The sequence below is a fragment of the Onychostruthus taczanowskii genome, unplaced genomic scaffold (assembly GCF_017590055.1).
Source record: "Onychostruthus taczanowskii isolate IOZ18803 unplaced genomic scaffold, ASM1759005v1 scaffold59, whole genome shotgun sequence".
Taxonomy (NCBI): Eukaryota; Metazoa; Chordata; class Aves; order Passeriformes; family Passeridae; genus Onychostruthus; species Onychostruthus taczanowskii.
The window spans coordinates 1,232,321-1,751,997 of NW_024503568.1; the positions used below are offsets into that span (position 1 = coordinate 1,232,321).

Genomic DNA, 519,677 nt, shown 5'->3' on the forward strand with positions numbered 1-519,677 from the left:
TCATGGAAGTCACCAGGTGTGAGAGATTTGGATGCTGAGATCAGTTGAGATTAGTGCATGGAATGTATCAGGTCTGGAAGAATCTGTGCTATCAAATGCATTTTATATTAACGACATTACCTCTGTGCTCTCTTAGACAAGGGGGCTGCTCATTATTAGGCTTTAGGTATTCATTTGATTAATTTAAGGATTATACATTTTGCCCCACCCTGATAATAAAGATTATGGTCATACCAGTGCTTTAATTTTTCCTCTTGGCATTGTCTTCTTGTGGGTTTTTTTTAAGGCTTTCAAGAGGCAATATTCTGAAATACCGTGCATGGAAACAATAAAGTGCTGGTTGTGACTTTACTTTGAACAAGTTCTCCTGCAGAGTATCATATTTAAGTAAATTGCCATCAAGTACAGCAAGCAACACAATCATTCACATTCAAACAGAGCCTTTTGATCATGTTCTACAATGCAATCAAGAATCACATGAGAATTCAAGTACACACCAACCTCATTCAATGCTAACTAGGTGACAGAGAAAGAAGCATTAATTGTGAATGTCAACTAATTGGCTGGTGCATTAGCATAAAGAAACAGGCATTAGTTGATGTAGAAACTGCATATAATTTTAACAGGCTCATATGTTCACCGTGGCCTGCAAATGTATGGTTGCTCACCGCTGGAATATTATTAATAGTGTTTCATGTGGGTACACACACACTCCTGCTCCCCCACATTTTTCTCAGATCAGAAAAATTTTGGAGCTTTTTATCCACAAGGCACATCAAGATCACCAATTGGAAATTGTTAACTGATAGTTTAATTGGGGAAATGAATAGACTCTGTTGAACTTCAGCCAAAAATTTAGCAGCTAGATTTATGTAGAACAACAGATGTGGAGGTGGAATCTCTGAAGGAACACATGGTACTGGCATAGGACTATCTCTGCCCCTATTTAAATTACAAGTGGAATAGAAATGTGGCAAGGAGGTGAGAACTGATAAGATCTGAAAATATCCCTTGGTTAAAAAAACAAAAAGGACATCTTGGAAAATAAATCTTTTTCAGAGACAATAGGCATCATGATTTCACACAGACATAGGAGCAGCCTGCAGTTATAACCTTTACTATTGCTAGTGCCACTTATTTGCAAAATAGTTTTGTACACTACTCCATGAAGTAATTTCAACTGTTTTTTCTGAAATTTCTTGGAAGGTAATTCTCTCCTTCCAAACCCAATCTCCAACTTGCCTTTTTCAAGTAGGATTTCTGGGAAGTGGCTAAATAATGATGTTTTTGTTAAAGTGCATTGTGAAATAACAGCTGCGCCTGATGTTCAAAGTAAGTTCTTCAAGACTATGTGGTTCTATTTTACCTGCTCTTTACTTGACCTCTCCAGCAGGCTATGAATGAAATCCTGAACTAACAAGTCACTAATAGGACTCCCATCAACTCCCACTGCCGATAGGAGCATTGATTAATTGATGAATAATGCAAGAAAGTATTGTTGCTGGACTCTATTCTTTCATTTTTTTCTTACTCTTGGACAGTGTTTGAACTAGTTTGAAAGCACATGCTTTGAGCTTTATCCTTCAAAGTATAGGGAGGCAGTTTCTACCATCCTGAATCATACCTGGAAATGACCATGAATGAGGGATACCATTCATTCTTTCTACTGGGCAGTGAAATAAGTTTGCAAAGGATGGGTTTGCAAAAGCCATCTACCCTGTGCTGAAGTGCATCACTCCTTGAAGTCTGCTGGAACAGCCAGTTCCTATGATTTAGCGAGTTACCTGAAAGAGACATATCCATCATTGCTCTCAATAGTTCTTTGCTTGTTGGTGTACCTGCTCTATTTAAAACTTCTTAGAGTAGAATTTGCCTACAGGCAAAAGTAATCAGGCCTGAAAACACCACAAGCTTCATTTGCCAATTCCTCCTGTTTTTGGGAGAAGAAATTGAAGTGGAGTGAACAGCCTGTGGTAGCCTGATACTTGCTGTCCATCCCTAAATGAGATTGGCAACACTGAGTCTGTGCATAAAGGAGATAATTTCTTAAGAGTGGTTCCAGGACTCCCTCAGAGCTAATGCATAATTAGCTCTGGCTGTGGGGATAGCAGTGGCTCTGCTTTTGTGGAACAAGTATTTAACATTTTTTTAGGATGACATTCCTTTATCATTTAGGAATGACAGGTATGATGTGGGAGATTTTACAGTTTTCTAGTAGTTTAAATCTCTAGCTCAGATTGGGGTTCTTCTTGACCCAATTATTATGTTTGACATGGGCATTTTTTGGTGAGGAAAGGAACGAAGGGAGCTGTATTCAGGTTGCACTTAGACAGGCATTTCTCATCACAGCTGAGCTCAGCCACAGACTACCTGTTCATCTTCATCCACTTCCCTCAGTTCTTAGGCTACCATCGTTTACTTCTTTGCTCTCTCATTGTGTTTGGAGGAGGCAACAAATGATGGGTTAAAAATATTAATGGATCACAAGTGTCCAAGTGAATAGATTCTTTTTTTTTACAGACACATCAGAAAGACTTTATACACAGTTGTGGGAGCATATTTTAGGGAGCAATACCTCTGGGAAATGGAAGGAAGAGAAGCTGGGCATAGACTCAGGAACAGCTGTGGAAGTAGACTTGACTACAGCTTCATTTCTAGCTTCTGGTTCACTGGGTTATAGAAGGCACAGCACATCTCACACTGGCACTGGATGTATTCCCACTGACACTGGAGGGAGGAGGAGCTGATCCTGTGATGCTGACTTCACATTAAACCCTGCTAAAAGTTAGGGCAAACCAGATGTTTGCTTGGAAATAAAGGTAAATATGAGTTTATCCAAGATTTCAAGACTCAGTGATGAGAACTTGTGAAAGAACAGAATAGAATGTTTCACATTAGAGCTGAAGTGTGTATGTGTGTATATACGTGTATATATGCAGCCTAAGGAAAAGGGGACATAACTGTACTTTCTGTTGGGTGCTGCAGAAAGACAAAAAGATCTTGGTAGTTCTGTTGTCTTACTTTTTGTCAATTTTAAATATTGCAACCTTTGATGTGTGTTTGGCTCCCACCCTTCACCCTCACCTTTGATTCTGAGATTGGAAGAATTTGACATGTTATACACCTTTCCTTGATTGTGCAAAAAAGTTTTTACCAATTTTTAGTTAAACATTTTGTTCCTTCTTTACAGGAGCAAAAATACTTTTTTTTCAACGGCACTTTTTTTTTTTTTTTAATATTTGAACCCTCTCTTTTTGTTGTGATGAAAAACTGCATTTCTTACTTCTGAACTGTCAGCTAAAGCAGATCAATTAAGAATAGTCAATCTATCCTGCTTCTCTTATTGGTGAGCATCCCAAATCCAAATCCTTTGTGGTACTGTCTGTTTTTCCATATGAGGAAACAGAATCAGAAGCGTTATTAGGCATCAAAGGAAGATCTATAAAATATCTAAACTGATTACACGTGTAGAACATTCAGAGTCTGTCATGTGCAGGTAATAACAGTGACCTACCCTTGGGCGTCTGTGGCAGAGAGAGAAGCCAAACAGCTGAATGTGGAGACATTCCAGACAGGGAATGTCTCCACAGCAGTGTGGAGACATTCCCTGTCTGGACACAAGCTGGTGCAACTTTGGTCCCACTTTCCAAAAGGTGGTTTGGGTGCAACCTCTCTCATGCAGTTCTCTGTAGGTACACGAGCATCCTTTGTGATGGTGGCCAGTGTGTGACACCCCTACTGAGGGGGAGGAAATCTCTGGGTGAGACAGAACCAGTGCAGAGACTGGGTGTATTTCAAAGTTGTAGAATGAGCTGATCAAAACACCAGCAAGATCTGCTATGTCTCTTTCTCCAGCCTGCCTGGGAAAGGGTTCAACATCCCAGATGTGAAGTATTGGACTTCTGTCATTCTCAGAACTTAATTTTTTATGTATCCCAGGTTCAGTGCTGTTTCCTCAAAGGGTAACATTAGCTAGGGTAAAGCTTTGCATTCAATGCAGAGACAGAATTTAGTACCCTGGACTTATACACAAGAAGCTTAAAGAAATGAATGGACTTTATTGACTTTCTTTGCTTTTTCCTGGTTTTGTTTAATTTAGTTTAAGGAATGTTTTCTTGAAGAGTTGTTTTGCATTGTTGTGGCTTATATGCTGCCCTATTAACCCTATTCTGAACCTCTGCAAGCATGCTAGATACCAAAGAAATATGCCCAAATATGCTTAATTTAGAACATACAGAAAATTCAGCCTTTCCATTAAAAAAAAAAAAAACAAACCAAAACAAAAAAACCCACAAAAAACCCAAAAAAACCCAAAAAAACCCAAAACCCAACAAAACAAAACCTGAAAACATTTACATAGACATGAGAATATTAATTCTAGTGGGCATTTGAATTCCTTGGCACCAGCACTAATACTTTAGAGTATCTACCATGCACTGAGGATGCTCTTCCTCAATTCCTCAAATAGAAGAAATATGTTAATCCTAGCTCTGGAGAGTGGTTAAGGATCATAGTTTTCCCCTGCAGCACCCTTCTCTTTGCAGTTTCAGTTCTAGCTTCAGAGGCAGATGGAGACATAGAAAAAAATGACCCAATCCTCCTTCAGTTATAAGAGGCTACATGAGATGGCAGAAACAAACAGAGCTTTGATGAGCAGGGCATCAGAACTCATATGAGATGAAGTACACCACACATCCTAAATAACCACTGGAACAGTAAGTCTCCCTTCCCTTCCCTTCCCTTCCCTTCCCTTCCCTTCCCCACAAAAAAAGGACAGGAATATATATGTGTGCCTCAGTAAGAAGTGGAGCATGGACGTTTCACACTTTGCATAACCTGGTAGAACAGAGAGTGAAACATTAAAATCTCCCCCAAGCAAGGAACGCCCTTAGGAAATGAGGAATGCAGGGCTATCAGCTCTCATAAATCCCCACTTCCTTAACTATTGAACCCTGGTATCCTCCAAGTTTTCTCTCACAGCCTTCAGCCTTAATCTTACCTCCTGCGCCCCAGATTGCCACAAGTCCTCTTCAAGTGCGTTTTATCTTGTTCACTCTACTGCAAGTCCTCCTTTTTTCAACTTGCTCAAGAGCAGTCATGGGCATCATTGATTCTCATTCATCTTCCGAGTTTTTGCTGGATTTAGGTTTTTTTGCTATTGTAACTAATGTCTTCTTTTGTCCCAACACTCACACAGAAGGTGAACAGGTAGTAACAGTGAGCACTGTGTGAATGCAAGCAGACTACAGCTTGTTGCTTACTCAGTTTATACAGATGCAAGGTAAGACTCACAGCTCAATCCATAGCAGGACCCAATGTTTCTGTAATAACACCATTTTCCATTTTTTCCCCAATGAAGCTGAAGGACCAAGGTCCATTAGTAGTGGGTGACCTCAGATTTCTTCAGGGTAGTCAGTGTGACTCTTTGCTCTCACTCACCTTAGTCTGAGAGGAAGTTGAGAGGTGATTTGATGTAACTGATTTGATTTCAGTATTTTTTTTTTCTTTAAAAGCCTGAAGGACGCATCTCACAACAACTTGAGTTTACACTAGAATTCACAGTGATTAGAGATAGATGTTAAAACTGTGAGAAAAACAGAAATAATTTTCTAACCCTAGGGTATCGCTGTAATATCCCTACTTAATGTTCTTCATTGTCTTCTTCATTGTGTTCTTCATTGTAGTATGGGAAATGTATTGTAGAGCAAAGCACCAAGCATGCACCGAAGAGTTCATTTGAAGTATTTATCTTCAATATCCAGGGTATCACTGGTATCACTGGTGGTCAGATGTCTAATGCAGAGGAAACTGAGAAAAACCTTTTTCATTATTTTCAACTAAAGTAGTGACATAAAACATTATTAATGCAATACATAGAAAGAGAGAGAAATGCAAGCCTATACAGCATTGCAGGTTTACATTTTCCCCACGACTTCAGGTAAGAAAAGTACATTTCCAGCCCTGGGGTCCACTTTTGTTGGAGGCTGCTGCAGCAACCTTACTCATGCACCTGGCTGAATTTGGAGGTTACAGTAAGCTTCCTTTCCCCACTGATACTAGGTATGCTAGAATCAATCCAGAGACCCACTTTAAGCAAAGGAATCCCTTAAATGAAACAGGTGTTGAAGATAAATCATTTCACTTGACAATTTATATCCTTGTAGCCCTGACTAGAAAAGCTGTATCTGACTGAAAATGAATAAAATTTTACATTCTTTTTATTATATAATTTTATTGATCACTGTCTTATAGGATTATTAGTTAATAAATCTGAAGGTTTCCATATTAAAAGAAGATGCTGTGAAAAAGCATTTCTGTTCATATTAGACAGTGGGAATTTCAATGGAAATTCCTCCTTTGTTTAAAGTTCCCATCTCTTCATTCCGTCTCTGATCAGTCTCAAGAGCCCACCTCCCTGGCCTGCTCAGAGCTGCTGCCAGTGCTTTCATTTCCTCTCACTACTCTAAACAAAAACACAGAGTAGAAGGTTGTAATTTCCTTTGACATTAAAGTTGCACCCCAGTTTCTTAGTGAAAAAAGCTTGTTGCCTGTAAGACTGTGGTCTCACCCCATGAGGGTGCTCAGGGTGTCCAGTGCTGAAGGGCCAGTGTGCTTCTGAATAACCCAGTGTCCCACCCCAGCACGGGAGGAGTCCAGGCACTGACTGGGAGTACAGGGAAAGCCAAGATGAACCCTGCTGGGGAAGTTGGATAGGACCATAACTATCATGACTGATCCCCCTCCACCTCTGCATCACACAGCTGGTGTGAGGGAGTGCATGGAAAGCTGGCACAAGCAGACAAGCTGTGTCCTGCCACAGGGAACAGCGTGATGAAGCCCCCACCAGGTTCCAGTGCCTAAATGTGAGGCAGGCAGATGCAGGCAGATGTTTAAGAGAGCTGCAGACTACTCACAAGATTTCTTTCCACAGTCCTGCTGAAGAAGCCAATGCTTTTCCAGCTAGACAAGGGGCATGACCTTACATTAGATCCCACCCCAAATTTCTTTGATTTGGCCTGTGTCAAGAGCCTGGCCACTATGTTGTGCAGTAAAGCAGCAAAGGCTTTGATCTACTGCTTGCATGGGAAAGAATTTGAAGGCATTGAACTCTTTGTATAATGAAGTTTTCTTGGACCAGCCTGAAGGTTTGCTGGGCATAGCTCCTTCCCAGGGGGTTTTCTCTGATGTGAACCAGAACCATCCCAGCTCTAGCTCTAATAACCTAGCATATTTTACTTCCTTTTGCACTTTGACTTTTAACACAATCACCTTTTTATGTCCCAAAGCAGCAGTTGTACCCCTACCCAGTAACCCATGGGGCATTTTCAATAGATGAGGTGTCCTTGAGGAAGAGCAGACTATCCTATTGTCCTCTGGGGTATGTCTAGTCTAGAAAAACTTCAATTACCAGTTTTGAAACTCTTCTGCTGAGCTGGCTTTGGAGATGCTGAAACCATCTCACAGATGCCTTAACTACTACTAAAATTCTGACTCATTTTCAGTGTCCTAGGAAAAAAGTACTTTTCATTCAAGAAAACACTGAAGAAATACATAAAACAGATTTAAGTAAATGGGATAAACATAACAAGGAAACTACAAACTTAATTAAATTTGCATTGTATTTCCAGGTGTCATATAAAAATATATAACTCAAGAAATGGACTCGAGACACTGTGGCTGAATTTGAAACTTTAATTTGCATGTTGAAGTTAACTTTAATATTTTTAAAGATTAAAGGCTACTTTCAGTTTATTCTTTCTGTCTTTTAAAGGGGCTGATGGACCTCCAGGGATACTTATAAAAGTACAGAGAGTATCAAAATTACTAAATGAAGGAAATTTCCCCTAGAGTGAAGCAGGAAAGACTTAGTCCATTCCAACTTTTGAAATTAGCAATGTTACTTCTGGTGAGAAATAAGTAAGGTTACTTCTGGTGAGTCCATTCCAGCTTTTGAAATAAGTAAGCTTACTTCTGGTGAGAGCTCTCCAAAGCTCTTTAACTTGCATTTGGAACTGAACTTTGATTGGAGAAGAAATTAAAGAATTGATCAACACATTTTCCTGTACCAATGGTAGTCTGAAATTTGGAGATGTCTGTGTAAATGTAAAATCTCACAATAAGAATATTTTAGTATTTTCAGAGGTGCTGAGGCAGATGAGGAAAGAGGTGTGTTTGGATCTTAGGTTTTCACATTATTAGATGAAAAAAGAATATGAACTATTTTCCTGTATCATATAAATTATATTTCTTTTACTACGTGACATCCTAAGATGCTTAGAAGGTGTGTGAAGGGAATGCAGATAGTGAGGAGAGGTCAGGAAAGGCATCTAAAGGGAAGAAAGCTGTCAAATGAACAAATTACATGTGTTTTCCTCTGTGCAGTAAGTGCATATGCTAAGAAACTATGAAAAGAAAGAAAATTTTCCTGCAAGCTTTGCTTCTCATATTTGGCTCCAAAGCCAGATTCAAATGTCGGCCAAAGAAAGTACATAAATTCTGGGGCCTGTTCAATGGGAGGTAGCAATCCTTTTCAAAATCATAACTTTGTAATAGAAATCCATCACTCATGGAATGTACTCCTTTTGGTGATAAACATTCTTTCCAGCTCTTTTGTAAAAAAAGACAACTCAAAGAGAGAGACTTCAGGCATGCTGCACTTGTATATATGGAGCCATACCAGAAGTGGAACTCACAATAGCTTCATAGCTAAAGGGTAACATACTAATCAGGGTTACCTTGATTTGGATTATTGCTTGGCTGGAGCATCCTGAAAGATTTGCATAAGTAAGTTTAAAATATTGTGTTATATTTATTTTGGAATTCTGTGTTGAATAAAATAAATTTCTTTAAAAGGAGTGCATTTTGGGAACTGTTGTTATAATCAAATAAGGTTTTTCTTGGCTAAGCCAATGTAACACAATAAGCATGGTAACAATGGCTATCACTACCTATCCTGGTTAGCACCATTGCTACTGTATTTATTTAATTGTTCTTGCTACTTTATGGACTTTTTAGTAATGCTAGCAGTGAGAAAAATCACCACCCTGCTGCCAGGGTCAACATTCTTTATGAAAACTTGCTCAGCTTCTGTGAGTTAGTTCTTGGCACAGGTTTAAGCATGTTTTTCCCCTGTCTTTACCCTCATGTTTTAACATTTCTATTGCAAAATCCTTCTAAGAAAACCCATTTGCATTGGGTATCACTTATCTCAGAAAGCAACCTGAAGTTGAAGTTTTAAAGAGGTGTGTGAAATGTAGGTTAATCATCTGTGAAGACGGACCCAAGAGTTAGCTATAGAGAAAGGTATGAAGAATTCACAAATCTTCCCAGCCGGCTCACACATGTTCACAAAATACAAAACCTTTTGTAATTTTGGAATGTTTCACTTCATAAAATAAATGGATTAGAGACTGGATTAAAAAAATGCAATGCTGAAGTGTGAAGTGACAGCCTCTGTGCTGATGGCTATTTGCTGGAAAGTCCACAGGGAGCATCAGACTGCCATTCTTCACACTTGCCTGCCCCTGAACGGCCTCGTGTGTACTGGTGGCATGTTAAACTGCCAAGAGTGCTTGAGCAAAGAGATCTCTTCATGGGCCAGCTGCAGCATGGTTATGCCTCAGCTCAGGCTTCCTGGACAGAGGGCACACCCCAGGAGTGCGGCTGGACCTTCCCAGGATGGTGCATACAATTACTGAACTCTAAATTCAGGGAGGGCAAGATGCTCCCTGGGGGAAAATCATCCTCACACTTTACATTCTGTGGAGCTAAAATGCTATATACAGCTAAGAATTAGCTCCCCTATTGTTTCAATTCCATGATGGTACATATATTCAGAGCTGTGGTATGCATGTACAGTGCTAGAGATAGACATATATGGTACATTATAGTTCTTTATGCTCACATAATTTGGATGAGTAGCCAACCTAAATACAGCCGTGGTAGTTTGGCAGATAGTCATCTAATCTGTCTCAAAATACAATTTTGGTCGTAAAACTACTTCATTAAAGTGGCATCTTCTGACTCAATGAGCTCATCTTCTGTGGGTGCTTGGTGGCTTAGCTACTTACTTTAACGACTGGAGTTCATTTTTGCCAATCAAGCTATTGACAGTTCTTCCTGCACTCTGAAGAAGAAATAAGCCTGTAGAAGTCGCCCTTTGAGAAGATCTCTGTAGCTAGCTCAGTAATTTTTAGGTAAGTTCACAAGCGATTAGAAACCCCTCCATACACCTCATTACTTCTGCAGGTTCAGCTTCCTAGTGCAAAAAGAAAAACTGTTATTTCTTGCAATGGATCATATGTAAGAAAAAAGCCAAAATCAGAACAAAAAATGTAATAAATTATTCACACAAGTAAATGACTTACACTTCTGCTCTCTTCAATGACATTTTTATTTGAGAAGCTAGTCTTTGGCAGGAATGAAATGATCACAGCCTGTCCTCTGGCTAAAACACCTACAGAACTGCCTTGTGCTCTGCTGAGCACCATGAACAACATTTTAAACAGTGCTCAAAGGAGTGGAGAACGCTGCTCCATAACTTACAGGTGTGCTTGCCACAAGTGACAGTGGTAAGCAATTTCTGAGCAAAACTGAGCTTCAAACACAATGAGCAGTCACCTCACACCTGCAGAAAAACACACATTGGTTCAGTAATCAGAAAGGACAAAGAAAATAACCTTTCTTATATTAAAGCACAGAACACTTTCCAGAACATCTCCATGAGTTACCTTCCCTGAACTGTTCCCTGACCTCAAAGTATGCATTGTGTTCCCATCGTTATTTTACATTGTCAAAACAATTTCAAAGCAATTTCAACGGAGCAATAACATTTGACAAAATGTAACAGTGGATGAAGTCTGCTCTTCACATTTTCTGCAAGAAATCACTGAAGACATTATAAACACATTTTGTGGCAAAATGATACACAGAAATATAAACAATAAAAGCACAAACCTAGAATATATGGAACTGTTTTATCATAGGGGATAGGGGTAGATCCTAATTAGATAAAATGAAGAAAGCAGGCAGAAAAGTGGGCCAGTAATGATGCTAACAGTGCAACTGAATGTATTATCCAGGTGATAGAATGATAGAAATGCACCAAGAAACAGATACATACCTAGAAATGCAAGCATCACTGTTGTGCACCATGTTTGTTAGGTTCCCATGGAGATTTGCGTTCCCCCTGTTAAGAGTCACTGCTCACTCCTCTCCTGCAGGCATTAAAAATACCTATTACAGACACGAATACAAACACTCAATCAAACACCTTCGGTAATAACTCAAGCATATTAACATGCCTGTGATAGCAGCCTTCAGTAGCATGCTTTTGTTTCAATAATAAGTCCCTGTGGGAGAGGTAGGCATCCTCAGAGTTTGGACATTTAAATTCTCAGTCCTCTGGATATCTTATTCGCAGATGAGTGCAATAAATAATAGAACTAATCCTGTTTCAGTAGGTTTTGGTCAGGCTCCTGAAATGCTGCATACTGCATGAACAATAATTACAACTAAAAATCATGAACACTTATTCTAACTAAAACTTCGCTCCTTTATAACCTGTTTTCAGTCCACTAGACCATGGAATGTAAAGGAGCTGTTTAGATATGAGTCTCCTAAACAAAAGTCTCCTAACAAAAAGGTAAGGGATTTTTGCTAATCATAGCAAAAGCCCTCAAGAGCATGTATGCAGACAGGATGGGATGCTCTGCTCTAGAGGTACTGCAGAAGGCATCAGTTTAATTAAGGTTCTTTTCCAGATGCTTTCATTCTGCTCTGGTTGATAGGTCTACCTTGTCTGTATGTTTCTGTTTTGAAGATCAGTTTATATAGCTGTTTTCTTCTTTTTCCCTATTCCTGTTCACAATATTTTTTACTAGCTTTGAGTCAACTTTCTTTCCTCCTTCTCATTAATTGAATAAACAGACTTCTTTAAGGTTCTATCTATCCAAAATTGGTACAAAATATGATTTGAGAGATAGTTTAATTAGTATCTTCTGCAACGATAGAAATAGTAACATTGGGCAAAGCTGCACTGATGAAAACAGAGATTTTTTTTATTCAGGTTCTTTTAACTGCTATTTCACTGTCTGAGCAAAAGTTTGATTGTCTCTTTCGGTAGATATGAAAACAGAATAAAAATAAGAAAAAATGACCTCTATTCCAGGACTATAAAAATTAACGGAAGATTTATCTATGAGCAGCTTGTTATTTGTACGTAAAATTCACACAGATGAGCTCTTAACTTAAATTCACAGGGTCTGCTTATTTCTTTAACAACTTACATTGGCTGTTACTGGTGCCAGGTACCTAGAGAGAAAATGGAACTTTCCCTTCATGATTGTTGTAGAGGCAGAATAACAGACTAGGAACAAACCACTCCAGATCTACTGCCACAGAGGTTCTGGGGTTTTGGAGGAATAACTTTGGAGCAGTTAACATAGTCATCCACAGTGGAAAAAAAAACATACTCATAAACCCAAAAAACCAGGGCAGCTCTCCTAGTCTCAACGGGTGGTAGCAGGAGGTGGTTCTAAAAGGAAGTAAAATACTTTAGTTTATTGCAAGAGTCCTTTTAATTTTGTGCTAAACTGGGATGGAGATGTATACCTAACTGAGGCTGCAGGGATCTACATTTAGAACGATCTTTGATGAAAAGAAACCAAGTCCCAAGCTCAGTGAAGTCAATGGCAACATTCCCACTGACTTCAATGGGAACAGAAGGTAGCCCAAAGTCATTAGAGAATTACTAAGAGGCTAAATTTATTTAAATGCAGATATTACAAACTTCTGTTTGAAATGGCTTTTCATTGAAGAGATTCCGGTAATCGTAAGAGCTGACTTTGATATTTCCATTCTAGCAAAAGTATTAGACAGCTATTCTACTTAGCTCAAAATGTGCTTAAGTCATTAAAAATCCCAGAATACCACACCCAGGTTATAAAGTACAGATTCTTAATGAAACCACTCTTTAAAGAGCTCAGACTGATTTTCACAGAGAGGACTAGTTGCTAGAAAGCACAGGCATGAATCTACAGAGGTTTTCGTGCAAAATGTTTATTTAAAAATCAGAAGACAGTAGTCTGTTGTTTCTGTTTACACATAACTCAGTGTGTTGCTGTTGCTGCTGGCTTTGCAAGTTGCATGTAAACAATGGGGAAAGATTCAGAAGTCCTAATTAATAGACTATTGTTAAGACTAAAAGCAGCAAAAGTTCAGAGTTCTGTGTCCCTGAAAGGAAGGACAGCTTAGTCCCTCACTCTTTCCATAGGTGTAAAGGCACAGGATGTGATGTAGTTTGCCTAGAGCACCCATTTTTAGTTTGACACATAAGCCTGCTGGTGGTGAGCCACCACCAGTGATGACTGACAAGTAGTCCATGAATTGTTCAATAGATAACAACACTCTTGCAAAAGTAGGACTGCTTCCTGAAAAGATGTCACAAGGACATCTATGCAACCCCCAGAAACAACTCCTTTCTGGGCTTCAGGGTTTTTGTTTAGCTTTTCAATTTTTCATATATTTCCCCAGCCAAAGTATAGATTAAAGTAATTTCAGGACTGCAATTTGAGGGATGCCATAACACTAAATTACACCCACTTAAATAATTACGTCTCTTTAGCTACAAATGATAAAATAAACGTATCAAGTTTAGTGTGAATACTTAGCATGAAGTCATACAGCAGTTTACATGCAGAGCCTTTCCCAAAGTAGCAGAGGGAAAAAAGTCCTTCTGGAAATCTTTACTATTACACTAACATATTTGATTGTGGGAAACAACAACTCAAATGAGCCAAAGGTTATGGTAGTAAAATAAATGTAGTCAAATGGGAATAAAAACTGCGTATAGAAGGACAAGTTTCAATCTCAATACTTTATTCTCATTCATAACATCAATTAATTGTTAAGAGGAACAGAGCACTTAAATAATTGTATTGTTCTGTCAGCTCAATGAACTTGTCTTTGTATATTGGCCCTCTTAGAACATATACAGCTAATGAAACTATTTTATTTCTATATGAACTTTTATTAAAGTGGGCTACAGCAAAACTGAAAATTTGTGAGATAAGGGGGAAGTAGACACCGTAGCAGGGGGTAAGAAAGACAACAATTCTGCAGCCAAAAAAAGTTTGCTCTACAACAGGCAGTGAGGACTTCCTCACACTTTATTACTTGGCCCAAGGATAAGAAAAAACATTTTTACTCTTATAAGAACTACCCAAAACACCATCAGAAGTCCCACCTGTGACTGTTTTAATTCACAGCACAGAATATATTTGTCCCTGTCTCTCCTGTGTGTCCAGTCCATGGAAGATATCAGCTGTAGTAGTATTTATCCCTGAAGCCAGAACCTTTTTGTCCAGCTTGCTGTTGCTCACACTTTGGGAGTTGCCTGCCCAGGAAATGGCTGTGCACATCATCACAAATAACTCTCTTGCTCCTCCCTGGCTGTTGCACCCCTGGCTCCTTTTGTAAAACATATTTGAAGATATATCAGGAATCAAAGGGAAGAGAACACTGGAAGAGTATTGATTGTTTGATCCTTGGGAACAGTTCACTCCCTTGGCATATTGCAGTACTAGAGACCTATCACAGTGGCTCTGAATTGAGATCTGGATCCCAACTGGGCCAAAATATAGTTTACACAAGTATTTGTGTTGGGTCATTTTAGTGATAGATTTTTTTTTTGCTGAAATTTAGGAGGAAAACTTCAGTCTGTTTCCTCAAAACTGCCTTTGGCTTTTACAGTGCTAGTCTAGAGCAACATCCTGATTTAGGACCTATAGGCCCAGGTAACTGGCTGAAACCTATGCCAATCCACAGGACCCATTATGCCAGATTTTCTCCAATCATATCTCCAGGAGCAGGTCATGCACAAAACCAACTGGAGCAACATGCTTCTGTCTTTTCTCCTATGCTTAGATCAGCAAGGGTTTGAGAAAGACACAGCTCTGTTCCTTGCCTGGAGGGGAATGACAAGTCAAAGCAGACGTGAGAAAACTGAAATTTGGGGGCACTAAGAGTAGCTTCAATTTACATGTTGCTTAAATGCATGCTGGTTAATTATCATCAGGAGAGTGAGAGAGGGATCAGGCATGGCCATGTGGCTCAGTGGTTACACACTGCCCCAGGAGGCAGGGGTGCAGTGCCACAGCAAGCAGGGTATGGCTATTAACAGCAGCTGTGGAGCTGACAGGACTATCGGACACCATCAGCAGCTGACAGGGTACTGGGGAATACATTTCATCCTGGGAATAACCACATGGCCATGTTTCCCTAACCAAGTGAAAAAACAATAAGAACAAAAAAAGGACTAAATACTTCCCTTTGTCCCCCTTCCACAAGGTTTTATACTCTTGGATTTGAAAAAGAAAAGATAAAGTAATTTGTTCTGAAGAAGAATGAAAACAGCTTTTGAAAAAGTCTGCCCAGCTCTGCTTAATGTCCTGAAGACTAAGATCTCTGCAGGAAGGGGAATGACTGGGCAGGAGAAGAAGGAACACATCTACCAAACCAAGCAGACTGCAGAGTCTTCTTGCCTGAACATGCCTAAAATTGCCACTGGCATGCCTTCCCAGGAAAATGGTGGAATGCCCAAAGCATGGGTACAGAGGGGAGGAATGCTGACACAGCACAAAAGCCTGTGTGGTGCACGAGCAAGGTGGAAATCTCTGAAAATTCATCCCCTGAGGATCATAGTGGAGCTTGGGCAGCAGAGGACCCCAGAAGCTGGCAGCTAGCAGGGTTTCAGGCAATGGTGATGCTGGATTCAAGGAGTCTGGTCTTTGCAGCACTGATGTCCTGTGACCAATTAAAACATCCTCTAAAAGCACGGTCTTCAAGAAAGTGTCATAAATGCCTAAAGTATAGTTAACATAGGATTTTAAAGAAGGTAGTGTTGTAGTTATAAAAATCTATATTTTCCACATAATTCTGGACATCTTATCTGTTATCTTCAGTGCACTTCACAGAGTCCTTCTGTGATTAACAGCATCTCCAGACACAGGGAAATTATGATTATATTTTGTGACTGGTGAGCAAGAAGCAGAGAAATATTCATCATAATTTTTAAAATGCATTTCATCACCAGCAAAGGGATACACTGAACCCTTATTTTAACAATAGCCTGACTCTGTTTCTACAGGTAGTATCCCTCAAAAATCATCATTATTTACATGTTTAGATTCATTACTTCAGTTGCCTTAATGCCATTATGTCTACCATAAAAAATTGCCTTGGATAGTATATAGACACCCTACACACCTTACACAGGTTTGGTTCTGCTTTGAGTCAGGGATATAGATGCGAAAATAGATGTTAGATATAGATATTATAGGTATGGACACAACTGAAAACAGAAGCCAGAGGAAATATATCCCAGCACCAGACAACATACTGCATGTGTTTCAAATCTTATCTTTCTTATGAAGTCAGTCTACTGTCCCTCACATTAATTTGGTCTAAAAGTCTGCAAAGTGAACAGACGTGCTGCTGCCCGCATTCCTGACAGGGTCCCAGCCATGTCAGGATTGCCTGACTTCCTGCATTATAACTCTCACAGACTGCTGTCAGGAGGTTCAGCATTAGCACACTGCTATGGAGAGTTTGCACAGTTATTACTGTGTGCAAAAAAAGGAAATGGAAGAGCCAATGTGATCAATGTGTTTTTCCCCTATGACATCTTTGCCTGACCTAGCACACCTCCTTTAGCAAAGGCTGTGTCACTTAGGAAGCCAGTCATGGAATTGTACAGCACACAGGGCAGTCACCCCTGAAGCATAATTTCCTCTCAATTTCTAGACATAGTTTACAATGCCCTTAACATACCTTTCGTGGAGACATATGCAGAATATGTGGAGGTGATAGGTAATACATAGTTGGGATAATTCCTCCTATATCATGCCTCGCTTGAACCAAAGATGTGTATATGAGGTTGGACCTCAGCAGACACATTTTACTGTGATCTGATTTTAAAATTTCCTCTGAGCTTTTCAAATACTAGCTGCTGTTCATATCACAGTTTGTGATCCATTAGTAGGGGCAACTGTGGAGTTTTCTGGTCCTTTCCCCCTCACCTCTGGGATTTACAGTGTGTGAGGCTGGGCTTGAGTTTTCTGAGATTTTTTTCTTAGATTTTTTAGAGGGTTCTCTCTTTCAGCTTATTCTAATTTTGCAAAGGGGTGAAGGATGTCCCAGACCATTTTGAATCATGTCCTACTGCTCTAAACTTTGATGGCCCTATCTCTATGGATCCTATGGGGACATGGTTCATAGCATCCATGCAAGTCTCATGCTTGAAATATGGTCACACTCGTCTTCATCTTCTTGGCTTCCCATAGGTAAGAGCATGTATTCTGAGCGCATAGCATCCATGCAAGTCTCATTATGCTTGAAATATGGTCATACTCGTCTTCATCTTCTTGGCTTCCCATAGGTAAGAGCATGTATTCTGAGCATAACACCTTAGACTTCCTTAGAGAGTTTTAAAGGAAGATGAAATCTAAATTTACAGCTAAACAACAGAAAATCTGTGACAAGTACCACCTCCTTCCTTCATGCATTCATTAAGATGCTTAAACAACTGTATACAGGAGGATCTAACAAAATGTACCTTGAAAAGTCATTAACACTGCTCAGAGGAATTCTAAGTAGGCAGAAGATTGAAGCAAATTTGAGAAACCACTTGTTGAAGCAGGTTTTTACAGCTCAGCTTGAAATGTGGTATAGGGCTTTGCTTTATATTTATTTGTGAGGGTTTAGCGCATGCAGCCTGTGCCTGTTCTCACCTGTCTGTATTCCCTGAATTCCTATTGCTTGAAAATAAGAACCACAACACCTTATACTTACAATCATTGTAGGTCTTCAGATAAATTCCTTCCACATTCCCTAGAGCCTCATCTAAAATGGGTCAACTGTTATCCCTTACATAAGTGCAGTATTTATTGACTTTTTTTTCTTCTTTGCAATCTAAACCCAAAATCACACCAGCCAGCACATCTAGCAGGGTAAAGAAAAGGTTTAGTTTCTGTGCATGGATTGTTATACAACCCAAATTGTCCTCTGTTTTTTGAAGGTCATTTAAAAATGAGGAGTGAATAACAGAAGTAAAAAAACAAAGAAACTACAGGATGTGATTCATAAAAATCCCACATCTCCTCTATATGCTCATACAGTCTTCTTTGAAAAAATAAATAAAAGGTTTTGTTGTTTAGTAATGTTCCAGTAAGTAACACACATGCCAGAGAAAAAGCAAGCTCAAAACAATGAGCTAAAATTAGAAGAGGCAGATTCAGCATCTGAAGTTACAAATACACAAACTCCAACTTTATAATGTGAAGGCATCTGGAAGAAATACAGTCACATGGACAGTCTGAGTGCTGGCATAAGGATTGTAGCTCTGAAGATTTTTCCGTCAGCTACAAGCTCTTCAAGGATACTCAAACAACACTTTTAAACATATCTGTGAAAAGAGGCAATGACTGGACTGCTTCTGTGGCTGTTGTGAGTATAAAATCCTGGGTGTTTACAAGAAACTTGGATTTTCGTGTTGAGTGCCACTGAAATAAAATTATTTCTTCAAACCATTCAGCCGTAAAAAGTGCTCAAGAGTAATTCACTTTGAGCCGTTTTGCTATTCAGAGTAGGTCTATTTCCTACTGAAATCAAAGACGAAGAAACATGGTGTACCCTAGTACTGACCATTTGTCAGCACTTCAGTGTCAATAAAACTTTTTTGTCGCAGATTTTTTCTCCTAACTTAAAAAAAAGTTCTGCACAGCAGATGCTTGCTAGCCATAATCAATTCTCAGCAGATCTTACCAGCTCAATCAATAAACCACTTACATTCCCACAGAAATCATAGAATACATGTTCAGCAGCAGCAAGAAGCAGCAAGTTCTATTAAGAGCCTGTGACCAGGACTGCTCTTACGTGATGCATCAAGCAGTAACCAGAGAGAGAATGACTTACACCTGCAGTGGAGAAAAGGACAGCAACTATGGCTATGGACAAATCTTGGTATTACAAAGAGGATTCAGGTGAAGCTGTCTGGTGCCATTCGAGATTTACATTTCTGGTTCAGATACAGGCTCTAACATGAGCTATCGTAGGTCAATGAAGATGGAAAGTTTTCATTGCAAGACAACAACACTACACTGTGATGACACTTCTCATGAAATAATTTGTTGGACATTTTTAAGGAGAACTGGAGTACACATTTTCATTTTAGAAGTTTTTCAGCACTTCTTGCTTTTTACAGATGTTTCTGCAGCTGTTAAATTATGTGCTCAACTTCCAGTATGAATCCAAACACCCGCTCCAGGCGTGGCTCAAAAGGAGCCAGGACTGGTTCCTTCTGGCTCAGGTGGCAGAGACAGAACTGCTACACATCAGATGTGGTGACAGACAATAACACATTTACATTTCAGCTGACATAATATGTATTTCAATAACACAATTTTGAAGGGAGAAAGAGAGGCAGCTGAGAATTAGAGAAATCAAGCACAGGATTATTTATGGGTTTGTTTTCTAGGAATCAGTTGCTGTTTTTTCTTCTGTATTTAGTAGGTAGAACAAAGAATTGTCTGATTTATCCCTGCTTGTAGGTCAAATTTAACAAGAGTAGATTAATTATAGACTAGACTAGATTATCTACAGATGTTCCAATAAGGTTTTCAAGACTAGATTACCTAAAATACAGAGAAAAATATTAGACTTTCAGTGGTTGTGTTGCTTAACACAGCCAAAGTTGAAGAGCAGAATTTAGACAATGAATAGAAAGTTGAGAAGAAATTATTACAAATTATGGCAATTGTTCTCCTACTCTTTGTTCCTGTGTAGTCTGGCAGAATTGCATGCAGTAAGGCAGCTCATGTAGATACTCTGAATATGGAAAAAAAACCTGTACTGCCTTGAGGCAATGTAAATATTTTTAATGTATGCTTTTACCCTGATTGATTAATTGATTGATTGGTATTTTGTTTTGATAACAACTAATAACTTTATCACAGACTAATCTTTAATTAAATTAGATAGCTAAAGAACTATGCATTCAAATGCTATAACCATCTGAATGGTGTAAAATGATGTTTGTACATAAAATATACCACAAGAGAGGTAATTTAGGATCTTACCAGGAATGTTCTGTTCAGTTATTAACAATCTATGAAGACTTTCCTGTGACAGCCATTAACGGGCTGGATATTTTTCAGTGATATGTGGACAGAGAAGTTCAGCCAGAAGCAGTATACAAGCTAAGAATATAAATTTTGCACAAAATCCTGGATCAATGCCCTTATTCATCTTCTAGTAAAGTACAGAATTTCATTTTGGGTTTTTGTTGAACCTGTTCCCTTTTACAGACAACCCCAGAAAAGGAATTGTGAACAAGAATTGTGAAACCCTACTTTACAAGTCGCCAGGAGGCCTGTATGAATAAAGTACTATACCTGCACACTGTGATAGCAAAGGTAAAAATGAAACTTTTCTCTTCAAAAAGAGAAAAATAAACAAAAAGTACTTCTAGCACACTGAAACCAAATTCCATAATTTTAATATCCTTTTCCTTTTATTTGTCAAGAAAAACAGAAGGAAATGAGGGAGAAGAGTAGTGGCTCAGCACATATTCACTCAGATTTATCTTGCTATTTACCCTTTCTGACAAAGAGCCATCCAACTCTTGCTATGCCTTTCAAAGCTGCCAATGGAAAGAAAGATTTTTCCTGGGGAGGAGGATCTCCAGGGGAAGCAGTGAAAAAACATGAGAGGAGGAATCTGAAAGAATTCCCTCCCACCCATCTACAGGAGATTCCTAGAAGCATTTTCAGTCTGAAGCTTTCAAAAAAACCCACTCCACTTCTCAAAGGCAAGGTCAATTCTGGCAGGTTGATTTTAAAGCAGCAGTGGTGTCTAGCTGGAATCTCTCACAAGGTTGGAATGTTAGAAGTAGACCCAGGAGAGAGCTTTTAATGTACAAAATGCAGGTGAGGCAGTCAGAAAGACATGATGAATGCAATTTATCCCAGGGCTCTGCAATTTATCACAATGGAATCACAGGAAACAAGCAAAACAGAGAAGCAGATAGATAGACTGGATAGATTGAGATTCTGTGTGCATGGAACTTCTTTGAAATATGCCAAGGAGATCACATGTTACATGTTCAGATTTTTAAACAGTATTTTATTGATGGAATAGAGCTGTGTGTTTGTAGGTTTGGGGTCCTTTTCCCCAGAAAAGGAAAATATGTGTTATTCTGAAGAATGAAAAAGGCTAAAATTATAGGATGCTGTTTTTCTTCACTTTGGTTTTAATCCCCTTCTGGAGCAGCACTGGCTATGTGCCAGGAGGTAGGGGTTTCCATGTGCAAACAAAGAGCCTGTACTTCCCAGCTACCCTTCTCTCTGCTCACTTTTCAAGTTCAGGTGCATGAAGGTCCACATACAGGAGCAATTTCAATCTGCTGTGAGCTACTTTTAACAACGTGCAAGTGATCAAAATGTGCTCACGGCAAATACACTCCCTCCTCACTCCCTTGCTTTTGTGGGTGTCTTTCCCAAAACAGGTCTGTTCTATCAAGGTAACAGCTCTGAGTTTTACAGCAGCAGCGCTGGAGCAATACCGCGACCCAGAGCATTGCTGCAGAGTGCTGGGTATTCCCCACCGCCCACAAAGCAGGGGCCTTGCAGCTTTCCAAACAGTGCATGTACTATTTAAATTGCTTCACTGGGAGGAGAATTATGTGTTCTGCAACGCCTCAGGACAATGAGCCAAAGGAACTATAGAATATGAGCTTGGTGTTAGAGCTGGAGCTCTGCAATGCTCTGCTTTGTGTGTGTTTTAGCCTGCTATGTAACATTACTTTCACATTAACATTTGTGGTTCCTTTTTTATGCACTCCAGCTTCACCATGCTTCCCTCTTTATATTTTAACAATCAGAATCCTATGATCCAACCAGGGTGGCATGTTCAAAGCTCCACTTCTTTTTCACACTGATTAAAAAATAAAACAGGCAAAAAAAAAAACTCCTCAGAGTATTGAACTAGCTTACTTCAAATAGCTTTTATTAACACTAGGACAAGACTATAGCCAAAGAATTATACAAAACACAAAACAAAAGGGATTTTAACAACTTGGTTGAAGACTATTGCACGCCATTCCAATGCTCATATATCTATAATCAACAAAGTTCTGGAGCACAATATTACTTAACATTATTCATTGGATACTTGCAGATACAAAAATGTATCAGGAATAATAACAATGGTTCCTTTTACTCTTATGGAAATATTACTATTGACCTTTAAAAATGTTGCCCTTTGGGTCAGTCCCACTGATGTTTTATCCCTTAGAATCTGCTCTGCCCAGAAAGACAAATTACAGATAAACTTTCAGAACTCTGAGCAAAAGGACTGGTTTTTATCATGGAAACAGATAGCAACATCAATTTCCTACGAAAAAAATAGACATTTCAGCTGTGTATCCCTAGACCAGTCTTGTAAAAACCCATGGCAGTAAGCTTGCTTTGAAAGCCTCAGTTATGACTTCACCAGGTATTGCTTTATGCTTTCCTACTGCATCCTAACTTGGAATATTAAGCCAATCATGAAATTTAAAATAGCAGTAATCTAAACAGCAAGAGACATGAGTATGAACCTGTTCCCCTAACACATGACGTTTACACGCTCAGGAAGCCGGTAGAATAGATCCAGCAGAGTCAATTTTCTTTCAGACACACTTTTCTAGGATCAGAACTGGCACTTCATACCAGAACCAAATTATGTGAGGGCAAGCTCAGATCTTTTACCTGGAATTTTTATACACTTCTGTGTGTCTGAGTGCAGAATTTGGGTTCCCCCTCTAGCTGCCTCCCAATTACCCAAAGCCTGTTAGAGGAGGGACTTAAGTGGTCTTTGAATCAGGACATCCCATGGCTCTGCTACTCCACATGTGCCCCTGGCCATGCAGGCATTGGAGAAAAAGGGGGAATTTGCAGAGATGTTGGCACAGAATCCTTCTGACCACACAGTCCCAGTGCCACTGCTTGTATGCAGCACTTGTCTTTAGACCATCCCCACAGAAGCATGTCTGTGTCACAAATCACAGCTCCTGTAAATGACAGCCCAACTCACAGAGTGCTAACTGACATCCAAAGAGCAGTATCTTTGATGGTGCAGAACAATTCATATTTTGCTGTAATCTATGCTAACATTCTTAACCACAGAGCATGGCACTGGAGCAGGATGAAGGATTGTGCAGAAGAGACAACTGAGAGTTGCTGGAACATCCATCCTTTTTGGTCTTCACTTTCTGTAGTGTGTGATTTACTAGTGATTAGAACTGAACTAGTAACAAGATCTCAGGGGACAAAACCCTTTCAGATCAAGTGAAAAAATGACATTGTTAAAATCAAAATGGGTTTCTTTTGAGGTTAGAGAGGAATGTAAGTTTCACAATTTCTTTTTTTAACAGTCAGCAGACAGCCAGATAAATAGTACTCTTAAAATACTGCTGCAGTTTGGATCTGTTACAAAAATGAAGCATTTAATTGCTACAAGAAGTGACAAAGATAAGCATTTTCATTCCCACACCAAGGGCAGGGGAATCTGTCAGAAACCAGACTTTTTTCAAATGGTTTTCTATGTGTTACAAGAATGAATTCAATTACAGGTACAAAACCAAAGCAAGTGACATGACAAAGAAAGATCTCAAATGATAATTTAGAACCCAAACTCCTTCAAATCCAGGATAAAAAGAAAGTAGCAGAAACTTGATTTAAGAGAGATCCTTTCCTGTGGCAGGTTCCACACACCACATCCCCCCCTCCCCAGGTACATATTCTGTTTTACTTCCACATGGAGTCTGTAAAAAAAAAAAACAAACAAACAAAAAAAAAATATATATATATATAGTAGTTCACAAAGCTCTATTGTGACCTTTAAAAATAAAACAACCATGCACTGCTATGCTTCTGGAAAGGCCACTATTGAGGAAAAAAATAATTCCCCTATCAGTCATGTTATGAAGTGTCTGCTGGTGGCAGAGAACTTCTTGGGCAAATGCACAGCACACACATCAGCACACATGGTGGCTGCTGCTGCTGCTGCTGCTTAGGAGAGAAAATAGCCAAGCCAGGTTCACATCTGCATGAGTTTGGGCATGCTGGTGGGACAGGGGTGGCATTTCCCAAAGAATAAGTGCTTGCTGAGCACCTCCTTGCCCCTGCAAGCTAACCAGGATTAGCTGTTTTACAGCCATCAGTGCCTTTGGAAAAGTTCCCTCTAATTCTTTGTCCCAGACACATTGCCCTTAAAGTGTCCTGCTGTCTGTCTACAAAAATTAGTCAGTCTCTACATTCTTGTTCTCTGCAGGACCTCTGGTGTTGGCTGCAGCAAAACCTTTCTAATATTTCATCTCCGATTAAGACTCTCAGCTTTTCAGAGAGGCTGCACTTAGATAAGACACCAACTGAAATACCACATATTCCAGAGAGGAATTTGTTTTGCCACTTATATTCAGCCTGCAGCATGTTGTTGACTTTTTTGCAAAGTAAAGGCATAGCCATCTTTATTTGCAGAACATTTTCCATTTATTTTATGATATTTATTTAAGATAGCTTAATGATTTTACTTTTTTCAGATTCACTCACTTGGAATTAGTCACTTCATTTGCACTGAAGGAAAAATTAGGAAGGTTAAAAAAGGGGAATAATTCTATCATCTTTACACTGGCAAAATTCCCACCAATTGATTACCCACTAGAAATGTTGCCTGAAAAGAGATAATATAATCAAGCTGCAAATTATATTAAAACCAAATGAGCATAGGCAGAATTCCTCCACAGAGTCCAAAAATGAAGTGCAAGACACTCATGAAGATTTCAGCAGTTCTGAGATTTGCAGTTCATTGCTGATCTTACTCCAGCCCAGGTAAGAGCCTTAAGCTGGACAGAAATCATTCTTTTCTTGATCTCCTGAGTCATGTCTATTTTTAGGTTTCAGTTTGTACTACGAACTGAAGGGCCTAAGAATACAAGAAAAATACAAGAAAAGCATAGTAATAAAAGGAAAGCTCAACTGAGGTTAATACTTCGTTCCTAATGCTAGAGAAGAAAATGAACTGGAGCAATGTTACTGGAAGGTGTTGCTCAGGCATCTCTTTCTGGTGGTTGGTGACTGGTGCAGGGGCAGAGCACAAATTACTTCAGGATTCCCCCATGAGGCAAAGATTTGCTACAAATGGCAGTGGCAGCCTGGGGTGGAGGTACCGTGGGATGTCCTACCTGCCTGCAGCCCTCATACCACCAGGACAAGGCAGAGGGTCACCCTGGCTCCACGTGCTCCCTGCTGCCTCCTCAGCCTCACCTTCCCCATGGAATCACACACAGAAACCACCCCAACTTGTTTATGCATTTCAGCTCAATTTTAGATGTAATCTAAGCTCAGACATAGATATCTGGCAGCCAACTTGAAATATCTGGGACTGAATTTTCAGAGTTGTCAATCTCTCTAGCCTAGTGGGAAAGGTCTGTGGGAGACATGAGACTTTGATGTCTCCTCAAAAATCTGAATTTTTACACTTCAAACACACAGTTCATGCATCTTTATGAAATTCTTGCAATCTGTTGTTGAATCCAGTTAAAACTGGGCATTTTTAAGAGTGTCTATGTGAATATTTCCCTAGAACTATAACTAAAATTGCTGGAAGATATTTTAACTCCAGTCCATGGGGAGCTATTGACAGTAATAAAAAAATACTGTGAGAAGAAAACAGCAGCAAGTGAAACTGCCCTCTCAGAAAGCCCAGGTCTGCTTTGAAGGAAGTGTTGATATTCACCATAAGCCTCAATCATTTCCCAGAGGGCTGTAAGATGCCTTGGAATGACATAATCAAAAAGCAATGGCGTTCTTGACTTAAAGGGGAAAAGAAAAGCAGGGCCTGATCCATCTCCCATGGAAATCAAAGAGGACTTTGCTGTTGACTTCAGTCAGAACAGAGTTCTGGACACAATCTGTGTGCAGTTTATTACCACACTTGTTTATCCAAACGATCCTAACTTCAGCAGCATGTCTAGATATCTGCCTGGGACTACATCTGTACAAATGTATAAGTGTGAGTTTATAATGTGGTTTAATTCAAATTATTCTGGCATTTTAAAAGCAGTTCCAGCTAAGAAAGACAGCTTTAGCTGATTTACACCTCAGAAGACATACTTTGGAAAAACTTGTAACTCACATTTCAGGTTGCAATTCATATACAAGTTCATGCAAGCTAAGGACACAAACAGATTTTAGGGTTAATTTTAAAACGATGTTACTCTGCACTCAATTAAAATTTTGCAGCCATGATTTCAAAATGTGCAAAGCTCTACAAATTACCCAACTCATCAGCTATAGCCCTTGGTTTTCTTGAAGGGAAAGTTCTTTGATGACCATAACAAAATCACAGTAAATGGCAAGTAAGATTGCCATCAGAAGTCTGCTGAAAATGCAAGAGGAACTCCTGATTGCTTTAGTCATGTGAACAACCCCTTCAGAGCAGCCCAGAGTCAGGCAAGGTGGCTTACACCAGGAGTTAATTTAGCCTGATGGGACTTTTTGCATTACTAAAACGAGCATGGTTTTGGCTTGTAAATGGGGGATAGAATTTTATTTCACTTTCTGAGGGTCAGAATTTTATTTCCCTTTCTAAGGGGCATACATTCATTTCAGAGTAAACCTTTCAGAATAAAAGTTTACTCCACATTATAGGAAATGACATCCCTTTTTTTAGATTTCCCTTTTCAAAGCATGCCTCAGATTTCTAACTTGTAGTGGAGAGCTTTGGTATAAGTAATAAAAGTCTTTAAAATGAAAATGCTAATCGTAAACAAACCCAAATGCATGAAAGATATAGTCTGACTGCATAACAAAAGAGAATTATATAATTCTATTTGAGTGAAATCTTTCATCTTTGATTTACAGGTTTGAGTCTGCCTATAACTGAAACCATATTGTTCCATATCTTTCATATCATGGCCTTCCACAAAATCTTGTTTTAATTAAGGTTCCTTTCAGATTTCAGAATAAAAAGCATGACAGTCTTCACTTATGGCTTTAATATATATCCTTTTTTTTTTTTTCTTTTTTGAATTTGGCAAATATAAAAAAAAACGAACATCACTTGCTTTTAAACGTCGAGCAAGCTATCAAATACTGAGAGCTGAATACTTCAAGGTATCTCCTGGGGTTCATTAGGTGAGAAGGTTGTAAACAAAATAAAAGTTACTGTAGCAGAGTTTTGTTCATTTGAAGTACTCTTACATACATGCCCCATCTCTCTCTCTCTCTGACAGTAAGGCAACACGTGTAACAGTTTAAGCGTTCATTTTCAGCTAAAGGCACAACTCTATGTTACGTTCTCAAACATGGAATTAAACAGCTAAAGTCACATTGCAGGGAGATCTTGCTGCACTTTGGGGATCTAAAATAAAGCCTAAACCCTTTGAAGCTTCTTAAGCAACATCAGTTCTCTTGGTGCAGGACTACATAAAAGAATCAGTGCGTATTCACAACACGACCTGTAAAAAACACCCCCACACAGCCTCCACAGAAACACCTGAGCTTCAAATGAGCTGCACGCAGTTACTGAAGGTCGCTGCTTTGGAGTCAGAACGCAGAAACATTTCAGAACAAACCAAAAACACATTTGAAAAACTATCCATACTTGATCTCTGCTGCACATATGGTGAGCGCTACTGTCAACTACAGAGGGTACAGCACTTTTTCTTAAAGGCAAAAGATCATTTTGGAGAATCATGAATGTGTTTTTATGATAGAAAAGATTACATGAAATGGGGAGGGATGACCAGGAACAGGGAAGAGAAAATAAAGCACCACCAAGCACAGTACTTCAGGGGATTTATAGTACAATAAGAAGTGCTTTCCCTTTAGCTAAAATCCCTCATCATAATTTAAATGCTTTTCACTTATTCAGCTAAGAATTCATTACAGGAGGTTAAAAAATGGCACATAAAATAAGGGTGGGTTTTTCTTTTTTTCTTCATTACACAGAGCAAAGAAAACAAATTCTATTAACAATTTAACACGGTATGAAAAAAATTATCCAGTAAAAAGTGTCAGAAAGTGATTCACGGAGTTCACAGAGTATGTTGCTGGCTGTTGCATTTCTCATATCTATAATCTATCATGTAGGATTTTGCAATACTCTATTTCACAATTTGTGTTGGTGAGTGGGTCAAACAGCATTAAAAAAGCATGCTCTGGGCTCTTTCTCCCAAGTCCGTTTTACTGTAACTCTAGAATTTTGTCGGTTACATTTAAGGAATCTTTCAGGCTCTTTCAACTCCATCCAAAGAACAAGTGAAGCTGCTACTCTGAGTTTTGTGCCCAGTGTTTATGTTCCATCTGATCTGTGCCACCCAAGAAGCAGACAAGACATGTCTGAGGGTGCTTTGGGGGATACACAATGATGTCACCCACAGGAAATATCAGGGAGGACTTGGCACTTCACAAGGCTGGCTCTTCTTCCATGGGCTCACCAGCAGCTCTGTAAAAATAAACAGGCAATCAGAATACGGCACAAGAGTACACAATGACATTGTAGATTTCCATGCATAATCAAAGCTGATTTTTCAGCTCTCTCAGATGTTTATTTGTGTTATTCAGCTATCCATAAATAGAGTTTCTTTCCTAGGAAGTATAAACAAATGTCAAGTGGAAAAACATTTTAGATCCAAGCAATCACCGAAAATGTTCCTGTTTATATTAAAATATGTCAGAATATTTTATAACATTTTGTCCAGAAATGTACATGCTTTGTGTCAACAGAATCAAATAATTTAATGAAAAAATAGCTGTGATACTTATATTTTACAAGCTTTTGCAGCTAAAAATACATGCATTTATTTTTTTCAAGTGCACAACATGCATTTATTTTTTTCAAGTGCACACCATTAAAGCAAAATTGTTACTAGTAGCCAAGTAGTGTTGCCTCTGAGGTTTTTCTCCAGTCCCTTAGTTTTTGATTTTGTGTTTTCATAAACACATTGCCTGCCTGCTTGCAACTGAACCTGATCAGCAGATTGCTATCAAAGAAAAAGGATCTAATAATTATATCAAATCAGATTATATCTCTGTCTTTCATATGGAAACCTCTGGAAAATTATCAGCTTAGGAAAGATGAGCTCTCTAAGAGAACCAATAAGAAAATTATGAAGACATATATGATGAGTTGATGTCAAGTCTTGCAATTCCTCGTATCTGACAATCTATTGCACGTGAGGAATATGATAGCAATTATAAAATGGGAAGCTTCTGAGATATTGGAGAGATTTCACTATTGAAGGGCAAATAATTTGGGAAGAATAATTTTTCATCTCAGTCTTTCAGCCTTAAGAACTATTTAAAATAGTAACTTTAATCAATTTTGAAATCAGGGGAGAAAAGTAAATGTAAATTAATAAATTAGGTGTTTACCAGTTAATTCTTCTAAGCCAGTATAATAACTGGCTTCAGTAAAACATTCCTCAGAAAATACAAATTCATGAGATCCCACGGAAAAAAAAAATAAGGGGGGCTTGCTTGGGCTTTGTTAATTTATTCAGCAAGGAAGCCAGAGAATTTTAAATTAATCTGGAATTTATTAAAGACTTTCCCAATGAAAAAATCAGCAGTATGTCTTCAAATTATTTTATACAGGTTATTCCTTTCTGCTTTGGAATGATCAATGATAGTATGTTGAAAAATATGTCAGTTGAATGACATGTGAAAAAGACAATCTTTTTCAGACTAATCACTTTCCAAAGGGTATAAACTCTAAAAGATGATTAATAAATCACAAATCTTTCGTTCCTCACCACATGGTGGAGGATGTTTCCTATGTACAGTAACCACTGCAGCTCCCTCATTCCTGAGCAGTGAGGGGAAGCCCCTTTGCACTCCCTCTTTTCCCCCTTTTCCTTTGTTCTGGCTTGCAGCAGAGAGCAGACAGTGGCAGCCAGGGTGAGATGGAGCCCTGCCTGCTCTGAGGTGCTCAGGTGCAATTAAAAGATCACACACCAGGTGAGGAATTCATAGGGTGTGTTGCTGTTGTGCCAACCACACACTTCCACTTTCTCCAGCCACTTGTGGGAGCCCTGAAAGTCCTCTGGCATAACACAGAGGGTCAATAAGCCCTTGTTAAACATCCAGAACTTTATGGGTCTGTCTGGAAAGAAGATAATTTGGAAGCATATGACAGCTCGGTTTTTAGGTTCTGCAAATGGGAAACAATATGTCAATAGATTTCATGTGGTGATTGGCAGATCAGGAAGGAGTGAAGCTCTGGAAAACCTCTGGAAGGGAGAGTAGGGGCTTGGACTATTCATAAGAACCTAGGGAAGCAGTACATGCAACAGTCTGTTCACATGTGTTTGACTTCTGGGACTGACAAAGTAAAACTGAGGATCTTAGAACTTTTTCACAGGGAAATTTTTCACTGACAAAGGTGCTTCTGAGGGGCAGGAGTGGCCCTCGCTGATCTTCAGTGCTATATTCTAATATATTCCAATATATTCCAACAATAGGCCAAAATTCTTCACCAGCCAGAGCATAAGCACCAAAAATAATTTTTATATATAAGTGCCAGATGCAAGGTCCTTTTTAGGAAAGGAGATAACACCATGCAATCCAGCTGTTTTCTCACAGTGTGGGTACTCTCATAGTCTTCTTCTATCTCCTTTTGAAGACTTATGTGTACGTTTTACCTTCATTTTATTAGTGTCAGAGAAGTCACCGGACTTATTCTGTGGTTTATCATTAAAAACATATATTTTTATGAGATAACGGCTCAGGCCTCAGGCTAGAGTTTTGTGTGAGAGCCAGTATTGTTTTGGGGCCAAAGGACAGAGAGAAAAACACTGTAAATCCCATAGCACTGAGCAGAGAATCAATATATACCCATTCTGACAAAATCAAAAGTTGTCAAAAGAAAAATCGAGGGGGCAGAGTCTGACAGGCCAAATTTGTGTTACTTCAGCTTTGTCACTGTGAGTTACGTCAGTTCAGTCAGTTCTCCTGTGGCTGACAGGAAGTTGGCATAAAAACATAAAACAGGCAGGACCCCCATCCCACATTGTGTGCTCGGAGCAGTTCCTTGAGATGCAGCTGTGAGCTCAGGTCTGATCTCAACCAATTCCATGCAGTCAGCAAATTTAGAAAGTCACCAATTGAGATTGCAATGATTATAGAACCACAACTGTGATTTTTCTCTAAGGCTTCACCGTGGCTCATTTAAACTGCAAGTTCCTAGGAGCTGAGCCCTCCTGCATTCACTTTTCTTTGGTGTGCTGTAAAGAGTGCTCATCTCTAGCTCTCTATATGTAGAATTCTGATTATGGCAGAATTAAATAATCTCTTTGCAATTAATGCTAAATAAAATTATGTTGTTTAAGCCTTCAAGCAAAATAAATAGATGAGTCAAAAATCCTACCATATGGATAAAATTTGGCAAAACATGTGATATCTTAAATATTGTTCTGTGGCAATTAAGAATAAAAGTTATTTATGATAAAAATATTAAAAGTAATTGACATCTACAATTTTTTTTAAAAAGTAGTATTTAAGAATGTAGATAAACTCTGTACATCACCCAAAAAAGAAAATGTTTCTCTTACCTTATTTTTTAAATGAGCATTACAGAGAGTCCTCTTAGCTAAATTATCAGACACACAAAAAATAAAAACTCAAGGTATGTTTCCAAGGTAGAAACTGAACAAATGATAGATTTTTCTGGCATGGTATGGCTATTTTATGCCATAATCTGTTCCTAATTTAACTCAGCTGTCTCAGGGAAGATCGTTGTAATTGAAAAGTGATCCTCTGGTAGCAAAGAGCTGGGGAAAGATCCTCTGTAGCAAAGAGATACATTTCTATATCATGAAGGTGATTTGGGGAGTGTCTGAAGACATCATATAAGACATCCTGAGTAAGTGTATATCCTAGTAAAAATGGACTTAGTATGGATCAAAGAGAAAGGAACTAAAAGTAAAAATATCCTAGTTTTAAGAGTAGAATAAGGTAACTACATATATACTCTCAAAAGAGGAAGTAATGTCCGAAAAAGGCAAATTAAATAAAATATAAACTCTGGCAAGTTAAATGTAAATCCTCAATGAAGCAAACTAAAGGAAAGTCTGAAAAGCAATATATTAAAGGCATAAAAGCTAATAATAAAAAGATCTTTCAAAATACATCAGAGGAAATGATCAAAGCATAAAAGGAGCATCAAGGAAGGTAGACCACAAAAGTAAAATGAACTATTTATATCTGGGTTCACTAGAGATGTGTCAGTGAGATTTTATTACTTGCAGATGAATTATCCTGAACTGAATCAGTGCTAGAACAAACTGATACACCAAACATTGCCAAATTTCTAAGAGCAGATGATATCTGTTGCTAAGTTCCAGGGGAATATGATTAGGATGTTGTTAAAGAAATAGTTATTGAGCATATTCTACAGCTTAATTCAGCAAGAGGTAGAGAAAGCAAGAAAAGCAATTCCCCTTTTGGAAACCACCCGAGGTACAGTAAGCCTGTAGGGCAAAATTGAAAGCAGCTACAATCAGAGATGGAATTAGCAGGCATTTAGGTAACAGTCATTTAGGTAAGAGTTAGGTCTTAACACTTATAAAGATGGCAATCCTTTCAAATTTATTAAAAGTTTCTGAAGGAAATTAGGGAAGGGGGATCAAGTGATTTTCTCCTGCAAAGAAGGTCTTCCAACAATTTTATCCAAGTGCTTAGAAGAACCTTGGTTGTTGAAAGAAGGTCCTTTCACAGATTAACAGTGCATCAAAAGCAGGTAACACAGAATAATATTGGTGAATTTTTACCATGGAGGAATTCTCCAGAGCATCTCAAAAAGACTAGGCAGACTACGAGTAGATTTAGGTGATAATGTTTGCTGATGACACCAAATCACCAATACTACTCAGCTCTAAGGCCCACAGCAGCATTTCTGTATGGAGAAGAAGGCAAGCAACACAAACACAGAATACACAAAATGAGGTAGGACACCTTTAACTGTTTTAACAGTGATGGCTATGACCGAGAGCTAGAGCTTGAAGTTAATGGTAGAGGAGCAGAAAGCCACAGAAACAAAACATCCCCAGTATTAGCTACTGTGTAAATTCACAACATGCCCAGGACTTGGAGTCCTGCATGCAGCTTTTACTCCATCTCAAAGAAACTACAAAAAGCACAGAGAGGAGCAAAAATCATCAAAGGTAAGAAATTATTTCCATACCAGCAGGAATACAGAGTATTGAGAAGCTCAAGCCTTTAAAACCAGATATGGGTCAAAGATTATGGGTAAGAAAAAAGGTGGTTTTCTTTCTCACAATACAAGACCTAGGGGTTTCCCAGTGATTTTATTGGTTAATTAGTAAAAGCAGTGTGATGCCTGATGAGGCTGTGGGGTTCACTACCCAAGTGCTCACCCAGAGGTGTAAGCTGTTTCCAAAAGGTTTTGAGAAGTTTACACCTGTGTATGTATCCTCTAGGCTTTTACACAGGATGGGTCAGATAGAGCAGTTAAGATCTATCAACTCACCAGGGCAAGGCTGGCTCTCAGCCTCTTCTACTCCTGATTCTCTTCCTTATGAACCCACCATCAAAGGACGAGAAGGTGAGCAAGATAAGTGTGTAGGCTGACCTGGGAAAGCTGTTCTGCAGCTCCTGAGCCTGGAGGGGATTGTAAGACCTGTGGGGTATGGCCAGGTATGTGCTGTGTACTCAGGACAGCTGAGGTGGATATCCGAATAGTGAAATGCCAAGTGAAGCTTTATGAGTTGATAGACAAATATGGCAAGTGGCCCTAAATATGGCAAGTGGCCCAGCTAGCTGCACCCCACGATTCAATCAGATTTGCTCTAGTACGTAATATAATGCAATTTGACTGAAACTGCAGCTGGTAGCTCTGTAACACTAAGAATAAAAATTATACTTTGTTTTCATTTCCATTTGAGTAAAATCTATGCTCAGCTAAACCAGAGCCATAAAGTCAAATTCTGATAAATGTCATTCTCAAGATTTACTGCTTCCTGTAAAAATAGTAAGTGCAAAAGATCTCCCTCCACACCCTTTTCTTTTTCCATTTTAAGAAGAAATATACAGAAGCTCCAAGGTATCAGGACAGCAGTGCACTGAATATTCCACAGCACAATTTCTGAAACAGATGTCTGGCCAAAGCAAAATTCTAATCAGCTAAATCTGTATCTCACATAGGGAATAAACAGTTATCAACACACAAAAGTTCTGGTAGTTAGAAATGTTTTATAGGGCATGCCTCTTCCTCTAATTGCATCTCTATTTAAATCCCCGTCAGTACCATACATGTTTCCTATCCTATCCACAAACTCTTTTTTCTGTATCTTTACTCTTCCAAAGGCTATAATTGAGATTCAATTGGACCTTAAGATGCAGAGTTATGCTTTGGTAAAATAAAACACCAAAAGCGTAGCAGCTTTACATGTTTTTCTTCATTTGCCCTGCCAGAGAAAATCAAGTAAAAAAATAATCGGCACTGTCACTTGAAGAAAAGAAAGAAAGAGAGAAGAAAGAAATAAAAATACTTTATATGGGCCTTAGCCAGGAGCATTTTATCCATCAGTGGTAAATGAGTCAGATATGAGTTGGCCAGGAAAAGAACTGCTTTGCCCAAAATCTGAGTTTAAAGTGAGTCATCTCACTCCAACACCAATATATCCTCCAACATAACTGGCCAGAGTTTCCCACAAAGAGACTCTTGCTGCTGCTCTTCATCTGGAGGCCTGACCATCCAGAACTGAAGTTGACAGGATCTCTGCCATCGAATCAGTGAAACAGGCTTAGAGTTGCAGGCCAGAACTATCAGCCTGGCTGACCGTGGTGGGAATTAAGAGGAAGCAAACTGACTCCTGGTGTAAGGAAGGAACCTTTGAGGCTGCCCTGTCAACCACGGCACTTCCTGTTCTGCTCCCACCCTACCTGTCACAAGCAACTTTCCCAAATGAACACTCAATGCAAAAGCTTGCAACAGGTCTTCAGAAGGTGATCCCATCTACACCACTAGGAGGAAAGGAATACCTTCTAACAGAGCTTGAGACCCTACTTGACTCCCCACATCCCTGCTGCCCTCTGTTTGCCGTAGGAAGTGTCTGGAATAGGTGCATTGCATACATGGTCCTTTATTACAGCAAACATTAAAAAACATGAAAAAGCAAAGCTGAATTGTCTCTACATTCCTGCTGTTTGTGTTGGTATGTACCTATGAAATGGATGGTGTGCTTCTGTGAAATGAAGTAAATTATACAGAACCCAAAGAATGCAATGTCACAGACTCACTCTCTGGACATTCCATGATGGATTTTCATTCACACTCAAAGAGCAGGCAGGTCCTCTCAGGTTTCCTCACAGCTGAGGACTCTCAAATTCCAACTTTCAGGGGGATCACTTTTGATTCCATATTGTTCCTTACATTCATCAGGAAGAAAACAAAGATAATGATGCTCAGAAGCCTCAGAAAACCTAACTATCAATTTTGGTCCAGTAGGACACCACCTTCCTTGTTCTGTCACTCTCTAAAGGCAACCTGGCTTCATGTGACTTCTTTGAGGGTTAAACGTATAGAAAGAGATTTCAGGATGCATGCATGCGTAGGTTTTTTTTTGTGCGGCTGACAAATATCTGCAGCACCACAGAAGATATTCCAAACGAAGTCATTTTTCCACAAAACAATTCATCACAATGGATTCATCCCTACAAGAGTCCAGAACTGATGAAGTGTAATGAATCTGGCAGCCACATGAATTCCACTTGTGCACATTTCAGTACATCCATTTTTTGCCATGTGTCTCAGAGCTGCCCTGAAATTCTGTTTTCAGAATGGGTGGAAACTGTCACAGGTTATCAGTAGGTAAATAATAAGTACAGTAATTAAGTGCAGTGTTAGTCAAAGGGTTATTTTGCTCAAATCATGTAGGAGTAGTAGTTGCTCTTGGTAGTTGTAGTTTTGAGTGGAGGCACATAACAAATAAAATTTTTGGTTATTCTCAGCAATGTATAAATACACAAAATTAACCATGCCCTTTTCCAGACAATTTATAGCTTTAATTTGCTTCACTGCATTATTTCCAGTACTTTAACTAAAATTATTTATATTTCAGAGCTATGCACACACAAGTGGGATTTTTTTCTGTCCCTAGCTAGCTGAAGTGTCTTGTAACTGTCAGAAACTTATATGAAAAACTACATTATTCCTTAGTTGAGCACTGCTTACCACAGTCACAAATCTAAAATACATCTTGTGTTCATCATGTATTCTTCTCTAAGCTTTTATGAAGTTGTCTGCAATAATCCTAGCACAAGAATAGCCATGGCATATTAAATATAATTACAATTGGAAAGGTTATTATGAAAATACTGTGAACTTTATTAGCTAGCTCCACTCCCTGTGTGTCCCTTTGAGCCATGCCTCAATTCTTTGACAGATGAGTGTTGCCACTGTTGTGAAGGATGTTCATTGCCAAACACATCCACAGCTTTGAGCATTGCACTGTTCCCCTGGGTGCCTATCAGTTCAGTTCTGATTAAAAGACACAACACAGGAGGAAAGAACTGAAGCAACTAAGAAGCAGTCACAATGTGGGAGCCATGGATCTTTCTGGCTCCACTCCCACCACTGCTGTCCCTACCACAGCTCCCTCCTTTCTCTACTGTTGTTCCACAGCCTGATGAGCTGATGAGTCTCCTTATAAGGCTTTTTTCATCATTCCTCCCCCTTCTCCTCTTTTCTGTGTAAGATGGAATGCAAGTAGTTCCACTACATTTTGTGTCTTTCTCTACTGGTGAAGACCAGAAGTATTTGTCCTTAAAACAAAACAAAACAAAACAAAACAAAACAAAACAAAACAAAACAAAACAAAACAAAACAAAACAAAAAAAAAAAAAAAGGAAACTCCAAAAACTTCTCCAGTGGCTTTTCTGATTATAGATGACACAATATTCAGTGGCTACTGTGGGTTTTTTACGTGTAATTGGCAAAACACACAATAGCATTTACTGCATCATTTTCTTAATTTGCAAGTTGAAAGAAATTTTCATTAATGTAAAAAGCAGATGAAAAGCTGGAAAAACCAGCACTCTCATTCTTTGCTGGTCTACCTTGATCTTAGTACATAGAAAATGCTGGCCCTAATCCTGATCAGGATAGCTTTAAGTTTTATACTGGCACTGTTCACATTTCTTCCAGGGAAGTAACTTCTAATGCCTGTCTAATATCACTTAATAGTGATTTAAGTCCATCGTTACTAAATATATCTGACTGTTTGTTGAACCCCTTCCTAGAAAATTAAAAGACATTTTAAAAGCTTCTAATGAGAAGAATATGGTTGATTACACTTGACCATGTCTATTTACTTCATATAGATACTGCAGTTTTTATGAAGTAGCAAGAAGTAGACATGAGAAGAAAAGAAGGTTCTTGTAATAATTATGAATTTCAGTACAGAAATAGAGACACCAAACCCTAAAAAATGCTAATATCTCTGCTTTCAGTGGCTAAGTGAGAGAACTGAAATCCAGGCATGAAAAATTCCAGGTATCTCAATTAACAGGTAATTTTGAAACAACCCTTAGTCCTCCTTTCTTCTTCGTTTTACTTGGCTGGAGCGAAAGCCTTGTTGTCTGTAATAATTTCATGCACTTACCTGCTGCCTTCCTGAGGAATACACTGCTCAACATCCACTGAAAGAGAGGCCATAGCTGATACTGTTTCTGTCTCCTCCCTCTCTTGCTTCTGAGACTCAGCCAGAGCACAATCCACTGGCACAGAGTATGGCTCCACTGACTTCCAGTACTTGCCTAAGGAAAACACACATAATAATTTATGGGAATTTTAGCTAGCATGGTGGTACAAGAACAGTAATCACTTAGTTCAACACCGAGTGATTATAGTTTAAAATCTCTGTGGTGTAAGCAGTACAGTTGAAATTTCAGACTGCAGTGAAGAGGTCTATTTCTGAGCCTAAGAATGCCAAGTTGGAAAGTGCTTTCGTTCCAAGAGCTGTGTCACACCCTTCCCCAGAAGGTAATAAACTGGAGGAGTAACACACAGACTAATGAACACAGATTGTCAGGAAGGCTATTGGCTTTATCTACACAAGGTGATGGGAGTTCAGAGCAGGGTTAATAACTAGAAGTTCTGATATGGCACACAGTTGATGCAGAGACAGCAAAATGTAAAAAAATGTACATTGTGCAAAATAAAAAAATGTACAAAGTGCTCACACAGCACTGTCTTGAAAAGGAAAGAAGTCCAGCTCAGAAGTGGTGCTGCCAGAACAATCAGGTTTGTTAGTCCTGGATGTTCTTTCTCCTCCAACCTCAGGGCGTATACTAGAACAATAATTTAGTTAAAACTTTCTTATATGAACTGGCTGTTGCTGGAAAGCTGCCAGGTATCATAAGGGATAGAGCTTTCTGGTCTGCTATGTAAAAATACAGCAGTGGATTAAAAGCATGAGTATTTTCAGATTTCTGCCGGCAACACAAGAACCTCATCAAGCAATGCAAAAAATAATGGCAGGTGACTCATCCTAAACATATAAAATGATCTGCTATTAAGAAATAGCAGCATGGCTATTAAAAAACTGTTTGATTATTAGAAACCACACGAATAAGTACAAATTTACATACATATTTCTAAACAGTCCAGTAAAACACTGAGCACTCACTAATTGCCAGGTGGATGACACCTGGGGATTAGGAGCTTTGGGAAGTCTGGGAGCTCTGGACCAGAGCTTACTCAGTGTTTAGTAAGAAGCTTTCAGCAGCTGCTGCAGAGGTTGGATCAGGGTACTTATCTGAGAATTAGACAGAGGGTTTCAACAGCTGTGAAAGAGAGGGGATCAAGTAGGGGACCTTTCCAAGGACTAAAAGGAGGATTTTGGCAGCTGGGTAGCAGGCTGAGCTGAGGTGCTTATCCAGAGGGTAGCTGGAGGCTTTGACAGCTGGGAGGCCAGGCCAGCAGTGGTGCTGCCTGTGCTGAAGAAAGGCTGCTGAAAACTCCCTCTTTGGTAACACAGCTCTCAACACAGTTTCAGGCTTTTGGAAGGATGAACTTTTCCCTCCAGTGAGAAAGCAGCTGTCAATAAAGCCTAAAAATGTCTTTATTCAAAAACATCATTGCAAGATGAAAGCCCAAGTCAATCTTCAAGAACAACAAGTGAGCATGGCTGGAGTGTTTCTTTGAACTCTAATAGTGTGCACGTTTGAGTAGTTAGCAGAATCTTTAAATAACAGGGACCTTCTGGGGATAAAATGTAAAGTGTATTAAGTATCCTACAAAGTTGAGATTAAGTGTTAGGAGGTTGGCTTTGCTCCAAAAACATGAAAGACAGAGCTAAAAAGTTATGTACATAACAGTAGGCTCAATGATTGGAGCCTGGCAAATTTTATAAAAACAAGACAAAAATATTCTCTATTATTACTGTGCTCAGAGACCATATTCTCTATTCATTAAAAAATACACTAAAAACAAACAAAAAAGTTATATGAGCATTCCACAGTGTTCTCACAGATCCTATGTACAAAAGTCAGTCTTTGCAATATACACCCAATTCAAACCCTATAATTTATGAGCTAAATGTTCACAGAGTGGGTGGGGCTTTTGTTGCAGAAACAGATGTGCAAGAAAATCAAATCTGTTGGCATGGGAATAATACCCCCTCTTGCCTATAAAAGAAATGAACCCATGTTCACTGCTGGAGTTTTCAAGGGCTTTTATTCATAAAATAAAATATTAGTACCCAGCTACCACTGTGTTGCTCTCCTGCAGCAACAATAAAACAGCATCAGTGAGGATTGCTGCATCACATTCATTCATTCACACACAGGCTTGCACACCAGCTGCTCCCTGAATCCTGACTTTCTTGTAACATTAAAACCCAGGGCCAATTCAAGCATTTTAGTGGGCTCTCTGCGCCCATTTAACTGCCCTTCACTCCAAGATTGGTGTTCTTTGTTTCCCCACATTGAGAGCTGTGTTACGAGAGGGGCTTCAGCCACAGAGGGAGCAGAGTCAGGCCAGGAGGCAGGTGGCAGCCCATATACTGCAGTGGAGGGTCCTGGAGACAGGAACTACCTGGCAGGGTGTTTGTGGTTTGTGGGGAAAACGTTTAAGCAGTTACGATTAGAAATAGCATCCAGGTAGCAGCAGGTACCTCATGAAAATAAAGCTCTGTGATGCTTGTAAAAAAGCAAGGATAGATTTTTCCCTAAAATCAGAAAAATGTATTTTACAAATACCTTGGGTAACCAGAAGAGTTTTGCAAGCTTCTTTTTATCCAGGACAACATTTATTTGCTGCACACAAAACCTACAGGCCTTGAATGCATGTTCAGCCAAAAAATTTGCAGGCAAAGAGTTATGGAATGGGGAGCCAATCACAGCACACAGCTGCTAAGGAGCTTTGTTAGTAGGTATGCTGTGGATTGACAATTAGAAGAAGTCAAAAAGTATTAGCATCAAACCACTCTGAAAATGCCATTTCTACTGTGCTCTACTGGAAAGTGAAATTCTACGAGCGCCGTTACACTCATTGACAAGAACTTGGTGGAGCTCAAGAGAAAGAATGAAGCATACTGTTGGTTTCATTCATACAAAATTGAGCAATCATGAATTGCAAGGAAAAACCAATAAAGCCAAAACAGTCTTCTAGGTATGGTTTGGCTTTCGGCATGAAAATGTGCTTAAACCTCCCTCAAAGATTTGTATGAGCACTGACTATTACCAGGAAATAATAAGAGGGAATGTTTCTGTCACTCCTATAGGCATTTGTAATTGCCTTTCAAAGATTTGGACAGGACATACCTTGGCTTGCTTGAAAAAACAATTCTTAGGGTATTCTGCTACTGGAAAGGATTGTTTAGAACTAGCCTATTACTTGGGTGTGGGAATTACTAATTCCAAATTTGTTACATTTTCAAAGGAGCTTTGGATCACTGTCAACACAGAACGTTAATAGAAATTCTATTCTAGTTAGAAAAAAAGTTGTCTCTTAGTTTCTAAGTACTGTAGCTTCAAGGTTTTGCAAAAAAAAAAAAAAAACACACACACACACACAGAAAAACAACCACACACAGGAGGAGCTTATTTGGTATAAAAGGTTGCTAATATTCATTATGAAAGTTGGATCACAGAAATCCAAACCCAATATCCAAAGGCGATGCCATGATTCAAACAAACCAAGCTTTCTCAGTACCTCTTGAGGTGCTACTCAGCAGCCTAATACTCTCCAGCCTGTTCAAAATATTGAACCTGTTCAAAATATTGAACAGCTACTTGCTACTCTTAGATCTAAATATGCATCACAAAGCTACACTGAACTTCCTCAGGGCTCCTTTCTGTCATCCAAGCATATTCCTTTCTAATACTTGGTCTCTCTCCAGACAAAATGAGGTAAAGATAACTTTTTAGGTAGTTGCAAGAAAAGGCAGAATGCTGTATTTAAGTAAATCTAAACCCAGAGCAGGCTGACTAAGGTTTCAGAAGAGTCCACTGGACTGCATGACTGTACCAGTTCAGCTGAAACGTAATTGTGTTAAAATTGAGTCATTCTGCAGAGCTCTGGACTATGTTCTCAGATTTACACTGTATATTTCTTCCTAAATCCACACCTTCTCTCTCAACAGCCATCATTTGTGTGTATTCCTACTCTTCTGTTTGTCTGTTTCTCAATTCACCCTTTTTGTGGTTTCAGATCCATTTTCCATTACATACATGTTTTATTTCAAACAGAATTGCATCTCTTTTCCTTGTGTCTCTGGTCTGCGTGTAGCATTCTGCCCTTATTATCATTTGCAAATCTGTTCTATCTTGTGCAGTACATGAATCTCCTTAACCTGCTGACCCCTTCCAGATTATTAACAGATTATTAGCAGGGAATTTTAACTCATGAGCTACCCAGGGACATACCACTCAGCACGAAGGACTTATTGGAACATATTATATATAGCTGTTTAATTAGAGCTTTTCCATATCTAGGTGTCTACTGGATATGCATGATGAATTATATATTTACAATATATTTTCTTTGTCACCTTGCAACTAAAATCAGATGGATAAATACTGCATGAACAGTGAATTGGGCATGGTGTTCCTTTTAAAAACTGCATTTATTTTACGTAGATGAATCCCAACCACTTGTGGTTCATCTCAAATGAAGGAAAACATTTGTTATTCATTTGTTATTCTAAAGGAGCCAGCAAACAGTAGAAGTCAGGAAGCTCCCACTGGCTCAGTAAAATGGCAGAGACAAGAAGATTAGAGAATTTAAGGGATGTGTGCTCAGTTGGACTAAAGCAATTGATGGCATAAAGTTCTTCAGTAAGCAAATGCCCTAAAGCATCTGGGTAGTTAAGGGTTGGGGTCTAAGCCCATAAGTGAAGAAATAATGTATCCTCTGTCTCAGAAACAATAAAATAATGTATTTTTTAGCACTGTTCCATAGATCAGTGCCCAGTTGGAGCTTTTTAGCTTTATCTCAAGCTCATGTGAATCTCAAAGTGAGTACCTTCTAAAGGGCTGCAAAAACAGAATCTGACAACTATTTGTTAGAGCTTTAATTTACCTGTCTGTTCCTGTCCCCCACTGACAAACATCTATTTCATCCAAGCTGCTCTGGAATTAAAAGATTTGGGAATATTCAGGAATCAGAAATGTTTAAATAATTTTAATGGGTTACTTTTTCAAGGCTAAGTATGTGCCAGAAACAAAGAGATGCTGAAGAAAAAAATAAAAGCATATACATATATATATGTATATAAATATTAGACACAGCATGTCAGTTTATACATAAAACATTTTCCCACTCATTTCATTTCATTACATTAATTAATAATAAAAAATAACCCCAAGCCCACTAACCCACCAACTCAAACTGAGAAACATACTTTGAATTTCAGTGGTCTTTTTTAAAGAAGCTATTGCATTCATATTGGGGATTTGGTGCACAATATCTTCCGGGAGAGGCTCCAGCTGAAAGAATAGAATAGAATAATATAAATATTCAATAAGCCACAGGGACATAAAACAAACTGAAATGATCTAATCCTCAGGAAAAGCTCAGCCCAAGAACTGGTTAATATGTTGCTGGTATCAGTTCTAAATGTATAGTCATGATTTTGTTTTCTGTTTTCCAGCCATGTAATTGAATTCCAAGGGGCTTTTCTATTGGCTGCAAGACTAATCTATGGAGTCTCTGAAGCAGGTGCATGTCTGTGTATTATTCATTAAAAAATGCTAGTTATTTGTGTAATTTTTGTAGGTTCCTCACAAACCAAATTCCACTGCGTCTGTATATGCAGCTGGGCACTCCAAACAAAACCTTGTTGAAGCCACACTGGAACCAAAGTGTGCACTCTAATATCTTTATTTTTCTGGTGTTATTTCATCTAACCATCTTTCACATTTTAAGGTTTATATGGGAAAACCATAAAACACAGCTGCTTTTACTAGCTTAACATTAATTTCAAATAAAGCAGTAAATAAAAAAATGGCCATGGAGATTAGAAGTAAATTTCCGAGTTTTTTACAGAATAGGCTGCATTTTAATTTCCTAGTTTTAATTGTATATTCTTTGAGTAGGACTGCACTAGCAGAAAGAAGTGTTCAGCTACTGCATAGTTATTTTTGTCCTGCAGTGAATAAATATAAAAAATAAATTGTATTTTGAATGTCACCCACATCTGCTTTTTTGTCCACCCTCCACACATTTTCTCCTAGGAATAAAGTAAAAGCTTGTTTGGGCTAAATGCTTCTCCTTGCACTGTAATAACTATATTCTCCTAGAACTATGCTATGAGTCATGAAACTCTTCTGCTTCCCCACCTAAATGGCCATTGATGGGAGTGCAGGCTTGCGTCCTGAGGAGTAGCAACTGTGCCAAGGTGGACAAAAACCAGCAATATCAATACCAATCTCTCCTCTCTAAAGCTAAGGAAGTTCAACCACTGTTGACAGGAGACATCTGTACTGCAGACAAAACTCCTTTCTTAAGTGTGCCTGGGTCTATTTTAAACTAGGTCAAGTGAAGCCCACCCAAGGAGCTTCCTTTGCAAAGTTAATAGTTCAGTAGCCATCATATACTGTCCTCTAGGTTGCTACTGCTGCATGGCTACTCACCAGATAGATAAAATCAACTTTCATCCAAGCACACACAGTGGGAAGTAACTGCAGTGTGGATACTCCCTCAGTGGTGCTATTTTAAGCAAGCTCAGCTACAAATCCCAAAACTTCTGGGATCCTGCCACTACAATCAGCAGTGAATGCCTGTCAGCAATAAAGACATTGCAAATATCACCAGTCCTTTGGAGTCTTGGTAACTAAAATGAATAGGTCTGTTCATGTCATTATTTCCTTAGAAGCCCATATGGGATTGCAGCTGGAAGATTTTCTTCTGGCTAGAAACAATAGCACTATGTTTTGTTTTCACAAAGCATAAATCAGTCCATTCTGCTCAGTGATCAAGTATGCAGAGAAGTGCTGGTAGGACCTGACCATGTCCCAGCGCTACTTGGTTAACAGAGAGGGAAAAGGGCAAAGAAAGATTGCTCCTCTCTAGTATGTATCGTGGATTAGCACAAAGACGGCAATTACAATACAAATAATATTTCAGGTACTTCTGCAATCCTTGAACCACATCTACTTTATCATCTTCATAGGTGGCTCTATTTGTTTATTTACTCTTTCAGGTAACTGGGGGGAAACTCTTTCAAGTACCTGGGGGGAAACTGCGTATTTATGAAAATGCCAACCAACAGATCAAGCTTTACAGGTTTTAGAACAATAATCCATATAATAACCTTAATAATCCATATCTTGATTTACGCAGATAAAAAGCATTTGCTTTATCACTAGTCATTTTCTGTTTAAAGTAATCTATCATTTGGCCAGGAAGAATACAAAACCCTGAAGTTCTCTTTGGTTATAATGGGGCAAAAAATAGTTTAAGGTTCTTTTTTGTCAATTTCCGAATTCCTAAGACTTTGATGACCAATTCACTTCCCTGAAACAGAACAAAATAGCTCCAGGCCGTAGCAGTAGGAATAACAGTAAAAGGTATGGAATTGCCAGACTGCAATATGTGAGAGCTGTGTCTTGCTTTGCCCCTTGAGTAGAAGATTCTTTAGGTAGACCTTTTGTACTAATTACATGCAAATGCTTTGTACTAATTATTAAGATGGGAACAACTGATGTAGAGACAGTTAGAGGAGATTTTCTATTAAAAGGTGGATATTTTGTTGCCCTCCTTAAGGCTGGATTTTTGCAAGAGCCAAAACCCAAAGGGTTTGATTTTCCCTAATATATCAAAACCACCTCTTTATTTATCAGTATAGAATTTTTCTTAAAACAAGTAGGCTGCATTTGAATATCTAGACATATCAGATGAATAAATGGCAGGTGTGTTTTTAGAAATCAGAATAAGCCTATGAATCCCTAAAAGAAGAAAAAGGGTAAAACATCCAGCACCTATCCCAATCATTACTCTGTCTGTTAGCACTACTAACAGTTTTGTAGGTGATGGAAGTATAATAGGCATGTTGAATCATTTCCTTAACTTTTTTTTTTCACAAAACTTTCATTTTGTATTACAAGCTTGGTTGAGACAGGCTCCTAAGCCTTTCTGTCTCCTCATCCTTAAGTACAGCCCAACAGACTTTGGACCCTCTTTCATATCAGGGAAATTTTATCAGGCTCCACAAGTAAGTTCATCGCATCATACATTCTGCATAGGCCAAAATGATGTTCCATTACAAAATCACTGCAGAAATAAAGTCAGTGGGTTATGGCAGCTATTTCTATACCCTTTGAAATGAGACTGTCTGCATTCAAAAGGAGGATTCTTTTGGCAGTTATCCACTGGCTGCATACAACTGTATAGACACAGAGGTGTCCCTGGAAAATATCAGCAGTTAGACCCAACTGAACAAAAGAAATTACTCTACACCTGGCATATATGGCACCATCACCTTCCCTCCTACACTTACTGGCATTCAGATCATGAAGACTATTAAAAAGGAGGCTAACAGAAAAGAAGCTGAAAAGAGCACTGGAAATACACCACCAGGAAAGAAATCTTTCAGAGAAGAACAGCTCAAGTCTGCAGAAATAACCAAACCACTGGAGAGGCAGTTTGGACCAGACACAAAGGGTCACATTTTCAAAGCTTTTCCATGGCTGAATCGAGCTTTTGTGTCCAAAGCAGAAGATTAATGTAGAAACTGAGTCCACTAATCTTTCTCAAAATAGGAAAAACAATGTAAATGGGCAAAAAATCACTTGGTATGCCAAAATTTGCCAGAGGCATATCAACAAATGTTTGAAAAAGGAATTAATGATGGAAATTTCATGTGCCCAGAAAGGGATCTGAATTGATCCTTGGGAACGTGGTAAGAATCTGAAACTACAGCAGTCTGTATTGAGCTGAAAATTCTAGAAATATCTGTGTTGTCTTTAGCACTGTCATGCTTTAAAGTATCAAGCCTGGCTTGACTGAAGAATGTTGCAGAGTGCAGTTACAGATTACTGACAAGTGAGGCAAGTGTTAGCAGAAGGTAAGGAGTAAGGAGAGCCTGCCAGAAGCAGAGGAAGGGGAGGAGGCAGGCAGGCTCCTCAGGGATGCTAAGGCTGCAGAGGGAAGAATCACAACCACCCTTTCTTGGTTACATATGTAAAAACCTATCAGCATAAAGACTGAGCTTTGTGGCTCTTAATGTTGCCTATGATTACAGAAGAGCGAGTTCAAAGATCTTATACGTTCTCATATTAGCAATTTTCTCAGAGCTTCTGCACTCTCTGTTTACATATAAGAACTTCAGGCAGGTATTTTTGTGATCAAGGGTTACAATGCAGTAAATAAACAAATCAGATTTCATCAGGGAATAAGCTCAAAGACACAAAGGGTAATTAGGGTCATTAGCACCTGTCAGTCCCTGAAAACCAAGCAATACCTTGGAATTATGTAACTTTGGCATCAGAATATTCTCTCCTTCCTTGGCCAAACCACTTCCTGAGAAGCACTGCTCACCTTGGGAACTTTGATGTCACCACGCTGACCTCTGGCACACACATTGCTCCTGCTTCTTATCCCATCCAGCTCTCTATTTCTACACTCTGGGTTTATGCAAGCAGCAGCTAACAGGTGTTTTAGACTCTGTGTTAATTTTTTTCTAGCATTAGAGTCAGATTAACAATGAGGATGTGAGATTGAGAGCAAGTTTACCATGCAATTTAAAATTGATCCAAGGCCATATTCACTTCTATGAATATTTTCATTTTGGAGAGAGAAATGCTTACCTGTTCTGGTAAATAACCTTTTTTAATGCCCTCTTGGCAGAGCTCACTGCCTGGCTGGCAAGCAGCCCCAGATTGACACTGAATTCCACAATGGAGAAAATGCCAACTTTTCATCATTAGCAGGAAAGCTGCAGAGTTCAAGCTTTCCACTTAAATTACCATCCCCTCCTAAATGCCAGTTCAACAGATTGCAAGAAAGAAGCACATACTTCACACTCTGCAAGAAAATTGTCCGGTGTAAGTTTTCAAGCACACTTGGGAGCCAACCAATCACAATGTTTTGTGAAATTCTGCTTCAGACTGAAATTTAAGTCAGAAGAATATTTACTAGAAGATGTTAAATTTAGTCACTTAAAAATGTTTTCACACTTGGGGCCAAATTCAGCCTTGGCCGCCAGAGTCAATGAGAACAGACGTGCATCCTCTCTGTGCCTTTGTAGCAGGGTCCCGCTGGGCAGAGCCGCTGTGGACTGCACTTCTCTGCTTCCTCTGTGCAAAGAAGAGCACGACCCCATCTGTGACTAATTATCACTTGTTACAGACCACAGAAAACTGCTGTGCCACCGGGAGCTAAGAGACACTGCCCAAACCTGTAGGCAGATCAGAGGGACTATGATGTTAGACTGACTTCTGTGTCCTGTGGAGATATCACACCTGGCTGCTTTAAAAGGGATGGGATGAAGGAAAAGCTAAATCCTTAGGTTTTGATTCAAACAGTTTCCTGCTTGAAAGAATACTTCCCTACTCTTTCTGGTTGCAGAAGAACCCCCATATGAGTTCAGTTATGTTGGAAATAAAATGTAGGCTTTAGCATACAAGACTCAAGGAAAGCCAATGCCCAAGGATTTCTTAAATCCAAGTAGTGCCTCTTCAAAAATAATGTGGAGGGAAGAAAGCAGAACACGCACCCTAACATGTCTAAAGCAACATTACTCACCACTATGAGGGACCAAAAGTCATAGCAGAGCTCTTTATAGCACCAAAGCTAAGATGGGCAAAATAGGTGGAATTTTCATACTCCACAATTAAAATTTTGGGGGAGAATCTCAACATTCAATTTGCACAGACCGCTTGGAATAAAATATAAGTCTTAATATTCAATGGCTTTCTTAAATTAAGTAATATGTATATCTATATACACTTTAAAAATGAGATTTAAATCTATATAAACATGTGTGAAAAACTAGAATATTTTAAAGAGTATCACAATAAGTGAAAGAATTTAATTTTTAGCATGCATATCATAATCTCAGAAAGGCTTAAAAGCAATGATTCTTTTGGAATTATCTGAATCCATCTTCTCCTTTGTTTTGACAGATGCTCTTTTAAGGGACCAGTTCCCAAATCATGTTGAGAAAATTCAGGGATATTTTAAGGCAACTGATGGCCATCTTGCCTTTTCACCTTCCATGTTTACATTTTGGATTTCAAGGGAACCCAGCTGCTTAATCTCTTCTCACCTCTTAGGAAGATTTCCTTCCAAGGAGATAACCTACAGTGCTTCTAATTAGGTCTGCAAATGGTCAAATGGATTTTTCTCAAAGTGACATGGAAACTTTCTGCTTGTAAACAGAAGCATGGAGAAAAAAACCTAAGATATCAAAATGTTTTTAAAGTACTTTTACATGTAAACTTTCTAAGCAAAAACTGATCTTTATGAAGTTTATCCTTAATTCTGTAATTTCCTTTTTAGTTTGTTTATTATTTAAGAAGGTATTCACAAACAAAACCAAACTGAGCCATTTCAGATACCATAGAGTTTCTTGCCTTCTTTCCAGTTGCTGTCAGAAAGGGTGTGGATCTCCTCAAAATTCTCTATTACTTACACCAGTCCTTCCATGCTCAAATTATTTAAAGACAATTTTGATAGAGTACTATTTTCCTAGTGTTTTCACTCACTTTTTTCTAAGAGAGGAGTGAGAAGTTATCTTAACAAATCACTAAGCTATAAGCCATGTATAAATAAAAATATATCTATTTTGGATGTCAAGCTGTTTTCCTTGGTTCTCAGAGAGAAACTTAGAAAAGAAGGCATTTTGCACTTGTAAATTTAATGCTACCTCTTAGGTAACATATCAGACCAGCAGTCCCTGAAAGTTGAAAGTTGTAAGTTGGCTAGTTTTAGAATTTTTTAAAGTGTTATTCTGTTGGTAATAGGACACATGAAGCAGTGAATTTCTGTATTGAAAAGTCCTGGCCAAAAACAACAAGAGAAAAGAAAAAGTTTTCAAAAAGCTCTGCAAAATGTTTATGAATTCTAATCCTCAGCACATGAATAAATACATCTGACAAACTGCAGGGTACCTCACAAAGGCCTTTCCCAACCTTTCTAATTTGAGTTCAAATACATGTGTAGTGTTTAGAACTGAAGTTAATCTTGCCAATGTTTTTAAACTAGGGGTGCAGCACATACCATTATTTGTAAAAGTGAATGGCAGATAATAAGTTATAATTATCCTATTAATCACCTGTAAAGAATTGCATTCAGAGAAGAATGCATCCTTAAATTATAGTAATTGGTTGTTTAAAGAAAAAAAAACCACAAATCTGTCCTTGGCAGAACACGGTTGGAGTCTGCTGCGCAAGTTCATATATGCTGTGGGCCATGTGGTACACATTGCCATAAATCTATTTCTAACTGCTAACTAGGTATCAGACTCCTCATTAGTGTATGTTCCTTGGCAGCACCTTTACTTATTCTTTTTAGTACAAGTTGGGCTTTTGTGGTACTCTTGGTAGCGAGATCATCTCTAGAGTACTTTTCTTCACAGCCATAGCATATTTTGTCTGAAATTCTGCTGCCCCAAACCACTTGATGCACATCCTAGAAGGCAATGTTGTTAGCAAAAGGACATGAGAAAAATTGTTATTGCCTGAGATGTTTCAAGTTTTTAAGGACTATGTTCTTTTACAAACTTAATTATTTAACCTAAAATTAAAAATGACTGCATGTGGATTTTTGTATTCATTCTCATTCAGTGATAGCAGAAATAGTAATTGTGTTTGATACAGTGGTAAAACAAAATAAGGCAGTTTTCATAAATGGGTAGCACCACCAAATGGTCATAACTGGATAGAAGGACCCAGGCACCTACACAGGGGAGGATACATCACACCATCAGCATAGAACCATTCACATTAGTCCCATAAGGGTGAAAACTTCAGGGAACAGGTTTAGAAATGCTATGAAAAGCCATTGGTGTTGTAAGTTACTATCACAGGGAAGATGACAACAGAATATCAATGAGAGTGCCCTGGAATGGCAGCTGACTGGGAAGGCAATGTTGCATTACTAAGGTTTTCAAATGCCTCAAGCTGGGTTACATAATTCATATTTTAGTACCTAAATAAAAGAACTAACACTGAGCCAAACAGCTTTTTTAGTAGCATATATCACCATACTGGACAACTTTCCTTATGGATTTTGTCAAGGTGTCTGTTTAACATTTCTGATAATATTTTTGAAAAAGCTAACAGTTTATTCATTGTATGTATAATGTAAAAAAAATACTAAGCATTGTTGATGTGTCATAAGGATGAAAAGCAAAGGTTTAAAACAACACTTAGAAAATTCTTCTACCCAACATCCATCAGAAGACACGTTATTTCACCTTATTCACATAGGTAGGAAACCTTGAAGTGGAAGGGAACTGGCAGACTAGCCTGCAATTTGGCACTAAAACATCTGATTGGAGAGATTATGTAGCTATTAAGACTTCCCCTGAGGGGAAAACAAAGTAGAACACTCCATTTTATAACAAGATCTTGCAAAATTCACAATTTATGGTAAAGGCTTTTGTCCCTTCATAAATTATTTTGGCTGCACCTTCAGCATTTTTTTTTTCCTTCTCACTGTACTTATAGGATAAAAGATACTTTTTAATGGACAGTAGAAATATTTTCACTAATAGGAATCCTTATCTTGCATTTGTATACAGAAATAGCACATACTCATAGTTACTTAGCCTTATAGTCTCCTCTCAAAAGTTGTTAATATATACAGTGTTTGATAACTCTTGAAAAATCCATTTCAATTGCATACAGATCAACCTGAATCTTCATTCATATTTTTTTTAATCTTGTACACATTTTTATTAATGTTTCAGAAGTGAAGTGTCAAAATATTGAAAAAGGTGCTTTTTTTTCCCATGATCAATGCCTAAAAGGTCCATTCCTAGTAGATGATATGTGCACCAATGACTACCAGTGATGTCAAGTCTGGTATTCAGCACATCATTAAAAGCAGTTTGGAGGTTTTAAATATTACTTAGAACTGGGAATAATTTAGGTATAAACTAAAGAATTTGTATAATCATCTAATTTAGAGGTATTTATGCAGCCAGGCCTGTTCATTTCTAAGACATATTCAAATTCCATGCTTTTTATACCAAACAAAAAAAGGACTGACAGCATTGCTACTAAAAGAATACCAAAGCTAGCAGCTTCAGAAAATGGTGCTCATTCTCTCCACCTGCTACGATTTATGTTTTACCTCATTTCCTAGGAGGGCATTTATACAGGCTTCAGAGGCATCACAGATGGCAGTAAGGTCGTGTCCTCCCTCCAGCGCCAGCACCACACGGCCGTCCGCCAGCTTCAGCAATTGCTTGGTGAGGTGACCAAAACCTGGCATTCAAATACAGGAGTGCAAACAATTAAAGCAGAACAGACATTGCAGGCATGTTTCACATCTGTGCACAAGAATGTAGAAAGCTCTGGAATACTGTACAAGGAGCATAGGATATACTTAGTCCAGTATCCTGTTTCTGACCATGGCCCTCACCAGATGATTTGGAGTTAGTATGTGGAATTTTTTATGAGGTACATGTGAGAAAATATCCCTCATGCTGATCCCTGATTGCTGGAGATTAGTTGAAACACAAGGATGTCTCTCTTCTTAACTTTGTTAACCATTATCACCTTGGATTCTCTTCCTATTTGCATATCAGTGGACACATAGCCATATTATTTAGAGAGATTTGACATAACTCTGGTCACTTATGGCATTGATATGACAAATAATGTTTGTACTTAAAATATGGCGCTATAATTAAAAATAATTGTGCTTTCCAAATGGGATGATGAAGGGTTTTTTATTTAAAAATTACTTTTTATTTGAGGTTTGTGAATTATATAAAATCATGGACTGAGAGATAGTGGAAACATATGTTACCTCTTAGCTCCATCCTGAAGTATTTTTAGAAGCAGCACTAACAACTCTAATTCAGGGTTTTGGAATAAGTTGAAACTGTCTAGAACTTTGTAGCTATCTCTACCAGCATCGCTCACTCCTGACCAAGAGTACTCTAAGAAACTCTGCACCATAGCCAAAAATTATGGTACTCCATTTTCTGTGGTGATCTGTAACTACACAGACATTACCACAAAGTTTTCATCTGTGATTCAAGTAAAGTTAATTTATTACATTTTTAATGGCAAGAGAAATTGCATGAAATATGTCAATTTGGAGTGAAGATTTTTGGAAAAAATTTTGTGGTAGTTTCCTAGGACAGCTATTGTTTTTGTTTAATCTCTTTCAAGTAAGAAATGATAAATAAAGATTTGAAACTATTGACATTAAGTAAACATCACATCTTGTTCTTAACTTTTCCACTTGATCTGTACTAGTTGTTCCATTGATGGTCATCACTACTCATTCCAGTGCATTTAATTTCCTTAAATAAAGCATTAGAAGGTACCTGCTAAACCCTGGAGTTCTATAAAGACAGGAAAATCAACATCTTTTTACTGTGTTCCAGTGAAGAAGACCACCAAAATTAAAACTGTGAATATTACAAGCATATTTTCCAGAGAAATTTTCCAAATTCATGTTTAGCTGTTTGCATCTTGGGATGCAAAATGGACAACTTTGTTAAGCACATGTCCAGCTGTTTTTACAATAGGAACTCTAACTATATCAAATCTGGATTAGCTGTACAGACATAAAAACTCCAACACAAGAAAAATCCTCTGCTTGCCACTTAATATATAGATGATCATTGAAACATTTGAGGTGAAATACTGTTTCCTTGAGCCACTGCCCGATCTTTTGTGCCCTAAAAATACCGCAGTTTTGATTCTATCAAAGTAACTACACCGTGGTTCCAGTTACATAAAGGGCTGAATAATAAATAAAACCTAAACTCCCATTTAAATGCAACCTTCCCTCCTGAAGAAAAAAAAACAAAAAAACCCAAAACAATAACAACAACAACAACAAAAAACTACAAACAAATAAAAAAAAACCCAAACAAACCAAAACAGGTCCCCCCCCCAACACACACAAAAGACCAGATTTAGACAGGAAAATAAAAGTGAAGGAAGGAGTGGAATGAGGGTATCCTTTGATCTTTAGCCAATTTCTGCTGTATTTTACCTACAGAAATAATTTCTGTCTGCATGTTACACGAGTTCTTTAGATCTATAAGAAGAGAGTGCCAACAGTGTAAAGTGAGTCAAAGATAGAACATTTACAGGAAATGAAGAAGAATGAACAGGCACAGACTCCCCACATCTATAATTTACCCTTGGAGTGTGTGAGGAATCCAACAGCACTTTTAAGATATTATCCTTTGTGTTACACAGATTCTGTGAAGGAAAAGCTCTACCATGTGTCTCCTGCACACTGCAGAATTTTGTGTTACTGCAAATATTGCTATCTCCACATCGTAATCTTCTGAGGTTTGTAGGGCAATAAATGTAAAGACTATTGCTATTCCTTTTCTTCATTTAGACAACCATACATAATATAACCCACCATCATTGTTACAACATTAGTTTGTCTGCCTGGTTTCCTGATGATTTTCCTAGTATCAGTGCTACAATAGTCAGTTCTGACTGAATCAGGATACAATGAGCCACTCAGAAAGCATCTTTCGAAACAGAGATCACGGTAACAGGATAAACAGTTTCAACCCAAATTAACATGATAGGGCTTTTCTTCAGCATAACTGCCATGAGAAAGTAAAGGTGGCTTGCTAGAAAGTGAAGAAATAACTTTCGTCAACATCGCCAGTGACTGAATGAGTTATGGAAATTCTTAACAAAGAAACTTGGATCCTGTGTCACTGCAGCAACATAGGAAAGATGTTAGCTTCCTCAAGGAAATCCCCTGGAGTGCAGAAGTAAGAAAATGGAAAGAAAGGAATCCCAGTGAAGTAATAGTTTTAAGATGGGCTGTAGTTCATGCCAAATAATTAATGAAAACAAGAAGAAAATAGTAACAAGCACCTTTAAAAGAATCCCTCATCTCCCCTGATATAAGGAGATCAAGCACTGGCCAACTTAAGGTGAGAAAGGAGTCAGACAAGTATTTTGAATCTGGGCCTTCCAACTCACATGAATATTTAGAAATCAGCAGCAGTTCTTGGCCCTTCGACTGTACCTGCTGAAATCTTCTTGTAAATGTGCTCAATGATTTTGCACTTCAGACAAGTGCAGTATTTTTTAAAATTAGGCTCATGCAGTGTGCCAGGAAATTGTGAAAATGGTTTTGCACCAACTATTATGTTCATCATTTCTGTAATTTAAACATGAAAAGTTTCATCAACAGATGAAACAACTTGCTTCATCAACAGATCCAACACTTGGGTATCCTGGGTAGAACTTGCAAATGCATTTAATATTCATTTGCTATCATCCTATTAAATACTATAATTAACTTCTGATTTCCACAAGAAACAAAACACTACTAAGTAATTCTGATATTCCTACTCATCAGGTGTTTTATACTTTCTTCACAAAAAAAACTCCAGGGTGCAAAATGTACATCCAAGCAGAGAAGACTAGATTAAGACTGTAACCATTATAAACCATGTTATGCATTGGAGAGATAACCTGTATATGAGTTGTTATTTGCCAACCTTTGAAGTAAAAATACAAAATTTCAAACAAAAAACATAAAGTGTAATTTTTAATTATACCTTTTCCCCTCCTGCAGTACTTTATTGGAGGAGATAAAATACTCAGACTTTTGTAAGAAATTTGTAGGAAGGTGGAAAGAGAGAAAGTTATTATTCTATTATACTAATAAGCAAGCTGTTAGGCTGTTATTGAAGGACACAGTGTGCTGATCACTTGAATTACCATGTAAGAAAGTAATTCATCTTTTAGTGAACTGATGCCCCAGTAAGGATCCTGTGAGTTTTTTTCTGTTTGTAACAGACAAGCTCCCCCCACACTCTTTTTAGTTCTGCTAAGCAGCAAGGAATGCCATGGGTGAGGTTTCTGAAGCCTTATTTGACCAAAGTCAGTGGAGCAGCGGTACTCTACCTGGACTTACTGAAAACCAAAAAAAAAAAAAAAAAAAAAAAAAAAAAATCCTGTAAAGAGAGAATCCAGAGTTATTTCAGTTTTCTTTTTTTGTTTTTGAGGTATCCTTACTGTGATAACCTGAAATGGATAGTAGCAAGCAGAAGGCAGGTAAGACACCTCTTATCCAGGCCAGTTCCCCTCTGACAGGCCCCTTACACAGCCGTGTGTTGTGTTACGTGTGCTTGAATTAAAGCTAACCAGTCAGAGTTCATATGGACAACTTCTCATTTTGCAAAATAAGCATTTGAGAATGAAGACAATTTGTGAACATTATTCTTTTTGCATCCTTTCCTCAGCAGATGGGGAAAGGAACCATGTGGATGGGGTGAACTCCCAGCCAGCACCGCAGCACTCCTTGTTTGCATAAACAGCCATGTATGCAACTCAATTTACTTGCCAGCAAATGTGCAAACACCAAATTAGTGGGGACTAAACCTGCCTCAGCAGAAGAGAGCCCCCTTCCCTCTCCCCACTGTGCATAAGGAGAGCAGATGTGTCCTGTACAGTCATTTTTGGGTGATGGCAAGCTGAACAAAGCCATGGTGCTGGCCCTTGCTCACTGGAGATGGCTGGTGAAGGAACAAGGACACATCGACAAACCAAAAGGTTGCAGAAGCTGTAGTGTTATGGAGAAAGCATCAGCTTTTTCAGCCTCAGCAGCAGGGCCCCAACAGCTCTTTTGGCTTCTGTGTCTTAAAAGCTACAACTCAACCCTAAATTACAGGCAGAGCCCTGGTGAGCTCCTCTGGATACTAAGAGCAGCCTGGAGAGGAATACATGAAAAACACAAAACCTCCACAGTCTCTGTCCTGGACCTCCAAGCATGTATTTAACTATTATTACCATTTAATCATGTCATTACTCTCTAATTTACTTGACAATGTGTTTTCCTCTCATTAAAACTGTTGCAATGATCGGTGCCAAAATTCTACCCACCAGTGTTCCCTGCTCCTTCCCTGTGGCTCCTTCGTGACTATTTGATTAATTTTCATTGATATTTTTCCAACAATAGCATCTAAAATTAACTGGGTCAGTTTTTACATAACTTCCTGAGTCACCAGGCTATGTGTCCTAAATAAATATGCCCATACAGGAGTCAAATAATAATTTACCCTTACAGCACTAGCAGGGGCTGGGATATTTTATAAAGTTTGTGTTCTATGATAAGAGAACATATTTTATTCTCAGCTCTTAATTCAGGATCTTTTATTCAATCAAAACTTCATTTGGATGAAGTCAGAGACTTGACTCACTTGGCAGGACATGGTCTTGAGTGAGGGGGAAAAGGAGATTTTAACGCCAAATACATTCTTATGAAAAATATTTTCCAAATGGCTGAAATTACAAATGTTAGTGTTGAGGTACCTGAATTTAAATGGTACATTTGGCCTCCAGGCATTAGCTGCTGATTTCTTGCTTTTAATACAGGAGAGGGAAGCTCAGTAACACTTCAAATTACATGTCTCAAGCAGGCATTTAATTTATATTAAATTAGACAGTAATTGTATGTTAAATAAATACCAATAGTCTCAGGAACACATTTTTATAGAATAACAATTTATGTAATAGATGTTTTTATTGCATGCCTGTTAGGTCTACAGTAATATGTTTTTCTTAATTAGCTGCTCTTTAGCTGTTACACAGAACATAACTTACTAAATCTCAACATATATTCAGGGATACATAGGATACCTCTTTGGAAGTCAAATACTGCAAACCTGTCTTACTACGGGAAGAGGTGACCCTGCAATGCTCAGTAAGATGGTATTTTCAACTGACTTGAGATATGGATGTATCCAAGTCTGTCATACAGTCCATAGCATTTACTTAGTCCTTCATGAGGGAGGAACTTTTCTACCTTCACCATGCAAGGCAGCACTGACCGCCAGACAAAATGTTCCTTAGAGAAAACATATGGAAGAAGAACACCCCCCAAACTTTTCTTGCAGTTAATTCATGGTAAAAATAAAAGGATGGCACTTATTTTGTAACTTGCATTATCAAGCTTTAGGGATTCTGCAGCCTCCAGGAAAAGTCATGGTAATGTACAAAATAATTATGAAGTTTTTAGAACTGTTAAAGTGCTGTATGTGGATTCAGAGGGAAAATATTCAACCACAGATTTCAGCTGCCAAAGTCAAAGCAGGGATCTCTGGATATTCCCAAAACAGGCTGGATGTTTTTTAGCCCTGTTCTTACTAGCACTTTGCTCTGTGCCTCCCTTTCTTCTACGTTTCCTTACATTTCTGTAATGTCTGCCCTTTCTTATAGCTGGCCCAAGCAAAAATTTCTTCACTGTCCTGCTATCCTTCCTCTCTTTTTTTATTTTGCTTTCTATTTAGAAAATCCTCTACTAAGTGAAGCCAGACAGGATGCAAGATGATCCGTTCAACAGAGATCTTCCCTGTTTTTTCAAAAACAAGTAGTTGTTCTGCCTCAGAAGGCAGAAGCCAGAAGAGAGAAGCTGTAGGACTTCATACAGCAAGGTGGTATTTCAGAAACTTGGATTCAGATCTCCCTGAAAAAGGCTGTTGCTTCATCTGTGAGGTGAGGAGATTCTCCATGGAGTTTGGAGAGTTTTTTCTTTTTTCCTTTTTCCTGGAGACTAAAAATCCTTTAAAATGATTCTGTGGAGATAGACTAATCAGACTAATAATTATCTGTGAAAATCTGTCCCACATACTGTGAAATCTGCCAAGCTGATAGAGCATGTGGTATTACTGCTATCATAATAACTTCTTCCAAATCTGATCAAGTTGCCTGATTAAACTGATATACAATATATGCATCTGATGTTACAAGTTACAGATGATTGTATCTCCAAATCTGACTCTAGACTCAGTAAGGGGTTGGCTAAAAAACAAGACATCTGATAAAAAAATAATTCATAGTATGAGGAATTTGTTTCTAATCCACGCTGGAATGAAAATCAGATACTACTATTGACTATCCAAATAAATCAGTAAGCTTGATTAAGTTTGGAGAAGTTTATTATAATGCTACTGCCTATAAAATCAACTTGACACATTTTTAAAATATGTGGGGCAAAGTTTCTGCTGTTATACAGCTGAAATGTGGGCACTGAGTTACAACTGAAAACAATCTGATGGGAAGATCTAGCCTTATTTCTTTTTCTAACTGATGAAAAGCCAAGTCAGTTAATGCTGAATTGACCCAGGAGGCTAACACAAAGGATCTGCTTTAAACCCCATCACTCAGAAGCTAAGAACTGACTGCCATTTTCTGAAGATGGTCTAATATATTCTGCCAAGAAAATCAACATGGACTAAACGATCTTTCCAACTTACACAGTTTCTCAGAGCATACAAATTAAGGTTCTCATATATTTTCAGTCATTTACTGACCCTACCACATCAACATATCAGATTAAATTAAAAGCTCATTCCTTAGCCAGTGTTAATCAGCATATACCACTATCTAAAGACCTAGCCTCCAGATGTGGACCATTCATCATTCCAAGGCTAGTGACATACATACAATAAGCACATCAGGGAGAGGTTCTTGTAGGTGGATAGACTTGAAGTAAACACTCTATTTCCTGACCAATTTGGCAACAAGTTTCCTGGTGAACTCAGTATTAGTATCAGAGGTCTAGTGCCCCTCAGGATTTGGATCACATTGTTTAATAAACACAATTTTATGAAATCAGAAGGGACTAAGGCACTGCGTTTCTAAGGGATTACTGTACATCTCATATAGTTATTCACTCTCCCTCTGGCCCTGTGCCTGTTAACCCCACCTGACACATGCTATAATCACCCAGAAATGCACTGCTTGTCACCACCTATTGAAAAGGTAATGTGTAAAACTTGCTAGAGGAAATGGTATTGAAACTAGGTTTGGGGTCTGACTCCTTACAGTCTTCTGTTTAATTGCAATTTCCAAGTAAAATACATTGATCAGCTTTCTATTATGTTGCTCTGTTACAAAAACATGTAAGAATTAAGGATGTGATTTCAACCCAGACAACAGCTCTTATGTACCTTTTCATACTATTAAAAGGACACAGAAATGCCACGAAATGGTGGAATTGTAAAAGCAGCTGTAGCTACCATTTGAATGACATAGGTGACTCTATCCAGCCCTCTCCATTAATAGAGAAGTTATGTCAGAACCTTGTCAGTCATGTTATTACACAGCAGAGTTTGCAGGAGCCTTAACCTGCTGGGAGCACAAGAAAAGGTGGCAGGGAGCTGCCCAGGCTTCAAGTGAAGGCAGGACTGATGGCACTTTGTTGTCATGCACAACAGAAATACATAGAAGACACTTTTATTTTCTGGCCTCTTTGTTTCCACAGAAATTCTATCACACCACCCCTCTCTCCCCCTCCAGCCCTGATGCCCCCCACCCCCACCAAATCCCCCAAGAAAAACGTATGAGAATAAAATATTTTCTTAGAATTTTGAATATCTCATCCCTGTCTTTCCAGTTGTCCAACATACAGTTATCTGAAAGAGTCTTTCTGTGAGATTCTGCAGCTAAGTGGTGACCCACCAATTACTGCTTGAGAATTAGTGGTTCAGAAGCCTTATGGAGTTCTTTACCCAGTGGTTTTTTACCTTTTCTTAGAGAAAGTTAAAGCAATAAGTTGACATGGGTGAAAGATGCCTTCAGGTGCCTGAGCAGTCAAGGAGCACTACCTTCTGGATTTTCTCAGAGTGAGGAGCACAATCGCTCCTGATTCGGCAGAATCCATATATAAGAAAATTACCACCATCTCTTGCTGTTACCATAGCATGACAGCAGTATTAAGGGAAGCTGGAAAACCTAAAATAAATGGCAATCTTCATTGAACAATAGAAACATCAAGACAAACAATGGTATTTTTGTGCTACACTCAGACCTAAATCGAGCTAACTAGTGTCAAGGTAATTTGAGGACTCCAGATGTTGTTGCAGCTGCAACAGTCATCTTAGTCATTCTCCTTAAAAATGGGAAGTTCACAACAGGGCAAAACCCATTCCTTCCACATTGAGATACTGTTTCTTCAGCAGCAACAGTTATTTCTTCTTCAAGGGAAAACAGTACATCAGCTTTTTTAGCTGGAGTCACTGAAAATCGACTACCAGAATAGCTACTGTTTCTCCCTCCAGAGTTTTAACAGCTAGAAGCAAAATAACCTGCTGCAATGGCTCAAAGCTCTCTAGTGGCTCTAGAATCTTATCAGATAAGGTAAACCAAATTGCAACATAGGAGTGAATTTACTCTTTGCTCTGATGAAAGCTGAAGAGCTATAGCGGCTGAGAGTTTGGGCAAAAATTATCCAAACTTCATGGCAAAGTCACTTAGAAACGATAGAAAAGAAAGGCATTAAATTCTCTCACTACAAATGAATACAGATAAACAGGGAAAAATATAAAATTCAGAATCCAGTTCCACTCATTAGGACATGAAGTGGTTACCAAGAGAGGATAAACTTTTTAGTCATTCTCAGTTTTGTCAAATTGCTGATTTAATTTCATAAAATAAATGGCCATGGACCAAAATTGTAGCATATTCTCACTGTTTTTACCTAGATTTTAGTGCTAAAATTTCTGTTGGGGGGAATTAATTGATTATTAATATTAATTACCTATGAGATATAAAGATGAAGTAATAAAAGGGACATAAGAGAATTGGGGAAAGGATAAAAGTGTTTTGCTAATAAAAGAGACTGTTATTACATAAGAGGACAAATAAATATACTGGTGGCTAATAGACAATAAAGGCATGGAAGGATGAGCAAGAAAAAAATGAATGTGAGCATGAAGCTAAACACTGTCAAGGAAACAGATTTTCTTATAACCATCAGAAAGGGTCAGAAAGTAAAGAGAGCAGAGTAAGTTTATGGTCTTATTTTTACAAGGGGATGCACAGCATTTCTGAATTTTCCCCAGGGATGTACTTTTGTATCCTTTATTTGCAGAGAAAGGTGAGAAAGTGCCGCAGTAATATTAACATGGAAATCATTCAGTGAACTCTGGACTCCTCAGTGATAAGTTGCTAAGCAAAAAGAGGTCTAAACACAGGCAGCTGGCACAGTGCTGGGTGACAGGTTTGTATGTGTGGCTAAAAGTGTTAGTGATAACACTCAAAGCAATGAAAACATTGAAATAAGCAGGTACTTGACAACAGGCTGGTCTCCCTAGGAGCAATCATGTCACTTGCCATTTATTCAGACATACTACCACACTGTCACAGAGACAAAATCTGAAGTAATCCAATGGCTGCAAGGGATTTATATTTCTGGAACTGCGATCAAAACTTGGCCTATTAAAAGCAGACGTTTTCTTCTCTTAACTATAGTAAAGTAAGTTTAGAAATTGTGAACTAAATACACATTGAAGCTCAAAATGCATATTTGGAGATACACATTTTATCAACCACAACAGAAATTTTAAGTGAATACACAAGTTTCCTGAACTCATCTGGACTTGAGGAACCAATAGCAGTTGCTCCTTCTAACCTTTTAGCTACTTATATATCTTCCCAGACCATACATTCTTCTAATAGGTCCTCACAAATAAACTCAAACTACCTTTCCATAAATACAAATCCTTAGTAGCACTGGAGAAGGTGGATTCTATCTCTTTCCCAAGTGATGTATAACTCCATCTCAAGCTGATGAGCCTTGGCATAAAGCTAGTCTAACCTAGAATAGCTCAAAGTCTGGCCTGGAAGCCTTTTAAACAAAGATAACAAACAAAGAAATTTCTTTTCTTTTCCATGTACCCAATGTGAACTCAAACAGTAAATCTTTGTATTTATTATAACTCTTGCAAGGACTGAATGCTCAGATCTCAGAAGAAAACATGTCTGAAGACAAGTGCTTGCACATAGGTAAACAAAACAGCCATTTCCAAACTTAAGATGATTTTTGGCAATGATAGCTATTAACAAAACCATTTCTTTAGTGCTAAAATCTATATAAATCAGAGCAAGATCTGGATGTTGTCTATTCAAAAGGTGTGAAATCCAACACATGCAGCCAGCAGGGCTAATACAGGTGTGATTGAGCAGGTTGTGTGTGGTTACAGGCAAAAAAGGTTGTAAAAAACCAATTTTTTTTTCCCTATCCTGTTTCAGATACCCAAGAAACAGGCAGGAATAGTCATTATGACCCCTTCAGGCTAGGAATTTTTCTACTTCTTCCACAGTCTGTACTGGGTCTTCCTGTACTCTCACTACATCTGGAAATGCTCGAGAGAAATCTGCTTTGACATGGCTATTACCTGTTCTGTGGGACTATTATATAATGTAAGCAAGAAAATATTTATATCTGAGTTTGGCTCAAATTTCTGGCTGTGTCTTTTCATGGGCAGTTGCAATGCATAAGCGACCTGATAGCTGATGTTACACATTGGAAGATATAAAAATAATAAAAAAATTAATTTAATGTGAAATTAAGATTTAAGAAACAAGAAATTTAGGGTACCACACTGCCCTTTTTTTTTTTATTTTTAATCAACCACAGAACTTGTTGGGTTTTAAGGTTGCTTTTATTTATTGGAAAGTGGATAACAGGAAAAAACTGATATACAGAGGACAGATAGAGGAACATTTATTTCCTATAGGTTTTAGCTTTAGGTAGAAATTAAGAAATTAGCATTTACTGCTGTCTTATAGTTAAAACCCAAACCTGGCTCTCTCTAGGCAGAGAAAGGCAAAGGTCCAGAATAGTAGATGTTCATTTGATTAACATCTCTGTCTTACAGCATATGCACAACGGGTCCATTATGCAAGCAGTTATAAATCTCTCTTGGTCTAACTTCAGAGCAATTGACCTTACAACCCAAATAATGCTCCTTTATGCACAGTTTTGTATGCAATTTCTAGATTCACTGTTCTAAAAAAGGAGTGTGTAAACAATTTCAGGCAAGACTGAAGTGAGCAACTCATTCATCCCACATATGGATAAATGTTTGTGCCAAACTGGAAAACCCGTTCTGGAAAGAGTCTCTACTGATGCTACTTTCAGTGGTTCCAGATTCAAATTTTTCATTTATTTGATTTTATGTGCTGATACTATGTAAATTAGGAATGAATGAGGAGATGAGAAATGACAGGTTTTAGCAGTTTATTGGACAGCAGAGAGTATTATAGAGAAAGGTAGTTATGCTTTGCCAGTCCAAGAGCATTCCCTTGTCAGTCATCAAATGACTGCCACTAATTAAAAATTCTGAGGACCTCTTCAAGAAAAAGGCAGAAGCAGAAACATAGACAACATAAATGTAACTTCTACTTGTTCCCACTATAACTCTGTGGTGTCTTAAATTCTTGATCTTTCTTTTTTCTATAAACAAAATTTCAGGCCACATCTTGAAAAGTTCAATATGAAAAGCAGACATATCACTTCCATACATGTGCTCTAGGTGACGTCTATATGGAAACAGTGATGAACCCTTTCCTTGATGAAACACTGTAAAGCCTTTATTAAAAATTTTATCCAAAAAAAAAAAAGTGTTATCTATATGAGCAGTGCTCATTAAAAATCTCAAAGTGACCGGCTCCAAGATGAATTTTGGCAAACTGAATTCCACATGTCAGAGGGGCAACTTTAGCACTTAGTATATACCAAAAAATCTGCAATTAACCCTGAGAGATTCTTCTGGGGTTAGCCACTCCTGGAGGGCTCTGGAACTCTTGAGTCAGTCTCTGGAGGCACCACTAACAATCTCAGAGATCTGCGCTTTCAGTTGAGATAGCAGGGTCAGGTGGTTAAAGCTGGGGCAGCCCAGAGTACCTCAAACTCCCTAGGATCCTTCTATTACATCTAAGTATGGTCAATCTTTTATACAGTAATAGAACTGATCAAAGTAATAGTAAATTAATAGGTCAGGTAGTGTAGCCCTGTTTTGTGTTTGTAACACTGTTTGTAAACATATGTTAGTATTTGCCAGATGATATGTTCAGCTTAGAGACTCCCAGCACGCTGCATACTTTGATTTCCTAAACTTAATTATCTATTTCTCTCTAGTGCTCATAAAATGAGATCCTATTGTATCTGCTCTCTTAATGTATAACTGAAGCAACTGAACAGAACAGAGCAGGGATTAAATAAGATAAAATGATAACAAGTAAATAACCAGTTCTCTTGATCACATAAATATCCACAAAACTTTGCAAAGAAATACCACTCCTCAGACTTAAACAAGAATATAAATTAGAGCTGGTGACTATTTCTTAAAAAGAGTTTGAAAAAGAACACCAGGGATGGGATGAATGAGTCCTAAAAGAAATGTTTATGAAAAAGAACAGCATTTGCATTCCTATTTGCCTGGGCCACTTGCCCCTTTTGTAACCTGATAAAACAAGTGAGTCAATACAAATCAAGATGACTTAGTGGAAGAACAGCAAATGGCCACTGTAAAAGTAGAGGCCAGAGGAAAAGGGACGCCACAAACACCCCAGTCATGCAATTTTTTTTTGCAAGCAGATTTAATGGGTGTGCTGTGGCCAGACACCTTTAGAGTCAGACATGCCATTTCTAAGAGAAAACAGCAAGATCCTACGCAAAGTAGGTAAATTAAAATGGAACACTAGCTCAACATTTTAAAAAGTTCATATTTTGAGAAGGAAATAGTAAAAAACTTGCACAAAGTATTTTTCATGATAATACATTTGTTCTACAACCATTTTTATGTGATAGACCAGAAATGCTATTCTTTCCTTCACAGATATATGGCCTTCTTTTTATCAATTTACCCTGACTGTAAAGGAGCCTTCCAGAAAACAGTGAATAAACTGAAAAATTATGTAGTCCATACCAACATATCTGAAAAATCACTGGAAAGTTTCATTTTCCTCCTTGCCTGTCTGACAAAACTGCAAGACAGCCAAATACAGGTGTTCAGATATGTTCAGACAATGCTCTTTTTTCTTTCTCTCTTTTTAATATAATATTGTGTCCTTTACTCTGGTGAAAACATTACAGTTGGTAAAGTAAGATCAATCAATAATTCTAATTTTTTAAAGCCTTTAAAGTAATTTTTGGAGAAATATGGTAGTTTAGACAGCACATTTATTTAGTTTTAATTTTTGTGCTGTCATACATCAGCACTGAAGTCCTGATTTAGAACACATGCAGCGTGCCTTTGAAGTTTTGGCTGTTTTTTAACAATGGCAAAAAAAGATATAAAAAAATTAAACAGCACCAGAAAAAAAATAATAAAACAGGGCTTTTGTGCTCTTGATTTATATATTATTTTTTATGTCTGTTTAAAGAAAAAGCTTTATTCTCAATAATCTTTCATGACAAGCTTTGCTCTGACATACTTTCATCTAAGCCTTTTCTTCTGTGCTGACCTTTCTTCTTTCTATCCTCCCAAGTCTCTGAATCTTTCTAATATCTTTCCCATTCAGTAGCAAAATGAGTTTATTGGAATTCTTATGAAAACCAAAAGAGTAGAAATTGTGCAAGTGATATGCTAAACTGGTATTTTTTGATGAAAGTAATAAATATTCCAAGTAAACAGGACCTCTAAATAAAACAGCTTGTTCTGCTGGTGCTTGTTTGACTCCCCTTCTGGGCTGTATATGTGCACTGGTACATGTTGTCGTCATTTTGGCCAAGTTGCACAACAGTGGTTTTTTTCCAAGGAAGTGTATGAAAGCTGATAGTTGCCATTGTTCATTTTTATCCAATGTGTTGTAATGAATATGAGCCAATGCCATATTTATTTGTTATGTGGCCAGCTTCTTCCTGTTTTTTTTCTCTCCCTTTCAGCTCAAGGACCAAATTGTTGAAACAGCAACAAAACCACCACAATTGGCTTTATAGTCTTTCTTTTCCTTAGGGTCTTCCATTCCTTGGAAAATTTTATTGCATTAGTAGTGTCACCTAAAGGTACCAACACCAAGTGCTGCAAAGAAGGATTTTAATTGCAGTTTACCTGAAAAACAGTTTCTAGATGGACCAATCAAATCCTGAAGGTGTCCAGAGGTTTGAAGAATTTTAACCTCACTTCCATCATAATTCTTAACTGGCAGCCCAAATATATGGGTGCACATTACCAATCTGTATATGTAGAAGGGTAAGTGGAGGGTATTTATGATAGCTGAAAGAGCTGGAGAAGGAGGGACTAGCAAAGGCACCTGGACTTGGAGAAAGCTTAACACGTGCATGTTGGGAGTTTGCTGGGGATCTCCTCACTCACTGTATCTCTTCCCTGACATTCAACATCACATATCCATATCTGCACCCCTTCTAAACTACTGCTTACTGCTAACAGTGAAATGACAGCTGCATCTGAGGTGAAAGTTCTTTTTCTATTGCAGATCATTCATGTGTTAGTGCAAAATAACAACACGAACAGAATCTCCTATCACCAACACTGACAGCTGAATTTATGTCAAAATGGTTTTTCCCAGTGAAGTGTAGTGGTAAGCTTACTGCAAAGACACCTCTGAGTTCCACAATACCACTCTTAAAATCCATGTAAAGAAATTGTGTAAAAGTTTTTCTTAATATTGAAGATTCTGCACTTCATTTTATTTTTAAGGAATTTAACTACCCATTTTAGCAACTTGATCTGTATTAAAAAAAAATCTCATTTATCATTTAATTTAATTTAATTTCATATTCAATTTATGACCTTACTACATATTGAAAATGGATGGGAAAAAAACCCCTTCATTTTAATATTTATCAAGACTCTTTTTTCCTACCTTTAAGGAAGGAAAAGTTAGCTGTCCTGCCTCTGCTACTCCTCCAGTCTATTTACTACTCAGTAGGAAGAGAGGAATATCCCCAGGAAGATCTGTTGCACCAATTTTCTTAAAAGATGTTCTTTTTGGCATTAAGCACCTCTCTATACTGCCTGTCACAGACAAATCTAGACTTAATAAGATGTTTAATGTCCAGAAAGCCAAACTTTGAGAGAGAAAGCTCATTTATGGCTCCAAAAGACTATTTACACCCAGGTAGATAAAATATACTTTAATCTACCAAGGTCATGCATTGTGAATACAGCATCCTCAGTGAGAAGCTTCTCAGGTAAATATGAAATTAAAGATGAATGCATTTTAGTTAAGTAATCTATGCTTCCATTAGTGCCTCAATAAAAATTACTCTTGATATAGATTTTGTAGGCTATGGAGACCTACCTTTAAATCTTCGTATTATTTAAACAAGTTATAATACTAATATTATCATACAATATTAGTATATTAATTATGTACTTACTAGGAAATTATTTAGAAAGTATGTTCTATGTAATAATAGTACTTAATATATTTCTAACAATCATTCAAATTTCAAGCTAACAGGTATTTTTATACAGAAACCATGGAAATTATATAGAAATTATGTTTGCTCTACTTACAGTACACATTAGCGTGTCATAATAATAATAATCTTCTTAGCTTTAGAGCCTATTAATCTATGAATGTCTAGTATCATTTACTGATTCATAAAAATTGAAAATAATTGTATGCACAGAGAATTTCAATGCCAAATTTGTTCCGTTAAACCCAGTGATAATTTCTCAGACTACACAAAACATCTGCTATCCTACCAACCCACTGTACACCTTGCTTTCTTTGTCCAAGACAGAAACTATTTCTTCTTTAAAGCTCTGCTCAGGTCAAGCTCTACTTAGGTCAAGCTCTCCTAACACCCTTTTAGTTCAGTGTCCTCTTCCCTTGAATATACTGGCACTTCTCTGCTAATAACATGACAAAAACTTGGTAAGTGGTAAGCGTTTACCAGGGAGTCTTTTAGACTCTTCTTTAAAGCTCTGCTCAGTACTTAGGTCAAGCTCTCCTAACACCCTTTTAGTTCAGTGTCCTCTTCCCTTGAATATACTGGCACTTCTCTGCTAATAACATGACAAAAACTTGGTAAGTGGCAAGCGTTTATCAGGGAGTCTTTTAGATATCCCAGAAAAAGAAGGGAATTTGACCATTTGTCCTGGTGTTTTAGCAGTTAAACAACCTGGTCAAAAGAATCATTCCAACTCGGATGTCTGATGTCCAGCCTTCCCATCCTCACACCTGGGATTTCCCAGGCTGAAACACTGGAAAATGTCCTCCTCCATCATGAATTAATTTGCTGCTCTCAAGCCCCTTCTTTCAGATTAGCAGTTGACGTATGCTGCCATTAACAGCATACACAGTGCTGCCATAAATATCTATATTGCTTCAAAAGTGAGACATGAAAGAGGGAAAATATTGCCTACTTTAGAGGGATAAACTGGAGCAAATGAAAATCAAATCTCAAGAGACACGCTTCAAGAATGAAATGTCCACAGATCAATCTCCCAAAGACAGTAAGTGATAAAAGTCACTGAGCTGAAACTAAAAGAGAAGGAAGAGTTCAGTGACATAGTGATACTGAGTTTACTAATTGTGCATCAGTTTTCTTAAAAGCTAAGGAAACATTCAGCAGCAAATCAAAATATTTTACAGATACTCTTTCTTTCATTAGTTTTAATAAAATAAAACCAGGTACTGGGTAAGGACAGTGTTATCTAATGGACTAAATTAGATAGTTGAAACATGATGACAAGAGGGATGGGCAAATTCTGAAGAAAATAGTTACTCAAGACATAATGTTTGACATCTGGTTTATGATGCTCTAATTGTCAGTAGTCAGCCAAAGCCAAAAGACTGCTATTGTCTTTCAGATGAAATATATCTACAACAGTGCTGACTGTTTACTGAGCTAAATATATTGTCTCAGCTTCTTCCTGAAGTACATGTCCCACCTTGGAATAGAAGATTTTATTTCTATTTTCTCTCAAAAACACTGAGTTTAGGTCTGACAAGTTCTTATGGTCAGTGAACACCATGCTAAAGTGATTATGCTGTAAATACCTAGTTATGGTATAAGATGTCTAGTTCAATTAAAATAAATTACAAATTTTTCTTCCAATATAACAAAACATAATAAAAAATCAGGTAAATAATTTAAAAGTATTTTTGAAAATTTTATGCAAAAATTCAAATGAATAGTATATTTCTTACCTTTCTTTTAGCTATATAATGCAAATTACAACAAGGAAAATCTTATTTTGTTTGAATGAAAGACACTTCTTATTTTATGTTCCAGATTTTAATATTTTCCTTCTTTTCTTTTTTCTTTTCTTTTCTTTTCTTTTCTTTTCTTTTCTTTTCTTTTCTTTTCTTTTCTTTTCTTTTCTTTTCTTTTCTTTTCTTTTCTTTTCTTTTCTTTCTTTTCTTTTTCTTCCTTTCTTTTCTCTTGATTTCCCAACTTTATTATTTCTGTGATAGAGTACTAAATTTGATCAGACTCAATTTCCAATTCTTTTTTGAAAGCACAACATAAAAATTTATCTTCATTAAGTGCTGCTGGGATTCCAGCACCACATAACTAATGAGAGAATTCAGTAGCTTCATGCCAATGTGATGCCTCAAGTTCAAAGGGGACAAGGACATCCTGTTTGGTGTTTTGTTTCACTCAAGCCATTAAAACTGCACAGACCCTTTTAAGTGTTTTTTCAAGTAATCTTCTTTACTCCCAATCTGTAACCTAAATCATTATAAAAATAGTCTTCATTTAGATAATCTTCAAATTTGAAATGTGATTTGGAAAAAACCTTCAGCAATCCTCAGAATTGGAAGGAAACTCCTGGTGGATGAAAACACTTCAGAAATACTAATTTTTCACTTAAAGATCCCTTAAAGATCTTCAGCTTTTGTGACCTGGAAGTTTTTCTTCAAAAAGCATGCTGGGAAAATCCCAGAGGTGTCCACTGTGTGTGGGAATAGATGCACCCAAAAAGAGCCAAAAGAAAAAAAGTACATGGTTCAGGACATATGCACTGTCTACATGTATGTTCTACATAGCTACTGTTGGGGCAGTTAACACCACTAGAAAAATAATGTTTTATTCACATGGTGACATAAATACCACAATTATTTTTGGATAACTAATTCCTTTGATGTAACACTTTTGTTAATTAAATTACAATTTTGAAAAAGCATTGCATCACTTGATAAATGGATTTTCCTTACCGTCTTCCCCAGGATTTGATGCAGGTTTAAGAATGCTGCTTACTCAAATGTTTAAGTGAATGAAAAATTTTGATATGCTCAAGTTGGCTTTGGAAATTTCAACAAAATGGGTTCCACTCTGCCACTTTTACTTCTGTGCTAACATGCTTCAAAACACTGCACTTAATTATGCAACTATTTCAAAGATGATTTGACAAAATTTCTTGAAATTCATGGTAAAATTTTTGGGATACAGACCAGTCATATTGAAAAGCAATTTTACTAAAAAGTTATTCCTGTAGGAACCATAAAAGATGCTACTACAACTTTCAGTGAAAACAGCAGATTTCTGAGACTACCAATACTACTTTTTAAAATAAAAATAAAAATAGATACAAATAATAGCAACTGGATTTGATCTTTTAGTCAATACCCCTTGTTTACAAGAAAAAAACCCCAAACTAATTAAAGATATTCTGTAAATTTTTCCACAGTTTTGGATAAATTAAACACTTTAATGGGAATAAATAATAATTTTGTTTATTTTAAAAAGAAATATATTATATAAAAATTTTAAAAACCAAACAATCTTGGGAAGATATACAAATTTTTACTGAGATTTATATATATCTCAAATTTTAAATTGGTGATTTCTCTTGACAGCATAAAAATACTATGCAAAGCAATTCAAATTATTCTTTGCTAACCAACTTTGCTTAATAAGAAAATGATGAACAAGAACAAACAAATTATGCCTGGCTGCAATCATAAATAAAATCATAAATTATATGGCAATACATGTCAGTAATCTGGTTTCTATACAAATAAATCACTGAATTCATATCTGATGTTAATTAATCATATTAGGGAAATAATTCTGAAAGCTAGCACATTTAAAACCCAAACATTTCATTAAAGGACACATTCCACTATTAAATGGAGCTGCTTTGTTTTATTTTGCCTTTAGAGAATGCTAATCTGTTTTAAGTAAGTAAAAAACATTTAGAGAACAGCTCTCACAAACAAATTACTTCTGAATGGATGCAATGTCAGACATCAAAAAGAGAACCTTATTTTTTTTACTATGAGGAATTTAAGGAAAAGGCATAAGACTATGGCTCAAAGGAAACAAATATGTGATTAATTTGCCATCATAAACAGAAAATATTAAGTAAGTGAATTTTTATTAAATAACAATACTTTGTCGTTCTGGACAGTTATCTTATTTTAGTTTCTTCTTTCAAATAAGATCTTTCAAGATCTTTCCCTTAGTCCATTTCAGTGTACATGAATCATAACTGATGATGGGGAGAAAAGAATGAATCTGAAGCAAATAAGTTATTAGTAAATTCACTTCAAATGGACATATTTTACAATAGAACAATATTTATTTCTTTTCAATTTAATTCTATAAGATTTCAGGAAGCATTCAAATAACAGTGTTCTCATGTAAATATGCTTTTGAAGAGTTTTTAGGATGTGTTTTTTACCACAATAATATTTACAATCTCTGTCCCTGTAAACATTACTTATTTCAGTAAATCTTAATCAGGTTTGTGGGGTAATCTCAATCAACAGGACTGCTCAAAGTGAATAAAAGCTTGTGGGATTAGGATCTACATTCTTGCATTTCCAGAAATTTTATGGCAATTAGTTGGTGTAAGCAAGAACAATTTCTTCAGAGACAGCCACCACCCCCACCCCACAAAACAACAAATGAAGGTAATAAAAATTAGGGATTTTTTTTTTTCATGTGCCAGTGTTGGCAACTTGCATCATTTTATTGCAGATTTCATAGTATTCATTGTTTGCATATAAAGCTATTATAATCAGGAGACTGCAATTGAATCTGAATGTTTCACTGATAAAAAAAATGGCTGCAGAGAAAAGCTTAAAAGATGAAGGAAGATATTCTGGGAGTTCCACAATTAAAGAAATCTGAGCAGCATTTTACTAACTCTTACTATAGTTATGAGGCTTGAAGCAGTGTGTTTTTAACTTTTAGAACTGATATTCTATTTCAACAATTAATAAGGTGTGGTGATGTGACTTTTTGAAACTACCACTATGAATTAATGTTAGAGGTTAATTACCCCTTTACCCACAAGTAACTAACATACCTTTTATAACACCTATTTCAATAACTTACTTTCTTTGTGACAATAGTACCTTGAACATAATGTTTTAAATTTTATTTTATATATTTGCTTGGATAAAATATCCCAACACAACAGCAACTAAGACAATTTCTGGGATCAAAGCTAAAAATACCACAAAAATCTCTTCAGATTACTAAAGAACTCCTGGTGCTGATACCACTCAGACCTAAAGTGTACTTGATACTGGGATAGTGTGAAAAAGATGAGTTTGCAGACTGAAAAAACAGATGGCCCCTTATCACCCCATGGGGCTAAACACACAAGAGCAAACTTCAGAGACGCCTTACCTTTACCTTGTCTATCCCTATCAGGAGAGACTGTTATACTAAGGGTTATTGCCTCTCAAGCCCTCCCTGTGATCAGCTTTTGAAGTCCATGGCCAAGAGGCCAGTGTGAGAATATCACCTCAGATAAGAGGTGTTTGCTCTGAGAAATATTCAGGACAGGAATCCATGGAGCCCATGATAGTTCAGCAGGGAACCACAAACTGCAGCTAATATCATTTAATCCCCTGTTGGTTTGAGAACTGCCTGCCATAAAAAGCATAACTGGCTGTTTATTTGTGCAGGCAAGAGATAACATCTTAAAGTTACAGTCTGCCTTAAGTAGTGGGGATGTGAAGCCCAAAGAAATGAACCATCCAAGCTCATAATCAAAATTGTGTGTGCTCTCTTCTTCTCTGACTAATGAGATGTAAACATTTTGGCTGCTGTCTCTTTTGAAAGATATTAATCAATCTATTGGTCAGAAATCACAAAGGATAGTTGGTCTTCAAATTACATGCCTTCTTTTATAGCATTTTGAAGCTGTGAACAATATGTTAAAAATTTTCCCATGGCGCAACCAAGTAAATACTTGTGGCACATGTCTATTTATTACAGAGAATGGTTAAATTCTAAGACATAAATCATGCTCTTCTACTAAAGACTACAAATTCCCAAAGACAAGACTAATTCCCAATGCAACGATGCTATAAAAGATCAGACGCTTTGTTATGCAGAAATCCACATTTGGAGATGCCTTTCAACAATGTTCTCTCAGGACTCAATCCTCTAAAAGGCACAGGCAAGTTGCTGAACACTGTGTCAAGCTCCATTAGTTTCAAAATGGCCCTAAAAACTTATATTTAATTTGCCCTATTTAAATTGTAATCTGACATGATTAAAGCTGCCTAAACAAAAAAAAAAGACTTTGTTCTTTCCTTTCTTCTACTAAATGACAGCATCTTTGTTTCAATAAGGAAAATTATTTTGTAAATTTAATTTCAAAACTGAGAGAAGATATGACCAACTTTACCTTTTTTGCATCCCTCACATAAGCTATTGTCATTAGCCAATGTTGCTACTGTAGCATGAAAGAAAAAAACATCAAGAGGTAGGTGAAGAGATAAGGGAAGATGACCAAAAAGGGAAAATAATTCTTAATGGCTCTCTAGATTATCTTTTTTTTCCCATTGTAATCTATCCTCTGCCATCTCCCCAGCAACTGCCCTAAATCAAGGAATAAAAGGGAATGGGCACCTGATGCTTTCTGCAGATGGATTGACACTGCATAGCTGAACATGCTGTACAGGTGGTTTTTCACTCGTACCAATTAGTTAACTAGCTAGCAGACAGATCTTCTCTTTGAGAGGCAGGAGTGGGAATGGAAACAGAAATCTCTCCTGGCTCATTTGCAGAAAGAAAGGCCAAGTAAAAGTGAAAAAGCAGGTGAAATCAACGCTTATTTATTAATATTTGTAATTTCACTCCCTTTCCGCTTAGGTAAACCCTTTCTGGAAGACACACCAGTTAGCCAGACAGCATGGAAAACACTGAGCAATAACAAAATCAGTACTAAGATTTCTAAATCCTTCAGATGAGTTTTATTATCCAGTTAGACATGAGTGCCCCAAAGTCTGAAGATGAGGATTTACCTAGTCTCAGTAAATGAGGTGAATTATTCAGTTTTCTCATGTCTCAAACCCATAGCCCAAGCCATTGACATATGCTTGCTTGCCAGTATGTGAAAGCAGGTTCTTCAACCAAACATCACATTTTTTTCTGAATTTCCCCAAGCACTAATCCCTTCATTAAATGAAATAATTTTTAAAAAAGCACTTTTCCTCTTATATCTTCACATTTGCCTTTATATGCTGTGTCCTAGAGAGGACACTAATTATATACAGTGAACTCCAATCTCTCTTCCACAGAAGCCAACAGACTACTCAGAGAACAGGATTTCTGGAATTTTCTACATTTCTTATTTATAAATGTAAATGTGATGTACAAGCCAATAATGTACCAGGTCCTGGAATCAGTGACAAATAAGTCACCGATATCTGTATTGCAAAAGCAAATCTAAGGAGTACAAATGCAAGAGTAAATAAACATAAACTGATTTAGGAGGCTGGGCAATCCAGTGGCTATGTCCAAACCATAGGATATGATACAGCCATGAGTGCTGTGGGTTACAAGGAAAAAGGAACCAAAATACTTCTTACAGCGAATCCTGTGAAAATAATCATGTCTAAGGGTTTGTCACCAATTAATTTGTCATCTATTTTGATGTTTGATACCAAACTATCATTTATTTAGTATACAAGAAATGACCCCAGAGAAAACCCAAACTTTCAGAAGTGAGTAACTGGAAGCAAAGTCTTGGTGCTACATTTTCTTGCTGTCAGGCATTGCGTATTCTGTAGCTTCCAAGAGACAAAAGGGACAGAAAGAAAATATCTGATACCAACGAGGACACTCCCCAGTGAAAAACTATCAATGATCATTGCTCCAACCCCTCTCCAATGCTGTTAGCTCTGAGTCAAAAGTTGAAGATCTTTCGTACTGGATAATCAGTCTACAAGCTCAAGTACCACACAGATAACCAAATTATGTAAAAAATAATCAAATATCTGAACTCAGGAGAATTCAGAAAAGAAGGCAGCTGTGGCAACTGAAGTAATTTAACTGCTTACTGCTACCATAAATTATCTTATGCAATCTCTCCCCCTCTCTGCTGCCTCTGGCACACATTGGTCCTTCCATGACCTGATTCAGCTTCAGCCCAATAGAAGTCTCTTCACTTTTTTGACATTGTTTTCTGATGGGTTGATGAGTTAATGCTCCAGGTGTTTACAGAGAGACTGACAAGAAGCTGACCTGGTGCAAGGTAAGCAACGGACAAGTCAGAAGGGGAAGTGGTGTGCAACCACCTTTTGTATGGCAAGGAGCTGCTCGGAGCAGGTATGCCAGCTATGAAACTGCAGTCAGAGGCAGTCAGTGCCAGACTTACCAAGATCACAGCTTCTTGTAACTGAGTCAAAAAGACTTTCTTACTTGTGAAGAGATTAGATGTGGCATTATAAAAGCCTACAATGTTATTTTTAGAAAATCAAACTGTGTTAAAAGAGCTACCAAGCTACTACTATTCTCTTTAGTCAGCTGTCAATTTTCATGGACTCCTTTTTCCTGCCTTCCTTTAACATATACCTATTACAATAGCCCCAGTAGTCCCAGTGAAGACTCTTTCTTGGAGTCAAAAGTCAGAGAAGACTTTCAGACAATCACAAGAAAGTGAAGTTCTTATCCAAAGACATGCTACCCAAAAAACTCACAGCCAGTCTAAGGCTGTCCAAGTCCAGTAGAGAGTAACATTATTATCTGGGGACTCCTTTAGAAACGAAGTACTTCCAGGAAAAAAACAAACCCCAGAACAACGAACATATATAGCCTTTTAAGTACTTGAAATACTCAGAATAGTCACATAGAATGTTTTAGAAATACTGAAGTTGGCACATGGGAAACTTCATCCATGAAACATATCTGAAGTACCAGGCTTTGACCCTGAGGAGTTCTGCATTTGAATTCAGTGATATGTCGTTCTAGTATTTGCCTTTGGTCTGTTTCTAACCCATATACTATGCCCAAAACACAGTGGGAAACTGAGAAGAATTCCAAGATACAGCAGGACAGTTGTGAAGGCTCAAGAAAAGACGAGTCATTGAATAAAAACTTTTGCATGAAGCCTTTGGTGTCTTGAGTGTGCTATGGCATTCCTAATTCTAAGGACGCCAGCTATTTATAAGTCTCCTTTAAAGCCTTCCAGTGACAGCTGGTACACCATGCTAGATCATTTGTTTCAGCAATCAGTCATCTCTTTACTACAATTGTGCCCGTTACTTCTGAATTTGCTTGTGCCAAGATGCTAGGTATTTTAGCTTTTATAACATTTCATGTTACATTCAGAGATCTTTTTATCAAAACTCATTACTCTCAGTGGGAATTGGAACTGAAATGTGAAGGGCAAAGCAACAGGAAACCAACAGGCCCCCAAGTTCAACCCGGTTGCTCTTACTTGTATCCTGCAAAGTATCAGTTCCAGCCATGAGAAGAGATTCCTCACAGAAGAGCTGTTGGCTATGTGTAAGTCAGCAGTCTTTCCTATACATTAATTTCTACCACTTATGCTGACATAAACTTTGGAAATACCAGGGCTCAAGAGAAGGAAAACTGTTAATAAGTTCAGCATTTTTTTCATTGGTCCCACTTGAATGAAGTGTATTACAACATAATGCAGCTTTTGATAGATGAAGGGAGATATTGCAATTTTCTCAAATAAAAATATTAAAAGTTGCAAATCAGCTTAGATAGAATCAGTCATATTTCAGGCACTGGATCAACTTTTCATTACAAATTTGGCGTAACAGAAGACAAATATTCCAACAGACAAAATATCATTTACTCTTTAAATGCCCACAGTGGTATCCTTTCCTACTGCTAATTGCTGATTCTATTTTGCACTCTGGTGTCAAATAGCATCTCTGGAACAGGAGAGTAAAACAACAGGAAAACTCTAGTAAATCATCATAGCTCTTAACAAATGTAGTGCTTCAGGAAGTTAAGTACCTTGAAAAAGGTCTTAATGCTTTCTTGACACTTCTCTATTTATTCTTTTTATGGAATGGTCACGATTTAATGAGCAATTATGTAGAATATTTACTTGAACAGTAAAGTGATCTTAGTGGCTTTAGCAAGCATTATTCTAAGGGCTGTTCTATAAAACAAAGAGAAAGTACTTCACCTCAGGATAATGTTACATGGACATCTTCAGCCAGCAGAGCTAAATTTAAAAATAGTTCCCTTACTAGATCTAACAACTTGCAAATTTATGATCAGATCTGACAGATCTTCTTCAGACTTGCTCACTACACAAAATTGAAATTGTGTGATATTACTATATATTTCAGCAGACAATGCAAAAATTAACAGTAAAATAAAGCACAAAATGTACCAATTCTATTTCCAGTAGTTCTATCTAAGGATCATCAGGATAACAGAAAAGAGTAGAGTCATACTCTTTAAGCATATCCTTACTATTCTAAATATAAAATTCCCTTTACTTCTTCTACCATTATTTTTCTTATATTTTATTGTCAATAGAACTTTTATTACTCCAGTACAAAAAGTGAATTTGATAGAAATATGTTTTGATAATACGTGTTACATGGTGCTGATATTTTGTGTTATCTTATTGAAAAAAATTGCTAATAATAAAAAGAAACCATTGGACTAGTCAGGAACTGAGACATGTTTTCCTCTCACCTGATTACATTTTATAATGAAAACAAAGCACTTTTACAGTCTCTGATCTAAACAAAGAGATCCCAAACACATCAATAGTTACTCTGCATAAGAGATGTGTATGAGAGTTCCAGCTGCTGCACCCACATTCACCTTACATCTCGGGGAACCACTTAGCCAAGCAACAGGGACAGAGCCATGCTAGTACTGAAGATAGACTTGACACTGCAAAAGGTATTCCTCTATTTCAGCTAATGAAGTTAAACTTGAGTCGCTACAGAAGGGGCACAGAAAGCAAAATCTAAGATAAGTTGCCTGAATATTCCTGACAGAACATAGCAGATATTAAAGAAGCTCCTGAGCAAGAGTTGGCACCTTTAACTGATGCAAGACCCTGGGCCAAGAGGATTAACAGTGAAATTTAACATGGTAATTGCCTCACTTTCTTCTCTTTGCTTTTTGATGTTAAACTTGGTGCAGTTCCCATAGCATAATGCCACAGGCAAGGCAGTGTCCGTGAGTAAAGATAATATTTTTAGCAGACAGAAAGTTTTTATTTGGAAAACAAAGTCCTTTTCTGACACAAACCCTTTTGAGGGGGGAAGACCTTCTTCAGGGCAAAGCGATTGTGAATTCAAAAGTATACCTGTTTCTAATTAGGCTAGGTGGCCTTTCATCAGGCTTGTCAATAAAGCTTGCCTTTCCTTACTAAGATATTAGGAATGTAGCTTGTACCAAAGGACTGAGAACTTCCCAGCAGCAACAAGTTCTGCCATATGCCACGAGTCATATCAAATCTTTGAAGCCCTTTTTGTTCTTAAAATAATATAAAATCCATCACAAAGTTTATGCACATGGGTTGAGTATAAATTTCAAGATGTGTATGTGTATGTAGGTGTATACAAGCACCTTTTGAAATCATAGCACATCATTAAGAGAGAGGATTGGCACAAAGAGCTAACATAAAGAAAAATGTGCCTATGAAATCCTCAAAGTTGGGGTTGAAACAAATGTTTTACTTAATGTTCATTTTCAATTCTACATTGCACCAAACAAATCTGTTTCACAGACAGGTAAAACTTAGTTAAATTTTGCTTAGTTTAGTGAAAACTAATCAACAGATGAGGAGGAATTGCAAAGCCACTTTGTAAAAATAGGGAAAGTGATCTGAAAAGTGCAATAAGATAGGAAAGATTCAAACTTCTTCCCTTCCAATCTTTTTTTAAACACTATCTTTTTCTTTTTTTTTTTTAATGGGAAAAAGACCATTAGTGATTTCATTCCTTAATACAACTAGAGATAAATTAGGAAGTGAGATATCTCCAAGTTCTGCCATCATCACTGATCTCAGTTGGCCAAATTCCACTCTACAGCCTTCTAGAGGAGTTGAGTCACCTCACTGTGAGAAATCCTTACTGCACAACAGACTCACAGATTTAAAATCAGCTTCGTATATATATATATATATATATATATATATGATTATTTTGTTGCTGACATGTTTCTTTACTAATAAGAAATGGCAACTCCTCAGTAAATAAGATTGTATGATAATATAGAAAAAAATTTAAATTCTGAGTTAAAGCAGATTACAGTTTACATTTCTCAAACTGTGCAGATTACCAGACCATTTTTTGTTGAAGGTAATTGCCTGCTCTATGGTTACTCCAATTAGTTCAATCTACTATCTTCATCCAATGATTTTTACTTTATAACGTAGGTTGAATGATTGGTTAATAAATTTTAAATTTTTCTCTTAGATTGTACTCTGAGGGAAAGACATAAAAAATTCATTACCAAGTATCTAGTGGCTTCTAAATGCTCTTTAAGAGCAAGGTTAGTAGCTAAGGATATATCTTCTCTCCTTTAACCTCAGTCTTTATCTAATTTGTAAAGCTTGTATTAAATCATAGAAATCAGAAAATTAAACGTATTACGTGTACACAAAATACTAAAGATTTATAAAGAAAGAATATTTACAGGTTCAGCTTTACTTCTTGGCAAACAATTCCTAATTATTGCATACCAATTATATTAAAATTTTGCACAAATATCTATTTTAATGTTCAATATGAAAGTTTCCCTTTGGACCTTTTTTTTTCTTAATAGAATGTTCATTTTCCTACATTCCACATACAGTATGTTATGTTCTAAAATAGAATGGTGGAATGTGGAGAATTTTGTTTTGAGGAAATAATAAATTCCTTTGCTCTGCAAAAATGGCTTTATTCATCCCTCAGGTGCATGATCATTATCTGACTCTATCCCAGCTTTTCTCGTAATTTAAAAAAGAGCCACCTACACTGGCTTTTTTTTTTTTTGTCTGTAAGCAAAAAATCACCTTTTTTTTTTGCTTACAGCCAAATATGCAGAAGTAGTGTGCAGCCTCTTATATTAGAAAATGTATTAAGATTTATTTTAAAAAGTTATGAAGAGCTAATTAATTAATGAATGAAAATTAACACTAATTCTAATGTCAGTTTTCCTTTGCTGCAATTTCTAGTTAAATTGTTGAAGTTGCTATGCCAAAATATTATATATGCCAAAGCATCTTGCATCCTTAAGGGACACACAGAATACCTTCTCAGCAGCTAAATACAGATAGTTATGCAATGGTTCAACAAAATATCTAATTTAGTACCAGCTGAAAGTTCACCTCCCTGCCACACAAGCTCATGGGATGGTGCTGCTGACCAGGAACCACACATGGAAAAAAACAGCGAGTAAATCACTCACCTCTTCCTGCAAAATGTTTTACTAAAAATCATAATACACAGGGAAATGATACTCAAACATGCACACTGCCTGCTATGTTTCTTTCCTCTCCAGTGTAGCCACTGCATTAAGCTGAAAAGCTGTGCTAAAACTCAATATGTCTAACTTGCAGCCAGAGGGATATTCCATTTCCAGCCCATTTGTGCATTAGCACCTGTGTAAGCATCTTTGGGTAGACCCCTGCACTGCTCTCTGCATTCTCCCTTTCCACAGCACACCCCTATGGACACTCACTCTGTTCCTCCATCACTTTCATTGGTATTCAGGGGAGCCTGTTTAGCATGCAGTGAAAATTAAAATAAAAAAACGCATGTCTGCCCTGAACCTCCTGAGGTAAACAACAGCTTTGGTCTATTGATCTGTAACAAAAGGCAGAAGTTAGAAGGACAAAATCCTCTGAACTGGAGTCCATTTCTGCAGTGTTTTAAATGCCATTAAGTCTCATTGACTTCTCCAGACTTTTCCCAAGGCATTTACCATTAGCAGCAGAGGTCCACATTTAATAGTGGTTGAAGTGATATTATAGACTGAATACATGGAATAAAAGTAGATATACTGAGGAAAATTATGCACAGCATTGCATTAGGAAGCCATTTTGTGTTGTCCCATGTAAAGCAATTGATATAAAGCAATGTTACAATGCACATTCTGTAGAGAGAGTTACTACATCACCCAGCCTTGCTTAACATCCCAGGCTCAGAATCAGTTTGGCCACAATGTCTGGTAAGACCTAAGGATTTTGGAGTGCTACAAATGAGATGTGTCAGGCAGACCTGTCTTTCAGAAAGTATTAAATCTCTGCCATAAGCACACATTTTGAAAGACTGAAATGGACATACAAATATTGAGACCCAGAAGAGTAATATTTTAGAAAAATTTGGCCTTCATAAACACTGATGTAATTCAGGATTAATGCCATGGAGCTGAAAAGATTGCAATAACAAAAGAGCAATATGAGATTGGATTTAGGCATCCAAAGTCTAAAATCTCCAATATATATTTAAAGAGAAGTAACTTACTCCAGCATTTGGAAATTGGGGCCTATTGAAAAGCATGAAACCTCTAAAATGTTATTTGAATGCCAGAAAGTAATACTTTAGAAAGTCAAGACAAAAATGCCAAGAGGAACATAAAGGAGTGAGCCAGGAACTCTAACATGTTTGCTTCCATCCTATCCATGAGTTGGGCAAGCACTGCAGTTCTCCAGGCATCTTGGGTATTAACTGCTGGACAGTCCCTGCCCTCAGTGACACAGCTGTCATCTCACAAAACAGAAACATAGATGTGAACTGGATTTATATTCCTGACTAGGAATATAAATACCAACTCAGGAACACGTGCCAATGGCAATACCTACATTTAGCTGTGACTTTGTACCCGCCCAGCGGAGGGTCATGGCCTTCTACAGCATCAAATCCGGCCGACACCAGGACAATTTCAGGATCAAACTCATTGGCAGCTGGCATAATCACGGTCCTGTGGAATGCAAAGAACCCAATGTGAAAAAATTAAAATAACTTCCATCTTCATTATATAAATTGTCACAATCAGAAAAAACCCACAACACAAGATATTTTATTTTCATTAAACTTATCTCTGTAGTAGCTGTTCAAGTCCAAGCTTCAATGAATTTCTTTCTATAATCACTCTTTTTTTCTTTTGTATGACTGAGAAAAAAAAGGCAGGTACATGTGAAAGCCTCTAATATTACTTACACATCTGTGTCTGTTTTATCCTGCTGCCTATAAAAAGCTGCCTCTTCCAGGGAAGTGACTAATGGTTTACAGAGAGCTCTCAAAGCCTGACTGGAAACCCGGACTGCTCCAGTTAGTGTGAACTTGGTGTAAATTTGAACTATAAATTTCTTTTGGGAAAATGTTTGCTTTCCAAACTTTTTTTTTTTTTACTCCTTAACATTTTTAAATGTTCGTCGAGGTGGGGGGGTGACTCTAGCAAAGGAAAAACATGAAATTCCCTTAATCAAATCCAGACTATGTTGTCAAGCCTTTCCAAGGTCAAGCACAACAGGAATGTGACAACCACAAACTAGTGACAGCAACCCCTGCTGGTGTCAGGAAGATAATTCAGCCCTTTACAGTCACAAAGATTCCACTTTTTTAACCCCTTCCTTGACAAACTTATGTGTGGATATTTTATCACTTGGATTTTGCCCTTCTCTAATCTGAAAGCCTGAAAGCTGTATTGAAGGAGAAGATAAGCCCCTTTGCTCTGCACTTGCGGATGTGCTCTTTCAGGCTGACTCCAAAGGGAAGGAGTAAGGATGCCTTTTGCACTAGTTTGACAAACACTGAGCCTGTAATGGCTGTACTAAATCAGGGGGACATGGCTAACATTAAAAGGCAAATACATATATGAATGTTCTAGAAAATTAACTCTAGAAAATCCCAATTGGTCTACACTGGTCAGAATGTGAAGATTAATTTTGTGCATGTGTAATGCTATTTAAGTTCAATGTTTATTGTTTATTGGAAAAACAACTTAGTCCAAAGAAACCATATTTTTGTTGAAAGGTTTAGGTTTTCTGCAGGAAAAAGACACATTAATGATATTAACAATTCTCTAGGGTTTTCTTTTGTTTAGTTCTTGATCTATGCATTATAAACTTTATTTTGTTTTGTTAGCCTATTCTTAATTTTAGTATTAGGAAAATGTTCATTTTACTTGTTAATCACAAAAAAAGAGAATTCAGATGAAGCAAAAAGTCTCTGTCAGATCATGCATCATTTCAATGAATACAGTTCTACATTTAAAAAAGGATAGAGGTCACCCAAAAATTTTTTGGTGGTTTTGCTGAAAAAATTTTTTTTTTGGTGATTTTGCTGGAATTGCACCACAAATATCTCCAGGCAAAGTGATATAAATTGTGAAATATTCCTTTTTTTGCAAGTCATTAGTAGGCCTCTGCTGAAATATGGATTCCAATATTGAGCATTGCACTTCAAGAAGGACCTAGACCAACTGGAGAGATCAAAAGTGAAGAAAAAACTTTTAAAAAACATAACTTAAGTGGATAAATAACATAAGTATAATTATTTGATTTGCATAACATGGGAGCAAACATGATAAAAGTGCACGAATATGTAAGTCATTGCAAGAGGAAAGAAATAACCTGTTCTGTACCCTGTGGACAGGACCTGAAGCAGCTGCAGCAGGAAACATGTACTTCAGAGAACGGAACAAGCTTTTAAATACTAAGAATAAATAATAATATAAATAAAATGCTTAAAAGAAAATTAGAGACTCTCTATCTCTTGGACTTTTTTATAATGTATTTGTTTCAGCTATTTTTTATTATTCATTATTTATTTTTTATAATAGCTGAAACAAATATCCACCAAGGTTGCTATAGGTTCGAGCTGACATTTCCTAGAGGCAGGCAGTCAATTACTCCTCCTCTGGGCTTTTTTTCCTATTGTTCCACGATGTAGAACTCTCTAACACACAAAGTACACATAGGAATACTTACATTAGACATTACAGTGACCAAGCTTTTGCAGGCTAATCTCCACAAAGCTAGGGAACAATATCAGGAATAAAGGTCTCCTATGCAACGTCTTATGTACATACCTTCTGATACTCTAATTACAAATTCATTGTCTGAAGCAACACATACTTCCCAAACTTCCCCACGTCTGCAACACATGTGGCATGGATCCTGATCACTGATGAGGACTGTGGTTGATACACAATCTTGATCTGTCCCCATAGCACTATACATCTTATAGACTGAAAGAAGGAGGGATCCTATGAAGAACCCTCCCTATCTGCAGCCACTTGAGCTTTTGCCCTCCTCCTCTCCATTCATATTTCCTCAAATTCAAGTCAGGCTCTGCTTTTTATTTCTTCATGTCAAACAAAGTGGCAGCACTACAGAGTACAGCACAGACTAAGCTCAGGAGTCAGACAATGGAGTGTGTTCAGTGCAGAGAAGCTCTGCAAGCTCAAGTTGCTGAGCAGTAACAAGCCTCACCAGTCTAACACACAAAGAAATTTTTGAGAGTCTTATAATTTGGAACATTGGGAAAATCTACCACACTTCTACCACATTTCAAGACCTTGCTCTTAAGCGTAAAGATGTCAGCACATTTTTTAATAACAATGGGGCAAAACAATGCATTTGACCCTTAATCTCATTCATAGAAGCAGCAAAAATTGTTTAGACAGTTTATTCAATTTTTTGTCAAATAAATATGTCTGACACTAAAACTGACAGCCATACTGAGTAGCAATAGGAAAATTATTAAATACTGAAAGCAAGGTCTTTTGACACAAAGAACCAGGAATAGCTATTAACACCATCTTTAATAGTGCTGAACAGGAAATAGTAGCACATTTATAAATCTCTACAGAAATGATATATAAGAATCTCAGCTCAAGACTGAGAAGACTATAACGCTATATGACTATAAGACTACAATGCCACTGGAGGTGGCATTTAGAATTCAGTGTTCTGTTAATGCTTTCAGCATTACCTCAATTCACTTTACCAAATTAATAGCTAAGAGGGTTTTTTTCTGAAAGAAATAATTTTTTCTTTTAAAAATGTATACAGTGTGTGTTACATTTCACCAGAAAAATAGCATCCTACTTTTTCTGTATTATTGTCTCACAAACTAAGACATAACTAAGACATAACTTTGCTACTGCTACTTTCCACACTATGTACCAGAAGAGCTAACCTGTATGCCCTGTGTTAATTCTTTTTTATCCTCCATAGTATTGAGGAAAGTGGAATTTCAGAGTTCATCCATCTTATACTGTTCATCATTTAATACAGAAGAACCTCTACGGACTTTTCTTTTTGAAAGATATCATGGAAAACTAAAAAAAAAAAAAAAAAAAAAAAAAAAAAAAAAAAAAAAAAAAAAATTTAAAAATCTCTTTACTGGAACAGCAAGCTTGACTCCTCTCTTAAACATCTCAGAGTGTCCCTGGTCCTCATTACAGGAGTCAAGGCTATGGTTTGGTCTTTCAAAAAGATGACAGCCACAAGTCTCTCAATTGCAAAGACCACATAGGCCTTTGGTTCCTAAATTTCTAATCCAGTCTTCTACATTAATCTACAGACATTTAGGTGGTTACTCTTTTGAATAAATTCTATGACAGATCCATTCAAAAAAGAGAAACTTAACATCTGGAAAACAGCATTTTGGTTTGGAGTTTATGTAGGTAGGCCATCTGTAATGTTTGTCTGGAATGTTTGTCTTGTTTTGTGGCAAGAAACACACATGAAAATTCTTTCACAAAAATGACAGATACTTTCCTAGCTTATGAAGTTCTATAAGGAATGATACACACACATATTTTTAAATATAGTCTTAATTTCACCAGGACATACATAAAACCTTTTGCCATTTGTCACTGCTCAGGCTTTAGCACCTTCATATCAGTGTCTTTAGGAAAATCACAGAATCACAGAACCATAGTATAGCTTGGGTTGGAAGGGACCTTTAAAGATCATCTAGCCCACCCAGCCTGCCACGGGCAGGGGCAAAAAATGTTTTGACCTTGGTAGTTGTAAGGAAAGCCTACAGAAAGCAACATGATTATTTCTCCCTTGCAAACAATCTTTTCCTACCTCAGGATTGTTGGACAGGCAGGTTCCTCATCCTTCACTATCTCTTAGGAGCACAGAATTATCAGAGCCTGTATCTTGCATGTTTTCTATCTCTTCTATATTCTGTAGGGCACAGCAAGTAGTAAACAGGAGGAATCATACACTGGCTGTCTCCTCAGGAGCTCCTATAATCATGTCACTTCCCTTTTCAGCTGCCTAAGAACAGAATCCTCTGAATCTGATCATAACAGAAAATATGATGGGTGTTTTTTTTTTTTTAAGCAGACAAATAATATTGGTCATACACTAATACATATTCATGTTAACCTTCCCAGATTCCTCAGAGTAGCTCTATGCTCAGAAGTTAGGCTGCAGCTGGCAGGATTTGTTACGGTGCAAAGGGTCAAAATTCTACTCACCAGAAATCTTTGCAAGGGTGCACCAGCAGCCTGCATTCAGACCCTGCTAGGAACACTGATTATCATATGCCCAGCAGGAGTAAGAAATATGATTTGGCTTCTGGCCATGGGTCACCAGACAGGTACAGACTGGGGACTGGCAGGCCATCACTTCTTTTTGAAGCCAGTCAGGCTCCAGAGCTTATCAGCAACTGACGTTAATGCTAGGATCCTTCTCTGACAAAAAAAGCAGCTTTTGTCAGAAGAGAAATAGATTTTATTCTTCCACTATGGCTCACACTCTCCTCCACTTCCTTCTCCAAAGAAAATAAAACACATAAAAGTGATATTTATTTTCTGTGATCTGAATCATATAGAAGCATAAATATTTGGTATACCATAATCACCTAATGATGACAGCAGAGTTACAGGGGCATCTTGCCTGGCTGACTGTTTCCTTCTTTTCTCATTCATTTTTATTAATAAACATGTCAAAACCTGAAAGCTTGAGCAGCTGCATCGCAGAAGTTATTTATCTAAACCTTGCAGTTAGAGTGAAACTGTGTCTTCCAGATCAACGTAATGCAGATTCTTCTTTCAGTCTGATGGTACTGGGAACAGAGCATGTATCTAGGAAGCTGAAAAGATTTCTTTTTGTCAGACTAGATTTCCCCAAAGAATTAATATGTTCCATTTGGGTATGCTGCTGTCTGCAAAGAAGCCAAGGGATGGCTTCCAGTTGGGTGTAGTTCTAGAGAAAACATCAGGCATGTGATCTTCCCCTCCCCACCAATCTGAACATCAGATGCAAGACATTAAAGTATTTCTACCAAGGGACTCTGTTTCTTTTATTCTATTCTATTTTTGTACATTCAAAGCACATGGCTAGGATGCTACCAAACATTTGTTCTCCCAGAAGAGATTGCAGAGAAGTACCCAACGCAGAAACAACTCTCTAAGCACCACAACACAGAGCTGGAAATCTCCAAAGAAAGCTAAACTTATGCAAATAGCTACAATTCTTTTGCTGTGTTAGTTTAAAAAGGAAACAAGCGGGAATAACAGTGCAGGACAATAATTTATGTAACAGAAAAATAATCCGTGCTGTTCTAAAACTGCAGATTGGAATGGCTGAGTAACATAAATGATTTGCTCATTCCCTAAAATCCTCCAGTGCTTTTATTCAGTGATCTCAAAGTACTTTGAGAACACTGAAAAACAGAAAGGTTCGTATCTTCAGCTGGTATAAATCAGTATAGCTGTTTCTGATTGCATACTCCTCTAAAGAGGCATTTCTTTACCCACTTCACAGATGAATCAGCTAAAACTAAAAGCTGGTAAAAGCCTTGAATAAATTACCCAGTTGCCTCTTGAAAAACCTTGAGAGAAAATGCGGAAGACTCTAAAGTCCATAACTTCTACAAGTAGGGAAGAAAACTATAAATGCACTATTATTTGTTCAGTTATACCAGACTTGTATTTTGAAAGAATATAGACATCTACAATGCATTAATGCTGTTATGGTGGGGATTTAGCCACCAACTGGAGACTCAGTCTGTTGTTTGAAAGAATGTAGGTCTGCCTACAGTTTCTCAGTATCACCTCATGTAAATAAAATAGTATACCAATCAATCACCATGTTGTCCTACCTTAAAATTACAGAAGGCAAAGTTGTTGAATGTTCCCTGATAAAAACAGATCAGAAAGCATTTAAAGGATTGCCCCTATAGGTGTATGGAACGTACAGTATCTGTTATTTTTACGTGTTGTTTGCACATGTTTTAATATAACACAGTATCAAGTAATGTCTGTTCTCACAGAAAGCTACATAGAATTTCTGTACAACTCGTACCTAATACTTTTTTCTGCATCAATTGACTCCATAATAGTGTCTCTCACTAAAATTTTGGCTTAATTTCACAACATTCCTTTGTGCCAGTTCTGTTGTCAGCCCAAGTTCATCAAAGCCAAACTTGAGAACATTCACCCAAAACTCCTTGATGATTATCACCTGGCCATCAGCTTTGTCCTGGATTTATCCTCGAAGGCATACCAAAATTCCGCCAATTTTGTCTGCATTAGTTTCTAAGACATATATTTTATAGAAGTTTTATCTTTACAGCCTTTATTTTCATGTGTTTTCTTTTATTCTTCTATCTTTTTAATAATTGTATTTCTTTCCTATTTCTTTTGTACGAACAGTCAACATTCCTGTCCTTCCTTTTATTTTATAGTTACCTTACTTGTTGTCTGGAGATACAAAATATATTTTTCTTTATTTCTTCAAGGGGCAAAAGGTACCACATCAATACAAAGTCCTCAGTACTGTACAGCATGTTCATGTCACTGGGATTTGCATATGGTTTTGAATTTAATCACATGCCAAAATGTTTAAAGGGTCAAGGTCTTCCATAGATGCACACATTTAAAGATCATTTATAAAGTTAGCAATTTTAAATGCTATAATTGTAGGAGTATCTAAGTGCCACTGATCAAAAAGTTTTAGAAGCACCAGGGGTTTTTTTTTTTCTTTCTTTCTTTCTTGCTTGCTTGCTTTCTTGAATTTTTTATGGCTTTTAAAGACATTTTCAGAGCCTAAGGCTACTATTTGTGGGTGCCTTTTTAAATGAATAATTATTTTGGCATCGTTCACATAACTTTCCTGAATTCTTGCAGCTAGAACTGCCAGATCTTATGCAGTCAAAAAGTATATGATATATTGTCTAAAATATCTGCTTACCCTTCTATTTTTTAATTTAGTAAGGTGGATTCAATGTAATTATAAGGATTCTTGTACATTTGATCTATAATATGGCTCAGTCAGAATCTCTAAAATAGTACAAAAAGGACTAAAATAAGGAAAAGTTAACAGACAGAAAAACTATGAAAACTATTACTTTGTGTTTTCCAGAAAGCACTTAAAATTTAATAGCATAGTCAAGTAAAATTATCCAACTTCTTGAAACATGGGCAAAAGCTTATCTACATGTACTGTGCAAGTTCAGGTCCAGATCCAAACAGAGCAAAATTCAAAGTCAAGTGGCAATAGGTAAAGGGATTGGCTAAAGATCATGGTAAACGAGCTTGTTCAAAAATCATGGGCCTAAGCATGTCTCAAATGAGTATAGGTTTAAAGAAAAGGTTAGATTAAAAGACAAGTTTGCAAGTATCAAAGGAAAGCTTACAAATATAAAGCCTTCTACGGAAATATAGGCCAAGATAATACCAACAGCAGCAGGACACACAACACTTTTACCCTGAAAAACAGAGTTCAGAAAATCTGCACTCTCTATTAAATATTTCTCTGTCTTCTCAGACTCTTGTGGAAGCACTTACATGACAAAAAAACCCCAAAAAAACAAAACAACCAACCAAACAAACAAAAAAAGACCCAAACCCCCCACCCCCCAAAAAAACAACAAAAAAACCCACACACACAAAAAAAAAAACCCAAAACAAAAAATCTTTTAGTTACTTCTCAGATCTCAAATAAAAGTGGTTGGTAACATGCCATTCTTGTGAACAATTTGTTTACTAAATTCCAGTTGTTAGCTAAAGGACTGATGTGGCTTCCAAGAGCTGCACAACTGAAGATGATATATGAGACAGAGGAAGTAGAGATTTAATTTGCAAGACAGAGTTTAAAATAAAACACAGAATAACCTAAAATAGTATAAATAGTATCTCCAACACTGAGAAAGCAAAATGCTATAAATATGGAATCCCACCATTTAAAGCCAATTATTTTTCTATCAAAGCCATTCTAACTTATATTTGAAATGGTACTGACACATGCATACACACTGCCAAATTTTACCACCAAGTATTGTTTAGGATATCATTTAGCTTTCATGGTGTACCATGTTTCTGCCAGAAAAATCAATTCAACACTCATTATTCTGTTCTGTGGAAGAAAAAGAAAGTAAATAACTAGAAGCTTTTCTGCCATAAATATAATAACCACATTTAGGGGTACCTCTTCTGTTTTAAAATTTGTATAATTGTTTAGAAAACATACTACATTCTTATCAAGGCTGAAAATACTACAGTATTTTCTGTAACAAAATAACTAGCAGTTTTGCCTTTTGACTAAGTAATTTGTCTCAGCAGTATTTTATCATAAAAGACTTGGCTTAAAATGTTAGCAATATAAACTAATAATCCTTCTAAAACAGTTCACTGCTGCCAGTAATCTTAATAAGATTGCTCATAAGAAAGTGCTGTAGTATCAGAAATACTTAAATACAGAGGTAAAAATTTGCCTCGATGTGTCACATTTCACAAAATAAAGGACAGCATGACATAACCGCCAAGAAACTTCTTACATCTACAGAAAAGCTCATTATTTTGAGAATATTCTACATTTCAGTATGGAGTACTTGAAATTTTTGAAATTACTTAGCCCTCTAAGAATAGTAGAAGAGAATGGAAAGTCTAGTGCCTATTTTACTGACATTCCACAGGAATGGTAGAATTGGGGAAAAGAAGGTGCTGTTTTGAAAAAATTAAAAGAAGAAGGCTCTAGAGTATGAGTTTGTCTCTACACTCCTTGCTGGGGGTATAGCATACACTTCGATGCACAGCAGGAAGAAAGAACATACACTACCTAAAATTTACTTTTCATGATTATACAACAGCTTAGTTTGCAATGCCAACAATCCTTATGTCACCACAAATTATTATTACTTGACAATTGTAAAGTAGTTTTCAGCTCTTGCAAAAGTGAGATGTGGAAGAAAGGGAGGGAAAGAAAGGTAAATCTTATTTAAAAATGCCCGGACAGAAGAACTGGAGTGGTTGTGTTTTTCAGGAGAGGAATAGCTTGAGTGGATAAAAAGACACAGAGATCCCCTGGAAAAAGCACTTTCACCAAGAAATTTTCTTAATTTCTGAAAAGTGCATTTAAATGAAAAGAAAAAAAAAACCATTTTCCAGAAATCAAATTATTTATCAAGGTCATAGCCATTTGAAAAACAATAATTTTCCACCTGGTGTATTCATCAACTTGGTTGTGAATAAAAAGTACATGAAGTTGTCTTGATTTTTTTCTCAGAGTTCTATACATATTTTGTCATACAGATGCTTTCTTGCTCTGTCTTACATTTTCTTCCATATACTTATAACTACTTTTAATGGTATTTTCTCTCTGGTTTTATAGTTTATCACTAAGCAGGAAATTCACAATTGTCTGGATAGCAACTGCCATTTTAGTCTGTATTGTCACTTTTCCTTTTAAGTAATATTATTCAGAAAACTGCTCATATGACTAGTATTTTTCTGATGTTCTGAAGGGAAGATGCGGACATGTGTTATTTCCTCCTGTTTTTTGCTGAAGAACAACATACACTGGTAGACAAGGAACACATAGACATTTTCTTACACCCAAACCAAATTAACCAACAAGAAGTGCCCCTGATCTTAATTGATACTACAGGGAGGGTATTGGTGCTACAGGCAGCACCAGCATTCACCACTTCTGTATAAGTAAACACAGGTATGTTTGTCTGCTTTGTGCTTGGCAGAGCCTTGTCATTGGAGCTGGGGCCACTTTGGACCAACTCATTAGTCAAACTCATTTGGACCAACTCAATATATCTAGCAGGTATTTGAACAGACCAGCTGGCCTTCTTTCTGATGGCCAAAAAGACAGTTTCCCTCATATAATAAGGCTTATTAAAAATGTAACAATGTAGTGCAAAAACTTCAAGTCTTCTCACTTTACCTAAATCGAATGCCAGTTAATGGAACCCATACTGATATAGTTTTATTGAAGATTTAGAATAAACACTTACAGATAACGTAAGGTAACCCAGAAGAGCACTTTTCAATCCCTGCCCTTTCCTCCTCTTCCCTCCCACTCTCCCACAAAATTCTCAGAGAGAAAGAGAGGAGATATTTGTGGGACCTGAGGGAACACTCTCACTAATACACTAATCCCAAGGTACCACATGGTGTTAGAAACTACAACGTTTTCTGGTGCAGTTTCAGCTACTGTTTGGTTAGAAATGTGATCTGGTGTTGGCTCTGTGTAGCTTGGAGGAATCCAGTCTCTTTTATATTACTCTATCCCTGTTCTTCCTTTACACTCATTTTACTCAACAAAATAGAGGAAATCTGATAGACTTCGAAGACAGAGAAAATTGCATGTCAGCACTTAGAGATCAACTGAATTGAACGTGACTGGAAGGACTCAGTTCACAAATAAAAGTACCAGACTTGTTCAGGGAGAATCATCAGGTAGGCTGTTTTAAAATGAGAAACACTCTCCTGCAAGAGGGTTACTCTTATAACTTAAAGACTGAAGCCAAAGAAAGGGTTGGAGAGAACTAAGGCTTAGGGAATATGAAACCAAATATGACATGTTGAGAACAGGAATTTTTTTTCTGGTTTCAGTAGTAAGAAAAAAAAAGGTTTTATACATAAAATTCAAAGGGAAGCATTTTCATGCAGAAAGAACTTTAAATATTAAGGAATCAATATCACAAATAAGAAGTTTAATAAAATACAAAAATAGTAAAAAAAAGAATCTTAAAACAATATCTGAAACAAAATCCAAGATGATCAAAGATACTGTATCAGCTTCAGAGAAACTCAAGTAATAATAGTACAAAAGGATATATATTCCATTCATAGGCACAATGAGGAAAAAAGGATACAGAAAAATGGAAAATTAAAAAGCTCTAAAAAAGGACAGCGCACAACACCACAGAGTTCAGGTATAACATGACTCCTGCATAAAGGTTTCACTGTTTTTTTAGCTAGGTTTTTTTCGTTATTTTGTTGGGGTTTTTACTGGGTTTTTTTGGGGGGGTTTGTTTTTTTGGTTTTTTTTTTTTTTTTGGTTTGGTTGGTTTTTTGGTTTTTTTTTTGGTTTTTGGTTTTTGGTTTTTTGGTTTTGTTTTTTTTGCAAGGAAGGAATACCAAACAGCAAAGCACTTGGAATCTCACACTGAAAAACAAAATATGAAATTGCAGGTATACTGCAATGTGATTTAATATTTTCTTTAGACTTCCATTGTCTATATGGAACCAACATTTCTCCTAGCAGTTTTTATTTGACATCTGCAAAAGAATTGCAGTCTTATGGTCCTAGATCCATCATAACACTTTCAGTGGTGTATATGGACTAAGCCTTTTATGTGTGCCAGGCATTTTACAGCAGAAAGGCAATCCCACTCAGCCCAAGAGAGTCATATTGACACATTGCTATTCCATTTGCCAATACGCTCACTCACACCAACTCTTCATGTTGTCAGGACTTCTGAAGAAAGACTGAGAAAAAATTCAAGGTGAAGTTTGGGATTTAACTGAAAAGCATCTAAAAATTACATTTTGACATTTCTGAATTTGCCTTTCCCCAATGAACTTATGTCCCTATCCTTCTCCTGAAAAACTGAAGTGCTCACACCTCCTTTAATAATTTTTGGATCCTCTTTGGAGTGATAAATTGGATAGTCTCCTCAACAGCATGAAACAAAAAATACTTTTTCTACCATATGCTACAGCAATAAAAAAGAAAGCTGTTTCTCATTATTGGCTGGTCCATCCTCATATAGTCAGTTGTCTTGGAAACTGAGATTGATTCTAACTTCAAGAAAATGTAAGAATGAACTGAGTCACATAGTTTCTTCTCTCAATGTCCATCTCAATTTACAGTGTTGGAACTAGCAACAAAAACATCCCTAAGCACGATTTCCAGTTCTAGATTTATTTTTGTTGCACTTCTCTCTCAAAGTGAAAATCAAAACAATATAATAACTTAGACTGGAAACTTCAGCAAAATAACTGTGAAGTTTCAGAAAACATTGAAATAAATAAATGTAAGTAAAATGTACATTCAAATCTACCTCACTTAAAAATAAAATAAAATAGTTATTCCAGGTTTGATATCTAGATGACACAATATATAGGTACCATGTAACTCAAATTCTTCACTTTGTCCAGAAACTGGACCTTTTACTGAGGTCAAAATATATTTAATAAAGCATTAACTTTCTAAGTATTTTAGAAACCCTGCCAGGACTTCAGAATAATTTCTCTCCTAAGGATCTGACTTTAGGCAGCTTTAGAGTCCTCACTGCAATTAAGTTACCATTACTTTAGGAAATACTTTTGTCATTTCTTTACTTGAAATTGTCAACAGATCTTGTAAACTGTTCAAGGGACTAGTTAAGAGCCGTACTTTTCATGCTGCTACTTTTGGATTACCAACAGTCTCCAAAACACTCAACAATAACTTTTGGCAGTGAGTTCTTCAATTTCAGTTGCCAATCTAGATTTAAATATTTGGAATTTCACACCAGCTGAGAAATTTGGCATACTATTCTCATCTACTCTTCTTTAAAATAACCTTTCCAACATGAAATTTCCAAACCTGCCATAGGGAGATGTGCAATTACAGAGAACAGGAGGAAGTTTTTATCATTGCTAATACATGGGAGGTGATCCAGTAGATTTTTAAGTTGTGACCCCCTCAAGAAAGGTTAGAAGACTTTTGGCACCTAAGCAAAAAGAATTTGTCAGCCTTTCAGCATGAACAGCTAAGGAAAAAATTACTTACTAAAATCTGTACTTTTTGTACTGCATTGCTGTAAGATAGTTCAGTCTTTGGAAGAAAAAACAGAATCCTAAATTAGTATAATGTCAAGGGAATATACAGAATGGTCATTTTTATAATCACTCAAGCTGCAGTTCTTTTCAACAGTTTTTGACTTTTTTTAATTCATAAGATCAATCAAATAATATCTAAAATCTAATTTTGTTTTCTCACTTATTGGATACTTCAGGTCTTTGTCCTATTTTTTTTTAATCCAGCTCTGCACACCTCATGGATACTATTAGTCGAGTAGTTTTTCAATGAGTTCCCTCTAACATCAAATAAATAATTTGTATTTTTTATATTATTTACTCAAGTTAGATTAAAAAAGATATTAAAGTGGCAAAAATATAATTTTTAATTTCATGTCATAGCTGTTAAATTGTTAACAATGTCTTCATTTTATTGTATATCTTGAAATCTAAAAAATCTGAGCTTTTAATTGGAAATCCTTAAAATTAATTCCAACCTCAAACATCAGCTGGTGCTCTGACACTGGGAATACTGGCAACCTGTCAGTCCAAGTGAAAACCCAGTCAGGAAGGAAATAGTTATCTTTGAAGAGACTTGATTGTGGAATGAGAACTGGTAAATCTTACTTGCTACAATAAAAAGTAAGCCAGCTTTCCCATCACCTCATTGCAGGGCTTTTTCCCCCAAGAAAACCAATGATAGAGATGAGAAGTATCAAAGATAAAAGAGTGCTTATAAATGAGCTCATCCTGCCAAGGCTGTTACATTCATCTCCCTCTGGCTGTACTCCATTCTCTTTAAATTCCATTGAATTACCAAAGAACCCTAGTCAGATCATGAAAAGAAAAGAAAAAAAAAAAAAAAAAGTGGTGACTAAATCAACAAATTAGAAGTACTCTAGCTTGTAACCTAAGATCTCCTTTTAGCAGGATTGCTAACTATTGATTAATACAGGTCAAGAATGTTTATAAAAGCTACTGCAATTCTAGAATACTAAGTATTTCTACAACTCATGCAGATATTGTGCAGCAAAAAAGCATTTAGAATTGAAAACCACTGTTATTACAACAGCTACAGGGTACACATGCAACTTCCAATTTGGCTCCGTTTCTAATTGCAAATAAATCAAAATCCTGATAAGAAATTTCTTCAGACTTCTGCTCCCTTGAACAGCTCCTACATTCTCTTTCCATAAGTTAAGAAATTCAATTAGAATTTTTTTTTTAATTCACAATCCCAAATAATTGTAAATAATTATTTACTGTTGAGGGAATGAAGATTATTAGATCATGCGAATTTGAGGAAAAAATAGTGTTCCAGCCTTAGCTTTTGTTTAACTTGTTTTACATGCATTCTTGTTATCAATTAATGTTATACATGCATATTTAATATAGATTCAATTGTACGCTCTTTACAGCTTTAAAAGGAAATATATATTAGCAAAGAATAGACCTCAAGGAATTTGAAGTTGGTTCAAATAAACATGCAAAATGTTTGATGTTTATTTCAATCTAATCTATGCAAGGTCACCAATACTATCAGAATATCCCGTTGTAGAATCTGTTTCTAATGTCAGGGTGAAAAGATTCACAAAGTTCTGCCTGAACCCATTTAAAACCATGCTAAAAGTTGGGGTTTTTTTTCATTTTATTCCAAAGCTGGACTGAGGCTATAAGTTTCTTTTAGTGTTTTATCCAGAGGAGTTCCACCATGTCTTGTGTAAATCATTGTAGCCTTGTCTCTCTCACTTCATTGGCTTTTTGGCTTCCATCTGTTTTCTCTCATCTTTTCTCTTACTCTGCTTCATCTACATTCTCTTTCTACTCTGGTTTCTCTCATCTGCTTACTCATTACTGTTAGTCCAATGCTCTATTATCCCCTTTACTTCCCAGTTATCTCAAAGAGGAGAGAATGTATGAGACCCAAGAGCTTCATTCTGAGAGATGCTGACCACTTTAACTTCTATTTTTGACCTGCAATCTTTAATTGCTTTCCTTTTAATGTAGTTTTAAGACTGTCTTGGATGTCTTCACTGATCTAAGCATGTTACTTCTCTGAATGTTGTCTAAGGTACATTGTGATGTTATTCCTGGAAGCATGAATTTCTACACATTCATTTGTGCTTTTCACAGAAAACTGTACCTCTCTAGTGTCCTGCCTGCTCACAGGTTAGCACAATGTCACCTAGTTTATTAATGTCTGAAGGGAAACTCCAAATATTTTATTTTTGCATCTTATTGTATCTGTTGAAGAATACTCATGAAAAAAAGTTAGACACGCATTTAAAACCTTTTAGAATCAAGAGTCAAATATATACATTTTTCCATCTCTGAAAATGGCTTAACATGGAGGCTTAATACCCTACAGCTATATTTGTGACAACATAATGACACAACTCCCTGTTCCAAAGCAGAAATCTAGACACTGATGATCAGAGATAATCATTAATTCTTAAATTGAATTCAGACAGAAACTTCCAGCTTGTAGCTATTTGTTTTCCTTCTTAATAAAAAAAAAACTACTCACAAATGTCCATAACAGTACAGCAAGTTACTAATCTTCCAGAAGTGAGCTTATGGTCTCACTTCCTCAGCCTTCATAATTTCTCACATTTGTGCATTTTACCTTGCCATCTCTGTGGTCCATCCAAAGATGCAATGCCAAAGGCACTTAGGCAACACGATCACCTCAGCATCAGGTCCATCCTTCAAAGGGTGCATTCAGCATAATTCACAGAATTACTTGCACATTTCTATGTCTCAGACTTGGAAACACTGGCTGGACACTTAACTGAACTACCAGCTCCAGTGAAGTCCCCTATGCTAAGTCCTTTTCCCTTGGGACAGCTTCCACTTATGTGGAAGTAACGTCTTCCAGTTGAACATTCCTAAAGTAGGAAAACCCCATTTATCTTACCACCTCTGCCCTTGTGCCAGCAGAGAACTGCATCAGTCAAAGCTTTCATTTCTCAAACTCTGCTTTCATTTCTCAAACTCTGCTTTTCTCCTCATGCCATCCAAGGAACTATTTTCAAGCACTCCCCCAAGCAGAGACAAACAGTAACGTTCTTGGTCTTCCCAATGTGAGTGGAAGAGAAAACTCCCTACAAATCAGAGGGGTGCTGTGAAAGAAATTTCTGGAAACTCCAGAGACTTATACAACTTCAGGGAGGATAGAAACGAGGTTTAAAGACATAGTTTGCCTGTTGCCTAAGTACACTGTCTCTGTCTCTTTCCTACAATTGCAAAAGATTTGAATCAAAGACTGGAGAAAGGACCCTATCTCTGGCAGATATTAGCTGATTTTAATTTTAATAAATATAAGTAGCCATGTTACACCATGTCATTTCACACTCCATGACATATCAAACTTGTTTTTGAAGAGTAAAACATTTAAAACTGAGATGCTTAATGTGGACCTCTGTCATGGTAAGAGCTGCTGCTGGAAGATGTAACTTGTCCTTCATGCTTTCAGAGACGCTCCATTCTAAAGGCTGGCATCTGTGCCACAGCCAAAGCAGTGTTCATCTTTCAATGAAACACCAGTCATGAAGCTGAGTGATTTGGGGCTGCTCTGTTCATAAGTAGGTACTCAAGACAGCATTTTTGGAACGCAGCCACTGGAGTGTACTATATTACAGAATAAATCACACTGAAAAGATGCACCCTGTCAAGTTGGAGATACTTTTAGAAAAGATCAGTTACAGAAACCATTATATTTATGTGACTGTTTCTACCGTTGTTAGTGACACAAGCTTATTTCACATACACTGTAAGGTCCTAGATGAGTTCCCTGAAGATTTTGCACAGATCACAATATCACAGGCTCTTAAATCTAGTGGAGAGGTCTTATTTTTCATAGTACAATGAAGTACAATTAAGGCATGATCTTTCTCTGACAGGTCTGAAATGATCTCCATCCCATCCTTAGGGAGTGTGTTGAAATTTAGCCATTTAAAAGATCTGTAGCCAATGTTTCAACTGCTCTGCACTCTCATAAATATTATCAACTCTAAATTTCTGGAAAGGGTCCCTGTTGAGAGGTAGTCCCTTCAGGATCATATAGTACGACCTAACTAAAACACAACCTCATCCCAGGTTCTTGTTCTCATGTATTTTGGTCTAAGTGCAGCCAACAATCCTGTCTACGGAAGGTGCGATGCAAGGATATAACAAGGAAGTGTACAACTGAAGTGGTAAACCTCCCACTTCATCAATAAACTGAAGGAGAAACCTTGCCTAGGGATATGACTACAATGCATACTGCAGCTAGATGTCAAGATGTGTGGGTTTGAAATGAGTCAAAGTGGATACTGAAAAACTCTTGTCAGGGAGACTCAGGTTTGGACAGGCTATTTCATACTCCTAAGAAGCAGGAATTTATGTCAGCACAGTATATTTGCCTCTATAAAGCTTCTTCTAGCCTGAAAGACTAGTTTGGGGACAGACAGACTTACAATGTGTGTGTTTATGTTTTGTCACTGTTCAGTAAAGACAAAATCAATCAGCATGAGTAGCTCATGAGACATCTTCAGACATTGCATAGGTAGCTTAAAGCTGGACTGGACATGTTTACACTTTCTTTGCAGGTATAGAAGTATAATCATGTTCTGAAACTGGCTTAGAATATTCCTAACCATATATGGATGAAACCATGATTAACTGAGTTTTCCCTCAAGTATGTAAATAAACATTAACTAGAATAGAGATACAGCTAACCAGGAACAGCATCCAAATCTAGATGCCGACAGCTAACAATATACTGTAGGAGTCTCTATGGGAGCTGAGGGTCTAAACTCCCAGTGAGTTGCATGGAGGCAAATACTCAGTTCCTTACTTACCTACATAAAGATATCTAGTGGCTTTTCGGAATTTGGGGAACCCTTCCTGGCACAATGTTCCAGAGATCCTCTTCTATAGCTGTCATCCACAGCATTAAACCTCAGCTCCTCCAGTGCACCTCCTGTGGCACAACTTGTAAGGTTTTGGGAACTGGATCAAGGTCCTAGTCAGCATAGACTGTGAAATCTAGGAAGTTATTCAGACAACCAATGCATATCCCTGGCTAAGGGTGGGTCACACATCTGTCTCAGCTGGGCTGACCCAACCAAGCTGTGTCACCCAGAGCTGCATAGTGGGAAAGCAGACACCTTGCTGACATGCAGACACCTACATTGCAGGGATGCAGTTGGATTTCTGAATTTGATCCTGAACTTCTCTCTGTTTATATAGTAGTTTTTAGCCACAACCCAGTGTGAAATGAGAAGCCAAAAATCACAATTTCTTCAATATTATTCAGTCATTCAAGCTAAAAGCTCCCACAGAAAAAACATTCTAGGAAGCCTTCTATTAACACTATTCGGTCTTGGGTACTGGGGCAGAGAAGGTGTACTGGGTACAGAGCACAGGAACTCAAGCTCCTTTTTTCAAACATAAAGTCATCTCTCTTCATTTTCAGAGCAGAAAGGACACAGGGAAGTGAATCAGATCTGTGTAATCAAATTTTTGAAATAAGATCTGAAAATATATGGCTGCATTTCCTTTAGGGTACTAAAGCAAATTATTTCTATACAGCAGTCTGAACCTTTTGTTTCCTCTCAACAAGCTTGTACATTGCTACTTTTCAGTGCAAAAGTCACAGTCTGATCTGGGGAGCTAATACTATTATACTAAGTTATAACAATAATTATCTAGAGTTTACTAATAAGAGATTTCACAAACAACATGAGCAATACAGGACTTAGCATTTCATTAATTCCACAATCTTTACACAACCTGATATGCCACAAATTGTAGTTACACAATAGAGTCCATTAAATAAAAGTATATGTGTTTTTTCATTTAAGTTTTGTACACATTAGTTCATTTTTTAAGACATCCAGGACAGGATTGACTGCTAATTGAAAATAATGCTTCATGTTACCGTTAGAATTGATTTTCACTTCTGAAAAAATATTTTAAGCACAATAATAAATAGAATAAAATGGGAAGTGTTTTAAATTTTTAAAGAAACATTGAATTTGTGTGTATTTTCCTGTGTTTTATTACAACACTATCAAGCAGTGTAGTTATTTCAGAATACTGTACACATGAATTAAATTAAGGAAACTGAGCTATTAGGAGAAAATATGCAACTAAAACCACTCAGTTTTTCTTAATCCTATATCTGACCTTCTTAAGAAGCAGGTGCAAGACTTCACACTATAACCAAGAACAATAAAGAAGCATGCTGTCCTCATTTTTCCTCTAATTGTCCTTGTCTCTAAATCATGGTAGTTCCCATTGGTTCTATACGATATTCACCAGTATTACCTTTTGTTCTTTTCAAGTTTATTGTAGTCATGGAAATAGGAGTACAATCCTTTGATCTCTCACATCACACAAAAGTAATCTATGAGAATATGGCATATGCCACAGTATAAGAAATGTATCCCAGTTGAATTCCTTAGTCAAAAGAATTATGTACCTATGGCATCCTCTGTGAAAGTTCTCTGCAGTGAATTATTCCTACTGTTGTTACTGAGTATAGCAATGAAATGTCAAACAGCCACATGTATATACCTTAGGTAGGTAATGTCCTTATTAACTCTTTCTCTATTCTTTACCAGGGTAAAAAAATGTCTAAAAGCCATCTATAATTATATAAGCAGTTAAAGCAGCCAGCATACAAATAAATGGTTTTTATGGCATTTATCTTCAAGTTACCCTCTTTTTATTAAAGAGTGTAAAAAAACCAGGTAATGAACAACAGAACATAGTCCTGCCAAAACGTGTGTCGTGGTTGTTGCATCTAAAAGTGACTTACTGAACCCAAGTGGTTCAATTTACCTCTTCTTTTCACATTCTAAAATGATACAAAGGAAAAATAATGAAAAGCAGAATCAAACACTACTTTTAAATCTTAGAGAAAGCAGATGGATTTTCTACCTGAAAACATTTACAGGAGAGCAAATGGGTACATACAAGGCTGACATCTAACAGTCATTTTTAAAGATCTTTCATTTTAAAGATGCAGCAAATTCACAGAAGTAGTGAAAGTAAGGAAACCCAACATTTACTCTTTGCCCAGCCAGTGATTTCCTGTGTGGTCTATATAGCGTTTGAAAAATACACAACAGAACACCATTACATCAGATAATGGCTACTTTATGAATATTTTTGTTAGGCTTCCTTTTATTAAATTGCAGATTAAAAATCAATTGTAAGCAAGGTGGAAATTGTGAAACTGCATAGTCCTCAGTTCCTCACATAAAAAAAAAAAAAAAAGACCTTTGTTATTAAAAAAACATTGTACTACCTTAAAAACATGATTGGAAACTTTGGAAATAAGTTATTTAAGCATTCAGGGAATTTTTTCCTGCAATAAAATGCTTCCTCAGTCACTATCCCCTGCTTGATTTACACCATCCATGTGACCTTAACTTTACAAAGTTTGTGGGCAGATGTGAAAAGGTCAAATTAAATCACCAGTAGATTTTATAATTTTATTTCTTTTATTGGAAAGATCATTAGGCATATTTGCAAGGTATCCACTATATCACCAATAGATCACCTAATCTCACTTCTGCCAGTCAAAAAGTCTTTTCCAATATACTAGAATATTATTATACCATCATATATGATCCTCTCAATCACATTAGCCTCTCTAAAATGTGATTGCAGCTGAAAGAACAGTCAGACAAGGATCATGATTTACAATGATGGGCTATGATTAATAGTCCAAACTACCTCTTAGAAAGCACAGTATCAGAAAGGACATTTGTGTCTTGCCTTATACATAATAAAAAATGAGAGCAAACAAAATCTTATGTTTAATAAAGATCAGAATGTCTGCCCATCTGGAAATATTGCTTATAGGAACCCTCATCCTCTCCCACTATGATACTTACACCACTGTTTTCTCACAAAACAATCTTTTGTATTAGAAGGGAAATTATTGTTTTCCAATAATTGTGATGAATTATGATGATTTCAAAAGTTATTTTCTCAGCTCAGAAAGAGATTAATTAGTGCTAATAAAATACACATCGAGAAATAACCAGCTCCCTGTGATGCTGGCTATGAATTTAACAGGTTAAAATTTCACAAAATGATGATAAAAATATTAAAACCTGCTGCTTCTCTTTAAAGCATATAACCAATTTGCCATTCTACTAACATAAAACATGTCGAAGTGACAGGCCATATGAAAGAGAAGAAAAACAAGAAGCCTTCAGGGTTCTTAAATATGCGTCCTTTGCGTAAAAAATTTTTGAGCTACATATACATGCAATTAATTTTTTAAACAAATAATATATACTTATATTACTTATAAATATATTTATAAATCTAAATAATATATTTATATTATATATAAAATAACACAAGGTGGAACTATCTTGATCTACAGAAGCCTTCTTTATGAAAAAGAGCTGCCTTTAAGGAAAGGACTGAATACTCTGTGGAATGTATGATTCTAATTTTTATGAAGGATTCCCAGACATTTTCAAGATTTAAGAAAAACAGAAACACTAGTTCCATGAAAATAAACAAAAAAACCCAAACAAAATTTCACAAAAAATGTACAAACTAAAATAATAAGAAAATCTCACAGACTAGATATTAACAGGACTGATTGTTCAGTCCTTTTTAATTTGCCTCCTGAGCTCATTGAAAAAAAATGCTTCTTATCTTGATCTGAACTATGGTCCCACTAGAAACTACTTTTCATCAATATTTCTTTTATTAAGTGCTAGTGTTGGTAATATGGGATCTGGCACAAATTGACCAATATTATACGCTTTCATTAGTCTCAGGAGGCCCAATCCTGCAAACATGAATGCACACGTGTAACTTTACCCTGGCTAGTAGCCTAATTGACTTATTAATCAGTTAATATGTAAATACATTCATTTAAGCAGTTGCAGTCTTCCCAGGCACCTCGGTGGCCCCAGACTACGGATCCTGAAGCCTGAGAGACACCCCTCCTGCTACAGGGTGTCTAGATCTGAAAACCAATTCATGCACTGAAGTTCAGCTTCTCCTTTTTCCAGCAGCACCACCAGCTGGAGCAGCTAAAGAGATTAGGACCAAATTCTGAAAGCAATTATCTTGAAGAGAGTAATTCAGATCTAACATTGCTAAAATACCTCAATTGTTGCTTGCTCTAACAGTACTTCACAGGATCTTTTCTGTTTTTGGAGGACCCGTTACAAGGTACCCTGAAGATATCAGGCTGCCTGTAAGGAGTCAGTTCCGTAGGGTGTCAGGTCTGCAAACACACCATAGGGGTTTCCTCACTTATGCCCACTTCAAAGAAGCATTAAGAACAATTTCTCTTTATTACAGTTTTTAACTAGATTTCTTTCCCCTGTGATGATTAATTAGGCGTTTGTTACAATTTGCTTTCTTTCCACCTCTAAGAATAAATGTACCCTTCTGCTAATCAGACACAAACAAAATGTTTTGAAAAGTAATCACTTGCTAAAAAAAATGGAAATTGGGCTTCTGTGTTGTGAGGAATGTACACACATAGCGCAGTGAAATTTAACACGGGTAAATGATCTGACTACCTCAAAGTGAAGGTTTTGCCTTCCTACAGTGGCCTTTCACCCTGCCCTTTCCTCCAATCTGAGGAGAGCTGATGTTGATGGAACATATAATGGCTCCTTTCCTGTGTAGTAAAGTCAGCAATAAAGCTCAGTAATTAAGGTGACTGGGGAGGCCCAGCCCAGCAGGCTAGTGGTGTGGCGAACACTTTCAGAACTTCAAACAATATCAAAGTCACTGAAAAACGGGCCTAGTTCAGGACTGGTTTGAATTAAGCCTCACTTCCACACGCACTTTTCAAATCCAAGCTCAAACAAGAAAGCCAAGGCCTTCTGGATTTCATTAGAGCCAATTATCTTATCTGTTTCATCTCAGGCCTGACCCTAAGGCTGGCAAACAGCTATTCAGTGCATTTGTGTGGTTGTTTGAGAAAGCCTCCAGCCAGCCAATGGCCTGAGGAACCTCTAATTAAAACACAGTTGCCCCCTGCCTCTAGTGATTAAATATTTTCAAGCTTTTGTAAATAATTTTTCCATTCTTTGCCCCAAGCCTCAGAGGTCCAATACATGCAGTAATTTATTTAGTTTGTCAAAGAATACTGCTAGAAATAAAACTATTATAGAAACTTAGGAAACTCTTATATCTTGCCTAACTTCTGCAAGTGGCATTCTACAAGCTTGCACAACATATCTACTGTTTCTTATGTAATTAAGCCTTAATAACCTCATTGTGTTTGAAGCGATACAGTGTACAACTGGCCCTACATTTTGTTGATAATCATCATGTTTCCTCAGATGTCAACAAGATATGTATGCTCATGGGCTTCATGACATCACAGATGCTGCAGATGTGATGCTGAGAGGTAACTGTGCTTCTGAGATGCATCGACTCTTCTGAGAGGCTGCATCACACTTCAAAAGCCTGTTTGGAAAAGACTGAATCCTACCAGCAGCTTACTTTTTGAACTGAAGAACAGCTCCAGAATACAGATCCATGTCACCGTGTCCCAAATAAATTCTGGTAACTATAATTTCCATGAAAGACATCTGAGCTAGAGGACTTAGTCCCTCTATCTCCCTTTCTCAAACCCTGGGAAGACACTGCCTTTTGGATGAGATCAGAGAACCTGATTCTAGCTTGGTTCTAGCCTTGGTACCACACAGTGCTCCACCTCAAGTCATCCTGTACCTCACATGTGGCCAATGTCACCAGTATCAAGCATGCATGAGTATCTCATGCAACATGCAACGTGATGGGGGGGAGAAACAACTTATATCTGCCAAACTAACTTCTTAACTCCTTACATCTTACAATTATTTTTAACAACAGGACCAAACACATTTATATCAGCAAAATGCATTGGAGGTACTGTCATGAACCAAAGCCAATCATCGCATAAAACATTGCACAGAATGAATAAAAAGATGGCTCATGTTTATGTATTCTATAGAGACTTGGTGAACAACAGGCAGAAGCTGTACATGCCAGAAAAATAGAAGCAGTCTTAACAGTACAGGAATTTAATCACTGTCCAGTTTTGTGTGAGGTGATATAGCAAAACAGAAATGTAATGAAATATTTCAAGGAAGTTAATGAACCAGTCTTGTAGCTGTCTGTGAGAATACCCTACAAGTATGAACTTTATCTCACAAAAAAATCAGAAAACCTGTACCTGGTATCATATGGAAAATGAAATTCATAAGAGCATTCTGACAATGACACTGCAATAATAAACAAAATGGCTGAAACCTAGAAATCACTTTAGGTGGTTGGAATGGTAATACATTCTGTATTTCAAAGACATGCTACAGAAAGAATTTGCAAAATTTAGACATTGCTGTGTTGTGACTTCCAACAGAGAAGGTCAAAGGTTACACAAGAACTTGACTGACTGACAGGCAGAAAAATGGTTTTGCCTATAAAGTGTGGCATTAGTAATGGCTTGAGGATAAAAGTTTGGTAAAGCTGAGTTTCAACTAAATGCAGATTTCTTCAATTAGTATATAATAAAGTTACTATAAAATTTCATGGTGTACAGAGGAAGCATACCTGGAATGGAGAAGCCACTGGTCGACAAATAATAATTCAATCTGCATTGTGGACAAAGTGCCCTGCAGAAAACCATGAAGTAGAAGATGCCAAGACCAAAAGCAGAATGTCATGGAATAACTGAAGAAGGATCAAGGAGGCAAATGTTGATTCTTCCAAAAGACAAGTTAAAGGAGATGTTCTATGTTCAAGTGTGGGTGGAGGCCAAGGACTATCAAACACGGAAGTCAGGGAAAGATGAGTTTTCAAGAAAAAGATCATAGGGATAAATAAAAGTGGATGACACACAGGCTAGGAAAACCTGAGGGTAAAATATAGACTCTGAGCTTTGGCTCTAGGAGGGATTTATGTTAAGAATGGTTTCAGAGGAAGACTGAGATGCTCTTTTGGAGGAGGTCTAAAATCAGAGGACAAACAGCAATATGTACACTCAATGGTCTTGGGGAGAGAAAGGAAGAAAGGAAAGAGGAAGATGGAGAGCTTAGCAGTACTTTTTCTTTATAATGAATCATGATTGTATTACAAGGGACAAGAGCCTCTTGTGAGGCTAATGAGAGGTTAACTAGACAAATAAGGGAAGAGAAAAGCTTATGTACCAGGTAGATCAGTAGATGAAAGAGCATGAGGGCTTGATAACATGCAAAAGAATTTTGAGAAAACTCAGATACTTCTGAGCATCTGAGAATAACAGATGAGGAGCAACTTTGTGATCAGAGGCATATGACTGAACTGTGAGAAGAAAAGGGATGTTACAGATGCTATGGAGAACACGATAAATGATCAAATTACGACTCCAAGAGAGAAATGTGAAAGTGGGAATAAAGGTGGAGGAGAGGAAAAGGGAGTATTAGCAATCTTAGAAAATTATACTGCTTGGTACTATTGGAAATGAATTTCCAATTTTTGGATCTTTCTGATTTCTTCCAGTCTACTACATTCCAAGTATCTCCAATCCAAAATTTGCTTTGCAAGATGACAAAAGACAGCATAAAAAATTCTGGGTATGTTCAGCAAGTTTTTACATAGAGGCCAATGACTGAACTTAACACAGAGCAAATCAAAACTGACTGAAGAACACTCATCTATGTCATGGTTTTAGTTTCAGGGGTGGTTAATACTTAGCAGTGGCCCATCTGATGGAACAGAATGAGAATGAAATCACTGCATTTTTGATTAGTTTGGAAATTAAAGGATCTTCAAGCTATTACAAACTCTGCATTTATTTTGCTGTGTTTGCAGTTTCTGATAAGAATTACACTGAAAATGATGGGCAACTTTTTGAATTTTTTTCTTTATTACAAAAATGAGGCAAATGATCAGGTAAGAAATTGTAATTTTCAGTTCCAGAGGGAATCAGTTTCCACAGCGAGTTCATCACACAGAAAGTGAAGCACATGTTAATGAAGCATAAGGAATGAAAAATCCCTGTGACAGGCATTGAAGCACTTTCTGAGGTTTAACAATATATTCTTAGCAATACATTCTTAATCTGTAAACATCTTGATTGAAGAGGTAGGAAGGTTAGACTGGATAGGGTGGTAATTAGCTCCCACTCTCCTACTAGCCTAGTAATTCAGAACTGGAACACTAACTTTTTCTAGAAATGTACTTTTTACTAAGACATAATCTTTTTGTATATTTGCATCTCCTTGATATTTTTCAGGGGGACTCTTCTTTTAAGCATGAAGAAAAAAACAAAAACCAAAACCCAGAACATTCCAAATAATCTGACAGCAAAGGCATAAATTCCAGAAGTGATGAGGTAAGATCCAATCCTGATTTGTAGGAATGCAGGACAAGAAATTGTCTTCACTCTTTCACAGTGTCACAGAATCTTCAAGTTGGAAGAGAACTTCAAGACCAGCTTGTCCAACTGTGATCCCCACACCACCATAACTACCCCTAAACCATATCTCCAAGTGCCACATCCAGACACCTCTTGAACATTTCCAGAGACAGTGACTCTACTACCTCCCTGGGCAAATTATTCCAATGCCAAACCACTCACTGAGTGATTTTTTTTTTCACCTCCTAATCTCTTCCCCTGGTGCAATTTAAGGCCAAATCCAATCCCAAAGCATTGGGATTTTTCACTTAAAATTTTCTAGCTTCCTAGAATGATGTCCTCACTAAGAGGTTAGACATGAACACTGTCATAAAAGGATTTGAAACACAAACACTTAGTTGTTTTCTTGGAAACTTCCAATAGTTTTGGTTTTGTTCCAGTGTAGAAGAAAATCACATGTCATAACCACGGACAGTTGCTGCTTACAGGAAGTGCTGTCTTTAGTCATCTCTGCTTTAGTAATGCACCCCCTGAACAGGAGGGACACAGCACCAGAGTCTGGTGAAGTTACTGACAGCGAGAAAAAGAACCAAATAAGCTGTATCATCCCTTCAACCTTCTATCTTCTGATAAGCATGTACACTCCTACATGCATGACACAGGAGAAATGCATCCCAAACATGGCTATTTTCAACCTGATTTATCCCGTGCTGTAATTTGTTTGCTTTCATTTTCCTCTTTCTTTTTTTTTTTTCTAATAAATTAATAATCTTGGTAACTTTATTTTAACAGCTGATATAAATACCACTGAAAGGCTTGTGGTAGGTAAGCATATGAATCAGCTAATAAGATCTTTTAAAAGCTTACTTTGTTTCAAGGCATAACAACTCATGAAACTGCTTGTATATAATCTTAAAAATTTGACTGCTTAATTAGGTTAAATGCAGTCACAGTATTTAGGATAAAATCCTGCCACACTTACTCAGTGAAAAGCCTCTGATTTCACAAAGCCTTTTAAAGATTTTTGCAAGAAGCTACTATTTTATGTAAGTAACAGCTCTGTATCTTAGCTATGAATTATGGTGTTGTGCACAACTGAGGTCTGCATAAACTAATGAAACAAATGATCAATTGCCTTCTAAATCGCAACCCTAGTACATGTGATCACAGGACAAAGACCCCACTTTGCCTGAATAAAAATATACACAATGGTAAGTCACCCTTCAACTAAGCATTTTTCTTATACTGCTTGTAAAATTAATGTCGCAGAGATTGAAGTCTGATGGATTCCCTTAACACTGGGTAATGACTTACTATCCAAGAAGCTGCACTGATTTAATGGATTACTGATGGCCCAAGTAGTACTGCTAATTCACATAATGATGAGTCATAGACCTCCCTGAACTTATTCATTAGACATCTATTTTTGAGACATTTATGTTTTCATAGTTTCAAACATCTCTCCACAGGACTAAAGGCTGACTTCACAAAGTAATGAAATACTTGGACTTAGGGCTCCAACATATCCAGTAACAAAAATCCTCATAAGATCTTGCAGCACTGAGCACAGTGCTATTCAGCATGTCACAATTTTATAATCTGACTCTTACCAGATTTTTTTTATTTTTCTTTAGAAGTACTGCAGCTTTATTTTCTAGAATATTTTTCCTATGAAAAATGCTTATTCCTTTTGTGCAATTATTGTATAGGTAAAGTGTAGCACAGACACACTAAATTATTGGGATAAAAAATATATCTCCAAGGAATTATTTGTGCAAAAGCATGAGAACATCTATAAGCACAGACATGCCCTGGAGGTACTCACACAAACTCACACTGAGACACAGGTGTGTGAGCACACCAGAACCTCACAATACTTCTTTGCAATCCTGCTTAGAATTGAAAGCAACATTTCTTTGTCTTCTTTAAGTATTAAAAGAAGAATAGTGGAGATCTCATTAGCTAAGCTAGCTAAAGAAATCATGAATAAGAACTGTGTAGCTAAAAGGCCTCTGTTTCTGCTGTTCTTGAAACAACACTTCTGTCTGATTCTGGATAATGGGCTTTTAATAAAAATATCCACCAAAGGAAAACAATTAAACAATACATAAAGCACCAGGGTGCAATCTAGTGGTTCTGTTACAGTCTGGAGCTGTTCCAGCAGAGAACATGTGGATATTTTTTACAGGCTGCAGTGTAGTTCTCAAAAGTTATTATAAAGCAACAAAGTTTAAATTGGGACTGGACATCTATACAATCACTCAGTGTTGCTGTAGGACTTTTAATTCTGATCTGAAATTTATCTTCATGTAAAGACCACAGATATTTTGATTTTTAGGATAAAAGTATCTTCTCTGCTCTTATTGCTGTTTAATTTCTTCCAGGATGTTTTTGGTGATATTTCTCAACTTTTCGATCAAAGTATTTGACAGTATCGCAATTCTTTATCCATACACCTCTATTCTTTCATCTTTCTGGCTTAACAAAAATTGGAAAATGTTTATATTAGAAAAGAGTTCAGATACTTTCCAGTACTTTGAAACTACAGACCATGTATGGCTTGGGGTTTTAATCAAATAGTTTTTAACCTGAAGCACATAAACCTGACACATGCCATATTTTATTATCCTTTCTCCTCCACCCCCTACTCTGCCATGTCAATAAAAGAAACTGTGCATCTGTAGAAAAGTAAGCCAACACTAATTAATTTCTGTAATGAACGGTTTCACTTTTGTAGTTCCAGTGAATTAAAGGAGCACCATATATGGTTTTAAAAATCCCAATACAGTAAAGGTGAAAATTTAGGGTATTCAGTCAGAAGAAGTTAGACTTTCCAAATAAAAGTAAAGAAGTAGGAAGAACAAGAGGTTGTAGGTTATAAACACTGTTGCCAGTTTTAGTTTTATGGTGAACTTTGAAGTATAACAAAATGCTGAAAAGCTGTTTATACCACTGTTTCAAATGCTTTTAACTCTGCTTCTCCCTTTCTTAAAGACTCAATGCTCAAAACATTTGGGAAAAAAAAAAAAGCATGAAAATTTACTATTGTTACAAAACCTTCATTACCACACTCAAAAAAGAATTCTAAAGTCACAAATCATCAGGACTACTGAATGTTTACATATGAAACTTAAACTCAAAGCAGATTTAAAAATTATTCCAAGCAGACTTCTACCTTCTTCAAACTTCTTCAAAAGAAACTGCTCAGGCACTCCTAAGTTATCTTTCAATAGCTGATGGTACACCTTTATTTGATTTCTCCTAAGACATTTTCTGTGATAGAAGGGGAAAGAGAGACATCTCTGGTTGACATGAGCATATTTTAAAGATGCCTGGTAGAAGTGACAAGGTCAGGAATTTAAAAAGTGATTGAAAGAGTAACTTATAACTGCAGAATGCTATGGGTGTCTGAAATCAAACCATATACATTCACACAGAAACCATTGTTTAGATTTCTTAGAGCTTCCATAACTGTGTTCTGTTCAGTCACATTTTTCTTCCTAAATGCATTGTCCTTGACAATGCAGAAGGACTGTGGATAACAAGAAGTCCCAATAATGTCCACCTGCATTTGGGTAAATCATTATTTGCCTGTCATACACTACTCAGAGATTCTGCTTTCCTCTATACACAGTAAAATGCTGAATGTATTTCTACCAACAACTGGACAAGAGAAATAACTATAGCTGAGATAACTTTTAGCAGTTATTAAAAAGCAATATATTGAGAATAATTAGTTCCCATTACTAAAGATAAGGATGGCATTTGGCTAGTCTGAGGCTATTGTGAATGGAGTTCACTGGTAACACAATAGGTTAAAGTTCTGAAGATGTTACTGGAGCTTACTTCTCCTTCTTTCATTGACTCATGAGGCTGAGTAGCTGACTTTTTTTTAACTCCTCCCACGCTTTTGTCTTTTTATCTCTTTGAAGAGATATCAAACATTATCAAACATTTGAATCAGAAACTTAGTTTTACTGTAGTTTTTAGACCTCATCTAATATTATATAGCCTCAGCAGCAGCCTCTGGAAATTACAGCCATAGAAAATTAATAGCATTAAGTTATGGGTATTAAGAATCATTATTTAAAAGAACTTTATACTCAAAATCTGGTCTTGGTGGAATTCATTAAACATCACAATACAGCACTGTACTATGACTCACTTCAGTTAGCTACAGCTAGAAAATGCCAATTTTTGTCTTTTACATTCTTTTGTTATGTTATCAGAAACCAAGGTTTCTACTCAGAGAGTTATACAACACTGCGGAGCAGTGATGCCAAAGACAGCCATAATAATATTCAAAATCATAAAAATCTATGGTTCGCCCTCATGTGGTGTATTTAGCTCATTTCCAGAAAATAGCCAAGCCTCAGCATTGAGCAATTAAAGTGATTTGGCAACTGGATACATTTCTAAGTGGAGAGAGATTGAAATAGACCAGAAATACTGTGTTTTGAGAGAAGAAAAATAGGAAAGGACATTACACAGATCATACAAATGTACTTAAAATAATAAATGTAGATAGGGAAGAATGTAAGTTTCATCTACACATGTAACACATAAACAAATAGACATTTAATGAAAGTGGGAGACTAGTGATTTGAGCTAAAACAAAGAATTTTTCTTTTTCAGACACACATACTTAAAACCACGAAATTCAGTACCAACAGGATAAATGGAACTTCTAAAAGTTATCTCAAATTCCTTAGTCAACAAAAAAGTTTTAAAAGTAAAATTTACAGGAAAATTAAATTAATAAATAAAAATGCAAGCTATGCACACTTCTATTAAAAAACATATGGCATATATAGCAATAGAGTGTTCTTCTTAGCATTTATGAGTTAAATTCTAATGTAAATAGTAAAGAAAAACTACAGTCAATATTTATGCTGAAACAGAGTTAACCAGGACAATATATACAAAAACATCAAAAGTACTTTTTACAGAGTTTTTCATTTGAAATGTCAAAATTAAATACCATGAGATCTGGAAATGGTAAACTATGGAAAAAAACCAAATTGTGTACATCAATACAAGATTTCAAATGAACTTAATTGTGCCCTGTATGGCCAAAAGATGACAAGGAATATTTTTGTTAATATTTTTGAGCACAGACTAGAATACAGACAGTTTTAAACATATTGATTTTCTCCCAAAACAACCACTAAGGACTGCAAGACAGGATGAAGATTTTCTGCACATCTTTGTTTTCTTTCATTTTTACATTTTAACACACGTAATTTCAACCATGATTTTAATTTTGAACTTGGTTTAAAATTATATTTTGGGGGTAATTACAAATGTATTTTAAATTAAATAATGGATAAAGCTCATCCTTAACTCTGCCTTATTGCCACCTATTTCTTTTGAATTTGCTCCCCTTCTTAAATTAAAATCAAACACATAACTGCTAAAAGATAATATTATCATGAGCTCTTGCTAATCATTCCAAGAATCACACACAAATACATGTTTCATTTTATGCAAGCTTTTATGGCCAGCTTCATTAATATGCTGTGGCTGTTTTATGCTACTCTGGAGTAGTGCAAAGCAGCCAGAGCATACTGGCTGGTTCAGCTAAATTTACAACTCCTTTGTTGAATAAAAGCAGTGCAAAGCAGTTGGAAGGTACAGCCCAGTTTCCTTCTGTCTCTTGCTTCTCCTTCACTCTTGTGAGCACTCTCATTTGTTTCCATCGCCTTCTGCATCTTCCGTATTCCACTCCACAGAAACACATCTCTCCTGTCCCTTGCAAGCTCCAAGTACATGCAGAGACATATGTGCATGTACAACACAGACCTGAGGCTCATTCTGCTGCCTGCTTTACTGAGCACATCTGGTGTAATGTGGAGCTTATGAAAATAATTATTTGAACATTACTAGTCAACCATTGCTCTTATTTTTTTTTTTTTTTAGAACTGTTGGCAGAAGAGAGTGGATTACATCCTCATAAACTCGAGTGTAAAATCATCCTCCTAGAAAACAGCCACCTCTGGCTTTCAAAGAGATTAAAGCAAATTTAACCTGAATAGGTGGAAGTAAATGATGAAACAAATTCTCTAGAGGGATACTTCAGAGCTTAAAAATAATGGAAAAGAGCTGTACATTTTTGTTATCTTAGGAGAAAAGAAGAATGCCTGTCCTTTAGAAAACTGTCATTATTTCAAGGATTTTTTTGTAGCTAGGCCAGTTCCTTAACTATGGTAAACATCAAACAACACTTTTCTGGCAAAATTAAATGGCATATTGATTTGATTACTGCGATTATTTTCCATTCTACAGAAAGTTTTGTATCCTACATTTTCTACTACCTCCTTGTAGTTAACAAATGCAAACTTATTTTCTTACTAGAAATAAGAAAGACATGAAAACATGTCATTTTTATAAATGAATGAGCAGTCTTCATCTTCAGCCACTTAAATTTGATTTTGCAACAGAAAGAGTTAGTTCAAAGATATAAACTTTTCATGTAGTGCTGAAATCAAAATGGCAGACACAAACCAGCACCCTAATTTTCCCTGTTTTCCACTACAGTCCCAGCACAGTGACTCACTCAGCATGCCTCTGAAGTGATTACTCTGTGCTCAAATTTTTCTGCATTTTCACACATGAAAAGTTGTTTTTTCCTGAAGAAATAGAAATATTTTGTCAAACAGTTTGGATGAAGAGTGAAGCGGAATGTTATTCAGTCCTAGAAGAATTTACATGAAATAGATTTATCTAGTAATTTATGCTGTGGGAAATAACTAGTATTCTGCTACCTGCATATGTATAGGTATGTGTGTAAACGCTTCTACAAATACATTCTGACCTGAAAACTGATATCAAGTACATTGTCATATATAATACCTGGTTATGAGCTGAACTCTGGAGACAGAAAAAACAGCCTTGGTCTCTTTTTCTGTGGACATTATAATTTAGAAGGATCTCTGCTGTGAAATTTGACAGTCAATCAAGTAATAACAAGCTACCTAGTGTCAAGGCTGGTGACACTTCAAATATGTGCTTTGGCGCAATTCTAGGATGAAATTAGGGCTCTGTTGGCGAGAAAGTGAAAGCTATGTCTCCAGCTACTGGTGGAGAGTTTTAGATTATTTTAATGCAAATCTTTCAGTTCCTAAGATCTCAAAGGGTTAGGCTCTGGAACCAGCAGGAAGCCTTGGCTTCTCTCCAAACAGGCTTCAGCCATCTGCAAACTTACTCACACCTTGGTTACAGTGGAGAGGACCTTCACCAGTATCCACTTCTGCCTTGACTAGGGAATGAATATTGCCCAACCTCTCTGTCTACTGGTAGGTATGAAGAGAAAATATCTCTATTTCCCCCTTATTTTTCTCTTAAATTGAAGGTGTTCAAAATTTGCTCCACACCATAGTTTGCACTTTCTCTGTAAGTCTGTCTATAAACGCATGTAATCTAATATAAAAAAACAAATCACATTTTCCTATCTCTGAAATTCACTTATTTTCTTTAAAATTTACTCAGTGTAGACAGAAACTCCAGAACAACAGCTGATTTGTTGGGAGAGCATGACAACTCTTCTATTGATTTTCTGGACTTTTCTGGATGCTTGCCAGTCTCACAATTCTGTTCTGGCCAAACTGAGAACTTAGGCTACATCATGATGCTAATATCCTTGCTATTTTCCATGATGTTTTGGATAATAGCAAGGATAGATTCTGGCCCATGGATGAAGCATCTCTTTACTAGCAGCTATAAATTTACCTACCACTCAGACCAGATCTACAGAAACAGCTACCTGGTCTGTCCTAAGTAATTCACAAATTTTTGTATCTACCCTTCTAAGTTGCATGCTTTTTACTTCAATGATCCCCATTCAAAACTGTCATCCCTGTAATACTAAATCCATCTCTGCAAGACCTACAGAGGGCACACAGCCTGTGATCAGGTCAAAAGGGGCTGAGAGTGTAGGGAAACATTTCCTGTTGTTGCTTGGAGAAAAACATTCACATTCATTACAACATTAATCACAAAGTTAAATGGATGCATTTAAAATAGCAACATTAAATTTCAGCAGTTTTTTTCAAAAAGCAGATTCTAAACTTAAACTTGAATTTCTTTGCCTTAAAAAGATATAGTTAAGTTTATGCAAATGATTAGTAAGAGCGTAATAAGTTACACAAATTTTATTTTCCTGAATAGTGTTGCTTTGCTTAGGAACAGAGACTGAAAATTCTTCTAACTCTGAAGCAGAGTAATAGGAATAGCAGCAACACTAGCTGCTCCAAACAATTTATGAGTGTGCCTAAAAATAGAACTGTGAAGTACATATTTGTAAATGCACTATTAAGCCCAGGTATTTTTCATCAGGATAACAGCGGTACCAATTATGGTTACAGTCTCAGTATGTGAGTCGTCTGTTGAATAAACTGAGACCACCATTCTCTGCATCATTAGATGGCCACATTACCTATATCATTAGTGGGACGGTTTGGATCCAAACCAAGAATGTTGGGGTGGAAATACCAGATATATTAGTATCAGACACTAATACCAGTGATTTGAACCATTCAGTTCCTTAACTTATGTAAAAATCTTATGGAAGTATAGGAAATATCTTGGAAAGAGCTTGAGGCACTACTGAGTGTAGAAAATTTGGAGCCCAACACTTACCATTTGTTTAGACTCTTTTTAGATACAGACAAATGTAAATAAAATTAAAACTTTTTCCACAAAAACAGTGGGATACTGTGAGTATGTAAGGATATTTCTCTGATTTCAGGCGTGTTGTTTATTAGAAACTCTGCATATTATTTCATGGGCTGCACAGAAGTTCTTTGGGAAAAAAACAAAAAACACACAAACAAAAACTCCAACAAACAAAACAAGAGTTTGATGGGTTTTTGTGGTGTATTTTCAATAGAGTATAGTCAAAAACTGTATAAGGTAATTGCACTACTTTAAACTAAATGTCTTGAAATACATTAGAGATACATGTTGGTTTTCTCATTGCCTTTCTGGCATATCATTCTTTTTCAAATGAAACTCAGAGGTGTAGTATTTGCCCAAATTTGAAAGATGAGCCCTACACCTTTCCTAAACTTCACTAAATCCTTCCACTGGATTGTTTTACAGTGAAAGGAAATGGTGTATCTAAGACAGGGCACTGAAACACTTTTGGCCTATTCTTATCTCCTCTGGTCCCATGAAAATAAGACTTAATAGACAATGAAGCATCACCTATGAAGGAATAAAATTTCATTTATGAATGAGCTATTGAGAATATTCAAAGAGCGAGCAAAGAGAAATACAGCATGCAACATTTCCTATCATTCTTATTGCAGTATATAAAAATTATTTATTTTAATTAAATAACACTTTACTGCAATTTTTAGGAAAAAAACCGAATTGTCAAATCTGTGAGCATCATAATGAGTCTTTTAAGTGAGTGAAGAACACTGGATTTGGACCATACTTCATATTGCTTTTTGTCTGCTCTACTGGCATGTAACTGCAATCAATGTGAATGTGAGCAGTAGTTTTCTTTTGCCTGGCATAAATACTTACATTTAAATTTTATAGATAGAGAAGTAAGCAAGCTCAAAGTAATTTTACTGGCATGGCATAATGATGAAAACACAAGTGATCCATTAAATAATTAGAAATTTTTTGTTGATTCTGCATGGATGATCACAACTATAAAATTACCATTTTTAAAATTTACTAAACTCTCATATACGGGGATTCCAGGATTAATTTATTTTCATCATGGATTATTCTCCTGACTTTCAATATTACATTAGCTCTTATTCATGCACTTTTGCTCTACAAACAGTTTTCAAGACTCTTAAGTGGTACCAACCTGAATGCTGTGAGATACTCAACGTCACCCATAGGAGGATCCAAGCCACCTGTCCAAGCAATATTTATGTTATACCCTTCACCAGGGCCACTTCCAACCTGAAAAAAAGAAATAAAATGCCAAAAACAGAGAAAAAGTGGAAAAAGGAAAAGGAAAAGAGAGAGGGAAACAGGAGAAGAAAAAATTTCTCAAATGTGCATTAGAAACAAACATCAAACAACATGTCAGATCAGCCTTGTTTGACAAGGACTGCTCTGGGTTATGCACTTGTTCTCCACTGGTCCCCTGCTCCCAGTAGACAATTTGGTAATCTGGTGTAATTTAGAGAACCAGAGAAGGACAAGAAAATTAGGGGTAATCATGCAACGCAATTACCTGAAAGATACAAATAAAAATGGGGCTCTAAAGAAATAAACCTAACCTCATTTGGGGCTCCACTGCCGGGGAAGAAGTTGCCTTCATCATAGCGATGGAGGGAAACATACAGGATGCTGGGGTCAGCATAAAAAGCCTGCTGTGTACCGTTGCCATGGTGAACATCCTAAAGGAGAAAGAAAACAGATGACAAATGTAATAATGTCCAACTCAGTGTAGAGAGCTCAGTTCTGCTTTCTTTTACACCCCCCTCCTCTCTCTCTCTCTCAGTTTCTCTCCCTCTCCCTTGCCCTCCTTTTGTCTTTCCCTTTCCCCCTCCCTTCACCACCCCATACTTCCTGAACTTTCAGGCAAATTACTCTTTAATGCACTCATTTTTTAAACTGGCTTCTAAAAATCAGGAAACCATAGCGAGCGTGCCCTGGAGACTCCAGATGAGCAGTCATTGAGAAATCCCAGTCCTTTTGTACAATTAGATATTTATACACCGGCTCTTTGTACTCCTTGCCTCAGTGATGGAATCTAGCATCCTGTTTTATGGAGGAATTTTATGACTTATTAACTGCCAACAGTTCATAACCCCTCAGGCTTAATTAACTAGCCTCATTGGCCTCTGAAGAAAGACTAATGTTTAAACTACAAACTAGTATTTTGCAGAAGGATCTATGGTTTACAGAGCTTTTTCACAATTCTTGACAGAACACTAAACATAAGAGTATTCATTGATTTGCCAAGTTCCACTATTGAGGTCAAAGGCTCTGCGACCAGCTGAGTAAATTGGCTTTCTTGAAACATTCAGTTCTGTTCAGTCCCTCAGCAGTTAGATCCACATCAAAAGAGATGCCAGATGCAGAAAGGACTTCATACTTCATTTTGGCAAAATCATGACGGCAACAGTTGAAGACATAGGAATATGATCTCATTAGCTATTAAATCATCTGGCAGATAGGATGGTGCCTTCCACAATCAAGGAGTGACCTTGGTCAGTCTCCGTATTTCAAACATTATATAATGACAGTGAATAAAATTCTGTCTTTAAATAAAAGGCTGGCAAAGAAATGCTGACAGTATATCTATAAAACAAAGGCTGATGATGCAGACATTTCCTTTTTTTTAGTTTGTTTTCACAGTTCACTACTATTCTATGTGGTTAGACACTCAAAAATTTTACAAGTGAAAATGGAAAATCCACTTGTCTTTCAGTAAAAGTTTAAAAAAATGTTTCTTCACTGGCATTTCTAAGAAGCTGAAAAGTTACAGATATTTTTTGTTTTCCTCCTTTAAGCCATCCCAAATTTCTGATTTAGAGAATTAAGGGGGACAGACGAAGTATGCTGAATGGCAACACTGTCACTGTCACCCAGTCTGTATTTGGTTTACAAATGTTATGAGATCTAAATCCAATTTAGTGTCTGCGAAACAGAAGTCACATGCTCCTCACTATGCCTACTCCAGGAGGGCTCAAGCTGTACCTCAAGGTGTGCACTACCAATAGCACAGCAAGCACTGAACATTGCTTGTCCTCCTTGCCAGCTGAAGCAGCCCATTTCACCCACATTGTTCAGAACTCTCTGCATTGATTGAGTCTTACTTGTACTGCATTGTGCTTGACTTGGACCTCCTCTGGGACCTCTGTAGGGTAGTACTATAAGAGTTTCTTTTCTTTTCTATGTTGAAAGTACTTGAAACAACACACGGATGGAGTTACAACCGAGCTGTGACTTAATACCAAGGTTAAATGTAACATGTGAGATGTGCAAAGAACACACTGGTATGAGGCTGTTGAATATTTCAAGGCAGCCAGTCTAGTGTCAGATGGTTCTGACTGGCAAATGAAGTAAAATCTGACATGCAGACTAATCACAGAATCCCATTCAGTCTTCACCTGTGACAGAGTTAATTGGTTTACTCCAAAATAGACTCAAATCCTACTAGCATAAATGCAAGTATGGATGATCCTGGAATGAAGATTTCAACAACCTGACAAGCTATGCTGGTCACATAGATAGATCTGCAGGGACACAATAGGACTTCACTTTGTTATTTTAATTCATCTTTCTTTTCCATACATATGTGGGGCTTTAGATATATTCTTTCTGTTACAGTTTCCAAAACAGAAGGAAAAGTGTTAAAGGGGGATAGAGACTTTTTTTTTTGCTATTATTTTCTTTTAAATTATTCAAATCTCAAGCTAGCTTTCTTGTTTAAACTTTGATTCCACTAAGAGCTCTTTTTTGAAGAGCAGTAACGTCTCCAATTAGACAAAGGAATGTGTTCTTTAAGACTGCGGATGTTAGCATGAGGGAAATGAGTTTGTATTCTGCCCTTAGTAGATCAAATGTATTCAGGGTATGTAACTCAGTTCAAAACCAGAGATTTATGCAAATGGTGGAATGAGGAAAAAATCCTGTCAGATAGGTCTTTTATTTTACTATATAAATAGACTAAATAGATGAAGGGAAGATTGAAAATTAAAAAGTCAAAAATTTATATATGAAGACGTAGCAGCTATGAAGACTACACTTAACTTGTAACTAGAGTACATTTTAGTGTGTGGGATTGGATATGACTTTTTAATATTGATATTGTAGTAACATGTACAGCTTGCCAACTTGCATGAGTTCCTGCTGTGCTAGTCACTATCAAAATATAATCTTAAAGGTTAATTTCAAGTCTAACATCTGTAATTCCATTCTTTCCTCAGATGCCCCAAACTCTGTTGGTGGGAATAAAGATGTCACTATTAACTTGTTCATTCATTCAGTTTGGCCTGTGATTTATCCACAGTTTGCATGCATAAGAAATTTTCCATATGAATTTTTTGTGTATCACTGCTCTGATAATGGAGCAGACTAGGGACTGGACTGCAATTGCTCCAGGAATGAAGGCATCTGTGTCAGCCATATATTTCTTCCTTTTCACCAGCTGAGTTATTCTGGTCAATGGGACAGTTGCAGAAAGGCTGAAAATTCCCCATCTACTTTCCTGGGTAAAGATAGGCAGCTTCACAGGTAATCATTTGCACATTTAACCTTGCCTTGCAAAACTGAAGCTGAATTTCTAAGTGCTTATTGGCTAAGTATATCCAAGTGAAGTGTTTTGGTTTTTTTTCTCAACAAGGCAAATATAACATTTACAGGCAAAAAGACTTAAGAACATTCACAAACTTTGAGTAGACTTTTCCTATTAAAAAGTGAGAATAAACAGAGAGTTCACTTTTGACCAGAATTTACAGCAATGAACTGAAAGATTCAAGTCAGCAAACAGACACAACATATAGTAGAAGTGAATTTTTCAGAAATAATAGTTTCTGGCAGCTTATAATTATGTTTCTAAATGACAGTAGAACAATTTGAGAAATATTTCAAAAACATTCTAAGAATATTTAATCTACACATATACTTAGTCTGCCACTCATTTTTCACTTACCATTCCTTCTCCCACACTCCCCCCTTTCTCTGCTTCTCTTCAACAGTCAGTACGCATATTTAACTGAACAAAAGTGCTAGATGGTAAGGCCATGACTCCACAATAAGATTTAATTATGAGTGCAGATATGAACAAGATTTAGACTATTAAGCCCTGCACTTCAAAAACCCTTTAACATATTTTGTCTTTAAATCTTTTATCACCTGCAAAAATTAATTAAGTGCAGATGTAACAGGTTAGGTTTTGATGCCAGGGTTCATTTCCTGTCTATGCTTTGTCAGACACCCTATTACACCTCGTCATGAACTGTAGGAAAACAAAAATGGTGCTCATAAATCAGCATTCAACTTTCCTTGGGCTGTGCGTTGGGCTGATCCTTTGAGTGCAAGGCAGAGCTCCAATTCATTATTCATGAAAATAATATAGCCAACATGCCAAATGTCATCTGTATTTAAATAATCCATTTGTTAAACGTATTAAGTATTGTGTAAAAATGCCTTTTATTAAAATGCAAGACTAATCCAATGAAGTGGATTTTTAATCACATAGGTTTTCTTCAGGGAACCACCAAAACCTGGAATACATGACTAGAAAATTTCTTGGGGGGAATGACCCATCAATTGTTTAATAATATCAAAGTTACACAACAAGTCAAATCATAGCGAACTGGGGAAAGCGGTCAATTTTGTTACCAATGTAACAACATTCTTTAAAGAATATTTGACTACTTAAAGTTTCTATTCTGTAGGGAAAAGTAAACTTGGGTTCTGTAGGGTTATTTTAACAGTGGAAGTATCAATTCATTTAAGGACCATAAAAGTTGCCCTGATCTGTGCCTTCTTCTCATTAAATTGCAGTTAACACCATTAAAGTGAAACATAGATGTTTATAGCTTCAGTACTGCCATCCTGGCTTTAATGAGTTCCCAAAATCAGAGGAAATGCACACCTTTATAACTTGTAGGTATTAAAAGCAGGAAAGTCGGACTTATAAATACAAATTCATTATCTTTCATCTAGATGCACTTTGAGTGTGATGCTTGCCAAGAATACATACCAGATCTACAATCAATATCTTGCCTATATTTAGCTTGTCTCTCAAGTATTTGGCAGTAATTGCAATCGAATTAAAAAAGCAGAACCCCCTGTGGAATAGAGAAGAACAGAAATAAGAAAGCAAATCAGTCAGGAAAACAGCTATAAATAATGTTCAGAGCATTTAAAAAAATGCTATATGATCTCTGAGGCCATAAATCTGCTTCTGGGAGTACCTAGAAAGCCTTTTCAGTCATCTGCTAGCAATTACAGTTCTTCAGAGACATGCACAATGCAGGTGATTGCCAGTAACCTTAGTGCTCCAAGATGGGCAATATTCCCTGGTACTTACATGGCTGTTGATTCTTCAGCATGATGGCCTGGGGGCCTTACAACAGCAAAGCCATTCTGTAAGAACAAGATAGGTTTTCAATTATCAGCTTGAAAAAATACTTGACTCAGAGCAAAACAGAGCAGCAGGCAGATGGGATTGAAATCTATTAGAGCTTCTTGAGCACTTTTTCTATCCAATCACACTTTCATAGTACTGCCAGAAACAATACTGTTGAGAATAATGGCATATAAGCTATACCAATACACACACGTGCATACATACATACACACACGACATGATCTAAAGAGGAGGAAAAAGGCAGGATGATAAAGCCCTGTTATGAATTCTGCTGTTTAGAATTCGCATTTAAAATGCAGGTAATCTAAGATCACATAATCTTAATTTGCTCTATCTTGAGATGCTTCAAAACAGAACTAGTTTAAGGTATATATTTTACATGCTTAGCCATTGTTGACCTTACCTCTATATAGACTAAATGATAAATTCAGACCCACACACACACATAATTCCTAACAGTAGAAAAAGGATGACAATGAACATCCCATATTTCTGCAAACCATAAATTACACTTGGGAGTCTGCCATGCTTGCAAGTTAATAGATTCCCTGAAGTCAATTTCTAACACACTTTCTGGAACTGTATGTACATTTCATGAAGTACAGCACTAGGATAAGTGATGATCAAGGAATTTTTTACCTCTGGAGTCACTGAAGATAAAAGAAAAATGGAATTTCCATCCTTCCAGTGTGGGTAAGACAATTACCATATACATAAAAATAAGAAATTATAATCTGTACGTGAGATATTTGTCCATGAGATATCTTGTATTTTCACACAGCTTCACACAAATACTGGATGTGTATGTATGCCTGCATGACCAATCAAGCATTGTATTCTCAGGGAGGAGGGGAGAGGAAGAAAAAGTTGTAATACTTCTGTATTTTATTCATCAATATTAAAGTATTCCAATTTTATATACTAAAACTTGACAAATGTAAATGTTTCAGTCTTCTCTTACCTGAGAAAAACAGAACGATCATTAAACTTTCACTCACGCTGGTGTAAATACAGAAGAACATGGCAGCTAATAGTTACATTGGTTCCTGTGAATCTGTTATTTACAATAATATGATTGTATGGCTTGTGTGTACCCGTGGAATTGTCTACCTATGTTGCTTCACTGGCATATATTTATAAACAAATACTACCATGTTGTCTTATTTAATTTGCTACTATATGTAATCCAAGCAGACAGCTGCCAAGTTTTGTGGAGCATGGCCAAAGTTCTATCAGAATACAGTAAACTTAAGTAAGTATTAAGTACAATACCAAGGGAGTGCATGTGTAACAGCAGTTCTTCTGGCCACCATTTAAAGAATCTGAGGGATTTGACATCATGACTTATTTTGTATTGTGTCCAAACTAAAAATACAAACCCAAACAAACAAAACACAACAACCCAATAATTAAAGGCACAAAAATGATATATGTTAGTATTCATGCAGGCATTCCTGGAGATGAGATATAAATTTCCTACAGATCAAGCACACCAGAAAAAAAAAAAAAAAAGGCATTACGGACTGCACTAATTTGCAGAACTCTCAGCTAAAACTGTATTCTCTATCCTTCTGAGGATTTAACATTTTCTTTTCACACAAAACATGACTTAGAGAAGAATTTGGCAAAGAACTCTTTTGTAGCCTTTATGAAAAAACAAAGTATGCTGATGAATGTCCGGATACTGAGATGAATGTCGGGATAATGAGCTGAAAAAAGACTCAGCAAAGAGGGTATTACTAGAGAAAGAGCATGATGCTACCTGCATTTTCTTCTCTTGATATTTTTAGGAATTTGGAAAAAGTCCATGAAAGGCTTACAGCTGCCCCTGCTCAGCTAACAGCTCATTATCATCCAACTTTATCAGTATTCCCAAAAGATCAATATAATTAAGATGATTATCTCTAGGAGGATTTCATGGGGCAATATAGAGACAGAAAATATCAGCAGTGCTGTTTTTGACAATATGACAGTTCCAGTGTAGGTTTCTCTTCTGTTCCCTTTGACGAGACTCTTTGGAAGCCCTGTTTTATTACATCTAGGTAATTTCTGGAATCAGAGCTTAACTCTTACAGTTCTCCATCAGCACACAGGATATACACAACAGCGTTGTGACCACTTTTTATGAGTTTTATACATCACAAAAGGTTCAGTATTCACATAGGAAACTTTCTTATTTTAAGAAATACTGAGTTTTTTAAGAAATACTGTGCATATATTACACTGATGATAAAATACATAGTTGAATTATACCAAACACTGAAAACTAGTTACCACACAGAATTACCGGCAACTTTTGTGCAATTGATAAAACACTGAATTTCTCCTACTTTCAAACTTTGCATGAACACAGCATACACTACTACAATATAACATTAATTTTTTTTTCTATTTAGGCAGTTTTTAAATACCAGACAGTAAGCTCAGTAGACAGTAGGACAGTAGACGGAAAAGCAAAAATCTGCTTTAAAGACAGAAAGACTAACACAGAGCAACATGTTGAAAATGAAGCCAACACACATAAATTCAAAGTGTTTTTGTACAGAGCCTTATTTATAGTAGGATACAGACACCTTTATAAGTAGACAGAACATAAAACTGACTGACAGACATGAACATTAGAAAAACTATTCATGGCTGTGCCATTATGTGATTACCTTTATTTAAATTTGAGGATTAAGAATAAAGCCTGAATAGAGATATTCTAAAATCTGTGCGTATTTGAACAACAAAGGAAGAGAAGTCTGCCCAGACTCAATTTACACAGAAGATCGACTGCAGATAAACCTGCTGAGTTGGACCATTAATAAAAACTAAGAAAAATGTCAGTCTTTTTCCACAGTCAGCTACGTATTCTCTTCTTTCATGAGTCTAAATAGGTAGATGGATGCTTGATTTCCAAAGAACAGAGGTGTACATCCTACTGTGGCCTTCTTGTCTTTGGTGGTCAAGTTAATCCCTTTCTCTAGGGTTCTGGGTTACAGTGTTGGTCTACATCAAGCTTGGGCATCTACTGTGCCTCTCAATTAACCTTTCCAAGACAAGTACTCAAGACAATACCATAACATAAGTGGACAATTCAGGGCTTAGAAGTGACCATTTATTGCAGAGTTCCACTGGTGTTTCTATTACATTACCTCCACACAGGAGGTAAAACTAGACACAGACAATTTTTCTCTAGGCAATATGTGGTCATTGTGGCAAGGTGTGAATGATTCTTCCATTCACATGACAGTCTTGAGGAGCTTGTTCTGCCTAGATTCCAAGTGAACCAAGAGTTACCTGGACAGTCAGGTACTCCAGGTATGGTGAGAAGCCTCACTGGAAAGCAGTGCATAGTAGTTTCAGCCTAGTACTGCCCTAGGAAAATTATCTGGCTTTTTGTAGACTTTGAGAAAAGCCAGTGCCATGCAAAAAGTAGCAATAAACCACAGCAGGTACTCCAAGTGCACTTACTGAAGTGCAGAAGACTCAGGTTCAATTTCTTGAACATGGGGATGAATTTGTAATCTTTTTTCCCACATCACTTTGTGTATTTAGATTATGTGGTCCATAAAATAGATACTGACACACATCTTTTCAGTCTAAGTTTTCTAACAATAGGTCTGGAGTCATGCTCTTCCTCAGCTTTTATTCAAACACAAAAATTTGTTAATTAATATTATAAATTGAAGGTCTTCTTGTATTTTAAGCTGTAAACCCCTGTATGAATTAGCAATGACATCTGTGTCATCTATTCAAGAGGGAAGAGGCACTGAAAGAGCAGAGGCTTCATATGAAAAAACCCTTTTACTGCGTGGGTGAGCAAGCAATACAACAGCTTGCCCAGAAAAGTTGTAGACTCTCCATTCCTGGATATACACAAAATGCATCTGGACATACACCTAGGCAACTAGCTCTTGGCAGCTGTGTTTGAGCAAGGGAGGTGGATAGAATGACCTCCTGAGGTCACTTCCAACTTCACCTGCTCTGTATTTGAGAGGGAGACCGAGTAACTAACTGGGGGTCTGAATTTCACACTTGAAGCTCAACTTGCTCCTAAGGTTAGGTGATGGAAGTTTTTAATTTCTACTGGTCTAAATCCCTTAACCTATCTCACAGTTAACTCTTAAAACTACCAGTGCTTAAACAAGGCAGTCTTGGGCATGCACTTGTTTTTAATGGAAAGGTTCTATTTTTGCTTCAATGTGCACGTTTCAGAACGAGAATTACACAGAAATGTATAATACATCATTATACAGATATGTATCTGTCCTGTCAGAATTTACATTCCCCGAGTTATATATATACATATACATACATACTCGTATCCTTATAAAGTCATATAAAAAACCAATTTCATTATATTTAAAAAGTGGTCCATAAAGTGTAGCTCACAGATCTAACATCTAAAGTGGCCTTAGTGCCATCCTTACCTCTGCCTTCTCTGCTATAGTCAAGACCTACAATAACAAACATCAGGGCTGCTTTCAGTCTTGGCTGCCTACAAGAATCCACTTGCAACTGCTACCAGGAAGAAGAGAACCATATTCTTATCAGTGCCACAGGCTGTAACACAATCTCAACATGCTATGCCATCCATCAGGGAGGGTAAGCATGAGAATGAGTGGTGTAAGGCTGAGGAAATCCTTGGGCACCTGTTTGGGACAATTTTACAAGCTACTCATACGGCCAGAGCAGGAGTCAGCTCTTGGCCCCAAGGGTCTATGCAGTGAATGCAGTGAACAAGAACCTGTGATTTAACACAGCAGTAGTAGCAGGATGTAAATTTGCCAAAAAAAACCAATAATGGACATGAGGGAATACTATTTTGTCTTGCAGAGGAGGCTAGTAGAGGCCGAGTACACAGAAATGGACATTAAACACTTAACTTTGATGGAAACAAAGAGCTCCCTGTCTGCTTTCCTGAAGGCCTAAGTGGCTGGCATCAGAAAACACACATGAAAAGCTGGTGCTTGCAGACTAGCTCAGATACAACCATGACAGACTGTTTAGACACAAGTAGTGTTAACTATATTGGGGAAGAAAGCAGACAAAAGAGTTTTAGTACGGAGTGGTCATGGAGGTAAGCCATGTACCACACATATAATTAAAGTCATCTGATTATATGAAATAATAACAGTCATCCAGCTATAAATATAACCATAATTGCTGGGATACAGTATCTAAGAAATGGTTTAATATGAAATTTTGCAATATTTCTAACTTTGTAAAAGCAAATACAAACTACTATCTAAAAGATTTCATTGGTAACTTTGATTGAAAGCTTTTATCAATCATATCTTTAACAGTAGTAAAATAAATATTCATTTGTTACTGTTTCTTACACGCAGGCATTGTTCAAAATGCTGTGGATGCGTGTGGAAAAAAGGCCTCTTTTTGTGGCTGTCTCACATCACTCAGAATTTTTTTTCAAGCAAAGGGAGATTTTTATAGGGCAGAGGGTGAAAAGGTAGAAACAAGGGTAGGGAAGAGCTTGCAGGAGAAATAATGTCCAGGAGGCATCTGGGCACAGTGGACATTTCAGGAAAGGAGATTTCTGTAGGCAACCAAAGGAGCTGTGTGGGGTTTTGTGTTGCTGGCCTAAAGCTCCACTAGAGGAAGGACACTATGGGACTAAAGAGACATTTCTTTTCTGCTCTTTTTGATTATTTTGTCTTTAGAATGGTAATTTTTGTTGTTGTTGTTGTTTCAAGAAAACCTAGCAATAGAGCTGTGAAATATAGCTGAAAGATTTTTTATTTAGAATACTTTTAAAACTAGAAAACTAAGAACTTGGGGAAAGAGGAGGCTGATTAAGCTAATTCTGTTTATCCACTAGATTAGTACTACTTACCACATGATGATTCCTCCATAGCCCTGGGTGACAAAGGCCTTGAGACCAGTAAAAACCAGGCTCATTTGGAATGAGAGCTTCAAGTTCAATTTAAGTCATCTATGGATTATACAAAGACACCAGAATAGCAAGGACCAAATTCAGGAGGTTAACTTTGGTATTGATTCAACCTGACATATCAGAAAGAACAATCCCAGGCATGTATCAGATTCTGGTTCAGGGGAAACTCATTTCAACTGCTTTCATTCTGTTAAATGACCCTTAGCTACCTACAGGGCAACTTTACATGTTTGTTTGTGTGTGTGTGCATGTGCACACCCACACATGATAAGGTAGAAAAATGGCTTTTGCTTCACTTGATTCAGCTGAAATGGATACTTACGACAGACCATACTTTTAACTTATGTGCCTTTCTTCTTGAGTGTTCTTTTGAAAAGTTGCTTCTTAATTCACTCAAACTTTTTTTTTCTTTTTTTTTAAGCAGGGAATAATCACACAAATCCTACCAGCTCTTGACAGTATTTTGTGTAGGTCTCTTCTGTTTCAAGTTTGCCAAATTAAAAAAATATACAGCACTACATGTTTCTATCATAGAGAACAGTGCTACCATCACCAAGATTTACATATTTAAAGGATATGCAAAGTAAACTAGACAGTAATCCTTATTCTGTATTTAAAATACTTAATCCTACCTTATAATAGTACTGAAGGGGTCATCTGAGGCTGAAGAAAAATGTTTCAGCAGTGTTCCTTTGCATTTTCAACAGCTACATGTTCTGCTCTGGCAGTGAGTTATCTATGATGATTGAAAGTCATCTCCCACTGGGAGAATGACTCCCATCTCCCATTTGGTAACCTCTTCCAAAAAGAGGTTTTTATTAGGTATACTTTTTAAAAATTATATTTTTCACCTGTATAATTTTTATTCCTGCCAGTCAATTTAAAGATATTGAGGACAGAAAGAGAAATGCACAATTTGTTATCAGAAAATAAATTAAAACACATTTAATGTTCACAAAGCAACACAAAATAAAACAACTACCACAAGAACAAATAACATTTTGGAGGACTTCATTATTCAATGAAGTATCATTACTGCAAAATTATCACACTAACCTAACTGAACTCCAGTTTTTTAAATGTAGCATTAACCACTTCATAAACACCTAATATATGGCAACAAAACAGGTGCTGGCATCAACATGAATAATTTGGTTAACAAAATGAAAATATCAGCAACCTAAACTCTTTCAGGAAAAATAAAAATCAATTTCACAAGCTAAGTCCTAAAGATAAGAATCTTTGCAAATTCTAACAGTTACAAATGAAATCTGAAACTCAAAAGACCATGGATGCAGAAACTCTCCTTATTTTTCTCCAAGACTTGTCTAATGTGTGGTTTGGAGACCCTCTGTACTTGTCCAGTTGGGCAGCAGGAGGGATGTGCCTGCTGTGTAGAGGCAGGTGACAGATGCAGAAGCAAGGGAAGAGTCTCTGGTGCCCAGCTGCTTGTGAGGGAAGTAGCACAGCAGCAGGGAGGGGAGGTGCACTGAGCTGAGCATCACAATGGATGCAAGGGAAGCACAGGGCTGGGCAGCAAATGAGAAGGGAGGGCAGGAGAGCACCTTACAGTGCCACATCCTGCAGCAAAGAAAGAGAGCACTGGGACCCTCAGGAGACACTTCCAGGAAATAAATGCTCTCTGTCTGCATCTTTTTGGGCCCTCTTTCCGAAGGTGAGGTCATTAAGTAGAGGCTAGAGACAGTGATTTCCAGGTTCATGAGATACACTGCATGCAAGAAATCATATGCTGGGCACCACCTCTATTTCTTCCACAAGCCCTAAGGAATGTATCATTGGACTTCTCTTATCTGATAAAATGATTTATTGGACATAGCTAAGGACTGTGGTGGAATTCTATTCATTCAGATCCACATACTCCCCTCTTCTAAAAATCTGTAGTCAGGCAGAAGACTATTACAAGTTTTTGACATAAATCTGTTTGGGAAATGAGAAATGACCAAACATAGATTTATAAAAACAGACAGGAGAGGTGTGGCTCTTATTCCACATAACATAAATACCTCATTGGGCATCAGCAGCTTTCCTAATTATAAACAGCTCAAAAAAGGTAACCTTCGTACAATAATTAGGCTCATCTCCTACTGTAAAATTGCCAAGAACACATTCATCAGACATGTCAACAAATTAATGAAAAAAGGAAAAGCATAGCATTTGACTATCACATTTATAGTACTATATATTTCAGTAGTGGTGTAATTCTTTATTCTCTATTAAATACTACCTCAAAAGTATATCAAATGGATATTAAAGACTGCTTATTATGTTGTTAAGCAGATCCACAGAATGCTTTAACAATTGTATATAATTAAAGTTAAAAAATCCAGATTAAGACTTCCCAGAGAAGCAACAATTTGTCTTAATTTTAAAAAATAAAAACAAAACAAAAATAAACAAACAAAACAACAACAACAAACCAACAAACCCCCCCCCCCCAAAACCCCACACCAGCCTCCCCTGAAAAACCCACACCACTGTTAATTACTATTGTGGCTATTGTTTTACATCCCTAGTACTGCCATACCGATGTTTTTCCCAGTGATCAAGGAGATCAAAGAAATCTGATGTCTCACAAGGGGTTTGAACTACAGCAAAGAGAATTCCTCTTAATTCCTTGTCAGTTTTTGAACACAGTCCAAATCAGATGAACAACATCTTGCTGTTCTCAATGAGGCTTGTGTGCAATGGGACTGATGTCTCAGGAAATTCAAAATAAAGAACTTTTTGCCTTGTATATGAGTTTGTCTCATGCCCAGCTCTGTAATGAATCTCCCAATTGTTCTGCAGACTTTCATGGTTTATTTTTCAGTCTCATCTCTTTTCTTAGCAACATAGCTCCAACCCACAACTATCACTTTGTGCCATAGCAAGCAATATCAGTAGAGACCATGGAATAAGCATAGACATTGAAATGTCCTTCCTGAAATGAACTTTATATGTCATATCCCCATCCATACAGGGCACTTGATGCTTGTTTCCACACTCTAGTCCAGCACTGTTGTAAAAAAATGTGGGGTTTAAATTGATTTAATTGATGCCAAACTGCCAGTACACCAACTGATAGCAATCCACAGTGGTAAACATCCAGGGAACTACTTTGGTGTGCTTCTCATCTTGCTGTTAACATGTTGTAGAGCTGTTATATAGATTGCATGCAATTCTTGGAAGGTGTTTTTTCTGCCATCCAAAAATTCTGAGACTGTAGCAGATCATTCCAGATTCCCATCAGAGCGTAATCCTCCCACTCTGCTCACAGTACAGCCCCCAAATGGTTGCTTCACATGCATATCTGCTCAATGAATGCACATGAAAGTAGTCAAGTTCATCTTCTTTCCCTTAGATTTTCAAAAGCACACCACAAAATTGGTATTTTCCCTAACATAAACATCTGATCAACTTATTTTTCTACAGATAAAATGCAAGAAGATGGAAAAGGAACAAGTAAAAGTGTAGACTGGAACACACAGACTCATACTGGTCTACAGTCATATGGAGATTGCAGAAACTCCAGAAACAACTGCAAAACCCTCCCTAGTGCAATTTACGATATGAGAGTATTGAGAGCAACCTGGTAGCAAACCCTGGGTTTGAATGGATGCAGACAATGAGCACAGGAAGACTGTGCTAAAATAGCTAATGTCAGGACTGTTGCACTTACAGAACTTCTGCTAACATGCTTTCCTACTGACAGTCAGGCATTAATAACCTTTCCATAGCCTTGAATGAATAATACCACATGGAGATTGATAGTTCATACAGATGCCATAGGCATGTAAATCACTGGCCTTCATGCTGGAAGTCTAGGAGCAGGTTACATAAACACCTATAAGGAATGGCAGGAATATTCACAATTCTCTTTCACAGCAAATCTTTTCCATTTCTGTTTTTCTGAAGATTTGGTTTAAATCAGCTACTGGGCCTATTGAAAAATTGCCTTTCCTATGTCTCAACTTGCAAGGTGCATGAGACTTCAGTTCTCTGCATTGTAGAAAATATTCTATTTAGGATCAACAACAATGTTACATTAAACTACAAACTAGTTCTAAATATAGAATACCTAGTACTAAATATAAAACATTTGTTTACAGACTTCTGCAACACCAGTAGCAAGACAAGTCTCACAATGGCTGATTCTCTTCAGCTGTCTATCACACACTTATTTAAGCAAGAGCATTCACACTGTGTGAGACACATCACAAATGCACAGAGGTAAGTGGTAAAGATTCTGCAGGGGACCTCGCTCATGTCAAGTGCACACAGGACATATATCAGTATTCTTACCAAAACTTGCTTTTAAATTGTCTTAGACACTGGTGTGTGTCCTACAGTTTCTAAAGATAAGAACTAGCTAAAAAATCCTTCCTCATGTTCATTATTCCTGTGTATGAAACAATGCATAGAGAGTTACACATCTTACTATGCCCAAAAAATCTTAAAAGGGATGAAGAACCCATCAGAAAGGATACACAACAGGATCCCATATAATGCACCCTGCCCCTGATCTGAGATTTCAAAAATTGTACATTTTTTGTGATCCCTGGCTAATGATTTCAGTACTTGAACATAAAAATTCAGATAAACATAAAAACATAAAACTGCATTTTATTATTTCAGAGCTATAGTACTGAATTTCACCTGACTGTGCTCTCACTTATACCCTGATACATTCTGTATCTATCTAAATATATACATAAATATATGTATCCATTCCCAAATAAGTAGCTAACATATTTTGATTGAAATAAGAGAAATATACAGGAAGAACATTTTCCAAACAGAATTTGTAATTTTAAAAATCATCATGCAGTGTTAATTTAAAAATATTTATTTCCATCTTGATTCTGGAAATAGGACTGAATCCATTAGTATGTGGACTGGAAAGCGAATAAACAGTTTCATTAAGGAGACATGTTAGCTCCAACAATGTTTATTGGGGCAAGCCTGCACTCTGGCTGCATATGGTGTACCTTTAAATAGGGCCGTTAAAATACCAAATAAAATGTCAAAGTCTGTCAGGTCTGGAGCTTTTATAAATTGTTTAGACTGGGGATAATTTGGGTTTCGTACATCATGCCTTGCAGATCCGGCGGCACGGAGACAGGAGCGGGAAGGGGCCCGGGAGAAGCAGGGGCACGGGCGGGCTGGCAGCCGGGCACCGCCTGCCCATCGCCCCCGCCAGCCGCGCCGCCTCGCCGCCCCTCTCGCTGGGTGGTATCCCGAGATTGCGCACGTGACTCAACAACCACATTTAAAAAAATAAAAAATAAATAAAACTTGACTTGAAAGGGAGCGCCGCGGCCACTGGCCGGAGACGTGCACTAACTTCACCTCGGGCTGCAGCTCCCCAGCGCTGGCACTAGCCCGGGCCGCTGCCGCCCCTGCACTGCCACACCTTCGCGGACGCGCTCCCGGCTCTCGTCCCGCCGCCCTCCCCGGAGCCGAGCGCTGGAACACCGCCGTCCTGGAGCCCCCCGCGCTCCCGGCCCGCCCGGCGCTCCCACCCACGGCGCGGCCCGGACCTCACCTTCAGCTCCCGGGAGGCCACGCGGGCCGCCAGCTCGATGACACAGCCCACCGCCATGCGTGCCGCCCCGGCCGAGTGCAGCTCGTTCCAAACGGTGTCACTGTCCACCTGAGCAAACAGCCGGCCCCGGGAGGAAGGCGGCGGAGAGGGGAGAGGGAGAGGGAGAGGGAGAGCATGAGAGAAAACAAACCCGTGAGGGAGGGCTGGCAGCGTGACAGCCCGTGTACAATAACATCAGTCTTCCGTGCTGGCCAGCTGAAAGGCCTTCTGGACATGGCTTTGCTTATGGTTTTTCTCTGCACGGGCTTCTCCAATGGAAACACATTCCTGTCATGCCTCGCTGCCATTCCCTGTTTAGATTTCTCATTACAAACAGTGTTACATCGGCCGGGCCCGGCCTGCTCGCCAGACGCTCCTCAAGCTGGCGAGGTGACGGGGACATGCCAGCATCGGGACCATCGGGAATGGTCATCGGGAATGGCCATCTGGAATGTCCATCGGGAATGAAGAGCCGCTGCTGCCGCAGCAGAGGCACGGGCGGCCCGTGCCACCAAATGGCACATCGATGGCCCTTTTCTTAAACAGAGTAGTAACCCCTCGTTTCTCCTTCCCAGGGGGTTGTTCATAAGTGAGTGAAATTGGAACAGTTAATTGTTTTAAATAATTTCAGGAGTCACTCTTGCCATAGACAGAAAGTGGAATTACATAAAGCAAGACCCTTGCTGTATCTCTTGTTTTGAGGAACAATAAATTTTTGGCTGGAAGGCTTTATTTTGTAACAGAAGAACGATGGATTTTAAAGTGGAGAAAGTTATCTTTTGCACCTTCTAAATGAGAAAGTGTGATGTGTGATACATTACATTATAAAGAACATATTGTAAAGGTGTCTAAGTAGCAATGCTCTACAGTTTCAATCAGTGTGCTAAAACTTTACTTTTGAAATCTATTTTTAATAAGTATTTATTTACAGAAACATACCAAAACACAGAGGTGAAATGTTGTATATCCCTATACCTATTATGTATTATGTAAAACAGACAAGATGGTGTTAAATAGTCCGAAAAAGTTATCCAAAGAGACAGCCAGACTTCCTTGATGCTCCATGGGAAGTGCATTTAATTGTAGCATACCGTACAAATTTATCATGAAAAGAAAAACGTTTAGAAATAGACAAAATACTGTGGCAGATGCTATTTGGATGACTTCCAAGCACACTGAGACATGTTTTCAGTTTGAACCAGAAGCTTCTGTTCCTAATTCCATTAAAAAAAAAAAAAAAAAAAAAAAAAAAAAAAAAAAAGGAAAGGAAAGAAAGAAATCAAGTAATTGAAAATGGATGCAACTGCTACTTGACTCTGAAAGTTCAGAGGAATTTCTCTGATTAGTCATTTGAAACAGAAAGAAGCTTGATCTAAGCTTGATCTTCTCTACACCTGTCAAATGTCTTTGCCATTACTGTTACAATAATATTATATTTCAAGCTATTAAAATTATCTTAGTTTTTCAGTATTCTGGACCTGATTCTTCTATCATTTTGATCAGTTTTGTGTGCATGCAGCAGAACTAATGAAAATAGTTCGCATTTGCAGTAGACCTGAATAAGAAAACTGGATTTTGCTTGCAAAGTTTAGAATAACAGTAGAGACAGCACACTGTTTTCATCTGAGAAACTCAAATGTGTGCAAGCACAATTAAGCATCCTCAGCTTGATATGGGATGATTCATTGTTCTTGATTTGTGTATTGGTAGCTTGAGATTTAAAGAAATGAAAGTATGTTTTGGAAAGATGCATGCTGATCAATAGGTAACAAGAAACAAGAAAGAAACCAAGAAGTAAAAAAGCAATGATATAAGTAACATTAGGCAGACCTTTAAGTTAGCTCTCTGTTGCTTTAGAGGAACTGTGAATCAAATTTCACTTTTAAAGCTAATCAGGAGATAAATAAGTAGAGGTCATTGGTTAAATCAATTTAATCAAACCATAATAAAGTTTGAAAAATACTGTGCAGTATTTTAAAAAAGGAAGTATCAGCAAGAGAGCTGGGAGGGAGTACTTTCTTTCCATTTTTATAGCCAGCAAATTAAGCTTAACGTGAAGGAGTGGCTGATGAAAATGATTCAATGGCAGCTGCTCTGTACAGCAGGGCATGAGCAGGAGCAACCTGCCTCCTCAAAGGGACTATGATTCATTTCCAGGAAGGCTGATTAAGTTAAAATTGTAACCGCAGCTTGAGAGTACCCACCCTTAAGACAGTTGTCTGCTCTGACACATGAGACTGCAGTCTCTCCCTCCGCTGAATGCTGAGCATTGGCCAAGGTACAGCATATATCATTTTCTGCTTTCAGCTGAGTGTGAGGAGACTGAACTGGGACAGTAAGACCAAGTATCTCCCACTGAAAAATTTCCCTCAGACCTCTTGAATGACTGCTACCTTAATTTACCTGGACTGGTAGAAAAAAATGGGCAATCAGGAAACAGAACAGTGTTTCCTGAGAAATTTTTCAAAAATTACCACCTAAATGAACACAGGAAATTCAGGATATTTTAGCTAATCTCTTGGGCATCGTACCTGTAATGAGTGGTAAAGTCTTAAAGCTATGAGTAGCCAACTGAAGCCTCATACTTTCATGTACTGTTACTATAATACAAGAAAAGCAACATAAATACATGAAGATTTACCTTGAAAAGGCACAGTTTTACAAGTGTAGGTGTAAATACTATTTAATATTCTTGCAAAATTAAGATTGAATTTCTGAGGAACATCTCATGAAGAACAGCCTAGAAGAACTAGCGTCACACAGCCAATGCTTTACCTGTAACAACTAGAAAATTCCATCTCACTCCATTTTATATCTCTATTAATTTCATGTATTCCCTTAAATGTTTCAGGTGTTTAAACAGAGATTTTCTTTTAGTGTTACTCAGTGTTTACTTTGTAAATTGCTGTTGAAATACAGTGGTAAAAATGGCAAACCCATTAAAATTACAGCTACTGGCTGGCCCAGTTGTCAGACTGTATAGGAAATGAAGCTCTAAAATCCTACTGATATGCTTTTCTATATTCCTGTGAGATGAAATGGTTGGGTTTTGTACAAGTAAAGGGAATAGGATTAGACACTGTGGTTTCTGGTTCTAGTGCATGTATATATCACATATATCTGACAGCCCATCTATATGCTGACTATGCTTGAATTTGTGACAAATGTGATGCTTTCTGAATCACAGACTATGACGAAGTCAGATGGAATTTTATAAGAGGTTATTTTTGTTCAAGTGCTTTGGAGCAGCCAAAGAATTCAGTGAAAAACCTGTCTGGATTAGGATCATTTTTCAGACAATGTTAAACAAAATTTACAGAAAATACAGCATGTTTAGCTGAATTCTAACCCAGAATCTTAGCCTTTTTTTTCTGTTTAATTATGTTTAATATTTAATTTTTTTTTTTTTATTTAGGAGTACTTTAAAAATTGTCAGGATAGGAGAACATTCTGAATTGAACCAAATGAAAAAAAAATTTTTTTAAAGCATCAAAAGGTCAGTGTTGAACTATGAACATACTGCACATTTTGTTACCAAAAATCCTATCACTGCTACAGTTCTTCAAAGCAGAATTGTGCATGATAGCGCCAAGAGCCAGAGGACACGAGCCCTATCTGAACACTGACTTCCTAACACACATATGGATTTACTTCACTCCCAGTTTCCTGAATGAGCACTGTAGGTTGCAGGCTTTTTCAAGCACATCTAGTGTAGCTCAATCATTGGCATGTGTAGCAAAGCTAATACTCTGCAAAGCTACAGATGATAGAAATTAAGCTACCTGTCCCTGAAGTGGATGTGGAGGCATTAAAGAGGAAGGGAATGACTTAAGTGAAAAGAAATGTAGGTAACTTCTCCTGACTGAATGAATTGATATTTCAAGCCCCGTGTCTAGAAATTCTCTGCTTTGCACTGAAGAAAAAAAACTTGATATGAATGCTTCCTGTAAGAAATATCTATGTGATAATGCCACTTCAGCAATGAAGACTTTTAAGCATACTCAAAGCAAGCTAAGAAAGAAGCCTTACAGCAGAGATACTTCAACACATAGAAAGCTTGTACTATAACCCCTTTTGAGCTGGAAAATTTAATTTTAAGGAAGACTGGCTGTAAAGTTTGAAAATTACCAGCTCCTTATGCTGTGCTCAGGTTGTGGCATATGTGAAAATGGTGAGGAAAGATACAGCAATATACCTGAGGGAGAGGTTCCTTACTTCAATATCTTTCTGAAATCACTACAGTTGACAAAACTGGAAATGTTCCTCATCCTGCTATTTAAATTTATCTGCAACCTACCTCATGGGGGCAAAAAAGGAGTGTGATTAATAATGCTAAAGCATTTCTAAGATAATAACTGCGTTTTATTTTACCTGTCATTCCTGGCTACAACACCTCTTTACTCCTCATCTTCTATTTCAGTTCTCTCTTTTCCAGAAATCTCCTGGGATCTGCCAGGTGGTCATTGTATCACAGAGATACCAGAAATGCTGCTCGCAATCTGACGAACATTGCATTGTTTTACACCCTGCATGATGTATTCATCTGTGCAAGTTATCTTTCCTAAATTATTGTGAACTCTGAAATTGCCTTGAATACATCCCCATTGATGACTATATGACGATATAAAAGAGAGCCTAAGCTGCTGCTTTGGGATGAATTCAAAGCATCCTAGAATTTTTCTCTCTCCACTCCTCCTCCCACCCACAAACACACAACTTGGGATTTAATGTAAATTCATTTTCTGGAGTGGAATTCTGATTTTACTCCTGAGAGGAATTAAAAGTACACTGCTCTGGATTCTCTGCACAGTTTTTGCCATCATTAAAATCAAAATCAGTCCTCTTAAAGATACCACACATCCCCACAAGAGATACTAATTTTCTGACAACAGGCTAAAAATGCAATTTGTCATCTAGTTGTTCATGGAAACTTTGACCTGTGATGCTCCTTGGATAGCAGTCGTATTCTATGTGTACAATATTCTGGACAACAAGAAGTTCTTTGCAGTAGTTTGAAAGGATTCTTTGCCCTTTCTTTAAAGAGTAGAGATTGGGCTAAACTGTTCTTGGATGGAAGTTGTGCATTTCAAATGGATACATTTCAACACCATCTAGAAAAACAACTGCGTTAAAAAACTTCTGTCCTTTGATATAAGTGGTTCTAACACTGAGAAGTAAATGAAGTCTGGTCAGCTCACAATAATGTAGCTAAATGCAGTAAACTGATTAAGTGTTTGTAACAAATAATACTGGAGAGTGCTGACCTCCTCAGTGATACTGAATTAAATTAAAATTTAGATATTTCAGAGTGAATTCCTGTGTTTTAGCTTTAAAAGCATTCAGAGGCTTACACTCTTCCACTTATGCCAGAGCAAATGTGTTTCCATCGCTGGATTTTTTTAATATACTGGCGTGAAAACAGAAATTAAATATTTTTCTGAAGTGTTTCAATATCTAAAAATTGTGTGGCATTTCAGTATCACTTCCAGCAAGGAGTCTGTCATTCTTAGACAGTTGGTGCCAGCTAACACTACCACATAAGTTTGTAATATTTTGCTCCTGACCGTGAGCAGTGCAGCTTCCCAGGTGTCACGCTCATAGCTCTCACCTCCCACTCTTACAGATGTCCTGGTGATCATTCATCACCTCTGTGATTTCCACCAGGAAGCAAAAGGTCCTCAACGTGCTTCTCAGCTGCTGTTTCATCTCACCATGACTAAAGAAGGGAAGGTGCGTGCATCATCTCCAAGGAACAACTTCTAATGAATGGCCTGTCAGCCATGTCACTCGTTAAGGAACAAAGGAGAAAAGGTTTACATGGCTGACGTCTTTTCCATAAATTCCAGATACAGGAAGTGTGTAAAATTGTACTACTTTAGGAAAAATATGTACAGTGAGCTTCCTTTATTTTTACTGCTATTGCAGCTGTATGAAAGATTTTTTTCTGTCAAAGGCATTTCCAGCTGTTTTGATGTAAAATGCCTACCATAAAGAGTATCCAGAATAGCAGCTTTGCATATTTTCTTGCCTACCAGCGTGATTTACAAGTAATTTGTGAAGAGCATGTGATCTTTAGGCTCCAGCAAGATGAATAGTTCAAACAACCACCACAAATCATTGCTTAAACAAAAACCATGGAACTCCCTTAGTCTTACATTGACTTCTGTGTTTGAATAATTCTAGTAGGAGAATTTATCAGTGATAATATTTATGGAAAAGGACTTCTAAAAATAGTTTTAAAGGCTATTAATTCTGACCCCAAAAGCATCTTTCCAAGCTTTCTTCAGAACAAGGAATGTGAGCAGTACACAAACCAGTTGTATGTAGAATACTTAACGTCTTTCAAGTTTTACCTGCCAATAGAGAAGTGACATGAAAAGCCAATCAAAGTCAATTTTCAGAAAATATTCTGTAAAAAATTTAATTCTTAATTATTGAATGCCTAGCATAGTTACTGATGTCGGTAGTCATCCCCTGATTTAAATGCAGCATCACCTCTGTAAAAATGAAATTCATCTTAAAGTTTGTAAAAAAAATTATATATGTGAGGTCACTATTGGAAAAGAAATAGCTTTGTATTCACAATGAGATGCAGAAAAACATCAGGTTAAATCAAGCTGAAGCCTGAATACAGGAATATCTCAAAAAGAAAAAGTTTTACTTGGTTTCTCTCTTAAACTAACTTTTATGACAACATCCAGATTCTCAAGGTCTCATAAAACATATATTAGACACTGTAAAGGATCTCAAAACCTTAGTGAAACAGTGATGTGTGGATCATTGTTAGGGGCAATGGAGGGAGGATAGCATGGATTAGATGTGGATTAGATCTTGTTTTTAGAAAAAACTCATAAATAAAACACTTAGGCCTAGATTCAAGTCTCAGATATGTGGCGTATATCACCAGATGCTTGTAAAAAATGTTACTGCACTTTCAGGCCTAGCCCTAAGTAGTCTGTTAATTTAACTTGACATTTGTTTTAGTATTTAATGGGTTAGTGTGTGAAAATGCTTGTGCAACTGCCTTCTTATGTTTGATCTTGCAGTTTCCAGGAGTTTGTAGACAAGGAGATACAATAATGTATAGTTGCTTGCAATGCATACAGTTACAGAAAATGCAACTTCTTTGTGCAATATTCAGGCCTTAGTTTTGAAAAGTTTCATCAGTTACAGCAGAACACATTTTTATTAAAACATAACATTTCAGCTTTCCACCTGTATGTAGATGATCTTCATGTTAGAGGCCACTGTGGGACTACAATAGAACCTGATGTTCATTCAGATAAGCAACACATTAACATTTACTCTTCAGGAAGCTTTTCTGTCCATCCAGGGCTTAAATTCTGTCAATGAGCACACAATATATTTTTAAAGTGCAAATGTGAATTCTTCTTTAATTACAGAATTACTGTCAAATGTGTGTATGTGATAAAGTCTGGGAAGAGTAGTAGTAGATTGGATATGATACTAGTCCACTAGTTACATTTAACATATCTGTGCATATTTGTCTATATCTGTATCTATATTAATGTTTTCTATTCTGGCAAATAAGAAGTTTCTTTGCACAATGTTTGCCTTTGGCAACACTATAGTTCTTCAAAAATGCAGAAAATTAGACCTCTAAAGATTTGGCTTTACAGTAGTTCATTAAGTTCCCAATAATTTTGGGAACTTAATGTTCCCAAATGTGTAATGTAACTTAATGTTCCATATAATGTGTATTTGTTTAAAAATTTAATCTGGTTGAGTAGCAAGGGTCCCATCCTTTGGGACTACCTGCTTGAGTAGCAAGTACCATCCTTTGTTTAAAAGGGTAAAGAAAGTAGTTTGAGAGACCAAATTGTGTATTTGACATGTTTTTATCCTTGCCTGCTGCAAGTAAAAGCAGTCTGGGACTATTCTAGAACACTGCATTGTGCCTGCAGCAATATCAAGGAGCTATGTCTCTCAGCTAAACAGTTTCACCTCTCACAAAACATCAAGCTCTGTGGTAGCTGGCACAAGGCCACATCAGTGCCATGAAAGAACAAGAATGGGATGAAGTATCTGCCCTGTAATGTGAAGAATTTTTTTTTGTGGCCATGGTGTTGATATGATAAATGTGGCATTCTCTCCCTGCCCAGGAGACACTGATGCACTTCCCAGAATCAGAGATGAAATCTGTGTACCTCAGTAAAGGAAGGCTGCCTGTTTCCTGCTGTGATCATCAAGATTCACCTTATCACACTTGTTTGGTTTTTTTTCTAAAATCAATGTGCGTAAAATTTGAAACTTAGTTGTTTCAAGTCTCTGTAAATAAAGGAAATCAAGGACCTCCAGTCAGTTCTTCTGATCTTAGGTAGAACAGCTCCTGCTCTACTAATGAATGTGGCTTTCTAATGCCAGTACATAAAGCTGGACAAGGGAATCTTCAGAGATCTGTTGTTCTGGACTGCAAGTTAATTAAATGTTAATTAAATTAATTCTATCTATTCACTATTTTTTCTTTAGACTAACTCCCAGCTCAGCAATGGTTCCATCCCCAGTGGCCTTAAATTGCCTTGGGGTGATAGCAGGATGGCCTTATTGATCACACATTTTTGTTGACCTCTGTAGAAAATATTACAGTCAACACTGTGTAACTGTGAGTCCTAATTAGTCTGCAAAATATGTCAATTGAAGTATAATGTGCCTGGTCTTTTGATTAAATCTTGGTAGTTTTTAGGGGTGGTATAACTGACAGTTTTAGGAGGTAATCGAGTCCTTCATTCCTGGGAGTCTTCTGCAGTGTGCTCCAAAATGTTGTAAGATATGTTGTACTGGCAGATTTCAGTAGGTTAATGAGTCAGGTAAGCAATTCAAAGTATTTGGTGAATATATTGCCAGCATGGTATATTAATGGAAGACTTAATATTGAGTAGATGAGCTTATAGGAATTACAGATTGCTTTCCCAAAACTAGGACACAGACACACTTTTTGTTCAGAGGACTATGTCTATTGTGGTACAGCCTGGAATAGAGGGAAAAGGCACAAGTTAATTCTAATATCTCTGTGAGGGTGATGGCTCATTTGAGTGCCTAAACTATAGGCAGTCTAATTTCTTTACTGCCAGATTTGTGTGCAGGTATAAAGAGAGATATCTAGGCAGCCTGGAACCTACACTTACTACAAGAAGGCAATGCCACTGCCAGCATTTTCTTGATTTGTACACTGTTGTACCATGGTAATGGAACCAGTTTGGTGCCATTAGCTCTTACAGAAATAAGAGGAATGAAGAGTCATAATATGTAAAGGCTGAAAATTCTTCCTGGGCACAGACTGAGAAGATCAAGGGAAGAATGAGAAGCAGCAAAAACCAATTTGTTTCCTGGATGACTTACTAAACTTGTGTACTAGAAAAATCTTGCCTTTCTTATTGCTTTTCTTCCTGTGTGGTCAGGACAAAAAGTAGCACTGTCAGCTGCCACAGCAAGGAATGGCAGGAAGGAATTTAACATAAAGAAAATATGAATGTTTTGTAAGTTTTGTAAATATTTTGAGAGATTTTATAACTATAAAGTTCTTCCCTTAGTATTACAGGCCAAATTGTTTTCTGATATGAAAGATCCAAGTTACACTTCAGTTTTCAAAACAAGACCAGCTTATCCCACCCCAAGATATTGTCTCTCTTTGCTGCTTTAACAGCAAAATTAGAGGAAATGCAATGGACATTCCGTATTAAGTACAAGCCATACTTAGCCATTCAGATGGCTTGATATTTAGCCCAGGAACCACTCTGTTCAGCTCACTAAACATTAATTCTTCTGAAGTCTGATTTTTTGCAGGACAGTGTTCTCCCCCACCTCCTTCTCTTGCAATTTAAAGTTCTGACTATGCGTTACAGGTTTGGAGCAGTGTCTTTGGTGGGGAGGATGGGGGGAGAGCAGGGGGGATTGGATAACTGCCCAATTTCTTATGATAAAAGTGAAATTCTCTTCTGTCTGCAGGACAATCCCCAGGGAACAACGTATGAAACCCAAACTTAAATAAAATCATATCCTGTTTGCAAACATCATATTCCCTTTGCTTCTCAGTAATCTGGACCCATAAACCCCAGCACAGCTTGAGAGCCCATTCCTCATCTAAACAAATGCCATAAGCCCCTTTATACTTTTACAACCATGTCAGAAAATAATATTGACTGCCAATAGTGATGTGATGGGAGTTGCCTCCTCTGAGCCATAAAAGAAGCAGTCTGTTATCAATTTCTCTAAATGCATCAAGGGAATTATGGGTCGGTTCAGTTCCAAGTTATAAATGACAATTCAAAAGCCGCAGAAGTGTTTGAAGCTGGGAGCCGATGATGACATTATCATAAAAGCCTGCTCTTCTTTGCTTTTGTGGGGTTTTTTGCCTATCAACTAGACAAAAAAATATGGCTGAGAAATGACTTCAAGATTTCTTCACACAGCAGCAGGTCAAATAGGCAAGAAAACAATCACTATTTTTAGTGACAGACTGAGACAAGGGGATGAAACTTACTCCCATTAAAAGTAAATTTCTGCTTCTCTTATTGTCATTTCACAGCACAACAGGAGAGGAATTGCAATAGATGGATACATTGGTCAAATGATCAGTTACAGCTCTAGTGGCTGTTTACAGATGAAAAATTGTGGAACGGTCTGACAATCCACAGAACCAAAATGTAATTTGTGATTATTCTCCCCATTTGGCCACTTCACCTGCAATCTACCCACCTCTCCTGGAAAACTTTTCACATTCCAAACCTCTGACCAGCTGCAAGAAACCATCTCTTTTTATTAAAACTGCTGGCCATAGAGCTGCTAGTCTCTCCCCAACACAAAGAATTTCATCCCCCTGGTATTAGAATTCTTTAACAACAGTTGGTTCTGGAACAAGGTTAAGCTTGAAAGGAAAAAAAAAAAAAGCCATAAAAAGCATTATTACAGGAGGGAGATCCCATACTTCAGTGGATTTTGTACTCCTGACCCTGGATAGTCCTTCGATAAAATATTAACCATCACTGAAAGAAAACCTGTTGTGGGCAAATTTAGGATGCTAGTTTAGACAATTTTTTTTTTCTCTTTGTGAGATATGTTCAATTTAGCTGTACAGATGAAATAGATTTCTGCTGTTAGATAAGAGAGCTAATTACTACTTACATAGTTCTTTATGAAGCTAAAAAATTTATTTGATTTCTCCTGAAAGCATAACATATACTAAGCCAATGACTCTGACATAAGCAATCCCTATCACTACTTAAAAGAAAATTCATATGGATGAAAAGTGTTTACAAAATGAGTAAACTGTAGTTTTACATATTTTTCATTGCTACAAAAGATTTAGTGGAGTGATGGCAAAGGATCAGAAAATAATAGTTATGGACACAGACTGCCTCTTATTTGCTTTTCAAAATTCTTGAAACAAACTTTCTTTTACTGTAACTGTAGTGTCCAAAGAGGATGCCAGATGTTGGCTGAAGTTTTAGAAAAGAGGTAAGAAAATCAGTAATAGAGTGGAATTCAGGGTTACAGAAATTACTTGAGTTTTGTTTGTGAACAATATAAGCCCATCAAGTGATCATGTCTTCAGTGTTAAGGAAGTCCTAGCTTCCATTCCTTAATCCAAGAGAAGTTTTAATTCTGTTCAGTGATTCTTTCGCATCAAATTTATAACTGTTTGTGGAACAAGGCCTCAGAACTAGGTCTTGGCAGTATTTATAATGATATGCAATAGGTAAATCATAGCCTTAGATAGATGGGCTTTATCCTAGTTATGAATAAAGCTTTAGTTGTCCAGTGCTCTTTCCAACAGTGCATTTTTTTTTTTTTCACTTCAGTGCATGTTGTGGGTGTCCCCAACCAGAAATAATATTTGATCTCTTGTGTGGTAGCAACACTCACTAAGAAATGGGATCTCTGATATTAAATCCAGCCTGGGAGTGGACAGAACTGAGCCTAGGTTTCCCATCCCCTGTATGAGTCGTTGAAACACTAATCTATTTAATGACAGAGCTGTGTAATAAAAGCAAGGTCCCCGTATGGTTAGAAAATAATAGGATCAAAGACCTCTGAAAACCCTCATTCAAAAGCAATCATAAAGTCTCCTGCAAGAATGGATTTTTTTTCTTAACAATGTGTTATATTCTGTAGCAAACAAGTAATGATACAAGCAAGGAGGAAAAAATATACAACAAACATAAAAAAGATAAAATTCTTCCATCCTTCCCTGAAATCTTTACATGAATTACACTTCCTGCTTTACATTGATTACTGCTTTATACCTTTCATTTAAGTTGAAAGCTACTAAATAGCAATATTTCTTGCTCATTTCCACCATCATTTCTGAAAGTAAGCTTAAGAATTGTTTTCCACATAGTTAGAAGCAGCTTCCTTTCCCGGAGCTCATCTTAACCAATCGACAGCTAAATATTGCTGAAAGTTCCTAATCTGATTATTTACCTTGAAAAAGGTCATAACCCATTCCTTTAAAAGAGCCCCACAGCAAGCCTGACAGTAATCATATATAGAAAAGCAGACCAACTAGAAAATAAATAAATAAAAGATCCATTTCTACAACATGCTCTTTAATCCAATTTCCATGAATTTAAATAAGAAATAAATGAAACAGACTGGAAAAAAAAAGTGTAGATGAATTTAAATGCTTAAAACAATGAAGTTGTACTGAGCAATTCTGACTTGTGTTAGCTTTAGAATGAAACATATTGTCATTAGTAGAAGCATTTTAAAGCACATCTCTGGTCATCTCTGGTCACAACAATCTGTTTCATAGAAAAGTCTTATCCTTTACTATTTAAATGCTATATAGTCTATTTTAATATCCAAGGCCCTCAAATAGATTTTTTCAAGAAATTTACATAATCTCCTTTTTTACTCAGAAGTCTGAACATCCTTTCTCAACTTTATTAATTTTTTGTTCAATTTTATCTGCATCAGCAGTGTGAAAATTTACCTTTTTTACACACAAGTGTGTGCATGTATGTGTGCACACAGCAGTTTACAGAGGTGCACGTGCAAACACATCGACATGTCAATGTGTAATGTTAGCTGAACCACATACAGAAATGATACCCAAGTTTCCAGATTGGCAAGTTGCTGGTCACCAACTTCCAAATTTTAGGCAGGATCTTCAGCAAGCTAAGCCAAAGTGGAGGAGCTGGAATGATTACAACTTCCTGATTATTTTTTTTTTTAACTCATAGTTCAGAAATCTACCAAAATTACAAATTACTGAAGGTTAAAATGCATTTTTTTCTTGAGTATGTTAAAACCTTACAAAATTAATAAATATACTAGTATGGTGTGGAATCTATCCTTTGTGAAGAATAAAGGTAAATAAAACTGTATAAGGTAGCAGCGAAAGTTGACCTCCAGAGATTATGCCTTTATGTCTGCTCAGACTTTTCAGAGAAGATACTTGGAGAATTCACTGAGAAGCAGTAAAAGGGAAGTAAAATATACATCAACCATCCAGCCCACTGATATCTAGAATATTACCATTTCACTTTGATATTGGTGACATCAGTAAATAATGGATCCAGCTGGACCGAAAGCATGAAATACGTTTGTGTGAAAAACTCATTTATGTGAAAATTTATTTCTCCTTGGCATTATGTTCACTACAATTTAATAGGAGCATGATACCAGTATCAGTAGAAGTCCTACATGGTTTTCACTAATTTAGCTTTACTCTTTTATCTAGTGTTGCAACATGTTTCTTTCTGCAGATTTTTGTCTACTGTGTCCTAATACAAGTTTGTCTTTCAGGAAGAATCTGTTTCAAAACAAGGGCATAAAAATGCTCACATAATTCATTATTTTAGTACCCAAGTTATTGGCTAGCATCTAGTGAGCCCTTTTCATGCTAAATGTTAGCGTTGGCAACTTTTTTGTCTTTCAGAGAAGTGTGGAAGCATATTTACTTTTCAAGAGTACATGGAACAGCTTCTCAAAGGCTCATTGTGCTATAACAATTGTGCCCGTGTTAACTTTCCTCAAGAAAAGAGTTCATATAAAAAATCCAAAGTGGGATAAGTAGAAATGGGCACATTTACACAAAATTTGTTCCTAACTCTTCCATATGCCTCTTGTAATGTCTTAAAACACAGTGCAATAATGGCTCATGTTTCATCTCTACATTTTTATCAGCTTCTGAAGGCTTTGAACTGATAGTGCTAAAGAATTAACCAGAGAACCCATATGTTGTGTGCTGTCCCTTTCGTGAAAAAACAAACATCTACTTACCCCAAGTCCCCCACACGGCAACAAGGAAAAGAGTTTTTGAGACACGTTTCCTATATATTAAAGAAAAAAAGAAATAATAAGCATTGTTTATTAAAAAAGACATTTAAATACTGGAACAGTATTTCCTTATTCTTTACAGTAATTCAGATTCCAGTATTATTATCACTATGAAAGTGCCAGATAATAGTACAAAAATAATCATAATACTTAGAAATCAAATCAGCCATGGGACTTTTAAGGTGCTGTCATGCAACAGTGAAAAATCTTAAGACTGGGAAATGGTAATTTCAAAGAAATATAATGATCAAAATTCCACAGAAGATCGCTCTGAACTAGGGTGACTAATCATCCTGATATCTGTAGCTGATAAGCAGCTTGACTACACTACTCATCTCAGCTTCTTTTCCAGCTAAAGGAGTGAGGCAGGCACCTCCATCCAGCTTACATGACTGATGGGATGAAATATGCTTGAGAAGTACCTGTTTCTTTTCACTGACAACAGAGGGAACTACATTAAGTTTACATAAAACTGATAACTCATTTCTCAGCTTCTTGGCTTCAAAAGAGTTTCTCCTTTGAAAATTGCAGACTTAGTCTTTCTATCTATGTAAAAATGCTTTTTTCTTCGTTTACATTACATCAATGATTGGATCGATATTTTGAAAACATAACTTGAAATACCATTTTTTCAGTATTATTCAGTAAATACTAAAGGGAACAAAAACTTATTAGGCTTTAGAATTTAATTTCTAGCTAATCTACTCTGTATATTGGCTAATGTGATAGGGTTATTTATACTCAAATTTTCTTAATTTTTGTTTTGTTTTGTTTTGTTTTTTGTTTGTTTTTTTTGTTTTGTTTTGTTTTTTGTTTTTGGTACTACTAAACTCATGGTTTATCTTGATACTGACAATATGAAAACCGGGTAAGGATCTCAGGATTTGATGCAGTTCCTATCCCAGTGTGTAATCTGATCCTAAGGCAGCTGTGGAAGAGAACATAAGCTTTTCCCCTGCCATATCACAGAACTGGCTTTGTAACTTTGCCATCTGGAGGAAACATTAGATAGTGAATCACTGGAGTTACCTAGAGGAGTCACCCATTCTTATGGAGGGGGAGAATGCTGCAGTTACTCATGTTTAGCAGGTGCCAATGAAATGCATAAAGACAACTATAAGCCATCATCTTTGAAGTATGAGAGAGACCAGATTGCAAGGTCTGGGATGAGGAAAGTGCTTTACACTTTGAGTAAAATCCAAGATGCATTTTTATCCGACTAGAGATCTTTGATCAGTTTGCACAGTGTGCGAGAGAAGCCAAACAAAACCTCCTGTGGAGCTACCAGGGGAAATGCAGGTGCAGCAGCTATGCAGAGTATTCTCATACTGTGAGTCCTAATGGCCCCAGACATGCAAGGAAATGTTGGCTGCAGGAGATTGTCAGAGGTGCAAGTTGGAGTTTCCAGATCTTGCTAAGCAGACCCAGGGACCAATTTTTCACTTTTTACTATGGGGAAGATGAAAAAGTCACAAGCAGATAACTAAAAAAATTAGTGCTGTTAAAGTGAAAGAAGACATTAATGGAAACATAAGATGTAATTTGAGATAAAAGAAGGCATTTTTAGATTATTGAATGACTAGACATCTTTTCTTAAATTTCATGGCAGAATTGGCACATAAGAGACAACAGATGAATTCCCATTTTTCTCACTGCAGCCAGGCACATTGTGCATGGCAAACACTATTAAAAACAATAAACATAAAGGAAAAACAGAAAAGCAGATGGTAAGGAAGGACACTAAAATCAATCAGAAGATAGTACTAAAACTGGGGAAAACAAGCATGGAAGCTTTTCAGTGTATCAAGAAGCTTGCTGGAATACTCCTTATTGCATGATGGCTTAAAAAATAGTAGTTGCCAAACTCTGAAGAACAAGAAAAACATTGAGATTTCATGCAAAGAACAGAGGGGAAATGGACTAAGAGAAAGTGAGATCATTGCTTAGCTAGCCTGACAAAAAAGGAAAGCTCACAACAGCCTGCGATAAATGAAAATCAATAGCAAAAAGCTACTCTGAAAATGAATTGGAGTGAGAATTTCCCATGGTGTTTGAAGATGATGTCCCAGAAGATATTAGGATACTTTAAGTAAGGTAGAAGACAAAGTCTAAATAATAATTTTTTTTTTTACTTAGTGCTAGGGCAGAGTTTGTAGTCACCAGCACTTTAAATTCAGTACAACTGTTTACTGATAGAACTAGAAATGTTCCAAGATTTATATTCTAGAATATCAATGCACAAAGGCATAGAAGCTAGTTTGTCAAATTAGGTGCTGAGGCACCCATCACTGACTGAGGTCAGACCCCTACAGAAGTCAAGGAAGTTGACTGGGAGATTGATGACTGGGGACTAAGAGTCTGATAAACTGAGGAAAAATGATGAGGAAAAGCTCAATTTCAAAAGAAAAAGAGCTTCAGAGAAGGCAGATGCACTCCTCCAATAAGGAACAGGAAATACAAACGTTTTCTGGAGCATAAGTGGTGAGCAAATGGTGCTTCTGTCTTTTTGGATGGGTAGAGCAGTAAAGAAAGAGAGGTTAGGTACTACTTTTCATTAGGATGCAAAGCCATCATTTGATGGATTTGATTTCTACATGTTTCTATAGGAAAAAAATTATACACTTTCATTGAAATAGAAATATTTTCTGAGACAATGTTGTTTTGATTACATTTTTTATAAAAAACATTTTCTTTAGGTATGTTTCCCTACATGTATATTGAATTTCTGTAATATACAAAGATGTTAATTTTAATGTCAGGATTGGTTAGGTTCAACCTCAGCTGAAATGGGAACAGGAAAATCAGGACAAAAATGCAAGAGACAATTAGTTTCCTTTATCCAAGAGTCTGGAAGCCAAAATGATTAGAGCTTCCAGCCAGAAAACAGGCACATGCAAAAGCATGTGGGAAGGGTGTTTTATTGACTTTTGTCTTGGTAAAAGGCCATGTGAGATGCAACAAGAAAATATCCTAGAAATGGAGAGAAGAAAGGGCAGTGAGCCAAGGATACACTCAGAATATGTTCTAAGACTGTGATCTTGATATAAACTTAGAGAGTAAATGTTTTGGACTAAGGGTCTAATAAAAAAGGCAAAACATGTCCAGTAAGAAACTGGGCCAAGAAATGGTTTTCTGAGATTGGATAAACAAAGCTTTCTGCATTCTAAGTAGATCAGCAGAAGCACAGTCAGGTCCATTCCTTCTTAACCTTGTACCTGCAACTGCACACAGCATCCCAGAGGCTGCTCAACCACTGAGATCCTAAATTGGAACAATATTGTGTATCAATGTATGTTATATTAAACAATCTAAAAAAGAAAATAAAAGTAATTAAACCCAACAAAGTTTAAATTAAATGCTATGCTGTATCAAAAAGGAACAATTTAACAATGTTGATGAAATCAAATAAAAATATTTCCAATTTAATTGGAAATTTAATTTAATTGGAATTGCAGGAATTTAGAACTTTTTCTTGGCAGCATCTTTTTTAAAAGGAGGATTTCCTATTTAGAAATTCAAGCTCTTGAGAATCTATTATACTGTAAATATTTTTCAGTTTTGATGTTGTCTTGGCTAAGAAAATGTATAAACCTATATAACATTATGATCTTAGGACTTCCTGAAGCAACAGTCTGTCTTACAGAAGAAACAGCATAAGTTTCCAAAGCAAAATAATTGCTGTGTATTACTAGAATTGTGGCAGCAATTTCTTTTGATGGCTAATGTTATTTTTGTTTGGGTTAGGTTTGATTACATTTAGGAAAAGCTCCACATCTTATAAGAAGCATTATAAAAATAACTGAGAATTAGAGTGTTGTATCCAGTGTGCTGGGACATAAAGATTTCACTCATGGATTTTCATGCACTAGTTTTTTGTGTGCTTCTGACAAGTAGACTTGCTTCATGCTACACTAATGGAAGAGCTCATTTTAACCCTAGTTTTGTGCTATAAAAGACATACACTGAGCATTGGCTGGACATGAAGATATTTTACTGTCAGTTTTCTGCTCTTCTGTACAACCATAGGTGCATTTAGTATGTTAATGTATCTTCCCCCACGTTGTTCAGAAAGATATATCCTGCATAATGAGAAGGCATTAAAATAAAGTTCACTTATTAGCAAAACTTAGGCATAGTATCTGCAGACAGGGCTGAAATAGTTAAAATAAAGCAAATGGGAACAGCAAACAAACAATTCTGACAAGCAAGTGTATCTTAAATTCCTAATTTCAAATTAAAGAATACAAGGAGGTAGAAAACCAGCTGTGTTCAAATTTACCACTGACCTCCAATGGAGAGCAAATTACGGTAAAAGGTTAACACTGATGATTTTTGAAGCAAATGAGGAGAAACTTGTATCGCTGCTTTCCAGCCGGTGGATTTTGCTAATCTATATTTGGCTTCCATTGTAACATTCTCCTTGCACATAGCAATGCATTTGGAAAAAGTGAATTTTTGTCACACTGCTTGCCAAGTGTTTTAAACTGACACCAGCTATGACTAATGACAGTGCTGGAATGTGCTGTTCTCAGTAGAATAGAGAGGCCTGTACAGACCTAGGAGTTTCCTGGGGTCCAGCTTCTGTCTGTTCAGTGGGCTGGTGCCATACAGCAGTGAATGATGTTCAGAGTGAACCAGCTGTATTTCCTCCAGACTGGCTTTTCGACCTCGAATTCGCTGAAAGAAAACAGCAGAGGCCTACAATATTCCACTGACAATATTTAAGGAGAAAAAAAAAAAAGTAAAGGTCCAAAATAACACTTAGTATGATTAATAATGGGTTGAAATTGCGTCATGCAGGAATGTGACACTGATTTGTTTATTAAAGTAATGGTATATGAAAAACAAATGCGTGTGTCCTTTATCACAAAATGCTTCACTTTAGCCTTAGGAGAGTTATCTTAATACAGGGTTTCACATAAAAGAAAGAAAAAAGATTCTCTTTTCTACATAATTTATTAAGAGATACAAACCAAAAGATGAAATATTTTTTAAGTAAGAAATCTGGCTAGAAAAAAACCTGATTTAGATAGCAAAATATTTTTCACACCTGTAAGCTGCAGATGTGTTTGGAATGAGGATTAATGTGTTTTGCATCATTACTGCTACTTGTGATTTATGCTGCTAGGAGGAACATGATCATAGTGAGGAGAGACAGGGAGAAAAAGAAAACTAAACTTTAAATGCTTTAGTAACATATTTGTGTATGTTTTAAAATGTTTAATGTGTGATCAATACCGATATACACACTTGTGATCGTGTGTGATTAATATTTTTGCTGTTACACATGATGATTAGCTTTCTTACATTTTTGTAAGTGAAGTTTGTCTCGTTAACTGGGTCTCCAGCCTGTACTTGTCCCAAAGTAAGATGTAAAAAATCTGGGACCTCTTTCTAGAAATCAGTTTAGGAAGGAAGAAAAACAGGAAAGGAAAGATAAAACTAACACTTTTTTATTTGGCATATCTGTTCCTTGTGTGTATTTGGACTTACAGCATATCATAAAAATATTTATTTCTCTTCTTGTGCTAGTGCTGCACAGCCTTTGCAGATACAGCAACATGAATCACATTTTCTTTAGGATTGGGCATATAAACAGCACTGTCAAGAAAGTTCTGGACCCAATATTCCTCTTGACCTTGGATAAAGTGAAGAGAATACATCTTGATTGTAAGGTCTTGGACCCTGTTTGTAGACCTGGTCCTTATGAACACTGAGAGCCATCTCTCTCAGAGCTTAGACTGGGTCTGTCTGACTCTTAAGGTCTACAGATACACAGGTACAGCAGTTATCGAAATAGACCCCAATTTTTAACTAGACTGATTTATCTTTTGCAGAAATGCATTTAATTCTCGTTTTCTTGGAGGTTAAATTCTTATTGCATCCAATACCTGGTCATACACATTGGAAAGCACCAACCTCTGCACTAGGAGAGGAAAACAATATTATGAATATTAAAGAGAATGTGCACTGCAGAAAAGAGGAGATGCCTGGGGGATGTGGGGTCAGAAGAACCATGCCCAATTTATATTGAGTTAAGCAGTGGGAATTTTTTCTGACTAATCAGGAAAAATATCCTTTGAGTTAGAGCTAGATGACTGTGGAACAAGCTCCCCCTCAGGGAAATGGTGGAAGCCCTATTTCTCGCAGTGTTTAAAACTTGACTAGACACAGCAGTGGAAAGAACATTTTAGGGTATGATCCAAGAACTAAATGATTTAATAAACCCTTTTTCATCTCTAATTCCTTCAAGCCTCTCCCAGTCTCACATGAGAATTTGTAGCAGTGCACTCACATCCTTTTAACACACAGTTGCACAATCAAAATCAGCACATTATGTTACTTCATGGAGTCAGTAAACTCTGTAATGGTTCTTCTGGGTCAGATAAAATATTTTTCTTCACAAGTGAGGTGACTGGTAACATTTATTCCTTCATCCATTCTCATTAAGGTCCATGTTTCTAACAAGCTGCTTTAAAATGTATATACCCAAATCTCCACGGCAAAATTGGGAAGGGAGTTGGCTTTTAAGACAGATAAAATAAATGCATAAGAAAAGTAAAGAGGAATTTTATAAAGGTCATGCCAAAGAACCCTGAGCAAAATACTCTCTGGCCACATATTTTCTACAAAGTACACAAAAACTCTCAGACATGTTTAAGACAGTTAATTGTCTGGCTTTTTTTAAGTGTTGTTAAATGGAATGCCATATCCCTTTAACTATAACAAACCACACAGCCAATTATTTTTACAATGGGTGCTCTGCAATATCTGGTCTGGAAGTGGTCTTCCAAAATGTTCTGCCAACATACCTCCTACCCAGTATCACCAGTGAAATTCTCTAGGGTAGAAACAGGTCATGCAGAAACCAGTTTGGTGCAGAAATCAAGTAGCATTGAGGAGGATACCCCACTGGGGCAGCTTTCCCCAGTGAGATCCTTGGAATGTAGCCATCAGCTGGGCTGGCAGAGCCCAGAGCTGCTCTTTCTCCATGGCTTCTCCAGCTCTAACATCAGCAAGGACATTTACACTGTCGATGGCAGGAGGAAAGGGAAGGGTAAACTGTGCACGTGTCTGTGCTGTTTCTGCATTCCCATCTCCTCATTTCGTGTTCCTTTCACCCCATCCTTGCAGTATCTCTGCATATCAATCTCAACTATCTAAGGCTCTACACAGAGGGAAAAAAAGTGCATTAAAAATTACCTGTAATAATTTCTAAGAATAGTTTTCACACAATGATGTCAGGATTTAACAAATCTACACAAGCTTTTGTCCTAAGTCTGTTGCCAGAGCCTCTCATGTAACTTCAGTTATGCAAAGTGCTCACTTTTGGCTCTCACTATCAGAAAGTTATCAGAAAACAGAACATATGCATTTATATAACTTTACACCTACACTTCTAGCCACATCTTTTTTTTTTTTTTTTTTTATATGGAAGTGTCTTTCTTAATTTTCATGGATCATGGTAGTATCAAAATTATAAAATATAGCAGAAAATTGGCATAAAGCCAACAAAAAAGGAGAACTAACATAGGAAGACAGATTAACAATATTTGTTTCATTATAGAGAATTTGAACAATACATCTACCCATCTACTACATCCTTAATAGAAGGCAAGTCATCCTTTTCTAATGTGTATGACAATTTGTTGGCTTTGTTCTCTGACATATGTGGTTCCCTCATCAACAGAAACATTTATACATCTCAGGAGAGCAAAACACTTGCACCTGAATGCTTTGAAAAAGTCAGTCTAAAACTAGAAATCCACTGTCCCCACAAAGGGAAAATGTTTTCACCTTTCACAGAATTTAAGGTCAATGTCTGGTCTTCTTTTAAAAGAGACTATTACATTTTCACACAGACAACCTCCATTAACCTGAAGATTTTGGTTAGACTATCAGCAGAGTAAACTCATGCACAGACAGACATTCAAAAGGACAAAAGTGATGCTGGCTGTTTCTCTCTGCTAAACTAACATGAATTGTTACACAGATTAAAGATATTTCTCACTTGGGTCTCTCAGCATAATGTGTCCATTGCCTGTATTGCAGTTTTTTGTATGAAATTCCCTTAGGCTATCAAGTTTGTAAACAGAGTCTCCAGATCTTTTCCTGCTTTCGTGAGATTTCTCATAGTTGTTAAATTTTCTCTTGTTTTCTCACAGATAACATGTCTTGTGTCAGTCAGTATACACACATCGCTTGCTCTCTCTGCACCATGTGAGAATTTCAAGCATGTCTCTGACACACATGCATCCACATAGAGATGCATTTATTCTCTTCACGTATTTTGGTCATCTAGTGCCTAAGACTCTTAAGATTTAGAGTGATTTAGAATATGTTAAACACTCTAAATATTTCTGCTCTTTAAAAAGGACAAACTTTTCCTGCATTATTTTATCTTTAGTGGAAAACTGAGGTTCAAAGAGTGGAATTTTTCAAATGTTTCAGTTTATGTGATCTGGCAGGCTCAGCTTTAAATTCTTTCCTTCCCTCCCCTTCAGTCCATGAGATGTGGACAGCAGGAGGTGTAAGATGCCTCCCTAATCCAGAAAACTACCAAAATTCAGAACAAGTTCTAGGCAGAAAAGTGTTGCTGGACCACAGTCCCTACAGGAACTAAAGGAGGGGCCACGAAGCAGGACCATGGCTCCATTTTCTTTTCTCTTCTGAAAGTGTGCTGATCACTGCAGCCTAATGTCAGTCATGTGTGCATAAATTACAGCCCCCAAGGAGTTATTTGAATACTTCCTCTCCCTAAAACAAGTGGAAAGTGGACACCCCTACCAAAACATAATTCAGTCCTTTTATTGTCCCAAAGGTAGGGCAGATAGGCATTGCTGTTTACCAAGGGAAAATTGTAAAAAAAAAAAAAAAGGCATAATGGAGGTTTTTATACCCATCTTCGCATCTTTTAGCTGCCCCTGTCTGCATTTGACAACTGTCAACCTTTAACAAACACCAAACAGGCATTTCATCAAACATGTGTAAAACTTTGAAACTAATGCAAAAATATTGTGTATTAATTTTGTTTTTCCAATACATACATACCAGGACTATAAAAAAGTTCACCGTGGATATGTGTGTGGATGTGTGTGAATTACTCCACTCTCCTGCCCTGAACTCAGTCAGGGACTGGTCTCTCAAATCTGCCTCTCTGTGACTGGCAATGGTCTAATGTATTTTTTCCTTGTCTTGAGGAATCCGATTGGAGGAATTAATCTATCTGTTTGGAAGTAGGATATGATTTAAAAAATAATCGGAGAGCTAAAACGAATTTTTTTGATTTAGGAAAAGTCCCCCAAACTGTTGTTTGAATAATTCTAGAGTACAAGTACCTATGGCTAGAAAGACAAAATATAGTCTGGAAAAGCAAGTCCTCCTGGCTGTGTCTGCCGCAGTAAACTAAGCAGTGCCAGGAAACATTCCCAGGCAGAGTAACACAATCATCTGTACTATTAGCTAAAGTGCTCCTTCATACTGTTTTGGCTGAGCAGCAGCTAGCACTCTCCCAAAAAACTCCCAGACATGGTTTGGTCACTGGCATGGGCCAAGAAGCATTCCTGGTAGTATGAACATGGGCCTTTCCATGCCAGTTGGCTGCAAGGGTAGAGAAAGGTCTCAGAGATATTTTATTTTGTAGCAGATCCACAGCTTGTGTACCCCACTCAAACCTAGTTATGATTTTGCCAAGTTGTAGTTTAAAAATAATTTGGGGTCAGCATGAGTAATATGTGCAGGTATATATAAAGGAAATATGTTAAGCTTAGATTAGCCAACCTAAATTAATCTATGAACTGCAGCAAGCATGGTGTTAGCCTTAGTCTGTATGACTTTCACCATCCTGTGCCAAGTTAGTTCTGAACACTCAGCCAGTCATTTCTCTATTGGCAAAGACCTGAGCTGTGTGAGAGGACTTAATCCACACTAAAGGATTTAGGAACCACATAAAGCTCCCTGCTGTAGATAACAAGGGTCATAGAGATAAAAGTTGTTAATTTTCATAAGGGTTTCTTGTTAGATTATGAAAATAGGGAGGGCTCCCGAAACAAGACTGTACCCAAGGATACATACAGTGCAAGGTAAAAAAAACCTGAGCTACCTCTGACTGAACCAGTTTTGATCCCAAAACTCCTTATCAGACAGAGTGGGACTGCAACCCTCCTGTGGGACTACTGTTTTAGTTAGAAAGAAAAAAAAAAGTTCACATTAACTGCAGAGGATTTCCTAAGTGGCTGCTGCAGGTTGCTGTTGCTAACGTGCCCTTTAGACTTGGGGTATGAGGTAATGCATGTGGCAAAACCTGACCAGTGATCTCCCTACTCCTGACAAAAACTGTGGGAAATTATGCTGAGAAATTATATTAAGAAATGGTAGTATCCATGAAGGGGCATCCAGAATTCAGCAGAAGTGATGGTGAAGTTGCCCATGATCTTTTCACTATGCACTCCTGATGTGGTGTATTTCAGAAAGCAACTTGATTGTAGCTTTTTATATCTTGGATAATGCAGTAACCACTCCTTTAGTGACACAAGTTATCTATTCAGCTGAATGATTTTCTGAAGAAACAGAGCACCAATTAAGTGCATCACTGTAGCCTTTCTTATTTTGGAAATTGAACAGTTTTAAGCACTTGTTTGATGTCAGGCACATGCTAGATAATTTAGTGAAACAAAGGACAATTTGCATCACCAAATATAATTCTGTCTCTAGCTACATAAGAGGATCTAGATAAACACCAGATCTATGCACCAGCTTCACACTGAGACTCCTTAATTTTATCATCAGGGTTTACATTTTCACAGCTCATTTCACATTCCAGCCTCATTTCAAAGCACACAGTTGGGGTCAAAATTAGCTGAATGCAGTTCAACATGAAGTGACTTTTTTCCTCTCTCCCCCCTCACTTAATTATGCAAGACCTAATAAGCTGTGTTTCAGGTTTTGAAATTTTAGAGTTGCAAGAGGAAACTAAATCATCCAGGAAATTCTTACTCTGCATGCATCTCAAGCTAACACATACCACTTTTTCATTTTACACCTTTCACGGAGCCACATAATTTACTGTTCAACAACAGCTGTTTGTTAGTGAAGAAAGCAGTACATAGTAGCACACTGCATTTTACTTCTTTTTCCGTTTTTGTCTTTTCTTTATAATATGGAGTCCTATGTCAAGAAGGTAACCAGGCTTTGTTTTAGTAAAACATTCAGCTGCATGTTTAACGTAATCTTGAAGTATGTGATTCCCCAGTGAAACCACTCTTGGTGGCCTTAAGGGCCTTGCTGAAAGAAAGTCTTCTTGAGCACCGAAAAAATTATCTAAGCTAAAAAAGAGAATTAGCCTGTTACAGTGCTGCCATCTAGTTAGATGAGTGTATACAACAAATCCATTTACAGTGCTTGCAATATCTCACTGACCAAGACACTGAGCTACCTACAGAAAATCTTTAGGGACAGTCATTAATAGCTATTCAAAGGGACCTATTGAACCAGTCCCTTGGGGTTTGTAAAAACATAAGGATTTAAAGAAAAGTAATTAAACAGAACATGAGAGCCATGGAAATTTTGGGATCCTGCAGAACACTAGCAAATTTTTGCTGAACTTTGTTAACTTGTGCTGCAGTGCAGTAAACACCTGCGATTGCCCCAGGCTTCTGAAGTTGACAGTGCTTCACAACTCACAGGAAGCAGGGAATGGTAAGAAAAAGCTACCTTTAACTAACCCAAATCATATATGAGCCTCACAGACCATATTTGATTGAAGCATCATTTAATATGCAATTTTTTGAGGGAGATCATAGCAGAAAAAAAATTTCAAATTTGCTATTGCCTATAACATTGTTCTTTAATGTCTTGGGGCTTCACATGGGACCTATTGTATACCAGGTAAAGGATCATGCTATGAAAACAGACTTTAAAGTCTGAAGAAAGACAAGATGCAATATGCTTACAGAATGGTACAAACTATATTTTGAAAAAATGTTCTATGCTACAGAAGTAAAATCCTTAGCTGTTTGAAAAAGTTAAGAACCATTCTGATGGGAGGACTGCACTTACTGTTTGACTACTGCTTGTCTACATTCCTTTACAAAGGTGAGGAATAATCATGTCAGGGTTTTATATTCTGATGCATGTGAATGCATAAGACTGTGTAAATTCTTTATTTTCTGATTGGGAAGTGTGTTTTCCTGTAATGCATTATTTTAGTATCATCGGTTAAGACCAAATAATTCCTAAAACAAATTACTCTCTTATTGCAGAAGACAGGTTTTGGAGTTAATAAATTTGCTATTTACTTTAGCAAGTCAGGTATCTGGTCTTAATTTTTAATTACCTCACATTTGTTTAGCAACCCAGTTTCTTGCAGCCTTGACCAGATGCTTTGGATTCTTCCAGCGTGTTCAGGGTGATTGGAATAGTTCCCACACATGCACTGGTGTTTCAGCATCAGACTGTCATACACAACACCTGCAGCACAAAGACAGCACAATAAGAAACAAATGAAACAAATGCAAGTTATACTGTTCCCTGTCATGCATGCTTTAGCAAAATTGGATTTTATTTGGCAATTACAGCAAGACGAAAATCCTACTGAATCATTTGGGTTGGAAAAGATGTCCAAGATCGTTGGGTCAAATCTTTGACATCTCCACCTTGTCAACTAGACCAGACCACTGAGTGCCATGCACAGTTGTTTCTTGAAGATCTCCTGGGATGGTCACTCCACCACCTCCCTGGAAAGAAATTCTTCCTGATGTCCAACCTGAACCTGAACCACCCCTGACAAAGCCTGAGGCCATGTCCTCATGTCCTGTTGCTGTTTGTCTGGGAGAAGAGACCAATCCCCACCTGGTTAGAGCCTCCTTTCAGGCAGTTGTAGAGAGCCGTAAGGTCTCCCCTGAGCCTCCTTTTCTCCAGGTTAAACACCTGCAGCTCACTCAGATGCTCCTTATGGGAGTCACTTTCTAGACCCTTCACCAGCTTTGTTACCTTTCTTTGGACCTAAATTTCTTTTTCCTTTGTGAGACTCTGAATTTTGATTTATGAGATAAATCTTGTGCTAGCAATAAAGCAAAGATTATTTCTCACGAAATTATATTAATATATACAATTAACTATAAAGAAGAAGGAGAATTGGGTGATGTCTTTTGAAAGATTTTATGGCTAGGAAAAAAAAGTCTTACTGAATCACTTGTTTTCTCTTTCTCTAGTGGGTAAAGTTAGTTAAGGCTGTTAACCTATATGCAACAAGAAAATGTTATGCATGGAAGTGTAAAGAATATAATTTAGAGAAACCTTTAAAAATAAATTATGAAATGCCAGTGGCACTCAGCAGTTTTACCGCTTAACTAATACTATATTAATTCCAGATCTCAAAGCAAATCAAATGAATGTTTCAGACAGTCAAAAGAGTGGCAGCCAGAGTTTTTTTTTCATGAAAAAGAAAAGTTCCACCCACTATTCAATTAGGGTCAAATCCTCTTGTTTGACTGCAAGTGCAAGGTACCTTTTGAATTTTCTATGGTTATTTTTGCAAGAACAGAACAGCTTTATACAAAAAAAAGCTATCAATATCACATTGCTCTGTAGCTGTGTATTGGGAGAGAAAGAGAAATTTTAGTGAGTAGGCTCAAGCTAAATTCAATTTTCAAGGCTTTCAAACCAAGTCTGAAACACTGAAAAATGATTTTCTGTATTTACTTGTTCTTTGCATTTCTCCTAGACATGTCTGGAACAAAAATTATTTTCCTTACCCCTATGTGGAGCATTTTCATTTGGGAAATATTTTGGCTTTTTTCTTTCCCTTGCAGTTGAAAGGGACTCAAATTAACTATTTCTCCAAGCTGCAATACTTGGCATTCAAAACATCTTATGTGCCACCATTACTGGGGATGCCAACACAGTTCTGGAAAAATTGTATTCACCTGCTACTGAATACAAAATTTAAGTCCAGATTCAACAAAATTCTCAACACCAACTTTATTTTACAAAGTCCTCTAATGGGTATTGAACATCAAGAAAGTCTTTAAAAGCTCTTCTGAATGAGAGCCTGTGTACATCGTGGGTGATTCAAAGTTAAGTTTCTGAGATAATTCAGTTAGAAGCCAGCCAGAAGTTATTCTGCTCTAGAAATATTTATGCTGCCATATTTCTTAGCTCATGCACTTTAGAACTGATCCTTTGGGATTTTGGTATTTAAGCCAAAATGAGAATACACTTATGTTAAGCGTAAGGAGAACGCAAACATAATACCTAACTGCAGTATGACTAAGTTTATGCTAAATGATTATCTAGCAAACATAATAGTTCATTAGCAATAAATTTTTAAATTTACTTTCTTGTCTTGTTTTCTTTTAAAGAAAGAAAGAACCAGTGAAAACCTGGAGCTAATAAGCTAATGCAGCTTAAAATATCTACTGGCATTGTCAAAGCAGTTAATAATTTCCCTTCTCTGCTGTTCCTCACTGCTCTATCATCAGGTCTTGTAAGTTACTTGGAAGGATGCACACAAAAAAGGGCATGCTCACATACCTCACTTTCCTTTTCTTGGCACTCACAGTTTTAACTTTTGCAGTCTGTTGGCTACTCAGCCTGTCCAGTTTGGCAGTGGCCATTATACCAACAAAAAAGAAAACATTTCCTCCCATCCCCCTGACCCACAGGGAACTGTTTATGTGCTAACTGTACAGGCATCAGGACTTTCAGGTGCTTTCAGGTAGGACAGGCTATTATATCAAATGGATTTGAATAGAAATGCTTGTTAAACATTAAGAAAAATTAGCTGAAAGTTGAAAGTTGCTTCTACCTGCCAATCTTTCAATTAATTTTTTATTCTTCTTACTTGAATAGTCCAGATAGCAAGTAATGGGAATGATATTAATAAATAAAAAACATATTACTGTTTTGGTTATACAGAGTCAGGAGTAATAATGACACTTTTTTTACTACCTGTATCAGGGTTGCAACCAATTTCAAAGTGAAACACTGAAACTGTGTATTCAGGATGCCTCCTCTGGTTGACATAAACTTCTTTTCTTAGCACTTTTCTAGAAATAGAGTACAGCTAAAAGTGTAATTTTATTGTATGTGAGTTTGTCTGAATCAAAAATCAGTTTAATAAGGTCAAGTCAGTATTGCATGGCAGAAGCATCTGCTCCAAACTTTTAAATACCAAGATATTCACACCACTGAGTGTAAAATTTGTTTTTAGGAGGATTAATTGACTTAAGAAAAGACTGAAATATATGTTTTCATTTATTGCAAGCATTTAAATTGATTTAGGATGTGCAAGTGATTCAGATGTATGGCTGCTGGTCATACAGCACATGTGCTCAGTACAATACCAGAATGCAGCAGTAGAGCTTACTGCTAAAAATATCCTGTAGGATTTCCCTAACAGGATTCAGCCAATAATCTCCCCACTCCCACATAAAAAAAAAAAAAAAAAAAAAAAAAAAAAAAAGAAGAAGAAGAGAGGCAGACAAATGTTTTCAATTGCAAACTGCTGTGAAATATTAATAAAAGATGGTTATTCTGTCTCTCCAGAACAAATGCCTACAGCCAGATTCTGCTCTCGGATTCCTTGTGTAAATCTGAGCAGCTCCACTGAGACTGGTGGATTTATTCTGGATTTACACCAATATTACTGAGGTCAGAATGTGGCCCTGAAGACAGATGGGAATGGTGCCACCACTGAACCATATAATGATAGGGGACACAGGACAAAAGAAACTGAATTTGCTTTAAGTCAGTAAAACCAGGATTTTCCTGGTGGGGACTCCCTAACACTCATTCATTTCCAAAATACTTTATTCAGGTCAGTTTCTTTTAATAATATTTTAAACAGAGGGGAGAACTAGAGACCTAAAATTCATTGGCTAGCAGCATGCTTTGAAGAAGATTAATTGCCCTGGAGAATAACAGTACCAATAAGAAAACCCAAGGGAAGAATATCTAATAAATTATTCCAACAAAAAAAATCTGAACTAAATAATGACAAGTATTCTGTAAACTGCCTAAGTGAAAATTAAGTAGACTTTCTTTTTTTCCACATTTAACTCATTATCTTGTGCATTTACTGTGTATATATTGCTTAACTCTTGCAACAGTCACTGTTCTGATTCCCTTCAGATATTTGGCTAAAAGCATTTTTTCTTGTGACTCACAAAAATACAGGCTCAGTTTGATGCCCCTGTAATAATCTGCTACAACTGGTTTCCTCCTAACTTTTTTTCTCTTCCAAGAACATATATTGTCTTTAAATAGGGGGAAAAAAAAAACACCCTAACAGTAAATAATAACTCAAGGCAGACACATGTTATTACATTAATTTTTAGAGTCTGAACTTACCCTTGCTTTAAGGTGGACCAGAATTTTCTCCCTTTCCACACACCCATTCCTTCCTTCTATGCTTTTACAAATGCTAATGTTGCAACTGCTGTAGACAATTGCTGGTTGCATCTTGTGCTCTCTTAAGGGAGAAAATCACAGAACCATAGGATAGCTCAGGTGGGCAGGGACCTCCAGAGGTTTGTAGCCCAACTCTGCTTAGAACAGGACTTTCATCCTAAAGGATTTTCTAAAGGCCATATAAGAATAAATTAAAACTGGATCTGAATTTCTTTCTTTCAAGTGATCAATGAATAAATGATATGGCAATATGGCATCATCCAGATCCAGGAAAGAGCATGCACAGAAAAAGTCATTCTATACCATAACATCACATATGTTAATAATACACAGATTGGTTTGTTGTTTTTGGTTTTTTGTTTGTTTGGTTCGTTTTGGTTTGGTGGGTTTTTTTGTTGGTTTTTTTTTTTTTTGTTTTTTGTTTTTTGTTTTTTGTTTTTTGTTTTTTTTTCTCACAGACAGTGTATTAGAACTGTTGGTGTTGCAAAGTTTCTCTTAATTGTCACTCCAAAGGTATCAATCTCATAACATAAAAAATAAAAATCTCTATTTTTGATGCACTCAAAAGCTGGAGTGATAAGGTTACATGTGTAAGTCTGTAAGCCTAGACACATGTCAGGGAAATAGATTTCTTTAAGCACAAAGGAAAGGCTTAACTGCAGAGCTATGTGCTCTGCAAGACCTGGTCAATCAGCCAGGGGGTACTGGATATTAGCATAGATACAGCTTGCAAGCAGGTACAGCACCACACTGTCTGTACCTAGAGAATATAGAAGCACTGAGAGTACAGAGCAGAGGTGGAGAAAAAGAAGCATAAAGTTGTACGGCAGATGAAAATAAGAGGATTTAATTTTTTTTCAGTAATAAGTAGAGTTTACCTTGAATGAGCAGTGAAGGGAGGGAAAAAAAATTCAGTAAAACAAGAATCAGGGATTCAAGAAAAAGATGTTTCATATTTTGAAAAAGGAATTCAGTGGACTGATAATCTCAGTTGCAATAAATTGGCCTTCCTTCCTTCCTTCTTTCCTTCCTTCCTTCCTTCCTCTCTCTTTTGCTCTCTTTTTCTCTCTCTCTCTTTCCACTGGTGTTCATGTAGCAATTACTAAAAAGGTAAATTTTGACTCTCTGCCTAATCTGACTGTCTGCATTTCCGCTGCTGAACATATCGGATTTCTCTGTGTCACATCTCGAGCACTTTATGCCAGGGATGTCCCATTCCCATCACCATCTCCATTCTATGTTTGTTGTACACAATTTCATTCCTTCTCTCATTTTTCCATCTCAACTTCACACTTTCTTTCTTGATTAGTTCCACTAATGCCACAAGTCCACAGATCTATGTAACCCCCTTGACCCTACTCCCCTTTCTGGGGATTACAAAAGGAGGTGTCAGTAAACCTTAGCAATTAGGCTGAAGCAGCAACTTTTTGAAAGGGACTGCAGATTTTTTTTTTTTTGAAACTGCAGATTTTTGAAAGGGACAGTGAAGTCTACACACAGTGAGCTCACTTTTGGTGTGCTCTGCAAATCAGAATGAGTTTACAATGTTTTCAGGACTCTCTGAATACAACTAGAAATACAGTGGTCTGGTTTAAAAATCCTGTCTATATTTCGCTGTTCTTTTTGGAGAAAGTCATGGAAAGTGAATTAGTATGTTTGTTTCTGTACAACCCAAATGTTTGTTACCCAAAAATAATAAAACATTTTTATTTATGCCAAGGTCACATTCTGATTGGAAAGACGGGAGAGAACACTGTCTCACACAGCTACATACAATGACCATTAAGGACTCCATCCTTAATAAACTCATGGTCATTGCTTGAAAAAATGCAAACTTTCAAGGCATGGGAAGTTCTGCCAGCTGAAGGAAATTTACCTCTGGCATAAACCTTCATAAACAGTGACTGTAATTATTTATTTCCCCCTCTTTTATTTTTCTTTGCACACAAAGTGAATCTTCACTTCTGGCCATGCTCTAATGTGATACTGACATTCAGGCTTTTAAAAAGATGGACCTTCATGCAAGGTTAGATTACCCACAATAAGAAATGAGGTTTCTGTGGTCATTTTCCTTCCTTTGACTGAAGATTTTTGTGGTTCTAATCACTTTTCTTTGGACAGTGCATTGTCCCTGAGTGACTGGAATACCCAGCACCTAAGCATAAAACCTGCCTCTGTAGACTCCACGCAACCGTTGAATGACACGGAAGTTGTAGCCATCAGCACTTAATCATGCCTACAGCTTTGCTCTTTCTGTAGAGAAAGAGACCTTGAAGCAAAGACTGCTTTGTCAGATGAAGACATTGAGAATTACATCAGTTTTTCTCCTTACTGGTGGTCTTTCTTCAACGTATTGGTGGTCTCTTTACAAAACAGGCAACGAGAACAAAAAGAAAAGAACCAGAGAATAGAGAAATGAAAGAAAAAGCTATAAATGACTTAAAGGTACCAAAAATGCACCTGTTTCTGTATTGCTAGAGCTAGTCAATGATAATAATTTACGACTGTGTGAATATTAACCCTGTGATTTATCAGCTGCACTGGTTGAGTTGGTGCCAGTATAGCATCATAAACCAGAGGAGCAATAGGGCTAAAACTGAACGCATTGCTGCAGGAGCTATTTGAGGTATTTAAGTCTGTTGATCCCACATGAACAAATGCATTTGCCCTGCCTATTAAAAGCAGTCTTCAGGGAACCCTACCAGTTGTGTAGACATGCTGGCTGGGCTGGTCCATGTCTGGGTGAGGTAATGTGGAGTCAGTGGGGGAAGATGGGGTCCTGGAAAGTGGTCGATGTTTATCTGATCCTGCCATGCCAACTGTAGCCATCTGAGCCTGGTAGATTTGCAACTGGTGGACATGCCGATGTGCCAGGAACTCCTGTTTCCAAGAAAACAGCACAGTAGAAAGAAATGTGAGATGGGATCAAGTAAAACACTGAGGGAAACATGTCAACAAATTAAGTTCATTAGGTCAGGGCTGTAATAAACAGTGGGGACCCCCACCCCCCAACTTGTACCTAAGACTCACTCAATAAATCCATTCAACAGATGTTTTCACGCTGACAGTGTGGGCTACTGACTTTGCTGAAGAGTAGGTGATGGCAGGCAACCTGTCAGTTCTCCCTGACAGGAAAAACAGCTTCACATGCAAAGGCTTATAAAACACACAGTTTTTCTAATATATCGAATACATAATATGATGTTAGAACATGAATTTTATGACTGTACACAAATAGAATTTAAATTTTCTCACAGCACTGAAAGTGAAAAGTGGTGTTCTTACTGCTCAGTACCAAATGCACTCAGAAACTGAGAGTCAAGTTTCTGCAGTTAACTCAGTTCCCAGAACTCCCTGGAAAGTAGCAATGATTTGCATATAAGTTTTCACAAATCATTTAGAAATTCAGGAATTGTTACATGAGATCCCACTTAGGAACCATCTTTTTTTGTCATAACTGCTGATGGCTGTAGGCATAGGCAAACACTTCAGGGTAATAGGCATGTGTGAAAAGAGTATAACAGAGCAGAAAAGAAGATTTCCTCTTCTGTTTTGTCAACACATGGTCACTTTTGCTGACATGACAAAGGCTAAAACCCTGTGAAGCCAGTCGTAACCTGGCTCACTCCACAGAGTAGGATTGCTTCTCAAACCCTTTCCTTTCTGTTTTTCTTTTTTCCGTGCATATAGTCCCAGAACCTCAACCAAAAATGGATGCAAGAGAAATATTTTCAAACCACTTAATATGAATTCAGTTGATTCACACTTGTGACTTACAACTGCAGGCTCTGTTTATCCTCACCTGGGCTCAATATACATAAATGCAGGAATATATATATATATACATGTGGCTTTTTCTTTTCTTTTTTTTTTTTTTTTATAAACCCAGTAACAATTAGCATTGCTGTGTGTGGTTGCTTGGGACTGCAGCTCGGAGGCCTGGCTTGGTCAAGGAGAGATTTCCGGCTGCTTAGAGAGGTGAAGCTGAGTTCAGGCTGTGTGGGAAGGGAGGTGGGAGTACCCCAGCCCATCACACACTGCAAAATAAATCGGCAGCTCATAGGATGTGAGAATGTCTACCCTGCATGTAATAAAAGAGGCTTTTATGCAAACAATTGCTCATCAATAACAGCTGAAATGAGAATGAATGCTTTAAAAAGCAGCACCAAAACCCACATTAATATCTAGGGTCACTACTTTGGTGAAATGACATAAGGTCATGGGAAAGGTAAATCACATGGGACCTTGTCATAAGTGACTAAATGACGAAAAAAAGTATGAGTAAGTGAAAAGAGGTTTTAAAAGAATTGTCTTGGTTTAGAGCCATTGAACCATTTTTCTTCCTTTAAATACAGTCCCCAACTTTTCTTATTGTTTTTTAATGTTCAATGACAGGATAGTGTTACATATTCCAGGAAATATCTTGAGCTATCTGAAGAGGTTTATGTATCCATCTATGAACATAATAAAACTTAACATTCAGGAATTTTTTCCTGAAATTTCTTTTTGCTTAGTTTTGCTAATAATTTTGATTGTGTTTAATTTTCAGAGGAGGTTGTTTTTTTTTTTTTGGCCTCATAGGTATGTATATATTTTACTGCCTTTTCTGGGAGAGTGTGTGATTGGAGATGAGTGAAGAATGCATGGACACTATTGTGTTGAATATTCTTCCTATGGAGAAGAGAAGTAGATACATTCCTTTGTGAGAATTTACTATTCACTTTCCTCAATGCTGGCTTAGTGGTCAATAAAGTAGGCACAGGAGGTGTTTTGCTATCTGTGGCATGATTACTCCCTGCATCCTAGGATCAAGTGATGGCAGCATCACTGTCTGTCTGATGCTCATGTATTCACAATCTTCTACCTATTCTTCAAAACTCCCAGCTGAGGAGTTTGGAAGAAGCTGAACTCCTGCCTGCAGGAGCCATTCATGGCACAGAATATTGCTGCCAGACAGGAAATTAGTGGAATACTGTTATTTCTGCTGCTCTCCTCTACTTAATTAAATAGATGCTGTCTGTGTAGATCTTTGAGCAAGGGATTTTCTGATATATCTTTCAATGTTCATACTAACCCTTGATAATTCATTAATTGAGTTCACTTTTTTGATAATCATTAGAGTACAGAAGACAAAAGGATTTGTTCCCTATTGGAATGTTCTTCAAGCTAGTAAAGGTGCACCAGTGGATTGTGGTAGTCTTCTTCAAACATTATTACTGTAACAAATTTCTTAAAGTAGTCTTGGAAATTCAGTTGTCAGTGAGGGCAGATTGATGCTATCTCTGTTAGGACTTTTCTCAGTGCTGGTTTACTCTGAGTTCTGAGGATTTAGAGCTTGCCTTGTCTGCCTTTCTTTTACTTCCAGACTTGAACTTCAGTTTTGCAATGTCTGCACTTTTTTTTTTCAGCAAAGCTGCAAGTTTGCCATTCAGTCAATATCTAAAACATAATCTTTCCACATCTCTGATGTAAAAAAGTAAATTTAAGTGGGTTTTTGTTTTGTTTGTGGTTTTTTTGTTTTGTTAGTTTGGTTTGTTTGTTTTGATGTTTTTGTTTTTGTTTATTTTTCTAGGTTGTTTGTTTGATTTGTGGGTTTGGGGTATTTTTACAGTGTCTTGAAGAAGAGGGAAAAAAATTCTGGAACATCACATAACATAGATAACTTTGGAAGATGTTCCTGACTTTGTTTCTAAAATGATTTTTTGTTTGTGTCTACATAGTCAATAGTAACAATATTTTTCATGCAGATGAACAAATTGAGAAATCTTTTTTAAGATCAATCAACCTGTGTGAACATCACCTAAACTAGACATCTATTTCAGCACTTTGTTGGAGACCAAGAATACAGCCTATTCTTTCTCTGCTCCATTTACAGGTTAAAGTGTGTCCTGTTTATAGCATTCTCCCCTCCTCAAATGAAATCAGGCACATACTGTGTTTGACACATGTTTGTCAACATAATCTGTTCAGGGAAGAAGAAGAAATTTGTGGAAGGTTCCATGGACATTGTGTGACACATGCTTTAATTTCTGAGGACAACAGCCTGTGAAAATCTTTTAAAATACCTTAAAAGTAGTTTGTCTCACGAGGCTTACACCAAGGCTTACATCCTCTCATGGCATCCAGATCCTTTAACTGTAATGTTACAAACTGTAGACATCAGCAAAGTTTAGACTTGTTTAGATTTTAGTCAAAGTTTTAGGCTAACTTCCTGATTAGGTTTTATTTTACAGACAACAGCCACTCATGAAATACATGTATTTTTTTCCAGCCACCTACATATTTATGCTGTGAGCATTTCTGGTACTCTGAATCACAGACAAGTGGATTAATGCAATGAGTAATGTGTATAATCAACACACTTATCTGGCTCCCCAAATGCCCACCTGGCCTCTGGAAGGGATTAAAGGAACACAATGAATTCATCTTCAGGTTTTATGCGTTACAGCCCTGCAAACACATGTCCATCTCTCCAGCAATACGACAAAAGCAGTATTTGCACATCTGCAGGGCTAGTGATTTGTGTGAATATATTTGGAGCATTTCTTAGGTAACCTGAGCCCTGTCTGCCCGGCATGGAGCCTGCTAGTTCCAGGTGCCTGAGATTAGTTTATTAGTAGAGGCAAGCAATTAGGGCCTCTGCTGGAGCTGGTGGAGGGCCATCCATCCCTTTCCACAGAAATGAGCTCTAGCCCTCAGTAATTATTTTGAGGAGGAATTTTAGAATCAGTATCTAAAGAGAAGATGAGCCTTTTGGGAGCATGGGAGGTAAATATTTGTTGTTCTCCTAGTATTAGTGTAAGGTTTGTTTAGCAGGGCTTTTAATTCATTTGGGTTGATGTGAATATTCTTTTCATGTAGATGTGTGATTTGTACATTTTAGAGCATGACATTTTGTAAATTCTAAGGATTTTAATGAGATCTGTTTACTTATTTTTATTTGCTGTGAGACCTGATAAATCACGAGTACATTCTGTTGGATTATTAGATGGTCTGTGTTGGAGAATAAAGCATAGGTGAGTTGTATATATATTAACAGTCCTTTGAACTGTTATGTTTTGTGCAGAGAAAAAAAAAATATGTTGGATTCACCTATAAAAGTTTTTTTTGCCTCTTAGCAGTCTGTTTTTTAATTTAATATGTTAATATTTAGTTTAGTCACAGCTAAATAAATCCAAATATTTGTATTTCTTTACCATAATCCTGCATGTGTAAGGGCATATTCACACCTCTCTTCAGGGTTTGTACTTTGGCTTTTTTCATTGTGGTAGAGAACTTTTTTTTTCCTCATAGAGATAGCAAATTTTACATTTCTTAATAATAAGTTTACTACTCTCATATATTTGTGGCCAGGTTTATATCCCTCTGTTGTTGTGCCTTTGATGCATTCTGCTGAAGTAGGAAGTGTGTGCTAATGTCTATTAACTGGTAAAAGTTATTCATGTTTTGCCTGTCTCTCCCAAAAGAACTTAAGCACTTCTAATCTTAGAAAGGTTTTCCTCTCAAAGCAATTTTGGTGGTCTCTTTGCTAATTTCCACTTTGTTTTCAGAAAAATTACCCAAAGGATGGGTAATTTCCTGAAGGGGAAACCTACATGCAAATGCTTAAGAAAGTTTTGCCCTAAGTAAGGATGAAAACAAGACCTGCTGCCTTTTAGACCTTCCTCTCTCTCCTTCTTTTGAAGGCTATTTCTGATGCCTGCTCTGCTGCCTTGTGGCTGCCCATGGCTCCTGCTGGAGACCCTAGTCCTCAGTCCTGTCCAGACCACTGTAGCAACATGGGAGCAGAGCAACTTCAGATCCTGCCACTTGTCTTCTCTACCACCCTCCTAGGCTTTCCACCTTCCCAGTGCAGTTGTAGCTGAATGAATCCAAGGGCCAGCCAGTGACTGCATCCAGCAAAAAGGGCTCAGCTGGCAGCAAACAGAGCTCAGTCCTGCTTTAAGGTCCCTGTGAAGGCAGTCTTGGCCCAAACTAAGACAACATCATCCAAAGTCTGACTGAGTCAGAAATTCTGGTCACCCAGAAACTTCTCCTTCAACACAAATGTAGGTAGTTAACAGTCCTTCAGAAATATCATACAATATATGATATAATAGGCTAGATTAATAGGCTTGACCTTGATTATACTCAGAAGTGACAGAAAAAAAAAAAAAAACATAGAAAGCAATGAATGCATGTACAAAGGAGTTTTGTTCCTTGGGACAAAAGGGGATTTTTTAGCAATTTTCACACAGGAGTTTTGTGAAGTGCTGTTTTGCTTACTGTCCTCAAACAGAACTATAACTAGTTGCCTTCAAAAACCAAGCAAAAATAGGTCCTGAGGTCTTAAAAAAAAAACAAAAAAGTGTGTGAACAAATGTGAAAGTGTAGGAAAGGTGTCTCTGTCAATATATACAACCTAAAATGGAAATTGGTCTGAGATATCCTTGAAAATGAATGTGTTGAGACATCTTTTTAACTGCTCTGTCACTTGGAGAAAACACATCACCAAGAAGCCCTACCACTTTCTATTTTTGACAAAACCACATGTGCAGCCACCAACTTCCATGGTCATCACTTTCAAAAAACCCCAGTATCTCCATCTGAAATACAGTCAACCACAAACTCAGGATCAGCATTTTTATGAAAAGTAAGTAAATTACTAGTATGGTTACAGACACATAGATTGAATAGGTAGAAATGGATTTAGAGCAAGCAAAAGCATAGATGGGAAAAAACAGGACAGTTAGCCTTGAGGCATCTGGATATATTAGGTCACATATTATCAGGATGTTTATAGAATTTGGATTTCTCTTGCTGTAATCCAAGGAGGACAGTATTGACTACAAAATCAGTAAACAGGAATGAAGTCTTATCAACTGAATCTTAGGTGCAGATACAGAGCAGTGGGATGGAAGCTATAACCCAAAACTGCCTGGAATCCCGGGCAGAGATTTGCCTTTGCTTCTCACAGCAAAATAAGCCCATGCCCTGTGCCTTCCCCTTCCCTTCTGAAGGACTGGGGAATGGCTTATTCCAGCTGCTGCCAAGGTAGAGCTTAGTACTTAGGGGGCCTTCCTAGGGCTGGGCCCTGCTGCAGTGACAGCCCAAGGAATGGTTATCACCCTAAACCAGTTTTGTTTTCCCCCTCTGTTCCTGGAGCTGCAGAGCTGCTGCTGTAGAGGTCCCTGTCCCTCTCCTACCATCCTTCCCTTCTAGCACAGGAGCGCCTTTGGGGTGACAAAAAATGTTATAAAAACTACAACAATTTTAGGCCATGAAATAGGGGAAGAGCAAAGACTCTTAATGGGATAACCAGAGCGTGCTCCTTTATCGAGGCACATGGGAGAAGATGCATTTTGGATATGGGGTTGCATGGCTAAATGTGCAAGTCCAGGCTGGAGTCACACCCCTTGCCTCTGGCTGTAGGATGTAATAGCAGAGTTGGGATCCTCCCTTTTACCTCTGCTGTTGCATGAGGAGGTGGATGGGCTGCTGACCTGTGTTTTTAAAGGGAGAGAGGTTAAAAATTACCTCTCTTGGACAGAAAGTTTCCAGAAGCCTGACCATCTAAACGTGACCCATGTTGATCGTATGTAAGCGAGGAATCAAGTGGTCACAGAGTTTGAGAAGTTTTTAGCTGTCTTTGTTAAGAAATATGAACCAAGCAATCGTTATGTTGAAGCCTGGCTTGATTAAGAAGAAAGGAATTATAGGAGTGACAGAAAAGGTTGCCCTAAAGTCAGAGCACTTCTACTGAAGGGAAATTCCAGGAGTCCAGCTGAGCTTCTGGATTCACTCCTGGTTCCTGCTCCTGTGAGACCTGCCTTCTCTGCTCCCAACATTGGCAGGTACTTGACTTCTGTCACTCCTGGTAAAGTGCTGACTGCAGTGTGCACAGCACTCATCCAAAGAAAATGCAGCACCTCCTCAAAAGCTTCACTCCTGGCTCAATCCTTTCCTTACTTTTTGACTCTCCCAGATACTTAATACAAATGTATAAGTAATTGGGGGTACAATAAAGGGGAAAACAGACCACCTGAATATCTTGCGGGTCTTTTTTTTTTTGCTCTTTGAGGAAACCTCTGAAGAGGTTTCTTGTTACTTTATTGTATATATACTGAAAAAACATGACTTTCCAGAAGTCACTTGGTGCTTTCCAAAAAAAGAATGCAGGGAAGAATAAATGCAAAAGGAAAATACAATTGTTCACGTCTTGCCCCAACTTTCAGAATTAACAAGTATTTCTTCTTTTACTTTGATATGAAGAATAGGTAGGCTCTATAATAACATTTAATGGTTACAACCACCTAATCCTAGTAGCTTTCTGAAATCCCTAAGTTGATATATTGGCCAAAACTAATTAATGATAACATCACCTGTCCCACGTGTTTCATTGCTCTGGGAAATGTCACCCAACTCTCTTCAACAGTGTTGGCAAATCAGTTTGGCATTAGTTTATGCAGATCATTTCAGCCACTTCCATTTTTCTGCTCTTCATCAGAACTACTTTTCTTAGCAGACTTGTATGATTTAAGTGAAGAATCATTACTTTGGCCTTCACACAGAAAAATAATGTTCTCCAGGCTAAATTCATTAGCAGTTCTGCTGCAGATCTGTGTTTTCTGCATATTTCAACAGATTCTGCTTTGGTTTTGTAGACAATTCTTCTGAGTTCATGTTTTATGGTAGAATTAATGAAAATTACTTGGGTCTGATATATAAGGAGAAAATCTCGGAAAGCCCTGCTCTTCAATATAGAGTTGAGACACACTAACACATCAGTGCCTACGTATAAAATCATGAGGGTGTGTAGGTGCCTCCTTCCTTCTGTGGAGGTACAGTGAGGTCAGAATGGGGAACACCAGTGGACCATATGGTCAGCAAACATTAGAGCCATCACTGGGGTGTTTGACCAACTCTGTTTTCTCTCTATAGAGCATTAGTGCAGGTCCCTGTATCTAATGCACAAGGCTGGGGATGAGCAGATCCAGAGCAGCCCTGCCAAAAAGGACTTGGGGTGCTGTTGGATGAGAAGCTGGACATGACCCAGCAATGTGCATTCCCAGCCCAGAGAGACAAATGTGTACTGGGCTGCATCCAAAGCAGTGTGGGCAGCAGGTGAGGGAGGGGATTCTGCCCGTGCTCTGCTCTGCTCTGGAGAGACCACACCCACAGTGCTGCATCAGCTCTGGGGTCCCAGCACAGGAAGGACAGGGAGCTGTTGGAGTGTATCCAAAGGAGGGCTGCCAAGATGATTGGAAGGTTGAAGCCCCCCTCCTGTGAGGAAAGGCTGAGACAATTGGGATTGTTTAGCCTGGAAAAGAGATGGCTTCAGGGTGAGTTAATTGCAGCCTTCTGGTAACTGGAGGAAGCCTACAAGAAAGATGGAGAGGGACTATTCACAAGAGCATGTAAGAACAATGGGGAATGGCTTCAAACTGGAAAAAAAAAAGTAAGTTTAGATTTGATATCAGAAAAAAATGTGAGGGTGGTGAGCCACCAGAATAAGTTGCACGAAACTGTGGATGCGCCATCCCTGGGTGTGTTAAAGGCCAGGCTGGATGGGGCTCCAAGCAATCTGGTCTAGAGGAAGAAGTCCTTCTCCATGGCAGGGAGTTTGGAACTAGATGACCTCCAAGTTCCATTTCAACCCAAGCCATTCTGTGCGTCTGTAACTTTTACCTCTCTGAAGATTTCAGATTTTCACACCTTACTTCAGTGTGATTAAAATGCCCACAGACTTCCTTTCTCCAACACATATGTAGTAAGAAATAGATTTTCTTGGAAAATTGTATATGTACACACGCGTATCTGCAGATATCACAAGATATTTTAAAAACATTTTTCTCTCTTCGGTGCAACACTTTTCAGATTTTGGAACACAAGGAAGTAGGGACATGCAAGGAAATGGTGATATAACTTGAGACTACAAAATAAAGGATTTGAATATAGGAAGTATGCTGCAGATGGAAAAAGAAAATGTCACAAAAATCCTTTCAGATCTGTTCTATATACTTAGAGTTCTACATACTTGTAGAATGCTCTATGCATTTGTAGAATAAATATATTTCTGCAACAAGTACAGCTTGTATTTTTTTATTTTTTTAGTTTTATTTGGGATAAGATCCATTTATTTGTAATTTGAACAAAAATTGAGCTGAACATCAAAAGTTTACTTACAAATATTTCCCACTTTGTTTTCTCAGCCTAGGGTTTGCTGCTTTTAACAAGTGGGAGAATTGCCAGAATGGGTAGATTTAAAATGGAGGAAAAAATCCTTATGTTTAGTGATTTAAGAACAAATAGAAGGTTAAAAAGAAACAAGGAAAATGTTATATGCTAGCATAGCACAGATTGTATAATGCAGACTGTAAAATAAATTATGCAATTTCTTATTCCTTAAGTAAACCTCCAAACTTAAAATGCAAAGTAACTTTCAGTAGATACCATATTGCCTGTTCTGTTTCACAGGAAGGATAAATTTTGTGCTTATTAAGTTTATTTGTAGATAAACTTATTCCAGTGGCTCTTTTAATTTTTTTTTTTTTTCAGAGGATAGCTGCTTAGTATTTAGAATTACTACCTCTTTGTTTTAAAGGCCAGCTGAGATAGTGGTGTCTCAATTCCTATGTTGGGGGAGGCAGCCCTGAAGATCAACTCCATTGCTGGTGAAGTCCCTTAAAGCACCTCCCTAACTGTGGTCTGAGGGCAGCTTGGGAGGACATCCATGTGCTAGAAATTGTCTTGGAGTTAGTGGCTGAGCAGGAAGACCAGAAGCAGTGGAGAAGAGGCAGATGAGCCAGCTGGGATGCACAAATACAGCATCCTGAGAACTGTCTGGGTGCAGTCCTTGAGCAGAGGCCTTCCAGTAACTCAAAAGGAAGGACCTGACAGTCAGTGAAGAAAGCAACCTCCTCCAATCATAAGTCATGAAACATCCAGCTCTGTTTTGGATTATTTACATAGATATAAGTGGATAAACTAGAGGGGAACCAAGAAATTTATTGTGGGTTTTCACTGGGATATCTGAGAGAAGGATTTGTCACTTCAATAACTGCATCTTAAAGCATTGCCAACAAAGGAGGGAGACAGAATTCTTGCAGCCACACAACCCTCATAAAAATATATATACTAGAGAATATTGTACCAAATAAATAGCTACAACTTTATCTAGTGAAATCCAGGAGGACAGAGCGGAGGAATCCTGAGAACTGGTCAAAACAAAATGTTAATTCTATTTGTTGTATTTTGTTGGCCTTGTGTTGTGACAAGTTTGTTATTATGCAGATTTCCTACCTGCCACCTTCTATGGGAGGATTTTACCAAGTGAAGTTATGCAGACAATTCCCCTTGCTTCTTACCTCTTTATTTGTAATTATGTTGGCCCTGTGTTCACTCAAGATAACATTATAGCTGTCCCCAAATGCTCTCCATTTGGGGCCTGTGACAAATGAAATCTTTCAGTGCCTGGAATAATTTTTTTCCCTCTGTTGCAGAAGTGTAGCTATTAACATGCTGAAAACAAAGCCGTGCTTGTTTATTGTCTGACAGTGGGTTAGTAGGTGTTACAAATTTTCTCTGATATAATTTTGTAAATGTCCATTTTTTTCTTCAGACAGATTTATAATATAATGTATTGTCCTTAAGGTTTTTTTGTAGTTTTTGTTTTTGCTAGAAATGTTATTTTTCCTGCTTAGTAATAAATTTGATGTATATGATGCATATATAAATATACCTGGCATGATACTATCCTATTAAAAGTTGTAATGAAAATAATCTGTAATTCATCTGCTACATAGACAGTATTCTTGTGTGGAGAAGCTAAGGTGTAGACATTACAGATCCAAAGTGCTCAAGGATTGGAAATCCTGATTTTTAAGTCCTTTCTTTAACTACTGGATCAGTAATAATTGCATTGTATCAATAATATTCTCAATTTCTGGCTTTCCATCTGGTTTAATTATGAATTAATGCAGCACTGTGGCTTTCCGTGTTTCTTATTACAACTGACAGCCGTGGAGGTATGGTCAGAAGCTGTTTTGGTTTGATGGCGCTGGATTTGACAAAGGGTAGGAGAAAGAGGTTGGAGCAATTGTACAATAGCACAGCTTTTAGGTGCTGCTCAGACAAACTAAAGCATCCCTACTCTAAGTCTTTAAGCTGGGTACAAAAGGGCTCAGAGCAGACTGGGTGAGGACAGGGAGGCTGATCACCCCTATCACCCACAATGAAAGAGCTCATGGAACTTCGCAGCTTCTGTGTCTTTGGGGTCATTGTGGTCCTTAGTCTTGCTGGGAACATCCAGTCCATTTTCTTACCAACCTCTGGAAGCATTAAACCTACTCAGAGAAACCAGGAGGAATGGCAGTCTCATAACATGGGTGCACACATCATGATGTGCATGCACATCATGCCACAGCCAACTTTTGGGGTCGCTGCGAGTCCCAAGAGATGTGCCAGGAAGCCCTGCTGGCCACAAGGCACCTTCTGAAAAGGAATGGATGCTGTGAATATATCTCAGACAAATATATATCAGAAATATATCTCAGACCCTTGGCAGAGCTGCAAAGGTGGGCTGAAAGCTTTGAGGCAGGGCTCAAGGCACTGCCAGCCCAGCAGTTCCTGTTGGATCTCTACAAGACAAGGCATGTTGAAGTTTTCTTCCCAGGAACCACAGGGGTTAAACCCGACCAGATTGCAGTATCAACAGATATGCTAAAAATGAGAGATTTAGCCCTGAGCCCAACCACAGAACCTAATGCTGCCCAGAGGCCCAGGCACAGGCAGTGAGCTTCTCAACTCCTTCTCTCTCTCCCTTTCCAAATCCTCCTCTGACTATGGGTATTGGGGTTTCTCTTTGCTACTCTTGGTACAAAAATGTAATTAGAGCAATTAAACAATAGCAACATTCAAAAATATGGAGAAAATATGTGAGGCTGGGGCCAAGCTTTTGTCTTTTTCAGACAATTTTAGAAATATCCCTGGTTTTCATCATAAAAGTTCAGATTCAATATCCAAGTTGCTCTTTGGCCATTGAAATTTGCTTTACATGTGGATATAATTTAATTCATAAGAATCTGACAGCTGCTACCTGGCCTTCTTTGCTTATTTTTAATCAGTCTACAGAAAACTTAAAAGGCTTTTACTGTACAGTTGGAAATAAGAGACAGGATTGTTTTTCAGTTTTTCTCATGTGCATTGTGAGGCATCAATCTAACCTATGACCAGGTTCTTTTTTTGTCTTTTTTTTTTTCCCCAGCCTGGATTTAAGCCCTGATGACTATTTCTTTCATATAGCAATATTCACCAGTGTCATAGTACAGCACACCCTATGTGTTATTGCACCCTTAAGAAGTTCCTGGGCCTCATTCTCTCTGGGAGAAGGAATCATGAAGTTGCAAGACTAGAGTAAATTTTATATAAAACTTTTAATTAGCTGGAGAATTGTGATTTTAGGTACATCCAGTTTTACCAGATACAAAACCCCAGAAAATGCTTTGAAAATCTGGTTTCAATATATATTCAGGTAGAAGCATCTGCTACCTCATTTAATCTCCAGCCTTTTGTGTGTGTGACAGTAAATGGTTACTGAGCTCCCTTTCAGAGCTGGATATATTTCTGGGCTAATATCTGTAAAACCTGGAGATTCGACATGGTACAAAATGTGTTATGTAAAGTTACCCAAGTTGATATGGCCAAAACTCTTTTGAAAACAGTTTTGTTACTTGTGCAATGATTGCTAAGAGCAAAATTCATCATGTTACAATGTAAGTCATACACTCCAACTTCATGTGGTAGGAAGGAAAACACAGTGCTAATTTAGGAGTAGCTGCCACCAGAAGGCAGTGAGATTTTTGGCCCATTGAATCAAAAAAGACCGAGGGAATACCCAAGGCAAAAGCTAGTTATCATTATATTTTAGTTTCCTTCACTTATTTAACTGTTGTGATTTCAACCAAGGAGTTTTATTTTTTTCGCCTGATTTCTCTCCCATCCCACTGGGAAGGACTGAGCAAGCAACTGTGTGGTAGTTAGTTGCCAGCCGAGATTAAAGCGTGGCAACATCACAGGCATCTGTTGGTGCCTAGGTAACCCTGGCCAGGCAGCACATTCCCATGGAGAATGGCAGCACATTCCCATGGAGACAGCTTGGGGTGACCAATGCACATACTCTAAACCAGAGGTGTGAGTTGTCTCACCTAGTGTTCGTATTTTAATGAGAAAGAAGGGGGAAAAAAAAAAAGCCCTGAGCAGGGGCCCATGGCTGGCTCTTTTCAGCTGTGAAATGTTAGTGTCCCTAGGGGCTCTCTTCTCCCCAGGGGCACAGGGGGTGTGAGAGCCTCTCCTTTTCATTTAAGAAGGGTTACAGGGCCATGCTGCCGAAAGAGCTGCACCAGGGCCTGAAAGTCCCAAGAGAGGTTTGGGTCAAGTTAGGTTGCTTTGGGAGGATTTGGATCTCTGAAGATGTTTTGTTTTCATTCTTTGAATTAAAATTTAATTTAAGTAATTGGAATACATAATCCGTCTCTGAGGAATGTTGTCCTAATCTTGTCTCTTAGAAGAAAAAGCAGGATTTTCAAATTTTATCTGTTACTGATCAGCTGTATGAGCTAACACCAGTCTTCTAATGTCTCTGAGCCTTTGAGTCACCTTATCTCATCCTGGCTTTATCTCTTCTAACCATGGAGATCTCAAGCAGTTCTCACTTTGCAATGAGACAGTTCAGTGCTCAACACTAGGGATGCTTGACTGCAGTTGTGGAGTTAAGGCACATAATACTTAATGAAAACTTACCTCAAAAATTCTCTTCCTTACCAAAAAAAAAAAAAAAAAAAACAAAAACAAAACAAAAAATTAACAGGAAAAACTGATGAGTTTCTTTTAGTTTGTTTTGGCATAGTATGTATGGGTCCAATTACATTTCTTATTAAAAAAAAAGAAAAAAAGAGATAAATAAAAGGAATAAGAGCAAAAAGAGAAAAAGTGAGAGAAGGGAAACAAGATGGGAGAGGTCTAGAGAGAGCAAAAATCCAGCTTTAAAAAGACAAATCATAACTCAGACTGTGGATCCAGGCACCAAGATTCTTCTCACCTGGAAATAGAGCACCACAAGTGTGGGTTTTGGATATTCATACAGTGTGATGTTCAGTTAAGAAAACTCTGATGTCACTGTGCAATGATAACTCCTATAAAAGCTTTTAAATTTAGATTACCTTTGTTGTAATATGAAAGCTTTTGAAATCTGTGGTTGTTCTGGAAGACTTTTGTTTATTGCTCTAGTCCACTATAAAGCAGTATATTACATACCCTATTTATTTAATTCCTCCCAAAACTCCCTAGAAATGAATTGCTGTAATGTGTGGTTGTGGTAGCCCCGTGGTCAGACCAAATCAGCTGAGAAAGCAGGGCTGGTTGTGCACCAGCTGCAGCGCCTGCCCGTCACCGCCACAATCACTAACCTTTTTGGGAAAAGTCACTTCCATCAGTCAGGCCACTACAGGGCAGTGGCCGCAAGGCAGCAAAACACTGCTTGGAATAATTCTTTGCAGATGCCAGGAACCGGAAGTTTCAAGGAGAAAAATGAAAGCCATTCACTCTTCCAATGACACAAGCCTTTGATACAACAAAGTCAGTTGGACAGGGAGCTCCAAGGTCAGGAAGGCACGTAAAGATTGGTGATTAGAGAAATACTATATCAGCAAAGTGTGGCAAGCTATTAAAAGAAACTGTAGCTTTTATGATTGTGCTGCTGGAGCTTCCCCAGGGCTATTTATATTAGATATTGAGTTAAGCATAACTTACTTAGTCTCAGCATTCCAGAAAACATTTTGATGTCAGCTACTGAAGGAAAGTAAACACAAGGAGGAGGAAACAGGGCTGATCCCAAACAGATAAAAATTTTGTAATTTAATTTTGTGAACCCATGCATGTTAGAGCATTAAGAAAGAGGAATTTTTAAAAGCTTGATTTGACTTAAAGCTTGGTTGATAGAGGTATTTAGTCACTGTGCAGCTGGGGGAGGATGGGTGGAGAAACAGAGATGATTTATCACCTTGAGTACTTGCTACACCCTAAAAAAGCATGAACACAGTTTTCTGTAGGCATTTTCATCTAGAGCAGATTTTATGCACATGTGTGGTTCTCATCTAATGCTGTGGGCTTGTGTGTATGTTAAGCCAAACTATTTGCTTAGCTGGGCTGTTTGCCCAGTGGATGTCCTGATGGCTGGTGACAGGGATTTGCCTGCTCTGTAGCAAGCAATTAAGAGTCTTTGGGACTGTAATTTAGGAATTGCTCTATGAGTCTGGACTTTTGATCACTAAGCGAAGAATCAAAAATCTGATCTAGATGCTGGTAATGTCTGCACAAATACAATCTCTCAGCTCAGCAGCTCCAGTGAAGGAATCAGGCTTCTTTATTTCTCTAAGAATAAGTCAATAAATCCTCTGGGCAGTTCTGCTCATGAGCTGCCTATTCTCTCAGAATAACACTGTGGACCTGAGGAAATTACAGGTATGAATGTAAAGTCATGTGTGGTTTTCTTTGATTTGCCAGAACGAACTGCTTATTTAAGACTGAGGAAGTGGGAGTGCTGAAACCTCAAAGTCAAGTACAGCTCAACCCCCTGAACACAGGGGAGACACCTCAGCAGCAGCTCCTTGCAGAGGACTTTTTTCCTGCCATCTTGACAGTGCTTTGATTCATAGGTTTATTTTTTAAAGGTGCTTTTATGTGTAGAGGTTAGCACTTCCAGCTTTGTTTGAGTTCTGCAGAAAAAAGAATGTGAAGGAATATAGTAGAACTAGCATAATGTTAGAGATATAACAAAGTAGATGTTATCTGTCCAGAAATACTGTCCAAGAAACAACTTGTACTTCCTGCTACCTTGTTCTGACCAGGTGTTTTAATGTCATGTTATTTTGGATTTAGGCAAGATACCAGCCCTTTTGTTTTCCTTTATCTGAGTAAAATATATGGTTTATAGATTGTGAAGACCATACTTTTCTTGATTAGCATACTTCCTATTCCATGACCTCTTATTACTGATAAAATAAAGTTTTTAATTTAGATTGTGTAATTCTGCATTTCTGTGATTGAGTGAAAGACAACTTCCTCTTCCTTCTCACCTTGCTGTGTATTTTTTGTACTAATGTTTGCACTGCAAATAAATTATTCACTACACAGAAATATCCCAGCTCTGCAGGTTGCATATTAATAACCAGTTCTCCCAGACAGAGGATCATATTCCACTTAGAGTGCAAATGTTATGTCTTATATCTGCTGGTTACCAAATATCAGAGAGGATTTAGCAACTAAGGCTTTATTTGCATGCCCTCTGCCTGTATCCATACTAGTTAATACAAAAACTTTCCACAGATATATTTTTTCCCCTTAATTACTCAGCCTTACGTAGTAGTCCTAGTTCTTGGCATATTTAATAAGATGATGCTGGGCTATAAATTCTTTATCTCTTAATTTTCTGTAAGTTACCACTTCATTGCACTTTTAGGTTGTGTTTACTCAGGAATACTAGTGTATTTTGCACATTGTGAAGATAGATTTGAAGCTTTTTGGGACCCACAGCTAAAAACAGAAAAGGCTTGTGTTGTTGTCTATTTGGTTGATAAAGATAAGATAATTCATGGCTTAAGGAAAAGGAAACAGAAATGTGTTTTACCCTAAAGCTAGATAGAAAACTAGTACACAAATTTAATCGAAGAATCTAAGTTTGGCTATGACTGAATGAAGAGATGACCCTCAGATTTATGATGATAAGAATATAAGAAACGCCTTATTGCATTAGGCCAGACTATCATGGCCAATAATGTCTCAGACAATAGGAGATGCTATTTAGTGAGAGCACATGAGCATTGTTACTCTTTCTAATTTATTCCCCTCATACCCTCCCAGCATCCAGAATTTCTAAGTTGTAGATGTTAGAGGCACATCCCTCTCTCTTTCCTTGAATATCTGCTTATGACCCTGTTGTCTGTGAATTTGTCTAATCCTGTTTTGTACTGCTCATTCTCAAATCTTCCATGGCAGTAAATTTCAGAATTTCACTACTCATGGTGCAAAGGAAAAAAACCAAAAAACCAAAAAAAACAAACCTAAAAAACCCACCACACCAAAATGTTGCATGTTTTCAACTGATCTCATAATTTCAGCAAAAGTTCTCAAATCTAATATTGCAGGATTTGCTGAATAACAGTTTCTCATCCACTTTGCCTGCTGCCCTCCTGATGTTGTGAATGTCATGGTATTCTGTAGCAGAGTTAAACATGTTTACCCAGAGGGGTCTGTGCACTTTTTCAGTCTCTCATGGTGATAATGTGGCCTTGGTTCTCAGTTGTACAAGCTACCTTTCTGCTCAGCATTGTTGAAAAAGGTCCTTTGATTGGTGTTTGTGCTGCAGCTGCCTAGTAGATGACACGCTCAGGGGAGAGAGGACGCTGCCAGCTCCTGCCAGGCTCCCTTGCCCCAGCATGCCCCAAATCCACCACCTCTTCTCCAGGCCAAGGGGAGGCTGGCAACCAGACAGGGGAATGTTACTGTTTAGGTGATATTGCTAGGGGAGCATTTGAGAAGTGCATTTTAGTTTTATTAAATGTTTAAATGTTTCTGGTTTATACTGCCATGGGTTTGCCTGTATAAAAGCTCCACATTCAATACAAAGTAACATATGAGTTTTCCAAATTATTTCCTCTATACTTCTGCTTCTATTTTTCAAATTCTTAATTTTGTCTTTCTCTTCTTCCCTATTCTCCCCACTGGGAGAGGATGGTGTATCTTTGCACAAGTCATTAGTGTGCCTGCATCAGTACTTGCAAGCAGTATGCATTAAAACGTTGACTATAATATAGTTTAGTCAAGAAATAAGAGACAAAGCCTAAAGGCTGAGACCAGCAACAATGTTAGCGGTTCAATATTAAATATATTGCCACTTTCTAATATTTTCAACTAGAAAATAAATCTCCTTTCTGTTGAAAGATAGTTCTGCCTTTGAAGATAGAATAACGTTTACATAAATGTTAAGGCCTTCTTTAATGTAGCTTTCATTATCTCCTATGTTCCCCCTTTCTCTGAAAGCTGAAGTGACTGATGTCAAGATCAAGAGAGTCAATCAATGTAGATACACTCCAGGACCCAGATAGGATATAAATCACCCTTACTGCTAACCACGGTAGACACCTAACTGAAGGACAGAAGTTTACATACTCACCATCCTTGCGGGGGAGGCTAAATTTCCCAGCCACTTACCTCAGGGCACCCCTCATTCATTAACCAATTGGGGTGCTTAGTATCACTTATCAAATAGGCTAATCAAAGTTTGAGAGAAAACAGCTCTTGACCATTTCTTGCCCTTTTGAGCACTCCAGGGCCACCTCCCGCCCCTCGACTTTTATCTAATTAAAGTTAAAGAGGGGAAAATTAATCCGTGGAAGAAAATGAGATAACAGCCACCACATCACACCATCCCAGAGCCTGCTTTGGCTTTCATCTACTGCTACCTGACAATTAACTCTTCAGCAACACAGAAACCCCATTTCATGGGAGCCGAATCTGTCCCTTCACACAATGATGGGTGTTGTATTTTCATTTCTCACTGCTCCGTGTTGCAGTTCCTCTACTTGTGATGGGTGAGGGTGAATTAAAAAGGTCATCCTTTGCTTTCCCTCTCTCAGGCTTGACTTACTGCTGTTTTCACTTGCAGAATACAAAAGTGAAAACTGTAATTTATTACAGTACCAGCAATTCAAGATGTTTTGCTTGGATCCTGTGCTTGCAATTGGTTACCAACATTCCAGCCTTTCTTGCTTTTGTTGGCTACAAGTTTATAACCCTCAATTTCATTCTCTAAATCTGTCTTTAAGAAGACATTTCACAACACAGGATTGTGGGTTTTTTTACCTAGGAAAAAAATGTGGAGTGTCCCTTTTGTAGATTCACTGCCATTTTTGTGGTACTACTTGTGTTCCTGTTTGGTATTCTTTTGTTTTAAATTCTTCTCTTTTAAACCACCTGATGATAAACTTTCTGAATACCAAAGGATTTTTCTTTAGGATCGCTTGAACTTTTCAGCAGCTGAAACTTTGGCACTGTGAATAACAGAAATAAGTTAACTCTGGTAGCAGAGCAGTTGTTAGCTGCACTGTGAATGGAGAAACTGATGTTTTATGGGGTACTTGGGAGTCCTGAGGTGTAGCCATGCAGCAGCAGCAAGCTGTGCTCCTCCAGCTCCAGCAGCACCTGCCAGCAGCAGCACTTTGGGGTGTGGGAGCAGCTCCAGCACATCACCCTCGCTGCCATTCAGGCTTTGGGGCACCGAGGGAGCAACAGCAACAAAGTTCAGGTTTTTTTTCTAAAAATACTCTGATACTTTAAAGGCTGCAGTTATACTACTAGAATTTTAGCAGGAAGCATTGGATTATAAAGTTTGTGGGACAGGCACATATGGCCAAAATTAGAAGTGCTGAGGAAATCCCACTTAAATTCTAGATGTATCAGTGTTGCAACTTGCACGTTGAGGCACTCAATGCTGGGCAAATTTAGTAGCCAGAAGTAACCCCATTTGGACTCTTTTTTAGACAGTAAAAACTGTTTTAATTATTACATGTCTATTTTGCTTTGGAATGGGTCAGTGTACTGGGTTTTGTGGGGTTCTTGTTGGTTCGTTTGGGTTTCTTTTTTAGTGTGTTTTTTGTTGTATTTTTTAAGCCTTCAAAGACTATGTACATCTATGACACTATAGCCAGCAGTAGACATTAAATACCCCACAAGACTAACCTTAATATTGTCAGTACCCGGTTCCTAGCAATTCATAATGGGCATTCTGCAACATAGTTAATCGCTTGCAAATGGAAGCTGTAAAAGATAATAGGGTTCAAACCTTTTCATTTAAATCAAAAAGAAGCCCTACTCGAGCTTCCAAATCTCTTCCAAACTTTGGGAAAATTTTAGTCCATATCAATGTCTAAATTAATATCTGGCCTTGCCTTTAGCTACCCGAACTAATCCATCAGCCTGACAATTTAGAGCTATGACCTGCAGCTGTTTGGTTGTGGAAGGGACACTGGTAGGGCTTTAAAGAGGGATAAGCGAGGCAGTGAAAATGAGATTCAGTAATCCTCCTGTATTTCAAGGTATTTTGCACAGGGTGGGAAGGAGCTGAGACTTTTGCTCGCTTCCCCCATGCCAGGCAGCAGCGGGGGCTCTGGGAGATCGCTGGGCTGCTGCCCACGCAGTGCTCCCATGGAGGCAGGTAGCAGAGGGGTGTTTGCCAAATTCCTCCTGCAGCTGCAGTGTCAGAGTGGGGAGTTCACCAGGACCCATTTAAACTCAGATATCAATTAATACCAGCTGCTTTACTCTGCAGGGTGGACAGGACAAACTAGGAACTGGAAAATCTGTGATAGGGAAATACATTAGAGGGAACAGTTCTGTACTGGCAGGGGGATAGGCTGCAAGCTGTAACAAGTCTTTTCCATCTCTAGTTTCTACATATATAATTTATATAGGGCACTGAAAACTAAAATTGTAGTGAACTTTGGTCACTATCCACAAGAGACAGATTTGATCCAGTGACCCAAAGGCGAAAGGTTCTGTATTCTATTAGCAACCCCCTGCAAATGCAGTGCCTCACCAAGGATTTTATATCAATAACTAAATACCACTAACCTTTACAAGCTACGTGGTAACATTTCCAGTCTCCTAATTCTGAGTCATTTCCCATTCAAATGGAAATTTGAGTTTATCTTAAAGATTAAAGTGGACTTTCTTCAACATTTTGTTGTTAGATATTTAGCAATTCAGATATTTTAGAGAGGAGAAGAAGAGCAGGTTGGATAACTCTCCAACCATGTGTTCAGAGTGTCTAAGAGGCATTGCCCTAGGAGAGCACATTGGGCACCGCTCCTACACTACTTTCTCCACACTCCCTTGTGACTGATTATGAGAGAAAATTATTCTCTTCCCTTTTACCTGCAGTTGTACATCTTCTACTTTCTCACCCACTGGAATGTCCCTTGGAATTCCAGCCAGGATCCAGAAGTTAAGATAGTCTTTATCTTGATACTGGTGAAATTTGTAAGCAAGATAAAAGTACTTCCCACATATTATTTTGAGCATGCACAAAAGTGTGTACAGACTAAGAAAATATAGTGCTATTTAATTTCTGTTAAATGTAAAAATGTGGAAATAACCAAAAACAAGTTACATAAAATAGCAGTTGGAGGTCAGTATTCATGTCAGAGGTGGTCTTGTTCTATTTTTTTTTTCCTTTTTTCCTTTACCTAGAAGCCAAACACCACTAAGCCAGAAACCACCTACCAGTACAGTCTCACAGTAACAAGATATTAATAGCCCATGGAAAAATCAACATATAATTTTATATTACGGTACTTACTACAGTCCCTGTATCTTTTTTAGTTCTGACCTAACTGTGACATGAGAAGAGGCAGTGGAGTGACATGCAAAAAACTTGTGCTCATTTTAATTTATAATACATTCAAAATACTGTTGGTAACTTTTCATATTATATGTTTTTAAGGAACTCTCACTTAATTCTTTTGTTACAGAAGGATAGGAATTTTTCATAATGATTTTAGTATTGTTGCTTCTTGTTTAAACAAATTTATCAACCTTTAATACACGGAGAACTATATAATAATCCTCAGTCTATAAAGTACCTTTGGGATAGTGATGCACCTCCACCCTCAGTCTATGGGCCTGCAGTCCCCCCCAGCAGTTACACAGGCTCCTCTCAAACATGAGCTCTTTTGTTGTTGTTTTTGCATACTGAAGTAAACAAACAAATGTTTTTGTTAGATCCCAGAGAATGCATTTGCATCACCTGCATGGACCTCCGAGGTAGTGACCCCCACACTTACAGGCAAGTAGGTGTCTTTGAAATAGAGGCCTGAGCATTTTTGTGGTTTTACTTAAAATTACTTCACAGAGGTTTCTGTCTGTTGTGATGGTCAATGACCTGAACTGTGTTGAAGCACGCTTAATGCCTAAATTCTGCTTCTCCATATCCACACATGCTTTATTTTTTGCTGCCACATAATTTACCTTTGTCCCTTTTTGCACACATTCTCTTTAGCATCAGTGATTTCAAATCACTTATTGCTATAGTTCCTAATTCTTTTTGTAGCTCCTAATCTTCATACACGGACCACAGATTTATTTGTTTGTTTGTTTGTTTGTTAAAATTATATTGATTAATCTCTTGATGTAAAAAATGCCAAATCCAGAAACAGGAAGAGAATTTTCTGGTTAACTTGAAAAGACTTTAATCTGCATTTGCCTAGCCTGGTTTCCTTGTAGAGGTATGCAAACTGTTTAGCAAACTTTCAATCTGTGTCTCTCAGGCTTTGCCTCTTGGAAGGATTGATGCTGGTTCAAAAGTGCAAAGCTCTTCCCTGATTTCAGGAGTGCTAAAATAGCAGAAAAAACATGGAGCAAAAGAGAAGGAATAGAGACACAGCTCCTCCAAAAACTTTCCCTCTAGCAATAAAAAGCGAGCTTGAAAGGAAGAATCCACTCAGCAGGCAGGATTTAGAGGATAAGATGTTATACATATAACACCACTCTTACAGGCAAGCCAAGAGCTGCACTCAGCATGCAAAGGTAACACTTTAGGTCAAGGCAGAAATGTCAGAACTTTCCAAGAATTTTGGTCCAAGTGATGCCCTGGAGCCCAAGTTAATGTAAGTGCCTACTGGGGCTAAATTTCAGGTTGCTCCTAGGACTCCATGGGTTTTAAGGATGCTTTGTTGCTGTTTGTATTCTGATTTCAAAATAAGATTAGACACTTGGGAAAACACTGTGTTAATCTGCTCCACAGTGATTCATGCTGGTCATCAGACTGAAGGAAGTGCTGCTGAAAAGCTTTAAAACTAGGCAACAATATTGGAAGCAGAGCCAAACCAGCAGTGTTATTTCTAAGGTTGAGGGCTCCATTCCAAAACTACTGTCTCCTTTTCTCAAGCAGCTTAGTCTTCAAAAGAAGTCCATTTAATACTAAAAATTACCATGGTTTGGGGGTCAATAAATCTTTTTTTTTTTTTAAGTGATAGACCACCAAGTGCCCCATGAATTGATCTACTTCATGTTGCCATGGAGTTTGTCATCTCCTTTTTTTTTCCACATACCTAAGTACTTCATTCTCCTCTCTCCTTGAAACTTGGAGGATTTGGGTTTCTCCCACTCCCAAGATAGTTATCTTTGGCCAGTGCATCAAACAACTTGTCTACTGAACTCCAGCCACAGAAGAAATACACCACCTACCAAACCAAAGGCGCCCTCTTCAAATCACAGTCCCTTCTGGCAGCCAGTTCCTCTCATACCATTTTACCCAGAGCAAACGATAAATCTTTTGCCTTGGACTCTACTGGCTACCTCAAGTGCATAAAACCAGCTCTTACAACGATCTTGGTAAAATGAGCAACTGCTAGAAAGGGATTGCGCTGTAGATGTAACACATTTCACAGAAATAGTTTCATATAGCTCCAACTTTTATTTTTCAACACTCAAAAGCTTCTCTGTAGCAAGCTTGAAGCCATTTCTTTTTTTTTTTTTTTTTTTTAATTTTTTTTTTGTATCTGCTGATGGTTTTTTCTATTTCTGTATCTTTTTTTTTTTCTTTCTTGATAATTTGTTGGTGTTGGTTTAGGGTTTTTTCATGGTTTTGTTTGTTTGTTTTTCCTGTGTGGTCTTTGACATTCCTTGTGAGCTAAGAAACATGTCTTACCATTGCAAGAAACATCACCACATGGTTCTACATAGCGGAAGAACCTCACCATTGCTGTCTTAGATAAAAAGTAGGTTTGAAAATGGCAGAAAAAATTAATATCTATTGAGAACAAAATCCCACTGAATTGTCATAGAGCTTTCTTTAATCCTGAATAGTGTTGTCTTCAGATTATTTTAAAAGGTGTGGGGAAGTAGTAACTCCTTCTAACAGCTCGTTGCTATAAGTTGCCTGAATACCTGTGCACAGAAGGATAATTTTTATGGTTTTTCTCCTTACTGAAAATAAAACTGACTTCATTGGTATATGCTCCATTTAAAACTATGTTTCTGAACTACATTGCTCCAGACTATACATTAGAGTTGAGAGTATGATAAAGTCTGTAACATGGTAGACTTTTCTAATATGTTAGTATAGAACCAGAAGTTTCAGCAAGGCAATTAAAATGATAACCTGAATCCAATGACTTTGGATTATGAGACCAGAGCTTTCACAGCAGCTGTCAAAAGGCACACAAGTGTCCATCCAGCCATGAAGAAACTTCTCAACAAAGGTGTATTTGGCTGTTCATACTCTCCACCAGCATTTGCACTGCTCCAAAATTCTTGCTCCTGCTGACTCAGTCACACATGTGAGTGAGAGAGGAGGGGGGACTTTATGAATATCTCTTTTCCAGGGCTGTGCAAAGCTGCATAGGTTACTTTCCACTTTCTGAATCTGCCTCACATCCATTTGATTACTCGCACACTTTGTACTTTGTTACTTTCTAGTTACTTGGGGCAAGCTATTTTTTCTGCTCCATGTCAGATCCAGCTGACAAGAATTCCTTTGCTAAAGGGCAAGAATGAAACATCATTAAATTATAATTTCTTTTCCACAAGCATAGCAGGTATAACCAAGCTGCTTTCCTCCTAAGCTTTCCCTTCCCAGCCCTGAAAAAGGGAAGAGACTAGCCCCAGTACTGCATTTCTTGGGTCACTATAACTTAAAGCCCTTTTGTCAGAAGGAGAGAACAAAGGTGCCATGAAACAGCTTTTTATCTCTCCCCCTTCAAAAGCAATACAAAAGTTCACACTGTGTGCTTTTATAATCAGACTGAGCAGGGAACTTTTCCCTTCTCAAGCAGCACATGCATCAACAGGGTGTTTTTACTGCAGCAAGCTCCAGATTCTGGTCAGAAGATAAGCTGCTTTCTTGTCTTGCCTGCTTTTGTATGCTCTAGCTAAAATTTCTGTAGCTCATGCTTAACCAAAAATATAGCAGAGAACTTTTTCCCTTCCTAAGCAGGCTTTGCTCAAACATATTCACTGACAAATTTAAGAAACTGTAGGAAATTGGTGAAAAAGAAACAATTCACATAAATGTCCTGTTTAAATGAAATGTAAAAGCACCAGATGTAAAAGCAGAGGAAATCAAAGTCTGAAAAAGCAATTACACTTGTTTAGATTAAATGCAAGACAGCATTTTAATAAACAAGCAAAACCTTTGGCTAACATCTTACTTCTCAGCCTTTCTCTTATTTTATATTTAAAATTAGTTATATTTTCTCCTCAAATCCATAATCCCCAATAAATTAACCTGTCTAAATAGCACATGTGCAGGATAAAACCATATCTTTGATTTTGATTACTTTGCTTATGGTTGCAATTTAGGTAGCCTTGATTCCAGCCATTGCTGTTTCTGTGGACTTGAGCATGCTTAAACTGTGGAGAGAAAATCTGAATTCTTCCATGGATCTAGTTAGGTTGTTAGCTGCAAACAGATAAACATATCTCTTTTTTGTTGACAAATTACTTAAAAACATAATTTTGCAAGTATAGTGCTGTTTATGGTATATTGTTACTCTTTTATAGGGAGCATGGACTTGTACTGTTGTAAGCTGGAAGAAATTACTTGTAAGTGGGAGTGGTTTTGTTTGTAAATTCAATTCTAAAACATTCAACAGAATTACAGGAAACATTGCATCAACTGAACTATTGCATAGAGACAGCAAAACTGACACTTAAGACCATGGAACTTCTTGAAACCCTACAAATCAGCAATCTGACTTCTGTATCTTATGAAATATACTTGATATAACATAAATAGCTTATTAGCAAAAATACCTTCTCACTGATCTAGTGCTAGATAGACACTAAATGGACTTCCTATGGCTCTAAAACGTCAGTACAATTTACTAGCAGTTTTTTGTATTAAAACAGAAAAAATAATGCTGAAAAAATGAGTTGTGATAGAATTTGAAATGGAAATGGAGAAGGGCATAATTCCAAAGCAAGGAGTCTCACTTTCCCTGCTTCCAGAGCACCTTCAACAGGAGTACAGAAGTACATGGCTAATGTGATAGGAGATAAAGATGGAGCCAACCTACATTGCTACAGCTGCGGGAGATCAGGATTAAAATAGGTGGAAAATGAAGAAGATGTATAATATTTCACATTTAAATTATTAAACCAAAAAGTAATTCTTATTTTTAATTTGAATTTAGGTAGTGCATTGGCGCACTAAGAGTTGACAAACTGATTTTGAAGACAAGCTTTAGTATAGCCCTTTAAATTAATCTTTAAGTATATCACAAAACACATGTATTAGAGTTATAGCACATATAGAGAAAATGGCTTATAAATCATTGAAATGAATCTTAAGAAAGCAAGATGCTTGTTGACACAGGCACAAATAAAAATGTATCTGAAGGTGCTATTACTCGACTTACATATACTCATGCTCTCTCATGCATGCAATTTAGAAGCATAAATGTAACTTTGGAGGATCTGTTTTTCAAGTGGTCTGGAGATTCTAGATTTCTGGAAATCAGGCTTTTATAAATGTGGGATTCTTTCCACACATCCTTCTGGAAAGTTCATTCTTCCTCATTCAAAACCGCCGCAGCCGCTGCTTTATGGATATGTATGACAGCGCTTCTCTGTCTCTCTCTTCCTCACACTTTGTCATTTTTGGACTTGAATAGTGCAACATACTCTTGCATGACTTCTCAGTGGGATGTTTTTCTCCCTGCCCAGTCTTTCCAGAATCACACTACTAAAGCCAGTGCACTATCTTTTTTTGGGGGGAGGGGAGGAGATAGGGGATAAGGCAAATGTTGTCCACAAAGTCCAGCCTCTTAAGTCTTTCTTGGACTTCCTCTGGTTTCTTTTATGTAGAGCTGTCATCGACACTTGCTAAGTTACAACAATCTAAAGATTCACACAGTGAGTTATGTTTTTCTTGTAAATGCAAAGACACATGTGCTGCTTGTGTACACCTTCATGTACACACCTAAATACCTATGTGTATCTCAACAAAATTCATAAAAATGTATAGTAGTGAAGGTAATTCTGTATAATGTTCTTTTTGAAGTCCTTTGGTTGAGAAGTATGTGAACTTTACATGAGGAGACTGTGGATATGCCCACACCTGTTAAGTAAGTGGGAAGTAGTGTCATCTAGTGGTTAGCTCAAAGCTGAAGGGGACAGGAGCTGTAATTCAGCACATAGTAAACAACATTTTTGATTCTTGCATTGCTGTACTGTGCACCTTAGAGGAAATGAGAGTTACCTATTATATCTCATTGATTCAGCTAGAAAACAGAGAAAAGTAAAGCCAGATGGAGAAATATCAGAACTAATTAAACTGTTAAGTGGACATTTTGCTTTTATGCAAATGTTTATCCCATGTCATCCCATGAATGTTACCCTCTGATGATGCAGACTTCTTCAGAGCATATTCATAGGCCATCTACCCATCCTCTTCCACATTATATAATTCAAAAACTACTGTGGCAGGATGCTGGCACATTACCGTTTAAAGAAGTACATTAATTTATTGATGTTAGTAAACATACTAACTGAAGTTTATTCAATGGTTTCCAAGAATATGAGTTGGCAAGTCGTTCTGTATCTAGTAATATGACGGAATTTGTTTAAAAGATGGTTCTTCTTCTTTCCTCTTCTGACAACATGATTTTTAGAAATAGCATCCTCATACAGTCCTAAATACTTCTGGCATCACTTCTGGTTGCAGGAAAAGGTAGAGTACTTGCTTACCAAGTGAAGGAAGTGGTGGTGTTAAGCATATACTTAAGGCTAAGTGTGTGATTAATTTCTCTGTAGATTTGGGTTTTATAACATGAATGGAGTACTCTATCTGCTCTTCAATTTTTGACTAAAGACTTAAAGGTGTCACTTGCAGCTATTTCTTACATAAAAATAACAGTATAGTGTTAACATAAAAGCTAACTTATACCTGGCTGCAACAGTACTGGTATAAGTGTTTGCCATGGAATCTTAATTAATTTCACCCATAACAGTTTCATCTATTGAGATGAAAGAAACAAAAATCTACTGAAACTGCTGAATGAAAGGCTAACCATATTAGAAAGGAGCAGTTATAAACAGGACTTTTCCAGCTGCCCTTGCTAATAGGCAATTCTAAAATAACAGTGATGTGTGTCTTAGGTTTCTGCTAACAAAGCTGATTTCTGACCAGAAGGCTAGAGTATTCTTTTTCATCTATTAAGCCCTGAAAGTGACAGTTCTTCTTCATATCCCTAATATTTCCTTTTCAGCTCACCAAGGCCAAAATGTCATCTTTTCTTGTAAAACAAAAAATCAAAGCCAAATGGTTAAAATGCAAAGTTTTGGTTAAACAAACAGTCAGTATTTCAGTGGTTTTATCTGCAGCCTGCAGAGCAACTAAACAAAGCCAAGATATTGTCCATCTCTTTGACAGACAAAGAGCCTCAGAGGTCCAGAATGACATGCCTCGGGCTGGCACGTGATTAGAGTAATTAAATTAAATAGCAGGAAACATGTTTTCCATATGCCATTGCCTGGCCACACACAAACTGTAACAGTAAATCTTTTATATTACATTGGTTCAGGGAAATGTATAACCATTCTAAAAATGCATGATGCCCACAAAAATAAAAAGGATATAGTAGCATATTCAACAGGCTCCCTGGCTTTGGTCACTGGTCTAAAGTGTCAAAGAAGTTGATTCCTTATTTATTTATTACTGAAGGTGCAGCTTAAAATGCCCTGAGCATGTGAACATTTGGGATATCTTACTGGATTTACAGTGGAGGGCAGTGCTGATGCTCCAAATCAGGGGAAAAAAAAAATCCTCCCAGTAAAGTGAAGTGAACATTTTGGTTATCTTCCACACTGAGATCCTAGCATATCCCTGTCAGTGTTTTACAAGAGTTAGGCAAGCTGTGCATACTCAAGTCATGCATTAAAAAGGAATTTTTGTTTCAGTTTTATTCTCCACAGCAGTATCAACTCAAATTTCTTTGTTTTCATGGCCAGCTGTTAGAAAAGCCAACATGTTTATCCATGCCATCATATAGTCAAAAGAATTGCTAGTCAGTGGGATCGTCTGTCATCCTTAAATTTACTTGTCACTACACTATTAAGATCAACTAGAACATTTGCTAATCTATTTCCGACTCATCTTTCAGTGGTTGACAATGCCAAATCAAATCTCTGATATTTCTGCTGTGAAATGATTTTGTACAATAGGGAAAAGGCCACAAATCACTTTGGAAGAGCTGTTAACCGAAGCTGTTATTTAAATGCTCAATCCTCGGGATTTTTAGGGGACAGAACACTTCCTATAAATGAGAAACTCTGAAGACTGAAAAATGCTCTTAACATGAAGATTATTAAGAATTCAGAGAAAACCATTTCAGCAAAAAGATGCCCATTGAAAGTAAATTAAAAATGTAACTCATTATTTTCTGATGAAATACATATTGGATAATTTCATAAGCATTTTAGATATTCCATCTTCCCTGTATCTTTCTCCTTAACCCAGAAAACTCAGAGATGAAACAATGATAACTTCAGTGTTTCTGATTTCAGAACCACCACTGAGCTATGGTATTAAGTTTATTAATTGATTCTATTCAATTAAATCAAAATAAGAGCATCCAGCTGGAAAAATAAATGCCAATTTATTTTTGAAAAGTAGTGTAAAAGATGATAAAGCATTGATACTCTTGGTTCAATCTTTAGCAGTTATGGTATTTCTCAAGTTATTAAAGTGTGATTCAAGATGTAGTCATAATGGAGAATTAGAAACTGAGACTTTTTTCTTCTATTCCTTTGAATGCTTTCTTTAGTAATTAATTTCAGTTGTTTGATCAGGAAAATTTTGATTAACAGTGAATCTAATTAAAGGAGACAACAATGGCAGGACAGCAAAGACTAACAACTCATTTTGGTAGTAGCTGAGAGAGCTTTTTTTTTAACTTTTCTTTAATTGTCTGAACTCTTCTCTTCCCTGAAAGGATCAGTGCACTTCAACTTATTTAGCCTGGTTTCTATACAGTGGGTTAAGCCAATCAGTTAAAAGGCAAAGACGTTAAACCCTCCTACCATGCTGCCTTCTGAGAACAAGGACAATGGAAAAGGACTTTGTAGCAGGTAGAAATCTGGAGCCTCTGGCTGAAGTAATGTCATCCTTCCCAGGAGAGGACAGAGTTGCTCTCTGGGCCGAGGAGGGCTCTCAAGCCCAACTACCAGATGTCTGTAACATGTTTTACTGCTGCTGCTTCACCTCCTCTATCTCCCACCAGCATTCCTCACCATGCCTTCCCACAGCATTGCCTGAGAGAGGAGGACACCCTTGCATCTGCCCTCCTTGCTCCACTACTGGCCTTTGGCCTCCAGCCCCTGCACCTTCCTTGCCTGGAGCCAGCCCCACCAGGGCTTGGCCGAGCACATGTGAAGCAACGGTAGCTAAAGGCTCACAGCCCTTCCCTTGCACCTTCTGAGTGTCAGAAATGGGACAAATCTGGAGAATTTGCCAGAGTTCTGGGCTGGTACACCAGGGGATTCTTGCATGGATAGGCATGGAAAGGAAAAGGGGCTGGAGAAGCTTCTGGGTGGGACTTAATCACTGAAGGGGAGAAACATTGTGGTAGCATTGGGTATAATTGTTCTGATTTTGCAGCTCTGCCTTTCACCTTTTGGTGCTTTTCCAGCATTACCCCTTCTAGGGACACAAGCTTTATGCTGTGAGGAGCCTCCATCCCTGTGAACCATTACAGCTGCTTCAGTGGCATAGAGGAGATAAAGCCTTTGGAGAGAGCTTGGTAGCATTTCTTTGCTCTTATAATGCTATCCTGTACTTAGACCTATGAAATCCAGCCCAGTGGATTCTGTCAACATTAAAGAAACTCAGTTTTGCCCTTGTCGATGCCCTTGGTGAACTACTCAGACCAAAGGGTTTGGACAGTTTCATTTTTTTCTGTTCTAGCTCTTATTCCTTGTTCCAAAGAGCTGCTGTAAGCCTTGAGGACCTCCTCCAGCACAGCACTTCTCATAATCTATACAAAACAGGGATTGAGCGCAGCACCAGTATTGACTGCTAGTTGTTTACTGATGATGCCAGAGCACTGTAACAGAGATCTGTGGAGAAGGCAATGCCTGAGGAGTGAGTCTGGTTTCTAACAGGAGTCAAGTTGTGGGGCTGCTTTCCAGCTTCTCCTTTTGCACAGAGTACCTCTGCTGTGCAGTCAGCTGCATGACTTAAAATCTCCTTGCTTTCTTAGGCCCAAATTCTTAGTTTAATGGATGAACTTTTTAACACAGAAGAGCAAAATACATACACACACACACACACATATATATATAGGTCCTTCTTGACATCAATTTCTGTTTCATTTACAAGATTAATGCAACTGATCTCAGTGGAATTGTGTCCCTGCTTTCCAAATTGCCAAATCCTCCTCCAGTTATAAAGCCCTCACCAGAAAAATCTTTTCAATACTTAACATACGTATTAAAGCAGAAGAAAGAAAAAAATAAGAAATGTCAGAACAACTTCACTAACAAGAAGTTGCTATGCATCAAATATTAATTGCCCTGTCTTGTGATTTTCTTAAGTACTAGCTGAAGTAATCATGCACAGTAGAGCTGATCCTGGTAAAACAGCTTAGTAAAGATCTTGGTAAAGATACTGGTAAAGATCCTGATCCTGGTAAAGAGCTTCAAAACTTTTTCTTATCTAATATACCTAACACACTCTAAGTAGCTGTCTATTAGTTCATATTCAGCCTTTTGGGTTGACACTAAATGTGCACATAGTAAGATAGAGGACCAAACACTCACTTCAGTCACTTTCCAGCTAAGTTTCACAGTATCCTTTCAAACTCACCTGTCCTTTCGATGATCCACTCACTTGTTGCCTCTAGGATTGGGTTCTGATGACCAAAATTATGAAGGAAACTGTGTTGTGGAGCTGTTTCTCAGTGGTGACCACCTGCATCTCACTTTTACAGCAACAGCTTCACAAATGCTGTGCTCCTGTGGGTCTGATATCCCACCAGGCTGAACCCACGCATTCCATGCCAACTGATTTGGCAGCCTGAAAGCATTTTGAAAGCCACTAAAAGAACAACTTGAGAATTAAAATTACTTGATGGGCTTTGAGTAATTTTCTTTCATTAAAAGATGGAGGGAAAGGGCCAGAGAGGTGAAAGAAAGGATTTATTCTTTTACAGGAGGGTCCAAGCTACTATAACAGTAACATATAACGGTATCTACTTGAAAGCAGTCAATGGACTTGGGAAAATGAGCAGCTTGCATAGTTAGTGCTTTATGCATCAACACAGGTGAGGAACAGTCCCCATGTTAATTCTGTCTTTTGCTGTGGGAACAGATCTTCCTCCTGTTTCTTTTTTCTTGCTGGTCCTGAGCTGCCTGTGTTTCTGTGTTCAGAGCCTGCCTGAGAAGGGATTGTTATGAAAAAAAAATTGCTCAGAGAGCACAAAGTGTAATGCTGTGCATATTTTAAATGAAAAATTAGCATTCATTTAAATGAATAATTAGCATAATTAGCAATGAGACCCAATTACATGCAGAAAGGGCCAAATCAGAACTAGGGATGTCAGGTGTCCCTGGACTGAACCTGGGCTGATGGCACCTGTATTGAGCACTCCCATTTTAATTTCTGCCAGAAATGGTAGGAGATTTGAAGCTCTCTGTAAAAAGAGAAAAAAAGTCAGTAGCTTCAGAAAACTGAAATATATGCAGAAACTTATGGGAAACTATGACAAAATACCTCTACAAATTTAGAAAATGGTGAAAGCCAAGAAGTTTTAGAAAATAATGAAGATGCCAAGAGATGTGCTATTGGGTTTGGGTGCCTTTGATACCCTAAGACAAGGTGTCAAAATAGCTGAGAAATGAGGGAAAGCAGTCACCACCTGTCCCTGTGTGCAAGTCAGGTAGTTGAGTGGTGGAATTATGGTCTCTGATGTGTAGTAACTCTTCAGGTTCTATTTTCAGTAGAGCAAGACCTAGGAGAACAAACCTTAGAAGAAGCTGGTCTCAATAGGTGTCCCTCTGTGCGCAGGAGGAGAGCATTTCCCAACAGTGCTTCTGCCCTGTGCTCCTTCTGGGTCTGTTCAGTAACAGAGACCTGCAGGCTGCCACCTAAAAATTATCATGCTGTTCTTATTGATGGGAACAAAAGGAAAAGACTAAGGAAGGAGTATGAGACTGAATCCTCCATGCTGTATAGCTGCTTTACAGAGAACCTGAGCAAAACCTTCTCAAGCCCTTGATGTTGCTGCATTGCTGCAGTCTCATGGCTGTAACTTTCACAAGCCCCTTTGCTGAGGAAATACAGGATGAACAGAAACACTTCCTTCGTCTCTTGGGGATCTAAGGATCACAGGCCAGAACATAGGAGGAGACAGATTATGCACTGCTTTCTGCATTAGAGCACCTATGTCTGCAAGGCATTTGGGCTGAGCTGCACTTCCAGGACATTAAACAATGTAGCTGCATGAAGATTTAGCCAGCAATATACTGAGGAGTGCATTAACTCACTCTCGTATTTTAAAGCAAGGAGAAAAACGAAAACTCGTGCGTGCACACATACAAATGTCTAACAGTGAGAAGCACATTCTGAGGTCAAACAGAATTCTTTCCAAAATGAAGCATTTAAAGAAGCAACCTTCCAAGAACACATAATCCTCCTCAATGACAATATTAATGAAATTCTGTGCTGTAGAACACAGGAAATGATAAATTGCCCAAAGGTTTGAAATTAGTATCATCTAACTGTCAAAATATGCAGTGAAAATTACTGGGGTATGGACTTGGAGGCTTTTGATTCACGCTAGTTATGTAGCCCTGATTAATGAATTTTGCCTAGTGTTGCCCCACTGACACAAATGTCCTGACATTTGCTTTCTCTGACAAATGCGAGCAATAAGAAAAGTATCAAGGTGCTATATCTTAAGTATTTGAAAGAGGAAAAGAAGCATAAAATCTTGGATCTAAAAATAAAAATAAAGCAGTGTCAATATTAGTCCATGAAGGTATCAATAAAATTAAATTTTAAATTTTAAATTTTATTACACTCTAACACTACATATTCAGGCAGGCAATTCAGTTAATTAGTTTTATGATAAAATAAGTGTTATTGCCTTCTGTAACTGGAAGTTTACAATAGGAAAAAAAATATTGGCAATTATTAAGGTTAATAGAGTTGAGGCTTTCTTAAAAAAAAAGGAATCATTTTCCCATCTAACTGGGGATGGGAAAGTATAGTTACTTGTAATTATTCACATTATTGTGCACTTTCACATAGAATTAGCATACAAAAAATAATTATTCTTCCTGTAACACAGTTTTTAAAGACCACAGTTAGAAACTTGATAGAAATGAACAGGGTCTTAAGAATAAGGTTGAGAACAAGCAGGCTAAATATTAAGAGGCTTCCCTGCTTGTAGATAAATGAAAAATTTTCGCAAAACAAATCCAGCTACGCAGCACTCCACCTCCTTGCTCCATCTACACTATGTTTGATCCCAGAAATCATAGAGCCAGTTTGTGTTGTGTAGGAGTTATAGTGGGACTGTGCACTCACAGACTTGAGGAAGGGCAGGAAGGTGCAAGGTTAGTGTCTCTTACTGGCTGCAAAGTTAAAGGAAACAGCTAAGGCAGTCTACAAAAAAAAGAGATGAAGTGAGCTAAGACTGCAGTGGCAAACTAATTTAGGTGGGAGGAGAGGGGAGGGCAGGTTTATTTATAAGTCTGACATTGTTCAAAATTTACATTTCCATTTATCCTGCCCTTCCCAGTACTTCTCAAGGGCAAAAATACTGTAACCATCCTGGAAGGAGCGAGTGTAAAGAGGGATACTTTTAACATTATATCCTCCAAACCATCTCCCTCGTATTTCAGGGTTCTGTACCATTAACAATCAACACAGTTACTTCAAGACAGCTATAGATAATAAAATAAAATGCAACAAAAACTCCATAACCACATTCAAATATCTTATTCAGTGATTTAAGGCAGTGGATCACTTACAATTAATCTGGTCTGTCAAAACAACTCTAGTGACTAAGGCCCCCACTATCATAGCAAATCAAATTGCTGAATGATTTCAAGTTACTAAAAGGACTCCTTTCAACTCTCAGCTGCTGCCTAAGTAATCCTAGTGTGGCTGAAACAGATGTGTGTACCCACAGGTAGCCAGGGAAGTTGTCCTGTACAGGCTAAATGAGCTATGGGGCCACAATCAAAACAAGCAGGAGTGTGACACTCAAGCTCAGCAACTGGGGACCAGAAACTGGGACATGCCTTAAGGATGTACCTTCACAGTCCCATGTGTGTGTGTGTGTGTGTGAGTGAGAGCATGGCTGAGAAACCCAGATTTTCTGCTGGCTAGGCAGTTTCAGCTAATCCCATTTTTTACCTTTAAATCTTAATCTAAATGAACCTGAATTAGAGGAGAAAAAAAATTAGCAAATGCAAAGCACAAAACCTATCAAATAGAGCAGTAAAATTCCACAAAAATAACTTGTATTATTGTACTAGCCCAGAGAAGAACATTTCATCCAGGATACTTTTCTTCTGTTTGCCTAACCAGTAATTCAGCAGATGGTGTTCTAAACTATATTCTTCCACCGAGAAATGAGGTACAGAAGCTCCATTGCCACCCAGATGATGGGAACGGCATAAGGAAATCAGAAACTAAACAAATAAATGAAAATCAAACAAACATTTCTTAAGTGGATAAGTAGGACATGCTGCTAGCAGGACAGAATACAATAAGGAAATTAACTCGGCTTAGCTAATTTTGGCTGCAAATTGTGAAGTGTTCATAAGGGGGAGAAATAAGTAAACAATTTTGGATTGCTGCTTGGGACTAATGTTTATAGATTTTTACCTCAGAATTCCAGTGAAGATAAAAACAGGGTATAGTTGTCTTAAGTAACATGGAGTAAATCTTAGTGATCTTGATGATAATGAAGATGGAATGAAGATAGTGCACAAATGAGTGGTGGCAGTGTCTGAAGTGCTCGTGCTTTGGTGAGACATTCAGCTTTTAATCCTATTTTTTTAATGCCAGAAGATGACAAAAAGGCTAATGTTACAGTATCTATAGTCCAGTAATGTGTGTCTGAGTGTACAAATATTATGATGGATTTTCCTTCATTTATCAGCAATTACTTCTAAATTGTCACCTCTCAGCTATACTGGCTTTATTTTTTTGGACAATGGGACAGAATAAAAGCATACGGTTAAAAAACAAGAGTTGCACATCATCCTGGGAAGAAAACAAGATATGTGAATTGTATTTTATTATGATTATTTTCTTCATTAAGGGTGCTTTGATGCATGGTAAATAATTCAGCAAAAAAAAATCTAGGTGAAGTCTCCAACACAGGAATGTTGTAAATTAAAAAAAATTTATGGCTAGTCTTCTAATTCTAACACAGGTATTTAAACAAAAGGGTACTAAATAAAAGCCCTGTTATGAAAGCATGATTTACTTGAAGACATACAGTTCTAAAAACACTATAAAAAATAAGGCAAGAAGTACAATGTTATATTGTTAATGCTTGTTTTAGGATTTCCTCAGTTAAAAGTTGACCTTTTATCTATTTTTGTATTACTGATGAAACGTTACACTGCTGCTATAGCAGTGAAAATAATTGAATTTGATTTACAGAACTATTTGTTCTTACACACTTATGTTGTTGAAACATAGATTTTATTTTAGTTAAAATTATACCAGAATCAAAACTGCATAAAGCATTTGGAAATTAAATGAACAGTTATAAGAACTACAATGCAATAATCTTCTAAACTCTTTTGGTAGTAATAACTCATGCACTGTAGCAACAGAGATTGTTATGCAGTACGAGCTCTCTCTCTCTGTAGATCTTAAGCAAAGTTCAGGAAATGTCCCAAAGTTATGTAACATCTTCATGGAAATTCTCTACATTGGGACTTCACTGTCTCATGCAGTTACTTTAAAGTCTGCCAAGTTCATGGATTCCCTCTCTCCCAGCTTATTTACAGGTGGACTTTGGTTTTGCAAAGTTCTTGATGAATACCAAAGAGGTGAGTACAAGCACATTTTCAGATGAGGGGTCCAGGCAGGTTTTAGAAATGTCATGTAAATGATTACAGTTTGTTTGAATTTTGGGTAATTAGAAGCTGAGGAACTGGGATTCACTTTTACCTTTCCTGTATGGTATGATCACATGTTCAAGACAGATGCCGTGATGGGAAAATGAGCATGCATCAATACTATTCCACATTCACTGAAACTTATAATGGCTGATGTAGGATAATACAAGAAACCAAAAAGAAAGACTTTGTGTAATTATTGTAAGAGTAGTGTAATAAAAAACCTTGCTCCTGAAAGCTTAAATTGTTTTGACAATTTGTGTAGCAAATATATTTGATCATACAAAGCAAAAACACCACTAAGTTACCAAATTTACACAAAGTCAAATATCTGGAAGGGGATCTTTTAAAAAAAACTTTATTTGAGAAAGGAAAAGACTTATATCAGAAGGCAAAAAAAGGGAACATACAAACAGAATATATTTACAACACAAAACGAGACCACCTCTAAGGGTGTAAATTATAATAAATACAGTAGATTTAAAATGTAAGAGACAATAATCAATTAGAAATGTGGTTGTTTAAACCCAGTTTTCCTTTTCACTGGTTCCAGGTAGTTTCTCTAATTTTATTTGTATCCAAATTTGAAAGATTCTGAAATTAAAGCACACTAATGTATCGGGGTTTCTCACCTGAATGACATTATAAAAATATCTTTTGTCTTCTGTGAATACACGTCTTTCAGGTGATATTGTACAAAACTCTTCTCAATTGCAAATTTCTCCCCAAATGTATTTTAAAAGATGCACTATCCCTTTTTGATGAAGCTAAAGTCAGTTTTAAAAGAAAATTAAAAATATACAGAATGGGAAACACATATAATTTCACTTTTATAGCCTTCACTTTTTGAACGTAAATGTAATTTTTTTTTATCCAGGATGGAGAAAGATTTCTCTTCAAATATGAAGCCCACATAAAAATCACCTGTGTTTTTCTCATTAAATCTTTTTCTATCTATTGAGGCCTTTTATGTTAAGAGCAACTATTTAGAAGTTTGTTTGGAGATCTTCTAGGAAAAAGGATAATGTATCTTTAGAAGTTGCAACATTTTAGAAGAGATTGAATAGCATTGGAACATAATGTAAACAACACATGCTAATAACATATTTTAGAGCAATTTCTACGTTTGGCAAAACAACTATCTCTTTTGAAACTGGATACTGCACCTTAAAATACTTTCAGCTTTAGAAATATAAATATTTTTAATAGAAAAAAAACCTGACAAGGAGTCCAGGTCAGTTTGGGATTATCCGTATTAAAGGGGATCTTAATACAATGAATCTTTAACTAGCTTAACAAAAGTAAACCTATAAAACAAGGTAAACATATCAAAAGGGAATATGAAGGAAATGTTTCACTGGAAAGCTTCCTTAACAATTTCCCTACTCTCTTTGTTATTTTCTTTGACAATAAATCAATTCATAGAGTGCCTTTAAAAACAGAGGGAGCGCTGCCCCGTCCCCCCTGCCCCGCATTCCTCAGCACATGAATCACTTGGGCTTCCTGTTTCCATAAGGCATTTCCTGCCCCCCCTTCCCAAAATCACTTTTCTGCAGGAGAACAGCAGGGACCTGACAAAGTATCGACTTAAATAAACAGGGCCTTGCACTGCACCCAGCCTTGCTCTGCTGACTCTGAGGGATGGGCCGGGATGCGGCTCGTAGGCTGTTCACACGGCTGCGCCTTTCAACTCCACCTAAAGCTCCTAGACAAGCTGAACCTGCCTTTTGTCAAGGTGGCATTTAATGCACAGTTGTTATTTTAGGATTTATCCATGAGACTGTGTTGTAAAGGTGATGAGATACTGTAAAATTAGTCTTCATTTAAGAAAAACAAGTGATTGGATATCAGATAACAATAACAGTTCTGTGCTTGCCGTGCAAAGTCCTAATAACTGACTGGAACCACCTAATGCTGCATTTTGCTTCTCACCATGTACTTGCATCTGCTGCACTTAAGGAAGTCTCTGCAGACATTATCATCACATGAGACAGAATGAAAAATTAACCAAGCAGTGCGAAAAAGAAAACAATGCAATTTTAAAACAGTGCCTTGCCTTGCCTCTTTATATCCACCTTGTACTTTTCTCTAAATTAACTTTATACACGAGCCTGAGACCACCAAGATAGCAGTCAGTACCTGTCTACTGGGGAAAAGAATACCCTAACATTAACAGTGTTCAAGACTATAGTATGATACAATATATACAGACAGCTGAAAGCAGAAGTCAGAGGATTCAAAATCAGGAGAATGTTTCATCAATCAGGTCTGGAAACTAATTCCATCAATTGCTGATCTCAACAAGCTAGGTGATACGAGTTCTCTTTCACTAGGACTAAGCGATGTAAGGTAATTCTGGGCTAATAAAACGTCTATCAGCTATTACTCAAAGATTTATGTAGCATAATTGGTTGCAACAGATATTTTCTCAATTAGTGGCCATAAGGATGAGTTTCACTATGTTTTCAAGTGTACATACAACACTTCTGCATTTGTTAAATTCTTCGAACAATAAATCAGGATTTGCTAGCTCAGTGAATCAAAACACAATTGCTTATCAAAGCCTAGAAAATGCATGTGATGTTCAGATAATAACCTTAATTACAAATCCTGGAGCTAAATCTTTGCCTATTACCTGTTGCATAAAAGCAGCTTGCTCCCCAGATTCCATTTGCTGGGTTTGAACATCCTCATCACTGTCCAGTGGCTCCTCTTTGACTTTCACAGCCCCCACCTGCTGTCCTATTCTTTCATCCACACCAGCACTGCTGCTCTCAGCCCTAATGCTGGCACTGCTGGCGGGAGCTCGCTCTTCCTGCATCGAGTGATCTCCATGAAGCTCTTCTTCAGCTTCCTCCAGGTGACTGCCAGGCTGCTTGAGCTGCTCAATGGACTTAGAGAGCATCTGGAACGAGAAGAGGGGAACAAGTACTTACTCCTTTCACTGATGCCAAACATGAAGAAGTACTAGATCTGCATGGATGAAATGAAAGTGTCCACAGCATACCCATGTAGTCATGCACCGTCAAAACACTGATGTATCCAGAAAAAAGAACAGAAGTTCCTAAGCAAAAGGCCACTTCTTATTCTGCAGCAGAAAATACCATGTTTATAATGAATAATGACACATCTGTTAGACTGTTACAGGTGGTAAACTAGAGATATTAATCTTCCTTAGTCTTTCTTCAAACATGAATGCAGAAATACCATCTTACAGTTAATTACCCACAACACAAAATAATAAAGGAACACTAAGATATAAGCAAACTAGTAATCTGGTTAATATTTTGTCATAGGCAAATTAGAGAATTTTTACACAAACATCTCTATCAATGAAAGCATAAAGGCACTGAAACCCAACAAAGGCAAAGTGACAAAGAGCAGGTGTCAGTCCCCTATCCCGTGGCACAAGGATACTACAAGCATGTCTGTCCATGACTGGATGGACTACAGCCTTTGTGGTGCACTGTACAGCTATCCCAGTGCCAGCAGTGATGACATAACACAGCTTCCAAGGCAACACCAGCTCTAGCCTTGTAACTGCTATTTTAAAACTCAGCGGAAGTGCCGGATGCCTGAGTGTTGCAATCATGTGCACTTTGTGTTTTGCCGTTTAAGATGAAGCCAATGCGTTCCAAAATTCTCCAAATGTAGTCCAAAAACTTAAACTGAAAAAAAACCCGACTTTTTTGAAAGAGCCAGAAGGCAGACATGTGAGTAAGAAGTTGCAGGGTCCAGTGACTAATTATCATTTATTCAACTGGCCCACTCAATTTCAGTAAACACTGTTTTGTATCATTTAAATTAAATATTCTGAGAAGGGAAAAAACACCTTTTACCTCTACTCTTACATACTTTCTTCTTCCAGACCGAGTTTTAACTACTGATATATACTCAACTACTGAGTATATGAATGGCTGCAGGATGTCTGCTTTTGTCACAAACCATGGACCATACAGTTTCATTCAGCTTGCTAATGCATATAGAAAAATGCTGGGTTGTCATGTAAACTGTGTTCAAGAAGCTGCAGCTGGATTTAGGAAATCCAATGAACAAGGAGAGTTGAAAGATCAATTTATACAGGTCCAATTGATGCTCTGATGCGTATGCCTCACACAAGTGGAGAAACAAATTCCTCAGAGGAAGCCTGTCTCACCATTGTCACAGCAAACCTTCATTTCTGAGGTGTAATGGGAGTTTAATGGCTTACTAGAAAGAAACAAATAAAAAATCCCTCTTCATTACTGTAGTAACTGGCAAATCACAACATGAGTACCCAGCATGCTGCAGGTGGCATGCCCTTACTACTTCAGCTGATGTGGAGAGTCTCCTTTCGTTACGCAGTGTCTGAAAAATTTCTCAGATCAAACTTATAAATCTTTTCCAGTTGTTTCTCAGGGGATGACACTGACCAAGAAGGTATTAAAGCTAACTGCATGTAATCAGCTCAGTTACACTCCTTTCACTTGTTATTATTATCACTATTATTACTGTTAATTAGTTTACCATTTGTGGGGAGCCTTCCCCACTCCTCAAGCAGGAAGAGAAAAGCAGGTAAGGCTGCATGGCTGGCTGCAAGTGAGCAAATACAAGCTGAAACATCTGTGTGACAGATAATCATATAAACTACAAGAATCACTGAGGCTGATCCATCTGTAAACCATTCCCTGTGCCAGTTACTTGACACCAGGTGGGTTTTTCTGCCGGGGAAGCCAAGAGAAAATGAGTGCATCCTCACAGCAAAGTTAAGACACATATTTAGCTCATTACTGCTCTCCTTTCCTTTATGCTTTTTCACTTTTATGTCAGGCTCTTTCTTCTTTACACTGCTGTATGGGTACAGATCTGCTGCTGAGCTTTCTGAGGCAGCACATTAAGGACTGTAGTACAGAAACTATAAATGGATCACCTTTAGACACTTCTTGCATGCAATCAGTGAAGAGAACAACCACACCTAAGGGGGCTGCAGAGACTTAGAGTGGATTTTGTGTGCATTTCAGTTTGCTGTTCCTGTTTTGGACCCTTCTTCCATGCTGTGGAACTCAGCAGACTATTTGCTCTAGATGTCAGCAACAGTAGGAGATAAGCAAATTAAATTTTCTAAAGCTCTGTGAAATTAAAGTCTTTATATATTTACTCAATAGAGTTTAAAAAGTGCATTTATGTTACCTTCTTTACTACAAAATTTTATTAGAAACATCCTTTCCCTGTGATTTTAACTAAGCCTCGGGCAAGGGGCTATGAGGCATTACAGTCATGTCGTCTCATATGATGGAACATGATCAAATTGCATGGATGGAATGGGGGGGACATGACCCAAAACCTGAAAATCCCTTGTATTGCTCAGACTGCAAGGCCACAGCTGACTGCTTTCTCTGTATCACCACAATGCTTTTATATTTGTTGAAGTTTTATTTAAAGACAGCTTGGCCCAATCCTATTGCAGTAATTATACTAGTTGCATTACTGGACACTTCTCTTAAATCAGACACATCTCATTTTAAATTATATCTCTTAGTGATACTACTGTATCTGGAAACATGTGAAGATAGCATTTTAGAGTCAGTACTTCTATCTTCTCTACCTAAAGATGGGTTACGCAACACAAAACGTTCTGAATTAAATCCTGCTCAGGTCCTTGCACTGCACAGCTGGATACTTCTGCTCACACTTAATGTTTAAATCTTTCACTTTAAACCCCCACTTCCCTTTTTTTTTCTGGCTTTATCTGTAGCTACATGAAGGAATTCCTCCAAATTTTAATGCATCTCTTTTTATTTTGGAAAAGTAATTGCTTAATCTGAGTTTTAGTGGGATTGTGTTTAAAAATAATTACAAAACCATCATTTATTTCCCTAATAAATTAAGGAAATTGGTTATATTTTATCAGTATACTTTAGTGCTATTACTTATTCCAATTTAAGTGGTCACTAAAAAAATGTTAATGCTAATATAACCTATATATTTTTTGCTTTTATCCTCAGGAAATTAAGCTGTAAGGGATATGCGTGAGTCAAAGTAAATAATATCAGCAGGAGAAGTATTTACAGATATCAACTCCATTGTATAACTGCAAGAGTATGATCAAAGAAAAAGACATCAAACATAACCTAACCTGCTTGGTTGTACAAAAAAAAAAAATGGAAGACTAAATAATCTGGACACTGCAAAAGACCATTTTATATGTCCTTCATCTGCAGACCCTGTCATTTTCTCCTTTGAAATTATATGTCCTTTAAAATACAGTGTTTTAAATAAGATGTCTTTACAAAGAGACAAAATCACAAAGTCCTGCAACAGCCAAACAACACGTTTCCATCCTTGATTAACTGTTCATTTTAAATACATGGCAGTAATTTCTAAGAGCTCATGTATATTCTTACAACACACCTTTTTCCCCTTCTCCCCTATGGCAGTCAGACTACCTGCTATGTGTGTTGTATGTACATTGTTAGCTGCACTGAAAACAACTTGGCGCTTGCTTTCTGCTGTCTCTGTTATTCATGTAGTACCAATATTTCTAAGGGATGTATTTATCTTTCAGAATCATTCTTCTGCATTATGACTTAAACATTAGCTCTCAATAAAGGAGAAATGCTCTGGGCATTGTCCAGTTCCAAACAGACAACAGTTTTAGATTTTTCCCAAATAATCCCCTGTTATTAGAAATAGTTGAAAGATTATCTCTCACGTATAGAAGATGCTAATCAGATTTGTAAGCTGTAAAGCCAAAACCTCAGTGTAATATGTTTAATGAAGCTAGATTGATTTACTACTGCTGAACCTGGTCTTCCACATTCCATTAAACATCATTCAGAGAAGTGAATGGTTAATCTGGGGTTAACGGTATCTTTTCAATATTGCTACTGGCAAGAAATAATACTTCTATTTTTCCATCAACATAAATTTCTTTATTGTTTTTCATTTTTTGTTAAGAGATATTGGTAAACTGAGAACACCATCCAAGTACTAATGAATATTCACTTCCTATATATTTTTTTACTTCACAGGCTTTCCTGATCACTGATTCCCTATACAGAGATGCTTTAAATCAACTGACATCCTAGAATGAAAACTGAAATTCAGGTGTTTCTTATATAAGCCTTACCATTACCCATATACCTCCCATACTTTAGAGCACATACCAACTGCCCCATTATTTTACCCTTTACTTCTCCAATACAGAGAATTTTACAAGAGAAAACAAATTGCCAAAATGCTATGAATACACAACTTAAGAACACAAATAGGATTCCTGCATTGATCAAATAAAATCTTGGCCCCAGTGAAGACTTCAGCTTCAATAGAGGCAGGCCTTATTAATCACATATGGCAAAAATAACTTCTAAAGATAGATGGCTTTGTTCATGTACTCTTCACATTAGATTTCTGAGATTTTTCTTTTTCTGCTAGGGGCTTTACATTTAGATTAGTTAAATCAGTCCTCATTTTTTTTCTTCAAGTGGCTGGGTCAAAGCTTTCTAGATACAGATATACACAACAATATCAAAATTTTAGTTTTTTTTTTTTATTGTAGTAGTGGTCTTTTGGTATCCAATTGCACTAATTTTAACTGGGGGTTTTGGACTTTGGTCTCCCTTTATTGAGCAGAATGAAGATCTGCAATGGTGATCAAAGGGTGTTATGAAGAAATAAGCTGTCATTTGGACAGAAGTATATTAAAGCTGACAATGGCAAAGCTGGTCTTCCCTAAGACAAGCTGAGTTCAGGTTACTTCACATTCATTATTAATTCTGGGACAAGGGTTTTTACCTACTTTTGGAAGAGATGTCAACATTTGCACAATGTTTTCAGAAGGTCAGTGTACTAGATCCCACAGGTATAAATGTCAGACTTCAGTGGAGACATATACCATTTCCCACATCAAAAGCCAGGCATCTGACAGCTGACCAGAAATAATCCTTAGGGGATCTCCTCTTTGCTAGTAAGGACAGAGGCACACCTTTTGGCAATGATTTGTTTCTTTTCAGAATGTAAATGATCCAGGGGAATCCTTTACCTCTGACCTATGTTAGATTTTGCTTGTTATCACCCTCACAGCACCACTGGCTTGCTGCTGAAGTGTATTTTTTCCTCACAAAAAAAAAAAAAAAAAAAAAGAGAGAGATAGATAGAAAATAGAAAAGTGGTTTTTGTTTTTTGGGGTTTTTTTTTTTTTGTTTTTGTTTTTTTTTTAATACAACATAAATACAAGAACAATGAGGTGAGGAAAGGTGGTTCTCTTCCTTTTTTTGTTGTTGCACCTATAAGTCAGCCAAAGAGATCAGTCCAAAACCAGTTATCAGGGAGTGCTGACACTTGCCTTGTCATCTTAGCTCAGGGCAAATACTCAAATGTTGGGTTCAGCTGAATACTAAGGACTTAAGTATTTGAAGACCTAAACATAAGAACCTTTAAAAAATCCTAAGGGAAATAGAAAACAAAAAAGAAGACATTAATTTGCTCTAAGATCTTGGTCAACTAGCATTTCACAGTCTTAACAGTTTAAAATGGTTCTGGTCTTTTATTGCCAAAACTTTTAGGGTCCTTGAGTATTCCTTATTAAATGAAACCTCTGCATTTCCCATGACTGAAAAGGCAGGACTTATATCTGTGTGCAGATTTCATTATACAGCCCATGAATAGTAAAGGACAGAACAACAGAAAAATCAAGCTCACTCCATACATGCCCAAACTTTTCCTAAGTAATAAAATATTTAGCTGCTTTCCTATCTGGTCTAGAATATCTACTATTTAAAGTTTCAAATAACTATAACTCTGCTCTGCAGAATTTGATTGTAAAGCTGTGCAAATTATGTAATGAAAAAATAACTTCAGCTGTGAAGAGAGGCAAGTTTTAAGACTGAACAAAGTATATTCTACCACTCTAGCAGAGTTCAAAAACTCTGTAGTCACAGGACTTTAATCTGAACTTTAACCTTTTAGCTGAAAGAAGATGTCTTTAAATTTACTATTTAAAAGCTACTATGTCTTTTTTCATGATCTTGTCTACCCTTAAATTCCAGTTTATAAAAATCAGTTTCTGCAAGTACATATCAAAGCCCCCTGGCTTTCCGTGTGCTTGCAGAGGACAGACACGTGGTTAGAGCATTGACATTTTTCAGTACTATTCTTCAAAATGGTTCTTCTGAGCATGGAGAAGAATCTAGAAGAAACCTTAAAGTCTGATAAAACACACGCATCCTCAGAAAACCCACTGCTTCTCTGGCTGCAACATGATCTCATTCCAGTTGCTGCTCTGAGGAGTTACTGTGCTCCTGAAAGCCTGGTTGCTCTGGGAGTAGGAGTAAAGGAGCCTGAGAAGCTCTTGGGACAAAAGTAGGTTATGGAGGTTCAAGGCAGAGAGAGGCCCTAGGGTAGGGCCACTCTGCATATCTATATGGACTATACTGTACAGAATAAAAGCTAGATTCACCAGTTTTGTCTCTTCATCACAAAGAACCATGTGAGAATGAAGGCAGATTTTAAGTATGAGAGGGAATTATCCTGATTAGAGTGTACTTTCACTGTAGTTCAACAGAAAAAAAATTACTGAAACAAGCGTTATTATGAACCAACTCCAATCTTTTTCCTTCTTTATCCCATCTATCTATAGTAAGATGCAACACATTCCTAGTCTTACATGACTAGAAATATACGGTTATGTGCCTCAAGTTTCATTTTCACGCTGGGGACAAACGCTTATAATGCCACATCACATACCCCCAAAGGCTATGGTAGAATTTATATCAATAACCATATTATCTAAGAAAAATACGTCAGTGGGGTTCTTTGCTTTGTGAGGAATGCATGAATTGATGGGCTTGTAGCACAAAGACTCAGCACATTAGCAGTTAAAAAGTGTTTTTAGACAATTGAGGGAAGGTGAAATATTTTCAAAACCTGAGGCTACGAGATATACATATGCCATCTTGATTAAACATATGGAATGCATACTCAAAGAAAAGCCAACTGGAGTCCTAGTTGAGTAATCAAAACACCCAAGCTGAGAGGGGTTAACATGCAAGGATCAGCTCTGAACTTTGAAGTTTTCTGGTCTTCATTTTTCCTAATTAAGACAAGATTTAATAACCAAACCACTGTACAAAGTATGTACTTAAACTCCAGGTTTGTTTCTAATTTTGTTGGGAATTCTTAGTAGATTCCAAAGAATCAGTAACCCCTGGGAAATTCACCCAGTAAGTAAGGTGGATTGATTTTTTTTTTTTTTTCCTTAGGTACAAGAACTGCATGTCCAGTTTTCATCTTTTCTTCTTTCACATTGCCTCTTATGTATAGTTATTGAGTAACACTAAAACAAAAGAAGAGAACTAAAGATATGTAATTAAATCTTTGTAATACTAGTGGACCTTCAGCAAACAAATTTTGGAAAGCTGTGTACTCAGTGCAGAAAAATGCTCTCCAAATAAAAACATGTAATTACTTGCATATCTTAATTTCAGAGCAGGTAGCAACTTGATTTTGTTGTAGAATTATTGCTTCCTGATAAATCTATTTAGAATCTGTTTTTTGATTATTAATGGATGGTCCCTTTTCTTCTTTCCCTTGCCCCTGCTCAGAATAAGATGTAACTGTACAGGGAATCTTGTACGACACCATTCAACTCTGTACCAGATACCAGCAACAGGAATTTTTCTCTTTCTCCTTATATGGTCATTTTATATCGCCATACAGGTAAAAAACTTTGGTGTTTCTAAGAGAGAAAAGTCAGTTTGATAAACACTGATTCAAAATTTCTCCAGATGTTTAGTAAGCTTCATAAATAAACCCATCAATTTAATAAGCTGATTTGGGTTCAAATGGCTTATCTATTTATGCAACATTCTAGTCCACAATAAGAAAAGTTTTAATACAATTCAAAAGCAGCAAGTGGAGTCATTGCTGCAGCTCAGAAGTACACATCAATTTTTAAGACATAATTTACCATTCAACAGGAAAACACCTGTCAGGTAAAACTGTAAGCAACTCTATTTTGTCGAATTGTAGCCTATTTCAGAACTTTAAAATTAAGATCCTTACTAAATGTATGAATCAACTATACATAAACAAAAAAAGATACTCCTGCAAGAACCTCTCTTATTGTCCATGATGACATGGTGCCAATAACTAATCTTCATTGTTAGTTTTCACCTTTAAATTTACTGGAAATTCTTTACTTTGGGAACTCACCTTATTCATGTGGATCTGCTGCTGGTACTGTTTCTGCTTCTCCAAAAATTGCTGATGTTGCTGCTGGATGACCAACTGGGCCAAAGTACTCTGAGGAAGAGGAGCAGACTGGGTTCTGTTCAGAGGCCTGTGACGAGGCAGTTTGTGGGCAGCTCTTATGCCAGGTGAGACTCTCTCCTTTGCTGCTAAAGGAGATTGTGGATGAAGAGGAACCGCTCCTGCAAAACAGAGACATTTCACTCTCCTGCAAAAAACAGCAAACTAATAGTTTTAACAGGAAAGAAAGTTTTCAGAGAGAAGAGGAGTGTATATTGCAGAACTCTGCATCTGCACTAATGCAGTGGAACGTGTATCACGTGCCTCACCATGCTGGGAAGTTCAGCTGCTACAAAAGAATGTGATGAAGTAATCATTTTCTCTTTTCTGTAATCATTGAATTCTTTCAGGCTAACAGACTGGAACAGAATCACTAAAAGGGAAAACAAAGATGCTGTCCTTTTGTCTTCCACCCTTCCACATTTCCCAAGAGTTAGAATGTGTGGTATTTTTATTACTGCATTTAGTTTAAACCGAACACTGGTGTCATTAAAAACACCTTAAATCAGTACTGCTGTAGCTTTGGTCATTACCAGTCACAAGAAGTTTTTGCTGTCTCATTTGTTCTTTCAGTAACAGATGCTGCAAGAGAGCTTGGTGGCTGCTGTTTGGCTTTCCCTCCAAAGCAATGTGAGGATGAGTTGATGATGGAGCGATGTTTCCTCCATACTGTCCAGCCAAGGCCACGCCTTGTCTAAGTGGTGGGGTCTCCCCCTTCTGCTTTTCTTTGAATGACGTCGAAGCCTGTCAAAGAACAACAGCATTGGTAACTGCTTTCCAGAGAAGTGGCCATTTATACCTCTGCTTGATTAGATGGTCTCATGTCTTCATGAACACATATAGAAGGAAAGGTTAACATCCCTATCTTACACTTTGACCATGAGATGAAAAGGAAGAACATGCCAGTTAAATATAATGCTGTGAGAAACTGACTACTGAAACCAGTTGAAAAAAAAGTCAGCAATAAAAGCCAAAGCATAAGGAATTACTAGTTAGAACATTATTAATGCAAGAACGGGACCTATCCTTAAAATTCCTAAAGACTTTGCACAGCCTCCTGCACAGGAAACTAGAGGATCAGAGGAAATAGTTTGCATTGAGTTTGAAATAGGCAAGGCTTGGTTTTTCACATAACTTTCCATCACACAGCAAGCCAATCAGCAAAACAAAATAGTTACCTGTAGTAGTGGGAAGCTATTACTTTTCCTGGAGCACTCCCTGACTCCCTGAAGGACAGCACAAATGTAAGTTTTACCCTTTGCAAAGCAAACTTATACAGTTAAACTCTTATCTACAAAATCATCAAGAGATGTTTTATGTGTGAGGCATTTTGAAGTGCCTTATAAATGGCACAGTTATTCATTTAAATCTTTTGGAAGTTTTGGCCCTTCATCATAGCAAATGTACTTTACATTACTTTGTTCTTTGCCTATTAAAAAAAAAAATCTAAACAAAAAACCTTGCAAAGGTAGTTCAAGCAGAATAACAATTCTTATAACAAGAATAATAACCTAACAGAAATATGCAGGCTTGCAGATAACCACTTATGGTAAGTCATAGTAAAAACAGTATCTCTGATAATGTGAATTCCAGTAAATTCTAAAATAACGTTTTCACCAAATTTTTTTCTTTTTTTTCTTTTGGTTTATGCTTACTTCACACTGCTATCTCCCTCCCCTGAAAAACAAACACCAAAGTAAGCTTTACTTTCAATTTGCAACTGCTTGTTCTAGTAACAGAAATAAACATTACTTGTATAAATCCATCCCTTTGTTTTTTCTAATGCCAAAAGTAATATTTGGTGCTAGTTGGCCACATCAAAAGCTTATAAGATTTGAGTGAGCAAATGAAACATATTTTCATTTATTTTTTATGTTACCAATTTACTTTGAAGCTAGTTGAAGCTAGTTATATTTTTGTGAAATAGCTAAGAAATTTTTGATGATGCTTACTTTTTGAGAAAGCAAGCATTACTTTTCATGAAGTTCAATTTTTTCATCCTTCAAAAACAACAATGTGCTTATATTTCTAGAGAACTGATTTCAGGCTTACATAATTTTATTTGCAAAGTTCTGTACCTGATGTTAAAATGTTAGACTGGAACAATATATTACTGCTAAGAAGGGTAAATGTATTGAAAAAGCATAAAATAACATGGAACTTTGACTTGAAACTACATTTAGCACTGGAATTAAGTAGCATTATTACAAACCATTGTGGATTGTGTAGATTTTTTTTTTCTTTTTTTTTTTTTTTTTTTTTTTTTACATCCATGGAAACCTGTGCTTACAACTCCTAATTTTTTCATAGAAGTTACCAATTCTCATACTATTGTATAGAACCACCACTTATCAGTATTTTTACTTTGTTGTTGCTGTTGGAAAGCAGGTAAATTTTGATCTGCTGTAAATTTTGCAAGTAGCAAAAATTTTCAGGTGTTTTACTGAGATAGAGGAATTCTACATTCTTGTCCTACAATGTTCCAACTCAGTTTAGGTCATTACTGGAATCTCAAAAAAAAGCTACAGGTAGAAATTATCATGTAATTTAAATTTTATACTAAATAATCCTCATATACTTCTTGCTACATCTGAAATTTGTTATCTGGCATAAATGCAATGCATGTGGCCTGTACTTAGCTAAGATCCACACGGGCACTTGTTTATTTGAGATCAAGAATGAATATTGCTTTCAAGTTGTTCCCAATGCATAGAGAGGTCTGGTTCCTGCTCTGAATTGCCTGTGCTCCAAAATGCTAAAAATATAAAGAGAACAATCAGAAAGTAGGTTTTCTGGAAGCAAACATATGCACAAAGGCTTGAGACTGGTCACTTACACTGATTTGAGGTTGTATTGCTGGAAGTCCCAAGGTAATGTTGGGCAGAGAAGGGGATGTGTACAGACTCAACAAGTTCACTGATTCATCCTGTATCAAAAGGCGTTGCTGGGAAACCAGGCGCTGGAATAAAGGGGAAAACCAATGAAAGTTAATCTCCAATCTTTTTATCTCAGTTATTTTATGCTTTTATCCCGATACACAGAAAGCCAATTATGTCCCAGTCATTGGTTTGCAACCCAATGGAGTTGAGATATGGAAAATTACTGTCCCTGTGAAAACACTGTTGATAGTTTTTTTCTTAAGAAAACAGCTGATATGTGTCTGAGATTATTCCTTGGTTAGTAAATCAAATTTCTATGGAAAGCTGAAATCTTGAGGATTCCTAGATCATCTTATCAACTTCTCCTCAACTCAACGTCAGTTCTTTTCATCAACTGGACAGTCAGTCCAACAAATTCAGTGGGAATTTATCCAGTGAATTCAGGATTATATCCAGCTGAATCATGACTATGAAGGTATTAAACCTTCACCAGGGTTGTTATGACTTCAGCTGTAAGGTACAAAATGTGGTTTTTAACTAGTCCATATACTTTGTTAGCCAGATTATGATATGGGTATGTTTCAGGTACATTATTTACTTCCATTAACATGGAAATTCTGTGTAGAAATTACGGCATCTGCCATTTAAAATAATAGACTCTCTCTTTCTCTCTGTCTGCATATATACAAAACCAGCACCCTGTCATTCTTTGATAATGGGATACCCCTCACAGCTTTCCTAATCCATTCAAGTTAAAATTTTTAACACTTCTTTTGAAGACTTGTAATATAGTTTTCAGGGACATGGAACTGCTGATATATTTTTAATTACTATAAAATAAAAACAGACATTCTACAAAGATCACCCTTTCTATTTCCATAGATTAATTGGGAAGAAACATAACACGATTACCACATCAGGAATCTTTTTGAAGCCTTTGCCTTTCTGCTTGAACAGTGATATTTTTCAACATGTGGTCTAGTATAGTTGCTTGAAATATATTTTCTGTTTTACTCTTGCTTCCCTCCCAGAACTTTGACTCAATAAGAGCTACAAAGGTCTTATTAGACTTAGGAACTCTGGCATGATATGGTCCCCAAGGGAACAACATCCTTGAAAAAGAATACCCTGTGTAACAGTATGACACAGTGACTGCTTTCTTCCCAAACAAAAAGCATATGGGACTCCAATAATAGACCACCTCCAAGAGGGATACTGCACACTCGGGCTTTGACTAAAGTAAATATAATAACTTGTCAAGCATGTTGTGGGGAGCTGTAGATTTTCCCCCAGACAAACCTGGAATATCAATTAACTCTGTAAAATACTTCGTGCTAATACAATGCAACTTCAGACCATCAATGAAAAGTGGTTAAGCACAAAAACACAGGATGTTATTCCAAAACATAACCTTCCTCATACAGTTTGTTTGGAGATACGACCTATCACTGAGACAATAACAGTAGAAGTCTATCCCTGTAATTTTCTTTTGGTACCTAGGGAATGTCAACAGATAGCGTAGGAAACAAAGAAGCTCCACTTGTATATTACATTAATTCCTGGCTAACAGTGTCTTGCCTCGATAACATCCACCTTTGACCATGAATAAATCCAAGTATGGATTTAGTATCAAAACTATGGAGATATTATGGAGGGAGTCAATACATATTTAATTGAAAAAGGACATTCCAATGTGCCTCCTAGAATATAATCAATTTGTAGCAACTGCAGCATCGATACAAAGCCACTTGAAAGATTTATGTTTAATATTTGGTTTTTGGTATACCACTATTACCTTCTAGGATCTGAATTAATAAAAATAACAATGGCAGGGTGTATAGAGTAAAACACACTACCACACTAAGGTCAGGCATGATTGTTTCATCAGGCAGAAGCAGTGATGTTATCTACCACAACAGTTTAATGTTGAAAACAGGAGTTTATTAGTAAAAGCATCTTACTTTAATTTCTAATACTGATAATAGCCTGTAGTTTTCATTTGGATAAGTGATTGATTTTTAAAAATATTTTCAGGTACTATTATCCCAAGCATCACTTTAATCTCATCTCCCAAAATAAATGCAGTAGCCCACCTGCATAGATTAGGGCCCTCTGTACATCACAGAATCCCAGAATGGGTAAGATTCAAAGGGACCACTGGATGTCATCAAATCCAACCACACTGCTCAAGCAGGGTCTCCCAGAGGCAGAAACTTGTGATCCCAGCTGCAGCTTTTCTTTTTACACAGTCAACAACACCTTGCAATGGTGGCACATGCAGGAGCTGCTAAGAGAGTCATTTGGCAGCACAACGGCTAAGCCATGTCCTCATCCTACAGGCAGACATGGTGGTTTGGACTGGCACCTAATTTACCCCAAAGAGAAACATGCCCTACTTGCTCCTCCACATATCTACTCCTTGGGTCCATCGATCCTGCTTACTGATGCTTAAAATAGCCTGTCAACAGAGTTATCCTTTTTCTTAAAATAGAGTACAAGAACTCAGTGTAACAGTGCACGATGATCAACAAGTAACCACGAGCAACCGTGCTTCAGTTGTGCTGTGGGACCTGCTGAGAGGCAGGAACACCTACATGTGCATGTTTATATGCACATTTATAGATTAAGAGGGGAAGACAAAATGGTTTAGCTTTAATACTTGTCAATTGCAGAGCTAATTGTCACAGCTTTCAGTATTTACAATTACTTACACTGGTATTTCTTGAGGCAAATATGCATTTATCTGTCACTTATGTAATTTATTCTCCTGTATTATCAGGTGTTATTCTAGGAAATACTGCTTTCCAAATCACAAATAGAAGAAAGAAATTGATCTGAAGCCCAGTAACACCAAGTGGAAACTTTCCATTGCCTTCAATGGCTTTTGACGAGACCATGAATGCCTAAAATTAATCATTTCACATGACTAAAGCAGGTTGTCCCTCTGAACTCAAGGGACATGCTGTGCAGGGGCTCAATTCTGCTTGCATTTCTCAGGCAAGTATGATTTAGCCCCAGCACAGCAGGTGACCTGAAAGAGTATGGCATGCTACAGGAGACAAATAGCTACTGCGGTGAACCTTGATGATACTGGAGACAACTGTGCCTAATAAAAACAGGATTTTATTTATAAGGTGCAATTAAAATCCTGAGTTCAACTTTCAAGTTTCACATAATGAGACCGGTGTTTTAACAAATGGTAGTGAAAGTACCATTAAAGGAACTGTGATAGTAAAAGATTATCTGCAAAGCTGCAGCATGTGCAGTGCACCTTTGTTCATTCAAAAAATTGTAACCGTCTACCCACCAGACTGGCTGCTCCAGAGACTAAACCACTTAAAAGTCTCACTATTCCAATGGATGTGGTAAAAATACTTTAAAAAGCAGTTTCATTACTGATAATGCTCTAATTCCATCCCTGCACTGCAGTGTAGTCATTTACGGTACTGACTCATGTTTTACTGGTAAATGACTCTGTCATAGTAACCTGTTTTTCCCCAGCAAAAAGTGTTTTATTTGCTGCCATGAAAACCGCGGCCATCCACCCACTCAGATATGAGCACAACACTTACTGCAAATGTCACAACAACGATTATGAAACAACAGCCATGTGAGTCATACGGGATTACAGAAAAACAAGTGATATTTTGGGTGATTTTGGAACACTCAACTATTATTAGAAACTTCTGTACTTTGTGAATTGGATTAAAAATTGATTAGCTGTATAGCCTTTGAGAGCTGGCTAACACTAAACTAGGAAAGAGATATGTAGGAATTTGGCTGCTGTTAAACTAACAAAGAAAATCCCACTGAAATAAAAATCACTGAAGCTGAGATTTATGGAAAATGTTTGAACCCACAGGACCACAGTAATGACAGTCAAGTAACCAGAGAGGTAAAGAAATCCCCAACTGGATCCAGAAGTGGAAGCCTGTAGTTTCAGCTTCTTAGCACATTTCAGCAAGTCAAGTGACAGACGCCAGCATGCAGAGCTCAACTTCTAAAGGAACGCTTTAGGCTCCTTTGAGCATCTTTGAATCTAGGTTGGGGTTATAATTTTGGATGTCTGGCACAGAAGTGGCAAATAATATGCAATGTAATGTTCTACTAGCAAACAGAATATAACTGCTGGTTCATGCTACAACCTTTCCAAATCTCCCCAGAGACCACCAGCCTGACAGGTCTGTATGTATTTCTGATGGTGCAAGTATCCAGAAACTGTAACATGCAAAGTCATGAGCACCAAGTATCAGTCTGAGACATTAGCCCTTCCATTTCATAGAATCCTCAAGTCAATAAAAGGTCCAACTGGATAAGATTTTCTGTTTTATACAGCACATAATAACACCCACATATTACCAACTGCTATCTAAAACATTCCCAGTATTAAACCACACCATTCCACTCAACTAGGATCTGATCTAATCCTAATGATGGATCTTACTCTGCATCATTTAAATTTCTTTGCAATCACATATGGGGGGCTATGAGACAAGACCACATGTTAGCCATCAATGCAATTTTTTTTTCTTTTTGGTTACGGGCCAGAGAGAGGCTACTAATCAGTGTGCAGAGGTCACCCACCTGCCCCCTGGATCATAGTTCACACACACAATTAATTCATTATGGGGAAAAGTCACTGCTGGAGGTTGAACTGCCCATTCCAGGGTTTTTTTTTAGGTGAATGTCCTGCCACTGACCTGGAGAAATAGCTCCATTAACTAAAACTCTGTTGAATCACATTTTCTTATGCAATTTTTCTAGCATAAACAGCATAAAATGATTAATAGAAAACCTTGCCACCAAAGCAGGAACTGTGGTAAGTATACGCTGGATATAGTACATTTGAGTCTCTCTTAGTCAAATTAGTTTACTGTCCCTTTACAATATTGCCATGGAAAGCATGACTTGGGCATGTCATCTGTGCTAAATGAGGTTTATCACAACTGATTTACCATCTGCATTCCTGTTGTTATAGGCACGTATGTATGAAACAGAATAAGGAGTAGTTAAGATTCCTTCCGTTTACAATCTCACTTTACAAAACAAGTATTCAAGAATTCTGGCATGACATTTACGGCGGTTAAGTACTGCCCTGATAAGGAAACTGAGATACAATAAAATAAAAGGGAGATGTGACAAGTATTTAATCACCTAACTCAAATACTGTGACTAAAGAAATCTACTTCAGCATTCACATGAACCTGGAACCACCTTAGCTCTTATATGTAGGGATCACCAATGCCTAAACCACTGTTTTGTATGCAGGAGCTCTGTATCAGCATTCAGCAGTGAATGAATGACTCTTTTAGGTCATCCCAGAAGGTAATATTCTGTAACGAAGTTCCTTTCACAGCTCCCTCCACTTTTCCAGTAGCACTACTGCTGCTTTTCCCTGAACTTTTGTTACCATAGAGTCTACTGAACATGCATCTCATACATAAAAATATATCTCATATATTACATACTGAGGTGTCAGCCTGTAGTGTCCTGGTATCCCAATTACTCTGCTTGTGAGTAAGATCAAATCAAATTTTCCATCCTCTTCAGTCTAGGTACCCAAGCACAATACACAATAATGAGTCTTACCTCAGCTTGAATGTTAGATGACAAAACTGAGGTGTCATTTTCTGTGGTACTGCTGGTTGGGCCATTGCTTGGGGAACTGGGACCTGATCCAGGGGAGCTGCTACTGACGGAGGATTCTGAAAAACAGATTAAACATACGTGAATTTCACTCTGGAAAGGTACACATCATCTTGATTAATTGTATAATCTTTACAGCACAAGGCTTTTTTTGCTGTTGAAAAATATCTATTGGTTACACTATTTACTTACATTAAAGACTCTTGATTCATCTTCCACTTCTTTGGTTTTCTTTTTACAACTAAGAAGGAAAGATATGCTTGATCTATCCCCTTCTGATCTGTCTGTGTCACATAAGAAGAATTTAGTATTTGTTTTTCCCACAAAGATGGTTATGATACTCAGTATCAGGCAGAGACACCAACACAGAGCTTGTAATGACTAAAGAAAAGAAACTCTATCCTGTTTTATTGTAAAGAGTCCTGGCTCTGTGAGAGACGACGTCTACTGCCATCCCTTCTGTCTAGGAAGGGGATGAGCCCATTGTGGACCAATCATTATATACACAGTACTAATGGCAAAATACACATCTTCATTACATCTTTGGCACAAATATGAAGGAATATTTACAGTATGTAAAGACATTAAAATAGGATTTCAAAGGCTGCATGCTATCTTGATTTAAAAAGTCCCAAGATCTATCTAAGACAAAGGGGGAGAGGATGACCTCATTATATGTTATTTTTTGAGTTATTCTAATTCTACACTAATATAAATTATATATATGTAATGGAAAAAATTAAGAAGGTTAAAGATGGAAGACTAACCTACTAGTGGAGGTAAACCTCTTTCAAGGGATAGCTTTCAAATTAAAGCATTCAATTAGTTGAAGTAGTTAATATCTAAATGTGGCAGCAAATATTCTATAGCTACTTCTTTTTTTCTATAGCTACTTCTTTTTTTCTATAGCTACTTCTTTATTTACTCTTTATGCCTTAGTTCATATGCAAAAATATGTTTTCACTTTGACTGATATCACAGGAGGCTTCCTAGCTGTTACTTGAATCCCTCACTCTTTGATTTACTGAAGTGACTCCAAGACCCAGCTATACTAACTGGCCATGTAGAAGTTCTTGCATTGTATTTTCAATCTGTATCAGAGAAGCAGACACACACAATCTTTTTTTCTCATTTTTTGAAAATTAAAATAGCATATTTTTTTTATAAATAAGCATTTAAATAAGGGGCCATTTTCAGTTAAGAGAATAAAAAGCAAGGGGAAAAAGATTTCAGGTAACAATGATTAACCAGGGTTATGAAAGGTCTAAAATATCATATAGCCAATATTAATAATTATAAGAGCAACCTGAAAGGCTTCAAGTTATTGTCAGAGCTAAGAAAAGAAGGCATCTATTTTGTTTCTGCTCTTTCAAGGTCATCAGGAAAAGACCTCCAGTGATAAATATTTCACATTATACCTTATTTGTAAATGTGCTTAAGTTTATAAGTAAGTGTAAGTTACAGTAAGTGTAACTGTAAAGAAATCAGCTAAAATTAAGGAAGTGGATATCAAGAATCTCATAGAGGCTTCAGTAAATGGAATTAATAAATTAGATGTAGAAAAATTATAATCTGGAAGTAATTTATCAGGAAAATACTTAGTAACTTTCATGCTTACATTCACATCTCTCTTCCAGTTTCACACATGACAGGGACACCAATGTGTTTATTCAAGTTGTATTTTAATTCCATCTTGGTGTGACATAATTCTCATGTATCAAGTGAATTCAGATTTATGTCTTACAGACTAGTAACAGTTGATTGCATAAAGATATGGCCTGATCAACTGAAAAAGCCAAGAATCTACTAAATATCAATGCAAAGTCAAAGCAAGAATTTTTAGGATGAGGCCAAATACTGCAAATGCTCATTTTGTTTAGCAAACAGTTTCAATTCTGAAGTAACACCACTATTCTGTGAGCTGTGGCAACTGATACAGAATTTCCCCATCCTTACTCACCTGTCACCTCGAAAAGACGCTTCTTGAATGAACTGACGTTTCCATCCTTCCTCCTGAGCAAAGGACTGCTTCTCCTTTCTGTCACCTTTTGTTTTAATCTTGAACGTACCTTCAAGTTGGGCTCTGAAGCTGGAAATGAAGAGAAGAAAATATGTGACTACAAACCCAATTCCTGGCTTCTGTCTGACACCACTGACCCTGTAGGACCTCATCTGATACAAGGAGGACTTGGAGGCAGAGATTTTACTGCCCAACCTTCTCAGTCATCCTGTTGCTCCTCATAAAACTTCATTTTAGATTGCAAGTTAGGAAAGAGTTGAAGAGAGCTGAAGTGCTTGGGATCCCAGCATTTTTCTCATTCCATTGCAACTTTGAAGTTACCCATTAATAATTGTTACTATCATATGTATTAATAACAAATGAATGCAAATCTAATTTACATTATTTTTATCTCTCCTGTAGGTGAAAACTTGGAAAACACATCTTGGAACTTGGAATGTTATAATCGGATTAAGGTTAATTGCAGAAACAGAGATTAGCCTTCACTATTGCCTTTTGATTTCTCTGAGAAATATAAATTACGACAAGCCCTGCTGGCAGAACATTTCTTGGTCAGCGATTTTAGGCCCAGAACTTTAGTGTTTTCTGAGTAACACACCAAACAGCTAGATTTATGGCAGTGTCCTAAGAACATTTACAGAGAAAAATATATGCTCTGAAAATGAAGAAGTAGGGTTGATTCCCAGAAAACCTAGGATTATATTTAATGCACCTTGGGCAAGTTCCACCTTTGTTTCCTTAATGGATACAGTCCTTCATATGAAGGCCAGCTCTGCTGTGCTTTTTATTTTGTAGTATTTTTAACATGATAAAGTGTTTCATGTAGTCATTGATTTGTTCTTCAAATAAACCCTATATCAAACATACTGCTAAGAGCTAGTGAAAGAAAATTGTGGAATAGAATTTGTTTGTATTTCCCTTTCTGGAACTGAGGATTGGCTAAGCAATATCTCAAAACAGAGCTAAAAACTGGGGTCAGCTCTCTCCCCTATGCACAGACTTAAACCCAGCCTCAAAGGAAAAGCCAGAGTTAGCAGAAAACCAATATACATTACATATTTACTCAATTCAGAATTATACCATTTGTCACTGTGGGGCAGGAACTCAATCCTACGCTTCTAATACTAGTCCCTTTCCTCGTGTCACACCGCACAACCTTTTTCCTTCTGTCCCACCTGCTCCCTCAGGGATGGGAAGGCAAGGGGGCTGCACGTCACTGCAGAGCTGCTGTGACCAGCAGTACCTGCTGTCACACGCTGACCTTTGTCATGCTCTGCATTGCACATGGCAAGGGCCGCCCTCTGAAAACCCTGTGCCTTAAATACATTTCAGACCAAGATACATAGGCTGGAGCAGCACTGGAAATCTTTAATTATGAACCTATTAACTAGAAATTCATTTCTATCACCTATTACCACTGTTAAGATGGATGGTTCTAACAATAAAGTACAGATGACTTGTTTACTATCTCAGATACCATTTGCAATGAAATTGAAAATATAAAATACCATAATGTGCTATGACTACCGTATATGCTATCACCACAGGTCTCACCTGGTGTGATGACATTTAAAAGAAAAGGCACTCACTCCTTTTGCACTTACATTTATTTCCAGTTCTACTATTCAGTACTTTTTAAAATGAAGAGATATGTCTGTACATATTCTGTCTGTGCATCCATGACAGATGAATGTGACACAAATCCTCTGCAACACTCACTGGAAAAATTCTCCACTCCTATTTAAATGTTTGATGCTTAGTCACAGCAATTCCCTTTCTATTTTTACCAAATTCCCATCATATTCTGCATCTGAATGCATCATATAAGCACAGAAAACAAATTTTAAAGTCAATGTATAAATTTATGACCCATCTGAGAAGATGCATGAAAAACAGCAATAATTTAAAAATGGAAATAATTTTAATATTAAATGGCGTGGAGAATAGTGGGTTTAAAATTATAAAATAAACTCCACAATACAAATCAAAGCTAATTTTTGAAGAGTGTTTGCTTCAAATTCTGGCTTTCTTGAATTTTCTCCCTGAAACACTGCCATCTCCTAACGTGGTACTTACTAAGATGCAATAGCTAGCAAAATGAATTCTGGTTTCAGTGGACAAAACATACAATTCTAAGCAATTTAAGGATATCTGCTGCAATGAAAGAAATGTAGAACCAAACACTGGTTTCTTGATTCCCAGCAGTAGCTGAGGCATTGGCTTGGTGTGTGACTGCAGAGAACACTGAACCACCCTGCTCCACCAAGGCTGGGGCAGAACTATCATTCACTGCAAGAGGTATGGATCACCACAGCAAACCTATGTGCTTCAGTGCACTCCTGCATGAGGGCAGTAATAAGACAACTATAATTGTCAACTCTCTTCTGACAGTTAAAAAGGCAAAATTAAATATTTAATCTTCAAATACCGAGCTGTGGATTGCAATTATAAACATATACATATATATACACACTGACTGCCTTAAAGCACATAAGTAAGATCTATTAGAAACTGGTTTAGTCCTTTAAACTCTGAAATGCGATCATTAGCAATGTGAAAAAAGTGAATATAATTTTTTCAATTTTTTTAAAAATTAGATTATTTCCCTAGTATTTGCAAGAAACTTGGAAAGTCTTAGTAGCAAATGGCCCAGAATTATTATAATTAATTTGCCTTATGTTTCAAATGAGTATTTGGCTCAATACTTTAACTAGTGGCTCTTAGAAGTGGTTCTACAGAGGGGTAATGTTCAAAATAACTGTTTTGCATTAGCCACCCTGTAAGTATTTTTACTGCACATTATTTGTTCTTTTGCTCAGCTTAATTAATCCATTGCCACAGCTGACTATGTTAATCACACAAAGGCATTCTCCATGGGGAAAACTGTCATATGGAGTCATATGTCATGGGGAGTCAATGCCAAAAAACTTTTGAGGCTTAAAGATTTACTCCCCAGCTTGCTGCAGAGTAGCAAATACAAGACCCTAAGAAGTAACTTTTTTTGCTACAGTAATACCACAAAATTATTGAAAAGACCATCAGGGAATATATATGGTGATTCAACCATGAACTAAGACACTGACACAGCAAGAAAATTAATGCACATGGCTAACTTGCTACATGCTAACCATCTCACTGTGGTCCAGAACTCAAAATTAGATTAATATATATGTCCCATATAGCAGACATCCTGTATCTCACCTTCCTGAGGAAAAGAGGCCTCTCGAAGTGCTGGAGGTGTGGAATAGTATGGGTTTTGCTGTATTTGACTACTCCAGCTGTAGAGGACTGAAACATCTGACCAAGGAGCCCAAATGCCACAGACAAGAGAAAAACAAGAGCACGTGGCCAGGAATGTGGCCATGAGGACGAGGAACACAGTATGGCAAATTTTCATGGCAGCAGTCTGATTGGTTGGGCTGTGCTTCTAAAATCTTACTAAGAAATGGTTTACAGCTGATATTGGTTTAGTTGGTCTCTGTTTAGCTAACCTCTTTGCTCCGCAAATCTTTACACTTTTATATTATTATTACACTTTACACTATTATATTTTGCATTTTGGAACACGTAAAAATCAATTTACACATGGAGAAAGAGAACACACATTATTTGAAAGTGTTTAGTTGCAAAGAAAACAAAAAGATACAGCTATTTTCTCTGAAGGCCGTCAAAGACCATGTCATTGCTCTCAACAGGAATCAGCTGGTCCCCATTTGATTGATCCGCTTCAGAGGATTTCAGGAAAGACTAATCTGAAAATTACTTTTTTTTTAATGCAGATGTAGCATAATTTGGAATAATGAAATGTTGCAGTAATATGGCTTGTTCAGTTTTATTGCTATTACCTGGCTTATTCTCTTTTTAGTGCTGGTAATTATGGACTGGTGTTGATCTTTAAATTATTCTAAGTGGGAAACAGATATGAAAGACAGAGAAAGGATTAGTTTAAACAACAGCAGAAGATACCACAGGCAATCAAAGAATAGGTTATCTAACATTTTGCCATGACTTGTAATTAGGTCTACAGAGCTTTGGCTGTAGGTGAAGGGGAGAAACTGTCTGAATTAATTTTCTCATATTTTACAGTGGCTTCATAGAAGAAGCAAGAATAACGTAACTGCACTGTTAAAAATGGAAAATATACCTTCTATGTAGGTACACATTAATTTCATCACATGAGTTATCACTGATAGGTGAAACAAGCTAGTCTCTCCTAAAAAACATGAAGCTCAAATATAAGCACAAGAGATAGGAAAATGATTCAGTGAAGTCATTACGTCCTATACTCCACTTTGCTTAATATTAGCAATTTGCAGACACTAGCATTAAATAATATAGCCTGGGGCCAGATTGCTCCCAAATGAGCTGAGGTTTTCTTGACAGGGCTTTTCTTCATTGTTTCTTTTTATTAAACATACAGAGATATTTAAGAAGAAGGAATGAAAATCCTTTTTACGCATGGGGAGAAGACATATATGAAGAGAATGTAAAAGACAATAATGCATTACTTTCTGATAGTTCCTGGAACACACTAGTACTTTTGTATCAGAAGAGTGTATGCCAACTTCAAATCAGCATTTAATGAAGCCAGGCAGGAAATGGGGGATGGGAGAGGGTGCATAGCAAGCAGGTCCTCATCTTGAGGCTAAAGCCCTGTATAGCAAGCCTGAAGAACAGAAAGTGAGCTTTTGTCCAGATTCCTAAAGGCTCTAAAGTGAAAGCATTTCCTCTTCCTCACAAGCAGGCTGGCTTAGAAAAGCTGTGGGGCAGTCGAGGTAAATAATGCTAAATCTGGCTAAAAAGATTCCAATATCAGCATGAGTAACAGCGGCAAAACTGACATCCTAATCAAGAAAGATCAATTGTCCACCGTTGCCCAGGCATCAGCTGTTATCACTAAGATCACTTTTAAAACAGCAACCTGAACTTTCCTAACATCATTAGGTCACCAGAATCAATTAAAACCAAAAAACTTCAAGATCTTCAAGCAAATCTTCACAGGTATTCTCTATTTCTTTAGCCATAGTTTTTTTTAAGCTGTGGAGAGTCGTACGTACTGACTTGAATATATTCTGCACTGTGCTCCATGCAGGAGTTTGGGGTTTTTTTCTGGCTCATATCTAACAGGTATCAGTAATTGAATACATAGTCAAGAAATCTGTTTATTCACACCACACAGGTTGCTTTTTTTTTTTTAATACTACTGTACTCAAGACTCACGTACAGACAAGGATTTTGTGCTGTACAGCACACAACCATAACACTCCGCACCGAAGATAGCTAAAAATCACAGCACAAAATGATGATGCATGGGTACAAGCTATCAGAACTGCAAAACAAGCATTAAGATGGCACTGGTTAGCACAACGAGGGTATTGCCAGCACACCACTGATTTATCCTTTGTCAAATTTCTTTCTAGCACTCTGGCAATTCAATATCTTCAAGAAGATGGTGCATGTGGATAATGAGATAACTTGGAGATTTTTGTTGTGATTTATCCTGAAGCAGGAGGGGCAGAACTGGGAAAAAAACCCACTGTGAAGAGATCCTCATTTTGTCAGGTCCATTGCATAGCTCAACATGTTCTTGGGTGCTGTGGGCTCCCAGTCACCCTGGCAATGTACACAAACAATAAAACAGCCTGCCTGCCTGTGTTATGCCAGGGTCTGGAGACTACGGAAAAGGTTAAATCCCACATTAATACTGCAACAAAACCAACCAGAACAGTCCTATCTTAGGTTCCTAAGAAGCTGGTCTGAAAGTTGTGGACCAAGGAGAAACTTCTGTTTCCCCTTCAATTGAACTAGGCAGAATCAAATGCACAAGACAGCCCTAAGTACCACCAGAAAAGATAAACATGAAGATAATCTGGGCTTCCTCAGCAAAACCATGGATGCAAACAAAGCTGGCAGAAAGCTAGAGAAGCAGAGAGAGACACAGGTCAGGGACAGAAGCTGCTTCCAGCTTCCTAAGCTGCTTTGTGAAGAGCTGTGAATGAGTCCTGAAAGATCTGGTGGTCTCACAACCTTTACAGTGCATGGTTCTCACAATCATGTAACTATTATTCTCTGCTCTGAATGAAGTTTCTGATTACTGCTCTGGCTTCCTGTAGGCAGCCACAGTGTTTCAGCCACCTCCACATGATTATATAAAGCAAGATGAGCAGTGCCTCTTTGTCCTCATACATGACTGACTGACATTTGCTGTATAAGGCCATATCTCAGTGGAAGACAATATTGGACAATGTGCACGTGGACATTCTCCCCACTGGATGACAGACTAGAAGATGGCAGTAATCTGTATGTAGTATAATTCTGTGGGTTCAATGACTTCTCAATTCTGGTGATTGAAAATGCCACTTCCGAAAGAGTTTTAAATTAGATTAATGAGAGTGAAAGTTATTTACACATGCCCTCTAAAGCTCTTCCAAGAACTACATGGACCTGACTGCTGGGTGGTCCCAATAAGGCAGGAGAACCAGATACAGCAGTACAGGATGGAGATGCTTTGTTTTTCTGGCTTGCATCACCTAATGTGTTTTCAGGATCTACTGAAACTGTTTCCTGTACAACCATTCACTTTATGGGGAGTGCTGGTCATATGTGAAACCCTTTAGTCCTTTGCTTTATTTTACTTCTGTAAAAGGTAGAATACTTTATTTTTTCAGACTAAGGTAAATATCCATGCCCTAAATAAAAAAACAGGTTTAGTGAAACACATGGTAAAAGAGCTAATTAGATTAGAGGGGATCTTGAAGACCTTCTGCTCTCTTCAGGCTAAGGAAACCAATTTAAGAAGATTAGAAAATTCTCATTAATTTTCTAAAGCAGGTTCAAAAATTAAATAGTCCCTGAAGCTACTTTAAATATCTATCTTTTCTTTGTTATTCACTGAAGTCTGTATGGAACATGAAATATTTGTTTCATTATCCATGCAAACAAGTGTTATGTTTCTAGGCACAATTTATTGAGTTAGATGTAGAAATTACTTATTGTATTGCTTGGATTTAGTCAAAATTGGAGATCTTGACTATCTGAACAGTACTATTTCCTGTTGACACGTTCTTCATGCATCCTATAAGGCAAAAGAACAGGTCTCTTGATGTAATTTTTAATAAATTCTGGATTTTAGCAAAGAAACAGCATCTCCTTGCATTTGCACCACAGGGTTCTACAGCAGTTTCAAGAAGGCCGTGGTTTTACTGGGCCTTATGAATCCTCGTTACAGCTCAAGTCTGCTGAAACCATGACATTTCACTACTATGTCTGGTTCATCTTAATCTTTTTACAGGTAAAAAAATAACATCCTTTTCCGATAATAAGTAGGGGGTTAAAAAGCAAATACTACTATACTGGCTTGAACCACAGAATTAAGGAATAAGGATAGTTTAAAATTAATTGTCATCTTCTCTCCATGTCATCAAATGTTGTAATTTTATTACACCTTTATAGCACTTTCTGGAGCCAACTCACATCTGAGTTCTCAGGAGATGTAGAGGAGAAAAGAAGATGAAACGGGTGCTTGTATAGAGGGTATCCCTCATTTGAATGCTAATAATTCAATAAATAAATTAAGATATGCATGACTGGCAGTCATTCTGGTTAGGTCTCCACTGGTAATTCTTACCCTTTCTTCTGACCATCTACACCAGTCAGTTCTAGCTGGAAAGAAGTAATGGGAATACAATATCCTACTTTCTGCAAATACAGCAAATCCCACTCTTCAGTTTAAATCCTCCTCCCAAATCCACTGAATCCCAAGAAAAAATATTCTGTTCAGTTAAGAACTGTCACAGACAATCCCCTAGCCCACAGAATCAAGGCTTTTGCCATGGTCACCATTTGACCCCTAGACACACAATTTATTTTTTACAGAATAATTATGTTCATGATTATATTGTTCCCCAAGCCCCATAAAGAAGGAACTAGTTCATAGGGTGCTTAAATCCCACAGATTTTAATCTAGGAAAATATCCAGCAGTGATAACTCACTGACATCAGGCAAAAAGTACAGTCCAATATTTCATCAGCCTTCAGAAATTCATGATGAAACATTATCATCTTCTCCCCCAGTTTAACAGGGCATCAGTGTCATCAGTAAATGTGAGCTGGTTAGGTCTAGACTGCTGAATTCTACTCTGGAGTTGTCCAAAGGCAAGAGGGTGCCAAGAAAACAAAAGCAACCAAAACACAGTGTATCTTGCTCTCCTAGCAGAAGAAAGCCATTGGCCAAGTTCATCTCAAAAGCAGGAAGGCAATTCAGCCCCACTGAAGAAAAATGAAGATAAAATTGGCTCCAAAGTTGTTTGGACATTCAAGACTCATTTGTCTTCTTGAACTTCTGTAGGCAAGGCCAACTTTGCGAAAGCATCTCCTCATGTTAAGCAAAGTGAGAAGAAAATCCCCACGTTTGAAGTCTTAGTTGGACATCCATACTACACCTTCACAACCATATGGAATTAAAATAAATTTACTTTTTGATACATTCTTTATGCTCTGGGATATAATTCCAGTGCCTTACAACTTAATTAGCTAAATACACAATATAACCTTCCATCTGGTAGAGTAATTTAACAAGAATAAGTGTGCACCACCATAACTGAATGAGACACTGAGGAAAACCATTGAAATGCTATTTCCTTTCCTTTGGAAAAGAATTATGTACAATTTCAGCATGCTTTGCATTTCTAACAGTTAAAGCCAACAGGGAGGTATCACTCTCATTTATACTACTTTCCCATGAGAAAATCAAAAGCAAAGTACAAAGCTTATGCCTTTGCTCATGAATGGCTCTGTAATACTCACTTGGCTTTAGCCACAACATGTTATTTGGCAGCTAAACCCCTTAATTAGAGTTGTGGGTTTGAATAGATTTTTCAGTGAAACTATGTTTTGCAGGATTTTGGAGAAGTGCAGTCTTTACTGACTGAGATATCTTCTATTTTGGATGCTCCCATACCATGTGATTTCCACTTTTCTCTTCTCTGTTTTTCATCTTTAGATGTTCTTGTTTACTTTTCTAAAAGTTTTCAACTGTCCCTGCTCTAGATACTGCGGAAGAAAAATCCAAGTCCTACTGAAATCAAACAGTACAGTTTCTACAGACTTCAAAGAGTCTCAAATTTTATATGCAGTATTTTGTAACTTATTTATCCAGAGGGAATAAGCTTTGAAATACCCATTAAAAACATTCCATTCTGTTTTCAATGGATGTTATGCTCTTAAAATGCTTTAGAATTTAGGACTGCTCCTTGTTGCTTATTGAAGGGGTTTCTTTCAGTTCAAAAGTCAAAAAGGTGTCTAGTATCTGATTACTTGCTTATCAAAAAGCTATGCAAGGTACTTCTTAATGCTAATTTATAAAGCATTTTTGAAAACCTACACAGTGTAAGAAAGCTTTTATGTACTCACATGAAGCAGAACTTTGTAATTCAATTTTGCTTACACACTGGTCAGTAAAAGAACTAGGACAGTATTTTGATCAAGACTGAACAATTAGTTTCATTATGAAGAAGGGTCGGTAGCATCATAGAATAATTACTGGCAAAACAGAACATGATATGTATACAGGGAGTGGGATTTTTGCTAAAAGAGAAATATATTGAATCCAGAAACTGAGTAAATTTTTTACAAAAAACTTGATTTCTGCAATTAAAAGTAAGTGTTAAATAAAACACATTAGAGGAACAACCTTCCACTGGTGGGAAGACTATAATGGTCTTCATGAAAATCATTCTGGGGATGACTTGCTGAACCCTGGTCCAGCCCCTGGCAGCTTTCATGACACCAAAGCATACCTACACAATTTCCTTTCTCTTTGACAGTGTCACTAAGCCTATCCTAGCGTTCATTTTTATTTAGTTTAAAGATATGTCAAATAAATTCTTCTCAAACTTGAGCTCAATCAGAATGACAGCACATCGCTCCTTGGCCCCATCTTGGGAGGCTGCAGTGCTCTGATGGGCTGGAGACAAGAGCAGCCCCACACAGTAGCTACAACCACATCACATTTCCTTGGAGCTGCTGGCTCCCAGGGCCTGAACACTGGCTTGGCCTGTTCATTATGTGAATACGAAAGCTTTGCCTCCGATTCACTCTGCAATTGCAAGTGGAAGTTTTTCTCTTTCTAAAAATTCCTACTACTAATTACATGCTCTGAAGTTATTGATACTGAATTTGGGCAGGCTGAAAATGTTTGGTGAAGAGGAGTCTAGATCAGGGTACCTTTCCTCCTTCTCACTGTGATAGGTTACTGATTTCTTCTGGGCACATTATCTAGTCCAAATGTGTCGAGATGGTTCACCAACCCAGAAAAACAAGGACTCTGGAGAGGCAGGAATGCTTAGCATCCCTGGAAAATGGGATAAAATTAGGAGAATCATATGTTTGCCTGATTTCCCTGCTTCAATAAACAAAGTGCCTCTCCCATTTATTGTTTTCCTCATAAATTCAGAAAAAATAGCACTTCTCTCCACTGAGCTGGACTTCCTCATTTTGGCAGACATGGTAATTGAGGGTTTGGGATACTCAAAGCCTTTTTTTTTTAAATGAAAACCAAAAGAAATCCAGCTTTTACATATACTGTTACATCACAAAAGAGTGTTTTCCTAGAAAATGCGAACAGAAATAAAATTTGGTGGCACAAAAGGGGGAAGGAGAAAAACCATCACACATGAAATGTTTTTCTTCTGATTTTCAACTGCTCTGGTAAATTACTGAGTCACTAAGTGCACAAAGAACTGTGAGGAAATATTCTAATCAATTTCTTTTTTTAAAAAATTACATTTGCCGAGTTCTCATTCAGGAATCTTTCATTGTCATTTCCACAAGAGCTACACTGTTATTTTACTACCTAATCAGGTAAACTTAATATGGGTTTTACAGAGTGATCTTCATGGCTGTGCAGGACAGCCTTCTTCCTCTCTTTCATCACAATATTAAACAATCCTTCATCTCCTCTTTTTCCTGTATGGAATTACACAACTTCTCCCATCCAAGGAAGAACCTCATACTATTTGTTATTAAAAAAACCCCCATGCTATGTTTCCATTGAATATGCTTCAAATTTTTGGAAAGTGATCTACAAACATCTTCTCAAATTGTTACATTGTGAGAGATCTTCAGATGCCTAAGCACAATGCAAGTCGTAAGCATACAGCTCCATCTGCAAAGAAAGATTCAGCTGGCACAAAATCAAAATAAATAGAAATACTGATTGACATTCCCATTCTTCCATGATTGTGGTAAACTCAGAAAAGAAAAAACAGTTCATACTTGATATGATGATGTCCCCAGGAATTTCTTCCAAAAAAAGCCAAAACATGAAAGAAAATGCAGAAATTCCGCCTACAGCAACATTTTAAAAAAGTATACAGCTTTGGCCAGAGAGCTAACCTTTGTTGGAACTTACTGGCTTTTGTTGGTTTCTATCAACACTTGCAAACAAAAAATTAAATTTTTAAGACTGGAGAAAGTGCAAATGTTAGAGCCATTTGCCAGAATTTCTGCATTTTGAAAAGGTAAAAGAAAAAATAGAAAAAAAAAATATTTGAAAAGCTCTTCTACCCTACCATGTTGCTTATCATGTTTTTGTTATTTTTAGAGTAACCTCATAATGAGGATAATATTTTCCTGGACAGATAGTCACAGAATAGAGGAGCTCAACAAGCAAAAGTTTCCTTTATTAAATGATCAGATTTTCAAAAGTACACAGCTCCCATCAGAGCTCTTAAAACAGTCAGTATGAATTTCAAAAGTGTTCAGTAATAAGGAGGTATTTTCAAAACTCTCTGGGTAATTTAGACACATTAGTCTCATTGAAAGTTAATGAGCCATGTGCTGCTCAGGCTTTTGGGTGCTTGCAAAAAACACATTACAACTAGTAACCATGGTGCAAGTTTTGGGGATTTTAAAAATTTGATCTTATGCTGTTTACACTAAATTCTGCTCGTAGCTACAGATGTGTAGCTTCTCATGGTGTATTTATCTATATCCAGTGAAGCAATAGCTCCCCTTGCTCTGCTCTTTTCAAAGTCTGTCAACACCAAGCATCTGAATGCAGCTGTGCAAAGAGTTGCATATCCTGGCCTCTAGCCCCTAGGACAGTCCCAATCCTCCATGCAGCTAAACTTTCTGAAGCCCGCTGCTGACAACTTCTGCTGCATCTTGTACAGAAAGGAATAATCCACATCACTGAGATTTGTTGAGTAACCACAGTCACTGCACTAGGACGTTAACTGTGGTACCTAAACACTGACAGAGCAGGAGTCTTAGGTCTTTCCCTAGTTATCTAAGTATTCCACCATTCTAGATACTAGAAGAGTAAAAGCTGCAGAAAATATTTTCCTTTGTACCGTTCTTTCTGAGTTAATTTTTAGAAGGTTAAAAAGAAGATGTCACTTCAGGACTAATTAAGAAAAGATTAAATGGATTACTGAACAAAAAAGTAAGCAAGCAAAATTCATGATTTACCATGCCTGTGTGACACTTGGTGCTCCCTTAGCACTGAAAAACACATTAGGATGTCAGGGAAGAATCATTCAGCTTTGTTTCCCATTAAATCTGATCTCAGAGTACCTGATTCAATCAGAATTATCTTACAAGAGCATTTTAACAAAGTTGAAGAAGAGAAATATACCTCTGTATCTTCTATTATAAATATTTTTTAAAAAAAAGTAACCTAAAAATCAAAACAAAGCTGTAATTAAAAGTCACAACAGGTATTCTTTTCTTAAGGCTGAAAGGAATGTGGGGTCTGCTTTCATATGAATTGCTGACTTCACGCAGGTTCAGCACCACAGAGGGTTTGCCAGGAGCCAGTGGCAATAAGAGTTCATAGCCTAAAGGGAAGGAAAAGAGGTTCACCCCTCATGGCAAAGGTCAGATTTCTGCAGGCTTACAGCCTGTCCATATACATGAGTGTTCGTGGGACATCTTTGTCTAGTAAGGTCCCATGAGGATGACACAGGCTCCACAATGTCCCCTCTGCCTGGAGGATGGCCCTATAGGCACCCAGATCAGTTTAGGGTCATTTGACTTGTGTCGATTTGGTTCCTGTTGCTTTTACACTCAACCTGATGAACAATCATTGAAAACTTTGTGGGGATGTTGCTAAGACTGGAATTAAACATCTCTAGCACACAGAGAGATTGGATGTGTAAACAGGATATTAACAGTTGCTATTTTCACGGATATGGAGACATATCAAATATCCTCTGTTGATAACATACAACATGCTGTACACTTCATTTATATTTGCTTATCAGAATCACTATGTCAATGTCATAGAAACGTTTATATTAATGATTATATTAGTATTTGTCTATTTGTTCTGTAGATATCTTTTCAGAGAGTCATCATGTCCTTTGTTCAATTTTGGAACTGATGCACTTCATGCCCAAATATTTGGAATAACATATAGAAAACATCTGGATTTAATTATATTATAGTCCTCTTATGCAGACAATGGGAATTGAATTAAGGAATATTTTTAAACCCCCACAGAGATATAAAAGTATTAGCAGCTGCACCAGAACTTTACTGTTACAAAGTTTGAAAATGTTTTGTTTTACAGATCAACAGGCTGACACATCATAAATATCAATCATAATGTTTAAGATACATAAACATGGAAGAAAAATTAAAGCTTGCATTTCAAATACATGCAGATGAATTCACAGCATTTAAATGTAGAATCTATCATTTTGTTCAAAAAATGAAAACACACAGTCTATTGGCATAGAAAATATATGTTATACAGTGGTATTAAGCAGAGAACCACATAAGGGTTTATTACGTTGAACAGCCTGAACAAGATTTTATAGAATCTTGTTATATTGCCACCATATTGTACAAAGAGTAATTCAGCTAGAATAAATTAGCATTTTGCTTTTCATGCTTCCATTGCTTTGAAAACATTTGGGGATATAATATGAGCTTAGAGAGTCTGCCCCAAAGTATTAGATACAGGCTGGATTTTCTCTCTGAATATCTTCTGGTTCCAAATGCCACTTCTTTTCAAGTCAGTTTTGCAGTTAGTTTTCAATCTCCCAGTGGCAAAATCGCATTCAAAGGCTGTTAGCACAGTAGGGGGTCAGACTTTCTCTCTGAACGTAACTATATCACTCAACAGCAGACTCATGCAATAAGCGGTCTAATGTTTTCTTTTCCTTTTTCCCCCCTCCTCTGAGTGTCTCCCTGCATTCCGGGATACCAGTCACTGCACCAAGGTCCTGAGGCAACAGCCACACGGACTCCACTGCCATTCTAGCTTTCTTTATGGTGCAGAAAAAGCTAAGTCTACAGTTCACCTGCTGTCAAGATAATATATTCAACTGTTAGAGCTTCTAAAATATTCTAAAACCTTCAAAAGAACATTTTCTATGTGTCAGAAGACATGCAAAATGGACACAGCACAGTGCTAGTATTCCCAAGGTCACAGGTTCGATCCCTGTATGGGCTATTCACTGAAATGTGGAACTCCATGATCCTTCTGGGTCTCTTCCAGCTCAGAATATTCTATGATATGTGAAACTCTGGCAATCAATAACACAAAATATAATATTAATCTGATTTATCCTCTTCCCATGATTTCCCCTCAAAATGCCCTGAAAAACATTGTCTAAAAGCAGAATACCATCTGAAGATACTTTATCCACCAAGCAGGGCAGAGAGAGTTATTAAAGCCAGAAGAAAATAAAGATCCATGAAATGATGATCTGTTTAGAAACAAAATGTATCAGAACTGAAGCCCGCATTAACTGTCAGCACTAGGAAACACCGACTCTTGGTACCACATGGCCAGGCTGACCTTGGAAACATGCAGTCTGGAACTTTGAACTTACTCATAGTACCATCTTGAACTTATGGAATATGATATATGCCTTGCTGAGGGACAGCCTGGTTAAAATAAAGGGTGGGAGAATTGCTGGGCAAGGGGCTCGAATAAACAACGCTAACTCACCCGTTTTACGAAGTGGAAAATCATCCTTAGCATCCTGTGCTCCTGGTAAAGTATATTTGTATGGTGGCGAGGCCCCACTCAGGGGTGGAGAGCTTTGATCCAGTGAGGTATGGTGGGCAGCCCTGCAGCAGACACAGAGGTCACAAATTAGCTGTCACTGAGGTGACCAGCAGTAACTATCCACACATGTTGTACACGTCTCAGCTGTGTTTATGTTCTTGTTCGTATGTGTGCACAAACCACAGGCTCATGTAACCAATTTCACTCTTACAGTAAGTGATGGAACTCCTTGGGATTCCCAAAAGTGCATTTTTTGCACTCCCTACAGAAGTCACATAGGATAAGATTCATGTTGATCTACAGACAGGGTCTGTCTCTTGTTTGGGGAATTGACCATTTCAGGTGGTTGCTTTTTAATATGAATCAGCTGACACAGAGCAAAAGCCATTTAAGGCTTGTTTATCATGTACAAATAGATGTGTATTGATCAAGCCTTCTCTGTCAAAATTTGGGGGATTTTCAGGGCAGGAGGGCAGAAATATTGAATTGTTATCTCTTGGATACCCCCCTCCCCAAAATTCTTTAGCAGACAAGGTAATTGAAACCTTGACTTTAAGTACAATTTGTAAATTTTGTGAACACACCACTCTGCAGCACATAGCATTCATGTCAGCAGAGAAACTTCAAGCTGAAGAGTGCTTTCTGAGAATTGCTGGATGAAAGAAATATTGTGGGCAGAGATTTCTGAACAACTGTAGAAATTGCATCATGTGGCTCAGAAACAGGGGTTGGGTTTTTTGCTTTTTGTTTGTTGAAGAGGGGGTTTGGTTGATTTTTTTATTCTAGAGGGAGAGAGGGAAAGGAGAAAAAACTTTCAAACTTTGTGTTTATCTAAATATTATTTGACTTGGCCTTTTACAGAATCTCCTTGTCTTTCCAACACAGTGTGGTTAATCAATAATATGTCTCTGTCATGAGAGGAAGTACTACTTTCTGTAGTGTAGCAGAAGGCATCCTCTGCAGAGCTCCTCATACTCAGTCATATGAAGCTCAGATTACTAGTCCAGAAATCTTACATAGTCAAAAGACGTTTACACATTATTTGGAAGGAAAAAAATAATTAATTACTGCATCTCCACCAAACACAATGTAACTATATATTAAATCATTTTACCAAAATGCTCTGCTTAGCTCAGAATGCAAACTCCAAGGGCCAACCTTCAGCAATTCTTTTTAAAAAGAATAAGTAAAAGATGGAAATCTAGTGTATCATATGCATTTCTGTTTGTCCTATTGAAGGTCAATGCTGGCATGACATTGAAGTCTTTCAGAAACACAGATGGAGTTCATCTTGCTGGATTCATTTATGTGGGGAATAAAAACTGCAAAACTGTAAACTCTTAACATGTCAATAGACCATTTGAAGGACTCAACAGAATTACTTGCTACCATGGTCTATGCAGATTCTCGTCAAGGCCAAGTTATCATAAGAATATGCTGTTTGGATACTAAAATCCATGAGTCAGAAGGGTTAAATGACTACAGTCTTTCTCAAAACCCTTGTGAATTACTAACACCATTCAAGCAACTTCACTGGAAGCAAAGCAGCATCTCTTCAAGAGGAAATGTTTCGTGATTGATTCAAAATCCAAGTAATTCAAACACAAAGTTGTTCGAACATTTGGAAAAATGACAGGTATAGTTGTAAAATTTGTGATAGCAACATATATAGATGCTACAGATGAAGCAGCTGAAATAAAAACAATTATACAGATTTTTGAGAGAGTCTTGTTCTGTACAGCTCTCATCACTGAACACCAAATACTCCTCAGTTCAACAGAAATATAACGCTTCTGGCTTTTCTCTAATCTTTGAGTTGAACTTCTGCCTTGCTCTGGAGGCAGACTCTCAACACCCCTGCTGGAAAAGCATTCTGCCAAGTTTTAGCTGATACCTCAAGGAGACAAGGAAGCAGCTTAATACTGAACATACGTGTACCAGAGCTTGGGGTGACGGTTCATGGAATGATTCTTCCCATTTGCTGGAGAGTCTTTTGTAGCTGATTTACTTAACAGGAACTCTTGAAGTTTCTGCTTCACTTCTGTACTGGCCACTGCCCCTAAGAAACACAGAGCTAAATGCATCTTATCTTAACTTTAAAAAAAATTACCTTTTAAAAGAAAACAAACCCCAAAACAGAGTCTGTGTCTTATTGCTGGAAGTTTTGTAAACTATAAACTAGCTATGAGTAGAAAAAGTCAAAATGAGATAACATTTGGATTAAATGCTTGTCTGTGGAAGCCTGAAGCTGGCCATGACCCAAAAATCCAGTGAAGTCATAAGGAATATTTCAACAGTAGATGAGGCCATTTATCCAGGGCCAGATGTATCTAAAGAATTTAAATTATTTCCTGATAATTTCCAACAATCCAAATACAAAACCAACAATAGAACTAAAGACAGTAACAAAAGGTCACTTTGAGTTTTCAGTAATGAATTTTTTTGCTTTTAATAAAGTAGTAGTAGTAGTAACACAGCAAAATTGTCCTCTGAACACTGCCTTGGTTATAAACAGAACACTGCAGAAAGAGCCAGCAGTGAGGCTTTTAATTGGAGCCCCTCAAGAGCCTCTACGTGCGAAGTCTGGAAGACAGGAGACACTGCATTTTGAACTCTCTTGGTGGCCAGCTCAAAAGAGAACAAAAAGTAGAGCATGTCATTGTAAAGTTAAACTGCCAATTCAAGCCTGCAGCATGGGACATGATTCTTTACTCATAGCCAAAATAGTGTTCATTGAGGGGAAAAAAAAGTATGAAAAAAAAAAATATTTTGGTGTTCCACAATCAGTGACAAAAAAAGGGATGAAACCTCATTTCTTTCAAAGGTGCAGCACTATTTGATACTCTAAGTATTTGGTTACCCAGCCCTGACATACCACAGCTGAGATGCTGAGCATGTCCCTTGTGACCCATTGCCCACAAAATACCTCTACTACTGCTCTGCTTCATACCCTGGCTCCCCTGCCCACACCTCCCTTCCCTCCTCTACTCATTAAAAAGATAATCACCACCAACAAACTCTGGGGCTGGGGCTGGGCCTGGAGGGGTCACAAGTTTCTTGGCTGGCTGTTACATCCTGAACAGCCACCCAGCAAGCTCAAATTGAGAAGGGAACCATTGAGGTCACATCTCTGCTCTTCCTCTGGCAGGAGCACTAATAAAGCCTAACTGCTCATATGGAGGCTGATTTTTTTTTTGTACTACTTAGAGGAACCTTTCGTTCCTGCAGTTTCCACACCCTCACATTTCTAGGTCTGTAAGATGGAAATTTTTTTATGGGCTCATTGTTCTTCAAAGAACTAGAAGCACCATGGACACCTTAATTTCTAAAGCCTACAACGTGGTATACCTACAGCTCTTGAAGTGATATCTTTTTCCAACCAAGGAAAAAAAAGCTCTTTTCTTCTTCAGTCTTTTTCAGTTAATTCTTGTACTCATTTAGTAGGGCAAGTAACAGTGTCTGTTTCCGGCAGCTTCATTTTGAATAGCTTCACCCTGTACTTCAACCTGATTTTCCAACTGACCTCATTAAAGAGAATTATTTGTATCTGTCTCCCTCTAGTGAGCACCAAATCCTAACAAACTTTTATAGTTATTTTCTTTATAGCTGTATGTAAACTAGAGAAAACTCTTGGTTACGCCTCAAGAAATGTCATCAAGAACAAACATAAGACAGTTTGAAAAAGTCCTAGCACAATATTTAGAAGTTCATCCTAAGATATTCTTGAATATATAATTTTATTTTCAGTCTTGAAACAAATCTCAGCAACTAATTTAATTTTTTGTTGTTTTGTAGTGTTTTCTGTATTGAGAAATAAGTTCTTCAGAAAGTTCTCGTGTGAAGCTTTATGCTTTCAAATTTTCTCTTTTTTTTATACAAAGAGCTTGACTCTTGAGATGCATATCTACGAGTCTGTCAAACTGTGCTTTCCTGCAGTCTTCCAAGTCTGCACACAAACCAGAAATGTGTTTCTGTAGGTGCAGTGGGTGGCCCTGCCCTTCTCAAAGCACAGTCTTGACTTCTCGACCTGCGTATTTCACACAGGAATAGGCTTCCTTCAGGTTCCTGTTCATAGTTCATTTTGGCTGGGAGAATGCAAAGGGGAATAGATTCGTTTCTTATTAGGATTCATGGTACATTGGCTCTTACTTTCTCGTCCTCTTTCTTTGCCTCGGAGGGGAGGAAGCTGCTGCTCCCTGCGATGCCTCTCCAGTTCCTGCTCTTGTCTTTGCTGCTCCAGTTTCTGCTCTTTTTCAAGGAGTTCTTGCTGTTGTTTAATGGCTAGTAGTTCCTGTTGTAACTTGCACAGAACAAAAAGACATGAGAAAGTGCAGTTTGCAATGTTTTCTAGGTCAGTCCAGGTTAAAACAACCCCCTTGAGTAACTGAGGACCAGTGCTTGCTTTTATGCTTACACTTCTTTTCATCTTTTAACTGACTTTTAAGCGGCACAGTGCATTACTGGCTGTCACCAAATTGAACTCTAGTGTCAGGTAGCAGCCTGCTGCTCTGGTTTCACTTCTTTCTCTTTTGGCAAAGATGCCTGGAAACTTCAGACTGTTCATTGCCTGTGCATCACCCAACTCTGGTTGCTGTGCTCTGCAACATTTGTCAGCTCTGTCGAGTGGAAGCTTAGTGCAGCAGCACAATGGCAAGTAGATAAGAGGGAAAAAATGAAATGAAAGGCAAGATCATAAATTCCCAGTCAAAATCCATTATAGCAATCCTGCCATAGTTCATACAATCCTATAAATAATTTTCTTTTTGTATTATACAAGGCAGCTCAAAGAGTGAAAACACAACACTATCGGGGTCTGCCTCCATTTTACAAATGCAAAAATTATGCCCTTGCCTATCAATTTGATTTGGGGTCAAACTCAAACAGTAGTCCAAAAAAGAAGTCTTTTAATATACGGAAAAGAGTATATACCGAAAACCAGGTGTATTGAAGTTCAGCTGAAAATCCAGGTGGTGAAATAGGTAGTTCGATCTTTTGAGGATGTGGTGGCTTCATGAGCTCAATGATTCTCACAGTATTGCCTTGGTCTGCTGTGAGCAAGTCACTGCCAGCAGTTTTGCTTTAGAAGGCTTTTATCACCCCAATACCGAGAAAAGAGCACTCAAACACCATCTCTCAGTCACAGCAAACTATTCAGGCATGTTCCCTTTCTGTGTCTGCTTAAGCATATTGACTTTGCAGATAAAGTAAGGGATAAATGAAAAATGTTGCTACCTTAATGTGCTCCTGGAGCTGGGCCTGATGCTGGCGGGTCAGGTTTTCATGCTGCTTCTGGAACTCTGCAATGAGCAGCTGTTTCTGAATCTGCTGCTGCTGCTGGATCAGGAGCAGCTCCTGCTGTAGCTGCTTTTCGCGCATAATCGGGTCCACCATGGGAACCATCATCCTGAGATCCGTTCGCAAGTCTAATGGTGAGATCGGCTCCAGGCCCACAGGAACCTCCGACTTCACATCCACTGTGGGAAGAAAACAACAAAATGTAGACATATTAAATATAACAGGAGAAGGAGAATAGAGATCATTCCTACAGGGAAAAAGACCTGTTTCACTCAAAGACTGCTTCAATGTACTGACCTTTCAAAACATTTAATGCAATCTATGCTGTATGCAATCTTCAGCACTTCCTTTCCATTCTCTGTGAAAATACTCCCAAATTAATATTCTGCTAAACAGGTTAACACACGACCCAGGTTCTAAAACCATGTCATAGCCCAGTGGAGCAATATTTAGTGAAAATCTCCTAGGCACTATTGATGCTACACAATAAACACTCAGGGCACTTGCTCAGCATAAGATGAAAATGTTGCAGTTCACACTGCACTGCAAGAGATTTTGCAAAGCTAATGTGTAGATTTTTCTCAGAATACTGTTACACATGAAAAGCTACTCAGTGCTACATGGCTACTGCATATAAATATACCTGGCAAACACAGAGGAATAACACATAACATGGGGAAATAATTTGACACACAAAGTGAGAAGTTTTAATACAGCCTTTGTGAAAGTGACCAGTATGCATAGCACACTATATATGGCCACTAAGAATATTAATTACTTCGATTTGTTGTAGCAATGTTATAAATTCTTAATCCAGCATTAAAGTACTTGATGGAGGATCCTGTATTTTCTATCTCCTAATTTAATTCAAAGGGACTACAAGGCAGAAGAACAGAGTGATTTGATCACTTCCACTACAATATTTGTAAAACTGTGGTTTTCCCATCAAGTGAAGAGAGTGAGTGTCTTTAACTATTTCAAAAGAACAAAAGACTAACAAGCAGCATATCTACAGGAGGAAAATAAACAGCAGCAGAAGTTCTCTGCTAAAGCCCAGCAGTTCTGATTCCCTCCACAAGAGGACAGTGAAACACAAACACATTCACCCCAGTTCCCATTCCTCCTCTATCTTCACTGGAAAATAAGATTATTAACTGAAAACAAACATGCTGTCGGAAATGACTCGGGAACAAGATTTTAAGCATATTTTCTCCTTTTTCTCTGCTGCAGCTGTATTTGTTTCCAAGGAGAAATCCAAAATGAAATAGAAATATTCTAGTAAGCAGTGACAGCAAAATTGGAGCAGTAAAAGTTGAAACTGCAGCAAATGGAGAGGACTGAATTCTAACAGTATGATCATTAGTAAAATGATCTATTAGTAAAAGATTTTATAAAAATAAGAGAAAAGGCATAACATCTTTTCTACTGATTGCACTTTTATTCTCAAAATTCTGAAAACACACTTTTCTGGGCTCTTTTTTTTAAAATCCTAATAACTGTGATTGTAAACCTTGCAGCATAATTTGGCTTCTTAACCCACTATCCCAACAGAATGATTGTGTCTAAGTGCTTACTTTTGTTCTGAGACTAATCACTAAATTATAAAAAATCACCTTTAACTTACAAAAACTGCTCTTGATTATAAATAATTGCCACCGACCAAGAGAAACGGACAGGCAAACCCCCAGCCTTTCATCCCATTTATTCAGCAGCAATCCACATTCCATTTGTCTAGACTAAATATAGCCACGTTTATACAAGAAATCAATAGTGCTTGCAGAGAGCAGAGCAAAGACATGAATATTTCATCAAACCCGGATAGAAATGGCAATCAGCAAACTGACAGCAAACCGTGTAGGCTGACTGGCCCGCCAGATAAGTCTCCTGTACTTGGACAATGGCTCATTGCCTGCAAGTCACAATCTTATCATCAGCACTCTTCTATTTTTAACATTAATTGCATTGTAGGTGACAAAGGTTTATCAGGTTTAAAGGGGAGAGATGGATTTTCTTACATCTTCTGTGACAGGATAATAAGCCTTACTAGGAGCAGTAACTGGAGCTCAGCAAACCCTGCAGGGTCTGGTTCACAATAGTGTTTGCAAACTGAGCCCCGCAGGGTTTGCTTCACAATAGTGTTTGCAAACTGAACCCTGCAGCTTATTTTCCAGATACTAGCTGAAAATCAACCTCTGCAGATCTGCACGGTGATTCAGGCTGATTATACTTCCCATCTTGGACCAGCATCGCGTTTCTTCATTTTCAGAGAACGTAGCATGAGGGCAGGCCTTCAGATTTTTTTAACAATGGAAATTCCCTTTCACTATTAGTAAAATCTGCAACTGAAACCAGGCTGTTTGGTAAGCTACACATTTTCTAGAATTTTCACACACTCGAATAATAAATCTAGCACTGGAATATCTACTTCACCAAGCTGACCTTAACCTCATTCCTTAATGTGTGGGAAAAAAAGGTATTAGGGTAGTTCTAGACTTAAATCCATAGAAACCAATACATAATATTTAATATAATTTCAGTGCCAATGTTTACTGACAAATAAACACAAACATTTATTTTCTGTCATAAATATTGCTAACAGAAAGGTTGCCACCAATACTTCTAATAACTGCTGACATAGCAAATATTAACTTTTAGGGTTAATCACTGTCTTAAAACTGAACTAAGTAGTAGTCAACCTCATCAGTGAAATTATTTTAAACAAGTAACTGTAAGATCACCAATCAAACTGAATGGTTTGCTACTGTCTGTTTCACAGTCCTAATGCCACAGGCCCTTTACATTCTTACTCGTTACTAGCTGACAAGAAAGACACAAAGCTGTTCTGTGGAGCTACGTCAGCGTGGAAAATGTGTAATGGAGAAGAGAATTAGAATCAGTGTCTTTAAAAGCTTTGACTTTTAGCTGAAGCATCTTCCCTTCATCACCACACCACTGCAATTTTAAGTCTCTGGAGAGCAAAGGTGATGCAGAATGATTACTCTCATTGGGGCTTTTTATGTTTTTTAACCCCCTCTACACAAATATATATATATTCTACAGGTAAAAAATTAATGTCCTAATCAATGCCCTCAACTTCATACATTGCAAGGAGCCATGGGATACAGGATCTAAGCAACAGAGTTCATAAAAATACTAGACAAAGAAGGAAAGGGATTGATAATGAAAGCAAACATTAATCAGAGTTTGGTAAAGGCTAACTTCACTTATTCTTCAGTATTTTCATATCACCAATGGAGTAAAGCTGTAGCAGGCACGGTTCAGACCCTGTCCTCAACTCTCTCCACTGCAGTCCACAGCAGATCCTTCCCAACAGCTCTGCCAACTACATAGCAAGCCTGGGATTCCTCTCTAAGGTTAAATAAAGACAAACTCTCTGAGCTCAAGTCAGCTGCGGTGAATACAACAGTAGGCTGCAGAATATTAACTAAAAACGTTCCTGAAAGCTCTGTGATTCCAGGAAATATGCCAAAATTTGAGTAGAAAAATATTTAATTGTCAGTTACAACACATTGCAAAAGGCATATGTATTTATTTTTCCTATAAATACTCAATTGCCTTTATCTTGAAACATAACAACAAAAATAGTCTCAAAAGAGTGTCCATATCAATTATACTCCATAGATGGCACTTCCCACAGGGCTTTTGAAATTCTGTGGAAAGAAAATAAGACACTTGAAAAATGGCATGCTTGTTGAGTGATTTAGATGCTTGGAGCATGTGTAAAAAGAGGCAAAGGAGCTTGGTTTAACCCTCAGGCTTTGCATTTTGAAACCATTCCTTACAATGGAACACTGAAAAACTTTTAAGTCTTCCACTAAGAGATGGCATTTCAATCTCTGTTTCTGGTGACTGGTTTCAATTCCAAATCTTCCAAATCACAAATGCTAAAAGGAAACATCAGAAAATAAAACAGCCTGCTTTCTTACCACCATCTCCCAAGATTTGCAATATTCCTTTTTTTTGTTGGCAGTTACCTTTCTTGGCAAACATTTCTGCCACCTTTAAATCCAGGAATTGAAACAAGGAATGCTGTCATCAGCTGAACAGTCATCATTCCTGACTTGAGATGCAATCAAGAAGAATTCCAGTCAACTTGCTTATAGACCATCTTGTCTAGTACATTTATGATTCTTACATAAGAGGAACTGTGTGGAATGCTGGGACTGCAGGGATCCAAGTTAACCTTTTCCCAAAGGAAAGTCTCAGTTACACTGTTGGGCTGGGACAGTAAAAAAGGCTCGAGACAAGAACAGGGCACAAAGCTGGTGAGCCTCCTTCTCCTGCCTTGGTTGTTCAAGGCAGACTTATACAGAAGAAGCAGTTAAGGTTTATAAAGTAAACAAGGAAGACTACAGAAGTTGGAACACTAAAATAAAACTACATCTGACAAAAGACGACAAGCTTCTCCAACCAGCAGTATTTGGTAATAAAAACATATTCCTGAAAACACACAAAACCCAAGTAAAATCTAGAAGAACCAGTATGAAAAGAAATAGCCACACCTTACCAGAGAGAATCTTAGTGAAGTATTACAAATAAAAGAGAGTTCATACCAGTGCTACTCTTTTGAACTATGCTCTACAAAAAAGAGCCCAAAGTTATTGTTAACTTGTACAGTACTTTACATAGTTTTGATATGCTTTTCATAAAATGAAAAAAAAAAAAAACAGAATAATTTTGCACATTTTAGTGTAAAGGAAACTGGCTCCATTTGGTCTCTCCATATAAAGAAATTAAAAACACTTATTGCAGAATTAGCCATCAGTCAGTCATGACAACCAGAGCACTAAGAAATTTATAAGAAAGAGCCCTAAATGCTGAGAATAGTGGAAGATGCATCCCCTCACCAAAAAAGATAAATACTTTAAATTTACTCTACAATTTAAACCTAGAATTTCTTTAGCCAGACTTATGTGCCAACTCATTCAGGACTTGAAAAGCACAGATACCTGAAAAGCTATAACAGTGTCTTTGAAGCAGATTGAAAAAAATCTTTGAAAAGTCTGAAAAGATTAAATACTGTAGGAGGCTGAAAGTTTCAGGGATAAAGAACAGAGGGTAAGAGGGAAATTTTGGCAGCCATGTGAACCACAAAGTAACTGGCAGGAGATGGGACAGAGAAGGAATAGCCAGGCAATAAGACATGAGCAGAGGATGAAACACAGGAAAAGGAGTTAAATTTCTGCTCTGAGAAGCTGCATTAGAGGGACACAGCTCACACTGTAATCTAAGAGCAGCCCTGGCACAGTGATAAGGTGGCAGGGAGGCCACAGTGTAAATAAAGAGCTAACACTGGAGCGATGTGTCCATGGTGAGGATGCTGGGAAAGAGAGCAAAGTGGTTTTGAATAGCCATGACTAAAGAGGACTGAGACTGGCACGAAAACTGCCATTGAACAGCAATTGTTCAGTGTTCAAGAGTGCAGAAAATGCCCTAATCTGGAGCCTGTTCCCTGGAGGAGAGGTGGCTGGCAGCTTCCTGGGGGAAGAGGTGCCACAGCAAGACCTGCGTGGCAGACAGCAGGAACAAGAAGCTGAAATGTTAAGAATAAATAGTGACATCAGAAGTACAAGTCAGATGATCAATAAACTGTGAAAGGTTAGGTTACCTCCCATGGGATGCTTTTATCATTTCAGCTCTGGTAGCTAAAGTCTTGTACCTCTATTCTCAGCTGGCATAATCTGTCATTCCTCTGTTAACTTCAATATAGGCAAAGTTTCTTTATGCCACCTGAGAAGCTAGATGCAGAGAGAGCCTCCCTCAAGAGAACAGGGATGAAAGAAGACAACCTTCAGAGCATCTCATTTTAGCATGAGGACAAAAGCATCCAGATTTAGGATGACACCTCTAGAACTTTTTTGCAATATATAAAATCAGCAGTTTCTTTCTCCACTCTCTCAGTTACGTTGGAGAGTGCATCAAAGTGAAAAAGGTGTCACCTATATTTCACTGGATGTTATTAAATGTTTTTGACTCATTATATATCCTCAATCTTACACTGGATTTTGGTTGTCATGGGCAAGGAAAGTAGAAAAATTACAAATGAAAATGGAAAATTTCTTTCAAAGGTAGCACAATAACTTTTTTTTGGCAGTTAAGTACTCAACTGCATTTTGCAGTTTTTAAATTTCCTCACTTGGAAAAAAAAAAAAGGCAAGAAATTAAGACACATTTCAGAACAGAGAAAGTATTTTCCAGAGTTATTTTCTTGGATTATCTCTCAAGGGTCAGTAATTATTTTAAAAAGTACTATCACTGAATCAGAAGTATAAGTGAACTGTCAAACTTGATGAGGCACTCAATTCAGTTTATAGTATTAAGGAGAAGTGTAATAAATTAAACTAGAAAAGTATTCCCCTTTGTTCAGAAAAAAGGGATCTTATCATGATTATACCTTTTTCCTATTTCTTTTAAGTGTTTGCATACATGTCATAATGAGAAGTAAAATAAATGCAAACAGCGATCTAGGCTTTGATTTAGCATACTCTTATTTCCCCAGGGCCTGGAAAGGAAGCTCAAACAACCACAAAGTTCTAAAATATCAGTGAGAGGCCTTGAAATACCAACATTGAAGTTACAGTTAGCTGGCTTTTGTAAAAAATCAAAGGCTTTATTATATTGATTTACTAAAATCAGATTCCTTCTCTCCAAATAGGCTTTTGAATCAAACACTTGTAACAAGCACAAACATAAATGCCATTTGTTATCTCCAGAAAATTTTTAAATGTTAGTGTTTGTTGTTTCTTCTATACTGAATACATGAGTGAAAGTTCCACTTATGAGCCTGCCAGAGTTCATGCAAATATCAGACCAACCACTTTGTCACACGAATAAAGGCAAATGTGCCCAGTAAATCACATCAGAACATGAAACACTTTTAAACTCAAACCTGGGATGATCTGTTATCAAGAAATCCAAGCTGAGCTATATTTGGGGTTCTGAGTTACTTTATTTATATTTCACCTAGAAGAACCCTTACATACACATTTCTCTACACCCATAAGCACACAGGCATATCTCCACTTTCCAGAATAAGCCTTTTTGATATAAGGAACATGAATACCCTAAATTCTAGATACTACTGCTGCAGGCAAGATAAAAACAGGACAAAGATAAATGCATATATAGTTAAAATGTATAATTTGTATGTAACTTTATTCTCAGTTCCAAAATCTATGAAATACTGATGATTCCGTTAGATAATGATAATAAATCAGTGTTAGTTATGGAATGAGGTTAACCAATTAGACACTAATGTGCCCTCTGCATGGTATCCATGCACAAAAAATGTCAGGGAAGAAAGTAAAACAGCATTCTTTTGGCTGTGGATCTTCTGTGCAAAAATCAGTATCACTGCTAGTGAGAGCACTGTGAAGATACCAACTCAAGTAGAGTTTGGCAGAACCATCTAACTGATTAAAGAAATATCTAGAGGTACAATGTCTCCAAGTCAGCAAGTACCACCAGCTTATCAGTATCTTCCAGTCACTTCAGTATAAACTTAAAATTAACTATTTGAATTGAAAGCATATGTGACATAACTGTGTCTGTGCACTTGCATACATACACAATTCTTGCATCATATCCTGAAATGCTAAGAAAAATCATGGAGCAGACATGGTGCAAAAGGTTCCTCTCACCTCCCTTTTAAAAACACCTATAATGATTAATGCCACACCCACATGAGAAAGGCGATGTTTTCAATTGAATCAGTATCATTCCACATAAAAAGACAGTGTACCAAGTCCCCCAGGTTGCTAGGGATGACTGAAAGAGCACCATGGAAGGTTCTAGAGACCTGCAGTGTTTGCCTCATCACTGATCTGGAAGCAATACGAGGCTGCTACAAAGGGTACCAAATACATCCGGAACTTAGGATTTCACTTACTTTTCTTTCATCTCTTCTCCACCCGTGAATGCTGCAGGCACATTTGTGACACTGTTGAATTTACACTTGCTGAATAATTCACAGCAATGAGGCTACCACTATTCTAATCTCAAGGTGATGACAGAGAGAGAGGAGAGGGGGAAAAAGCTCTTCCTTGAAGTGAGGTATCAAAACAGCTACCATTTGGGCATGCCAGCAGGTATGTCCTGAAGTATCATAGGACAGCATGCTCCAAGCAAATAAGACAGTGGGTGGAGGTTTGCTGAACAAGTATCCCCAAATAGCGTTGCTATTTCAGGGGTGTGACAGCCAGTGCTCTAAACAAAACCCTTGGATGGCAAGATGTAGGGCAAGTCTTTCAAGGAACTGTTGGCAACTTTGTTTTTTTAGGAAAAAAGACAACTGACCCCAAAAATGTGTTGAAAACAGTACCTTCGAGTTCCTTTTGTTGTTGTTGTTGTGGAAGTATGTGCTCCCCAAAACACTACAATAATTAGGGGTTTGGTTTTTCTCGTTTTTATTGCATAACAAAATCTAGCATTTGCACATAACTTCTTAGGCTTACAACCTATACATTATACCCAGGAAATCAAGAAAGACCTTGTATTATTCCAATGTTTCTTATAGATATTTATGGAACATTTTGATCTTGGACAAGCAGTGGCCTAAAAATGGTGTTGATCCTAAGCACAGAAACAGGGAGGACTGAACAGAAACCTCCCCCAGAGGAGGGGGAAAAATCCAACACAAGGATATGAATACCTTTTAAAGAACCTTTCTAATGAGATAGTAAATGTCATGCCAGTTGGAAAGTGGCAACACAATATTACTTACAGTGCTAGCTCAGAAATAAAGCTCTTACGTATTCTATGCGGAATTAACAGTTGCAGAAATTTATTAGCAAAGATGCATCTGTTTGTATTACACATTTTTTCCTACTCTGCTCCCCTTTGTACCATATTGCCTTGAACTGCAGCACACTCAGGGGACTCTGTCTCCCTCTGCTCACATAGAACACCAAGCATATTTGCACAGGGACTGAAATAAAATGAATAGATAACACTAAATCACTGGCTTGCTGTTTTTCAGAAGCTTGCCTGCTGGATTACTGATACCCAGCAGCAGAAGAGTTGACACCATGCACAGAGAAAACACTGTTGGTATGGCAGGGAAAATGAATGGCAAAGATGCAGTCCCAGTGACTGCAAAGCAAAGGAAAGGTAGGGTTTATTAGATGCTGGCTTTCAGTCAGGAGTGTCAGAATGTGAAAAGTAGAAACAATGCTAATACAGCTGATGGGAACATTAGGCAGCAGTCAAACCCCAAAGCTGGATGGATAATGACTTCAGTAGGCAAAGAAGACAGGCTGCTCTACAGAAAGTTAAGGAGGAGTTACTGAGGAAAGTCCCTCTCAGCTTGATGAAAGGGCTGTGAAAGTTTTAAAGGTTTTCATCCAATTTATTTTCTGCTGCAGATAGAGTATGTCTTTCACAAAACAACTTTGACTACTGTGCAGATGGCCTCATTTCCATTACTGAGACCTTACATAAGGCAGGGACTCCAGTAAAAGAGATTACATAAAATATATGAAAAGTATTATGAACTCACAAGCAAGGAAATGCCAATCTTCTAGGATGCTTTCTTATATTTTTGTCCCATTAATGTGAAGACAGTTGTGGTTTTGTAGAACATAGATCCAAACCATAATCATTTGCAGTAAATAATCACAAGAAATCTCTCTCATATTTTGCCATTTGAGATTTGGGGGAATTACTTGAAAAACAGAGACAGACATCTCAGGTTCAGAGCTGCAACCCAAATATTGAAGAATTATTCCTTTTATACTAAAAGGGTGTCTTGGCAAAGATAAACTCTCAGATGTTTACTTTTAAAATCAAATAATGTTCTCAAGCTGAAAAAAATCCCAAGCTAGGTAAAAAAGACCTTGTTCATGTAATCGTGTGACGCACTTAGTGTCATTACTATTACACTACTTATCTAAATTTTACCTTTCCAATTTTTTTTCACTTTTCACCATAGTAAATTATGTCAAGCCTACTTTGTCCATCTCTGTGCTTACTTTCTTTTGACAATCTACTTTGACTTCTTGAAAAAGGGCTGTAAATCTCTGCTTGAAATTCAAAACGTAGCAATACCAACCTACTACTAATGCTACACTGTATGAGAGCAACTAAAGCTATTTCTATGGTTTTACATAATGATATAACACTAAACTTAGAAAATATTATTCATGATTTGTCCTGTACAGAATGGAGGGATCTCTGAAAGGTCTCTTTGGAATACAGAGACTTGGTTACAACCACCAGAGGGAGTCAATTTGATGTTTCAGGACAACTACAAAATCAGAATGAACAGAAAAAGCACTAACAAATATCACTATTTAGTCCTAATGTATGTGGATACCAAACATAATGAAAATAGAGTTTAACTTGGGTTCTTTTCAGTGAGATAAGAAAATCACCTTTTTCACTTCAAGTGCTCATTAACAAAATTCCTACTAGTATACTTTTCTTTTATGACTTCATTTAATAAAATTTTAAGGAATAAAAATATAATATTTTATGTAAGAACAATACTTTTATTTATACTCAAGCTACTACTCTTTCTTAAGTTCAAGACACTGCTGTACACAAAAGTCTTTTTACCAGCTGTAAATACAGCTGGTAAAAATAAAATTTTCTTCAATTTATATATGGTTCAGTCAACTCAATCAGTAAATAATGGTATGGATTTACTATGGGTAGTATAGGAAACAAACAGACATTTACTCCTTACTCTGATATAAATTTGCCTTTGTAATTTTTAAGAACTGAAAAAGCAAACTATAGAAATTATTAAGAAGACAGCAACTTTCCCAGTATATTAGCTGGAGATATTTTTGGTGACTATTATTTTAAATAAACACTGAAAAAATAGCTCTGCATTCTGTAATATTCCAGACACTAATATAACACTTTAAAAAAATCATCTGGAATGTCAAAAAAACAACAGATATTGAAAATTTCTATGCAATTCTGATGCCACTTAGCAAGTGCAGTTCAGAAAATTGAAAAAGCCAAAAGTTATTACCCATATTTGTTTTTCCACATTTCAGCAGGTCCATTTTTCTTACTAGTGTGTTGGTTTTTTCTCTCTTCATGTCATCTGATGTGCAGAAAGTCAATGGGCATTTCTTCAGTTTCAAATGACAGTCTTTCTCAAGTAAGTTTTGCAAGAAATTAAATTTCCTATTAAGAAGTCTACAAAAATCAGTGGGAATTCTTCTCAAATTTCAAACTCAAGGTTTGGTAACCCACAGATCATGTTTGGAACACTAGACTAACAGAGTCAAGCACTAGAAATTACTCCTCAAGAAACTCTCTGGGTCCTTTGAGAATCTCAGCCTAATCATCTAAATAAATCCTAGTCATATGGAAACTCCCACCCTCCACTTAACACATCAATCATTCAGAGCAGAAGTTCCCTCTCACCAGACCTAAGATGAACAACTCTCAGCACATTTAGTCCTGTTGACTGAGCTTTTGAACCTGGCTGGAAACATCATTACAACAAGATAAAATTCTGCAATGCAAGAGGCAATTTGCAAGTAAGTGCTTAAATTCTGCACTCTAAGCAGAACTTTTTGTGATCAGTGAGATGGCATTCCATGTTATGGAATTATTGCACCAGGCATTGCATATTAAGGAATGGAAGAAAAAAGACAGCACAACCAATTGAAGGTTTGCCATGGAAAAGCTCTAGTACTAATTTTAAGGTAAAGCACTGAGAGTAGGCTTGTTACCATAAAGAATTTATTAATGTGTTCACTTAGACATGAGACAAACTGGAATCTAGCCTGAATCATCCACATCAAGGTTCTACCCTCATCAAGGTACTGTAAAAGGCTGCACTAGCAGCAGCGTACCTTAGTAAGTTCTTCTTTCAGAAAAATGGTGTTTTTTTTCTCAGAAATGTGAAAATTCTTCCTGACTGCTTCCCTTCTTATGGTTTTTATATTTGTGCCATGAACACTTATATCTTAGAGTTATGCTGCTAAGAAACAGGAGTTTATTTCAGCAATTGAGGTTATTTTCACTGATTTTTAGATGTGCTTGTGTTTGGGCTTTTTCCCCTTAATTAGGATCTGATAGTGCATACCTGAACTGAAATTTTTACACTATTATGAATTTCCCAATAGCCAGCCTTAGCCAAGCACTCTCTCTGCTGACTGCAACATTCAAGTGATTAAATGAATATTTAGACCATGGTAACATCCATAAAGCATGCTTCACACCATGTCCTAGGAACTGAAGGTGATTAATACACCCCATGAAGCTGAACTTCACCCTGCTCACCAGCATAAACCACCACGTCCCAGAACTAACACAAAATCTACACAAATCACTAGCTACTCATCATTGTGGACAGAAGCACTCTGCAGAACCCACAGGAACAGTAGGGTCTGGACACAGCATAAATACGGAGAGAATGACCACGTGTCAGCCCATGTACAGGAAAGGATGTCTGGAAATGCAGCCGATGGAGATGACACTGATTTCACTCAATCCAAGTCTGTGAGTACTATTCTGTCAATTGAGAGCTATGCACCTGATGAAACACCTCAGAGAAAAGCTGATACCCAATGCAATTATCTTTCTCAATAAATCAGAGTCCTAACGTGACCAATGAATGCTCTTGTTTTAGAAAGAGCTAGCTTATGCACCCATAAAATCCCATTTCATTTCCAATCACATCTACATCTGCCAGACAAAAAAGAAAACTGAAGTTGCTAGTCAACACACATGTAAAACAGCTTCTGACCTTAACTGCCTTTTAATTCAGTTAAAATGAATGGTTCAACTTCCACACCAGAGATAATTTAAAAAAATAGTGTATGATCTTTCTTAAAAAAATGTGACAACAACCAAATGTTACAGTCCATTATCATCTTTATTCATCCATTTCCAGAATCTGTACTATCTTGTACAGAGTTTGCTCCACCTTATCTTAGAGGACATTCTGATAGAGAGCAGAGAAATATGTCTTTTTCTGAAATAAGCGTTACTCGATTCTAAGAATTTGCACAATTCACTTCCTTAGCTCTTCCTTGACAATGTCTATTTAGAAGAGATCTATTTATTCCTCACCACAATTCACAGTTCCTGTTTCTAAATGAGAATCACATTAGCAAAGGCTAGAAAGACACAAACATGACTAACAAAACCAAGGGTGTTTTTTCTAATGTAGGTACGGTGGTTTTTCCAGAGGGAAAAAAATTCCAAAACCTTCAAAAATGGGCCTCAATGCAATTTACTTTTCAAGACTTTCTAATCTTGCTGAAAAAGATCAAAGTATAAAGGTGTTTAAGATAAAATTAGTAATTGTAGATAAATGTATTGTGCTATAAATGGCTTCCAATTTATTATTCATAAATAAAGGTCAAAACTGACCTTCTTCCAAGAAACAGATCTGTAACTATTGCATGATAAATGATTGTCTGTTCACCATTATTGTCACATTGGATTACAAGCGCTTCTTCCTTCCTGTAATACAGCCGACATCATGTTAAAGTAATTTTAAGATGATGTATGGTATTTTCAAAAAAAAAAAAAATCCAGCGGAGTGAAAGGAATCCACTTTCCACAAATTCACTCTGTGCATAGTTATTAATCTTGTCTCATTATTTTCTGCTTAAACTGAATTACCTACGTCCTCTTCCATACTGCAGTATTTTCAGGGAAAAAAATCCTCAAATACATAGAAACCTGCTGAAAGAATATGAAGATCACAGCACAGACAGTAAAAAGAGCAATGGAACTGCGGAAAAAACTCCAGCCAAACACAACCATATTTAAGGAGATCATGTAGTGAAATTCAGATTTTTTTTTTTTTTTTGTGTATGCTTTGAACAGATGGTGTGTATTTGATCCTTCCCATGCACTTTATAAGCTCTTCACCATCGTCTCCAGGTACTACTTTTGACTATGGCACATTTGCTAGTGCCTCCTCCTGTTGTGGAACTTCACTGGTAGGGTCATTGAAGCAGGAGTGTACGTTGGCATGGGCAGGTAGAGCTGCTCTGATCCCTTCCCTGTGGTTTCCTTTCCCACAGTAGGCTACCCAATATTCCAAGGCACAGCCTGAACCAGTACAAACTTCCTGCAAAATGACTGTGGTTCCATTCCTCAGCCCAGCCTAGGGCACCAGGGACTGACCACAGTCTCTTGAGTACAGATGTATCAACATGATCCTGGAGTTGCTGAGTGAAATGATTGATGTATTGAAATACCTGCATTTGCTACAGTATGTTCCTAACCATTTTCTTAGGCTTTTTGGAATCTGTAGCTTGCAATAAAAGATTAGAATAAAACAAAACCCACAAAAGTTTCTTCTCAAAACACCTTTTTGGCCACAACATGAACTCCATTGCATCCCTGTATGCCATTAAGGTGAAAGTGATATTAATTGAAAAGTATCTTGGAAAAGGGAAACCCTTGAAATTTTGTTCCATTTAGATTTTTTTTTTTAAACTACAAATATTTTTATATTGATCTTAATTTTAATATTAATCCTATTTTATTTTGCCATTAAAACATGCTACAAACATTTTATTCAAAAACTATAGAAACATTGGGTTCTGCTATCATAAATCAATTAAAGTAAAAAAGAAAAACTAAGAAAAAAGTAACATTGACTTAATTTGAAGTTTACATTTTCATTTTATGTATAAATATAAATATCTATTGATATACAAAGAGAGCTAGACTACGAAACAGACACTCTAAGGCCCTGCCAAGAGCTGCAAAATAAAGAACCATTTGGATCATACTAGAAAAGAGTATTTCTTCTTACATAATGTTCCAGTTAAGGGTTAGTATGGAAAGCTAGAGAAAAATGGTTCAAGTATAACCATTATTAAACCCAAGAAGAGCTTAAAATTACACCTCAGGGAGCTAAGCTGCTTCACGCTGTGCATAAGCTGCACATCTCCTCTCGCAGCCGCTCCCGGCAGCCCTCCCAAGCAGGGTGCATGCTGTAACAGATCTGCTGCCATAATCCTCTCCCCGGAGGAAAGGAAGAGCTCCCTCACCTTGCTTTAGGGAAGGAGATGAGACACAGGCTGAAGTCACTCTGTGTATGTGCTGTTTGAGACTTAAAGTCACATGAGAAACAGCCAGTGATAGTCCTGATTGCCTTAAAATATCAGTATTTATAATCAGAGTCCACGAGAGGCAAGTGCAAGAGCTGTGAAACAAGCAGAAGCTGAGTAAGCAGGGACTGCAAAGAATTATTTCTTCATGGATGAATATGAATCCTACACCCCACTCTTAGCTAGTAAAACATAATCCTGCATTTAATAAAATTAAGCCAATTAACACCATATGAACACTATTTAAAAACTTGTCAAGTTGGACAGCCCAGTGCCTTGGGAACAGCCTTCACTCAGCAATGACAAAACCACTCTTACATTAAGCAGAACTCTTGCAGCAGAGGAGGACCACTTCAGAACAAAAAATAGCCCATGATAACTGATATTGACAACTTCCAGTTGCAGCCTCCCAGCCATCTCAGTGACCTCTCAAACACAGAACTACCAACATGAAGCTAATAATCTTCAGCTAGTTGCAAACTAAGTAAAGAAAACCATGACAAGAAAACTCAGCCAGACAGCCACAGGGCTGCTAAACTGCTTTCCTGGGGCTGTCTGCCACTGGGGTTGTGTACTAGAACCAGTGGGGTGAGAAGGGGGTCTGCACTGCTAAACAAAGCTCTGCTCCCCCACTGACATACTGGTTTTCCTGTTGAACCCTCTTTTCTGCCATTCCCCACTGGATGAGTGGATGCAATATGGGGCTGAAACAGCCAGGTAAGGACAGAGCAGTGGAAATCATGCTCTTGGTCTTGCTAAGACTGCTTTTGGTCCTCTCCCCGTACTTTCCTGTTTACAGATGGCTTTGTGGCACCAGCACACGTAGTAAGACAGAGGAATGACCAAGATAATTTCTTCATTTCCTTCATGATTCATATTGGCATACAATAAAAACATTGAAGTGGAGAAGAAGGGAGCATGAGAACCTCATAGATTTTAATATGATAGAATATGGAAAAGGGGTGCCAACTCCAGGTCTAAAGCTGATAGCTCTAATGAACCTCTGCACTGTGGTAGAAGTCTGGGTCTGGACTGAAACAATCCATTGTCTGCCAACTGTTTACCAATACCCATGGCCTTGTTGCCAATATCTTTCTGTTATGACTTTTACACACCTTAAAGGACAAGGAGTTTTAATTCTCTCTTCAGTCTAACTATGTAACTAAGGATCAAAAGTAAATACCTGTTGCTTTCATTCTTACAGATTTTGTTGGTCAACATCGAATGGCTGCTAAACCTTACCAGAGTACTCACCTGTACAATAGTTCTCTTAGCCCAACAAGCATTTCACATTATTTTGCTGATCTATGATAGAGCAGGTAATTTCAGAGAGAAAATCTTAAATGGGTGAAAAGGCACTGAGGGAAGTCATGCAGTTAACCACACTGCCTTAAAAAACAGATGTCCAGAGATCTGTAAGTTTTTAGAGTATTTACAGAGATAAAAAGCATCCAAAAGAAACTGTGCCTTTCATGTTAATTCCTAAGCTTTCTCCTGCCTCCTTTGACCCATGCTTTCAGCAGAGTCCTGCTTAGAGTCAGTCTGCCACTACTTTCCAGGCATGGCAGTCCCCTAAAAGTAATGCTACTCCGCATGTTTAGAAAAGGGGGACTGGCGTGTGCCACATGGCCAAGCTGGAGCCTCTTTTCTGCTCTCCACACTCTTCAGGGACAGAGTAAGGAAAGACAGTGACAAATCTACAGGCAGAAGCCATTAGTTATTCACACTGTGAGCATACTCACCCTCATATGGACATCTTGCAATCTCTCTTATCTGGGAATGTATATTTGAGCACACACATAATAAAACCTGATTGATTACACTGGAAATCTCTCTGTTACTACATCTTAATGTTTAGATTGATAAATAAGAACTTACCACCTCTTAAAATCATCTTCTGAAACGTCTTTCTGGATGTTAAACTGCACCTTTCAGCTACCATTTTTATCTATTAATGTGTTAGCGCTGCAGTTTTTGTGAGTATCGTGTGATCCTTTAGTCAGAAATGCTACAATGTGGTGTTATTTTTGACAGTCTTCTCCAATGCCACTTTCCCTTCTGTAAACCACCATACAATTTGCTTTTCAGATCATATTAATGAATCCATCATTGGATTAAACTGCTATCATTTGTTATTTGTTATGCTGTTAGCAAACTGCTGGGTCTTACTAACTTCCATGCAGTTTGTGTACAATTTAATATCATCTCCATTACAAAATGCTTTCAAAGCTTAAAAAAATGGTCTTTAATCTGAAAGTCCTGTTGCATGGCATGTTTAATTTATAAGCACTTTCATCTGCAGTCAGTATTTCCCTGCCACATTTTTGTTTGTAATTTTGATGGCAAACTACAGATAACAGAGCAGTCAGCTCTACATGAAAGTAAAGACACAGAGCAGATATTTTCTGCTTAGACAGGTATGCAGAGACAGCAGAAGTTATGTACAATTCAGAGCACAACAGCTCTTTGTGGATAAATGATGAAAGATATAATTTCTTCCAGTGAGTGGTAAGTATGCAAAACAAATAGCTGTACCACTGTTTGGTTTGTGGTTTTTTTAAGTATGTACCACAAAATATGGAGAAGTACACGGCTGGTATCTGCACTCTTTACTGACCATTTCAGCAGTGTTTCTATAAATATGGCACATGAGCAGCTATAAAGAAATAGATTTAAAAATAGGTCATAGGCATTAGAAGCAGATTATACTGTACAGGTGGGAAACAATGATTTCTGGCACAAATACAGATTATGTCTGTGTTCAACATGTAGGAAGTCTCCATCAATACAAATCAGCTGCCACCAGTGCTGAATGAGCTCATGTCATTTCAGAGCACAGCATGAATCTTTGACACAGATCTATTGCCTTCCTTGAGATATTTCCATCTCAAGGGACTAATAAGTCAGAAAACAGAAACATTTTTAATGTGAGTTGTGTGAATAGACCTGTGATGTGTGCCTATAATAAAAGAAGACTGCATATTCCTGATAACTACTGGTACTGGCTGAGAAACTATACAGAAAAGAGACTTGCTATTCCTAGAAGACAGTCACAACTAGGAAAATTCAGGTATACAATAGGGCAAATTTTCCAAGGAAAATGCCAAAGAGCACAGTATGGTTGGATGCTCTTGAGAACCCTAATTGCACAGCTCTTCTTCATCTATCTGGATTGGCATGGGCACCAAATAAGTTATGACCACCACTGTCCACCAAAGATTGCCAATTGCTTTCCTGAAAGGCATAACAGAAGAACCATCCTGGCTGTCTGCTTCCTCCTGGGATTCATCTTTTGGACACAGCATTCTTCAGTCCTTGTCTTGCCAGTTCTCTTTAAAGGAAACACTAAGATAGGAGGGTATGGCGCCAAACCAACCACAGGAAAACACTCACATACTCGCCACACTTCTTACAGATGGCACTGTCTTTAACAGTTCTAAAGATCTTACCATGCCATGAAGTTCAGTATCTTGATAATCATGGAAAATATTACATATATCAAACCCTTGCTTCTCTCAGTCACAGAGTTTCAAAAGAGCATGTTTTCCTTTGCAGTTAGTAAGTTATTCCTCACTCCTTCTGCTTTTGCTTTCTGTAAGGCAGAAAGAAAGGGAGAAGGGTGGGAAACCTGTACAAACTACTTTCTACCACTGCAGTGTCTAATGTCCAACGTAGCATACATAGACAGACTTCCAGAGGAGAAACCAAAGATTTGGACTCAGAGTATAATATAACTTCATTCTCCTTTGGCTTGTTTTTGTTTTGTTTTGCTTTGCTTCGTCAGGAAGTAAATAGGGAGAGAATATGCAGAGCATCAAGAAATCAGTGTTTTCCAGAGAAATAAATCTCAACAGATGTCTAATTTACACCTAAAATTCCTAATAACCAGTTGAAATATCTTCTAGATTGACTGCTATCACAGATTCATATGAATTCACAGAACAGTCCCCATTAGGCACACCTCTTGAAAGAATAAAAAGATTCTCCTCATGGGTTTCAGTCACTGGCCAAAATGCCACAGCCACAATCCTCAGCAGAAGACCCTACAGGGGAACTAAAAAATAATAAATACTGCCAGAGATCAATTGCCAGTTGAAAACACATGGAGACACAGTATTTTCCTTCAGAAATGTATCTTCATTCATGTGGAATCCAACTTATGTGCTTTAAAAGACTCTTCAACAGAATTCTTTGACATCTGGAATAATTCCATTTAATGCAATATATTGGCTTTTTTGGCTATCACTACTAACTATTCATACTGCTAATCATCTTAACATTTTATTTCCTGAGAAGTGAACTGGTATAGAGAATGTAACAGAAAATGTTAATCAGCTGCACACATATATATTTAAATAGGATATGGTTATTAAATTAGATTTTAAATTGGCACTAACTTCAAGTAGACACTCAAGAACAGGAAAAAGTAGTTTTATGGCTGTTAGTCTACATCAAACATTGAATCACAAGTGCTTGTTTTTTCCAAAGCGCTTTTTTCTCTCATCTGTTCCCCAACTCTCACCACATTCCCTGCACTCATCTTCTAATTCTCAGTTCCTACCCATCAATACAAGCTCAGTGTTCCAGTTTATCCTGTCAGGTTTTTCTCTTTCCTACCCAGGGAAAGCAAGCCGAGTAACTGAGCACAGGAATGACAGATGTCCTTTGAGTACTTGGATCCAGGTTCAGATTCAGCCTACAGCAGCCAAGAACCAAAGCAGCTGAGCTCTGAAATGGAGCACATTCAAATGTAGATGTGATGAAATCTTCAGGTTATCTACACAGCTCTACAACTTCTATCACACAGGAACTGTAGTTTTATCAAAATCTTTATATTGGCCAGATCTTTACAGAATAAGTAGATAAAATGTATTTTCTAGTGTGATAATACTAATAATGTGTTATCACCACAACGTCTTCCAAAACTTTTGCCCCTGAGTCTGTACAGGCCGCATGCTCTTAAAAATCAGCAGAAATTTTAATATGAGCAGTGTATGTGAGCCATGGCAGCAAAGCAGGTAAGGTGGCCCTTTATGGGTTTACTTTGTTCTTCCCCTGCCATTGTAATATCATCAGTCTCTAGTAGCTTATCATTATTTGTTTAGCTCCATGCTCATCTGTGGTTTGTACTGTTGCTGAATGTAAGGGCGAGCTACTGTAAATCAGTCTTTGACTAAGCAGATGATCTCAAATCAAGGAACAGAGTAAAAGAAATTAAAAGACTCAGAATAATTGACTAATGAATGTAATTCAGATGCCACTGAGATTCAGAGATCTTGATTTGGCAAAAGTCATGCTTCATTGAATTCAGTGAAACCCTTTCACTGGGGAAGATGAATTGTATAGTAGGTGAGATGAGAACACCAGAGAAATATGTTTGGTTTTTTAACCTAAATTTTATAATTCCTATATGGAGGTAGATGTGCTTAATCTAGATGAAAATCTGATTTGCATAATACCTGAAATTCTCTTGCAATATACATTAATCTATTCCTTTGGGAAAATCTTTGTCATCGGTTAAAATAAAAAGTAAATTCCAATGTGATACAGAGAAGCAAAATCCAACATATTTAAAATCTCCATGTACATATCCCTTAATATTAACACTTATTTTGGATCAAATTTTGAATGTAATTAAATCCTTCAAATATCCTCAACTAAAAAACTAAGGGTATTTTTTTTTTGCCCAAAAGCACACATCAACAGAAAAAAAAAAAATGCAGAGGAAATGGATTGTATTGGCAATGCAATTGAAACAAAGCTGCTCTTAAGAAACATTTATCAGATCTCTGTGGATACAAGCTAACACATGGCATCAAGTTACAAAATCGTGTAACTTGTTACAAGCAATCTTGCTTCTAAGAATGAAATGCTTGGCAACATAGGATGCCAAAGTTCTCCTCTTTTGTAGTGAGAATTTAGCTGGCATAAATCTTTGGAATTAGCCTGCATCAGATGAAAGTTTGCAGCATCAGTGCATTTTCTCCCAAGATGTTGACAGTAAGAGCTTGCATTTTCAACAGATATGGGTAATCATTTCCTCCTCCTACACAAAGATAAAGCTCTGCACTTCTGAAAAACAGAGATCTAGTGAAAAATAATATTTTGGGAGAAGTCCTCTACTCTTCAAAGGACTAAAATCCACTGACACTTGTTTTAGTTGAAATGAGTGGCATCTATAGACAAAACTTATTTAAGGGAGTTTCCCAAGCAAGGAGACACACAATGTTGGTTTCACTTCATGATACTATTCCAAAGCAAAATTATTTTCAGTATAGTCATATCAACCTGTTTAAATAAAAATTTTAAGGTCTTTTTATATTTTCTGATGGAGAGCTAATTTAATCCTGGATCATTTTACCCTGGAGTGAAACCCCACCTTACTCAGTTATAGAATACACAGAAAATTTACTGCATATTTATCATGTGTCAGAACTAATGACATCAGTGAATATCTAGTTGCCTAGAGCCAGATGACAGAGTAGCTCTGCTGACTGAAAAGGAAACTTTGCCAATCTGTGCCACCTTTAATATTTTGCTAGATAAAGGAAAACAAACTGGAATCCACAATCCCTCCACTTTGCAGCAATATTAAATGGCTTCCAAAGCCACTAGTGCTGGTGAGTGATGTCTGACAAAAGGAAATAAATTTAAAGCTTGAGTACTGTGGTCCTGTTTTGCACTTTGACTACATGCCAGCCTTTTCTCTGCTTTATGAACTAAGAGTTCTCCTTGGGTTTTTGACCTTCTGGGGTAGAGTAAGCCCACACAAAATAAAATCTCTTGTCTTCCCTATCTACATTTACCACCAGTAAACACCACCAGATCATGAATAATTACTTCTGCCATGATCCTAAAGTAGATGACAGTTCAGCACCAAGATACCTGGGGCACTAAGTATTAATGCCACTTGAAGCCGAGTAACCTTGTTTTAATATTATTCTGATACAAAAAGGTGTAAGAGATCCCAGAGTCTCAAATCCAGAAATGCTTTCAATCATTGAGAGAACTGTAGTGAGGTTTTACATCTCCTGATGATTCTAGATATTCTAATGATGACAAAATATACAGCTACTCCTTTCATTAATTTTCCTTTCTCTTTCATTAAGAGCTCAGTAGCTGTTCACTCCACTGTCAGATTACAGCACGAAGACCTATGCTAGTTGAGAGAGGTAAGGAACATGATATTCCCCACAGTCTGTGCCAGCCTCCCTGCAAGAGGTCCATCCTCTGAGTCAGTCTGCAGAAGGTAAGTAGTAATTTAACCACCATGACACTCATTCAATATTTTTGTCAATTATCTTTATGTCAGATTTTTTTTTTTTATCTTAGTATTTTTATATGCAAATTGCAGGTTCTGGATTTTCTTCCAAGGACACTAGAAAGTCATTTCACAGACAATCAAATAACAGTGTATTTTGATTGGCATCAACAACCAGGTTAAATTCATAATGGCATTCAAGTGATGAAGATCTCAAGATTACTACCAATCCCCTGAGCTAACCATGCATTCCTCTAAAATGAGTTTACTATTTCTGCCTAAAACACATTCACATTGCTCACTTTGGCACTATTTTCAGCAGTTTGCTTTACATTATGAGCAACTTCTAGAGAAATTCTTCCTGGATGTCTTATTGACTAGACAGCACACCTGTATAAATTCAAGCCAGGTCTTTGTATAAGCCATGATCTTAAACTGCTGACTGGCAGAGATCCCATTCCTTTCCTTTGAGAGTGCTATATGCAGGATGCCTCTTTAAATTCTATTTAGCCTCCTTTCTTTTAAGCTATTTAGGCTGTTCATATCCTTTGTTCTACAAATAGAACAGATACAGTTAATTGAAGGCATCCCTGCTGCTGAATTTAGCCTGCTAGTCTGGTAGTCTGAAACTTCAGAGGAAGTTCTTATAACAGAGAATGAAAGGCTACTTTAATTTCCTCTGACCCCATTAGAGACCAAAACTTTCTGATAGAAAGGGGGCTTTTTCGATACAATAGGAAGAAGCAGTTTTACCCTTCCAGCAATATGCCTCTAGCACTCAGATCAAGCAGAAGCTGGATATCTTACTGGTATACAAGCACCAGCTTACAGGAATTGTATCAGAATGCAAAAAACTAGTTTGATTTTACAAACTGGGACTTTTAATTCACTTGCAGTAACACACAGATAATATATTAGAATTTGAGGTGGTTTTTAAAAAGTTTTAGTTCCTTAAAAGACCTTGGATAAACAGTCAGGTGTCAGCAGTCATTTGCCTTCCAAGTGTTTTTGAGAATCCCAAGGTCCTTCTCACACAATTTTCTTTATGCTTCAATAATTTTGAAATGTGGATCTTAAGTAATGAAGAAACTGCAGTGTTTAAGTACTATTTTATCACAGTAAGATGTGTTAAAAAAACAAGTTTGCTTCTATACCTAGAGAAGGAATTCCTATAACCTTCTGATTCCACAGGGGCTGTTAAAAGGTGGTATATGTAGAGCTCTTCCGTAAGTGCTCAGAATACACTGGAAATGTGCAAACACAACCCTAGTTGCTGGAAAAAATCGTGCTTTCTTTGCTATTGCTTCATTTATGTGGAGTGACTATTTACCAGATTGAACCACCCTATCTTTACACAGTTTACTCCCTCCTGAGGAAACAGGAGCTAGTGCTAGTGAACCTCCTGGAATACATAATAGACCAAATAACCTCAAAATCTGCAGAAGGACTTTACCTTATAAAGCTTGTTACACTTTTCTTGAAAAGCGTACTTTAATGCTACTTTGAAGTATTTCAATACATCTTTATGTAGCAGGGTATTCAGACGCCTGTGATTCTGATAACACTGTTGCCATTTTAAGCTCTATCCTACTTAGAATTTCTATTGCTCTGATGTTTTTTCTTTTAAGTAAGAGTGAGTTTGGAGGTCTTGACCTCTTTTCTCAACTGTTTTTGCAAATTTGAGAGAGAATTTTTTGAGATTGGGACTGGGAATATGCAGCAGTTTTGTAATTCTGGATTATTTTCTTTTGCTTCAATTGTTTAATATGCTTCTGGAAATATTATTTTCCTAAATCATTAAACTGTAAACTGCACTGGTCGCTTTCAGGAATTGGGGAACACAATGGGAAAAATTATAAATGACCAAGTTGTTTCATTTAAAAATAAACTGTCCCTGAATGACCATTAATTACTTCCTACATAAATTTCCTAAACAATTACCTATACACAACATTTGTATAGGTGAGCCTGAGCAAGGTTGATGAATTTGAGGTAATTTATGAAAGCAGACCTCAAAAAGGTCTCATGCTTAACACTGTGGGGTCTTCTCCAATGCAAGTTTGCCTCTGAAGTGGTGAACTGCAAACATTTTTGAGAAGAGGGGAAAAACAACCACCTAGAGCACATTAGAAGCAAATGACAGCTTAGCAGTCCCTACATACACTACACTCTCCCTGTCTGAGCCATGCAAAGCTGGGTCCCAGTCTGAGGATTTGAGCCACACTGGCCAGCTAGCTCGCTTCACCCAGCAATGGGCAGAGGAAGGGGCTGTAATTAAGGGTTCCAAAGAAAACCCCTTCCTTCAGAAGAAATGCATACGCATTTCTGTGATTTCTTTTTTTGTGGATAACCAAATGCATTTAGCTGCACAATGCCTTGAACATAAACTGTGGGGATTTGTTTTCTGTTGCCCTCTGGCACCACTGTCAGTCTGGGATGGACCAAGAAAACCAAAAGAGCAAAAGAAAACAAGGAACTCCAGGGAATTTCCAACTGTGCTGTGACTCTGGGATGGGGTGGGTATGCTTTCTTTTAATGAGGGCTGAATATTAGTCACATCTTTGAATGTTGTTCAACACTGCAGATATTGTTGATAAAACAGAATACTTGCTGTACTGAAAGGACATTTATAGAAAAATTAGCACAGATGGGGTGAAATTATAAATATGTTGTCTGGACATCTGTGTCATTTATACTGAAAAACCTAAAATGAATGATAATTATCCACATTTAGTGGAGCAAATGAGGAAAGCTTATTCACTCTGTAAATAATACAGCGCTTTGGCCCCCCTCCAGCAAAACTATATAGGCAAAAAAATCTTCAGGCTTGTACTGGATACTGATTCTTATCTAGGCCCAAAGCAGCACTGGCTTTTCCCAATGTTGAATCCATAAGAAGAGTAGGATCAGTTGACCAATTCATTGGATTGCATCTCAGTATTTCATTTACTCATTTACAAGCACAGAAAGCTGAATGATTAAGCTTTTTAATATTGCTATTAATTTATAAATATTTAATAAATTTATACAAGGCAATAAGAAACCCCAGAAAAAAAGACTAAGGTCTTTTAATTATATTAGCTAACACAAAATGTCTTAACTCCAAATTATACATTGGTTTTCAGTTCACTAGTGGTGTTCTCAAATCTGCATTTTTTATGAGGATAGCCAGGTTTTCTTCTAGTATTTATTACTCTTCCAAAGTGTTTTCTGCAGCTGTAAAGTTACATAATACTCAAAATAGGATGGAAAGACTTCCTTAGGACTTTTAAATTACTGTCTATTGTGCATTGGGTTTGAGTGTACTTTCAGTTACAAGCATTTTATTTAACCTTTAGGGTTATGTGTCCTTTGAGCTCAATTGTTTATTTCAGAAATGGCAATAAGAAAAATGACAGGTGGAGTTCATTTCAAACATAATGCTCTCCCCTAAGACAGCAGTTTTCCTATGGATGATGTGTGATATCCATTATATTTTAAATGGCTTGTTCTCCTCTAATTGGATTCCAGATTGTTATTTTTGACAAAAACAAAGGTTTTCAGTGATAATTAGGCCTGATTGCAAATCAAATTATGTAATTTCAAAAGCTTTTTTCCCCTCTCTGAAATGCCCATTACAGACAGACTACAGATGACTAAGACTTGTGTCATCTGTGACTTTATTAGGAGAATATTCTAAGTCCTTCACTTTCCCTGTAATCAGAACTATAATTTCTGCAGGTTATTTTAAGATCAAGCTCCAGCTAAAGCAGGAAACTCAATTTTATTCTGAGCTCCAGACATGTCGACACAGCAAAGCAGGGCTCCAGTTTTATAGGCTATCTTCTTACATAAAGCCTAACACTGGTATTAAATTCAAGTTCTCTATGAGATACACCATGCTGACTACTATCAGACAGCTCTCTATTTGTGGAATGAAGTGTGGCACAAATGTTTGTTTTGATAATCTGTTTATAAGCCACCCTTGTAGAAACAATGCAAGCTCAGTATGGCCACGTCCTTCTCTCTCTCATTTATTTTTAAATGAATAAGGAAAACAATCCTGTACCCAAATGCAAGAGAAGAGATAACGTAACAGCAGTGATGTGCCCTCGAGTTACCTAACAGCAAGCTCAGAGCACATGTTTCCATTTAGCTCTGCAGCTTTGTTAGTGGTATTTGTTTCAGTAAAATTCCAGTAAGTTACAGAATTAATTCTATGGAGATAGACTTTACTCTTAATTCTGCTAAGGCAGTTAATCATGATGTAAGCTGTTGCACTAACAGTATAAAGAAGGTGCAAACACCCTTCATCCTTAAAATGGGAAAAATATAACTTGAAAATGTTAACAAAAGCTTTGGGAGGGCATGCAACACACTTTGTAAAACTAACGTGTGATGAAATGTAAAAGCAAATTAGCAGCGACACTGCAGCCATGAGGTTTTCTCGAGGCTGTGGAAAAAATAGAACATTGTTAGTACTCCACTATTTTTCAACAGCCTAAAGTGGGCCTCACAGCTAAAATGTCATCTCACATTTGATTTTCTATTGCCAGAATATAACTTAATTAACCCTTTTTTGCCAGTTTGATGTTTGCAACTCACTAGAAAATAATTCATTTTCTTTCATGTCTTCTCATCCTCCTCAAAAAGGGCTTGAGGTTGCTCATAGTTTCAATCAGCTACCTCCACCTACACACTACTTTCTGCAATGTTCCTTTCTTTCCATTCTCACTTTCTCATTTTTGCCCGCTAATGAAGCCTGTCTCCCACCTTGTTCTCTCTCTTAACCTTCAGTGTCTTTCACACTGACTTTCCATTCTGCACTGTGTGCCACGAAGTACACAACAAGGAGCTGATGCTAACAGAACTGCTTATGAGTTCCAACTGCCCTTCCCAGTTAGAACCCACCCAAACATTATCCTGCCTATCTTTCTACCTTTCATACCTGTGGCTTATTACCATTGGGAAGAGCAACACAGTCCAAATTTATTACTGCTTCTATTACTATTTCTACTGTGGTTATTAATATTGTTATCATTGCTATTAATAAATACTTTCATACTACAAAAATTGTACAAACTAATAACTAGTTTATGCCCCAGTGGAAAGTTACCTGAATGTGAAAGGGAGGGAAAGAACAAAATGCAGTCTCTTTCCCTCCATGTCTCTTATCTTTCCTTTACAGCTCATAAGGCATCATGACTGTAGTCTACATCAGGAATTCAAATTGGTGATGGCTGTTGAAATTCCTTTGAAATTACAAATATCAGGAACCTAAAGTAAAATTCTAATCATGCGGGATATAAATACATGAATTAATTCCCCAAATCAAGAATTACTCAAACTGCAGTTTATAAAAGGATTTGTCAGTCTGATTGCTTTGCTTTGAAAGAGGAGCATTGTCCATAAATTAAGCTGACCTGTGTAAAGCTATGAGACATCCCTGTAGTCCAAATATCAGGGAGAAATTTTAGTATATGGGTTATAAAATGGCTTATTTGTATGCTTAAATTAGATGTAGAATTATATATTGTATTGATTCCAAGCTTGTTGTCTAGAATAGTCACTCTTATGTCATTGCCATTACAGGAATCTTTGTGCCAATGTAAATGTTTCAAGGATGAGCAAGTGAAGGAGTGAGCCAAGGCTCTTCCACATATCAACAAATTATATACTTGGCTAATAAGAAGCCTTGATTTCATTACATTTAGTTAATAATTTCAGTAGGTGATCAGAGAATTTAGAGGGGTGAATTTAATCTGGTAACGTCATTGCACAGTTCAATTTAATTCAGAAAGCAAAGCACCTTTGAACAGTGACTGCAACAGAACACCTGTGGCTGTAAAGCAAATGTATTTTATTACCCCTGGCATGAGCATCACTAATAAGGAACATTTCACTGAGTTTCCACTCACACTCATTTGAATGAGTACATTCCTGGCTCCAGGTAAGCCATGTGTAAGCCCAAAGCTTCAATGTTCTGCATGAAACTAAGGAGACAGAGAAGTTTTAAAAAAGACAAACAACCAACAAAAACTAGATAAGCAAAATCTCTTTATCCTTATCCCTCCACAACACCTTAACATCTATATTTACCAGACTAAGTGTTTTTGCTGCAAGAAAGCCTGATCTCTCCACAGAATTCAGGGAGAGGGGACAGAGAAGTGTCAGCTTGGTGTGTTCTGGAGGAGCACCGAAGCACTCTGAGTTCCTCTGTTCTGCCTTACTGTAAAAATGACTGCTGAGCTCCAGAGGAAGATTTTGAGGGTCCATCTTCCATTAATTAGTAATTCTAAGATATATAAACAGTATTTACATCTTGGTAATGTAGACAGCTGCCATTTTATTTACTAAAGTAGAAAAATTTTCTACCTATCAGAACTGCATATATAGTGAACCTCTGTTTCTCTGTTCTCCTGACTCTGAGCAACATAAAATAGTTACAAACACAGGCAGTACACTGAAAACTGAGCTGATTAACTGGGGAGAGGCTGACAGTAAATAGTTTCCTCATGACTGTTTGAAAATTTTCACCAAAGACTCACAGGAGAAGTGTTATAGCTTCCTCCTTCTTCTATCCTCCCTTCCTCATTCACTCCACTTCAGCATTACCCTGTTATTACAGCTCTGTCCAGGCTGCTATCAGCTGATAACTGATAGATATTATACTTAAGCTGCTGGTTTTTTCATTCTTGTTGAAACTTGGGAAGCTACCAAGAAATGCCACTGAGAGATTAGAATTTTCTAATTCCTGGGTTCTTGCAGAATGAATCAGAAATATGGTAGTCACCCCAAAAACACTGGGAGGACAGCTTTTGTTATCCTAAGGTAGCAGGTGTGGGATAAACCTGTGGCCATTGTAATCAAAGTGTACAGTGTTTGGCAAACTTCATATCATGGTTAATGCTTGCTCTTTCTTTAAGCTCTAGGAGCTCACTGCAACAGGTGCATAAATTTCACCCATCTGCACTGGTAGCTTAGTTCTGACATATCCCAAGTTCCCAGATTTGCAAGCTTCATAAGCTTTAAGATTCTTTTTAGGTGTTTTTACTCTATTGCCAGATAATTATGGATTCAAAGGCAAAGTATCCATAGACATTTCAATAATTTACCCAAAGATATTCTAAAACAAAGGAGAACATGTGAATGAATACAGAGTGATACTATTTGTATCCAGGATATTTCTGAAATTGTAACAGTGAGTCAGCAAAACAACAGCTTGAATGTTGGAGAAAAGCCACTAGAAACAAAGAAGTAGCACTAAAGATAGTTCACAAGAACTGACAGTATTTCTCAGAAATATTATAGCACCAACTTGTTTTGTATCAGTTGCTCACTCTCAGCAATTTTTAGCTGAACAGGCTTTAGCAAAATCCAAAGGACTGATATGCTGGAAGAAAATGTTATGACTCTGAGAAATCATATATAACACTTTCACAAAGACTGACAGAGGGCTCAGGTAATTATTCCTTGCCTGCAGTGAAGCTCAATTCACTCTGCATAAAGATAAGAAAAATCTTTTACCTCACAAAAATATTATGTTTTTTAAAGATGAATAAATGAATGAAACATTTTTATATTAAACTAAAACTCTAGTCAGACTAAAAATTAAGCCCCAAACCCTACCTTGAATAACAGTTCTATATAAAGTAAGCATGTTGAAACCTCACGCCCTTATCTTTTTAATGAGGGCACCATGAATTCACAGATATTCAGTATGCTTGTATTTTAAATGTTTGCTTTAGTTCTTACCCATAACACAGCAACAACAACTCCTTATGTTTTACAGAAGGTGTTGTGTGAATATATTCATATTTAGAAAAGTTCTATAAAGTGGGCTCAGGAAGAATTTAATAAACTTAGCATCCTGAGCAGGGTACAAACAGCATGAAGTTAATAATGCCTGTAGCCAGGCATGAAACCATGAAGTTATGGAAACATTTTCATCTTTCATCCACATAGATGAAAGTTTCTTCTGTAAGAAGAAAATGTGATGGAATTACACAGCTCCTAAATCCTCCTGACTTCTTGCACTTTGTCCTTTCTCAGGTCCTTTATTCATCCTTTACCACTTCCATCCAAGCTGTCCCTGGCTCCTATCTTTCCCACCTTCCATCCAGCCCCATCTTTCCCAACCTGTTCCATCTTCCCTGTGGTTTTCAACCAGATATGGCCTCCTTGGTTGATCAGTCAGTTCCTCCCTATTCAGCTTTCTTTTTTCCCCTTTCTCTCCCTTATGCTTCAAGTTTCCAACTGGCCTTTCATCAAAGTCTACTTGTTACCATGCTTGGTGATGGAGGTGGAGGAGTCTGCAAGACAAGCTGAGGGATACAACAAGGTCCTGCCTTTGCTTGAGGCACCTGTAATTGCACCAGGGCCACTTTTGGCTGCCTTGAAAACCAAGATGAATAAAAAGGACAAGAACACAGCATGCTAATTGAAGACAGAAGACCTTGACACAAAGTAAAACTTAATCTGCAATTTAAATTTGGCCAACAAAAATAGATTCGCACAGTGAAAATGAAAATTCATCTTTCAGCCACAAGTATCACATGCTAAGTTCCTGATCTAAAGCACCAGAGCGTCAGAGTTTCATGCTCTAGAATAAGGCAGGTAGAACTTTTCAAGGACAGAATGATTTATTTTCATCCAGCTCCTTTCTCAAAAATGATTGAAAAGTTTCAGCCAAAAATAACAGGAGGAAAAAAAAAAAAGGTCACATTTTAGCAGACAGTTGAGTAGCATTGCCAGAAGCTTCACAAATATTTAATGCTATTTCCTACAAAAGTATAAATGTTGGTAGCACATCAAACTAGTCTGAAAATCCCAAAGATACACTGGTTTAAAATAAGCCTTATAATTTTTGACCACCACTACAATGAGGATTCTGCTCTATTCTGGTATAAAATGTGGCATACACAGACAAGGAAAAAATATCTGAATGGTAAGAATGAAAGAGTTACCTGCAATGAAAGAAAAGAGTTACTAGTTCTTTCATACTAACAGATAGTTAAAAATAAAATAGAACATAAATTCAGAGACTTGATAACCATTTCACCTGGCTATCCTAAAATGGATTTTCCCTTGCCTGTTGAAAAGCTTGGATAATCTAGTTCCAGGTAACTGACCACTAGTCTACTCAGGTTAAACCTCATACATACTTGTGAGTCCTGTCATTTCATAACACTAAATTAATTTCACTAAGTTCTTTGTGAGCGTGAAACCAAAATTTCATTTCCTCTCCTACCTAAGGTAGTTCCTCAAAAAATTTGCCTCTGCTTTAAGGCACATAAGTTTTATAAAGCACTTTGAAAGGCTGTAATCAATTTTAACATGGAGATGAACATCCAACCAACTACCCATGCCACTGGATAAAGCCCTCATTAATTTGAAATCTTGAATACTTATGGCTACACAAAACTTTTCAACATGCTAAGGTAAAGAGCTAGTGACATTTATTATGACAGCTGAAGTGTAAGACTTCATAGTTTTCATAGCCATTGTAATCATTCTTAGAAAGTAATCATTAAAAAATTATTAGATAGTCTTTTAATTTCACCTAGATCTTTAATCATAAGGAACTTTTTCTTTACCTGATACTTCCAGAATCTGTCAGCAAAAGGTCTTCTTTATAACAGACTTATGGGGTGAAGTCCAGGTATAATACACACATATTGGTGAAAAAAGACATGTGTGTCTAAGCATCAGAGCTTTATACATAAGGCCTTCTTGGATCAGATCCCAAAGACTCAGCAGCTTGCTGTTTAGCTTACAATTCTAAACAGGCATAACACAATATTGTATTAATAGCTTTACTTATCAATAACTTATTTTCAGACTTATAAAATTGAATCAAGTCTCTCTCCCCACAATGATCTCTGGGTGTCCTGGGGCTCCTGCCAATGGCATGATCCCACTGCAGTAATGAAACTGGGACAACAGCTTTCATTTACTTCCCTGCTCACTTATAGCCAAGTAGCTTCAGCAGGAGGGAGCTCAGCAAAGCCTTACTGCCTGTATCACTTTCTCACTTCTCAAGCAAAAACAACGGCAGTGTAGGCACAGGTGCCAGAAAAAAATGCATAAGAATATATAGTTCTGCAGAGGCCTCAGGCTCAGCTGTGCACGGCAGCCGTGGGGCCTCCATTCTAAAGATAAAATATTTCCTGAAAGACTGAAGAACATCAGCATGTGATTTTGTTCTTTCTATAATAAGTAAGAATAATACTTAATTTCATGCTTCCCTTTTCAAGTTCATAAAAGTATGTAAGCCTTCACAGATGCGTAACATTTGCTTTTGGCCCACATACAAGCAAATGAAACTTCAAATCAGAGAGTAACTTTTTCTGAATATTTTTCCATATATAAAGACAAGCAATTGAAACAAAATGGCAATTTAATCCCAGACTTTACCAACTGGCATCAGATAGAAATTAAGATCCTTAATTTTGGAACAGCAACAAATGTTTAGATTTTGGACAAGTTGGATATTTATTCATGTCATGGTGAATAACTAATAAACATTTTTGCATTATTTAGCCAAATAAAAGTCAAAATACAAAGTGGACAGGAACTGACACTCATCTACTAAACAGACAGTTTTTCTATACATTTTATCAAGCAAAAAAACATGCCCTAAGGAGCACTGTGAGCAAGTTACTGTTACCAGTATAATTGAGAGCTGCTCAAATTTTCTGACAAATTGTCCAAGTAATTTGAATTAATGCCACAATCTGCATACACAAAATGCAAATAATTTTGTCTCAAAATATACATTATTTCCTATTTTTTTTTCTCATTTGGTGATTTCTCCCCTCAAAATACATGCCATGCTAAGGCAGAATCCAAGCCTTTCAAAGGTCTTGTGATTAAATTCATAGCTTGGCATGAATGGAGAAAGAACAAAGGGAAAATGACAGTAGAAGTCAAAATTAAGAAAAAAGTTGACTTAATTTTATTTAACTTTGAAAAAGTCATCAGGAAACTAGGATACTGTCAGTCAAGAAGATGAAATAAAATGAGAAGGACTTTTACAGTGTAAGACAGATGCCTTTTGGCAGAAAACTGTATTAAAGTATTTATGGACAGTGCATTCAAAACATAACAAACATTAAATACTGAAATGTGACACTATGCATGCCAAATAACTAGACTTTTCATCATAGTGCCATTTTCACTCATTGAAAATCTGATGGGCTGCAGATTGCTTCCTTTATTCTTTTATCTGAAAAATCAAAGTAAGCATGCAAGTGCCATCTTAATAATCTTGGAAAATGAAGAGTAATATTTTCTTAATTTAATTTAGTCCACTCCAATTTTCAACAGGTCTCAAAGTTATTTTAATGCATAGAGGCCTCATAACTAACAGAAATGCTACACACAGAAGACATTCTTCAGGCCAAAGAATCCCAAGCCAGACAGATTATTAACACTTTCACCTTATTTCCTTCACTATGGGAGAACATTTGTTTCTACAAGGACCATTGTGTAGCTGTCATCATGTCCCAACACTATTGAGTTTTTCTGACAGAATAAAGCAATGCAATTCAGGGAAGTCCAAGCAGAGACATCAGGCAGCTCTGCTGTCAACTATATGGGTCATGTAAAGGAAAACCATGAGAAACAGTATTTATGGCACATGAGTGGCAACCTCCCCAAGAAGAACAACAGACTCAAAGGTGACAGAGGAAAAGAACAAGCCACGTGAAGGAAGAAAATTTTAGAAATCCAATATTTTGTACAGACTGCAAACATACAACTCTATACTGAAGTTTTCCTAAATTAAACCAGATCTCTTGTTTCCTAGAAGTCTAATCTCCTAGAAAAACTGGATCTTTCCCAAAGCACATTTGTTTCATCTAAGTGAAATTATTGGTACCCAGACAATTGCCAATATTCAGACACTGGCATGTACAATCCAAAGGCCATGGAGTGAAATGAGGCAAATTGTTCCTGGAGGTAGCTGGTGCCTGCTCTGCAGAGGTGAGAGGTGACTTCCACTGATTCATGAGCTACAACAAGTATTCTCTTAAAAACATATCTCAAATCCAGGAAGATTACAGGTCTTCCTAACAGCACTGCACTTCCAGAGCCACCTTGCATGTGGGGCACACGAGATTTCAAAGACTGGCCCCTGAGTGAGAAGTTATTCTTCCAGTGCTTCATCTAGCCAAGAGGGAACATGGGTATGAGTGTGGTACAAAAGGGATGATAAAAAGAGGTGGTAGGTATGAATCAAATGCTGTCCTCTACGATACAGGGTCTTCATTTTTTATCTCTATTGTCCACATGAAATAATATTATTAATTACCTTATTAAGACAGATTTTTTCAAAGCTGCAAAAATTAACAGCTAAGAGGTACAGACGAAAGAGAGGGAAAAGAGCTAAATATTGACTAAATGCCTGAGAAATTTCAGACACATGTTCTGAGCTACTATACATTGAATGCAATCCAATAATAGTTAAAAACCTCAGGCTCAGGTGTGCCTAAAAGCCTGTTATTCAAGAGGAGACCCTGCCTGATTTAACAGCAGTGGGAATGTCTAGTAATGCTAACAATGCAAGAGTATAAGGCTATTGAGTATGACATCCTGGGCAGGAATGAGTAGACATTGTATTCCTCTTCTTGCAAAAATACAGACACTTATTGAAGGTATGCATGCCAAACACATCTATATTACTTGATCAATATTAACTCAGACAATATTTTGTATGGATATTGCACATAATAGCTAAAACTGTAAGTCCCTCAAAACTATTATTGCCCAGTGGATTACATGCAAGACAAGCAGAGATAAAGACAGCTGCCATATTCATTTAACAACACAACACTTTGGTTTTTTGTATTGTTCTCATGACATACTTTTCTCATAGGCATTTCTCATGCCTATTGAGCACTGAAAAAGCCAAACTAAGTTAGACCAAGAAAGTGATATGTCATTTGTAGAGGTCCAAATATACCTGTGCAGTTTATCTCACTCAATTGATTTCTCCCTCTCTCTCTCACTTACATACTATCAAGCATATTTGACACCACCTTGAAAGAATTGCAGTCTTTCAAGTCTCCTGCATTGTCCTTGATGACAGGTGTGATATGACTTCTTTTGGCTGGGTTACACTGAAACAATCTCATCCAAATTTTTTACATTGAAAAATAAAATGTCCAGCATGAAGACGCCCCTCAGACACATTGAAATAATGGAGGAACAAGAAAAATATGTCCAAGTGATGACCTAGACTAGAATCGTATTGTTTTGAGAGGTCTACCGCTGTAAGCAATGGGATAGTCACAACACTCCAATTCATGCTGAGGTTTGTGCCACGTCTCCTTAATTCTGTCCTGGCTGTATCAAGAGCTCACTTTGGAGCATGCCAGCACCCAACCTACTGCATGTTAGTGAAGTCAGCAGTACCCAGCAAATGCCCCGTGTTCTGACACCACGATGTACAATTCACAGAAGCTGTTTTGCCTGCCTAGCAAATTGAGGTTACAGTGTTCAACAGCCACCATCTCATCTAGGGGCTGTTGAGAACAGAGGACTTCTTCCTTCAGTCCAGAAGAAATTACAACAGGAAACTCCTCTTTTTTGGTGAAAACAATACAGCTTTAAATTCTACTAATAAATTAGGTTATAATTGAATAATAACATTTTTTTACCCTTAATCTGGTTAAAGACGCTCAATAATCTTGGAAGGAATGTTCATGAGAAATTAATACATACCATGAAATGTGGGCATTATAAAATGTAAGATGTAAGAAAATAGAAAAAAAAATGCTTGCATCACTAAGTCTAGCCCCTAACACAACTCCTCTACGAGTAATTTTAATCTGTAGCCAAATAGCTGCAGTTGGTGCTTCTGGTTCAGCCTCCTACCTTAGTTATTTATGTCTCTGCTCTCCATAGCTCTTACCGAGATAAAAAAGTTCTAACATCTAAACTATTATTTTCTTTGCTTCAGGCTACTATTCCATGCTTCACCATCTTTCGAGAACAAATAATTCCCTTCCTTCATTTATATTATTACCTTGAAGTTATTTATAGCCAGTGCCCACGTCCCTTGAGCTCTCTGTTATAGGCTATAAATATCCCTCCCTTAATCCCTTTTCATATGTTTCATCCTCTAGTATTTACATCAGATTTGTAATCTTTATATTTTCTTTTATTTTAAACTCTTTGGACCACAGCTACAGACAGGATTGCAAATAAGTGGTGAAACAAACAAAAAAATTGTTCTTTTAAAATATGATCTGTTTATACTGCTGTAATTGTGAACACACAAGTGATGATTGAAATGCATAAACTACTGTAATTGCTTTAATCTCACAATACTTTTAAAATTAGGTACATTGAATTTAAAATTTCTTATGTTTTTTCTTAGCAAAAATTATTCAAGCAAATGAGAGCCATGCATGCAATTTTAAAAGAAAAAAGGGAAAGAGATATTCTTTTCTCACATGTTCTTTAAGAAATTATATCCCCCATTAACATCCACAACTGAGCCAATTTTTGTTTAAACTTGATTTGTTTTAATCTTAGACATTTAGAAAACAAATCAAGTGTGATGCAAACTGATTTTTTTAAGACACATTTATGAGCTTTGAATTCTAATTGCATGCATACTTTGAAATACAAAAGCATAAAAAATTCTTTCAAAGGGTTAACAAGATGGTGACAGAAAAAGGACCTGGATTTTACTGGTGCTGTGACACTTGGTACCAGTGAAGGATCTGATCCACTGGCTTATCTGGACTTACAAAATGTCCTTCACAAGGTGTCTCACTGGAATTTGTGTCCTGTTCTGTAACTTTATGTGAAGTTACAAGAACTCTACAGCTGATCACAAATGGTTTTAAAGACGAAAAGCAGAAGGGAAATAAATATTCTTTTTGAATTTCAGAAAAGGTTGATAGTGCAGTGAGGCAACAGTAATTGCTATTTTAATAGAGGTCTGGAAAGAAGAATAATGGAAAAAAGATTGATTGGGTTAAAACCACAGATGAAATAAATCTCTTCAGGATATTTCATGGAAGGCTCTGAGGAATGCCAGAGGTCCTAATAAAGCTTTGTGATATCGAAGCAAAATACAAGAGTTCACTCATTTTTTGCACGTGCACAGTAATTTCTACTGGGAGGAATGAGCTGAATATACCTTACTGTGATTCATTAACCTTAATATAACCTTAAAAACAGATGGCTGTCATTGCAGAGAGCTCAGTGACAACATGTGGTCAATGTACAGCAAGATCCAAAACTGAAAAGTGCTGAAAGCAGGATAAAAGTAAGTTTCCATATTCATCAATGAGGCTTTGCCATTGGGATTATTCCAGTTCCGTTATCCCATCTCAAAGGGAGCCATGCCAGAAACAGGAAAACACTAATTGGATTTAAGATGATTAAGAGCTTGGGAAGACTTCCATAAGTAGAAAGGGTCTGATTTTCATTTGTGCTACTACGCTTTTTCTGCATGGAACAGATACTATTTATATCCACCTAAACATCCATCCATCTATACTGGAAGAGGAAAATCATATTATAAATGAGAATTATCTGCATAACTATGGGCCTTCTGGGGAGTGCAAGTAAGGGTTACATAAAAACAAAGTAGATTTAATGCAGAAATGTAAGATTAATATATACAGCCTTCCTCCTGCAGAAAGTAACTACTGTCTTTCAGGTACACATTTTAATTGCATTCAGAATCATGAAGTTTAAGCATCTGACCATGTTATCTAAGGAGAAAGATGAGTCTCCTTCTCTGTACTGAGGGTTTGGATGACTAGTCAAACACCACCTCCTGAGAGCTGGACACAACATGTTATTTCCTACATGATTGTCGCTAACTAATGCTTCTGGTTCCCCCCACTGGGGGCACGGTTTGTGGCTGTCACCAGCTCAGATGCAGAGACTTTCACAGCAAAGCAAGAGCAGCGAAAAATTTCTCTCCTTTCAGATCTGGCATCTTCTACTCTGGCTGTTACTGCGGAGAGCACAGCCGTTTTGAAGGGTTCTGATCCAAAAAATGTCTGTACAGCCTCGTGCCAGCCACAAGACTCAAACTGTGCCTTCAACTTGAAACTGCACTCAGTAAGAAATTTATAGCAACAACTGGGAAAATTATATGGTCCTTTTGATCTATGTTTGCTAACATGTCAGCATGTCAGTTAGTTATTTTACGGTTTTGGTTTACATTGGGAAGTATTTGATAACAGTACCTAAGTAGCAACCAGGAAACAGCATCAGATGAAGGAAAATTTTTTCTCCCATAACTTGAATTTTACTGATTTCCACATTGTCTAGGAAGTCTAAGGACATACCAAAGCACACTTAGGTTACAAAACTAGAGGATAGGAGGGACTACAGTGGGAAAATGTTTGGCAAAACATTTTCTCCACAAATAAAGAATGGACCAGAAATTGAGTGCAAGAGCGATGAATGTCCTTCTGCAACAGACACTGCACTGGTACTCATACAGCTTTGAGATGAAGACAGCTACTGGTCCCAGTACATTCACTTTTGGTGCAGGTTGCTAAGGTAAACAGATATAATACTCTACTTAATGCAAAACAATGTACATTTTTAGGGGATTTTCCTTTCACATTAGCAGATAAAATGTACCCTGTGGATGATGAAAGGGAAGTTATTGACAGCTTCACAGGGACAAAATTAGCAGAAATTATACTTAATGGTAAAGTGCTATGTAGTTCACTGGAGTTTAACGGCGTGTTAATTAAGTGAGAAATTTTAGTCTCTGTCCTGCAAAATGCTGAGAGAAGCAAGATGAAATCTCCAGAAGATTCCCAGGCAGCAGGTAAACATATTTTGAGGCGGCTGTATGCCATAGCCAAAGCTGAGAGGAATGGTTGTGCCTCCCTTCCCCGCTCATGGCCCCTCTGACCCCAGGGATGATGCCCTCCTTCCTCACACTGCAGCACCCACTGCAGTGGCACAGGGGCCTGGGGGTCACATTTTTAACCAAGACGTGCTCTTCATTCCTCCAGCCCCAATGGACACATGAATACCTGTGTTGGTACAAGTGATGTGACTGTCCTGCAGAAGAATGCGGGCCCAGAAGAAAGGAGTAGTCCAGATTTCTGCACTCATGTCTTTCTGAGTCTGCAGGACAACATTAAAGACTATTTGCCTGCTAATGTTTTAAAACCAGCCCTACACCTAGATCTCCTAAGCACTACCAGGACAGACCAGCAATAGTACTCTCTAGAAGAAATAACAAAGACAGGTCCTTAAGAACGAGTTTCTGAGGTCTTGGGAACAAACGTGCTGCTGCACAACGTTGGGTATCTGCAGATGAAGAACAGCAGACAGATGAGGAGGTTTATGGAATGTGCATCTGCCTCTGGTGGGCTACTAGGCCTGCAGAAGGAAAACCACTTTGGCTCAGGCACTCATTCAAGGCTACCTCAACTCACTTGTTAAACCCAGAGTTCCCAAAATTTGTGACAGGTTTTAATATAGCCATATCAGTGTCCTCAGGGAGGAGAGGCAGAGTAAGCCTGGTGAAAAGGATCTATACATATATATATAGATATAGATATATATATGTATATATATATTTAAATGCATACCAGTGACAAGTAAATATGCGTGACCAGTAACCAGAGAGAGGCATTCTTTCTTAGATGAGGTTTAAAATGCTTAGCCCAAGGGTAATTTTTTTTTAAATATTCCCATTTCTAACCATATATTTTCTAAATAAAATAGCTGTGTCAATATTAGTATCCTTAGTCATTCCTAGCACCACCATTACTTAATTCAGCTACATTAGCACTCCTTCTTTATTTCTTTGCCTATGTCCTTTTGATTTTGGCATTTGTAATTTCCCTTCTTAGTAAGTCCTCCAGATGCCCCATTATCACCCTGTATACACTGGCACAAGGAGAAAAAACCAAACAAACCAGAAAATCAGCAAAGAGCTCAGAAAATTGCCCACTAGGTCAAGAAGAAAAGGCAGGACAGGAATGGTGCAGCTGACACAGGGATGGAAATTTTTGGCAAAGCTCTGCTGAGATTGTTCTGCAGGTTCTCCAGGAAAGCTGAGCTACATTTGGAAGGAAGGACTTCAGGATAGTGAGATGCAGCAGAATTTGTAGTATGTGCATAAACAAAATCTGTGTTCTATACCACTCCCTCTCACAAACCTCATTCTCAGACCAAGAAAACAGAAAAATAATCTCTATAATGGCAAAAGAAATCCCTGAATACTAGCTTATGTGTCATTACAAGAGTAACACAGCCCTGGGTTGTTTTTAGAGACAAGCTGGGTTGTTGATTCTAAAATATTCATACTTTCTCATGTATTCTTCATGATGGCATTAGAGATTTCTTTGACAGAAACTTCTCTCATCTCAGTTGATTTGTTTTCTTAACTGTTTTCAACTCTATTTTTCCTGTGTTCATGGACAGTTGGAACTGTGCTTCAAAATCCCCTGGTTTCCACCTCCCACATAGTTCTCTTACATCTTCAGAGCCTTTCCCACCCTCCCTCACAACAGCATTTTAACATAGGAAGTGCTTGTATAGCTCATTTCTGCCCTACTACTCCATTTATAAAATTCCCTCATAATTTCTTCAAACCTTTCTCTTCTGCCAGTCCTTCTTTCATATTCCTTGAAAAAACCTAAGCAAAACTTACTATATCCTATGAAATTATTACTGTGATAACTACAGACAGTACTTAATAAAAACAATTGAGTAAAGCTTTCTTCCTCTTCTGAAATAGATCCTGTAGGAAAAAACAGTGACAGCAAATAAAAGGACGCAAACTTTCACATGTGTGCATGGGAACGAGTGGATGTCTCTCTGGAGCCTGGAGCAGTTTTGAGCATATGCATGACACAGGCTGGAGAGCTACTAGACCAAGGTAAAATGCTGTCCTGAATTTAGGTCCCACTAGATTTCAGCAGCTGCTGTGCAAGGATTTTTAGGATGAGCCTTCTGAAACATTGTTGAAATTTCTATATAGTCCTTTAGCATTACGTGCCTACATGAAATAAATAAATGCTAATATAAAGACAGCAAAAATACAAATACTGATGATTTTCTTTTTGCTATTTCTAACACCATTCTGTGCCTCATGCTAATTCCATCACTATTTATGTTAGCATAAAGCCTCAAAAAATCTAGGTATTTTACTTTATGATTCTTTGTAATATTGCAATACATATATTCTTTTAAGCACTTCAAAACTTCAAGGTCAAATTCAAATTAGACTATAAAAAATTTGAAGAGTCCAGAAGTTTTACATTTTGTGTCTGTAAAAAAAAGACTTCACAAGGCTTAGGAAAAATACACATTTTCAACCGGGATATTTATCTAGAGATCAAGGAAGTATAAGTAGAGAAGTAAGAACTTACTGGCTCTGCAAAAAATGGAGTTATGGACAGGTAAATAAAAAGGCCAACACTAACATTTTACTAAATGAGTACAAAATTCCAAAAAGAGTCTCTGTGTAAGATTAAGAACTAACAGTCTGTTTTCCCTGCTTTCTCTCATATTGTTACTGCACAACACCAACAAGGAGGTGGCCTTGGGCACCAAGAAAGAAAAAGTAAACTTGGATTAAGAACAGAACAATTGGGGAAAATTATTAAATTAACATTAAGCCCGCTCATTATTCCATTCCAGACTTCACTTAAATTGAATAACTGTGGTTCCTCCCTGTGGCATGCATACCTTTGACCACAGGGATCATGAAAGAGGAACAATAGTCTTTGATTGTAAAAATATGATTTATATATTTGGCATTTTCAAAGAATTCATTCCGTTACTTCTTATGTCTCCTTTTGATGGTATTCAGTCTTATTACTAGAAAGAGCATGTTATCATTAGAATAAAGCAACCTGCATTTTTAGCACATTCATCTGCAAAAAGGATTGACTAATGGAGCTCATCATGTTTGTATACTCCACAAGCTGGAAGGAGTTTACAACCATGAGACATAAAACAATTAAAACAGATGTGTTGGCTATGCTCAGATTATACTAAATGCCAAAGTACCTTTACAGTCATGCAGAGAACTGCCAGGCTGCCAAAAAAAAAAAAAATTAAAAAAAGCTGTTTATTATATAATGGGAGTTAGACCAGCACTGGTTCAACCATGCAGAGGCTGCCACCGATTTTGCCAGCCTTTTTACACCTGTAATATTTTAAAGTAGAACAAATCAGGTGCCCCCTGATTACACACAAAATCTGCACGAAGACAGAAACATGACATTTTTACACAGCAGAAAGCTAAAAAAGATGGAATTCATTAGATAATTATAATCCATTAATATTTCCCTTTTATGTCAGCTGCCTGCTTCCTGAGCAACAACTGCAGGCAGAGGCTGCACTGACACCCAGCTGAAGATCTGCTGCTTTCCTATTTTTGCTGCTCTTTACTCAACTGCCACTAAAAGCTAAAAGCTTCCTCCTAGTTATACACAAACACAAAGATCCCAGCGAACTTCCTTAGGAGAGAAAGAGCCTCACTGTGTACTTGAACAACAACTCTGTTTTAGGTTTGAAGTTTTTCTACTGAGAAAAAATGTTTGTGTAGCAATCATGAAGAGCACTTCAATAAAATTTGCCGATTTACTGAAGCTTCCTGTTAAGTCTTGTGAAAATCACATAGAAGGCTACTTGTACAGCAGATATCACTTTTATGTAACAAAACTAGATGGGTCCATTTTGGAGGAGCTTTGTGCATATGTGACATGTTCACAGTGAACACGGAGCTTGACAGAGCCGACCTCTAAAAATAGCACCTGGTTATCCTTGTTCTCATCAGCAGCCACAAGCCCATCTCAGCTCTGTCATTTGGTGCATCAATCTGGCACCCCTCTCCCTCCTCCAGAACAGACAGAAGCAGTGGTACCCTGAGGTATCTTGTTGTAGGAGAGGTAAGATGTTTGCATCTGCTGTGAGCACACATTTTAAACAATATCCCTGCCCCTCAGCAGGCAGTTATCATGTTGTTTTGGCAGCAGGAAGGAATCTGTGGTTTTTCTTGAATGTTGCTCTTCTTTATTTAAACTACCAGAAATAAAGCAAAAATGACAGAATGCTCTGTCTATAAATAATCATTCCGGTGTACAGTTATATTAGGAGGTAACTCAGATGGCATGATAACGCCTAACAGGCTAATCTTAGACCTGTAATGCCATAAGATGAAAATAACTAGGCTAAGAATAACTGACCCAGAGGAGTCAGCCTGTTAAAGAGATCCACAGAACAGGGCATTTTAGATTTTCATGTGTTTAACAATAATATCTGCCGACTGCTTTCTCTATGGTATTTTTTACCCAGCATGTAAAACTCTACCCCCCAGCAGTAGTTTGGAAAGGTTAAAATGCAACATCCGAAATCTCCCCCATCATCTACACCAAAAGCTGAAATGAATGTGCATATTTTGCAGGCTATCTATCTATTCTGCTTTCTCCCAGCTTTTGCTTCTCTGCAAAGACAGCACAGAAGAGAGGGGCTGGACAGTCAGCACAGAAACATGGGTCTGGCAGTAGAAGAATTACAGGCATTCCAAATATCGAGTACAACCTTAATGAACTAAATGTATTCTGCACACATTTTTATAGAAGGGAAGACTGGCTGGAGCTGTGTGTTTGAGTGCACTGCAAACCAATACATGTTATAAAGCCAAACAGCTAAAGCAATAAACGACTGAAGTAAAAAGCTGTTTTCCAATAAAGAGATTTATTTCAACACACTGAAGAGAGGAGAGCTAGTGTCCTAGCACCAGCACTAGAGAACATCTGTACAAAATGCAGTGTTTAATGGTCTCTGAAAAGCACTGAGAGAGGTTTTGAAGCAATGTTTTGCATAGTTTTTTATTTACTTTCCAGCTTTTCTAATTTGCTATTCTTGTCAGTCTTGTACTTTGAATTTCAGGCTTTTCTCACAACCTATAAATATACCTCCTAATACAAAGCAAGACCATCAGGTAACCATATAACATCAGAAGCTGCAACTGGAATTAAAAAAAAAAAAACCAACAACACAAAAGTAGGAAAAGGCAATGTTATAACATTAGTTCTTACAGCATTAGACACATGAAATTAGAAACATCGGCCTGTATTCAATGTTGTCTCAAACACAAAACAGAAAAGGCAGCTTACTTCCATTTTAGCATGTTTTTGTTCAACTGAATTCACAACTAAAGTTTTGTCCATCATACATTGCAGGGCAAAGCCTCTACTCAGAATCAGTGAGACTGTAACTACACAAGACCTGCAGGTTTATGTTGCTTGTTTCTTCTCATTGTATTGACTGTACTGGCTAAGGCCTTACACTTCCCTAACAATTAATTAAAATATTTCTGCTACTATTATGAACAACCAGATTATCTTGTACCTTGCCTTTTCAAAAGGCATTGAAAAAGACGCTCTGGTTGTTATCCAAAACTTCCCTATGCTGAATTTCCACACTCAATTTTTTCATTACTCTGAAGCTCAGCACATCTATTCTCATTCTTCCTGCTCTCTCCGAAGTGTTACTGCCTGAGATACCATAAATGAAACATTTGGTATCCATAAGAAGTTTATGGTACCTGATTCAGATACACAAATATGTCAAGTTTTTCATGAGTATCAGAGCAAAACTTTAAATGAACTTGCTTTTTCCAGGTTCTCCACAGGAAAAGGTGAGCAGGTAAAGGTTTTGTTCAGGAAAAAAAAAAAAAAAAAGAAGAAAAATATGGGAGAGCAGATACCAAAGAACTTTCCCTGAAGGCAATATAAATCCATGTGTAAAGCAAACCCCATGCATACAAGGTCATGCAGACACATGACAGAGAGAACATACAGGACAAACTGTGCGCACTGGGGTTTACTGAGGGAAGATTGCTCATGAGCTCCTGTCAACCCACGTACAGCACGATGCATGCAGCAGTAATTCTGTCATTTATATTCAAGTGACACAGTTTACATTTCCTCACTGGTGCAGAGAATAAACATTCACTACATTCACTTGCAACACCTGTGAAATTGAAGGTATTTTACAAGCTTGTAGGTAGATGAAGCCAATCAAATTAATCATTCTGAACCATTACATCCCCTTCAGAACAGTTTTGCTCTATCGATTCATGGTTCTGACTGGTATCATTTACTGTGTTTCACAGAAGGATTAGCTGACATAAGCAGGATTGTGTAACTTGCTCAGGTCACCTGTCAGCTCATTGACAAGACAAGCATTAAGCTCACTGTCTCCTTGAACTCTTGGTTTTTCAACAGAACAGCTTTGGGCAGGAAGCAGAGGATGCCTTATCCAATAAGGAGGAATTCAGGCAGGGTACTGCAAGGCTGTACATGAAGATATGGCCAGTGGGGAAGACTTAACAACCTTACCCTTTGAAAAATCAGCGCTGTATATTAAATCACCAAAAGTTGGCATTACTTCCTGGAGTCCCAAACCTACAGATAGCAGCATCGGGTAGGTCCTTCCTTCTCCTTCACACAACTACCATTTATTTAAGAAATATAGTCTTGCATCAGTTATTTATTAACTACATTTTAATGAGTGTTTTTCCCATGGACTGTGCTGCACCAAATGCTTTTTTTCAAGGGCTTTCAGTTTATTATTTGTACTGTGAAAAGATCAGAGGCCATGAGCCAGAGACTGATTGTTAGAATCCACTGAACACACATGCAAATTCAGTCTTTTCTGTGTAAGGTAAAAGGGACATAATAGATAAATATTAATTCCAGGTAAATAAGAGGCTTTAGATACTAGATTTATATTGTAAATGTGAAGTTAAAATAACTATGGTACCAAATAAGAATACATTAACATCATTTTCTCATATAAAGATGCAGAGCGCTTGCTGCTGCATTTTAGAGCAACAGTACCATATGGGAGAATTTAGTTCAGTCTTCTCAAGACAACTGAAACTGCTCTCTGCAGTAAGGTGTAGGTGTCTGCAAATTACACAGCTTCTTGAGTCAGCGCTGATCTAGATTGCTCCATTCATAATTAGACTTTTGATTGGTACCTATCCAGATCATCTCATTCATAGTATGACTTACAAGCAAGGATGGAGACAGACAGGAAAGGCAGCAATTGAGGGAATACCAGGAGAACTGAGTCTCATGTCAGAAGTATTTCCTATGCCTGCTCTTGTCAGAAATTTCTTAGACATTTTGCTTTGCAAACCCAATTCATTGAGCAGTGAACTTGTCCTCCTTGAGGATCTCTCCAGCCCAGCTTAAAATCAGTTGCATAATATATGTGCATTGTATCTGGATACCAGCAAAACTAAAAATCTGACTGTTGTTTTCTGTTTTAACTTATTCTTGAAGACTTTGGAGCAAGCACATCGATGGTGCAAAGCACAAACTTTTATGGATCTGTTATTTTCTTAACTCCATGTTACCTTTTAAGCTGAGTATAAAGCACGTACATTTAAGGGAAGATAACTTTAAAGTAAGAGCATTGTGAAAAGGAAAATTCAAATGACTCTTTCTGGCTTCTCCAAATGCTAGTGCATACTGTCATACCAAAGCTATTTCTTTCTTCCCCATATGCATCATAAATGGAAACAATGAAAAGTTACCAGAACTGATCCTGTAAGATGCTAAACATGCGGGAGATGAAGGTAACCAAGAGCAGGTTTCATATGACATAAACTGAAACTACAGACTATGTCAACTACTTGTAGTCTAGTTGCATATTTTAAAGACCAACAGAGGAATGTTTTATGTTTCACAGAATATATATATATATATATACTTAAACATTTTTTTATCTGGATAATATTGAATAGGGTTTTGTGAGGATTTTTTTTGGTCTAAACCTCCCCTCTACTCTACTTGGCACTACAGGTGAAATTCTGTATGCTATATGGACTTACTTAATGTATTATCAGACACAAATCAACAGTTACATGATATTCCTATTTCCAATGAAGACAAGCAGAGCTATAAACTTACAGAAAATCACCTCCTTTTCCTGAGTTTCAAATTAAAAAAATTGCTATTATATTAGTTGGCAGTTAGAGGGTAGCATAGTGAGATAAACCTCCCAAATTTTCGCTTGTGAACCATTAATTTCAACTTGACTTAGTACTAAAAAAAACCCAACAACAATAAAAAAAAAAGGAAAACAGGAGGGAGAGGATGCAATCAGCCTTATCTCTAACCAATTTAAAAGCACTGGACACCTGTTGAGCTGTTCAGGAAAACTAAGGAAACAAAACAAAGCAAAGCAACAATTCTTGAACAAGAGGTTGACACTGTAGATGGCTTTGCAGAAGAACTGAAACACTTCCAGAAAAACTTTTGCTCTTACCCACAGTCTTTGCTAGAGCTTTGCTGTTCAAAATTATAAACATGCCTTCACCTGATTTGTGTCCCCGACAAAGGAGCTGAAATTGGTGATCAACAACCTAAAATTATATGTTAGAAAGGAGCACAAGTAAAACTTCTAGCTCTTTTCCTACAAAGGAGGAAAATAAACAGTTTAAAAACAAACAGACATAGGCTCAGTGTACTGAGAGAGGTAATATGTGAAGAGAGGTATGGTCTACACACATAATTACCTTTATAAATTGAGGTCATTCAAGATTTGGGAAAGAAGAAAAAAGAAAAGAAAAAGAAAAAAGAAAAATAAAAAGAGGCACAAACTAAGACTAAAATACATGCAAATAATTCATCCTGCTTTCCACATATGGATCTGCTATAAAACTAACACTTTCTGAAAAACAAAGTAAGAAACCTAGGTTTAAATAGACATAAACTGGAAAACACTGTGCCCCAATATACAAGAGTTCCATCCCAATGAAAACTGTACTGGAATTAACTTTAGGAGAGAATAGGCAAGAGTAGACAACCTGAAATGTTGATGTACTTAGCCCATCTAAATTGAATGGCAATGATTCTTTCAAGTCAATTTATCCTCAGTAGCAGGTGTCAAACACAGCTATGAAAGAAACTAGAAAACACAGGGGTAGCTGTGAGGAAACATACAAGAGGAAACATGCAGTGCTCTTTCTGAGCAGCTTTGAAATACCTTCATGAAAAAACACATCCAATTTACTTCTCAGTGAGTTGTTACCTGTAACTAGCATTGCCAGGTTCACAAATATTTTTAAAGTAACAAAATAAACCATGAAGTTTAAAGACATTTTGCAATAGCACTGTAATGAAAAGAGAAAGGTATTGTTATAAAACCCCCTTCATATGCAAACTAGAGAAAAGGAAACTCACAGAAAGAGCAAATCCTGTTTACACTAGACATATGACTAGAATTGCTTATGAGGGGGTCTAAATGCAGCCTTCTGACAAGGTCTGTCTGAGGAAACCTCTTCCTGTGAACAAGCCTCCACCATGAGCCCCATTTTGCAATCACGAAACAAAACAAACAAGGAAACCCAAACTCGACTTCAGTTGTGAGCATTTTGCTGCGTCTGGAAAGCAGCAGACCAAAGGAGACAAACTCCTCGCAAAAGCAGCAGCAACTGCAATCTAAAATACTTCCAGAATTATATAACAACAACTTGGATAAAACCCACAAAAATAAAGTCGCTTCTTGAAAGGAAGGGTTTTTTCTTGTCATTCTAGGCTATATGTTCCCGGTCAGCCACTCAAGTCTAAGGCACGGAGCTGTCTCTTACCTGAGCTGATCATACTGTGCATTCTTTGCTGAGCCAAGAGCTGTTCACGTCCAGAAACCCCATCTGAGGAAAAACACGATTCACTCTCGTAAATTGTCTGCAGCATATTCCAACTGGTCTGCACTTCAGCTACACAAGAGATTCATCACTGCACTTGCACATAGGCTTCGGGCACGACCCTCTGCAGTCCTACCTCCTTCAGCGAGGGTCGTGAGATAATACGCTTCAGCAATTAGCAGTGTTTAAGCATTTGCACAAGTATCTATGAGGAGAAGGAAAAGCCCAAATCCACCGTCGGCAGCCCCCGCCCGCAGGAAGGGAGCGGTGAGCGTGCGGGGGGCTGAGCGCTGCCGAGTTTGAGCAGTTGCGTTCGGGCAGCCAGCGGCAGGTGGAAGAAGAAATGAAGAAATATCTCTGCGCTTTGGGCTTCCTGGCAGGGCGGGGAGGGGGGGGAAACTGCCTCTAACAAACCATCAAACCGAATAAGCCACCTTTCCAGGGACCCGGAGACGCGGAGGGTTTAACCGAGCTGACCCCAGCCTAGCCCCGCGTTGCCGTGCCCGCGCCCCTCTCCGCTCCCGGCCGGCTGTCCCTCGGCCAGGCGGCTGGGCGAAGTTGGCGGGAGCAGCAGCGATAACTCATTTGCATTTGAATTGACACCCTCGTGGCCCAGCGGCGGCAGAAATAGAACAATGGCCGGCCTGAGCCAAAAATAGGTCAAGCATGGCCGGGTGATTGGAGCCTGCATTAATGCGTTTAAAAATACCACAGCAAACACAGCTGTCCAGTCTCCGTCTTTCAAACTGCCGCCCGTCCTCTGCGCGCCGCCCGGCCCCGGACTCAATTAACCCCTTCCCCCTTCCCAGCCCGTGTCAGTGGGGATACGCCAGGGAAGGGGCAGGGGAGGCAGGAGTGGGACAGGGACGGTCCTCGCCCGGGACTTGCGCCCCTCTCCCTCCTCACCCTCCCCCGGGGAGTGTTTGGTGAAAAGAGAGCAAAACGCCACGGCCTCTGCCCGTATCGGTCCTAAAATATCGCTGGGAGGTTTTGCTGGCGATGTGGTTTCTGCCTCGCCCACGCGCAGCCATCCTGCTGTTCTATTTTTGCTGCCCGTTTCTCTGGCTACGCCACAGTTGGCTTTGGCAGGGGAGGGAGCCAGGCGGCCGCCAGCTCCCGGCAGGACCCGCAGCCGCCGCCGGAGAGGCGATTCTGCAGCTAATCGGGCCGGGGGGAGCAGGAGGCGGGGGCAGAGGTCCGTGCGGACCGGGTTTTGTACGTGAGGCTATAAGCAGCCTTTCCGTATTTAGCATGCTTCATGTAATTCTTATAGTAAGTCACCGGTTGTGGCACAGCATGTTAGACACGCTCACCGACTATGCACTATTTGGTTGACTTGCTAAAATTTGGAGAGGCTGAGTAGTTCGCACTTATTTTTAGAAGCATTAGGCAATTTACACAGCGTCTTTTTCAGTTCTTCAAGATGATGTGGTTTCAGAAGAGCAGCTTTTGACAGCGTATCAGACAACAGCACCATGCTCCTCTGTGGTTTGACAAGTTTCACACATGTGAAGCCCGTTTTTCATACTGGTATTTCAAAAGTAGCATCTCATTTGATCATTAATATACCTATACACAGATAACTTTCATTTCAGTGTTACAGACAGTACTTTACTTCTCAGAGTCCTACTCTGCCTTACAACACTTTTTACACAGTGACCAAAGCCTATTGCTACCTATTGCTACAGCAGCTTGACTACTCTCTTACCAAAATTATAAGTCTGCTCCCATGTTCCTGCTCTACAGGAGCAACAGTGGCCACTGGGATGTGATTCCTCACCATAATCAAGAAACCAGCACAGAAGCTGTGTTGGAGCTTTCTAGAAATCCACAGAATTCTCAACTATCAACATAATATTTTGCTCCTGAAGACACAAGAATTCTCCCAGTATCTGGGGCTCTCTTATGCCTTTTGGTGAAGAATCTTCTGTATGCTTACATGGCAGATCAAAGCTAAGGGCAGTACATTTTTTAATACACTTCTCACAACTGTGTTACCGAATAAAAGATTCCCAATGACAAAGTACTGTGACACTCCTGCGGTGTTTGGCTACTTGATGGCACCTAGGAAGTCTGTGGCTCAAGTCTTCCCATGAACCCAAACCTTTTCTTCTTCCATGTGCCAAATCACCTGGTCCTGAGACTTAACCTGAGAATTAAGTCCTGCCCCCGGGACAGGGACAGACCGCAGCAGCTGGCAGCAGCTGGGGTTTTCCCTGCAGAATCCTCAAGTTAGTACCTATCACTTCTTGCTACCCTGCTGTCCTTGGCAGCTCTCTTCCCTACTGAGGAAGCATGAAGCCCTGCAGATGGCATTGCACCCAGCTCTGCAAAGGTCCATGAGCAGGGGCAGGGGCACTGGCAGCACAGTGGCAGGTAGGGTGTTACAGTGCAAGATTACAGGTGAACACAACACTTACCATTGCATAATTAGTTCCTGACAGTTTGGTATCATAAACATTTTCTCTGGAAAACAAAACTACCCCAATGTTTTGTGGGAAATATGTGGCCTTTCCACAGTACAGAGCAGTTTAACACAGTGCAAGAGGCAGAAGCAGAAATCTCCTCTAATGAAAAAAAAGCTTTTTATAGACTGAAGTAAATAGAAAAAGTGGAATTGCTTGTGCCCTTCAGCCAAACAGAACATGACGCTGTTTGGTGATTCAGCACCTCAAAATAATCAAGTTTCATATTACAGGGAAACACGGGAGGAATAAGTTAAAAACAGGTCAGAACATGGAAAACTGTGGAGTGTGGGATCTGGTATTAGGTACCCATATGTGTTTATAACTTCTTATATATGCAGCTGCGTTTTAAAAGATAGTGTTCACAGCTCTAAATGACTTAAAATACTTCAGTAACTAAAAGCAAACTGTATTCAAGAGCAGAAAATGTACATTTAGATATTTAGCTGCAAGTGTTCTTAATCGTGACGTATATATTTTAAACTGACAGACACATAAACTGTCTTATGCTCGCTAATTCACAGATCATAATAACTACAGCATTATGCTTTACATTTTAGATGATACATAAAAACTATATAAAAATATTTTACTTATGAAATCAGTCACCACAAAGGTAGGGTTTTTACAACCTGAATTCTTCCGACTTGCTTTGACATAGTATAAGCCTACATTGGTATGTCCTTAGGTTTAAAACACACGTGTAAATCCATTTCTTTTGTACATAATATTTAAGCACATGCTCAAATTCTACTGATTGCAATAGAATTTAAACACATAGTTAAACACTTTGCTGAGTCAGCCCAGACTTTAACTGCACAATCACGTGAATTTAAAGAGCTCCTTAAGAGTCCCACAGGGGAAGGATAAAGGGTTCATGCCTGAAGAAAATCTGGGTTTTATTTTTAAAGCTATGGATGTTATAAGGTGACATTTTCATACAGGAACATAAGGGGATTTTTCTGTTTTTTCAAATGCATTTCCTAAACTTGGAGAAGTTTAATGACACTGGCAGTAAAGGTAAACTGCTGAAATGATTGAGTGCTGCTGAGGTGACTCTAAATGCAATCAGCCACTTTATAGAAAACTTAAGGCATGTTAGTAGCACTCTGATCTCATTATAGCATTTTCACAATGTGTTTCTCTTATTTTCCCTCTGAGTTGTTAAAAACAAATAAATATAAGGAAATTAAATCTGGAAACCACATTACTGCAACATTAAGACTAAGAAATGAAGCAGTCCAATTTGAAAGAGCTAGGATTTCTACTGCGTTATTAACTCTGCAACAGTATAATTAAGTAATACTTTTGCCTTTTTTCTAAATTTTTATTTTCCTTTCAAAGTACAAACAGTAAATTACTGATTGTTTTTACCATACCTCATTTCTCACATGTTATTCTGGAGCATTGCCCTCATTGATATTAATAATTCAGTTTCAACTTTTGCAGTTTTCTTAATTGTAAATGAATATTTGCATAGGTTATTTTATCATATTGCTCAATTGTATCACATAAATATTGAACACATTAAAAAAAGAGATTTTCTCTAGCTTCTAGTCATATGCTTAAATGAGGACATTGCAGTCTTACAGGTGTCCCATTCAACCTTTTTTCAGCCTGCTTTTCATTTGGCAAGTGAAAAGGCAGGGAGTAATAACATGCATCAATGTCAAACAATTCATAAACAAGTGGGAGCTAAATTAAGGTTGCATGAGTACAATTAAATTTGGCCTATTTCAGTACTGAAGGTTTGAGTTCTAATCTTTGCAGCCTAAAGACTTCCTAACTATTTTTGTGTATCCAATCACTGGGATTAAAAAAAAAAAAGGAAGAAAAAAATTAACTATTGCACAGAACAGATGTTTCTGAAGCCACAGTTCATTAGATACCATTAGTACCACGTGAAACCCAAACATCCAGCATAAATTACTACAGCTTATGCTAGAGGATTAACCATGTTAACGAATAGCAAAAGACTATTACCACAGAGAAGCAGATGGTTTGGGAGCAGCAAGAAATCAAGGGAGATGCTGTAATGGCCTGGTCCTGCTCCCTCTTGGAACTAAGGGACCATATTCCAAGTGCCTGGAGGAGTTAAAATGGATTGCTTAATCCATGTGCTTTGGGTAGAAATACAAAGTACAGGAATGTTTCCAACCAATTCTCTATGTAGCAAGCCTTGGCATTGCCTGTGCAGGAATACATGGTGCTTTTCTTTGCAGGGCTGGGAAACCACGTGATAGACATTTTTCAAGTGAGGAGAAAACTGCAATTCTAGTGTTTTAGCTCAATTCAAGCTTCAAAGGAATTTTCTGGGACAAAGAAAGGCATATCTGTAGCTTTAGGGGATTTTGTGACAAACAATGGGAGAGTAAAACTTCGAAAAGTTCTGAGGATAAGAAGTGCTATGTAAGATAAATGTATGGCTTTCTTATCATCTCTTGTATAAGAATACAAAGAGTCTTGCATCTTTCTCATGCAAATTAGCTCAGGGGTTTTGTAACTAGTTGATGACATCACTTCTTTCTCCTCTTAAAGTACAATTTTTTGTTCACATATATAAAGAAATTTACTAGAAATTAAGTCTTAGACTCAGGACACCTCAACAGCACATAGCTGATTATAAGCACAAGGCTTGAGTTAAGCATATGCTTAATGGCTTCATAAATTAAACCCTTCTGAATCACAAAGCTCAAGTAATAAAAAGACCATTTTACACTAATATAGAGCTATGTAGTAAATAAATATTTAAGTTAGGGAAAACATACAAAATTAATTTATTCTGTTGACAAAGTTGTTTATCAGGTTGGAACTAAAATCTCCATGTTTTGTGGCAAGACTGAGGTAAATTGCACATAAACAACACAAGGCAAAGCAACATCAGATAAATGACAAATAAATGCCTCAGACCAGCAAAGCACTTTGTCCCTTTTATGCCATTAATGAGTTTAGAGAAGATATGAGCAATATGAGATTTCCTGCCTCTTCACGGCTATGCCCAGCTTCCTTAGAGAGACACTAGAGCCGTGCCTGCTGCTCCTGGCTCCACCAGGCACACCTGGGTGCACATGCACTAAGGAACCTTGGAGCTCATCACCTGGGACAGCTGCCAATATGTTCAGCATCCTCCAGGCGTTTCAAGCTTGTTGCACACCTGATGAGCAGATAATCTGTGCCTCCATGCAGGGTTTTGGACTGCATGGGTAATCATGGGTAGTCTGGCAGGTCAGATCACCTGGTCCCTGTTCCTGGACAATAGGCTACTAAATCCCTATTGCTGGAAAACCAATAGGAGCACCATCTCTAGCTTGTAATATATGCCCGGGTTTGAGTGATTTCTTTTTTTTGGATTTAAGACAAGAAATATAGGCCATGCATGCTGCCTGGAGACTTGTGGAAACCAATGGCTATGCAAAGGATTTGGAATCATAGCAGAAGCCAGCCAGCCAAATACAAACTCCTAGGATTACACCAGGACAAAAAAGGCTAATAAAATACTTGGAAATATAACAAGTTTGTACTGAATAACAGCAGTAAGATGATATACATATCACAGAATATCTTGGGGTACTGTAACTTCTCCCAGCATAAATACTTGAAAAAGAATGCTGAAAAACTGAGGATGGCAAGGCATGCCACATGCATAAAATAGGTTTGGAAAACCTATGAAAACTGGAAACCTAAAGACCTGTGATACTAAATTTATTGATGAAGCTCAGGGGTGGCTTGGCATTGTCTATAATACACAGGGCAAGATGTCCTGTGGGATAGTAAAATGATCTTTTAAGAAATAAGGCCTTAAGAAAAATCCATTGATTAGAAAAATTCAAGCCAGAGGTGGACATGCATTTTAAGCATGCTTCAAACACTGAAGCAACTTCCAAATGAGCTTGACATCAGTATTGACCATGTCTCTGAAAAGAAACTTTAACAGTTCTGTATGTCAAGCTTAAGGCAACTTTTGTTGTAGAACTCCAAGACAGGTTTTCTCTCATGAGTGTAAAAAGGTCAGATCATGTGGGCAGAATTATAGAATTGCTTTGCTTTAAAAAGATCTCTAAGATCATTGAGTCCAATCATTAAAGTAAGTATGTCCAAGTCCACCAGCGAGTTCCCACTTCAGCTACCTTCAGCACTAGTAAGAACTACTAAATATTGCTGAATTGATGAAATTGATGGAATAATACATTCCATAGTAATATATACAAATCTAAACCAATTATTCCTACTTCAGAAAAAATTTTATTATTTTAAATCATCCTCTCCTGAAAAGCAGAAGCTTAATTTTTGTTTTGTCCTTTTTTTTTATTTTTATCCAAACTATGTTCACTTTCCTATGATACTGGAAAAATTTTTACAAGGGTAGAAAAATGGAGTGCACTGTAAATTACTTGGGAAAAAAAGGCTTTAGGGGGAAAAAAAAGAACCCACAAAATGTTTGTTTCATTCTGCTATTCAAAGCTGCCCTTTTACATCAAATAATTAGATTTCAAAAATAGGGTCTTTCTAAATACAGGCTTGGATTCATGAAATGATGAGGTGGCTTTACATAATATATTACAAGCAGATTATAAAGCTATAGCAGATTTATAGCAGATTTATAGTAGATAGATACCAATTTGTAGACTGGAACAATTACTCTTTTAATTTTTTTTTTAAAGATGTTTTCTTAAATTTAAAATAAGTTAAAATTAAGTCAGACAACTGTCACTACAAGCCACTGGAAGCTTGGCCAAGAAAAAAACATTTTACATACAGCACTAAAAAGGGTCTTCTTTAAAGTGTGGGCCAAAGAATGGACCTGAGATAGCAGACCATGTGCTTGGCTGTGGGCACACACCAGTTTCTCCCACTGTGCTGCCTGCTTGGATTTCCTTCCTCTGCCAGCATCTCCACCCCTCACAGGGGAGCATTCAAGCACATGGAGAAACAGCGTTGGATGCACAAACACGCCCCTGAGAGCAGCAACAAATTGACCACTGCTGCGCTCTGAAAAGGTCATGTCTCATACTGGTCAATAATGTTGTTATGAAACCTCACAAAACCCTCACAGTTAGCTGGGCCAGGATGGCAACAATCCTCTTCTGGGTCTTTTTTCAAAATGTTTCAGTGAACCCAGATCCAGTTTTCATCTAATTTTCTTCATGCTCTTGAACTTTCATAAGGAATAGATCTGCAACCCAAAATGGAATCAATATTCACCAGCTTGGGAGCTGATTTTACACTGCTGCTGAATTTGGGGCAATGTTAAAAGGATGAAACTGTGACTTCATTGGGTAAACTGTAAATATTTTGCCTGACTTCAGCAGAACCAGCATTCCTTCTGAGGAGCAATATGATTTTAATTTTGTGTAACAAATTTATTGATTGCAAAAGAGGAGGAAAAATCAAAATACAATTGAAAGCAAGGTTTCATAACTCTGAAATGAAAATTACAACACTTTCCAAGTAAATATAACCTCTCCCTTTAGCTGAGCAAACCACTGTGAAAATCCTTTGAAAATATTAATGCAGCTACGTACTGCAACTGAAAATACCTTTACACTATGTAAAGGCAGTATGTGCTATGTACAGTACATACTATGGCACTGCCAAAATGTGCCACAAACTCGATTTTTGTAAATACAGGCATCCAACTGGTAATCCTAAGGCCAAACCACCCCTAAGAAGGCTTTTATCCATCCTTCAAGCTGATTTAGCCAAATCTTGCAATGTTCAGTTTGCTAGGCACTTGATCCCACAGAATGGAGGGGGAAGCCACAGCAAATTCCCAGAAAATTCCCAACTCAGCAGGCAGATTTGGGCAGCTGCTGCTTCCATGTGTCCCTCATCTGCCCCATCTCTGGCTTAAAGGAGAAAGATGTGAGTGCTTGAGCTCTCAAGGACAAGGGACAAGGCTGATCCCAAGCTCTAGTTTCCTAGAATGAGAACTGTTCACAAAAAAACCTGCCAGATTCTTTGAGCCTCAAACCACTGTGCAATGGCTAAAAACTTGCACAGGTCAGAACTAATAATTTGCATTAAAATCGTGGGGGAGCCTGAAGACAATACCCTGAATCCAGGTTCAGACAATACTCCCATTCTAATAAACTTCAATCAGATATATTTATGTCTTGCAAAGAAACTGGAAGGGGAAGGCTCTTGTAATAGCTTCAACCCTAATTGCTGCTGGGAAAGGGCAGTCCAAAAATGAAGTAAAAAGTGAAAAATAACTAGCTAGTGCTGGATTTCCAATGCCACAAGCAGAGAAGACAGACTATTTTCGATGACCTTAAGATTCTGACCATTCAAAATGTCGGATCAAACTTGGGCTCAAGGCCTGTTCTAAATATATCATAGCAGTCCTCCATGCACTTCATACCTTCCTGATTGGTAGTTGAGAGAACAGGGTGACAGGGCAGGTGATAATGGCAGGACAATAACACCTTTCAGCCAACAAATCCAAGGATCTGCACTGCCACAAGCCAGGTCTCACACAAGTTGTTGGTCACAGATGGGCTGGTCTGTGCACTTTATTTCCAGCCCCTTCTCCTCTTGTTAAAGCACTTGCCAGTGAAATCAACTGCTAGGTACATTTCAGTACTAAGTACAGAGCTTTGGATTTTTTTTTTTTTTATTCTGAATATAATCCAAACAAAGTGTTTTGATTAGTCTATGGAAAAAAAAAAAAAAAAAAAAAAAAGAGTCCATTTTCAGCAGCCCACAAAATCATGCTATATGCACGATAAATGGCAGTCTTGGCTAAAAGTATCCAGGGACAAAAGCTAGACAGATCAAGATGGCATGTATCACCCATGGACTTAGTCCACAGGAATGAGTAAAGAAATCACAACCCAGATTATCTTTCATGTTATTCTCCATCTTCACTCCTTACCTCTGCCAGAATTCCAGAAAAAAAGAAAAGCTAAAAAGCTGGAGGCAGAAAACTTGGGCAACTAAAAATTGAACATACAGTCAGCAAATGGTTTACTTGACATGACTTAGCAGCTTTCCACATCTCAGAAGACAAAGGATGATAACTAAAGCCATGAGACTGGTTTTGTGTTATCTGAAAAAGGGGTGCAGCAAAATTGGGCACCGCCTTAACTAAAAATAGATGTGCTGTAATAATAGGGCTGAAAAACCCCACATGAGTTAATTACCAGTGTGATGAAACAGGCTTCAGTTTGGTCAAGCTTTATTTTTTATTTTAATTGCCAGTAAGAATGTTTCTAAAAATAACATCCTTGTGTTTTATAGTATTAATTTGCTTAGCATCCTAAAGAAATGCTTGTCTCCATTTTTGGACTGTACAGAAATGTGACAACTTTGCATTTAAGGAATAATTTACTTGAAGTAACACAGCAGAGGTGGTTTTATTCAGAAACTTCAAATAAAATGCTACTGTAAGCTATTTAATCACACGGTTTTCTTTCAATCACTGTTTACAGGCATACAAAGCACATTTCTCATAAAGACATTATATGTATAAACCTCCTATGTATGTGTGTGTGTGTGTGTATAAAAATTTAAACAGATTTAAAGCACTTTCAGCTACTGGTGTCACACGCCACAGTTGAAATACTAAAGTGTGAGTACATTGATGTAAACAACAACAACAAAACATCTAAAAGGTACCTAAGCAAATGTCTCGTTTAAAACATGTGATGATTGACTATTTTATTGACTTGGGCCCTAAATCACTGTATGTACTCTTGTTCATTTACTGTCCTCTCAGATGCAGCAGAAAGCCGCCAGCAATTCAGAGAGAGAGTGTGCTATTCCGGGACCCAACAGAGAATGAATAAGTTGAGAAGTTGAGCAACTAACTATATTTGTAAGGGGAAATCTCCAAGGCTTACCTACCAAAAAGAATGTGAGGCTGGAAATATACCAGGATGGTTGCCAACAGAAATATTTCATCAGTCAATCTTTTACAGTCCATGGCTCCCATTTCATTTTTTTGCCAACTTATTTAGCACTGCTGGCACCAGCAACATACAAGTTAGAGATGCCTTAATTTCTCACCTGCTTTTTCTGGAACTCAGCTGTTTTATGATACTTTGCCTTCTGATCCAAAGACCACAGGCTTGTCACAGGATGCCACAAAGGGGTTTGTGCAGTGTGAGGAGAAGGAAAGGACAGAGGTGGTCAGTAGATCATTAGTGGCTATGCACCTCCTTCAGAGTGACCCGCAGCTGTGGAGGGCTGGATCAAATGATCATAGTAACTCCTTCTCAAGTGGCATTGGGAAAGAATGTGTTTCTTGTGCATGAAACCGAGGACAACCATTTCTCCAGCATCCTGAATATGACCATCCTCTAAGGAAGACTACGTATGCTAAACAATATATTTTTGGAACATTTAAATCAAAACAGCTATTGATGCAGTCTTGGCATGGCTGCACTGCTGATCAGTAGAATGGTGTTTATTTGGATGGGATGCAGGTTTCAGTGGCAAAATCATGTTATGGAGTTCCTGATACTTTGCTGTCCTTGTTCTGATGGCAGGAGTTTACACGTATTTATACATGTGATTTGAAAGGAAATCAGATCAGATCAGTTTTCCAGTATGGCTCAAAAAGCACAAACAAAAAAAAACAAGACCCCAAAAGCCCAATCACAAAAAGCAAGAAATTTTTATCCTTATGAGCTCCTCTCTCTGCCTTGTCAAGCCCCAAGCACAGTGGCAGAAGTTCAAAGGACTTCTGACAGTGCTATACTAATGCAGAAGTCTTATTACTAACTGATATGACAGGTATTCAAGAAGATTTGCATATCAAAGACATTGATGAATCACAGATAACCTATATGGCCATGCTAATATATATATACATATACACACACACACATATATACACACATATATATCTATATATATTTATATATAAGCTGACTACTCAAACTAGCCAACATCATTTAAAGATATGCACAAAGCCAACAGCACTCAAATATCTTTTGGACACTATGAGGCAAAAAAAAAAACCTCAAAAAAACTTAGAACTCAAAACAGGTTTTTTTTTTTAGAGCCTCAAGGCTCTAACAATTTGTAGCCATGCTGGTATTGATCTAAATTTCATTAGGAAAAGAAACAATTAAGGTCTCCTTTGAAAAGGAGAACAGTATTCTTTAATTAGTTTCTATACAGACCACACTATTTTCTGATGATGCAGAAAAAGGAATATTGGGTTAGGCGATTTCTACAAGAGTTCAGCTGATGCCTTTGCTTTTCATAGAAATTCAGATGAAATTTAGGTTACCTTAGGACTTAGACTAAACTAATGGACTCTGGTTTCCTCTGCATCTTAAACACTTGTGTGCAAAACTCCCCTACCAGCCTGTAATTTTCCTGTCTCAGAGGAGGCAGCAATCAGTGTGCCATTTATGCACTGAGCAGACAAAGGGACATTCTCAACACTGCTGGCATCACAGGAGAGGCTGATAAACAATCCATATCATCTGGCCACCCCATTTAATAAGGTTCACATTTGTTTTTATTGTCTCTGGAAGAGAAAAGCGATACACAGGAAGGCTTGTTTTGTGCTATTCTGCTCAACACACAGACTTGAAGAGCATTAATTTTGTCCATCATTAAAATTAATAATATAGTTTTCAGATTTTCAATTTACAGGCAAGTCTCCCAAAAGATCTTACCTACTCTGTAAGAGGGTATTGTATGGAAAGTACAATATCATAACCTGATTTCACATACAACACAGCAAACCAGCCTGAACATGGCTTGTGCCATTTACTGTCATTCAGGGCATGAAATAATCTATTTCTGACTCTCATGGATGACCAGTTCCCATATTTGAAAAAGTAACATTTTTTCCTCTACCTGAAACAATGTAATTTTTCACTGGCAGAAAGCGAGACCTGCAGCAGTCCTAGTTTGGAAGTGCCAAGAAGAAAATTTTCTTTTCATTCATGTAGCTACCAGATATATACAAAACACTGCTGGACTTTTTTTTTACTATTTTTCATTCTTACAGATTTCTACTTTTCTTGTGGTAACATTCAAAAAGATGTGACATTTTTACATCTATGTATTTATTAATCATATATTTGTTAAAAATGCCCATGAGGGATGATTAATGAACGCTTAAAAAACCCCAAAATTGTTAGGGAACTAGGGTTGAGAGGTCTTGAGTTGCAATTGCTGATCACAGATTTCCAGTGATCAGAGATCCCATACAGCCTATGTTTCAGTTCCCAATCCGTCCAATGGGAATAAACTGCAGTATGTTTCACATCACTCTTTAGAACACAAGTGCTTTAAGGATGCTCAGACATGATGGAAGTGGAGAACATACACTTTCTCTAGGCTAAAATACTTTCGCCAAACTATTTCTACAGCACACAGTTAGCAACTGCTAATCTGCATCCTTCCACAGAGAATTGGCAACACTGATTACTACCCATGGCTGTCAATGTTTTGTAGAGCCTACATTACTTCAGATAGCTGATTACTACCAAAATGAAATTGCAAGTGATTTCCCTAAACCACAAGAGTAGATGTTTTTTCTTCAAAAGCTAGAGACGAGTACAAAAAGGCTCTGCTTGCTTTCATATTTCAAAAGCTCTTTGGTTTTACCTGTGCTCCCTTAACTTGTCCTTCTCTTCAGAAACATTTTATATAGTTCTGTAAACTACAGAACATTGCTGCTTGCAAAAAACAAAAAAAAAAAAAACAGCTAAAAAAATTTTATGTCTCTCTAGATTCCAAGGCTTACAATTTACTGATATTTCCATTCACAAGGAGAAACAAGAGAGTTTAGCAATAGTTGTGGCAAGCAGAGAATCTCACTCATGTAGACACTAAATGTCTGGTTCTAAAGAAAAAAACCCCATCAATCTGAGCTCAAGAAAATGAATTTAAAAAGAAAAAAAAAGGCAATAAATACCTAAAAACCAAATGTGTGCCTTTGAGTAAACATTTCTTCCAGTCAATCTGTTGTACATTGATGAATTAATGAGATCAACTGAAGGACCTTTCCACTCATTCAGCTGAAGCTGTGGCCATACACACCCTGCTCCTTTTATTTCATCTCCAGCCCAGACCTGGCATGGTCAGATAGCTTTGGTCTATTTTTGGAATAAAAATATTTAAACAATGATTGACCATGATAAATTGTCTCTGCTCTCATCAACATTGAATTAACCAGTCCTCTTGATACCTTTCTCATGAGTCTGGAAACCTCATTTGCAAATAGGGTAAATAGTTCTGTTAGGATGTTCTTTTCAAACTGACCAGAACAGTCTTTGTATTGTGGGACCCATTTATAAATGCAATATTTTCCTTCTTCATTTGCTACTCCCATCAAAAAGGCTGGTATTTTCTAAGGGAAAAAACAGTAACTGAGTAACCATCTCATCTACAGTTTTCCTTCCTTGTATTAGTCTTTCTTCATTATTGCACAAACACGACTGTCCTGCTCTTCTCCTTTAACTCCATCTTTCATTCACTGATAAAATGGTGACTCCCTCCATGCTTCACTTACTAAACTCTCAGACAAAATACACTTCTGAGGTTTCTACCATGTTATTCTCTTGTTTGTGAAGAAGTCTCCCAAAAGATGGCTTAAAACTCTCCTCCATAGGTCAATACAAGGATTTCAGCTCCTTTGCTCAGAAAATCACTGGCATTACCAGGTAATATGGTTCTTTTCTTCCCAATGTGACGGAGCATGGATTTATACATACAGCCAAGATATTTCCAACCAGGCTGAAAAAATTACTTGGAAGAGGCTTGTTGTGGTGATGATAAACATAAAGTGCCTCCCATCAGATAAAAGAAGGGGTTGTGGCTTTGTACTACCATTGCCATTGCTCCTTTCCTGTACTGCCAGGTGCTGGGAGATATTTCACAGATTTGCCGACAGCCTGCGTTTCTACAAGAAAAATTCTTCCACTGGTCTGCTACCAGCTAAAATAATACCCTGTAATCATTACAATTCATATTTATTCCAGACCCAGTAATTCAGAATTCACTTCACAAGGTTTTAACTGCCATAATCTCTGCTGAATATTGAACTCAAGAAGAGATGCAAAGCATTCCTTGAAAAATGGCTCATGTCAAGCATTTATCAGCTCTGCCATTCTTTTCATGCATAGATGAATGCCTCTCTTATTTTCATTTTTTTCTCTTGTATTTACTTTCTATAGTTTCTGCAAAGAGTGTTCCACAATCTCTTCTCCCAGAAGCTTCTGATCACTAATTTTTTGTTTTAATCTTCATCAGTCTATATTTATCACTATATTTCACACCTTTGCTTCTTCCTCTTTGATCCTTTAATATTCATTGTGCACTGCAATTTCTTTACCTATTAACAGCCTGGACATTCTTCATTAAATCTAATTCAGAATGTGTTCTTTACTGCTTGTTTTCTCATTGTACTTGTAAACTTTCATCTTTCCTCTGTCTATAGAGATGCTGCAGGATTTGTTGTCTCAACTACTGAAATTCTCCCTCTGAGTCCTCAAATTCAAAGTAAACTTCAAACACAGACAATTTTGTCCAATTTTGTCACATCCCTTTTTTTTTTTTTTTTTTGAGAGGACAATGGTGGCTACAGTATTTAGAAATCATTTCACATTTTAAGTTTCACTGCTCTTAACCTTATGTCTCTTTTCCCCTGGAAATGTCTAGCTCTTTAAAAGCCAATAAACTGGTAGAAACCTTTCCTGTTCGCCCACTAAAATAACAGAGTTTATTCTTGAATTCAGCCTTTTCCTGTCATAAATTGGTGCAATCCCAACTGAAAAGGAAAGCATCCAAAAAGTGTAATTTCCTTTTGGCTCACCATGTCAAAGTAGATGTAAGCACACTGACAACATACTATAAGGCCTGTATACTTAATTTTCACCATTTGTAATCTCTCCAGAGGCAGCTTTAACCTTTGTTATATGGAAAACAGAGGTATAAAACTGTATTTTTGGGAAACATGAAACAAAGGTAGGCTTCTTATTCCATAACAGAAAGCACTCTTTCCACTGTGCACAGAAAGGCAGTTGCACCGTGAATAGAAAAGGAGGAGTGGAAGGTGTTTGCAGAAGAGGGACAGTTACTGTGCAACTTGGAATTCCACTAGAAAAACAAACATAGCAAAATGGCACTTTGGGAAAAACCACATTGTTTATCAGTCTGAGACTGAACAAGATACAATGACTTAAAAGCATATATTCAATATCACCAAAGAGAATGAGCTTGCAAAGTATACAGCAAAGCTTTCTGAACATAGCTAGGTTTCCAAATTTGAACAGTTTCATAATTTTTATGGATTCTTTCCTATCAAAATCTACTAAACCCTACATTTTCATTTCAGAGTCTTTTCTTGTGGAGGGGCACTTTCTATTTTCACTTTAAGGACAACGTGCATGGATGGTGCTACGGAGACAATAGGAGACTATTTTGAAGCAACTTTTACCTTTGTACTTACACTGACACACGACTGAAAAGATCTCACAGAACTTGTCATCCATGGATCTCAAGACTGGCACCAGCCTTCCTTTATTAGCTGATTCTTGACAAATATCAAGCAGTAGAAAGCTAAACTGCTCAAGGAGAAGATATAACATCAGCATGCAAGGATTTTTCTAAACAAAGCTCGTCTGAGTGACTCAGTTTGTTTTCATGATAAAATAAACTTTCTAGAAGTAACAATAACAAAGGAGAGTGACGTCTACCATTCTACCAGGACGTTGAGTCCTGGTGTTTACAGGTGCTTTATACCAACTAAGCAAAAAATAGCAAATAAATTACTAGGTTATATAAAAAGTAAAGCTTAAAATAACTGTAGTGAGCTAATGTTAGGGGTATGCAGTGAAGATTGGTTCATGCCTACAACGTACCATTACCTTCAGCTGTAAGATCTCCTTTATGAGCTCTACAACTACACTAGTGGAGCTGGTGTGAAAAGCACCATCACTAAATGGGCCATCAAGCAAACTGTCCCCTTGTTTTCCATATTTCCATATATTAACCTTATGTAGATTTTCCACTCTATCCTTATTTTGGGGAAATCCTGACAGTTTAGTTGCAAAAGTTCCTGGACTGCTGTATTTTTTCTTATTTACATGAGACTGAAGAGACAGCAAAATCACCTCTTTTGAGATTTTTTCATCTTTGTTGTTTTTATATTAAATACAAGGCTACAGATATGGCTCTTGCTGTCCTAACCTCTTCCTCACATATATGGTCACATCATGTCACAAAAGATGGTGTCACATCTAAAATTAGAAGCAAATCTCAACTGTGATGATTTTAACACTGAGTCTAACCTTGAGAAATGCTGAGTGCCTTCCAAGAGGTGCAGGAAAATGAGTTTGAGGGTTCTCGACAATATACAGATTTCGCATGCAGAATAGCAAATTAGAAGCGGCAAAATAGAAAAAAATAACAAACATACCATCCCCCCCCCCCCCCCCACAAAAAAAAAAAAAAAAAAACCAAAACCAAAAGCCAAGGGAAAAAAAATAGAGATCAATTTAGGAAAGGTACTGTGGAAAAACAGCGCAGAAAGTGGCAGGATTAGTGCTATCCATTTATATACAATACTTGGGGAATGTTTTTTTAAAGACTAATGTACTCTTAGTTTTTAAAGTTCTACTCAAAATCTAAGCCAGTGGCTGACAGGACTAAACCTGCTTCAAATTACATTAAGCGCTGCAGATTTGGCTCACAGAAAAAATAATGACATTGCATATTAAAGATAAGCCTTAAATGACCTTATTTACTTCACTATACCACCTGACAGGATCGATGAGATCACTAGCTATTTCTAAATTATCCCAGAGCACAAAAAGAAAGGGGGGGAGGGGGAAACACTGAAATATGAAAAAAATAACAAAGTCAAAACTATGAAACAAACAAAACACTTCCCAATTCCAGCTATTTTGCAATTGCTTGAGTTACATTTCACATTACTTTCTGTTGTCTTTCCACTTCAAATAAAAATTTTTCACACACCTCAGTAACTAACCCCATTTGCAAATTACTCAGTATGATCAATACAACAGATTAAAATATATATAATAATTCATAACCATAATATCATTAATCAAGGAAAACTGATATTTCACTAAACTTAAATCTTTATCAATATCAATTTTAAAGCAAGTTAAATTGTCTACAGTTGTGGGGAAAGAAATTTTATTTATTTATGTTTAAGTGGGGATGTGTGGTTGCATGAAGCATGAAATTTCTTTTGAAAACATATACTGATGGAACATTTATGACAGACAACATTTTTGCCATACATAAGATGTGCAACACATCTTACCATCACTCTTTTTATAAAGTTTGTTTACTTCAGATTACACTGCATCAAAGCCTTTCAAATGTAATTAGTATACACTTTCTGACAAGAAGTTGAATATCAGATGTCCAAAGCTGAAAATGTCTGACTTCCAGGAGAGACTGTGAAAGTTGCAGCTGTATCTGATACATGGCCTGAGTTGTTTTTCCTGGTAGAGTCACTGGACTTTCCTGCCACTGGCTCAAGCAGCTCTGCAGTCCACCCCTGCATCCCATGCAAAAGGGCACGTACAGTCAAGGGAAGTACATGTCTGTCTCACAACTTGAGGCCCAGTGAAAAATCAGGACACATCTCTTTTATTTTACTTTAGTGAATATTTATGATAACTGTTATCACAGTGAATAGTGAGAAGCGCTCAAAGTAGTTGCAATACAGACAAAGAAGGAAAACTTGAAAAATCAACAAATTTAATTACTTATCAGAATACATATTTCATAAAGATATGTTATTTGAACTATATTCTCAGAGGATTTGGCTCAGAACTATGGCAAGATCTGAGCTTTCATTCAAACTATAAAACTTCTTGTACTAATGTTGGGGATTTATCTGAATTTATCTCATGATGTACACTGCTAGGGAAGAGGAACCTGCAGGGGAGAAGCTTTGGTGAAGATGTTTCTGTTCCAGCTTAAAAGTGACACAGACAAGATGGAGTCAAGTATCAAATACTAACTGTTTGAGCTTTCCCAAGACAAAGGTGCAAATTCTTCAGTCTCCTCCCTGCACTTGCAATTTGACTTGAAGGATAAAGACTTCACATCTATTGAACCCATAGGAAATTTCCTGCTGCCACCCACAATTGATAGCTCCAAAAATAAAATAAAATTTATGTCAAAGGGAAAATTTGATTGATTGGGAGGGGGAATCAAAGAAAAAGAGAAAAAAAAAGTTATTTATTTCCTTTGAGAGGTTACAAATTAAAATTCACATAACACTTAGCAATGAAATATGTGTTCAATACAAATAACTGCTTTTGTTTTCCTACCTAGAGATAAGAGTTGACAGAGCAATTGTTAGTTGAATTACTGCTTCAATAAAAATCTGCCACATAAACTGTTCTGTTATAAATGAAAAAAAGTAAATTTCTCTTACTGTTTCAGAAGCTTATCAAAATGGCTAAAACCCAACTTGACAATTTATTACTAAAACTAAGTAGAAGGAATGTATGAGCCTGATTTTACCATGTTATGGCATTTCAAAATCATAGAATCATAGAATGGTTTGGGTTGGAAGGGACTTTAAAGATCATTCAGTTCCAACCCCCATGCCATGGAGAGAGACACAGGTTCCTGAGCCAGGTTCCTCAGAGCCCCATCTAACCTAGTCTTGAACATTCCCAGGGATGGGGCATTCACATGTTTGCAGGGCAGCCTGTTCCAGCTGTTCTGACAATCTTCAGAGTGAAAATTCCATCCTAATATCTAATCTAAACCTACTTTCTTTCAGCGTGAAGCTATTCCCCCTTGTCCTTTCACATGCTCTTGCAAAAAGTCCCTCTCCATCTTTCCTGTACCCTTCAGGTGCTGGAAGGTCACAATTAGGTCTCCTCACAGCCTTCTCCTCTTCAGGCTGAGCAATCTCAATTCTCTCATCCTTTTCTCATACAAGAAGTGCTACATCCCTCTAATCATCCTGTTGGCCCTCCTCTGGACTCACTCCAATTGATACACATTCCTCCTATGCTGGGGACCCCAGAGCTGATGCAGCACTGCAGGTGGGGTCTCACCAGAGCAGAACAGAGGGGCAGAATCCCCTCCCTTCTTGTGATGGCCATGCTGCTTTTGGTGTAGGGCAGGACACATTTGGCTTTGTGGGCTGTGAATGCACTTTGCAGGGTCATGTCCAGCCTCTCAGCCACGAGCACCCCCAAGTCCTTTTCAGCAGGGCTGCCTTGGAGTCCCACAGAGGACTCCATATGGAAAATATATGTCTGGGTAAAACAGCTGTTTGTGCCAGATATAACAGCCTTCTTACTATAAGAAAGCATAACACAAACTCAAGGCACAATCCTCTTTTGTTATAAGAAAACAACACACTTCCAATTATATATTATTTCCTTAAAATTATATCCAAAATTTTCTGCAGTATAGCCTCAAGCCATAAAAAGTGATCACACACCCAGTGCCATGGGCTCGAGCTCTGATACCCACTGAGGTAAAAGTACTGCAGCCTGGCATTCGGGTTGGGTTACATGGCTGGCTATACCAGCCTTGGAGGTGCAATGTGTGGTGAAAGCCAGTCACCTGCAGCCAGTGACCAAACCTCAGTATCACGAGTTCAGTACCAGGTGGATCCCTGAAAGTGGAAAAAACGTGACAAAGACTTACAACACCTGCCAGACCACAGAGCTAGCTCTTCTTCATATTTTTATCATGCAGCCAATTTACAATTCTCCATCCAGGTATAAGAAAAAGGCCTCTGAAACCAAGCAATGGATGCATGGATTGCCTACCATTTTGACTCATCTGCTGAATTTCATGCCTTTCACCATCTCTAATGAATCAAATATTTCTGCCATTTCTTGTATACACTACTTATTTTCTCAGTCTAATTAATCAAATATTTCTGCCATTTCTTGTATACACTACTTATTTTCTCATAGCTGCAAATGCCATGGTAGGAGCTGGCACTGCTCCATTTAAACATTACATGTGTTATTGAAAAACACATTTTTCATCCAAGTAATCTAAGAGGTCACCTTTCATAAAAATGTCCCACTGTTGCTTGCACGTATGAACAGTTTCATTATAGGGAATCCCTTGTAGAAGAGCACCATGTAAGGATATTATGAATACCTAAACATAAAAAGCTGTGGCTTTTGCAAAGACAGAAGTATAAAGTCTGGTACACCAAAAATTCACAAAAGCAGATGCAACTACAAACAGTAATTGTCTGATCTGAGCAACCAGGTCCTGGCTGGACCTGATCCAACTACACTACTGCCAAAAGCAAGAGTAGATTTCTTTTTTTCTCCCTCTTCCTGTTTTGTAAGGGTTTTCTTCCAATGTGATATTTATGTTAAAGGATAAGAACAGATGAGCTATAAATGAGACACTAAAAAGTGCTAAATCCTCAGAGGCAGTAGAGAGATTACATGGAAAAACACCCACCAGAAAACACACTACTAATGAATCTCACCTAGTAAGGGGATCTTGAGAACTCAAAAACATCCTTCAGTAAGCTGAAGGTGTGTCCAGATGAAAATCACAGAGTAAATTAAATAGAGGAACACAATAATTGACCTTCCTACACCAAAAAGTATAACAATTAGCTAGCATATTGACTTATTAATTCTGCCTTCAAGCACCGAAGCATCTCCTTTCCATAGACTACTTAGTCCATTAGGGACTGTCCACTACCACCTGCCTTATTTCATTTTTCCCAAGGATGCAGTGGGCTTTGGACAGGTCTACATGTTGCAAAATCTGGTACAGCCAAAAAATCAGATGCATAGCACATGCCAAAAAATAAAAAAGTATGTGGGCTGATGACCTAATATTTACAGTCTGATTAAAAAAAAAAATATATATATATATCTCTACACATGTGTATATATATGTGTGTGTGTGTATGTACATGTAAATCAAGAAAAAGAAAGTAAGATTTTTTTTTAATCTGAAATACAGCTATATTTGGCACTGTTTGTTCAACCTGTATGTAGCATTTCAAAACCTCACAAATGTAATAAATCTAATGTAATCTGAATGAAGTGTTTGCAATGTCATCTTTCAGATAAGCTATGTCCTAAGACAAAGTAAATTAACAGTTAACAAGTTTTGCTAAGTGAGCCATCCCCATTCATTTAATGGCATCCCCAACCAACAAAAGGAAAACTCTGTCACCATAACATTATACTAATAATTAACTGTGATGCTATTAAAGGCTTGTTCTTGAGGCTCCATAGGGACAATGAATTGTGCATTTACATTCTAGCCAGAAAAAATAGTTGCTTGGTAGCAAGGATGCTCACATCCGCTGCAAAATAATTACAAGGAAAATATTAAAGACCAAAGAAAAATAAAATAAACCAAAAATGCTCCTTTGTAATCCCTTAAATGTAATTCAGGGCCTTGTTGAATTTCTGCTGGGTGTTAGTAAAGAATTACCTCTCTACTCTGCATTTCTTGGTTGTAAAATATTAGCATGGTTTATAATACTCTGAGGTGAGATAAGGGGATATAAGTGCAGATTATGACAGAGAAATCACTTGGTTTTATTCTGCTCAGAGTTGTACTACTGAGTTTAGAGGGATAAATTATGCCTCATATACACCTGCATATAATCAAATCTAAAAGACATGAAAGTAAGCAAAATTTTCTCAAATAATAAAATCCACAAAGTTGTACTTAGTGGATTACTTAATCTAAAAAGGAGACAAATTCCACAAAATGTCCCATGACAAATAATCTTGAAGCAAAATAATTACATTTGGCTATTCCATCTTTTGGCTGATGGAATTGCATCCATCATGCAGTACTTAATGTCATACAAGCTTATCACAGATTCCTTGCATAGTATCTCTGTTTTTCCCTACATATCTAAATTGAACAGTTAGAACTTTAGTTAAGAATTTACTTCCTCATATGCACATATATGTATGTATATATGCATATATAAACATATGGAAATAAAAAATGCAATGCTTAAAAATGTTGTTTGTAATATGTATAATTAATTTAATCTCACAAGTTCAAATGAACTTGACATGCCTGAGAACATGACATTAATCTTCAGCCTAAAAAAAAGAAGGCAAACATAGGACTGTCCTAAAGATACTCAAACAACATATAATTATTCAGTAAATAGCTTCTGAGCTTACTGAGTATTGGGGACTGACTCATGACTTTTCTTCTGGGTGGCAATACAGCCTCACTCTCTCTCATGCATTTCCTTAACTGGACTATGAAGTCAGAACTGAGCAATGAAAGATTTTCTTACACTTGTCCAGGAATGAAGGTGAGGACTAGCAAAACAGGTACAATTTTCTCCTGTTTATTGTAGATTTTTATCAACAGGTAAAACTAAATAAAATAATAAGTAAATTTAAAAAAAATACAAAAAACAAGAAAACAGAATGAATAAAAAAAAATCTTACCAGAAATAATAGCACACGGACTTTTCTGCTCTTCAAAGAATGTCATTTATTTTGACTGAATTAAATAATTTTTAACAGTAAGTCCTTTTAAGCAGAGTTTAGGTAAAACCCTATTACCTAGTAGCTGATTAAAATGTCTGCTATTTACAAGTACAGTTTGGGTCACACTGTAGGGCATCTGTCATTCAAAAAGAGGCTGAGAGAGATGGGAATGTTTAGTCTGGAGAAAAAGAAGGATTAGAGAGATTTTGTGAATGTATATAAATACCTTAGTAAAGAAGGAGATGGAGGTGCTCAGTGAAAGGACAAGAGGCAATGAGCACAAATTGAAATACAGCCAATTCTGTCCAGAAATAAAAAATATATCCCCCATATACTGCAAAGTTTATCAAACAGTAGAACAGCTTGTCAGGACAGCTGGTGTATTCTCCATCTGGGGAGATATTCAAAACCTGACTGGACACACTCCTGGCAACCTGTTGCAACTGACAATGTATATATATATATATATATATATATATATATTTTTTTTTTTTTAAATGGGAAAATGAAACTTCTGTGATGAAGTCTGAGCTTACTGAGACACCCCATGCATGAATGGTCCTTTGTGCTCACACTGAGATTCTCCATCTTTTGTGGTGCCCCACATGAGTCTGGAAATCACCTGAACACCTTTCAGTGCAAGACTTATGCCTGAGATCTACACTTACAAGTTCATGGGTTTCATAATTTATTTCATAAGTAATTTATGATGGTAGGTCAAACATAGACAGGTTTATTTAAGCAGCCTATTTTGGTGAATTTAAACACATAGCCAATAAATTCAAACCATTAATAGACTACCTGCTGGTATTGATGTATGGGTGCTCCCACTACAATCCAGCCAGTGGTGTCCACAGCCTGCAGAACTCTGCTAGCAGAAGATATTTTCATTTGAGGAGAACACCAGTCAGATGATCTACTGGAATGTCTTAGATGCTTTTGCCTTCAGTGCAGAAGTTGCACAAGCCCTTATTCTGGAAAAGCTTTGAAAATAATGAACCCCAGATGGAAAGTTACAAGTATCTGGCACAGATAAAGTGGCCTTCAACCAGCACAGTGTCCTGCAGAGCAGACATGGGCACCATGGGCAACAGTTAAACTAAAAAACCTCAAGCCAAACAACATCTCAGAGGTTTAAATTCAGGATAAGTTCAGGTTTAAAGACCCTTTTTACTCTATAGACCTAAACCCAGACCCTTTGCACTTCAGTGAAGAAATTGCCACATGGATAGTCACTTTCCTTGAGCTGGGTTGAAGCATGCTTTTGTAAACTATGTGTGGGGGATCAGAGCTTGCAATCTTACAATAATGCAACTCCATATAAAGTCCACAAAGACTGGAGGAGAAATGCTCAGCAATTTTCTGAACTGATGCAGGAAGTGTCTGTTCTCACAACTTATGAGCAATATTAACCTTCTTTTATACAAATGCTGGCACAAGTAATATTCAAATGTAAAGTACAAATTGCTTTTTGGAGAGAAAGAAAAAAAGAAACCAGAAAACAAAAGCCAACAAATTTCCATTAAATACTTGAGGGGGAAAATTAAATTATTTTGGAACTTCTATACACAATCTCATTTTGGGGAGAAAAAAAATTTTGTTTAAAGTTTATATTTCTTTCTAGGTTTTGTCCAGCATATATTTACTACAGCCATGCTAAGAGCCATAAAATTGTTTTATTTACTTTATATCACTGTAACATCTAGGGATAAATTGTTCACTTGCTGCCAGAACTACAAATACATACCAAGTTCTTTTGAAGTCATGTACATTAGATGAAAGGTAGGAAAACTGAAAACCTCAGTACTGTTGTCATCCCCTCAGCCCACCACCCCTCAGTCTGAACTAGACCTGCTCATTTTGTCCAAATGTGTCAGCAGCAGAATTATGCAAGGCCATGGCTCTGTTACACATTGGGGATCTTGATTTTGCTCCAGAATCACCAAAGTTAAAAGGCCTGGAGCTGGTTTCCATCCCAAGCATAGACTTGGCAGCAGATCTGTCTATTTGTATTCCATTCCCTAGGACTGCAGGCTTTAGATGCCACTTGGAGTCCAACACATGCTGCAGTACCCAACGTAGTACGGCTGCCCCCATCACCACAGCTGGGCAGCAGCTGCTGGCAGGGACAGCCCAGGGTCCCAGGCTCCCACCCTGTCACACTGCAGTCTCTGCACTGCAGGTACAGAGGCTTCTCCAGGCCAGGGTGAGCCGTCCATCCTGCAGGATGTGTGTGTGCGTGTGGTGGAGACCAACAGCTCCATCAGGCAGCCTCTTCTGTGAGCTCTCCAACACTCCCAGTTAGAGAGCTGAAGGCATTGAGCACTGAGTTCAAGTTCAAATGTATGACCTCACCACATGAATGAACTCATAAGACACCGCAAGTATTTTTAGGACAGAATTTTTGGAAGATTTCAGCATTGGTCTAATTCTGTTTCCACTGACTTCAGTTCTGCTATTCTAAAGACTCTACAGTCATAGCATTATTGAAGACAACAGGAACCTGGTAGAAGGTGACATACTCTTAAGCTGTGCCAGCTTAATAACTCAAAAATTAAATACATTGCTGAAATAAAATTGGGTAATTTAATACTGCTTTTTTCTTCCCTTCGTGCTTAATCCTCTTTTACTGCAAATGTAGATATGAGTTTCACTGAATTTGGAAAATCATGAGGTCATGCCAGTTTACACAAATTTGAAACCAACCTCAAAATACATCAAATGATTAATCAAGATGCCAGAATTCACTCTAATAAGAGTCATGAGCTTTTCAGCTGCAAAATCAGTATCTGAATTAGTATCTGATCACTCCACATCAATTGGTCCAATATACTGAAGAAAAAGACAGCACATCATCAATTCAGATATAAATAGCCTCTGGTTCACCAAAACCTTTGTGGACAACAATAAAGTATTAAGTGGAAAGTAAAGTAACTTACGGTAATTAGATTTAGACTGCTAATTAAGGAAAGATGTGTTTCAACACTAATAACTAATTTTACCTTCTGTGATTAGTGAAAGCTGATTAGAAGTAAGTATGTTATCTGCTGGCTCTGACACGATTATTGTCCTTCTGAAAAATGCCTAATTAGTTCTGCTGCAGCTACAGATTTCTGTTTAGCAGGTATGGTCAGCAACACTGCCAAGCATTCCATTACTCATCCATTATTATGCTTTCCTATAATGTGCAAAACTCCTGTGTAGAGTTCAAGAATTTTTGTCATTGCTCATTGTGGACTGAATTGTGTGAAGGACTGAAAAACTGTGGATTTTGGATCTATGTTCTCAAACATAGCACATGTAACTATAAAGTAAGCTCACATTTTCACAATCTCAGTCGAAAATACCACAAAAATACGCGAAAATAAAAACTTGCAGAGGCTTCCCTTGATACTAAAGTATTGTGAAAGATGTAGGTAAATATGGTAACTGTGAAATAACCTAGACACAATTCCATTTAATTTCATTCACTCACATAACAAATTATTTGATTGCCCAGACTGAAACATGAATGAAGATTAGACATAGCAGCAGATAAATAAGACAGATGGATCTTTAGAGCAGTTCAGGAAGGGCTGATGACATCTACTGTCCAAAGGATCTTTGACAAACCCCTGGCACCCCACAGTGACTAGACAGCAATTCCCCATTGAGAACATGCAACAAAGTTCCTCACAAATGGTTTTACTAACTGAATAAAGACTAACAAGTTCATCAGAATTAACAGAGGGAAAGACTCAAAATAGTTTAACTAAGATATTATGTTCTTGAGGAAGGTGGCAGCTGCAGTTCCTTCAACTAAATTTTCTGCTTGTGCATGTTGTTTATCCACTATATGGTTACCAGCAGCACAACAATTTCTTCAGGTAAACATTGCCAGGAATTCTTCACCATCATTGTAAGGCTACTACAATGCAAGGCCTCAGTAAACAAGGCAAGCTTTGCCTTGATTGTGCAGCATGCATCAGAAAAAGTTAGTCCCCTCTTTGTTCATTTAAAGTTAACATTTCATAAAACTGATAAAACTAATAAAATTATAAAACTAATTCAGCTCTTGACATAAGGGGGAGCAATTCTATTCTCCTGAACAGTACTTCCTATTTAACGATGGTCCCTGAAAGAATTCAACTGAGTTGCTCTGTTGTTCTCTTTTTAAAGTAACAGAGAATCTCCCAAGGACAAACTTGCTAACTTAGCTGTCAAGTTGATGAATAAAGTAACTTCCCTGGGAAGGGAGCGCCCTCCAGAAAAATGCTGCTGCAGCCACAGATCTTGCTTTGCAAAAAAGATCACAGGAGATGCAGAACCATTTATAGTTATTTAATGAGGAAGCTAAGTGAGAAAGTGGAGATATACCAGGGGACACATTGAGGATGTAATTTCTCATATCAGCATGACCTAATATGGATTCTCTTATCTCACTGACAAATGGTTCTCCCAGAAAAATATGATAACTGTTGTAATATTTTTTCTTTTCTCTCAGTGTTCTCTTTTTCTTTCTTTTTATTTTTTTCCCCACATCTCCTCATGCTAAGTTTCAGAGAATTTAGACCACAATTCACAAGCTGTTATGTTCACACTTCTGTCTGTGCTGTTCTGTCTACAGGTAAGAGGTTTGTAATTCTCATTCAGGTGTGCACACATCATGTTAAAAAACCATTTCAAAAGAGGAAAAATACTTTGCTTTTCTAAGTTTTACCTAGGGCTGTGTATGGGCTACTAATTTATGTGGCAATTTCTTACTTACATAGAGATTTCTACAGCTGCTTTATTGAGTGTTCTATGGGATTAGACAGGGAATCTTGACCAAACGGAGTCTCTTAATAATGCATATGGACTATGTCAGTTTTATTATTTGGGGTTTACTGTGATTTAAATGAGAACAGAGACAGGCCTTGGCTCCTGCCTACAAACATCAGAGCCCCTTATGTTTATGCTTCTTTTATGAAATATTTTTAAGTTAGAAAGCAGAACTGTCCCCATAGGCTATTTTTCCTTCAGGTGCTGAATCTAAAATCAATGACTGAAATTTACAGGAGAAAAAAGACCTTTGTAATCTTTCCAGATCCCAAATGGGCAACCCCTATTACAATATGTTTTATTTTCACAAACTAAGGTCCAACAACCATGAAGGGCATGTGAGCCCCCATAAACCCTACACACTAGTTCCACTTGAGTGAAATGAAGGGAAACAGGCAGGTTTGCTGAAGCTTAAATAAAACTTATTTTCTTGTACTAATTTAACAGGGTACCTGAGACCTTCACCTATACAAAGTCTGCCTCCTCTGCCATCTGCTGGAGCCCTACAATACAAACATCAAACTGTAACCTTAAACATCTACTGATTATTATTATGTAGTAAAATAAACTGGATATATAATCTAATAATCATTAAAAATATTGTACTCTTATCAGGCTGATCTAGCACAGCAAGCAAGCTTTGATCTTGGATGTAGCAGTTAGGTCAGCATTCCATATCACACAGATAAAATTCTTCCAGGCTTTTCAATAAATGAACATTAAAGTTGTTAGCCCACATGCTAGTCTTTTTTACAATATACAACCAGTTATTCTAATGTAGTTCATAAAGTTACCTGAGATGTATCAATTTGTAATGGAGTCCAGACTATTACATTATGTTCTTATGTGTTTTTAAAACAAGAGTCAAAAACAAGTTTCAGAGTTTGAGAGTTCCATACTATCCATATGCCTTGCAGCCCCCTGTAAAAAAGTCTGTACATGCTGTGTCATGTGAAAATGCATTCTGAATAATACATTTCAGGATCATTTTTACAGGCATGATGTAGATTGCAGTAAATCAAAACAGATTTTCCTCTTCCTAAGCCATTTCAGAACTGACCCCATATCAACAAAGAGAGGCTTCAGCCCCTTCAACTCCCAATGACTTTACCAGAGACTGACTACAACTCCAATTAAACCATGATGTTAAACCATATTGTAGGAATAGAGCCAGTGAAGAACCTACCATTCAGGTTATCCAGTGGTTTCATTATATTATCCTGTATTTAGCTCTCACAGTTGCAAAATAACTTTGTTCCTTACCTCAGCTGTTTGCCTCCCAGAATTTTCAAGGTATGGGGGAGTTAAAAAATAAATAAAAGAACTGAGCCAGCTAAGAAAGCTATTTTGGAGGGAAAATCTGGACAAAAGGAAAAATTATTTTGCCCAGATAAAATCCCTATCACTAACAATTTTACTACCTTAGAATCAACACTACTACAGTCTTAGAAATAGATAACACAACTTGCCAGAGAAGATATTACTTGACCAGAGAAGTGTCTTTTACTGCTCCCACCTAATCAATCTTTTGTTGAATTATGGATCTGACTAGCACCATTTAAATATGGTACAAGGGAAAAAAAACCTGCTTTCAGTGGGCCAATAAGAAAATTATTTGTTGATCATATACTAAAGTAGACATGCTTTAAGACAGATATGGGCACAGAAGACATCTGGAGGTCCCTCCCAATGTGTATTTTTCACTGTTTCTGTTATTTGAAAAAGGCCCACCTAGCCCACAGCTGACTGGAACTCTCCTTGAGCTTACTGTTTGGCAATGCTGCCAGAAATGTGAACCAGACCATAAGAATGTCCATGGGCTACAGGCTGCTGCCTGTCAGCTGGTGGAGTTCAGCATGGGTAAATTAACACAGGCCCTGGCAGGGTCTAGCCAGTCTGAAGCCAGAGCATTGTGCTAGACAGAATTTTTCTTTTCCAAATTCCACATCACCCATGCTCAGCTTGGAGACTGTCACCTGAAGAATACTTCCTTGCGTTTTTACTGAGTTAGGAAATTTTATGTGAACGAGGAAAAAAAACTGCAGGTCTTCCTCTGGATTACAGAAGCTAAACACTTCATGAGATCTGAATTCTCTCCTTGCTCTTTTACACAGGTGCTGCTAAAGTCATTGACCAGCGACTCCTGAAGTCCCAGGGAAGGAAAGACCTATGGCTCAGCACCCCATAGCTTCCATGTGAGACACTTCCCCTCTGTGTGAAAGACTAAAGTCAAGTTGACACAGGTTGTTGGGTCAAGCCTATGCCCAGGACCTAGGGAGCCTCTCCTGTGGTGTTTGCAGGTTGCCATTTGCCGACTGGAGTAGGCTGTAAGAACTTCTCTCTCTAGAGGGCAAAGGAAAATTAATGATTTTTCCATTCCCTTTACAATGGCATGACACTGAGTAGAGTGAAAATCTGATATGATATGCAGCACTCTCCAGCTAAGCAGTGAGGATCAACAGGACTCCTCCCTGTTGCCAGCTGTCTCTCTGGTGGTGGCAGCACCACAATGTAACCCCCACCCTAACAAATTCCAAGGGTAGGCTTCCTAAGAAAGGAAGCTTACTCTTAGACTAAATTAAAGGTGGTTTAAGCTAGCTGTTTGCACAACCATTAACACACAGCAAGAAGAGAATAACTAACAGCTCTGCCTTTGAGCTGTTAATTGTTGGGGTTTACACTAGGTTTATTATTTAGGTCGATTGCAGGAAGGGAGCTCATGTTTCCTCAGGAAAGCTGCCACTGTTATGTGAGACATCAGCCTTTAACCATGGTTCTCCTTTGAAATAACAAAATTATCCTCAATAAGGAAGGACGGAGTCTGGACACCTACCTCAGTGTTGTGGTTGCCCATTGGATTGAGGCAGGCTTTTGAATTATCAAATAAGGTGCTAATGCAGGAGAGAGGAACAGATATTGCATGCCTAACACTAGTATTTCTCAGTGGGTAACTGGGAGAAGCCCATTACAGAGCTCCCTGCTCCTCAGTACCTGTGCAGGTACTCCTGTCTCCCCTGGAGACAACAAAGTCTGTGTGCCCAGGATGTGAGAGCTCTGAAGCTGGACAGCACAGTCAGCAGCTTTAACAGCATGGGATCTCTCTGGGACGCAAGCTTCAAGCCAAATTTATGCCAAGCAGCACCTGGGTTTTTTGTTGTTTTCCAGCAAATTTTCTGATATAATTTCCCTGGGGTTTAAGTTTTGATTTTCTGCTGAAGGAGATATTTACAGAATATCTGGCCTGGAAGCAGAATGGATCTGGCCTGATACATAGTGATGCTATTACTGAGTACTTTTAGAAGCAGAATTTTTCAAGTTGGGTAGCTATATTGCTATTTTAGATAACCTCTGAGGATATGTCTGAACAGCAGAATGCTCTGCAAGTCAGAGCTATCCTGTCTTAATATAGCACAACCATGTTCTTTTCTCAGGACAAGCTGGGAAGCACAGTGCAGAACATCTGATTATATAGCTCTTGGTGGACTACCTAGATCAACCAGAACTAGTCAGAGTAACTCACCAGCAGTGCCCTGAGTTTGAGTTGTCTAGCTATAAATTGAAATATACAAATAACACAGTCTCATCTTTTAAGGCCATTATGTGACAAAAATAATCTGTGAAACACCTAGATAAAATTGTCAATAGCAACTATCAAAAATGCTAGAAAACACACAAAATTCTGTATCCAGTGCAGGATTGAAGGGAAGTTGCAAAATAAAGTTAGAACTTTGCCCAAAAAAGAAAGAATGAGACATCTTTACAGAACCACCTATACAGCTAGATCATCTATCAAGTATTACCAAACAAGCCACATTCCATAGGGGAGAAAAAAAATAGTCATGACAATGAAAGTGAAATATGCACAAAGAGAAAAGAAGGAAAATTAAGGGTATATAGACAATCTAATTGCAGACTTATCCTTCTGTTTCAACATGCCGTTATTTTCTCTCTCTTTTTCTCTCTTTCTCTCCCTTTTTTTTTTTCCCCTCAATTCCATGTGGGTATCTCTCACACACACTTTCAATACTAAATATATAAAATACATTTTCTAATTAAGAATTTCCCATTCTACCTAACTAGAAATTAAAAAGCGGCTGTCTTCCCTCAGATTTTATAGGCTTCTTTTTTTTAAATCTGTGTTCATACACCAGGTTTCTAAAATCAAGCTAAAAAAAACCCTAACCCTATTTCCTTTGTTGAGATATTACAGTCCTCTCTATATGTAGGAGTAGTGCTCTATTCATCTACAACATGACACCTGGTTCTGCAATGGTTACACAAAGATTGTTATTTATAGACCAGGGAAGCACAAACGTCCCTCCCACCTCTGCCAGAGTGTCACAAAGACCTCACCTGGTACTAGATTCAACATGACAGGTGATAACAGAAGTAAAAATAACTTGTCAGTATTTCCTTCAAAGTCAGACAATTACTAGCTTAAAAACAGGGATGATCTGTTCTAAATTATGGAAGATTCCAACACAACAGAATACAAACACCAGCACAAGTACTCTCCAACAAACACATGTATGTACACACGTAGGTCTGCACACACACATTACTTACACCAGTTTATTTTGGCCAGAAACCCACATGAAATTGAGGATAACATCAGTTTTAATTAAAATCAGCTCAGTAAACCTGATACTGGATTTCCAGTACTAAATGGAGGCTTACAGGGCTCTAATTAGGATATAAAGGCTCTGTTCCCAGTGGAACAGATCCTCAGTAAACCCCTCTGCTAGTCCATTATCCCCAGCCCAGCATGCGTCATTGGTGCCTCTGTCTATTTTAGCCTTATTAATGCTGTTTAGGCACACCCATCAGTGAATTAGCACAAACTGGTCTAAGGTTTCAGAATGAGGGAGCCACTCACTTCCATCATGTCAGCTTTACCTCTCACGTTCCACAAAAATAAATACCTCAGTAGTTTCCTAAGTAAACTGCTCTAGATACGTAGCAGGTTTCACAGGAACAGACTGCATTTCAATAACTTTATGCAGCAAACAGGACAGGGTTTTTAGGCAGCATCCAGAAACTAAGCTCAACCATATAGGTTTTGAATTACAAGATAGACATGCTCTCAATACAGGGGGTATCTCATCCTTACAAACATATAGGAGTTCAGAAACTTCAATCATCCTGTGCTCTTGCTCCTGTAATTCTACAGGCAAATTACAAACATAAAACCAGACAGAGGAATCTTTAAACAACTAAGGCTTTTTAAAATCACATTTCTTTCTCAGTATACATCTAAACAGGCATGACTCAGTTTTATTACTTATTCAGTTATCTCTGCTGTTACCCAGAGAAACTCATTTTGACAGTATCTTAAATCAGAAAATGTTTCATCACCAAAAACTGTTATTTCTATGTTTCTATGACATGTGACATAAAGTATTTCAACACTACTTGTAATTTGTAACAGCATTATTGGATTAGTCATCAGGACAAAGATTACTTGGGCTAAGCTCCAAGTGTTTATCTTAAAATGGGTAAAATACAGGAATGAAATATAAGGCAGATATCGATCACTGAATCTGAACACATTAATTTTTTGAAGGCCTGCCACAGTGCTACTGTCAGAGAATTTTACCACCTCAGTCATCCCACTTAGTCATACTATATGCACAACATCCTGACTAAGAAATTTATTATATCTGTTTGTAGAAAACCAAGACCTTAAAGTTAAAGCCAACAGGAAGAGGAAACTGTGAGTAGCCCATTACCTGTGTCCTGCAGGTGACCAAGGTTAGGCAGCACCAATTTAGGGCATTCACAGCTGGTAAGCTCTGCTCTAAACACTATCTAATACAGCAGTGAAGTCACTGATTTATATACTGATCAGAAACTGCTTCTGAACCTACCCAGGTTTAAATGGACTCAGCTGATTAGCTGGAGTCCACATCTTCTTGTGCCTTTTGAAACCATGTTCAGTATCATGAGTGATCCTCCTCACTTGCCAAAATGAAGGTTTGTTAAGATAGGCAAAGAAATTGTTCTGAGAGGCCTTTTTTCAAGGCCTTCTTTTATATTTCCATTGTCTTAATCAAGCAATCAGTTTCCATATAATCAAAACAAAAAGAAACTTGACATTATGCAATCACTTCCTTTAATCTGGGAGAAAGGAGTTTGTATTGATGCTAATTGCCTTCCTTGAATCTCTTCTTGTCAATTGATCAAACAAATCTTGATCAAATAGAACATATGGAATATTACTCAGTCTTGCTTTAGCTTGGTTTAGCATTGTAATAGAAAGTGCATATATTTAATACAGCCATATGCGTATTATTTTTCTTTTTCTTCCCCAAAAGGTATGATAATCATGCTGGGATGATTTGGAGAACACAGAAAAGCACAATCCATTAGACTACCCTGAAAATGAAAACCATCTGCAGAGAAGTCTATTCCAGTAAGGCCCTGTTGAACCTGGAAACAAGAAAATGTTGTTGGTTTGGGATGGTATAAAAATCTTCTGTCACAAAGGTAGTTCTTTGCATTTCTACTTATGACACAAGTTATATCTAGCAGCATAAATTCTAGCACCCTATTCTTCATGACATCACATAATTTACTTGGCAGATAAAACCCTTCACATTCATGGACAATTATTTATATTTTAGCTCATGCACATGTTTTTACATTGTCCCATTATGAGTTTATAATAGAAAGAAAAATCATGAAAACTTTTTCAGATATTCTGGAATGTAAAGCTTTATTTAAAAAGAACAAAACTGCATGTTGACTGTAGTTTAACTGGTGTAGTTTTTCCATTTTCCCAAGACCACTTAGCAAAATAGGAGAAAATGCAAATGAAATCAGGTATTTCTGATTTCCAGTCATTTGTTCTATTTACTGGATAATAATTAATTCCTGCACTCCATTTCAGAAAGCTACCCATGGAATGTTTCCTATAGTTAGCTGAATTATCAACTAAAATATTGAAGGATCATTAAGGAATAAATGAATAACAGAAGTTAATAACAAAAAAGAAAATTATCAATTGTCATTTGCATATACCTCCATCATATTTGTAACTTTTAAATTTCACTAGTACTTGATAAGAAGTCCATTCTTACAGGAAGAACCTAAAATGAGTACAAATTTAAATATTCTTCGGAAGCTGGGGAGCTTTGTGTCAGTTGAGCTTTGCCTTTTTATCAGTTCTAAGAATAACACCCAACAAAGCATTCAGACAGGAAAAAAGGAACAATAACTAAAGTGTTTCTCTTGCTGCAGTTAACACGCGGAGGAATTGTTGAAGTGTTGGATGGATCCGATCAATGTAAATATTCTATTTACTGCTGTGAAGCAGTCAAGAAAAAATGCTGTGAACATTTAATTACTACCAAGAATCCAGAGAATCTAAGACATTAATTTTAAATATTCAATTACCTATTGAACAAAAATCTATTAGGATGCTGTCATGAGCATAGCGGCTGCTTGTTAACTCTCCAGCTTGGCAATAAAACCTGGGCAATGAATGTAATTGTACTAGGGATCAAAGAGCTGAGCTCCTACTGAGAAGCAAGTGTATACACTGCCAATATTTCATCATTCAGAGTCACTTTCCCTCCTCTACCTAATATGAAAGCTATAAAAACAAAACCAAAAATCCCCTCAAACTGTTATTGTTAAAGCCAAAAACTAATTAGTCATTGCTTCCCAAAGTGTTATGTGAAAAGTCTCTAGAAATAATGGGCTGCATTCTCAAATTTTATAGGTTTACTGAGTCTAGTGTTCTCTGGTATTTCCTGTTTCCCTTGCTAGGGAAGATTGAGTCAAGTTTACAAGTCATCTTGAATAACACACAAACTTTTCAATAAAGGCAATAATCTGTAGATTTATAAAGCATACAGTTAAAATAAAGACACGGGTGGTAAACAAAGGCAATAGCAAGAGCTTTTCTGTTGTTTTTAGAACTAAAATTACCAGCATCTTAAATATTTTAGCAGCCTATGATTTGCCATTTCAGTAAGGTTTGTTGATGCACTTTTGTTTTTCCACTTAAAATATCTGAGCTTGAAAGCCTGAATACACCATATTACAGGAGGGGGAAAATGAAAAAAAAATATAACACATCCATTTACGTCTAGAATACTATTTCTGTATGTTAATGTATACATGTGATAACAGCTGTAGCTGCTAACAATATGGGAAACAATGAACAGCTTTCCCTCTCTTCCCTTGTGAGACATTTCAGCAGATCTCAAAACATGACATATATAAAGAATTCGACAGATTCTTGAAACGCCTACATGTTACTTTTCCAAGCCATGAACAGGGCTCTGAACAATTAGCAATGAGGAATCACCTTATTTCTTGGTAGCTTTACCTACAATGAAAATGGGGTTAAATGTCATGACCCTTGATCAAAGTCCCAGATGATGATTCAGACCCCTGGCCCCATTACAGTTAATGGAAGTTCTGCTATTGACGTTATTATGTCAGGATTTCAACTCCTGAGACCACTTAATTGTCCCAAACATTTATCACCTTGTTTCTGTTTTACAGCAGAACTAAAAGCATGTCCAGAACTGCAGCCGTAATATGATCAAACACTGCTTTAGTGGGGACCCAAAAGAGCAAAATACCTTCTTTCAGAAAAACAATTCCTAGATCAGCCCCTGAATTTGAACACAATCCCAAGCCATTTTCACTTATGACGTCTAACAGCATCACAGCTCAAGTGTGTGTTGACACACAAATTTTAAATAACTTTTTTAACTTTTAAAATAAACTTTTAGTTTATTTTTATTTTACACAGTCATTATGAATATAAGCTACCCAAGAAAATGATCTCCCAACTCAAGATAAATTAAGACTTTCTCTATATCCCTGTCCAAGTGTATCTGCCACCTTCCCAGAATTGTTCTGTTCTTCATTACATCATCAAAAAGGCACAGACTGTCCAAGGACTGCATTGAGGGAGAAAATGCTTTTGATTTATTTAATGAAGACAATAAGTGCATCTGTATGCTTAGCTGCCATCCATATTGGTAAGGTGATAAAAAAAATAACAACATGCACAGACTCTTTTTTCCCTAAATCTTATTGTATATTCAACTCACACAGGCATAATAAGGCACTGCTAGTCTAGAAGACTCTACTGCCTCTTATGGCAATGTGATAGAAGCAGCAGGATTGGTACTGAAGAAAAAGTTAGATGAAAAGAAGACAAGAAAGCTGGGCAGTTGACCCGATCCAAGCCCAAAAGATATCTGTTAGCAAGGCAGAAATTTATGGTGTTTTGTTTTGGTTTTTACCACTGTGATTTTTTTTTTTTTCCTGACTATTGAACTGTACAAAAAGTACCTGGAGTTAGTTAACTTGTAATGCTCTGGTTAAAAACATGTTTTCTGCAGTTAAATTCTGCATTGCAAAGATGTCTTTACACTCAGAGTTAAACTCCAGTGTTTGATGAGCTACCCTTGGCCTTAAGACACTATAAGAACATGCTTAGTCTCATCATATTACATATAATGTGTTTTACATACATGATGCTCTTAGGTAAATTGATGAAAGCTAGAGCTCTAAATTTATCTCTGGCTGATGTTAATTTCTTAAGAAATGGACACATCTGGACGCAAATGAGGGACATCAGCTGAAGTCCTCTTCTACATGGTCTTGAAAAGACCAGTTCCCACAGAGAAAGTAGAACTTGCTCCCCAATCAGAGCTGCCTCCATTCAGTGAGCTGACATAATTTGTGCAGTCTCATCATAGGTGACAAAAAGGGAGAAAGCTGTAATGCCTATATATAGTTTTTAGCACCTGGGTTTTAAATATGCATAAAAATTAGAAGATATTTTTTAGAAGTTAAATCCAGGATACCTGTTTTGAATAAACTGCAGTGTTCTGAGGTTACCAGATTGAAAAACTAAATAGGACTATTATTTTAAAATGTTTCAGCAGCTGAAATCTGTAATTTAGTAAATTTCTTTACACTCACCCAGTAGTTCTGCACTATAAAGTTATTTTCAGATTTATTCCAATAAACTTCTAGCAGCAAAACTCCACTGCTGACGATTTATTTGACCTCTTTCTAGAACATATCATGTTATAATACTGAAATTCTTTATGCTTCTAAAAATAGCAATGCAGAGATTCTGAAATGATTAATGATAGTTAGAACTGTTGAGCTCAATGTAGAAAAATAAAATAGAGTATACAGCCATCCATCTCCTGAAACCTGGAAGATTACTTTTCCTGTTCTGGGGTGAGGCTATTAAATTTCCTAAGAGCTCTCCTCTTACAAGATTGTCAGAATGTCAATGGCTTTATCCAGCATTTGTTCTAACATATAATATTATACATAACTGCCTGGAGGTGCCAAAATACAGGCAGAAATTGAAGGGTGGTTTTCTAAAGATATAAACAGGAATGCCAGACATGAGTTTATTATGAAAACTTGATACTCCTAAGACTCAGGAGATCTCCATCACAGCCATGTTCTTGAAAAGCATTCTTCTGTTTAAGGCACTCAGAGATCCTGTACCTTTCCACAGCAGACTACAGCCCAATCTGCTTGAAAAAAATCTCATTAAGGACTAGACTGCTACAGTAAATGTGTGTAATTTTTTACTTCCTTCATAGAGCTACCAGTGGTTATTAATGAATTGCATAGAATTAAAACACTGATCTCTAGGAGTCAGTATATGAGCATGTGTTCTGCTGGTAACTTCGCACTGTCAGATAATTAAAAGGATGAAAGCAAAGCAATACGACAGTTACAGTGCTATTACCAGAGAATTACATGTACACCATTTTGGAGGGTGACCATAAATCTCACCAAATGCCTTCACAAGACAGCACAAAGAGGGATGAGGTAGGTACACTCAGAGTGGGATTCAGACCACCAGTTTCAACGACTAGTGAAGGAAAACATAGCAGACTATCCTGGAGCAGATGCCTTTTTTTTAGATGGCTGAAGTGATGCAAGTTGAATTGTGCTCTGTGTGTCTTAATGCCACTTTTTTCACTTGTTCTTCTGACTCAGAAGACAAAATTCTGCTTTCCAATCATATTAAAAACAAAACTGACTACTGTTAAAGACGGTACACATAAAGAATATATGTGCAATTCACTTAGACTGAATCTACTCCAGTGATGAGCTGCATGCCAGCTGTGTCTTGCCTATTCTGGTTTTTCAAAGAAGAGAATCACTACCTATTAATCCTACAACTACCCTCCATTTCCAGCTCTTAAGCAGAGGGGGGAATAGTGAGCAGCATGGACAGCAAAAATTTTTCCTACTCCTTGGATGGATCAGCAGGTGTAAAAACTGCAACACACAGCCTGCTGTGCATACATCTCAGAGGACAAAACAGAGGAGACAGAAAGTCCCCTCTCAGACTGTCATCATTTTTCCCCTGGTCCTCCAGTACTGCAGTCCATCATGTAGAAATAGCACAGTTCATTATGAACAGAATGAAATCACCTGACAAAGGAGCCAAGAACTTAGTTCACAGCCCATTTAAATTTACAGCATTGATGTGTGGAACAAGGAGTCATTTCTGTATGGGTATGAAGAAACAAAAGCATTCAGCACTTGATGCTGAGAATTTAAACAGCAAAAAAAAAATCAGGGAAACAAGCCAGGATTGTTGATGTGTGGCAGCACAAGAAGATCTCTTTCATTACAAATTTGCTTGGTGTTCATTGCTGGTAATGTGCAGTTGTCATTACACTTGCCTAAGAGCGTTTTTTGTAATGAAGGACTGATTTTACACACTATTGAAATTATAATGCTGCTACTGAAAGCAATCTGAAGGACAACAAGCTGAAAGCTATTAGTGAAAGACCAAGATACAAATGTGTTCCTCCTTCATAGTCTATGCAGCCATTTATCATTCAAGGAGGAAATTTCATTGCTCAAATAATAGCATTTATAAGGATCCTAGAACTATCATTCCTCTTCCAACATTAGCCATATTTGAAATTCTTGAAATTTCTTTTACAGCCCTTATAATTTCAACATATATTAAGTGAAAGCAAGTGTACATGGAATACATGTTTATTTTACTTGACCCTGATTTTGTAAGGAATATCTAATTATAAAGGGGAAAAAAATCCCAAATCTTTTAACTATTAGCTGGCTGAACTCAACAAAGATAATACATTTTCACTTATTACTTGTTTGATAATTACTTAATTCAATAAATTATAAATTTAAGGCTTATTTAAAGTTCTTTTATGGAATTAAAATTGCATTGATAATTATTTAATTAAGCCAGGCAAGATTTAGGGACATTTGCATGGCTTTTATAATAATTCAAAATGGAATGAATTAAACTCTTGTAGCTTTTCAAATACAGAGATAGCAAATACAATTCTTGGAAACACTCATAAGCACCTTCATGGGTATAGGCAGTGCTTTTGAGTTCTATTCATGGAAGTGTTTTCTGGAATGAGGCCCTATGGAATAAATGTGAAAGTGGTATTCTATTTTTTAGTATTAAATATAGCTGAGGAGTGTCTAGTTTTTGAATAACCACTTTATTCTTTCTGTCTGTGAAAGCCAGTGCTTTGTTGGTGGCACACTTTGAAATTTCTGGAACCCATTCATGTAATATTGGGAGTTGTTCTTATATTTATGCCATGAAAAGTATATAGTTTCTTTCTGAAGTAAAAACATTATGCTCAAATTTTTATTTGCATGAAGAAACACATACCTATAGGGTCATCCTTGCAGCTTATCTTTTTGTATTGAGGTAATTCTCTATATTTTTGTATCTTGATGGTGTTTCACAAGCATATTATTCTGCATTGAGATGTTGGTTTCCTTAATTTTTTATATTTTTTAACTGTACTCCTTGCATGTGCTTTTCTGAAGATCACAGAGCAAGAAAAAAACATGTAGCTGTATTTTGTACAGATTCTTTGTTCTAATGCATGAGAACTCTCCTTCCAATACAGTAACAGCTCACAGATATGTTTCAATAAGTTTCTTGCTTTTTGGTTTGTAGTCATTGAATTTTAAATTACTAAGTAACAATAAAATTATGAAAGCAGAATATTAATCTTGCATTTGAATTTGAATGAGAGAAAAGCTATGATTTATAAATAAAGCTATTTTTAAATATAAATTATCTTTTCTCTTTTTTGTTTTCAAAGGGTATTTGGAGACACACAGTTTAAGTCCTTACTGCATTTAAAATACTAAAAATTTCAAAAAGGAGAGAAAGATCAAGATCTTTTCTATAACCAAAATATCTTGATATTTCCATCAAAATAGTCTTATCTCATTCTGGTATTGCCATTCTTCACATTCCAGGTTACTGTTTCCAATATTCATCATCAGAATTTCAGTAAAGACAAAAAGGAACAAACTAAATTTCAGAGTTGGTTCAGTGACACAAAGAGTTTTCCCAGCAAACTTCCCGTGACACCTTCTATATTGGGATCAGAAAAATGAATTCATTCATAGAAGTTGATGGGCAGAGTGATGTGTAAAAACACCAACCAAGATTTCAAGTTTTCATGTTAGGATTGTGGGTGTTTATTTAAATGTAATTAGGGAGAGAAGAAGGAAATACATGTACAAATCCCACAATTTTTTATTAAAAAAGGCTGTCCTGATGGATACATATGCTTATCTAAACACGTGCGAGACACTTTTTCTGACTTCAAAGACATCTTCCCTATTGGAGGAGACAAAGCCAAACACTGATACTTCTCTCAACTGAATTTCTTTCTGCCAGGCAACCTGGGATACTCCCAGACTCAATGGGTCGTGAAGGGATGTCAAGAAGGCTCAGGCACCTCAGTGAGAAAGAGATCCTTGGAGATCCTCTCCTCTGGGGAGATCCTGCCCTAAGTTTCAGAAACTGACAAATTTAGATGAGCGGGGCTCAGTGCAGGCCTGCTAGAGGAGTTTTAAAGCTCAGGGCTGTCTTGCTTCCTGGTGCACCTCTTCACGAGTGGAAACATCCTGTGTTCTGCAAAAGGGGCTGTGCAGCCCCAGGACTAACACAACAAAACAAGAATATTCTAAAAATTGAAGCATAAACCTCTGTAGCCTTTGCCAGTAAACACCTACCTGTCCCCTGAAGGTGGGCTAATATTGGCAAGACCACTGTGATCTTTGTGAACTGCTCCAAACAAACACGTCTTGGTCTTGACACCAGGAACAAAATTAATATTAGAAAATAACAATACCAATACTCTCAGGAAAATATGTGGGATATAGTTTCCACTGAATACCTATGCTACATAGTAGGGGAAATATCTCTAAGGATATCTGTCTTAGATGAGGAGAAATGTACCAGCCATATACTAGATAAGATGAAACTGTGAGTGGAAAAAACTGGATGCCTATCTTTGTTCTATCTTAATTAGAATTTATATATCTGACTGAATGTAACACTAATTTAATTAAACACCATGCAACAGACACAAAGCCATCTCTTAAGAGGAAACCTTAATTGCTATTAAACAATATTTTATATAAATTGCCATTAAACAGTATTTTATATAAAAGAGGTCCAGTAAGGTCATTGCAAATGCTATTCACTATTTTTATCCTTAACACTGCAAGTGATGTAAAATCTGAATTACAAAGCTGAATGAGACATTAAGACTGTGTTCATTTAAAGCAGAACAAAACAGTTTCTAAAATCATCAGCTGAAGAAGTAGATAAGGTCATCTTTGGGCAACTTTGGGCTTTGAATAAGCCTCAAATTGCTATGTCTTGACCCTCGAGGGGGAAGACTTTAACCACCTGTAATCTGCTGGAGGACAGCAGCAGGAGACACAAGAAATCCAGGAGGTTTCTGGAGGGCACTGATGGTCACTTCTTAACACAGGCAATTGAGGAATGACAAAGGCAGGGGCTCTGCTGGACCTCATACTTACAAACAGGTCAGGATGGTGAAGATCATGGGAAACTTTGGCTGCAGTGACCACGAAATCATGGAGCTCAGGAGAGGAGAACCACTGAGACCATTGGGAAAGTCTGGAGCAAGACCAACCAATCCTAGAAGAGGATCAGGATAGGGAAAGGCCAAACATTACCACAAGACCTGATAGGATACACCCAGGAGCTCTGAGGGAGGTGGACAATGTTGAGGGAGGTGATCCTTTCATTCTGCTCCACATTGGTGAGATACATTTGGAAGGCCATGTCCAGTTCTGGGGATAAAGAAAGTTCCTCAGTATGGGAGAGACAGGGACACACTGGAGTAAATCCAGCAACAGTCTACAAAGGTCCTGGAGCCTCTCCTATGAGAGACAGAGATCTGGGACTGTTCAGCCTGGAGGTGAGATGCCTCAGGGGAAACATGAATGTCTGCAAAAGTCTGAGCAGGGATGGTGTTGTAAGGATGGAGATGGACTCGTCTAGGTAGTAGCAGTGGAAGGACATTAAGTACAGGAAGTTCCAGTAGAAGATATGAATACACCCTTTTTTCCTGCGAGCGAGGGTGGCGAAACAGTGGGACATGTGCTGCCCCACAGAGGTTTGTAAGTCCCCGTATCTGGACACATTCAAAACCTTATTGGACTTGGCCCAGACCAACCTGTGGTAGCCAGCCCTGTTCTGAGCGGGGAGGTGAGAGTATATGATCTCCAGAGGTTCTTTCCAAACTCAACAGTTTAATGATTTTGTGACTCTGTGAAACACGTTGTAGTATTTTATTGTAGTTGGAGCATGCAACAATCCTAGCCTTTCACTTCCTATGCTTGATCATACCAGTATTATGGAAAATGGCCAAATAATTGACAGTGTTTTGTGTAAAAGGGCAAACTTAAGCTCAGAGCAAATAAGCACTTTTGATACCACATTGCTTTTGTTAAACCAAAGGAGGTACCACAGAGGCTAATTATTTTTGCTGTTCTTATCCATAAGCATTACATTTTTCAATGTTCACAGAGAAAAACTTTCGTTAATGAGATCCATAAAAATTGTTTAATCAGCTTATATGGTGAAAAAGTATTAAAGTCTCCACTTTCACAACAGGCACATGAAATATATAGTTTTATAATATATTACTAGCACAGGAACTCACCTCCCCCTTTCTCCTGAACCACCTGCAATTTTTAATAGTCATGTATCGCCAGGGTACCAGAAACCCATAAAAGTTTAACCTGCCAATTAACAACTGGGTAAAGTTCCAGCCTCGCTGAATATTTTGATTACTTCCAAGAGTTTTTCACAAAATACAGAAAATATTTCTACAACATTTCTAGCCAGAGTTTTAATCTAATCTACAAAAAAAAAATTGGGTTGTAGGAGAAAAATATAAATATATTTTATATAAAAAATTTCATCAATTCTTTAGTATGACAGTAGACCTGCCAAATCCAGCTCTGGATAAAAAACAGTTATTTGTTAAGTGAAGATGAAGGGGTGAGGATTAAAGAAAAAAATTAGAGACTTTCATTCTAATACTTCCTCTCAAGGGAGAGAGAGAAATTAAGGGCAGAACTCACCTATTCAATAAGAGTTAATCAAGGTGTGAAGTACAGTGCAATAGTTTTCAATGTATTTTATGACACTCCATTAAAAAGATAATGACATAAAATAACATTACCTTTGTTTTCAGCAATTCTTTAAAAAACAGCTAAGAATGTATCAGCTTTTGTAATAATTTTCAGGAATATGCAAATTGTATTGCAAAATAGTTATGTAGATCTGGCCTGGCAGGTACATACCAAAGTATACATATTTTGGCACTACCATTGCTAATCACAGGTCTTTAGCACCGAGGAATACTTCAAATAAGGCTAGAACACAACAAAATCCCACAACAATAAAAAACCCAAAAAACCTAGATCCACCTCTGACAACTTTAATGATAAAGTAAGAAAATCTAAAGCAAATTAGCAGGAAAGAGGTCACAGACAATATTGTTCACCAGCTGTAATAGGCAGCAACTCATTTCCATCACTGGTGCTTAATCTCCTAAATATGAAAAGCATAAAGAGACAGCATAGAGATGTCCATCTGGAAGCAAAACAAGTTGGTAAACAAAGCTGTTGAACAAAGTGAGAATACATTTTTGCTACTGGAGAAAGGATGTCATGAATAAGTGGGATAAAGGAGAAATTCTAAGTTAGTGGAACATGGCTAGAACTGCAAGCCTGGAACTGCATGAAATTAACACAAGTTATTTGGGGAGCTATCCAAGAAGAGTATGAAAACAAATGACAAAAAGGGAGCTGAGAGAGGAAAGAAGCCATAGACTGCTTAGGACGTAAATGAAATAACTTGCAAAACTAAAGAAAACAAAAACCAAACCAAACAAACAAAAACAACCAAACCAAAAAATAAAACAAAGCAAAAAAAACGACCAAAACAAAACAAAAAAATAGTTCCTACAGGCAATGGGATGAAACTAAACAACAAATTGAAAAGGGGTTGCACTTACACGAGATCTTCCTACCACAGGGATGCAGATACTGCAGGATGACTGCAGGGTTACCATGGAGCACGTGGCTGCATTCACAAGGAATCTTCAAGTTCAAATGTTGCTGTTACACCTTGACTTGGGGTCAAAAATTACTTGAATCCAGGTTGTCAAAAATGCTGATAAAATGCAAAACTAGTGTACGCAATGCAGAGAAGCTAATTAATAGCCCTACACAAGTCCTGGAAACACCATGAATGAAGGTTCATGTGATTTCTAATGTTCCAGTCAACTTGAGGAAGGAAAGGCACATAGAATTTACATAAACACTATTAATCTAAAAACACCAAATTTACGTCGTAAAAGAGGTGCAATTACTTTTTTTTCCATGAAGTCTCATTATTGGGACAAATGTAAACAAAGATTTCTTAGAATCTTAGCTTTGAACTAATTCTACTGTACAGGAATCTCAATTTGGGTTTTTTCTTCCTCTTTCTATGTCTTTTTCCCCAATTTTTCTGCTTTTGCAGAAAATAAATGTATAAAGCTTCAGAACCTGCTAAGTGTTTGGCAATGATGAATTACCAACCAATCTGACAGACTGCATTGTTAGTAGTTTTCAAACTCCTGTGATTTTTGTCAGGTCAATTTACAGTCTAGGTCTGCAGGTTACTGTGCATCGACTTCTAAAAGATCACTTCTCAGAAGAACACCATCCATTACCACTGAAAAGAAATATTGACTGAAATACTGCCCAGAAACTCATTTGTGCTCCCTTGCCTGATCACAAACTAACTGAAGAAATAGCTGTGGACTTTATGGCATAATCAAAGCACCATCCAGTTTTTTAAGACAAAAAAAAACCCAAACCAAAACAAAAACCAGCTACAACAAAATCTAACTCCTGGTTAGCCACTTAGATTTTACTTCATTCTTTGTGTCTGTGTTTGTGAAGATTACAATAAAATCAATATTTATAATGAAAAGAAACTCCAACCAAAGCAAACTAAAAAATCTCTGTCAAAGTCCATAGGCCAAACATTTTCAGACATAGGCTATAAACCCTAATTGAAAACATATTGACTTCATGTTATTTTTATCTACTGTAATTTTCGTTTCATTATTATAGAGAAAAGGGGATCAAAGTAATTTACAAGTGCAGATTAAAACAATACAACAAAAAATACAAGGGACATTCTGGAAATATCTAATTTATAACTTGATTCTAGATCTACACTATAATATCAATCGCTTACTCCACTACTAGTCATCAGGTCAATTCACATTCCAGTAAAAACAACAAAAATCACTATGCATTCCCACTTTGTAGGAATGGTATTTTAAGAATTGCTTGGAGAGATACTTGGCTTCTCAGGAAAGAGCTCTCAGAAGAATGATTAAAAAGGAACCAGCAATACTATTTATTTCTGATTCCCTAAATGTTCAATAAGAGTCTTAATTCAGAACTACCCTGCTTATTCGAGTAATTTTAGATATTTTTTTCTCAAGTTTTAAGGGCTTGGTATACAGTATTAAGCTTCACCTGTAACCACCATAATTCTACATACAAAGTATTTATTACCATTCTTTTTATTATTTTCGATTTACAGTGTCAGTGTAGAACATATGCTTGATTCAGAAGTCCTCTCAAGTTTAATTGAAACAATCCTAATGTATACCAAACAATGCTGAAAAAATATGCCAAATAACACCTTTATTTCCTCTAAATTAAAACAACTTAGAGAATACAAATATAGTAGTGAAATACAACATTGTAGAGTAAAATAAAAACCTAACTTCTACCTTCTATTTCTCAATTTCTAATTTAGACATTACACAGGATGGGAAGGTAAACAAAACTGAAAATTCAATAATCCTTATTTCATTAGGAAGATACCATGAATTTACCTGAAAAGGAAACCGTCTACCTGAATTCTGGTTTGATTTGTGGCAGTCCTTGATACCACTTCAGGTTAGGCAGAGTATGGCCAAGAAACGCAGGTCTCGACATAAAACTGCAAATTAAGGAAGAGAGACTGATCCATGCCTGGCATGGGTCACCCCCAGGGACCAGTCTGCCCAAAGGCAGCACCTTTTACACTTATGTGTTTCCTCTGTTTCGCTGAAGATGGGGATTTTCTGATTTTGATATGCATATCTTGGATCATTTGTGTTTCATGTTCACAAAGGAAAATGGGTTATTCAGCTTGACCATAACATGGCCAGTTTCATAACTGTAGAAATTAGCTTGCCACACACCAGTGATGTGCCTCGTCATTTTTCAGCTTCATAAACAAGTCAAAGGAAAAATAAATCTACCTTTTATTAACCAGCTTCTAACATGAAGTCATTTATGCCTCACTCTGCTGAGAATCTGTGTCAAAGGCAAAGAAAAGCAACTGCAATAAGTTTACCAGTAGGTTGCTTTATTGAAATCTATAAGATGAAATTTTTTAACACAATCAAATCATCATAAAATATGCTATGTATTTATGGTACATTAAATTGATATTGAACTCCTTTTCACTGTAACACCAGCCTTGGAAGCAAGGGACTTTGTAGATTCCAAAAAAGTGTTTTTGTAAGGTGCTGTTCTACTAAAGGTTAAGCTGAATTTTCCATTAAAACCCCCATTTCCAGGGATTTATTATTCAGCCATAAAGATCTGCTTGGAATATGGCATGTAAAGACTAATCTCAGAAGCATTTTTTTCAATGAATATTTGAGGAGAAAAAACCACCAAACACTCATGTTAGCTATTTTTAACTTAGTAACATTTCAGACATTCAAAGAAATTCCACACCTGCAAAGATTTGAGCCTGGATCTGAAGTACTGACCCCAAAAGCCAAAAATAATCTAAATAATCTCTTCAGTGACCATCTGCCTGACCAAGCCCAGTACTCCCCCATGACAAAGCAGAACCAGAAATAGTATTATGGCAGCCTAAGCACCACAGCACTGTCTTCAATAACTGCTCTTTTCAGAAACCATCATGAATATTTGAGTCTTCTCTCAAATATTCCTCCTTCATATTTTTCAAAATTGCAATTAAATTAAAATGTACTTTTCTAGCTTGTTTACAGAAAAAGAAATGCATGTTCCACTTTGACAAGCACAATTTTTTTAAGATACCAATAGTCCCTGCATTAAAGCTTAAAATCTATTTCAATGAATTTGTTATTATTTAATTTATATGATTAAGTTAAAGTGATGCAGGAGCAGAAGTCCTGGGTCGGAGTACAGGTTTGCTTAGCTCTGCACCCAGCCTGATGCAGTAACTCCTTAGCACATAGGAAAGAGTAAGAATAGAACAAACATACTGTTTTCCCAGCCTCCAACTATTTTCAGCTCAACTCCTTGAGCCAGTGTTTCTAATATATTTAAACCATTCCAAGACTAAAAATTTCATGCAAAATATTCATTAATTTTGTCTGGAAATTTTGATCCTGTGAATACATTTTTTGGGTTTTGCACATAAAATGCTAATGATTTATAATAATTCAGTACAGGTACATTGAGAGAATGCTATATGCAGGTGCACCAGTATATGACCACACATAGACAGTAATCCAAACAAACTTTAAAAGGTTTGATTAAAGATTTAAAAGGCAGGAAATACCACATTAATCTCAAGGGCACAACTTTCATTTTAACATCCTTGGGCATGGCTGCTGTAACCAAACTTCTAACCACACCTCTGTGTGCTGGCTTTTTCCACAGAACTTCTGACACATTTGCTCACAGCAGTCATTGCTCTATCACACCTTTTTCTCTCTCCTCTTTGATCATTATGTAATCTATACTCACAGCTTATTCTTTGCATGGAACAGCAATGTAGACATAAAAACTTTTTTTGCAGGCTCTTGACACTTCCTTACAGGTTTTCCTCCAATTCACACTGCAGCAACATGCTCAGTTTTTAGTTTTGTGAAGTCTGATAAGATGTGGAGCAGGGCACTGATCCACTGAAGCAAAAATGCAGCACTAGAAGTCTAGATGAGCCACTTGGTTGCCTATGTGGGACGAGACACATGACATTTCCTTTGTCCTCAAGCAGTGGTTAGCGTTGCATGGCACTTACAGCATTCCAAGTACAGTTGCTCTTCATTTCACCCGCAGTGAAGTGTTGCAGAGGATTTTTCTTCTGTCCCAGTCTCCTCATCTATTCTGTGCCAAGCTGCAATCCTGCAGTCACAGTGCCAGTGTTCCTGCCCAGGAGATCACTGTGACACCTCTGCTCCCCTTCATCACATGTCTTGCTCCTTCCAGCCCTTTGGGTTTCAGCTTGTGCATTGTGAGGTCTGTTAATCTTCCCTGCTCTAGATTCTTTTCAGTGTGTTCAGAAAGCCACCCTGTACAGATTTTTCTCCCTGTAAACCCATACTGTCATTTCCCATCCAGATGACCAAAGTGGTCACCAGAGGCAGCAGGACCACAATGGCAGGGGAGTCCTGCCTGCCCCTGGGATTCGGGGAACAGAGCAGGGCAAAGCTGTAATGCACAGGGGTCACACATCCTCCATGCTCCAGCATTTACAGTGCTTTTACTAAAGTAACCATTGCAATGCAGAAAAATTGCAGAGGGACAGCTTATCCCACTTAAACCCTGTGTTTAACTAGCCATTGCATCTGCTATTTAGCATTAACTAAAATGTCAGTGTAGAAAAAACCTCTCCCTCACAATTTTTAAATGTTCCTTATTGCACATAGTGCTGGTGCCATACATTACATGCTGATGATTTACCTGCAGCTGTATTTCAGTGAGCAAATCCTTCCCACCCTGCAACACCCAAACATATCCCCATCATTCTGGGACAAAAGGGGATGGCAATGTAAATCCTTAAAGATTACATGGCCCCTTGTGAACGGTTAAGTGGAGATTATTTAAAAGACTTAATTACACAGAAACCTGACACACTTCTTTTTAATGGGCAGGCAGACTGTTGTTTATTTAGTTTTTGAAATCTAGTCTAAATTGGGCCTTGAGAAAGAGAAAAGTACCCTAGGTTTCAATTAACAGATTGTCTTCCACTAGTCAAGGGATAATTTGAGCTTTACAGAAACACATGTAAGAAGTAAGAATAAAGCATAAGTACTTCCTCATACTGTATATTGTTTTGCATCAGCCTAGCTATTCTGTGGTTCATCACTGGTAAAAAAAATCTACAAGTATAAACTAGTTTAGAGGATATTAACAAAGCATTACTATCTCTTACTATTTAGAAGTCATTAAATCTTTCGATAAACTCCAGTTTATAAACAATGGTTTAGAAAACATATCATACAATTAGGAGTAAATAAGACAGAGGCTTTCAGAATGCAAATGTGCAGCAAAAGGAGTGTGTCAGTTGATAGCAACAAAATATTTTTATAAGAGAGAGTGATACTAGTTAGTAATATCTGTACCAAATTGGGAAATGTTTTGACTGCAACTATGCAAATTAGTGACTGGAACTGTCTGTTTAGATGTACTGGGATATATTTATGACACACATGTTGTGTGGAATGTCTATTGAGTAAAAAAAATAGATATAAGTTTTTAATACAAAAACGAAATTTTTAATACCAGAGAAAAATACTTCAGTATCTTTGTTTAATAGCTCTCATTCATAACGACATAAAAATTTATTCCTGTAGACTGAAGTACTGCACTTTCAGAAAAAAACCCAAAGCAATACTCTTCAAGAAGAATTACTGTGTTACTGATGCGAATGAGGAGAATTAAAAATTGAGTTAGAAGCTAGGCATACAATAGTGATTTTCTGTTCAAATTGACTAATGCTTAGGTCCAAAGAAATGAAACATTTTATTTTCTCTTTAATGATTAACATGAAAGAAGTTCTGCACACTGCTCTCAGCAGCTGGAAGTAGCAAGAAGTAACTTAAACATTTAGGCAAGAAATCCCCAAGTTGTTACCTGGTATGAATTTCTGAGTTTGCAGTATACTTCAGTGTCAACAGAGGGCAGGATTATTATCTACCTAAGATTCATGAAAACAAATTGGCAAAATTGCTATGTTCGCCATGCATATTCTTTTTGCTTTCAAAATATACATAATCAGAATACCGTAAGCAAAAAGGAATACAGGTCCCCACTTGCAAGAAAAAATAAAAATTATTAATTTTCTTTTCCAGGCTAGTTTCTAATTGTACCAACTATACGTGCTACTTTGGCTTGTGTGTATCTATGAACTTTAGAAAAAGAGTAGGGAAAATTGATTTGTGCTTGAAAAAAGAACTAATTGAAATCTTATAGAAAAAAACTAACATTTAGTTTTAGCTTTATAAATCCTAATGATTTCAGGAAAAAATTACCAAGACAAGCTGTCACACAGTCATTGCACTGCAGACTTTCTATTGTGAATTCTAGATTTCTGCTCTTCTGCTAAATCTGGCTGAAATTTTCCAATGAGATTTAAAGCTTGATGGGAAAAGATAGAGGGTGTTACCAGTTTAGCCCTGTTGCCTCAAGAATGAAGGCCAAAATTACTGTATTTAAAACTAGTTTGGTTGCCCTTGACACAATAGGATTACAATTTTTTTTAATATTTATTTTGCTATAATTTAGGAAAAAAAAAATTTAGTTTTTTTTTAAAGAAGTTTCATTTATGATGCATGCTCAGCTTATTATTTTTCTTCAGTTTCACATTTAAATTCATTAAACACTTCAGTTCTCTGAGCTGTCTTCCATCCATTCAAAATCCCCATTGTTCTTGCAAAACTACATTATTCTCTCTAACAAGGAAAGCAAAGCCATGGACCATATGGTATCTCCACTAAATTAGTAGGAGTTTCACTGATGCCAGTGGAAACCAGAATTCATCTACCCTACAGATTGCATCTCCATGTCATTGTTTTGGATTAAACCACAAATGAAATGGCAGTTAGATTTGATTGGTTAATTAAGCCTGGAGGAGTAAAAATATCATTCACTTAAAAAGAGAATTATTTGTTGCTCTTTCAATTATCTAGTGATAATAAAGCAATGATGTCCTCATGCTGATTTTCACCATGCACCTCTCAGAAAGCTGCACTATTAAGCATGATTTGCACTGGTAAAAATGCAGCCTGCCTTCATCATGGTGCTATGAAATGAATAAGCACTCAGCAGCTAATATCAGAGAAGCAAATTTAAAATAAATTGGCACGCCCAGAATTCCTTCAGTAGAATTGTCCACCCCATCATGCCACAACTGTAAGTATTTCTGCAGGGACAGGTTGCAGGAACAGCTTGAGCTCAAGAGGAACAAAACTGCCTTTGACAGAAGAAGGAGAGAGGGTCTTTAGGGTGGTTCCAGAGTCCTGATAAAGTCATTCTTTCAGATCAGCAAAGAATCCTGGATCTACACAAAGTGCCCAGCCTGGCTCAGCAGATACCTGGGATTGACCAGGAGTCATGTGAATGACAAGAGCCTTAGGGTAAGGGTGAATGATAAGAGCCTTAGGGGATGGGCATGTCTACCTTCTCTGTGGAAGGACCAAGCTCATCTACCTGCTATACTTGTGCAGCTTGTCCTTGGCAGAAAGCCCACCAGTAGGCAGGATTCTTTACTTGACACCTCATTCCAGGCAGAGTTCAACTGAAAACATAAATATTTTTAACTTGCTGACTTGCCTCACCTATTGAAAGCATGCTGGAAATTCCCCAGCATGTTCTTGAGCATGAGAGGCGCCTGAGGCAGCTGCTGTGGCTTCACCACTGCCAGCCTGCACCTTCCATGCCCCTGGAGGCTGGCATGGTGCCCTGCTCTGCAGGTGGCCAGCTGGGAGACACCTGCCACCCTCACCTCGCTCCCAGCCTCAGCCACCACACCCAACCACATCCTGGCCCATTGCTGAAGGCTTTGTCAACAAAGTCAAGGCATTGAGCCTCCCAACAATGCACTTGCAGCACTTATGTCCAGCCACAGAAAAGACTGACATACTGGGAACAGAAAATGCATGGGCAGTCAAAAAAAACCCCCAAAAACAAACAAAAAAAAACCCCAAAAAACACCCACATAAAAAATAAACTGAATATGGTGAAGATAATCTATTTTCATCTTTAAATAATCAATTTTAAGTTATATCAGACTTCTGTAAAACCTACAATGAAATACTACTTAACTGAATGAATTCACAGCAGAAACGTCTTAGACTACATCATGGTTATGGTTATGGCCATAAATTGTGATTAAATGTTTATGAGTTAGTTGAAATATTGCAAGCAGGATCTTTTTTCTTTTTGCACTGTAGGGTGCACAGATACAGTGTAAAATCCTGTAGATATTGAGGATTGTGGCTTTAAAATATGATTATTTATTGTGAGATGGATTTATAATGGCAATAGTTAGAGGCCCCACCTGAGATGTGATTACCACCAAGGCTCTTTATAAAACAAAGTAGGGGCAGAAAACTCAGGCCCCTGTTGAATGGAGATAAAACAGACACAGAAGTCAAAGAATGGGAGAAGCAGCATGTTAGCTCTGTAATAAAAGCAAAGAACTGAAACACAGAGATGAGATGGCTTAACTAAAGCAGTAGTAAGAATCTACAGAGGGCAGAGGGTACTTAGGCCAAGAGCCAGCCCAAGTTTTCAACTGATGCCTGGGAAAGAACCTGAAAGTAGAAGTGGAGTAGATAATGCTCCTGTTTTAATTAGAATACCACACTCAATAACCTTCAATTTACATTCCTCTCTAACCAAACATCCTATCACAGTGTCACAGACTGGAAGATGCTGCTTCAGAAAAAGCACCTTTTACAACTGTGTAGAAACTGTCCTAGGAGCAACATTTTCTAATTGTTCTGGGTACATGAAATCTAGTCCAAAATCCAAATACAAGCTACTAAGACAACAAAAATTGCAGTAAGTTTAGGAATATTTTTACAGTTTTTGTTGCACATGACTATGCACTCAGTGAATCAAAACATCCTACAAATATGTTTTTGATCTGATGAGGTCATGATTGATTCAACCAAGCAGTTATCCTTCAAATCCCAGTTTTCTGAAATAAACTTTCACAGGGATATTCCTCTCTCCTGCAACTCTCAATTACGCACATACCATATAACAGTTAAATTAAATGCACATTTAGTAAGCTTAGTCTGCAATTACTTACTTTGCAGGAATAACTTGCACACTCCAGTAAGTTTATCTTGTTAATTATGAGTCCACTACTAGATATTTATGCAAGTGAAATTACCACAACATGTAAAGATGTGTAACAGCTATTTACATTCCCCTGTGCTCTGAACAGAGTGTAATTCCTCCAGAAACCTTAGTGCATATTTATACATTTAAAGACCAATCTAATATGTAAACATATATAAGGTTCTGGCAGCTCCTGAAAACTTGCATATCCTGAGTTTGCATGCATGAGTTCACAATGCAAACAACACATTTTAAAACAGCAAAATGAAATGTGGAAGAATGTGTTTACAGAAATAAAAGGAAAAATAAACCCTGGTTTATGCAGCCATGCTACCTTACCCCACTAAATACCACCCAGCTGAGTAGTCAGCCCTTCAGCGCACTGCCACGCAGCAGCACTGGGGCTGAGCAGAAAGCTGGCCTGCAACTGAAAACTGTCCTTTCACAGGTCAAAGAGGATGCACCACAGCTATGAATTGCTGAATTTGAAAGAATAATCAGGAAGCCTGTTATGGCTTTCTGTTCACAACCCAGAAATCAGGACACATCCCAAGTGCCCTCCCCAAGAAGAGGCAGACCTCTGATATACTTAGGTATTGAGGGTAGTAAGAGAAGTGGGTTGGCCAGCTGTCTTTCCCTTTCCCCAATCACTTCTGTGGCTCCATGCTCCCAGTTGCTTCCAGCACGGTCTTCCTACTGCTAAAGCAGTTTGGACCTCGGCTTCTGGAATGCTCACATGCGATTACCATTTATTCAATCACCCACAGTTTTCCTTAGCATTAAAGCTGGCATAAAGCAAGAGGTAATTTTTGATACTTTAGAGTGTCAATAATGCTAAAAGAAAAATGAGTATGTTTGTGTCTGGCACAGCTTTAAAGAATGTTACAAGCAAGGGATGTATAAGAGCTTTTCAAAGCAAAATGTACTGTGGAATTATATTCAATGGGAAGAGTAGGGCAACCCAACAATAGAGGCTCCAACAGTTCAACCCAGAATTTCACATCTGTACACACATACATACATAGACACAGAGAAATATGTTATCATACTTACTTTTTTTTTAGTTCCTGTTTCAGAATTGAAAATAAACAATCCTTGAAAAATAAATTATCAATAATTAGTTGAGTTTCAACAGCAGAGTGCCTGTCAAATACTTTCAAGTGACTGAAATTAATTTCAAATACTTTGTTGCTCTTTTTTAAACAGCGGGGGAAAGAAATAGTTCAGCAAATAGCATCTGGGTCCCATGAGGTCTTTGATAATACTATGCCTGTATTAAAAATGTTTTTGGAAATCCTTGAGTACATTTCCAGTATGTCAGAAATAAAGACGACTGTCAGATACTCTTATTAATCAGTTGGAAAAGCCAAAACCTCCCAGTGGGAGGCAGAAATGTTATACTGATGCGATTATGAGTCACTGCAGTTTTGGTTGAATCAAGGCCATTTATTTGAAGGTCTGTTGCCCAAAAATGTCTCCTAATTTGCAAAACTCTTCTTTCCTTCTTTATTCTCTTTTTTTCTCCCTTTTTTTAAACTGAATATCTTATATAAAAATTTGTTTCCATCGCTTTATGCTGAGGAATTTTCTGTTGGCCCTTGTGTAGCATGATGCCTGTAACATCCAAAACAGAGGGCTCCAGGATGTCTGCCATAAGAAAATATAGTGGCTTGCTTTATTTTTAAAGATTAATACAGTTGGCAACCATGAGGACATGAATGACATGATTTACAAGTTTGCGGGCCAGACAAAAAAGGATCGAAAGATTATCTGCAAGCAAAGAATCAACATTTCAAATTGAGGAAATAGGAACAGAAGAGGCTCATCTGTTCACAGTCCAAATCTTTCCAGCAGTCCAAGGTAGCAGGGAAGAGAGTGCGTTAAGTCCTCTGCGCCAGCTCCCTCTGCAGGGGTCTGGCTGCAATTCTGGCCAGCAGATTTCACCCTCGGAGTTTATAATTGCATGTAATCCCTGTGTCTGAGTGGGAAACAAATTCACAAGACAGCAGATCACCTCTAATGGCTGGGAAATAAATCTAAGACAAATCTCTTATTTTGGGTGGGTTTTTTTTTTTCTCTTTAAACCAATTACATTATCTGAAATGCCTGCATTTTTAGTGTCGATGTGGCAGCAGCAATTTGGAACCTTGCCATAAAGAAGACCCTGTATATTAAGAAGTATCTGCACTTCTTAAAACAGGTTGGTGGTTTGACCGAGGCATGAATAGTTTGTGAATGAATAAGATAAGCTATCTCCAACAGCACCCCTGAAAATCAGTTGTTCCCCCTTTGCACAAGCCTGGTGAGGCACATCTAACATGCGCAGATGCCTTCCTTGGGTATTGCACTCAGGCTTCTTCCAGACCTGCCTTTATATTGTGAGAGACACTAGAAACAGCACCAGAACAGGAGCTGAATGAAAGTTTTGTATTATGAGTCCTGAATATTGGCATTCCTTGGCCTTTTTCTCCTAGTTTCCACGTTTTCATAAAACACAACAGACTTCTTGGTTGTGAAGATCATATAAACTCCTAGAAACTGCCAGGAACAAGCAGATGGGGACAAAACCACATAACATGTCTACTGGTAAGCTACAGACCACAGTCTGGAGAATTCAAAAAGCATCAATTACTCCTGACTTTGAAAGACTCTTTGAAAGGCATTTCTGACTCCTTCCCACACCAGCCCTAAGGGAAGAAACAACCCTCTCATTCTGCTCTCAGCCCAGCATGGAAAGTGAAGGACTGCTTCAGCTGCACTATCCAGCACAGAAAAGAAAGGAGAAAAAGCACAATTTAAACCAGGGTGGGATCAGGGAAGGATACTGCAGCCAAATCAAACACTTTCCAAATGCTGGAACAGAGAACAATCCTAAATACAAATGAACCCTGCTGGGTTTATGATCTGCACAGTGAACTTTATCAAGGTATCAGTTCAATGCTACACCCTGTTTACAGATACAGCAGTCCAGCCTTTCAGGGGCTATGATAATACTAGGTAAACACGCTAGTAATGACTTCTTCCCAAGGATTAAGTTGTAGCAGTTTGGAGCTGAACATCACAGATTCTTGTTCATGTTTCCTGGTTTCTCATTTTCTGTACCCAAAAGAATATTTTCTGAACACAGTAACGGGAAAAAATGGTCTTTCCACTCAAGCATTTAAACAGTCAGTCCTCTAGTGAATAATAATACCAAGAAAAACAATACTAACCGGATGGACTGAACTCCGACCAACAGCTCCCCCTACCAGCCAATTCAAAGACAATCAAGAGAAGCATAAAAAGAGTTTAGAATTCAAAGGCACAGTGAAATAAAAGGTAAGTTGTCCAGTGATAGAAGGAACATTTTAATACATGCGCAGATTTTTCTGATGAAAAAGAACCTGATACCACAGACTATGTCTCAACAGGGTGCGTCTGACAAGTCACTGAAAAAATACTGGATTTATCTTCAATGTGATGCCTAAATCTAGAAGATAAAGGTTTTCTATTTTGTTTTATAATATGAGAGCTACCTTTTATTTAAGCTGTGTTAAAAGGTAAATGAGCAGCTTCTGCAGCAGGAAAAGGCATACATTTGGAGGCAGATGATGACTGAGTTTATGGTAAGTATTGCAGATTCCCAGAAGCACTTGGGTTCAAAAGGACCTTGGGACACTGCCAGCCAAACCTTCTGCTCTGCCAGATCAACACTGAATTTGGATTACATTGTTTAGGGCTTAGTGCCATTGGGCACTGAAAATCTCCAAGGGCAGAGGCTCCATAACCTCCCTGAATAATCTGTTTGCTTAATTATCCTCATTTAGATTTTTTCCCTTTTATTTTAAATTTATGACAACTCTTTCTTGTTATCTTGCTGGACATCTCCATAAAATCCTAGCTCCACCTTCATGGCAACATCCTCCTTAGATGTATCAGAAGGCTGCTATTCCCACTTATATTCCTACCTTTGTGAAATCCATTTAACTAAAAGTAAAAGTCTCAAGGGCAACTTACAATGGTTTTTTTTGGACACACAACACACACATTGTTTGCATTCAGCTACACACAGAGAGAGAACTCATTTATCATGAGGCTGTGTGATCCATCACACAGACATCTCCAGACGTCTGAGTTGGCTTACGTGTGTTACATGGTACATAGATAAATCTACCTGTCTTGTGCACACATATCTATTCAGCATACCAATAGGGCATCTCATATTTTGTAAGCATTTCATCTGTGATTTGTGCAGAGGTTTCCAGTTCTGAAATATTTTTCAACAATCTGAGCAGCTTCAAAGGGCCATTTGCATTCCTTCCTTAAAAAAAAAAACCTAACAAAACAACAAAAAACCGCAAGCACCAAAACCACAAAACAACAAAAAAAATCACCAAAGCCCAACAAAACACTCAAATGTTTAATCAAAATGTTTTTCACTGTTTTCCACCAACTGTTTCCCTTATCCACCCACATATGGTTATATGCCCTGACTTTGAAAGGATGTATTAATAGTACAGTGTAACAGCAGCAAGCCCAAAGCATGAATTTTGCATCTGAAAATGTGACATTCCCAAACTTCTCAGTGAAAGGTGCAAATAGGTATTTTGAATGCTTAAGAAGATTGACTATGTTGATTCTAAAAGTTGTTATATGCTTATGAGTCAGAAATCTATTTTAGTTCCTTTAGGATTATATTTATGACACTCTCTAAGCCTTACCTTTGAACTAAGGTACTTATACCTTATATAAGCACAAAAATAATACCTCTAATACCATTTAAAGCCTTCTAAAATGTTTATTGGTTTCCCTAATACTTGGTCAGTATATAAAATACTCAACAGTGAAATGGAGTGATTTAAAGATTTTAATAGTCTGCTTGAAGAAAAAAAAAAGCTGTGTGTAATTTGTTTGTTGCCTTTTCTCTTGAAAAATCTTATCTATACCTGAAACTGGTGCTCCAAAAATACTCATAGATATTCTGTATGTAAATTATAGATTCATATTTACTGCCACATGCCATTTCTATACAGCACAGACTGACACATAATTATAACCCTAAAGAAACCAGTTCCCAGGTTCCCCTGTATGAGCAATTATCGTAGCATATTCCCCCTAAATATTGTACCATATTCATGCTGGAATTCATTCAACTGGACATCAGAAACTTGCTCTAAGTGTTTGAGCAAGTTTTCCTTCAATCAAAACATTTTTGATTGATGCTATGTGGCTAAAGCCATAGCATTTGAAAACCTCCAATTTTAAATGCAGCTAAAGATTAACCTTTTCCTCACTCATGTAAGTGAATCACTGATAGGTTTACAGTTCAGCTTTTCCAAGTACAAGAGATACTTGACAACAACTTACTGCCCTTTGACTTACACTTGTAAATTGGTCAAATGCAGGGCCTCAAAAACCATCTATTACTGTTCATTAGGTACTAACAATAAAAAATATTCTACATTCCTACAATTAGATATTTAATCATGTACCTGTAGATAGATGCCATTTAATCTATCTTTTAGGAAACTCCATCATGGGGAGAAACAACTTTTTCTATTCTAATTAGACATTATCTTCTGATCATCTTACTCTTAAAATCTTTCACCAAAAATTAAAGTTCTCCACTTGTGCTTGCATTATGTTGTATTTCTTTTTGCCTTTCACAAAATCCATGTAGAAAAAAAAAAATTCTTATATATGCATATATTACTGTATGTGCACTCTTATTTATATAAGACAGTCCACACATTTATTCAGGCATCTCAGGAATGCTGTACAAAACCCTGTGTGCAGTCTCAAGCACCAAGTCTACAAGAGAGGAAATCTATGTTTGCTTTCATAATAGTAAATCAACATGAGGGAGAGAACAAAACTCTTTCTAGTCACCTGCTAGTTACTTTCATGCATTAAACATGCAGAAAATAAACCATCGTTAGCCATACAGTTTTATTTGCAGTCCCTCATTTCCAAACAGTAAATATGAACCAGCCACAGCACAAACATTTAAAGCTCTGTGAAGAGCAGGAGCTGTCCCAGCCCACATGCTCCGTGGTCCATCTGCTGCCCCACAGAGCCCAGCTTTGCCATTCCCTGCACCTGGGAGCCCCAAGGTCCACAGCCTGCTGTGACTTGATGGAGTCCTGCTCTCCTGAGGATGGCTGAACACCAGCAAGACAATAGAAAGTGGTGAATTAATTCATTTGTTAATGAATTCATTGTGTTAATTTGCTTCTGTATGCATGGCTTTTGCTTTACCTATTAAAAATAGATATATTTTTAATAGGGAAAGCATCTCAAGCCACAAGTTTTCATCTCAAGCCACCAGTTTTCTCACTGATGTCCTTCCTGTGTGTCCTCAGCACAGGAAGGACTTTGACCTGTTGAAAAAAGTCCAGAGAATGGCTAAAAAGATGATTAGGGGGATGAAGCACCTCTCCTGTTAGGCAAGTCTCAGAGAAATGGGATTGCTCAGCTTGGAAAGAGAAGACCTCAGGGTGACCTGACTGCAGCTTTCCAGTAGCTGAAGGAAGATAAAGGAAGATGGAGAGGGACTATTTACAAGAGCATGCAATGACATGACAAAGGGAATGGCCTCAAACTGAGAGTAGGCTTACACTAGATATTAAGAAGAAATTATGACTGTGACAGTGGTGAGGCTCTGGAACAGATTGCCCAGAAAACTTGCGAATGCCCCATCATTCAAGTGTTCAAGAGCAGGCCAGATGGGGCTCTGAGTAGCCTGGTCTAGTCGAAAGTGTTCCTGCCCATGGCAGGGGGGTTGGAACGAGATGTTCTTTATAGTCCCTTCCAATCCAAGACAAGATTCGGTGGTTCCCTCCCCCACCCCACTGTGGGGTGAGTGAGCAAAGAGTTGTGTGAGGCTTTGACACCTGCCAGTGACAGCTTTGTTTCAGGCTGGTGTTAAACTACAACAGATCTCATTCCATCCACAGGCTGAGAGAGGTTTGTTTTGGTGACTTTCACACCTGGGACCCGGACAGCATTAGGCATGGGTACTCGCAGCACTTGGGTTACTGCTGCTACAACTGCAGAGTACTACTGACAGCCCTCTGCTCAGTCCCTGCTCACCACACCCAACAGATCCTTCTCAAATGTGATTTCACTTTGCTAACACAATCATTAACTACTTTGAAACCAATTTCAAATGGTATGATCTCTTGTTCTGTGATAAAACATAAAGTGAACATTCATGTTTTGTTGAAGTACATTCTAGAAAATTTCACAAGAAAAAGTGAACATGATTAGTCTAAGTCAACAATGGGACAGTGTTTATATTGGCTGGACTATGAATAGTAAGGATAGGTGTCTATTTAATGTAAATATGTAAATGTAAATTTTCGTGTCCTAAAGACACGGGAATTCCCCATCCAAGGTAATCAGTGAAGTCATCCACACTGAGTGAGGGTGTAGCAAAGGCAGTGCACAATAGCTGCTATAAACAGCCTTGATTTTATTAGTAAGCTAGCTTTCAACAGAACTGTTTTCATGTACAGTAAGTATTTTAATGAGTAAGCATCATGGACTTAGCACTTTCTTCATATGCTATTCATGACACAGACTTGGCACTTGTCACTAACATATTTACTATGATATCACAAATAAATGGACTAAAATAGAAAGCAAAAAAACCCTGCTAAGTCTAAAATGTACTCAAAATACAGGCCTTTTTTTTAATGGTCAGATTCAATGCTTAATTGCCATGGGGAAAATCTAGTCTAATAAACATTTAATTCAGTACTATGTTGAAGATCTAATTTGGTATGCAGCAGCAGCTGAGAAAAGGATTTCAGTGATAAGTGCTGAAGCACACAGAATGGAGAATTCTGCAGCATGAAATCTGCCAAAGCCTTTCACTATTTTTTTAATTCTAAAGTTTTGGTTTATATTAGATTTGTAACTATTTAGAATGATTCTCATACTAAGTATAAAAAAAGATGATGTGTTAATTTCCAGGAAATATAGCCCAGTGAATCTCAATGGACAACAGTAAATGTGTTAACAGTTTTGGAAGTTTATTTGCAAGTTCTATAATCCTAAAATAAAAATAATGTATTTCCTAGCTTTCTCACCCAGAGATAACTGGAATTTCAAGGAACAGCTGAGGAATGTTAATGATCAATAAAAGAGATTTACTTCAACAGTTCAAAGTTTGGGTGCAGTACCAAATACATCCCTTTCAGAGCTAATGTTGTGTCAGTGACCTGGATTATTCAAATGTCATTTACGGCACCCTAGTTCTCTCTTACTTTTCACTCACAAGCGGTCTAGTGCCAAATAAAATTGACATTTCAACTACAGCAGCAGTGTATTTCCTAAGCAATCATACAATTCACTGATTTTCTCAAAGAAATAAAAAGCAAACAAAAATAATCATATGACACATGACAAAGATACACAATTTTTTGTGAGAAATCTTGTTATCAAGTCTCTTGACAAGTATTGGCACCTGAGCATCCTGTAAAGCATCTGTTCCTGCCCTTTTAATTCTCTTAAGCAGAAGTCCTCCATAAACATCCAAATAAACCTAAAAATCTCAAAGTAGTACACCATTATACTTCCTGAATATACCTAGATATTAGCAATGTTGATGTTGGTTGGCTATTAGATGTTGGCTACTCTATTACAGAAAACAATTCCAGTTCTGTCTTTCTTAATATTTTTTCTTTGACAAAAAGGAGAGTAATTATTTATGCCTTCCACTGCTGTTTATGCAGTTTAGCTATATATAAAGAGGGTGTTGATAAAAACCACTTGGTTTTACTCCATGCTTTGCATAATATTACATTTCAAGACTGGAAGAAATGTGAACATTTCAAAACTCACAAATGTCTAATCAATTTTTTTTGGTTTAATGAGGATTTGTAAGACCATGATATTATTTTTAGAGTAGGTGCAGAACTTACACATATTCTGCTTAATTTAACATTGAACCCTAAAGAAAACCAGTTCTGAGTTTAAATATAAGATGACAATTCCACTGTACTTAACAGGATTGTAAGAAATTCATTCAAAAAGAGGAATCATCGACTACATTTTAACCAAACTTAAACTGTGAGTATTGCATTAATTATAGAAATGAATTCTGCCATGTCTAGCTGAATTACAAATTACTTCCTGCACTTCCAAATTCACTTTAGTATTGATAATAACCATTCAGAAATCCTTAATCCACTGGAAAAATAATGTTATTTCTGAAATGAAAAAACAAAGTGTGAGGAAAAAAGTAGATGATTGCTAATTGGATGATACCTTTTAGGGTCCTGTGAGAATGATGCATAGACAGAGTTTCAGTTCTGAGCATGAGTGGTTCTATTGATTCACACAGAAGTATTCATATTCTTAAGATTTAGTATATACTTCCATAAATTGCTGAAAACTGAACACCAGAGATCTTAAGTGATGTGAAAACACAGCATCCTCACTTCTAAGAAAGTAAACTAGGCAGATGCATATAATAAACCTGTTCTCTTTTATTTGTTTGTATACACTAATATGGTAAAAACAATCTTAAAAATCCATACGGTCTCCTGAATACATTTCAGATTTTACTTAGCTGCTTTTTTCATTCCTTATAACAGATTGTCCAGGCATTTTAATTCAAGATATATATTTAAAATACTCATATATATAGTTACTATAAATTTTTATATATATATAAATATATATATATATATACATATATATAAAATTTAGGGGAAAAAAGTGTCAGAATAGGCATAATTGGCTGAAGAAAAAAATTTAAATCTTACATGTAACTCAAAAAAATTCATCAGAGACCATCTCTTACTGAAGGGTAAGGAAAAGATCACACCCTAAATTGAAGACTGCTATTGGAAAAAGAGAAGCAGAGAGGCTAAGGTGAAATAATTTCATTCCACAGCTGTGAGCTTCTTGTGACTCAGAGACTCTTTGCTGTTTCTAATATAATCTTTTTTATGCCTCAAGCTCCAGCAGGTCCCTGAGCCTTCACACTGCACTCTCCACTTCCCCACATACGTGTGTTCTGAAAGTGTTTGTACAGCAACACAATACCAGCATTAGCCCAATACAAAAACATCCAAGTAGAAAAGTGTTTAAATCTTGTGCTGTATTAAATTAAATATCATACAAGTAAATGTTTCAGTTAATAAAAAGTCTCTGAAATAACTGTTAATCATTGGGCATTAAGATAACATTTATCATAATAATATTCATTACAATGAATAAGCTGATTTGTTAATAATGCATATGTCACATGCACTTCAACGGGATTCCTTTAGTCACCAACACCACAGCCGTTATTTTTAAGTGCTTCCAAAAACATTAATGTGCAATGTTAATCTGAAATCCATACCTCTGTTATTTTCACAAAGCAACCGGCAAGGTTTGTTTAGGAAATTTCATGCCAAGCTTCAGAAGTGTGCTCTCTAACCTTCTTCAACACATAATTCAAGATAAACACTTTCTTCATGACAGACGTTTCAAGAGATGAAGGAGTGGAACAAAGGCAGAGAGTGACACGAAGCACAAGTTCTGCACCATTAAGATGAATGGACAGATTAGCTGGAAAATCCATAATGACACGTTGTGCTGGCTGAAGCAGTTCTGTTTATGTAATTACAGCTTTGTTGCTTAAACGAAAGGAAGCTCTGAACAAGGCCTTTACCTTAGCAGCCCTGCCCCAGCACCTCACCAGTGCTTCAGCATCCCCATCCATCAGTGCCAATCACTGCAATTCACCTGACATCTCACTAAAGGGCTTAAAACATCATCTACCACAGGACTGATGGTTTACCAGCCAAACCATTGTGGGCTAAATACAATCTTCATGCAAAATGTGCCAAGCAACTTCATGTATATTGCCAGCAAGAGCAAAATAAGTCTAGCAATGTCCTCCCACCCAGCACAGCTGACCCACACTATCTCTCACTACCCACAGAGCTCAAGACATCATCTTCTGCCTGCCTTTAAAAAGAGCTCTATCCAGCCTATCTAAAATGCAAAAACTGGGAGTGCAAGTCTTTCTATGCTTCACTCTAAAAAGAAATTTCAGAGCAACTTTGAATGCAAGTAAGCCTATTGCAGTCCAGCCTGCCTTCTCAGTGAGTTTGCAGCAATATTGAAGGCCACAATGCACATCTGTCCCCAACGTAACAGTTACTTCTCATTTCAAAGTGACATAACTTCCTTACAGCAAAACTAGCATTAGCTCAGGTAAGGTAATATGTGCACAATATGTGCTGAAAATTATAGGCATGCTGGAGAAAATGCTTTACAGCAACATATATTGACCTTCTTATTTGTGCAGTTGAATGTGGTGATAAATTTACCCCTTCTAGTCCTGAACTTCATGAGTCCATAGAAAATAAGTATCAGATCCAAAATATCCCAAACACAGTAACATTAATTGAAATTGCAGTAATCATATGATGCATTTTCTAGTCTGCTTTAAGAAGGCATTCCAGAGGCACAGCAAAACTTCTAACTCCGCAGTCACAGTTCATGGAGATTATATTGTTGTAAGAATATTGGGTCAGGAAGAGACAGCAATTGCAGAAATTCATCCCCAAGCTGGTATAAAAACTACTTAATAGGTAAGGGTGTACATAATACTTCAGGATATGGTTCCACAAGTAATTATTTTGCACAATATGGGAAATCCAGTACTCAGCCATATCACAGATAAGAATATAAATAACTAAAGTTTTTCAAATTTCAGATCTTCAAAGCAAGTTTTCTTGAACTGCCATACAGTCTAAGCAGCACCAAAGCTCACCAAGTGCTTTCCTTTGGGTGAGGGTGCTGCAGGTGCACAGAAGTCAGTCTTTGTGTAAACCACATCTTTGGTCCAAGGTTTGCAGAGCTTCAGTTGCTCTCGAGCCCTGGCCAACCTGGACACTAGGCAGAACAGCACCCCAATCACCCTTAGGGTAGCTGTGCTCTGTGGATAACTAAACTGCCCCAACAAAATTAGGTTTCTCTCAAAATGCAGACATAGCAGCTTTCTTTTCAAGGCATAGATGTCCCAGAAAAGCAGCTTGCAGATCCTGGCCAAGCTTCCCCTGAAAGCCCAGTTTAGCAGGAAGCAGTAGATCCAGCTTGCTTTTCAGCTGGAGGAGGTCCCACATGTAACAACTTCTTTCTGACCTACTTGAATTCAGACAGTTTGAGAGTTTGGCTATCACAAGGTAAAAAGCAAGCAAAAAATGGTACCTTGCTCTGGCTGACTGGTGAGGGAAGATCTAGGTCCTGATGTCTAACCTCAAGATTATTTTATTTTTACTGTTTCATAGGAAGTTCAAAAACTGTCACAGCCCTATAACAGGCTTTTAGTTTTCTTTCTTTAAAAAAAAATTGTAACACAGATTTAAAAACTTGTATCATACATCTTTTGAACATTTGTTAGGATTTTGAGCAGGGAAACTTTGGTTGCTATAAAATCTCAACAGTCAAAGAAGGGGATAAATATAGCTTGCAATGTGATTATACTGAAACAGTTTGTTCCAGTCATACAAGACTCTTGACTTGACATTCCAATTAAAAAAAGAAGCAACAGAAAAAAATATTTCAGATACTTACTTCGGTATTGAAGTCAAGGAAGTATGAAATTTTCTTTTTCTACGATGAAGTAACTGGAACAACTGACATTTTAGCTACAGCAGCTATTCTACTTCCTATAAGTTCCCTTTACTTCTAGATTAAATTAGATAAAAACTTCCCAAATGCATGAAAGCAAATTCTTTATCATTTCAATTACTACATAGCTCCTCATCTTCATCATTCACTTCACAGGACTTACTGTTGGCATAAAAGATCATGACCTCTCACCAAGAAAAAATACTAATTCCCAAAGAGATATTGATAAAGCTGAGGTTTATGGACACAAATAACTTCTCACAGCAAAATTTTCCATAACTCCCTGAATATTTTTTCTGACAGGAAAAATTTCTTCCACTTTTTTTGGTCAGGGTTTTGAGAAGCAGGCATTTGGCCTGATGAACAGTGGGCTGAGCAATCCAGACTCTGACCAGATCATCTGGACAGCTTAACACAGCAGGCTACTTTCTCACCATCAAAGTGCATCCCCCTGAAAGAGCTATGGATCCCCTGGGACGAGCCCAGAGCGCCAGTTGCTCTCCCAGTGTCAAATCCCGCAAAGGAAGGAATGCATTCCCGCGAAGGGGAGCCTGCCAGCGCTGAGCTAGCATTTGCACCGGGACTAAAGCAGCTGGGGAAGGGAGTCAGTCTTTCAAGAATAAAGAGAAGTTGGCTCAGAGCTCTCCCAGTAAAGGACTGGCATAGATAGAAAAATCCTCTCTCTATGCATAGCAAAGGAAATCACATATTAAAATGCCCATGTGAAATATAGATAAACTAAAAATCCTGGGAGCAGTACTGCTTTTAGTAGCTTGATTAAATTATTTTGCTCAATTAACAATCAAAACTCAGTTAAAAAGCAAAAAGTAGGTATCAACTACTTAAAATCCATCTATTATTACATATGTTGAGTTCTCTGACCTCGTTTTGGTTGCTGCCAGGTAGGCCAGGCCAGAAACAACATACGATTTCCTTTTCCCAGCTGAAAGGCATCTAAGTTAAGAGTCTGTAAAAAGTGCAGCAGGAAGAATCTCATGCTTGACTGTCTCAGACTTTAGGATGCAGTTTAAATTTGCTGCTGCTGTTACAAAAAGAAAAAAAAGAAAAAAAAAGAAAGAAAAAGAGTAGCTGTAAGGCATAAATTCAGTATTCAGTGAATCTGGCCAAGCACACAACAGTGCCAGGTTCTGTCGTGACAGCACACCAGTTCCCAGGCTGCTTGTGCAGCAGACTGAGGAAGAGGCCGGTTCATTAAACTTTCCATTGGGTTACGAACAATCTGCTTTCCAAATCACAGGGATACTCCAAATGGTGCCATCTATTCAGTTCTCTGTGTATTTATTTGCTTTTAATTAGGGGAGTCCTGTATAACACTGCTTTAAGAACTCAGTAGCAAGAAAGAAAGAAATGATAGGGCTAATTCTCCTTAGTGGATAAAAAAGACAGCTATCACTTTTTATATCATTTTGTGCTGATGTAAATGAATTCAAAGTGTTTTAGATTAGAAATAGAAGGCTTTTGAAAACACAATAAATATTCTTCTAAGGCATAAGCTGCTGAGCATTTACTTCTACTACGGCCCACCCCCACAAATCTATTATTCCCATTCAAGAAGATCAAAGGTGATTAAAAGTTTTGAACAAGCTGCTTTCATCATCCTTTGTTTCAATAAACAACTGCAGCCCCAGCAGCATCTATGTTCATTTCTGCTTCTGAGATGCAATGCCCATTACTTGCTCAATGTAGTTACAAAATGACTTATTCTCCGTACCACCTACCTGATACCACGGGACTGCATGTGGCTGGATTTTGTGTCCTGTCTTTCATAGTAACTCCCCTAAAAAACCAAATTGTGAGAATGCTACTAAGGACATGTGTTTTAACCATTTACTGTAGCTACTACTGACCTCTTTACCTTGGCTTTCTTTATTACCAGAAGCACAGTACAACCAAATGGCTGGAAAAATCAATCAGAAGAGTGCCAGCAGGTAGACAGCACCATCAAACACCTGTTTATACCATAGCATAGAACACAGCTTAATGTAAATCACCCTTTGGACATGTTTATAATTTATTTTTCTACATAAACTGTTCTCTACTTGTCTGGATGAGGCCCTCCAAAATGCCTTAAAAATCTAATAAGGAGCCAGAAATTCTTGTGGTTTCATTTCAGTTCTGCTACTGACTTGTTGTGTGGTCTTGGAAAACCTTATCCTTTCTCTGGCTTTTATTTCTTGCATGTGGTGATATTAACATGCAGTAGAAACTAAGGCTATATCATATGTGAAGCTGAGAAAACAAGTTGACATACACAATAAAAAAAACCCCAAACCCTAAACTATATTCATGCTCCTAAATGCCATTTTGAGCACTGAGATTATTACTTTTCAGCAGATGAAAACATTATTGTGAAAAACACAGGGCACAAATGTGAAACCCTATAGCTGCTATATATGTTATTCATCTGTACATGCTTTTATACCTGGTGGTGTCTTGATGCACATTTTATTGCTTTTCCCACACAGAAGTGTACACTCCTACAATCTACTTGGAGTAGGTGATGCACTGATCTTAATTCCCAATGCCTAGCCCGTTCCCCTAAGCCCTCTGAATAAGGAATTGCAGGATGTGTTCCATTGTCATCACGCTCAACAAACTGAAGGAGTTAGCCCTGGGCCAGCAAGGAATTTTGGGCTTTATGAAGCCAAGGTTGCAGCATTCACATGGAAAACATAAGTGTGGCAACTCTAAGTTCTGCATTTTACTGTAGATAGTACCAATTTAAACTATTAGTTTAGTACATCAGCTTTACAATATTAGTAAAACTCAGTACAGCATACTGACATTATGTCTAAGTTCCCCACTCTCAACTATGAAAAAAACATGATGTGTTCTGGAGAGCCAGTACAGTAAATGACTTAAAGATTTAAGGACAAGAAACACCATCTACACACAGTGTACTAATAATTTATGAGACTGCCTTAAAGAGCATAAGTGATGCATTACAAGACCAAGGCTCAGCAGAATGGCTTCTGAACCTCACTGAAGCCTGCCAGATGCTGCTGAGCAAAGGGCTCTGGGGTCCTCTCTGAAACACAGTTCCTGTGCAAATGAGAAGAGCCTTGCAGACCTTCTCCTGAGGAAAAATATCATTTTGCCATACTGTCAAATTATTAGACTTCAATAATATTTCCCACTTTGTTCCAGGGATGAAATGGAAGCATTTAAAGGGGAAAAAAAAAGAAAATCAGCCTCAAACTGTTGAGCAGCTGCACAGCTGGACACTGTAGTGCCAGCCCCAGATGTAACCACAGCCAAAGGAGCTCCTGAACCTTCATTTCTCCACTACGTAACATAAACCTTTCTAATTGAGGATTTGTTTTAGGTTAGTTAAATTAGTTCTTTTGAAATAGAAAATTTGTACTGGATCCATGAGAACACCTGAAGCACTGGATGAAAGTCACCTACTGGATCTATCAAATAAGAGATGCAGGCAGAAAGTAATGAAAATAACATAGAGGGTCATCACTGCATTTAGATACATCTTCTATAATAAGAAAGTTATTTCCTAGGTAGTCCATTAGAGTAAAATTGGCGCATAGGGTTTGATTTAAAGCATGCCCATTGTGCTGGGAGGAGTCTCTTTAACCTGCAGTGGTCAGAGATGGTCTCACAGCTTATTAGAATACACACCAATAGGAGCCTAGGAAAAGAGGGTCTTTTTTTTTTTTTGTTCCCATTGAAAATTCTTTCATGCATAGTTAACTAGATATTTTTATAGGAATTGTGAAAAAGGAGGGTATCTGATATGTCATAATTTACTTCAAGGTCCATGAAGCCTAGAACAGAAGGGTGACATATTTTTAAGGTAGCAAGAATGATGTACAGCACTTCACACTGGCACTACTGGAGTGAACAATTTTATTCTGTCTAAAAAACTTCCTTTAGTTCCCAGGAAAGCCAGCTGGGAAAAGGGACTCATTTTATCATAATTTTCTAATGAATATTCGAATTTACACCTTTTTTTTTCAGAAAATATACAAAGAGAGGATTTCATTACCACTTAGAGGATTTTGCAGCCATTAGAAACCTCTCCATTAAAGAAATTGTGAAGAAAAATGCTGTCCCATGCTTTTAGGGAAATTTGTCACTAAACATAGTAATATGCCCAAGGGAGTTCACAGCTTCAATAATAATTAGTTCCCAAGTACTTTTAGTTTTCATATAATAACTCCATGCATTTAAAAATACATATTTAATTTTTTCCAGAGATGGGGGTGTGTGCATTTGGTCTGCTTCTTTTGCAGCTAAAACATCTGTTTGGGAAAGACACAGCAACCTAACACCTGCTGTTCAAAGCAATGCCCTGGAATTTCTCATTCCATGTTGCAGAGCTGGAGCAGCAGAGAGTACATTTGATTTTACCTGAGATGAAAAGACTGTAAGGTTCCAGCCTTTTGTATCTTACAAATACTCTTCAAACAGCATTATCTTCCCTAAACTCATCTGCAAGAAAAGTAGATAAAAATACCACTGTGCACTTGATGAATACACTGTGTGACTTGCTCCAAGGTCTTACAGGATGAAAAACAGTAGTAAAATTGAAACTGCACCTTCAGCAGGCCTCTCATGACAAAGGAGATGGTTGTGGCTAACACAAAGAGTAAAATAGGATCTGAGGAATCCTTCATTTATTGCCAAAATTAGTGGCATGCATGCATGTCATGAACAGCCTGTATTGCTTTGAGATTTCATGCTGCTAGAAAGTAGAAAAAACAAGAAAGCTTATTTGTAAAACTACTCATATATGTCTAGGTGCCTCTACTTTCCAAATGTGACATCATTGTCTATTGCATTATTCCAAGGAACAGAAGAACAAAGCAATAGATTTGGAGGTGGTTTTGTTTGGGTTGGTTTTTTTTTTCCTTTTAAACAGAAAAAATGAGCCTTCTATTTACAAAAGTATAAAAACCAGAGACATCCTTTTAAGTTATAAGGGATACCTGTGATTACTGTGCAAGCAACAGTCTAAACACATTATTTCTTCCATCTAATTTCTGTGTTCAGAAAAAGAGCTGCAACGTGGAGCAAATGCAGTAGTCATTTACCGCTGCATGAATGCATCAGGACTCAAAAGCTAAAGTTCCATGACAACTTTTAGAAGCTGTAAGATGTGATAAAAATTAATAAAGCCAAGCCTCTGACAAGGCCATTTTATTCTGAGTGAGTGCTTTGTATAAAAAAGGCTCATTTCACCCTGCTTGAAAGTGCACCGCAACCAAGCTTTTCCAGCATTAAATCTCTGTTGGGAGACACTCAGTGGAATAACTTCTCTCTTTCAGAAATGGCACAAAGAAAGAGATGGTGACTTCTCCTGCAATAATGACCTAACCCAATGCCTGCGCCACCCTCCTGTGCTCACCCTCCCGTGCTCACCCTCCCACTCTGTTCTGAGGTTTCTGCACCCTGGCTACCGACGCTTCTTTACCCTGGCTTCCCAAAAGGACAAAGTTTCATAAACAGCAAAGCGTGCTAATTCAAACAAAACACAGGACAGCAATTCTTTTTAGGTAGTAAAGTCCTGTCTGCATATTTTAGCTATTGCATAATTGTTACCTTTAGCTCATAAACTTCAAGGTCAATTCGAGGTCAAGAGTAGGTGTTTAGCACATGAAACTTAGAAATGTTGCTAAAAGCATGCTTTATAAATCACTGTATTTTCTTCTAATTTAGGGTATTTTTGTGTCTTGTTTTTTCTTACTATCTGGTAGGTTTTCATCTGCCTTTATAAAATATACATTTGCACAGTGCTTTCAAGCTAGAAGTATAATTTATATACCTGAAATGCAGACTAACATATTGCTATACTCCAAATCTGGCTATTTCCCCTCTAGCATCCACATCACATGTTGCGAGTTTGTTTGCTGAAGAGCAGAGCCCAGCCACTGAATCAAGGCACTATTAATTCAGAGCTGGTATCAAGCATCTGAAGGAATTTATGCAAGTTAGAGAACTTTCAATGCAAAAATTATTAAAAATTGTTCTCCCATATTAAAAGCCATTTTAAAGTTTACACTCAATTCAATTACATTTGTATTGGTCTCACTCACTTCTGGAAATATGTTTTCGTCTTTTAAATCTTGAATTTTTACTTTGCTTAGGATAGAAACACACTATATAATGTTAAGCATCACGCAACGATACTTAGAATACTATAACAGTGCAAAGGGGTTCCCAAACTAAATAATTACTTACATCTTCACTGACATGAGCCTTCACACAATGGTAGTTCAGCATTCAGGTTACTGGTTCTGTGCACCTCCCCCTGCTTCTATGCTCTTGATAGGCATCATACAGCAAAAAAAAAAGCCATTGATGTCCTTTGTTTACATTGCAAAGGACTGCTTAGCACCCAGGTAATAAAAGGCTGTGACAGTAGCTTTTGCATAGCTCAACACCAGAATCCAGCATTTATAACATGACTCAGGAGCACACAGAAGGAGGGAAAAAGTAATTTACTTAGTGTTCTTCAATTCTTTGTGCTATAATGAGAGTATATCAGAATTTATGGCTGCATAGTACATATATTTTTTTCCCCAGGAGAAAAGCCTTTCATGACCTGCTCATTTCTGTGGCAATCAGGAGTTACAAGATCTAAGTCTAGTCATAAATGTGGTGTCCTGCTGAAAGGAGTTTGATACCTTTTTGATTAAAAATAGTTCAACATTCAGTTGTGCTTTCAAAACACAGATGAAAATGCTAAACTAACTCAATTTTTAAAAAACAAAACAAAATTTAATATGGCCCACAAAATTAGTTACTTGTTTTTGAAGGTGGGGTCATTTATTGTTAATTAAGCATTTTTTTTCATTATTTGATTACATTAAGATTTGGTTTGCAACACAATAGCTTATGAAGGTCAGTATGACTAGAGGAGAAATCCTATATCCTGTGACAAATCCAATAACCATCAGGGTATTCAGTTCAGAGAAGTAAAGCATTTTTTAAAATATTTTGCTGATTTGCTAGGGTATTGGGAGACTTTTGCTGAGTGCATAGCTTGGCATTCCCAGAAGGAGACACATTTTATAGTGAACTTGTCAACAAACTTATTCATGAGATAAACTCTCAGCACAAGAAAGAGCATGTGAACAGGTTGTGAGGATTGAGATGCTAACTATGAAAGGTGGAAAGAAGTAGAAAGATGGAACTGCTTTGTCCCCCTCTGCTTCTGCTTATATAGAGAGGGAAAAGGTGAAATATATGAGGGAAAAGGTGAAATATATTATTTTTTCATCGTTTCTGGACTAAACAGAAACTATAAACATTCACAAATCATACTATCTTTAGTTTTTGAAAAGAAGTAAGGCAATGAAGGAAATGTGTTACCACTGTATTTCAAAACTGAAACAGATGTGATTTGTGGTAGGAAGGGGAACATCTCCCTCAGCACTATCCAAAGCAGCACACATCCACCAATAAGTGCTATGCCAGCACAGCAGGACACACAGCGCTGAATTGCTACTGCAAATTCCCCTACTTATCATGGTTAATAGCTATGAAGTTCGACATGTAAATTTTCAAGTATATTTCTGAGTAGCACACAAAACAGTATGCTTAAAACTCAGACTAAAAAAGTAGGGAAAAATACTGTATTAGAAGAGAAAAAAAAAATTTACAACTCAATGTAAGTTTGCTGCTTCATTTCTAAGGAAGGCTTCTGGCTCCCTCTAGGGGTTTCTACGTCTCTCTTTACAGAACATGCTTTTTAAACATAACCTATACAAACATTTCTTTCTTATATCTGGTAGGTATGAAGTATAGATGAAGTATATGATTCTGAAATAATTACACACACAAATAATACACATAACCATATTGGGAAAAAGGTGTTTCTTCTGTCCCTCTGTGGAAAGGTAAAATGTATAATTAGCCCTCTTTTTCTATGTCCTAAGTGCAAAAATACAGCAGGAATTTGTTCTTAAAATATCATAACCTCCTACACGTTTGTGAGAAAATATTTCAAATCAGAGCAATTATGTCCAAATCTTCATAATAATAATTTTCTGACAAGCTCTGATGTGAACCATCATTCATTATTTTTTCTTTAAGTAAAATCATCAGTCATATATTTACACACTTCCTCACTTCCAGGGTTTTTTTAAAATTACTATTATTCTGAATGGTGTTAAAACATCATTATTTACTTAATGTTTCAAAGTAAAATTGCAGCTTATTCTTGTGCTTGAAACTATAAAGACTGTTTACACACTGCTAGCACACAAGGAATAAGCTCTCCACCTCAAATTAAGCCCAAGAGTAACATAAGAAAAAACAGTTTGAAAGAGAGGCAATAAGATTGCTGTTTGTAATGTATTACAAAACATTTATGCTCTCTACTTACATGCTAAACAAGGTAACAAGGCCCAAAGATCTGTGCACCTCTTCCCTGTGCTGGGCTTGCCATTTACGCTTTGCATCTTACAGAATGCAGGTAAGACAGTGTAATGATGCATAATTAAAAGAAACTCTGAATTATTAGATGCATTATTAGGGCATTTCTGACAGTTACAGTCGGCTCTTGGAAATGTCAGCACTGGCTCACCTCCCTCCCTGAAAAGCGAGTGTGTGTGGATCAAGCCCAGACCGTTTGTGAGAATCCCTCGTAGAGCCCATCAGCTGAGGGTGTTTAGCAGCCTTTGTATCAGCAGATGGCTGGGTGAGTATGACGCACTTGCAGCAAAAGTTTAGTGCAAAACTCAGCAGAAGCAGCTTCAAACCCAAACCGTGCAATGAGACTAAAAGCAGCTCTGGGTACCAGCGCTTCTGTCCAAATGCGTTGCCCAAATGTCCGTAACCTGCTCAGTTAGAATCTAACCAAAAGTTTGGAAGCCTGTCCAGGGAAATGCAGCCTCACCTCCCAAACCAGTGAACAAAGTGAGCCACGGGGCAGCACGGCAACAACAAAGCCATTGCATGCGTGCCCGCTGCACTGAGAGGGATTAGCGGGGGTCAGGCTCCCATGGCCGCACCTGCAAAGCTCAACGCTATGACATTAGCTAATATCCAGCATAAATCATATTCCTTCTGTTTTAAAAGCAAATAAATAGCTGTGCATGTGTCCTTTGACCTTAATTGCTGGGAAACCTATGCTGTTTATCTTTATGGCAATAGACCATGCTCAGCTAACCACTGCTGGCAGGACGTCTCTCTCCTGTTTTAAGTAGAAATGAAATTCAAAGCTGCTATACCAATAAAGATTTTTTTTTTAAATCCTTAAGAAGTAGCAGGGACTTTAAGAAGTGTGAAATAAGGAACCTTAAAAAAATATAGCAGACTGTATGTATGGATTACACAGCTAGAACTACAGTAAGAAATGCCTCATTAGATATTTATGGTATAATACCAAAAAATCTCCAAACCACAGGACTGATTCAGGAAGGATATGAGCTTTTCATCTTTCTTTATAATACAAGGACAAGCAGTGCATTCTTGCCTGCTACAGCTTGTATATACTCTACTTAACACTTCCTTTAAACTCATGCTCAGATCCCAATTACAGGTTTGGTCTATATGAAAACACAGTAAAAACAGTTATTTATTCTTTACCATAAACTTGAAAACACCAAATATACAAATGTATTTGTATAATAATAGTATTTTTCATAAAATTATTAGAACTGTTACTAGAAATAATACTATTTACCGTGCCTTAAAAATAGCAATAGTTTCTCAAATATCTTTTCTCCTTAGAGGGCATCATTCAGAAGTTAAGAAATGCTTAATCTTAATGGGGGGAATATAGAACTAAAACTTCATATCGAAATAATCTGGGTCTTTTGAATTATAATTTTACAATATATTCTGTAAATCAGTATCTTGTGAACCATTCATCTAGAAAAATAGCTTTTTGGATGAGGTGGGGGAACACCCAATAACTAATCTGATATTTTTCTGTTAATTTATATTGTATGTACTGCATGTGCAGTACATACTGCATGTATGTACTGACACAGTGTAGTGCCCTAGCTAACTGTAGAATCCTTTTATGACATCTAGGAGATTTTAAATAACTTCAGATATCTAAGCCAAGAAGGAACTGGGAAAAAAAATCCATTCATTTTAATAATCAACACTATTGATGTGTAATAAACACATAATATGTTTTATGAAGTGTGGTTCTTGCATAGCCAGAACATTTATGGCAAAATAATATAAATAACAAAAAATATGTAATACATTAAATAGCAAATAAAATTATTTAATAATTAGAAATATAATTAAAAGGCTGCTTTAAAATTTAATGCCAGCTTTTCAAACTGAGAAAAAAATTCTCAATTAAGAAATAAATGCCATTCATCATTTCTACATAATAAGGGTGTAAAAATTAGATCTTGAATATGCTGTATAATTACATAAATGAAAGTACAGCAAGGTGAATCTAAGATTACTATAATTCATTTCAAAATCAATATATTTTACTGCCCATATTAACCAATGAGAATTTTGTTTAATCATGAAAATTCAGCTGTGAAACAAGATTGGAGTGAAATATATTCAGGTTTCTTTGGTGCATGGGATTTAATTTCACTTTGAAGTTTAGAAATCCACACTGTATTCGAGAACTACCAATGCTTGCTTGCACAATATCTTGGCTTAGAGGAGCAGCAGACAGTGAATTGTTTATAGGAAAGGCCCAGATCCTCCCCACAAGCAGGACAAAGAAGGAGAACACAAACCTGAGCACGATCAGAATCCTAAGAGATTTGGTATGAAGAGGTAAAATGACTTGTCTGAGATCCTTCTGGACTGCAGCAATATTGGGAATGCAAATGCAACCATTGGATTTAAACACAAGATGGTGATATTTCTGTTTTATTAGATAAATAAACAGTATATGTAAAATGGGACCTGTCATTAGATCACTGAAGCCTATTTTGCTCCATTAAAACCACCTTAATGTCACAGGGTTTTTCTTTCCACTTTTTTCTTTCTACAAGATTTCCTTGAAATTAGATTGAAAGCAAAGTAGCACAACGAAAAGCACGAGGATAGCTGATAATCTGAAAATCTCAAGCTACCTTCAGGCATGTGTTGGTTTCAATCAGAATTTGGCAACTGAAATATATTTGCAGCAGTCTATATGAATCAGCTCAGATGGTGGTTTTACTGATAAAAATGAAAAAGTGACAGACATGCTAAAGGTTTTCTGAGGCAAAAGTTGTGGGATTGAGTTCTGGATTTTTCCCAATGCTCTTATTTGAAGATAGATCTGACAGGATTTCCTCACCTCAGTTTTACAGAAAGATTTAAGAGCAAAAGTGGAAAAAATCCACAGACCAAAAAAAAAAACACCCCAAAAATCCCCAGACCCAAATAAACCAACATCATCCAAGACAAAAAACCAAAACACCACGACTATTTCTGGCAGGAATTTCTTGTTTATAACGTAGTTTGCTAAGGCCATTCTCATATAAACTAAATTCAAGTAACTAATAAACTATGCCAGAAGATGAATAGAAAATCTGAAATTACTTCTCATCCCATAAGTAAAAATCAATTTTAATTCAGTACTGTGTAGGTATCTAGTTTATATGAGCTCACTTGGTACAAGACTATGTTTTTGATGGATATGGCCTTCTGTTTGTTCAGCTGTAGAAAAGAGGAATGCAATCCAGGTTGACAGTGAAAAAGAGTAAAGAAAACTTCATAATCGAAGATTCTAGAATTATGACACCAGCTTCAGATATAAACTTGAAAAAAAAATTAAGAAGCAATACAACTCCTGAACTGAGATGTAAAACGAATAAATAATCATCAATATAACAAGAGAACAGAAGGAAGTAAAAAAAAAAAAACCCAACACCCCCCCCAGACCTACCAGAAAAAATCTACAGATTGTGTACTACATTTTTTCATCTTCAGAATTTAATTAGTTCCAAAAGAATATTTCCATCCCGCTCTGCCACACACACATTTGTGCACTGATATAAATATGTATTTGGCAAACAGAATAAGCTTAAATTTTAATAAACAATAACTCCAATGTATTTCACAATTTTTCTATATAGTAGCGAAACTCATTTGGATTGGTTTGAGAAAATGGTATCTTCTTCCTGGCCTAACACACAGAAGTACTTCAACAAAGTGTCGTGTACTTCTGTTAACACCTCCATCATGTAACCACTGACTGGTGGGGACCTGCTGTTTCCTCCCTGATTCCCAAAGGCACTGTAGGGAGCTTCTACCCAGGGAGCTGAACCTGAAGAAGAGACTGGGGAGCTGCCAGCTGGGGTTTGGTCTGACCATGCCTGGAGCTCTAATGATGATAATACAAAGAAAACTAAATTGGTGTTTTATTTGAAAATATTCACTCAAACAACTAAGGCCAGCAGAGGGACCCACAAGGCAGGAACAGCCACACAGCTCTGCAACTGCAAAAACTTTCTGTTTAGAGGGCAGTTTGAGAATGGTCATCAGGAGTTTTTCACTATGTGCTCCCTTCCCAAGGGCTTCCCACGGCCTGCAGATCTTTAAGTGCACTGCCCAGTACAGGGATGTTTAAGAGCATTGCCCACTGCCTTGTGCTGTTGTTCTGAAGTGGATTATTTTTATTCCATTCTTCTCCCTCGCTGCTGCCATTCCTGCTTAACCAGCCAGCCTGGGAAGCAGGGTGACCAAGGATGGCTGGAGGGTGGGCTTGCTGTCCGGTGTCAGTTTTGGCAGCAGGACAAAGGACTTGTGCCACCAGAGGCTAGTTGGTAAAAGGGGAGATGTCAGGTGGTCACCTTCTCTAAACTGGCTCCTTTCAAACTGCTTTTGAAAGAATAATGTTTAACTAGTTTTATCTCCGTTGATCAGACCTGGTGTTTCTTACCCACTAGTCAATGCAAGAGAGCAGCTGGAAAACATCAGTCTCACATAGAATCATAGAATATCCTGAGTTGGAAAAGACCCACAAGGATCATCAAGGCCCAGCTTTTGACCCTGCACAGGACAGCCCCAAGAATCCCATCGTGTGCCTGAGAGCATTCTCCAAACACTTCTTGAGCTCTGTCAGGCTGGTGCTGTGACCACTTCCCTGGGGAGCTGTTCCAGTGCTGAGCCATACTCTGGGTGAAGAACCTTTTTCTAATATCCAACCTAAACCCCTTCTGATACAACCGCAGGCCATTTCCTAGAGTCCTGCCACCCCAGAGAAGAGATCAGTGCCTGCTCCTCTGCTTCCCCTCGTGAGGAAGTTGTAGACAGCAGCTTTCTCCTGATGCTTTCACAGTAGCATCCCAGGAAATGAGAAGGCAAAAGCACAGCAGAAAGACTGAGTGAGCCCATCAAGGCAAAGCAACACCTAATCAGATCAAGCCATTTAAGAAAGAAAAAGCCCTACCTCAGTACTCCTTTATTTTATTATAACAATGAGCAATAATCTGCATTTCTAGCAACAAAATTAAACTTGTCAGTTCATTATGAGAATTCAGTACAAGGTATTAGGTAATACTTGCTGCTTCAGCTCCTAGCTTGACCACTAAATGTCATTAATGTGACAAATTTTTAATTTGTGTCAATACTGACTCCCAATAGCATCCTGCACTGCAGTTTAACTGGACACTGGAATTTTAGCAAATAGCCATGAACCAAGTGCTTCAAACAGAGTCTCCAAATGCTAGCTAGCTGGCAGTGAATTCAGAGTTAGTTTGCAGTTTCAGGCCATGATGGAGAAAACTCCTCAATATTGTGCAAAAGAGAGATGAATGACAAAGAGAGGGGAGCAATAATATACAGGCTACTTTATGATTTTAATCTGTTGCAACTGACTTGTAACTTGTTCTCTCCTTTTTACTGTAACAATCACTACTGGACCTTTATGGTACACCCCTTAAGTAATATTTATCTTAATTTCTTTTTGAAGCAACACTGCTAGTTTGGAAATTAATTTATAGCTTTTCTGTAATATCTGTGTGGCTGAACTAAATCCCCATAGTGATCCCATGACTAGTAGTCAACAGAAATTTCCCATACTACTGCCATTGTGAGTTCTAGCAACACCTTTTGACCAGATCCTTGTAAATGGATCAATGTAAATTGGATAGCGCAAATTTAGATGAGGTATGAGCCATGTGTCTTTGACATAAAACTAAAGAAAGTTCCAGACATCTGCCTCAACAGGATTTTGTTAAAAAATCACTCCTACATACATAGTTATAAATATACAGAAAGTTGTATATATTTATTCTAGAAATATGTATTTGATAAAGATGACCTTCTCTTCTGATCGAATTGGTAAAGTTTGTTGGTGGGAACAAGAACCATGGAAATTAAAAAGGAAATGAAAACCAGCATTTTGCTTGATCACAGCTTTTGTTCAAGGAAAAGACTACAGCAATGCAAATAAATTGGAAGGATCTGGCTGCTTTTTGTTTGCCTTTTTTTTTTTTAATTTGAATATTTAATAAAATGTAGAATTGCGGCATTGGTATGTAAAGCAAATTAACTGTCTGTGGCTGCACTTACACCATTAGCATCAACTGCCCACATACATATGGCATGGAAATACCATACAGCCTTTAGTTCCTCAAACACATGAGGTTGAACTGACTGAGCTTTCTCGCACTGCAGAAGGAATTGTCCGTACGTGCGGCCGATTCCAGCCAGGAGATGGCAGCAGTAGGCAGAATGATTGCTGAAGTTCACTCCTTTATTTTAAGTATATGCTCCGATGGCTAAGGTCAACACTAACAAAAATGTTAAAAAGACTGGAGGGGAGAGGGAAGGGGAATGCATTTTTAAAGGTCACAACATTTACAGTTACACTGAACTCATATGTTTGTGCTTTCTGATACTGACTGTTAATTCAACACTATGAATGGCAATTATAATTAACACTTATGGTTCCTATGACAATTCATGAGATAGCAAGTGTGGCTGCTGTTTTAGCAGTTGCCTTAATGCCATTTAATGCAGAAGGAACTTTAAAAATTTTATTTTCATTTTAAAGAACAATGCAGATAATGCTTTTATCCCTCCTCCTCTTCTTTGTTGATAGATGCTTCCAAAGTCTATCATAAAACTCTTCAGACTGGTCAAACAGTTCTGGGACTCCTCAACAAGCTCTGTCATCTCTTGTCTGGAGTTAAGTACTGCAAACTATTCATCTGGCAGTGTCAGCACCACAGCTGGGGCTGCTACCACTTTGCTTGGCCATGGTATCAGGGAGATGGCAAAGGGAACCAGTCTATATTAAGAACCCACTATCTGAGAAGGGCTCTCACCAGTAATACATTTCTGTCCAATGCTGCTTGCACTATTTTCTCAGATTTGTGGTTGCATCTAACTAATTTTCTTTTGCAAGAAAACCAGGTATAACTATTAAATGTAAATAAAATGTAAATATTCAGTGAATATTCAATGACATTTTAAAAAAATGAAGAGAGGAGAAATAAAAAAAATATTGCATACAAACATATGACAATTAATTCTAAAAGAATAATGATATCATCAAAAAGTAGGCAGATCAAGCAAGAGAAAAACTTTAGGCACTACTAAAATACCTTCCCTAGAAGAAGTTCTGATATGGATGAAATCTGTATTGGAAGGTATTTTGGAGATATTAGGGGGGAAAAAGCCCACATTATGGTATTTGACATAGATCTATTGAAATAAATTACAAGTAGAGGAACATTAAAAACTGGATGGCACTTTACCATTGAGATAGCAGAGAAGTCTTTCAAGGTGGGCAGTTTCTGTTTGACTTTGTTTTATTTCATATATGAAATGGTGATAATATATTTTTCAATATATTGAAAAATGCCTAAACAGAGGAAAAGAGAGAAAGAAAGCTAAGAAAGCTTCTCCAGCAAATATTTTCCAAAATTACCAGGAAGACATCAATCACTCCGTCACCATCATATTTTTGCCTTTTTTCCTCAAAATAGTGCCTATAGTACCAACCATTGTGGCATTGCTGCATCCCTTGTCTTACCACTGGCCCAAGTAGCCAGAGCACTGCAGGCAAAACCTACCACAGGTTCTGTGGGACTGGGCAGGGACTCTAGAATGTGTAATGATAACCAGAGAGTGTAAGGCATGACAATAACTCTCTGTCCTAAAAGCCAGAGATTAAACTACTAAATAAACAAACAAAAAATACCTCAGCAATAATAGATTTTGGTGTGCTGATCTAAAAAAGCTGGGGAAATAATTTTCTTTTCAGTAACTTGTTAACACAGACAAGATTTTTCAAATGGAAATATGCTGAAACACACAGTCTCAAAGAACAAGCATTTTCTTGATTTATTACTACCATATTATGACTTTATTTTGCAAAGGGATTTAAAAGTTACTGGAAGGAGTTTTCACAAACCTCAGGACTCCGTTCTTTCTTTCTTTTCTTTGCCATATTAAGCTCTTTTAAACAAAGCAAGATGAGATATGCTAAGAATTTATCTACACAGTAGTCATTTCAGAGGGAATCAAAATTTCAATAGAACATGAAAAGCTACTTAGAAAATTGCTTGTGAATTTTTGAAGAGGGTAGAAAATAAGACAGTTGTTTGGTTTACTATGTAAGAAAAAGAAACTATATCTTTGAATACGGAGGGCTTAAAGCTAAGCAGGAGACATCCTATTTAGTAAACAGGATTTCACTCATTCTTAAGAGGCTTAAAAATGCCATCAGCAAATACTTGACTTAGTCAATCAGAATAACTGAAGTAACACATACAACTCATGCCATAGAAAGGACTAGTCCAAAATCTGCCTCTAAATATTTAAAATCAAAGCCTCCCACTAGTATGAATCCATCACAGAATCACAGAATTGTTTAGGTTGGAAGAGACCTCTAAGGTCATCCAGTCCAATAGTTAGACCAGCACTGCCAAGTCCACCATCAAACTGTGGTCCTAAGCACCACATGTACAAATTTTGAAAATATCTCCAGGGATGGTGACTCCACCACTTCACTGTCCAGATGACTCCAGTGCCTGGCCTCCCTTTTGGAGAAGTTTTTCCCAATATCCAATCTAATCTTCCTGGCCAGCAACTGAAGGCTGTTTTTTCTTGTCCTGTCACTTGTTACCTGGGAGAAGAGAATGACTCCCACCTGGCTACAGCCTCCTTTCAGGGAATTGTAGAGAGCAATAAGGTCTCCCCTGAGCCTCCTTTTCCCCAAATTAAACCCTCAGCTCTCTCAGCTGCTCCTTGTTGTCATTCTCTGGACAAACTCCAGAACCTCCAAGTCTTTCTTGTAGTGAGAGACCTAAAACTGAACACAGGATTCGAGGTGTGGCCTCACCTGTGCCGGGTACAAGGGGACAATCACTGCACTGGTCCTGCTGACCACACTATGGCTGGTGCAGGCAAGGATGCCAGCTGCCTTCTTGGCCACCTGGGCACTAAGCCTCACCTCTAGATTATCTGTGTAGATGTTGCTTTGAAGGAGGAGGAGGTGGGAAAGAAAATATCTTTTTATAATTTTGGAGATTTTAGGTGATAATGAGAAGTCTCAAAAGTAATCTCAGTGCTCCAGATTTTTTTTTCAATATCATATCAATACTAATTTAAAGCACCATCTGTAGCCTTCTCTTCATTATTTGGTAATTTTGCTGAAGACTGAAGATGCATTAATTCTCAATCAGTCATCTACATGAATACATTCAACATAATGTAATACTTCAACAGTCAGTGGTGAGAGATTTGGGATAGACAGCTAATTTCTAGACTAAACCAACATACTTTAAAGAGGAATCAAGAGGCAGAACTTCTTTGACATTTAAAAGTGAGAGACTGATGTGCCATAGGAAACAAAAAATCAAAGAAAATAAGGATGGGAAAGAGAAAGATGATCCAAATATGCAAGTGAGTGTAAAAATGCAATGAATTTCTTCTTAAAAGATATTACACCTAAAAGGATAGCCCATTTGTGTGACCAGAGCACTTTGGCAGAATGAGAAAGGTTAGGCCACTTTCATACAACTAAAACACATAGAATTCCTTAAAAAAGAAGAAATATAAACCCCACCATTTTAATTTCTTGCGGATAATGAAGTTATTTGGTCTGGCATAGCTTTACAGTATACTGAAATTCTATACTGGACAATATTTGTTTCTCTGTGTATTTTTTTTTTTTTTTTTTAGAAATAAATATGCTTTTCTGATGCATTCAGCTGAATCTAGCAGGATCTGTCAGAGAAGAGAGAGACTAGCATAGTTGGTAGTAACAGAAATTGTACCAAGCTGGTTTCGGTCATTTTCAGTGGCACCCATTAGCAAAAGGAACAAGTGAGAAACAATTTTATAAATACATTACAGAACTATGAAAAGGAGGACATTTGAAAGCTTGCTGCGCTAACTGTCCCTCATCCAAATTTGCACAACATCATCTGGAAAAAAATCTGGGGATTTTTCAGGGCCAATGCAAATTTAGTCAAGAACTAAAAATCTTTAATGATTTATTCCTGAAATTCCTTTTTTTTTTTTTTAAAGCTGTGCACCTTGAAATTATTCTAGATGCAAAAGGATGGGGAGAAATTTCTAGCACCACTTCATTGCAATGGCTACTCTGGTTAACAGCTTGGAAGTACCAAAAGTTACTGCTTCTTCACAGGAGAGCCTACCCAACTCTGCTGCCACATGGAAATACAGCTGGCACTCGGGTGCAGCTTGGATAGCTTCCAGCCCTGGAGCAGAATGTTCTCACTGCTGAGCAGTGGTTTCCAAGTGGACTGTGGTAGAGACAGATCCACCCTTCTAGCACAGTGCTTTGCACATATCTTTTCCCCTACAGCTGAACATGAACAAAACATAAGCAAGAATTTTAGGCTCATTACAAGTGAAGCTTGCCCATGACCACAACCAGGCAAGGTCCATCAGGGCCTTCACAAGGGCAGGGCACACACACCCAAACACAACCTAAATGACTTCTCATTTGCCAAAATACCAGTGTCTATCTTAGCACTTTAATAAGCCTTAAAAGCTAGTAAGCTTTAGACAAAATGCTAAAAAGTATCCTTAGAGGCTAAAGTTTCTGGGTACTTACAGGTCAAGGCAAGGCAATCGCCTACTTCACATTTCTGCAAGACAGATTGTTTCATTTATAGCAGTTAATCTCTTAAATCAACCTCTCTAAAGACCTGCTTTAGTGAGCAAGTGAAACATTTTTAAACTTTGCCATTCTTCACGGCAAATAATAATAATAATTCACCTGCAAGTATAAATGTCAGTCTGCACAAAATACATGACCTCCCTATCTACACGGTGCATATACAATACATTTCACTGCTAAACGTCAATTTTTGAAACCATGGCCCTAACATTTCTCAGGCTGTAACAGCATACTTCAGCACCATTTTTATTCTTGATGAACAAAATCTGTGCATTGCACGTTGTAGTTAGTCTGCACTCAGCAGGTTTCATTGTTTGAAAATAGCTCACAGGAAAGATGGAGCTCCATTTATTTTGAGCTGTGGAATTTAACTGCCTAATTAGATTTCAAAGCCCACTGAAAAACATGATCTAACTCCGTTTGAACATCTCCTGATGCAGGCACTGAAGTGACCTCTACAAGATGTGGGAACTTCATTAATGATGAACAATTAGGAAATATAACTATAAAAGTCCTAACAAACATGAAGTGAACATTTCAATCAACTCAACAGCTGTTGTGATTTTAGGATTTATGACAGATTTATGCCTTGGTGTAAGCTATAGTACATTTTGTACACATTGAGAAGCAACTCCTACCATATCAGCCAGATTTTTTTTTAATTGAACAAAAAAGGGGACAAAAATGTAACTCTTGTATTCCTGTTTGAAATAAAGTCTTCAAAATCAAAAGCTTTTGATATGCCGTGTGTATGGTAGCATCCTCTCTCTGATTTCACTTTATACATACACCTAAGAAAAAACAAGTAAATTCAAGGACTAACTCAATTTAAAAAAATAATATTGTAACAGCTAGATTTTGTGCAGTAAACAGACTCAAATGCAAAACATAGTGTTAAGTCCCTCTTCTCTCATTACAGAGCATTCCAGGTCATGGAAAAATTAGTTACCTCAGAGGACAAACCACAAAATTGGTGCAGTGAGCAAGAAACAGCCTAAAAGTAGCTAACAGGAATCCAAGATAGACACCTGGGTGGCTTGATTCTGCTCTTTACAACTAAAAAGGCTGATTTAATGGAAGTTTATTTCCAAGTAGGTGCACACCCAAACTAATGCAGCCCTTCAACATGCCAAAAATCAGAAGGAAAATATAATTTAATTTTTTTTTCCAGAATTTTCCTCAAAATACTTAGAACAAGTGCCAGAGTTTTCACAGAATGGATCCATGAGCCTCAAAACAGTGGTACACTGAAAAGGAACTAGTGGAAGAAAGAGACAGAGGGAGAGCAGGAAACAGAGAAGGAAGGAGGAAAAAAAAAAAAAAAGGAGTTGCAATAACCTTGAAGAAATTTTATTAGGTAAAACAAACCTGGTGACCCTCACAAATGAACAAGACTCTGTGCTGTAAAGGAAGGAAAAAGAACCACATTCATTTCTGCTAATATGACTCAAAGGAAAATTCCTTCCTATCCCAAAAACCAAACCATTCGTCTACCCTGACTTGCCATTCAGCCAAGTATCTTCAGATCCTGGTCTTTCCTCCTCTCCCTTCTCTTGGCAAAGTCCCTCAGCTTATCTGTTGTATTCAACCACCACCACATTCCTGGCACTCAGGATTTACACCGTCAGCTCTCATTCAGCAAAACCCAGCCTTGGCATTAACCTTTCCTAGCCAGATCTGCAGCTAAGCTGAGCTTGCCGACTTGGCCCACCCTCTGACCAAGGGCAGGGCAAGGGAGGGCAGGCAGGGCAGGGATGTGAGAATGAAACAGCCCTGGGAGAAAAAGGTGTGCAAAGAAGAGGTGCAGAGGGAGGCAGTGGCAGAATGGGGCAGGCACAGAGACTGAAATGACAGCAGCAAGACTGCACTTCATGAAGACATCCAGTTTTACCTACAGAATATTTACACAGCAAAGGACTGGCAGCAGATGGGGAAGTGACTTCATATCACTCTTTGAGCCATGGCCACTAAAGTTTATCCCTTGTTTCTCTTTCTCTTGTCTGTTTTTAACTGCAGGGAAAGCAGAAGAGCTGCCTGCTAGAGCCTAGCAGAGGGGAAAAAAAAAACTTTCCTAATTACATTGGCCTGAAGACATTTATTTTTTCTTTCCTTACACCTCCTACTTGAAAAACTAAGACACAACTCAACTCACTATATTCATTCTGAAGATGAGAAGGAACATACTTGTCCCCTGCTGCTATGGAAATCAATACAACCATTTATAACTGGGTGTAACTCCACACATCTCATTCAAAAACACATACTGACATTACCATCCTACAAGAAAGGACACCATGGCTGTCCTTTCAACAGCATAGCTTCCCACATCTTTCTTTCAATAAAATATCTTCTGAGAGAGAAAAAAAGCCATATTTAGAAAGCAATTGTCACTTAATACTTGCATTTACCACTATTGTAGTGTTGGTTTACAGGAGCAAATGGAAAAGAGTCTTCTGTTCTCTACTATGCAATTTCCAGCAGGACCTTCCTATTCTTCAGCATCTAAGAGATGCTAAAGAAATTCAGAATAGGAAAAGCTCAATACCCCATAAAATGGTAAACAAGGCTGGAGACTAGAATAGGGCAGTTTCAAATACAGGGAGAGAACATGAAATATAATATTGGATTGCTATTCTTTTGCTTTTTAATCTCGCTCCCACTGAGAGCCTTTATGGACTATTTATAGTTATGATTCCATGTGTTTGGTATGTCAGCGTGCTCTACAATAATTCTACTAACAATTTAATTACTAAAACCCCTTTTGCCATTAGACTGTTAACATCTGAGATTGATAACAAAAGCACAGAGTAATTAGATGGGGATATTTAAACCAAATGGAATTCATGCATTTATTACACACTTGGTCGCTCATCTAAAATTAGGTATCTAATCTGAATATGAATGATGAGGAATAACAATGATGGGGGGAAAAAAACAATTAAAAAACAATACAGAGATAAACTTAATGAGTTTTTCTCTTTTTATACATAAGTGCTGTTTCTATTCCTGATTATATAAGCAGCCTAATGTAATTTCCTCTTTGGTTTATGACTGCAGGCTGGCAGCAAAGCACATTGTTAATTGATCAGTAGAAAATACTTCATTTCTTTTAGTTTGTGCTTAGGCTTTGATCTTAATTTCTCTTGTGATTTCTGCCAGGATTGTTTGTCATACTTTAACAAAATCCATGAACCACAGACAAGATGCTAAGCTTATATCTAGGCATTTGCTTATGAATAATCTTCCTATAGTCTGATTTACATAATTTTATTGTTCAGTGGATTCTTCCCATGCAGATCTATTACTGCCAGTGCAAGTGTACTTAAAGTAGTGTCAACAGAGTGTGCTTATGAGAGTTATAGTTTGCATGTAAAAATCTACTCTGAGATAAAATATAGCGTATACCAGAACACAGTGCCTCAGACGAAATTCAGTTAACAGAACATCAGGAGGAAAATAATTTGGGCTATATTAACCTATAGGAATGCAAAACACAAATAGAAGATAGACATTTTTAGAGCATTTCTTAGAGCTTAAGAATCTGCTTGTTCTGTTTATTTTTAGGGAAGTAATGCATGTAGTATTCTGCCCTTGGGTTTGGGATGCTTAAGAATTAAAAACTGACATCAACAATTAATTTTGTTTAGAAAGATTGGTTTTCTGTGATTAAATATCATCAGGATTTTTTAAAAGCATTTTAGCTATTTTGTAGGGATTTGCCCATTCAAAAAAATTTTCTAATTTCGGGACTCATAGCCAGTGATCACACACTAATGACATCATAAAATCTAAAACATTATCAGTCATAAGAATACTTCCTGACCCCCTCACCCAAAAGCATTCCTGAGCAAGGACCTACAGACTTTTCATCTATTATTATATGCTACCTCTTTTGAATTACCTTCATGCTTCACAGTCTTAAAGGTCCTTCAGTCCCAGGAAAGCCAAGACTCAATATACAGGGACACTAACTCCCACTGATTAAAATTCCACAACATTTTTATTGCTCTACTTTAAGTAATTTGAGTCCCTTAATCCTTGATCAGACCCCGAAGGCATTCTGCACTCTGAGAAGTTGGTGCACACTGATGCCAGGCCAGGGCAGCCACTGAAAAGAATGAGCATCAATGAAGAGGAATGATGCTCTGAAAGACTCCTTGAAAACCAACCAACCAATCAACCTCACTTTCCTCCCACATCAAAGCAAGGCTTCCAGACTCACTATCACTTCACACAATTAACTACGTTGTCAAAACTGGCACTGAGCTCAGGCAGCCAGACCCTAGCACAGGGTGCTGAGCTCAAGGGTTCTGACATTTTCTGTCACAGAGAAAAACAAAAAAATGCTTACTCTCTGGCAGCCTTGGGGGTGCAAAGTTAAATTTTGCTTATGGTTTTCATAGGCCTCAATCTAACCCTGTACCTAAAAACAATGGAAATTAAGGTTATTTTTGTTATTATTTTTGTTGCACATATGGGGGGAAAGTGGGAAAACTGAAAGAAAGGTAATAATTCAGATAATGAAATCGTAATTCAGATGTGGTGTCAGTGTGCTCATTTAGAATGCATAATTAAAATTTTACAAAGATATAACTGTTTCCACTACAATCCCAGGCTACATTCACATGGCATAATATGGGAAAGCCTCCTTCTTCCTCTGCTTCTGAACTATGTCAGTGTGATGTCAAGCCTGAGTTGACTCAGCTTCAAGACAGTCTAATACTTTAGATTTGGCAAGCAATTTTGTCAACTCTGAGATTTTACAGACAATTCTCACATTCCCTGCAAATAACCTTTGCACCAGCAACACCTTTGTAAAGGTGTTTTAAATGAACCCTATACTTGAAGGCTTGAAAAATACACCACAAAGTTATTAGCAGTAATAGTTAACACATCAAACATAACTAAGGAAGTGCTATAAAGAATGAGACTCACCACCACTGCATCCCAGTTAATGGACTATATCTGGTACTTTGAGCAGTGCTTAACTTTATGCAGTTTGGCAGCATATATGTTAAAAAAAAGCTTTCAGTGCTTAATGGATTTTCTTCATGGTTGAAACAAAACATTTAAATTATTATTGTACAACTATTTTTCTTTGTATTTCCTGGTGCACGCATATAGTTTTGTAACATTTGTTTCCAAGCTTCGGTCCATTCCATTTTTGTCAACAAATCTTTTCTAACAAAGGATTTATTTTTCATATTCTTTGCACAAGGGAAACTTGGTAGGATTTCCATATCAATAGAGATTCATTTTAAGGCCTGTAGGACAGCAGGGAATTTTGATTCTTCACACCAAAAACCATTACCTTTGCTGGAAACAAACTGGAAAAACCCCAAAGGAATCAATATTGAATAACATCCACCTGGCTCTCAAGAGACCTTTGTGCAATAAGAACAAGACTTTGTAGTAGGTTCATACAAAACAACCATATGTCTCTCCAGTTAACCTAACCAGAGACATTCAGACTAAACTTTGTGTAGTCGCTTTCTCACACACACTTTATTTAAACTCCCAAATGAAGCCATATGATTAAAAGAAAAAAAAAAAAAAGAAAAAAAAGAAAAAGGAAGCAAGCATTAAAGTGTGAAATATTCCTAGCTCACATGGACTGCAAAGCATCCTCAAAATAAATGTTTACATGCCAACCCACCTACTTACCTACTGGTATTTGTGCTTAAGCCAAGAAAGCAAGTGAAAAGCTCATACTGATTTCAGTCATGTATTTTCTGGAAAGCTAAGAGAACACAGGAAAGCCTCAGGCCAGAAAGATTAAAGTCAAATACCCAGGGGAAAATTTTCAAGTATTTAATGCCACAAGCACCAGTTTCTAGATAGTTTAGCTCACAGCAAAGCAGGGTAAGCTGGACTGCAGATTTACAGGTTTCTGAATGTACTCCTTAGCCACTAGCATTGCAATAATTAGGACAGAAAAATTCTCCTGAGTGTTTTAAAAAAATGCAGGACTGATGGGTTTTCACAGTCACATGAATACTTTTCTCTACCCATGTAAAAATTGCCTGTATAAAACAAATTCCTGAAAACAGACCTAAACTAATGAAATTGAAAGGTTTGGATAATAAAATGTATTTCTGAGAGCTACGATGCAGACTGCTTTGAAAGATTAACTCAACTGAAGTTTCAGCAATTGATCTGAAAAACATTTAAAGCTAAAATTCAAGCAAAGCATAACATTCATAAGTATGGCAGTACATCAAAGCACAATTTTAATCCACAAATAAATGATCTTGTATTGATGAACTACTTCTACTCCTCTTCCTCCTGTGACACTGGTTTATCTTAGTGAGTGGAAAATGGTTTTGCCATTCTCAGCAGCCCAGGTTTAAAGGGCAGCTGCACAAAACCCAGTTGTTTTCATCTGGCTTGACAGATCTGCCCCATCAGCTAGATTAAATTAAAAAATCAAGCAATTGCAACACTCCTATGTTGTCTTTTATGTACAGTATTAGAATTCGATATTAGAAGCAAGGGTCCAAGCAGGCATAAGAAATTATTTCAATGCTAAGGCTGCACTAATGTTTAGTTCATTCTTCCCTATGGCCTCAGGAAGAAAGTCCTAATTCTGGGCAGATTTTTGGAAGCAATCTGGTACACTCTTACTCTAATTTTAAAATACATGAAGACAAATCATATCCAAGCATTATTAATACAATATAACATAATGTTATAGTTTACTTCTCTCTCATCTCATTATTTCAAATATTGAGATTTTGACATTCACTTTTTTCTATATTCTTCTTTTTAGAATTATCTTTGAACAAAGTTTGCAAATGTTTCATTTTACTAGTGAATTTGGTTTCTTCTGCATTTTAAATCTTGCCAGAATTATTATTTTAGTGATCCAAATTAAATGCTGTATATATTTTTTAATAATAGTCAATTATTCTTTTTTTTTGTCTAGTGCTTAACCCTCATTTCAAAACGAATTTAAATTATTTAAGTTGAGTAAAAGAATCCTACTATTAAGAAATTAGCAAATTATGGAAACAGTCTTTTTGGTCTGGATTTCATCTGAGTGCACAGAATCCTTGTCCAACAAGGCTTGACAGAATGATAGTGCAAAAAATATTGTATGGGTTTCTAGTCTAAAGCTCCAGCAGTCTGAAGATGAGTAATTTTGACAAGTTATTTTAAACTGAATGAAAATTATAGCAGTTAGAGGCCTGGTTTTCAGGGAAAAAAAAAACCTGAATAATCTCTTTGAGAAAGTTGAAAGTAAAAGTTGACAGCTGTCAGTCTGGTTTTGAGTTTGGTTTTTTTTCAGTTTTCTTAGGTTAGTGAATGATTTTAAGCTATGAAAAATTGTTTCTCCATAATGCAGAAATGAATACAGAAACTTGATATAGCTTCATGCAAATGAAATATACATGTAGAGTACAGCACATTTATGTTAAATTGTACCTTTTGATAAAGTATTGAAAATACTGCAGTAAAGTACTGAAAATACTTTGATAAAGTACTGAAAAATCTACTCCAAAACTAAATAACACTCAACAACAGAAACACAACAGGAAAAAGCAGACCCAGATAATTTCCCAGTCTTATTTCCTTAACTGAGTTTATCCTTCTACTCAAATATGCTGCCCCCTCAGTTAACAGATCTCAAAATCACCTCCTATCTCCCTCCCAAAATTCACAATCCACTTGGTTTTTACCTATTTTCATGCAGACTCACATGACTACAACATACATCTACAGCACCCATTAGAGGCAAAGGCACATTTGGGAGAACTCACTCTTTCAGTAATATGCACATCTTTTGACAGCACTGAATGCTTATGAATTATGACTTCTAAATCCAGAAAATAAGTTAAAGAAAATTCTACTCTGCTTTCTGCTAAAAAAGCATTCAAGCAGATCTGGAACTAAAATGTGATTTATTTTTCTCTAAAAAACAACAGTTTTTAATATAGTACAACACAAATGGAGTCTGTCACATTACAAGTCTCAAGGCACTTCACAATTTTCATCAAAAGCTGACAAAACTCTGTCTAGCTAGATATGACACAGAAAACAGATTTTTCAAATATTATCTTGTGACTTAACACAGTAGGTGAATTGCAAAACAAAAAAATAAAACTGGTTCAAGAACACGTTAGCTATGGAGACTGAAACTCTTGAATTCAGGGTTACAATTTGGCAAAGTCTCCCTTCAGGGCAAACAGAATTTACTCATAAACAAAATCATGCTTCAGACCACACACCAATCTGTCTTTTGTTATTCTGGAAGCAGGCTGACTGCTTCCGGAATAGTGCTAAAATCCACGTGCTGTGTGGAAGGCTCTAATAATAGAAACAGTGCACCAAACACATGCAGAAACTAGTACAATATCTATAGTGTGGAAACCCAGGTCACAGGGAATATTTCTCTGTCTGCTCTGGTGTCCTGACCCCCAGGGGAGCACTGACTTAGACCCTCATTCATGGAGAAAGGTTCCTAGACTTCAAGACAGACTAGAATCCACAGATGTGTGAAATAGATTACAGAGAGTAGTGTAGGTGTATCACTTGGTGAGAAATTTAGGTTTTGGGATTTCTAGTATGTTGTGGATGGAAGCAAGATGGAGAGCACAGGGTGTCATCCTGAGTTTCTTCTTCATGCTTTTTCTTCCTTCCTCTTCATGGGTTTGGGTGGCATTGTGTAATTGGGCAGAAAAGTCCACGCTGCAGGCTCTTTGGGATCAGTTATTGGGTTAAAAGGGAAAATAATCTAGGTGTCAATTCTTAATTAGATAGTTTAGTCTTAAAAGACCTTGTAACAAGAGATAGTTAGCAATTTTGTGCCTTCTAATGAAAAGCTTCTAAAGTCATGGTTGTGAGACTGTTTTACTGATGAGAAATAATAAACACTGAGTCCAAACATGAACTACTGTCTCAAGTGCCTTCAATGCAGACCCAGAGAAACTGATATTATAGCAATACCTCTGTTAAAAGTGGGAGACATTTTTTGTATCTGGTCTATACACATGTCCACAACCACTTGCAATATAATCTCTAGCAACTACAATCTAAATTTCTTTAGAGACATCTTTTTGTTTCAACATTCCTTGCAGAATCAGAACACAACCAGCAATAAAAATATTAAAGAAAGAAAAGGTGATATAATAGGTTCTTTATTATTATTTTGCAAATAATTGGAATGTGGAAGTTGATATAAAAAGTCAACAGAGTCAGAGAAATTTTAGGGAAAAAAAGCCATTAGTTCCAAATGTTCCAAGTTGCTTTGTCTCTCTCTTTGTAACACAGAGCCAGTCAATATAAGGCTTGGAGCTGGAGAGGTAAAAACTCTTATCATCCTCATAATTCCCAAATATTTACAAGATGATATGCAGAGAAGTTTCTTCACTCTTCACACAATGGTTTATCCTCTGCCAAGCTAGTGCTGGACAAACTTGTATAAAAATGAAAAAAGTCTGTATGTGGGAAAATTCATTAGAAGTGGCTGATTTATGACACATACATAATACTTCTACCAAAACTGGTTTGAGTAGCACTGAACTTAGACATATCTGAGTATTGCACAGTGCTACTACTGTTGACACTCCAAATGATATACTTTTACTGTCTTTGCTGTGCAAGTTCCAGTACAAACTGGTTTTTTTACACCTTTGTTATTATATATATATATGTATATATAATAAAAATAAAAATGGTCACCAGACCCTCCAATTTCAAATGGAAGATGAAACGAGAATAGATTTGTCTTTGAATGTCATTAAGATCTGAGTTATTCACTTGCTTAAGAATATTCACATTGGCTAAGGTACCTCACACAAAAACATCTTTGCTACTATTCCTAGGCCTAAGGAAAAGTGAGTGCCATAGCTCTAAGACTTTCACACTGTATCATTACACAGCAGCCTTGCCCTAGCTTGAAGGGTAGTACGAGGTGGGGATACAAAGCATTGGGATTTCTGTTTGGTTCTGTCATTTCCTAGAGTAGTCTACAGCAAGCATCCCAAAGAGAACATGATTCTTCCTTCTCATGTTCTCTGTTGAAGAAAACTGCCAGCACTGCTGAGATCTGCTGCTCCTAGCACAGTTCCAGTTTGCATACTTAAAATTCCTAGTGTGGAGTGGTAATAGAAACCTTTAGTTTCTTCCAGATACTTTTTGCAATATAAGTGAAAATATATATATGTATATGATGAAAAGTATGAATTGTTTTCACTTTAGTATTTGATCATATATCTAGCACAAATGGGAAAGCAGTAGACATACCAAATAATTACATGGCATACAAATGCAATACATCAAATCCTTTTATTGAAGAGCAGCAGTACATTTATGCCACTTTCAGAATCCTTTTTTCATACTAAAGCAATGCCAGTAAATAGAGACATTGGCAACATGGCAATTCCAGCCAACCCTTACAGATCTGTGCAGCCAGAAGTGCTTAAAGAGCTCACTGTTTGGAAACTTCATTTCTACGCTCACCTAGCACCAGGCACAACATCCTGAAACCATTAGGTGCAGCTGAAATACAAACACTGCTACCTGCACATTTGTTTAGTCACAGTAGGATAGAATTGGGCAGAATAGTGGCTGAAGAGTTATTACTGTCCCAGCTCTTCACATGCAGAGTCTAACTTCTGCTTGTTTGGGATTTTTTTTATCTTATTGTTGGCAAGAAAGCATCTCTTTGTTTAATGATTGCTTTGGTAATTAAAACCAAGTAAATGTGTTGCAATTCTTAAAGACTCTTAGAAGTCAGATGCTAAACGCTCTTTTCAGCCCTAAACTTGAAGAAAAATCATAGCCTCTGAGAAGGTGAAAAGATGCACACACACTAATCTTACCAGCTGGAAATGTTAAATTCCTCTTTAAAAACTAGGTTAATACCCTTGGAAATTGAAGTGTTTACATATATCCTACTTTTTGATAAAACCTATATAAAAGGAGCTTCAGAACTCAAAAAAATACATTCAGCTTTTTCTTGTTGTACTAACAAATTTCCAATTAAAAAACTCTGGTGGTTCTTGTGGGTATTTTTTTAATCAAGGTCAAGGGGGTTTGCCAGTAAATTCACTTTCTTTTGTTCTTAGTTTTAAAATAATAAAAGTTTAACAAAATTAAACTATTTGATTTCCACAAATGTGTGATTCTAAAAGATTCAAAACACTTTCATTCACTGCTTAAAACATGTCTTCCTCAATCATACATAAAATATGGGCCAGTATTTTTGTGACAGTTCCTCAGAATTTCTGTCATTAAATTATTATTTTTGCCATTTGTCCAGAATGTTCTGCAACTAAATACCATTTTCAGCCTGATTTTTTAGAAAACAGGATTTATAATTCTAAGTTAGAACACACAGATAAGGGCATTTACTCTATGCCGCTGCTACTTCAGCACCAGCATTAATTTTTTTTTTTTTTTTTGTGTAGTAAGAAAAGATCAGCTCAAGTAGGAAAAAAGAAGTCTCAACACTTACAAAACTATGAATTTTCCTCTTTCCTCTGCTTTTCCCATTCAAGTCCATGACCATAACAATAAAAGACACAAAAAAAAATCTGGCTTTGGTTTGGGGTTTTTTTGTGAGTTAGCACACCTTGATCCCACAGACAGCAGCATGCTGGAATGACTCCAGTCCTTTCAATGTACAGCAGTGCTGAGGGAACAGAGCTAGACTGGAGACTCTCCTTCTCCATAGCCAAGAAGGGTGTGAGGACAGCACAACTTAGAGCAGGACAGCCAGCTGAAGAGAATCACTGTCACATCATATAAGGGAGACTCAAGAGGACTGGGCAAGGATCCAGCACCTTTAGTCAGGATAAGCCACGTCCTAGCCCATCACTGCAGCCAAAGGACAGCATCAGGGCAGGGCATTACTCACTCAGGACAAAGAAAACACAAGTGATCAGGGAAAAAAAAAAAGACTGCTCTTCTCATTCTTTAGATTATACAGAAAAGTAAGTTATAGCACGTCATGTGTTCCTGTCACTCTCTCCCTGGTCTCCCCATGCTCGCAGAGGCCGACCCTCAGCCATGCCAAGGCCCAGCTCCATCCTTTTCCCAACTTTCTTACCTGCCCTTCTAAAATTCCTCTTTTACTGGACTTCGCTAATCAGATCCCTTTTCCTGGAACTTAGCTAACCCTTTTGTTCATGCAATCCATGGATTTAACACAACACTTGTAAATACTGCATCAAGTATGGGTTGCTGCTATTACATGGCTTGTTCACAGAGCAGCGAGAGCCCAAAGAGTGCTTGGAAAGCTGCCTGGAAGCAAACAGCCACTCAGCAAAGGCACAGCTTCAGAAGAAACCATGTTACAAAAGCATAAATGCTGTCTTCATTTCCTAAGTATTACAGGAACCAGAGTTTGCCCATTATGAAGTAGCTAAATACTCTCATCTAAACCAGGGCAGTACTGAATGACTATTTCAGACACCCACGCGTGGCTCTGAAACAAAATATTACAAAAAAAGCATTGGAAGAAGAGTACTGGGAAACAGTTCTATAAGGAGCTGGTGGCAGACCTATTTTAGGCTTGGCTGGTTCCTTGCAACTTTTTACTGCAGGTCTCAACCATTTATTAAATTAAGAAAATACCTAATTCTGTCTAAAGATACAGAAAGTGATCAAAGAGGGAGGGAAATGAGGGAAATGTTTTTCTCTTGTATTAAGAGAAAAGCAATCTTGTATTATTCTCTTAATACAAGAGAAATCATGGTAACTTTTTTTTTTTTTTTTTTTTTTTTTTTTTTTTTTTTTTTTTTTTTTTTTTTTTTTTTTTTGGCCCAGGAGCTTATAAACCAGATGTTGCAAAGATATCTTCATTGCTGAAAACTATTGAGCATGCTGATATTTGAGGAAGTGCTTAGCTTTGCACTTCTAACCCAAGTTAAAAAATGACCTGTGAAAGGCTGGTTAACCCATTTTATCTACTATATTGCTCATGAAGACAGTGAAACTGTAATCCTAGTAACTATATGGAAAGACACCAATTTGGATTTGAAACCAAATTAAAATTAAATCAAGAAATATTGATTCTTGGGGAAGAAAAAAAAAGACACTTGAATTCATTAGCTTTTGTAGCAATACTACTTAGGAGAGATTTTTTTTCTTTTCAGCAGTTGCCAGGTGAAATTGGCCATTTTAAAAGGCTTATTTTAGTGCCTTGCAAAGGAAGCTGTGAAGCACTAATGAGACAACAATGTGATCTTTGGACAGACATATTTATTTAGCAGTCTTATACCATCTACCTTTCACAAGCAGGAAGCCCATTCTGTCAGCAACAGCAGTTCCACAAATAAGCATCAGCTTCTTGCCTCTTCTGACCTAATTTTCACTACATTGTCTAATATAGCTACCACCTGGGAGAAGAAATCTAATGCTCAAAGCTACTAACAAAATGTCACAAACACAGTGGGCTTTGCTTCTAGCAATGCTAAGGTAAATAAAAGTTTATGCATCCCACAGGACATTTTTTCCCTACACTTGACACAAAGGCTATACTGTATTGTGTATTCTATGTGTATAATTCTATAATATGTGTATTCTACATATATTGTATAAGTATTGTATGTTGTACACATTTCTGGGTATCAGTCAGGAAAAAAAAAAAAAACAACATAAGTTTTTTTCACTCAGAAGCATCTCCAAGACCAACCTTTCAGATTTTTCTAGGTTGTTCACATAGATCTAAGTTTTTAAAATTACTTTCATTCTCTCTTTTTAAATTATTCTGAGTAAATGATATATTTCTACAAAACAATGAGCATATTGAGTCTTAGTTCCAGTTCATTCCAGTATTAGGGAAGTCTGAATGCAGTGTTTTCAAAGATGGTACCTCTAAGTCTTTCCAATTTTTTTGTTACCTTAAAATACTTTTCTAAAATTGAAACATTTTCTCCCATCTGTCAAAATATTGCCAGCAGAATAAAGCTGGTAGTAATTTGTCAAAATATTTAATTGCAAAAATGATGTTAAAATCAAGCCCAACTCCCTGAGCTCCTTAGAATATGCTGTCAAAGAGACAAAATGTTTCCAGAAGAGTTTGAAGGATTTAGCTATATTCATGATAGAACTGCTCAAGCAATAGATTAATGCAAGTAGCAAAATATATAGGCAGTTAAAACTGAGATCCCATTTTGTGCCTAAAGCTGGTTTACCATATATAACTCAGATAATGAAAATTACAATAAGTGCTTCATGGAAGCTATATATACTTCTAGACAGACTTCCTCCCTTCATTTACATCTCCTGAGGAAAAGAATACAAACAAAACAAACAAACAGAAAACCTGCCTGACAACAACAACAGAAAACACTCACACACACCAAAGAAAACCCCATGACCAAAACCAAAAGAAAAAAAATACCAGGAAAGAAAACCATAAAAAACCCTATCCATTAAGATTTTCAACAGCAATCCACTAGGAAAAAGCAAAAATCAGAATTACACCATTTCATTACTTTCAGATTTTGATATACATATTTTACAAGCATAAAACTCTTAAAGAATATTAAGGCTGCGAAATTCAGCATTTTGAAATTACAAAACTTTGGATTAGGGTTGCCTTTGACATATTAATTTGGTTGCTGTTCTTACGTGGATTATAGCAAAAATTTTAATTAAGTGCTTCTATGCTTCTTAGGATCCTCATAGAAGGGATGAATGTTACTCATTTAACAAAAAGCTTTTATACTTTATTCACCTTATTCACTGATTCAGGTTCCAAAAGCAGTTTATCAAACATTACCTACATCCTCCTTTGAAAACAAAATTATTCGCTTCTTCAATGAGCTCCCTAAAATGGTGAAGAAAATCACTTTGAAATATGTTTTACCTTTGCAACATCCCTTTAATATGAGAGAATCTTCTACGCTATGGAGAGGAGCGACCACCTTGCTTTGCAGAGCAGTTTTCTCCCTTTTGCTGGTAAGTTCCACTAACCCCAGTTTCACTACAATTCTCTCCTGTGCCAATATCCATGTCTAGCCAGTACCTCCACCAGCTTCCAAAGCTAACAATCTTAATAATCCATGTGGTGTTGCCTCAGTTCCCTGTGGATGCTATGTTAGCTTGTCTAGTTAAGAGACCATGTCTCTGTACCTGTCAGTTGTTCCACTAAAATTTTACTCAGCTGAGGCTATTGCTTCTCCAAATAGCAAGTTTTTTTTCTGAGATGGGAAATGCAATACAAAATACAAAAAAAACCCTAAAAACCCACCAACCAAAACCAAAAAAAAAAAAAAAAAAAAAAAACCTCAGAGACTGCCCAGCATGCCTAAAGCAGGTCCTATGTGGACCTGGGATCCTGCAGGAACTTTTTAATTCCCATGTAATATTGCAGGGTTGGGAGTTACTGCATGCCATTTAAATGGGCCTCAAAGGTCCTCTCCAAGAAATAGAAATTTCCCCAACTTGTTTCATATACCTTAGAATTGTATAGAAGTCCTGTTTCAGATCTTGATACATCAATACCTCATTTGAATTCACCTCAGAACTAAACTGGAGAGTGAAATGGTCATTGAAGAACTACTTCTTTGCCTTGTTGAAGACAAAGAAATCCTCAGACATCTCTAAGTCTGGACTTTACAAAAGCTTTTTCCATATGTCAAGACGGGCAGGGTAGATGTGAATGTCATTCCCTGAACCTCCATACAGAGGGCCATTTCATACAGTATGATTTCCCATATAATCTTTTTCTTCTTTTAGAAACTTTTTTTTTTTTTTTAACTTTCCCTGTATTTTTACTGCTATAGTTACATACTCAGTGTCTCTAACAAGCATCTGTGAAAGTACCTGAAGGGTAAAGAAAAATCTACCAAGAAAAAAAGGTTGGATTCTCAGGTTTGGCTTTGAAAAACACTACTGAGAAGATCTTCTCTCTTTAATTGCACTATCAAAAAAAAAAATGCTTCTGGATGATACAACTTCCACATTACCCTTTTTCAGAAATACATCTAATGGTGCATATCTCTACATGCACTGCTCCACACAATCTCTGTGCCAGGGGTATGGATTTGTGGGTTTTCTTTCACACTCAGAGGGTATGGGGGAAGGATATTAATAAAGAAAGCCAAAAAAAGGCTGAGGTTATTCATGCCAAACAGGCACTCTGAGAACTGCAGCTTGTACATGCCCAACAATGCTTTCATTTTCAGTGACTGCAGGAAGACAGAATCTGTACCACACACTGTAAGGTCCATGGAAACAGGCTTTGACCTTCAAGCTATGGAAGCTGTCATTTAGATTAGCCTTTTCCCAGTATTTCACTATAACAGTACAAAAAATGACAAGGATTTTTGCTACTGACGCATAACTTATCTAATACAGCATATTTTGAAGAAATGCAATAAAGCTAATCTGTTTTTGCAACTTACAACAAACACTGTTTTTTCTGTTAAACTTATTAATTCTTACGCATTAATTTCTGTGAATAATATTTGAGAGAAGAAGAGGAATGGGAAGTATAACTGACTGAATCAAGAAGCTCAATTTCCCTGAAAGCAGTCAGATTTTTAAGCTCTTGGAAAAGCTGCTTATGGCTATATAATTCTTACAAAAAAAAAAAAAAAAAAAAAAAAAAAAAAAAAAAAAGGCATCTACCAGGACTAAAACAACATACAGACCATCATGTTCGTTTTTCAGCTATATTAAGAAAACCCCATCTTATATAGATATTTAATTTTTTTTTTAAATACTATGTATTTATACTATTACTAATAGTATTTCACTGTTCTCAAAGGGAGACATCTGAGCAGCAAACTGCCTAGCGCAGCCTAGAAGGCTGCTGGCCTCCCTTGCTGCAATGGCACACTTGCTGGCTCCCTCTTCCAACTTTTCCACCAAGATATCCAGGTCTTTTTCTGCAATCTGCTTTCCAGCCAGAATTGGTACATGTGGTTATTCCTCCCAAGGCTGATGTTCAACCAAGAGAAATGCAAAGTCCTGCATGAGATTCCTGTTGGTGCATCTCTCCAACCTGCCAAGGGCCCTAATGAAGCTGCTAAGCAGTTCTGGCACCAGTTATCAGCCCCTGGGGATCTCTATTAGTTACTGGCCTCCAGCTGGACCATGGGCTGCAGTTCACAAAACCTTTGAGGCTGGCAGCTCAGCCTGTTTGTAGTCCACCTCCCTGCCCACTTTTCACATACTTCATCCATGGGAATGTTATAGGAGACTGCACTGCAAAGCTTTCTGCAGTATATAATATACAACACCCACCCCTCTCCCCTGCAGAAGGCTATGACATTGGTGAAGCATGGTTCTCCTTTCTAAGTCCACACTGACTATCACAAACTACCTTCTTTTCCTTCTTATGTCTGGAAGTGATTTCCTCTGCTGTTTGGTCCCTCACTCTCACAGGAATCACGTCAGAGATGACCAGACTGTAGTTCCCTGTATTCTTTTCCTTCCCTTCATGAAGGCAGGAATGACATTCCTTTCTCCCAAATACCACATTCTTTCAAGGATAATCAAGAGTGGCCTTCACAAAGACATGGGCCACCTCCCTGAACACTCATGGGTGCACCCCACCCATGGACTTCTGCCCGTCCAATTTTTGCGCCTCAATCTTCTTCTATTGAGGATAAGTCTAATGTAATCCAGAAAGGTCCTATGCACTTGAGTCCTGAAGGTCAGCAAAAAAGACAGGATGGAGAAGATATTCAATATCTCAGCATGCTCCATGTTCCCTGTCACCGAGTTCCCTGTGCCAATCAGAAGTGGGATGACATTTTTAATAATCTCCCTTTTGTGGCTGATACATCTGCAGAAGTACTTCTCATCGCTCTTGTTCTTAATGTCTCTTGCCAGATGAACTCCAAGTGAGCTTTGGCTTTGCAAAGCCTGTATGTCCCTTTTCCACCAGAATCACCTGTCCATGTTTAGGCTTCCCTTATGCTTCCTTTTAATGTCAGATTTCTGCTAAGACCTCTTTGTTTATCCATGCAGGCCTCCCAGCAGTTTTGCTTGACTGTCTACACATCAGGATGGAGCTTGCATGGGGAGATCCTTGAGAAATCAACCAGCACTTCTTGATGCCTCTCCTCTCCAGGCCCTTACCCATTCTAATTGTTGCTCAGCTTTGTAACAGGGCTGTGCCTGTGTGCACATCCTGTGCACGTAAGTCCTTAATTCCCTGGGTGGCACAGGAGCTCCCCAGGGAGTTCTCCACAGGGATGAAATAAAAGGACCTATTTACAACTCTTCCTTCAAATATGTATTTTGACTAATTACCAAAGGAGCTCGCCATGTGGGAATTTTGGATGGTTCAAATGATTCCCCCAGGCAGGTCCTGCTGTGTCTTGATAAACTCATCTGTTTTAGTGTGCTGATTATCATCCTGAATGGAGTCTCTAACCATTTCAGAGAGATGCAGTTTCTGCAGCAGAATTAACCAGACTGCACACAGATAGGACACTTTAGCAAAGAGACAGTAACCTGTTCCTCTGGATGTAGAAATGGTCACATACAATATTTTCTGAAGTTAAGATTACTTAGGAGATCATTTGTACATAGTTTAAGATACTCTCTAGCAATGAGCACACACATGCCAGGGAGATCACACAAGAGCATGAGTCAGCTGGGTTGCAAGAATTCAGCAGAACTATGGTCTGGGGAGTCTCATGCAATCCAGATGAAAACACTGTTGCAAGAACCCACCATTCAGACCAGCACCTGACTGCTTTGTTCAGGAGATCTAATTGTTGTGGAAGTTCTGTGTAGCATTCTTCTATTACAGGACACTACCAAAGCATATTTGTTTCTTTTCACTGTGAGAGTCCATGACTTGAAAAGCCATCCTCAATCACAAATTCTTCATCATTAAATTATTTCTGTTTATTTACCATTATCAATACCTTGTAGGCACCTGTAATGTCAATAAAGCAACTGAAATACAGCCAATTGATTTAGAAACTGCTACTGTGTCAGTAAGCCACAAAAAAAAAAAAAAAGTGATCATAATTTGCATCTATAATTAATTAATTGCATACCTACTTCTAAAGTAACATTTCTTTCTGTGTTATGCATTTATACACCTACACTACTATGTTGATGTGGAAATTAAGATAAGCATACAAAATACTTTAAACATACACTTAAAAAGCATGCACTTAAATACTACAAATCTCATTTTTCAATGAGGGAACATAAGCAGATCACTACCGTTGATAAAAAAAGCCCCACAGATACCACCAATATGGCACTTATGTTGAAAAAGGACTAAATACTTGATAGGTGACAACTTGAAGAAAATAGGCAACTAAAGAAACACTACAATTATTACACAAATATATACTTTAAAAGTACATAAATATATAATAAATTGTATATAAATATAAATATATACTTTAAAAGTTCTGCATACAATGCCATTTCTTTTATGAGTGCATCTTTTCCTCCTTTACTCATTATAATGCTGACACACAAAAAATATTGTGTAACAAATAATTCTGTAAACATTCCACACATATTTTTAATTGGTAGCAGCATACACAGACAGATTTCAACATGGGTTGCCATAGGTAGGCATATTTCACTTTTAGTAAGTAAGTGAAAAGCCCTCCATAAAGTTTAGGTCTCCATTTTTGAAAAATATCTGTGTAGTAAATTAGCTTATAAAATAATTCAGGAACAAGTTATTGTAGCAATCTATCTTGATAATCTTAGTATATTACTTGAAATAATTAATTTGGTATCCATCTAACATTTCCTTCACAAACGTGAATTCAAAAGAAATTACAGCAAAAAAGAAAACTACAAAAAAAAGGCAGGCCAGCTACATTGTGAGGTACCAAAGAGTAAAAATGCCTGTTCACACACACTGAATCCAGAGATCCACAAATTTAATACAATCAGTATAAAGAATATTTATGTAAATTTCAATTCTTTCACTTTCTTCCACCACTTTCATTATCTTGTGCTATACAACCCAAATAGATAAAAAAATTAGTGGTTGGGGCAGCATTCGGATGATTCTTACAATATGTCAACTCTTTTTTCAGTTGTGCAAATTGCTTTATGAAATTACAACTCTAAATACTGAAAAGACATTACAATAAATAGTTATTGAATACCTGCATGGATCCACATTTAGAAAAATCTCTACCTAACACATGAAAACAAAAATTTTCTGATAAAGCCTAACATTTAGACATTTATTGCTGAACATGACTTTTCAAGAGAACAGAATTAATTAGATAGTCCTTCAGACGTACTTCAAGCTTTGAACACCAGTTCATGCATTCCAATCCTGTTGGCATGGGCTTAGTTATTCTATTAAGGAAAATGCAGTTTTACTAAATGACAAACTATTTTGACAAATAGTCAAAGTCAGGAAAATCATGACATTGTTCAGAATATTTTTGTAATATAAACATGAAGCATGTAATACTATTTCAAATGCTTTGACATTGTGCTCATTAACTTCTCCAAACCAGATAAGACTTTTGTTGCTTACTGTCAGGTTTATGAACAAATGACAGTCACTTACAACATCAGTTCCTGTTAAATGCAATTAAACTGAGGAAGAAAATAAGTAGGTGTGACCAAAGTGGCATTTTTAAGTATGGTAAAATGATTAGGGCAAAATGAAATGACAGAAAGGCCCCATAGGAAAGAATGTTCCTTACTTTATCATTAGAATGACCAAAATTGTAATATTAATCTGGGATTCAGAGCAGACAAACACAATGCAGAGAAATTCTTGTTAAACACAGATGTCATGTATTAAGATGTATGAATAACTGTAATCCAGTATTGCATTATCCACCTTAGTACATGAAGGGAATAAAGGAGAAAGACAGCAAACCAAAAATAAAAACCCTTCTGTGCAGGCTGCTACTCCTTTGGTGTGACTAAGACAGCTCTTCTAAGGAGTAGTGATATGCATTCCAAACATCTGCCATCTGACTCTGATCACAGTAGTGCAATAAGCAAATTTGAGGAAAAATTGCCAAATATATCTATGTATGATTGCTATCAACCAGCTTTAAAAATCTAGAAGATGGTACTATTAGAAACATTGAATCTGGAACGTGATCTAGAAACTTTTAGAAGTATTCCTTTACCACACACAAATAGACAGCTAGACCAAAAAGTACAAGTAAATCAACCTACAATTTTCTGAGCCAATGATAAAAGCATCAACTCTATGCAACACTGAAAATACTTTTTAATGTTAAAAATTATAAGTAATGTCTCATTTAAAAGTTACTAATTACTACAATAATTATGGAAAAGAATATTTGAAGGCAGCACACTGAATACACAAGAAAATATAATCAAGCTGATGCTGCAGCGAAAAGAGACTTCAGCTAGCAGGACACAAACCCAAGACCTGCAAGTGTCCAGGGTTCCCCACCAATTTAACACAGAGAGCAAAGCACAGGGCTGCCCACAATGTGTTATTCATTCCTAAATGGTACTCATTATTCAGGGAAAACTGGAAATCATTGCTTTACACAGACCAAGGAATGAAGGGGCAGCATTCTATTTTACATCATCAACTTTGACTTATTCAATTTTGCCAAGCCTTCACTCTGGCTTTGGTATTAAGCACATTCATCCTTTACTACCCCTACCCCCCATTGTTATAAGCACATCTGGCACGTGAATTCAGAAAGGGGCAGGGCAGAATCTCACAACAATAAAAATTAATTTCCACTTTTGTAGCTTCATAAGCCTCTAAAGCCACAAATTACAAAAGGAACCATCATGTATGTATTACATAAAACTTTATGACTCTTTACATGACCTATTCATTAACAGGGATTTATCCAGTCTCATCTCAGGCAAATTCTGATGGGAATAGTCAGGTTCTCTCCTACCAGTGCCCATTTGTTAACCTCAGCTGAAGCAGCAAAGCAGTGCAGAAGATACCTTTTTTTCAGGTTTTTTAAGTCATTAGTTATTCCTCTTGTCAGCCCTGTAATTCAAGGAAAGAAATGTGATAACTGCAAATGTTTGGTGCTGCAATGTATTTCCAGGGAAGCAGCTATTGAATACATGGAATGAGAAACATTTAGGAACTCCCTCAACAATTCCCAGATGAATGCAGACTACCTCATTAACTAATGCTCCACATTATGGGAATCAGGTAAAAGAAGAAATGGGAAGTGTGGAGTCCTTTCCAAACTAGCCTGCTCCCAGTTCAGTCTAGATGGAAGGCTACAGCCAATTTGTGTTCTGTTTGCCCACAGGTTTTCCCTAACTAGGATCATAATCCACAGTCATGGGTCACTTTTGCCTTTTGAGGACACAGTTGCTTAAGCCCTGCTAAGTAGCTTAAGCTTTACAGAACTCATAAAATAAAGAAAACAACAAATATCCAAGAACCTAATTTTGTAATAAACTTTTTAGTCTCTTTTTGTGCCACCTGACTTCAAAGAGAAGGATTCTTTTTAATCAGACACGGAAGAAAAGAATTTGTATGCAAACAGAATTAAGCTATCAGTAAAGCACAACAGTTGAACGTGGATTCATTAAACAGAGCTGCATCTGAGGACTAAATTAGGCACAGGGAATAGATGGGAGAAAAAAAATCTATATCTTAAAATGTGATAGGGTCCATTTACTAGATGAGATTACTTTTCTCTACAATACATTACCCAAAGGCACTTCCAAAACTGAGGGAGTATATTACATGGTGCTAATCAGAACTTTTTTCCTAAGTAGGTCAAATGTTGAAAGAAAATATTGAAATCATATGCACTGTTAAAAAAAAAAAAAAAGAAAAATCTCCCAAAAGTAGTACAGCCAAGGTGCTAATCACTTTCTAAAATATAAAAACCTTCTGCATAAACATTAAATGTAGCACTTTAAAATGCACAGTCATACACCTGAGGCTGTTCTTTCACTGTCATTTTAATTCAGTCTGTAATAACCAAATGTATTTTAATTAGAAAAATGCCTTTATTTGCATATGTAGTTGTTTAACTTCACAAAGATTGACTTGTTTAATTTTTTTTTTTCAGAATTCAAAACCTCCCCAGTTCCAAATGGACAGGCATACTTAGACTTCAGATTTTGTTCTTCGTTTAGAAGAACATTAATAAGACAAAACAAGGTTTGCTTGTTTTTTCTGGTTTTATTTACAACAGGTATATTACACCTTTGAGTAGATTTGATGGAGAATGAGGCATCATGGGGAAGGACAGTGAAGGAATGAGCAAAACAAGAGGAGAAATAGCTTTGCTGCCAAACTTCAGAACAGACAATTCTGATTCAGGTTCCAGCAAACACCAGTTACACACTGTTCTGCATGCTCTGTCCTGTCCACAACTTTGCAAATTCCCAAATTAAGAATCTCCTTGGTAAAGTGTGTTTCCTGGACATTATTCTAAAGCCTAACTGATTTTTATTTCCATTATTATCTTCATGCCTTCTTTCAAAATTCAGAATCAAATAATATATGTGGATGGGTACAGAAGAGAGGAGTTGCCATGGATTTGAATGGGAATACCATTAACCTCTCTGAAGACATATCAAGAAATCTCTGTGTGCCTCCTGGGCTAACAGATAGGAGTTTAACTGCAATTAGAACACCATGGAACCCTTGCTGCTAAGAAAAAGGCTCAATTAGCTTGGGCATAGTACCAACACAGCTTTCAGTAATCTCAGGATGCAGCAAGACTCATCTCCCAGCTGTTTGCAGCATGGAAACAGTAAACTAGCATCTGTCCCAAAAGGACGTATTGACTTACTGATGTTAGAGCTATAAAATCAGAATTAGGATTATAAATCTTGCTGAATGGGGAATGATGATTGGAACCAGCAGAATCAAATTGGAAAACAGACAAAATATGTAAAAGGATGACTTATTAAAACAGGATGGATGGAGAGAATTGGGTAACTTCCTGGGGAGTGCAGGACTATATTTTGGTATTAAAAATAGGGCCAAAGTACCTCCTAAACCAGGCAAGATTTAGAAAGGCCCAAGAGGAATTTGCACCTTTACCACCCCAAAAAAAATAGTAATTTAGCAATGTGCTATAGCCAAACTGCTGCAAACTGTGCTTTAGCAAGGGCTTCACATAAATGAAAGATATTTTTTACTCTGTGCACTGGTTTGGAGGGATTTTCTTGGTATATAATTTGGAAAGATAGGTCTATTATTTCAGAAGGGTTTCAGGGCTTTGGGTTTTTTGTTTTTTTTGGGTTTTTTTTTTTTGTTTTTTTTGGGTTTTTTTTTTTTGTTTTTTTTGGGTTTTTTTTTTTTGTTTTTTTTGGGTTTTTTTTTTTTGTTTTTTTTGGGTTTTTTTTTTTTGTTTTTTTTTTTGGTTTTTTTTTGTTTTTTTTTGTTTCCAAGAATAAAGAAAAATTCTGGACAGGAAAATAGCTTGTCAAATAGGATGCGTCTTCTGGAAAATGCAATAGAATACCACACTTTCATGCATACATCCTGTGTCACTATTAATGTAATTACAAACAAATCAGAGAGTACATAAGCAAGACCCTCACAGAGTCACACAGAACTAATGACAGAGTCTAGAATGCTATCTTGCAGAAGAAGCAGTTTATTGCAGTGAAGAGTACTTGAGGGAAGAGGGTTATTGAAAAGAAGAGCATCCTACCTACACGCACAACTCAACATTACTGTCCAAGTGAAGGTTTGTTTTATATTCTTCACATACATAACCTGCAGTCTGTACCTGACTATAGGCTATGTGTCTGAGTCACACATCAACAACATAAAATGTTATTTTTAAGCCCAAATCAAAGTCTGGAATGATTCTTTATTTCCCCCTCAAGTTAACTTATTTTGAGTTAATTCAAGGCATCAAATGTGGTTTTGTAAAATAGTACGTAGTCTTCCATTTGTTCTGGTCTACAAGTATGTGTTCAAGCAAGAAAAATAACCGAAGTTAATTAGCAAATAACTAACTTAAGGGAGAACAGTCTTCAGCAGACAGACTCAAAGCTTTGCCATACCTTCATGGAAAATAAAGCAGCTCTCCTAATTCAATCTTCACACTAAGTATTCTTAGTAGACATGTGTGACACTGGAGAGAGAAGGTTTTCGTTATAAACTATAAATATTCATTAAGGAACTACTGCATGGCCTTTTCAGAAAAATACACGTCTGAGAAAAGATTATATTCTTTAGAACTTTTGCCAATTTATTATTAAACACCATTCAACTGTCTGTAACATTTCTAAATGCAGCAATTCTGAGTGAGTGAGTACATGAAAGGATAAATCTGGTTCACACAGTCTAAAATCTTCTTCACAGTCTGGGAAAACACTACAACAGGGAAAAAAAATTCATAAGAAAAAGAATCTTCATCTGTCAGTCAAAGATTCTCCTGGCATAACTTCAAAACTTTACTCCCACTTTGCTATACGTTTTGATATAAAAGTTCATCCTTTCAAATCATCATGTTAGACTCAGCTAACAATCTTGCTAGAATATCTGCAAACAGAAATCTGTAAAAGAGTAAAAAACGGTTGTGATCTCCCAAACATTTTTATGACCTCACACTTTTAAAATTCAGTGTTTTGTTTATTCCTAAATACTCTGCTCATCTGCCTAAGATAGTTTGCTTGACGACCTCTTTTCTTTGCCCCTCTCCCTATAAACACAGATAAGAAAGAAACTAGAATCATAATAACAAATACGAAATGAATAATGCTGTTCACAATTTTTCCTTTAATTGTACTGCTTACTCCCAAATTTTATTCAGTATTTTCTTCTGTATGGAAACAACGTATTAATTCCTGCCATTTTGTGTCTTATTTCTTAAAAAATGCATATAATTTGCAAATAGATCCTAGGTGAAAAAAAGAAATCTCCCAAGACCATTTCTTAAATAAATGGCAGCAATAACAGTCTTTTGCACAACAAAGATTTAGCAAATAATAAGAAATTAATGAAAATCTACAATTACTTGAATTATAAATTACAGAATCAGCAGTAGGATTGTTTTCATTTACAAAGCCAAAAGTAATTATAAATAATGAAATAAGAGAGCTCTAGTAACAGCCTTGGTAAGAGTATCAAATTAGTGAGCTGAGAATAATTTGAAAAATGTAACAGCACTAAAGAGCCATCAGAGTGATGATAATTGGCAGCATCTGCTATTTCACTGCAACAGTACATCAAATCAGCTGCAAATATGGGGCTTTTTGAGCTTTCTCACAGACTTGTACACTCTCCTGCCTCCTCTGCTATCAAACACTGATGTGTAATAATCATGCTTCATACAAGAATATTTGATGAAAAAATGAGGATTAAAAATAAAATTACTTACTGATATTTTTGACACAATAGGTGCTACTTTAAACAGAAAATCAAATAGGGCAAATGTTTTCCAGCCTCTATTAAAACATTCTCAAGTTGTTACTCGACAATTTCAGCTCTGTTCCTACAGAATTCCCATATAGTCTTCAAACCAATTCTATTCCATTTCATCTTCCAGCAACACTGGGTAGACAATTAGATTTTTTTTTTTTTTTTGAAATCATACTATACAGTGAATTGTATTATTCAAAATGCTCCATTAACTCTTGGAACTTACACTGTCAGGATGATGCTGCCATTATCTGAGATACACAGGACGCAACTTAGAAGGTTCAGAGAAGATTTAAAATGCTGCTACTTCCTATAAGCTATGAGCCCTTCAAATCTATTTTAGGTTTCATAACCATAATCATTGTTTTGGATTAAAAAAGAAGTGCTGGGAACCGTCAAACCCCATCATTCCTCTAAACTCAACTGAAGTTTCATTTCCTATAACACACAGACACTGAAGGCGGGAATGCACCATGGAAATTATTTCAAATTCTAATCGTTGCCCACGTGTCCTTTGCTCTCCACAGTAACTACAGAAGATGAAAAACGCAGGCTGGATCTTGCAAGTACCTATGATGGGCAGGGAGGTTATAGACAGATGAAACAAAGGAATGTGCAACTGCTGTGGACACATTCCGACGGAGCTGCTAAGTCTCTTCTCCTATAAACTGTGAAACCTGAGACAGCTTCATTTCTTCCACATGCCTCCAGAAACAACTACATAGATAGTGCAATACCAAAGACTCCCTCAACCATTCCTCCTTCTGACCTTCTCTTTCCTATAGAAGTATTATGGGATCAGATTTTAAAAACATGAGCTAAAATATCCAGCATATATAGATACACCTCACCATATATTAAGTGTGGTGACTCGCACGACATTTAATGTAGTTGAGCACTATGTATTTTCTAGTCAGCAGCTTGATTTTAAGGCCTGACCTGGCTTTTTTGTAACATTATTCATTTTGCCTCTGTTGTGGATACAGAAACAGTACTGTTTTAATTAGAAAAACGTATCTGGGAAGGGGTGGGGGCTGTGCAGCAACCTTTTCCATAACATTAACACCACATAGCACAGAAATGACACAGGGAAAGTTTCTCTGGAATTATTTTACATTTGCTGGCACACCCTTTGACTTACAACAAACTGCAAGAGGCAAAAAAAAAAAAAAAAAAAAAAAAAAGCTGTCTAAGAGAAAGCTATACTTGAAAACAGATCTCAAAAAAGGGGGGTTCTTGACTTGAAAGGATTCCTCTACCCCGGTATTCAAGATCCAATGAAGTTCATTAATTTCACTGATAGTCAGTTGAACAGATAATAATATGAACTAGAAGTCTACACTTGTTATGACTCTTAACACCACAGATTTTGGAATTAATAAAAGAACAACTGCTTTGAGATTAAATACTGGATTGGGAACGTTGATTTGAAACACTGGACAGAATTAGGATCCCTGGGGTTAAGCTCTGGTAACACATATAATTACACGATGGCTTCTTCTAAGACCAAAAATAGATGGTCTCAGGAATAGCACTAAGCCTATTTTCATGCTAGAGAGAAAAGGAAAAATAATTGATAACCCAATACCTTAAAAATTCAACAACAGATTCCTCATACCGATTGACTAAAATGTCATTTTTTAATCACTTCTTGCCTCCCATTTTGCAACAAACTTGGTACTAATATTAAAAAAATTTTCCTCTGCACACAGAAGAGCTAAGAAGATATTTTTAGCCTGGTTTCCTAAGGAAATGAAACTTATCCGTTAGGCCCTCATCACAATAACTTCTGAATTCATGGAGTGATTTCTGCCAGGTCTGACAGGGTGTGAAACATATTAGATTCCCAAAAATGGCAGAGAGGAAAGGGAATGTCAGTAGCACTCCCACTGTGGAGCTGCCTTTGCTAGCCATCAGGGGCAACACAGAGGAGCTCCTCCCTGCCCTCTCTGAGACCAGGCTGCTGCAGTTGTGCTGCTCAAGGGTCCAGGTGGAGTGGGGAAAGGACAAGACTGGTTTTGTCTGAGTGTCCTGCTTCCTTTAATGACAGCTGGGATAATCAAATATTTTCATGATTCCTGCTCAAATGCCTCACTAAAATGTATCTTGTTACAGGCCCACCATATATTTTCATGATTCCTGCTCAGTTGGAAACGAACGTAGCATTGACCAAATGCCTCACTAAAATGTATCTTGTTACAGGCCCACCAAGGCTTTGAAGAACTGTGTAAATTTGCTGAGGATCCAGCAGCAGGCATTGCAATGCAGTGAAGGCTGAAGCAAGGGGTGAAATTTGTTAATTACTTGAATGAGGGAAACATTTGAAAAACTCTAAGGGGATCTCCTGTAGCTGGAGAACCAGGTAAAAGAATAAAAATAATAACAAAATTCAGTATACAGAAGCAGAGGGCAATATTAAGCTTTAAAAAGTCTGCAAAACAAGCTTTTTTTTTTTTTTCACAAAATTACTTGCTAATTATGCTCACTTTCCTCACATGAGAGATGTGGATGGCCTCAAAAAGCAACACTTCCTGCAGGTATTACTGCTCTAACATTTTTACTGCTCTAACACTTTGCTAGACTTAACATCCAGTAAGTTCTGTAAGAAGAAAAATAATTACTCTTTGATGGTTGTTAAAAGGCATCAGCATTAAAGGTAAGTTATGTGGAAGCCTTTTCATCACAGCACAGCCATATCTTAGAGCACTAGTGGCTGGCAGCCACAAGGTCACTCACAGCTGAATGATCCACAGTTCAGCATGCTTGCTTCTGTGAGATTCAAATGGAATTACTTGTAATGTTTTTCAGTGTGAGATTATAAATAAAACTATAATTTCAAATCCTTACTTTTTGTGAACCTCATGGAGCTACTCAAACATTTGGCTTAATGTTTTCATCTTTCTAAAGTAAATATCCAAATACAAAAAGAATACATAGCAGCCACTCCTTAAATACACACTGTAGAAACTATAGAGTACTAATGTGGATAGACGCTTGCAATAAAATAAAATATATTCATTAAGAACCCAAGATATATTGACAACTTTTTAATTATGCCTTCCCATAACACCCATTACTGGGGTTTTTTTGCTTGCTTGCTTGGTCTTGGGCTTCTATAGCTAGAGAAATCATCATTGAAAATCTTCTAATACATTTCAAGTAAAGCAATTAAGTAAAAAAAATGTACTGACAACAGAAGTTAGCTCATCCCACTGAATGATTGCAATAAAGCAGATTCTGAACTGATGTGCCCTTCCCTAGTCTCAGCATATATTTAACCACATCAGACACATGATCAGTACAATAAAAAGAAGTAGCTGCAGCAAGGTTACAACTTTTGGCTGCATACTAAGAACCCAATCTAATTCCCATTCAGGCCAGTAAATACAGGCTAGAACCTTCCATTGCACTGCTGCCAAGACACCAGGCTTGAACTTGGTACAGACTTCATGGCTGGTTGACAGCTTTTTGAGCACAACAATCATAAACCAAGCTTATTTTAGCTTTGACTTTACATCTCCGCTGTAAGATATCCTCACTTTGGGTTATTTAGTGTATTTAAAAATGAAACTACACCATACTAAAATGCACTTTCTTGTTTATTTAGCCTATTATTTAATACCTTGAAGTGTAATAATTAGTACTACCAGAACCTGTAACAGAAACCATCAAAGACAAATCTTTCAAATAGCAGTAGTAACCAACATAAATGGCTTTAGCTTGTGAAGGACAGCAGAGCACAAGATATAGTACTTGTAAGAGAAACCGACATTCATTTCTCAACTCATTCAAAAAACAACGATCAACCCCCTTTGCAGACCTTACAAACTTACACTATTTTTTCAACTGTTATTATTATTTTAGTAATTAGCTTATGATTTGTCAGGTGAATATATCCTTCTGACCCTGCATGAAGTTTGTTGCTAAGGCAGGTATGTATCCAGATTTACTTTTAACAACACAGAAGATAATTTTTTAATGATTATGATATAATAACTCCAAGCAATACATCTTACTCAATTTTTAACCACTGAGGATTGCTTTCAATTCAACTTTCAATTTAAATATAAAATGAAAGGAACTTACCAGTTAGGGTGTACATGGTCTCTCTAACATAACTCATGGTGGTTTAGAAAGCTAGCAAGGTTGCTCTGATATTAAATGCAACAATGAAGGGAAGTGGTTAGTCAACTAGCTGGTTCTGTTATTCCCTCCCACTTCTTACAGCAGTACCTACCTCTGTGGGGTCATAATTCAGCTCACTATCCCAGTTCTTAATTTTGTTTATTTTTTAAAAAACAAAACCAAAAGAAGTATGACGCCACCTTTGCAGGATTATTCGTGTTTCAAACCAGATGTTCAATACCTATATTCATAATAAATACTTGATACCACATACAAGCAGTGGCAATCTCTGTTTACTTAGAGGGAAATTTTTTTAAAAAATCACAATCAAAAATCTACTTAACAATAGTTTTTCTCATTGCTGCTTTGACTGAAGATAATAACATTCTGCATTAGTGGGAGGAATAAATTCTCTATATATCATTAGTCAAGTTACTAACACCCTGCATCAAGCTGATTTTTAGTCAAGGGACTTCAGGTACTTATGCATCTGTACCTGAATAGAGCATGCTATCTAACAGAAAAATCAGTATTTTATAGTCACTTCAAGTGACCAAGGGTAACAAGAGACAGAAAAGAAGCAAAAATTACATACTTTTTAAAAATTAATATGTTTAATTTTTACCATAAAGCCATATTTGCTAACATATTTTCATGCATATACTGCATGCTTCTTTGTTTCAATTTCCAATCAGGTTCTGTGGAACTTATTTCACATTTCAATTTCACTGCTGAGTCACGATTTTTTTTCTAATACATGATTTTTAACACCACACATTAAAGGAACTCTGAAAGAATTAACACTATCTCAGTGTCCTCCTTTAGTAAACTCCTTTGAACACCAAGAATTTCCACTTTTAGCAGCAGTGGAAAAAACAAATAAGATATTTCATTTTGTTTCTGTGCAACAGAATAAAATGGATTAAGATGAGTTGGTTAAAGCTGAGCCACAGAAAGAGCCCAAGTTATCTTTACATTTGTGGTCTTATGGTTTACTCAGTGTTTTCCTGTGGTGTTTGTAAAGTACATCAGAGATTTAGTGTCTACACCCAGAGGTTTGCGTACTTGAGATAAATCATAAACTAGACTAAAGTTCAACTTCTCTCCCTACAAAAAAAAACCACTTGCACATCCAAAAGCCAACATGTGACTGAGGACAGAAGGATCTGCACTCTCTGTGTCCCTCTCCATGATCCAGACACCATTCCCAGTCAGCAGGCTACAGAAGCCCTCCTGCTTTCATGAAAGAATGACCTGGCCACATGGCAGTAAGAACATGCCATACTTCACTTTCTCTCACATTTCTTTCTTCCATCCACAGGGATTGCCCATCTAACCCTATAGAGAAGCTACATTTTGTAAGAGCTTTGAATTTACCCACAAAAGTCTGTGACAGAAATATTGCCATCTTCTTCCACGGGTCAATTCTAACAGCATTATTGTTGCACCTTCCCAGTAACTTGGCATTCAACTGGATATCACCAAGCTCTATTTGCTGTAGCTTGACAGCACAAAAGACTTTACAATAATACTATTAATTTCTACAATATTTAGTTACTAAGCAGACTCTAGAATCATGTCCTTTCCCCTGGGAGGAAAAGAAAACAGAAAAAAAAGGAGAAAACATGATCCTCCAAAACCTGGCAAAAATATAACTTGTGTAGGTTATTAAAAAAGTCTTTACTCAGCAGGACTAGAAATGTGGACTAGGTGATGCTACCTGTTTTTTATGCAATTTCCTGGTATATTAAGCAAATACATTATGTTGATAAACACATCGCACTATAACTGCTGTATATTTCCCTTGTCTCTCTATGAAGATACTGTCCCCATAGTTTTACTTACCTGAGGGTCAAACCATTTATGGAATTTCAACATATACATTGGAGTAGCTCACACAGGCCATTCATAGCTCATCTGTAATCACTGCATCTTAATGCTCAAACTGTCCCTTAGTTTAAGGACAGATTTTCCCTCACTTGTAATGACTGCACTGGTGCAAAGGAATCTTAGGCTGTGGAGCATCTTTGGCAGCTTTCCCCTACACATATTCAGGGAAACTGGGCAAGTGGGTGTGTTTTTATCCAGGGTTTCGATCAGGTTGCTCAGAACTTCATTCAACCTTGCCCTGAACACTGCCAGGATGGGCATTCACAACTTCTGTGGGCAACGTGCTCCAGTGCCTCATCACCCTCACAGTAAAGAATTTCTTCCTAACACCTAATCTAAATCTGCTCTCCTTCAGCTCACATCCATTCCCCCTTCTCCTATCACTATATGCTCTTGGAAAAGTCCCTCTCCAGCCTTCTTGTCAATCTCTTTTACATACTGGAAAGCTTCTCTAAAATCTCCCTGGAGTCTTCTCTTCACCAGGCTGAACAGCCCCAACTCTCAGCCTGCAACTATCTTTAGCTACTACATAAAAAACCTATTATTCAAGCTTCCATGAAAAGCTTTCAACATTTCTTATGAAAATCCACAAATTCAGGGTCCTTAGGACTCATCAGAGAAACTATGTAGGAGATTCTATTAGCACACACTGCGAGTCTCCTCTCAATCTGCTTGTGCCTTTCTGCAGATTATAGGACAGCATGAGATAGTTACTTAAATAACAAAACAGAGATAAATTGCCAGATTGCATCATATAAAGAAAATACTACCTTCAGCTCTAGAAGAATAAATTAAAAACTCCTTTCAGTATCTGCTGAAATCTCATCATTCATTTGTACAGCGGCATATCAAGAAATAGTAAGCTTTAAATATTGACAGCAAATAAAAATTACTGTACCAGAGCTAGTGCAAAAAGCTCTTCCATTGGTCACAACATGCACAACTAATATGTATACCACATGGCAAACATGCCAGACATCCAGGCAACTCACAAATATTGGAATAATCAGCTACAGTGTCTACTACCCCAGTCAATCTACTTCTGCATGGTTCAAAGGTTGCTCTGTTTGGTCAGATGTTTCTACTAGGTGAACACCATTGCAGCAGAAAAAACCAGCTACATGTTTCATTTTTAATGACAAAACATTATAAACTCAGACATTTTATATACATTAGGTATCTGTTTTTCTTCCAGCACGATTGTTAACTATGTCATCTTTGGTCTCGTGGGAAATCATTACAGTCCTTCTTCATATGTAAAATCGTAAAAAAAAAAAAAAAATCTAAACCACTATGATCCCCATTTAGACCAGTTGCTATACATTACTGAAATTCCATGAGGAAGTGTAACTTTTACAAATATGGACAGCTTGTTTCATTTCCCTAAGCTGTTTCTTTAAAACATCTTTTCATAGGGAGGGGTGGGGGTGGGGAAGAGCAGAATCTAAAAAAATCTTGATACAGACAAAACAGAAATGGCATCTTTTAAAAACTGACCAGAACACATTTTGGTTTATTCAATGGACTGAAAACACTCCTAATTAATTTTACAATGCCAGGACTGCACATCCCAAGGTAGTACATGCTACAGTGTAGCCCTTCAGCTACCCAGAGGACTTTGGTTTTCTCAAAGTTTCTTTTTCCATAGCAAAACCCTTTCAGTTTCCCTGTTCCCAGAGCCCAGGCATCCTGAGACCAAGAGCTCCATCAGAGGAAAGCTTGAGAATGATACATATCACAGGAGAATCAATGCCAGCATTCCTTTTTGGGAACACCTTGAGGTTTCTTCAGCACACAAAGACTCTGTGACTAAACAAACACTAAATTAAAGGAGAATGCTCTTTATCCTGTGTAGGGTTACACAAGGAGCAAATTTATTTTAAAAAGATGGCTTAGTTTCAGAGTCTAGGAGATAAATGCCACTTATGTCTGGATCACTACTGGTACAGGCCCCTCAAGCTGTTCCTGGATGGAGTCACTCCAAGAAGGTTCAGCACTGCCTCCTCCATGAGTGATAGTCACAAAGTAGCATCTCTCTACATTCTGATGCTACCCATGTTCCAAAGCCAGAAAAGAAACTCATTTTGTACATATTTGTTCTCACCTCATGGATCCTTGCTATGTGAAAAGACTCTGAGCATGCTGGACCTTCCAAAGTGATTTTACGTCTTTCCTAGATAATGTTTTCTCTTAGAGTCCAATATTCCATCACCTTTGATTATGTGATCTGGGCCATTTTTCACAGTTTTACTTAAAGACAAGATGACCAAAGCAAGATAAATGAAGCTATCACAAAGGATTGACATCTGAAATAAAAATCTTCAGTGAAATTTACTACTCATTTACAAAACATACTTTTTGGGGATATTTTCTCATGCATGGATCAAAACACAGTGAGATTAGCACCTTATGCACAAGAACATACCACTGATGACATGCTCTACCTAACATGCTGTGATAATTACTTTTGCAATAAAATAAAAATTATTAGTTTCATATTTGCCCTCAGGCATTTTCATGTGAAATTTTACCACCTTTTGTAACATTTCGTGTAACAGCTCTGTGCTCTCCATGCTTAAACACACATTGAACTTCACGACACATGATTTAGACGCTTCCTTTTATGTCATTATGAAAAAAATCAAGCAATAAGTCCATCTGTGATTCCATTGCTAAAAATGACTGTCACAGGATGCTCAAAGTAGAAAAAAAAATTAAACAAAATTAGATCAAGCAGGATAAGAACCTTTTTCCTCTTTCACATTTTGGAATATGCAGTAGATATGGAAATAAGCCAAGATATTAGCATGTATAAGTCAAATTGGGTATTATTTCTCCCTGAAGACTACACTTTTCAAATTCAAAAGTACTGAAGTTGGCTCCCAAAACCCTCTTAGAATTTCCTTTCACTTCTAAATGACACGCTGAAAATATGAAAAATGGCATAAAATGTGTTACAGAACTGGTGCTTGTGGCAGTACTTCAAAAAATTCATAGTGATTTTTTTGTACTCACTTTTAGTCACTATTAAGGCTTCAATTCTGAGTTTATATACCAGTCCAGTGCTTTAAAGAACCTAAATATAGATTCTCAAAACTTGAATCAGAAAAATGAAATAGAAATATAAACTCTCTGGTCAATTTGAAAAGTGTTGACCTGGTATAGCCAGAAAGTTTATGTCTGCAGGAGGAAAAAATGGTGCAGAAAATAACAGATTATAAGTCTGTTATCTCAGTGTGGGTGAAGACAAAGATAAAGGATAAGTGTTGCTGAAGTGATTCTACAACTACCCTTGATCATGTTTTTAACATATGGCATGGATGCACAAAGCTCCAAATGAGAAGCATTTTGTGAGGAGCTTTTTTTAAAATCACAGGAATAAACAAGTAAAATAGAGTACTAGGAACGTCTCTACAAAGGGAGCACCATACAAAACACTGTTCTCCTTCATTAAAGACAAGTGTCTTCCAATTTCTCTCCAGACTCAATATTCCAACTGTTGATTTTGGCCAGAATTTGAGGCCAGATTTTGGCCTCAACAGGACTGCTCCCTAAACACCCAGATTTCACAATTGTAGTGGCTGGTGATATTTTTGTCTTCTCTTTCCTTCTTGTCTATAATTTACCTATCAGTTAAGTTTCCAGGCTCCACCTGAAGTATTAGGATGAGATCTGGACACGTATGAGCTATTCCTCTGCAAACTTAGTGACACAGAAAATAAACCAGGGTATGTAGACCACCAGGAGCTGCAGAACATACCAATAAATACCATTAAACAGATCCCAGACATACAGAAAAATCATGAAAATCACTAGGAATTTTTTTTTTTTTTACTTTAACTTTTATTTCTAGAAAACGGCTCCAAGCACCAAATACAAATTTGTGCATTAAAGTTTTAACAGCCGAAATACTACCTTACCTCCTATACTTCCCTTTTTTGGCACTATTTTAGGTGTAGTGATGCCTGCTGGCTCAGAGGAAAGTGATCCCTCTTTTTCAGGAAATTGTAAAGGCAAGAGCTAAAGTTACAATATTTACTTAATCTCAATACTTGCAGCAGTACAGAGAAAATATATAGGGGAAAAAAATCCAGAGGATAAAAACCTCATAAGGATTTCTCTCTTGGCATTTTCTCTTAATTTCTCAATAATTTTTTTGTCTCAATTTTGGAACCTTCTCCTTTTGGAACATTTTCTCATTCCTCCCCAGGAATAACAACACAGGTACTTTGTAGTACAATGAGATGAGGTTGGTTATTCAATGATTAGAAGAGAAGGAGGAAGACAAACAGGTTAAAAATACATACATTGTGTGATTATATGACTCCTAAATTCTTTATGTTTCTCCTTTGCCAACACTTTTCCTCTTCTGAAACAGAAGTTGTGCGTGATCATGCCTTTCTTACAGACAGCAAATAGCATGTAGATTTTTGAAGTGCAAGTGTCTCAGAAAAGACAAAAAATACTTACCGACAACCCAATAAGAACTGATTTTTGTTTTGCCAAGACTATCTTAAGGTCTAATATTTTCTAACTGGTACCTCCTGAAAAGTAGAATTTTAACAAAGAAGATTTTATTTTACGTAATACTTTTGAGGCTTTCAAAGCCCAATCAGCTCAGTCTACTCAGTCAGCTTTTCATTATGCAGAGTTTGATGTAGATTTTATTTGGTAATGCCTTAGGTGCTAGTTATTCAACATCTAACTGCAGCTTCTTCTTCTAATCTCTTGTTCTGCTCATCACTATGAATTTTACATATGCTAATCTCTAATTGTTTAAGGGGAAGCTTAAACAAAAAATGCAGATGCAGAAGCATTTAAAGGTAAAGACTTTGAGGGACCTGATGCACACTTCATATATTTGTAAGGAAGCTAATCTCTTCCATGAAATAGAGCAACTTCTATGAGGGAAAGTTTTAATCCTCAAAGCAATACTTTTTAACTTCTAAACAAACTTTGCTATTATTTGACAAACCATAAAAACTTTTAAATGATTCTGCACAAATGACGATACTGGAATTGTTTTCCAGTGTCTAAGCTTATATACCTAACTGCTTCCTCAAGCCACCTGAAAATCTGTCAGTGTTGTCTTAATTTTTAATTCTAACAGGAGACAGCTGCATTTGGCTGCCAGCGCCTTTAAATGGTAAGCAAACACCATGGCTCTGCAATGCACCTTTCTTGTAAGAAAAAAACCCCTGCAATTATCACTGTGTGGTACCCTATATATCACTGTGCACTGGAATATAAAAGGTACCTATTATCTGTACTGCTACAGACAATGAAATATGCACTCCTAAGGCAGTACAGCAATTTACCAATGATGCCACGTCTTTAAATAACTATGCTAGAAAAAAGAGCATTAACAACTTTTAATGGCTGCATCTACAGAAAACTTTGGGGCAATAAGCTACAGATCTTTCTCATCTGAAATTTATATTTAGCTACATAATTTCTTTTATCTGTATACCAATTTCTCATTGTTACAGAACATATGCTCTTCCTCAAAATAACTTGCTATTTTTGTACTATTACTCAGCTGCATACTTCCACAAAGCTGCAAGTGTTACTTCAGATAAACTTAGTGCCTTTTTGGCTAGTTTCCATGTTACTTTAATGACAGAGAAAAAAACTACTTAATGAAACCTGTACCTCCTCCACTGAACTTGGGCTTGCTTTGGGTGAGAGCAACAAAACCAGTTGTTTATCAGTCCCCAATTGACTAGAGGGGATGGAGGGGAGGAAAAAATACAAGTTTTTGCATGTTTCCCCTCTGGTAGAAGTCCTTCAGACAGGAACAGTATCATATCCTACCTCTTAGTAACTCTGATGACTTCTTCTGTTATTTTAAGTATTTCTGAATGGAAAATAGTAGTGGTCCAAATTACACAATTGTCTCATCAAAGGGTGGATGAAAGAGATTGTTAAACATTCACAAGATTTAACAGCACTGTTCACAAATATGATAGGCATCTTTCTAAGCTTTGATATGACACACTCAGCTACAGCAACTTAAAATTTCAAATGTTTTCAATTAATTACCATTTCCTTAGCAATTGCTATTCAAATGTTCTGCATTTTTTAATTTTTTAGCCATGCTACAGTACTACCTCTTCCAGAACATTTTTGTATCAGCTGTTATCATTAGCACACCAATGCCACTTCCCTCCCTCAATCAAAAATATGACTGTACAAGACATACAATTCAGCAACAAAAAGTCTTATTTTATCTTCAGAAGTATCTTATTGCAATCACAGAGATATGTGGGGTTTGCTACGTAGTTCTTAAAATAGAGACACCCCACACACTTCATATAGACATAAAATATTTCGGTATTTTTCAAAATGAAGCAGCAGCTTGTTTCCTAAGAGCTGTAAAAACAAATTGACAGTCTTCCTCTCCATTTTGATCATCATGATAGATTCAAATGTGTAAAGATAGGGAAAAAACAGGAATTCAGCAGGATAACTTAGTACTGGCTAAAACCTAGTTCATTTTCATTCTAAGTATGCATAAATTTCTTACCAAACATTTATGGCCTTCTTTCCTGTCCTAGAAAACTATTTTATACCACATTACATGGAGCTTAACCATATAAAGTAATACATCCTCATGGAAAAAAAAATCTCATTTGTTTAATCACATTATTTGTATATATTCTACTCAATAATGCTAAAATCTACAGACTCAGAAATTTATCATACAGGGATGTAAATATTTTCTAATCTAAAAAAAATTAAAGTTTGAAATTCTATAAATATAATTTTAAACCTATAAATGTATTGAATTCTAATTTTATAATACTTTTAGCTTAAAATGGACTTACTAAGCTTGGTGAATTTGGGCCACTGACCTTCCTCTGTAACTCCTCCCTCAGGAAGCTATAAAATCTCTGCCCTGATAAATTCATTTATCTGGGGACTTTCTGAGAGGCAACACACTACTTTCAAGAACTGCTTAAAGCTACAGGGAAAAAAATTGTTTTGGAAGTCTAAAAATTGAGTGCAAATGAAGTTGCTTCATCACACGGTGAATGCTGTTTCTGGACATCCAACATGAAAAAAACAATCTAATAAACTCTGTGAACTTACTTTTCCTTGAGCACATCTTGCCACTTTTTAATATCAGAGGTTTTTAATCTATTTTCCCTGTAATCCTCAGATATGGCAAAATGTGTGTGTCTATCCATGGAAAAATGATCCTAAATTGTTTGTGACCATTAAGTAAAACTGCCAGGACACAAATGAGTTGCAAGGGAAGCAACCTCCAGCTGGGGAGCACTAAAAGACCTGGAAGCAGGAACATGTCTTCAACTGCTCCAAGAGGAATAACACAAGAAGGTCTGACCAGTGTAGGTGTTAGGCCCACATTCACCAGAAATAAAACTATACTTTTAAAGATGTCCTGTCATTAGTTTGTCCTATTAACATTAGCTGTTCTAGAAGCTACTTTTGCAGAGTTTTCCACATTTGCTACATGACCCCTGCTCAGGAGAGCTCAATGTTACACAGTGTGGATGCAAGAAGCTCTCAGAAGGAAGCTGAGTCTGTTCACTGGGAGGCAGGGAGGGACAGCAGTAATGTACTGACCTTCTGTTTTCCTCTTCCATACTCCACGGCATTCCACATGCTGCTGGTAAGTAAATTACTTGGCTTACTTAAAGCCATCAGAACAAAAGCAAAAAAAGTGTAGTCATCATGTTGATTTAGTCATCAGAAATCCACTCTCTCCTACAAACCTATTGTAGCAATTTATCTGCCTGGGAGTCAGCTGCAACACATCCCAGCACAGCAGGGCCACTATCACTTAATCACTATCATTAAACCACATGCAGCCACACAGACATGGCTAAGCTGGAGTATTCCTTGCCCCTCTCTGTCTCCCACTGGGAAATTATCCTGTTCTCACAGAAGCATAAGGTTAACACAATATGGTTTTGCTGCTGTAGCAGTGCTGGCTAGCAGAGAAAGTCTCTTCAGTACTAGACATTAATAGGTAGCTAACAGAAACTTTAACACTGTTGTCTTTGTTGGTCATATTATGATGAAGAAATACTTTACCAACAAAAAGGGAACTCAAAAATCCATTTAGCAGCAGATATTTGTCTACATTTACACGAATGATCTTGTAGACTGGAATGGGTTATCCTGTAAATTCATATAAGATTAAAAATAGGGAAAATAATTGAGCAATGTTACCTCAGTATGCATCAGACATGCTTGGATCAAAGGTTGGTTTGAATTTAGTGCATTTGATTGAAAAAATAAAACATAATAAAAAAAAATTCTAGACTGACATTTCTGATTGCATTTTTTTTAAAGTATTCTGGTCCGTAGCTTGAAAGAGCTAATGTTCAGCCATTGGTACTACTCATTATTCAAAAGGGATGAAGCTGTGCTTCTAACAGAACCTTCAAATACCTTGATAATACTTTGTCACTTTGCATTAAGTGAAGATGAGCCAAGTTTTTTTCTTTAAAAAAAAATAAATCACAAAACTTCTTAATTTAAGAATTAGGAAGTCAACAGAAACATGCTACAACTTCAGCTGGTTGTTAGATGAAATATAAGGTAAGACCAATACCTTAGCTTTATCAGTATTCTCAAGGAGATGTCCAGGGAAAAGTAACAACAGAACACATACGATGCTCCCCCAAATAGTCTTCAAGAGTCCAAACCCCTACCAAGGAACTTTTTGAGGCAGATATGATTTTGGTATGCTTAGAAACCTTCAGGCATTTCCCCTTAAGTACTTGTTTACAATCCCTGTAGACTCCGGTTATTTTAAAAAATTTTTAAAAAATTTTTAACAAGGCATCCTTTATTTTATTTTGAACCTGTTCCCTAGCAGCTTCCCTTGATCCCTTGATACCCTTAAGTACCCACAGGAAGCCCATCCTTAAGTACTTGTTTATGATCTCCTGGGAGCCATGGAGAGAGGAGCCAAGCTGGGGCAGCCTGTTCCTGAAGGACAGCACCCAGGGCGAAGGTACCCACATGAAAAAGAAAATTAGGAGTGAAACTAAGCCTGGAAGAAGGGACAGATGACAGAAAGGTATTTTAAAAGTTTGGGGTTTACTTTCTCATTATTCTATTCTGATGTGACTGGGAATAATTTAATTTCTCCAAGTGAGTCTATTTTGACTGTTACAGTCATTAGTGAGTGATCTCTCCCTGCCTTTATCTCTGTGCACCAGCCTTTCACCATATTTTCCCTCTCCTGACAAAGCTGAGGAGGGGAGGGATAGAGCAACTTTGGTGGGCACCTGGTATTCAGTAAGGATCTACTCACCACAACTGGCAAAGGACCTGGCTGTGTTTATGGGTGCCAGTCAAAACCCTGACATCTGACATCTGAAATGTTAATTTGACCAAAACCAGACTGTAAAATACCTCCAGAGCTGACTAATTCCATGTACTTGAATTATCAAACAAAGCCAAACAAAAGAAACTAATAAAAAACTCAATCAAACAACAACAACAACTCATTAGAATATTTTAATAATTATTTAATCCACCTGTCTGGGACTCACTCTCCTGGTTTACTAGAACTGATCCTCAGTGATTTTGTTTTCCAGCTCTGCTGGCACTTTAAATTTCTGAAAATACAGCAAAACTTTCTGATTCTTGTAAGACAGCACTTCAGGATCTTTGACTTTACATGAATTTTGGCCTGCTATGAAAATGAACTATTCTTCAGATTAAAGCCTGATCTATCCCATAACTAAGATATGTGCTGTTTCAACCCCTATGTTACACGTTATTGTAATTACATCTCTTATGCTGAAAAAAAAATCTAACCACAAACCCAAGGTACTTTACATTTCTTGCACATATTTTTTAAAAAGCTTGTAATGTAAAACAAATGTTTCAGGAAATTAATATTGCTTATTAAGGAAAGAATGTTTCTCACAGTCCTACATTCACACTGAAATAATCCAAGAATTTGTCAATCACAAACTATTCAGCAGATACCAGAAACATAGTTTGGCATGCAAAGAAGTATTAGGAGTTTGAATGACACATTTATTGATAAAGTATGAATATATTCATTCTAAGTGTACATTTCTACATCATAAACTAGATTTAGTTTTCCAGCTAGAGAGAACTAACTTTTTGTAAATTCATATTCAACTGTTATAGAACCCTGATCAATACTGTTAACTCTTGCAAGTCTTGCATTTTTTTTGGTAAAGAAATCTTCTATCAAAAAAAAAAAAAGAGTACATTGGTGTGACAAAATTCAAATATTTGACTTTGATTATGAGCATAATAATAAGTAGTTTATCTCTTCAAGCATCCAGGAGACATGTTAAATGCATGTTTAAGAAGTATTTGCATTTCTTTTACCTTTAAATTTTTGGCATTTCCAGCAGATTAAATTATAAGTATGCAGGAATTGAAAGATATGAAAACTCAAGCCCTATGAAACCATTTTCCAACAAAATTATTTTAATTTATTCAGGATAAAAATTCAAATAAATCTTTTGAACACATACTGAGCACAGAAAATTGCAATGAGACTTCAATATGATTATTATAACGTGAGGGAGAATGTAGAGAAGTATTAGTGTAGCAGCTTGGAAATGAGAATTTCTAAGGATACAGGGGTCAGATAAGCACCAACAGGGGTAACAATGCCTTTCTGTCCAGGAATAGCAACAATAATTTTCAAGTATCAGAAAATAAAGCAAAATATTACAACTTTTTCATCAACAAGCCAAATACACAATAACACAGGATTTAAAAAATTAAAATTATAAAGTATTTATGATGTAAGAAAGATGAGGGCCACAGGTATGTCTTAGTGTACTCCGGACTGAGAAGAGTTTGTGTGCTACAAATGTGTGAGCTTTCATGCACCATCCTTTTACCCCTTTCTCTTTCCTCAGAGTAAAAAAAGAAAAAAGATCTGTCAGATGCATCAGTCATTTTATTTCTGTCCGACAGGAAAAATGGCAACAATCATTTATTCAAATACATTAAGCTTTATATACATAAAGATATACAGAGAGTGGAAGTGCACTCAAAAGCAAACCTAGAACTGAAAGCTACTGCTTTCAGTACACACAGAATTAATATGTTCACAGAGAGCATCACAGTTAATGAAAGTAGCTACAAATCAAATATTAAAATACCAAAATAAAATTGCTGAAAATTTAATTATTTAGCATATATAGAAAAAGCCAGAAAAGGGATGACACTTTCCTCTTCCATCACAAACATTCTGAGAGGTAACAGAGGTAACACAGAAAAAGCCCACACTGATTTTTTTGTGGTATTTACTTGTTTAAAAAATTTAATACTATTAAAGAAGTATGGGGAATTGTTTGGGTTTTTTTTTTTTTTGCTTGAAGATACATATTTGAGAAAGACTCTGATTAATTAAAAATTTATTGCAGTGTTAATTAGTTCGGAGAGTAATTAGTAGCTATACATCCACCCGAAGTAATATTAAAATAGTTTCATTTACTGAACCTCACAGATCTATTTTTCCTTTTCCTAATTTTTTTTTTGTGACAAATGATATGGAAATCACTCAACAAATTCTGCCATAAGATCAACATCCTTTCAAACACAAAAGGGGAAATGTAAGACTTTAAAGGTTGTAAGGAAAGCTAGAAAAAAGCAGACAACCATACACTTCAACAGACACATTGCACAGGAGGGAATATATTACCAGATGGAATTAAAAGCTCAGCACTTTTCCAAGAACTAGCCAGAGACTCTCATATCATCTGTCTCCCGGTCATTAGCTATGAATAGATATAATGGGTCCTCTTGCTTACAAATACCAACATACTTTATATCAAAAAATTATGGTTTTGCTTACAGTAACATAGTGAGTTGAAAACAATCCAAAAAGTCCAAACAACACAGCTACCAAAAAACGCATGTACAAAAGCAATTCTAGACATTTCATCTTAAAAATGAAGAAAAAATTCAAAGGAATATCAAAATATTTGAAAACAATCCAGACTTACTTTTAAAACGGCATGGTTAAACTAGTTCGACCCCATTATGGATACTCATTCATTATTAAATTAGCTCCACACAGTTTAGGTCACCTCCAAAAAAAATTATATACATTAAATTAAGGAAGCTAATTTTAAAAGCATTCTGAACAAGGATTTAATGCAATTTAATGAATCTGCTTCAAATCTGGTTAGTGTATATTAATTTTTTGCCTGTCCTGGTGTAAACCAACCCAAACATCCTGGAAATGTTATCCTGCAGGAAAACCTGGTGGTAGGTTTAAGACCACACCCCATAATGTATGCAAGACCCTCTATAACAAGTGTAAGCCTTATTTTTTTATTCTTATTCTTATATTCTTGTTTTTATTCTTATTTTTATTCTTCAGCTTTATTTTTTTTCTGCCTATTTTTTTTCCAAAGGGGACATTTGAGTTTAAATTATTAAATTTGTATTTTTTTTCCTGTAGTAAACCAATTTCCCTCTTCTTGTAGGAGTGTTAAAATGAGGACAAAAGATCTACTTTTAGACCAATACTAAAAGTAATCACGGAGGAAGATTTCCAACTAAGCCTAGAAATTTTCATAATAAACCAGCATTTCCACGTTTAAGAAAGTTTATTTTTATATAGGAAATTCAGCATTTTTCAGGAAAACAGTTTTTTACTCTTAAAATCTAAAAAGAAAGGGTGCAGTATGTGAAACCTTTGAAAACACGCTCATTTGCTGTTTTCAGTGTTCAACCCTTATTTATACGTAGGCAGAAAACAATCGTAAACCTGGCAAATTGATATGTTCATTTCATTTAACGTACAAATTCAAGCAGATAGTAAGATATTCTAAAATTATCCATCTTTTAAAGGGAAAACCAAGATTACCTGGTTTACGATAACTCTCAGGCCGTGCACAGCAAGAAGTAAAGGAGGAACAGAGGATTCTGACTGGAAAGGAAGGGTAACACTACCTCCTAGTAACCTGTCTGCACTTGTGCTCCAGGCATGGTCCTTTCAGGATGGGGCTTCCATCCCTTAACTGGGTGCATGGTGGGCTGCTCCTACAAATGCTTCTGAGGCTATTCCAGTCAAAATGTACCAGATTAGCAAAACCCTAATATTGAAACTATTGACAGCAATCTTCTGAAAGGGCATGCACTGATAGGACAAGGGTTAACGGTTTAAACCAAAAGAGGACAGGTTCATATTAGGTTTTAGGAAGAAATGATTTACTGAGAGGGTGGTGAGGCACTGGAACAGGTTGCCCAGAGGGGTGTGGATCCCTGGAAGTGTTCAAGGCAGTTTGGATACGGCTTTCCAATCTAGTGGAAGGTGTCCTGTGCTAAATACACTGGAATAAAAAGTTCTTTCTTGTGATGCCATTTAAGTGAAATATTAGATATTTCATGAGGCATTTGTAAAGGAAATTATTTGAAATTTTAGAAGTTAGAGCAGATCACCAAATTCAGAAGTCAATTATTTGCTCTAAATTTGGTCAAAGAATGACTGCCTGCTTTTCTTTCCCTTAAAAGTAACTATCTCCCATTAATATCTTTACTGGTACAACAGACATCTTTGCTTATTCCCATTCTGCTGAACAGCACAACCAATGTAAAGGTAATTCTGTGTCCAGTCTTAATCTCCTCCACAGGTAGGTGTGAAAGGGAGGAAAATAGTTGATAAGCAATGCATTATCTGTTCTACCAGATTCCTAACAAAGGAAACACTGAAGTCTTAGCCAAGCGGCTCAAGCAATCTTATTTCCCCTTCCTTTCTTACTCTCCTCCTTAGGAGTGGGTCATAATTATTCCAAATAGAGTAGTAATCATTTTTAGGTCACTGACAAAATATTTAAGTAAGAAAGCCTGGAATAATCAGATCATCACAGAGCTTTTCCTACAGCTGGGATGATCTAAATCCAGGCACTCATCAATTTAAGACTGAATGTCATGTATACAGCTACTTAAAAATTCATCTGCACAGCTTTATCGCTTCTGCTGTCAAAAGCTAGTAAATTCTTATAATTTGATTTCAGCCTAAAACATCTTCGAAACTGACTCTAAGTGTTACTATTTCAAGAATACTTGTAAATTTTACCTGCAATCACACTCAGACAAGGACAGATTTGCAAGTTCTTAAATCGTTGGTAGTTTCAGCCAATAATCAAACAGACCAAACAGGAGCAATTTTTTTTAAGTCAATAATTGTATTTTCAAAGCACTTTAAAAAGTCATTTTGATACTGAAATGTGTCCAAAAAACCTTGTAACCTAGAACTCTGCTTGGCATCAATTAGTACAAAAAATTTCAGGCCACAAAGAACTGATTAAACTACTTCTTGCAGCTAAAAAAAAAAAAAACTCATGACTCATGGGTATGACAGGTGCAAAAGAATTAAAGTCGAGGAGAGAATGCCACACTACCAATTTCAGACAGATTTGCATTGTAAATATATTTAAATATAAGCATTTAGGAAAATAAAACAAACACATCTTACCAACCCACCACTAAGCTAGTTCAGGCAGCTAGTGCTACCTTCAGAAACAGGTTGGAATTTTTGTGTGGTTCCTCATGGGAGGCTTAAATTTGTAAGATGATGATAATTTGCATAGAAGAGATTGATTCTGGGAGATTGGATATGGCAGAGAAAGAAAAATTTTTATTGAATAGAATGAAAACATTACAGAAAAATAGGCATTTCATTCAAAAAATTCAATTATTCATTTAATTACACCTAATTGTGCTAAGATTGGGGGGGGAAAAACTAGAATATCAAAGGAACATCAACACTGTAACTAAATCCAGTTTTCACAGAAAATTTAAAACACTGATGGGAGAAGGACATGGAGAGATTTAATCACTCAGTATGACTATGCCAACTGCAAGTAATTTGCATCATCTGCCTGTTAAACAGGCACCTTAATAAACCCCGTTTATCAAAAGCCTTTGCTTAAACCAAGACTTGTTTTCTGGATCTTCTGCACAACCATCCTCATCTGACATCCTTGCTTAAAAAGGATGAAAGGTGGTCACTTGCTTCTCAGGTTTGTAGGGCTTGGCTTTTGTTACAATAATACCTAAAAGAGGCTACTTCTTCAAATGTATCCCACCTGCTTCCCCCAGGTTTTCCTAAAATCATAACACCAGTCCAGCTATAGAAGTATGAGACTGAACAGCAATTTATACCCATGTGGCTCCAATGATCTGAGGCCGCAATTTCACTAAGCTCCTCCAGACGCAGACCAGTAGACCTCAAGAACAGAGTTAGGATGATGCTGCAGTTTGAGGTATTTGCCTTTGAGCCTCCCAATCAAAGCATAATCCCCCAGGCCAAGTGGTTTCAAATCAAAGAAAGCAGACTTGAGCTTCCGTTTCCCACTTCCCAGACTAGTCACCGAGATGCCTAGATGCAGTCTGAACACAGGACCCTAACAACAGGCTGGTTAATTGTGGAAACTGCCAAGCCTCAGAAGGGGTTTTGGTTTTAATACTGTTAGTTAAGCAAGAGTTCAAGAAAGCCTTCCTGAAGTCATACAGGCTGTTGTTTGATGTGCACTTGCCAGATCTCATTCTGACACACTTCCTCTACTTTGTGTAATGTCTTACTCCTGCAAACTGACTTCACACAGCTCCCACTGATCACTTCGCTATTAATTTAATTCATATCCTTCTTCCCTTGCTTTTAGTGGGATTGTTCCCAGAATAAGAGCTTTCCTGTACAAAGATGCATAGTCATAATCCAGCTCCTGCTGAACACAGCTGTGGGAAGTAATTGTACATGCCTTGGAGTTTGTTATTATGTAACCTTCCTTTGGCTTACCCACATGGAGAAATATTAAAATAAATTAACATTTTACTGGCTCTGTAATTGGAAGTGTCTCTTCGAAACAAATATGTTTATCAAACAGTTTGACTAGGAAAATACATTACTGTAGCTGCAGTTACCCAAATTACATGCTGTCTAAAGCAAAAAGGGCAAAAGCCATCTGGCTCCATATAACTTACATTTTCTAGACAGCTTGCAGCTGGTTCTGATTAAGCAGCATCTCAGTACTCCCAGAGATCTATTTTTAACTCTGCAACTTTATTTTTAGTGCTCGCACATCCAAGGCACATGGTGTTTACATTAATAAATGAACAACCGCCTACAGTTAAAATCTTTGTGCAATTCTTGTGGCACAGTCACTGCGCAACATAGAGGGATGGTTAAATAAAACATCATGTGTTCTAACTAAAGAGACCTTGTGCACCTCCTGCCTCTCTACAGGACTGCAGAAAGCACCCCTGGACAGCTGGAACAGCAGGAAGACGACAGTGAAGGACAACAGGATGATTTATTTCCAAGTAACATTAGGTGGCATATCCAATCCCAACCAGAAATTTATTTTTTTTTAATGTGAAATAGTTATCAATGTACAATTCAAGATGACTGAAATCTGCTGCTAAAGCCCTGAAAATGTCAGAAACGTGGATGCTGCAAGTCCAGGCAGCATTATCATATTTCTGTCTTTTACAGACACGCATGCACACAGAGTTTATACCTGATTTTTGACTGGAAAATATCAGATAATTCTTGTACACCCCTCTCAAAAGAATGGTAAAGACATGCACCAGAAAGGTTAAATGTAGAATATGTTTTGTGGTTTTTTTTAAGGTCTCTTATTTTTTCAATTCCATGGTATAATTTAATTGCCACACTATAACTGGGGAGTGAAGGGAGGCTAAGACAAATAAACTGGTACAGTGAAGTCAAATACAGCTAATCTAAAGCTAATTCATGTTCAATTTTTTGATTATTAATTCCATTTTGCATTAACTTGCAACTTACTGTATTGCATAGAGCAGTGTTTATATGGGACACCCTCCATCTCAGATCTTTGCTCTTCCCAAGCAAAGCCGGCAGCTGCACCAGCCAGTGTGAGTTGTCAAAGGGACCTGCAGGCACTCTGCTCCCGGAGTGTAGCCCCCAGAATTGGTTCTGGGCAGTTATACCAAAATGACTATTAATCCCAAATGTAAAAGGTTTTTACTTCTTCCAGAAACACTTCCCAGAGGTAAGAAAATACAAAACACAGCAAAAGTAATTCAGATTTCCTTTTAGCATGCCAATAAAGGAATTTGCTCTTCCAGTTCATATCCACTGTGCTACATCACTAATATAACCAGCCTTGAAAGTCGTGCCAGCTAAACACCTTAGACACCTATCAGTGAGAATGCTTTCAGCACCATAAAGTACTGACTACCTGTAAAGTCTTAGTCAACTTTGAAACAAATCTCCATTTCAGCATCTAGGCATGCAGAACACTACTGAAGCTAGCTAGTCCCAGTTCCCTTGTGACACTGAGGACCAGTGCCAAAAGGAAGGGAGGCTATTTCCCCAGGAAGTTCTTTCAAAAAATTTCTTTTCCTCACTAACACTTTAGACACACTTATTCTCATATATTCTTAGGTTTTTGCATACCTCTTCTCTATATACCTTGTTCTTACATTCTTGTTCTTAGATTCTTTTCATCTAAGGCCAGTGCTTCCCACCTCCATGGCTCTTCACATCTTCACTCTATCTCACTTTCCCTTCTCTATGCTGCTTTCAAGCCCCTGTGTCACTGCCCTTCTTCCAAATCCTCTGCATACCAGTGCTGGGTTTGCTTAATTTTTCAGTTTCCTGGCTGGTGAGTTTCTTACTGAAAAGATGTATAAAGGATAATACTGATTTATTAAATGCCAATATATTTTTGGGGGTCTGCACCCCAAAACAGCCACTGCAGTTTAGTCTCCCTGCCAGAGAAATGAATGGTGCCTCCACAAGTCTATAAGCACTCCTTATCAAGTATTTGAAATCAAAACATTATTTTTCATCTAGCCCAGATTCCTTGGATGGTAATGGCTTAAGGAGTGCACAAAGGAACAACTTTCTTGTGTGGTTTGCGAGGAAAGGCAAGTAGACCCCTCAGATGTGTCCAATAACATGGTGCAAGGCATGTTCTAATGTACCAGACTGAAAAGCTAAAACCTTTATGAAGTCACAAAAATAACACATAGGAAAGGTGATGCAGTATTTCACATAGAAGCACTGCGTTTTGAGTTCCTCTCTCTTCTTCTACTCTTTAAAAATAGCTGAACAGAAAAGACAAAGTACTCAGTGGCTATTTCAGGATCTTCCTGACTTAGCTTACACATACTCATGAATTTGTCCACAAAAAAATTGTCTAGGGCAACTGCTGAATGCTTCAATACAGAAAAAAAAAGATATTCATCAGGATCTGAGGCAGCTTTTGAGCAATATAAAAGAGTGCTCTTTGCACCCACAGCAACTACTGAAAGCTGAGTTGGGAATATCTAAATGAGCTGTATTCACTTTGAGTCACTAAAGATATACTTCAAGGCTAGAGAAACAGCTGCAAGAACCTTAGGGGGTGCCATGAAAGATATCTGATGTCTGCTTTCTTCATGAAGCCCAAAGTTTGTGTATTGTGCACTGGCCTTTATTGTGGGGTACTGCCTCAAAATAGCACTGTTTTAAAATACAGAGTAGATGCTTTTTTAATAGAAGTGATGTGAGTCACATAACACAGAGCACACACAACACCTCGTTGTCTCTATACCTACAAAAAAACCTTTTTTTGCTCTACCATGCCCCAAATCAGTAATCCATGGTGAATTTCTCTGTGAATTTTCCATTTCCCAACACAGGAAAATCAAAAATATAGACAACATGAAACTTGTGCAAATGAATGACATCAACATTGAATTTTGAAAAATCTGCACTCTTGCAAAGCACATATGCAGCCTTAAAGAGCAGTACACAGAGGAAGCCACGTGCAAGGAATTGTCATCTCCATTACTCATATAAGGACAATATCGTACAGTCAAGCATTGAGGGGTTCAAGCCCTTATTAATCCATAATCCAGACAAGAGTGTCTATATCAATTATCTATGAGAATGTCTATACCAATATCTATATCAAAATCCAAACAATTGAGAATGTCAAATTGAGGGTTACAAAGCAATGCGAGATGAATAAACAATAAGTACTTGCATATTTTTAATTTTATGGGAGAGAAACTTTCACTTCCAGGTGGCATCTTAAAAATCTAAGAGAAAAAACATGGAGAGATTTAAAATTGTTATCTATTAAAAAAAGGTTAAAGTAACAGATTTTTTACAATTTAGTTAAGAGAAGACTGGAAAGAACAACTAATGATATCCTAGGAGAAGAACATTGAAAAAGTTAGAGGATAAAATAGCATGGCAGAGGTCACCAGTTCTCTTGTCTTCAGGTCAGCTATTAACTACAATTGATAAAGGGAACCTTGGGCAGGAATTCAGGGATCCTGAAATAGCTCAGTGCTTTGCTTTGTCAGAAACTGCCAAAATGTTAAAGCAGAAATTTTGAACTCTAAATATCTTATGTTTAACTAATGGGAGTTTCATCAAACCATCTCTTTCTGTCAGAATTTCCTGCCAGAGGTCAGTACCTGAAGGAGACTCCCTTCTGGAACAGACATAGAGGTTGACAACATCAACACCCCACAACACAGCCCAACTACAGTCATCACAAAAATTAGGTATTACTTCAGGACCTCTGACAGATGCCCAGCTTTCTCATTATTAAAAACAAACAAACCAAAACAAACAAACAAATCCAAACAAACAAACATCTAGGCATTACATTACATCAAAATCCTCTGCAGAGAATAGCAGTCCAAAACCACATCATTTGCGTTAATCTGTTTCAGGCCTCATTAAACTTTCAAAAGATATTCTCAGAGTTTACAAATCTTGCATATCTAAACTGCAGTGTGAAACAGAAGTAGATTTAACTAGTAGAAATATAAATATATAATATATATTAAGTATTTTTCTAAATCACACATGGAAACGGGTCAACAAGGGGGACTGTGGAACTTATTGTGGAGTTTGCTTTTAAAACTGAAAATCATCTTATCTTCTTAGAGATAATTTAAGAAGAAAAAACAAACCCTGAGGCAGGTTCAAAGCATGAGTTTCATTGGTCTAGCAGGGCTTGGATCCACCCACACTGTGCACATCATCATCTGAAGTAAAATACGATACACACCCCACCCCAATTTAAATCATACCTTGAGCTCCCTTTAGACATTAATTTTCTAAATGCTACAAATCAGTGCCTTATTTCTAGATTAAGACATTCCATACAATCCAACATTTTAGATTTTGTAATGAAGTTTTGAAATTGCTACCAGCTTCAAAATTAAGGTGCAACAAAATAGTCTTGCTTTTTGTGCGTTTCCAAATCTGCAAATTACCTGTTATAAGTGTTATAATTATCACTGCAGAAACACTTATTCTGCAGAAACACATCTGCCAGAGACAAAATTAGGAGATGGTGTGTGGGTGTGAAAACATTAAAAGTTGGCAAACATGCCTTTTTTAGGGTATTCAACATAACCAGTGTTCATACAGCTAACCTAATATATGAAGAACCAAGAACTTTTTATTAATGGAGTTTAATCTAACTTTCTGTATTATGCAACATTTTAGAAACACAGCCTTACCAAATTGTAGATGTTATAAACTCATATAGGCAAATATTAAATTTACATTCTTTTAACAAAGCACATTTCACATATGCCTAACTGCTTTGCATTGCATATGTCTTGATGAATATGAAAGAATGCCTGGCAGCCAGAGGCTGAACTATCACTTTAAAAGTGGTATGCTGTATAATGTGACTGATGATGTGACTTGGTTGGTCATTTCATTCAGTTATAAAAATGTTCACTGAGGCTTCAAATTCTGCATGGGCAGACCAGGTAACTGTTAAAATCCATAAACAAGAAAAGACCTGTAAAGTGAAGAAGTGTGAAGAAGTCCTAGCACTTGTCTCCAGCTTTACCTATGGTTAAGCAGCCCCACAGTTATTGAGGCTGACCATGCTTCTCTTGTTCAAGGAATGACTTGTGATCCTTTCTTTCCAATGTAGGACATGAGTTAAATGTGCTTTTTCTCTTCCCTCTTCCTTCCTAACTTTGCCAGGACCATTGTGTGGCTATGTAGTAAGCCACACTGAGAAACAAATCCAGGCTAAAAACAGCCCTTACTTTTGGGAACAGCTGAGCCTGGATTAATTCCTGAATCCATCTCATCCTGTGGCCACACAAATAAGTATACCTGGCACAGCTGAGCAGTAGATGAGAGGAGTGAGAACAACAGGCAGCCAGTCACTAGAGTTGCTTATTCTGGCACTGCTACTGAAAAAGACTTCCCAAAATGTAACCAGCCCCTGGCGGCTCTTTGAACCATGCAGCTCCACTGCCTCTCCTGTCCTGGAGGTGACACTGTCCTGTCTTCTTCCCCCACGAAAACAAACACACAAACACACAGCCATGAGTCTTGGCACTGCATCACCTAGTAATTGAAGTGAAAGAGTTATCTGATGAGCCAAAACACTCAGGAGGTAAATTGCGTTTGCAGCAAAGCAGGAAGCATTAACATCTTCCACACTACTTGTGTTTTCAGATATAAAGAACCCTGCTAATAATGACATTGTAAACAGATTTCTTATTGCAACAGCAATTCTCCACACAGAAATGTGAGAATTGATTGAGACAAGAATTAGGAAAACCAACTGATCTGCCAAATAGAGTACAGCAATGAACCACCTGCAGAGGCAAAACTTTTTATTTATAGTCTTGGAACTATATTGGTCTTCTTGCAAACACAACAAAACCCTGAACTTTCCCCCCCCCCAATGCCACACTCCTTAAACAATATGTTAGACAGTACATTAAAGGAAATATCATCTGTAGAAGAACAGATTATTTGGTATGACAAGACTAAGAACGGAATTCAAATGCTGGGGAGAAGGAGAGAAGTATAAACAAAACAAAAAAAAAGTTAAAAAAAACTAAAAGTAACAACAAAAGTAGATGCAATTATCCAGGACTGGTCTCACCCACTAGGATTTCTTATACTTGGCACAGTCCAAGGAATACTCTGCATGTATGACAGTCCAGCTGCCTAGACAGGAAATTCAGAGAGAGTAGTGAAACCCTCCTTCCTCCAATACTATGAAAATCTAGGCTTGGACCATATGGAATTAGAGCACAGGAAGACACATGTCAGCTCCTAAAATGAGATGGGGAAGGGACATCTCTTGAGCTGAGGTTCAGATTCTGACTTGATTTAGAATTACACACAATTTTTGTTCCTAGAGAAAATTCCTAGACTTAGGAAAGGCTTTACAGGTTATGCTAGAGTCTGCTTCAAGTAAAAGCAAACTTTCGTAAGGAAATGCAGGATGCTCTCATCTTGTAAGCTCCCAGCAAGCACAATGACTTCAGGATTACAGACAGCAAAATAATAAAAGCAGAGTTGGTTAAATATTTCCTGTGCGATAGGAATCCAAACTTCTGAATTTGGAGGCTTTCCAAACTCACTCAGAGTGATAGCAGACTTTATTCAGTAACAACACATGAAAATTTTGTCATACACTTGGTGACAATCAAAGCAACTTCTAGGTGGCTGTTGGGAGTCATAGTTTGTAATGATGAGCCACAGGAGGAATCAGCCTCTCCACTACTTTCCAGCATATTTCAGTGGTTGATTATCAACACTGTTATAACACATCATATATTCACTCTCCAGAGAGAATGCCAGCTTCTGATTTGCTTGTCTAAGGTCACTGAAAATATAAACATACACATTTACCTATTTAAAGTTCACTAGACTCCAATGCAAGTATAACTGTGCCACCTTGGTTTAATGAACTACTAATAAGCAAAAGGGACAGTGGAATTCTGTGTTTTGCCCCGGACAATAAATTTGATGGCTCTTTCTAGTGGTACATGTTCTAAGTGAGCACTGAGGATAAATTACATACTCAAAATGAGAAAAAGTTTTCACCTATAATTTAAACAAGCCACTCTAAAGAATCTTTACATGCTTTATAAACATTTCAAGATTTATTTCCAGAAAACTAATTTATCTTTTAAGGTGCTAATGGTCAAAAAGTCAGACCTGTGCTTTAGCTATACAGAACAAAAATAGTTATTTTGAAAGACAAATTCCCAGTCAAAAACCATTCAGCAGCCAACATTAACAACTAACTCCTGAAAGAAAACAGCAATGTAGTTCTAATTGTCAAGCACAGTATCTGTTTGAAGAGACAGGAATCTTTTATGCATATATAGGTTAAAGTTTGTATGTATCATCATCTTAAAGTGCCACAAAGTTATACCAAAAATACACTTCAGATTTCTTTGCTTGAGTTAACCTGAATCTGCTGAAAGTAGTAACTTTCCCACAACCCACTGTCTAGTTGTTGACATTATTTATTCACTTAAAATCTGAAGAATTAGCATGCAAAATAATAGAACTCCATGAACATGTGCAAGTATGAAAGCACAAATAAGAATAGAACCATGACACTTTAATGCTTTAATTATCAATTTTCATTGTAAATAGGGCAAATTACTTGAAGAGGAAGAAAAAAAGCATAGTAAGTAGCTCAATGTATTTACAAACTTTAATTATAGCAAGTGAACAAGATGATGCTTTCTTATCTAATGCATGCACAGAGCATTTTATTCATTATTTGGTAGTGTTGTACATTAAATCCCCTGTGGCAGAACACATTTCGAATCCAAATTTTTCATTCAAATGTGTGGGATTTTACCTAGAAATACCTAGATAAAGATGTCAGGTTTAAATTATTATGAGAAAAATACAGAGAGAGTCTCTAAACAGCAACATCTTTTACATTTTATAAAGGCAAACTTAAGATTTATGTCAGACTGAAGCTATTTTGGAGTTCTGTAAGGAGATTCAAGAGGTCAAAATCTGCAAAGCTGCACCTCTCAGTCATGCTCTGCATTAAAAGTTAAAAAGAGCAGGGAGTGCTGTGAGGCAAGACTCCTTTTACACACATTATATTAAGACTGAGCTTGTAGATTTTCTTTTTCCTTTTTGAAATTTTAAAGAGCTACAGTACTCTGTCATACACAGACAGATATAGATAACACATCTATTAATGCTGGATCTTATTGGGCCATATTCAGTGAATTCTCTATATATATCTAATCCAGCCTGTGACACAATTCTTTTTTAGGCTAAGGAAAATTCATCACAAAGTCATCACAAGGAACAAATGTATTTGACTCCTTCAGTCTACAGTCAGAAACCTGAAAAAGATCCATACACGTGACTTCAATGGAACTGAAACACTCCAAAACAGACCTATGGGTGAAGAAGAAGTTTTAGCCTTCTGGTATTTAATTTACTTCTTTGTTTTGGACTCAAAGTTCTCTTACATCTTTTTACCAAAAAGCTGACAAAATACATTTTAAAGTAAGATACATGATTATTCATCAAAATATTGATCTGTTCACAGCATCTACTGCTGGTGAAGAGATGGTTACAGGACTGCAATATATACATTCAATGCATTTTCATTTTAAAACAGTAGTGAAAATTGCATTTTGGAACTTTTTGTATATTTAGTCTTTACCAATATGAGGAAAATTATTTATAAAAATGCAGAGAAAAGCAGAACAAGAAAACAGGGGGAGTCAGCTTTGCAGTAAGGAAAAACAAGTTATTTCTCATGAGGAACAAACAAATGCCTATCAAAGAAATTCAGAATCAAGATGACAGAAAAATGATTCAAAAGTAGAAGCTGGCAGAATTTAGCATACAGCTCCTTTCTCTCCCACTCAGTTTACTAAGAAATATCACTTTCTGTTGGCTATAGCAGCTCTTAGAAGACTCTAAAGACCTGAAAAAATATGTAATGTTGAAGAGCAGAAAGACGCTTGGACAGCGATTTCGCAAATATTATATACCACATTTGAATTTCAGTTCAGTAACTACAGAGAGATTGAAGAGCTGATTTCACCTGGGTGCATGTAAGTAAACCACACACATTTTGAACTTATCTTCAGCAGCAGGCATGTTGAAATGCTGCTGAAAACCAGGGACAGTAAAAGCTCTCTGACCAGCTTTCCACAACAGCTTTTCACCTGCTTGCAATATTAAAAGCAACAAACTGGATAAACTGGTTGTGTGATTTTCCATCAGGAAACTGTGACACCAAACACTGCTATTTTAGCAATAGTTGCAGCATCTGGAAAACTTCCATAAAGATCAAGAGTTTCAGGTATTTTCCCTTCTTCATAATTTATTAGTACCATGAATTAATAGAACTTGTCTACCCTAACAGGAAATTATTCCATGACCAACTTTAGTGGTTTTGGTGTTTTGGTTTCTTAGTAGAATTTTCTTTCATTTAACTATTCTGATATTGCTTTTAATTTTAAGGGGAGAGAGCATAAAATCTGAAAGATCTGGGTGACAGGAGAAGCAAAAGGGAGAAGAAATGAGATCTCTATGGAGTCATTCTCCTCCTCAGGTTACAAAAAGAAAACTTGTGATCTGTATCTTCACAGAAATATTTATAATCTACTGTTCCCCATAGATGCTGTTTTTCTTCCAAAAAATCTGAGTAAAAAATACTGTATTAAACCAACGCATGCTTCAAATGAAGCAATTTCTCTCCCGTTCATATAAGTAGCATCCTTTCCAAGGGCTGGAATCCTTGGAAACTGAGCTGGTAGGCATACAACAGACACAATCTCCAACTACAGCACCACATTAATAGAAGGCGTATTTCAAAATAGTAGACAGAGACATAACTCCAAAATACACCTGTGAGTATATTAAACACTAGAAAGTATTAGTATTCAAAAAAAAAAAGTCTCTCAAAACCTGATGCTAACTATTTTCTATAAGAGCAGGTGCTTGGCCAGTTTAGTCCAGAGAAGAGAAGGCTGGGAGGGGATCTCATGAAAGTATACAAATATCTTAAAGGCAAGTGCCAAGAGATTGGAGGCAGACTCTTTAGTGGTGCCCAGCTACAGGATGGGGAGCAAGGGCCATAAACTATAACACAAGAAGTTTCACCTCAGCATGGGGAAGAAATTCTTTGTGTTGAGGATGGCAGAGCAGTGGAACAGGCTGCAGGTCATGGAGCCTCCCCCTCTGGAGACGTTCAAAACCCATCTGGATGAGTTCCTATGTAACCTGCTCTACATGACTCTGCCTTGGCAGAGGAATTTGCATGGTTATCTCCAGATGTCACTTCCCACCTAATTCTGTGATTTCAAAAATAAATATTTTCTTTTTCTGACCAGCACTTTTTATGCGTAGTAATCAGTTCAGAACATGCAATGGCTACAGAATGTAAACATTTCCTTAATGATCTAACCATTCATAACAAGCAAAGCAAACATTTCCCTGTTGAGATTCAGCATTCACCTAATAGCTTTACAGATTAGCAAGAGCCTGGTCCCTGAAGGTTCAAAGAGCTGGGATCAATTTAATAGGCTACAGAGCTGTTGCAAGTAGATGTTGTTATGCTGGAGGCTCCGCAGTCATTGCATCATACAATCTAAGGAAATACTCATGTGTTTTAGTTTTACGGACAAACTCTATCCAAAGAGATTCTTTCAGGTAGTGGTTGAATAAAACATGCATCATTTTTGCTTGTTCCACATAAGGTTATTCAGACTATTTAGGTTTAAAGGGAAAGCAGTTCTAAAAAATATTTGTTTTTCACTTAGCACATATCATAAAACCACAGAAATTTTGCACAGTGCACACAATCCTTTCTACAGCATTTCAGAGTTTTTCATTGACAGAAGAAGCCATCCACAAAGTGGGCTGGCCTGTACCATTCATCTATAGAGTAGTACTGCTTTACCAGTTTGCCTCTTGCTTTTTTTTAAATATTTATCTTCTTTGTAAACAGCATGTAAGAATGTACATACACAAGCTATATATATGCAGGCTAGATATATTGTAAAAAAAAAAAAAAAAAAGTACATTCACCATTTTGTTGTAACTTACAACTATGACCCAAAATATCAACATTTACCATATATTATGAAGATTTTCACAGGTCTTATGTACAAGACACACAGATTGGTATTCAAATGAGATAGCATCCTGGTGTTACACCATAGAAAAAAGGGTTATAAATACTGTCTGTATACCGTATGTGCTTAAAGTGTCCTGCTTAAAAATTATTCCAAACTGCCTTAACTACTGGATGTAACATAATATAGAAGACACTCAAGACTATTAGGAATTAAAAAGAAAAAGCACAAAGCTCCCAACTCCAACACTACTGCACATTCAGGCTTTTGCCATTTTAATTACAAGCCATAAATATATGAACTGCCTACCAGAGGCTCACCATCACAGGAAGAAGCTGGTCATGTCACTGGCAATTCATTAATTTTTCTTTTGGAATACTAGGGACACTTGCAACTACTGGACCATCTTAGAGGTGAAAAATTTACAACCAGATACATATTTTAGACCTAAGTTGGAAGCTGAATCATAGGAATCACAGAGACAAAATAATTTTGGTTGGAAGGGACATTGAAAGTTGGATGGAACTGCCCTTCCATCTCTTTGTCTCATAAGATGAACCTTCAATTTAAAAAAAACTCCGTGAAAAAGGAAAAGTAGCAATAACAACTGCAATGGGACAAAGGCATTGGCCATGTATGAAAAATTATGCACTTGAAGAGGACTGGAAAAGGGGAACACAGTCACTATGCTGAAATTTTCCTATTTCATCCAAAGTTTATCTTCTAAGAAATTCCAATCAAAAGTTAACTGCTCAGAGAAATGGCAGGCTTCTCCTGCCACTATTACTGGGACTGCACTGGAACCAGAAATTTCAGTGACTTCCAAAAGGTGACATAGCACTGCACAAAATGCATCTCAGCCTCACTCAGTTGGGGGACAGAAGAGATGTCATATGGAGATGCTCATCCTCCTCCAGTTCATGGCATTAACTTTAAGTGGAACGCAAGACTAAAGTAAAAATAAATACTGCCTCCCTCTTTTTTCACTGAAGGAAAGAAAAATGAGGATTCCAAGGCCGACACTACCCTTGAATACTGCATTTCTGTACATGCCACAGAGGTATATTAAAATGGTTGGTGAAGTGACTCAGTTTTCAGAGGCAAACTCTAATGATGGGAGACACTAAGGAGTAGATTTGAAGATATTTAGGCATCTAACTCCTACCAAAAGTGACGCTCCTGAAGTATCTAAATACCTTTACAAGTAATGTGATTATACTGAATGGTTCCCCTCTCTTGCATTAGATGTAACCTACAGAAACAGACAAATATGCATTCACATTATTTATCTTCTACCTTCATATCAATAAGGATAGTGGAAATTTTACTTTCTTTTTGGTAGAGCCAATTTAATTTCTGGCTCTTTCCACAGCCTGCACTTAGTACAAAAGAAGAAACATTAGAAAGATACCAAATCAGCTGGAGTATCTTGGCATTTGAATTGCATGTTTAGGGAAGTACAAGATTATTTCCTATTAAGCATCACTGTGATAAGATAAAGATGTGCCTTTCTGCTGAATGCCCTGTTGTGCTCTGTATGGATAATTCACTGCATGCACCAAATTGCACTGTAAGAGAAAGAGGCCAAGTGTGAAACAGCTATGTTTGACTCCATTTGATATAAAAGCTGTTCCCAGTTTTTAATACTACAACCAACAATTCTCAAAAAATGCTCACTGAATTAAATTTCTATGCAATAGGGTATATACAGATAAATACAGCTCACAAAGTATTACAGTGTTTTCCCTGATGCTTTTATAGGCTGTTCGCACAAAACCAAAGCAGTCATAAAATAAGCCACCTGTAAAGGGTTATTTTACCAACAGTACTAGGAATAGATACTTCAAGTGTGGGTGAACAAAGTGTGAACCATATGGGACGTTGCAGAGATTTGAATTGGGGACTCTCACTCCTCAAAAGAACTGAAGTCAAGGCATGTTCCATATGCGGCATTCTGTTTTCTTGGAAGTTTAAACAGCTACTGATAGTTCGCTTTCTATCAAGTGAACCTGCAGTTCAGTGACTCATTTTGCAGGCATTGGATAAAGTAGGTTCAGAGAGCATTGCTAATTACACATATTTAAAGGAGGAAGCTCTGCAAAGAATACCTGTTATGGGTAAAGATGGCATTGGAGTTAAACAGAAAAATAACAGGATAGCATTTGAAGTCTTTCTTTAAAAGAAGAATCTTTGTAAAGGCAGAAAATAAATTAATGTCTAATTACACATATTAAGAACTAAAATGTTACAAAATGCCTACTCATGTCAGATCATGACTAATCAGTTTCTTAAGAAAAACAAAAAAATACTTTAAATGTACTGTAGGATTATCCTGGCTTTAAAATTCAAATGTGATAAGGTACCCCCAAAATTGCCTTTTCGGCCTATACAGCCATTGTCCTGTTTTATAAGAAGTGTTGCATATCAGTCATTTGCCAAATTCATTTCATAACACAAAGGGATTTCCTAAGAAGGCACAGTTTTATGCAAGAGTGAGGTATAAATATAAACAAACTGACCTGGTGTTGTGGAGCTCATTGTTCTTAATGGAATGATATCCTGTTGAAGTGTGAAGCAAACTGTGGCAGAAGTTGTCCAGATTTTGAGATTCTTCTGGAAGTGGGGTGAATCTGAGTAAAATAAAGAAGCAAAACCACCTTTCACTATTTGTTGACAATATAATATTTTTTAAGAGAATTTAATTATGTCAAACACACTTAAACAGAAGAACATTTGAAATTTCTCACCCCAAAGGTTATTTCTATAGTGTACTTTTTTGCTGCAGATTCAAGCACCGATGACCACTGAAAACAAGACTAAAACTCAGAAATCCTAAAGCTTCCGAGCAGCTCAACTAGAAATTTGCATTACAGCCCATCTACAGTCACATAGGAATACCAGACATTAAAGGATGAATTGTTTCCTTCCACAAATATCTGGATTACATCCTTATATATAAGTAGCCAATTCTCAGTTTTACTGCAGTCAGCATCGAAACATGAATGTGCAGAAACTGATCTGCATTCAAAAGTCTTTCAGGAATAGCTACTACTTCCTAAAGCTCCAATGTTTGAGCAGCTCATGAATAGAGCTAGTTGAAATAATTAGCACAGCTGAAGGGATCTCCCATGACAAGCTAATGACATCTCTGACACCACAAAGAGAGCTGCTAATGGCGTGGGCTGCTCGAGAGTAGGCAAAGGAAGGTTCTGCAATTTGGCTGAAATTCTTTCACCGTCCTGTGGCATTCTCAGTTCAATACAGAAGCAGAGGCAAAAATGTTCCACTAATACTCCCATCTGCTGAAAGTTTAAAGCTATAGAGAAGCTTACAGGGAACTAAAATATATTTTCATTCAAGCATGATATAAACAGCATAATGAGAGAGAAGGTTGTAGTGCATTATGACTGTGACTATCCTATTCAGCCACTGCTCCTGAAGTATCTAAGTAGTCAAAGATATTCTTAGTGCTGAATATTTTAGCAGCTTTTGTCACTTTTTTTAAACTACCAACTGCACATTTAGTTTCAAGCTGAGCTCAGCCAAATTCGAGATAGTAAATTACAGTTTAACCAAGTATAATCATTTAAGTTTAGCATCATTATCATTCAAGAAAGGAAAATCACACATTTACATAAGTAACTTCTGCTTTTATGCCCCCTAAAGCAAGCTGGACATACACTGCTCAAAGAGGCATGATATTTGGACACTACCAGCACTCCAGCAGGCAGCACCTGTAAAACCAAAATTTCATCAAAATACTTTATGAAAATCCTACTTTCCCTTGCTTGCCTCATGCAGCAAAATTAATGAAATATCAGATGGAACCACTATAAAACTGAACAGACTCTACCATTAAGCCCTATCCAAAACATGTGTTTGTGCAGATCCTTACTTTGGATAAGTAAGGATCCACTGCAGCAGGCATAGAGGTGCAAGATTTATTAATAAAAGTACAACCAGTACACAATTCAAGAGTTCTAAGATTCTACTTAATTTCACTGATCTCATTATTATCCTACCAGTTACACAGATCATGAAAAAATATTTTCCAGTGAATCCAACATCCCTTCATTCGGTGTCCAGACACAGCTGGAATGATGTGGTGTCTCTCAGAAAGCAGAAAATGGATATTGATGCATGACTGTGGGCTTTACTTGAGTGAATTTTCAGCACGCATTTAAGGTAAACATAGCATTTTTGAGCATTTGGAAAAGTCTGGGCATTAGGATTTGAATATTCTAATATTTAAAATTCATTATAATCCCCATAACTAAAACTATAATTTTGTGTAAGTTTGCTTCATGTACACCTCCCATCTAAGCAAACATTTGAAGCTCATATGAGAGCAGAGAACACATGGTCAGTTCTGACTGCACTCTCAAATGGATAAGCTTTCTCCTCACAAAAATACTTCACTTTTTTTCACTCAATAAAGATAATTTCTAATAATTGGGATAGTTGTGTGTGTGAGACAGAGAGATCAGTAGACACGACTGGCATGCTCCTGTCAGTGCAAATATTCCATTTGAGTGACAATCTGTACCCAAAACCGTGGTCCCACCAGCCCTGTACTGGGCCATGGACACCAGCTATGCTGAAACTGTAGAAAGAAGCTGCTTCCTAGTTCTTCCCTGCTCTTCTGGAGCAAGGAACACTTAACCCTTGGAGAAAAATCAGGTTAGGAAAGATTTAAACAAGCTGGCTATACATCAGTTCATGTGACCTGAGGGGATGGATGCTCCCAACAGTTCCTGAGGGACCTGGACAGCATCACTGCAAAGCCACTCCCAGAACAGCTTTGAAGGGTCATGAGTATCAAGGCAGGTTCAAATAGACTGTAAGAAACATCTCTCCTGACTTCAAGAAGGACAAGGAGAATACAGAGAGCCAAAGGCCAGTCCACCTCAACTCAATGTTTTGGAAGGTGATGGGCCAAATAATCCTGGAAACAATTTCCAAGCATGTGAAGGACAGGAAGGTGGTGGGAAATAGGCAGCCTTTATTTATGATGGAAAACCATGCTTGGCCCACATGATAGTTTTCTACAATTAAATAGTTAGAAAATATATGGGGGGAGAGATGAGAATATTGTTTAGCTTGAATAAAGAAAAGCTTTCAGCACTGTTCTCCAGAACACCCTCCCAAACTGTGAAACACAGAAAAGTGGACAGCAAGGTGGCTGAAAACAGTGTGTGCTGCCAAGCTCTAAGGGTTGTGATCTGCAGGCCAAAGTCCAGCTGGAGGCCAGTCCCTTCAATGGAGCCCCCAGGGGTCAATGCTGGTGCCAGCACTGCTTTTCATTAAGGACCTGGCTCATGGTACAGAGCATAACCTCAGCAATTCCACAGATGATTCACAATTGGAAGGAGTGGTTGACAGAGCAGATGGTTCTGCTGTCATTCAGAGGGACTTCAATGGGCTAGAGAAACTGGATCTACTGAATGTGTGTGCCAAGGCTGGGGTGGGTGGCAGGGAGCAAAGTGAGAAACAGAAAAAGCCCCAAGACCAGAGGAAGTGCTTTATTGCAGAGTAGCTAGGTAAAAAGCAGCAAAGAAGACAGACTAAGACTGTTCTCAGTGATCCCCAAAGACAGAAGAGGCAATGTACACAAACTGAAATATGGGCAAATCCCTTTAAACATTAGAAGGTACTTTTCCCCTGTTATTGAGGCCAAATATCTAAGAAATAGGCTTCCCAGTAAGTTTTGTGTTTCCATCCTTGAAGATTGTACACAGCCTTGCACAACTTGCTGTAGCTGGCCTAGCCTAGAAGAGGGGTAGACTAGGCACCTCCTCCACAGGTCTGGAGATACTCTTGTTATTACATGATTTTTCATTTTCAAGATCACCAAAGACAGCATCAGCATTGAATATTTAATCCAGTTAAACCCAGTGAGAATAACTCCAATATAAGAAAGTGTTCTGCTGGGATTCCCACAAAAAGATTTCTGTTAAGGAATTTTGTAAATTTAACTGTACTGGTAGTCTTATTTAATGAGGTGGCAGCTGGCATCCTTCCTGATACTCTATTTCCATATATGCCATGTAAATGCAAAGCTTTCACTAAGCTGAATGTTGTTGTTCAGGTTCAGTTTTAACAACTCCTTGTAAATATGATACAAGGCTCACATTGTCAAAGCTCCCATTTAGAACACAAAAAATTCCACATCACCATGTACAGAATTATATTCACAACACTCTATTCACAGACACTCTTATTCAAATGCACTTCTACTGATAAGCTGACAGTCCTTCATTTCTTGTCTTTTTCTGAAGGAATGTCAAAGTGCAAATTAGACACCATGAACTACAGTGCCACATTTTTTTTAATGTTAGCTCTGAAAACTAAAAAAACGCAGCACAGGCATTAAAATTTCATGAGGGGTGCTTTGTTCATTGGGAGATGAATGAGTGCTCCATCTCTACCCACAAAAAACAGCAAACGATTCCTGATCGGTCAGATCCTGAAGATACTAAGCTAAGGTACAGCAAGGGGCTCCAGGATTTAGGATAGACTAAGTGCACTTACTAAGGCATTACACTTGAACATTTCACCATTCTAAGGGTTTGGTTTTGTTTTGTTTTACTACATTTTAACTGAAAGATAATTCATCCTTTACTCATTATCAAGCTGGCATTTTAGTCTACAGCAGAATATAAATTAATTTCTACCTTCATGCATATCACTGAAGTGTGATGCTATACATTAGCAACTTGTATTTACTCATCCAGAAACCATAAACCTTCCCCTTTTTCTTCAAAGGGAATTCAACAGTTCATATGCTTCAACAACTGATGTACCTTTGAAATGGCTACAAAGCAAGACTGCAAGATGGAATGTAGGTTTTCGTGCCCACCAGGTACCACAAACCTTATGTTTCTCCTGATTGCTTTGTAGGTACAGTATCTAACACAAATAAGCATTCCAAGTTAACACTATCCCTTTAAACTGTCATCTCACTATGTTGTCCCAAGACTATATTCACTGACTACATTTTTTTCTATCTTGTGCCTATACTTCAAAATTGTTCTGGGAATTGAGTTTTTGAGAGAGGATGCAATGAATAAAAATTAACAGAATTCAGATGAAAAATATATTTCTACTTCTATTTTCCCCGTGCCCAAGATGAATTTTTCATGAGAACTTCTGAAATGAATCCAGTTTTCTCAACTACATCCTGGAGGTACCTTTCAGATCTTTCTCTTCTAGGAGGATTTTTTACCTAAAATACCTCTGTTTGCAAAGGGGTCTAGAAAATCATTATGAAAGATTTTGTGGATAAAAACATAGAATTATACGCTTCATTAAATTCTGAACATGACAGGTCAGTACCCTTAATAATACACCTAGTTGTTTCTCTGGTGCATATATTGTTTCAAAATAGTTTTCAGTTACTTAGAAACAAAATTGTTGTCTGGAATTGAGATTAAAATGCTGGAGGCCATTAAGTGCCACAAGTGTTCAAGTGTCAGAAGAAATATTCACTTTTCACACTTAACAGCTCGTATGTTAAACCAAACCTGTAAAACAGCTGTAAGAATTAGTAAAAATTCTGTTTTCCAATGAACAGTTCAGCAAAAATCTCAATTAAAAGAAAAAGAAAAAAAAAAAAAACAAAAGAACAATAATTGTTTCTCTCTAAAATATGAGCAGCAGGATACTTAAAAAAATATCTTTCTAAATGAAAGATATTTTTCAAAATAGGTATCCATACAGGATCTAATGAAAATCACATTAAAAAGACAACAAGCTATAGATATTAGAAAAAATAATCATAAATCCACTATGACATAACGACTGGAAGACAAATCACAATGAACTCTTACTGAAGTGATTTGCACCCATGTAAGCCAAACCCAGAGTGCCAAATCAAACCCTTCTAACGTTGTATCAAACATCTAAATTTGATTAGGAGGTAAACTGGCATATGGAAAAGGTGGTAAAGTGTTAAGGAACAGCGTGAATTCCAAGACAAAGTACTTAAAGACATCAGTTCAAAAAATTGGTTTCATTTATATCTTAGACCAAATTATATAATTGGTTTAAAAAGGTACCATAAGTGGAAGCTAAGCCAAAACATTAGCAGCACATGCAATTAAGCAGCGACCTTTATATGCAAATACAGTGCAGATTTATGTGCTGTAAAAAGACCAAAGCCTAGTCCAATAGACACTGGGCTATATAACTGCTTTCGGTGGGAATTTAGTGGTTTCACAGCAAAGCCTTCAGAATCCAGAGCTCAGTGCAAGATTAAGTATTTTGCCACAAGGTATTCAGGCATCTTATTCTTAATTAGGTATCTACTTAAAGACTTTCTGAAGTCTGTAACAATTTTGTAGTACATACCTTTGAGGGTAATATATTAAACAACCACACCAGCAGCAGGTACTGGAATTTCATACTCTTTGTATTTCTCCAACAAAGTAATTTTTAATGTGCCTAACAGAAAAGTACATCTTGCAGAATCTGTAAAGAATTCTCAGCTATACTTCTAACATGCAAATATTTATTTTGACCAATAAGTCAAATCACCACGCTTTAGCAATTACTCATATGCAATATTAAGCAGTGTTAGACCTCACACATGCTGTGAGAGCACATGGCTCACACAGTTGTGAGAGGCTCAGACTTCTGTCCAGTAAAGCAAATCCTCCGTCCTGAAACTCTTTAAAGCAAGCAGTAAAGCCGTACAGCTATTTCAACAACCTCTTTTACATTCACTGCCTACTACAGAGATGAAGCAAATAAGTTTTCTAAAAATCAAGAGGAGATGATGTCTTTCACCAAAAAAGAATCCAAGGCCTCAATCAACAGGATTAAATAATGTGCTGCTAAGCTGCTGGCTGGACTTCTGCTATGCCAGTTACAACAAATTGGCACAAGCTTCTGCCCGGTTTCCCAGTGAAATCAGTTAGAAATACAATATAGCTCAAAAAAAAAGAGCCAAACAACCTTTTTTTCTTTCAGCCTCAATCAGGATTTGGAACTTTTTCACCACAGAAATACTGCAGAAATACTTCTGCTTCAGCTTAAGTTGTGCTGTCTTCCTCTGTCATGCCAGCCCCTTGTCTGAATTTGAAAGGGTGCACATCCAGATGTGCCCTCCCAAAGTACAGTTGACATACAAGGTTTGGCTTGTATCAAGCACAACCAGGCAGTAGCAGACACCACAGCAGGTGAGGAACTGGCCTATATGGTGCTTTCATAGCAGGAAAAGAAAATATGAGACAGGCCTATTTAGGTCCTCATTTTGATTTTTTTTCTTTAATTATGCCAGTTTTTAATCAGTACTGAAAACAAAAACTTCTTATAAGGAAAAATCAAACTTAAAATTCAGAGTTCATTGAAGCACATAAGGAAAGAAAGAAATAAAACCCTTTTTCGTTCAAACCAACAGGTTGTCCAGACGTCATCTCCATCCTTAGAGATATTCAAAACTCAAATGAAAATGGCTTTGGCCAGTCTACTGTAGCTGACTTTGCTTTGTTCATCTGAGTGAATTAGAAAATCTCTAGAGATGCTTTCCAGTCTCAGCCATTCTGCCACGAGACACTGAAGAACACACAAGACACACAAAGAACAGTCTTTGTAGGTCACATGAAAGTGGGTACAGTCCTCTCCCCTTACACAAGGCTGTGAAGAAACTTCTCCTAGAGGAATACAACTGGAAGAAAGAATGTCTCTTAAAACTTCTCAAAAAGCTGGACAAAGTGAGCCACAACAAGAAATTACAGAGTCCAGATTACTTTGAAGGAAATCACAAATTCTAGGTTTCTTTTATTTTGACTCTCTTACCCAGCACTATGAAAACTAATTATCCAAGCTCCTTGTAAGAAACCATCAGACAACTCACGCACTCAATTTAGAAATGCTTTCTAAATTCCTAAACTTTCCTTTGAAAAAATTTAAATGAACTTCTGTGGTGAGCAAAGGCAAAGTTAAGTGGCAGCTGGAGCACAGATTTACAGGAGCTCTGTGAGCTCAGCACTATGGAACTATACTGTGCATAATTTCAGGGAGGCCACACTTCAATAACCATTAATTTATTATCAATCATCATTAATAACTTAGTCACTGGTAACTAAAACAAAAAAGAAATCAAAACCCCCAAACCCACCCTTTCAAGTAATGTGAAAAGAAACAACCCTGCTGTGCATACTCTTAGCCACCTCTGTCTGCTGTGTATCCAAGAACATTCATTTCTCTAAAAATGCTTGAGATTAAGTGTAAATTCAACCCACGAAAACAATTAACAATGTAATTTTAACCCATGAAAACTATTAACAATGTGTCGCAGGAGAGGGAAGGAGAGAAGGAGGCGGACTCTTTATTATATGTCTGTATACACAGAATAATTGGAATAATTTAAAAATGCTACAAAACATTCTTAATAAATCACTGTACACAGGAACAAAAAATTAAGTAGGTAAACATTACATTAGAATTTACATTATAACTTCCCATGGGATCAGGTAAACCAATATAGTTCAGTGCACTAGAACTACAAACTTGTTCTTTCAAAGGAACAAGAAGTAGACCGTGAACAGAATGCTTCTGAAACCCTTTGAGCCTATAATACGTAGTTCACAGTACTTCAGCTTTGGTTTATGTTTGCCTTTTCACCAGATGAAAACTAACTTTCTCTCAACCACTCCCCCTTTTTTTCTTAAACTGAATTGTATTTCAGCTGTTATTGACCTTGTTGCACAGCGTGCTAACTGATATATAGCCACCCATAAAAAATGAGAGATAGCAACACAATTTTCCCCTATTCCTATTTTTTACTCTATCTTTTCACATGAAGGGCAGTATAACAACTATGTTGTGGTTTTTATGTTTTGAATTTAATCTGAGATGCACAGCACCTGAATATTTACCACAGCAGGACTCTAACTAGAACATATCAGAACATCAAAACCTCCTTCATGCAAAAAACCACTTTTGCATTTCTGCAACATCGTACTTATTTAGAATAACAGAACACCTCTCATGAAACAAGAATTATCAGCCTCCCTATGGAAGTTTGTCTGTTTTGGACAGACTCAACAAGAAGAGAATACTTATCTAGAAGGGAAAGCCTCCAAAGGCAAATGCTTGCCCTGTGATCTGAATGGTTCTCTGAAGGAATCAGTCTAGATTTCCTTTCCAGCTCTTAAAGAAAACTTGAGAGCATGTGATGATTAAGTGAAAAGGAAAAAATACAATAAAATTTTAGAAGAGCAACTTCATGTATAAACTTCCTCTGACATTGTAAAAATTTGATTTGGAATCCCCAAAAACTTACTGTCAGTAAAGTTGTTTGAATTTGATAATTTTTTTCTGATTTTACAGCAAAAGGACATACTCCCCCTCACTGAAGCCTTCCTTAATACGCAATCATTAATCATTTTGATGTGATCAAAAACACTTAGAAATATCATCACTGCCTTTAAAAAGGCTAGAGTGAAGTTATAACAAAATACCCTTGAAAAACCCATAATCTTGTTAGATTGTGTGCTTATACATAGATATTAGCATGGATAATCATATTCAAGAGCACCTGATTTGCAAAATGTTCATATTTTTAGAACACAATATGTCTCTGTAAGCTTTGCTTTGACACTTGGTTTGGATAAACCCAGACAGACCTCAAGGTGAATCATCATAATATTCTGCTGCTCTCCAGCCCTTCCACAGAGGCTACAAAATTATTTGGTTTCTTCTGAATTGCTATTGCTACTTCCATTAAATTAGGACCTAGATGTCCCATCCACGCTTCAAAACATCTAATAAGATATTCAACACTCTGTTATTTAACTGACTTCTAAAAGTTATCAAAAATTTTTTCAAATGTCGAATATGAAACAGCATGCCTCAATGGCCTTGAATTAGTAAATTTCTATGGACTTCAAAACACAGGTCTCAAACATGACCTTCTCATGTGTACCATTTTCTTCTCTAAAGAAAGAGTATCCAGTCTCAGATGCATTACTCCAGTAACACAGGTATACTCAAAAAGCTGTACAAGTGTTACATCATTTACAGGTAAGTAATTCGACTCTCCTATACACACATGTATTTCTGATTTTGGGAAAGTCTTAGCCACTATATGAGGAACCATTTTAAGAAAAAAAATATTTTTTAAATGGTTTCTGAATTTTATCAGTTATTCATCTTAAAATCTGAGAAACAAATATTTGAAGACACATAGCAGAGAACTTCAAAACTGCAGGTATATTTAGACTGTTTGTAATTCTGACTTGTACATGATGGACGATTTTCCACAAAACCAAACATTACACAGGAGTAAGACATGGAAAATACAAACCCACAACAACTTAATTTTAGGTCAGGAATCCCCAGCATACAAAGAAACCTACACACCTACAAACAGGTGAAACACAAGCCAGCAATCATGGCAATCACCTACAGGAATCAGTCAGCTACTTCCATTATGTAACACACAGAGACCCCATGTGAGAACACCATCAAGTGTTTATGTAGCACTTACGGGAATTCCTCCTGCAAAGACCTTGCAAACAGGACAGAGAGGGAAACAGAGCTTAGTGCAGCACCAGGCACAGTGATGAGTGCAGACTGATATCTTTAAGATTTTTACAAAGTGATAAAGTCATATTAATAAGAGAATTGACACAGGAGAGGGTCTACAGGTACACAGAAGCTGTCAGCAAGGAAGTAGAAGAAACCTCTCCATGTAAAACTTTTATATTTGTGATTCATTACATGAGATGATTGATGTCCAGTGTTATTTCATGCATTAAAAGTAACTAAGATGAGTCAAAATTTTCCATTTAAATCTATGACAGAAATGTGGGTTTATCTGCTTAGCAGCAAAATTATTTTTTTCTTCATAAACATCAAGATTCCTTAAGCTTGGGTGCTAAACACCCAAGTAGTTTTCTATCCATTAAAGAAAAAGCTTCAGTCAATTTTCCTCAGGAAAAGTATATAGATGGCCAAAGAACATATAAGCTTAATTATTTTATGAAAACTTATCCCAAAAGAAAAACTTTTTTTTGCTGTCATTGAAATTTATCAAAGATTTGACAAGTTCTTTTACACTAACTTCTAGATACATTAGGCTTCAATTTTGTCTTTCCAATTCTAAAGAACTATTATCATAAAGTCTTTAATAGTTGAAATGGTTATTTGCAGTGTTTGATAAGCAACAAATGTTGTAAAACTTGTTTTAAAAGAAAATAAACCTTTCACTGCCAATGATGCTTTGACGAACATCTACATTGAATGTCCTTTGACAATAGATTTCTTTACTGTAGAGCCTTACTTGTTTTCACAAGACAAGGATTAATTTTAAACTGAAATGTTTTAAGAGTAGGATTCAGCAGAGACTAAATGATACAAGGAAGCTTGATTAATACTTCAGCATCTTCAGCAGTGGAATACAAACCAAGAAAACAGACTCCCTGTATTAAATTAAATACAGTTAAATTGGATCACAGGTTGAAGACTGAAAATTATTTTCATGCTCAGTTTGTTTTCTGTGATTTCACCAAGGTCACTGGGGAAAAAAAACACTATATTTTTGATCATTTATAAATTAATATTATAGTACATCTTTCCTACTGGAACTTGACAGCAATTCAAGAGACTTCTTAATGCACTTGGGTGATCAAGTCAACTCATAAATCAGAACTTTTAAGAAAATTCTGACCTCTGCTGCAAGTGTGTATTGTCATTTAGTAGCAGGACAAAATAATGGGAAAAGTTAATGGTGCTCATGAAGCTCTGCACTGTGTGCTGATTTAAGTATCTCAATATAAGAAAGACACCGAGGCATTAAAATATCTGTAGAGGAGGGGACCAAGATGGTAAAAGACCTTGAGGGCAAGACTTTGTAAATCTTGCCTTGCAAGAGCAGCTGAGGTCACTTGGTTTGTTCAGCTTGGAGAAGATGCAGATGCCAACCAGTCAGCCAGATGCAGAAAATGCAGATGTCAAACAATCACAGAATTCACTTCATGCTCCAATGAGACTATTTCTCTTGCTGCTACCTCTGAAATAGGTAAAAGAATAGCAATACCTATTTTCTTACACATAAAAATGAGTATTTCATCCCTGTCTTAGCAGGGAAGTTACACAGCACTAAGCCTGTGACTTATCCAAATCTATCATGTTAATCACAAACTTTAGATAATGCAGTCTTTTTAATTACCGCTGCATAAAATTACGAGGCAAATAGAATTTGAAACTGAAAAATATGTGATCCTATAAAAATATTTTCAGGTTGCAGAAGCAATTCTAAGTCCAACCATCACTTGTCAAACTAATATAAAAAAAACTAATGTCAAACAAAATAAGGCATTTCTTAAGCCTTTGGGACTCAAAAGAAAGTGCACAGATGGTTCAGCAAAGGCAGGGAGGCAGGAAGGGACGCAATAAATGAGGGAAGTGGAACAGAACTGGGCTTCCAGCACATGACTGGGGTAAGGAATGAACGTGAAAGGCAACTTTTCTACATTTATGTAACTTTGAGCAAGAGCAATCTTCCAGTAGTAAGGAAAAAAAAAACAACCCCAACCAAAGAAAAAAGTCCCACCAAAACAGGAGTGATAGACTGTCATTCCAAGTACAAATATTACTACATTATGAATGCACTGAAATTAAGAGAAAAGTACATATACACCAGAAAGTAAAGGGGGTTTAGGAATTTACAAGATATTCAGTATAGAATTTAACTGTCCACTTTTAAGAAAACTCAAGTTTTAAACTGAGAGAAATACAACTTCCACTCTTTTTCTGTACAGAAATCACATGTATCCAAATGAACTGTCACCTCCCATTCAAGCAAAAGTCACTTAGGTAACCATATTTCCACAGTAAAAGAGATGTTAATGAAAGCAGCCTTAGATTTTTTTTCTCACAACAAGAAGCATAAGAGAATATAATTTAAATTGTATTGTTACATTTGGATTTGCTGCCAAATTCTTTGAGCAAGTAAGCCCAGATACACAAACAGGAAAAGATTTTACGTTATTTTTACTGGCAAAATCCCAACAACCTGTCCACATTCCATGACTGCTCATACAGCTGCATACTTCCTGCTGCAGACTCCTTAGTGCAGATACCCAATTCATTTTTTTTTGTTACAACACCAACCACACTGAAAACTCAACTAGAAACAATTTCAACACAAGCTGCATCAATATGCTTGAGGACATTATGCATGCCATACCACAGACTGGTAAATAAACATCACCAAAAAATATTTTCCAGCATAACCAAGGGTTTTCTTAAGTAGTATAAAGATGCTATTATAATTTTTATTTTATTTTTAAAATTTAATAGCACAGTAATTAAATTTCTCATGACTTTCAGACACTTGAACATCCTCATGGTTACATTTGTCTAAACAGAGCTACACAAAATAAGACCTAACAAAATTTGAAAGAAAGCAAAACAAAAAAAATTTCTACTGTGCCACGTAAAAAATGCCTAACCTAATTAGTTACTAAATAACTAAAACCATTTATTTAATAAAGACGGACAACTTAAATAAAGGCACAGACAATAAATTGTAAAAGAGCTTTTACAATAAGAAAGCTCTCAGTTCAACTGTGTTTTATTGGCAACATAAAATTTGAGCTTAAAGCAAGTAATTATAGAACAACTCCACTGTCCCACAGCTGGAAGAATCTACTTTCCTCATGAACATAAAAAACCCTGACCATAAACTTGTGGCTAAAATAGCCTGTATAAAAGCGGATGAGGTTTCCCAAAAAATGAGTGTAGTCATGTCACCTCCTTTCAGAACCCACTCAAATTTTGCCTGAGCCAAATCTCAGGCTCCAAAAACAGCAACCAGGCAAATGTAGTTTTATTTTCAAGGATCTCTAGACTAGCAAAACATTCATTAAGACTAGGAAGCAATAGTCAGCATTTGTGACTAAAGATTTTTCTATCAATTAAAAAAAAAATGAGTGATGTAGTAAAATTGAAACCAAAATAATAATGAAAAGTTACCTTCTGCTTGCCTACAGAGAAACAATTAATGAGCATTCAGCTATTTTAGCACTAGTACACAACCTGACTTCCCAGTAAAATGAAGAATTGGCTTCACAGAATTGATATAACATACAAGTAAATTAAGATAAACCTTACTGTAGACCTTCAGTATATCTAAGGGAGACTTGTGAGGATAATCAGAAGAGCTTTTTACCAAGAATGTAGTGACAGCAAATGGACAGTGGTTTGGAACTGAAAGAGGGTAGGTTGGAGACAAGGAAAAAAGTTCTTTAGAATAAGGGTAATAAGATGCTGGAAGAGATTGTCCAGGGGGGTTGTGGATGCCCCATCATTAAAGTGTTCAAAATCTGGCTGAATGAGGCTTTGAGCAACCTGATCTAGTGAAAGATGTCCCTGCCCATGTCACAAGGGTTGGAACCAGATGATCTTCAAGGACCACTTCCAACTCAAACCATTCAATGATTATAAGCTCACATTTACATACATTTTTGAGTATGCAGTGAAAAAGACCAGTTGATGCTTCCACTAAAAATCTGAAGTTGTTATAGGTGTTGGCTTGAGATTTAGGTTTTTTTGTTTTTTAGAAAAAATGCCTAAATATTGATAAAACAGCTACTAATGTGAAACAAAGAAAAGCTTTATTAGTTGTTTGGGTTTTTTTTCTGCACTGCTGCAAGAAACTCCATAAACACACAACTGAACCTATCCAGATGAAAGTCAACATCACGCAGCCTTTTCACTTTTCAGGGCTAAGAAAAAGCCATACAGATGCTGCAGCTATGCAGCACATGCATTGCCATGTGCTAGCCCATGAACACTGTTCAGTTTAATCACCTTGCAAGGTTTTAGGGGTTTATTAATGGCTAGGAAAATCAAAGAGAAGCTTCTCTCTCACTATAATTGACAAAGCCTTATAAAACTGGCATGCAATGCGTTCAACTCCTCTTTTTTAGCAGAAGTAGGAAGAATATCAGTTTCCTAGAGGCAGGTAAAAAGGTTCAGTTATAGCCAGTCAAGAAAGAACTGCCCAGGAGCTGATAAACAGAACAGGAGAAAGAACAAGACATGGAAAAGGTTAAGAGAATTTGCTAGGCTGCCAGAAGATGATGTAAGGAACTGAACTTTACCCCAAGACATGCCTTCAGCAAAAATAGCCAATTACTATGATAGAGAGACAAGGAAAAGAAACATTAAATAAAAGTTAGAATGCTTTTCAGAAAAGCCGAACTTCCATTCAGAAATAAATGTAAGTTTGAAAGCATCAGCTTGCGGCAAGAGGAACAGAAAAATAGAAAATAAGAGAGCTGCAAGGCAACTCATGAAGTAGGAAAATCAAAGAACTCTCAGTTTCATGTACTTTAAGTTGAAATACAGCATACATATAGCTGTATGCTATGTATGTAAGATAGCAAACATTCCCATTTCTGCAAGAAGAAAGTGCCAAATACATTTATCAATGTAATAATAAAAATTCAGTCCTGCTGATTGTTGCGGACTCTCATGGAGACATGAGGCTTGACTCCATTTCAGAAGGCTGATTTATTATGTTAAATATTATATTAAAATGCTACATTAAAACTATACTAAAGAACAGAGAGATCAGAAGGCTACAACAAGAACAGAACAGAATACAATAACAAAATCCTGTGACTGCTCACAGCCTTGGCACAGGTGGCTGTGATTGGTCATCACTGGAAAACAATCCACATGGACCAATCACAGCTGCACCTGTTGCATTCCACAGTAGCAGATAGTAATTGTTAATCTTTCTCTCCTGAGGCTCCTCAGCTTCTCAGGAGAGGAAAAATCCTAGCAAAGGGTTTTTCATAATATCATGGCTACAGCTGATATCTATAGGAGTGTCCTTCTGCTTCCATTTACTAACATTTTAATATTTACTGACAGAGTTCAAATGCTGGACAATTAAAAAAAAACGTAGCAGTACCTCTTTCAAAGGTTCACTTTTTTTACTCTTGCCTTAACAAAAATAAAAGATTTTCATATGCAGATAAAAAAAAAAAAAAAAACAGTCAATGTGCCAAGAACCAGGAAGCAGTTTTGTCTTTCCTCCTGATAGTGATAAGATACCAGAATCATGGGCCTTTTTTTCATTATATACTGCATATAGCAAGGAAATTGGGCATGATGCTCAGAAAGAAAAATTATAGGATTTCTTGACCTTTTCCAGGTCAGGAATATCTGCATATCTGCTAGTACTGTCAGTGAAAAAGACATCTTTTCCTTGGAATGAAGATGTTTTCACTACATATGTTTAGGCACAGAAGTCACAATTAAATGTCAGCATCTGCCAAAGAAAGTGCATTACAGACTACAGGAGCTGCTTTGATGAAAAATACGTACTATTACTGTTTCTTATTTTACTGTTTCTGGCCAGAGTGAAACCACCATCCTGGAAAAGTGGCATATAAAGCTCCAGCTCCATTTTCTCAAAATGAAAAAGAACTTTAGCCTTACACACAATCAATTTTCATAATGTTGTTCCTCAGGTCATGCTTTAACAACTTTCCCTAATTCCTCTCTCTACTCTGGCACATATCTATTCATAGATTATATGCATCCAAACAGCTGAGTGTCCCAGGCATTCATCCAGCATCACTTTATACCTGGGCTCCTCTAATCTGTTTCAAGCATGATAATATTTTGCCTGGTTATCTATGTCAACCTAGGTCCATCTATGGTAAGGAAGTAAATCTGTATATTCACATAATTTTTTCTTATAATATTTTCAGATATCTGACCATCTATTTATTTGCTAATAATACAACTAAGATAGTCCCCTTTAGATGTGTTTCCCAGCTGCCAATCTGTTATTCTGATTTTTAAAAATCCTCTCACTTTAACATTGACCATTGCTGTTACCAAACATTAAGATTCTCGCCCCATCTATGGTTTTTTTTTTTTTTCATTCACTACTGTACTTCCATTGTTGCCAAAACATAGAAATATTAAAAGGATTCCTTCATCTCACATGAGTCACATTCATCACTTAAACTAAAAGAAAAAGCATTAAAGAAAACTGAAATCCAAAAAGTAAATCTAAGACCTTTCCATCTAGATACGTCATCATTGTTCTCTTCAACAGGTCTTTGTTGTTCGAAAAAACAGAAAAAATTCTCAAACAGTGCAGTCTCTGCTTTGAGCACACACTTTCTACCAAGATTATTAGAGAAAACGCATTCAATCTCTCAACAGTTAAAAAAAACCAAAATCACTGAGTAAGCCTTCAAAGAATACCACTATAATCAAACTGACAGGAAAAGATCAAAACCAGCAGGGAAAGCATCTTTAAATTTAGGCAGGAACAGTTCTACTTCTACAGAGAGCTGAAGTCTAGTATCTGCCACAGGTACTTTGAAAGGCACCAGCCTGTAGTTTGTCTTTGTGTTACTTTAACGTATGCTGAGCAGGACTGAGATTTTAAATTATGAAATTTTAAAGGATCAAATTTCTGAGTGTATGCCTAGGTTTAACAGACATTTATTTCTGATAACATCAACTCACAGTATACAAGAAACTTACTTCCTGACTATAACTTGCTTACTGCATACCTTTTGCTGGTGCTAGGTGCATGACACTGTTCACCTATGTAAGCATTTAAAATAAACGCAAAAATGCATGAAAATAAATTGTACAGAGAAGAAATTAAGTTCTGTACATACAAAAAACTACATGCAATATTTTTAATACAATGTATTGTAATAATGTATTTAATCCTTTGCACAAAATGCTTTTCACCACATGTTTTAATAAATAACAGCTTAAAAATTCTATTTAGCAAAAGTGGCTTTGATGAACACAGTTTTAGGCATACTTTGCTATTGAGACTGTTACTTTCCATAACATTAATTTGATTTTTAACAGGTATGACTTGTGTCTTAGAAAGAAGAAAGGTCAGTTTAAAGGCCTGTGAAATCAATCCAAAGAAGCATTGCCAGCAGGTCAGTGGAGGTGATTCTGCCCCTTCCTTTCAGTCTGATAAGACCCTATCTGAAATACTGGAATACTGCATTCATTTCTGGGATGCTCAGCACAGGGAGGACATTGATCTGATGCAATGAGTCTAGAGGAGGCCCAAGAAGATGATTAGAAACATGGAAGTGATGTCTTGAGAGGCTGACCTGGAACACAGACTAGACAGAGCTAAGAGAATAAAATAGGTACTTATTAAAAGGCCTTAAAGGACACACCTTGGGCAGTACAAGAACCTGGCCAGGGCTACACTCAAGATGGACCCAAAATGGATGACCAATCACAAGCTTTCACACTTTTATAAGTTTTGGCTCATTGCATATTGCAGTTAATTGTCCAATTATAGCTTTAGGTTATGAAGTCCCATCCTCCTTGTTTGCCTCTTCTTCAGTTACCTGTTGTTTATAATTCTGGACGTGAAGCTGCTAAGGGTTGTCCTTAATCTCAAGCTGGAAAAGGATTGTTTTATCTACTTACCCTGTGAAGAGAACCTACTAACACTTAATATGAAGCTCAGAGCTACACCCCTAGGCAGCACAGTATCTGAAGTATATGAAAACTAAACCTTAAGGCATCAGAAGACATCTCCTATAAGGAAAGGCTGGGAGAATTGGGATTGTTCAGCCTGGAGAAGAGAAGGCTTCAGGGTAACCTAATTGTGGCCTGCCAGTGCCTGAAGGGAGTCTCTAAGATGGAGAGGGACTTTTCCCATGAACACATAGTGACAGGACAAGAGGGAATGGGTTCAAACTGAAAGAGCATCGGTTTACATTAGATATTAGGAAGAAATTCTTTACTGTGAGGGTGGTGAGGCACTGGAGCAGGTTGCCCAGAGAAGCTGTGGATGCCCCAACCCTGGAAGTGCTCAAGGCCAGGCTGGATGGGGCTCTGAGCAACCTGGTCAAGAAGGAGTCACTGACCATGGCAGGGTGGTTGAAAGACATGATCTTTAAGGTCCCTTCCAACCCTAAGCATGTTATATGTCTGTGACTTTTATAAATCAAGTACAAAATATGCAGTATTCAAAACTGCAGATATCTAAAGAGTTTCATAGAAAATACTGGATTTACTAATTCTGAAGGAAAAAAAAAAGTCTTCATGGCCTTGTGGAGCACCCAAGAAGAAAAGTGAAATCTCTATGAGTATTTAAGCCACAAGTACTGAAAAAGTAATCCAGCTTGGTGCAACAACTCAGAGAAACAACTGTGATATAAAGGCAAAATGCCATGGAAATTGCTCTACGGAACTGTGACCACAGCATGAGTTCTTTTACAATCCTTTCAAGAAACAACACAGCACAAAGGAGAAATGACTTGGCAGAAAGATACTTTCTAAAACAGGTAGTTAGAAATAGGAATTTGAAAGACAAAAGTTGTATTCTAGAAAAAGTATTCATCCAGAAAATTAAAAGTTCATTTGGAGGAAAGAGGTAAAGCAGCACTTTTCTTTTTAATCTAATTATATGCTTACTATTAATTTTCTAGCAACTGTAGGTGAATTTTCTCTTATAAATCTAAGAAAACTGTTAAGAAGAATCTTAAATTATTTAGAGGCATAAGTCTGACTTAAGCCCAGAAAGCTTTGTGCTGTCACTTATCTATGCCATTTTTAGAGGCTAAATTGTGGTCTTTTTTCATATCACAACTCACATATCAGCATTTGATGGGTATCAAATCTAAATGAGAGCTGACAGAAGGCATCCCTGTCACAGGAGAAAGGATTACTTGTTATAACTCTGAACAAAGAAAAGAAGTGATCTCTTGAAGACAGCAGTGTCCACCCCCTTGGAGCTACAGAGAAGCAGCAGTGACATTAACAAGTTCTTCACTGATGTTCTCATGGATGTGAGACTTTCCATAGCACTTGTCAAATACTTTGTGTTCCCCTAATTTCTCAAATGTTCAATTTGAGAAGAAATACATATCACTTAAAAGGCAACTTTCTAAAAACACATTCAAGGAACAAGACTTTAAATGTTAGCAATCACACTGCCAAGCCATCATACTTCACCCCCCGGCCCCCCACCTTAGCAAGCCTCTACCAAAAGTAGTGTATGAAAATGAGACAAACAGCCATTTCATTTCTAAAGGAAATCCCTTGGCACAGGTCTGGGTACTGCAGATTATATAGCAAGGGGAGGTCTGGGAGTCATATGTGACCACATTTGGATTTATAATTCTGCTAACAGTAAGATTTCATGGTCATGCATAAGGATCATGAATAATGCCAGGTGTTCCAGGAGAAGGAAACATTCAAATTGAAGTCTATAAAAGTTCTGTATCCAGAAATTGTGAGCACTTCATGTAACACCTGCCTCTTCTATGAAGAGCATGGAGAAGCTGCCACAAACCCTAGTAGTGTATCCTAGGGTCATCTTCAGTGAAGCACAAGAATTACTTTCAGATAACCTCTTCCTGCCTCAGGACCTTCTTCCAGACCCATACCAGAGGTACATCCTAGAAACAAATTCACAGTGCCATCAGACAAGTTTCCTGGCTCTCACTGATTTCCCCTAAGATATCAAGGAAGAACTAGATAAGGTTTGCATCTACAGCTACTAATTTTTGCCAGCTGGGCAAAAAGGAAATTGGAGGATAAAGATAGATATGTTCTGCCTAGAGGAAAGAATCTGTTCTTTTAGATATCTCCTAGAGAACCTGACCAAGCAGTAAAAACATGGAAGTTGACACCTGAAGAAGTCAGAACAGTCCCTTTCCACTCATCATTCCCAAACTTGCTCTTACATGACAATCATCTCCAAAATGCCCAAATTTCAGGCTAGATTCACATAAAAGTAACTTAATGTGATTCAGCAGAATAAAAAGCCAGATGTGACATGCTATGTATACCCAGTAGCCAGCCCCGAGAATTAGGGGAATTCAGATCTATCATACCACCTGCATCCAACAGGAGCAGACACAAGCTCTCCCCCGCTTCAAGATAAGAGGAAGATAATTGTAGCAGCATATGCCACATTTGAGATGGCCATGATACACAGAGTATCACCACACCTCATCAGAAGACTTCAAGCATCTACACACAGAAATTACAGCATACCACTTCAGAAGGCTACAGAAGGCTTCTTATTCTTTAGCCCAAACTTTTATACCCCTCATGTTCAGGCATTGCACCTGTGTGCCTTCTGTTCCCTCAGGTGGTCAGTGCACCTGGGCACTCCATGGCTCATTACCTTTAATAATTTTCCCCTGTTTTTCACAGCTCTAGCCCACTGGGGATGAGGTTCTGCCGCACTCCCAATTACCACAAACTGTAGTAACTACAAATAATGATTTGTCATTCCACCATGCTAGACAGGCAACTAAGCCCTGCACTCAGGTACCACCACGGCCTCTAGAGCACAGCCCTAGACACTCCAGCTCTCCCTAACATTCTTGTTCTCTACTCAGATTGTTGTCTGTTACTTAGCTACTTGAAAAAGGAAAAAAATTGAACACTTCTTACACTGCAGGACATCCAGGCTTGATTTCAGACCAAACACAGCCATCCTACTAATGGTGTGGCTATGTCAGCTCTCTCCTGGCTATGACTGGGACAGATTATCAAGGGAAGCATCATTGAAATGAACAAACAGAGCACACAACTGTTCATTTCAAGTGTCCACTCCAGGGTGAAGGAGGGAACTTGAGTGTTTCAAGCCACTTATTCAGTTCAGTCTAGAAATATACACAATAAAGATGGAGCATAACCAAATTGCTTTAAATTATTTTTGTCTCTAGATCTCCTGTCCAGTGGATCTGAAAAGCCAAACATTTCAACTACTGCCTCTTAACATCTGCTCTCTTCCTCATATTTTAAAAAACTCAGACAATGTTTAGACCTATTATCCTGGTCATGAGCAGAAAAAGGATCGGACTTATGTGGGAAGTTATTTACCTGGAGAAACAGAGACTTGAGGATTAAATAGGAACTCTAAGCTGCTTTTGAATGTGTAACGTGGGCAAGACCTAGCCTAAAATGCTGACTGTCCATGCTAGAAGCACATACTCGTGCTGGTTAAGCATCCTTCACCAATAAAAGGTGAAGGATGGAGCACCAAGAATGGAAGATACTTGATAAGACACTCATGCCTCTCACTGTCTCCAAGTTTCGTACTTGTCCAGTCCAGAATTGTGTGCTGTGAGCTAGTAATCACTTGCATGCTGAGCAGTGGCAGGGTGCTGTGCAAGCTTCACTGTTTTCAGTCTGTCAAGACAGGGTTTCTTTGGTTGTCATCTCCTTCCTGCCATCAAAGGCTGGCTACAAAAAGACATTCACCTGCCCTGTAACTGGACTTCCATAAAAAATTACACAAGAAGCACTAGAAGTTGCAGGCTGAATGGTGGTTGATGCATGTTTTGCAACTAGGAAGAATCCACTTACCCAGCAGGTTTTTGTGATTTGGGCACCAAACATAGCAGGAGTTGACTCACGAAAAGAACACATTTTTTTTCTTTTTTCCTTCTGCCTTTGCCCCTCTTGATTCTGAATCACCAAGAGGTCTGTAATGCAAAATTCTGCATCATTCAGGCCAGCAAGAGGAAAAAAATTAAGCTAAGACTTGTCCATGCTGGCTGTCTGTAGTTGGTAGAGGACTTTCTGTTCAGAGCTGTGAGACTGACTGGAACTCAGGCTGCCACAGGGAGTGGGAAAAAGCTATGGGAAAAAATGTAAGGAAGAACATCCTTACTCACAAAAGGAAGAACCATCATGCATTGGAAGGTCTTGTACCAGCAGAGACTGTATCAATATTGGCTCAGTGTTGTCCCCTAATTGTGGATGGGTAATACCATTGTGATTACCCATAGTTTCAAAGTCACCAGGCCAATATAGCAGCCAGATGTGTTCTCTCGGCACAGAAGAAGAAAGAAAATAAGTAGAAAATTGATTGGATTATTGGACAATATAGCCAGCACCTTGCATGCTTAAAAATGTTTAGCCATCTTGATGTGCCTACAGGGAGCTGTCACAACTTGGGATGTAAGCCTGGGCATCTAGAGTATATAAAGTTGTACACAAGTTCCTACTTGTTGTAACCATCAAGAGCAATTTCCCCACAAATAAACTCAGATTCACAATTTTAGAGTGGCATCTAAATTCTCCATGCAGGAAAATGAATTCCAGTCTTTATGAACAATCATGCATAGAATTCTATGTCTTAAACATAGTCATAATACTACACTTTACCTAAATAGAATTTATGCCCACTGGACACAGTAACTAGAGGGTTACTGGAGTCTGAATAAGAAACAAACATTCTTTCTGCATGAATCATGCTGCTGAAACAGCAGATTGAAATTATTGTAGAGAGGAATGAAGAGTTTAGGTCTCTTATAGGTTCTATAAGGGCACAGCTTCTCTCTAATTCACTATTCCAAAAAGTGAACTGTTGAATGTGCTTTCTTTCTTTCAGCTTCTTTACTTCAGTTATTTAATTCAGTTACCCAAACTGTCCCCAGTGCTTATACACAAAATCTGCAATTAACTTCTGTGAGCCAGTAATAAGAAAAAAAGGAAAACATGCCCATTCTATAACAAAATGGCAAATTTTACAACCTTACACAGAATGGAGGACTCTCCTGTCAATGCTTTCTTGTTCCAGGAATTATGCACTCAATAGTGAATAAACTCTATTATAATACTAAAACTGATTTATTTCCATTAGAACATGAAAGATTATTCCTTCTAATTCTGAACTCAGCACCAAAATAGAGTGGGCCTTCAAAAAAAAAAAAAATGAAACAGTCAGGCTTTGCTATTATTTGATGCAATTGTCTATCCAAGTATAAATTATTCAAGTCTGTATATTGTATACATTTCCAGCACAGTTGGCATATGGGTATTCAAATAACAAAAATGTGATTTTTTTTTTTGTTTGGGTTTCTTATTTTTCACTTTGACACTGCCTTTATTAGTTTTTTCAATATTTTTCTCACTCATGGTACATCTCATACATCTCATAACTATGTGAAAGGGATGTTTTCTTCTGAGGTACCAAAGGTGTTGGTATGGCAGGCAGGATGGAGATAGAGTTCTTTGATGGCATATTCACTTCCCATTGCTCTCCAGTGATAATTCTCTATTAGAGGCAGTGATTCTAGCTGCCATCAGCCAACATGAACTTGCCTAATCCAATTGCCTGTGAAAGCCTTTATATTCAACTCCACAGCTTCCACTTGCTTCCCAGAAATGCTTCCATTTAAAACATTAAGATTTTACTGGCTTTATCCTCACATGCAATTTTTATTTCTCATCCTTTTTTTGCAGAACTGTGAAAAAATAGACTACGCTTCTATTAATTTTCAGATGCATTGCAAAAGAAAAATCAATGTAAACTGAAATAAATTCCAATTTATTACTATTAGGAAATGAGAACCACGGCATTGAATAACATTGCAGTTACTAAACTGAAGACTAAACTAAGGAGTCTCCTCATCTATTGCAAATTGAACTTTTTTTGGTTTTTTGCTCAACTTACCCTTTATTTCTTCAAGCAGCACTGGTTTTATTATCTAATAAATGATGCAGAATGAAATGTAACTGGTTTCAAGTACCAACAGCTATGTCTGCCCATATGCATTACAGCATTACTTTCATTTTAAACAATTAACCAGCTGCAAAATGGTCAGAACCAAGTGAAATCCTCATTCAGAGAGGATTGTTTCTTCAGCTATCTACTACACAAAAGCTGTATCTACATTTCTACTTCTAGGAGTGCCATAGCCAACACTATTCTATACCAGGGTAATTGTAGAGAATTCAGCTGTAGCATTCATCTTTCAAAACAGAAATATTGTTAGTAGTACCTTCTTTCATAACAAACGACCAAACTTCTCTAATTCAGTATTACATAATAAATTATTGCATTAGATAATAAAATAAAACAGGTGAAAAAACTTGAGGTTTATTTTCTCTTCATGTTAATCCCCTATACTTAATTACTGGTTTCTGACAAAAACTTCCTCACCAAAATATTTTCTTTAAACAGTGTCTGTTTTTTTCAGAAATTTAAATTTTACAGAGAAAGTACCATGGAATTTACATTATTTTTTTAATCACCCTTATAACTTTACAAGAATTCATTTACTATTAAAATTCTGGGGCCTGGATGATGGTATGCAGTTAGATTTAATTCAGTATAATTAGACTGAGCCAATAGCTAACACATTTTCAACCTGACGCAAGTCAGATTTTCTCCTTTTTTTTTTCCCTTGATATGTGTCAGCAATAACAGTTCTGTTAAGATCAGTATAGTTAATTATGCCTTTGCCTAACTGAAGCACCAACATCACTGGAAAAAATCTCTAGACAAGAGGATAACAACCTGCATACGAAATCTGACGGATCATTGCACTGATGTACAGTAACTGCTTTAAGGGTGAAAAATAATTGTCTTTGCTTTGCTTTATGTGTGCTTAACACATAGCCCACATCTCGTTATGATGTTGGACTTAAAACCCAATTATGAACAAAAAAGATACATATATTAGACCCCAGTTCTGGCCTTGCCTATCTATGCATTTCCCATTCACTCTGGAATTCACTCTTCTCATTCACGTACCATAAATGACAGATGTTGCTATTTTCATCATATTGATTTCAACTTACTTGGAGCAGGAAGATATATAGTGTTATTTTTCACAGAGGTGAGTAATATAAAATGACCATATACATAACACAGCAATGGCAACCTAAAGATGAGGCAATCCTACGATATTTTAAGAAAACTACTTTAGGTTACATATCACATAGTTAATCAGTTGTATGCAAGATAATCACCCTCAATCAGAGTAAGCAAGCAGAATTTAAAACCTTTTTAAAATGTGGTTTACTTTTAATTTGTTTTGATTACATTTATGGCCTTAAAATACAAAAAATATGCCTTTTTAAATTCTCTCTCCTGAAATACTTAGACTGAAATCACTCAAAAAAATCCATATCTTTTTGTCTTAACAGGATAATGGATTTATTATGTTGCTTCATTATCTACACAGAAGTGTCTTTTGAGCTGACATTTCTATGCATAAAACCTAAATTATGGTCCAAATGTCAGCTGAAAAAGACTCGCACTTGTGTCTCCTGCTGTCTCTCCCAGCTCAGTCTCTTTTTACAAAAACAGCAACACAAACACTCCATAGAAATAAAAAGAGTGAGGAAAAATGATGCATAGGCACTCCACAGGCAACCAACATCCCAGCAACTCTCTTCAAAAGCATGGATGACCATTCTGAGGATAAGTCCATGTGAAGCTGTGTCAGAAATGACAGTCAATTTGTCACTACAAATTCAATACAACAAAACCCTTCCAGATTTCTCACAGGCATTGTATACAGACTCCCCATAAAAATTGCAGTGAAATTGTGGAAGCAGCTCAGTTGCTACTCTGTGGCCTAAAGAAAAACTACTTCATTTGCCAGACGCCCAGAAAAATCTCCTACGCATACCAGCACGCTCTGTTTGCATGTAATCAGAGTACACTGAAGAAGCTACAAACTTATATTTAGGCATCACTAAGGAAAACTAGTGATGGAGGGAATAAAAGCATGCAGACAGTTTGATGTAGGGAAAATGTACCCAGAGTGAATGCCAAAATCTGCTAAATTTATTTAAAGGTAATTTGGAAAAGATGGCAGCAAAGAATAATCAGGAATTATCTTTTATACACATTTCTAGCTCCTCCACTGCTTTGCCTGCCTGTCTAAATTGAATCAGCCTCCATGGTTTGCCCTAATGAATTAAAGAACAATCCACTGCTGCTAACTCCAGCCCCAGATTCCATGCTCAGTGCCATTTCTGCTCTGGCTGGGAAGGAAATGAGTATACTACAGTCTTCCATGCATGTCTTCAGTAGATCTCAACCTTGAATAGGGCTTTCACAAGCTCTTCTCTTAATCTGATCTGTTTCAACAACAAACAACAAACAGCCTATCAAAGAGGTGAAAATTTCACATGCAAAGGTGACATCCTGATCTCATTACAGTCAATTGCACAACTCCTCACAGACAAGTCAAATCCTTGACCTCTTCAATCAAGGTCCTAATACTGTTAGTGTCACCCTCAGCAAATTTTTAGATGTCATTTCCTTTCACCTTCTTTTGAAATCTGCATTTTCTTCATAATCTGGATCAGTATAAATGACATGCATTAGCACAAGGAAGAAGAATGGTTGATCAGCTCTCAGAAGTCCTGAAGGAAGTCTCATCACATTAATAGGCTGATACTGATCCAGTCATATGTATCTCACTAAAATGCTACAAAAACCTAGGGTTAAATATCCCTTAATCACATTAAACCTGTCCCTTTTTTCACTAGTTTCTGAAGAAAGCCTCTGCACCAAAAAATCTACTTGCTAACTTCATTTTCCAGTCAAAAGGAAGCCTTGAACTCTTGCTCCAACTGTTCAAAAGATAGCAATACTTAACTACTTTTTCATAACAGAATTTCTTTTCTTGGAGGGGGGTGAAAGCATATAGCCAGATGGAGTGGAAGACAAGGTGTATGTGATGGCAGAGAACAAATATAAACACTTCACAGTCTTCCAAGAGACTCTGAGTAAGCAACCTGGATATACTGAGAGCAGTTGAATGTTCTCTTAGGTGATTTCTTCATTCACAGTCTTCATAAGAGACTAATATGTTTGGAATAGGAGAGCTAGAACCCCTTAAAGTTTTTACTTATCTTCTCTTTGTTACACTCTGCTCCACAGTACTTGGTGCTCTGAGCAGACTGTCCACCTTCAAGAATGGAATGTACACATGCAAGAGGAAGGAACTGCTAGGCTGGTACTGCAGTGGGTGCCCATAAATTAAACCTACAAATGTAATTTACAAAGGAAAATACCTTTCTCTGATTCATACCTTGGCTTGGATTCCCTCCCTGAACTACTCACTCTTGTAGGCTGTGGTCCTGATTGCCACAGGATTGCATCTTGACTATGTCTGTACACTGTTCCTGTGGATGAGATTCAACTTCAGTGCCCTGCTGTTTCCTAATTGCTCTGATTTTTGTGGAAGGAAAACTGAGTACACTGAGGCCAAAAAGAATCTTATGGCAACCTCCAGCTAGATCCCTGGTGCTGATCATGGCAGTCAGGAGGGCAGACCTAAACCACATTAGAGCACTATGATGTGTTTCAGGTATAGAAAATTATTTTCCTTTTCAACTCACTGATCTTTCCATTTATAATATGTTTTCAGAGAATATATAGAGTAATTATTTATATCCCAATTAAAACAGCTTCAACTCCAAATGAAATATCAAAAATCTGCTTAACTAATACTATGACTTTTTAATCAATGTTGATTGTATTGACTGCCAAAAGAGGAAACACAAAAGATTGGAATAGCAACCATAACAATTTTATATTGTCCACACATTCCTTTGGTTTTAACCTATATATGGAAAACTGAAGAGCTATCCATCTATGAAACAAATGAATAATTTACACATTTTATGCACCAAATGGTTACTATGTGCATGTTGCTTATTTCCTATTTTGAATTAGGTTAAATTTTTTCCTTGTAAATCTTACATTCATGCCTGCAGTTCACTCATCTCTTGTCAAAGCAAGGTTTAGTTCAATAGTTAGGTACTCTGGAGACTTAACGTTAACTTGATGTCAAAAACTTGAGTAATTAGAATTTTGTATCATTAAATGCCTAGACATACAGAATGTCTGTGTCATATAATTTTCTTCATACACTTCTATAAGGGAGATATAATAATGCATAGAAAGTGTTTTAAAATAAAATTCTAATATCACATTATTTCCCTACTCCAAAATAGCATGATTCAATAACTTTCCTGAGAAGAAATATCAAATTAACTTTGTTTTCATGTAAGATGCAATAACAAATTCTTAAAAGTGTACAGTATCTTGAATCATTTTATGGTTACAAGACAGTAAAGTTCTGCCTAATGTCTCATTCCTGGACTCTTAGAATTTGGTGCTATTTACTATTTGGTAGATTTACCAAGATGAAGTTTCATGTTTCCAATTTACTCAAGCACTAGACCTCATCTGGAATATTGCATCCAGTCTTGGTGTTCCAAATAACTGAATGAAGCTTCCTCCAGAGTCTGTCAAAGTAGGAAAGGGTTGGAGGACTTGCCCTGTTGAAAGCTGAGAGAGCTGGACTTGTTCATCCTGAAGATGAGGCAGCCTTAGCAGGGACCTATCACCAGCCTATCAGAGCTTTACCAAACAGATGGAGCCAGGCTCTTCACAGCCATGCAAGGCACAAAAATGAGAGAAAATACTCATGAATTGAAACTGGGAGGTTATGACTCAACATAAAGAAGAAAAAGTGCTGTCAGGATAACTAAGTATTGGGTATGGTTGTTCAGAGAAGTAGTGGAATTGCTTTCCTTGGAGCTTTTCCAGGCTCCAAGGTTAGAATTGAACTAACCCCTAAACAAAACAGCCTAAATTCTATGTATTTTGACCAACAGGTCCCTTCCAACTTCTGTGATCTAGTGTAATTATGAGCATTACAAAAAGCAACAGGAAATTAAATTTTCAGACTGAGCTTAATACAATCTAGGACACATCACTGAAGCTTTTCAAAAAAGGAGATGAAGTATTATGACCTTTGGACTTCTGTGGGCACAGACTATTATTTTGATCACATTTACTGAAAAAAACTAAATTCAAACTGAAAAGGATACAGAGAAGAAACAGAGATATCTGATGGAATAGAGATATTCTCCCATGATAATAAACCAGAAGAGTAAATTCAGGCTGACTAAGTAAATACTCAGCAGATGTATGACTTCTCTTTGACCAAGAATTAAAATCAGGAAAGTTATCAAACAATTTCTATTTACATAGGTATAAACTGACCATGTACCAATCTATTCACACATTTACCTAAACTTCTCCTATATAAACATCTCTATATCCCTTCCTGATTTACTCGCAGAGTTTATAGCTGGTGACAAGCATCAAAGCCAACAATAAATGTTTCTTTAGGGAAAAAGAAGGCAGGGAGTGAGATAAAAACATTGAAAAATCAGAAAGGTAACTGGAAAAGCAAAGGGAGAAAATTAAAAGGGGAAAGGGAAAGCTCCTGTGGCTAGTCAAGGTTTCCCCATTAAGCATCCTCTCCCAGGTGTCCTCTCCATACTACCTTTCCCACAGAAACCACATAAATTTCCCTATGATCTGTTCAAATTCCCTATTGCCTGTCCCCCCTTATGATGCCATTAGCCCTAAATGAAGTAGTTTTTGATCAGAGGCTGGTGTTGCAAACTAACTAGCTGCTATTGGGGAATGCTGGACAAACACTTGTCTTCCTCCTAATGCAAACTAAAAGCTGCAAAAAACTGTGCAAGAAAAGGCTAGTGAAAGGGCTGGACTCTTAGAGCAGTGTCAATCCCCTCTGTGACATAACAGTAGTAGCCCAGTATGGAGGTACGAGGCCAGGACAATAACAGTGTGAGACCAAGAGCATGAGGACAGGAAGGCAACCACTGCCCTAGAAGCTTTGGTGAAAGGTGACACAACTGCAATGGAAAGGCAGCTGCAAATGGAAGATCCTTGGTGAGGTAAAAGGCTGAAACACCAAAGGCATTGTGCAGCACCACTTCATTTATGGATAAGTTCGGGCTCAAGTGTTCATGTATCTTGTATGCACACAAGATTGGCATCCTTCACGGCTGCCAATTTCCCAGGTGCACTGGACATCACCTTTTCAAAATACTCTTTATACCAGGTCTTCATGTCTCTTGCAGGTTAATAGAGCATGGAAACAAAAGCTGGACTCAGTGAATGTGACAATAGAGGCTCATGCATGCTCAGACTAAACCAGAAAACCAGACTCAAGTCAGAATAAAACCCCAAGAGTGACAGTCATCCATTCTAGAGAAGGAGCACTCTGTATCTTGAACAGAAATGAGCTAAAAGGCTGTCTCAGAGCAGAAATCAAATGAAGAAATATAGAATCCATCATCTTCAAAACTAAGGAACTGGGGACAAATAAAAGACATACTGTAAGGAGTCATCTTACTGGCACTTCTTAGCTACTTTGACTGAAAAGCATTTCATTTTCTTTAAAAAAAATAGTTTACAGTTACGCAATAGATTTAAAACAAACTATCCGGAGAGTTGCTACGTATCATAAACAAACTTCAAGAATGTATCATGATTTGTGAATGACCAATGTTAACATATATTGAAAAATACCATTAACAATAAATTACTGGAAAATAGGAACAAATATTTGCTTTCTATTACCTTTCCGTCTCATAATCAACATCATACATTGAGTTAATGCTAATTAATTCAAGTAAACATCTGCTTGAATGTTGTGTAACAAAAGTTTTCAATCACTTTTCCCCATAAAGGAATGTCTAAATTGCATATCACCTTGTCCACCTTGACTGGGTAAGAATGCATGAATTGTAGAATCTAACCAAAGCAAAGACCTGTTCAGAATCCAACACCTTTTCCCCAGATGCCCAACAGCATATGCATAAGGAAAAGTGAGGAAGTGCAATGCAACCATGTGAATGGTACCTTCTTGAAATGCACTGAAGCCTCCAGAACATTTGCTGGTTAGGGATATTCTGATTCAGAAACATTATATTTCTGCTTTCTAGACTTTGTTTGGTTTTTTTCCTTTTTTTCTTTTTTTTTTTTATCTAGGAATTTGTCCAAATCTTTTTTTTTGAACTTGTTAACTTTTTGCATTGACAAACTTCTTTGGCAGAAAGTTATACAACTATCTATTGTACAAAAATGGAGAAGTATGGAGAAGTGTGAGTATGGAGACGTGTGGGTATATCCTCACAGGAAAGGTCTAAGCTGGCCTCAAAGTATTGAAACATTAGTTTTGAGTAGTAGTTAAGCACTACTTCACTGTGTTTTTTTACCTGCTTGAAGATGAGTCTATGCAGCACAAAAAAACTTTGTAATTTATTATTGAAGCTGTAACAATAAATTCAACACTAGCACAGTCTTACCCAGCACACACTGATGTTCACAACATAATGCATTTGTTACATTAGGTAAGGGAAAAAAATTCTTTGGTCATGTATGATTATCCCAATTTAAAAACTCAAAACCAAAAGGAGAAAATGAGAGGTGATTTCATCAAGTAATTCTAGCTCTAAATTGCCTTACTCATCTATCAGTTTCAACAAACAATATAACATTAAGTGATTCAGCAATGCAACATTCTCTGCCTATTTATCTGGAAATCATTACTGAGGCTTTGAAGGATGACAAATATGTTTTATCATAGAATAGCCTAATGTTCTGTCTTTACATGAGAGCTATCTTTAATTTAACTCAACAGATGCATTATGTACCTTCTACTTAATTACAGCAACTTAAAGAACATTTTCTTACTTTTGAGGAGACTGGAAAACTCTGATGAATACTTATTCCTTTGATTTGAATTTATATGGAAAGTTCATGTAAACAGCATGCTTATAGGACACAGCACATAATCCTCAACAAATCTGGCCCAGAACTCTTTTGTAAAAGGGAAAAAGCCTCACTCCTGTGATGTACTAAGCTCTCTCAGCTAAATGGCTCAGCTATGAGTATGCTGCAAGCCACAATACTTTCTATTGCAGTTTCAACACACGTACCCTGAGTAGCTTTAAATTAGCTAGTCTGAATACTGGTGAATATAAATGAACAATATTACAAACACTCTGGTAAATATGTACTTAATTTACCAATTTGGAGATGATTAGACTACATCCCAATTCTTTTGTCATTTTTCATTGGTTATAGTTGTTCCATCACAACAGGATTTGATTACTTTCAAAGCTACATTTCGCCTACTAACCATTAGCTGAATACTAAGAAACTAACTACTGCAACTACATTTATGTGCCATCAGTACTCATGGTAATTCATACCAGGATTCATACAATTTCCAGGAAAGGCAAAGTTAAATTTGATACATATTTTCAGTATGCAAGTAATATTTCTAACAGCAAGTTCTGTGGGGCTTGAGGTAGTGAGATGAAGAACTGAAAGTTATTTTCCAGTTTACATGCTTTTTAGAAAATATATCATTTTTATAACTGAATCTCTTTTTAATATTATTTTTATCAAGAAATTAGAAAATAAATATGCCATTTAATTATAGTATTATATTATTTTTTTTTTCCACAGAAATAAATTCTAATAGGAACAACTGCTCTAAATGAAGCATGTATTGACTTCCAGCAGTGAAGACACTATTTCACTTTTGGTTTTAAACTGTCCTGGGAGCAGGAAGATGCTGGTAAACTGAAGATACACAACAGCTTACAAATTGCTGTTCCCATTTAGTCATGTAGACCAAGCTTCATTTGTGGAAAAGCAATTTAATGGAAAACCAAACACTACTGTTTTCAAAACTAACATTTTAAAGTCAGATTCAAAACATTTGGGTGTATTACACATTCACACAGACCTTCAGAGGAATCTGACACTGAGACAAGTGCTTTGGGTAGGCTGAACTATGGTGCTGTGTTTGCATCACGCTGGTCACCAAGAAGTATAATGGCATGTTTTTCTGCTTTTTTAGAATTCTGAACTGACAATTACATTTTTGTTTAAAAGACAGCTATTTCAATATTTATATGGAGAAACTTGCACCACTGGTACACAAACATGACTGCCTGCAGCTTCTCTCTGGAGCCATGACGTGTTTATTCCCAGTGTTTTGGATCACATCTTTTCCATGACAAGGAGGTGTTAAAATAGTATATTATTTGCATCGTTCATGGTAGCAAGTTCTATATAGTTGAGGCACAGCTATTTCACACAAATAACAATGCAACTTAAGTGTATGAGCGGATGGAATTGCATTCCAAGGTTGCTCTGGTGTTATGACAGAGAACAAGCTGGCATCTCTTTCTGAACAAAGTAGGTATTCCTGGTACAAAACACATATGAGCTGGGGCCACTGACACAGAAATAGGCATGAGAGAAAATTTAGAGACATTTAGCCACAAGATAACTTCAAAAGATATAGAGATGCTGTTGCTGAGCTAGGTGTGTGGGGAGAGAAGATAGGAGTAGGACAAGACATTTGAGTAGGATAGGACATTTGAAAAACTTAATGTGAAATACCTTCCTTTTTTTGTTCATGAGTTCTCATCACAGCTACAGGCCTTTGTGAGCTTGCAAATTAAATCCTGAATAACTGTCACAAAACTATTCTTCTGTCACAGAAAACAAAATGTGAAAGAACTAAAGCTGACAATGTTGAAAGACAAATGTTTAAAATCCCTTGGTTTCTGTGTCAGCGCTTGTTCTGTGCTGTTTGTGACAGAAAATCTCAACAACTTTTGCATCAAAAAAGCACATTCATGTATTTTCATATGTCAAAAGGTCTCCACAATCCACCGCACTACTTCTTCAAAGATCAGCTTGCTTTAAGTATTTGTCTACACTTAAATTCTCACGTTGTTTAACAGTGGGTTTAGACCTCATCAGAGCACTTAAAAATATAAACTGCTGTGGGCTCAGAGTAGATATTAAAAGATGAATACACATTTTGTGCATTACGAGTAATACCTGCTTTTTTTTTCTATAAGAGTGATAAGCATGAATGATTTCTGATTGCTATTATGCTCCATTTCATATCAAAACTCAGATATTTCAGATGAGTCAAAAACAACTGTACCTTTGCTGGCAACTACCTTCCTCATGCCCTGCGCTGCCAAACGGGAAGCTGCCGGCCGGGATGCACACACCGCTTTGGCACCGTAAACACAATTATACAAAATTATGGCCACCCACCCGGCACGGGAATGGGACGGGACGGGACGGGACGGGACGGGACGGGACGGGACGCAGCCGCCCTCCGGTTGCCGCCTGCTCCGGGCAGTCCGACACCGGCCCGGCGGCGGTGCCCGAGGAGGGCGCACCCCGGCGTCGCCCACCTGTTCGGCCGCCACGGGGCAGCTCCCCCGGCGCCCTCCGGAGCTCGGCAGTCCCAGCCGACCGCGGGGAGCTGGCACGGCCCGCTGAGCTCCAGCAGCCGTTCTCCGGCCGGCACCCGCGACTCGCCCACGGCCCCGCAGGGCGCGGGGGTCGCAGAGGATCCCCCGGACCCAGAAACGCACCACCCGCCCGGCAGGGCAAGCGCTCGGGGAACTGCTCTTCCACTCACCCTCCCGCGAAGTAAAACTTGCCAGGGGCGGCTGTGTCCTCCCTCTCCCGCCACCTCGCCAGCCTTTACACGGTCCAACTTCCCGAAACCTCCCCGAAGGTCCCAAAAATACCGCCCCGGCAGGTCGAGGACAACGTCCGGGTGGCGGGACCGGCCGGCCCCGCACTCGCAGCCCGCCGCAGCCGGGCGGGGCGGAGCGGAGGGGCAGCCGGCCGGTGCCACTCACCTTCCCGCTCCTCCGCCTTATCTCTTCGCTCGCGGGCTGCAACTTCCAGCGCTTCCCCCAACTGCCATCTTCCACCGGAGCGACGGGGGAAGGAGCGGCGTGACGCGGGGAGGAAAAGTTGCGGCCGCGGCGGCCGCGGCGGCGATGAAGCGGCGACTAGGTGGCGATGAGGTGGCGATTAGGTGGCGAATAGGTGGTGATTAGGTGGCCATCGCGCCGGCGGGGCGAGCCCGCCGAGCGGGCGAGGGGCACGGCGGCGAGGGGCTGCGGCTGCCCGGGCCCGCCGAGGGACCGGCTGGCGGCGGAGCCCTGGGTTATTCCACAGCACCCTTGCCGCCCGTGGTCCCTGCCAGCCCTCGGGGCAGGGGACACACCTGCCCGCCCCGCCGGCCCGGGGACGGCGCCGAGGCTGCGGGCCCGCAGGGGTGGAGCGGGGACACGCGTCTGGGACGGCACCGCGCCGCTTCCACCGCGTCCCGGCTTTCGGCGCAGGGAGGAAGGAGGTGTTACGGGCTGTGAATGGGATTCTGTTCCCCTGGGCTGTCACAGCCCGGGATGACTGCACATTTCTCTAGTGCTGCCTTCCTCTCATGGTCTTCTTATCGGTCTCAGTATTTCTTAGTATCTTCACCTAGAGGATACCCACCTTTCTGAATGCACACTCAGTCGCTTTGGTAGCGATCAGGAGTCTCCAGAATTCTCTTTTCCTAATACAGCTTTATATTGCTTTATACAGCTTTATAGTGTTTTTATTGCACTTCGGTCAATGGAATCTCTCTTAGCCTCGTTTATTTCTATTTAAATTTTTTGATAGATCTTTTCATTTCTCAGGAGAGAAAGTGTCACCTTTTATTTCTCCCCTTCTAGGGAAAGATTAGGAGTTTAGTTTTTGGATATCTAAGGAATCAAAGGAAAAAGAAAGAAAAAAAATCGGTCTTCCACTTAAAGTCTTTAGAAGCTTCATGCTGCATTTTAATTGATTGTTTTTTGAGATTGATTGTATTTATTCTTTCTAGATTGTATCACTTTCAGATGTGCTTTTCTGAAACAAGTGCTTAAAATTGTTGTTTCCAAGACTGGTGAAGAACTAGTTAAGCTAGAAAGAAGGTAAAGCTGATAAAAAATGAGGTTTGGAATTTGGGCCTGAATGTCATTTATTTCTCAAGGAATAAAACAGGTGAAAACTCAAGTGTGGTAAGCAGTGGTTTTTGTGACCTTCAAAATAAATCTCACTTCTCAAAACTAGAAATAGAACTGTGTCTGAGTATGTTTCTACTTGGAGAGGAATCTCATTAGTTTGTTTTGGTTTGTGTTTTAGTTTGGGAGTCAGTTTCAGTGGTATTGCTGGATGTTAAGTCATGGAGTGCCATGTGACAGATCCAAGTCCAGACTGGCTAATGAAATCACACAGCACTGTTTCCTTGACAGATCAATACACTTCAAACTGATCCATAACTTTTGTTTCATTATATACTGTTGCCCTCTGTCTACTCAAAGGAAGCATCAGCATTATAATTAGGTTTTAAAAGACTAGTCACCATTCTAATGCTATATTTGGAACTCCTGAATTTATTTTGGAAAATAACAGACATCTCTGAGACACCTCCATGTTTGGATGCTGCTGTGCTTGCCCCACTTATTTCCACTCAGTGCTAATAAATATAATAAAGTGCTGATGCATTGTAGTTACATTCACCAGTCTTTATCTTGCTTTTGCTATATCTACTCATGCTGTTCCGTTTCTTCATTATCTACTTCTAATCCTACAGACCAAAAAATGATTTATAGGCTTGACTGACTTGCTGGAGTGAATATGTGCAGTTCTTCATTCAAATGTAGCATTCCCTATGTTATCACTGTCTTTCTGAGTTATTACAAACACTTACTGAAAGTCATGGGATGACAAAAGAATGTGCTGTGCCTGCATTATAAGCTTAATTTATAAAACTTGAGATGGGGTGCTGAAATCTTTAAAAGATTTGTATCCCTAAAAAGAGACACACATCATCCTTGAAGCTTCATCTCTGCCACATTGTGAACTGGTCTCTGCTGACTTTGAAGGCCACAATGCCCTTCATATATTCTCTAATTTACAATAATTACCAGATTTTTTTTAATGGAAAAAACTTGCATATTTATCTCACAAATCATTAGAATGGTCATTTTCTGGGAGGGCCACAAACAGTTTTGGAAACCACACTGAAAAAGAAAAATTGTCTTCCCCATGTTTCCTTGCTTTACATAGTGCCTAGTGAAAGCACTAGGAGAAAAAACAAACATTTTTTTTCTCTTTTGTTCCCCAGTCAAATAGAAACACTGAAAATATTTAAAACTAATATACATAAAACACTGTAACATTCATTCATATGTAACAAACATATTTTAATATGGTTAATACTGTGGAGAGATAGCTTTTGGAAATTCTGTTCTTTCACTGGAAACTAATTTAGGTATTAAAAAGGTCCTGAGGTATAACAGCTCATCAAGCAGTAGCCAAGACACATCAAGTGGTGAGCAATTCTCTCACCATGATATTGAAAGAGAGCACCTAGGATGTTCTGTACTGTGTGACCATTAAAAATTAAGATGATATTCAGCTATATCCCTTTCCAATCCAGTTCACAAAAAGTGAAACCAATCAAGATGAACAGAAAAACCGCTGGACATTCAACAGGACCAAACTGGACTTCCAATGTATATGTGCTTATTAAACTGTGGTCTGAGTAAGACTCTTTTACTAAAACAATTTGTATTAAGTCCTTTAAAATTTCAAGATTTGTCATCCTTAAGAAGACCATCAAAATTTGGTGAGGTGAAGGGGTGTAACTTACTTGTCATGTCTGTTAGACTGAGAATTAAATAAAAGCTCTTTTGAGTGCATCTTCCAGTCTTTTAGCAAGTGCCTTGCTCAGTAGCTCATAAACATTTTTACATGTTTTAGATTGGGTATAATTGTTGATTTTGTTTACAGAAAGAGGTTGGGTTCTTTTTCCTGGGAAAAGATCAGCCATTTAGCTGATCAGTTTTACACACTTTCTAAATAATCTCTTAACTGCCACAGTTAATTGCAATCTAAGTAAATTAACACAGATGCCAACATTTTAAAGACAATAGGACTTTTCAGACTAACATTAAAAAAAATAATTGTTTTATATATATTTAAATGTATTATGATAATATATTTCCCACACATTGGAGATAATTTAATGTGTGATTAGCTCCTTCAGTGCCTGGGCTTTCAGGAATGTGTACACAGACCTACACTCAACAGGACTATTCAGGTGGTTAAAATTAAACATGTTATTACACATTTGTTTTAGTGCCAGTAGTTAGCCAATATTTGGAAAATTGTGGGCTTTTTAAAAAAAAAACTGATAAAGTCAAGTGGTGTTTGACCCTGACCTATTTGTATGCAGAGAATGTAGACGTACCTTGTTCCTGTGAATGCAGTAAGTCATGAAATGAGTGACCATACTGGGCTGCTCACTCATAATGACAAGAGTGCACACAATCATGCTCCCAAAGTAGTTCTTTCACTCACACAAGCAGCGTGTTTAAGTGCCCCCTGATGCTGTGGTGAGCAGCGTAGAACTCACAAACATTCATATAAAAAGGGGATCTAAATACAGTCCTTGGGTGTCTGTTGGAAGATTTCCCATTAGTTTTTGGGCTAACTGGAGCTGAAGCTGAGTTCTGTCCTTGCTTTCCTATACTGCTCTTGATCCTGAATCCTCTTCTGCCCATATCACAAACACCTCTGTCTGTTGCAGTTTTGCCTTCTTTTTGTCCAAATCCTTTTTTCCTATTTTTGATGTTGCCTAACTATCCGAACTTTCTTTTGAAGACATTGGTATGTCCCATTATACTGGTGCAAGGGACCCCTCAGCTATCCTAACACTGCTCTGATCTCTGACCTTGTCTCCTACTCATTCTGAAGAATAAAGGTGTCTTTCTCAAAGTCATCTGACAATAGACTCCAGCGATAACCTTATCTGGAGTCTTGCTCAGGGAGAGCGGCAAATTCTGTCACTTCATCCCTGTTTACATATTCGTGGTGTTTTCTTACTGTCTCCTTGATACTCTGATGTCCTTGCTTCTTCCTGGCATAAATATGTACAGTTCCAGCAAAAGAGTGCATTTGTATTCACACCTTATCTTGGCTTACAGACTGAGCACCTTTTTCTGTCTTATGCTGATCCCATTTGGAAGGTAGTTTGTATTCTTTGCTGTTACTAAGCTAGCAGGCATTAAAGTTTTCTTTACTCACCCTAAACAAAACATGGATGGAAGGATAGATAACAACTACATCAAGAACTGCCCACAGATAATAAATATATCTAACTTATAAAATTCCAGATACATTAGTCTTTGCAAAAGTGCTTAATAATTTCAAAAATAAAATGACTGATGTTTGCACTTGATGTGTTTTATTTTTTGTTCATAATCATTGTTAGAGGGTAAAGAATGTTATAGAGGTGAATTTCTTAAGTCTCTAACTGAACAAACTGTGTTTAGGTTGGGAACAGGAACTCTTTGAGAAACACCCTGTCATTAAACCTCTCCAGATCGTGCTTGTTCAGATGGATGCTTGTGTCAGGTTTGGTTATGCATTTATTACAATTAATGCAATAACAGATAATATGTGCTTCTGAATGAAAGAGTGAGTCTGAAATCACACAAATCTTCCTCACTATAATGATTCATCAGGTAGGATTTGTTTCGGCTTTCTGATTTATCATTTTTTTGTTGTTATTATCCCACACTCTGTAGTGATGACAGAGGTGGGATGAAGAACAGGCAGAAGTTACTGCTGGGAGCTTTTGTCAAAAGCTTGATGCAGGCAGCCTGGACCTGATGATGATTCACTGATGATCAAGTGCAACAAACAATTCCATGAAAGAATCTGAGCAAGCCATTTCCTGGGGTACAAAACAATTTGGTGACATTATTATTCCTTCCTGTAATTTCTTGTTCTGAATTGCTAATTTCCAGTATTGTTTCTTGCCTGAAATCCCACATCTTAGTACCAGGGCAGTGTGAACCATGATGTTTACAGAAAGAGAGCTTTTCCTGCAGTTTTCAGCCAAGAGGAAAAGTCTTGGATTTTCAGACAGGGATAGACTTCTGTGATATGGAAGGCTATTGGTAAAATAAAATTTGACATGTAACTGCTAATCTGGTGGAAATGGAAGAGATGGGCTTAGTCCCCCTGTCTTTTATGAACTTTTGCAAATGCAGTATGCAATTCCTGCTTAAAGGTATTACTGTCAGGCTGTGTAACTCCTCTTTCAATTTAAGGCAGGGCCACAGACACCCTACAATTATGAGTTCTACTTGGCAACAGCCTTGTCAGCTCCCTTTTGATGTTCATGTATTATCAATAAAATAACACCAGTCTCTGAAAATGACCAGTTCCTTTTACATTTCATCATCTGTTGAAAGGAAAAACGTTTGTGACTGAGTAAGAGAAGGAAGGAGCTGTCAACCCTGTTTTGTGATTACTGCCCACAAATGTTCTCACATTTTGCTTTAAGAAAGTGTTCTGACAAAAATATTAGCACTAATAGTACAGTATACATATGTTCTCAGAGTATAAATAGTGCAACTTCATCTCATGAGATAGCTCAGGGCTCTATCCAATGACTTTAATGAGGTTTGAGGTTGTTCAGCACCTCACAGCAGATCTCAGCACACCCCAGAGAGGTGGCATGGTAGTCATGTGAGGGGAAAAACACCATCCCTACTCATCCAAGCCAATGGGAGTCACAGAGCCTCAATGCCTGCAGCATCAAACCTTTCATTCTCCAACGAATGCAAAAAAAAACAATTTTTTTTCTCTATCACACTGGATCAGCATACTCCAACAGATGCATCCTCCAAACCACAATATGTATTGGCATCCTTCTTTCAGAGAAGTGAAACTCTTTTGCCCTAACTTAGGTGACTGCATGCTCTCAGCTCCCTGTTCAAGCAATAGGGAGAAATAATTTCAGGGAACAACTTTTCATTCAACTGTCGGTGTGTCACTGCATTCAACACATCTGCAGTGTCAACTGTCTATTACTAAGTCTTTACAGGTTTCTTTTTTATTAAATTATGTCTTGCAGGGGAGTTTTTACCAGTCAAGCAGCCAGAAAAAAATTTTATTTGCAGACAACCAAGGAGACACATGTCTATTCTTGCATAAATTCTGGATTTGTAGTTATTATTAGTTTACAAATTCATGTGCCATCAAGGTGATGTATTGTATTCAAGAATATCAGATATTCCTTCTAAAATTGTAGTGTTTTGCAATTTTAACACTACAGGATGAAGTGGACATCAACAATGCTAATACATTTGATTTAGAGACAGGGTCTCTAAATTGATAGGGTCCTGAAAAAATCTGAGGGTGATTTCAGGGGAAGAGTCAGAAATGGGATTTAACAAGGGGTTGACTTTTACTTACAAAAAATCCTATTAGTAATTAGTCTGTTTCAAATATTCCACTGTGGTTTTTTATGTGTCCTCCACAATTTCAGTCTTTTCTTTTTCATCAGTCTTTATGATTATTATCTCTCAGCTACAGAAATTGGGGAAATGTTGCTGAAAAGAGCCTACTATTTCTTTCTCATGTAACTTTATAACTTTGTTGAGGTCACTTTACTGAATGAATTCCCAGTTTTTGAAAGCTTTCACACAATCTGTTGTAACCTAAAGAAAAAAAAAAGTACTTGTTCACTGAATACCACCTATTCTGTAAGAGTGACATATTCTACATTTTGGAGCCTTATACATTTTTGGTGTTAATGGTTATTAAAAAATTATGCAGTACAGCATAAGACCTTGCATACATAAATATAAATATATATGCATGTCTGCATATGATCTCTAGCATAGAGGTGTATCATGTAAATGGTGTATCATATTTATACCTATGTATAAACATATGTGTAATGTTTAAGCATGAACATACAGATATATTCCAGGTTATAGCTGAAAGCTACCTCTTCATCCCCCTACACAAAGTGAAAAATTTTATTTCAACTTCCTGCAGTCTTTCTATTGTATAAAAAGAATTTAGGATTATAACAAACTTCACCTGTACATAACCTTTGGAACTCCTTCTATTCCACTGAGTCACAGTACTAGAATTATATATGAAGTAGACAAAAGCTGTTCTTTCTGGATTTCTGTCTTTATATGTAAGGGAGAGGAACTCTGATCTCTGCCCTAAATCTTTTCTGCATACAATGTAGCTACTAGAGAGCATTCAATTACTTTAAAAAGTGAGACTAATGAAATAGTAGTAATATTATTTGTTACAGAATTCCTTTAACACACACATTTATTTGTGTAAGTCTGTTCAAATGAAAAGTGTTATGACATTCTTTCTTGAAGGTTAAGACCATGTAACCTAAGTAATCACTTAATAACCAAAACTCTAGAAAATCTTAAACTCACCTATAAAGATTCATATTAAGTAAGGATTTACTACTTTAAAAGTTTCTATTTATTTACTGTTATTTGCAAAACATAATATGTGAGGTGAGGGCCTGTAGTGATGCAGAGTCCCCATGCAGGTGCAAAGGAGAGCCATTTTCTTCCCAAAACCCAGCCTTTTTAAGCAATTAGCTGGTTATCAGTTACATAATTTAAATCATAGCGAACAGGATTCAATCACCATACACCAGGGTGAACACACAATGGTTACATAACTTGTTTCTCTACCTCTAATTCAGCTGAGTCACTTTCCCATAGTCCTTTTCTGCTTAGCTGATTTTACAAGGCCTTCTTTTTGCAAGGTTTTATCTATATGCAACAATAATATGTACCTATTTCTATGTCAATGTGCTGGCTATATATGACATAAAGTGTCAAAGCTATTAAGATATGGAACAATTATTATCTTACTTATTTGTCAGTAGCATATATGTAAGACTAAATTCGAGTACTCTGTTTCCCAGTTTTCTCTCCAAACCTACCCTAGTAAGTTTGAATTTGTACAGCTTCTTGTCTAGGATACAAAGCAGGACAATTGTCCATTCTCTAGAATGCCACAATTCGGTCATTTGCCAATGCCTCACAAAGGTACTTGTGCATTTTTTGATGGTTGTTACATGTTCTACCATTAAAATTTTGGAGTACAAACAGTTCTTGGCATAATAAAAATTCTATGAGTAAACTACTTCATTATGATGACTCAAACCAATTTTGCCTTTAAAGGTGTTGTACTGGTCAGCAATGACCAAACTTTTGATTATCTTGAATTAAAAAGAGTTTTTTTCACTATTGTATCCTATAAAAATTGTCATGCTATTATAATTCTGTGTCTGTGCCTGTAGCCATGGCTGATGTCTGGCAGGATTTAGTGCAATGCTAAATACTGTCAGCACTGCTGAAACAGAATGATGAAGCATTATTCCCAGTAGCAAAGAATGGAAAATCATAGAATTGTAGAATCATAGAAAGGTTTGAGTAAGAAGAGACCTTAATGATCATGTTGTTCCAAACTCCCTGCTTTTGTCATGGATGCCACCCACTACACCAGGTTGCTTAGGGTCCATCCAACCTGGCTTTGTACACCTCCTGTGGAGCTTCCACAAATTTTATGGACAACCTGTTTCACTGTTCCAATTTCCACCCTCCATAGGAAAGAATTTCTTCCTAATATCTACTCTAAACCTACCCTCATTCAGTTTAAGGCCATTACCCCTTGTCCTATCCCTATATGCTCTTGTAAAAAGTCAGCTCTCCCATAGGTCCCCTTTAGGTACTGGAAGGTGCTGTAAGGTCTCCCTGGAGCATTCTTTTCACCAGGATGAACAAACCCAACTCTCTCAGCCTTTCCTTTTAGGAGAGATGCTCCAGCCTTCTGGTCATCTTTGTGGCCCTCCCCTGACTCACTCCAACAGGTCTGTGTCCTTTTTATGTTGCAAGCAAGGGTTACATTTCTCCTTTTCCAGTCACTGGCAACTTCACCAGACTGCAAAAACTTCTCAAATATGGTGCATAGTGGCATAGTCACCTAATCTCTCGGTTCCCTTAGGACCTGCAGAGGCATCTCATCAGGTCCCATGGACTTGTGCACCTCCAGGTTTTTAATTCTATTTTTAAATCTATTAGCTGTCCAACCTGATCCCTGTCTGCTTGAACAATTTCTCTGTATTCTCCTCAGGTTCTTTGTTCATGCTTCCACCCTCTGTAGAGTGAGTTTGTCCAGGAGCTCCTTGTTCATCCAAGCATGTCTCTGGGTGTTTCTGTTTGACTTCTTCTTTGTTGATGCACCACTCCTGAGTTTGAAGGAGATGATCCTTATCATCAGTTCATGTAAACATCATTTTTTTTTTTAGAACCCCATCAGAACTCCAGTGCCAATAGAACCATCTGAATGCAAATTATTTTGGTACATGTAGAAAAGTACTTTTTTAGCAGGAACTGAGGACTGGTATCAAATTAGCATCCCAATGGTTCTTCATATTATTGACTGTCTCTCATTGTTAATGAAAAGTGATCAGTAATAGTCCCTGTAAAAATATACAAAATGTGTCAGATCTGCCTGTGACACCTCAAACAGTAACCAATAGAACAATTCAAACATGGTTGTCTTTGGCAATCATTAGGTCCAAAGAATTTGCTTTTTTCTCTTTGCTCTGTCTGAACCAAATCATCCCGACCATATTTTCTGGAGTTTTCTCTACTGCTCTTTACCTTCTCTTTACCAGAAATCACCTAGAAGCATCATGTTAAGTTGTTGGCCTCCCCCAGTACACTGTAAGGAATGGCTGCTACACTTTTACCCAAATCTTGCAGAAAACTAAGTAACAACTCATTAACATTTGATTGTATACTGGACATTAATATCTTACAATATCTTACATTCTCTGGAAGTTTGGGCCAGTGCTTTGGCCAATGACGCAGAAACCTGCAATTGCAGGTAGTTTTGAATGGTAGGCTGAGAAGCAACTTTCAAATTCCAGCTGTCAGCAGCTGGAGCGGGAGGAGATATCCAGTCATTTTTTCAATACAGAGTGATGATCTTGTGATTTATCCTTTCAAATACAGGAACATAGAACTAAGCACCCAAATTGACAGTTACATGTTTTTCTGTCTGATGTCAATGAAATACAGTGACTTCAGCTCAGATCATTTTTTCTATGGTTTCATCATGTAGCTCACATAGAGCTTGCCAGAGACCAGATGTGATTCCTCATGCTGCTGATCCTTCACCTTTGGGATTTCTTTGCATAATGGAGGGAACCTTATGGACATATGGGCAGAGGTGTCTCTGGGCTGCAGGCTCCTGGGGATAAAGCTGGGGGGAGTGGAGTTGATGGCAGGGCTGTGGCAGCACAGAACAACATGTAATTTCCTCATGGGTTAAAGGAATGACAGCCTCAGAAGTGGCTGAAATGGGGTTATGGTTAGGCTGAGGTGAGCTCCACGGAAGGGAAGGCAGAGTCAGTAAGGTTTGGTAGTGCCTGAAAATAGAACAGGACTGCCACACACCTGTGTATTTAATTATGGTAGCACTAACTTCAAGGAACTTGTACCCACCTAAGTTATTTTTCCCTCTCATTGAAGAGTACCATCTTGATCTATGTGGCCCCTGTGACACTCAGAGCAGACATAGTGACAGAATGGCACAATCCTTTTCCCTCCTCAGCATCAACAGCAGTGCCATTAACTGGCCTATGTGGTTCTCCAGCGTAAAAATTTGGAGGTCAGGATTTTGAACAGATATAGTACAAAAATACCTATATCCCTCAGCAGTGAAAGATCTATTTGCCTTGAAGAAAAGCTATTATTGAAAGGAGCCTTAAAATGTTTCCATCTAAACATGAATGTTTTGTTATCGCATTTTAGTTTTTCTTAGGTCCAGTCAGTGGCTCCCTTATAGACATTATGTGAGAACATGTTGGTTGCTTTATCCTGATGGGATATTTTTTCCTTATTTTTACTGTAATTAGAAATATGTGAGTAGATATAGGAGAACAAGTCAGACAAACCTCTAACAATTATAATCCTAAAGATTAGTTTTCTGACACTAAAAAGAGTTGAAATTGTTGATGCTTCTAATTTTCTGATAAGCTTCATAACAATCAGTATTACTGCCTAAAGCTGTAAAATTAGATGGTGTATTCCCATAGCAATCCAATAATGTGAAGATTACTTCTGAAGTAGCTAATTCTTTTTTTGTTATTTCTGAATGCATACATGCAAATATGACATTTCCTTAAAAAGAGTCAGAAATATTTCTTGAACCAGCATTTTGCAGTATTTTATTGCCAACTAAGATTCATGGGTTAAATGATTGTGAAGAAGAGACGCCATAATTTAGTCACACATAGTCACATAGAGTTTATTCACACATAGTAAATTAACCCATTAAGTCAAGTAGAGACTTACCAGCTCAGCTGAGTAAGGAACTGAACAAATTTTAAAAAAAAGTTGACATGTTACATTTCAGTAGTTTATGAGCAAATTAATTATCCATACCTGAGACATCCTGTAATCTTTTACCCCCTAAGATTTTTTCATACAAGTGAATAGAAGGGAAGATACCTGGGAATATATATCCCTATTCATGAAAAGCTCTGAGAAGCACAATGATAGTCCCTGTTCTCAAAGCAGTATTTGAATAGAGTATAAATGAAGCAAGTAACTCGGTTGTTTTCCCAAATGAGGTAATAAATGCTGATGTCTTGGAGCACAGAAACAGTAAATTTATTTTCACATTTGTGAAATAGCAAGCATTTATTTGAATGCATGTCATTAAGGCTAAGTGAATGGTCTGTAACCAGACAAAAACAGGAGAGCAACCCATTCAGAATTCAAGGTCTTAAGCTGTATCACTCAAGATAGAATCTCACAAATATTCTTGAATATTTTATGATCTTTACAAATGAACACAAGTTCATCTATATGCTAGTTACATAACACTGTCACTCTTATGAAAATAGAAAGTGCTAAAACTTGAGCTCTGCAAAAGGTATAGCTGCCCACAGTGTTCCAGTTTATGGGTTCCATCCTCCAACGCAATGAGCACTTTGGTCCTGGTCCAGCAAACAACTCATAGATCTGCTTAACACTTTGCACGTGAGTAACTGTCTTATGTTAAACTGCTACTACAGCTAAATAAGAGAATCACAAGGTCCTGATATCATACATTACATCTCTTGCTCACTGTCTCTATGAAACGTTAGCTTTGCACTTACCTAATTCACTGGGGTTTTATACACTACCATTCATAAAAGTTAGTCTGTAACATGTCATATTCCAGTGAGAGAGGACTACAAAATGGCTAAGCAGATTTTTTTTCCTCTTAACAGTTTCTTCTAGAAGGAGATGCCTCTGGGAGCTTGAAGGTATTATTGGTATTTGGAGCAGGTACTAAAGGAGCTGTAGCCGCCTTCTCTCCATTAACGGTATATAATGCAATATATGCTGGACATCACCTAAATGAGAGATGTTGCCTCTCTATCAGCCTTTGCAGAAAGGGTGAATGCATAGCTTTTCACTATCTGTGCTGGTTAGCAGATTTAGGCAGTGGCAGTTGACAAGACTTATGCTGTACTCATCGCAACGTTGAGGCTGCTCCAGCACACTCACCTTCAGAGCTTCCAAAAAAGCTCTCCGTGACCCAGCCAGGATTTTTGCCCATGGCAATATGTTTCCTCTTACCTCTCTTTTTCCCATGCTCTTTGTGCTCTTACCATCAAAACCATTTTGAAATCCACGTCAGGTCTGGCCTTTAATGACACACGAAGTAGTTTATCATCACATGAATTGTGCTTTGTGATGCACAGTATTATTACTAATACTGCATCAACATTTTGCACGTCTCACATGATGAATGTGGGCTAGCGCCTTATCCCATTTTCTGTGGATCATGAAGCTGCTCCCTTCAATCAGCATAGTTGCAATCTCAGTTATTTGCTTTCTTGCTATCTATCCATCCATGTATAATACGGCACGTTTCTTACTCTCATTGCAGTATGAAAACACCAAAAGAATTCTTACATCTCCAGAGCACCGTAGGTTACTTTTTACCTAAAACAATGTTCAGATGGCTGTCACAAAGAAAGTTAAAGTGAAATGTCAAAAGCTGTAAGGATGAAAAGCTGCACATGGTAGATACAAGATTCAGTGCACGGCAACTCCCTCTTAATAAACAAGCAAAGATTTATTGGAAGGAAAATTTCCCTGCATTTGAAATTTAACTGCCAACCATCCACATCCTACACATAACTGTCAGAAAGGATGTCTAAATCTGTCCTCATTTATAACAAGTGTTGTGACAAGATTTGACAGACTCTGAAAGGGCTATAATTGCCACCTAAACATCCAGCATTTTGTCAACTGCGATCATGTTTAGAGAAAGCATTTATTTCACTTTAAAAAAGCTAGCATTTTTTCTTTCTTCTGAATGAGATGACAGATTTTTTTTTCTTTTCTCATTAGGGGTTGCAAGTCAGATTTAAGCATTTTTTTTTGTTCATTTTTCCTTTTCAGTTTTTTTACGGTGACAGTAGTTAGAACTTTTCAGACTAAAAAAATGATTAGCTTGAGGAAACCAATAGCAATTTAACAGAAAGGATGTTTACTGACACCACCGAAAATTTCTGAATGTCAAGCTGGTTTTGATAAGCACTCTTCTGAATATCACAAGATGAACTGAGGTCAAAAAGGGAGAAGAGTACCCCAACATTTGCCATTCTGTTACTCTGGATAAATGTTACATAGTATTAATCTGTGCATATAGTCATCCTAATATGACCATAAGCATTTGTACAAGATAGAGATGGGAGCTGTTGATGATATGCCCCCATCCCATAATGTGAACTGTTAGCCTGAGAATTGAAAGAACATTTTGGATGAGGGAAATGAGACCTGTCTCTTGGGCATGCAGTCAGGATTGCAACCAATGCATAACCAATTAACTGCCCTAATGGATCAGTAGTACACAAGCTGTTACCAGGTCTATGACTAAAATACACTTTCTTGAAGTACTGAGCACTAAAACTCTCCGCTGCTACAGCGAACAATCCCCGGCAGTATTGCTTCAACTCACTCTGGCAGCACACATGGCTCTTCTGTGTTTATTCACCGAAAACAATCCAGCAATCAAGTTTTATTAACAGGATCATTGACAAAATTCAACAACAATCTGTGCTTTGGAGAGTGTGGTTACTAGAACTGGTACTTCTTCATGCATGGTGGCTGCAGTGGAGACATGGCAGCAGAGCTGCATACAAAGTCCTGGGGGTCCTCCATCCTGACCTGCTCATTCTTGCCTGGCCTGCCCTTGCCAGGTGCCCTGTTGGTGAGAACTGTTTGTCACCTGGCACATCTGTACTGTGCAGTCATGGGGCCTTTGAGGAAGAACACGGTAAACTCTTCCTCTGTTAGCTAGAGGGGTCAATAATGTGCTAAACATTTCCTCCTGACTGCAGTTTGCCTAAGAAATGGATTTGGAAGCCAAAAGAAAAAGATTTTCTGGACAAGTAAGAGCACAAGCTTGCATTGAGTAACTTTCTCCACCTGTTCCATTCTAATTGCAAGACTCCAACACTTTATATTCTTTAACTGCCAGTTCAGGGTCTCTTACTCTCGAATTACAACCATTACTGGTTCCTTCTTACATAGTTAATTGACCATAATGGGTATCCACAGTGACGCCACACTACAATCCTGAATGAGAGGTAGGATGGCCTCACTGTGTAGTCAATCTAAAGCTCAGTTTCAGATCAAACAACTCATAAAATAATAATCTGACACCAAAGAGTCTGTTTAGAAACAGGAAAAGCCTCACAAACTATTAACTGCTATTAACCAAATGCATTTCCTTAAATGTGACTGGAAAGGACAATCCAACATCTTCAACATCCACAACTGCAGTGAGGCATTTGATATGACATCAGATGCTTAAAGGAAGAAAACCAATTGATGTCTCTATCAGCTTTTATGAGTTTACACTGAGATACTGACAACCAGTACATTTCCTTAGGAGTATCCTTAAAAAATGGAAAGCTTATTTCATGAAGAAAGTAACTGATTCAGGTTTATCTGTTTATCTGATCTATTCATGTTGGCATACAAAATTGTTACCTCTGGTTCATTTAGATTTGCTTAAAGTTAATATCAGCCCATAAATCAGACTCAATTGAAGAAATTAATAACGAGGGTGTTGGGTGGGGTTGTTTCTTTTCCTTTTGTCTCAGATTGTATATCCCTTCTGTGCTGAGAACTTCTCAACATTCTTGAGTCGCAGTGATGTTGCTTGCTAAGCAAAGCCAGTCTCCCACCTACATGCTCCGATTCCTCCGTTGTACATAATGTAACAGAACTTTTCAGTTCTGCCCCTGAGTGGCTACCGGGGTCAATGGAAGCTGGAGGAGAAAATATTAAGAATAAAGGACAAATTTAGATATTGACATTGTGATCAGATTTTCAGCAGCTCCAAATGCCTTTGCAGCTGAAAACAGAGGGATGTCTCAGGTTTTGCCAGCCAGTAAACTCTTCCAGAGAAACTGTTTCATCTTCTCTCTATTGATCTGTACTATGCAGTTTGTAAACACTGGCATCCTGAATGACCTAAAAAAAAAATTGGTAGAGGGAAGTTGGGAAAGAGAAATCTTAGTAAAAGAGGAGGGAACTGAAGTATTTTCTGTGGGATGAGGGTAAGAAAGAATCACCTAGGACCTCAAGATGTCTGTGATAAATGCAATGCTCAGAATATTCAGCAAATTCAAATTGAATGACAGAGCCCCTTTGATGTCAGGTTGGATTTTATGGTCACAAGTATTATCAGCAAATATCGATAAGGAGAATTGAAGGTATTTCTTTAAAAAAGGAGATATTTTATAAATTTTAAGTAAGTTGTCTTTCTTTTGGAAGGAAGGAAAGTTCTGCTCTCTACTGGTAAACAATGAACAACTTAAAAATTTGACTGAAGTTCATATTTCTAATCAACTGTAACACCAGTGCTGTATAGTATTAAAGAAAGCATTGTATTTTCACTCTGTCTTTTTTTTTTTTTTATGATTCCTTGTATATGTCTACTAAATCAGGCAGTATCTAACCTTGCAGTGGAAATACATCCAGGCAATGACAGCAAACAGGAGTTTTTGAGCTGTTCCTTCTGAGAACATTCCCACACCTGACTTTGTATAAGTATGGAATTAGTATTAAAATGTATATCATACTTCCCAACCTTTCCAGGTGCTAATTTGGAATTCCCTCTGGGGTACCTGTGCCTAGTTAGCAAAGTAGAAAGATAAACTCTTAGGTCTGTGAACCTATGCAGCCAGGTCAAGGAGCACAATAAAAAAAGATCCTGCCTATTCTAAAATATTGTCCTCGCTAGACCTAAATAAAGGGGTTTGAACCTAAATGCTAGCTTCCATCCAAATTTTGAGTACATAGATATTAAAAATAAAAAGAAACCTTAAAAATGCAGTGAATATTCCATTCCCTACTCATGGGGAATTTTAATTATTTAGTATAATGGCTATAGTCATTAACATCTGCTAGTAGCTGTCCTTATGTTTATATGCTAATTACTCCATTGCCAGAGACTTTAGTAATCAGTCTTTGCATTTTGCTTTTGAGATCAGAAACATATTATGCTCTTTTTTTCTGAGTCACCTTTTCCTTAATACAGAACAGCAAGCATTTGGTTGTAAAAATGAGACTAAAATAGCTGTTTTGATGCTCAGATGGATGGAGTTGTGCAGCTCTGCATGCTAATAAGCTGTAGGTAAAGAATGTTTCCTCTTGTGGGAGTTTGTTCAAGCTAAAAATAACCAGCTGACCTGCCCTCATCACAGTAACATTGTGGAACTTGTTTCTCCTTGAGTGACTGAGGAGCAGGTGACACAGCCATACATTTTAAGAAAAAAAGAGGCCGCTTCAACCATCTATGAGCTGGCTTACTGCTGGAATGCCATTATTTATGTATCTGATAGCAAACTTGCTTCATGAATTTGTACATAAAAATCATTCAAACATAAAAGTCAATTCAGGAATTCTCCAATTATTCTTTGTAACAAAACACCGCTGTATTATTTGTGCTTTGCATTCCCTTGTGTTGCTATGATACAAAGATGCTAACTTTAAGTGAAATGGTGCCAGCAGGCTGATGGCCACGAGAGGAGCACGGAGGACCTGGCTTCAGCTGTCTGTTAGGAGGGCCATAGGAAGGTCTGCTTTGGTGCTTGTTCTTGCAAGAAAGCTTCTCTACATGAGATAAAGAGCTGACCTTGATGGAAAGGGACTGAAAGGTTTGCTCTCTAATCCTTACAAATGTGCTGTAGAAGAGCCAAAGAACTGGGAAATATGTCAAAAAGACAACAATAATATTTTTGGATTTGGAATGGGCCAACAAGAGGTTAACAAGCACTTAGACGAAAACATATTTATCTCAAATGGCTATGTTCCTCAATTACGTTTGTTCCACATCAATTTCCTCATTACAGGATGGCTTAGATGCTGTTTGAGAAAAGTTTTACCTTCTGTTTACTGATTCAGCTGCAGGGAATGCAGCTGTTGTTGTTTATTGTTCTTAAAGACTGTGATGTTCCTGCTCTGTGACTATAAAAAGATGACTATACAAATACACAGGCAACAAATTAATTCTGTTCTGCAGTTTTTCTCTCTAAGATTAGACTATTTATTTGAAAAATAGTTAAATGGATACAAGAGCTCAGTTGATATTTATCACATGCTCATGGTTTTATGAGAAAGGCAATGAACTGGAAGTGAGTATTTTGAATGCCCCATGTTACCAATATTAAATGTAATGCAATTTTTTTTTTCTATAAAATGTTATATGTGCTGGATTTTAGAAAATAAAATAGTTATCTCAGAAAAAACAAATCAGCTGTGTCTTGTCAGACTTGAGAGAGATTTTACTTTATCATTGCTCTCGAAAACCTCTAAAGGAGAAGCTTACACAACCTCCCATGGCATCTATTTTAGTACTTAGTAATCCTTACCACAAGAGTGGCCCTGTCTAATTTAAACTTTCTCTGCTTCTGCTTTGCAGAAGGGTTGAGGCAGTTTGGTGACTCAGTGTTACCTACAAAAGCAACAATTCTTTTTGCCTGGCAAAAAAAAAAAAAAAAAAAAAAAAAAAAAGAAGAAGAAAAAAAGACGAACCTCAAAGCCACTATCTGACCAAGTAGCCTCTATGCTGATTTTCTGGGAACTATGAGTGAATCCTGTGCAGACCATCAGCTTAGAAAGCATAACCCCTACAATTTAGTTGTGTCCAGATTGCCTGCACACAATTTATGAATTAATTCTGTCTTTGATAATACAGAACACAATTGGTTTACTGATGGCAACGTAACCCACCCACCTTGTTATATGAAAATAGATGTAGCTGTTGGAACAACAACATAAAAAACTGCATACCTCAGTTGTGGTTTGAAGCATTGGAAATGAAAAACTGTATATAAAATAAACAGAATTCACTGAAAATAATTACAGGCTGTTCTTCTGGAAAATTGCATATGGATATTGGAATTCCTTGTGTAACTTCTTCATTCCCCAGATTCTGTCTTTCTCCCCATTGCTCCCTACAGTCACACACATAATGGAAGCTCTGAATCCACATTTTTCCTAATTTTGGGATTCACTCAGGCACCCACATCAATTCCCTTTGAGGTATTTAATATCACACATATTATGTATTATAGAAAATATTAAATGTAGATGCATCTAATTAAGCCTGTAATCTCCAATATATTCTTTACTGGATAACAACATGTCCTGTTTGGATCCTCTGTGATGAAGGTGATAAGGCTTTTCCTTCTCCAGAAATAATTCGAAGAGAAGCTCCTCTTTCCCCTGTTTTCCAGGAATGAGTACATTCTCAGAGTTTAAGTTCCAGACTCCTTGTACAATCACCAGTGCATGTGAGGAATAATTAATTTCTTTCCTTTTTACTGTGGTCTTCTACATATTTGGCTGGTTGTAAGTGTCAGTGTATGAATTTGTAGACCACAATGATTTCTGAACTTATTCTACTTCTGGGTGGGTTTTAACAGCTCTTTGATATTTTCCCCAATAACTGTCTCTAAGCCATTCAATTTAATTAAGAATCATATTTTTTTAAATCAATTATCCTGTACAGAGTAACTGTCAAATCTTCAAATACAAATCACATATAAATATATATCTTTCTTCAACTTTTCTTGAATTTCACTTGCTTTACATAAAACTAATTGCCACTTTTGATTAAATATAACTTATTTCCTTCAAGTTGAAATGTTTGTTTTTCCAAGAATGTTTCTGCACTCTTCTTTGAAGACTGGGATTACATAAAGTCACTAGCATTTTGATTTTTAAGTTTAAAAAGTGAAATTATGATCCTGGCCCCTCAGTGGTCATGCCTAATAAGCCTTCTTTCATTCAGACTCAATAGCAACTGCCAAAGTTATTTGAGATTTTTTAGAAGGAATTTAATATACAAATTTGTTCCAATGTGAACTTTGAGGTGAGAAATTACATTACTCACATGTTCAAACAGGATCTTTCTGCAAACACAGCAAATACAAGAGGGACTGAATGGAGCAAAATAAAAGGCTGCAGAATTTGCAGTTCAAAGTATAATTTCTTAGAAATGACAGACTACCCTTGGAAGTATCACAGTCATATATGGTCATGTTTCACATACAACACAGAGCTCAACAGGCTTCGATTTATTTATATGAACAAAAACATTTTAAAAGTTGTAAACAAGTAACCTGATACAGTAATTAGTCATGCAATATAACATTGCTCTTCCATAGTTTATTTTCATCAGCCATATCAATCACTGCAGAGTAGATGCATTAAGGGTGTTCCAAGGTTAAAGCAAATGTAAAATTATAAACTGGAGCTGTAGCTTATAACCTAAAAATATTTTGATTTATAATTCTGAGACAGCCTGTTCTAGGTTTCAACATCAGCTTCATGTGAATCTATTTCCTTTTTAATCAGTCTGTCTTTGATCATGGTGATGTTTATTTTGCATTAATTTTATGTGCCTTTGGAGGTAATGTAACTGTGATAAAAGCCAATTAGTTGTGCACCATCAAGAAGGACAATGAATTGTGACTTGGCAAAACAAAGATAAAATTAACCATTTGCCTAAATGGTACCATTCATTGTTGTTTTCTCAGAAGACTTCTTCTGTAATGTTTAGCTCCATGAACAAAATAACTCAGGATAGGGGAGTTTACCTAAAGTAAAACACATTCTGAAATGAATACTACACAAATGTAGCAACACTGTGCAGTAATCCAATGTGCATTTTCCACAAGACATTAGATCTGTCTAAAGATTGAATTTCACAGACATGAATAAGTGATGCAGTGAGGAATAAGCAAGCAGTTCAGTTCTTGTGGCTAAGGCTTTTTACATAAGTAAATTTAATTGGGTGGGGAATGCTTCACACCAATCATATGAGGTTAAACAGGGGCAAGCACCAGATTCTGCAACTGGGACAGGGCAACCCTGCACGTACAGACAGACTGGGGAATGAGCTGCTGGAGAGCAGGGCCAGGAAAGGATCCTGGTCACTGTCAGGTTGAATATGAGCCAGCAGTGCCCTGGCAGCCAACCCTGTCCTGGAGAGCATCAGGCACAGCATGGCCAGCCAGGCAAGGGAGGGGATTGTCCCGCTCTGCTCTGAGCTGGGGCGGCTTCACCTCAAGTGCTGGGGGCAGTTTTGGGTGCTACAACATAAAAAAGACAGTGAACTGTTAGAGAGTGTCCAAAGGAGGGCACCAAAGATGGTGAAGGGCCTTGAGGGGAAGCCATGCAAGGAGCAACTGAGGGCACTTGGAGTAAATGAGACTGAGGAGAGACTTCATTGCAGTTACAACTTCATCATTGAGGAAGGGCAAGCACTGTTCTCTTCTCTGTGGGGACCAGTGAAAGGACCTGAGGGAATGGAGCTATTATATCTGAGGAAAAACAGACCTAAAAGGAACCATAGGTATGCTGAAGCAGAAGATCAGAACTCAAAATTCCTATTGAGAGATTAGCAGAGAAAAAAAAAAAAAAAGATGAAATACAAGTACAAAAGTAAAAATACTATGTTTGGGCAAGAAGAGTGCAAAAATACAGTATTTCAGTTAAGTAAATTTGAAACAAGAGCTAGGAGTTATATCCTGTTAGAAAGTAAGCATGAGTTAGCAGTTTCATGCTGCTATGAAAAAGCCAAATATCACAGCAGAATCAATTAACAACAATAAAGACTGCAGGAGACCTGGCACAATATTCCTGTTCTGTTCAGAGGGATTGATTAGATCACCTCCCAAGGCTGCATCCATTCCTCTTTATAATGCTGCCAGAAGCACTCTTACAATACTTGCTTTATTTCAGAAAAATAACTTTCCTTTAAACCATTGAGATGTTGATTTAAGGTTGAAATTTTCAGAAGACCTAAGTACCAAACTGCTACACAATTCAGAAAGGTTTGGATGCTGATGGTAACTGAGCAGTTCCTGAAGTATTAGAGAACATCAGCAAATGCATAATTGCAGAAAAAAGATTAGTCAGTTTTTAAAGTGAGTCAAAATGTTCTCATAACTAATACTTGAATTAGCTCAGATATTTTTTTTTTTGTTAATTTCATCTATTTGTAATAGATTGCTGCAGCCCAATTCACAAGACAGATTCTTCTTTTTTAGGAATCCATGCTTGCTTTTCTGTAAAGGTAATAACAATGGCATTTTGATTGGGATTTTTCTCATTTTGAGGCCTGTGTTTCTCTGATAACTCCCACTGCTTCAGAGAGACATTTCCACCTCTGTTTGTATTCTGTATCTAAAACAAGGAATACTTAGGGCCATCTTTATTGAAACAGCTAAATACTTTCATGTTTCAAATATTTTTTTATTGTTCAAAAGGAATACTTTGGAATCAAATTTGTTTTTCAAACAATCTTTGAATTTTCATGTAAAAGAAACTTTTGTATCTTTAAAATAGCTATGGGACATGTTATGAGCTTAAATTTTTAAGGAAAAATAGTCACATTTCATAGCAATTATAAATACAAATTACTAATAAATCATGGAAACAACAAAAATAATGGAGAAAAAATCCACAAAACTATTCTGTCTAAGTAAAACTTGCCATAATTTCAACTAATGGGCAGAGAAGTTCTCAATTTCTTATTTTCTTAACAGAGAACAGAGGATTACATGCAATGGATAGCCTAATGCTAAGAGCAGTGATCTGTACAGAAGATAACACAGCATAGTGTTTCTATACTGATGTTTAAAGCAGAGCAGAGAAAGCTGCTTCAGGTTATAAACGTCATTTGTTCTTTCAGAGTACAGAAATTTTTCTCTAACTTTCATTCAGAGACATGGTGAATGAGTCTTCTCAAAGAATGAGGCTTCCTATTAGAACATTTAGAAGCTTACATGAAGATGTGCACCTTTGGAGGAATTCTGCAACATCGGAAAAGGTACAGTGGTAGCTGTAACAAATGTGTTTAGCACAGAGGGAGAATGAGAAAAAGATAGATACTTGTTCTGTTGACTTTAGCTTAGTTTATCTTGCTTACTATTTATTTCTGGTTATCAATGGCAAGTTTCTAACCTGCTTCTGTAGTAGTATGAATTCAGGGGCTTAACAGAATACGAGAGGTAGGGAATAAGCATGAAAGTTTAAACTGCAGATGAGCATAAAATTAACTACTGAGTTGCTTTAAAGCAATTTATTTTTCCATGGAAATTTGTACTTTTCCTAGCTGGCTTCTTTTAAAAAATTATTTCACTCAGTTTTTCATGTAGTAATAGAAAGATTGCAATTTCAGCAGTTAAATCAAGAGAATTTGACACTGTTTTGATGAGTTTTAATAATAAATCAAGATAATTTTAGTCAATATTAATGCTTAGAGTGGTTTGACCTACAACTGAGTGCTTTAAAATGAGAGTGCCTTAAACAAAACCAGCTCTGGATGCCTTAACTTCTCTATAAATATAATTTTAGGAAAATCCAATCCATGGTAAATCATGTTTTACCATCATTCTTTCTGCTATGGGGGTGGTGACATTTCTAGCACATTCCCATAGACACAAAACAGAAAGACAGTTTCTTGTAGACATAAAACTTCTAAAACTGAAAAAGTGCCACCTAGAGCTTGTACTTCACAACTTAAACTGGCCCATCTTTTTTTTTTTTTTTTTTTGTACTATGTGTTTTTGTGGAAAAAACTAAGTGACAGTATGTCTACCCATGCAAGAAGATATTGAATGGACTTAATTTCTGAATCTGGAAACAGAGATGGAAGAAACCCTGGTAATGAAGTCCTTTCAAGCCAGAAGCTTGAGAGATCAGGATTTTTATATTTTCATCATTCAAATGAAACCAAAAAGCTGAACCTCAAGAGACCCCTATACCATATGGAAAAGTTTAATAGAATTAAAACTAACCTGCCAACCTTTCTTAATGGTAGCACTTCAAGAACCAGTGATGCTGTCAGGGCCCAGTAGGCACAAGAACGGAAAAAGGATGGGGATTCTGAAGAGAGATGATTGAAGTAGATTAGGGATCTTGCCTTGACTTAAATTGTCATTAGTGGGGGGAAAAAAAAAATCTATGAAATCTTGTTTTAGGCTTGTTAGAGCTTGTTTTAGGCATCTTACCAGGAGTTACATAAACACTAGAAATTAAGTTAGATTTTAGGCTCCCCACGTGCCAGTTTGATGCCCGTGTGTCTCTATTCCAGATGGATTGTGTACAGTCTAACATGCCTTCAAACAGAGTAATACTTAAAATGAAAACTTTCATTACTGTGGAAAGTTAAAATTCCCTTACTTCATTTAAAGAACTTAGACTGTCTGCAAGGATTACAATGGTCATCCACAGAGAGTTTCTGACTCTTAAAATGAAGTAAATTGTTGGGACTGCTTCGCATAATCACTTGCAGCAATCTATTATATTCCTTTGTAATCACACTCATCTCAGTCAGAGAGGAGTTTGGGATTGGATATGTATGAAAATGCAACACTGCATTTTGAAATAGGTATAGCTACCCACAAACTCAAATTATCTTTATAAATCTATTTAAATTAAAACTTAGAAATTCATAGTCTTATCAACAAGACCCATGTTATATAACAGGCTTGGATCAGTGGTAATACATACAGTGACACAGTTCCTTACACTCTCCCCAAACCCCAAAATGTTTAGCGACTTTTAAAAGCAATATTTAACTTCAGAATATGTAGCTAATTTTAGAAATCCTGAACATCACCCAAAGTATATTAAGTCTGAATTATTTTCCCACAGGTATTTTAAGAAAAAAAGAAATATATAATTTCAGGATAAGCTGGGGACTTTCCCCAGTTAAAACCAAAGAGCTGACCTATGGTAAACCCTGCACGTTGGTTGGGTAGGGTATACTGTTCCCACCTCAGTTAATGGTGCTGAAGTTAGTGAGGCTGATGTGGCCACAGCTGAAGTCACAGAATATTTTGCCACTGGCATCGGTTACAGTAGGATGGGATTGTTTGCTATTGAATCAATTCAAAGCCAAAAAAAAAAAAAAAGAAAAAAGAAAAAAAAAAGCTTATACATCAGTTTCTTTCTTGATAATTTTACTTTCTTCTCTGGCTTCTACTTTCAAAATATACCAAATTAATACTTTTCTACCTAACTTTGAACATTTTCTTTTAATTGTACTTCTTGCCTTCCTATTTACTAAAGCAGAGTTTAGTCCATCAGCAATAACTGCTGAAGTTTTAAATTTTAGACTTTCCAACTGAAAATCACAGTTCTTGATCATTGCTGCATTTCAAAAGAAGTCATGGTATGTCATTTGAGACCACTATTAAAATTATTCATATAGCTCAGGTGTGTGTAGGATGAAAAGGAAATCTGTTCAGTTTTCCTAACACATAGCACTCAATAGCATCCACTGAGTCTCTCAGTTATGAGTTGTACTGTCAGTCCCAGTAATTACTTCCTATTAAAATGAGGGATGGACATTCCTTTCCCTTGGCTTTCTTTGCATGTGTAACTGAACACTGAAGTCATCAGCATGCAAAATTAACTTCCCTGCAGAGAGCAGAGTAACCTGGCCTGACTCCCAGCTGACCATGCCTTGAGCAGAAGGTGGGACTAGAACCCTCCAGGGCTCTTCCTTTCCAGCCTGAATTATTTTATGGTCATTCATATCCTGAACATCAGAACCTTCAACAGTAAGTAATGCAGCCAGGGGCTGAAAAAAGGGTGCAGACTGCTCAGGAGCAGCAACCAACATCAAATACCTGAAGCAGCAGTAGCAAGACCACTAGAGACTATTTATTTAGTAGGTACTGACTGGTTTGGCCAAAAATATGGTAAAAGAAGAATTGCAGAGGTGTTTTAAAGCCAATATCAGGCTCTTCCTGGCCATATCAGAATTATAGGAAAGATTAATAATCCAGGAAAGTAAAATTCTGGTCATACCCTCTAAAATCCCTTTGGTCAGTAACATGGTTATAGAAGAAATACATTTTAAAACTCAGAATAACTGTCACCACAGCTTCATTTGCTTTCTCTTTCAGGATTTATAATGTTGCATTTGCAAAAGGGTGCTGATCACTATGCTTCTGCTCAGACTGCATTTAAAAAAATATGGAATAAACTGCCACCTAGAGTTAAATCCTTGATGTTAATATTGGTTACATTTATATTCAAGATAGACAGCTTTACTATTACAATATTCAGGGCCCAAGTACCAGATGTCAGCATAGGCTTTGAACACTGGCAAAGAAACTACACATTAGATATAGATTACAAATGGAATCTGATTGTGTGCCTAATTTCTTGACTGATATAAATCCATTTAAAAATCAGTAAAGAGCTACAGATCATTACTGATATGTTTTTCTCACCCTGTTAATGGTGATCAATAGTCTGAGCAAGTATTATTGAAACCAGGGTGCCAGTTTTTTGTTTGGCAGTCACTTTCAGTCCATTGGGACTGCCTCTGTATTAGCAAGCCTCTACTAATTCATTAGCTGGTTGATTTCATCCTAGATGCATTTTAAAGCAAATAAATATCTACTGCCCCCTATACCTGCTGTAAGAATTCTGATTTTTATTTTTTTACTTATATTTAAACTATTATTAACTATGTTTAGTAAATGTGGTGAGTTGACCTTGTCTGACTGCCAGGTGCCCACCAAGCTGCTCTCTCAGCTCCCCTCCTCATCAAGGCTGGGAGAAAAGAAGATTAAAAGCTCATGGGTCAAGATAAAGGCACTTTAATAAAAGAAGCAAAGGCTGTACATAGAAGCAAAACAAATAGCAAAAGAAAAAGGAAGATTTATTCCCTACTTCTTATCAGCAGGCATTGTCCAGCCATTTTCTGGGAAGCAGAGCCTCAGTACTTAAAGCAGCCCCTTCAGAACACAAATACCTTAAAAACAAATTGCCCATTTCCACCTTCCCCACACCCCCACCCTTTACTTTTTATTGCTGGACAGGATATCACATAATATGGCAAATCCCTGTGGTGAGGGTGGGACAGCTCTCCCAGCCTCCTAACCCCCTACCCACCCCCAGCGTGCTGGCCTTTCGTGGTGGGGTATGAAGAGACAGCCTTGGTGCTGTGCAAGCATCACTCTGCAATAGCCAAAACACTGGTGTGTTATCAACACTGCTTGGGCGACACAGACCAGCCTCAGCACCACAGTGTGCTATGAGGAAAGTTCATTCCATCCCAACAAGTAACTTGAAAGTGCTGACAAGTCCTCTGCTGCTCTGTAGGAAACTAATCTCTGCATTAAGGCAGCTGTGACAGCTGAGGACAGCAGTGAATTCTTCAGGTGGCCATTGACCAGTCCTTTGAATACTTACCTTCTCCAGACACTGATGGTTTGTGTAACCTGATTTCCCAGAGCAGTTTACACAGGTATTTTTAAAAAATCTCCCTATTAGAGATACAACAAGAAGTAGATAAAAGATGCATATCATGCAGTCTATAGCAGAAAGAGGGATGGACGTTAGACCCCTTTAATACCTTCTCTTACACTAATATCTGTCAGTCCTTTAATGCAAACAACTTATTACATACTCTTTTTGAGCTAGTATTTGATACAATATGGTTGACCAAATCATGCCATATATTCACAAGTCTGGAAGCCTGTTCCCAGTAAGATTTTAATGCATTGTTCCCTACAAATCAAACTGGAAATCATATTTCAAATCCTACAAGCTGTGAAGAAATCTATGATTGAGTAAAGAGAATAAAAAATTTGTAAACACCTACAAAGGAATGGCCAACAAGATTAAGCCATTTACTTCCTCCTCCCCTCTCCTTTTGCAACCAACTGATCAGCTTGGGAGGGAAGAAGTGGTAGATCAGGTTTGGTAAATAAAAATTGCTTGAAGAGAGGGGTAAGGCAAACCTCTAAAACAAAGCAGAAAGAGGAAAGAAGGGACTGATGAGAGGGAAAATATTACGGGGAATGATTTGATACCTTTTTTTTTTTTAAATTAGCAGAGCTGAGTGCCTCTTCTGTTCCTGAACTAACGTCCACCGCACAGGGAATGGATGGGTGGAAGGAGAATGGTACGATAGCTCATGACTGGAGAGCTGTCATGGGTGGATGTAGGCTTTTTAGGATGGACAGACTCAGGATAGCAAGGAGAAAGAACAGCCCTTCATGTGTGAGAGCAGCAGGGATGCCCAGAATTCTGCCTTGGGATGGACAATGATGCAGTTGAAAGCTTATGGACTGGGATGAGAGGAGATATCAGGATGGACAATGTTTGGTGGGTGTCTCCTATGGACTCTCTGATCAATGAAGTCTCTTCAGACAACAGAAACGCCTTCATATTTGTAATTATTCATCAGGAATTACTTGAAGCACCAGTTATCTGATAAACAGACAACAGAGCAGAGCACAAGCAATCCAGGAGGTTTCTGGAGAGCATTGGTGGCCACTCCCTAACATGGGCAAATAAGGAACAGAGAGAGGGTAGCTTTGGCTGCAGTGACTCCACATGACATTGTGGAGTTCAGGATCCTGAAAGAAGGAAAGAAATCCAACGAACAGAATCACACCCCTGACTTTCAGGCCTCTTCAGGGGGCTACTTGGAAGAATCCCATAGATAGTCCCAGAGGAATTAGGGGTCTAAAAGATCTAGCTGCTTTTCAAGGATCTTTCCAGCTGATAGGCAGGAGGTCAAGCAAAGGCCTGCATGGATGAATAGTGAGCTCCTGAAAAAATTCAAATGTAAAACAAGTAATGAAAACAAAAACAAAACCAAGAAAGTAAGTGGTTTGTGTATATTCACTGTATTGTCACTATATACTGGAAGCAAAATGCCTTGTTCCTCTGTAATAACTTACAACAAGCCTCAAATCCACCAGTAAATCCTATCTGAATAGCTGATATTATATAACCATGTTACTCCCTGTTACAGAGCTGTCATGCATCATTAAGTCTGTCACTAACACTTTAGAAGCATTTGTAAAAGCCATGCTGTTACTGTTGCTGTATCATCATCATAGTTTGTGGAGACTCCTCACATCACAGACACAGAAATAGTGAAAAAGTTCACACAAAACCATTAAATGTTACAAAAACTGCATCTATTCTTGCAAGTTAAGTACTTAGTCCTTAAATACAGGGAAATTCAGTCCATGTCAAGTAGTTGTTTATCAAACTATAGTTCTAAAGTAATAAATTACTGTTTCCCTACCTTGTAAGTCTGCTCTGCTTATAAGTTTTTTGCACCTCTTTCATGGACAGCAATTCCTTTCATTTTCATCCACCTACTTTTGTTTAAGCTGGGTGATCTTGAAATGAAGGTTTTGACAGGTATTAATGGCAGATAATCCATGCCACACATTTGGAAATCTTTGTTTAGTTTCATTATCACTAAAATCCTTTAAAAATAAAAAAAAAAAGGAGGGAATATTATAAAGGGTATTGCTTGTCTGCAGTAACTAAGGATCCCATTCTTTGTTTTGAGCATACCTCAGAGGTTCCGAATCAGAGACTCATTTAGTATTGTTTGAAAGGGACATGACATGATATTTTCAAAAAATTAGAAATACATGCTTTGTATTAAAAGTACATTTATCTTTGTAGATTGTCAGTCTTGAAGGCCTCAGATACCTAGGACAAGCAGTGTGAATACCGGGACTATCCATAAATGCATAACTATTCCCTAGAAGCAGTACTTTTTTTTGGAACAGAACTGCTTTCATCTGCAGTATTTACATACAGGTTTCTTCAAGGACTTGTGCATCTTTGTACATAAGTTCAATGATAGACAACTATCAAAGCAATGAAAATCATTTGAAAAATGTTGGGGTTTTTTTTTTCATTCAGACAACTCCTTTAAAAGATAAGTTTCTAGCTGATCACTTTTTTTTTAATTCTTAGATCTATGCAAAGTCTGGGTTCTAACTCTACTAGCAGATCAGACAGACTTTGTTCAATAAGCAGCCTAAGTACAGGCAAGACAAGAAAAAGGAGGTATAAAAATAAACTGCAATGACCCAATTCTAATATGAACAAACACAACCTATGACCTCCATAGTCTGGAATTTTGAATCTCAGTCCCATCTGGAAGAAGGGGTAAAATATACATGTCTATACCTGCCTAACACATTTGCTTTGCTTTAGTTGAGTTGATTCACCAGTCACATGCTTTGCCAACTCCATCTAGGACCACTGAAATCATGTGAGTAACACCGGCGATAGTGCTGCACTGAAGAGACCTGCAGCTACACTAAGTATGCCTCTGGCTGCAGAACCCTCTGTGTTGCAATTTGGAAGTCAAATTGCAGAGCTTAGCTAAAAGCAGCAGTTAATAACCTGCTCTGACATCTGTTGTCACTGAACAGGCTAAGAGATGAAGTTCACAATGAAGAAACACAGAAACCAAACACATATCAAATTTTCCTTACTGACCTTCTTCAGAAATTCTAACACTATTAATGCATACACCAAGTACTGATAGAGAGGCAGGATTAGTCTGGAAAAAGTCCTTCCTCGTGGAAAGAAGTTCTTTCATCTAAATTTCTCAAGCTAAGTCCTGTCTCTTCAAGCACCCATCAATAAAGTAGTACCCGTTAATGGCCGGTGGGTTTATTCAGTAAGAATCATTATCTTCTGACAAAAATAAAGTAAAACTAATGACTAGTCTGGATAAAAGCAGTGAATTGGGGTAGAGGACTGGAGGGAGCAGGTTGTCACAGTCCATTTCCCATCCCAGAGCCACTCCGGCGCTGCTGGCCCTGCCGACTGCCACCACAGGGCGCTGGCAGAGACCACGGCAGGAGGGCATCCCTAAGGGCCCTTTCAACCCTAACCATTCTCCAACATTTATTGAGAATTACACATGCCAAACAGATCAGCATAATTCATAGCCCCACCCAGTATAAAAGTCATAACCCAGTACAAAACCGACGTCATCTGGCGCATGTTGAGAAACACCACACAAGCCCTTTTAAAACATAAGGAAGCGTCCAGTACTTTTGATTCTCCTAGGAAAGCATACTCTTGCTTAATTTCACTCCTACTGCTTTCTCCATCACTCCTTCCTCTATTTTCACAGATGCTACTGTGGGAACTTAGATCAAGCAATAAATTAGTTGCAGATTTTTAGACATGGAACTTGTTTTATTAACTCCACTCTGAAATGTTGAGCAAGGGAGTTTGAGAAGGAATAGGTTTGTAGTACACATGGAAAAATTACAGTTTTGGCATAGTTCTGCACCCAATCACACTCAATGGTAAGGGCCTTAAGTTTCAAACAAAGTACAACACAGAGCTTAAATGGAGGCCTTGGGCAGGGGCAGAAGCTGTGTGGATCCAGGTCTCAGGTAATTCTCACAGCAATTGCAGCCTCTCTGTGCACTTGGGGCCCTGACATGAACCATATATATTCATTCACCATGAGAATTCCTACAGAATTATAATCACCATGATGAAAAAAGTAACTCCAAACTTTTGCTTTGAGTGGCTCAACTGTTAACATTAAACAATCAGATCATCTCTGAAATCCTCTCAGAAAGAGAATTATCCTAAAAAGGTCATTGGACATAGGCATACCTTTAGAAATATTAATAACACCAGCTGGGATGAAGACTTGGGAATATATTTAATTCCCATTAGTAATGATCTGCTTTGCATCAGAGAATGCAATTTTTAATCTTCAAGAGACTCTGTACAAAGCAATTGTTATGAAAAGTAAGATACTGTAATTCTTGAAAACAGTTTGTCCCAAATTTATAAGAAATGTGTTTTTTGACATGGCTGTCTGTCCGACAGATAGGAACTGCATTAGAGATATGTTCTGACTTTTAAAAAAATCTGTGAATTAATATACCTATCAGTAGCTTTGTCCTTTGATTGGAGAGGTTTTTATTTTTAATTTTGTCTCAATTCTTCAGCTAAGCATAAATGTAGAGCCATCATTGTGGAAGATGCAATGCACTAAATTAGGTCTCCTGGGGCCTATATAGTAAGAAAGAAAGAAGGAAATGTGATTAAAAGGAAATTCAGACAGATTGTTATGAAGCTGGCAAAATGAAGAATCTTACGGTATTCCTGAACTAATGTTAGAAGCTTGGGAGAACATCAGAAACTACTACAGATTTTCATGAATAAACATAATTATAATTGGATTGACAGACAATGTAGAACGAGCTTCACAATTGAAATGCTCATCAGTGACACCCTGTACTCTCAACCCAGGGATGACAAAACTACTGTGGAAGTGGCAGGCCTAGTCGATTATACACTTGAGCCACAGAGCAAGGGTCATCCCTGAATACATATCCAGGAAATATGATGTGACTTCACATGAGATGTATTAATTCAGAGGCTCATTCTTTTTCAGCTTTAGTTTTTTTCTCACTTGTTTTGCAACTCAAAATCATACACTTAACCCATTATCACTTTAGGACCCCCTGCATTAAACTGAATGCAAGGAATTCAAAAAGATCATTATCAGAATTACTTATTTATCATTGTTCATGGGTTTTATGTTAAAGCCACTATGAAAAAAAAAATGCAAAAGACAGTGAAAAGATAATGTGACACTTTTAAACTAAACTTGAATTTGGCTTTTTTTTTTTTTCTTTTTTTTTTTTTTTTTTTTTTTTTTTTTTTTGTGGTGCACTTCCCTCAGAAGTTATGAAAGGGTTCTCCTTGTGCAAGTTCCCCTCCTGGTAACTTGGAAGCTGGTAGCACCAGTGACCACAAAAAGTTCTAAGGTTTCACAGTTGATATATACCCTCATGGTCAGTGAAAATGAAAATTACACCCATAGAGAGAAAAGTGCTGCTGCTAATGTTCATTAGAAGAAAAACAGAATGGATAGAATGGAAACATTTATATCCTATTTAACAGAAGTGCTTGGCAGATAGACTTATACTGGCCATCCATCCAGGACAGGTGTAACTGAGCTAGTCATACCATAAAGACATCAGGTAGAATTAAGGTAGATTAAGGATATGTTGAGTGCTGGGCTATTTGGGTTCTTTTTGCAAATTGTGGTGGACATTGGAGACACTGCTAGGGATGAGGCCAATAAAGGTCTTGGAGAAGAACAGAGTTCTGCAATGGATGTGTTATACAGACCTGTGGCAACATGGGATTATTACAAGAGTTCATGGCTACATCATAAATCCACAGAAATCCAAATTTTAATATTAATTATCAGTTTTTAAGAGAGCTTATTCTGCTCCTTAAGATTTATAACTAAGCTTTAAAAGTAAATTTTTAACTTAAAATTACCACAAACATTAAATTTTGTAATTCTAGCTATTGTAGGAAGAGATTACAGAAGCTTCCACCATTTTATTTTGAAATCTCATGCCTAAATTGAAGTAGTAAGAAACTGTATCTTTAATAAGAAAACTTTTCTCCATTGTGTGTTTTGATCATAGTATATAAGTAAATATATATTTAGTTATAAAACTGTTTGGCTATAAAAAAGTTTTTATGACTGAACTATGGAATGCACCCACAGATATCTAAAGTTTTTAATTAGACTCTGGTTTTTCTGTCAATGGGTCTTCCATGCTAGGTTCTATAGAAAAATATTTTAGAAATACCAACAATCCCCAAAAGCTCCATACAAGATCACAAACCCCATAAAAGCTTCCAAATTCTTACTCTGTATATGCACCATTACAAAAAAGCTACTGATGTTTGCCTTTAAAGCAAGTTGCATGCATGGATGATGAATACTTCCCCAAATGTCCTCCATAATTACTTTAAAAGAGGTAAATAGTTGTCATTATATTTCTTAGTATTTTAGAACTTGGAAAATCTGTTGTAAAATGAAATGTCCATCAATTCAAATAAGTATAGCTATAAATCAATCTCTTTTTCTCCTAATTTCTATATTAAATGCAGTAGCACACAGAAGAAAGCTTTAGAACTTCATCAAACATTTTGAATATATTTACATACAGAATAACCAGAAAAGACCAAATTACAACTTAGAACACATTTTTATAGTAGTTGTAGCCTATGCCAAATGGAGAGCATCTTTTCTATGCAAACAAAAAAAAAAGTCTAAAAGTAGTATGTGACTGTAGTACTCTTGTTGCTATGGATGTTCTGAATGTCCTCCTTAACATCTTTATCTAGTTAAGATACACTATACAAGGACAATATAAGGACACACAAATTCATTTATCAGAATAAAAACAAATCCTAGATTATTTTTATAAGTGTGAAGTTGTGGGCTTTTTTCTTTTTTGATCTGCTTTTATGCTATTACATAATTTCTAAAAGCTTTCTCTTTGACCACAAAGAAACTTTATGTGAGTGTGGGGGTTTTAAGAAAATCAAGATAAGTCCCAGAATTCTGACAAAAGTACCATAGCCAGAGGTGATACTAATGAGAAACTTTTATTCTGCCATACAGTATTTGAATTGGAAGCATCACAAAAAATGGAGAAAAACCCCAACAACAAAACAGCTGTAAAGTATCAAATGGGACAGAATTTCTTGCACTTTCAATTCCTTAAACTATTAAATCTGGTGCTCTCGAGATCTTTGCAGGTGGCTGGCAGCACAGAGTCTCTGCTAGTCCGTGGAGATTGGCTTATGGCTTCAGAGGTGAAAATGAGCTGAGAAGCTTCTGCAAATCTATCTTTAGATGTTTCAGTTAATTATCTGGCTGCATGCACTACAGAGCATCCCAGAGGGTTGAGGACAGGGTAGCAGGGCTGGATGTATGCTCCTGAAGAACAGAGCCTATTTGGTGCTGCTACCAGCAGGCAACAAACATCTACACAGGCTGGATGGAGGCAACAGGTACCCTTTAAAACTCTTCAAGTAATTTCATGGAGCTGGGAATTCCAGGGACTTAACAGCTGTAGCATCAAAGGCTGCACATGAATGAAGGACTTGGAAACACTCCCAAAGCTGGTAAAGAAAGAAGACATAAAATCAGACAGCTCTGTATCTTGAATACATCTTAAGGTGCATCACCCAGTTCAGGTATCAGCCAAGAAGGTCCTCATCTGAGATAATTAATTACACAGGGTGTCCTTCAGGTAGCTTCTCTAGTGCCTAATCATGTATGCACTTGCACGACAACTTTTCCTTTAACAAGAACACTGATAAGATTTCCTTATTTCACTTGGCCATTTTCCAAGCCTTGTAGGAACATATTTATTTTTAGAACTATGGTCCTAAGTTAATTTGGTTGGAATTAGCCAAAGGGCTCAAAGGCATTAATGGAAAACAGAGAGATAAACATGCATGTGTGCATACATTCAACACACACACACACATACATATATTTGAGCCCACACAGGCATTTTTGTTATCTTATAAAAACCAAATTGAAAATACAATTTAAAATACACCCTTCAGCGATAATCTGCATGTTGTATAACAACAAATACATTAAGAACAGCTGACACTTTGTTTGGTTTGGAAAATTTCCCTATTGCTCATAAAAAAACAAAATTGAACTATAGAATTAAGCTTATATAGGAAAAAAGATTATTTTTATAGTCCCAGCAAGATACTTTACCTATATGTAAGTCCTAGCATAACGAAAGATTTCCTATTTGTCAAGTAACAGCATGGTGGTCTGTAATAAATACTAATATAATACGGTATGTCAGAGATCAAAGTCTAGATCCTAAAAGATACAGAACAGCTCATGAAATCATAATTACTGTTTTGATTTAATCCAGGCAGTTTGCTTGAAGCATTTTTTAAAGACATGCAAGCATTTCAAAGAAAACAATTTTCTAAAAGCAAGACAGGAAATAATCTGGTTCTCTGTCCTTCCTCTTTTTATTTTGTGGCACACCTATTTTTGATATTATATAAAAAGCCCATATCCAACCTACTAATTCCCTCATCACAGTGTTCCTTCAGTACTGCTGTCAACTACATCCAACTGATGTGGAAATAGATTTCCTTAGCACAGGTATCCTGCTTTGTGCTTAGCATCATATAAGCTATAACATGATTAAGACGTGCAGTCATTTAAGATGCAAAACTCAACCTCACAGTTTTGCAGAATCAGGTCATGATTATACAGTCTGTTTAATGTGATTAAATCCTGCTGATTACATGCAAAAATGGGTGCATGTGCTCTTTAACTTGCCTGACTGTGCCTGTTCAAAAGCCTCCCTGCTTGTAGCAGCACTAAGGAAGATGCTGGGAATGAGCAGCTGGTCAAGTGAGGAGACAGAGTCAATTTATGTCAGGTTAACATGAGTGTGAGCCAACACTGCAGCCTCTTTTTTGCAAGTTATCAGCATAGATGCAGTTTTGCTTATTTCTATGAAGCATCTCATAGAGTTGGGGTACTTTAAAAAAGTGAATTTTCCTTATAAATGTTGGCATTTTTAGATAAAAAACTTAAAAATATTTACCATGAAGGAAGTACATTATTAGTCATGTATTAGTTTGACCGTAGGATTTTAATGTGGAAACTGTCAAATCAATGCTAATGCCTACACACCTCAAAACTGACCTTATGACAATTCGTGGTCTGCATAACAAACTGCATTTTAACTTGTTGAAGGGAAAGACCTATCACCAATACTGGTGAAGTCAGTAAAGATCTTAAACCTACTGCTTCTTTAATAATCTAGAAATATACATAGCACATAAAAACTGGAAGCAAAAATAAATTTGGGGTTGTGTCATTCACAACAGTAAGTATAGTCCTACATGTTAAAACTGTGACTATTGGAAAAAGATGTAAGGGACCAGGTACCTGTGCCTAAAACCCTGGGAGTTCCAATCAGTAATCACACTAGTAGGCATATGCACCTGAGCCAACAAAATACCATCTTAAAAACAGCTCAACTCTTAAAATTAAATGTCATTCCTAATTGGAAAACAAATCATAAAATGCCACTCAAACTATTTCATTCTGTATGTTTAAAAAGATTTTTTTGCATCCCTCTTGCAATCTTTTAATCAGCAGCTGTGTACTTTACATACATGATGAGTGTCTTAACGCCAAAGAAAAAAAAAGGAAAATGTTCCATAGTAATAAATGTAGTTTTGCTTTCTCTAGCTTGAATGCAGGACTCCAATTCATTCTGGATTCATTCCAATTAATTTTAATTAATTCCACAATTGAACTTTCTCTAGATATAACATAAAAGTTTAAGAAACAGTTTACAAAGGCTTTGCCAAGTTCTGTGTAAGTAGCCTAGTCCCAGCTATGAGGACTCGGATGAATAAATGCAATTCTATTCACATCTCTTACCCAAGGTAAGAAGAGAATTTTTCCTTATCCTCACAGAAATAAATGTCCTTGTGGAACAGAGCTCTGTCTCTGTATAGTTATTTTTGGATCAAGACTGCTAAAGAGGTCTTCTATGTCCTGGAAATCTCCAAATTTTGGAGAAGAAGACTGATCACATATTTTTAAATATTAATTTGCTTGTGGAGCTCTGTTTGGAATAGAGCTACCCTCTCAGAAGCAGGTGGCAGATGTCTAAATGTGCTTTGGTCACAATCCTGTAGACATTTTAACATATTTGTGTTTAAGTTTAAATATAATTTCTGTGCATTGGGTGATTATAAAAGTTATTCCAGTGGTAAAGTTAACACATGCAAAAGGTTTTGAGGATTTAAAGCATTCCGAGTAACCAAGATGGAGGGGCTTGAATTCAGTGGCACCCATATCACAAACTAGAAATGCATTTTTTTGTACTTACCCAGTTTTCTAAGACTTTAGGATCCACGTAAGTAAGCATTCCTGCTCCAAGAGGAAGGACAAAAACTTGCTTGCCTACAGCATAATCTTTCATCATCACATGGTTCAAGCACATGTCTTCACAGATGGCAGCTTTAGGTCAAGCAACAAAACCAACCCCAGAACCTGCTACAGTGATGAACTATTTGATTTTTCCATTTAAAGCTGTTTCACATTTACTGAAAACCTATACATTGTAAAGTTACAGAGCAAACATATCCTTTCCCCATTAGTGAGACTATTCTATCCAGAAAAGCTTTTGGTAGCTACCATCAGCCTTATCCCAGGGCACATTTCCTCTCAGAGATAGAACTTTGGTTTGAGGGACAGGCAGAAGTCTGATGAATCCTGGCAGCTTGCTCACTCTCCTGGGATGGTGCTTTCCCCAGGGGGCAAGCAAAAAACATATTCATGCTGAGCTGTGAGAGAGAGAGGAATTTCTGAAAGGAATACGGAGTTGTTGCCACACCAGTGGCCTAGGAACTGAAAGGAAGCATATTTCCCCTATGAAAATGGAGGAATAGAATTAAGAAAGTATTACATCCGGATATTGCAAGGTGAAGAACAAAAGAAAAAATAAAAATGGCACTGTGTGAGCAGAGAAGTTACAGATGGATAGAATTTGCAAGGAACACTAGACTTTGCAAGGAAGAAGTTTATTTTCCACAGCTGGATGTAAATAGGATGGTAATTCTATTTTTTTTTACCTTAATTTTTTTAAAGAGTATTTTATTCTAACTTAGTTTTGTTTCTTTTTCCTGATGTACTTTCTAACTGTGTGTCCACTGGACTGCTCCAGAAAGAAGCAAGAAAAGAACTAGTGCAGCTGCTTTCTGTTTTGTAACTGGAAAATGTTTGTTCCAGCCCTGTTCTTTGTCACTTCTGTCAGATAATTTACAACTTAAATTAGAGGTGCTGATTGTTTTTTAACTCTGGCAACACCTGAAGGCATTACATAAGTTTTTAATTGCATCATGTATTGAGGAAGAACTTGATGTACCTAATTGTTTCTAACTGGCAAGTTTTTAATAGGTGGATAAAAATTCAAAATAACAATGTTCAGATCAGTCATGTATTAGGCCCTGACAGAACACATATTTTCTCTTTTTTCACCTGCATAGCACTGGTGAGTTTGGAGTAAGTCAGGTTTTTTCTGGCAGTTATCTATATAAATCCAAAATCTTCATCACTATGATGACTAAGCAGATCTAAATTTCAACTCAAAACTACATTGCAGACTCCTGAGTAGATTTTTTACAGAAATTTTAGCTTAGTTTTTTACTTTGCAATCTCAACTTTCACTCCAGAGTAGTCTGGGTCAAATGATGTACATTCATTGTTTTAAAATAAAATCCCTGTGATTATACTTTTGCTTTGAGACTATATTTTGACTGCAGCATCTGTACTGCTTGTAATATGGGACATAAGTAAGCCTGAAGTTCTGTATTCTCAGCCTGAAGAAAAAGTGATATCCTTTGTTAAACCCACTGACATCAAGGAGAAAGGGAAAGACTAAACATGCATTTTAAGCTTACAAATTCTTTTCAAGTTGGCATTTCCAGAGGAACTATTTTAAGAAAGAACAGGAATTATCAGGAAATTATGGGATTTATCATGGAAAATTTCACCGTCCTACTTTAGGATATGCCTTTGCTGTAAGGATTAATACTCAGACGTGTGAGTCACTCACAAAATCCTATCTAAGATTACGCCCTTACTGATCCTTTGTGACCTTAGATGTATTGCTGATGTCCTCATGTCAGCTGTAGTGGCACACGTGGTTCCAATTCTTTCACAATAAACTGTGGAGAAATGGGTCTGTCTTTCTGGGAACTGGATAAGGAATAGTGGCATTTAATCTTCCTGGTAAAATGAAGGAAGAACACACATAATCAGAGATTTTTTTTTTTTTTCCAAATAGTAACATTAGAAAAAAAACCCCAAAACAGACAACCAAACTCAAGGAGAAAAACAGAATGTCAAAATTAAAGCAAACAAACCATGGAAACAGTTAGAGGATCAAATCTTTATTCAGGGACATATCTTGCATATAAAATCCACCCAAACGAAATTGTTCATAATGGCTTCTCTGACTGTGTGTCCAAAAATGAGGAAGAGGAGTGCCTGACAAACAGGTTTTTCTGGTGAATTAGGAACTTGGTAGTCCTTCTAATACATGAAAACCAATTTGGCATTGACACAGGACCAGTTTTTAATGCTCCTTCAGGGGAGCAGACACAGATTTCTGTTGTAAAGTCCACAGGGGAGAGTACTGTGAGTGTCCCAGATAAACAGAGGAAATGTTGTTACTCAATTAAGCAGAGTGTTGTACTCCTCTGTGCTGCCTCTTCCTAACACATTACAAGCAGTATATCTGTTTCAGGTGTTTGAACATACTGTAGCTGTTTCCAGTGGTTAAATTGAATCTCTACATTTTGTAGTTGCATCAGTGTTTGTTAAGAGCAAACTGCTGTAAGTGGGCAGCAGAACAAACGAACAGAAGAATGCAACCAATTCCCAAAGTGGCTTC

General features: G+C 37.4%; 1 protein-coding gene across 6 annotated transcripts; it reads right to left on the reverse strand.

The window, feature by feature from the left end:
* Positions 1-26,688: 26,688 nt before the first annotated feature.
* On the reverse strand, positions 26,689-480,109 carry HDAC9 (histone deacetylase 9). 6 transcript variants are annotated; one of them, XM_041418228.1, is made up of 27 exons: positions 479,956-480,109; positions 445,155-445,265; positions 297,556-297,618; positions 248,571-248,812; positions 247,488-247,638; positions 245,271-245,397; positions 243,279-243,400; positions 228,257-228,385; positions 226,240-226,355; positions 220,608-220,730; positions 218,305-218,515; positions 217,676-217,893; positions 209,121-209,390; positions 169,009-169,186; positions 162,231-162,364; positions 154,453-154,573; positions 149,840-149,889; positions 135,557-135,664; positions 124,056-124,111; positions 123,726-123,813; positions 119,287-119,406; positions 118,866-118,963; positions 82,490-82,608; positions 51,865-51,998; positions 42,968-43,052; positions 37,724-37,877; positions 28,090-28,545 (listed from the first exon to the last, which is right to left on the reverse strand). In XM_041418228.1, the coding sequence occupies exons 2-27, from the start codon at positions 445,171-445,173 to the stop codon at positions 28,506-28,508; spliced, it is 3,276 nt and encodes a 1,091-aa protein (XP_041274162.1). In that variant the 5' UTR covers positions 445,174-445,265; positions 479,956-480,109; the 3' UTR covers positions 28,090-28,505. The 6 variants fall into 6 exon arrangements, with proteins under 6 accessions (XP_041274156.1, XP_041274162.1, XP_041274161.1 ...); XM_041418222.1 differs by lacking the exons at positions 445,155-445,265; positions 479,956-480,109 and having other exon boundaries at positions 26,689-28,545; positions 247,488-247,629; positions 297,556-298,797; XM_041418227.1 differs by lacking the exons at positions 28,090-28,545; positions 37,724-37,877; positions 42,968-43,052; ... (9 more) ...; positions 162,231-162,364; positions 169,009-169,186 and having other exon boundaries at positions 206,830-209,390.
* Between the last annotated feature and the right edge of the window lie 39,568 nt (positions 480,110-519,677).

Bases quoted from the DNA above. Each gene is read 5' to 3' on its own strand.
- HDAC9 (XM_041418222.1), bottom strand. From the start codon at position 297,661: ATGCTGCAGACAATTTACGAGAGTGAATCGTGTTTTTCCTCAGATGGG. The intron at 228,386-243,278 runs GTGAGTTAGCGT...CTTCATTTCCAG, and splicing joins TTTTCCACTTCGTAAAACGG to CTTCAGAGCCCAACTTGAAG. The intron at 118,964-119,286 runs GTTAGGTTTATT...TCTTTTTTTCAG, and splicing joins GCAGTGGAGCCCCAAATGAG to GTTGGAAGTGGCCCTGGTGA.